Source organism: Acomys russatus, chromosome 1 (genome assembly GCF_903995435.1).
Source record: "Acomys russatus chromosome 1, mAcoRus1.1, whole genome shotgun sequence".
NCBI lineage: Eukaryota > Metazoa > Chordata > Mammalia > Rodentia > Muridae > Acomys > Acomys russatus.
Window position 1 is genome coordinate 50,200,731 of NC_067137.1, and position 576,716 is coordinate 50,777,446.

Below are 576,716 nucleotides of genomic sequence, written 5' to 3' on the forward strand. Positions count from 1 at the left end.
TCCACCTCTCTATTTCTGTGCTGTGGCATCTTGGAGGCTCTTGCTGAGAAGACTAACCCACAATCCACAATACCAATAGCTGACTAGAGTGTCAACCATCTTGCCTGAAATTGGAAGAATAAAAATGTAAGCATTCATTAAGGCAGTAAGATGTGGAAGATAACTGACTATGACAGCATTGTCTACAACATTCTGAAAATACACCTGGCTTGCCTTCCTCCACAAGGCCACTGCCAAACAAACTCTTTCAAGCATATCAGCAGTTAATTAACAGTGATGCTTCTGTTGCACAGAGGGATAACTGGATATCTTCAACTTGGATGCTTTGCTGTTCCAGGAATTTCCTGTGCCTGTTTGAGATCTTGCACGGCAGGTTTCCAGGTGTGGTGCCACACTGTGAAGCTCCAAATCATGGGGTCAAAGAAGATCAACTTACAGAGTAATTTCAGGTCTTACATCATTTTGACAGATCTATGTGTAATTTGGTACCTATGAGGTTAAAACTAAGTGGACATTCTCTCTAGCTTAACACTGAGTAAAGTATGATGCCAGCTACACAGACCATTTGAAACATAGCCATAGTTACCCAAAGAAATTAAAAAGATAGTAATTTAATTTTTGTGATATATTTTCATTAGAGTAAATTAAGGTTATCTACAAATGACTATTTTTTTTTAGTTTTTTAATTGATTTATTCTTGTTACATCTCAATGGTTATCCCATCCCTTGTATCCTCCTGTTCTTTCCTCTCTCCCATTTTCCCCTTATTCCCCTCCCCTATGACTGTCTGGTGCCTCATATTTGACCATGTCCCCTGGAGGGAGAAACATGGTGGCACTCAGAGGAAGGATAGCAGGTTATCAATGACTATTTTACTCTGCCACCAGTGTAAAATATTATTAATTGCACATGAAATCTTTGAAATTTTGGAAAATTTAATATTTTTATTAATTAATTAATTTACTTACTTTACCTACCAATCCCAGCTTCCCTTCCTTCTTTTCTCCCTTTCCTTCCTTGTCACTTCCCCTCTCCCTCATGCACCACTCCTCCCTTTCTCCTCAGGAAAGCAGAGGCCACTCATGGATACCAACTACCTTGGCTATCAAGTTTCAGTAAAAGTAGGTGTGTCTTTTCTTGTTGAGGCTAGACAAGGCATCCCAGTTAGGGGAAAGGGATCTAAAGGCAGGCAACAGAGTCAGAGGCATGCCATGCTCATGCTTTTATCAGTTCACAGGAAGACCAAGTTTCACAACTGTTACATATGTGCTGAAGGCCTACATCAGTACCATGCATGTTCTCTGGTTGGCATTTCAGTCTCTATGAGCACCAATGGGCCCAGGTTAGTTGATTCTGTAGGTTTTTTTGTGGTGCGCTTGACCCAGTTGGGCCCCTCAATCCTTCCTTCCAGTCTTCTGCAAGACTCCCCAATATTCACCTAATGTTTGGCTGTGATTTTCTCTGTCTATTTCCATTAATTGTTGGATAAAGCCTCTGATGACATTTATGCTAGGCCACTGTCTGCAAGCAGAATGCCATTAATAGTGTCAGAGGTAGGCTCTCTCACAGCATTGGACTCAAGCTGGGCCAGTCATTAGTTGGTCATTCCCTCAATATCTGCTCATCTTTATCCCTGCACATCTTATAGGCAGGAAAATTGTGAGTTGAAAGTTTTGTGGCTGGATTGGTGTTCATTGGAAGTCTTACCTGCTTATAGGAGCTAGCTTCAGGTGCCATATTCCCCATTGCTAGGAGTCTTAGCTAATGTTATCATCATAGATTCCTGGGATGGTCCATTGTCTTAGGTTTCTAGCTTTTCCTAGAGATGCCCCCATTTCAGTTGTCTCTTGAAGTATTCTCTCCATCTGTCCTCCTCACACTTGATACCTTCTGTTCCCATTGCCACACATCCCTGACTCAATCCCCTCCATAAATCCACCATGCATGTCTATTCTATGTTCCTTTTTGGGAAAGATTCAAGTTTCTTCCTTTAGGCCCTCATTGTTCCTTAGCCTCTTTGGATCTATGGATGGTAACATAGCTATCCAGTACATCATGGCTAATATCCACTTCTGTGTGCCTTTCTAGGTCTGGGTTACCTAACTCAGGGTCATCTTTTCCAATTTCATTCATTTGCCTATAAATTTAGTGATTTTTTTAAAATAACTGAGTAATATACCATTGTGTAGACATTCCGTATTTTCTTTATCCATTCTTTAGTTGAGGGATATCTAGGTCATCTGCAGTTTCTGATTAAGGTGAATAAAACCGCAATGAACACAGTTGAGGCTATGCCCTTATGGCATGGTGGAGCATCTTTTGGGTATATGCCCCAAAGTGGTATAGTTGGGTCTTAAGATAGAAATATTCCCAATTTTCTGAGAAATCACCAAATTGATTTCCAAAGTGGTTATATAAATTTGCACTGCCAACAGAAATGGAGGAGTATTCCCCTTGCCCCATATCCTTGCCAGCATGGGCTGACACCTGAGGTTCTGATTTTAGCCATTCTTACTGGTGTAAGATGGAATCTCAGTAATTTTACTTTGCATTTTCCTGGTGACTAAGAATGTTGAATATTTCTTAAAGTGCTTCTTGGCCATTAGAGATTCCTCTCTTGAGAAATTTCTATTTAGGTCTGTTTCCCATGCTCATGGATCAGGAGGATTAACATGGAAAATATTGTCATCTTGTCAAAAGCAATTTACAGATTCAATGCAATCCTCATCAAAATTCAAACACAATTCTTTACAGATCTAGAGATAATAATAATTCATATTGATAAATCTAGGACATCTAAAACAATCCTGTACCATAAGAAGAACGTCTGGGGTTATCACTGTTACTACAGAGTAATAGCATTAAAAACCATATGGTACTGACATAAAAAATGACATGTTGATCAATGGAATCAAATCTAAGACCCAGAAGTAAAGCCACACACCTATGGATATTTGATTTTTGACAAAGAACCAAAACTATACAATTGGGAGAAAGAAAGCATCTTCAAAATTGGTGCTGGTCTGAGTGGATGTCTGCACAGAAGAATGCAAAGAGAGCCATATCTATCACCCTGCACAAGACTCAAGCACAAGTGGATCAAAGACCTCAACACAAAAATAGATACATTAAACCGGAAAGAAGAGAAAGTGGGGAATAGCTTTATACATGTTAGCACAGGAGAAAATTCCTGAACAGAACACTAATAGATCAGTCACTAAGATCAACAATTAATAAATTAGATTTGATGAAACTGAAAAGCTTCTATAAGGCAAACAACATCATCAAAAGAACATTTAATCTTATGGCAAATCTTCACTTACAATGCTAAATTTCAAGTGTTCAGTCCCCACATAAGGCTGTATTTGACAGTGCAGCTAAAGATGTAAACTGAATTTTTTCAACATTTGCTGACCTTATGCTGAACATCATAATAAGCTCACTTAAAACATTGTGTTCCTCCTTTGTGTTGAAATGAATATAGCTACAAAATTAGAAAGTTTTAGCACTAAGATACAAACAAAGTCTAATCCTACTCCTTATGATGGAAGAAATTTCTAAACCAGAGAGCATCATGTGACTCTCATGTACTTCAAGAAAGGAGAATGGAGCCCTGAAACAATTACCAATATTGAAGATGGAATAAAATATGGAAATAATGAAAATGAAAGGGGATTAGTGGAGAATATTCTTTTCTTGATGTGTTTCCTTTGGGAACAGGAGAAGTAGAGACTTGTTGAAGTGGGTTCCTGTTTCCAACTTGAGCAACTGAACTACCAAAAATGTTGTGTAGAGAAAAAAACACTAATATAGGTCTCAGTCACCTGAAATTAGTATTTGGCAAGTTTTTGTCACAGAGATTGCTAGTATACTTTATTATGTTAGTCATTACATATCATATATGTCACATACGCTAGGTGATATTGATTTTCAAACTGCTATTGGAGTAAAAGACTGTGTCTATAACACACTTGTTTTTGCATTGGTAAATATTTAATGATATTGAAGAAAGCAGAAAAGGATAGATAACAGTAAACTCAGGACCTAATATATGTAACATTCTTATTCTAAGGTGTCTTCATATCTCCACACATAAAACAGTGAGGACTTAACAGAGCTCAACAGGTTATGATTATCTTTGGATCTGGATTCTAAAAGTTAGTAATCTAAAGTAGCAATGTCTGCTATGTGACTGAGTGTCAAATACTTGCGTGGATATGATTGTGTCTCCAAATGGACCCTGCTTTCTCCCTCCTTTTTAAAAAAAATTAAATAATTTATTGAAATTACACCTAATTTGTTATCCCCTCACTTGTATCTGCCCATTCCCCCTCCCTCCCTCTTTCAATGTATTCCCCACCCCTAAGCCTGTGACAAAAGGAGACCTCCTCCCCCACCATATGATCACAGCCTATGAGGTCTCATCTGAGTAGCCTGCTTACCCTTCCTCTGGGTGCCAATAGGCTTCCACACCAAGTAGAAATAGTCAAATGGGGGCACCAGAGTTCATGTCAAAGGCAGTCCCACTCTCCACACAACTGTGGACTCTGCTTTTGACTCAGATCAGGGTCTGAACTAGAGTACAGGAGCCAACTTGTGGAAAACTTGGAGAGTTGAAGTATCTCACAAGCTTTATGTCAGACATTGCTAGTCTGTAGCTGCTAACTCTGATGAGAATAGAGTTGTGGACATGAGGTGGGGATCCATGATTGCGGCACCGATCCCACACTGCACCTGATTATCAGGAAAACCAGGACTGCACAGTGACCAAAAGACCAAACTGAGAGCTATGAAACACCAGTGCTGCTAATTTCCAGGTGAGGGGGATCCACATTGTGTGGGGCACAGATGTGTCCAACCCCTGGCCACCCAGATAACACACAGAAATCTTTTGTGGGACAATCCACATTAGCCACAATCTTGGGCAGGACTATGAGATATCCATGCAGCTCTGGGTTCTCACCACCCATCTACTGCTTGCCAGATCCTGGACAAGGAGCAGACAGGCAGAGCTGAGTCTGGACACTGCACACAATCCACATTACCTGCCTCCAGAGAAAGAATGTGGGGTACCCACGCACCTTTGAGCTCTTATCTCTCTCAGCCCCCCTGCTGCTTGTCAGCCTAGTCCAGCTGGGTCACAGAATAAAGAAGCAGAGCCCTGCCATCTCAAGAGGGCCTGTGGAGCTTTTGAGCATCTTGGAGATCTGAATTCTCACAGTCCTGGAGCTTCTTACCAGCCTGGCCCATCTGTAATAAGGAGCATACCAGCAGAGCTGAATCCAGGATCTGGTCACAATCTTCATTAGCTGCCATCCTATGAGCAATTTTGGGCCTTGGTCTGTCTCTGCCCAGAAGCCTGAAGCATACTGCTCGGACACAGCTAAGACACAGAGCAAACAGAAAACACAAGGTGAGGCTTACTGTTAGGAAGCATAGGGAAGGGAATAGGAACACGACGGATACAAATCATGACAACCAAATACAAGAGATGAATGACAGAATCTCAAGTGTGGAAGATATGATCAAAGTTATTGATATATTAATCAAAGAAAAGGTTAAAACTAAAAAGTTCCTCATATAAAACACCCAAGAAATCTTGGAAACTACAAAGAGACTAAATCTAAGGATAATAGGAATAGAAGACTCCAAGCCCCAAGGCCCAGAAAACATTTTCAACAAAATTGTAGAGGAAAACTTCCCCAACAGAAAGAAAGAAAGAAATGCCCATAAACATACAAGAAGCCTACAGAACTCCAAATATATTTGGCCAGAAAAGAAAACCCTCCCTCCCCATAATAATCAAAACATTAAATGTACAGAACAACGAAAGAATATTAAAAGCTTCAAGAGAAATAGATCAAGTCACATATAAAGGCAAACCCATCACAATTACAGCTGACTTCTCAGCAGAGACTATGAAAGCTAGAAGGGCTTGCAATATTAAGAGACCACAGACACCAACCCAGACAACTATACACAGTAAAACTTTCTTTTACTTTTTTTCCCAATTAGGTGAATGAATGAGTTTTTATTGGGGTCACTAACAGGAATAGAGATGACTCTCAAAAGTGGCTGCATCAGCAAAAGACCCATGACAACATGTGTACAAATTCACAAAAGCTGCAACCCTGTGGCTCTCTGGAGGACTTGCTGCCAGAATCTCTTCTCTGCTGCCCAGCTGGCCAGAGCTTTTGCAAGTATTTGTCTATTTCTCTAAAAAGCATTTTTCTTGGTTTCACTTTCCCAAAAATGTGACCTGTAGTTTTCCTCCTGAGTCTTATTACCTTCCTAGTACATGAGCAAAACTTTCAAAGGTCATAGAGAAAACAAGACATTCCATGACAAAACCAAGTCTAATCAGTACCTGGCCACAAATCCAGGCTTACACAAGGTATTAGAAGGGAAATTTTTACTAAAGAAGGCTAACTACACCCAGGAAGACATAGGATATAAGTAAGTCCACATACACAAATCCAAAACACACTCTACCACCACCAACATCAAAACAAAAGTAACTAACAACCACTAGTCATTAATATCTCTTAACATCAATGGTCTCGACTCCCCAGTAAAGAAACACAGGATGACAAAATGGATGCAAAAACAGGATGCATCATTCTGGTGCATACAAGAAACACACCTCAGCAATAAAGATAAACATTACCTCAGAGTAAAGGCTTTTCCTAACAAATGGACCCAAAAGCAAGCCGAAGTAGCCATTCTAGTATCTGATAAAATAGACTTTCAACTAAAACTAATCAAAAATGACAAGAAAGATCACTATATCCCCATCAAAGGAAAAATATGCCAAGATGTTGTTTCAATTCTGAACATCTATGCCCCAATTCCTACAATCCCAAATGCAGCAGCACCCACATTCATAAAATAAATATTACTAAAACTTAAACCACACATCAAACCCCACACATTAATAATGGCATATTTCAACACTCCACTCTCCCCAATAGACAGATAATCAAGACAGAAAACAAATGGAAAAACAAGCACATGAATAGACATCAATGAACATAATTGATATCTACAGAACATTTCACTCAAGCATAAAAGAATACACCTTAGTTTCAGAATCTCATGGGACCTTCTCCAAAATTGACCACATATTTGGTCACAAAGCAAACCTCAACAGATACAAGAAAATAGAAATGATCCCTTGCATCTTATCAGACCACCATGGATTAAAGATGGAACTCAACAACAAAAGAAACAACTGAAAGCCTACAAACTCATGGAAACTGAACAACTCCCTAATCAATGACATCGGGGTAAGGAACAAAATAAAAAGAAATTTAAAACTTCCTAGAATTTAATGAAACTGAAGGAACAATATACCCCAACTTATGAGACACAAGGAAAGCAGTGATAAAATGAAAGTTCGTAGCACTAAGTGCCTTTATAAAGAAACTGGAGAGATCCCATACCACCAACTTAAAGCACACCTGAAAGTCCTAGAACAAAATGAAGCAGACACACCCAAGAGGAGTAGATGGCTGGAAATCATCAAACTCAGGCCTGAAATCAATAAATTGGAAACAAAGAAAACATTCAAAGAATCAATGAAACCAGGAGATTTTTTTGAGAAAATCAGTAAGACTGGCAAACCTTTAACCAAACTAACTAAAAGGCAGAAGGAGAATATTCAAATCAACAAAATCAGAAATGAAAAGGGAGACATAATGACAGACACTGAGGAAATACAAATAATCATCACGCAATACTTCAAAAGCCTATATGCCACAAAATTTGAAAACCTAAATGAAATGGACAATTTTCTTGATACCTACCAACTAGGAAAATTAAGTCAAGATCAGGTAAACAAAATGAGTGGTCCTATATCTCCTAAGGAAAATGTGGCAGTTATCAAAAGTCTCCCAACAACAACAGCAGCAACAACAAAAAAGCCCAGACCAGAAGGATTAAGTGCAGAATTCTATCAGACCTTCAGAGAAGAGCTAATACCAATTCTATTCAAACTATTCTGTAAAATAGAAACAGAAGGAACATAACCAAATTCATTCTATGAGGCCACAGTCACCTTGATACCTAAAGCACAGAAAGACTCAACAAAGAAAAGGAATTTCAGATCAACTTCTCTTATGAACATTGATGCCAAAATACTCAATAAAACACTTGCAAACTGAATTCAAGAGCACATCTAAACTATCATTCAACATGACCAAGTAGGCTTCATCCTGTGCACCTGGATCAGGAGAAGCATCATAGTAATAGTGGCCATCTTACCAAAATCAATCTATAGATTCAATGCAATTCCCCTCAAAATAACCACACAATCTTTTACTGACCTTGAAAGATCAAGTCTCAATGTCATATGTAGAAATAAAAACCAAGATTAGCTAAAATGATTCTGTATGATAAAAGATCTTCTAAAAGAATCTCCATCCAGGATCTCAAGCTGTACTATAGAACAAAAGTAATAAACACAGCATGGTACTGGTATAAAAATAGACTGGTTTATCAATGGAATCAAATTGAAGACCCAGAAATAAACCCACATACCTACAGACACTTGACTTGAAGTCCAAATGGATTAAAGACTTCAACATAAAACCAGACACACTAAATCTGTTAGAAGAAAAGGCGAGGAAGACCCTTGAGCACAGGAGACAACTTCCTGAACAGAACACCAACATCTCAGGCCCTAAGATCAACCATTAATAAATGGAACCTTATGAAATGGAAAAGCCTCAGTAAGGTGAAGGACACTGTCAAAAGAATAAAATGACAGCTTACAGCCTGGGAAAAGATCTTCTCCAAGCCTACATCCGACAAATGGCTAATATCCAGAATATATAAAGAACTCAAGGAATTAAACATCACCAAACCAAATAATCCAAATAAAAATGGGGTACAGAAGTAAACAGAGAATTCTCCACAGAGGGATATCAAATAGCTGAGAAACACTTAAATACGTGCTCAACATCCCGAATTATCAAGGAAATGCAACTCAAAATGACTCTAAGATTTCATCTTACACTTATCTGAATGACTAAGTTCCAAAACTCATGTGACAGCACATGCTGGCATGGATGTGGAGAAAGGGGAACACTCCTCTACTGATAGTGGGAGTGCAAACATGTACAACAAATTTGGAAATCAATCTGGTGCTTTCTCAGGAAATTGGGAATAACTCTACCTCAGGACCCAGTCATTGTACTCCTGGGAATATACCTGAAAGATGCTCCACCATACAACAAGGACATTTGCTCAACTATGTTCATAGCAGCTTTATTCGTAATAGCCAGAATCTGGAAACAACCTAAATGTCCCTCAACAGAAGAATGGATAAAGAAACTGTGGTGCAATTACACAATTGAATACTATTCAGCTATTAAAAACCAAAAATTCTGAATGTAAATCAATCTACATCACATATTGTTATTTTCAACTTAAAACATCTTTCTAAATCTAAAAATAGCTTAACTCCTAAATAGCTAAGCTACCTGGTCTTATTTTTCTTAAACAGCTTGTAGTAGCACCCTCAAAGCACTGGAAGTAAACTTTGTATTATAATTGAGTTATGTGTAGAAAAAAATATATAGTGTGTGAAGAACAATCTTATTCTTGAATTCTATACCACTGTATCTAGAATTAAACTTATTTTGCATCTATATACAAAATTCTATACCAGTGAATTAAAAATAACCTTGTGAGTTACACAATTAAGGTTATTGAGTTGAGGAATCGATTCACTAATCTCCTTTTTGTTCTGTCTTCTCTGTATATTTCTATATTCCCCCTTCTTTCTTTTCAACCCCTATCTCCAGACCTAAGAATGGAAAAGAGAGACATCTCTGAGTCTAATCTTGTTTTCTCTCTAAATAAGACCAATAATAACTTATAACCAACTCCCATTGATAATAACCCTCTATAGCCCAAGAAAGCAACCAAAACCCTACCCAACACCCCTTAAAGAAATGGGGCATCATTCTCTTAAGGTTTCTTCCGGCCAATTTGGGATGGATAGTACCTTTGTAGGAGCCTAAATAAAATTGGGGAAATGGTGTTCCAGCATTTGTGATCCAGTTTCTAAATGTTGAAAGATTCCAGGCTTAATGAGAGTCCCATGTGGGACAGTCTGAAATGCTGGACCAATTGAGATTGGAAGATTTCTTTGAAAGTGTCCTGGGAGCTGTCTTGTTCTGATGAGGAACAGCAATTGAAGCACTTGATGCTGGAACATAAAGGATACAGGATGTCAGTGTCTAGCAATAATTCTTTTTTTTTAACATCTTGTCCGCAGTTTCCCTCCCCTCCTGTTAGCATCTTTCCTCCTCCTCTTAGGAAAAAACAAACAACAACAACAACAAAAAAACAAAAACAAAAACAAAAACAGGCCTCCCAGGTTTCCTATGAATGCTGGGGCTATGGTATTGAATTATACTCATAGTTGTTTAATTTGACATTGGTTTGGTTTTTATATTATAGATTGGAAACAGTAACTTTACATTAATCACCACAGTTGGTAATATTTAAATAATTGATCTGGGAAAATGATTTATGCAGATCACTACATATGTTGTAAATCAGGAGGAATGTGTTAGATTCTCTCCACTAATTAGGCCACGTTTAGCATGAATGGTAAATGCTACTGTATTTCATCATTATGTACTACAAGGATATACTTATTTATTCAGTTACACTTAGTTATTTAGTCTTACTGATCTGTATTATTAAAAACTAAAAATTATACAGCTTGATTAACAAGAAATTCTATAGTTTGGATATTATCTTCTTACTTGAAGCTTACTGGGCGAGAACCTGTACAGTGGGCCTTTCGAAGTCTGAGTGTTGTGAAATATATATATACTTTTATAGTGCATACAAATCTTGATTTTGATTACATTTTCAAGCACTTGTTGTTAAAATGCTGTAAAACATTATTTCTAGAGCAAACCCTTTTCCTGTGTACTTTATTGAGCCCCTGTGCCTACTGAGGTAGGCTTTGTATTTGGAAGTGATGTAAGCTACAGATAGCTAACTCAGTGTCAAATTACTGAAATCCCACTTACCCCTTTTCATACACTCTCCTAAAAAGGCAAAAATCATCCTCTAAGATCATATTAAATTTTGATCAAAAACATTTGATGATAATGTGTTTGAGTCCAGCATTTTATAAGATGGAGAGTGACCATTCAGAACTATAAACATCCCAAGGCTTGTGCATGGCAAAGCCCTGGCCACTTCTTTACCTGACTTTCTCATTATCCTCATGTGATCATTTGAAACATTCTCACAAGGAGAGTATTTAATCATTATTATGTGTATCAAATGTGTGTGTGTGTGTGTGTCTGATAGAGAGAAGAAGAAGAAGATAATGATGATGATGATGATGATGAAATATAAATTTTTTAAATTAATTTTAAATACCAGTTTAATGAAGACATATACTCAGGGATTTTATAACTACCATATATAGGGCATGACATCATATTTATATTAAATATAAAACTGTTCTACATGTAGTTAATTTTATTTTACTTTTTTAGTTTGTGAGATGCTCAGCATATTCCCGCTTCTTTCTCGCTCTCTACTGAACTTCATTAGTGCAACTTAAAAAAAAGTGAACAATTGTCATTATCATTTTCATTCTTATTTGAGAAGATTTTGATTTGTAAATTGGCACAAATACTCCATATTCTTTATGAGAGTAATTTAATGTTTTAAAACCAAGCAAAGAACTAACATTAAAGTTTTAGAAAATTTTATGTAAGAAATCATGTATTTTGCTTTTACTTTTTATTTTGTTTGGAACATAAATATACAATCTTTTGCTTCGTGACTATAAATAAGAACTTGAATCTATGAAAAATAGTGAATTTAAGGTATTGCATCTCTTAATATGAGTTAGACTGTGCATTAAATATATTAGTGAAACCATATTAACATGGCTACAGCACAGAGTTCAGAGATTTGATTTGTAAACCATGCTCTAAGTGGAAGAGTAACTTAAAAATAAAATGTTCTGCAAATTGATGAAGTACAAAAACAAAAACACAAAAAAATTGCCTATACTGATGCCAAAATTGCATTAGTCATGCCAAACTATTAAATGTGAAAAACTCAGAATAGAAGAAGTTTTACCTGGAATTCCAGTCTTAGGTTTTAATAGATTTTTTGTTTTCTGAGATTTATGAACTCATTCTCAATTCAGTACATTTAAAAGTATTCACATTGCCTTATTACATAGGAGGGATAAAATGTTCAGTTCTTCTAAGTCATAGGAATAATATAGTTATTAGTTTAATGATAAATACACATGGTGTAATGTGTAGCACTTTATTCTAGAACTATCTTTCACTATTAGGTCTCTGAATCTAGATTATTAAAAGAAGGCATTCTTTAACCATAACGTTTTTAAATGCCCCTATTTGTTAAAAGAATAGTATAGATGATGATTAGAGATGAAAGCATAAACAAATATAATTAGTTTTCATTTTCACCATTATAAGTTATCTGTCAAGCAAGCCTGGTTTTAAAACATACAAACAAAAGACATTCTAGTTTAAAGCTTTTTTTGTAGTCTATTATTTCATAAGATCTTCTCAATTTTAATGTTCTGTAGAAATCAAGGCAGAACGCCCTGAAAATTTCATAAAGTATGTAAGTCAAAAAGTGATTGAAATCATGGCTGATAATGATCAAATATGATTTGAAGTTCTAATAAAATCATTTAAGTTTAACTTTATTAATCATTTTGTCTTTCAGAACACTGCCCTTTCAAATGTTCTAGTTTTCAAGCATATATATTTGTAAATGTATATTTCAAATATGTCTGTATAAAATACATGTTTATTTTAAATATATCATGATGATTATATACACATATATTTGTATGTATGTCTATATGTATGTATGTCTCATGACTTTAGACAGAGTTATACTTTTTACTTGCCACAGTTTGATTTACAATATGGTATGTGGATTGAGGAAAGCCACCAGTTTCTGAAAGAAATCATAAATCTAAATGTAAAAAGAGACAAAGACCAGAAAAACAGAATGTGTCCAATAGTTCAAATGTAAGGTTTAAGTGGTGATTTTTCTATTTATTGTGAAAATATAAGTAATTGTTATTTTTATAAAATGTCAATTAGAATAAAGTAAACATTAATATTTATAAAGGTTTGGAAAGGCATAGATAGAGTACATCTGTCCCTTAGATTTTATAATACATAGTATCTGGAGAAAGGAAATTCCTTAATTGATTTAAATGGAGTGTGTAATAAATCATTTAAGTCACCACTAAGTGCTTAGCATATTAGAATATATTTTTAAAATCCTTAATTTCAAAGCCACCAGCTGAAGGGCATAATTGTGGTTCTTGGGCAGATGCAATATCAATGGGGTTTCTATATGCAGTAAGTTTTCAAGGCAATTCTTATGTTCAGTTTAATCATCTGAGCCTAAGGCACTATATGTACCATGCGCAGTGAGCAGAAAAATGTCTGGGACTTAATGTGAATTTTCATCATTCCTCAAATGTATGACAAGTTTTGAGACACCATGAATCCTAAAATAAAAGTTAAACATTAAATTTATCTCACTTTAGAGAATATATTCTATTTTTAATAATATGCCTTTATTGTTGACTTCACTCCACTTAGTCAGGCTAAACGTATTCCTACAAGAGCTAACCATTTTCCTATACACTGTAATGCACTACATGTTATCAAATCTGTATATTTGACATTTATGCTGACATGACAGTTTTCCTGGAATCCTAGAATATATATATTTATGAAGGATAAACATTAAAGCTCAAACAACATAGGTACTTTAATTTAAAAAATTTTTTACAATTCACCTTGTTACTGAAAAGTCATATTAATCATTGAATTACGTTAAGTGCAAATAAAAACAACTACTATTGGAAGTACTGGATTTTTTTCTGTTGTTAATATATTAAAAAAAAGCATGGCCTAGAATATAAAAATAAAAATTCTATATTATATACAAATACTCTAATAGGGAATTTTTTGAGAGTTACGGAATGGTTAATAGTATTTAAACATTATGAATCTTTTTGATAGCCATATTTAATTTTGAAAGCAGCAAAACTGCTCCTTTTGCTTTCAATCACCACTTTCCTTTTTCATGACATTTTGTTTGTATTATACTTTATATTAGCAATCCAAACGTCATCATTCTTGGTATGTTTAATGTTCTGTGCCTTTCATTTAAAAGACCCTTTGTATTAGTGTCCTTTCAATGTGTGCCTTTGGAAGCTATTTCTTCCTTTTAACTTTTTTCAGTCTTCCTTCCCAGATTGCTAGCCTCATACTTCTTGAGGGTAACTGACTGAAGCAGGTTGTAGAGGAATTTCTGGACATGCTGTTAACTAACATCTGATGTATTGAATGAGAAAAAAAAAAAAAAAAAAAAAAAAAAAACCCAGCAAGGTCACTGGGTAGGCTCACACAATGCCAGTCTCTATGGAGATAAAATTTGTTCTTGCTAATTTCTCTTACCTGTTACATGCTGCAACCATTTGTTTTCTAATAGTTTAGTTTTAGATTTCTAGAACACAAACTGACAACATCTTGACAGATCTGTTAACCAATATCTACTGCAGATGAACTACGTTTTTGTCAGTCTTGCCTGACATTTCCTACACTGCTCCCAATTGAGGAAACTTACACTCTGCAAATATTTTATAACGTTTATTAGAGTGGTTGCTCAGATTCCAAATGGAATAAAACCTTAATGCTTTCAACAATGCTCAGGATGCACTGAGACACTGAGGGAGTATAGGGAGAAAATGCATCATTGCACTTGGCACTCATGTTTATTATCAGCACATATTGAAAGAGCAAAATATATTCTGATAAAATATGAGGGAGATACCTCCCACTCTCTCTTTAAGTTTTAAAAAGCAAGATGTGGGTAGTGGCAGAAGAAATAGACGTAAGCTCTAAATCCTAGACACCATCCTGCCTGTACCTAAAGCTTCTAGTGGCCAAGCACCCCAAGAAAGCTCAGCTCCCCTTTTCAGGATTAGATTCCAAAATCACAGGCAAAGAACCTTACCGTCAAAGACATGCTGCTGGTTCCAGCTCAGCCTCAGAATGAAAAGTTGAGCAGCTGGAGAACAAAAAGTTTTCGGTTCTTTTTTTTTTTTTTTTTTTTTTTTCCCCTAACGAAGTCTGCAAAACTAATTTCCCTCAAAATAGGGCTCAATTTCCGTTAAAGAAAGCAGCGCTTACAAATCTTAGAATTCCTGATTAACCCCCACTCCACCCCATCTCTAAGAAGTGAAAAACAATTCAACTTTTCACACGGATGTGAAGGTTTATTTGGAAATCACTCTTCTGGAGAGGCTCTTAAAATAAAGGGCAACAGAAGGACCAGCAGAGGGAAGGGTTCTGCTTTTGGGACACTCCTCCAAAATTAATCAATACCTTTTCTTAATTTAAGCCAGATGTCTAGTTCAGGTTGCTGTACTCATTAATCCTATTAGCAATTTCAAAGACTTGGCCATCATCTTCTGGTCACCCAGACAATAAACATATGGCAGCTAACCATAATGGCATGCTCCAAACCCTGAACACAGTAGGCGGAAGCAGACATCCTCCTGATAGACTGAAAGTGGCTTTCCTGCAGCTCATTCCCCTAAGATTGCTGTAGGTAAAAAGCAGGGTCCCCAGTAGACCCAGTGGCCAGGCAAGCTAATGGCGGTGTCAAACTCCCGCCCTGTCTTTCACAAATTCACGGGTGGTTAAGTTGTGTAGTTCATTTCCAGGAGCACAGACTGTAACCTGAGGGAAATGACCCCTTCCTAGCAGAATGTGCTCGGAGGGAATGTTAAGCTGGCTCTCTGCTAAAAACAGAAAGGTGGTGAGGAAGTGAAAGATGCGCAGCAGAGCTGTTAGCTGAAGAGAGGGTACATTTCTGAAAGGATTGGAGCGGGCTGTGAATTGGTGTCTGGAGTGATGAAGAGGGATGCTGGGAGCAAGTTCTACATCTCATTTGGCATTTCTTCAGGTTGTTCCTGACAAAAGAAAACTTCTTGGTGAGGGAATGCTTAGGAAATTGAGCGAGCTGGACCAGTAGAGAGAAGAATGGGGGGGGGGGTCGGAAAAAGGAGAAAAAGGGCACTACTTGGAGTGACATATGTGTACTGTCAGGGTTTCAGAACCTGCATCCATCCACTCACCCCACTGGGTACCCCGCGATTCTGCACCCAGAGGCACTCTGTGCTAGCCATGGTACACAACTCTCCAATCTACAACCTGGTGTATTTTTTCCTCTTTCTTTCTTTCTTTCTTTCTTTCTTTCTTTCTTTCTTTCTTTCTTTCTTTCTTTCTTTCTTTCTTTCTTTCTATCTTAACAACCCATCCCCAGACACCTAAAAGGGGAAAAACATAATGCGTCCCTGGGCGCGGGAACTGCGAGTCGCAGTTTCAAAAGCTAGATTGCTTCGCTCTTTGCCTTCTTTTGAACTCTAGTAAATTTCCCGTGATCTGCAAGGGCAGCGGGTAGTCCTGGAGCGCCTGAAGGTGACCCTACCACTACTCTGCACCAAGGCTGACAAAAAGTAAGTCCCAAGAATAGTGGGCTGGTCAGGAACACTGGGTGCAGGCTTAGAGAAGCCTAGAATGGCTGCATGCCGCCTGGCCATTGGGAACCTCTGCGACAGATCGGTGGCCTTGAGTGGCTGAGGATCTGGGCTTGCCACTGGCTGACTTGGAAGCTCCCAGGGCTGGACAGGCATGGAGCAGCCTCTCCGGTGCTGCCAGCAATTGGGAACTGGAAATGAGAGAGCGTGGTGGCGCTGACTGAGCGGGAGTTTTGGAGGGAGTTTGCATGTGGTCAGCGCTGGGCTCCTAAGCCAGCCCCCAGCTCACATTACACTCTATTTATAACCTCTGGGAGCCATTTCCCCCATGAAAGCAGTTCTCTGGGACCACCTTCTTTTGGCTTCCACCTCTCCCACACTTGACATCTGAGCAGCTGCGAGGGAAGCTCCTCCAGGTCCTAGTGTTTATATTTGCAAGAGACTGGCCACTAAGGCTCAGGACTGGGATTAGCCGCCTCTGCTCAAACGCGGGGCTCGCTCTTTGGGAGTGAGTGTGTGTGTTTGGGGAAAGAGTCCTAGGATTTCCAGTGAAAAGTGACAGAGCTTGCTGGCCTTTGGGACCTTCGTGAAGTCTTCTGCCTGGAAGCCGAGACTTGCATGCCATGGAACACCCCCTCTTTGGCTGCCTGCGCAGCCCGCACGCTACAGCGCAAGGCTTGCACCCTTTCTCACAGTCTTCTCTGGCCCTCCATGGAAGATCTGACCACATGTCCTACCCCGAACTCTCCACATCTTCCTCCTCTTGCATAATCGCAGGATACCCCAATGAGGAGGGCATGTTTGCCAGCCAGCATCACAGGGGGCACCACCACCACCACCACCACCACCATCACCACCACCAGCAGCAGCAGCACCAGGCTCTGCAAAGCAACTGGCACCTCCCGCAGATGTCCTCTCCGCCAAGTGCGGCCCGGCACAGCTTGTGCCTGCAGCCTGATTCGGGAGGGCCGCCGGAGCTGGGTAACAGCCCTCCTGTCCTCTGCTCTAACTCATCCAGTCTGGGCTCCAGCACCCCGACCGGGGCCGCCTGTGCACCAGGGGACTATGGCCGGCAAGCTCTGTCACCCGCGGAGGTGGAGAAGAGAAGCGGCAGCAAAAGAAAAAGCGACAGCTCAGGTGAGTGCGGGCAGAGAACTCCTGGGAAGAGTGCGCGCGTTGGGCTACGAAGGGGCGGGGGAGGTGCGGGAAGGTTCTCCAGAAAGGCAAACTTAGAAGGAGCTAGTCTTTCCTTGCTCTGGTGGCCGAATTCTTCCTTGCAGTTTCAGCCGGCCCAGTAATTCTGGAGCACGTGTTTCGCTGAGGTTAATATATCTACATCCAGCCGGTCAAAGCTCTCCAAGATCGCAAACTAGTTTTCCAGAAGTGATGAAAAAAAGAGCAAGTGACAGTGTGCGAAATTGGTTAAGGAGCGTGGCAGTGCATCCATGTGTTGGGAGGGGTGCGCTGCTTGAGATGCTGCGCCCACTGGGCGTTCTTGCTTGCGAGAGTGCGCTTCTCCGTGTATTTTCCCTTCCAACTCCCAGCTCTGAAGAATTTTCACATCCTAACTGGATTTCTAGATTATTGCGCAATATCTTGAACTTTAACTGGGAATTGACAAAATACAAAAAAACGTTACTTTCTTTTTTTCTTTATATTTTGCTTTCATAGTTTCTGAAATAGAACCCTAGTTAAAATGCTTTAACACATGTGTGTGTGCGCACACACAAGCGCGCGCGCGCGCGCACACACACACACACACACACACACACACACACACACACACACACCCTACACCCCCTCCCCCACTATTTATTTGGCGAAAAACTCATTATCTAGGAATCTAAAATTATTTAGGAACTGTATCCGAAAATTGTGAATAAATAGATGAAGACTTGAAGAAAGATCATTCTTATAGTAATTAAATTCAAGGGACGCTACGCTAGGACAAAACAAAATAAACAAAAAACCAAACCAAACCAAACCAACCAACCAAAACCCTTAACTTTGAAAGTGGAAAATAACCTGGAGAGCTTACTGACAGAGGCTCTGACAGTGTTCTGGAAGAAGACCCAGAGAGGTGCTGGTAACTTGAGCCCAACAAAAAGGGAGCCTCCAGAAGAATTCAAGGGTCTGAGAGTTCAGTAGCCAGTGCATCCTGGCTATCCAGAAAACCGAAAGTTTCCAGGGTACACAACAAAGCCTTTAGTTGTATTTCTCATTATAAAGATGTTTAGACTTCCACTTCTTTCTCTCTTTTCCTTCCTTCCTTCCTTCCTTCCTTTCCTTCTTTCTTTCTAATTGAGTGTTCTCTATAGTTACAAGACAACCTGGGTACAGACTTTTGGGAGATGTCACTTAACAAATATAATGTTTATATATATTTAATCGTCTGTTTTAGTGGTTTAAGAGTCTGAAAATGTAAATCTAAGCATTGATATGAAGAATTGAAAAAACCATTTAATGCAATTTAAGCAAGGTGTTTTACAGTGTACAGCAGCAATGGCTGTGCATTTTGTGTTACATTGAAAGATGACAGAAGCTTTGCTTGACCTCTGTATGGGGTGACTCTTTCCTTCCCAGTCTCATTGTTGAACCTTTTCTAGGTTCAAGGTAAACTTTTAATGCTCCATCATGTTTAGTTATGCCTAAGAAAGTTGCCAGCACTGTCATTTTTTTTTAGTGGTTATCATTAACTGTATATGAAATTCTAAAACACAGAAAAAGTTCCTAAGAAGGTATTACAATGCACTGGGATTTCCCCAGATTGAACATTTATGAGCATAAACTCTTGGATGGCCTCCACAAGTTTGTAGTTACCTCAGCAAGGGCCTGAAGCCCCAATTCAGACTTTCTGCAAGGGGACGAAGCTGTGTGCGGCTTCCTAGATGAACCAAAGCCGTGATGATTATTTGCACAGATGAAGAAATTTTTGTTCAGGCACAAGTTATTTTTGGTTGGGGAAACAGGGAAAGTGAGACTAAAAACTGACTTCCTTTAAGTTATTTTAATAATAAAAAACTGTCTTAATATTGACTAATTGTAGTTTCCATTGCCGTTATCTGGGGGAAATAAGCATGCGGTAAAGTGATATTTGTTATCATGCTGTGATCTCATTTAAGAATACTGAAAAGGACAAACAGAATAAAACTTAATGTCAAGCCGGTGATGTATTAATAGGTTACAAGAATGGGAAATACACTCATTAGCAAAGATAAAGTCACTGGGATTGACTTAGAGTGAATGCTCCCATTGACAGACTACCAAAGTCAAACACCAGTTGACTTGGTACACATACTGAAAATAAGATCCATGTCTTCAGATTCTAAGTTAATATCAATTAGATCATAGACATGCTTAACTCCAAGTCCCCCCCCCTCACACACACACATTTCCATTTATACAGTGAACATTCAATTCAATGTCAAGTCATTTTATACTATTGTGAAAACATTTTGACTTACCGGAGCATAGAGTAACATAGGAAATAGTCAAAATACTGTTCTTTTATCAACACATAAGCCTTATTTGGCACAATGTGGATATTTTGACATTCTGTCATAATTAAAAAATGCCCAGTAAATTATATTGGACAATCTGAGATTTAGGACTGTATTGGAGGATCATTGAATCATGCATGGCAGTAACAGTTGATATATTTAGGCATTTTATAATCACTGTGCAATTATAGTTGGGAGTGTATACAATCTTTGGTAATATTGGAATCAAGTCTCTATACACATGTTGTTAATATTAGTGCATGTGTGATAACTGAGTTAACGTCCAATAGAAATCTAAACACCAGAAAATAGTGTTAAACAGCCAAATCAGGTATAATCCTTAGATTTTTATCCATGGTAATATTTCAACAATTTCAATATATTACACTGTCCAGTATTGCCGTTCTGGAAATACACATGAAAGCATACATAATAAATCAAAAAAGCTTACCAGTATGAAAGCAAATATTTACAGGCTTTAATCTTCCATTATGGTTAATTAACAACTAAAAATAACCCATTTTAATATAAAATTATGATGTTGTCATTGTGTGTACTAAACATTTGTATAACTTTGGGCCAGTAACCCTTTCCAGCAATGTTAGTAAAGCCAACATCTGCCACTCCTTCAAAGGGACTCTTAAAGTTACAACTGTGTTTAAAACAATCAGTACAAGCCAGGTGATTCTGAAAAATGTCCATAAATACTGTGAACTTCTTGGCTTCAATTACACAAAGCAATATAGTAGTAGGCATAAATTGCTCAATTTTGTTGAAATAGCTGTGCTCACTTAATCTAAGCAGTTTTTATGCATTTTGTAGCGATCACTTTAGATTAATGAAAATAAGCACACACTTCATTTGAAGGGATAAATTTATACTGGTACTCCTTCAAAAGACAATTAAAAATTGGGGGATGCCAAACAATATTATATTTTTGTAAAATTACAAATATTCATAGCTATTATAACACACAATATTTAGTTTCACATGTTTCAGTCTTTGTGTATGGCTGTACAGAATGACAGGGGTTGTATGTAAACACACAGGCGCTAACCTCAGAATAATGCTACTACCATCTAACTCTGTTATTATACTGTGATATTCCTGAGGCACTTCAATCATCATGTTTTCTGAAAAGAAAACAAATAACATTGTTACTAATCTGTGTTACTAGATTGTAACTTTTTCTGTTTTCCTTAGAATGAAATACAGTCTTAGGGATTTCAGTTATCCAGGAGCATTGTGAACAATGTAAATATCTCAAAGCTACAGTGTATAAAATGGGATTGGGAAGCTTTCTAGAGTGTTAGTTTAATTTTAGATGAGACCACCCTAAATGATGAGCTGACTTCAAAACAAAACAAAACAAATACAGGTATCATTCAGCTGCATGAGTTGTTTCAGTTAATAAGTCTCAACACCAAGATCAGGGAGGGATTCTTTTTAAATCAAGCGCTTTAAGCTTGAAAGTGAGCAGAAATTGGAAGACCCAGATAAAAGTGGGAGATATATTTATTTCTTTTTAAAATTTATTTATAAAAAAGAAATGGTGGCAGATTCAGCTACATTAAATCATAATGCTACATATGTAAACATTGATATTTTTATGGTACTTGTCAGTGAAAACAATTATGCTGGTGTTCTGTAGGCAAATTCCAAACAGAAAACTAAAACCAATATGATGGTATAGACTTTTCTTCTGTGATTTGAGAAACTGACCATCCATTCTAGTACTAGAGAGTGGAACTTATATTGTGATAAGGCCTAATCACTCTAATAAATAAATTTCAAGTGAAAATTAAATAGAAGGGCCAATTTTTTCCTGTCATAGCTGGGGAAATTTAAGATACAATCCCATATATAATGGAAGTTAACATTATTCATCTGAAAGATGGACGTGTATTAATAAATAAGTATACCAGCATACTTTTAGACCTTTTTCAAATAAAAATAATTATATTACATATAAAATTATATATAAATCTAACAGTAATATAAATCTAATAATCATTAGATTTAGACTATATTCTTTCACTTAATTTAAATGTATAATTTTAGAAAGTAAAATTTGTGTATTGCTGTAAAAGTTTTACATTTTGATGACAGTTTAATGAAAAGGTAGAATATTGATTTATTGGAATATAAATTACATGTAAGACTGTCTTGATATTTTCTAGGTTAATATTCATAATTGATGTTTCTCTTTCAAATGGTTTATGGTTTAAAAATTCAATTTCTTTTACATTTCCCCAATTTCTCATGATACTTTTTATAATAATAAAACATTTTTTAGAAAAATTATCATGTGAAATGAGACTATCAGCAGCAGCCCCACACCTCATTGATTATAAAAGCATAACACCAAAAGAATCAATTCTTAATTGGTCAATTAAATTTCATTTCTTTGCATATATGGTATTATGGACTAATTCCAATGATCAAATCTTTTCAAGGAAAAAAATACCCAAAACAAATGAACAAACAACAAACAAACAAACCATGGACCACAATGTAAGTCCTCAATTTTGACAACAAAATAAGAAAGAGTTATTTCTTATTTAAACCTATTTATGTGATGTCACACTTGGTTTGCTATTTCAGTCTATATTGACATAGATTTGTGGTTAATAACGATCATATTTAAAGTACATACAACAGCAGAGCACAAAGATTTTACCCACTGCTGCATATTGTTCTTATGGTTGTGGCTTTGGGTAACTGTATTGAACTAAAGCCCTTCAGGAAGGACATCATAGCACACAGTTCTGATCACAGCTTTTAATCACAGTCATCAGTGAGGCTCTGAGGCCATAACTATGGAATATTGCACTCTGTTCGGCAGAATGGTCCCCGAGGCCTGAGGCTTCAGTATGCAACCTGGGCACTACCTGTTTGAAAATAGGATAACTTCAAATATGGTATCGTCTCTAAAAGTTCCTCCTGTTTTATTTTTATTCTAAAATCATGAGGCATTTGTTGCCCTTTAAGAGGTTGTATTGTATAGTATGTAAATCTTTACAGAAGCATTTCCTGCTTCATTATTGGTGTGGCTGATGTAACGGTATGTGGAGAGGGAGCCCTGAGTCACAGTGAGCATGTAGGGGTTAGAGGACAACTTCATCAAGCCTGTTCTTTCCAGCTGCCGCTATGCGAGATTACCCACAGGTCACCAGGCTTGCGTCACAAGCATCTTTACACACTGACCCATCTTCTGTGGCCAAAGTATATAAATCTTAAAAAACAGTCCATAACATATCTACTCAACCATGTATTCAAAATTCAGACTTTGTTTTATACCTAAAAATATTTTAATGTAAAATCTTTGGACAAATTTATTATTAAATTAACAGAAAATTATGTGGTAGGAGTACACATTTGTGTTTAATCATATGGGTCAATTATTAATTTTCTTCTAAATTCAAAAAATTAAATTTATAAGTAAGAATATCCCATTATTTATTAATTTCATGTATTACATACTTTCCATTTCCATATATATTTTCCATTTAATACATTTCTAAATTTGTACATTACTGTCTTTAAATTGTGTTTCTGCATTGGCATTTCTTTACAGGGTTTCTAAAAGTATTTTATAAATGTATTATTTTCTTACTCCTGTATGTAAACAAGAACAACCAGGCAAAATTCATATTGTTACTGTACATTTTGACAAAGGATTTGTGTGAAGGAAAAGAAATACTGTAAAAAAAAAATTCCCTTGTTTTCTCTATTCTAGACATATTATAAGAATAATAAATGATTTTAACATATTATTATTATTGTTAGGTCACTTTTAAAATTTAGCATGTGCTTAAAAGTTAAATATTCTAATATACTTGTAAATGATGGTGTTAATATTTAGATATTTGGAATTTTTACTCTATTGCTTAGACCTTTAAATTATAAAATTGTTTTCACATTTTTCATGAAGTCAATTTGTTTTAAGTATCTTTAAATGCCATAACATTTGTTTATATAGCTGTCTAAGATGCTATAAATTTGTTAATTAAGGCTTATATAGGCTGCCCTGATTAAAATTATGAGTATGAGGTGTTTAATTCTTGTGTGGTATTGAGATTGATAGTATTTAATTGAGATTGATAGTGTTTAATCTTCATAGATTGGGTGTATTCATAGAAACCTCATTTAAGAAAGTGAGGGGGAGGTTCCTGAACTATGTAAAATGTCATAGCCCCACATAAAGCAAATATTACAGTAATGCATTTACACTGAGTCTTGTAAATAAGTATGTATATTAAAATTCAAAATAACGTTTCTTGATGATAGTAAATATAGTAAATATGGATTAGAGTTTCTGCATTAAAGGCTGAAATATGTTAAATGTTTCTACTATAAAATAAAACATTAAGCTTGCTGCATGCACAGCTGTGTTGAGACTCCCGCAGACTGCAACTGGTAATCAATGATAGTCACCAAAGTCAAAACTGCCAAGACCCCTACAGTGCTTGGTGTCTTTTGTTTTTCTTTCTCCAGCTCATTATTCTCAATACACTTCAAGAGATTGCCACAGTAGCAGAAGGAGGAAGACAGTCAGGGCTATCTTACATGACCAAGGGCGAGCAACTATGTAAGATGAAGTCACCTCACTGGTTTGGAAGGGAGAGGCAAACAAGACTGTCCAGCTTAAGTTGGCAGGTGCCAGCTGAGTTTTACAAGCCTAGATTTTACCCTTAGAAAACCTAGCCAAAAATGACACCCAAACGCACTTACTGCTGCAGTGTTGTAGTTAACTTGCAAATGCTGAAGGGAAATATACGCAGCAGCTCCTGTAAAGTAGCTTTCTTGAGCTGTCGGGACTGCACAGGAAATGATGGAGTGATACTTCTTAGTTACCTGTAAAACAGCAAACTAAACAGAGATATATTCTTATGAGTGGAGTGGAAACAAGTGCAATAGGTGGTGTCCCTTATCAAATTAATGCAAAGAATATTCCACCTAAAGTGATTTTAGATGCTAAGAAACAAACTCCAGGAAAATGTGATTTGTTCCATCTAATACTCTAGGCACTAAATGAGTAAACTTCGCTGTGATTTTTGTAAAACATCAGTAAGTTGGCAAGTGGCCCTCATGTTGTCAGAACACTTGGAAACTGCTTTCTGACCGAGTGGATTGAAATCAAGTGGTATCTCTCCCTATTTAATATTTTTCAAAAGTAAAACAAGCGCCCAGTATGTTTACTGCCTTCAACAATTAAAATCTCCCAAACCATAAGCTGTGTTTACACGAGAGGATTTTTTTTCTCATTGAAAATATAAACGAGTCTGGATGTATTAAACGTGACGGAACGTAGATGTAAACCATTCAGACAGAGTGAAATGCCAGGAAAGCCAGAGTTCAGGCGTCCAAGTCTGGAGCCTCTGCTGCCCACATTTCCAAATTTACTACTTTGTGAACATCCACAACCAATGTTTAAAAAAAACTGCAGATACTTTTTTTCCTCTAGGCCAGTCAAGTTTTAGGAAGTGGGGCTTTATCAAAATGATTCTTGAAATATACATGGTTGGGGAACTATAAGGAAGTGATAATACCATTTCCTGTGTTTGTGAACTTAGCCAGCGGTTAATAAATCATAAGGGCTTGTCTGAGTTCTTACTCAGCATATCCGACAAGCAAAGAGATGGCACACTGTGAAGGCGACTCACAGGGAGTCTGTTTATAATCTGGTGGTGAGTGGTATGTAATAGGGAAAGAAGGGAAGCCACAGGAAGAGAAGAATCACCAGGCTCTGTCCACAATCAGGATCCAACTGTCTGCTTAAAGCTCAGGTGACAGATACTGAGAGCTTTCACTGTAGACTGAGCACAAGCTCAGGGCAGAGGCTTCCTGTAAAGGCTGGGGCCTCACATAGTAAGGCAGCAGCCATCATCAATCTTCACATCCTCTAGTCTCTTGGTCTTGCTGCCCCTCTGCCAGAAGGAATTCTATGCTCAAGCACACAGGAGAATGTCTGAGATGAACAGCCTCAAATGCAATGTAAGGAAATCTAGGCGGCAAAGCAGAATAAGGAGAGAAGACTCAGGGATCACACAGCAGAGCAGAACTCTTGTGCTGCTGCCTCACTAGCTGTCATTGTGAGCTTGAAATGTAACTCCACTGTGCCTTAGTTTCCCTAGAAATGAGCCTAATGAACATTCACAGGGCACTAATGTCTAGCTCTGAAACATTACTTACTTATTATTTTAGCATGAAAAGGGCAGTTATACTGTGGGTATACATCCTGTAAAAACAACCTGTTTTATGGCATCCGTTTGTATTTACTATTGATAGTGAAAGAAGGAAAGTTGTTGGTTTAACTGATTGTTACATATTGAAAACAATCTGCACTGTCTCTAGAATAACTTTAATGGCATCTCCCTGAAGTGCAAGGCAGATTTTGCCAGGCTATATCTGAAATTCTCAACCTGCTACCTCTTCTGCTTGCATATTTCTTTACTTCCTATCAGTGTGGTCCCTGTGAGGTAATGTTCAGAAAAGAGTGATTGCTGCTGTGCCTACCGCAGAGAATGGAAAGAGGAGGAAAAATTCCTACATGCTCAGTGACTATGCAAGAACAAGAAAGACCTAATTGCATCAAAAAGTTCATTAACCCTGATTCCAAGGTGGATTGATTTCTCAGTGTCCACAATTCATTATAAACTCTAAGCATTAAATACATCACCAGATTCTGGAGTGATAATCAAACAGACTCAAGTCACTACCCAGCTTCCCAAGGGCTTGTCTTCGGTGATGAGAGTTGCCTGGTAAAGTTAAATAGGGTTTGTCTTTTTGGCCTAGTAATGGGTAGCTGACTTCCAGAGCCCAACTCCAGCCTTGAGGCCTTCCAACGAAAATCTCAAATTGTAGATTGAAACCTTAATATCTTAGTCCTCCAATTAGAAAAACTTTTCATCATCAATTAACAAAACTTTAAGTTGTTAAAACACTTTCCTTAGGTGTAAATAGACTTTCTCTGACTTTTATGATTATATTGGTTATGTTTCATTCTCTTTTAATGAGTAGAGACACTGGTAAACTGTCTTAGCTTGATTTCATATTTATGCATCTCCTCACAGTAAGGACAGAATTGCACGGGATTTTGACACATCATGTAATATACCTCAGCATGGTATATTTTATACCCTATAGAGTATAGATAGGCCATTTCAAACAATAGATATATTCATCAACAACATCCCAATAGTGTGATCCCTGCACACATATTTTGTGTAACTATTTGGGATTTGAAAATTATTTATTGTTTTGAAATTTTAAGTAAATTATTTTATTTTCCTATACTGCAAATGCCTTTTTGTATACTCTCTGAGTATTTTCTGCTCTCTCTCTCTCTAGTTCTGTTGATTTTTGAGATTTAACCACACTCTCTAAAACCAATACCTGCTTTCCATTGTATTTGTTCCAACAAGAAATGTTTTCCTTGATTCCACCCTATTTTATTCACACCCATCTTCCAGACAATGTATAAACACTAGATTCATTTATTCCTCTGATAACAGTTAACCTTAGAACCGCTGTAGTGCACCACCTCTGACCTTTCTTGCTTATTCTAGTCCTCATTTCTCACTATTCTCTTTAAAACACAGATGTATTATGAAAAATAGAAGTAATTTTCCCATGGATGTTCTTTGGGTTTCTTGTCTAAACACAACTTGATTTGAAAAAGAAAACACCAACAACAGAAAATATCCATACACATGTATGTGTGTGTATGCCCCCAACTTTTTCTCTGTGTGTGTGTGTTGCTAAGAATCAAAAGCAAACCTCTCACATGTACTCAAGAGCTCTACCATCTAGCTACATTTTCAAGCAATTAAGCCTAATTTATATTTTTAAAATGACTTCAGAGTGATGAGCTCTGCCGACCCTCTCATCTTTCCCATCAGTCCTGTGCTTAGTGTGCTGCCCATGTTTCAAAACACATAGACAAACCAAATGCATCACTAGTCATTGTATCTGTTCCCTTCCTAATTGTATTATTTATGGGATTAATTTAGTTATTTACTGGGTATTATTCTGTAGTAAATATTCTATGAACATCTATTCAACTTCTGTAGCATACAGGAATATTTGAACTCTATTGTTCCTCTGCCTGGAGTTCTATTTTAACTTCAAATTATTCTACACTTACAATATAGCTATGTAGTTATAAGTCTTGACACATAGAATGGATAATGTCTTTCAAAGATATATTGCTAGGCTTTGTATATACTAAATCTTTTGTGCAGTCAAATTTATTTAAAATCCAATTTACACATTTATTAAGGAGAGAATTTGTATATAAATATTTAAATAAAATATATTGTTAATCTTTAGAACATAATTCTAAATACTAGTATTTATATTCATGGTTACATTTATAATATGTTACAATAATAGTTAAAGACGAAGAGACCATAAACTTGAGTGATAGTGGCAGGGCACAGAAAGAATGATTCATTTAATATTACTGAGCACATTGCACATGGAATTTCATTTATATCACCTCTTTTCTATCACATTGTATCAATTGTTTTTAGACAAATCTCAGCTTACTGTTTTATCTCGACATTGGTACTTTCCAAAAAATTCTAAGGGTTTCAATTACAAACAGCTGCCAAATTGGGCATTAGATCTGCCCAATAGGAAGGAACTTATGTTTTGTACCACAAATTTGCACAACACGCCATGGCTTCTGAGGCCATGAAACCTAGAGAAGAACACACTCCTGCCACTTTCCTAAACCAATATAACCTCTAACTACACTTTCAACATTAAACATATACCAGTGCATAAGTGCAGCTCTGCCCTCTCATCAAAGAAGCTTCTATTTTAAGCAGGATGAGACCAGTATACAAAGACTAGCCTAGTCAAAGCACAAAGAATAACTTATTGTGTGGTTACCTTTCTGAGTAATATGTTTACTACGTACTCCAACACCAGAAGCACAGAGAATATCATAAAGGAGGAAACAGAAGTATTTTAAAATCCAGATGATTAGGGGATCTGTTGTGCCATAGTGTCTTCTAAAAAAGAGAGGGACACAAGTGGACAGGATGGGGAGGAGACATTGGATCTGGGAGATCCTGTGGGTAGGGATGGCGGCAAACATGATCAAACTGAATTGTATGGCAATCATCACATAACTAATATTATTTTTAACAAACGTTCATAGGTGGTTCAAATGTTTGCACAGCATGAAGACTACCTATCCAGAGTCTTGTGTCTTGAACTAAAAGTTCTGCATATCATCCCAGCACAAGGAAGGCAATGGTAGACATGGTTTTTCAGAATAATATAACAGGTTCTCAAGAAATAACTGTATATCTGCAATTATCCCCAACAGTATGACATGTCATAGATAGCTACTGGATGCCTGTGAGCGATTAAAATAAAATAAAAAACCTCAGCTGATAGATTCAGACTCAAGTATTGAGTTGCCGGCTGTGGCTGTTTAGGAATGAACTGGCATCATAGGTACAGAATGTTTCCGTCAACCAGAGGGTGAAAGTACAACTTAACATTTAAGTAGCGAACAGGTATTGAGGATGGGAACCTATCTACAATGACAGAAATTAGGAGATTTCAAGAATACTAAGATGACAAACACATCTGAAAGTAAGACATAAAAAAAACCCCACTAACTTCCAGAAAAGCTTTTGAAGAAATGATTATTTTGTCAATCAAATACTGACTGAAATAAAATATATTGGTACCATCTTTAAGCTTTATTAGTTGAACACACACACACACACACACACACACACACACACACACACACACACACATATATATATCCTGGACTTGGGCAGTTATCAGAATAACCACAGTTGTAGATATTAAATCTTTAAATTATAACTAAACAACTAAAATGAAATAAAATATATTATAACAATGGGTATAACTATAAAAATAAGAATTCTGGATGCAGAGAAGCAAACAATAAAAGCATATTAAAAAATGTAAGGTCAACTAGGGAGATTCCTTTAGGCCTCTAGAGGGATGGGGAGGAGAACATTTTTCTGGGAAAGGGTGGGGAGCATGCCAGGAACTAAGCTAGATTTTCCAGGGAGAAAGTATGAAAACTTAATAAAATCAAACAGTGGCAATTAATGACATAGGATTATTAACTTATAAGGTCTTTAAAATGATCCCATCTTTTGTAATCTTTGGTCTGAATTCCAATATTATAAGTCAGGTAGCTAAAGAAAAGCAGAATTAATGAAAAGAGAGTTTTATTTTTTTTTTAATACAGAAATTAAGGGTAGCTTGTTCATCTTGGCATAAGAAAGCAGCAAAAGCAGTGGTGAGAGAAGTATGGGAGTTCCACGTCTATATTGTGAGGCATCTGGGCTGTTGGGCTGTGGCCACAGATTACTCAATAAACTGCCACAACCACAGAGCTCTGTGCCTGTGGGAAGCAGACTGTTCATCGGTGGATGTATTTATTAATACAGAATAATTAATTGATAATTGAACTGCTAGCAATTTGTGGTATAAAATATGATGTTAATATTACACATTTGCAACATTTACGACTTAAAAGCATTCATCAAAGTGCAGAAAGTAGAAAATTTTAGTGGCTGGACTACAGAAAGCATGATACACATATGAACGCACACACACACACACACACACACACACACACACACACACATATATATATATATATATATATATATATATATATATATATATATATATATAGAGAGAGAGAGAGAGAGAGAGAGAAGTGAGAGGAGAGGAAGAGAGAGACAAACACAAAATTGACAAGGCAGATATTATTTTTTCATATAGGTTCTTTTAGAAGAGAGAAAATTCAGACCAAATATAATTCATAATAAAGTTTTATTGGCAGTGTAGAAGGATAAAGAAAGCATTTACTGGTTTACAGTTATTGAAATTTATGAGTCCATTTTTTTCTTGTTGAGACTCATGGTTTTGGTAGCTCTCAGCAAGTAAGTGGGTGGATGTAATAATCTACTTTGGATTAATACATCGATTTTATTCCCAGTTTTAAATATTATATTGCTGTCTTTGTAGACACAGTTAAGTAGAGGTAAGATACTGTAACTAAAAACTACCTGTAGAAGCAAAGCTATGAAGCATCTTTATCAAAGACACTGAAGTGCATTAATGAGTGAAGTAACCTAATGCCTGCCCTCACAGAATAAAATAGCTAATTTCCACGCTGAATCACTTGCCTTGAAAATTCTGGAGGTGAGAACATCAAACCAAGCCAATTGAAAACTTAAATATGTTAGTCAAAGAGGATGGCATGAAGTGAATTCGTAATTTAATGTAACTGAAAAAAGTTCTGAGCTAGAGACGGTGCACTCTACAGCCACAAGAAGCATGTTATCGAGGAGTTTCTTCATAAGCTTGCTGCATTGTTCTCTGTACAAGCATAAGTAATTCTTCGCATTTTTACTCTATTTCTTCAGAGATTTTTTAACTTTCTTCTTTTTTTATTAATTTATTCTTGTTACATCTCAATGGTTATCCCATCCCTTGTATCCTCCCATTCTTCCCTCCCTCCCATTTTCCCCTTATTCCCCTCCCCTATGACTGTTCTTGAGGGGGATTTCCTCCCCCTGTATATGCTCATAGGGTATCAAGTCTCTTCTTAGCAACCTGCTGTCCTTCCTCTGAGTGCCACCAGGTCTCCCCCTCCAGGGGACATGGTCAAATGTGAGGCACCAGAGTACGTGAGAAAGTCATATCCCACTCTCCACTCAACTGTGGAGAATGTTCTGACCATTGACTAGATCTGGGTAGAGGTTTAAAGTTTACCACCTGTATTGTCCTTGGCTGGTGCCTTAGTTTGAGCGGGGAATACTATTCAGCTATTAAAAACAAGGAATTTCCAAAATTTGTGGATCAATGGACTGAGCTAGAAATGATCATAATGAGTGAGTTAACCCAGAAGCAGAAAGACTCAAATGGTATATACTCACTTATATCTGCATACTAGCCCAAGGGGCATGTCCCACGAAAGCCTTCACTTACCAGGAAACTGGGACAGAGGGGAGGACATCCTATTGGGACTCTAGATGAGGAAAGCATGGGAGAATGGCAAAGTAGAAGGATCCAGAGGGTCCTAGAAACCTACAAGTAGAACATTATGATAGGCAGATTTGGGCCCAGGGGTCCCACTCAAACTTTTTTCTTTTATGCATTATAGTGGAAACAGTTTGTTTTGAATCATCTTTTAACCTTAGGCAGGGACATTAGTACTTTTGTTCATAGCTGGATTATTTTGCCAGCCAGTTCAAGGAAGATTATTCTGAGGAATGGTAATTAGGAATAGGTAATTTTGAGGACTGTCCCAGCCCAGTCACCCTACAATACACCTGTGTAAGAGCTGTTTCCATGGATTTGTGATTCCCTAAACATATCTATCTATATCTATGACAAGGCTCCATGTTGAGGGTACACCTCAAGCTCTTGGAGAAGACTAACAGAAACAGAGGATGGAACTTATGTGACAACAAAGGCTTTAAAATCCCTGGAGAATGTGATGAGGCTTCAGAGAAAGGACGATACCTGTTGTCAACTGCTCTCATGATCTCTTACAATTTAGTAATATGTGTATGAAAATTCACAAGCCCTGACCTATGGAGAAACATATAAGGGGCCCTTTAAAATAATAATATCAAATGTAGGGTATGATTTAGGATCCTAGAATCATGCATAAAATTTGTTTCTAGGATATTTTTTATTAACTTTCTTAATTCTTTCCAGTTACATATCCCTTTGTACCCTTGATTCCCCCTGATATTTTTGTGAGCGTTATTGTGAGAACATAAATGCTCTTTAATTCAAAATATTATTCTAAGGGATAATACTCAATGGTAGAGAGCTTGCCTACTGTGTGCAGTCCCTGTAGTTTGATCTTCAGCACCTTAAAAGAGTTTGAAGGGATTTTTAAACCCAACAAAGCTACCAGTGTTGTCTTAAGTATCAGAAGACTGAGGTGTCAGGGTGTCAAACATAACATCAGTGTACAACAGTGCTTATACCATATAGTTAAGCCTGTACTTTTAAAGATGATTAACCCAGCTCATTTCAAAGTAAAGGTGCTTCTGGTGTATAGATCTTTTATCCTAGACCCTTATTACTGTATTTTGAAAGCTAGTCTACTGCTGTGAAAAGGTAGTAATACTATGTTTGGACAGTATTTCTTTATTTTAAATTAATTCTGGAAGGAATGGGTTTTCACTAATGATATTGTAATGTCCTTACTTTGTGAAATTGTTTTCTTTGTAAAAAGTGATCAGATATTCAGCAACAGTAATTCGGGCCTTTCTGGAATTCATGCCTATTCTTTACATTAAAGTGTTAGGAATACATTATCAATGACAAATGATACTGATGTTTATGAACATACTTCATAACCTAGAATATGGGGGGTGTTTCCTGTAGGCTTTTTGTAAATATTAGATATCATTCTTATGATTCGTCATGGTTTGTTTTTATTGCCATACCTGGTTATTATATCCAAAATATATTTCTTATCAGTTCATCTGGGATTTTCCCCCTAGTTTAGGGCAACCCATTTTCTTTTCTCCAGGTATTTGAAAAAAAAAAAAAAGACTGTGCACATTTAGACATGGGATTATATTGCATTGCATGGGTTTGACTTGCCAAAACACACATTATCTTGAGCATTTAGAGTGCGGTTAGGAGGAAGCTTGGGCTGCAAGGAAACTGCTTTTGTGTGATGTCCACTTAACCAATAACTCTGTCATCACCAAGTGGTCCCCATTTCCTCTGATATAAACAAATCACTTTTGAGTCCTTTGAAAGAGGAGACTTCCAGGAAAACAAATGTCACTTTTTCTTCATATTCAAAATAACATTTTTCATAAGTGGATATGAGATGCAAGAAGAGGAGGAGGAGTGGAGTCTCCACATCTGATACAAAATCCAGCAGACAGCATAGGGGCAGGTATTCAAAGATTCCACAAGCCTTGACTCACCAAAAATGAGTAAGCCAAGAAGGAAACACATCGGGAAGTGCTCTAATAAAAAAGCTGGACTTTGGGGAAAGAAGCATTCGGAATAGAACAGGATGGTGTTTGCAGGCCCTAATTGAATTAGCCATGGGATAATTTCATCTTTAAATTAATTCATATTGTAAGTTTTTAAAGTGAGCAAGATACAAAAGAGATAGACATTAAGAGCAAAATGGAAAGTGTATTCCCATATTGTGTTTACTATTTACCACTCATCAGTACTGCTGTGTGCTGGCATTTTTGTGTGAGTGCACACATAGCACAGCAGGTGTGTGAGGGCAGAGTATATCCCTGAGCAGGAGAGTCTCCCCTTTAACATCTTTGTAGGATTCAGGGATTGAATTCTATTCTTTAGGCTTTTTTTTACACTAAATGCTTTTGTCCAGTAAGCCATCTCATCAGCCCTTCAAATGAAATTATAAAGGATTATCCTTAAGGATCTGGCCCCCTGAGAGGCAGCCCGTGTTTTGATAGATCTCCCTACACCCATACACATACTGGCACCACTAAGTGGACTCAGTGGGCTAAAAAGAAAGAAAGAAAGAGCTCCTGAAATTGGTGAGACAGAGAGGGCAAAAGCAGGACAGGAAAGAAAGTGTAGGATGGACACAATATGAGCATGCTTGAGATTCTCAAATAAAAGGTAAAAGGAACATACCCTTTTTAATAACAGAACAAAACATTTTATATCTGTCTGATAATTATTAATATAATGATTAATAATTATGTTATTAATATTTACTAACATTTTATTTTAAAATATTAACTATTAACTATTAATTGAGTAACAAAATCAATTGTGGGTTATATATTTTATATCATAATAGCAAAAAACAACAAATAAAAATAAATCAGATATTTATTTGAACTAAAGCGTTTTTCATCTTAATATTTGATAAACTTCTCCAAAGTGGGTATATTGAATGAACCAAGATCTTATCCATTTTCTTTCTGCCAGGAGCTTAGGGTCTGACCAGAAGCTTCTTTCTAACCTTCCTGTTTCTGGATGCTTCCTTCCTACAGCAGCCTCGTCTGCTTATTTGGATAGCTAGTGCTGTGTAACTGTTTTAGACTTCACATTTCTGCATTTTAATTGTTTTCTTTCAAAGATATAGATTAGGAAAATAACTTTACATCAAGGAGATTGTCATGAGGACATGAGTTTGATGCACTAAATTCACATTAGAAAAAAATCTGACCATATTGTCCTGGGCCTCTTGTGTTCAGGCAGAGACAGGCAAATTTTAGGGCTCATTGGCAAGTCATCCCGGACATCTTGGTTAGTTCTAGGTCAGTGAGAAAGCCCATCTTAAATAAATAAAGGAGTGGTGAATAACATCCTAGGAATGACACCTGAGAGACTTGAGATTGCTTGGTTATGCTCACTAAAACATACATGCACCTTCACACACGCACACCCTACAGATGATAAATAAAAAATGAACAATCAATAGTAGGTAGATGATGTATATACATATATATATACACATATATATGATAGATGGATATGTAGATACATAGATATATACAGAAAATGATAGGTAAATGAGACAGATAGATGATAGATATATAGGTACATAGATACAGTGTTAAAGCACTTTCTTAGCATGAACAGAAGAACTCTTATTCCATCCTCGGCACCGTGAAAATAAGATAAATTAATAATTTAGTTTTATGTCATTAAACATTACTTGTCTTGGCTGAAATGAGCAGATTTTTAGATGAGTCTGTGTTTCAAGTATGGGATCTTGTTACTCATCAATACATTTTTGAGTATGTTGGTTTTCAGATTTTGTGAATATTTTCCCCAACTTGTAGTCTGTGCCTATCAAAGGACATTATTCTTCTGTGTTCTTAGTCAACAGGAAGGTTAACATTCTATCTATATGCTAGATTAGGAGATAGAATACATGTGTGAAAATGAAAGCTACATTAGTGTACATTGAAACTTGAGCAATTTATCTTTCTCAGTCACCTGATAAGGTGGTCCAGGGCCTTTGAATTCTGGGGTTTCTGCTATTATTATGTTGATAATGCCTTAGGCCTTGTAGACATATCGTGGAATATGCATTATTTGCTGAGTTATTGCTTTCTATTCCAGAAGTCTTCACTGCTTTAAAGGATTTGTGCTTTTAAATTTTTACATGCAAAGCATTCAGTTGTAAATCTCTTGCAGTGATTTCATTCTGTATAAATCTCTGGAAGAAATACAAGTAAATCACCCAGAGTACTCTCAGTCTCTGCACAGTGTATTAAAGAGGATGTGGAAAAACTGAAGGCAGGGAGGCCCGCTCCATTGTTCTAAGCCAAAAATATCAAAATCTGAGTTATAACACTATGGAAACTGAAAGTCCTCTTGTTCCTATAGGGGATTAATGCATTTCTCAACCTTGAAAAATTACATTGCTTGGATATATATATATATATATATATATAATTTTCCCAGTATTTCTGTCTTTCATTACTGCATTTAAAAATTTATATCACTTATGGTTCTGATTTGCTAGGAGATAAAATCTCAATTAAGAACAAAACAGGTGATATTCACATTCTTCTTATTACAGCATTTAGGTCCATGAACTAATGAGTATAAGCATTTTTAAAATTTGCTTTTATTATTTTCAGTTGTGTGTGTATGTATTTGTGTGTGTGTGTGTGTGTGCACGTCTGTGTGTACATGTGTGTTATGTGCATCTGTATGCCCGTGTGTGCCATGTGCCCGTGTGTGTGTGTGTGTTAATGCAGATGCAGCTACAGATGTTGATGCTTCTATAGCAGAAGTTGTAGTCACTTATGAATGACCATAAAAACAATTTTGGGGAAGTTGAGAATGATGCAGCATGGGTCAGCTGGAAGAGCAGTACTTGCTCTTAACTGCTGTACTATGTATTTCTCCAGTTTCTCCCCCAAAAAGTGCTTTTAGAATTTCTTTTCTTTATGTACTTAATGACTTTTAATTTAGAAATAGTATATTAGTAAAATACACTAATGCACATCCTTAAGAGTATTACATATCATGTTATTATAGCCTGCTTTTCAAAGACTTCAAGACTAAAAGTAAAATTCTCTACACAGTGATAGGTCATCCATTGAATTTTACCCTCTAAATGTTAACCAGAAGGCAAATAGAAGTAGCTGTTTCAATTTTGTAACCCAAGGTTCATAGTCAACATTGGCCATGATCCTCCACAGCCTTCTCCAGGGAGGGGTGGAGGAAGCAGAGCATATGGATCCCTTCCTTCTAATCCCAGGACATGTGGCTGCTAGGCTAAGCATAAAATAGTGAAATGACCACAGTTTCAACGATTAAGAAACATAGATTATTACTAGCTCTTTTCATCTAACTTCACTCTCTCTGCTGTAAAAGATATCTATTCTTTGCTAAATGGTTATAAAAGTATGCTCAACAAAGCACTGATTTTTCTTTATACAGCCAGTCTTTATATACCTGTCAATTAGATCTTGTGTGTAAAATGGCATGTTATGTCAAGTTTAGTATAGGCTTGTATTGCGATATTAACTTCTCTCAGAAAATGACTCTTTTGAGCCTAAGGAACATACCTTATCATTACTATACAGTAGAGGCATTCTTTGTAACCAAATGGAATTGTGTATGCTTGCCTGGGCATAAACAGACAATAGAATGGTTGGTTCCTCATCCATTGATTCAAACACTCAATGATTTATAACCTACTTACGGAGTGACAACCGTTGCCCACGTGAAGAACATATGTGAACAGTAGCAGGGAAAAGGACTTATGAGGCCCAACCCTCCTTATTGGCTATTGGAAGTCGATGATTGCCACAGGAAGGAATATCATTTTCTTGAGTGGTATAACCATGAACTAACTATACTGCATTAAATATAAATGTACACATACTTATCCAATCAAATTCAATTAAAAAATGGGTGGTAAACATAAGAGGGTATACTGGGATTATGAAAGCTCTTGAAGAGAGTATGAGAGGCATGGCCGATACTAATAAGGATGGGTATGTGTTGCTTTTAACAAAATCTCAAACTTTAGGTTTTATCAATAAAGGCTCAGGAACTAGGTGCTGGTGTGAAAACCCAGTTGCTCATAGAGGCAGAGAAAGCATCCAGCTGACCTTCCTACTCAGCAGATGTCCCACAAGGAAAAAACGAACAAACCTTCTCCTCTACACTGCCTTAAAACACTTCAAACTGAATGTCCCTCCTTTCTACTTCCTGTGCATCTCTCTCTGTTTTTCTTTTTCTCTTGTGCTTACTCCCTGTCAGCTGGTTCCTTGATCCACCTCTTGACCTAAGCTCTTAGATTAACGATGTCTGCTAGAGTTAGCCACACCACAGCTACCTGTTTATAGCAAACAGTAAGTTCTCGGATTAAAGGAATTTTCTAGGGTTGAGCTACATCACAACTAGGTACAGATTTTTTTATTTTTATTTTTTTAGTACACAATCTTCGGTTTCACAGAGTGATCAAATATCTTGAAACAAATATGACATAAGTTATATTATATTATATTGAATAGTCCAAGAATAAATACATGACTGAGGGCAAAGTTTCTGAAAGCTAAAAGCTATTTGACCAAATTACTATGTAAAGTGTGGATATATTGATCAACTAAGGGGAATGTGAGTGATTGGGATATGCTTCTCCCAAACAGTTGTTAGCATAATTAGGAGTGCTATGTCAAGTCATTCAGGTGCAGGTTTTGAAAAATTTAATAAGTAAAAAAATAAAAATACAGTAAAATGTAGATTTCTAGGACCCTCTGCATCCTTTTATTTTGCTATTCTCCCATGCGTCTCTCATTTAGAGTCCCAATAGGATGCCCTCCCCTCTGTCCCAGTTTCCTGGTAAGTGAAGGCTTTCGTGGGACATGTCCCTTGGGCTAGTATGCAGATATAAGTGAGTATATACCATTTGATTCTTTCTGCTTCTGGAAATCTACAAGTTGAACAATATGATAGGCAGATTTGGGCCCAGGGGTCCCGCTCAAACTAAGGCACCAGCCAAGGACAATACAGGAGGTAAACTTTAAACCCCTTCCCAGATCTAGCCATGGACAGAACATTCTCCACAGTTGAGTGGAGAGTGGGGTATGACTTTCTCACGTATTCTGGTGCCTCACATTTGACCATGTCCCCTGGAGGGGGAGACCTGGTGGCCCTCAGAGGAAGGACAGCTGGTAGCCAAGAAGAGACTTGATACCCAATGAGAATATACAGGGGGAGGTAATCCCCCTCAGGAACAGTCATAGGGGAGGGGAATAATGGGAAAATGGGGAGGGGGAGGAATGGGAGGATACAAGGGATGGGATAAACATTGAGATGTAACAAGAATAAATTAATAAAAAAAAAAAAGGAAAAAAATACAGTAAAATGTTCATATATTTACTTTTCAAAGCTGTCCATTTTATATTGCACTCACAAGTGCTTAGTACATCTGTTACTTCAGTTTAGAGACACATTAATTTACCTGAGTCATTGTGACCATGACACTAAATGTCACTCATTGAGTACTTACCACTTTTCAAACCAGGTGTGCACATTTGTGAGAGGTTAGTGCCACCAAGCTGGGCTATGGTTTTGCTTTCCTACCCCAATAAGACACTTGGTAACACTAGAGACAAATGACTTTCATTATTTGTAGGTGGGCTGAGTGCTAGGGGAAAGAGACAGCCTACCACACTGTTATGGGGCAATCTTACACATCAAATAATTATCTGGTTTTATCAAAGCTGAGGTGCAGAAGATTCAGAGACACGGATGAAACATGGCTGGGATAAAGATCCATCCCTTGTCTTTGGGCAGACGCCTGTAGTCCTGACCTGATTTAGATCGTTGAGGTGCGGTATACTCACTCCCCATTGGCCAAATACACAATGTTCTGCTGTTTTCTTTCCAGTCCCATTCTCAACATTCCTAATGTTTTGAGTTTCAACCATAGGAAAATATGACTTTTCAAAGACTATTCTGAACCCTACATATTTTAAATTTTTGACCTTTTCTTTTCTACAATACCTTTCTTTATATTCTTAAGGTTTACACGCCAGAGCCATTTCACACTCTTCATGTCACCTCAATCTCATGAGGAAGGTGTTCATGCATGACCACTGGAAGTGCTGAGCCTTTTTCAATGCCATTGTACATGAAAATGATTTGTCAAACATTATCTTCTGAACCTGATCATCATGATTGACCCTTTAGTTCCTTACACTTACAACAATTGTTGATAAAAAGTTTTAATGCAATTATATGTTAAAAGTATGAGATAAGTAACTAAACAGTTATGGAAAGATAATGCAGCATCTATAGTGACTAGAGCTTTAGAAACCTTGAAATTACTTACTTTAGAGTGCTTCAATTGTTAGTGTAGAAATAAAATGGCCTTTGGCATTTCACAGATATATATTTTCTGTATACTTGCACAAACTGTGAGTTTATTTCATTTTATCCTCCTATCAACCCCTATAATTACAATCAATAAATATGTGAAATATCTTGCAAAGACAATCCAAATATTATGGTTTCTACACCTTTGATTGGCTTTTAAAGGAACCTGTGAAGGCAAAGATAGTATAAACTAGAGGCATAATGATATGAAAACAATGATAAGCGTTTCTGGTCTCTACTTGTGCTGATTGACTATAAACGTCTGTGACTTAGTATTAACAGTAACATTCAGAACCACTTTAATATAGCTCATCAAGCAGATACAGTAGTGTCAACAAAAAAAGCAAAGTGAATTTTCAGTGATTTCACATACTCAAATAATAAGGATGACAGTGGAAACGAGAATAGGAAACAAAGAGAAAATTAAAAGACGTAATTATGTTCCTGCACACGAGTCCTAACACCATGATAATGGACTGATCCTATTCTCACTGAGAGCTAAGATAAGCAGACTTGATTAGGACATGGACCAGACACTTGTTGTATGCAAGAAAACTACTTTGAATACGGTGATGTGAAAGTTGACAGTAAAAAGATAGAAGTATCAATGAATGTTAAGTAGGCTTCAGGCTTTTCAATGCATTATGGCTGAGTAGTCTAAAGGCCTCGATTTAGACTGCAAGTGTAATTATTCTTATTGCCCAGCCCAGTGGTTTTTGCAATGTGTTCAAGAAACGTGTTTTCTTGCACGTTAATTGAAGGGGAAAATGCTGCTGTATTCAAATGATATGAATTTCAGGGCAAAATGTATTATGTGAGACAAAAAGAAGATTCTATAATGATGAAAGATAAAACTTCCAAGAAAATATAACTAATTTAAATTTACGTTAAATTAAGATAGAGGAATGCCAAAACAAACTGATAGAATTTAACAGAGAAACAGAAAGATTCATAACTAGAACAGTAATTTGAGAATACTTTTCTCAATAATTGACAAAACATCCTTGTTAAAAACCAGAAAGGGGCTTATAAAGAGAGGACTGTAAACCAATAAGATATGGTTAATCCCTCTAGAAGAGAAAAACAAAAAGTTGAAAATAGAAAAACAATAGATAAAATAACTGAAATTAAAGTTAGTATTCAATAATAAAATGGGTAGTTAACAAAAATAAACAATGACGTTTCAGGTCCTAGAGGAAACAGGACTGCATATCTTACAGACAGCACAATGTCAAAGAGAAGTACTGTGAACCAGTCGACAGAGAGAAATGTCAAAACGCAATACAATCCATCAACTTTATTAGAAATACATGTTCTAAAACTCGTGTGGTATAAAAACCCAAACTGAGCAACTGTTACTCTAATAAGAAAACTAAATTGTGATTTAGAAACTTTCAGATGAGAAATCAAGAAAACTCACTAGTTTTATTTGAGAATTCTATCAAACTTAAGAATATTTGTGTAGTTTTACACTATATATCAAGAACAATAGAAGAATAAATGTTTCCAAAACCAGTTTACGAAGATGGTATTGCCTCAGTGTGAAAAACAAGCATCAGTTTTACAGAAAAACAACAACAACAACAACAACATTAGAGAGTAGAATTGAGTACTGTATGAGAATAATGTTATATAATTAAGGATTGCTAGATGATTCAATATTTACACATCAACTCAATCTGTTGCATTAAAATAACTATCAGGACTGTACCAATGAATGGAGGACAGTTACCTGACAAGGTTCTAGGCACATTTATGCCACATGTCTGAGCAAGCTGAGAATGAAAGGACATTCATTCAACTGGTGAGGAGTATTTCCAAAGGTTCCACTTAGCGATGGAAAACTGAATGCTTTCCTTACAAGAAGCAGATAAGTATGTTTTCCTTGTGAAGAGTTATTTCAAAATGCAATGTATTTATCTATCTGAAGACAAAATAAGGTTGATTAAGTTCCTTGACTTTACAAAGATATGGCAATTTAGAGGCCATACTTCTATGTCCCACACTTTAAAAATGTGGCAAAAATATGCAACAAGAATATTCAGGGCATATAACCAATTAAAGAATAGGTTTATACTGAGTGACATAAAAGAAGTATCCTAAAAATGACCCATAATGTAGTCCTAGCAAGTGAATTTGGCCATTTCTTTTAAACAGTAAAATTCCTTTTTCTTGAAGTATTACATTATATATTAGAGACTGGAACTTCCTGAAGTTAATGATGGAATACAACAGCATGTTGGCTGAGTCTTGTAGAATTAAGAAGAATGGAGATCTCTAAAAGTTATTACACTCATATTTACTTTCAAATATGTTATCACATATAGCAGTAAATTTAAATAAGCTTCATTTTTTTTTTCTGGCTAGATGTCACAGTTCTGGAAGGTGCAATGTAGAATACCAGAAAAGAAAAGAAACCACCAATCTTCACACAGCTGTAAACCCAGCAATCGCAATGATCACCAGCCAGACAAAATAAACCCACTGCTATCAGAGTGGCATGAAAGTCATAGTGGTAACCAACAACTTTCTGATTGTTTCTAAGGCCTGACCCACCTGTTGGAACCCATGCCTGCAGCTGTTATGAGGGCCAGGTACCTATGGCTTGACATGTCCTAGGCTCCAGGAGAGAAAACGGACACAGTGTTTTATAGATTCCCAATGACTTATCTTTACACACATAGATTAGTGCATCTCTTATATAGCCTCAGAGAAGATGCTTTTTGAAGCAGATGCTGATCAATGAGGAGATCCACAAAATGATCAAGGTAAAGAGAACCAAAGCCTGCAGAATGCTCATCCCTAAATGGGATCTACAGAGCACGCTCCCTCCGCCCAGTGCTCCTGCATCATTATGGAAGAGTGGACAAGGATATTGTAGCAGGGTGGTGACTACAACCAAACAGTGGTTTCTGGATATAGCAGTGCAGCTGCACTTATGAACTCACTGGGGGTTGTGATGGTAGCAGTGACATGCTAAGACATGAAATTCCCATGGATGGGGAGGCTGTTAGGAAGTCCTTCCACCTAGCTGAGAATCTGCTAAATGACATTTGGAGATGGAGAGAGTTAGCTATTAGTAGGGTGTTGTCCTCAGAGGGTGGAAGACTCCATTAGATGGCCACACCCGAGGGTGCAAAGCCACACTAATTGCTGACTGGGTGCATTTTAAAACAAAGCATAAACAAATAATGAAGTCACAAAATTGTAGTATATAAAAATGGCAGTAGTTCGTGGAAGATTTGGGAAAGGAAAATTAATATGATCAAACTACAATGTATGGAATTCTCAAAGAATTAATAAAAATATATATTAAATGGACCAGGCTCATTTGGGAACTTAGCATAGATGTGGCCTTTTACATTTTTTAGAATTCTCTCTGTTTCTCTCTGTCTCTGTCTCTGTGTCTCTGTGTCTCTGTGTCTCTGTCTGTCTGTTTCTCTCTCTCTCTCTCTCTCTCTCTCTCTCTCTCTCTCTCTCTCTCTCTCTCTCTCTCTTTCTCTGTGTGTGTCTCTCTCTCCCTCAGGTCTCAATATTTTGCCCACATAATTTATGTCCTCCTACCTCCACATTGCAGTGCTGGGTTTAACTTAAATAACACACATCTGAAAAGTAATTTTTCATTTATAAATGTGACACTATAGACATTTTGTGTAATAGCAGATGAATAACTCTAAATTTCTTACCTATAGGCTAGTTTGCCGTATTATCCTAGCACTGATCGAATTTATTGCTTCTATGTCATAACACTTGCTACCCAGTCTTGAAATTGAATGTTCCTATAGTGTCCTTGGTGAATCTTTGCTGTGTATTTATTTATATTGTAACAAATAGTAGTTTATGCCTGTAGTGAAGACTGTAGTAGTGTTATCATTTTTATTTGAGTTCAATAAAAATACTCCATTTTTTTTTTTTTGCCCAGTAAAATTTTGCCTAATCACAGGATTTAAAAAATTTCTGTTGTCCAATCCTTGCATGAACTACTGTAGTTACCAATATAGATGATCTCCTCCTATAAATTGCTTTAGAATGGAGAAATTCTCAGAAAATTCTATAGCAGTAGCATGAAAAAGGCTATCACATTTCATTTATAAACAGCAAGATTATAAATTCAAATGGTGTTCAGTCAGATTTCCATTATTATGGAAAAGTGCATCAAATAACTTATGAAGCTTCAGCTCAGAGGTCCAGTGCTTTTACTTCAGGATAGCTTGGCCTGACTGCCTCTGAGCATGTATGAGGCCAGCGTATCAAGGTGGAAGTACATGACTAAGGAATTAGGCTTACCTCATGGTAGTGGTGAAGAAAGAGGAAGAGAAGGCAAATCTCAATATCTCTGTGAAGAATACAGCCTACTGCCTGATTTAACGACAGCAGTACTATAGACGTTAGATGAAGTCCTATTTAAGGAACTATAGCACACAGGAAACACTGAGTAAAGATTATGTTAATGGTAGGTCCTTTACAGGAGGTGGAATTTTATCAAAAAAGAACTCATAGAATGCAGTTATAAGGCCGCTATGTCATTTACATATATGATGTTTAACAAACTACAAGAAGAACATTTTTAAAAGGTGGGGTAAAGACCAAGAGGCCAGTGTCCAGAAAACAAGATAAGAAATGAATTTGGTTAAGAAAGTATGGCAACAATCTTTAACTGAAGAAATGTTGCATGGAGCTCCCATTTTCTTACCATTTCAAAGAAAAATTACATGTAACATTGACACTACTAGGTTCTGGTCAAAGGGAAAAGGTGAATAAACCTAGTGAGCTTGAAAACGGAAAACTTGGGGTAGTATTGGGAAGTGTGGAAAAGAAGTTTCCTGTGACTGAAGAGAGCATTGAATGCATCACCATCAAATGGTAAGGGGTTAAAAAGTCTCTAAGTGGACATTTCCAGCGGAGAAGACAAGAACAGAGACATCCTGTCTTACCTAGCTGTGAACTTCACCGACCTTTGAACTGAAGGTTTGGTCCTGTCTAGTAACCGACTTTGATCGATAGGAATAAATTGCCCGACGGTTAACATACATAGATCCAGCTTCATGTTTAGTGTCTGAAGTATGACACAGTGAGGAGAGCCCTGCCTTATTTGTCCAGGAATATTGTATTCTGCTGTGCTCTTGAGGGTTTGACAACAGTCTATAAACTTTTACCTGCACTCATCTCTATGCTGTGATGAAATATCATCTAATAATAATCTAAAACCTCCCCTCGGTCTGCAGCTCACTGAAGGTATTTCATGATTTTAACCTTTCTTCATGGCATGATGTATTTTATCATTCCTACTTGTACTTCATATGTCCTGTACTCATAAGTTAGTCCATAATGTTAATTTTTTTCATTTATCTTACTGTCACCTGGATAAATCTTCCATCTTTTAGGGAGCTCTCCCCACTCATTCTTTTTAAAGAACCATTACAAATAAAATTAATCGCTTCACGAAAAGTTTCTGTTTCCTTTCAATATAATGTATATTTCTAATTATGCAAATGCAACTTGCAATAAGCTGCTCCGTCTACAAACCGTTACTTGTATGTTTTCAAGGCTGACCATTTGGTGTTTGATAACCAATTGGCCTTCTCATACCTGGAGAAGATTAGTTTTCCTGCTCTCAGGATTCCTTAATTGTCTTGTAGTTCCTCATCTAAGCTAAAAGCTTCCTGAGCTCCCCTCTTCTTCCTTAGCATATCTCTGGGAGCCCAACCTTACTCAGGCCTTTGCTAAGCAACCACTTCTCTGATTCTCTGATATGTCTAGGAGACACGTTCTTACAGCTAACTTCCTGATCCTCTGGTTCTTATGATCATTTTGCCTACTGTTCCACAATGATTCCTTGGCCTTAGTTTGAGGAGCTGTGTGTGACTTAGTTCCAGACATTAATATTTTTATCAGTTGTGGATTTCTGTAATGGTCTGTATTGCAAAAAGAAGTTGAAGAGAAGAAAGAACAACATGTATCCAGCTAGACTCTAGAGAGGGATGTGAAACCTTTGTTTTTGTCTTTTCATTTTGTTTTATTTTGAGACAGGGTCTCAAGTAAATCACACACACCTTGAAGTTACTACCTAGCTAAGGCTAACTTTGAATTTCTGATCCTTTTGCCTCTAGCTTCTAACTGCTGGGATTACAAATATGATCTCCATGCTTAATTGATTTGGTGCTGGGGTTCAAACCAAGAGCCTCGCTCATGCTAAGAAAGCGCTTTACCAATTGTGCTACATCCTGAGACCTCATGAGATCATCAATGAATCTTTGATTTGGATAACTTTTCTCTGCTTAGATTATCCAGGTCTGTCTCATCAGCTACTACATTACATTATTTTATTTTAAAAGCTATTTTCTCTTTATTTTTATCTCTCTTTTTTAAATTAATTTATTCTTGTTACATCTCAATGTTTATCCCATCCCTTGTATCCTCCCATTCCTCCCCCCCCCCATTTTCCCATTATTCCCCTTCCCTATGACTGTTCCTGAGGGGGATTACGTCCCCCTATATATTCTCAAAGGGTATCAAGTCTCTTCTTGGCTACTTGCTGTCCTTCCTCTGAGTGCATTTGTCCAGGAGCATTACTTTTAGACAGTCCATTACTAAGTGAGCACTATATTGTTGTTTCCTGAGTATTAACATAATACCTTGCTTTATAAGTATTCAATGAATATTTGTTGAATGGAGTTCACATGACTATAAATCTTGAAAAGTATGACCGGTGCAAGATTTGGAAATTGTGGAAAAATTCAGAATAAGCACAGCCTATGGGGAACTCCTTATTTTAAAAAGAAAAGTAAGAAAAATGGAGGACGAGGATGAAGAGATATAGTTTTCAGAGTGTTGTAGGAGGGCCTTTGGAACCCAGATAGAGGATATCTTAGCTAGGGACAACTTAATTTCATGTAAATCAGCCATGATTACTCATTTATAGAGTGAAACATTTCTGTTCCTTTTTTATAGCTCTGCTGGCAAGTGGGTGCCAGAGGAAGAGGGAATTCCCTGGGAAGCTGGACTCTAACTTCAAGCCTCTTTACTTCCTCTGGGTGATTAATTATGTTGCAAGGTTCTTAACAAAGAAGCCTTGATTCAGACCCCAAGGCACAGAGTATTATGGCTGTAGTGCTTTCCTTACATCCTAATTCAATGAAATTTTTCTCAAAGCTGGTTCCTATTTCTGGCAGTAACTCTTCAGTTCTGGAACTTTAATTCCAGCCAAAATAAACTATTGTCTCAGGTCTGTATTTTTCCTGAAGCACCATGGCATTTTTATGGAATGTGGAGACAGTTTTATGTAAGACTTTAATGACAACAATAAAGGACCCGGATCTTATTCTCTGGCCTACTGTCCTTTCGTCTATATCCAGCAGTGATGACACAGCTTCAAAACGAAACATCTCAATGCTTCCAGGCACAGTCCTTCATTTATATATGGTGTGCGGTCGTTCTCAGTTTTTGTTTTACTTTACTTAATTTTGTTTTGTTTTCCTTCATCAGAAACATCTAATAGCCATTTTCTATGAGCAACTTGGTGTATTTCAAAACGAGAAAATGAGTCTTTTTTTTCTTATGGCTATATTGTATATTTCAAAAGTCATCTTTAAAATATTTTAATAAAAATTTGCTTTTAGAGAGTTGTGTTTTAGTTGTAAACACACCTGATGTTTTACTTCTTCAGAGGAATAAATATTAGTTTTTCTATATCTGGAAGACTTCTTTTCTTTTCTGATATTTCAACAAGTACTTATTTAATATAAAGATAAATACATGCCATCAAAGATGAGTGTGATTGACATGGAGCTATATCTAGACTGACAATATAAATAACTTAATATTCAGCATTTTAACTTAATATTCAACATCCATCTTCCATGTGTGAGCAACACAGATTTGTGAGAACTCTATCTAACTGCCTTAATCAGAAAATTCAACTTTTATAGAATGACACATAATCTATCCTATTCATCTTAAAAAAAAAACTGCCCAGTCCCCTGGAGGGGGAGACCTGGTGGCACTCAGAGGAAGGACAGCAAGTAGCCAAGAAGAGACTTGATACCCTATGAGAATATATAGGGGGACGTAATCTCCCTCAGGAACAGTCATAGGGGAGGGGAATAATGGGAAAATGAGGGGGGGGGGAGGAATGGGAGGATACAAGGGATGGGATAAACATTGAGATGTAACAAGAATAAATTAATAAAAAAAAACTGCACAGGCATTCCTTACTAAATGATTGAATCATCTAAATAAAAGTTTATTCTTGTAATCAAGTTTTATTTCTCATCATCATGAAAAATTTAAACTCAATTTGTGGTTTAACATAATATCTATATGCAGGATGCTGATTTTCAAAATGTACAGCCTTTGATGTGAGCATATTTAATGTGTATAATGTGTACATAAATCATATATTATTACATATACTGACATGATATTTCAGAACCATCAACATACTGCAGTTGTAGTAAGATGTGAGTAAGGAGAAAGTGCTTAAGGGCTAGGAAAGGTGGATGAAGTGCCACTAATTCATTCATAATTTTTTATATTTTGGATATTACTTTTTTGTTGTTCTGAATTTTAAATCCAAAATCTAGGAAATATCCTCAAATTTGTGATATGATGTTCATTATGAATTCTAGAGCCTTTCCTTTTCACTGTGAAAAACACCTTGCATATACTATTTTAACAGAACATTGTTTTGTAGTTAACATATGTTAAAGATAATATATACTGATAATAATAAATATTAAAATAAGTTGTTTTCATATTGTCAGAAAACTAGAACTTTAAAATCATAGACTTTTTAGTATTATTAGTATTAGCTAATTCTTATATAATTTTTCAAATGTAAGTTGAAAGCATTTTTTTTATGTTACAAAACAGACTGTCTATAGAAAAACTTCATACCAGAGGAAAGAAAATAGATGAACATTTGTGTGTGTGTGTGTGTGTGTATGTGTGTGTGTGTGTGTGTGTGTGTATGTACAAAAGAAATAATGTAGAACCTGCATAATGTAGAAATAATGTAGAACCCGTTTGCAGTGAAAATCAACTATATTCTGTAAAAATTCTCAAAGTGATGTCAAAATGTTTCAAATATAACGTTTTATATGCATTTACAAGAAAGATCATAAGTTAAAGTCAAACATATTGCATAACTTTTCATTTAAAAATACTGCAAGATAAGCACTAAGGTCAAAGAGTCAGAAATCCTAGGATATAAGCTTCAACATAAAGGAAACTCAAATTTCAAATATGCTACCATTTTAATTAGCATTGCAGTATGTCCACAAAAGTAGGGCATTAAGGTTTATGACTATTATCGTATTGATATGAGCCTTAGGTATAAAATAATTTAGGAATGAATATTTTATGGTTAGCACAAAGTTTTCAAAGATTCCATTTGATCTTAGAGTTATAGAGCTATAAAAAAAAAAAAAAAAAAAAAATAAGGGGAGGTGCCCCTCAGTACTACAAGAACTTACACCCAAGCACATATTTAAGGTGCATGCTATAAAATGTTACACATTCCTCAGAAGGTAAGATTTACCTGTCATCCAATGATAATTGTCTTGAGTTTTTAAAATCTGTAAGTTTTTTGTTAGAAGTCAGGAACTTGAATGTTTGATACAGTTAGTCCACTGCTTACATATCAAAATATGCCTTGAGAAACCCTTTTGTGACTGATAGCCCTTAACAAATTAGGAGAATATTATTACTTTAAGATTAGCTGTATGTTCATTAAATAAGTCTAACATACAAATATTGGGAGCAAAATAATTTTTAATACCTATCTTAAAAAGAAATAATCGTGACTATTGACAGTCCTTCTATGAGTTTATAATATTTGAAGATCAAAGGGTGGCTTTTTTCTTGAAGATAGCTACTTTATAATTTTTATATGACAAAGAAGAACAAAATGATCATGTCTGTGCAATTGCTAGACACTACAATAACATAAGTGCTTCACTGTGTGTTTTATACAGATTTTAAAATGCCTTTGCCACTTGTAGCAGTTACTAGCACTGTCCTTCAGACTGGCATCAGCACCACCACTGTGATTTCATCTGCCTTTTAAAAATTGATTGTCTGGTCAACAGAGCAAAAGATGACTAGCAAGTGAGAAAAGTATGATTAGTCTATAACTCACTATGAATAATTCTTTAGTCAATACATTCTTTCATAAGGAAGCTGCTTATACATTTTTAATCTGATTTACTTTTATTCCTAGCTGGTTATTCATAATTTTGAGACTACTTCTGGGTGCTAGGGTTTGACTTGTGAAATAGTTGTAAGGTTGGATTGTCTGGGATAGTTAGGGGAGAGTTAGGAACAACTGGTTTGACTCCTAGCACTTTTGAGGGCCAATTCTTCTGACTATAGCTTACTAGTTTGGAATTCTTTATGGTGAACAAATGCCAAGTTACATCTAAATTTATGTTTAAGTAATTCCAATATTGCATTGAAATCACTTGGTTTTGCAATTAGTAACCTGAAAATCTAATGAGTTTTATGTATGTAGATAATTAAATAGAATGAACTTGACTAAACAAATGTGAGACCAATTTTTTAAATAAAAAGAAACAGCATACTTTAATGTTTAAGTTATATGCATACACATACTCATATATACCCACTTAAATATTAATTTCATTTACTTTGAAAATAAGACTTTCCATACAGACTCAGAAATAAATAATTTGTGCTTTGATTTTATGTTCTGCTTTTTAGTAGTAAAGTGTGAAAAAAAAACCTATGTAATATCTGAGTATATGACTTGCATAAGCCACTAATTGTTTCAAAACAATTTTACTTATTTTTGGTTGGCAAAGAGTTTATTAAAGCAGTTCCTTTTTGAAAATACACTGTAGTAGAAAGAGCAAAAAATAAAAATCACCACCTTTCCAAAATCGACTCTATATTTAATGACAAAGGGTGTATTTCACAAAACGATTGATATGAAATAACACATGATTCAAACAAAATCCATAAATCCAATAAAAATGACAGTAAAAATTTGGCTAATTAAATTTCATAGGCAGTAATTTAAGTTTAATATTATTGGAAATTTGTGAATAATATTGAATGGATACTATGTATTATATATATGTATTTTATAAATTTCTTTTTTTTCCTCTTTACAACAGTCACTTGTGTGTTCTGTTGATAGAGAAACTTAATTTCAAGTGACTTAACAGGCCTAGAAGACCACACAGTTAGCAAGAATCAGCTGGGAATTTCCAACTGTAACTTACAGGTTTCTGCTTTCCATGTTCCATTCTAAATATGTAAACTCTGGAAACAAATATATACAACTCATACTGTGTTAATATTAATCTTAAGTTTGATTAAAGATTGTGATATTGTCCAAATATATACAATGACGTTTTTGTAGTAATTGGAAATTAATAGAAGATAAGCAGAGAATGCATTCATATATAAAATTAACATTAAAATATGTTTCAGTTAAACATTTGTGAATATGAAATATAATTATATTCTAGCAGAAAATTGCATATTCTATGTCTGTAACAGTCCAGATGTGCATTCAATGAAGGTTTTTATAGTTTAAGCCTTCTTTGATCCAAAGTGTGATGTCATATAATAACCTCTTCATTCATATACAACAGGAAACACCTTTATAATAGAATATGCATACTTTGTTCTAAAATGGATTATAGAATCAGTATTTTGTCTAACTATTATTTTATGCAACTTAAAATCATCATTATCCTTATACACATTTGCCTATAAAATTGGATAATAAAATTAGTGTGTAAGATTTTAACATCTTTATTACTCTTCTAGAATGACACATACACATACATATGTACATGTCCACACACACACACATATGAACATGCTAAACTATTTAAGGCTTTATTTCTTTCCATCAATTATTTGTAAGACCACTGAAACCTTTAATATTTTACTATTCTCACACAATTGCTTCTGAGTTTTCAATAATGTTCCAATTAGATTTTCACATTTAAGATTCTCTCTTAAGTAAATGTTATCTCCTCGGAGGAGATAGTGCTGTTTACAGAAAGGATAGCATATACATAGATAGGGTGTGGGTGTGCAAGCTTGTAACCCCAGCACTCAGGATGCTCAGCCAAAAGAATAGAGACTTCAAGGCTATAAAACAATGTCAAGTCCAACAAGCAATTCATAATGAGACTTTATGTCTAAAGAACTCCTCGAACTATGGTAATAATTACTGTACTTGGACATTCTAAGAAGGCTCAAATAATTTTTACTTCATCTATATATTTTTATATCATAGTTAGCAAAACTTACAAAATGCACATCAAATTGAAGTTATTTGTTTCATTTTTGCAATTTTTAATTTCAAATTTTAAATTCTGGATTGCTTTCAGCCTAACTTAAGCAAGCCCAAACTTTATATGCAGGACTGTGAGACAAACCTGAGAGATTATAAATGTATATTCTGTATTGAGCTACACCCTTAGCTCTATGTTGTATTTTGTTAAATCTTTTCTTCTAAAATATATTTTGATTATATTTTCTCCTTCTACAACTCTTGCCAGATTTATTCAGCTCCCTGCCCAGCCTGCTGCTTCTGTCTGTCTGTCTGTCTCTTTCTCTCTGTCTCTTCCTCTGTCTCTCTGTCTCTCTCTGTCTCTGTCCCTGTCTCTGTTCCTGTCTCTGTCTCTCTCTGTCCCTCTCTGTCTCTCTCTCTGTCTCTCTCTCTCTCTGTCTCTCTGTCCCTCTCTCTCTCTCTTTCTCTCTCTCTCTCTCTCTCTCTCTCTCTCTCTCTCTCTCTCTCTCTCTCTCACACACACACACACACACACACACACACACATACACACATACAGTTATATGCATGTGTGCACTCATGCATGCATGAATATAGGAACAAAAAAGCCAAAACAAAAAGTAACAAAAAAGAAAACAAAGTAAGAATCAAGATACAAAACACCATGAGCATCAGAAGAAACATGAAAAAGATTAAAAAAAATAAATGAAAACTAAATAAGCCATGCCAAAGCAAATCAAAATGAAACAAAGAAAATCATGAAAGTACCATTGAATCCATTTTGTGTTAGGTACTACTCCTGGGCATCAGGGGCATAGGGCTTTCCCCGTCGTGATATTTATATAAACAGTCACACTCCACTGAAGAAAGATGAATTTCCCTTTGATGATACCTTCTTTGTTAGGGATGAATTCTCTTGTTTACTTCCCCTCTCACTGATGGAACCCTGTCTGACTTGACCTTGTGTAAGTCTTTGCATTGGTGGTTCAGCTGTGAATGGCTAGGCTGACACCAAAACTAATTTTTTAGGAAGCAAATACACTTAATACACTTAATCAATGTTAACAAACTTCTATTTTGTCATGTGTGCACTAAACATTCCCTTAATGTAATGTAAAATTTAAATGTTTAGATTTCATAATTGAGAAAATCCTTTCATGAACAATATCAGAAGATGGATATGGTGCAGATGAATCTCCTGAAGATTAGTTCCATTTGTCCAGCAGTGCTGTGTAGGAGAAACTGGTCATATGAGGATGCCGTCCTACCAGCAACTGACAAAGTTACCATAGGCAGCAAGAACCAGACCCTCAGGCAATTCAAAGTAATGATTACCTTGTTACTCCTATGTACCATTTTTTTTTAATCAAATTTGACTTTGATACTAGGACTTTAAAGCAAAATCAGCATATTAATTCTTGGTTATTAACTTGTCAATATGATTATTTTAGTGCCTAAAATAGCTAAGTGATTTAATTATCAACTCATGCTTTTGAACAAATTTGTATATAAATAGTATTATAAAAAAGGCTACATACATAGAATGGGTTTATAAATGTTGTGTTAGTAACCGTTTCTTCATTTATTTATTGAAAATTTATTTTTAAATGTTACTCAAATATTTTGTATGTCTTAATATTTTCCTAAATCTATGTAGTTTTTGCTGGGATTTTTTAAAAAAGGACACACACATGCGCACACACACACACACACACACACACAATCTCCAGTTTCTTGTGTATAACAGATTTGGTAAGAGTCATCGAATTTCCTGTAAAATATTCAGAGGAAACAAAAAATCATGTGCTGATCCCACTGGGCCTTGTAAAGTGTCAACTCACCAGTTTTACTGGAGAATCCTAGCTCACTGCTCAGATTCACTTACAGACTAGCTGGAAAAAGCACACAAATCCTGTTGTAGCACATCTACATTGTAAAATAAAGCAACCCCCCCAAGGTCATTGAAAGATTCCTAGACTTTCTAGATGTTTAAGTTGACTTGTGGTTTAAAATTAATGTTCTTACCTTAAAAATGCTTTTTTAGCTCTAATTCTATCCAAATTATAGGTTTCGATCACTGTGGCTTTCTTTCAGTATTAGTCCCTTACTGTTCATAGCTATCTGCTACACATGGCTATTAAATGTTTCCAACACACAGATGTTGTTTTATATGATTCACAAATTCACTTAAGCTTGATGTTAGTGCTGAAGAAGAAATTAATAAGTATCTGACACAAATATGTATCAGAAACTAGACTGAAACTTTAATATCCCTGAATTTGGAATTTTGGCTTGATCGAGAATCTATTTGAACATTTTGCTTAATTTAGTATCATATCTTAAAGGTGACATTATTCAATCTATGCTAATGTGAAAAGGTAAATAGGTTTTTACATACAATATTTTATGATATATAGTAATTTTCCTATATCCTTTCCACTTCCTTCACCAATCTTATTTTACACCCCTTTCCCTTCTCTCATAAAAATACCAACAGGAATCTAAATTTATAATAATAATAAAGTTGATTAAGATAAATTAAGAAAACAACACAGAAGACAAGATAAACAGTAAAGATGGAGACAAAGAAAAGCACAAGAAACACGTAAGTGTAGAAACACAGTTTTTCGCAACACAGATATGTCTCAAAACCACAAAGCATATTATATATGCAAAGAACATTTTTCTTATTTGTAAACACAGAAAGCAGAAATAAAATTTATAAATTTTGTATCCTTAATGTTTACTACTTCAACGAGTATTTGTTGATTGAAGTATATATTTCATCAAATAGTTGAATGTGGTTGGTCAGCATGTGCCTTTACATCCAGTGGAAACATAAAGATGTCTAGTGAAATCCATTGATACTATCTCACCATGAAGAGACAGCACAGGAAATTGGTACAGAATTTGTATTCCGGTATCTGGTGTGAACACTTCTATTTAGTTATTTGATGCACTTACCTGGTTACACAAGTTAGCTTTGACAATGGCTTCTTCTTGAGTAATTTTATCTGCACTCAACTTTCACAAATTAGCAGACAAACTGATATAATCACATCATGAAACTGATGTTATTCATTTATGAGTTGCTCACATTTATAAACTGCATTGGTCACATCTAAAGGACACTGCTCAAAGTCAAACCACTGATACGCTGCCACAAATATTACTTGCAAACAGTGACTCTCCACTAGGGGTGATCTTCTTAGTGTCGACTAGCAACACTTATATGTCAATTAGAAGGTTTCCAGATTTAGCCAGTTAAAATAATTTCCAAGGAATAAACAGTATTTTTACATAAGTATGTTCTACACTAAAGTCATATTGTTGCTTACATGAATTTTGTACTGTACTGAAATGCTCATGATTTACCTGCTGAAGTAGGTCAGAATTTCCCTGAGTGTGCAGTGAATAACAGGCAGATTGCAATAGACACTCTGTAGTGCCCAAAACAGCCTGCCACTGAGGCCTTTATTTTGTTTGTTTGTTATGTTTGTTTCAGTGGAATTTAATCTGACGACAAGTATCTATCTCAAAATATCAATTGTAGTGAGGTTTTTAAAAATGATAGTTTTGTGCAATTTATTCCTTAATTTTGTATAAGATATAACTCTTTAGTTATACATTTTTTGTGTTTTAGTTTTGACATATCCATTTTACACAAAGGGTTTCATTGTGACATTTTCATAGGCATTTGATGTATTTTGATCATATTCACTCCTCATTCTTTTAAGTTTACACTTTAACTTACTGAAACTTTGGTATTTTATATCTGAGCATTCCTAAATCCATCATTGCAGATTCAAAACATACATAATTATCTATAACTATTCCAAAAGCTTATGTGAGCTATATAAAAGATTGTTGAAAACCAATACACAGAAGTAGTAAGTAATAGTTTCTTTGATTTGAAGCTGAAGTTCAGGTAAATGAACCAGAGTGAATCATTGTCCATAATTAAAGCATGAGGAAGAATATCCAGCAGTTTCGGAATCCAGTCTATAGGACCTGAAACAAAGACACACAAAGAAAATCCATATGACCCATTTCCTACAGCCTAGAAAGGAGGCAAAATATACCTAAAAAACAATGGAAGCCTCAAGTTTGCTAGTACTGTAAAAATCTAGTGAAGTCACCATGAAGACTCAACAAAACAAGGGCTAAAAATCATGAGGTAAACATAAGCTACGCAGAGATAACATTCACTGACTTTTATTTCTGGAAGCAACTCTGGCCCTGCCTTCTTCACCTACAAGAGATTTACCAAGTTACAAAAGGAGCAAGGACAAACTTATCTAGAACTGCAATGCAAATTCATATATTGTTCTATGTCAGAAAAAAAGCTAAGTGGTTTTTCTCTATTGAGCGCTGCAAATCAGAAGTGTCATAACATTGTAGCTACTGCCAAGTCACCTTAACTTGTGAAAATACTTTCCTCTGCTTATATCTCTCAGAAGATGCAAAATAATACCACATAACTCCATCTACTGGCTGACATAATGCTAAATAGGAGGTTGATGGGACTCATGGGTAGAGGAATGAATGTTCTTGCAGAATCTGTCAGTGTTCCTTCTTGCGTTAAAATGAACAAAGAAGAGCACCAGATGGATTTGCCTCCAGTGTCTCACTATGGTAGACAATGGTTGGCATCAAGTTTATGTTCTAAGGAATGAAAGAAAGCATCATTAGAGTGACAAGATACTGTAAATTTGACAAAGGGTTGGTGAAAGTCCACGAAAGAGGTGCCTGTTTAAATGAATATGGCAAAGAAGAATGGAATAGACTATCTATGCTCTAATATCTTCATTAGGGATTGCATGGCCCACTAGAGCTCTTTGCATTTGGTATAACCCAACCACATGTGGTGTACAAATAGATAAATGGATAATCTGTACTTTTATTTCCCTTGAAAAATGCAACAAGAAGCATGATTGTAATTCTGGTTATCTGTTATCAGTTTTTACTTCTTCCCCTCTTTTCTTTCTGTCCTTCCTTATTTTCCTACCACCGGTGGTTGTTGTTGTTATTTTTTATTATTATTATTATTGTTATTATTATTGTTATTGTTATTATTATTATTATTATTATTATTATTATTATTATTATTATTAAATCCTTTTGATTTAACTCCTAAGTCCTAGGATTACAGATGTATACCATCATGTCTGGCTTGTAACCAGAACTGATTTTTTTGTTTGTTTGTTGTTAAGTTTTATTTAGACAGAGTCTCATTCTTGAGCCCAGAGTGACCAGCAGCTTGTGGCAATCTTCCTGCCTCAACATCTTTATTGGTTCTGGAATTATAGGTGCAATTCTTAATATCTGCAGAATTCCTAACCCTATAATTGCAAAATATTTTACCTAGAAAATATATAGTAGTGTGAATTTTGAATTAAGGAATTTAAAATTTGTAGTGAGAAGTGTCAGGAATTAAATCTTTGCTAAATTTCAGTAAATAGAATATTTAAATATTATGTGGTTTTGGTCCCATGGTCTCTTAAGCCAGAAGGTAGGGCTGGAATGGGAGGGGACTCAGACCTGCCTTTTCCTCTCCCTGGGGGCTAAGCGGGATGATGAGTGTCTATAACCCAGCTTCCTCCTATGACGCCAGGAGGAAAAACACACTGAGTCAGGAGTCTGTTGAAGCAAGGTCTCAAGTTTATTGTGGCAGGTTTCTCATATATAGAGTATAGGGAGTGGGTGAGGTATAAGGAGGGGGGCCAACCAGTTCTTGTTATGTGGCTTTTGGTGGGCAGGGCTTGCACCATGCTGAGTCATTCCTATGTGGAAGTATTTACCAGAGATTATTCTTGGTCTTGTCCTCAAGGCCTCAGAGAGCTGACAGAATCAGCAATAGGGCCCAAAGTTTGGTGTTTTGATTTTTTTGTTGTTGTTGTTTTATTAAAGTATTTTGTATTGAATGCATTTGGAGTGAACAATATTACTCATAATGTTAAATTTTATCAATGTATTTAATTCTTCGTGGATTTCATTTTGTATTTATGCCATGGAAAAAGAACCATGGAGTTGTTTTCCTCCAGCCAGGAAGAACTACATAGTGATGGTCAATGATTAAAACTAAAATTCATTTTAATTCCTCATTATTTAAAGTCAAATAATTTTACTTAGAATAGGCAACAAAGAAAACCAAATTCTGATATTGGTAGTTACAAAAAAAGAAAAACAAACAACAACCAATTAGCCAGCTAAAGAAGTAAAAGGAATGATGGAACATTTATTCAATCTGGCCAGAATTCTGTTGACTGCCATCATCTTAAAATTACAAAGGAGATTGGAAGAAGCAGGAAGAAAAGTATTATAATGCTTCCCAGTTTGTTTCAGGAACACAATGAGTTGCCAAGGCAAGGTCATTGCCTGCTCTAGGAAAGAAGGCATATCTAAAGTGTGAGGACTTAGGTGGGTTAAAACACACACACACACACACACACACACACACACACACACACACACACACACAACAATTGTGAATTGCTTTTTTTCAAATGTTTTATACCTAATTCGTTTATTAATTTTTTTCTCAATTTAGGAACAAGCCTTAACTGTTACTTTTGTAACTTCTCTCTGCTTCTGTCTTTCTCAACCCTAGACAAACATATTTGAAGTTGCCTTAACTCACTATTTTCTTTGGGGTATGAGAATAGATGAATTGATTCAAAAATATTTCTAGGAATCTGAATTTATTGTCATTCTATAATGATGTCTTTCTATTTTACTATCTTATAGACATAGTTAAATTATAGGTTACATACTCATCATATTTTTATTACTTATATCACATTAAAAAGCATTCTGTACCATGTATGAACAGATTGATCCTTCACATCACTTGTCTTACAAACTATTTTCTTTTGGCTTCCTTTTGTACTAGAGGAAATAAAATGTGACATGCGGAACAGTTCTAAACACTAGACAGAAATGATCCTTGGAGTGCAGTGTCAGTCCCTCGCAGAAGCAAAGCAGACTTCTTCAATTAACATAGTCCTAGTAGCCAAAGGTCAGGAATCTGGGCCTGCCAAGGTACCTGAAGACATAAGTCAACATATCTACAGTACAGCAGGAATGCTAAGGTGCCCTCACTAGTGCATAAAGGTATCTGAAATCAAAAATTATCATAGAAATGCTGAAGTTGTGCTTATGGTGGCAGCAAAGAAAGAAGTCAGTTTCCAGCTCCCCCCTCAACACCTACCATTTGGCAGAGGACATGGGAGGCTGGAGAAAACAGAGGTTTGCCTTAGTTGAAACAGCTGTGAAACACATGGAAGCTAATGTGAAATCGGCCAAAAGCCTCTTCCGAACGGCCTACCAATATTCCAGCAAAGAATAGGCAGTCAGTTGATAATAGGGGCAACTTAGGGTCAGCAGGTGATAGCTTTGAAAAGCATAAAGGAATAATTTAAACTCAAGATTACAGGAGATGCAAGTCTAAAAGAAATAGGTCTAATACCATGTTTGTTTGTTTGTTGTTTTTGTTTTTAATGAAAGAGTAGGAACATTGTGGGTTAGTAAGACTGAAGACTCATATGACCCACCATGAAGATGTGCAGTGGATAGAGGAACAATGGCTTTACCTAACCCAATTGCTATTCCTCTCCAAGAAGCACGTAGCAGCTCTTCGTGTTACCTTCAATTCAATGATTACTTCTGTAATTGCTGCAAATATAACCACACATAACTTACTTCTTTTTGCTCAATGGACTTCTCTTTATTAGCAATTTTACTTTGGATTTCAGTCATTTCATAAATTGTTCTTGGATTGAAGTACTGAATTATAGCCAGATTTTTGCTTAAATCTAGTCGCTGGCTCTATAAACTGGCTGTTGTATATTTCTAGTCATAATAATTACATCTATAAACCCATCACATGTTTTGTGTGTATGTGTTGTGTTTATGAAATACTCTGGAATATTTCAAAAGCTAGTGGAGATCAATGTCAAAGAAAGAAAAATAAATACAGGTTAATAGCCTTTCCTCATGTGAACTTGTTCATTCATGCTTACATTTGGGAATGTGTTAACTTCAAGCCATTCAAACCGAATTCCTGGTGAGAAAAAACTTGCTGCTTGGCCATCAGGTTCCAGAACTGCCTCTCTGAAGGAAAAAGACCAGTGTCTCCATATAAAAAATCACCAGCCAAGATTTTGGTGAGAGTGTCTGAAAGCTGGCAAAACTCTTGATTCATGTGAACAGGAATGATTCTATGGGGGACTTTAAAGCTAAACATTCTATGCTGTGTCTATGCTGCCTGTCAGAACAGCCCATAGGGTGAAAAATCAGTCACTTGGAGATTATATTTACACTATGCCAGAATAGCTCATTGTCACAACAGTGTGGATGCTGACAAATATGTAGCTTTAGAACCAATGTGTGGTGAACTCCGGGTTCTATTTGGAGCCAGGACGTTAACATTATGTAAACAGGCCCTACCTGGGAACTGACAACTATGATAAGCTCACCTAGCTACAGTGGCATCCTAAGGTATAATCAAGCTGTATGTCATAAAGCATTCATTACCTGGATAGAAAACCTAGCCTTCACCAGCTAAGGTGGGGATCCTAGTCAATATGGAAAGTTGTTAGTGCTCCTGCTGTGAGAAAATCACATCTGGTCAGCTTAGATTTCTGTAAGATTCAACCCCAAATTGTTTGCCTCAAAATTTCCTCTCTAGTGGATTTCAATTTTGCAGCTCCTTCCTCATGCTGGCTAGATTTCCTTTAGGTTTGTAGGAAGACAAAGAACACTGAAAAATTCCTTTCTTATTTCTTGGAATAAATGAGCACCACTGGATACAAAGTACCATGGAGTAACGGATAATTTTTCAATCATACTGCATTATATTTATATAATTAAAAAGCAACTAAGAAACTATTTTTCTAACTTCAATTAGTAGTAATTATTATTGCATTACTTTTACCTGGGCTCATGGGAGTGCTCCTTTTACTGGGTAGTGTATTACAAATTATGTATACATGGTAAATATCAAATTGAAACCAGCAGATCTGCATGACCTTTGCTAGTGATGTTGGTATTTCACTGAGGATAAATGACACATGGTTTTCTGGAGTTGGATGTGACTGTTCCCCATGTTTACATGGTGAATTCAGATTGGCTTTTCTATTTTACATAATTCTGTCTTTTATTTTATAGAGAACAGCTTCAAGCCTACATTTTGGGAATATTTAAAAGCTAAATAAAATATCTTCATTGTGTTATATTAATGCCTGAATATAAACATGAATTGCTATGGTCCACATTATTGGCCTAATTTTATATGGTGTTAAAAGATTTGATGTGGATAGTTGAAATTTGGTATGTGTAGCTAGTGTTTATCATCATGTACAAAAAAAATTAAAACTTCTTATACATAAGTCATATGCATACTTTTGTTCATACATTTAATATTGACCTATGAAATACATGCCATAAGAAAAACTATAGCTATCTGCAAAAAGGGACGAAGATGGAAATAAAAAGAACAGTAAATTCATGGGTGCCTTTTCACATGCTTTGTCTAATATTAAACTGTTTTTTTTAAAGGTTTATTCTATTTTTATTTATGTCTGTGTATGTGCACATGTGGGCAGGCACCCACAGAGGCCAGAAGAAGGCATCAGATCCCCTAGAATTGGAGACAGAGGGTTATGAACCATCTGATGTAGATACTGGAAATGGAACTTAGGTAGTCTTTAAGAATAACAAACACTAGTAGTCACTAAACCATCTCTCCAGCCCTCTGGGCTTGAGCTGTCCATACAGAGACTAAGTCATTCACTAGGTAAAAATAATCATATATACAGTTATCACTACTTTGAGAATTTCATATTCATTCATATTTAGACATTCTGTACATATAGCAAGAAAACGCTTTATTCCTACAATTGTTTTCTGATAATTATTTGGTGTATTTTATTATCACAGTACCGTTTTAGAAGTTAAAGATTATGTTCATGTTTTTTGATGTTTAAAGAACTTTCCCAATTATATTGTGAGTTAGCAAAAACATATGTGTGTGTGTGTATATATATATATATATATATATATATATATATATATATATATATATATATATATTTATGACTTGCAAATACCAACTACAAGTTTCCATCATTTGGTGACTAAACTTTTGTTTAGGAAAATGACAAAATTAAAAAAACTTGAATTAAAGGTCCATATGAGAGTGAGAGGAGAAGAAAGCCCCCTCACTCTGTGGAGAGGTGGTCTGTCTTTCTGGCTTTACTCACTGTTTATCCTGTTTAGGAGAGCACTTGGAGAAGTAATTATTCAGTAACTATGAGTGGTGGGATTACATGCATTGGCATGACTGTGTTAACACCAATCTTTTTGCACTTTCCCCCCAGATTCCCAGGAAGGAAATTACAAGTCAGAAGTGAACAGCAAACCTAGGAAGGAAAGGACAGCTTTTACCAAAGAGCAAATCAGAGAACTCGAGGCAGAATTTGCCCATCATAATTATCTGACCAGACTGAGAAGATATGAGATAGCAGTGAATCTAGACCTCACTGAAAGACAGGTAAAGTGATAGTCATCACTGCATGGCTTGCTATGTTGCTGCACTTCTGCGATCTTCTTTTACATTTGAATTATTTGGATTTATGGCTTTCAAATGCTATAATTAGAAGTCTCCACTATTTGATGATTAAACTTTGTTAATCAAAAAGAAAAAAATTAAAAATGGTATTTGAATGAAAGGTGCATTTACTGAGTTTTAATAAGGACTGCTTTGTGATGGTGATATTGCTCTGTTTAAAAAACACAGTTTGTTTTAAATAATGCGAGCAAATGGTGAAATACTTCCTGTGTTTATATTTAAGCACTCCTCATTTGGTGTAATAAAAGGTTAGTTGTCTGTACAGGTCAGGATAGGCCATGCCATGTTTGCAATAGAACATTATTAACCTTTAAAGTTAAATAATACACACAAGAAAACACAATTTTTGATAGTTTATTTCCTCCACACGTATCATGAATATAGCCTTCTGAACAGTAACTCACTGTTCTTATATTCTTGACATGAGGCACTATTGGTAACCACAGGTGGTGATAAAGAATTGGTACTTCTCTGACCTAGAAATGTTTTGACCCGGAAATGACCCCTATTCCCTATGTTTATGCTCAAATGTTCTGCAACAATCAAGGTGTGTAGCATCGGTTCAAAAAGCTGGGTAATGATTGACAGCAATGACTTAAAGACCATTAGAATACTTACTCTCTATTAATCAAAATATTTTAAAATTGGACTTATTTGATAGTCTGCTCTCCACTCAAAGAATGCTTCGAGAGTATTAATGATCCATATGTCCAATGAATAAGAAATAGTGAAATACTTAAATCAATTGCTTTATAGATGCTTTTATTGGGGTTTATTTGGGTGAGAAATAACTTTTTTTCTGTTAGCACTCAGGGAGCATTCCCTCTGTAAATTCATATTTACCCTAGGGCAATCCAGTCTACAGATGGTTAACAGCCTTTAGAGTTAGAAAAACATTCCTGAGGGGCAAATGCAAACATCTTTATGGACAGTGCAATTATAGCAGGCACTACTACGGCAAGAGCTTCATTTCCTCTCACTGTACATTCCTCCTCCAGGGCTCCCAGTGGGACCAGGGAACTCCCAACAGGGTGTGGACAAACGACTACACACCTTACCATAGCAAGTGGTTTCTTCTAGTTCCTTAAATCATAGTCTTCCTTTCTGCTAATTTTTAGATTTCAGCTTCTGTGGGTAACTTCTGCTTAGAGAAAATATACAGAGGAAAACTCTTATGTGGTTTTCTTTATTGGCAGTTTATATTTTATTAAATATTATGACTGGTTCCTGAGCTCTGGAATACCACATTTTCCTCGCCCGAATAACATACAAGGTTTCCTCTATGAATGTGTAGCATTTGTCACCTCAGAAAGCAGGATCTAAAACCTATATCATCAGATAGCTGATCTATTTTTATGTTAAATAATGGGGGAAATTACACATTAGTGTATGTAGACACAATGATTTCCAGGTCAGACTCCATGGTTTAGACCATTTAAACTAAGGCTGACTTCCCATGTATACAGTGATGGATGGACCACTGAGCTCTCACCAGGAGCAAAAGAAGAAGTTCCCTGCTTACCCACAGAGTGCTGGACCATCATCTTTCATCACTTGCTCACAGAATACAGGCTTCATATTTGTCCAAGAGCAATTTAGTTTTAGAGGAGGTTCTGTAAACTGATGAAAATATGGAAAGTATTTTAGATAATTATTCTTTCTTCCTAACTGACTTGATATATTGAATTATATGCAATGGCTATATATACATAGCTGTGAATCCTGTGTTAAATATTATTGTCTCTCCGTATCACTTCAATTTTAAGGAAGCTTGTTTTTTTCTGTGTAATGAACCACACCAAATATTAATGAATTCGTAAAATAGCCAATATTAAGTTTATTAATTGTTTTGTGTGTCTGGCTTTTAGAACGGTTTCCCCAGCATTCCCCTAAATCCATCCCAGAACTGCAGTTTTTGATCCAGTGACTAAGTGCTGTCTGAAGTCACTCGGGGGGGGAGTTGATCTTCCAATCAGATAACGTGGATTCTTCAGAGTAGGGAAAGTGTTACCAGGAACACTGAGAACAAACTTCAAACCATAAGGGTTCCTAAAGCTTCTGCTTATCCCCTGTTTACCAATGTCCTCTGTTTACTGTACATCATCCAGCCAAGCTCAGTGTCAAGACAAGTGTCATTGTAAGTCATTCCTGGCATAAGGCAACAATTGTTTTATAAGATAGTCAGAAAATAAAAACAAATAAGTGAATAAAAATAAATGGATAAAAGCACAATAAATTATAAAACAAAGAAAGAAGAAATACTCAAGTTCTCAAATATTTAAAATCTTTGAACTGTACATTTTCTTTCCAATTCTGCACATTTCTTCCGGTAGTTGCAAGTTAACTGGAAGGATGATATGTTTATTATAATTTAAATTCTTAACCAAAGCTAAATATCTAGAGAAACACTGTCAGAAAATGCCAAATTATCAATGAAATAAAAGAAGGAATGTCTAGGATTGGCCACTTTGAAGTTTGTATTCGTAGAGTAGTAAAAATCGATTTGGGGCACAAATGAAAGCATGTTTCTCTTTCTTTATTCGTATTTATTTACCAAAGTGGACAAAAAAGCAGACACTGAATAAGAGAACTACACAGTTGGGGCCTGCTCTTCACAGCATATTGGATCAATGCATTGGCAAAACAAATATTTGTTGTCCTGGGTGCTAGAAAGGAAATCCTGTCAATCCTGTCAAAATAAGCTAGAGAGTAAGAGCTGTAACTTACAAGACAGGAACATTGAACTCAGTACAGTGGTAAAAGCTGATGGACTTGGAGAAGAATGTGTTGCACCAAATGTAAATTTTATTCCTATACATTTATGCTTATCTAGTGTCTCAAATTAGAAATTTTAGAATTTTATTTTCACTTCATATGGTAAATTTATTGTGATGAATTCACGGGATTAAAACACACCCAACAATTCAATAATCATGTTTTCTATTTTGGGGGATTGAAAGGCAAATTTCTCTAAAATGTTGGGGCATCACTTCCAGTGAAATGTTTTCAGTTTTTAATTTTGGAACCTGGAGTTTTTAACATCATAGCCTTTTTAACTCATAAGATAGCTTTAGAACTTATGTTCTTTAAAATGGGATGAAACATTTCTCAATTCATTTGATTATCTACCTCAAAACACAGCTTTCTTTCAGGCAGCCTTCTCCTCTCACTTTATGGCTGAAGGGCTTGCTAACTCTCTGAAGTTACTTCTGTAATATCAATGTGACCAATAAGTAATTTACATGAAAAGTAACCCATGAAGTAGTCACCTTCATGAGTTAATAAAAATGTCATAGACCCAATTCTCATGTCATCATATTGATCAGAGGATTTCTATGTAAGAATTAATGGAGAGCAACCGTTCAGTCTACAATAGAAATGCCCTATCACTTCAATAATGCTGTGCTACCAGCAAAATCAATTCATTATGCAATCCGCATCTTGCATCTATATATTCTTAGAACCCTTTGTGCACAGTTTCAATACTTAAGTTGTTTTAAATTGTACCTCTGAATTCTCTTTATTTCTTTTTGCATGAATTAGTTTTTCATATTTTAAAATAAAATAAAATTTAGAAATGTAACTAAAATCTGTTTTGTTAAAAACATTATATCTAATCATATATTGCTTAATAGTTATCCTAATTTTAATAGCATTCCTTAAATGTAATTTTTTCTTCATTTTGATAGAAGCTTTTAATATTCAAATACAGATAAACAATTCACTATAAAAGGAGTGTAATATATTATCATTTATACTGATAGCAGAATTAGTTAGATAAATAATTATTTTCTAAAACTTACTGTGTAATCAGTGAATCTTTCCTGTGCTTCAATGTTGATTGTTTTTCTGTGATTGCCTATAAAACGTATACTTTTAAATAATGTTTTAATTATAGTCCCTGCCACTTTTCTTGTTCCACCTTTAAGGTACTATCCAGCCAATTTTGTGTGCTTTTAAACACACACACACACACACACACACACACACACACACGCACTATACAAATATTCTTTGGTATGTGGCCTTCACTAGAATTTTGTTAGCATATCAGAAGCTTCACTCTTAGGGAAAACTGACTCCTGCACTCAGAATCTATTTTCCAATAGCTCCACCACTGTGGTCAGAATTTCATGCCCATTTCTATTGTCCATATTGGTGTTTTGTCTGACTTGGGATTGCATAGGTCTCATCATGCTGTCAAGACCACTGCAAATTAATGTGTGTAACTATCCTGCTGTGCTAGAGGACACTGTTTCTCTGTTGTCACCTACAAATTCTGACTCTTAAATGCCTTCTATCCACTTTTTGGCAGGGAGCTCTGAGCCTTGGGAGGAGGCAGTGCATGATATATATATCCCGCTCTATGGCCTATTATTTTCTTTACCTTGACCTATCGAGAATCTTGGTATTAATCACGATAAACTGTACACAGATTCTTCTCTGATGAGGATTGAGAAATGCATCAAAATATGGGTGTAATAAGTCATTAAGAGTTGCTTTCATCAGTATATAGTAACACATATATAAACATATAAACATTCTCATCTCTCTCTCTCTCTCTCTCTCTCTCTCTCTCTCTCTCTCTCTCTCTCTCTCTAACACACACACAAAGTGAGAAGAAAAAGTGAGTGTAGAACGCTATTCCTGTGGAACAGATCTGAGGCAACATACAATGTCAGGCTTGCTAAGGTAATTAAGTAGAGCAGTATAATTATATAAGTTATAATACAGGAAAATAGTTCCATATTTACAAACCTAAGTAAGTCAAGTGGCTGAACTACTCAAATGATAGCAATTATATTAATGGAGTTCACATATTTTGTACATATTACTTTTTATATCTTGAATAAGAGTTTGAAATACAACAGGTACCAAAGTAAAGGAAAAAAAACTCAGCACTGAAAACTAAGTTAGTCACAAGCTTTTTTCCCTTTTGCATAATGTGACTTTTATTCAATTCAAGTCACTTAACCTTTATTTTAACATCATCATTATAAAATTAAAATAATATTTTAAAAAGAAAATATAAAATTTTCACAAACAGGACCTATAGTCTTGCTTGCTTTCTATGCCCCTGTAGCTATCTAAAAAAAAAAAAAAATGAAGCTACTGATGTTTTGGCTAGTGAGTTGTAATAACATCTAAATGTGTAGCAATGACTTTTAAATCAAAAGGTCTTTTGCTATACTTTCTGATTCTGTATTGTTAAATGGACTAATATATACAGAGGTAACATATGATAAATGATTCTAGCTATTATATAAAGTGACACAATTGAAAGGCTGGAGCGGATAAATAACTAGTAATCCGTTGTGCAAATATTTGAAAATAGTCCACTCAGTTCATTGCAACACTGTGTTATCCTAATGTCTTTGAAAGTTAAACACACTTCTCATCATTACCCTCAGCATAGCATATTAGTAGAAATCGAGAATGTGATCAGTGTTTAAATGTTGTTGATACAGGAGTGTGAGATATTTTTCTATCAGATATAAAAATGTACTTTGCCAGAGGTATAGGAGTTTGGTGAAGGCATAGCACTTAGCAAGAATATAACCCAGGGGAAAGGTGGTCATGGGAAGGTGGTGGACTATTTTACAAAGAGGCCCAGAGCAGCTTACAAAACAACAACAACAACACAAAAAACAAAAAACAAACAACAACAAAAAAAACAGAAACAAAAACAACAAAAACAAACTATAAATTACAGAAATAAACTGTAAAGTTATGCAAACCAGGAAGGAAAAAACAAAAGGAACAAAGAGATCATGAGCATGAGGTTTTCCTTTAGCAGAAATTAAAAAGTAATGTAAAATAAGAACACACTAAGTCTTCATTTTATTAGAAAAAATACAGATAAATATAAGCCTTGGGAAATATGTTTGTCAATATAAATTCATGACTGAATCAATAAGAAAGCTAACTTAGGGGAAACTGTCTCTTTTTGTTGTACTGAAGAGGAGTGTATATTGTACTGGGTGTTTACCTGGGGGAGATGCATGGTAAATGCTGGTTTTTTTTTTTTTTATTGTGGCTACATAACAACTGTTAGTGATATTTGTAACAGAAATGTACATAAAGGCTAGAGCAGAAAGAACGCCAGAAAAGAAGATAGACTTCCTCTAGAATATGGGAAAGCAAGTGTAGTAGGGCCCACAGACAGTCCCTAACTTGGCAACAGTGTGTTTGAGGCTACTCTTCACTATAGTTTTATTGGGACATAATTTCATGTGAATCAAAAAGCATCTGGACCTTTACTGAGGTGAATTATACTTTTTCCATTGACATGAGAGTTAATGTGCATCATCACAAATTAGGGGATATTTTCAATAAACAGCGCCCCTTCGGAGGCAAATTTATCAGCAAATGAACAAGAACCTTTTCTATGGTCATCCCAAAGAGGAATTTCAGAGAATGGGTAGACTTTGACATGGACAAATATAATGTTTACTTTGGTTCACAGAGAAACTTCAGTCTAATGCTCCCAAAACAAGCTTCCTTTCTTATTTCTAACTTTGTGTTAAGTGTTGGAATTTACAAAAGTTATTTGTGTGCACTGTCGAAGCATTTTCAATTATGATGCACATGCAATGCAATTCAGTGCAATCCTGCATGGTTTTTGTAATCACTGATCATGATATCCATGAGCAGGCCCTTACCGAACTACGTTTCGTTGCCTTGGCTGACTTATTTATTCCCTTTCCTTCCAGGTGAAAGTGTGGTTCCAGAACAGGAGAATGAAGTGGAAGCGGGTGAAAGGAGGACAGCAAGGAGCTGCAGCCCGAGAAAAGGAACTGGTGAATGTGAAAAAGGGAACACTTCTCCCATCAGAGCTGTCAGGGATTGGTGCAGCCACCCTGCAACAGACCGGGGACTCACTAGCAAACGATGACAGCCGGGATAGCGACCACAGCTCAGAGCATGCGCACTTATGATGCATACAGAGACCAGCTCCATTCTCAGGGAAGCGCCATTGCGATGGCAAGGCTTACCCAAACATCGTTTACATGGCAGACGACTGTGGCAGGGCTGCTTAATATAATTAAACGCAGGCATCTCAAGTCTGTTTCTCATGATTGATAGAAGGTTTATACTAAGTGCCTTTTATTGAAGATGCTTCCACAGTGAATGGAAAAGGTGAACGTATTCCAAATGCATTTGTTCCTGTATATGAGAGAGAGGGAGATAAATGTTTGCCTTGGCTTGCACTGAAAATTAAATTGCTACCAAGAGCAAACTTGATAAGACATTTTTATTCAAGATGTCTCCAGAGTGAATATGTTAAAAATAAAAATGCTTTGAACATTCCAGTTGCACCAGGTCATGTGTGTGACATTGGGCAGGTATTTGCTTTTGCTTGCACTGAAAATTAAACTGCTATCAAGTTAACCCATGAAATAGTTTATCCTGAACAGCCACAGTGCCTGAAATCACCAAGTGGATAGAAAATGTATTGAAACTCTGTATATATTACCCCCTAAGTCATTTTCCTGTCTTCACTAATTTTAGCAAATGCATTCATACTAGCTGATGAACATAGGCTTTCTCATTGACAACCACAGCCAGCTTCTTGTGTTTTTATACATTTTTTTTTTTTTTTTGGTCAGTCAGAGACAATCAGTATGTGCTTACTTGTTTTCAAGTAGAGAAATGCAGTAGAGTCTGATAGGACATATTCTTGTACCACAGACAAAACAAATCTTCTGTTGCATTTACTATCAACTGCTGCTGATACATTATAGAACATACTTAGGCCCTCAAGTCTGCTTCTTAATAGCTTGAAGAACATTAAGATCATAGGCAAGTCAGTTACCTTGCAGAAAGCGTCTTGTGTGGCAGATGTCTGATTTTATGTCTTTAAATTCTTAATGTTTATGGATATGGCTTAATTAACAGGGGAAATTGTTTATAACATGAAACCAAGTGCCAAACAATGCTAATTCTTCAAGAGAATAGATGAGAAATTCTGAATGTCTTCTGAAATATTAGACTCTGCAAAAATGCATTATTTTTCATATGCTATATATTCATGCAGAACAAGTCTTTGTATTTTGTATTAAAAAAGTTAAATAAATGATCCTTCAAATAATTATTGTCTCCCTACTGTGACTTCATTGATTTTAGTAGATTTGTTTATTTGTAACCATGGCTGCTCTGGATCTCATTAAGTAATTCAGACCCGCCTTGTCCTCACAGCAACCTCCCTGGTGCTGGAATAATATGTTGAACCCACAATGCCAAGCTAATTTTTGTTGATTTTAAAAATAGATAATTAAGAAGTTCCCAAATAATTTGCTTTTGTGTAAATCTAAAAGGATGTTGGTAATGAATCAATGATGTTGTGTAATTTCTGGAGGTTTTATTGTGCATATGGGTAATCCAGGACTTTGTAAGACCAGGCACACACTAAGCACAGTTGGGTAAATGAAATAGTAATATATTTCAATAGTTATTGATAAAATATGTGTATTAGTCAAATAGTTTTACTTTATACTTATTTATTTTTTCACTGTTTAGTGTCAAATCCAGACACTCACTCATGCTAGATATATCCCCTACTATTGAGCTCCCTTACCAGCTTGCCAACGCGTTTCACATTCATAATATCTAGCATTTGGTGTGAAATATGAAGTAAGCAAGCCGAGCAGAACCCAGAGTTATAATGGACATTGCTGATGGAAAAAATACAAGATGCCTTATTGCACATTCAGTGTTACACAGGAGTGTGCCTACATGGGATGACAGAACCCTACTTATGTTTTTATCACAATGCTTTTGAGTTGCAGTTTGCTCTGCACAGAAAGAGTTAGGAACACTACCAGTGTACTCTCCATTCCCCAATTATTTTATAACAGTAAAAATTCACAAACAATCATTATGTAACTGATTTTACTTCCTTTAGAATGATTTGACTGATAAAAAATACATCCAGTTTAGTTTAACTTATCTTAGAGTGATACCAATAGTATTCAGGAAATGAGGTGAAAAATTATGTTACTTATATCACATATTTCCTTTGTGTGATAATTTTCATCTCATTATAGAGCGTATTTCTGAATTAAGATTAATGAAGAGATCATTCCCATTGGTATAAAACAGATTTTCTCACAAATCACTTGAGGGAATATGAAGTATGTTTGTATTGATAACATATGCTTAGGTAGATTGACATTTTTAATTTTTGAATTGAATTCAAATTAAAGCATCTTGACAAATTCGATAAAGTTATGAATCAAATCAAATTAAATTCCATAGAGAAGAGACATGAAATAATTCATTTGGGCAAGAAAATAATTTCCAGAAATAATGGGGAAAGGCTGCATAGAAATGACTAAAAAAAGTAACACTTTGTTGTGAAATGAAACAATTATATATCAGAATTATAGCTAGTCATAACCAATAAAATCAAGGTAAAGGATTCTAAATACACAGTATATTCAAAAATGAAGTAAGGCAAATGTAGAATGGAATATGCCTTTATGTGCAATCCTAAAATAAAGGTGATTCTAGAAAAGCAAATAGGTAAGAAAGGTAAGGTGGCTGATCCAAGGCACAACTTGTGGGCATGGATTCATGTGACCCACGGGAGAGAGAGGCTCCTGGCCAACACCACAAGTGACTGTGGAGTAACAGTAATGATTAAAGGCTTGGTTTTGTTTCTGCAGTGCTGAGGACTGAACTCAGGGCTGTCCATATGATGAGCAAGTTTGTTGATGCTGAGCTACATTACCTCAGAATGATGATAATCAGACCTTAGCATATTTGCAGTATCTTAGTATTTGCCTATATTGACCGTGATGCATAAGCTTTATAGACATCTTTTTTTTTCTGGAATTTGATTAATTTACAACAATTTAAATATTGTTAAATATCAGCTAGGATTTTCTAGATGTGCTAATAATCAAGATAAAAAAGATTGTGGGATGAAGAGAGAGAGAGAGAGAGAGAGAGAGAGAGAGAGAGAGAGAGAGAGAGAGAGAGAGAGAAACAAAGTAGGGTTCTTTTTCATGCTATTATATTTTATTACATATTGCCCTGTGTTTTCATGTAATCCTTCTCTGATCCCATGAATCACCATGAGAACATTTTTCTCTGGAAATGGTGTGTAAGCATCATGGCTAGTTAGTGTGATTTTCCAATAGAGCTCAGAGGGACAAAGGAATTAATACTACATATTTTCTGCAAACCATCAAACGACTCCAATTATTTTTCACTTCCCTTTGTTACTCAAAGCTTTCTTCAGAGTTGATCACAAATGCTGTTATAAACATGTGTTTTAAAGTTAATTTTACTTATATTATTTGTGTTCAAAGATAATTGAGGAAAGTGAATACTTTTTTTCTCATGACAAATTCAACATTATTTTTAGCTTTTACAAAATACAATTAAACATGGTGAACAAAAGAATAAAAATGACAAAAAATGATGGTCATACTAAATAATGAGGGACTACAAAATGTTATTTTGTATTTAAACTTTGCTTTTTCCTCATGTTTGTGATTTTTTATTATCATGCATTCTATAAATAATATGCCTTGAGTGTTAAAATGCTTTAAAACACTTTTAAAATATAACAACATAAACACGTTATTGTATGTCTTATTGTTCCATTAATAAGCTAACCTTGCTTTATTAAAATCTAATTTCAAACCATAGTAAAAATTTCCAGAAAACCTTTATTTTATTAAGGATTGCTTTTACAGTTTTGAAATTAGAATGGCCCCATACATAAATTTTTTGTCACAACGATTTCATAGTGTCATTGCCATACTGTCTCTTGCTAAAGGAGTGAGTTAATCTGCAGTAATCTTACATTTGGGGTATCTTTATTGTTTCTTCTCTTTTGATGTAAGTCACAGAGATGAACATACATATTTTCTTTAAAGAGTAATCACATTTTCTTCAAATTAAGCACACCTCTTTTTTTTAAAAGATATTAATAGTTAAAATATCATTTATTATGCTTTTTAAATTTGATAGATATCATTTTTAAATAAATCATGACTTATTTGGGTTGATTAAATATTAATACAAGCTGTTATTACAGATGAGTTATTAATACTAGTTGAATAATCTTTTTGACTTTCATTTTCTTTAGTGCAGAGTCCATTTTTCTTTGGCTTTTCCGACATTAGAGTATGGCAATATTTTGTGGCCACATATCTATATAGTCTAATAGAGTGGATTGGTGATTTAAAAAAATAGAAAAGTTGACAGAGTATGTGTTCTGTCCTCCGACCAATAACCCTGCAGCTGAGAAAATACTGAATGGCAGATTGGAAAAACTAAAAGACACTTGGAAAGTCTCTTGTGGTAAGCTTTCTTTGATTGCAATGGAAGCAGACATAAAGAAGAGTGTGAAGTCAAACTATATTTTTAGCAAAAGCATTATGTCTTAGAAAGTGAAGAAGCAGATATATAGATATCAGTCTTAAAAATAAAATCCATTATTTATTTTAAAAATTCCAGCCCATGAAAATTACTGTTGTGATGAAAGCCAAATAGGAAAAAAAAATTAGAAAGTTATCTATTCCTTATGAACATTTTGACTTCTGAATTTCAAAATATGTACTTTAAGACTAAACACAAATTTTATTTAATTTTTTTGTATTTTTATTTTTTAATTAACTTATTCTGTTATATATTACTTCTTGACCACAGCCTTACCTCGCTCCTTTCTTCCCAGTCACCATCCACTTCTCCTTCTCCCAACAGAAAGGAGCAGGAATCCCAGGCCTACCAACCAAACACAGCACATCATGTTGTAATAAGACAAGGCAAGTCCCCTCATATCGAGGGTGGACAAGGATTGATTCTCTGCTTTTTCTTATGGTTTCCTTGACACTCTGGCTCCTACCTCCTTCCTCCCCTTCTTCTATGGGATTCACTGAGTTCTGCCTTATGTCTGGCTGTGGTCTCTGCAACTGTTTCTATCGGTGGATGTAGCCCCTCTGATGGTGATTAGGCCAGGCTTCCTGCATAATCCGGTGTATACCAGAATATCATTTGGAATAATTTCTTGACTTTTTTCCCGGGCATTTTTGGTTCTACCCTAAGTCTCTTAGCCATCAGATCTCGGTGCTCTGGTCCACCAGGCAGGGTCAGCTCCCTCTCATGTCATGGGCCTCAAGTTAGTCCAGTCATTGCTTATCCACTCCCAGGACTTCTGTGTCAACTTTATCCCACCACTTCATGCTGGCGGAACAAATTATAGATTGAAGGTTTGTGGCTGGGTTAGTGCCCCGACCCTTTCACTTGAAGTTTTGCATGGTCATAGGAGATGACCTGGTTAGGCTCTGAATACCTAATTACTATGAGCCTTAGCTAGGGTCACATAATAGATTTTTGGGAATTTCTATTGCACTATATTTCTGACTTCCTGAGAATTATGCCCCCCCTAAACCCAGTGGTCCCTTTCCACGCTCTCCCCCTCCATCCTCCACACTCTAATCCCTCTTTTCCCCATCTGCAACCACCTCCAGTCTGCCTATAACACCTATTCTATTTCTGCTTCCCACTAAGATCCACACATCACCCCTTGAGTCCTCCTTGTTACTTAATCTCTCAGGGACTGTGGCTGGCAGCATGATTATACTTTACTTTACAGTTAATATCCATTTATAAGTGAGTTCATACCATGTTTGTCTTTCTGGGTCTGGATTACCTCACTTGGGATGATTTTTTTTTTCTAGCTCCATCCATTTGTGTGAAAATTTCATGATTCCGTTGTTTTTCATAGCTGAGTAATACTCCATTGTGTAAATTTACATTTTCTTTATCTATTCTTTGGTTGAGGGACACCTAGGTTGTTTACACTTTCTGGTTATTACAAATAGAGATGCTGTGCACAGAGTTGAGCCAAGTGTTTTTGAAGTAGGATGGAGCATCTTTTGAGTATATGCCCAGTATATAGCTGGGTCTTGAAATAGATCAACTCCCAGTTTTCGAGAAACTGTCATATTGCTTTCCAAAGTGGCTGTACTTGCTTGCGCTCTAAACAACAACGGAGGAGAGTTCCCCTTGCTACACATCCTTGTCTGCATGAGTTGACTCTACTGTTTTTTATTTTAGCCATTCTGATGCAGTCTCAGAAACATTTTGATTTGTATTTCCCTGATGGCTAAGAACATTGAACGTCTCTTCAAGTGCTTTTCAGCCATTATAGATTCCTCTGTTGAGAATTATCTGTTTAAATTTCTACCCCATTCTTTAACTGGATTATTTGATTTGTTGGTGTATAGTTTCTTGAATTCTTCATATATTTTAGATATCTGCCCAGTGTGAGACGTAGAGTTGGTGAAAATCTTTTCCCATTCTTCAGGTTGCCATTTGGCCCTATTTTTTGTGTTCTTTGCCTTGTGTTCTTTTCCGTGGCATGAGTTCTAATTTATTAATTGTTGATCTTAGTGTCTACACCACTGATATTCTTTTCAGGAAACATTTCCTGTGCCAATGCATTCAAAGCTATTCCCCATTTTTCTTTCATTAGGTTCATTGTATATGGTTTTATATTGAGGTCTTTGATTCTATTGGACTTATGTTTGTCCAGAATGATATATATGGATCTATTTGCATTTTTCTATATGTAGACATCAGTTAGCCCAGGGCCATTAGTTGAAGATGATTTCTTTTTCCATTGTATGATTCTGGCTTCTCTATCAAAAACCATAGACATATGGGTTCACTTCTGGACCTTGATTTGGCTCGATTGATCAACTTGTCTGCATTTATGCCAATACCATGTGGTTTGTATAATGGTTGCTCTGTAGTACAGATTGGAATCAGGGATTATGATACCTCTGAAAGTTCTTTAATATATAGGATTGTTTTAACTATCCTGACTTTTTGCTTTCCCATAAATAGTTGAGTATTGTTCTTTCGAAGTCTATAAAAATTTTGATGGGAATTGCATTGAATCTATAGTTTGCTCTTTGCAAAATGGCCATTTTACTATGCTAATTCTACTGATAAATCCATGAGAATAGAAGAATTTTTTATTTTCTAGTAGCTTATTTTTTTCTTCAGACTTGAAGTTCTTGTCGTACAGGGCTTTTAGTTGTTTGGTTAGAGATATGATATCATATTTTTTATTTGTGGCTACTGTGAAGTAGGTTGATTCCCTGATTACTTTCTCAGTCTGTTGTTGTTGATAGATAAGATATTATTGATTTTTAAAGTTAATTTTGTATCCAAACACTTGGATGAAGGTGTTTGTTAGCTGTAGGAGCTCCCTGGTAGAATTTTTAGTGTCCCTGGGGCATACTAAAATATCATCTGCAAATAGCAATGCTTTAACTTGTTTGTTTCCAATTTGTATCCCCTTGATCTCCTTTAGTTTTCTTATTGGTTCATCTAGCACTTCAAGTACTATATTAAATATATATGGAGAGAGTGTACAGCCATGTCTTGTTTCTGGTTTTAGTGGAATTGCCTTGAGTTTCTTTAAGTATAATTTGGTGTTGACTACTAGCTTGCTGTAAATTAATTTTATAATGTTTAAGCATGTCCCTATGTCCTTGATCTTTTCAAGACTTTTGTTATGAAGGGGAGAACACAAAATTTAAATATTTGGCATTTTTTATTTTGTGTTTTTATTTTTATTTTTAAATTTTTTATTAAATAATTTATTCAGCGTACAACTCAATTGTTATCCCATCACTTGTATCCTCCTGTTCCTCCCTCCTGAATTCACCCTATTCCCCTCCCCTAGGTCTATGACTGAGGCGGGCCTCCTCCCCCACTTTATGGTTATAGGCTATCAAGTCTCACCTTGGTAGTCTGCTTATTCTTTCTTTGAGTGCCACCAGGCCTCCCCACCAAGGGGAGGTCGTCGCATATCGGGCACCAGAGTTCATGTCACAAATAGTCCCTGCTCTCTACATAACTGTGGAGAATGTCCTGTCCATTGGTTAGATCAGAGTAGGGGTTTGGTGTTTACTACTTGTAATTTACTTGGTTAGTACAATAGTTTGTGCAAACCCCCTGGGCCCTGATCCACCCATTAGAATGTTCTGCTTGAATGGTTTCAATACCCTCTGGATTTTTCTATTTCCCCATCTCCTTTATTTCTCTTACCTAGAGTCCTAGTAGGAATCTCTCACATCTTGCCCACTCTCCTGGTAAGTGAAGACTTTCATGGAACATGCCATTTGAGCTAGTGCCCATTTATAAGTGAGTATATACCGGGTGAGTCTTTCTCCTTCTGGGATTACTCACTCCATATGATCGTTTCTAGTTCAATCCATTTGTCCACAAATTTCAGGATTTCCTTTATTTTTAATAGCTGAGTAGTATTCCATAGTGTAAATGTTCCACAGTTTCTTTATCCATTCTTCAACTGAGGGACATTTAGGCTGTTTCCAGGTTCTGGCTGTTATGAATAAGGCTGCTTTGAACATGGTTGAGCATATGTCCCTATATATGTCTGTACCTATGTTATTCTTGTCTTACCAATTGAATAAATCAAGGAAAAAAAAAAAAAAAAAAAAGAAATCAAGGAAAAATTCCAAATGATTTTATTTTGAAATTTCTATAACTTTTTACATACTTATGTCAGTATTTAACTAACAGTCACTTCTAGTCATCCCATACCAATGCACTTTTTCTATTTTGTGCTCTTCTCAGTTGTCAAGCTATTTGATTTTTGTATCATATTCAATAACCTGGAAATACTTGAGGAAGGATTCACTAGTTTGAAATTAATTCCTAGATCAATCTTCTGGTGGTTAATGTGTAAGTATCACACTGCAAATCAAAACTTGTGGCATGGATTTTTGAACTTTTATCCATTCAATGTCAGAGGAGGAAATTACTGGAAAGAAAAGTTTAAGAACAGGTTTTAACAGATGTTCATATATGGTTCAGATAAAAAGGAACTTTTTCATACTTCTCAGATGCCTGTTTTGAAGTTGTCAGAATGTTTTACAGACAGCTTGGCTGTTAGCCAACATCCATTGTGGTAGTCTGGGATGAAGGACGCCATCTGTGCTGAATGGAAGTCCCTTCTGAAAATGGACTGATAATTATGGTCTTCACAGGTGCTGTTAAAGTGAAATCAGGTGTCAAACTTACAATTGCCTAAAAGGCTATGGTATGTTGAGAAAGAATGGTTTGCCATATTGTGAAATGGGATTTAAGCATAACATTTAAGTATTCCGGTCTTTGGGTGCTGCAAAGGTCAGACTGCTTAGCAAGCTGTAAAACTATCACAGTCCTTCTACCATCAACAGTAAAATAAAAAAGAAAAGAAAAGAAAAAAAGCTTTACTTTGAATCAAAAATATAGACCAGATCAAAGTTATTACATTTCTTCACTGAAATACCTTTCCAGTTACATCATTTTTCCTGGAAAAGTTGGTAAAAGAACCATGGGTTGAAAACTGATAACTCAAACTCACATAAGAAATTAGTTTTTACAATACTCAAATTTATTCTTCCACAGTTATTAATAAAAAAGGCATTATATCATTGCATAAAACAGAGTTCAATACCATTATCTCTATATAATCCAACAGTGTCCAGTTTCATCTGACCAATTGAACTACAAGTCTCCTTGGTCTATGTATAGATGTTGCTGCTACAATAGAAACTTCAGTATTCACTTTAGTATTGCTTATCAGTGACAATTTTACAGCCTTTTAGGACACAGTCAACAGTATTCCACTCCCTCAGTGTCGCTTCATCAGTTAAGTTTCAGTGTTCACGGAGCTTCATACCAGGTCACTGAAACTAACACAGTTGAGTTATTGTTGACATAAGTAGCATAGCTGGGCCTTAAGATGTCTCATCTGTCAACTCCTAATACATTGTTTCGGTTATCACAAAGAAGTTTTTTTTTTTTCTTAAAAGATTTTCTCTTATTAGCTCATCTAATGGCAAAGAAAGTCGTTAACATAACAAAGAATTTTATATTTACATATTACTTGGTCATAACCAAAATAATAGCCATTGCTGCCAAAACTAGCAAGAAAGATGTATAAAGGTTCCTCTTTCATTGCACACCTGTTGATATTATCAAAATTTAAAACGTTAGTGTTTCTCAAGACACACAAGGTATATACTCAATTATAATTAGCCCACCACAGATGTCCTCTGAAAGACTCCACCCAATGGAGGAACAGGACAGATGCTGGAACTCCCAGCCAGATTCTGTGCAGAGTTCTAAGAGTGGTATAGAAGAGTTGGGGATGGAAGGACCCAGAAGGTTTAGGAGGCCCCACAAGGAGACCATCAATCAGACAGATCTGGGCCCAGGTGGCCTAAACAAACTGTTGCACCAATCAAGGACAATGCATGCAGTAAACCTAGACCCCCTGTTCAGATATAGCAAATGGATACCTCATTTTCATGTTTGTTGGGCGAGCACGGATTGCCTCTGATATGACCTCTGGTGACCACCCCATTTGATCACTTCTCCTGGTGGGGAGGTCCAGCTGGCACAGAGAGGAAGAAGAAGCAGGCTATCAGGTTGAGACCTGATAGGCTGCAGTCATAAGGTAGAGGAGGAGGTCCCCTTTTGTCAGAGGTCTAGGGATGGGGAAGAGGGAGGGAGGGTAGGAATGTGAAGATACAAGTGAGGGGATAACAATTCTGATGTAATCTGAATAAATTAGAATAAATTTTATAAAGGAAAAACCACACTAATTAAAAACTTAAACCAAGATGCTTCTTGATTCTTAAGAATTATTTTTAATTAACATGTATCAATTATACACAGGGAAGATATACTTATGCATTTTGTGCATAGACCATGCAATAGTCAGGAAATTACCAAACTTGGAATAATCAGGTCTGTGGAATTAGTATATCTGCTGCATCAAATATTTTTCATGTCTTTCTTTTCCTTCAGCTACTTTGAATACATAGCATTTACTATGTTAAATGTAATCTCCTACAGGGAAAGAAAACATTGAATTTTACTTCTTTTAGCTATGAGTTTGTGCACCCTTATTAAACTGTCAATACTCCTCACCAAAACACCTTGCAATACAGAAATCCCACTACTGGGTGTGTATGCCTGCTATAGATTGCATGGTCAACGTCCCCTACACACTCATGGGTTAAAAGATGGTGGTAGGATGGGACTGGTAGGAGATGAGGGAGGAGGCTGCAATAGGGTTGTAAAGTGGATAAATACCTAAATTTAAAAGAAATGAGTGAGACCTTTGAGAAGAAGGCCCACCATACAACTCCTTAAATAAAGCTATCCTCATGGCCTCAGGCTCGGTTGTTTGTTGTCTGAGGTAAGGGATTTTGCTCCGCTAAGTTGCTTCACCAGTGTGTGCTACCTAGACAATCCCAAAGTCACAGGGCTATTAGATCTCTAAAATGATGAGCAAAAACCAAAAATCTCTTAAGTTAGGGATTTTAGGTATTTTTGTAAGCTATTGAAAATTAGTACAATTACCCAAAGACAATAATGGCTGAGCCATCCACAGGTCCACATTTTTTTTTTGCAACAGAAGTCCAGAACGGAATCAGTTTATGTGTCCAATGATGGATGAGGAAATTTTCAAAAGTTAGTGGGTGTACTTAAGGAATATTATCAGTGTCAAAGGGAATGAACTCTTGTGATTTGGGTCAATGTTGGTGAAAATGGACAAAACTGTGAAATTAAGCCAGACAAAACAAACTCCGCATAATGTCACTCTTATAGAAGGTTTATTTTTATATCAAAATTCATAAAGCATTTTGCTTCTTACTCTGTATGATATTAGAAATATCAAATAAAATCCGGAATGTTGGCTTTTTCATGATGAACACAGTGATAATTGTCATAATCCCGAGAACAAAGAATTACGCCATGAAATCAACACAAATTTGTGCTACACATGGTTATATACATATTGATATATGATAATTATAAAGAAAAACAGGCCATTGATTTGCAATGGATGGGTGGTGGGAGGAGTTGGAAGAAGGAAAGGAAAATGAACAAGTAGTACAGTTATGTTTTTAATTCAAGTATATTTTAGAAAAAGAATTGTCAACTTAAATATTTAAAGGAAATAGAGAAAAGGGATGAGAAGTGATGTGAAATGTTGGGGTCTGGATGTCAGGCTTATGCAAATGTGTTCCATCATGCTTTCTAGAGTCAGGCTCAGGGACCCAGTAAAAAGAACAATAACTTTCCAAAAGAACTATTTTTAATTACCATGAGGTGATCAAATTTTGAAACACTATTTGGAAGATATTATTTTTTAAATCCCAAATTGTTTTTTATCTGTCACAAGATAGCTTTATTCTTATTTTGACTACTGATACAACCTATTCTAAAATACTAATAGATTGGAACTAATATACTTGAAATTTGGAAAATTTATGTTTGGCTGCTGAAACAATAACAATGATTTTTTAAACTTCCAGAAGACATATATCAGTGGCCTTAATTAATCTCCTCTAACTCATAAGGTAGCAACACTATTATTTATACCTTGCATTTAAAGCAATAGATGATACATAATATATTCATGTATAAAAATGAAATTTCATTTCAAATAAATAATACTTCTACCAGCTGACACATACACATGTGCACGGATGTGTGGAGCATATATACATTTTCTAATTCACATCTAATTACTTAAATGTATCTGTCATGATTACTTTATTCAAGCGCCAAAATTCTATTGAAGGAACAAATGAGATGAAAGGGGGTGATTATATTACTGTATCAGAGAGCAAAATGAAATGTATACTTAACCTAATGTCAATAAAAATCATCTCAGCAAACACAAAACATATTGCAGAAAATATTCTTCATTATGTAAACATACCTAAATGATATGAATAAAAGTACAGAGGTAAGTACAAAAAAGTCTTGTTTTTAGCACATATTATATCTATTTTCATGTCGCAAGCCCTTCCAACATCAGACCCTAAGCGACATCATACAAATGGGGATAGAAAGAACAATATAAAGAAAGAAAATATCAGACTCTTACTCACGTCTCACTTCATTTCATGAGAGCAAAACACAATTTGATATAAACACAGATATCACTAGACATCTATTACTTCAGGTTTCTTAAGCCAAGATAATCTGACATTTTCTAAAACCACATACTAAGAAGTAAATAGCCTCACCAATTTTAATAAAACAATCCCAGCTCACTCTGTTTCCCACTGACTATAATATTGCTTAATGTAGAATGACAGACTAGAAATATATCTAAGTACTGAAACCTTGTATTCTAAAAGTCTCTGTGTTTACTGTGCTGTTTTTAACAGTTTCCTATTTCATACCAAGGTATTCATACAATTTAGGCATAATGTTTTCCAATGCTTACGCATATTAGTTTCCATCTTGAAATTAATCTCATTTTCATCATTCAACTTTACTATTGATTTTGGGGAGAAGCTGTAACATGCTATTATAGAGAATAAAATAGATTAAATAGATAGCCTGTATGGGCTTTTGAATTCTTTTAGCCCATTTTAATATCTTCCTGATATAATATTTCTATTAATTATTTGGGAATTTCATACAGTCCGCCCTTATCACAGTTGCTTTCCAATTCTCCCATGCTCATTCTCTCACCCTTGCATTCTTCCCCCACCCAAAATATACACCAAGTGCATTTTGTGCTGCCCAAATAGTCAGTGAAGTATTGTCTGGACCGTTCTTTGATGGGGGAGGGGTGGTGCTGGCATAGGTTGTCATAGAAGCCTTCAACACCTCTCAGTCTCACTTATGAGTTTACTGGCATCAATATCACTGCAGAAGAAGCTACTTAACTTTTGAAAGCAAATTTAGCCTATCATGTATATTTATAGTGAGTGATTCAGTAGCAAAACCTTATAACAATTTTAATTGATATGGCTTTAAAAACTTTAAAAAAAAAATCTATTACACATCCTGGGATAAGCAATGCTGCACTATACACAATACCCTTATGTGGAAGACAGCTTTTATGATGTCACAGGAGCTATGTACCATCCTAGGCCAAGTTAAACAATTGTCATCTGATATATATATATATATATATATATATATATATATATATATATATATATATATATTGCATATGTATGACCTAACAGATGCAAACACTGAGTCTTCATATTTCAATCCATGTTTCATCTTTTCTATTAGACTTTTCCTTTTACTTAATATTTTCAATTCATTTTGAAGACCATTAGAAAAAAAATGATATACCGTATTGTTTGATGTAGACTTATGATGGTTTTACTTTGCTTCAATTTATTTGTCTCATTTTGACAATTTTATTTTCATGATTTTCAGCAATTAATAGGCAAAAAATTAAAACCTAAATATGTGGATATATACATATATATGTATACACAGGGGCTTTGTAAGTCACAAGTTAATCATTAGTATATGCAGTTTGTATGAGTAATGATATGATAAAATCAAAATAGACATGAACACGTTGAATCACAAATACCTAAATAAAATATAACGGATGATTGGATAAAATACAGCGGGTGGTTGGAACTGAGAAAATCAGAATCAAGATGATTTTTTTTTTATATAAGTTGGGATGAGAATGGGTCTAATGTAAGGTGGTAACAGTGCTTTGAATATGTTTACTGCTAGTTCTATGTTGATTAGGTGACACTTGGGAGACTCTGAAGTTGATATTCAATGAGGTGGAAAATTAATATTCTCTACTATGACCTTGTTTGTTTGTGTGCTCTTTTTCACTTTACATCCTGGTCATAGCTCCATCAGTCCTCACCTCCCAGCCTAGGACTGCCTCCCTCCCCCATCCCTACTCCTCTCTTCCTCAGAAAAGGGAAGCACCCAACTCCAATCCACCTCAGCTCGTCAAGTTGCATCAGGACTGTGTGTCCTCTTCCCCTGGGATCTGGCAAGGCAGTCCTGCCAAGGGGCAGTGATCAACTTGATATTGTGACACTTATATTTGACTTCATTCCATGCTGACCTATGAAGTCAAGCCTGGTGAAAATATGTATGTCGTGTACCTGTATACAGCAATATCTGTACAAGTCCTGCCTGATCTCGACAAGATTGTAAGGCTTGAAGAACAAAGACCTTCTGTAAATCACAGATGACTGATACCAAATCTTCAACCCTCAATGCAGGTTTAAATGAGAAAGGCACAGAGATTGGCTCTCAGTCTCTCTGTTGTTTTCCTGTCTCTAAGTCTTGCTTTTAGGAAATCTATTGCAGGTGATAATTTTCTACCTGAAATTGGGAAACAAGTAATGGAAGTATAAATTACTCTTACTCTTTTTATTTCTTTTTCTCTTTCTGCCCCCTCTCTCCTCATTTTTCTTTTTATTTATTGTCTTGTTTAAGCATAATAATATCAAAAGTGAGTGGGGGGGTCTATGAGAGAAATGTCCACTTCTTTCCTTAAGTAGAGAAAGCATGAAAAGATAACCTACTGATTTGAATAGAGAACAAAGGCACTAAAACACAACAATTCAAGGTTTTGTTTTACTAGATATACAAGACACATGAACATACAAAGCACAATTTTTATCCAATATATTTTCCATTTATGTTTTCCTTTCAAAGATAAGACTTTCCTTCTTTCTTTCTTTCTTCCTTTCTTTCCTTTTCTTTCCTTCTTTTTTTCTTCATTTTTTAAAAATTAGCAACCCATTTTTGAGCTACAAAATCTGAAAATCTCCAGGGTGGTTTTGAAGCTATTTATCCACATATTTAGAAACATTTCTCCCTTTCACTCCTGCTTCTAACTAGTTGTGTACTTTAGTTCTATTACCTGGTTATACTATAAATTTTAGTTTGTTTTTATATTAGCTATTTTTGAGATGCATAAAATCTTTCTTTTGTAACATCAGATGTTTCCATATTTATTTGTTACTTTGTAGTTCTTGCCTACTAATAACATTTCTCTTTTATAATAATAATATTTCATAAAATATTTGTATATAGTAACATTATGTTCCAAGGTGGAGGATTTGAAAAAAAAGTGTTGTATAGGTAAGATTGGTGTGTTTTTAAGTGTGTTGATGTTTCTTCTGGTAGATTAGAGGCCAGAGGTCAAATTTTGGTTATAACCTTCCATTTTTTTTCAAAAAGGTTTCTCTCTGTTGTTTACCACAGGGTACACACACTGGCTAGTCCATAGTTTCTGGGCATGCTCTATTTTTCCCTCTCATTCCTGCATCAGAACAAGTTTAAAGATGTGCTCAACTATACCCAGCTTCAGGTCATAATGGTTTCCTGGCAAACACTTCACCAACTGATCCTCCTTTCCTGCTCTCAGCATTTTTATATAATTTGAAATGCAGCCAAGTGCATATTTCACATTAGGGAATTCTCTACTAATCATGCAAATTACTTCTCTGGATCTCAATTATGCCAGCATGGTGCATTATAATTAAAGGTCTACTAAGTCAGTAAATTTTTGTAGGAAAATTGTTTCACCTTCTTACTACTTAAATTAGCATAAAGTATGGGGGGGGTTCAATCTCAGTTATCTCCTGTCAGTCTTAGAAGGCTCAGACACTGAAGCGTGATTCTACTAGTCCACATGGCACATGAACTATAAATTTACTCTGGTGTTAGAGACTGCTCCAAGCTATATTTGTTCTTGGTGCATCTCATGAAAGTTTCTCTTACACATTATTGTTTCATCCAACCTTATATTTCATTCAACCTTATTGTGTCTCCTTTGCTGTATAAGGGTGAAAGAAAGTCTTGATTCTGCTGTGAGAAAATTTACTAGAATGCACTGGAAAATAAAAAAAAAAATGCATAAATGTGTTAATGGATAAAAAAGAAAAAAATCATTGTATAGGAAAAGATTGTTGCCTGCCTCCAGCCTAATTCAGAAACCTCTGTAGACCTGTCCTATTGTGTAAAGGTGCATAGAGAAAAATCTTGGGATTGTTAACTCATTTCCAGGGATGGGTCTCATTGAACTTGGAGACCATGTGAGAAATCAGGACAAATCCTACTGGGCCACACAACAGACATTGAGATGTAAATTATTCTCCACAAGAACAGTGCTGTGTGACACAGTTGTCAAGCTATGATGAGAGATGACACCTCAGGGAAAGGAGCAAAGGAAATATTTCCTTACTGGGCCAGCTAATGCAGAGTTGTATGAGGGAGTCTTAGAAGGTTAAGACTCAAGTGCAGGAAGCAATATCAGTAAGCGAATCGAATTCTGAGCTGGCTCTTAATATCTTTCATCACTTTTCTAAATGTGCACATGACTCATTAAAGAGAATGATTATCCACATTGTCCATTTGACTCTCATACCAAAACACTGGTAGAATTCCACAGGGCCATGGTTTGCAAGTTACCCCTCCTCTTCTTACTCATTCTTCAAGGATATTCAATGCAGACACCTTTACAATTTGAACATGAAATGTGCCAAATAGACTCATGTGCTAAGTTCTTGATTTCTAGCAGAAAGCACTAATTTTTGGAGGCGGTGAAACCTGAGTGGATCAGCTTGTGAGGAAGAATGTGTTCCTGGGGTGTGTGTTTACACCTGGTCCCTGGCATTTCTCGCTAGCTCTCTGCTACCAGATGCAGTGGTATGATATATCAATACCGTGATGACTTTTTTTTTTTTTTTTTTTTACCAAGGGCCCAAAAGCAGTGACACCAAAGACCATGACCTGGGATGTATAACCTACAGCAAAACAGGACATTCTGCCTGTGAGTCATCTATGCCAGGTCTTTTGCTCTCCGCTAAGAAGATAATTAAAACAGATGCTATATTTGGATTTTTGGTATAATTTCTTTACACTAATAAGGAAAGGAACATATGCTGTATTAAGTAGATTAAAAATTGCATATTTCTCTTAAAACAATCATCTTCTAAGCCAATTAATCACTTTAATCCCCTGTCGCTTTTCATATGATCTAGAATTAATTTATAACTATTCTCTCCATTAATATGTTCTTATAGAAAATCACATAGAATTTAACCTTTCATATTGAAATAATTAAAAACTTAAACTAAGCCTTGTAAGCAAGTGAAATTTTTCTCCAGTTATTTAGTTTTCAACTGGTCCTTAAATGTTCTCTCAATCTTTGAATTGCGATAGCAATGTCATCTACAAAATTACATGCTTATAGGCATACATTTCTGGCAAACAGTGATATTTCAATTGCATCATATTTCTTGTGGAATTGGAAAATTACACTGAATTTTAAAAATTGAGGTTTGGAAGATCTTATTCACATATGTAAAGTAATACTTCCACTTCAGTTTTATAAATTCATCTTTTCTTTGTGAACCTGGAAGAGGTCACGGTCACCATGGCCAGCTGCATGTTTTAGATGTTCACGGCAGCACTGGGCCGGTTCAGAGGAACTGTAATAGGCCGCGGGGCACTCCCATCATGCCCATGGAGGCTGCCAGTGATGGCAAACATAAAGCCAAGTCCAGACATATTAAAGTAATGTTTCCTAGACACTGTTTCTGTTACAGGACACATCTCCACCTGAAAAAAAAAATCCATAAATCCTTCTAACTTTAATAAATCCTTACACAGATACCTCCCTTTTTCTGAGAAAATGGGAGAAGGAATGGTTGAACAAGTAGAGGAGATGAGAGGAAAGGACTGAGAGGAAAGGAGAGGAGAAGCTGCTATCAATAAATAAATAACTCAAGAACTTAATAAATAAATCCCTATACAAATGTATTAGCTCTTTCTGTGTTATAGCCTACTTAGCCTAAACCACTACCTCCCTGCTAGATGCGAACAGCAGCCTTCTAAAATTAGGCTGTCTCTTCTGTCTCTCTCTGGCTTTACCTGCCTGGCCTCATTCCGACTGAAATTAGATAGTTAATATGAATAAGTTCATACATTCTATCTCATTTTTGTTCTCACAACTATCTGGCTAAAGACACAGTTTACTATAGAATCACTGGGGAAAAAATATGTCTTTCTCCACAGATAATTTAAATTTCTCTTAAGGAAACTCGTATGTAATCTTAATTCATTAAGAAAGAAGTGATTCAAGGGCTTGGCAAGATGGCTCAGAGGTTCAGAGAAATTGCTGCTTTCACAAGGGATGAGGGTTCAGTTATCTGCGACAAAAGGTAGCTCACTACCTTCTTAATTCCAGGGATCCACCTCTGGCCTCTGTGGGCACCACAGGCACACACACACACACACACACACACACACACACACACACACACACACAGAGAAAATACTACAATAAAGTAAAAAATAAACATTTTCAAAACATATAAAATACATACAGCTTCAAAAACCTTTCAAGAGAATGAGGCAAATTGAAGTTCAAATTTAGTCTATTTGTATATAACCACTTTCAGTTGTTCTTTAATTGGATTTGTAACGTTTTAGGCCTCACTTTATTCAATAGAATTCTTGTTTGCTTTATTTTGTTTTTTGTTTTTTTGTTCTGTTTTGGGTTTCCCCATTATTACTAAGTTTTCATACTAAGACACAAAACCTTTGTCCTTTAGGTTTTGAATTAATACTTGCAGACACAAATATCTTGATATAGATGACTCTCAGGGTTATTTATATTCAGTTTTCTTCTCACTTGGGCCCCCCAGTATTTCCCACATTAATCACAATTTTGTATCCACAAATAGGTGATTGCATTTTTTACATAGCATAAAATTACTTCTTTCTAAGGTAAATAATTCAATTGTACTTCTTAGATTTATGTTGTACAACAATCATGCTCAGCTACTTCTAAATTTTTTATCATAATTATTTATCAAATGTATATGTAATATATATGTTTTCTAAGCATTTGTGAGTATATTTGTACTCTCTCCTTATTATTCTTTACCTTAGAGAAAATCATTTTAGTTTATCTATCTATGATTTTACTTGTTTTTCTATCTCATTTGGATGGGGTCATATGATAGATAATTTCTGTCTCTGGCTTCATTCAATTAATATAATATTTTCAAGCTCCAGTTATGTTGTGCTATGCATTAAAGTCCCTTTCAGCCTTATTGGTAACTAATATGTCACTGTACGTACCAGACACATTTTATTTATTCTGCTAGATGACATTATGACTGTTTCACGATGTGGTTATTGTAAATATTGCCACTGTAAAACAGATGTGTCTGGGATGGGTAAATTTGTATGTCATCTTGACTGGACTGAGAGATTTCTAGAGAGTTGGATCTATTCATGAGTCTGTGGGAGCATTTCCAGAGAAGATTGGTATGTGTTGGTTGTGAAGTAAGTAGGGAGGCTGGAAACTGAATGAAAAAGGAAACACTGCATAGCTCTTTGCAGATGTTAATTAAAAACTATTTAATTAACCCTTTGGTAGTGTAATCTAATTACATCATTCCCACTCTCTTTCCTCTCTCCATGCCCTTCCATTTATCCTCCTTGTTCTATTTCAATCTATGGTCCCATTTTATTAATTGTTGTTACACACACATACATACATACACTGCTACATACGTAAAAACAATTTGCTTTCCAGAAAGAAAAAAAAAAAGATATAAGAAAGCCAACTCCACTGTGAGCAGTATTAGTTCCAGACTGGTAGTTTAGACTTGTATCAGAAAACTGAGTATATGCTGGCCTGTGAACAAGTCACAAAGCGGTAAACTTCCATGGTGTCTGTTTCAATTTTTTGCTTTAGTTCCTACCCAGACTTCCCTCAATGATGGACTAATATTTATAGACTAAAACACATTCTTTCCTCCACTAATTTGTATTTTTGTCAAATATTTTTATCACAGTAATAAAAAGAAAACTTTAATAACATTTTTTGAAAATTTTATTCACTTTACACCCTAATTTTAGCCACCCTCCCTCCCTTATGCCCCCTCCGCCCCTCCCCTAGTCCTCAGAAAGAGGGAGCCTTCCTTCCCTACCATCTGACCTCAACCTATCTAGTCTCCTCTGGACTGCCTGTATCCTCTTCCCCTGTGGCCTAGCAAGGCTGCCTCACCATGGGGTAGTGAACAAAGCGTAGGGGCCAGACTCCATGTCAGAAGTGGTCCCTACTCCCCATCTATGGAACCCACAAGGAGCCTGTGCTGCCTGTCTACTGCATCTGAGCATGGGGTCTAGGTCTCAGCGTGCATGGTTCTGGGTTGGTGCATCAGTCTCTGCAGCACCTCTCTCCCTGGCTGGATTTGTTGGCTCCATTGGTCTCCTTGTGGATATCTTGTCTCCTCCAGGTTCTTGTATCCTCCAACTCTTCCATAAGACTCCCTGGGATCCACCCTCAAGTTTGGCTGTGTGTCTCAGTATCTGCTTCCACCCTCAGCTTAGTAGAGTCCTTCACAGTATCTCTATGGTAGGCTCCTGTCCTTTTCCTTCTCTTCAACTGCTTCTAGTGTCAATTTTATTTGCCCTTCTGAATGAGAATTAAGCATTCTTCCTAGGGTCCTCCTTGTTACTTAGCTTCTTTATGTTTCTGTATTGTAGTGTGGTTATCATGTATTATGTGCCTAATATCTGCTAATAAATAAGTATATACCATGCTGGTCTTTCTGAGTCTGGGTTACCTCACTCAAAATGATCATTTCTAGTTCCATCCTTTTGCCTGGAAATTTCAAGATTTCCTTGGTTTTATAAGTGCACCACAGTTTCTTTATCCATTCTTCAATTGAGGGACATTTGGTTGTTTCCAGAATCTGACTACTATGAAGAAAGCTGCTAAAAACATAGTTGAGCAAATGTCCTTGTTATATGGTGGAGAATCTTTCAGGAATATGCCCAGGTCTTGAAGTAGAACTGTTCCCTGTATTATAAGAAACACCCAGATTAATTTGCAATGTGGTTGCACAAGTTTGCACTCCCACTAATATTGGAGGAAATGTTCTCCTTTCTCTACATCCTTGCTACATGTGCTGTTGCTTGAGTTTTTGACCTGAGCCATTCTGATGGGTGCAAAGTGGAATCTCAGAGTTGTTTTGATTTGCATTTCCCTGATGACTAGGGACACTGAGCATTTCTTTAAGTATTTCTCAGCCACTTGATATTCATTTGTTGAGAATTCTCAGTTTATGTCTGTACCCCATTTTCAATTGGATCATTTGGTTTGGTGGTGTTTAACTTATTGTGTTCATTATATATTTTGGATATTAGTCCTTTGTCAGATGTAGGGTTGGTGAAGACCTTTTCCCAATTGTAGGCTGCAGTTTTGTTCTGTTGACAGTGTTCTTCACCTTACAGAAGCTTTTGAGTTTCATGAGGTCCCATTTATTACTTGTTGACCTTAGAGCCTGAGCTTGGTATCAGTTCAGGAAGATGTCTCCTGTGCTAATGAGCTCAAGGGTCTTCCCCAATTTTTCTTCAAACATAGTGTCTTTGGTTTTATTTTGAAGTCTTTAATCCACTTAGATATTAGTGTTCTGCAGGGTGATAAATTAGCGTCTACTTGCACCAGTTAGACCAGCGCCATTTGTTGAAGATGCTATCTTTTTTTCCATTGTTTAGTTTGATTTCTTTGTCAAAACTCAAATGTCCATAGGTGTGTGGTTCACTTGTGGGTCTTCTATTGCATTCCACTGATACACTTGTCTGTTTCTATGCTGGTACCGTAAGGGTTTTTTTTTTTTTTTTTTTTTTTTTTTTATTACTGTTGCTATGTAGTACAGCTTGAGATCAGGGAAAGAGATACATCCAGAAGATTTTTTATTGTAGAGGATTGTCTTAGCTATTCTAGGTTTTTGTTTTTTCATATGAAGTTGAGAATTGTTCTTTCAGTCTGTAAAGAATTTGTTGGCGTTTTGATGGGAATTGCATTGAATCTGTAGATTGTTTTTGGTAAAATGGCTATTTTTCCTATGTTAATCCTATGGATATGGGAACATGGGAGATCTTTCCATCTTATGAAATCTTCTTCAATTTCTTTCTTCAGAGACTTGAAGTTTTTTTTTTTTTCTTTCTTTATATTTCTTTTCTCATACAAGTCTTTCACTTGCTTGGTTAGAGTTACACCAAGATATTTTATGTTCATTGTGGCTATTGTGAAGGGTTTTGTTTCCCTGATTTCTTTCTCAGTCTGTTCGTCTTTTGTATATAGGAAGGGTATTGATTATTTTTAGTTGATTTTGTATTCAGCCACTTTTCTGAAGGAGTTTATCAGCTGTAAGATTTCCTTGGTAAAATTGCTTGGTATAGAAAATTCTTATATACACTATCATATAATCTGGGAATAGTGATACTGTGACTTCTTCCCTTTCCAATTGGTATCCCTTTGATCTCCATTAGTGTCTTATTTCTCTGGCTAGAACTTCAAGTATTATATAGAAGAGAGCTGGAGAGAGTGGACATCCTTGTCTTGTTTCTAATTTCAGTGGAATTGATTTAAGTTTCTCTCCATTAATTGGATGTTGGCTATAGGCTTGTTGTTTATTGCCTTTACTATTTTTAAGTAGGTGCCTTGTATCCCTGATCTCTCCAGGAATTTTAACATGAGTGGGCGTTAAATTTTGAAGAATGTTTTTTAGCATCTAAGGAGATAAACATATGTTTTTTGTTGTTGTTTCAGTTTATTTATATGATGGATTACATTGATGGATTTCTGTATATTGAACTACCCCTGCATGTCTAGAATAAAGCCTACTTGGTCATGGTAAATGATATTTTTGTTGTGTTTTTTATTCAGTTTGTGAGTTTTTTTATTGAGTAGTTTTGCATCAATGTTCGTAAGGGAAATTGATCTGAAATTCTTTCTTTGTTGGGTCTTTGTGTGTTAAGTATCAAAGTGAATGTGGCCTTATAGAATGAGTTTGGTAAAGTTCCTTCTGTTTCAATTGTGTGTAATAGTTTAAGAGATTTGGTATTAACTCTTCTTTTTAAGGTCTGTTAGAATTCTGTGCTGAATCCATCAAGCCTTGGGCTTTTTTGGTTGGAAGACTTTTGATGACTTCTATTTTCACAGGGGATATAGAAATATTTATTTACCTGATCTTGATTCAAGTTTGGTAATTGAATGCTATGAGGAAAATTGTCCATTTCATTTAGATTTTCAAAATTTCTGGCATACAAGCTTTTTAAGTAAGACCTAATGATTCTTTGAATTTCCACAGTTCTGTTGTTATGTCTCTCTTTTCATTTCTGATTTTGTTGATTTGGATAGTGTCTCTCTGCCTTGTAGTGTGGCAAAGGGTTTGTGTAGCTTGTTGATTTTTTCAAAAAACAGGATATTGGTTTCGTTGATTCTTTGAATTGTTTTCTTTGTTTCTAATTTATTGATTTCAGCCCTGACTTTGATGATTTCCAGCTGTCTACTTTTCTAGGACGTGTGTATATTTACTTTTGTTCTATAACTTTCAGGTGTGCTGTCAAGGGATTTCTCTAGTACCTTTATGAAGTTGTTTACTACTATGAAATTTCCTCTTACCACTTTTTTCATTGTGTCATGTAAGTTTAGGTATGTTGTGCCTTCCCTTTCAGTGAATTATATGAAGATTTTACTTTTTTAAAAATTTTGTCCCTGAGGCAGAGGTCATTGAAAAGTCAGTTGTTCAGTTTCCATGAGTTTGTAGGCTTTCTGTTGTTATTGAATTCCAGATTTAAGCCAAGGTAGTATGATAAGATACAATAAGTCATTTTGCATTTTTATATTTGTTGAGGTTGCTTTATGACCAGGTACATGGTCAATTTTAAAGAAGGTTCCATGCAGTGCTGAGAAATAAGTATATTCTTTTGTATTTGGGGAAAATGTTCTATAGATATCTGTTATGTCCATTTGATTCATAATATATATTAGTGTCATTCTTTCTCCATTTAGTTTCTGTCTCAATGATCTGTCTATTGGTGATGGTGGCATGCTGAAGTCTCCCACTATTAGTGTTTGATGTAAGCTTGAGTCATATTTCTTTTAAGAATGTAAGTGTTCCTGCTTTGAGGCATAGATATTCAGGATTGACACATTACCTTGCTGTATTTCTCCTTTGATGAGAGAGTCTACTATGAGGACAGGGAAGGGAGAGTAGTAGTAGGGGAATAATATGTAGTGTGTGTGTTGCAGTTTTACAAGGACAGTTTTATAGAGACAGATTTCAGAGACAAGGAAAAAAAGAACAAGAAGAATCCTACTTGCAACATATTGCCAGTGTTAGTTTGAAGACAAGCAGAGCAATTCAGTCAGAATCTGGAAGAATGCAGATTTAATCAGTCAGTTTGCAAAGAAATGTGGGTTAGAGCAGCTGAGTTGGACCATCCATTCAGAGCTCTGGGAGAACTATAAAGGGTGAGTTTATTCAGCAGTAAGTCTTGGAGGCAGAAACACTCTAGACCAGTGTTATCAGAAGGAGTCTGGAAGGTAAACCTTCAGCATTTGCAGAGTTGACTGTATATAGGAAAGAAGCTTCCAGGCATAGGCCTAGAATTAGTTAGAATGGAGAAAAGAAACCTTTCTGGGCTCATCCCACAGCTTGTGTACTACCTCTTATCTCCTTGACTGAGGAAATAAAAACAGCATTTACATAAATTGATTGTTACCTTCTCCTCTGATAGCATGTATAACTCCTTTTACCAGTACAAAAAGCTATTCAAGAGAAATGATACTTCTAGGACATTACTAATTTGATTTCTCCGTGTTCTATTATTCAAGTAAGTGATGTCTTTAGCAAAAGGCTATTATTGTCAAGCTCTGGAAGACAACCAATAGAATTATGAATAACCTTTAATATGTGGGATCTCTGGAGCCTTACTAGTCAACAATGTTAGAAGAGATAATTACTGCCATGTTTACTTGTTAGCTTGTGGTTTCTAGGAGAGACATTGTTGCCCCATTATGGAATAACTCCATTTAAACTGTGTGTGTGTGTGTGTGTGTGTGTGTGTGTGTGTGTGTGTGTGTGTGTTAAGAAGCTTCTGAAAGTTACCATTGTACTTGCAAAATCTTTAGTGTTATTTATCCCTCCATGTGTATATGTAGATTTTCAGTTTTCCTTGACAACATTTATTGATAGTGCTGTGTGTTCTACAGTATATTTTTTGGCATAATTTTCAACTTAAACATCTGAGTTTCTATTTATCTTAAGTATCTATTTGCTTCAGTGATCTACTTTGCTTCAGTGTCTGTTTTTGGCAGCATAATTGCATTTTTATTACTATGGCTTTTGAATACAACTTGAAATCAAACATGTGATGCATTTATTTATTTATATATTTATATATTTATTTATCCAGTTTGCATCCCAATCACAGCCTCCTCCCTCCTCTCCTCATAGTCCTGTGTTTTGACCCTCTTCCCCCATTCCCCTCCCCTTTTCTTCAGAAAATGGGAGACCCCCTCCACAACCTGGTCAACACATTTCACATAAGGATTAAGTGCATCCTTTTCCACTGAGGCCAGACAAGGCAGCACAAATAGAGGAAAGTGTTCCAAAAGCAGGAAACTGAGTCCATCACAGAAGCAGCCTCTGCTCTACTTGCTAGGCAACCAACTTGAAGACCAAGCTGCCCATCAGCTACGTATGTGCTGTGGGCCTAAGTCCAGCCCATTCATGCTCTTTGGTGGTTCAGTCTCCGTGAGGCCCCATGGGCTTAGCTTGGTTGACTCTATTGCTCTTTTTGTGGAGATTTTGTCCCCTCTGGGTTCTTCCCTCAATTCTTTTACAAGATTCCCTGAGCTTCCCTTAACGTTTAGCCTTAGGTCTCAGCATCTGTTTCAATCTACTGCTAAGTGGAGCCTCTCAGAGGACAGTTATGCTAGGCTCCCTTGTTATGTAGCATTCTTAAATAATTATTTTTGTTTCAGATTATTTTGAGTATCCTTGGTTTTTAGCTTTTATAATTCCATGTGAATTCTGGTTTCAAATATTTTTTTTTAATTCTCTAGGCTAGCTCTTCATTCTGTTGCTTATTCACTTTGCTCTGAAAAAATCAAGGAAAGACTCACAGACTCAGGTAATCATAGTGCATTTACATAGTTAAATATTCAATGAAGTATGATGTTTACTAGTGAATGAATAGATAAAAATATGGTTTATGTACACAATGGGAAATATTGATATATTGTCTTTAGGGGGAAAAAAGAGAATAGGGGGACTCTATTTTGGTTGAAAAATACCAAAACAGACAGGTAGTACATGCTCTCATTTACAGGTGGAATTTAAAATGCTGATTTCACAGAAGCAGAGTAGTGTAGAGTCTGGGGCTGGCATAAGGTTGGGATTGGAGAAAGTCTGAATAACAAGTCCTGACATGGTATCAAGAGTACGTAAATAAATTATAAAATTAAGCATGAGAATTTAAAAAGCAGTAAGAGATTCTGAGTAGAACCTTCAGACACTTGCCCAAAGAAGTTATAGAAATGTTAAATAAGTGAACAGAATTATGTTTGTCCTTATATGTCAATAGGTGATTGATCATAAGTGTAACAATGAAAACTTCCCTTAAATTCTTTTTTTTAAAGATTTATTTATTATGTATACAGTGCGCATTAGATCACACTATAGATGGTTGTGAGCCAACATGTGGTTGCTGGCAGTTGAACTCAGGACCACTTGAAGAGCAGTCAGTGCTCCTAACTGCTGAGCCATCTGTCCAACCCTAAATCCTTTTTAGAATAATTAAATTCCAAATTATTAATACCAAAGCTGGTAGAAATGAGAAACACCTTCTACTTACTATGGATAAGAACTAAAATTAATAGTAGTTTCTTTGAAGTGTGACCATTTCTTAGAAAACTAACCTGCCTTTCAATAGAATACGAAGATGACAATCTTAGATGTTTGACCACTTAATCTGAAAAACACCATATGAATTTTTAGTAACCTTTTTTCTTTTTCTTTTTTATTGATTCATTGTACATTTCACATCATTCATTCCACCAATCCCATTCTTCCCCCTTCCTTTCATATCTGTCCTCCATCCTTGTAATACCCCCCCCCCCAAAGAGAATACAATCAGATGGAATGAAAAATAAAACAAAACAAACCCATGTTGTCATAGATTCTCTAGTGTGTCACTCAGTATTACCATTTTCTTCCATACATCTTTACTTGCAAATGTTTATTGCAGTGAGTCATTGGTTTAATTTGAGTCCTCTGGCCTCTGCTATACTCTCAATACTGGATCCTCACCGGGATTCCTGTAGGAATTGTATCATTGGCTCTGTCTCATGAAGATGCTGCAGCTTTGGATCTGCAATACTAGCCTTTTCATTCTTTCATTCACTCCAGCAGATGATAGATGTGGCATATGTTGGGGTCAGCTGACTCAAAACTCTGGATCTGGGCCTGGAAGGTAGCTGAGTTTGTCACCCCACCAGTTCACCTGCTCCCACATTACCAGGATGAGTTCCCACAGCACTTCACTGGCTAGTTCACCCAGTGTCATATCTGACAAGGGGCAGGGGCAGCTCTCATGTCCTCAAGGACAGCTCACTGTCACCTTCACCAACAGGTTCAGTTCTACTGTGGTGGCCAGACTAGGTTCAGGGCCTATTCTGCAGAGTGCTGCAGCCAGTGAGGTGCAGGACCAGCTCTCCCACACTCATGCTCTGCTCTGCTGCCTAGGAGAGGGGTGGGGACACTTTTCCTGAGTGTGGTGGCTGGTGAAGGGCAGAGCCAGCTCAACATTGATCCTTAGGTGACAATCCAGACCAGGGACATCTGCAAGGCCTTCAGCCTGGAACATCAACATAGACCCCAGCTATAGACCAAGACACGGCTCCCTGCAACAGGGTGGACCTCAAAGTTTCCATGGCCTCATGTGACAGACCAGGCTACTTAGACCAGCATGGCCCTCAGACAAGGTTTCCAGTGGCAGCCCAGACACAGAGTCCAGCTACAATAGAACCATAGACCCAGACACGGCCGCTGGCAGCAGCCTAGGCCAAGCAGTCTGATCTGTAGTGCTGTCTAGTTTCCAGTTCCACCTTTCTCCACAGTGTCTGCAAATCCCTTGGTTTGCTTTCACTTCCATCTCTCCACTGCACACTCCATCTTTCCCATTGCACTTTAGCTCATCACAGTGGCACGTGAGGCAGGTGCTTGGGTGTTTTTGCAACTTTTTTCTTCATCAACAAACTGAAAGCAACATGACATTATTTCATACATGAGTCAGTATTAACTGGCATAGTAATGCAATGGAGATTTACTTAACACTGAAAAAGAATAAGCTATTAACCCAAGGAAAAAAATCCCATGGAGGAACATAAATAAAGCCAATCTTAAAGGGGACACATTGTAATTCCAAAAATATGACATCAGACAAACTGCAAGACAATGGCAACAGTAAAGTGCCCTTGCCAGCTGTAAAGGAAAAATAGGGAAGGACAAATAGGAGAAGAACCACAACGTTGTTTTAGAGTTATGAAACTATCTTTGTGGTATTGTCATGGTGCATATCTGATATGTTTACATAGTTTAAAACTCGGTATTCAATATAAATGAAGTGGCTTTTGATACAAACTAAAGAAAGGCCTAGGACCATATTCACAGTAACGACAACCCCCCTCAGTGCATTTCCCCCTGTTTTGAGGTGTTATTCCGAGCCAGCCTCTAAACTGTCAACTAGCTAAGTGTGGTTCCTAGTGTTCTCATTTATATTTACCAAGGTTTTTAACCATCCTTTGGCCTCTCCCAGGTCTCATGTGCCTTTGACATTTTTTGTAACTGTGGGTAATCAGCGTTTAATCAAACTGGGCTGCAGTAACCCAAGTTTTCAGTTTCTGAGCCATTCCTACTGGGATTCTCTGCTTCTGCCCACCTAAGCACAACCCTTTGCTTCCTCAGTTTTTCCTTCTCACTTATTCTTTTTTCTTGATTCCACCAGTTTGCTCAAAATTCTAATTTGCATCTTCCACAACTTGCTATAAAAATTTTCCATGTTACTTTTTCTTGGAAAACTCAGTATCCCTTTGTACGCTGATGACTAGAGACTGAACTCAGGGCCTTTTATACTAGGCCAGAACTGTACCACTGAACAATATCTCCAGTATTCAAAACTCACAAATTCTAATATGGAATTAATCCTTTCCAAAAAGATATCTCTTCAGGTTATTAAACCTCATTCTTGGGGAGTGCAAGGATGGATTTTTGAACAATTAAACATTTTAATGTGCTATTTCTGCACATCCAGTCTTCCATTTTAATATATCTTTTATCCTGTTTCCACATCATGGCAGATTCTGAGTACTTCACACCTCAAATGATTGCTGCAGCCTACACATTCCCACCCTGCTTGCACTCTGTTCTCACCAAGCCAACCTATCAGACTGCTAGGTTCATCCCTTACATACACTTCAAGTCTGCTGAATACACAGAGTTCACTTGCCATGGACTGTCATTCATCTTTCCTTCATAATTTTATTGTCACAAACATCTTATTTCCATCACATTGAAGGAAGAGATGAATCTGGTTCTAGCAAAACAAACATTCACTTTGTTTCTACAACTTGCTGCAGGATTTTAAGTAGCCCATTCGAAACAAATTTGCATAGCCTTTTTCATCTTTACAAATGCAGTCCTGGTATTGAAATGCCTCTGAATTTCAAAATCTTTACTTCTTTGTCCACTCATCTATTATGTCTGATACTACATTTTATTGTGGCTTATCTTTTTAGTTCTATTTACATATCATTTACATGTCCTTGTTGGAGCTGATAGCGTGAATTTTCTACCCTTGCTTAGAAAATTGATTCATTTCATATGCTGAAGTTCAATATTTCATACACTTAATAATAGGTTTTAAAACAGAAGGTCCATTACTAAAAATATGCATAGACTTTTCCATTCTGAAAAGGGTGGCATGATTTGACACTTATTTTTAAGACCTGCTTACTCTTGTTAAAACCTGCACACGGTAAAAGAAAGAAAAAAATAAAACCATTATGTACTCTGGGAAAAAAACCCACAGAAGGCTCCTTGAAATCAATATAGAAGAAAATTGTTTTAGAATATTATTTATTACTGTTCTAGGAATATTATAGTGTGCTATTCTAAATTCACAATATCTATACCATAAAACACAACAACAAAAAATCAAATTGCACATTTACGATGCAAACCACTGAAAAACTGAGGATAGGGGACCAACTCGAGGAAACACAAACTTTGATTGAGGAAATAAACTACTTAAACCAGAGCCATGTGTGTCATTTATGTGGTCACATCACTCTAAGGAAACAGGTCCTTGGTCTGCTTTATACATCAGTACAATGGAGTTTTTCCAGGCAGGTTGGATTCTATGCTAGATGTGCTCAGTGAAATCTCGACAACAGGCCTTCCTATTTTAAGAACTCATAAGCCCTGTGGACAGGAGTCGTCCAAACTTCTCCATTTTCAGAGTTTATAATGTTGAGCTTCCTCTGCCTTGCTTTGAAACATTTTTTAATTTAGTGATGAGGCTTGGAAATCAAGAAGATCTGTAAAAGTTATACTCCTTTGCATCTTAGTTCATCCAAAGTTCTTTTTGAGGGTTTTATATTTGACTCAACAAAAACCTCTAATGTAATATACACTTGTAGAAGAAGCTATAAAAACACATCCTTTACAGTTTGTTTGGAGTTCAAACTCAAGCTAATTTTATATTATTTTGTCAGTACCTATACTTCAATAATTTAGTCAGAGATGAAAAAATTAGAATGATCACTTTGTGGGTTACATATCACAATTAAATGCTTATATTGGCCCCTGCTCATAGTCTTTAGAAACGAAATTATGTTGAAATATTCATTTTTATTCTTTGTTTGTGAAATGCTTATAATGATATCATAACAATAGATTTCAGATAAATATAATAATCACTATAGTAGTTAAAATGAGACATGTTCCACATAGTCTCAGGTGTTTGAACACTTGCTCCCTGTTGACTGGCAATGCTTGTGGAGACAGAGATGACTCATCCTTGCTACAGAAAGTGTGTCACTGGGAGCAGGCACTCTGCTTCAAGTTTGTGGTTCAAAAATGAACTCTCAGTTGTGGAACTATTTGTCTGCCATTTGGCACCATGCTCCCCTGTCAGGATGGATTTCGTATTCCCCTGAAAACACAGCTGAAATAAGCTCTTCCTTCTGTTAGTAACTTTCAGTCACCATCCTTCATCGCAACAATCGAAAGGTAAGCAATATAACTACCAATAGAGGTAAGGAAATAATTATAAGGAGCATATACTAATGTGGAATAGCGATTACAAATATTTATCACCTCAGAATGCACCTCTAAGTTCATGAAAGACAGTCCATTACAGCATTACTGAAAATTTACTGAAAAAAATAAACAAATCTATTATTAGATTCAGATATTTTGGTACAAACATACAAAATATGTAAACTAATTTGAAAGCAGTAAGAGTATAAAAAGTTGAATATGATCAACCAACTTGGTTTACATGGTGCCAAATACCAGAAATATACTCTGTTTCTCCTTTATACAAAGAGCACAAAACGAAGTCACATCAGAAGCCATAGGAGAAGCATCAACCAATGTAAAATTTTCATACAAAATCTATACTCTAAATAAAATTAGACTTTACTTGACTGAGTAATGGATGCCTAGAAAAGAACCAATAAAAATTTAACAATATGAGGCTGGAGAGATGGCTCAGATGTTAAGAGCACTTGCTGGGCATGCAGTGCACCTGGTTTTGATTTTCTGCACCACAGGGCAGTTGACAACTATATGTAACACATGTCCTAGGAGGTCCAGTGCTCTCTTCTTGCCTTTGTAGATGCTGCATGCATGCAGTGAAGTTACATACTTGTAGAGAAAGCATTGATGCACATAAAATAAAAAATAAATAATAGTTTAGATGAAACAATAAATTGAATATTGTAGTGGTTTGAATAAATATGACCCCCCCATAAATCATGTGTTTGAATGCATGGCCCATAGGGAGGGGCACTATTAGGAGGTTAGGCCTTATTTAAGTAGGTGTTGCCTTGTTGGAGGGGAAGTGTGTCATTGTGGGCTTTGAACTCTATGCTCAAGCTATGCTCAGTGTGGTACACAATCTCCTTCTGCTCCCTGGGGATCATGAAGTACAACTCTCAGCTCCCTCCTCAGCATTGTTTCCACCTGGATACTGCCATGCTTCCTGTTATGATGATAATGGACGAAACCGCTGAAACTAAACTAAAACTCTATAAGCCAGCCTTAAATCAGTGTTTTACTTTAGAAGAAGTGCCTTGGTCATGGTGTCTCTTCACAACAATAAAACCATAGCTAAGTCCAATATCTTACAGAATAGAATCAAAAAGTTAGGCAATACTTAGAAATAAATCTTACTATATGCAAAAGTCTATGATTTTGTGAGGATGGGGTTCAAATCACATTAATAAAACATTTTAAGGTCTAGAAGCAAGTCCATAAGTGATTACATGTTTTTCAATAATGAAACAAGAGTTTAATGAATAAAATTCAGTTTTTAAACTGAAAGGTATAAAATAAATGGATATGAAAATGGAAAATAGTAATACAAATTTATATGTGCAATATTCAAAATTTAGCTTATAACTTTTCGTAGGCCTAATGTAAAATTTAAAATAATAAGATTTGTGTAACATAGGAAAATTATTTCCATAATTGTTTAGTTATCACCAAAATCACTGAATGGAAAATTAAAATGGGATAGGTTTCACAGTATCAAAGTTTAACCCATCTGTGTTTCTGCAGACAATGTTAGAAAAGTGTAAGAACAAGACTTACATTGGAATAAAATAATACCAAATCTGATATCTAATAGCCTTTTCTAAGATATAATTCTCATGATTCCTGATTGTTTCATGGTTCTTCCCACTGTATGTAGTTCTTTTTATGTGTTACAATATACATGTATATGTTAAAAAAGAAACATATAAATGGAAAAATGTACATAATTTTCAAAATAAACAAAAATTAAATATAAAAATATTAAAAATACAAGGAAAATCTTTAACAGTTAGTGTACCAAATAAATTATAGGGATGACAATAAGGACATTAAGAAACCGAAAACAAAAATCCTCAAAACTATTATACATTACCCTATGAATGAAGATCAAATGTGATAATAATACCTATTTAAAAGACTGATGTTAGGAAGACCAATAATGTTTGTGAGACTGACTTCCAAAATGTGAGCTGAACAAGACACCAATGAACAGATCAGAGTAGACAAGGAAAATCCCACAAGGCCTCAACTCAATACAAAGAACTACAGACAACTAAGGAAAGCTGAGAATGGGAGCGGTAACCTCTCCCAGGGAAGAATATACCAGTTAGTTTTCCAGTACCAGTGGTGAACCCTGAAAACATAAACACAAGTAACATTACATGAACTGAAAAGAGTATGTTTAGTAATATATGTGTATGCATTTGCATTTGTGCATGCAATAACAATTAGTGAAAAAAGAAGTCATGAATTTGAAGGAGGTTGAAAAGGGGTGTATAGAAGGGTTTGGATGGAGTAAAGGGAAAGGAGAAATATAATTATAACATAATATTTAAAATAAAATTTAAATATGGTAATGCAAAGCTATTCAGGAATAGATTGTTCCTGTCACATAATTGATGCTTAATAAATATTTTAAATATATGAAAAAGAAGGCCAACTACATCAAGTCCATAGCCATGGATATGGAAGAACATGGTCTTTTCAATGTAACAGGAAGGATCATAACATAATGTTTAGATAGTTGTTTGATGAAACCAAAAAAGCATACAAGAACGTTCTCCACACTCGCTTCTTCCACAGCTATGTATTTTCACTTAAGAAACAACCAGCAAACTGGTTGTTCTTGAGAATTCATCCTACTTGAGAAGGTAGCTTCAGAACTCTTGAGCACTCCCTCGCTGGAAGACTGAGATTAATGACATTAACACTCTAGCCGGATCCTCAGGACATTCTGAAGCAAGACTGAGTTTTCCTTTTGCCCCTCCCCACTGCTGGCCAGTGGGTAAGTTGTGGTAATTGCCAGTACAGGTTTCTGTCAGCTCTCTTACACACATTCCTTATGCACACAGTGAAGGAGGCAGCCAGGGTTCAGTAATTAGTAATATTATGAAAATAGCTTTTTAACTTCAATTAAAAGGTTTGGGAAGGGAATCACAGGAATTTTTAGTTTAACTTGAAAAATCTTAGAAATGTTGACATGGCTGTTAAAAATGAGATGTTAAAAGTGAGATTCTGATGAGACAATAAATATAGAGAGAGTAGAGATGGTTTTAAAACACCAGGGAAAATTTAAAGGCCACACAAGTCAACTATACCTCAAATATGAAGCCATCTAAAATGTGGCATGATTTTAAACTGTTGAAAAGGGTCTCAAAGAACAATAAAGGCACAACATTCCTTACAGAGCCCAGGCTCCTGGTACTATAAAATATACCATAATCCTTATGTCTTTTGGTCAGGAGGAAGAATATGTATCTAGTCATTTAACTCAGATTCTGTTTACTTATATTCAAACTTTAATGTGTACAAATCATATAGATTCGGTTGGAACTGTGAAAGAGTCACACATCAGCACTTTCCACGTGTATCCATGACCATTGTGGGGCATAGCACCAGAAACCAACAGCAAAGGTTGTGGCAAAAAGAAGGCTCATAGTATTAGGAGGGAAATGATGCCCTTTAAAGCAAGGAACACAGATTACTTAAGAAATTTTGCAGCTATATTAATGAAAAAAATTAGTATAAGCAGCCATACTTATAGAAGAGTATAAGAGTGTGCTACATCACTGGAAAGCCACCTATGCAAATTGAGAAGACAAGAGTATAGACAGACAGCCATGAGCAATTGATACTCATGGATAGAGACACTAACAGTAAAGTCATTTATAAAAGGAGGGCACCCTGAATCTTCACATGTCACCTTGACACAAGCTAGAGTCATCTAAAAGGAGGGGACCTCAACTGAGAAAAATGAATCCAGAAGATCCAGGTGTAGGTCATTTTCTTAATTAGTCATTGATATGGGAGGACCCAGCACATTGTGGGTTGATCCATCCCTCGGCTGGTGGTCCTGGGTTCTACAAAGAGTTTGAGGGAGCCCTGTGGATCAAGCCAGGAAGCAGCACCTTTTCACGGCTTCTGAATCACCTCCTGTTTCCAGATACCTGCCGAGCTTGAGTTCCTACCCTGACTTCCTTCAGTGATGGAATAAGAATAAAAACCCCATCCTCTCCAACTTGCTTTTGGTCATGGTGTTTCCTCATAGCAATAGTAGCTCTAATTAGCACAGAGGGTATTTTGTTGCCAGAAAATCAGACAGGGGCAAAGTTGGAGAATGGAGCTTTTAAATATTACATCATAAGTTATTTTTTTCAAATGAGGATGATATATAAATTAGATAAACAATATTAAATATAAAATATAGAGAATATATTTAATCTTATCAATTATTTGTTTTATTTATTCATGCTTTATTCTATAAGGTTGATATAATTAGTTATAGAATTTACATGATTAATACATTGTGCAAATACAATTTATAATTTAGATATCAATAAATATTTCACTAATATATAAGTTGTTAATGACTCATATTAACACCATAAAACTTTCTAATTTTATATATTTTATTGACCATATAAATATGATAGTCATTCCATATAGTAGCTATCATAGACAGGTGCTTAAAAATATTAAGTGAGTATATAGCTATCCTGATAATATAGATCCAAGTAGGAAAGTGCCATCCTTTAACTGATTTCTCATAGACTATTCCTTTTTCCTCTGTGAATCAGAAAATTCTAGTGGGTAAATGGATTCACTACAAGAAAAGAGAAAAAAAAATCATATTTTTTGAGGGCCAGTCTTCACTCCCTGGAGCATTTTACTTGACACTTATGGCCATGAGTATAAAATACAGGCAATGGCAATCGTGTTGCAGTCCTTGTCATGAAAAAAAGAAGCAGTTATCAAGTGTGAAAATTATCAAGAAAGAAAATGTAGAAGCAATTAAGTGGCAGAACAGTGGGAGTCTCAGCCACACCACTGGCAGTCCACAGGCTCAGGAGAGCTGGCCAGCACAACAGAGGCTGGGTGGTTTTGTTTTTGCTTTATTTTCCTTTTGTTTTTCACGAAAGAGAATAATATGAAATTAGTTAAGGTGTAGGGTGGGGATCTGAAGGAGTTTGGGGAGGGGAAAGAAGATGGTCAAAGTATGTTATATGAAAAAATGTAAAACTGTATCTGAACATTTTAACATTTCGGGTTGTACCAGAACCACTAAAATGTTTGAAATTGTGTTGGCTAGTTTTTGTCAAATTGACATGAACTAAAGTCACCCGAGGGGAAAGAGCCTCAACTGAGGACTTGTTCCATCAGATTGACCTGTAGGGCTAATCTGTAGGATGTTTTCTTTATCAACGTTTGACATGGAGAACACGGGCCGCTGTGGCTGGTGTCACTCTTGGTCAAGTGGACTTGAGCTTAAATAAAAGCAAGCAAAGCAAGCCATGGAGAACCAGTAAGCATGGTACCTTCAGGGTTTCTTCTTCATCTCCTGTTTTAGGTCTTTTCTTTTTTTTAAAGATTTATTTTTATTTATTTATTTATTTATTTATTATGAATACGGCGCTCTGCCTGCATATACACCTGCAGGCCAGAAGAGAGCTCTAGATCACATTACAGATAGCTGTGAGCCACCATGTGGTTGCTGGGAATTGAACTCAGGACCACTGGAGGAGCAGTCAGTGCTCTTAACCTCTAAACCATCTCTCCAGCCTCTTTAGTTCCTTTCTTGACTCCCCTTAGTGATCAGTTGTGACCTGAGGGTGAAAAAAAAAAAAAAAAAAAAACACAAAGTTTTTTCTCTTTGAGTTGCCTTAGGTTCTGATTGTCATTAAAAAGTAACTAATTAGCTACAGAAGATAATGCTAGAAAATGGGGTATTTCTATGATGGACCTAACATGGTTGGGTTTTGCAAAGGTTGTAGATGTCATTAATTGCTGTTGAGTGTTCAGAGTTTAAGAGCTGTGGTGGGAGCTGGGGAGACAGGAATGATAGAGCTCTTCATGTTCTACCATGCACGGATACTCTTTTGAACTGAAACTGTAATTTCTAAATAGTTACTAAACTATTATGTGACTTAACTGGTGCTGAAGAATCAGCTCTGATTAGTAAGACAGCAGAATCAATAAGGCAAGTTTCAGAGAAGCTTTTCCTTAGGGTCAGCTCAGAAAAACTATTGTACAGAGCAGACTCAGTGCAGGTGCCCACTCACTTGCAGTGGAGATGCCAGGATTAAAGGGCCGAGCTGTGAGGAGAAGCTGAGGCTTAGCACTTGGGAAGGAACTGGAGTACCTTTCGATGTATACTAAAGCTGTGCGAGATATGCATGCTGAGATAATTAGCATTCCTCTGTGGTCTCTGGGTCATCTCTCACCTCCAGGTCTCTTTATTGGATTCCCTCAAAGACCGATTATCACCTTGAAAATGAAATGAAACATTTCCTTGCCAAATTGTTTTGGACAGTATTTTATAAGAGCAACAGAGAAGTTATCTAGAGCAGAAATGTACATCTCACCATCCCTGGGTCCTGTTCATATGTTTGTGCCCATGTGAGGCTCTTGTAAGCAGTTTTTAGGCTCTGTGTGATAGCTCATCTTGTAGGTCTTATCTAAATTAGCAGAATGACAATTACTGTTCAAGTCTTGATGCTGATCCTTTGCTCCTACTTTCTGAGAGCATGCTTCCAGGCATGAGTGGAAACCTACTGATTTTGTATGCCATATTGTACAGTAAAATCTCCTGCAAGAAGTTGAAGTACAGTGATGGCAGTTATTTTACTTAACACTAATAACCCTGCATGAGTGTGACTTACACATTTTACCATGTAGCATAGTAAGGAATAACCTTAAGCTAGAAATTGAGTTAAAGTTAACTTTGGAGTTTTACCAAGCAACACGGCTTCAATTTGGTGACTCAACCAGAGCAATTTCTACTTTCATTTTGATGTCAATGTGACTCTGACACAGATACCTGCAAACACACAAATAACCAAGAAAAACTAGCTCCGGTCCACAGTTCTCTCAAATGCAGCTTTTGCTTTAACATGCTCTATATCAAACTCATGTGCTCGTTTTGTAACAAGACAATAAGCATGATATTAGTCCCCAAAACTGAGCACCGACATTTTTTAGAATAATCTGCCTGGAAAGACAACGTAAAAGTCAAAGTTTCAAGAATGTTCTCTTTTATGTTACTTTATTTTAGTATTTCAAGATAAGATGAAATGATAGAAATAAACAACACTGGCTCAGATGAGAATGTTACTTCAAATCCAACACGTAGATATATATTTGACACTGTCCTGTCTACACTCTCTCCATCTTGAGCGCTATGTGTTGCATTTAGTTCAGGTCCAGTTTTGAGAGAACCAGCCTGAAGTATCTAAGGAGTTATGTGAAAGAATGCATGGGTTGGTATCAGAAAAGGGAGGGGAAACGTGCCTGATTTCAAGAGACTGCTGTCAGCACCATCCAGTGTTCAGAGATGCCAAGCTGATTGATAGAGTGGGGATTAGAAAGCCAGCCAAGTATTAATACCCATGCCTCTTTGATTTTTTTTGTCTTCAGATATTTGAGCAAGCAAATTTATGCTCTTGCATCATAGCCATGAACAAATCCTATTGTCGTGTCATGAAGAACAATAGCTTCAACTTCCAAAACTTAATCCAAATAAACCCTTTCTCTTATAAATTGCTTGTACTTGATTAGATACAAGTTTTTCAAATACTTTCTCCAGATTGTGATATATCTTTCTTTTCTCCTAGAAATGACTCTGAACAGCAGGCACATTTACTATTATGTGGATAATAAGCAACACATGTTACCTGAATAAAATAATGAGATTCATCGTATTATTTTAAAATAGACGTATACCATACATCGGTGATTTCCATCTGCTCTTCTCTTCTCGTCTACAACCTCTATACGCTCTCAGGCCTCTAAGGGTTTTGTCATTATTTTGAAAGTTTTGAAATGCTGCAGCCATGTGATTTTGCTGTGTTTCTGTGACATATTCTTCTTCTAGTATTTTGAGGAACTCTCACGATGCAGGAATTTCCAAGGTTTGTTCATGTGTTTGCTGTATTATTTTCTTTTTCTTTTTTTTTCTTTCTTTCTTTCTTTCTTTCTTTTTTTTTTTTTTTAACTAAACGAAACAGCCACTAGATTATGAGTCATCTACTACACTCCTCCAAAGAGTATGTGATCATAATTTACAGTCTTGTTCCCATGGTACACAGATGAGCATTCAGAGGTTCCTAAGTTCAAGTTAGCTACAAGGATTCTGACTTTGTAATAGCAGCAACAGCATACTAAGCCATCACAGGGCAAAGCCACTAAGGATTGTAGCAACAGCAGAGTTCCTTGAACAAAACTCTGAAGAAATAGCAACTTTCCAAAGAAAACGTATGAAGTAACTCAACTGATTTTTGCTTGAATTGGGAGATTATACTTCAATAAAAATTAAAATAAACATAAATGCATCATTTTGGGGACAATGAATTGAAGTCCTACGTTTTTCAGCAGTTCCCCACTGGGACAACCATCAGGCTTTGCTGAGCAGTCACTTGTGACCTGACTCTTCCTAACTGCCAGTGCTCTGATGAGGACAGTCTATTGATAATTCCTCTCACAATGTGCTACTGCCTAGCTGAGGAGTACTTATTTTTTTTAATCATTATGTAATCTATTAACTTTTAAAAACTATGCACATCATTATAATAAAGAGTTAAAACATGTTATACCAGTGTACACAATGAAAGTCATAAAATGGAATGAAATAGTTGTAATTGTTGAAGGAAAATGATGGAGGAATCAGTGCAGGTCCAGGCATGAAGTTGACATATATTATAGTCTGAACTCTCACTCAAACTTAGGCTGAATCCCTAATCTCCAAGAGAATAATAAAAAGATAGATTCCTTGTGAGATGATCAGGTTATGAGGTCCAAACTAAAATATTTTGGTTAACAACCTTATTAAATAGTTCCCAGAGGTCTCCTTAACTCCTTCCATTGTATGAGGAGATGGGGAATCTAACAGGCATGTTATGTTAGGACATTATACCATTGGAACATTAACAGGCTTGCATTCACCAGATATGGCATCTGCTGGGATTTTATCTTGGAATTTTAGCCTCTAGAACTTTGATAAATAATCACTTTTGTGATAAGCTACACATTTTTCTGTTCTAGCAGCTAGGGTGGACTATAATATTTTTTATCCCTTGCGTCCTCTGCTGCTCATAGATTTTTTGCCATATATATGGTGGTAAGCTACCCGTTAAACTAAGTGAAAGAGAAATGTGATCAAATTGGTGAATCATGTAATTTACAAGATTAAATGACAAAAAATATTAGTCAGAAACAGTGCATTATTATTTTTACAGAGACAAGAGAGATAATACTAACAATATATTCTGAAACTTGTAAGAACTGAGATAGTCAGTATGCTTTGGGAGTTTCTCTGCATTCACAGACCAACGATTCTGAGGCTTTTACTATGATACAAGGCTTTTTGCTATATAGTCTATGTATGTATCACCCCACGTACATTAAATTTATTAGACCTGCTTGCATATATCTATAGTACAGAAAAATCTTAAAAACAGAAGATGAAGTAAACAAATAAAGCATTTTTTGGCATGTAAAATGCTTTTTTTATTAATTTATTCTTATTACATATCAATGGTTATCTCATCCCTTGTATCCTCCCATTCCTTCCCCTCCCTCCCATTTTCTCCTTACTCCCCTCCCCTATGACTGTGACTGAAGGGAACATCCTTCCCCTTTATATGCTCATAGGGTATCAGGTCTCTTCTTGGTAGCCTGCTATCCTTCCTCTGAGTGACACCAGGTCTCCCCATCCAGGGGACGTAGTCAAATATAAGGCACCAGAGTACGTGTAAAAGCAAATAAAGCAATTTAAATGTGGAGTATGTAACTAAACAAAGAGTTCTCAAATGGAAAATGCAAATGCCTATGAAACATTTTAAATATGTTCAACATCTTTATTCATCAGGAAAATGCAAAGTAGAACTACTTTCAGATATTGTCTTACTGTAACCAGAATGTCCAAGGTCAATAAAACAAATTAAAACTCATACTAATGAGGATGTAGGGTAAGAGGAACACTCATCCATTGCTGGTGGGAGTGAAAACTTGAAATAAATCATTCACAAGATCAAGCTATACCACTCTTAGGTAGATACCCAAAGACAACAACATCTTACTACAAAGATTACAGTAGGAGTAACTGATGAGCAGCACAGGTGACAGAACAAAAAGAGAATACTAGGAAGGCTAAATAAAACTAAAGGTCTTTTGAAAAGGCACACACTTTCTATTGTAGAAGCTTCTAATATATATATATATATATACATATATAAGTATATATATGTATGTATATATAGTATTCAAATGCAGTTGTCATAAAATAGGAAGACAATACTCTAACTAGACATGATAAGCCACCAAATTAAATCTCAGGACATATACAATAGTATTTGATTAAGCTCACTCTATTCAATTTCAAGCACAAACAAGTCTAACATTTTCTCAAATTATAAATATTAATTACTTCAGCAAAGGTATATGTTCAGGTCCATGTTCCTCAATAGATAAGTGGGGTCTACATTAAGTCTAGGTTATCATGTAGTGTACATCTTCAGAGGGGTTTCTGGGTGCTACATAAGCAGCAATCCTTCAGTAAGTCTCAACAGGAAATGTTACAGGTTAAGCACATTATCAAAATTTACTTGTTGCTGACCTTAGATTTGCAGTCTTAACAAGCATTTTGAAATCAATTCAAGATTAAGTATAAGATTAGTCTCAGACAAACATATACACTATTTAAAAATTTTCCACTTATTTTGCAAAGAAAATCCTCCCTTTTCCAGAGCATCTCATGGCCTATTTCAAGAAATACACTTGAGATCTGTTGACATTCTTGTATGCCGCACTGTGAATTTGGATTAATTCCAACAATGACTCAAAGTCAATCCTATAAAGGGAGAGTTACACGCATTCTGACATGCTGACACACACACACAACACTAAGCTGCTCCTCTGACACTTGACTACTGTTAAAACAATGAGGTGCATTAGTATTTCCAAAGGAATAACTTTGGAAATACTATTTGTTTTTCATGCTCTGACTCCAAGTGTATGCCATAAATTTCTTTAAAGCTCATCTTCTACCTGATTGTTTTCTGCTATGTCATAGAGTGGACTGGGCCAAAAGTAATAAAATCTGATCTGAGAAAATAGGGAGACTGATTAAGTGTCCATGTGTGGCTCTATTGTAAGAAAAAGTGTTAATTCTAGGAGGTGAGAGACTTTTAGAGACAATATTAACTAGAGTCTCTAAATTAGCCTCAAATATGCAGGAGCACAGTAGCAAGAGAAATAACTAACTTCATATGATGACAGCATATGTTAAGTAAGTGATGCAGTCAACTATACTAAGAAGAGAAAATGAACAACGATCATAAGCCAACACACATCTACTTTTCAGAAGCAGGAGAGCCAATGGAACTCTCACACTGGTAGGAATGTTGAAAATGCATTCGCCGTGAAAAGGAATCTGGGCATTTCTTACTACTGAAAACATTTACCATACTTTATTGAAACACAAATCAAAAAATTTCAATTATTTTTACAATGGGTTTATTGTTAATGATTGTGAAATTGTATTTTGTATGTAAGCAACTGCCAGGGAAAATAAATTTAATGTAACAATAACCTGAGCTTTCAGGTTAAAAATGAGAATTCTTGTTTATATGGACATAGTTAAAGTGACTACACATAAAATAACTTTTGGCCTGTAGCTATTCTGTCAGCATTTTCTATGCTATTAATTTACATATAATTCTTTTGTTTTGAATTTTGAACTTTAGATTTGTATTTGTAACTGTCTGAATCTAGGTGTATGGACACAGCTCACATTTTACCCAAAACTTTTGGTGTACCCATTTCAGTAAAAAACAGCTTTTCCTTCAGTAGACGACTAAGCCCAAATATTCTAGTCAATTGTTGTTTCCTGTCATTGTTTCATCCTACCTAATCAGCCCTAGGATGATTATGGACCCAGAAAAATATAATTTTACTTCTGTTGCCTTCCTGTTAGAGAAAATCAGCCAGGTGTGTGGGTAACTCTTTTCTCCAAAAATCTAACTCTAGTTTATTCACGGAGAAGAGAAAGCTGATTGTTTTAACACGAGTTGGACCATGTGGCGCTTATGTTTTAAGCTTCTACTCCTTTCTGTTTGTATTATTCTTGGTAATGGTAGCTGTTAAGTAAAGTCTTGAGCATTTTACATCACACATTACAGGTTTAGCATTTGCTCACATGCTTTCATGATGGATAGCCTGCTGTCTTCAAAAGGGCTCTCCAGAGGCCCGGACACCTTCCCATTTGAGACATTTTTCATTTCACCTTGTGGCTTCTAAATTTTAACAAGCTGGACCTCAAATCACACATAGGGTGTAATCTCAGCAGCTAGAAAAATTTTCTAAATTTAAGAATGTGTCCCACTGTAATCCAACCAGTGTGGTAATGATATTATTCTTACAAAATTACCTTCTGCATTTCCTCTAATAACTATGTATAAGCATAAGATTATTGTGTAGTTTAAATTCTGCTTTCTTCAGGCTGGAGAGATGGCTCAGTAGTTAAGAGCACTGACCACTCTTCCAGAGGTCCTGAGTTCAATTCCCAGCAACCACATGGTGGCTCACAACCATCTATAATGTGATCTGATCATACTGTATACATAATAAATAAATCTTTTTTAAAAAATTCTGATTTCTGTCTTAATGTTGTTTAAACACTGTTCCCCAATTGTTCCCTTGTATGCCAATATAAGAACTTATAGCCAATCATTGAGCAGGGGAGAGAATAGGGATGGACTTCCTGCCAGCCAGGGGAGGAGAAGTTACAAGAGGAGGTAAAGGAGTCATCAAGGGGATTCAGTGACCAATGGAGGTCCAAGAAAGATGAGGAGGAAGGAGTTGGAGCTTCTTGTACATTAAATAAATAAGATGATTTTTATCCAGCATATACACACATGTATGAACAAGCACATCTTTGCTATCTGTTTCAAAAGACAAAGCCTCACCACATAATTATACACTGAATTAAAGAACGTTCTTGATTAAGTTGCTGACTCAAGAAGTAGTAACTATGGTCTACTGCAAAAGACAAGCCATATGTATGTCTAGATTGATATATCACAACAACAATTGTCTTTGGTAGGAAAAGAAGTGATAATAGAAAATACTCTCCAAGAGGGGAGGTTGCCCCTTTGATGTCAATGCAGCATGTCTCCTTTAAGATATAGGGAGCTGTTGCCATTTTCACTTTACTTATACTTAACTTACATAGATTTTTATCCTGTCGTGTATCACAGTTGTAATTTATAAATACATAAAAGACAAGAAGAACATTTTGCTGTATGTAATCACTTTTGTTCAATGGAAATACCTGTATTTTTTTCTGTAATGGAAGTTGTCTGTACTTCAAACAATTCTGCTGTAAGTTTTACTTTGAAATCAAATTGGTTCAGTGTTACAAAAACATGAGGAAAGATTTGACCCTGTCATCACTTTCTCTGTGAATTTCTCAGTGAATATCATCAGGTGTTACTTAGCAACAATATCTACCTGACCATAGAAAACCTCCTCAAACTAGTAATATACAAAGTATGAGCATATACACACAGGCATATACACTTTGTACAAGCACAGGTACCTTATATACCTTCAGTTCTCCTTTGTGTTGTATGATGTCACTTCTAGTGTCTGTATTTGGTGTTTTAACTATCTGAGGTTCTGGTGGTTAATCCACTGTCAATTTGACTAAATTTGAAGTACCTCTGGGTATGTCTAGGAAGGTGTCTACAGGTAGGTTTATGCTGGGTTCATGAAGGTCCTTGCACCCACATATCTCTAGAAAATCCAAGAATGTTAAGCATCTAGGATTGTCCTTTCTCTTTTTACAGAAAGTTGGGAATTAGAGGTAATTAATATCCCAGTGGTCTGCAATATCTGTTGGGCCAGGCCATATCAAGTTCCTATAACCAGGACTAAAGATGGCTAGTAATCTAAATTGTACTGATATTACCTGTATAGCCACGGTCTCTTCCTAGCTTGCACAACCAGAACCAGAGGTGGCTAATAGCTCAAATAACCTTTAAGCTTTCTTTATGACAGAGCTGAGGCCAGATCCTTCCATAGGCCCACAAGCTAGTATAGGTAGCTTATCTTCACAACCCATTTTCTTGGAAGAAACGACATGTGTTTTGACTTATGTTTTCTTGTGATTTTTTTTTCCTTTTGCACTGGGGATTGTGTGACATCAGGAAACTTTCCCCCAGATTATATTGTGTTTAAATACTGACAATAAAATGCCAGACATCAGACTCGCCGGTTTATACCAAGTTGACAAAACTAACCTGAAGTGAGTTTTTATTCTCATCCTTTCATAGTTTGTTTCTCTGGCTGGCATCTGCAGTCCCCGCCCCACGTTTACCTTGTGAAGACTCATGCTGAGTGTGGATGTTGCTACATCATGATCTGGATCTCAGACTGAAATAAAAAGAAAAACAAAGAGAAACCAGCCTGGAGTCAAGATTCTTGATTTTCCCTGCTTCCTGACTGCGGACAAAATAGGACCATCCATTTTATTTTCCCTCTGCCATCGCTGTCCCACCAGGATGGGCTGTACTCTAAACAGTGGTCAAAATAAATGCTTCTTCTTTCCTTAAGTTGCTTTTGTCAGAACAACAGGAAAAGTAATGTCAGGGTCTACATAGCCTTCATCGCAATATGCCAGAGGGGCCATAGCTACTAAAGTTCACTTTGAGTTTCAGGCCATTGAGCCAAGCACTGTACACCTCTGCCAATTCAATAAAGTAAGAGCCACCCAGTCCTCCATTGAGGATAATGACTTTATCTCATTTTGTAAGACACAGGTGAGGTTGCATGGCAAGCCATGAGCATTTTCTCAGGGAGTCCCTTTAAGGATAAGAAATTGGAGAAATTGTGACTTTGTAAGTTGCCACTGAACAGTTACATTGTGCAATAAACCAAGTGGCTCTGAACTGGTTTGCAAAACGTTCAAAAGTTCACATGACTGAGTGTAGAAATACATAGATACCAAGAAGCCAGGCTCTCACTCTTAGGGGCATCAACTAATTATTACATAGACTCTCATCACACCAAAGATAAGATTCTGTGAAGAAACTACACATTCAGACATTGTGCATTTTAGAAAAACAGAGTTCCTCGTGTAATCTGACCTTTGGACTTCTCCTACTTTATCAGAATGAACTTTCACCTGTGTTATAAAACCGGTTTGTTTTTTACCCCTTTCATTTTCCAAGGCACAATTACACGTGCTTTATTTGTTTTTCTTTATTTTTCTTTTTTGTTGTTGACAAGTTACTTAAGCTATAAGCAAACTGCAGTGTTTGCTGGTTTCTGGTGGTTTCTCGTCTCCTCCCTACTTTCTGCTTCCTGAAAAATCTCCCACTGAACTCTGAACTTTCTCTTGCTGCTTGCGTTTTGTGCCTTTGCACACAAGCTGCTGTTGGCTGAGGTCTCTGTGGAGCTTTGTCCCTAGCTCTTCTCTGACAGGGCTCGCTCTGTGCTACACAGTTTCTTTTCTTTGTTCCTTTTTGGGCTGAACACAAGAGTCTACCACAGAATCACAAATCTCTCCAGCTGGGAATCAGACAGAGACAGAAATGAACAGCCCAGGAGGACAAGACAATGTTTCAGCTTCCCAGGGTGTGCGAATGATGTTTTACATGATGACACCTAGCGAAACTGCCTTTCAAACAGTTGAAGAGGTGCCTGATTACGTTAAAAAGGTGAGACTATCTTTAGAGAGGTTCTTTTGCTGTTTTTATCACAATGTGAACTCAACATATCCTTAGGAGTTGTTCACTTTTCTATTTCAAATTATTACAGCCTCATAAATTTTAATTTCTTACAGCCATGAAGCAAATGTGCAATTTTCAAGTGAATTTAGTTTGTATATAATGCCTACATCTTTGCCTGTAAATCTACCTATATGAATATGAGAAAAAAATCAAAGTATTTGCACCTGGTGGCATGGCTAATTTAGAAAGCAATGTTAATAGTTATGATACATCAGTAAACTTTGTAACAATTTGTCTTAAAATGTTTAACTTGTCTCCCACTTCCAGGAGGGTATTTTCTCTTTAATTTGCCAGAGTAGTTCTGCAGAATGAAAGCTACACACATTGGCTCAGCAAACTCCTAACTTCCAAATTTTGACTTTGAATTTTTAAAAAAAAAATTTCAAGCCTTTGAGGCATTTTAAACTTCCGTTGCTTAGCTATGATTGTCAGGGGAAATATCCAGAATTAGAACCTGTTCAGTGATGTTCCCCACACTGTCGAAGCTGTTCCTACAGCGCTTTCTAGTTCAGACCAGAAATATGAAAAACATGACATCACAGAGCAGGCTCTGAGAAGCTCCATTCAGAAAGCCTTAAACTCATTATCAGTTTTCAAATGGGTGAAGCCTGTATTGCTTTTGAGATTTGATATTGCCATTCTTGTTTATTGAAAATAATGTGCCACTCCTGTCTTCAAAAAATATTACTACTTAGATTATAACATCAAACCTAATCCAATATGCATTGATCAATAATTGAATACTCATTAATATAAAAACATAAATCAAAGCTGAATGAATGAAACTTTGATGGTGATACAATCATTGGAAACTACCTTATTTGCTAAAAGTCTCACATTTTGTTCCTACGACTTTGATGCTATCACCAGAAGTAGTTATATTAAGCCTAATTTTTAAAAACTCAAATTGAAGGTATTTCTAAGGGGTCTTTTAGAGTTCCTCTAACTTGCTCAGGTACAGAAGATAGGCTTTTACATGCTTAACTAAGTTTAAATGAATTTTCTTGAACTTGAAGCATCTTCTTTGTAAATTTAATAATCATCTTGCCATAATAGGAAAAGTTGTATTTATGCTTTTATTTTATTTACAAATTGCATGGTAAGTTTTGAGCATATGTTTAGTAATATCTACAATAAGTAAATTTTCTTGCTTATTGGTTTGGAAATAATCCTGTTGTATAAATATAGAGAATCTTCTGCTGGGGTAGCCCCCCCAGATGTCAGAGGACTCTTAAGAAAATGCTGAGGACTTCATTGTGAGCAGAATAACATCTCTTCTGTGCAATCTCATTTCTAGGCAACTCCATTTTTCATATTCTTGATTCTACTTGAACTAGTCCTCAGCTGGATTCTCAAAGGGAAGCCATCAGGTCGTTTGGATGATGTTCTCACGTCCATGTCAGCTGGTGTTGTGTCTCGGCTTCCAAGGTGAGTCACATGGCTTAGAAGAGTGAGAAAGAACTCCAAGACTCTCCCCATGTAAAGCAGAGCTAATTTTATATGGACACAACATATTGCTCTATAAATTTCCAAGGAGTTTGGGACTTGACATGATACAAAGTTATTTCTTTTTTCTCAGCAATGACTTTTCACTTTTAATTTCTAATGAGAATGCCAAACATTGCTAGTCTTTTTTTTTTTCTTTAAAATTTTTTTATTAATTTATTCATATTACATCTCAATTGTTAGCCCTTCCCTTGTATCCTCCTATTCCTCCCTCCCTCCCGCTTCCCCCCTTCTCCCCTCCCCTATGTCTATGATTGAGGAAGACCTCCTCCCCCTATATATGTTCTTAGAGTATCGAGTCTTTTCTTGGTAACTTGCTATCCTTTCTCTCAGTGCCACCAGGCCTCCCCATCCAAGGGACGTGGTCAGAAAAGGGGCACCAGAGTTCGTGTGAGAGTCAGATCTCACTCTCCACTCAGTGGTGGAGAATATCCTGTAAGGCACCAGCCAAGGAGAATATAGGCAGTAAACTTCGAACCCCTGCCTAGACCTAGCCATTGCTAGTCTTTATGACTGAGTTTCCCTGGTATTGTCTTACACTTATTTCACAAAGTGACTGTTTCACCTGCTTTAATATAGGTAGACATTCTGAGTTTTTGTCCAGGTCCTTGACACAAAATTAGTTTTTTTTCCCAGCCAAGTTCCCACAAATATCTCCCTAGGACTCAAGTATTTCTCAAATGTATATTATAAAATTATGTGAACAATTACTTGATAAGCAAGAAGAAGCCATTCCACATTTCCCTGGACTTGAAGTACTGTTCTATTCTTGAAGCACACAATGTTTAGTTTTTCTTTCCTTCTTTTTTTTTTGAGTCTCTATCTTTTTGTCATCTTTATTCTGTCATGGCAATTTCTGAGGCACTTTGTTGAATTTGGAAAGACAACCACATGGCACACGGCTGCCTTAGTTCCTATTGTAGGTCTGTGCATAGACATAACTTCAGGAAAGGTCATCTTTTTCCTAGCCACGAGCTAAGCACCTCTGCTTCGTGCTCTGATTCTTACACTCACTCCAGACACGGACTAACCTCAAGGCTGCGGGTTCTTCTCTTCACATCAGAACTCCTTAACTTTCATGGACCTTGAAATCAAGACTTTCCCTCACATCAGAGTTCAGTTCATACTGCTGGGATGATGTCTGGTAAAAAACACAAGTGCTCTAAAGTAATATTCTTCGTAGTGTCATGTAAATGATAAAACTGGACAAATAAGAGGACAGACAAACAGGAAATGAACTCCATCATGAAGGGACTTCAGGGGTATAGGAGGAAATCTCAACAGTAGGCAGAAGGTACCTTCAGTGAGTGAGGATTAATGAAAGAAGCAGAGGCCAAGAAAAAAGTCCCCAAGGGAGCTTCGCTTTGAGCCATAAGGCTTATGCTCATCCTAGCCTCCCACTGTTAGTAGCCTCCCACCCCAGCTTCCTCTCACTGTTTGTGAAGCTTCACCTCTGATCAGAGCTCATCATTTTGGAATGTTTCTTGGAATCACACAGTGGGAAATTAAGATGAACTAAGAAAATGACATGAAACATGAAATATATTTGAGAAAGGGTGCAATAACCTGATATTATTTCATGATGTGTTTGGGTAGAAAGTAAGTCTTAAAAACACATCATGTGGTACTTTGAGTAAGTGGAGTCATTGGGTTTACAGTCATAAAACAATGAGCTGAGTAACAGCAGATGTGGTTGTAGACTATAGTCAATATCATTCTAAGCTAAGTCCTCTGGGTACATCTCAGATTGCCTAACATAACCATTCCATGTATTGATGAATTTCTCTATTATGTGGCTCATGACAGAAATGAGTATGACCCCCCCCCTTGCATTTACAGGCTCTTAGGTATGTAGGTTTAGGTTTATTAATCGAAAATAATGCAGTTTCTGTAGTTCATTCTGAGAATGTTACATACTAAGAGTTCTTGGAAATCAGTTGATTTTCAACTGTGAAATTTAATAACCGGGAAATGCTGTGTGTGCAGGTGCAGTTATGGGTCATGTACTTTACTGAGTTGGAATGGGAGAAATTTTGAACTTATTTTATTTTTAAAAAATTTTAAGAAATATCACATTGAATTAATCTTTCTTTTTTTTTTTTTTTTTTTTTTTTTTTTGGCATTTTCCCCTATTTTTTCATGTGTGATTTTGGTTATAAGTAAAGTTTGAATGTTCCCTTCTAGTATTTAATTTTTAGAAACACACTTTTTCTCAGCGCATCATTTTTTCCCTCACAAATATGACTTACAATGCTACTAATTCAGAACAGCAAAGCAAGATCAAATATATCCTTACCAAAATCATATTTCAAAAACTAGAGACACCCGTGTATATGTGCACATAGATATGCATGTGCACATAGATACACATGTGCACATAGATACACATGTGCAAATTTGACATGGGAATTAAATGGAAGTGGAGGTAAGTGATGAGAAATGGTTCCTGAGAAGCAATAGCAGGAAGAGGGAGAAGGTGACTGAGAAGGAGAGGGGGAGGGGGAAGAGATAGGCAGAGAGACAGAGAGAAGGTACCTGAATGTGTGTGTGTGTGTGTGTGTGTGTGTGTGTGTGTGTGTGTGTGTGTGTGAGAGAGAGAGAGAGAGAGAGAGAGAGAGAGAGAGAGAGAGAGAGAGAGAGAGAGAGAAGCAGACAGTCAAAACACCAATACAACCCAGACCTTTACAAATACAAGGTGAAGTTCCTTTCTTTCACCCACTATTTTTTAGACTTCTTAAGCTAAAAAATTATATTCTAATTTTTTAAAATCTGGTGGTCTTTGAAGACAGATACACTGTTATTAACTTGAATTTATACAGTATTTTTGCAGCTATATATTAAACCAAAATAGCAAATTGTAATTATTGTTCTTTTTCTTTATGGGTAGTGACAATATCCTAAGTTATAAAATAATGATGATCTTAAAGAGTTTCTCCATTTTCAACGTAGTTTTTGTGAAATATTCCAGCAAAAATAGCAACTAGCAGGTTATCCTTAAGTGTATTGTCTTTATTTCACTGCTACTTTTAAATGAAAGTATAAACAGAAATGGAAGCTGATTTTCTAGATTCACTCAACTTAGTCTTCTTAGTGAAAGTAGAAAAAAAAGAAGAGAGAGAAAAGGAGGAAGGAAGGAATGAAGGAGAAAACATGGAAAAATAACTTGACATCAACTTCTATTAGTATTTCACCTGAAATTACATCAGTCAAATGATTTTTTGTGTGCAAATCATAAGCAGCTGAGGGGTAGATTAACTTAGCATGGTCCTTGCCCCTCCAAGGAATGTAGTTCATTCCCTCTACGAGCAACAGGGCTTGCCATATGTAATTCAAGAAAAATAAACTATACCATTAGCTAATCCACCAGCGAAGAACTGTGATTCAGATAATAAGTCCAGATAGCTCCGAACAAAATAGAGAAGACAGAGAGCACGTCTCCCCAATTCTGCGTTCTCACAATAGAAGTATTGTTGGGAGACTTTGAGGGAAAACAATTTTATTTGATGATCCTGATATTATGATGGCATAAAATTTGAAGTCGCTTTAAAAGCAATATCTTGACTGCTGTAGCCACAGGAAAGACATGTGCTACACCTTTAAAATCTTTATGTAAGGGACAAAATTAACCATAGACAGGACTATATCTTATTCATAAGCCTGTTGGACAGGACTTCGTCCATAACAAAAGCCCATCTGCTTCACACCAAATTCTGGGCCATCTTGATTTATTTCCTCGTTTGAAACACAGTAGGGATCCTTCTAACCAGAAAACAGAATTAGAGTCATGAAAGGATGTATCTACTGATCATGACTAACAGGATGTATCTTATAGATAAATTGTTTTTCTGCCCATGCATATATAACTATAAATATTAAACTTGAACCAATGGAATGTGTACCAAATCTATTTCTATTTTTAAAGCATAATTTGCAAAATAGTGCTTTATGGACTTACTTGTCAATTTCAATGAGTGAAAAATCATGACACCTCTCCCCTTGCTTGCTTAAGCAGAACTCAGTCTCCAATCCTTCATGAGAAGTCCAGGACCTTTATTGGTTACTTCCTCCTAGAGTTACTGTTTCCATAAACTGCATTCTCCCCAGAGAAGCTTTATTCCTGATATAAATATCTATAGTATGTTTGTTTTTAAGGGCTTCATATATTCTGTTGAAAAAAGCAGATTATAAATCAAATTGCAGTAGGTTCAAGGGACAATTTAAGGAGGTAAGTTTCCAAATAAGTTGAGGACACTCGTTTATTAATACTTATGGTCATGGCCAGCTTTTCCTATGGCACTAGTTTTGTAATGTTCAACCATAGTTACACAGAATTTTACTGGGCTATGCCTTCAATGGAATTTTCCACTCCTGACAAGAACAGTTCAGTTCAAAAAAAGTTAAAAGGAGGAAATTAAACTTTTTTTTTTTTTTTTTTTTGAAATTCTTTCAAGTCCTTAGGGTAGGACTATAGAATGAAGAAAAATCTGTCACTTCTATGACGTTACCTCGTTCAGTGAATATAGCTTCTAGGGGTTCCCAGCAGGACTTACATCCTCTTAAACAAAGTAGCATATTTTCTTGTAAGGGATGCCACAAATATATTTATAACATAATGGCTGTTTTAAAGAAATGAAATCATTGTTTCATAAGTGTGATGATATTTTACAGTAAGACACAGCAAAAAGTTGTCTGTTTATAGAGAGTAAAAGTTTTTTTTTTTTTTTTATCATTTATCTTCTTATTATTGAGATATTGAAAAGTCAATACTCCACTAGATGGAGCAAAAGTGGCAGGAGCTCTCCAGACAGACAGTCTTAGCTCTAAGGTCAATGAGGAGTGGTTTTGAAATAAATATATAGTCAAATTCTCAGAAAAAAATTGTAAGTCTATCACTTAAACATGTTTTAAGGTATGTATACATATGCGTGTGTGTGTGTGTGTGTGTGTGTGTGTGTGTGTGTGTTGGTATGCCATAATGTACCTATGGACATAGGAGTACAACCTGTGTGAATTTTTTTCATACTTCCTGTCCTGGCCCAAATTACATCAAGTACTCCTAACCTTAGAAAGCCACTGTTGGAGCAGAGTTCATAAAACCTTTGAGTTGCAAACAAAAGCCTTTGTTCAGACAGGTCACACTCTGCAGTAGGTCCTAATGTCTCTCGGTACTCAGATCACTTTCTTTATCTTTTTTTTTTTTTTTTTTTTTTTTTTTAAACCAGCTTTATTCCACATATATAAACTTAGTGGAAATTAAAACGCTCTTGCTGCAAAATTGGATGTCATGCTTTTCTCGTAGTGTGAGAAAAATGTGTGGACATTAACTCTTCTACGTGAACAAAAGTTGATACAGAAATAAAAGTACTCATAGATTTTGGCCATTTATCAGCCTACTTGAAGCTTCCTCGATCTGTCCCTGGGACTTACAGGGTTTGTGTTTCTTTCTTCAACTCCCATGTATCTAGAATGTTTAGAAGAATAACCATGACATGGGCTTCTAGCTAATTTCTAAAACCAGCGCCTGTCTCTTCCTGGCGCACAGCTCACTACACTGCTGTCCTGTGTGTGCAATGTAACGGGCATGATGCACACCATTTCCAGGCCTGCCTCAACAGGCTGTGCTCTTTTTTTCTTTTTTTTCTTTTTTTTTTTATTAATTTATTCTTGTTACATCTCAATGTTTATCCCATCCCTTGTATCCTCCCATTCCTCGCCCCCCCCCCCAATTTCCTATTATTCCCCTCCCCTATGACTGTTCCTGAGGGGGATTACGTCCCCCTATATATTCTCACAGGGTATCTAGTCTCTTCTTGGCTACTTGCTGTCCTTCCATTGAGTGCCACCAGGTCTCCCCCTCCAGGGGACATGGTCAAATGTGAGGCACCAGAGTACGTGAGAAAGTCGTATCACACTCTCCACTCAACTGTGGAGAATATTCTGACCATTGGCTAGATCTGGGAAGGGGTTTAAAGTTTACCTCCTGTATTGTCCTTGGCTGGTGCCTTAGTTTGAGTGGGACCCCTGGGCCCAAATCTGCCTATCATATTGTTCTACTTGTAGATTTCTAGGACCCTCTGGATCCTTTTATTTTGCTGTTCTCCCATGCGTCTCTCATTTAGAGTCCCAATAGGATGCCTTCCCCTCTGTCCCAGTTTCCTGGTAAGTGAAGGCTTTCGTGGGACATGCCCCTTGGGCTAGTATGCAGATATAAGTGAGTATATACCATTTGATTCTTTCTGCTTCTGGGTTAACTCACTCATTATGATCATTTCTAGCTCAATCCATTTATCCACAAATTTCAAGAATTCCTTGTTTTTAATAGCTGAGTAGTATTCCATAGTGTATATGTACCACAGTTTCTTTATCCACTCTTCTACTGAGGGACACTTAGGCTGTTTCCATGTTCTGGCTATTATGAATAAGGCTGCTATGAACATGGTTGAGCAAATTTTCTTGTTGTGTGCTGGAGCATCTTCTGGGTATATTCCAAGGAGTGGAATAGCTGGGTCTTGAGGAAGCCCTATTCCCAGTTTTCTGAGATAGCACCAGATAGATTTCCAAAGTGGCTGTACTAGTTTGCATTCCCACCAGCAATGAAGGAGTGTTCCTCTCTCCCCACATCCTCGCCAGCATGTGGTGTCGCTTGAATTTTTGATCTTAGCCATTCTGATGGGTGTAAGATGGAATCTCAGAGTTGTTTTGATTTGCATTTCCCTGATGACTAAGGAGGTTGAGCATTTCTTTAAGTGTTTCTCAGCCATTTGATACTCCTCTGTTGAGAATTCTCTGTTTAGTTCCAAGCCCCAATTCTCAATTGGGTTATTCGGTTTGGTGGTGTTTAATTTCTTGAGTTCTTTATATATTTTGGATATTAGACCTTTGTCAGATGTAGGGTTGGTGAAGATTTTTTCCCAGTCTATAGGCTGTCGCTTTGTTCTCTTGACAGTGTCTCCTGCCTTACAGAAGCTTCTCAGCCTCATGAGGTCCCATTTATTAATGGTTGACATTAAGGCCTGGGCCGTTGGTGTTCTGTTCAGGAAGTTGTCTCCTGTGCCAATATGTTCCAGGCTCTTTCCCACTTTTTCTTCTAAGCGGCTTAGTGTCTCTGGTTTTATGTTGAGGTCTTTAATCCACTTGGATTTGAGTTTTGTGCAAGGTGACAAATATGGGTCCAGTTTCATTTTTTTACACATAGACCTCCAGTTAGACCAGCACCATTTGTTGAAGATGCTATCCTTTTTCCATTGAATGGATTTGGCTTCTTTGTCAAAAATCAAGTGACCATATGTGTGTGGATTCATATCTGGGTCTTCGATTCGATTCCACTGATCAACCAGCCTGTTGCTGTGCCAGTACCATGCTGTTTTAATTACTATTGCTTTATAGTACAGTTTGAGATCAGGTATGGAGATTCCTCCGGAGCGTCTTTTATTGTACAAGATTGTTTTAGCTATTCTGGGTTTTTTGTTTTTCCATATGAAGTTCAGAATTGAACTTTCAATGTCTGTAAAAAATTGTGTAGTTATTTTGATAGGGATTGCATTGAATCTGTAGATTGCTTTTGGTAGGATGGCCATTTTTACTATGTTAATTCTCCCGATCCATGAGCAAGGAAGATCACGCCATCTTCTCAGGTCCTCTTCAATCTCTTTCTTCAGAGTTTTGAAATTTTTTTCATACAAGTCCTTCACTTGCTTAGTTAGGGTAACTCCTAGATATTTTATATTGCTTGTGGCTAATGTGAAGGGTGTGGTTTTCCTAATTTCTTCCTCTGCAAGCTTGTCATTTGTGTATAGGAAGGCTACAGACTTTTTTGAGTTAATTTTGTATCCAGCCAATTTGCTGAAGGTGTTTATCAGCTTTAGGAGTTCTCTGGTGGAGTTTTGAGGGTCACTTATGTACACTATCATATCATCTGCAAAGAGGGATAATTTGACTTCCTCCTTTCCCATTTGGATACCCTTGATCTCCTTTTGTTGTCTTATTGCTCTGGCTAGAACTTCGAGTACTATATTGAAGAGATATGGAGAGAGTGGGCAGCCTTGCCTTGTTCCCGATTTGAGAAGAATTTCCTTGAGTATCTCACCATTTACTTTGATTTTGGCTATTGGCTTGCTGTATATAGCCTTTATTATGTTGAGGAAAGTGCCTTGTATCCCCGATCTCTCTAAAACTTTAAACATGAATGGGTGTTGAATTTTATCAAATGCTTTCTCTGCATCCAAGGAGATGATCATGTGGTTTTTTATTTTCAGTTTGTTTATATGGTGGATTACATTGATGGATTTCCGTATATTAAACCATCCCTGCATGCCTGGAATGAAGCCTACTTGGTCATGATGAATGATATCTTTGATGTGCTCCTGTATTCGTTTTGCAAGTATTTTATTTAGTATTTTTGCATCTATGTTCATAAGAGAAATTGGTCTGAAATTCTCTTTCTTTGTTGAGTCTTTGTGAGGTTTAGGTATCAATGAGACTATGGCCTCATAGAATGAATTTGGTAATTTTCCATCCATTTCTATCTTTTGGAGTAGCTTGAAGAGTATCGGTATTAGCTTGCCCTTAAAGGTCTGGTAGAATTCTGCACTGAAACCATCTGGCCCTGAGCTTATTTAGGTTGGGAGACCATCGATGATTGCTTCTATTTCTGTAGGGGAAATGGGACTATTTAACTTGTTTATCTGTTCTTCATTCAACTTTGGCAAGTGAACTTGATCAAGAAAATCGTCCATTTCCCTTAGATTTTCAAATTTTGTGGCGTATATGCCTTCAAAGTAGGATCTTATGATTCTTTGAATTTCTTCAGTGTCTGTTGTTATGTCTCCCTTTTCATTTCTGATTTTGTTGATTTCAATACTGTCTCTCTGCCTTTTAGTTAGTTTGGCTAATGGTCTGACTATCTTGTTGATTTTCTCAAAGAACCAGCTTTTGGTTTTGTTGATTCTTTGGACTATTTTCTTAGTTTCTAATTTGTTAATTTCAGCCCTGAGTTTGATTATTTCCAGGCGTCTACTCCTCTTGGGTGTTTCTGCTTCTTTTTTTTCTAGGGCTTCCAGTTGTGTTGTTAAGATGCTTATGTGCGATGTTTCCAATTTCTTTTTAAAGGCACTTAGTGCTATGAATTTTCCTCTTAGCACTGCTTTCAATGTATCCCACAAATTTGGGTATGTTGTTTCTTCATTTTCATTGAATTTCAGAAACTCCTTGATTTCTTTCTTTATTTCTTCCCTGACCCAGGTGTCATTTAGCAGAGAGTTGTTTAGTTTCCACAAACGTGTAGGCTTTTTGTTATTTCTGTTGTTGTTGAATTGCAGCCTAAGAGCATGGTGATCTGATAGGATACAAGGTATTATTTCAATCCTCTTGTATCTGTTGAGGCTTGCTTTGTGACCTACGATGTGATCAATTTTGGAGAAGGTTCCATGGGGTGCAGAGAAGAAGGTGTATTCTTTCTTGTTTGGGTGAAAGGTTCTATAGATATCTGTTAGATCCATTTGACCCATGGCATTGGTTAATGATGTTATTTCTCGGCTTAGTTTCTGTTTCAATGACTTATCCTTCAGTGAGAGTGGGGTGTTGAAGTCTCCCACTATTATTGTGTGGGGATCGATGTGTGGTTTAAGCTTTTTTAGGAGATCTTTTACATATGTGGGTGCCCTTGTATTGGGAGCATAGATGTTCAGAATTGTGATGTCATCTTGGTTGACTTTACCTTTGATGAGTATGAAGTGTCCTTCCTCATCCCTTTTGATTAATTTTGGTTGAAAGTCTATTTTGTTCGATACTAAAATGGCTACGCCTGCTTGCTTCTTGTGACCATTTGCTTGGAATATTTTTTCCAACCCTTTACCCTGAGGTAATGCCTGTCGTTACGGGTAAGATGTGTTTCTTGGATGCAGAAGAATGTTGGGTCTTGTTTATGTACCCATTCAGTTAGTCTGTGTCTTTTTATTGGAGAATTGAGGCCATTGATGTTGAGAGATATTAATGACCAGTGACTGTTAAGAGTCTTAATTTTGATGTTGTTTCCAGTCGAGCGTTTGTGTAGTTGTGTTTTTGCCATGGGATAGTTATCTATTTCCTGGGTAGTTTTGGTTGTAGCTTGACCCTTTGGGATGGAGTTTTCCTTCTAGTACCTTCTGTAAAGCTGGGTTTGTGGATAGGTACTGTTTGAATTTGTTTTTGTCATGGAATATTTTGTTTTCTCCATCAATGGTTATTGATAATTTTGCTGGGTAAAGTAGTCTGGCCTGGCATCTGTGTTCTCTTAGGGTTTGCAGGATCTCTGTCCAGGCCCTTCTGGCTTTTATGGTCTCTGCTGAGAAGTCAGGTGTAATTCTGATAGGTTTACCATTAAATGTTATTTGGCCCTTTTCCCTTGCAGCTTTTAATATTTTTTCTTTGTTCTGCATGTTTTGTGTTTTGATTATTATGTGGCGGGCAGTTTTTCTTTTCTGGTCAATTCTATTTGGTGTTCTGTAGGCCTCTTGTATGTTTATAGGCATCTCTTTCTTTAGATTGGGGAAATTTTCTTCTATGATTTTGTTGAGAATAGTTTCTGGGCCCTGGAGTCTGATGTCTTCTCTTTCTTCAATGCCTATTATCCGCAAATTTCTTCTTTTCATGGTGTCCTTAATTTCTTGGATGTTTTGTGTCAGGAGTTTTCCAGATTTGGCATTTTCTTTAATGGTTGATTCAATATCTGTGATTGTATCTTCTAGTCCTGAGATTCGTTCTTCCATCTCTTGGATTCTTTTAGAAAAGCTCACCTCTGTGTTGCTCGCCTTCTTCTCTGAGTTCTCACGTTCTCGTTTTTCTTCTGTCTGTGTGTTTATCATTGAATCCATTTTCATTTTCAGATCTTGAACTGATATTTTGATTTCTTTCATCTGATTTTTTGTATATTCCTGAGTTTCTTCCATTGCCTCTTTATAGGTCTTCAGAGCTTGAACCGTTTTACTTATTTCTTTCATCTGGTTGTTTGCATTTTCCTGCAATTTTTCCAGTTCCACTCTATGTGCTTCTTTTATGTCTCTCACCTGTTTGTCTGCGTCTTCCTGCATTTGATTACGAATTTTATTTGTTTCCTCCATTATCATCCTCATTACTAAGGATTTGAGGTCATTTTCTTGTATTTCCGTTGTATTTGAGTTCTCTGGGTGGTTTTCTTTGGGATAGCTGGAAACTGGAGACGCCATGTTGTTTTGGGGTTTTTTGCGTATGCTTTTTCGTTGTCCTTTAGACATCTTGCCGTCTTTGTTTTTGTTGGGTAGCTTCCAGAGTTGAATGGAGGGTGTCTGACGATAGATTCACTTGTTTTCTTACGATTTCCCTAGGCTGCAAGCTCAAAGCTTCACTGGTGTGGATGTTAGGAGGTTAGCCCTGTTGTTCTGGTCTCTCACAGCCAGTGATCCTCAGTCCCCCTCTGCTGTGGATCCTGCAATTGTTCTGGGTCTCTGAATGAGCGTTGGGTCAGGCCAAGGTATCCACAGCCTTCTGTGTTCCCTGCCAAGTCCAGCCAGGAGCACTGGGACTGAACCACGGGCAGAACTCAGCTAGATTCTCAGGGCCTGAACCGTCTGTCAAGCTCAGCTAGGGATTTTGGGCCCAAAATGCACACAGGGTCCAGCCAGAATTTTTGGGCTGGGACTACGCACCAAGCTCCACTAGGGCCTTTTGGCCCAAAGTGCGTGCTGTGGTCAGTTATTGACTCAGGGCCCGAACTGACCACCAATCTCAGCCAGGAATTCTGGATTCAAACTGCACACTGTGTCCAACCAGAGTCTTAGAGCTGGTGGAACCGAGAGCTCTGTCCAGCCTGTGCCACAGCAGGAGAACTGCGGCTGCTCTGAGTTAGCGCCAGTGGTGGAACAAGTGCTCCGCCCGGACTGTGTCACAGCAGGGGAGCTGCCGCTGAGCTGAGGTGGTGCCTAGGATGGAACCGAGCACGTCACCAAGCCTGCGCCACAGCAGGAGAACTGCGGCTGCTCTGAGTTAGCGCCAGTGGTGGAACAAGTGCTCCGCCCGGACTGTGTCACCGCAGGGGAGCTGCCGCTGAGCTGAGGTGGTGCCTAGGATGGAACCGAGCACATCACCAAGCCTGCGCCACAGCAGGAGAACTGCAGCTGCTCTGAGTTAGCGCCAGTGGTGGAACAAGTGCTCCGCCCGGACTGTGTCCCCGCAGGGGAGCTGCCGCTGAGCTGAGGTGGTGCCTAGTGTGGAGCAGCGTGCTCAACTAAGCCTGCGCCACAGCAGGGGAGCTGTGGCCACGCTGAGTTAGTGCCTCAGGCAGAATTGTTTGCTGGGCCGGGCCAATACCCGGGACTCTGGGGCCGAACTGTCCGCCGAGTCCAGTCTGGGTCCAAAGGCTCCACGCGACCCAAATCCTGCCCCGAGTCCCCTCTCCCGCAGCAACTCCCACCAGCCACCACACCAATCGCCTCCACCGGAAGGCTATGAGCTGCAAACCTCAGCCACCGCTGCTGGTGCCGCTGGTGCTGCCGCCTCTGCCGCTGCCGCTCCGATCAGAGAAAAACCACGCTCCTCCCGTGTGCAGGGGCACGCAGGTCCTCCGCACCCTGGTCCCTCCGAACCGTGGAGCACTCCCGCTGCCGTGATGTTCGGACCTCAGTGTTCCTGGCTCAGAAATCTGTGCAATTCCCTGAATTGTTCACTGGAGCCTCCAAACGCGGTCCACACTGCTCGCCGCCATCTTGGATCCACTTTCTTTATCTTGCATCCATATTCTGTGTGGAAAAGGATGATGAGTGTTTGTAAGTAAGACCCCGTGTCTCTTACAGTTCCATCTCCATGTGGTCAGGTGAGGCCCTTACATCCACATATTCATGTTATGTATGTCTCTTCCCACTGAGAGAGGTTTGAAGAGCTCAAGGTAAAATTCCAGAATGGTGAGTCATATTCTTGAGCTTTAGAGATGAGGGTGGAAGAACTGGAAACAGAAAGAGGAAGGAGCATTGGGTTACGACTCTGGGTCTGTTCGGGGATAGTTTCGCCAACCGTAGGCGCTATTTCCTGCAATCAAGGGCTTTCCGGAATTAGATCATCATTTCCCAGCTGTATCGCCTAGGCCAATAGTTTCAGCTGGGCCTTGAGTAGCTGTTCTCTCACATGTACAATGGAACAGGATCACGTTCATCTTGTAGATAGAGGGCAAGGACTACCATTCCCTCAGTGTTACTGCTCTGTTCATTTGCCTTGAAGAAATTTTCGTCTCTTGCTAATATGAGAGAGAGGGGAAGGTCTGACACAGTGTATTAGGCATATGGTCATAGGTATATGGAGCAATCTGTGTCAACCCTAATAAGTCACTATCACAGCGTGATAGAGGATGTCTGCTCAGTACCTGGTACCTGTACAGGAGATAAGTGGCACTTGATTTCAGCCACTGAGCTCTTGTAGTTTCACAAATCAAAGTTTTACAGGCACCCTGCCCTCTCTGATTGAGGTGTTGGTACCTTAGTCTTGTTTCACTTGTTCCTGGCAAAAAAGATAAGAAAAGCTTTAAGAGGACTCTGAACTACTGAGCCGCTGTGAGTCAGGTGATTATTGTCTAGGTTGAATAATATGTTCCTGGGCCTTGTGCTTTCCTTGAGACTTGCTGAGCTACCATTATCAACATATCAAATGGCTGATATTAGGTAGATAAGTCACCTGGAACAAACATGGCACCAGTGTAATGGTTAAAATCAATCTGTTAGACATTAGTAACTTGAACCATTATAAAACAAACAAACAAACAAACAAACAAACAAACAAACCCAAACGGACTTTGTTCACAACTTTAACCCAAAATGGAATGCTTCCTAATATTTTCAAAACCCTACCTTATGTTTCTAATATGATCTATCCAAGATGCGTACCTCAAATGTAACAGTAGTGTGTGTGTGAGAGGGACGAGAGAGGAGGGAACAGAGAGCAGTGCAGAAGGAGTTGCTTTAGGCTAAGGCAGATTGTACAAATATTCGTATTTAATGCCAGCAAGTTGTTGTCAGGTTCCTTAGGAAACATTCAACGTAGAGTTTTCAATCTTTCAGCCTTGCCTTATAAGCCACCCTTGCTGTATTCTTCACTACAATTCAAAAACAACAACAGCAGGAAGTAAGGTGCAGCTTAGTAAGGCTTATCATGTATGATATGTCCCATACAGTGTGTACTAAGTGACACAAAAAGACAAGAGTCTCCTAAATTTCATCAAGTTGAGAGTTCAAATAACTGGGACCCATATGTCTATGAAACAAAAGAAAAAGCCAGGGCAATAGTGTTTGTTGTTACTGTGGGTAGGGAGACCAGACCCCAGTAAGAACAGTGGAATGGTGAGATGCCATTTTTATATATGAATATATATCCATATTAAATATCATCTAGACTATTTTAGCATAATGATGGATATGGAATACATTACAACCATCACTGTGGATTTTATTTTCCAGTCTGTTCTTCAGGAGCCTTGAAGTGACAGGATACATTTATATCTGGGAGAACTACAGGCTTTTTGATTTGCCTTGGGATTCTCCATGGACGTGGTATTTAACCTTCCTTGGAGTTGACTTTGGCTACTACTGGTTCCACCGCATGGCCCATGGTAAGTTACAAATGCTGCATTTTGTCAATGATGATGAAGTGCATTTAATGCATAAGAGGCACTTGTTAAATATTTATTGAAAGAAAAAACAAATTAACATAGTAATACATCTTGTAGCATCTAAATATTGATGATGAAAATTTATTTTGAAATTTCAGCACAAGCCATCTGAGGCCATTAAAAATAAAATCTTTGCAGATACCTTTTCCTGGTGATTATAATTGTATTGCCTTTCAAAAATGATAGCTTTAGCATTGCTTTTTAATGGGTTTCCACCCATTGTTAAACTGTAGGCAAATACACATAATATCAAACTTCACATCCCAATCATCACAGGTCATTCTGGAGAGTTCTGAAGCGGCATAAAATTCTTGGGAACATCTGCCATTATAGTCAGTGTGATTCAATTTCTTGGCAGTGCTTCCACATTACAAATGAAAATGCAATCAGCTAAGCACTGACCATACTGCACATCAGTGTTGCCATAGTTTCACAAAATTTCTCATCTCAGAAGAGTCTTCTTTCTGTGCTGGTTCACTGAATTTGTGTTGGGGGAGGGGGATGCATAACCGTACTTCCCACAGAAACGTTTTGTTATGAAAAAATGTAAACAGTTGCAAAGAGTTGGATCAGCATTTCTGTAGGGACCAGTGGGCACTAAGGATGGTGGAGGTAAGCAGAGTCAGTGGGCTGTGAGGAGTAATAAGACACACCACAACTCTGAAGGCGAGTACAGGAAGGGTGCTGGTATTGAAGCAAAGCCTGTGACGCAGCACACCACTGAAGATGTCCAAGGCTGATAGACAGAGGAGACTGAAAGAAAGGACGAGAGGAAGGAAAAGAAAGGACCTGGAATAATAACAAAAAATAGGTGGTGGGAAATGGAAAGACAAGACATGAGATCTGGGAGAAAAACTGTGTTGTGTGGAGCATTAAAGTGGACCAAGCGTTCTTTCTAAGCAAAAGGCTTGGAACCAGGAGGAACATGGCCCAGTGCAGTGCATATATATATATCCTGAAATCTTTTCCTCACTATAAATATAGGAGGATACTCCCAAATAAAACATGATTAAGCATAAAAACATAGCAAACTATTTGTATTTTAATGCAAAGCACTAGTTTTCCTAATAAAAAAGATATTGCTGATTTTTCTCATGTTCTGTGTAATACGCACTGCTGTAAGGATTCTTTGAATCATTCAATTGCAGAAACCTTTTGATATCACACTGTTCTATAGTTCTATATAGATGTTCTTGTTTGAGAAATCTGCAAAATTGCTTAATCTATGAGGTAGAAAAACCATCCCAAAATATTCACCAAATATAAATATTTGAAATATGTTTCTTGTGAATACCCTTAGTTAAGAGTGACAAAATTAAATAAAATCATTAGAATGTGAAACCAAGGCACTTGAAAGTATGCTTCATATTAGAAAACATTGAACTGAATCCAGTGGAAGAGGCAGGCATTAAATAAATTTAAAGCCTTCTGGAAAAACTTTCAAAACCCTCAGGCTATGGAACCTAATCACAAGTTCAAAGACTTGAGGTTTGTAATGGAAAGCTAGTAGGAAAAAATAAATTATGTAGTTAAAAGTGTCAGTCTTCAATGTGATAGTTGAAAATCTATATACAAAAGTAATAAAAAGTACTAAAATAGTTTTAGGGATCTAGAAACACACACCAATAAGAGAGCATTCCAATGTAAAACCTTTAAATTCAAAACCAAATACTTACTGAGATTAATTTAACTGAAAATTTTCAACAATTTCAAAATCCAAATGCCACTTTAAAATACAGAAAGCAAAGGATAAAAGCTTACAGTGTAGTTAGTTTCCTTTCACTATTTTCAGTAAATTGACTTGGTAATATATTCCACGTGTATTAACATTATATACGAGGAAAGAAAACTTATATAAGTGAAGCATTGTTGTTATTTCTTTAGCAAGCCAAACCCTTGCTGGTTGTCTGTTTTATATGGCTGCCATTTTTTGCTTCACACGTGGGTAGCATTTTCTTCTGAGGACCGTGATCTTTTAGGCACAAACCTCTATTCTCTGAACACTCTTACCAGAAAACACACTTGAAAACTCTACGGTTCTTTACATTGTCTTTCCCTATAGAACAACACAAAAATAACTAATTGTTGACATATACTGTAAAGTCAATCTTACCAGTCACCTCCATAGATATCGTGAGATTTTTAGAAAGAAATTCAGAATTTTGAAACAGAATAGTCCTTAAATTATAAGTAGCCCTCTGGATGTCTCTCCCCATTTGGTAAGGGCACGACATTTATGCTCTGTGTCCTCTCTTGACTGCACCTCTGGTATAAGTGAACGAGTAAAGACTTTCCCCTGGGTACTGGCTATTGGCCTGTGATCCCAGTGACATGGTCTAGGAGTTTGGATTGCATTTGGTTTTTTTTTTTTTTTTTTTTTCTGCCAGTTAAAGGATTGAAAGTCAGAAAAATTATTGATTGCATTAGGTAGCAGTGGAGAAATCTCAAACACCACAAGCCATAGCGGAAAGGACCATCAGGTGGAGGTGTTTTTTAGAGTAAGGAAACCCAGGCATGCAGAAGGCACACAGAGAAAAAGACACTGTGCAAAGCAGAGTGGGCACTTGGCAGTCCAAAACCCCAGGCTCCTCTGGAGTCTGGTGATTTTAAAGTCTCTGAAGGATGTTCCTGTCCTAATTTAGGGTGTGTCAGTTTTAAAAAATATATAATAAGGATGATTGCCCCTCAATTATTATGTAGCGTATCCTGGCCAGGCCTTGAATTTGTTGAGTTAATCCATTAGCCTTGGGCCTGGGGCTGGGAGACAAGAGTCTAGAGGGCCTTTGCTCTAAGCTGGCCAGGCTTTTGCCTGAAGTCAAAGGTGAGGAAGAATCTGGCCATTTGGAGTTTGGGCACCAGTTTTATCTAGCCATAGCCCTCTACCTGTCTGTCTACCCAGAAGTCTCTCTAACCCCTAAGCACTCTCTAGCACGTGGAAGCCGGAGACAGGAAGGAGCATGTCCAGGTGCTCATGGCTAGGCTGTGCTATGTAGAGAATTCTAGGCCAGCTCGGGTTACCTAGTCAGACTCTGTTTCAAGAAACGAGACACATATTACAGATTAGTATTTACTGCTTAAAAAGCAACAGAGATAAGACTTCTATGGTGTTTGTAATGTATTATATCTTATTGTGAGTAGTGGTTACATAAATGTGTATCTTAAGAAGCCTGGTCTCCTTAGACCGCACCTGCATTTGCCTTTTTGTGCTGACCCCAAGGAAATGCTTTGCAGAAAGTCATTTCTGAGCAAGGAATCCACTCGGCTGCATTCTCACTCTGGGTTATCTCTTTGTAGGTGAATGTAACTTTGGACAGGTGGGGTCTTACACGCAGGGCCTTTCCCCATCTCTGTAAGAAACTAAGTACTTTAACAACCATAGTGGTTTTCAAGCTTTCTCTGTCTAGACCTTTAAACTCACACAGAGATCCTTGCCTGGCCAAATGTACGTCTTCAAAATATCTTTCTGTTCCACATGTTTTTTCCCCTCTCTCTCTCATTGTTGACTTGGTTGACAGCAGTAATCAGTAGCCATGATACAAGCTGACTGCTAGTCTCTGTTGACATTTCCTCTGCCCCGGGAATCAGCCTATCACGAGTGATTCCAGGCTCAGGGGAGTCTCAGAACGTAAGGAAAACGAGACCTGAGAGTGTAGGCCAAAGATTAATTCAGACATTCGCTAGTCCACTTCCAGAGATCCTGGTTCTCTTCTGAAACCCCGCGATCTGAGCATCCCACATGCTGTCTGTTCTTCCACATTCATATTGGAATGGCTCACTTTGCCATGCTCACAGCATAAGAATAAGGATTCTGTAATGTCCACTCTCTTCCACCCTGACCCCTCAAATGAAACCAGCTTATCACATCAGCAGCCTCGTTCTTCAGTACCCAACTCTTGCATTCATAACTTTCCTTGGTATTATGACAAATTTATTTGATAGAAACATAAGGAAGGAAAGATTTACTGTTTTCCTCAAAGCTTAGTAGTATATTCTATTATGTTGGGGAAATTTGGTAAATAGAATTTGTTTATGTTTGCTATAAATGCCAGTGAAGCATTTATTTTCCATGTATTAGATTTTCCCATTGTTATTAAAATCATCTATATCATTCATATTTTAGTTCAACACAGGACACTTAATGTAGTTTCTTGATACCATATGTACTTGATTGTTCTGCCGTTGTTTTTGGGCGCCAGCAATCAACTATAATAATGACATTGACTGAGTCCATCTATGTAGTGCAATTAAGAACTAATTCTTGTCCCACTCCTGAAATCACACATCTCTTGTAAGTTTTATTCTCTTTTACTTGACTTCAGGTAAAATGATAAAAAATTCCAGCAAATTAAGCAAGTATGCTTCGGCTTGAGGGCCTATCCCCTAGCCTCTCTTGTGTGTGCTTCCATCTCTCCAGGATCCCAGAGCTCATCCTCTAAGGAAGGTTTAATTGCCTTATTATACATTATTATAGTTGTAGGTTTTATTTAGAGTGAATTGAGAAAATATGATGCGTGACAGTGGATTTAAAACCTATGACATCAATTTGCCATGAATATAAAATTGTTATAATTATCACACACAAACAATTTCATGAACCTATGTTTCTTGTGCCTACATAATACACTTGTTTCTTTTTCTATTTCAGTTGATTTTATTTTGCATAAATATATGTCTTTAATTCAGTATATCCATAGTGTTCTCACCAAAGTCACATGGACAAACACACAGGCAGACACATGGGCAGCAGAAAGTGTTAATAGAATGTGCTCTGGGTTTGTGCTTATCTGATTTGAGGATGCCAGTCTCCCTCTAGATGAATAGTTGTTAGCTGGAACTGACACAATTATGGCATGTTTTTCTTTATGAATTGTCTCATTTCAAGTGAATATTATGTAATTTAATATATTCTTTATTAGCTCAAACACATTCATGATCTTTTTAATTAAACTGTTTTATGATTAGAAATCAGGTATTTGAAACCATTGAAAGATTTGAAGGTTAAGTCTACTGGAATTTATATATTTTGCGTGCTTTCCAAGGTTATTTTGCATTCTTTTCAAATTAATTAAGTATTAACTTAACAAAAATTTATTTCTAACTTAGAGATTAATATTCCTCTCCAGATCCAAGAGAATTACTTGGAAATAAGTTTCAACAAGTTTCTTTCTTCCTTTTATCCTCGTACATACTACCATTCTTTCCAAAATTTATTGTCTAGAGGATTTATATATAGATTGCATATAGAGTTTTGCTTCTTCTTATTCTCAGACACTGTAACAGAAATTGCAGAAACTACTCTTCAGTGGCGGCTCTGAGCTCTGCGCTGCTTGATGCACTGCAAAGGCACAAGCTCGGTGACATGCTTACACTACTAGTGAAGCACACACACAGAGAACAGCCCCGACAGAAGCACATGTGACATGCAGGTGGTGGCTACACCAACAGGGATCCCACTGTATAAGTACACCACTTCACTAGAGGGGATTTTTCATTTTCCTTAGAAATACAGAGAAATCACTGGGGAACCAGCCAAACATGTACAAAGGAACCAACAAAGAAGACAAGAGAGGTATATGAGGCAAGATGTTTGTGTGAGGGCAGTGATGGCTCAATTATATTAGCAACAATGATTTTTAATATAAAAACTTTTAAAAATACGGAAATTTGGGAAGCCACACCACTCAACATAAATCATAAATGGCTATGTAAGCAAATTGGCTGAACATTTCTGCTTGCTTTTTTATTAAATAAGTGTCATATGGAAAACTAAAAAAATTTAAATGCGATTTGGTGAAAAAAGACATCCATGAATATCAAATGAGAATGGAGATAAATAAAGACTTAATGTTAATAAAGGTATGCCCATAGCTGAATAAGAAATGCCTTGGGCAATAGCACATATTATTTAAGATATTAAGCATCTGACATAGTTTTATTGCCTCTGTAATTGATCTTTGTATAATTTAACAAATTTCAAAGTTTGTTAAAAATGTAACTAAACTTGCAGGTCCTACTAAAGGAATTTCCAAAAGCCAAACTTTTGTCAAAAAACAAAATCTGGAGTCTAATATATAAATAATCTCGGCTTATTTTTTTACTACCTCGACTTATTCAATAATATTTTGATGAAAATTTAATTATATAAAATGAATGATGAACAATAGGACTCTAAAAATTAAGGCTTACTTTTATACTGTTTATTTGTGAGTGCTTGCATTAGGGAGGTGCACTACGTGTACCCCTGATACAGTCAGAAACCAGAGATGGGGGTTGGATCCCGTGGAACTTGAGTTATGGTTGTTGTGAGCCACCATGTGGACTGGAACCAAAACCAGACTCTATGCATGAGCAGTACGTGCTCTTAAGTGCTGAACGACCTTCCCTTAATAGGAGTTTTAAAGTCCTAAAGAGTTTTTTAAAATGTGTGTGTGTGTGTGTGTGTGTGTGTGTGTGTGTGCGTGCATGCGCACATGTGCATGTGTGTGCATGTGTTTGTGTATACATACATGAGATATGCATGCCCAGTGTCAAAGCATAGCTTGTAGGAATCAGTTCTTTCCTTTTATCATGTGGGCTCCACTACTGAACTGACTTGCTCCCTGCTTTTATCCATTAAACCTTCTCTCTATTCCCTTACCCATTTTTTAACATGTCATATCAAACAAGCACAGGACTACTGTCTGGGTAAATTATTTGTATAATAGATTTATCTTAATTTCCAATATTACCAATCCCCCTTGTCTCCTTATTTCCATGAAAAATGTGTGTAAGGCTAAATTGCTTAGACAAATGTAAATGTTTTATCAAAAAAACAAAAAACAAAAAAAACAAAAAAACAAAAACAAAACTCATACGTGATAGCAAATGCTTCAAATCAGAATGTCCATAAAGTGTTCTTGACCTATACATGTATCTGTGTGTGGTTCCATAACTTAAATATTTATTTTACTGATGTAATTGTACATATTTCAATGTGTATGGAATAAATGAAAGACTGAGCTTTAGAAAAGATGTTGCATATAGAAATGTGTTCAAGAGCCTACACCACAGAAAATAAAAAGTTCAATAGACTATTAGAATATCCGGTCTTTTGTCAGAAGCTATTAATATTTTATAAAAATGCCAATTATCATATATTTTGGTGTATGGCTAGATCTCGCTTCTATTGGGTATATCATTTTAATGTCCAGTTTTATAATTTGTTATTATACTTGAGATCTCAAAATGATGAGGCAAACATAAGACAGTTCTTTCTACAAATATTAAACTGCCTTTTCCTGTTAGTTAAATACACGGGGCTGTCACATGTATTCACATGACACACTGCATGGGAATGTCAAAGTACAGTTGTAGGACTCAGTTCTCTCCTTCTATCATGTGGGGAAAGTTAGGTATATTTAAAGTTACATTTTCTGAGTGACTTGGAAATGTTAACATAAGATGTGACTTCCTTATCTTTAAAACTGCAGGTCTTCCTCTTTCTGATTCAATCTGCGCACTTTCTGTATTAAAATTGCATTGTTTTCTGTTTTTAAAAATGATGCTTGTTTTATAGCTTTGCAGAGCGTCTGTGCCCGAGTCTTCCTGAGAAGACTTCCCCCTTGACCTTGCTTGAGCAGACATTCCTACAGCCCACACCCTTCATCCTCCCAGTTTGCTTTCTCTGGAGCTAAGGAATGCAGACTGCTTATTTTTCCATTTGATGATATCCTTGGGGGAAAGGTGAAAAAAAAAAAAAAAAAAAAGAATACGAAAAAAGAAAAGAAAAAAGAGTTTATAAAACCTGGACAGAAAAAGGAAGTAACTTTTTCCGTTCTCCTCTTTGAAATGGCTGACAGTTTCTGGATATACAGAAGGAAATGATGAATTTGGCCACATGTCCAGATGTGTGCTCGACAGATGTGTGGGGTTGTATTTTAAGAGACATATCATACAGGACCTTGAGCCAGGAAGTTGTAAATAGTAAATATAAAACTCAGCCATCAAATGTAATCTGACTTAACAAGATTTTTCAAAGAAACAATGAATTTTTCATTTCCTTCATTCCCTTTGAGTGAATTAAAAATCAGTGTATTTATAAAAAACACTAAAGTTGATTCTAAATTGGATTAACTTAAATGAAAACTTAGAAAATGGAAAGTCTTGCTGTATAATCTTCAATATATAAATGAATATTCCTGGACCATTATTTCTGATAAACTTCATTATCTATAACTAGAGATTTCTTTTATATTGTTGCTGTTAATGTGTAATCTTTATTAGTACAATTTCAAAACCCTGATTGTTTTATTTCTAAAATATTTGTTAGTTGACATAAAGTGTATTCAATTATGTAAATTTATTTTCTGTAATACAATCTTGTAAAGTATGTATCTAATGTCTGAGTTGGCTTTAACAAGCATACAATCTCCACATCTTTGCAGTGGAGACAGTAATATCTCACTGAATTTCAAAACACAATATTGTTATTCACTCTAGTTCCATACTGTATAATAATTTCTGAAATTATTCTCTTTGTGTAACTATAAACTTTATGTAATTTGACCAGTTTCTCCTGAAACTGGCCTCAGCCTTAGTAACTACAATTCTGCTCTCTGTCTGCAACTTAACTTTTCACCTAGTACTGATGAATATTTGTAGAGTTTTTTTAGTTTTTTCAGAAAATCTTTGTTATGTCATACTAAGGTAAATTTTAAAAACCTAGTAGAAAAATAAAAGAAATCTTCATTGTATAAAAGCAATTTAGAACAATGTCATTGTTTAGAAATTTTGTTCATTATCTTAAGTAGGAATAAGAAAAAATTTTTAAATTCAAGAATTCTTGTTACCATAACAGTCAAGAAGCTGAGGTAGGAAGATCATGAATTCCAGGCCAGTTGGGAATACATACTGAAATTCTTAGTAGAAAACAACACAAAAATGGCACACACTAGTATTTCTCCATGAGAAAGTTGCTAAACACGTAAATGAACATTCCAGCATGAGATAGAGCCATTGTTATGAAAGTCATGTCTGTGCAGCAGAATCTTCTCTTATTTTCTACTTATTTGCCATACCTTGAATGCTTCTTGAAAGCCAAAACATTAGTCCACGAAACTGACAACAAATCACACCCTCACTCCTGAGATTTTAAAGGCCTCTGGGATTTGAAGTTGACACCTCTTTGGCTGAACTCCAAATCACAACTGCATTAGGGATGAGACAAAAAAAATTGGTTTTGTCTCTTCTTAAAGTTCATGAAGTCCTGGAGAGAAAAATATAACTGGTTTAGTAATAGCAAGTTAATTCAAAGTGAATTTAGTAGGAAGTCTTTAATGGTGGGAGAGTTGTCAGTTCAGATTCGCTAGAGAGTTATGTGAGGGGGAGACTTTGTCCCTGTACCTGGAGTCCAGAAGAAAAAGCAGACAGAAAAATATTAAAACAAAAATTTTCAAATTACACTCTTTGACTTTGTCAATGTGCCCATAAGAAGAACTGCCTCTGCAAGGCTTAACTACGGTCCATAGAGATGGGAGAAGGAGTAAGGATATCAAGAAGCTACAGATGAATGAATCAACACTAAATAGAGAGTCATGTGCCTTGTCCTCTCCTAGTCATGCCATGGATGGTGCTTCCTACCTTCCTTGTTATGTTTTGTTATTTAGATTTGTATTTTTATTTTCAGGCCCAAGTCTCACTCTTTAGCTCAGACTATATAGCTTAGGTTGGTGGGAGATTTGTGCTAACCAAGCCCAGGATTGAAAGACTGTGCCACTGTTCACATCTCGCTCTCTTTTGCACTGAAAGAAGTGGGGCAGGAAAAGAGGTGGTTAATCTCTGTACTAGTCACCAGGATTCGATCAATGATCCTAAACCCAAAACGAAGTAACGCCAGATTGAAGGAACAATTTGGCTACTCGTACAAATACTGCATTAACACTACTTTCCATACACATAGTTTTCTCTCTGACATTAGCATAGATAGTGCTTGCGATGAGGATATAAGTGCATGTCACATGATCATATAACTTTTTTTGAATTCCTTAACTTCCTTTTTAAGCTTTATAGATAACCCGCCTTTTTATGGGAAGGGCCAGAAGAAAAGTTTGAAGGTAGATAGTCAAAATTCAGAATTATGATTCCATCATCTAAAATTATGTAATTTTACCAATTATTAAATTTCTCTGACTTTAAATTTTATTTGCAAATTATCATACCCATCTCCAGGCATTATAAGATTAAATATAATGATCACATGGCTGTTGATAGTTGTGATATTATTAGTACTTTGGATGAAGCAGGTTGATTATGACTATTCCAAAATCCACAAAGAAGACGTGCTTATCAGTTAATATGATCTATGAATCATACCATGGCCAACCTCAGAAACATTCCTAACAGTGCAAAGTAAGTAGATTAAAGAGACATAAGTTGGTGAACTTGATCTTAGACGTGTTTTGTTTAGAATCATAGATGTTTCAATAAGTTTTCAACAGAAATGATAGGCAAACATCAAAGTAAATTTAGTACACAGGGAAATAAGCAATTGTGTTTGACACCATCAAAAACAGTAGGAGAACATTTGGGAGAATTTAGCATCAGGCACTGGGTGCTATTATTTCATCTAAGGGGAAACTGATAGTCTTATATAGAGAGATTAAAAATATTTAAAGGAACATTAAAATTGTATAATGGAAATATAGGATTTATAGAAACAAAAACATAAAAAATTAAGGCATGGTACAATATAAGTTAGAAGAGGAAAGTCTTAATAGTATATAAAAATAACAATTCACAGTGCAATATAGGGGTTGGTGTGAAAGAATGAAAATTAATGGGAAGGATAGAAGTCAAGAATGAAATCACAGATGTGTTGGCATTTATTGAGCACTGTTGTTTTTCTAAGCATTCATCTCTCTGGAAGATATTATAATATTATTTAAAAATCCAAACACATGAAAACCCACTTACGTAGTACACTGAACCAGACAGTAAAAAGAGAACCCTTTACTGTGTTGATATTTGACAAACCCTCAGTGTTGATTCAGCTCTGTGTGTTCACTTGTATTCTACATTCCTCAATGCAGAGGAAACACCACACCCTTCTGTGACCTAACCAAGGCTCAACGCTTTTATTCTGAGGACACCTCAAGTAGCTGATAAACTGTGTGAACATAATCTGCTATGTCATCCTGAATCTGCAGCATTTGTATGAGTGATCAAACTGCTCCAAAGTCAATTATGTCACTACTAAGCCTAATTAGCACGTTCATTTCTGCACTCTTCCTCCTCCTTTGTTCCCCTTTCTTTCTCTGACACCCTCTTCTTCCCTAATCTTTCTCCTCTCTTCCCTTCTCCCGTGTGTCCTAATTAAATAGAAATTCATTTTGTCACAGTTTTAAAAACTACAAGTCAAAACAAGGCGCCTTCGGCTCTGTATGTGTGCATGTGCATTTCCTATTTTTGTATTAATTAAAAGGAAACTTAATCTTGTGAAGTCAGCCACCTTATCTTTTCAAAATATAAAGCACACATCTAGTGACATGGCTAGCACAGTCAAGCTACTAAATATATCCATCAGCTCGGAAGGTTATCTTCTGGGCATTGAGAACATTTGAAGTCTACTCTCTTTGCAAAGTTCAAATCAGTAAGTTACTCTGTGACCTGTGGTTACAAGACTCTACATTAGGTCTCCAGCACATACTCATCCACCCAGTCCATGTCTCTTTCCCACATTTCCCTAGTCCTGCAACCTCTGGGAATCACTAAATATACTACATTTTCTATTTCTGTTTTGGCTTATTTCACTTAGACCTAGTTCTGTCTTATCAATGATGTGACAAATGTCAGGAGATAGATTTCTCCCACCCCCACCTCTCTGTCTCTCTCTCTGTCTCTGTCTCTGTCTCTGTCTCTCTCTCTCTCTCTCTCTCTCTCTCTCTCTCTCTCTCTCTCTCCCAAGCACATGCACTGTTCTCCTTGCCTTTCAACTGAAGAGAGTATCCATACATGGACCCAACAAATCACGAATTGAAAACATTAGTGAAATTATGATGGTATTGAACTTGTACATTTTTTTTATTCTTATTATTTTCTTTAAATAGAATGCCATGACAGATAAAATCACATTCATGCTGTACTATAAATAGCCTAGAGATTATTAGAATATGTGAAAGACAAAAGTTTGCAAGTACTAGACCATTATACTTAGAGGTGGTTGACCATCAGATGGTTTTACAATTTACCTTAATCTTGGAAGATACCCCATGAATACTGAGAGACAACTGGGCATCACAATTCCTTTAGCCATACACTCATTGACAGATCTGTGTTTCTGTGTCTTAGCTACTGTGAATCAGGCTGTAGCTGACTTGGGAATGTAGATACTTCTTTAAGGCACTGACTTCATTTCCTTTTTGAATACACTACAAGGAAAGATTATGGGTCACACTGACCTTTTATCTTGTTTTTTTAATGTCACCTCCTTTTCTCCAGACACCCTTGATAACAGTTATCTACTGTCCTTCTGACAACAGCAACCCTAATATATGCAAGGTGATAGTTAAGTTTCTTTATGTTTTAATTTCCTTTATGGTTGGTGTACTGTGTCAGAAGCAATTTTATCATTTGTGTATTTTTGGAGCAATATTTGGTCATGTCTTTTGCCCATTTTGTGATTACTTTTTATTTCAATATTTTGGGTTTTTTTTTGCTTGGAATAACTTATATAAATATTTATGTACCTTATATATTGTATATTGGACATGAATAATCATATTACTGTTTAAGAACATCTTAACAGACATATGGTTTGCAAATGTTTTCTCTTAATCTTAAGGCTCCCTTTCCTTTTGTTAATAGTTTGCTGTGGAGAAAGTTCTAGCACAGTTCTCCTCTGGTAGCTCAGCTTTGCTATTGCTGACCTCTGAGCACCACAGCCAACATGAAGCACTGCTAGGAGAAAGGCTGAAAGAGCTTCAGCCTGTTTTCCTCCATGAGTTTTGCAGTATCTGGTTGTCTATTTTTTAAATAATTTTCCAATTCAAGGTAATTTTTGTTGCTGGAAAAAGATAGTGTCCAAATTTCTTGGTTTTAAAGAAAATGTAGATTTTTTTTCAGCATTATTTACATCAGAGTCTTCTTTTCCATATCTGACAGTGAACAACAATCGTACTAGGTTCAAAAGAAGTAACCTGCAGCCAGGTGTGGTGGCACAGGCCTGTATTTCCAGTACTTGGGGAGGCAGAGATAGGAGGATCTCTGTGAGTTTGAGACCAGCCTGGTATACAAAGTAAATCCGTAAGAGCCAAGACTTCACAGAGATACCCTATCTCGAAAATAAAAAAAAAAAAAGAAGAACCAATAGCAACAAAACAAACAAACAAAACCCCAAACATAAACAAATAAACTAACAACAACAACCACCAAAAAACAAAAAACAACAACAACAAAAAACTGTACTCTATCATTATAAATAAGAAGTAGACACAGAACTTCTGAAGTTCGCGCATAAGCCAGTATGATATAACAGTGTTTAGCTGACTAAACTTTTATTTTTAATATCGTTAAAAGAAGCTAAGTTATTTAGAATATATTTTTTATTTTATTAATTATGTTTTCTTATTTAACTTTATTAGCCTCAATGGAGTATATTAAGATTCATTTTAGTATTTTTATTACTCACATAGCAAAGAGAAAGGTGCCAAAATAATTAATCTTCTTTTTCTCTGTAATTAAGAAAAAAAGAATAATAATAATAAGATTCAGACTATCTATGGCATAGGAAGCAGGAGAACTCCCAGAATCTGCTGCCCTGTGGCTGCAGGGACTTGGTGGGTGTCCAGCAGCTGCACCATTGTTTGTAATGCCGGGGCATGTGCGTCTCTCCCTGTGGACTGAGCTGGTTCAGCTTTTACTAACTTCTTATCTTTTTGTCCGTTTACTTGGGTTCCTGTGTATGTTTATTACGCACTTCCTACTAGAATACGGTAGGGAGATGAAAGAGGACATTTATTGCAAGGAACAAATGCTCCCCCCAAAATACATCACAATAGACCCATTGTTTATACAAGCAAAGAACCAAGCAACCCCCTCTAGTCACTGAGGTTCCAAGGAAAGGAGGATGTGATGTTGCCCTACATTTGGGAACTTGGATCTTTGACTCCTTGCAGCTGAGTGTAAATTGAGCGTTCACTTCTGCCAGGCAGAAGAAGGATCACGGAGCAGCTCCCTTAAGACAAACTTCTGCACAAACTTGGCTAACTATTTAGATTCTACAGAGAGTTTCAATCTCACAGGATAATTACTTTAAATAGTTGATGCTCGTTCACAATTCCCCTCTTACACTTGCTTTCCTCGGGCACAGTTTCTTTTCTGCATTGTTTTAAGCTTAGTCGATACTTTTCTCTCTAGAAAATCCCCATTAAATGCCCATTCGGTGCTAATTTATCTTCATCAGTGGGTAATTCTACTTCTCTGCTTTTGGTTAAATGTTTTCTTTATTGTTCCGTTTTAAGTATTTAATGATGTCAGTAGTCAGTGCTTGCACATCAACATCTCCCCAGCAGCTATCCCTCAATAGCCTGTCTCTCTTTTTAACTCTACATCCGTATCTGTGTAGGTAACAGGAAGGAAAGTTTGGCCATTTGAAAATATGTTCCTTTGGTCTGCAAGTAGTTTACTGTGATGGCTGTAGCTGAATGGTTGCCGAGCCAGTGGATAACAAATTTTAATAGGTTCTTAATATCTGCTACCTGTTTGGTCTCCGAATTTCTCATTGTCTTATAAGTGTCATTTTCTGAATCATACTTTTTAATAAGGGTTTAATAAAGACATTTCATTGTAATTGTTCTTACACCTTTAAGTTACTTTTTATATAATTACATTCCCTTGTACTTATTTTTAATTGATGCAATTATTTCTCTTCCATCACACACATAACTTTTTGGTTCATGCTGCTGGACTCTAGAATAGCTTGGCTTCCTCCTCCGCTCTCTGCCATTCCTATGAACTCTTCTGGAATCTACATACATACTTAAATTCAAGTTTCCTGCCTGTAAAATTTCTGGTTCACATTTTCTTGTGTAAATTAAATTCTCTGTTTTTCTGTCTCTCTCTGTCTCTGTGTGTCTGTCTCTGTCTTTCTCTCTCTCATAATGTTTAATATACATAATATAAGTTTTATTAATTTTAATTTTACTTAGTTAATTACTCAGTGTATAAAGCCACAATCATTCCCAGTTGTTCATTTGGTAAGAAATTAGTTTCTGTTGACTTTAAGAGAACTGGTTTGTAGTGCGCAGGCTTATTGCTGGTTACAGGGCACTGGAGATTTCCTTTGTTGTTTTTATAAAGTGTGAGTTTTGCATATTTGTATTTCATCCTCTCTAAGGTCTGCTGACTATGTTTTTATTTTTCTCTCACCTTTATGTAAATTTACTGATTCCTATTCTCTGTAGTAGTTTGTGTGTGTATGAAAATAATATAGTTTTCAGGTACATGGAAATAATATCCAGGAGAAATATAAGTGCTAAATAATCATTTCATAAGTTTCTCTTCATTTTCATTTTTATTGCACAAATATGTGTAAGTAAATAACAAATTAATGATCAGAACAAAAACAGAAAAACAAGTTTATTAAATATGTGTATGGCTATCTATCAGAGTTTGCCTCTCTGAGGAAGAAAGTATCAAGACCAAACTGTCCTGGAAGGCGGCCCTGAGGCCCTGCTGACACATAGACTCTAGGTTTGTACAGTTCCTTCACTTAGAAACAGCAGCTCAGGCATGTATTTTAACCATCCTCCACATCTGTTACATCTTTGTGAAGAACAAATCAATATGAAAAACAAAATAGGAAATATCAGCAATTGTCTACTCCTGAAAAGGTGGATAATTTATATCATCTATATCTAGTTCCTGGAACAAAGACCATACTCAATTCCTATGACATCATTCATTATATCTTTGAATATTCTGAGGAAAATTCAATTTGTTTAATGTAAAGTGTGTTTTCCAATAAATATTGGTAACTCAGATTTGAATGCTAATATGAATCAAATAAATGATAACTTAAATATAAATCGATAGTCTTTTTAGGCAGCTTGATCTGCATAAGATCTAAATTGTATTTTCCTGCCTCCTTCTAAGGCAGTTATTGAGCTAGCCTAGGCTGGGGCAATTTGCCAAATGTGTAGGTGGATGTTTCAGTTTAAAAAGACAGAATTTTGGGGCATGCTGAAGCTATTACCTTTAAAAAGTCATCAAATGGCTCATCTGATTGTAATTTTTGTTTTTCTTTTTCACTTAAAAACAGAAATACAGTCTATTTAGATTTCTTAGATTGCCTATCCTAGTCATGATTTAGAAAAGAAAACATGTTTTTCAAACATCATGAAGAGATTGGAATTGTCCAAATTCCTCCAAAGTTAGAGCTAGATGAAAATATAATATAAGCTCATGATTAATGGAAGTAGTCACATTTATGATATACTTGTCCATTTTCTTTGTTCTCGGAAATAAACAAAATTTCTTAAAATTCTCCAGCAGAATCTGATGCCCAATGTCTATTTAAAAATCCGTTTTAAAAGAATATAAGACTAACTAAAGGAAGAGTAAGGAAAACCTATGTATGTTTAGTATCCTTCAAGGACTAATGTTACAAGGTGTAGTATTAGCTGCAAACCTGGGCGTACAGAGATGCTTGAGCACAGTCGTGCAGTGATGGGTCATTTCATCGAGGCAGACACATTTCAGCTTTGCATTATGCTAAATGAATATCAGACCTGTTTCTCACCTGATCTTCATTGTACTTACACTGGTCATCAATTCTGAGTGTTAGGATAAACAAGAAAACAATTAAGTACTTCTGTTTTTCCTATTCTAAGCAGGAACTCACCCATATGTAAGTGTCTTTAGAACCACAGGAAACAAATGTAGATATTTAAGGACAGGTGATTTGATTTGAACTGTGGATATACCCGGGTTGCTAGATGAAGCTTACAAAACTAGGCTAAATTTATGTAATAATTATAAAATTATAAATGATTATAAAATTGAGAATTTGGAGCATGAAAAAATTCTAGAAAACCCACTTTGAAGCCGAAGGCTGAATGATTATGGATGACACAAAATCTCCAATACTCCCTTCTGGAGTCAATGAATATGCATTTAGCATTCCACATTTATTTAGACAATATTGGAAAATGATCGCTTCTCCAGTTCCACATTCAAGATGTTCTTCTGGGATTTTGGACAGGATGTTTCTCTTAACTCTTTTTTCCTTTTTTCTTTTTCTTATTTTTTCCCCCATTTTACTAGAAAAGGTACAAACTTCCTTGCCAGATTTTTACAAACCCTGTGTAAGTAATAAACTTGTATCCAAAATGCAGTTGTTCAAAAGTGCTGTTATCTATTTAAAACTCAAGGAAACAGTTAATTTTTAAGACAACATTAACTGAAGTTGAATTATGGAGAGATTCCTCCGGAAGTTTGTGTCAGAGGAGTGTTACTGCCACATAAATCCATTGTGATCAGTTGAGTGACAGGGGATAGGAAAAACACTTAAAATAATTGGACACTCAGGGATCCCTTTCCTAAGTCTGTTGTGACATGTAGCTATGTCACCCCCATTAAAACCAGTGGGGGCTTTGAGGCTGAGATTCATCTTTACAGATTAAAGGCTGCTTTCATACCACATGGCACTGTGGAAACTATCAGAGCCAGCCAGGAGCTGCACATATCAAATGTTGTTTAGAGAGTAATGTCCCTTGCTTCCCTCCTCTCATCTATCTTTACAAACATTCTAGTTATAAATTTCAATGCATTCAATCGAAGACAGAAGGAGAAGGTATGGTGCTTACATTAGAATTTATTTTATTGAAATTGTGCTTTTCCTAGTGCTGGGTCAGAAAATCAGAATTGCCTTTAAAAATGTGTCCCTTTTTAAGCCTCAGGCATACCTGCTGGTATTAAACAAATGCCTAAATTTTGATTGAAAGGACTAGAGGACTTTAACACACATAAAAGAATGACTCCCATAGCCTCTTTGGGGCAAATGAGGAAATGTTTCAAGTACAGATTTAATCTATGCAGTTGAACAAGTGGAAATATATATAATTTAAATTTTATAAGGGAAAAAGTAGCATTTGTATCAATACTGATTTTAAAAATTGAAACATGAAATGTGGCTCACTTCCTCTAAACTATTGCAGAAAAAAGTGTAGAGGCTTAGTGCAGAAAAAAATAGTCAGTGCATAATCCCATAGTTACTTAAGTGAGTTTTATATGATATAATACATTCAGATATATTACTTGGGAAACATCATTATTAAATACATTTATTTATTATAGACCGCAGGACGTGAAGGAATGAAACAGTTGAGAGGAGTAAATAGGTTGTCAGTCTGAGTTAATGTAATTCTGAAGATGGCATGGCCAGTCATGGGCCTCATGCATTGGCACTGACAGACTAACCAAGGAAATGTAAACCATCACTGCCTTTTTATCTGCTTAAATGTGAACCTTGTATCACTAGCATAGTCAGTAATCTAACATAGGATAAAACTGCAGTAGCACACAGGTGTTCAGGGATTAAATCCAGTGCCCATAACTGATCAAATTTAAGCTAAGGACATTTCTGAATCTTACAACATGTATTTGCCTCATCTGCCTTCCATATTTTCTACATGGTAAGCATCTATCTACATAAGGTATTGTTTTCATTTTGGCTTTTTTTTCCCTGCAGCTCATCTTTTATGCCTTAAACAAATTTGTTCTGGAATATACAAAAGTGGCCTTTACAGATTGCAGGAGAGGAGAGTGAGCCGTAAGCAGAGGCAACACGAGGCAAATGTTAGCCAGACCCTAAAAACTTCTCAGTGACTCTCTAGGGATCTGACTTTTAATGTTGAGGACCAGTTCTTGGATAATTTTAGGAAGACCATTGTTTATTATACATTCTCTTTCTTTCTGAAGTGACAGAGGAGGTCCATATGATTAAAAATTACTTCCTAGCTTTTTATCTTTGTACTCTTCCAGGTTTCCAGAATTCATGCATGTACGAGTGCATGCGTGCATGTGTGGTGTGTGTGTGTGTGTGTGTGTGTGTGTGTGTGTGTGTGTGTGTGTGTGTGTGTGTGTGTGTTTGGAGGGGAGTGAGGTGAATTGGAAGAAAGTAAAATTACATTTAGAAATAAAGAAATAGTAGCAATTGATGTACTTCAGGCTGAAATAATGCAATGAGTTAGGCTATTTTAAAGAGAAGAGAAAATTAACTTGAATGTCAACCATAGACCATTAAAGAATCATTTAGCTTGAATCTGTCATCTTGGTGGGAAAATGAATGTCCAGAGATGATAACTGCATGAACGACTTAACCCAGAGAAAACAAAAGTATAGATTGCTGACACGAATTACATTCAATCTACCTCTAAATTATTTTCTTAGTTTACACTCACAAGAGCACTCATATTTTGATGAAATTCATCTGTACATGCAAAATCATATTTCAATATTTACCTTATATACAATTCTTTTAGCTATCTTGATAGAGAAATCCCGAGGAAATGTAAAGATTCTATTTTCTTTGAGTATTGTAATAATATTACATCATTACAGATGCAACTTTAGATTTCCTGCCTGTCCTCTGTTGTTTAGCTTTCTATTTTATAGGTCAATTAAACCTACTTTCCTTTTAGAGTCAGGACTTGTGTCAGGGGCTGTTCCATTTTCTTAAAAAGAAAGTTCTATGCTACTTATCTTCTTTTTACTACAGGTCTCGTTCTCTCGTACTTCAGCTCACTACATCCTCTGGCAGATGGTGGAATAAACTACTTCTACATTAATTTAATCTCACTTAAATCCAGTCATTGTAACAAAAATCTCGTTAGTCATCCATCTTACTCTTCTAATATTCTAAGGGGATTCAAATACAGGCAGAGTATATTATTAAAATTCCAGTCCTCTACCAGAATTCTACCATTATTAATTCATCTATCAAAAGCACTATCTTATTGTACTTGAACTATTTTGAGACAAATTTCAAACTTCATATTTCATATATTATTAAGTTATAACATCATTGTTTTAATACAGTGTCATATTGCATGTTGAAAATTTTTTATACCATTTCATAAATACTTTGTGCTTTTACTGATAGAAGCAAAGCAGAACCAAAACAATCTCATCATAATACTTTTATTTATTATGATCTATAAACTTCACTTAAATCTAAACAATTCTCTTTTTAAAAAATCTTTGAATTCCTTCAGCCATTTACCTGCTAATACATATATACATACATACATATATATATACACATTTTAATCATTGGAATTCACTTTAAGAAATAATTAATAAAGGTAAATACTCTTTAGGCTGTATCTCTAAGATGAGCTTTAGAATGGTAGCTTAAATGGGGAAATAAATATGAGTTTCTGATGGTTATTAGAAAATATTCTATACTCAGTGGGTCACGTTGTATATAATTCGACAATGGGTAAGATGATCAGTTTTTTCTAAATGTGTTTATTAGTTATTTGATATTTTCATATGCATATATTTATATAGTTCCCTTGTCCTTCTTCTGTCCTCCCTAACCAACCAAATTTGTGCCCTCATTTTTGAAACCTACCAAGTCCAGTTTCTACTGCCCAAATATTCTTTGGTTATGTGTAGCAACCAACCGGAGAGCATGCTCAACAACCAGTAGACACAGTTCTAAAAGACAACTTCCTTTCCCTCCCTCATAAGCTGTCTATTACCAATAACTTGTCATTTAGACATGGTAGTCTATAACCAACTCCTCCCTGTATTCTGGGCTTCTGTTTGGCTTGAATTTATACAGGTTTTGTGCATGGTGTAATAACTGTCATGTTGTAACTAAAAGAAACACTGTTTAGTGGGAGTCATCTACTGCCTCTGGCTCTTGTAAATTTTTCACTTCTTTTTCTCAATGATTCATGAGCCTTGAGAGCAAGTACTATGAGACAGATGTACTATATATGGCTGAGCAAGGACTGTGATTTCTTAACAACTATACAAGAACAAACACCGGTGGGTTAAGGAAGACTCTAGAGTATTTGGATAGTAGAAAAACCCAATTTTTTTTTTTTTTACATCTCTAGTTGATCAGACTAGTGATCATATAGCTTACATTTTTTATAGTGTAGGGGTAGTTTCAAAGCTATGTTTAATCATATATGATAAAGTAAAAAACAAAGTGTTGGGTGAAAAACTTAAAATCTCTGTTATCATTGTCATATGAACTCTTCCTTACACAAGTTGCATACTGGTAACAGCTTTATCCACATTACTTTTGAGCTTATCTCCTGTGAGAAAGATAAATGTATATTATAATAGAGTTTTATCTCTCATCGCCTAGGTGGCCATTTAAAAATGGTTATGATATAAGTGATTTTAAGTGTTATCTATGTTTACGCACAGGAATGGTAGATTTATGTGGCTCTATATACTCTCATAGCTTCTGCTCTAGATACCTCTGACTCACGGAACGTCACATCTTTAAAGAATGAAATAAATATTTTATCCTCAGACATTTTTCATAGTTAAATAATAAGAATTTTTTTATTCTAGCTAAAGCTAAAAATGTTTGAAATTCATAAACATTGCTGGGAATATATACAATAGCTGCCTTCGGATAGTACATTTCTCACTCTCATTTATATTCTGAAACACAATGAAACAAGAACCAGACACCCTCTCTATGTTTGTATCTTTGATTAAGTTAGACACTTGTGGTAAATGAAAATGTATTTTCTAAGCAAAGAAATAGGAAGCCAAATCGCTATTTGGGCTGCAGATTTTCTTGGGTAAAAGAAAGCACATTGTTTTGATTTGGTCAGTGCACCAGTGAGTTTAATTTTGCAATTGACTGGAGAGATGCTATAATACCTTATACAAACATGATTTGTATCCTTCTCACATCCTTTATTCTGTGCATACAAATGAAACTCTTTTTTCATCCATAACAAACTGCAGAAACATAAGCATGCAAAAGTCATTCTTTGCTTCATGTATACAAATGAAGTAAACAGTATAGACGGAAGAGAGTCTCAGAAAGTCATTTATCAGTTTTCAGACACAAACATTAGAATTTAAAAAAGAGAGACATTCCCATAAGCTGTCCTTTTATTTGGTACATAAAATATATTATCTCTGTCATACTTGTTTCTTTATGAATACCTTTTGCAAGAAATACTAAGATATATGAAATATATCTTCTGAAAATTTTTGTTTCTTTTCCAGCCATAGTAAATATATTACACATTTTGATGACCTTATGAATAGTTTTTAAGCCTTTGTGCACATTAATTACCTATGCTTAGTCAGTGTGATCACTAGATGATAACCCAATTTTTCACGTGCATTTAGAAGAGGACAACTCTAAACATGATGAGGCATCTTACCATTGGATCACTCTTTTTTCAAACGAAATATGGTACCTTAAAGTATTGCTTCAAATATATTTCTCCCAGTTAATGCTGTGGTCATCAAATATGCTCATCCTCATTGTACGACTTATGTAGCCCTGGTCTTCCACACCTTAGTTCCGTTACAGGCCTACTTTGCAAGAAATTTTTAGAGGTGGTGCTGAGAATCTTCACTTTAAAATTTATTTCTTTCAGTTTTGGTAGTGTATTAGTTTGTTTTCTTGTTTCTCCATCAAAATACTTGACAGAAGCAAATGTGAAAAGATAGTTTTGGCTCCATTTTGAGGGCACACCTTTTAAGAAAGATACGACAGAAATGGAAATTAGAAATGCTCTTCTGTTCTATTCACTTTTCCTTTACATTCAGTCTAGAATCCATCACAAGGGGTGGTGTCAGGAACATCAGGATGGGTCTTTCCCATTCACTTAAATGTTTCTAAAGACACCCTCACAGGCACACTCAGAGAAGTGTTTCTATGAATATTTAAAATCCCACGACATCGACAGATTGGGTAGCACAAGTTGCTATGAAGTTAAGGAACTCATAGAGTGTTTAAGCTCTTTTGTTAAGATTGCAAAGACTGCATTCGTTCTGCGGGAGATAGAGACACAAAAACTTGGAAACCCATGTCAAATGAGTTTCAGGATTATTATCTATGTAGCAAAGTTTTTTTTTTTTTTATCCTTTTATCTTTTCTTTCTTTTTTATTTTTATTTTTTTTTTTTATTTCTGTTTTCAGGTTTTGTCTGTGTTTCGCTTATGTGTTCTGCCTCTTCATTCTTCTTTTCTGTAATCAATCAGACGTTTTTAAACAATTGTGTTCCCATGGAACCTGGAGATTTACAGTGACTAAATGTGTGTACCTTCATGTAGAACTGTCAAAAGAATGGATAAGTAATCAAGAGAGGGGGCATTTTTTCAGAGGCTATCCTGTCATGAGATTTAAGGCCACATTTCATTTATAAAGGTAGTTGAGAGTTTATTTATTGATGGTCTTTAATTGAAATGTTTCTTTAACATTTAAAATGAATTTCTCAGCAATATATTCAATATTAGTAACAATCGCCAAATTAGGATATCTTTATTATAGAAAGCAAGAAGTGATGAGGCTAGGAGACTCCAAACAAATGATTACAGTTCCAGATCTTTGAAACTATCAAGCCAGACTTTATACTTGACTATATCAGAGAATATGTTTAAGAACTAAGGCACCAGCCAAGGACAATACAGGAGGTAAACTTTAAACCCCTACCCAGATCTTGCCAATGGTCAGAACATTCTCCACAGTTGAGTGGAGAGTGGGGTATGACTTTCTCACGTACTCTGGTGCCTCACATTTGACCATGTCCCCTGGAGGGGGAGACCTGGTGGCACTCAGAGGAAGGACAGCAGGTTACCAAGAAGAGACTTGATACCCTATGAGCATATACAGGTGGAGGTAATCCTCCTCAGGAACAGTCATAGGGGAGGGGAATAATGGGAAAATGGGGGGGGGGAGGGAGGAATGGGAGGATACAAGGGATGGGATAACCATTGAGATGTAACAAGAATAAATTAATAAAAAGAAAAAAAATTAAAAAAAAAAAAAAAAGAAACCTGACCTCTGTGTCTCACTTTTCTCTTTGATCAGCTAGCACTAATAAGGTTGGTATCAGAAAAAAATGTATAAAATTACTTCCAAAGCAAATTTCTGAGAAACAACTAGAAATAATCTGAACAAAGGAAACAGCTAATATGAGGACTCCAGGCTTCTGACTTTGAGCCCCTTCCTCCACCTCCTCTCTCCCAGGAATATCTTAGAAGCTTCTTACTGGACGCTTTCCAAAGCTGAAAGCTGCAGAGAGTTGGCAGAGAATAGGATATCACACAGACACTTTTGGAGATCAGAGGACTAAGTTCATAGCTATGGATGACATGTTTTAATGAAACGGCATGGATTTCAAGAGGGCTGAGCATCTCCTCAATAATTTGTGAAGTGAGCAAATGATCATACTAGGTCTGGGGTAATATAGGTCAATCTTTCTAACCTCATCCCATGCTTCAGCTGCTGTTGAGTAAATAGTGTTTCTGAGGAGAGATGAACAAATACCTCCCTACCAAAGATAGAAAATTGGCAACAGACCTAAGTAAAGATGCACTAAAGAAAAATTTGATGAACTAGTGTTGAGGTTAGGGCTCTTACAGTGTATGGGTGAAGGATATTTTATATATTTTCATTCAATCAAATGAAGTTATCAGAATTATACCATATATAGTAATATAAACACACAAGACCTATATCCATTAGCACCATTATCTGTGATTTATGACCTATATGCCTACGCTTCTTGTGGCCGTTTAAACAGTATTTTAAGTGATTCCCTTAGTTTCCACTGCCACATGCCAACATGCAAACAGAGTGAAGTAATCTAAACACACAGTTGTTTGGATACATGAAAATAACTGCATAATTGTTGAAACCTCATATTTCTATTTATTTATCTTGATTTTATGTCTATAAGTGTTCTTTCTGTATGCATATATGTGTGCCTCCTATGTGCCTAGTGCCAGACGTGGTTAGAAAAAGGTGTTGGATTCCTTTGAATTTAAATAAGGTTGTTAGCTGCCATGTAGGTCCTGGGACTTGAACTCTTATCTTCTGAAAGAGAAACCAGTACTCTTAACCATGAGTGCATCTCTCCAGGCCCTGAATTCATATACTTTGTAATAAACCCAAGGCATCCCTGCACTTTGCTCTAGAGAAATATTCTTCTTTGATGTAGTGATTTGTCTTTTTGTTGAAGTGTAAAACAAGCTTTTTTTGAGCATGCCTTTCTAAGCTGATGTATAAAGCCAATCATTTATTCAGTAGCAAAGTTAGCAGTAAGCTTATGAAGCACATCTCACTTCTACCTTGTCATTTGCTTCTTTTTCTCAATTTATACAACTCACAGTGATAGTGCTTCTCATTCAAGCACTAAATACAAAGGTATTTAAAATGTGCCCATTAACTCTGTCCAGAGGATGCTGTTTGTAGCTCCTTCCATGCTACGGGAAATCTATATTCAACTATATAGCATATTCAATGTACTTCCAATGTCTTTTAACTATTATAATATAAATGTTTATGCTTCTCCACACACACACAAAAATTGAAATGACAAATTCTTCCTGATAAGATGGTATCTGTGTGTGATGTTTAGGAGGAAATTGATAGTTTTAGTGTTGTTATGTCTTTAGTCATTAGTGCCTTTTTATGAAAAGGAAGAAAGGGGAAAAAAAAGATAGTGATATCTTTTCTACATCCCTGCCAGTCCATCAAAGAAAGGCCAAATAGTGAACAAGGAACTGTCTACAAGCCAAGGAGAATCCTTTCATCAGCAACCAGGTCTACAAGAACCCTGATCTTTGACCACTTAGTCACTGAGCAGAAGGAAAGAAATGCTTACTGTTTCAATACTTCAAACCTCTGATATTTTGTTATGGCAACTTGAACAGACTTACTTAAAAAGAGAGACAGGGGTACTGTGATCTGTAGGAATTTAAATTTCAAACCATTCAAACCATTCTTTATGAATTTGTATGGATTATAACCCCCATCCTCTGCTCTATTAAAGGGAAATCATGTATGGATGAGTTTGCTGAGACAATTTGGGCATCGAACAATTCTAAGCAAACACTCTTTTGATGACATGAGAATAAATGAATCAGAAACACATGGGTTGAGTTGTTTCTGAAATACACTGCAGCAGATACATCAAGGGGCAATATGGTTTGGAAGTATGCCAAATTCAATGTAAATGTAAGTAAAGGGGAGAGAGTGTTATAACTCTAGGGTATCAACCAGTATCTCTGGGTTTCTGAGAGATAAGGTGATGGACTTTTAAATTTGAACAATCAGGCAAAACACTGTAAACTGATGATGGATCAGCAAAAACACCAATGATGGAGATGTTAAATTTTGCCTGTAAGATAACACATTATTTCAAGTGTTACAAGCTAAAACAAGTGAGCATGATGTCACACTTCAGACAATACTCATATGGTAAGAATCCCTAGGTCCTAGACTTACCAAGTGTTAGGCAACAGGATTTTCACACATTATGTGCTTTCTGATAACTTACTAGAACTTTATATAATCACTCCATGAATGAAAGAAAGTCATCCTGCCTCTGCATAAATACTCAAGCATAATCTGCTTCTCCTATGAGTTCTTGGATCAGAAGCATTTTGCTATATGGTGGGTAGTGTTAGATAGAGGTTTTCAGCCTTCCCAGTGCTATGGCTCTTTCCTCATGTGGTGACTCCTAACCATAAAGTTACTTTTATTGCTATTTATAACTGTAATTTGACATAATGTAAATATATTATATCAGGATATCTGATATGTGACCCCTGTATAAGGGTAATTTGACTCTTTAAAAGGTCATGACCCAGAGGCAGGGAATCAGTGCTATATGGAGAAGCAGAACTTTGTCAGAAATCAAATTGTTTAATGCAGCTATTTGAGCTGACTAGTAATAATTAGTATAAATATACTACAACGTCATTTCATGTATTTATACAAAATTACTCTTTTTAATTTTAGTCATTAAACATAGTTAAAATACTACTCTTAAAGTGAAGTAATTGCTTTAATTGTTTCATGAATATAGTCAACTCTAATGTACTAGATCTGCGACTGCATTCTGCTTAACATATACCATAGCTTTTTAATGGCTGCCCTCAAATAGCCAGAGATCTTTATGCCTTTCGCCAAAGAGGCTCCATTGTGAAGTGAATTATGGTTGAGAACAGTTATTGAAAGCTCTTGCTCTGTGTCTTGGCAAGACTATTAGGAGATGAATAGTTCCCACCAGTCATGGCATACCTTGACAGATCTAAAAGGTACTTATCTAAAAGACACCACAGAGTGTCTTCACTATAAAGCTTCAGCTTAGTGTTGAAGAGGAAATAAAACATACATTACATATAAATGAGGCTAAAACATGCTCTAATTTTGAAAATTCTATCTGGATTATGTAAATAAATGTCTTATGCTTAGGAAACAAATGCTAAAAGTTTAGGGGTAAGAGGACATAATATATCTGTGTTATTATCAGATAATCAGTGAGCAGCAATTATTGATGTGTGTGTGTGTGTGTGTGTGTGTGTGTGTGTGTAAGAAACACAGAGAGAGGCAGAGATAGAGACAGAGAGACAGAGAAAGGTAGAGAGAATAGTGTAACAATTGAGACAAAGTAAAAATAAAGTGCCATATTAATAAAAAATTTATTAACTCCTATACTTTTGTGCAATATTTAATTACATTTGAAATTTTATAAAATAAGTAAATACACACATCAGACTAATATCAGCACTTATTAGAATAATCTGGCAATTTCTTGGTGTATTTTTAATATGTTATACAAGAAGTTTTAAAAACATTTCTTTTTGCTTATTGCAATTAGATAACAAACACTTATAGTGATGAGCTCTGAAGTGAGGCAAAGTAAAATGAAGGAGGCAAAGGCACTGGTGTGAAAGTAGCAAGCAAGAAGACAAGCGTGGGAACAGATCAGGGTAAAGATAGGATTGTGGAAGTGTTTCTTTCCCACTCCCTTTCCTTACTTCCTCAGCCCTCCAATTCTTCCCTGAATGTAATATTATATATTGCCTGTCAACTGCTGTTTTTGAGGCAGTAATAACTTCTGCTAAGGATGCCTGCCCTTGTTGAGATTACTGTTGAGTAAAGAGCAATAATAAGAATGAAATGATAAAAAGTATTAAATGATATAAAACTTAGAGCAAAATAGAACCAACAGTCAGTTAGAAACAAGTATGATCAAGCACATTCAAGGACCATCACAGACTGAAGGAAGGCTTCTCTTTTCTGTGTGAATGTTTTAGTTATTTCAACTTTTATTATACAGACATGTTCACTTTTGTTAAAAATCAGTTGTTGTGCAGCTTCTGTATTGAGTACTTATTGGAAAACATGAAATTATGTAGTAAAAGTAGTATTCCTGACATTTCTTTATGAATATGTTCTTTGTACAGGAAACTATACATATCCTAGGAACACTAGGTATTCATTGTAGAAGAGATCCCATCTGATTCTCCTTGTTGTCGATGCACCAATATCTCAGTTATTTTTCATAGCAAGCCCTAATAAAAGACATGTCCATTAGTTCTGTTTACTAGACAGGCACAAACAATTGAAAAATACTTTATCTTAGGGAATTTAGTATCTTAAAACAATGATAAATATGAGATAAAACCATTTCATTCTTCAGCAAAATTATTCTTGATGCTATGTGTGTGTATGTCAGGTATCAAGTGGTTTCTTGAGTCTTGTAGCTAGATTGCATAAATGCTCTCCTGTGACTATTTGTAATGTATTGCATGTATTCCAGATCATCTTCTGAGGAGAGGTTGTTACAGAAACATAATGTCCCATAGCATAGTGTTGAGATTGCTGACGTTTTCTGCTGAGAAGTAACTGTGAAATGTCCCCCATAGAAGTACGTGTTTTGAGTACTTGGTCTTCGGTTGGTCATGCATTGTTGATAAGGCATAGAACCTTTAAGACAAAGAACCTCACAGGAGGAAGTGAATCACTAGTAATGGACTTGAAGTATAATAGCCTGCCCCACTTCCTGTCTACTATGTTTTCTTACTGTGAATGCAGTATATCATGCTAGCTGTTCTGCCACATTTCCTTTCCTGCTGTCATGAGTGTGTCTGTAAACCCTAATAAACCCTTTCTCCATTAAATAATAAATACAAAAGTTTGTGTCAGTAGTGGGATTGTTACTGTTATAAACCTGGACATTTTGTTGTTAGGCCTTTGAAACTTGTTTACAGAAGGAATATGGAGAGGTTGGATTTAAAAGACCCAGAAGTCCTTGATTATTGTCAATAGAACTTAATAGGACATCTGGTATCCAGTTGGAAGACCATAATTAGACAATGGAGGCCTAGCTCATGTGTTTTCATAAGGGATGAGGGACTCTATTTGGAACTGAGTTTGAGTCCATTCATGTCATATTCTGGCAATAATCCAGCTGCTAATGTGTCATGAATAACTTGATGAGGCTGAATAATGCACAGATATCTATGCAGAAGAGGAAGCGAAAAGATTGTGTGCTCCAGAATTCATGGATGACTCCAAAAAAACAGACACAACGACACTGAACTCAGTACATATGAACTCAGACTGTGATAACATGGACAAGACCAGCACAAGTTCAAGCCAGAGTAAATCCCATCATAGGGAAGGAGAAATGAGCACCGTAGCTAAGAACTTGTATTCAATAGATACCTACTGTGAGTGGAATAATCCAGTTTTCTCAGTGGAGTGCACAGGGTATATCAGTCGCATCCCAGAACAGGTCTCTAGCTTAGAAGTAGTTGATTCATAAAAAATGGACTCCATGGTTTTGCATGTGTACTTTTTTGTTTGATAGTTTTGTTTTCTTTTGTTATTTTTAAGGTATAAAAGAAATGTTGTTGGTTGGGCACAGAGGAAGAGACTGAGGGGTATTGGAGGAAATGCAAAGAACATGAACAAAACATATTGCATGAAATCTTTTTTAAATATTTGAAAATTTGTTTAATTAATAAATATTTGATTCATAAGAACTCTAGTAGATTTATTTGCTTGGTATAACATTTCAAGATAGCATACTCATACTGAGTCTTCTTATTTCATGTTATAATGATTAAAAGGAACAGTCAAAGCATTAAGGTATACAACTACATTTGGCATGAAAAGAGCATTAATAATTTTACATTTGCTAACATGGTGGATTTGGAGGAAGCAACTGTAATTGTTAAAGAAATTGATTGTTACAATAAAATAGAAGCCCCCTTCTATAAAATGAGACAAGAGGAAAAAATGTGTGAGGGCCAAATATAACACATCAAAACCAGTGTGTGAAATATAAATTCACTTAAGTGGACAAAACTTGAACTGAAACTACTGATCAAAAGCAGATTGAACTACCAAGGTGCAGGTGTAATTGGTCAGCTGTGATAGGAAGGGGCCAGAGTGCATCTGTAGCGGGCAGGAAAACAGAACAGCGTCACTAACTGGGAACAAATTTTACAGGTATAAATTATCCAAGAGTGAGGGCATCTTGGAAGCTTGCTAAAGCCAGACAACTCACCACACAGTCTGATTCTCCACAAAAGGGCCCTGCATGACTAATGCACGAAGCTGAGAATCCGAAGCCTGAGTGTCTATAAAGACCCAAGAGTTTTCTGCCAAGACTGCAGGATTAATTCTGAGGAAAGCTACAGGCACAGAATGGAGTTGGGCCAAGTGAGAAACTACTTATATGTTGCAGCCGAACAGGACAATTGCTTTTGCACAAGGCCACTGGAGCCCAGATGATTCCGTCACTAGTTCTGGGTGCTAGATATGGAGTTACAGAATTTTGTGTGTTCCTTGTGGGGATTCAGTATTCCTTCAGTCAACTCTTTTCAAGCTATGTTTCTATTTGTGACTTTTGGAAAAAGAATATCTCCTGTCAGCCACTGTAAATTGGAAATGTGGAAGTCTTGAAAAAGGCTTACAATTGATATTTGTTTGAATCCCAGAAGAGACTATGGACAAACAAAGCCTGTTTAGGCACAGAAAAAGACTGTAGGGGGACTTTTAAATTTAGGGAAAAATGCTGTTTTTTTCATTATGACATAGCCAGGAATCTATGGAGGGGGCCAAACATAGAATGCTATAGTTTGTATATGAAATGCCTCTGTCCTCGTGTTCCATTGCTGGAAAACAACAACAACAACAACAAAACAAAACAAAAAACCCAAACAAACAAACAAAAAAAACCCAACAACAACAACAAACAAAAGAAAAACAAAACAAAACAAAAATAACATAACCTTTGTTATAAAGGAAACCTTTAACAGAAGGCTTCCTTAGAGTTGCAGAATTTTCCATCATGGTTAGAAAGATGGCACACAGACAGGCATGTTCTTGGAGAAGTAGCCAAGAACAACATCCTGATCCACTGTAGGTGGAGGTGAAGAGGAGGGAAGAAGGGGAAGGGGAGGGAATGGGAAGGGAAAAGAAAGAAAGGAAGGAAGAGTGGACAGGAAAGAAGAAAAGAGAATAAAGAGGAAAGAACAAGAGAAAAGAAGAGGAAAAGAAAAGAGAACAGACAAGGAAAAGAAAAGAATGCAGAGACTAGAAACTAGGCCTGGTGTGAGCTTTTGAAATCTCAAAACCCACTCCCAGTGACTCCTCTCCTCCAACAGTGCTACACCTACTCCAAAAAAGGTCACACCTACTCCAACAAAGCCATGCCTACTAATCCTTCTAAACAACCCTACTGGGGACTAAGCATGCAACTATATAACCCTATAGCAGCATTTCATTCAAAACACTACAGACTCTATTAGCGCATGCATTTAAACAGCTGCTCCTAGCTAATGTAGCTTTGTTTTGTTTTGGGTTTTGGTTTTTCATTGTTGTTGTTGTTTTAGATTTATTTATTTATGGATTTTGGTGTTTTGCCTGCATGTACATTTGCACAGAAGATGAGAGCATCTGATTCTCTGGACAACAGTTTCAGATGGTTGTGAGCCACCATGTGGGTACTGGGAATTGAACTCAGGACCTCTAGAAGAACATCCAGTGCTCTGTGAGCCATCTATCCAGTACAATGGAGCTTTTTTTTATTAATTAATTTATTCAGATTTTCACATACTTTATCCTCCATTTCCTCCCTGCCTCCCACATTCACCCTCTTCCCTTCCCCTATGTCTGTGACCAAAGGGAACCTCTTCCCCCACTATATGTTCATAGGTTATCAAGTCTCATTTTGGTAGCCTGCTTATCCTTCCTCTGAGTGCCACCAGGCCTCCACACCAAGGAGACGTTGTCAAATGTGGGGCACTAGAATTTGTGTCAGAGTCAGACTATGCACCAACCAAGGACAATCAATACATGCAGTAAACACTGAACCATCTAGCCAATCGACAGGACATTCTCCACAGTTGAGTGGAGAGTGGGGACTGACTCTGACAATGGAACTATTTTGTGTATGTTGATGCTATTAGAGATTTTATATTACTGAAAGAAGAGAGTCACTGGGAGTAGTCCTTGGGGTTTTATATCCCTGTGTCACTTCCGTTCTGCCTCCTGCATTCTGACTAAGGATGAAATGCCATCAGTTGTCTCATACTAAGGCATCCAAGACTGTTCCACCATGGTAAACAGTTTCCAGTTTCCATTCAAACTCAAAGCCAACATAAAACCCTCCTGCTACGTTGTTTTGTTAGGTAGTTTGTCACAGCAATCAGAGTAAGGAGCCCATTGAGTTTGTAATTTAAAACATATTTTTTACAATAATTTATTTAGATTGCATCCTGATTGTTATCACCTCAATTGTATCTTCCTGTCTCCCTCTCCCCTCTTTCACCCTACTACCCTCCCCTAGACCTCTGACAGAAGGTGACCTCCTCCATATGAACACAGCCTATCAGGTCTCATCTGTATACCCTGCATCCCCTTCTTCTGAGTGTCTCCAGGCCTCCCTACCAAGGGGAAGAGATAAAATTTGGGGCACCAGAGTCCATTACAGAGTCAGTCCCTGCTCATGCCACAACCATGAATGATGACCTGCCCATTGGCTACATCTGAACAGGGCATCTAGGTTTGCTGCATGCGTTGTCCTCACTTGCTACAGCAGTTTGTGCAGCCCCCTTGGGTCCAGATCCGCCAGCCTTGATGGTCTCCTTGTGGGACTCCATGATGCATTGCTATGTGATCCTGAAGCACCTTAAAGCAAAAATTGAACATTTCAATTCTCCTGTTTTCTTTTTCTTAACTTCAGAGTTCTGTTGAAAGTCAGAAAATGTCCATTGGTAGTGGCAGTTTATTATCATTACTTTTTCTATAGGGTATGAAAAGTCCTGGAAATGCCTCATCATAATTTTAATTATCCACCTTAAATTCAAGCAGAATAATGTGGTCTTATGTCAGAAGAGTAAGATTCTTTGCATCTAATGTATGATTTAAAATATAAAACTTGACATATTTGATAATCACTTTTAACTATATTATATCAAACAGGTAAATTGAGGTTACAAATAAAGATGCATTTATTGTATATTTACATAGTTCGGATGAGTATCAAAGAAATGTTTGTGTGAGAAATCACTTTGGGATATTGTAGAATATCTACATTTAAAACCTTTTGATACTAGTATAACTTCTGACTTTGCTCTTATAATAGTTTGTAGTGCAATAATTTTGGTTCTACTATTCTTTTTTGTTTTGCTTTGTTTATTTGAGACAGGGTATCTCTGTGCAGTTTTGGCTGGCTTGGACTCATTTTGTAGACCAGGCTGGCCTCGAATTAAGGAAGATTAGCCTGCCTCTGTCTCCATGAATTCTGGGATTACAGACATGCACCAGTCTGCTCAGCTGGTTCTACTATTCTTTATTCTAGAGTTGGACTGCAAATATTTCTAGTTTTCATCTAAAATGAATAACTCTAGCTGGTAGATGCAGCTCAGTGGTAGAATACTTTCCTGGGATATGTGGGACCCTGAAATCGATTGTCAACAGCAAACAAACAAACAAATAAATAACATACACATTATTTAGTACAAAATAATTGATATGAATTTAGTTCAATACCTCCTCCATACACATAGAGTAAAGTGGCAGTTTACTTCCTCTATGAAGATCTTCAGGGACTGGACATTTATTCGTGGTGGATTTTAAAATGCCCCAAGTAACTATTGTCTTCTCTCTGTCTCTCCGTTTTCCTTTGATGTGTTCTGTGATCCTCACATGCAAAAGTGTGAATTTTCCATCAGCTAGTGAAACCATGTCCTTAAAATGTCCCCTATGATAGCTCTTGTAGCCTTTGGGGTTTCATCTGTTGTTAAACTTGCTGTAGGATACGGTCATTTATCATCTGTCACTAGTATAATGAAGTGAATTGAATGAGTTAATATGCTAAAGTCCTCAGAACGTTATGTACTTTGCGCTGCCACATAATCAGGACTGTATCTTAATTTAAGTGCCTAATGAAAGGAACGTTAATGAAGTAAATTACTTCCAGTCATATACCTAATGGAGAACAAATAGGATAATTATCATTGTATGAGCAGTTCAGCAAGCATATTAAAATGACTGAGAGTCCCAGGTTCTGAGAGGCTCTGCTATGGCTTAAGATCAGGTATGATTTATATATTGTTGCACATATTAGCCCTCATACTTGCCTGTCTATTCACATTTCTCTTTTGCCATCTCTGAAGTCTCAGTAGGATGCTTCCTGTATTATTGCTGCTTCTTCGGTGACTGGAGAGACAGTAGGTCTATAATACATCTTTCATTTTCTTTTTTTTTTTTTCTGTTTTTCGTTTGTACACACACATTTATATTATTACACATATATACAATAAACTACTTACAACAAGAAGAGCCATGAAACAATCAGGAATTATATAAACATTATATTCATAATGTTTTGTCAGTTTGTATTTGGCAGCCTTGAAGGAAACGTTTTTTTCTATCTTGGTGCCTCTAAAATTCTAGTCTTTGATGGGATTGAAGACCAGATAGTTTAGTTTTACAGTTAAGCTTAGTTGTTTAGGGGTTAAGATGTTATTATGTCTACATAGATGTTTTAAGTTGATAATGATGAGATATGATAGATATTGATCTACATTCAGAATTTTAGACTCATCTTTCTTGATTCAAAGACTGAGGAAGAATTAAGCAGTACATGAATTTAGTCTCAATTACTTATAAGTAGAGTAGCGTGCTAATATTTATAAATTCTGAGTTACTCAGAATCATCTTAATGCCCTCATTTAATCTAGCATCCTAATGCTGGAAATCTTATTACTAAACTATTCATTTTTTAGTGAATCTAGTATTTATAAGTATTTTCATTAATATAGGCGACTGACTATGAACTGTCCTTGAAGTTTGTAACATTTGACTATTCAGCATAAGATTGCTTTAAGGCATGGGTTTCTGAGAAACACAAATTCTATGGCAGACAATGAGCATTTCATTTATTCTCCTTTTGTATATGAAATAGTGGGATTACTTTTTATTTTCTCGTATTCATTTTCCCCTGTACTTGATTCAAATTCCTTATGCTATGTGCATTTCGATTTGTCTATAACTAAAACGTTCCTTTCAGATTGCAGTTTATGGTGCACAATATTACTTTTTCATTAGTAATTGCACAGCAGATCATTATATGAAAAAAGATCCATTCTTTTCTTGAGGCACTTGAGGCATAAAACCAAGTTCCTGTCTGTGCTGCGGATGTTAAAAATCCCAAGACACTTAAGGAAGAAGAGTGGGAGTATTAACTCTAGAAAAAACCTGGCCCAAGACCCATGAAAAGCCTCTCTCATCACGTCACAGGGGACCAGGATTGTTATGGACAATCTTTGTGAAAGAACTACTTCATGCAATTACAATAAAATATTGAGCATTGCTTTGGATATTTATGCACATTCCATTCCAAAAGGAAATCCCAAAACATTTTTGTAAAAATCTTATAAACTTATACTACCAGAAAGTAAAATGAATGATTTAAACAAATAATCAAACTTTCAGGAACAATAATTTAATTGATTTATGAGATAGTTGAATGTTAAAATGAGTGTACTTTGCCTATTGGAAACTATGTAATGATTATAGCTCAGGAGTCTGTTTCAACATAACCCTAATGTGTAAAAGTAGCTTGCGGTGGACTTTTTAAAGAACAAAGACTATGCAATTGTAACATGCTGGTAAATTCCTTAAATCAAATCTTTCAAGTCAGGCTCACACATTCATAGAGAACAATACGTTCTAAAATTGATTCATTTAAAATATTTTCACTTTTAAAATGTACTTGTAACATCTTAACTTCTGACTTTTGTATTGAAATAATTTGACTTTTTGTTGCAATCTCTTCCCCTTGGAAAACTCATTATTATCTCAATATGCAAACCCTTTTTGACCTTTTCAAGTGTAAAAACACTAAGACCTATCCATTAGCTTAGATGACACAGGGTTGACAAGTCACAGAAGTCTGGGCTACTGTGCCTTCTGGAATTGATGGGGGCACTCACTTCAGCTGGGGTCCTCAAATGTGCACGGGTTGTTAAGATAAACACAAAATGTTGACGCCTAGAAAATCGGCTCAACAGAGCGGTAGATGGATGTTATTATTTTTATGAGGAAGCCCTCTGATAATAAAAGAGGGTTGACCCTGTTAGTGGGAGCTCCATAAATCTTTCTTGGCTGAAGGTTCCTGGCTGAGCAGGTTGGAGAGAGGACGAAAAAATCAAAAGATGCAGGATGTACTGTACATGTGAAGATTGCCTATGGGACTCTGCAATAATATGACAATAGCTAAGATGCCCAGGGACAGCCACAGCTCCTGACCGCCTTCAAACGCTACTAATAACAATTTAAGTCTTTTTCTTTCGTATTTAGGAAAATCTCCAAAGTTAGCAGTTTTCCTGACGCCATTTACATCTTTCCTGCCCCATCTTTTAAGAGCTTTCAGTGACTTTATGCTTTACAATAAACACTCGCTGTTTTCTTGTTAAATTAAGGACATTGTGAAAGTGGTGTTTCTTTGTCATTTATGCTGAATGTGCTCAAGGATGCTTTTAAAATTCGAAACTAATCAGTAAAAACTAAAGACTGCAATTTTCCTATAAGAGATCTTAGTTTGAAGACATAGGATGCAATTTGCAAATATCTGCATGTTTATTAACTGTTGCAAGGAAAACAATCTCTGTTGCCTTCCTTTTTCAAATGACTGTGTTACAATAGTACTCTTAACTTTTAATGAATACAGTTTTTAATGGTGCCATTTTTTCTGTTTATCTTTTCACACAAAGAAAGGAACTTAGTTCACTTTATCTTTCTATTATTTTTTTACATTATAATATAATGGGAGAATTAAATGTCTTTTTATACCCGTTACTAGATAGGGCATGTCACAGATATTTCTTTTCTGTCTAAAGTAATGAGTGACTGCAGTTTTGATAATCGAAATATAATAATCATGGAATAGTTACCAAATTCCTATTTTATACTTGGCACTATTATATTCTCTGTGCTCTCCTTTATGGTTCTTAATAATATACCAAAAAAAAAAAAAAAAAAAAAATCAAAGATCAGTAATTTACCAATCTCTGTCAAAGAAATGATCAAATAAGGTGTGTGATATAGGTATTGTAACTAGTTAACAATTTCCAAAATGATCCTTTTTAAAATTATTGAGACTATCAGCTTAAAATAATCTTTAAATATTAAGTAACATAAAGTATATATAAAGATCTATTGCCTTTTGGTAAAACAAAGTGTAAACAAAGCATTTGATTATCAAAGCTACCTGGCTCTAAGTAGTCACTGTAAAATGAGTATTTTAAAAACATATTATTATAACAAACTAGAATTCTAACTTTGTTAAAACACAAAGCTATGCAAATTTCCTAGGATAAGATAGGCTGCTTTCTGTTCAGCCAAAACTCTCTGTGAGCTGGTTCTGAGAGCACTGAGAAGATATGCTCTTTTCACTACACTGAGGGAATGGACGCCTGCTTGCTAGTTTTCATAACTATGTTTGTGTAGCTTGTAATTTTAAGCATACATATACACATCAAGTGTGCAAACACACTTTTATTAAAAGATATGTTTATGGAACAATGTACTTCCTGTCTTTTATGAATATACTCAGTATACTCAGTACATTGAAAGAGGTCTTATCTGGAAATCAGGTCCTGGAAGATGCAATTCTGTAAAGAAGGTGTTATTACTAGATTAGGTTGAACACTACTACAAGACTAGACTGCTTATTTTAAAAAGGAACTAAGGTGTATTATCTGTCTATCTACCTGTCTATCTATCTATCTATCTATCTAACATTTATTCATCCATCCATCTACTCTCTCTAGATAGAGTTATAGATGTAATTTGCACAATTAGAACATGAGATATAAAAAAGAACACTGGGCAATTAATTAGATGGTGAAATTATTAAGCAAGTGAAGTTGAAATAATCATCTTTCCTTACTATATGCATCATTCAGTATTATTTATGACATTCATTTATCCCCAAAATTAAACATGGCAGCATAGAATGACACAGACTGCAAGGCTTATGTGACTGTGTGTAACTTTCAATCTCCTTACTGTTCTAGCCTATTGCCAGTCTTATACCTTTACTATAGTTTATATTTTCAATGGTTGTTTATTTTTGCATTTATGTTTTTTCTGTTTTATTTCCATTATTTATTATGATTGATTACAGTTATGTTTTTTCCGTTTTTGATTATTGTGGGAGCATGGCATAAGTTTATTTAAAATCTTTATAATAAGTTAGAAGAAATTTTGGAAAGATAAATACAATAATTTTTATTTTTCCTTATCTTTTCTTCATCTACCCAAGTAATATGTGAGTTAACATCACATTTAAAGAGACTGAGATGGATACAATGGTCCAGGAGATACCTGACAGTTGTTGAAGAAACGTAACAACAACAGCAAAAAAAAAAAGAAAGAAAAAGAAAAAAAAAGATATTGTCTCAGAAATTCTTTGCCAAGCTCAGCATGCTCATGTATATATTTAATCCCATTTCAGGAGGTAGAGCCATGCAGTCTCTGAGTTCAAGTCTAGCCTAGTCTACAGAATGATGTTCAGGTCAGTGAGAGAGAGAGAGAGAGAGAGAGAGAGAGAGAGACAGGGAGAGATGCGAGGAAAAAATTTCTTGTCTCAGTTCTATGTGTTTTGTCCCTTAGACAGCAGAGAAAATAAGTTATGTAAAGCAGAATAAATTTATCCATTTTGTTTTCACAGTACAATTTTTTCCTTGTAATAAACTTATTTTAGTTGAAGCTATCAGGATTTTTTTTGAGGTAAAGAAAACATGAAGACTTACCATATTTTCAGAAATCTAAAGTAAAATTATGAATATTTTGTCATACAATAAGATTGCAATTATAATGTAGAATGTATTTTAATAAGTGTATTTTGCAATGTAGATTTTGATTCATTAAATTAATAATATTTCTTCTCTATTACTGTATTTTTCTATCTGCTTGTATTAGTATTTTTTCTTTTTATATTTAAGCTTTGGATGTGTGTGTGTGTGTGTGTGTTTTAGACTACTTGATAAAGCTGAGGAGTCTTTTAAATATTTTATGCTGTCAAACAAAACTTTTTTCTAGTTTCCTGCACCACAAATGTCTTTATTTAAGCAAGAAGGCATATGTATGTTTTACAGACCAAGCACAGAGCCTCTTCAGACTTTAGGAAAAATATTTTGTCTCTTAAATATAAATTGTAGCCCCAATGTCTACAAATATCTATTGATATTCTTTCCTGGGGACCATGGAGCATGGACAATAGGCTAATTATTGAGGAGAACTCTTCTGCTCAAATCTGTTATGAACAGGAAGTAGTAGGCTCCCTGTATGGGCAGAAGACAGTAGTTGAATCCTTACATCAAGAATCCAACCCATGATGACACCATAGAGGAAGGCGTGCTTTGCATGATACTATTTTAACTGCTGGTGGCAGGACTACCAAACCCCTCAAAATACAGCAATTGGAAAGCTAAGTAAGTTAGAGTTGAATTTCTTCAATACTAAGACCTTTAAAACTACAGCCTTGTAACTATTCAAAAGTGATTTCTAACCTTAAAGGGAGAGCTTTTAAGAGACAACACGTATGTTTCCATGAGATTGTGGGCTTGTTGGTAAATATGAGTCACTCTGTCTCAGTCCTAAGACTAGAAAGAAGGAGTAAGGTAACTCTGGCAATGATCAAGAGGGCAACAAGCAGAGTGTGAAGCCAGTCATTTGTCATCCACGTTTTCCTTCAAGGCTGCCATCAATCTCCATCAAGCTCCTAGTTTTCATATACCCCCCACCAAAGTGGGAGAACCTCAGCTAGGCTTTCAGGAGTGACTTAGAATGTGCATTTGTTAAAACTGAGCAGGGCTCCCTGCCACCAAAGCGCCAACCCCCCTCCCCCGCAAGACCTTATCTGCACATGACAAAAGTGATGAAGGATCAAAAAGCATAGCATTACAAATACAAATAATTTCACTTCATGAGCTTTATTTCCATTCTGTGAGTACTGGCTGTGACCCTTCTGCCTCTCTATTTTTATATTTCTAATTTCCCTTAACTAAAAAGAAATCAAAGCAGGGTGTTTAGAGAACCATCTCCACAGACTTATATCCTGTTACCTTCTATCCCTGTCTCATTTACCTTTCTATTCTCACCAAATTTTAGAAGTTCTTTGTGGATTTCAATGATGTCTGTTTCTATCTGGAAAGAAAACAATAAACAACGCGGTCTCTATTCCAGTTTTTAACATGTAATATCTTTGTATTTTTCCCATCTAAGCCTCTATATTGTCTTCTTTGCCATATGTAGGGATCTTTTTCACTTTTGTTTTTGTTTTTGTTTGTTTGTTTGTTGGTTTTTCTTTTTTAAAATATATTTTATTAATTTATTCATATTACATCTCAATTGTTATCCCATCCCTTGTATCCTCCCATTTCTCCCTCCCTCCCATTTTCCCCTTACTCCCCTCCCCTATGACTGTGACTGAGGGAGAATTCCTCCCCCTGTATATGCTCATAGGGTATCAAGTCTCTCTTGGTAGCCTGCTATCCTTCCTCTGAGTGCCACCAGGCCTCCCCATCCAGGGGACGTGGTCAAATATGAGGCACCAGAGTTCGTGTGACAGTCAGTCCCCACTCTCCAGTCAACTGTGGAGAATGTGCTGTCCATTGGCTAGATCTGGGTAGGGATTTGAAGTTTACTGCATGTATTGTCCTTGGCTGATGCCATAGTTTGAGCAGGACCCCTGGGCCCAGATCCACCCGTCATAATGCTCTACTTGTAGGTTTCTAGGGCCCTCTGAATCCTTCTATTTCACCATTCTACCTTGATTCTCTCACCTAGAGTCCCAATAGGAAGTCTTCCCCTCAGTCCCACTTTCCTGGTAAGTGAAGACTTTTATGGGACATGCCCCTTGGGCTAGTGTCCAGATATAAGTGAATATATACCATTTGAGTCTTTCTGCTTCTGGGTGAACTTACTCATTATGATCATTTCTAGTTCAATCCATTTGTCCAAAATTTCAGTAATTCCTTGTTTTTAATAGTTGAGTAGAAGAATGGATAAAAGTACTTTTTCACTTTTGTAACCTCTTCTTCAGTGTTAGCGAAACAGTTTCTGGAAGATTTAAAGTGCTAATCTTCAGTAGCACTCGCTTAACTAAATGTCCTTTGTGAGATGAGTTAACAAAATCGTATTCTGTGGGCTGTATTTAAAGATGAGAATGATTCTTATTGAGACTTTAATATTTTAGATATTTAAAATCCAGTATTCAATGGATGAATATTATTCTGTGAATACTCCTGGCAGCTACTATTACAAAACCCCACACAGCTTTCCTAGTATGAACGAAGTCTCGTTCTTGGCTTCCTTCTCTCATCATCCCTCAATGTGACCACCATTCTATATGAATGTTGCAGATTAAATATTAATTTCTGAACATAATGCAAATAAATTCCCATATTCCATACTATTTTGTCATTCCAAATATAAGAGAGAATACTTGGATTGAATATATATTATGATGATCTATGAAAACTACCTTTATTTACCACTTGAAATTTTTTATATTTATTTTATTATTTTGGGAGTTATTTTATAGCAGTTTGTAGTGTCATATTTATTGGCTATATAAGTTGATATATCTGTTTTGGAAAAGAGCTTGATAATAACTGTATATTTGATGTGATCATATTATCTATAATTAGAATTTGTGTATTATTTTCAGGACTGTTTTTGCAGGTATGTTCTGCAAAACTATAAGTGACTCTAAAAGCAGAGCTTTGGCTACATGCCTCAATTTATATTATTCTATGCTTACTGAGATTTATTCCTTTATCAATTTGTTATTTATAAGTGATATTGCTAAATTTCTAAAAGCTTGAGAACCTTTAAGTTAAATTTTTGTTGTTAATTCCTAGATAGCACAAACTATATTATTTTGCTATTTTGATTATTGAAGGCTTCTTACACTAGGTTTATCATTTCCTTTTGCCCCCAAATAAACAGGACCACTTAGACAGAATGTAATTTAATGATGCTGTATTCTAAACTACACAACAAAAGAACAACATAATTTTGCTGTTCTTGGTAGTTTTTTTCTTCCATTTTTCATTAGTTATGGATAGATGTGTGGTCTCCCCACCTGAACATACATTCATTTTTCTATAGTTCATTATTTTGTCTTTGTTTATATATTTTACAAGTATGATTTGTTTATGAATTGATTTTTTAGCATTATACATTTTTTGAGATAGAAATAATATGTGTCTCTTTTAACAGATAGAAATTTATGCCTATATAGCTCTTCTACACACCAACTCTCAATGGTATTGTCTGAGTTTCAGGGACTGAATTGCAACTCTCAGAATTTATGTCACTCTTAGAGCTTTCTCAAAGTTCTTTCCTGCAGACAAAGATTCTTCTGTATTTTTCTAGACCTGACATCAAGAACTACCATCTCCTTCCCTTATTCCTAAAAATGTCATATATTTACTTTTATTTTCCTTTTTCTTGTATATAACATCATTTTCTTTTGAGACAACTGCTAACTAACATCTGGCTGCAATTGTCTTCAGAGCTATATTTCTGTAATGTGGCAACATATACTATTGTCAGAGAGCTGTGCTATGATTATCATCAACTTGTTTCTGGGGAACTTCTTATTCATTAATGAATCACTCTGGACAATATGAGCTTGCCTTTTATTTGAACCTTGTAAGATGATTGATTTGAGGGTTGGCCTGTTGGTCAAGATTCTTGTAATGACACCAACACATTACCCAGCCATTTTGTTTTAGAAAAACAAAATATGTCAAAAACATTAAAAAAAAAAAAAACCCACAGACTTGAAGATCAAATTAATAAAATTAGTGTGAAATGGGAAGATAAGAAAATACCAATGATGATGTTTTCTGCCTTCATGGAAAGACGCTATCTAATTTGGGCAAGATTTTCATTTGTTACATAGCCAAAAAGGAGAATTCCAGGCAAAACTGGGACACTATTAAATGCTAAGCTTATTCTGAATATAAACCTTGATGTTTACTTGTTGTGTAGTCGTGAGAAATGCTAGAATATCTTTCCTTACATAGTTGTCTGATTCAACTCTGCTCTTTTGCACTGCTCTCTTGCATCTTTTCAGCATGAAGACAGGGCAAGCTCACTTTTATTTATAACCCTTATTCAGAACTATAGGAAATTATAACCAACTGTCTCTGAATGTCATTACTTAATTACAACAACCTCAAATACAAAGTGCTCTTAACAGAATAGCTCTGTTCATAAATCTTCAGCAACTATTTTGGCTCAGTCAATGCCTTCTCTTTTATATTCTGTTTACTGATTTCGTGACTGAAGAAATCTTATCTGCAAATGACCTTGTCAATCTTAGTACCCATGATTAACTCTTAATTATACCTGGTCATTTCTAATCACCTCATAAGTATCGATTGAGACTAGTATTTCTATCTTGTAAACAGGTGTGGGCTGAGTCAAGGTCATGCTTTTTATTTCAGGCTCTATATATTCTTCAGCTATTGAAGTGCTTCTGACTTAGGACTTTTGCTGTTATTATCACCATCTGCTGTCTATGACATTTAAAAAATAGGATTTTTTTCAAAACAAAACTGTTCATGATGTCACTTTGCTTTAAGCTTTACATTGGCTATTCATGTCAAAATCATTTAAAATCCTACCAGTGTGTTATCCTTCAGGATCTAACTTTTTATTAAAGTTCTCAGCCATTTTTACTAAGAATTCATCATCAGTGTCTCAGATTTATCCAACAACTTGTCCCCTGTGTCCTTTAGTCAAAAAAATATGCTCCATGGCCAGTGATATCCTCAGCTTCGTATCCCTTGCAATTAGCATATTTCTGGAAGGTGGAAGGTTTCCTGTTTTGATAGCACTGTATTTGGGGAATAAACGACCTGTATTTGTATCTAAATGACTGTTCTTGCAAGGGGTAACTTGAAACACAACTCTGTTTTCCTCCATTATTCTCCATGACAAGGAAATGAGGTCCATTCACAATTGAGCCAATTATACACTGTGAAGATGTTGAGAGGCCCCGATGCTGTGTCTTTAGGAGAGAATGAAAATTTGAATGTTGTAGTACCATCCTTGTCATATAAGGGCATTGCTTAATCTCATATAGACTCAAGAGTCTTTTCCTTTTCTAGCTCATGTCTTTCCAACTGTAGGATCTGATGATTTTTAAATGATCTCTTGCCATCTAGGGGTATCTCAGATATGTTCTTTTGCCTCATGTTCTTATTGGCTGCCTCTCTTTCCTAGTCTTGCCTTATAGTACTTCCATCATTGTCATCTCTGTTAACTCAAACATAAAAGCATAACTTATTTGGAGGTGACCCTTCATTTTCATACTGATTAAATTCTTTTTAATAGCTGTCCGTTATAAATAGCAACCAGATCCTCTACAAATATTTACATTAGTTGTAACGAAAACTATGCATAAAGTATTGTTTACTTAATTTGAGAATATCACCAATAATATGGCTATTGGCCTCATTGCCACACAACTTATGATTATGTTCCTAGTACTTATGAGATGAACAGCAAGACAGACTAAGAGTTATGGCACTAAATTTAAGGAAAATCAGGATTGTTTTTGGTGTGTCCCACTCATATTTTTAGTTAACTTTTTCATATGAAACATTTTGATCATGTTTTCTCCTGACTTTTTCTCCTCCCAGATCTTCTTCACCTCCCCACCTCACAATTTTGTTCTCTTTCTCTCTTGTGTTCGTGTCCTCTCTCTCTCTCTCTCTCTCTCTCTCTCTCTCTCTCTCTCTCTCTCTCTCTCTCTCTCTCTCTCTCTCTCTCAACACACACAAAAACAATAAGACAGAAAAAACTCAAAACAGAAGTAAGCAAGAACAAACAGACAGACAAACTTAGAGCTTTGGAGTTTGCTTCGTGTTGGACAAGTATTACTAGGGGTGAGGACTGTAATGAAATGTGTATTCTTTTTTTTTTTAAGTCACAACTTGAATATAAAAGAGAAGGTCTTGACTGAGTCAAAATCATTGTTGAATATCTAACCTGGAATAAATAGTTTTACCTTGAATATAATAAACAGACTTTGGCTGATTCTGGAGTGAGAACAAGAACTCCACCACTGATGACAACACTTGACATGGTTGGTATCTGGTGCTCCCATCATTGTATGTGGTATCCTGTTCGCTTGAGCAAATTCCACAGGATTTTGCACCCCATTGACTGCACTAGTGACAAGGTCTGATGTCTGTCAGCAGACAAGAAAGGCACAGGCACACTCTGTACATGTGCTGAACTGCTCTCTGTACAGTATATTGGCTGATTTGTTTCAGTGATCATTTTACGGTCTGATCCGCAGTGAGTGCATTTGGAAAGAAAAAAAAAAAGGCAGCTAAATATTTCAATGTGTTTTCAGTGGTACATGAACCATGTGGTCTTTCTTGTTTAAGATTACCAAATTTGCCTTATGTTAGAAACAAGGCAATTAAAGGCTAATAGGATTAAATTATTTGCTCTGGGCCCTGTAGCAAATTGTAGTAGGGATTAGGAGCCTGCATTTGATTTCTTTTATTATTATTTTTTATCATCATCATCATCATCATTGCCCATTTTTTTCCTTTAACTTTCCATCCTTACATTGTTGTAATGAAAGCAAGAATTGTCCATTTTCTCCAATGGAGTTTTACTCTGTATATCAAGTATACTCCAGAGGAGGCCATATGTCCAAGAGTCCATGGCCAACAGAAAACAGACTTGATAGGTTTTGTTGCTGTTGTTATTTGTTTGTTTATGAGAAGTATTGTTTTGTTTTTGTAATTTTTACTTGTTTTTAATTTGTTTTGTTTTTGTGGTTCTTTTATTTTTTGAATGAAAGAGAGAAAACATACGAGTATCGGTCAATAGAAAGATGGGGAGGATCTGGGAGGAATTGGTAGAGAATGATTATTGTAAAAATACATTGTATAAAGATTAACTTTAATTTTTAAGAATCTAGAACTACGTGTATAAGGAAAATATCAGTTAAAATGCCCATATGACACATGACCAAAGAAAGAGCATCTCTCCAAAGGATACATATTTTTAATCTGAACAAGAGAGGAATGCAAGAATTCAGCCTCTCATATTTTCAAATAAAATTGTTTGAAGGTTGATAACAAATTAAACCAATGTATAGAGTTAATTTCAATTTGGGCTATTAGAATCATCAGGAGCTATTCCATTTTGTATTGACAAATTGGTTTTAATGTCACGTTGCTTTTATATGTGAAAATAATTTTCAAAAATTGATTATAAAATACAAAATTGGAAAAAAGAAAGCATGACTTTTGAGTACAAACCTGAAGTCAGTACTATTGTATTAGTTACCTTTTGCTGCTGTTATAAACACCATGATGAGAAGTACTTTATGGAAGGAAGAGTTTATTTTCCCATATAGTTCCAGATGGAGAATCTGTAAAGGTATCGAAGACATGGCAGCAGGTATCCAATCTTTCCACACATCGTAGGCAGAGAGGTGAACTGGAAGATGTTGGGCCTATAGAATCTCAAAGGCTGTTCCAAGTGATGTACTTCCTCTAGTAAGGCTGCACCAAAAGAAGAGCTCATAACTTCCCCCAAGAGTGTAAAGTTAAATATACAAGTCCATGGGGGACATTTCAAACCACCACAACTATTTCCTGAAGAGAATTAATGGTAACAAGTTTGAGCTATGAAAAGCAACATAGCTAGTATCATCAATCAGTAGGGATGGTACCATGGATCTCTTTGTAGTTTGCCGGTATCTTGAATACTAGATTCCCAGAAGTACTAGGGAACCTTTAAGAACTATTTTGTTTTTATTTCAAACTTGGTGACTAGATTTGTAAACTTCCGTTGGCACATATATACCAGTTTCATGTTATTTTCTCCAATGATTCTTTCTCAACAGTAGATTGAAACAATAATCTATTAGTATCTTTGGGAAGATTACATAATCTTACTTAATTATCTATTTCAGTTATTTTATTCAGTCTTGGAGGCACCAGAGACAAAAGATTCTTTAATTTTATACCTTGCTGTATGTTTTTTCATCATTGCCCATCAGTGGTTTGTATTGAAATTCTGCATATATCTTTTATATAATTTTCTGAACTTGGCAAATGAAACAGATTTGAAAATCAAGCATTTTTAAAAGAGATTTATTTATTATTTATACAATGTTCTGCCTGCATGTACACCTGCACGCCAGAAGAGGGCCCCAGATTCAGTTATAGATGGTTGTGAGCCACCCTGTGGTTGCTGGGATTCAAACTCAGGATCTTTGGGAGAGCAGATGGTGCTCTTAACCTCTAAGCCATGTCTCCAGTCAGGGAAACAAGCATTTTTAAATGAGTAGTCCATGATAGAATAAGGATTTTCATGTACATACTTAACATGAGTAAAAGTCAAAGGCACCGTCAAGCCATGAAGGAACTTCGCTTAGATGTACTCTCTGGCAAGAAGCAGATCTGTGGAAAGGGGTGTGTCCCTAGACTCAGAAGGCTAGAGCTGCAATTGTACTTCAAAAGCAGATTCCTTTAGATGTGTTTCTAGTTCTTTACCCATAAAACTGGTAGAATAGTCATATTAAATAACTGAGGAGGACAGAACTAAACCACCGGACATTCAACATTCTGCTTGACTTCATACATGTTTCATAATATCTGGAAATGTATTTCAAATGTTTTAAAGCCAAACAGAGAGAATCTTACTGAACATCCTCAAAGCCTGAAAGAAGGAAACACTACAAGCCCAGTTTGCCACACAGCTAGAGAGAAAGCTCTTATAAAGGCAAAAAAAAAAAAAAAAAAAAAAAAAAAAAGGAATGAATACATGCAACCTGAATGCATATTTCTCTTCTCATTTTGAAAGAAATATAATTGTATATACAAATGTTATAAAGACAGTAACTGTTCACAAAACATGGTAAGGGAGCAATCACCACTGACACCACTTTCTGTCTAATTGGATTTCTTAGACAATATGCATGAACAATTCCATGGGAAGAACATGTGCTGAGACAGAATTTCTCATGAAAGTTACAGTTCAATATTCTTAGCAAAATGTCAAGAATGATATAATCTGTGTGTGGATTACTGTGACCTCTAGAAATCTTTGAAACTGTAAATTTTACTTTGGAACACAGTCACCTTGGCACCCGTAGCCTTTCCTACTTGTATTCTTCTGTGTCTGGAATCAACCATTCTTGATTAGAAACTAACCTACACAGTTCACGACAAAGGCACTTATGAAGCAGAAATGCACTTCTTCAGTGTGTCCCCATACTATGGAGATTTCTCCTCAAGATGATTCCTCTTAAAAGAGAGAGTATGTGTGTGTGTACGTGCGGGGGTGGGGGTGGGGAGGGAAGCGCGCACCCGTGTGTGTGTATATGCATGCACTCAAGAGTGTGTGTGTGTGTGTGTGTGTGTGTGTGTGTGCTTGCTTGTGTAGATCTTACCTAGAATACAATTATTTACCTGTGTCTAAGTACTTCTTTTTAATAATGAAAATATTGAACTCCACTCTTACATTTTCGTGCATATCAATTATGCATGTGGCTCATAATCACCAGTTTATGTATGTGGTTGCAAACATTTGTCTTTCTGAGTGTGTCACTTCAATTTTATTTAAAGCCAGAATGTCAAGTCACTATTTAACTTTTTAGGCTACATGTATGTTTAGCATTCAAAAACCTAAATAATGTAAAAAATGTGCCTTTGGGTTCAGGAACCCTAAAATTTTCTTTTTAAGGCAGAGATTCATTCTGTCCTGGGCGACCTGAAGCTCACACTTTTCCATCCTCTGCCCTCAAAGCTAGGCTTACAGATGTGATGCCACAACACCCCACTATTTAAGGACTCTTGGGATTGCCTGTGTGCCCATGTATGGGCACACATATGTGCAGGCATGCATGTGGTTTGTATGTGTGCATGTACACGTCTATGCTCTAATGATTTGAATGAAATATCTTCTATAAATCTCTGGCTTTGGAGGTGTGGCTTTCGTGGGGGAAGGGTATTAGTGTGGACAGAGTTGGAGGTTTCAACAGCCCCAGTCCATTCTCGTTGCTTTTCGTGCTTCACGTTAGAGATGTATAGTCTCAGCTTCTTGTTCCACATACCACCTGCTTATTCCTACCATACAGCCTCTTACTTTCTTTTGGCATTATATCCAAAATAAACTCTTTCTTTTTTGGTGTGTGAGCAATTTCTTCAGGCCCATAAAAATAATGATTAAATCAAGTGCTATGTGGAATTGTTTCTACAAATTTAGGGAACAACATGGCCTTTTTCAGTCCAGCTATGCATTTTATTTTGTTATACATAAACTCAACACTGAGGCTCCCTGACTTTTCAGGCTTCTTTTAATTCTAAAAGTTGTGACTCTAGAGTGTTCCAGGATGCTGGAAAAGATCTTCCATATTTAATGCTATATTTTTACTTCACAGATGCAGAAATGGCTTAAAATAATTTGGTAATTACATATATCTGACTTTAACTGCCAACCATTTTTTTTTTTTTTTTTTTTTTTTAGAAAATACAGTTCTGCTCATTATTTTAAAAATAGGCTTTAGATATGCTGTGTATTTCATTCCTTAATGAACTGAGGAGAAAATCTATCACAGCATGACACCATAGAAATGGTGGCTACTGATGAGCCTGAAACTTATCCAGATAGCTGACTTGGACCCCACAACACTGAGTACTAATGATCCTGTAGCTTCGAAAGTTGATGAGACATAGCCCTTGACCTCAAACAGTTTAAAGAATGTTGTCAGATGATAGACCTCAACCTACCTTTTTAAACGTGTTCATGGAAGGCTGCAGACTCCAGCATTTTAAATGTCTTTGCTACTCAGAATTCATCCCCTATTTCTTGTGAACATTCTTTTTACTGCTACTTTCTTTTTCATATTTCAACCTCTAGGCAACATCACCACCCTGTTAATCAGCCTGCATGTACTTCTAAGAGTTCCAAGAGTGAAAAATAAGCTTCTCTATTTCCTCCTCAGAGATTTACAATCCCATTTGTTTTTAAGCTTTTGGAAGGAAACACACACAAAAAAAATTGGCTTTAGGTAAGAGCTGTGCTTCTTGGAAATTTTGGAAAAGTTAAGTTGTAGTCAAGATCCTCATTCACAGGCGAAACTTTATCTGGTCATCTTGTCATTAGCACTGACAGTTCTGGCTGGGGCTGATGTTAAGAAAAATGCTGGAATGACCCTGGAATCAGTCATATGTTCTGCGTCCATCACCTCATTAATCACAAGCTGAAGATTGTTCCTGAAACAATGCTGCTTTACTGTTGGAGTAATCTTCAGCTACAGTTTGAGCTACTAAGCAATGCCCAAGAATCCAGACTCTTCCATGCTCTGCCAAGCATGGCTGAGCTGGGGCAATCATGATATTAGTCACTGATAATTAAAGTAGAAGGGAGCATCCTGGGCAATTATGTCATTCTTATAGTGAAGTCAATGGAATGTGCTCATAAGTGGTTCCTTGTAGAACAATATTAGTATGTTTCACTTTCTTTGTTGTAATGCTGGAGTAGCTGACGGATGGATGCACAATGCATCCAGTAAATATTATTTTATAGTTCTGTACATTGGAACCCTATCTTTGTCCATCAGTGGCTATAGTGCTTACTGAGTCATCTCCAGCTTGCAAAGTTTGAGGCGACATCAGTGCAAGAGGTCATTATGAAACAGTTGTGGAGAAAATGGGGACGAGATAATGACAATAGAATGCAACCATGATTTATGTGAAGAGGAATCTAGAGGCACAAAATGCTACTTAAGGAGACATGCTCATTTAATTGTGCTGTCACTACAATACATTGCCAAGTCCAGAGCAGGAAGGTGCCTCTATGACCCATTCAACGTTACTGAAAAACAACTGACTGTCCCAAAAGACTGTGGTTATTGTAAAAACTGTTCTAGTATAAGATGACAAATATGTTTGCTATTCAAGAACCATTTACATGCTTGCAAAAGACAAAATGAATGTGTTAACTATTCACACCTTCACCAAAAATGAGCACATTTGTGAATAACATTTATATTTATGGGTATTTTGAGAAATAATAGTTTTTCTCTTAGAATTACTCTCACTTTAAAACTGTATAAGTATAGACACATTAGTTTTTATGTTCCTGTAGATTGTTTCCCTTGAGAGTTAAAATTCAGAAATGCTAACATTAAAAAGTATGCAGCAAAGATCTTATGTGACCTAAAGTTGCCTAAAGTTTTATGAAGAGAAACTCCACTTGGGTTATAAGAGAAAATATTGTAGAATTTTTCCATCTTTGATTTAATGCATCTGTAAAATTGGCATTTATCTTTTAAATCAATCAACTAAGGCTCTAATTATGAATACTCAGAGTTGGAAATCTTAGGAAAATAGTTAACTTATAGTTTCTAAGTATATAAGAATGTAAAGGCCCATGCCATAAATAAAACACACACACACACACACACACACACACACACACACACACACACACACACACACAAATCCTACAAAATCACAGCACCACAGCAGGTCTGTATTTCTCTATATTTTATGCAGTTTCATATGACACTCAGATATGACAAACTTTCTACTCTCCATCTTTTCTAGACTACTCTCTCCTAAGACAGGAGCTGAGATATTCCATTCTTTCCATTGTATTGTTTTCTGTCACTATCTCCAAGCACTGTCCTGTGTTGATATGAGAGCCCCTGTTCTCGCTACCACTGTTATTGATTTTTCTATTTCATAATTATTTATGTAACTATTTTATAGGCACTTTGTATTAACACAAAAAGTTGACTATATTGTCTAATCAATCACAAAACCTTGTCAATATGCTCAGTCTGGAATGTCCCCCTAATGTTTTACTTTAGTCTATAACAGTCTTGAGCCACACAATGTTACAAAGCTGGTATCTCAGCAAATAGCTGACCCAAGTACATCTCTGATTCCTAGATAGTTAATCTGATAACTAATGAAAGCAACTTGTTTATTGTGTTATTGTTAATTTTGCTTATAAGCTTTTACTCAATTTTATGATATAAGAAATTGATATCTTTATGTCATAAAATTATTTCTGCCCCTAAATTTTGACAAAAACAAAACAAAACTAAACTAAACAACAAACAACAAAAAACAAACAAACAAAACTAACAAAGAAACCCTAGGTGTTCATATTTGAAGTTTCCAAACAAATTTATGGATAATTTGGTCAGCATTTGAAATAGTTACTAAAAGAGAGCTTGTAAAAGCTCTCATTTCAATAGCTCAGTGTTTAAGAGTGAGGACCCAAGATAAGTTTCTAGCACCTATATTGGGCAGGTCAAAAATGAAATGCATTGTTAAAATGAAATCTTATTTTGCATTTAAGTAAGCTATCTCCAGCAGCTGAGAGAAGGCTTAGATCATACGGGAGATTTCAGCCTAAGTTATAATTTTATTTGGTTGTCATTTATCAAACAAGTAAGCCATCATGCCCACAATACACAACATTTAAAGGAGCAGTTTCAATAATCTCAATTCAAAGGTTTACATTGAACATATGATTTGTTTATATTCAAATAGATAGAATTAAATAGAGCAGTAATCTTCTGGAAATGCATAAAATACTTAATTCATTGAAATGTATTTATTAGAGAAAATATATATTAATATGCTCTCTGGAATAGACTCTTAATGAATTTTATTCCTCAGTTCACAATACTGTAAAATCTTGAAGAATAAAATCATCCATCCTTATGTATTTTTTCTCAACTCACAAATATTTCCAAACCATTATTTGACAAAAAATCAAATTTATTTACTAGTTGACATAATTTCTAAAACTAAGTGGTTGTCAAAGTCATCTTCTCATCAAGTATAAAACAAAACCATATATACTTATATAGTATATAGCTTTTAAAATAGATATGTAATCATGTGTATTTATGTATATTAAATCCAATATATATATATTTCACATACAATTGGTTTTAGTGTATTTCCCTATGGTGAAATTGCTATCTAGTATATTGCAAGCATGGATAATTCTGAAACTATGTAGGAAATATTTTCTTGATGCACTCATTTGTTTCCATGTCTGGTACTATCATCACTAAGGCAAACATAAGAATAAGAATAAAAACAGTTTTTGTATAGCATTGCCACTTGTGTGACAAAAAGGATGTAAGAGCTGTCATTGTATTATTACTATATTTTTTTTACTATCATAGATTAACAACTGGATCCAACACTTACACTCAGAATCTGCTCTATGGCTTGTCCTAGAAGTATATGAGACTTTAATAAATTGTCCATTTTGTTCAGTCAGGAGATGGAAGGAGTAGATCTGTTAGAAAATCTTGTTAAGTTAGGTAAAGGAAGAGTTACAAATGAGAAACAGACTGCTGGGTCTCCTGAGGTCAAAGGGGATGTTGAGTTTGTGTGGGAGGGTGGTGTTGGCTTACTGAGGTCAGGCAGGGGTGGGGCAAATCACTTACCCAGCATCTCAAGAACACATGAGACTGAAAAGGACTATTTTGCCAAAAACAAGAATACATAAAAAGCTGCCCTATAAAGAATTAAATATTTTCATCTTTACTTATATTGTATTAAGGCTATAGAATTATGAATAAAGCTTAATAATTTCAAATGTATATTTATTTAACAAATCCCGCAACTGTCTCAGAGATAATATCTAAAAAATACTGATGGGTTGTTATTTAATATAGTGCAAATACCATGTGTAAAATTCTGGATTTTCTATTTGTCTGGAAGAGCCATTATAGACACAGTGTTGGGGTGTAAATATTTTCAGGAATCCTACCATTATTAAATTTCCATGCACCATTGTGAAGTTTTAGTCCCTTAGTATATATTTAAAGTGGTTTTGTTTCAGTGTTTTGTGAAAGGATACATATCAGGATTTCTTAAACTGAAAGAAGCTTAATTAACAAATGCTAATACCCAGACTGGAAAGTTGTCATTAACTGGTCACATTGTCAGGCCAAATATTTCAGTGGCCATACTAGCTGTGTTTTTCATGAATTACATTGTTTCCTGTGTCTGGTCAGGCTTTTCTTTAATGGCTGGAACCTCTTGTAGTTAGCCCTTTAACAATCTCTTAATACACCAAATCACTGTCCAATAAGTTCCACATGTCCCTCTGAAATGTGGGAAGCCTTAGTAAACTCAACATATTCCAGGCATGTAAGGATATAACATTTCATTGTCACAAGTGTGCTTTCCATGCAGAATTCCCAAGGGCATCCCATTGGTCAGGATTTACACTCTTTTACTCTTTGTTATGTATTTTAAAATGTAGCCTTACTGTCGAAGGGTAAAATCTGTACTTTAGGATGCCAATGAAGTGGTGCTAAGGAATCAAGTCCGTACTACTGAGTACTATTTTTCATCTCTTACTCGGTCCTTCATGATCACTGTGATCCTTTCCAGTCCCTTGTTACCATATTTACATATGCTATTTACATATTAAAGAACAGCCTAGAGAATATAACCTGAGAGCCTGGACTGATGATTTTGCTTGCCCTGATTTTATGCTCCGGCAAACCTTCACTACTTAAAATGAGTATACTTTAAATTGCTTGAAATGCTTTACAAGTGTTAACTTATTTAGTCCTATTTCAAGAATACACTATAGGTGCTGTTTTCAGTCAACCTAAAAGAAGAGAAAATTGCAGGACAGTGACAGAATATAGACCAAAACTTGGGTAGTTTCAACAATTCCATGATTTCTTTCTATGTATTATGCTCTGGGCAAGGTCTTCGTCCTTTCTTACGTTTTCATTATTTGTAGAATAGCACTGCTATTGGTAATAACTTCAGAGAATAAACATCAGCTGCTGTCTCACGGTTTCTGTGCTTGGAGTACAGTCCCGTGGTGTTCCAACCACTTCTCTCTCTGACTATTGTTGGTTTAGAAGTCCCTCACTTTTCCTGTAGAGAGATTTGCACACACAAACTGAATTCTCCTCTTTTTCCAGCTGAGACCCTTTGTAAAGTCTAAGCAACATGGTATTAGTGGAAATATGCCTTCTCAGAAGCTTTTCCAGCTCTTGATTGTCACTACAACTTACACTCCATCCTTTAATCCTAATGCTTGGGATATATATATCCTAAGGAAAAAAAAAAAAGACATTTTCTCTGTGACTACATTTTTTCCAACAAGTATTACTCCAAAGAGAGAATGTGAAGAAAACAAAAGTAGATGCTAATGGAGAGAAATGAAAGACCTATCTCTATTATATATATAATATGTAATTATATAATATTAATTTATGTATTTGTATTAATATCTGATATAATTTTATTATATACCATTCATAACATATTATTATATATTATGTATTGTATATAATATAAGTTATATTACATATTAATATAATATATCCTTGTAATTTATTGAGACATTCATCACTGCTAGGAACAGCTAATGATTTCTTCTGCTGCCTCTTGTTTCTGTTAGTTTCCCAGGAGTACTTAACTTCACACTTTTTTGTGTACATGCCTGCATATCAAGCATATCTATCCTGTTCCTTGCTTTAAAGTCAACAATAAATCCACAGGTGAACATGTGCAGCTCTGTTGCAAAGCCTGTAAGATTCTATCCACGTGGAGCCACATGAGGACTGAAGTTTTCTGTACAGTAAGTCCCTTGACAGCTGATAGGGGTTATTGGTGGCTGGAACAACAACAGCTTACCTCTGTGATTTTAAAAAGAATGTTTCAATATCGATACATGGCTAGTCCAGGACAAGTAGTTGAGGGGTATCCAAAACTGAGGACTTCTGAGTTTCTTTCCCCTTTCAGGGATTTTCATATATATATATATATATAAAGTTTATAGTATATACATATATGGGTGTATATATATATATATGTATTTCATTAAATATTACCTATCTTCACTGCCACTACTAGCATCATCAGTTCCTGCAAAATAGGTATTAGGATAATTGAACATGGTTCTAGTGTGACTGAGGGCTTTGTTATCTTTATCCATTGTTGTATTTCCAATTTGTAATGGAGTACTATAAATTCATTTGTTGCTTCAAAACAAAGCTTTGAAATGATTACATGAATTAAGAACATCAATATTTTATCCTATTTGCATTTCAGAAACTATATATCTACCTTATAATAAATTTTATTGTAATATAATAAATTATAATATAATAAGTTAATTAATATACTAAATTATCTGATGTATCTGAGAATTAGCTATTAGAGCTATTAATTTTCTATTAAATTTTTCTGGCTATTATAGAACCATCATCAACTAGAGGAGAATAAGTAACCTTGGTGCCATGGCCAGACACTTGAACATAAGAATACAGGGGGAGGAAATCCGCCTCAGGAACAGTCATAGGGGAGGGGAATAAGGGGAAAATGGGAGGGAGGGAAGAATGGGAGGATACAAGGGATGGGATAACCATTGAGATGTAACAAGAACATATGAATAAATAAATTAAGTACCTGTTTTACTAAGAATAGATTGACAAAAGGTTCATGTTACCAAGCTTGTTTACTTAAAGGGAACAATGTTTTGGTTTGTTTTGAAAGATTGATGCTAATAATAATATCTCAAATATCAGTATATATTCGTTAAACTACAATATTAGTTCTTTTTTTAATATATACTTTTATTTTATTACACATGTGTAAAACAAACCACATACAGACAATATTAGTTCTTTATCGTGTGACACCAAACAGTAAGTCAAGTTTGTGTGCTTAAACAGCTATATATTTTTCTTGTGTGTGTGTGTGTGTGTGTGTGTGTGTGTGTGTGTGTGTGTGCATGTGTGTGTGCCTGTGCATGTGTGTGTGTGATCTATGCATATCTATGATAATCATAGAGTAGTGTGCACTTCTCTATGTGTGTGTATGTGCAGGTCAGAGTTTGACTTGAGGTGTCTTTCTCAACCCCTTCTCACCACAGTTCATTGAAACAGAGTCTATTACTGGGGCCTGAGCTATCTAGCTTGATTATGTAGCCAGTCAGTGCATGTTAATGACTTGTCTCTGGGCTTACAGCTGGTGTCACAGGCAGTTGTGGCCACAGCTGGCTTTTACATGGATTTGGGAGGTCTGAACTCAGGTTACCAATGCTAGTACAGCAGGTAATTTCCCCACTAAGTCCTCTCTCCAGGATCTTGTGTTCTTTCTTGCCTGTGGACTTTGTACAGTGATGTAAATCTTATTCAAAGCCCTCTGTTTCCCAAGTAGATTGCGTTTTTTTTTTATTCTGTACATTTCTTCATTTTTTAATTAGTGTGTTCACAAATTTCCATCAGAAAAACCAAATGAAACATTAAAAAGATAGAGGACATTTGTGTGTCCATTTAACAAACACTTTGGAAATGGGTCAAAGAGATTCGTCTTTAGCTGAATAGCTGGCAATTCCTTATCAGAAGCTCAGTATATCTTCAGGAAAATAATAACATGTATGCAAATCTTTTGTTGCTACTTTGACCTTTACAATTAAATGAAACCGTCTACCTGTGTGTTATCTGCTCCAGGATGTATACATCTGACTAACAGGAGAAGGTTTTGGTATTTATCTTGGCAGAGTACCTTTGCTTCTGGGAGGCAGTGGAGAGAACGGAGATAGACTACATGTTCCAATTGTTCCACACATTTGTTCTGGAGAGTGTGGTTCAAACTGGATGACGTGCAGTTGACAAAATTGGAGCATGAAGCATCCTGTTACCAAACACCTAACAAGACTTTTGCATGTTGTATAACCTCAGTAAATTTCTTCCCAAAAGAAGAACATTCCCTTTATTACTTTTGTAAATATAGTACTACTTTTAAAAGTCTTAAAGCAATGTGAACTTGGTGATACATCAAGCTCTGAATGAACTGTAGTCTGTGCATAGTATCATAGAACACTCTCTCTTGCCAAAAGTTTTTTTGTACCTGTCAGTAGTATTGCATTGGTCTTTTAACGATTATGCATGTCTAAATTTCAAATTATAGGACATCAAGTCAATTTTTTAATCAAGTAATTTTATCTATTATCTATCAAGAAGTTGTATAATTGATTTGGTTCTTATCTTTAGTGTTCCTTCTTGTTAAACCATACTTGATATATTTGCTGAGTCATTTTATTACAAAGTATGGGCTGACTGTTGTAACATAGCACATACGCAATGATTATAAAGTGTTTGTGTGTGGGGCGGTGTGCATTTAATTTTTGAAGGAAACTAACCCAGATCCTTTCACATTGTAGACAAGTATTCAGCCACTGTGCTACACACCTAGCCATAAACTACTAAGCTCTCTGCAGCAGTGTTTGGATCTTAAATCCCCAAATAGCCATAAACTAGCATTGGATTTTTTTCTAGGTTATTTCACTGATGTTTCCATGTTGCAAGACATTCCTGTTAGATGAATTAACCAACTATTTTTGAGACTAAATTAGCCAGTATCTTTAATGGATTATGGCAGAAATATAAAGTGAAGAAACTACCACAGGATCTGAGAGCTTGGAACACGTAACTTGCTTGTTTAAACAATCTTTTATGAGGATTTAAAATTTTAGTTGTACCTTGTTTTATGAGACATACTAGAGATTAATTTACCGAAAATTATTAGCTAAAGTCTGTAGTTTAAATTTTAGATTATTTTTCATTTTTAAATGAGGATTGGCATCCAACCACCCAGTTGGTCTGTGGAAAGAGACTAGGCAGAGCTGTCTGACAGTCGAATGTTCCATGTGTGCTTGATATACATGTGTCTGGCACTGCACAAATATAACTTTGAAGAATTTTCATTCATCTGAGCATTGATTGAAATATTTGTGGGTGGGACCTTCTTTACGTGATGAGGATTGTGTGTATTTTGCTGAAGGAAACTAGTATTAAGGCAAAGAAACCTCCTTGGCAAGAAGTAGGGAGTTGTTAGAAGTAGCTGGTGAAAGATTTCTCATGGCTCCACAGACTACATTGTGCTCAAACACTTAAAAAGCCCTGCTAATCTACTCACCTTGTTTCTCTTGGCCTTTAGGTAAGACCTTGGATGAAACACAAATCCGAGTACTTCCTTCTGCTTTAACCAAGATGTTAAAAATGGTCACTACAGTCCCAGAACAAGCTCACAGACTCTTCCTCTTCCCTCTTCCTCAGCATTTGTGTTTACTTCTGATAAGAAGTGTTTCCCTTGCTTTTCTGACTCCTTCCCCAGAGTTTTAGGGGCTGTCTCTTACTCTGTTGCCTACCTCTGGATCTTTTCTCCCCAAGCTGGGCTATCTTGTCAGGCCACAGTAGGAGTGGATGCACTTAGTCCTGCTGTGACTTGAGGGACCACAGTAGATTGGTGCCTCTTGGGGGCCTCCCCTTCTCTGAAAGAAGGAGAAGAGGAATGGGTGGTAGGGTTGGGGGGCATGAGGGTAGGACTGGGAGGAGGGGACAGAGGGGGCTGGGATCAGGCTATAAAAAGACTAAATTAATAAATAAATGAAAAATGTTGTTAAAAAAAAAAAGCAATGGAGAGGGTGCTTACAACAGAGACTGGAGTAATTGCATAATTCACTTTTATTTCCTTCTCTACTTTGCATAGATTCGCTTATAAAACAGTACCCTTCTTGGCATATTGACCATATATGTGCAATGTTCATATAACATTGTTGCCAATCATGTGTCAGACTTTTGGACTGAGAAAGAGTTCTATGTGCTGTATGGTATTTTGCAGAATGCATTCAGCTTTAGAGTGAGTGTGTCATATGCTAGCCCTATGGGGATTAATTTTTAATTTCACAGTACAATAGGAGTGCTTCTTATGGGGTCTTAAATACTGTTCCTTCCCAGTTGACCCTTTGTACAGGTTGGATATTGTGGTGGTTTGAATAGGAAATAGTCCCACAGACTCATGAACAGGTGGCCTTGTTTGTAAAAGTGTGTCACTGCAGAGGTGAGTTTGTGGTCTCCTATGCTCACGTTATGTCTGTGTGGTGTACAGTCTCCTTCGGCTGCCTGCAGATAAGAATCTCTCAGCTCCTTCTATAGCACTGTGCCTGCCTGCATGCCATGAGGCTTCCCACCATGACAATAATTTACTAAACTTCAAAAACTGTCTTGATACCCTATGAGAATATATAGGGGGAGGTGATCCCCCTAAGGAACAGTCATAGGGGAGGGGAATAATGGGAAAATGGGGGGGGCAGGAATGGGAGGATACAAGGGATGGGATAAACATTGAGATGTAACAAGAATAAATTAATAAAAAAAATTAAAAAGAAAAAAAAAAAGAAAAAAAAAAAAACACTGTAAGATAACCCCAGTGAAATATTTTCCCTTCTTTCTTTCTTTCTTTCTTTCTTTCTTTCTTTCTTTCTTTCTTCCTTCTTTCTTTCTTTCTTCAATACTTCAAGACAAGATTTCTCTGTTTTATAGCCCTGGCTGTCTTAGACTCAATTTCATAGACCAGCCTGGCCTCCAACTCACAGAGACCCACCTGCCTTTGCCTTCTAAGAGACTGGACTAAAGGCATGCGCCACCACACCAGGGTGAAATGTTTTTGTTAGCAGGTGGACAGTTTATTCTCCACTTTTCATGGTGGTAGTGGAGCAGGCACTGCCTCTGACATGAACTCTGGTGCCCTACATTTGACCACTTCCTCTTGACCTTGACAGGGCAGACTTGTGGGCACACAGAGGAAGGGGATTCAGGCTATGCTGATGATACCTGACTGGCTATGGTCAGGTAGTGAGGAAGGAGCCAGCCCCCTCTCCATCAGAGGACTAGGCATGGGGAGTAGGACAGACAAGGGAGGAAGGATGGAAACTGGAAGACATGAGTGAGGAGGTAACAAATGGAATGTAATGTGAATAAATTATAAAAAATAAGAAATTAAAAAAAGAGTTTCTGTGGCCATAGTGTCTCTTAAGAGAAATAAAACCGTAACTAAGACAGATATTAATACATTTTTCAGGGCTCAAGTTTTTCCCATCATCTCTCAATATGTGATGATCAATGTTCATTACAATAAAATGGACTTCCCAGGAGAACAATGAATTTGATTTAGATCTATTCAAACAATTGTACAAAAACATTTCTCAGATTTTCTCAAATTTGGACTCCTCCGGTTTATTGAGCAAATAATAACTTAGGAAATAATAATCTTCCTTTATAATGGTTTTATATCCCTGGCTACTATTGCTTGGCCTCAAACGGTATTGGATGTGTAACTGAGTGAAGTAGGATGTGATTACAATTAAATTATATTTGTGTTATTCTCTATAATCTAGTTCCCCCGAATATTGTCTGGATGTGAGTCACAAACTACAGCTGTAATATCTTTGCTATTTTGTATCTATTTTTAATATGAGTTTACTTTTTCAATTTTATTCTTCTGTATTCATCCTGGTGTCCTCCAGTCTGAACTCTCCAAGCTGTTGATGGTTGTGCTAGAAGTACTGTAGATTACTCAAAGCATTTGTAGTGAACACGTGAAGGAAAAGTATTATTTCATCGGTCATAATATTTGTCTGTCATGACTTTGAACCTCTCACTCTTTGCCAAGTATGATCATAAAAGAGCAACCTTACTTCCACAGGTGTCCTGGAAATTTGGATCATGCTTTTTGAAGTAACTGCATATGCAAAAATGTGAGATTATCAGGTCACCAAAGGAGGCTAATTTTCTTCTCTCTTGGCAAAGAGAATGAATTCTAAATCCTCAAATCTTTTACTGAGCTTGCTTTCCTTCTAATCTCCCAAAGGGCTGATCAACAAACTGCCAAGAGACACACTTGGTCCATGGTGACCAGCAGCTTAAGTTTCTGCAGGAAGATGTGATGCATGCTGACATAAACTCCCACTGTTCATTAGTTGACAACTTAGAGTTTGAGTAAAATGGTCCTTCATGGCCACCATAGTGTTTAAGTAGGCCACCATTCCTATCATTGTTTTACTAAAGCCTTTTATGTTTGTCCTTTACATGTTTTAGTTGTTGTTGTTATTATTGAAGTTAAAGGCAAACTTGTAATATTAAGAGTATATGTTAATAACACTTGTTCTCTCCAGACCTCATACAGGTGTTTCTTGAAAATATGGGCACAATCATGATAATTTTGCATATAGTAGGTCAAATATGGGATATTTATTTATTTTATAATTATGATATTTTAATATTTAACATAATGTAAATACTACATAAACAGTATTGAGGAAATTGTGAGATGAAAATTTACACATCAATCCAGAAGCAATTTTCCCAGACATCACTACTTGCTCACTTTCATCCTTTGTGTACCTTTTCTTGCTTTAGTAATCACTGATATGCTATCATATCTCATGCTCTGCGTTCCTCCCCATACCTTTTGGTAAAGACTCTATTTCCTGTCTCATGAGCCTCTTTTTAATTTCCTGGTGTTTTCTAATACTTACTTCCATTTAAATACATACATTTAACCTTTAGGACCTATGAGAGGCAAGTTGTGGAATTTGTTTTTCTGTTCATGGGATCTCACACTTAATAAAATATTTTCCACATACATACACTTTTCTGCAATGTTCATAACTTCATTTTTCTTTATGGCTGAATAAAGTTCTATTGTATTTGTATGACACATTTTCATTATTCAATAATCTATCGAGGACATTTTTAGGCTGATTTTATTCCCTTACTGTTGTGAAGAGAGCTGTAATAAACATGATTGCCAGCCTAGGAATTAACCCCAAAATTGACAAATGTGGTTACATAATATTAAAATTGTCTGTATAGCAAAACTTATCAACTGAATAAATACCTTACAAGGTGGGAGAAGAACTATGCTAACTTTGCTTCAGACAGAGTCTAATATCTAGATTATAAGTAAACAAGAAAACTCAGCAGCAAATAAAACAAGACAAACAAAACCAGTAATGCCTTTCAATAAAAAAGGTAATGAATGGATGAGACTGTTCTCAAATGATAAAACATGAATGATTAGTTAATATTTTGTTAACTTTTTCATATAACATACTTCTATGATGTTTTTCCTTCCTTCAACTCCTCCTGGTCCTCTGATTTTCCTGCGTAACCAACTTAATGTTCTCTCTCTCTCTCTCTCTCTCTCTCTCTCTCTCTCACACACACACACACACACACACACACACACACACACACGCACACACGCACAGAGAGAGAGAGAGAGAGAGAGAGAGAGAGAGAGAGAGAGAGAGAGAGAGAGAGAGAGAGAGAGGGAGGGAGGGGGAGAGAGAGAGAGAGAGAGAGAGAGAGAGAGAGAGAGAGAGAGAGAGAGAGAGAGAGAAGATTCCATTCTATCCTAATAGGAATATCTATTAAAAGGACAAATGCTGACAAAGATTTATGAAAGTCAAGCCTTTTCAGTATTTGTGAAAGAGTACTTCAGGTACTGCTATAGAATCTGGAGTATTCTAGACATCATAGAAATCAAGGAAAAGAGATTTGTATAGGTTTATCTGTACCACTTCAGTGCACACACACACACACACACTTCTACACCCTGCTACAGGGATAGTTATAATTATCGTTAGATACAAAAATCCACAACATACCTAAATGCCAATATGAGAAGCATCCAGAACTGAAAGGCTGAGGCAATTTACCGGTGGCAGGGATTTCTAACCATATTTATGAAGGCTCATTGCTTGATGACACATCTTCCCATGGAGAGTCCACTTTTCTAAACAGTTCGTGCTTCAATAGTCGGCTACATTGCATTGTCTTCTTCAAACCCTAGTAAGTCACACAGTGGGCCTGTAATCACTATCATCTATGAAGCATTAGAAAAACCTTGATGGCCTGTGGGGAATGTGGCGGTCGGTCTCCCTAATGGGGTACCATTGCTGGACTCCCAATATGGCGACCTCTCTGGGTTCCAACACTTCCAACAGGCAGAACTAGTAGGATGCGGATTTCCCTAATCTGTGTCAGTCGCGTCTTGGAGAAAACATACGAAATGACCAAAGAAAAATATGTACCAGGACCGCCTGGAGCTCTGCCTCCTCTTCCTACAGCAGAAGAGGAGGCATCTACCAACTGATTCAACTTGCCCCTAAGTAGTCCTCCTGCAGTAGTGAACATTGCCCTAGCCCGACACCCAGGGATCGCCCCGCCCTGCCCCCCAGGTTTTGGACTACATATGTTCCACCCAATGGGTCAGACCCCTCCTTTCATGAAGAGTCCACTACCCTTCTCAGCACCCTCAGAGAATGGGAGCTCATGCTGGAAAACACAGCAGGCCCTAGCACTGCATCACTACTCAGGGGCTCTGAGGAAGAACAGGCACTCTAAAATCCCAGTAAACGAACCCTGGGATAAGTATAATTTTTCTTGCTTTGTAGATTCCATGGTAGCTGAATGTGTTCAGATGTGAGCAGAGAACACAGTTTTGCTTCCCCACATGTATTCAGAGGATCGGTGCGCCTAAACCAAGCTGCCATGAACACAGCTGCTTCCCGCTATAGCAGTACTAAGACAGTCTTATGTCTGTTCCCTTCCCACTCTGTGGGGAACCTGCACATGGCTGAACTGGCATAACAAACGGAGTTTGTTCATTTTGGATCTTTTTGGGCGGAAGGAAAAGTTACCTGCAATTTGAAAAAAGAAAAAAAAAAAAGGAAAAAAGAAAAAAACCCAAAATCCAAAACAAACAAACAAACAAAAAAAACCAACAACAACAAAGAAAACAAAACAAACAAACAAAAACAAAAACCCGTGTTGACCATCTTTATGTCCTTTTGGTATTTTCTCTTATATCGTCTAAAAAATTTAGAACTAATCATTGTAGTGGTGTAAATGTGATTTAATTAACTTGAAGTCACACTCTCAGAGAGACAAGAGATCAGAATCCAGCTCAGCCGATATTTTATTTGCTTTTAATACTTTGTATGTTATTAAAAGAGTCAACTGATAATTTTACTTCACTCTGTCAGAAAAAGACGAAAGTAAAAACTTGTTATTTATTCCTATCGGATGGGAATTCAAATTTTATGGCACTGCATATCATTGATGAAATCTGGTACCTGAGATGAAATGGTTTTAATGAACTTCCTGTGAAACCATGAACAAACTGAGAAGAAGAGCCTGTGAGTTCATTTGCCCAGAAGACTGGCCGCCTGCAGGTGGAACTAACTGGGCCTTCAGCATTCACCTGTGTGTCTTCAAGGCTTATCATTCTCTGCCTCTGGAATGGAGACTCAGTTCAGTCTTAGGATGTTGGTTTTTAACTGAATTGTAGGTGGTAAGGGAAATTTCATGTTGTGTTGTGGTTTTTAATAACTAAAATGGGTCATTTTTCAAAAAAACCAAAAGGAAAGAAAAAAGAAAACTCCTAATATAATTCTGAAAGGAATTCATTAACAATGATTTATTTTTATTTCATCAATAACTATATTATTTATTTCTATTTTCTCTGGAGATCAAATGAATTTGCATGATTATAATTTACCTAGCATTCTGCCTTTATATTTTATCTTCTTTTAATGTCTTTTTACTAATTTCATGTCAAAATTACTTACTGTATTTCTGATACTTCCACTTTATGTTGTTAAAATGAGTTGAAATTTTAATATTTCAAAATATTGGAGGTAAACTTGTATTCTACTTGAGTTATGTGGGTAAAATACCTCATATTAGAGTAGAAATATATATGTTTGTGAAGAATAATATTAAATTTGAATTCTATGCCAATGTATCAAAATGAAACTTCTTATGCATCAATATACAAAATTCTATACCAAAGAATTAAAAATAACCTTGTTAGTAACAATTAAGACCTTAAGTTGAGGAGTAGGTTCAATATTCTACTTTTAGTACTATCATCCCTATATATTTCTATATTCCCCCTTCTTTCTTTTCAACCCCTATCTCCATACCTAAGAAAGACAGATAAAGAAATAGAGAGACATCCCTGAGTCCAACCTTGTTTTCTCTCTAAATAAGACCAATAGTAACTTATAACTAACTCCTAATGGAAATAAACATCTATAGCCCAAGAAAGCAACCAAACCTACCAACCCTCCCCCTTAAGGGAAATGGGGCATCGTTCTCTTAAGTTTTCTTGCAGCTGATTTGGTTCTAATAATACCATTGTAGGGGGCCAAATAAAATTGGGGAAAATGGTTAAACAAGCTAGGACAATTGAAGGCTGTTTAGGATAAGTATGTTATAAAAGTTAATTGTTAGTTGATGAAATCATGTTCATATCAATTATTAATTTAACAGATAGATATGATTCTATAGATAGACTAGGTAAAATAATTAAATGAGGTCTTCAAAAACCTCAGAGACCTACAGAATATGGTTTTTAAAGATGTTTTTACTATTTTAAAGATTCATTGACAATGAGATAGGTTAACTCCTGGAAACACCCAGCCTACCTCAAAGAGGTTTATGAGCATTAAACACCTCCTTATGGAGATGGCTTCAAATGTGGCAAACGAGCCACTGGGAAAAATGTCTTCATTTCTACCACAGACAGAATTCTGCCTAAAAATGGGCAAGCTTGGATGCAGGCAGAGTTGACGGCCAAACTCTGCAGAGACAGGGTAAGCAAGTCCTCAATAGTTCCTGCCACACAAATATGTCTGTGTGATATACTGAGCCAGAAGGCTGAAAATGATGCTCCAATGTTATAGAGAGTTTTGGGTGACTGTTCAGACAACAAGCTGTTTCTGTCATTTTTTTTTTTTTTCACTTTGGAAGCTGCTATCCTGCACTTCCTACTCACTTAAGTAATTAATTTTATTCCTTCTCAAGTCTATGATGGGATTGAAGACAAAATAATTTAGTTTTATAATTAAGCTTTGTTGTTTAGTGATTAACATGTTTTTAGATTTAGCTAGATGTTTTAATTTGACAGAAATGACATATGATAGATATTGATTTACATTCATAATTTTAGAGTCACCAAGATAGGAAAGATGTTTTCTTCAAGTTTGCCAAATACAAAGCCAAAACACTATGAATGTAACATTAATATAATTCCTGATTTTTTGTTGTTCTTGTTACTGTATGTAGTTTATATATATATATATATAATATATATATATTATATATTATATAAATGTATAAATAAAAAGTAAAAATATTTTTAAAAGTTTAATTTTTAACTAGTATAAAGTTTATATTACAAAAATATTCATGTTAGTTCTGGGATGTATAGTACAGTGACAATAACAGCTTCCTAGCATGTATGAGGTCTTTGGTTCAATTTTCAGTATGGTAAGAAGTGCAAAAACAGAGAAGAACAAGTAAAATTGTGCTGGTAACTGCATTAAAATCCACCAATGGTATCCCCATATCTGCAAAGCGACTATGTGAAGTTACCATTGTTGTAATAATCATTCACTAGGTATTATTAATGAGGGAATAATTAGTCAGTAAACAAAACATAACAAATAAAATTCTTAACTAGTAATGATAGTATAAACTAAAGTAGGTTAAGAGTCTTGTCTTAGAGAGTGTATTATCCACTTTAGAGAATATAAAATAATTAGAGTACCTATATCTTAAACAAAGAGCAGTTGTTTAGGCAGCTTAGTGACTTATCTTGATGCATATTAATCTTTCCTCCCCCATTTTTCTCTCTTTATTTAAATTGAGTCACATACATGCTACTGTTAAACATGATTTTGTTTAGGATTATAAAATACATGAATAAAACTACTTAAGTTTTTTATGTAGATAACAAATGAATGTTTGTTTGGTTTTTTTTTTTTTTATAAGATAAAGATCAGCTGAGATGTTAATCAACAAATGAATTGGGGAGAAAAAGGTGCCATACATAAAAATAAAATTCTATTTAATAGTTAATAAAGGAAATTTGTAGGCCAATGAATGGGTCTGGAGGGTAATACACTAAATGAAGGCAGGTGGATTTTGAAAGGTAAAGAAATGTTTGTTCTCTAATATGCATATTAATGTTCATATTTATACAAATAAGTGTGTGTGAGAAAATGTATACAGACTGTGAAACTAGTTAAGAGACCTTTAGAGGAAACAAGAGACATTGAGAAACGGTGATGAGATCCCTGTGACACAAAATCAGGAAAGTACAAGGTAGGATGGGGAGTGGAGGAGAAGTGCGCATGAGGACAATGAAGATAGTGCCTGAAAAAAAAAATCTATAAGGAAATATTTGTATCTTAACTTTAAAACAGCTTTTAAGAAGGGACAAGAAATAAACATGTGAATAAATGAAAACTGTGCTGATAGTTTTCCTTGGGAAAGAAGTAAAAAAATAAGAAAGGATTATTTTGAGATTCAGCAAAGTTCATCCTGGGACCTTCTGTGATATCTGTGATTTCCATGGGGAGAGGGCAGGAAATGAGAGCACTCAGAACACTACACTATGCAGTGTCCTCAGCTTGCAAAACAGCATTTTGGTCATCTGAGAATTCTCTGGAACTCTTGCCTAAAAACACCTTTTCTACACTGCACCACAGAAACAGTTTTTTACAGGAATTAATCCTTTAAAACAACTTGATTGGGAGTCCATGACAAAATAAAAACAAAAAGGGTTCATTAAGAATAAACCACTGCATAATTTAATTAGAGATTGCTTAATTACATCAGTAAAAAAGAATATAAAGACAAGAATAACTGCAAGTGCTCAAACAAGTGAAAGAAAAAAGGAAATAATATATTTTTATAATTTAATGTTAACAGAATATTTATGTATGAAAATTACATATCTCCTAAGAAACTATGAAAAAATTACAGGTATTAATCTCTTTCAAGACAAAAGATAGTGATAATGTGTGCTTTATTAAGATATACTACGGGAAATAGCACCTAGTGTAAACTGAAAACTTGGAAAATGTGACGTTGTACTAAAGTAATTATTTTAGTGAAGACATGCCACAGGAATGGTAGAGTGTCCATTCTGGATTCAGACTTGGCCCTGGTATGAAACAGTCACTTGATCTTAATAAATTTGTTAATCTCTATGGAATTTCATTTTTCTTAAACAGTGGAAAGATATGAATAATACCCCAAGAGCTAAGAGTAGCGATGCATGTAAAGGCATTCCATAAACCAGGAAGAACCATAAAAACATACTAATATTCATAGCATTTAGCATTTAGCAGAAGTGAGACGAAGTAATGAGAAAAGCAAGACATCCTTTCTTGTGTAATAGTTGATTCCTATCATTAAAGGAGAAAAGAAAAAAAAATTATACTTCCTAGTCTAGAAGACAGACATCCCATGTGCATTTTTAAGCTTTGCTATCTGCCAATGAAATCCCCAGACAAGGCCATTCCTTTCCTATGAAACCAAGTCACACCACTCCCAGAACTGTCTAAAAATACTCTGTGTATTAGGGATTAATGTTTCCCAATTTGAAATTACAATATCATTTTTATATACTCCCTGAACCTTCCCTTGAGCATGGTTTTATTCTTTACAACCCTTTTTATTTCAAGACAAAAATCTTTGCAAATATTTGTCCCTCTTTTTCTTTGGCAATGTGTGAGGAGACTCTGACTGTCAAAGGAGGGACAGGATGTCTTTTTTGGACTACAGTTGTATTTGGCTAAATTCACTGAAGGGAAGACAGTGTTCTTGAGTGCCAGTATGTGGTTAAGGGCTAACAAGCAGGAAAAAATTCAGCTATTTTGGTAAATCAAGCAGTGCTTTATTGTAGGCAAGAAAGAAAAGCAACAACTTTATAAGTTAGAAAGTCAGTTTTGGCTTCTGAATAACTTTTATTTATATTGATTTGCACTTAACTTTAACATATAATTATAAAAACAACTTTTGTCATCACTAAAGGGTCAGATAGTCAGCGTTTCTGTTTATGATAACATGGAAACTATTACAAGGGTCTCACTCACCCATTAACAGTGGACAGGGTAAAGTACTTCATGCAGGTATAATTTATTATTCATAATTCTATCTTCTAAATAAAATATGATTCTTCTGCTTGAGCATTGAAATCCACTTGAAAGTACTAATTATAAGCATATAATCCAAATCTGCTACGTGTACAGAGGGCAAGTATAGCACACACTGTGGTTCACCTCTAGAGTCACATTCTAAGAGTATTATATACAAAATAAGTTGGACACTGTGGTTTAGTCATACTAAATATGTTAACCACTGATGAGGCAAAGTAAATATTATTACTAGAGCAAATAATCTACTGTACCTATTTTTCAGAATATGTAAGCATAATTGATCATGATTATAATAAATAGTAATTATATCCTTCTCCTGGGAAAGTATGACCAGAGTAAAATGGTAAACACAAAGCAGGGTTCTTCACATTCTACAAGGAACACAATAATAATAATATGTCTAATTAATTTCATTCACAATTTGTATAAGATAATGAAGGTTTTAAAAACATTATGAAGCCCAACTTTAAACAAAGTTACCTCTTTCCTACTACATACATACATATGTATATACATACATACATACCTATATAAGTCTTTGTTGTGTTAATGAGGAATATAGTTCTATAAAAGAAATATACTCCTGGATCACAGCTATCTGAACACTGGGAAGTTATTTCAGAAAATAGTGGCTTTGAGATATGTAATAAGGATAGGTCATTGAAACAGAAACTAAGCCAAGAAATCACATCATTAACCAACACTGTGAATCACATGGATCTAACATATATTTACAGAACTTTTCACCCAAACACAAAGGATTATACCTTTTTCTCAGCACCCCATGGAACTTTCTCCAAATTTGATCACAAAGTAGGTCACAAAGGAAGCCTCAACAGATACAATAAGATTGAAATAATACCTTTTATCCTATCAGATCACCATGGTCTAAGGATGGACTTCAACAACAAGAGAAATAACAAAAAGCCTACAGATACATGAAAACGAAACAACTTTTTACTTAATAACACCTGGGTGGGGGAAGAAATAAATTAAGGACTTCCTGAAATTCAATGAAAGTGAAGGAACAACATACCCAAATTTGTAGGAAACATTGAAAACAGTGCTAAGAGGAAAATTCATAGCACTAAGTGCCTTTAAAATGAATTTGGAAACATCCCACATAAGCCCTTGAAAAAAAGAAGCAGAAACACCCAAGAGGAGTAGATGTCTGGAAATAATCAAACTAAGGGCTGAAATCAATAAATTAGAAACAAAGATAACAATTCCAAGAATCAACAAAACCAGGAGCTGGTTCTTTGAGAAAATCAGCAAGATAGACAAACCATTAGGCAAACCAACTAAAAAGCAGAGTGACACTATCCAAATCAACAAAATCAGAGATGAAAAGAGGGACATAACAACAGACAGTGAAGAAATACAAAGAATCATAAGATCCCACTTTAATGGCATATATGTCACAAAATTTGAAAATCTAAGGGAAATAGACAATTTTCTTGACCGATTCCACTTGGCAAAATTGAATCAGGATCAGATAAACAAATTAAACAGTTCTACTTCTCCTATAGAAATAGATGCAATCATTAATCATTGATAGTCTCCCAACCCCCCCCCCCCAAAAAAAAGCCCAGGGCTAGAGGTTTCAGTGCAGAATTCTACCAGACCTTCTAGGAAAAGCTTATACCGATACTCTTCAAGATACTCCAAAAGATAGAAACAGATGGAACATTATCAAATTCATTCTATGATACCACAGTCACGTTGATAGCTAAACCCCACAAAGACCCAACAAAAAAGAGAATTTCAGACTACTTTCCCTTATGAACATTGACATAAAAATACTCAATAAAATACTTGCAAAATGAATACAAGAACATATCAAAAATATCTTTCACCATGACCAGGTAGGCTTCATTCCAGGCATGCAGGGATGGTTTACCATATAGAAATCCATCAATGTAATCCACCATATAACAAACTAAAAGAAAAAACCACATGATCACCTTCTTAGTTGCAGAAAAAGCATTTGACAAAATACAACACCCATTCATGTTTAAAGTTTTGGAGAGACCGGCAATACAAGGCACATACCTCAATATAATAAAGGCTACATACAGCAAGCCAATAGCCAACATCATATTAAATGGAGAGATACTCAAGGAAATTTCTTTAAAATTGGGGACCAGACAAGGCTATCCAATTTCTCCATATCTCTTCAATATAGTTCTTGAATTCTAGCCAGAACAAGAAGACATCAAAAGGACATCAAGGGGATCCAAATGAGAAAGGAAGAAATCAAATTATCCCTACTTGCAGATGATATGATAGTGTACATAAGTGACCTCCAAAATTCCACTGGAGAACTCCTACAGCTGATAAACACCTTCAGCAAATTGGCTGGATACAAAATTAACTCAAAACAGTCAGTAACCTTTCTATAAACAAATGACAAACATGCAGAGGAAGAAATTAGGAAAACTACACCCTTCACGATAGCCACAAGTAATGTAAAATATCTAGGAATAACTCTAATCAAGGAAGTGAAGGACTTGTTTGAAAATAACTTTAAATCTCTGAAGAAAGATTGAAGATGACATCAAAAGATGGAGAGGTCTCCTTTGTTTGTGGATCAGGAGAATTAACATAGTAAAAATGACCATCTTACCAAGAGCAATTTACAGATTCAATGCAATCCCTATCAAAATACCTATAAGATATTTTACAGATATTGAAAAATCAATTATCAACTACATATGGAAAAAAACCCAGAACAGCAAAAACAATAAAAGATTATCTGGAGGTATCTCCATACCCAATCTTAAGCTGTACTGTACTATAGAGCAACAGTAATTAAAACAGCATGGTGCTGGCACAGCAATAGGCTAGTTGATCAGTGGAATTGAATCAAAGACCCATAAATGAATCCACACACATATGGTCACTTGATTTTTGAAGCCAAATCTATTCAAGGAAAAAGGATAGCATATTCAACAAATGCTGCTGGTCTACCTGGATGTCTACGTGTAAAAAAAAAAAAAAAAAAATGCAATTGGACCCATATTTGTCACCATGCACAAAACTCAAGTCCGAGTGGATTAAAGACCTCAACATAAAACCACAGACACTAAATTGGTTAGAAGAAACAGTGGGGAAGGACCTGGTACATATTGGCACAGGAGGCAACTTCCTGAAGAGAACACGAACAGCTCAGGCCTTAAGGTCAACTATTAGTAAATGGGACTTCATGACTCTGAGAAACTTCTATAAGGTAGGAGACACTGTCAACAGAACAAAGCGACAGCCTACAGACTGGGGAAAATCTTCACCAACCTTACATCTGACAAAGGTTTAATATCCAAAATATTTAAAGAACTCAAGAAATTAAACACCACCAAATCAAATAACCCACTTGAGAAATGAGGCTTAGAACTAAACAGAGAATTCTCAACAGAGGAATATCGAATGGCTGAGAAACACTTACAGAAATGTATTTAGTCATCAGAGAAATGCAAATCAAAACAACTCTGAGATTCCATCTTACACCCATCAGAATGGCTAAGATCAAAAATTCAAGTGACACCACATGCTGGCGAGATTGTGGGGAAAGAGGAACACTCCTTCATTGCTGGTGGGAATGGAAACTTCTACAGTCACTTTGGAAACCTATCTGGCATTTTCTCAGAAAACTGGAAATAGGGCTTCCCCCAGACCCAGCATTCCACTCCTTGGAATATACCCATAAAATGTTCGGCCACACAACAAGGACATGTGCTCAACCATGTTCTTAGCAGCCTTATTCATAAAAGCCAGAACCTGGAAACAGGCTAAATGTCCCTCAGTTGAAGAATAGATAAAGAAACTGTGGTACATTTACACTATGTTATACTAATTAGCTATTAAAAACAAGGAAATCCCAGAATTTGTGGACAAATGGATGAGACTAGAAATGATCATAATGAGTAAGTTAACCCAGACCCAGAAAGACTAACATAGTATATACTCACTTATAACTGTACACTAGCTCAAAAGGCATGTCCCACAAAAGTCTTCACTTACCAGGACATTGGGATAGATATGAAGACATCCTACTGAGACTCTAGGTAAGAGAAATATAGGAGATGTGGAAATAGAAGGACCCATATGGTCATAGAAACCTACAAGAAGAACATCATGATGGGTGTATTGGGGCCCAATGGTGTCTGCTCAAACTATTGCACTAACCAAGGACAATACAAGTAGCAAACATCAAACCCCTACTATGATCTACCCAATGGACAGGACAGTCTTCACAGTTATGTGGAGAGCAGAGACTGACTCTGACATGAACTCTGGTGCCCCATTTTGACAAGCTCCCTTGGTGGGTAGGCCTGATGGCACTCAAAGAAAAAAATAAGCAGACTACCAAGATGAGACTTGATAGCGTATGACCATATAGTCGGGGAGGAGGTCCCCCTTAGTCTTAGACCTAGAGGGAGGAGAATAGGGTGAAAATGTGAGGGAGGGAGGAATGGGATGGGATGGGATGACAATTGAGTTGTAATCTGAATAAATTAATAAAATTAAAATTTTAAAAAGAGATATGTAATAAATAAATAACATTTCAAATTCTGTACTAGGAAATTGATGGACTAAGAGTAGAAACTTGAATTTTGCAATGGCACATTGGAACTTTTTATAGATTGGCTACATACTACATATTATATTGTTTAATTTTTATTGGGGCATTGAAGTCCACAATTGCTTTTCTCGCTCCTTCTTCAGATGTCCATGCTGATTAAAATGATATGAATACGTGTATACATGTTCTTTATTAATACATTATAAATATTTTTCTCTATTGTGTGAAATATATTTTTGCTTCCTTCACAATGCCCTTCGATTCACTAAAGATTTCAAATTTTGATCACTTTTCATATGTTTTCTTTGTCATTTATCCATTGGTTAATCCAAGATCCTTTAGATATAAATTTGAATTCCTTTCTAAAATTTTTTTGTTTCATCTCTTTTCATTGGGTCTTCTGTCCATATGGGTTAATTTTCATGTAGGATGAATCCAATGCATTCAACTAGAGAATATACAAAACTATTTCTTTGATCAAACTGTCTTGCCTGTGACTCCTCACTGGGTTTTATTCTACCAGGAAAGCATTTAGCTGAAATTGTCCGGCTAAGCAGGTGAAAGATTGCCGTAAACATATAATGCAAATCTGGTAGGCTGCAGGGGGTATGTATAACACACACTGTGGCTCACCTGGAAAATCTGTCACAACCACGTGAAAAGTGATTCCTTGTTGGAGCAGTCTAGAGTTTTTATCTGATTGCTATAAACTCAAAATGAGTTGGACATTTCCTATTACCCTCACGCTTGACAATTTTGAGAATATACAGTAATTTCAAACACTATAATGAGGAGAATATGGAGGTAAGCTCAGAGCCTGAGTGTCATTGGAATGTGTTATGCTGGTTGTATAAGGAAAGCAGCAAATGGTGTAACAGCCTCAGGCCCTGTCATCATGAAGATGTTAGGTGTTGTAGAATCACCTTGTTTATATGCCTTTGAGAAGAAAGAATGAAATAAGTTAGATTCAAAGTGTAGTATATATATAAAATGAAAGATTAATTCAATTTTCACTTTAGATAAAATACAAAAATAAGCTAGAAATTTTATGTATTAAATAAATCAAATTATTAATATGCATTTGAAATTAAGTTAGGAGTTAAGAAACTGAATACTAATGACATTATAACCATACAGATAATTGCTCTACAATGTTTAGTATTTTGTTAATATTGAATTGCATTTTTTCTTTCTTACTTCTCTATACATCTTTATTTCTTTTTTTCTTTCTTTCATTCCATTTTTCTTCTATTATCCTTTTCCCCAAAATTTTTTTCTTCTTTTTTTTGTGTTCAAATTTTAGTTTTTCAGCCTAATCTCTCTCTCTCTCTCTCTCTCTCTCTCTCTCTCTCTCTCTCACACACACACACACACACACACACACACACACACACTTAGATAATATGCAGCTAATGGCTTGATTGTCATGCCTAATAGGATCCAGCCTATATACCTAACCACTGACCTATTTGTTCAAAAAGATACTAAATTCTCTTGATGTAATACACTTGTATAAATTTTAGAAAATCTTACTTCATTTTATAAAGAAAATTATGATCATAGATTTTATGAATATAAATAGGGACTGGGAAAATTGCTCAATGTTTAAGAACAATTGCTGCTCAGGCATAAGACCCAGGCTTGTTTCCCAGCACCAATATAACTCCATTATCAAAGATTCAGAAACCTTCTTCTGGCTTCTACAGGCAGAAGGCATGATCATTGCTCACAGAAATACACACATACACACATAAGGCCACACACTCACATACATAAAAAATATAAATAAATGTGTAAAAACACATAGATAAAGGTAATGTGATAATTAAAAACAAATTAAAAGTCAACTTTTAAAAAGTTGAGCCCAACATGAGACCCACCCAGTGAAAAGAGTCAACCCCTGACACTATTAATGGTACTCTGCTTTGCTTGCAGGCAGGAGCCTAGCAAAACTGTCCTCTGAGAGGCTTTATCCAGCAGTTGATGGAAACAGATACAGAGACTTGTAACCAAACAATGAATGGGAGGAGCTCAAGGAGTAGAGGGAAAAATCCCAGGGGAGTAAGAAGGGTCAAACACACCACAAGAAGACCAACAAAGGAAACTAACCTAGGCCAATGGGGGATCACAGAGTGAATAACCTCTCAAAGAGCATGCATGAGCTGGACCTACACTCCTTATACATGCATAGCAGATGTGCAGCTTGGTCTACATGTGGTCCCCTAACCATTGGAGCCTAGGTTGTCTCTGCCCCTTGTGCCTGCCTTTGGAACCCTCGCCCATAGCTGGCCTGCCTTGTTTGGCCTCAGTGGGATGGGGAAGCACTTAGTCCTGCTGTGAACTTGATTTGCCATGCTGGGTAGGTACCCACCCACTCTCTGAGGAGTGTGGGAATGGTGTGGGGGAGGAGAATATGGAGGGATGTGAGTGTGGGATTGGAAGGAGAGAAGGGAAGGGTCTGAGGTCAGGCTGTAAAGTGATAAAATAAATTAATTAATGAAGGACAAACAGATGTAGAAACATTAAAAAAAAACTGCTATGTGTATACTGCCCCAAAATAAAAATAAATGAAAAATTTAGAACTTGAAGTATATGAAATGTGTTACATGACGCAATGTTGAAAGAATCTTCACTGTGGGTTTAGGAGCGATTATATTTAACATTCTTTCAAAGTGAAAATAGCTGCTTAACGTGACTTGAAGAGTAGCACACCATCAGCAATTTATACATTTATACAGAGAGCATAGCCTGAGAGACAAGAGAGAAGAGAAAAAGAGATGGAAGGAGAGTAAAAAGAAGGAGGAGAAGAAAATAGAAATAAAGAAAGCAAAGACAATGGGAAGAAAGGAACAAGTAAGGAGAAACTGAAGCAAATGGAGAATAGTATGTTTCCAATGTGTGCCTTGGTTATTATTCTGTGCACTGCGGTGAAGAAACTCTGAGCTGAAGAAACCTCACACTGAGCAGTTGCTCAGGTTTCTGTTTGTCTTCCAATGACCACATAGGTTGATTCTGTGAAAGGAAGGTTCAAGAGCTGGCAATATACTTTTTAGTAAAGCCAAGGAATCATGAATATTCGTGAGTATTTTATTGTTAGGGTAACATTTTGCTGCTAAACATGTCCATAAGCCAAATACTTTATCCACCCATGGTAATGCCAGACACACTTTGTGTGACATGTATGTATGAGTGTTTGCATGTCATTTAAGCTAGACAGACTCATAACCTTATTTAAATAGAGATTGTTATAAAATGCAATATTCTTATAAAAGTACAGAACACCAGCATAGTATGTATGGTAAAATAGAAATGAAAATTGGTAACTAGAAATTAGAGAGTATTTCTTGTATGCTTAAATTTCTGGAAGGTTTTAAAGACTAGATTTCTGTGATTATGCAAAGTAAGTTGGAAACTTAAACTGGTAAAATGAGTAAGCAGATATTCATTTACATGTGTCAGAACCATTTGTTGTAATTTATGAAAGTGGGCTTTTAAATATGAATTAAGAAGTTCTTATTTATTGGATGGCACAAGTGAGTGAACCTCATTTTCCTCTTTCAAAAGTGGGCTATTATTAAATTGGTTATAGTCTGTAGATCTCATTTAATTCATTAATAACAGTCCCTAAAATTACACATAAAATGTTACATTAAACAAAATTGGCTTGGAATTGCAAAAATAAGCTAACAATCTGTTAACAGAGTTAATCTCAATGTGTATAGGTGTATTTTTTTACAAGGCAGCAAATTGAGGTAAATATTTTTCATTACATACACAGATATAGAGGTCTGTGTGTTACAACGGTAAGCCTGTGCCTTATGGGCCAGTCCTTCTCACATGAGGAAGACATCCGTGCTCTTCAACTCCTCCACCTTGTGAGGACTCTTCATGATCAATTTGTGCTCTTGTTCCTTCGTGCAAGTCTCCAGCTGTTCTTGTTTCTTTGTGCAGGTCTCCAGCTGGAGCCCTTTGCATTTTCAAGTGATATTCTCCATGTTCTCTTTACATCTGAAGAAGAAATGCTCATGAGCACTGCCCAATCTGATGCTGAGCAGAATGGGGACCTAAAGGGGCTCTGCAGAGTTCCAGCTCTGAGGCCACACAGGTCTGCATCGACGTTTGAACTCTGCCCCTTGGTGGCTCTGAGCATGAGACACTTCTATGCCTCTTGTTTGGTTTGAGCTTTAAAATAGTGGAATGAAGTAGCAAAATACTACAACAATTATCCAACAATATCATAGGTAGTGCAGACTTCTATACATAATAGCTTTTTAACTTATGATATCTTTCATTCATTTTCCCTCCTTCAAACCATTTTCATGTGTTCTAATTTATAATTCCCTCAAAGCAATTATCGTTTTCTTTGTTTTCTCTCATGCTTATATTGTCTCAAGTTTGCAAGCACAATAAAAGGCAGGGTTTTTCTTATATCTGATAAAATCTTGCAAGAGACAAAAGAAAACTGATACTGTAAATGAATTCATTAGAAAAATCATTTCATGATCAAATCATTGATCATTAGGATCAATTTGAATATTTAAGTTTGAATGTTTTATTTGAAATCTGAAGAATAACCATGTTAACCTATTTATGCTGATAGGCATGGTGGCACACACCTCTAATCCCAGCACACAGGAAGGAGAAGCAGATGTATCACTGTGAGTCTAGGACAAGCCAAGCCTTGCCACACAAGGATGCCTTAAAATTACAGAATGTTTTCATAGTCAGAATGCTTTGCTGGGAAGTCTAAATCAAGGTGACAGCAATTCAATATCAGCTAAGTGAAGTGGGGACATTGTGCAATGTTGAAACATGTAGAGGAATGGCTGAGGAATTTCTCTGGGGCTTATTTTATAAAGGCACTAACCTCATTCCTGAATCATCCTTCACTGGGTGCTCTTCAAAAATGTTACACATCAAGTACATTTAAAGAGGAAAGTGGTGGGAATCTTAGAAATAAATTTGTGTTGTGTACACATTCACTTCATAGATGTTCATGCTTGTTCTGTCAAAAGATTAGGTCATAAGTATTGAACACAGGACTCAAGGTGATAGGATAAATTTTCACAAAATTCATTCATTCTACTTGGGTTAGATTTCCATTACATTTGTAGCCTGAAGCAACCAAAATATAATTTTGTATAACTCTGCATTAAGAAAAAGGGTTAAACCATGCTCCGTATTTTATCTCTGTTCAATACTGTGAACCCAGTTATATTATTCTTCATAAAAGGTGGTTCCTAATACATAGGAAGCATGGTAACCAGGCATTCAAGGAAGTAAAAATTTCATCACTTCTTAGATAGGGGGAGAATGATCATCCAAATGTCAGGGCCAACTTTGCCTACATGGAGGGCCAGCCTGAGCTACATGAGCTCTTCTCTAAAAACAAAAAGAAACAAACAAACAAACAAAAACCATAAAACAAAAACAAAAAGGAACAAAATCAAAACAGAGAGCCTCTGGTTTTTCTGACCACAAAGCCTCTAAATGGTTAAATTCTGCAATAGCACTTTCCCCTAATATGGAGCTCAATGGTTCCTAAACACCTGCTTCACGTCATTTTATATAAATTCCTCTCATTTTCCTTACAGTGCAAAGTGTTCGCTCTTACTGCTCTACTCTCCATAGGGGTGGAGGTATAGCTGGAACGTGTTACACTGTGGAAATCACTTGTAAAATGCACACTGACAATTGCTGTTATTAATGCAATTGATCACTAAGATTTTACGTCTGGAAGAAGAGGGTCAGACTGTAGTTAAATAGATCCAGATCCTCACAGGCTACCATTGGGATGATTTTCTGGTGAAAAGCTTAATGATATAGGAAATTTTGAATTCTGACTCTCTTAGCATTGGCTAGCACTGTTCAGTTCACATACAAATATATTCCCATTAGCCTTGCCATCTGGTGCCCTAACATCCAACCACTAAGAGTTCTGAGCATTTGGGGAAGGCTTCATTGGCAAGCATATTTCCATTAAAGAATTTCCCTTCTGAATATTGGCTGCAGAAGTGTGTGATATCCTGCTGAGTAGGAGGGCTAGGACTTGGAGGGCACCGAGCCTGTACAATCTGCACTTCCTAGCAGTGACATCAGACATCAATCTTTCCTTAAGACAGCCCAGAACACATGAAAAAAAAAAGGGTGCTCTTAAAAGAACAAATGGGACATTATCCAACCAAATGGAAGAAGGAAAAGAGAAGAAAGACTGCCACCAAAGCATTTTGCTAAGAAGCTTCTCAACAAGGACTTTACACTAAAATTACTTAGAGTCCATTTGGCTGCAAAGACACACACACACAAGCGCACACACACACACACACCACACACACGTTCACAAACACACACAGCAGTGATGTCTTTTTATAATGATTTATTTATTACCCACTAATTCATTGTGACACAGTATCACAGTATTTAGGAATAAGTAAACTCCTTGTAGAAATGTGTATGCATCTCATACTTTACACGTATATGTTATCTGGCCTAACAGAAAAATGTTAAGCTGGTCACAGTTTATCTATTTTGTCAAAACTGGATTCAGTAGGGGAAATCACAACATTTCACAAGCATTAATGCAAATTTATCACAGGGGACAAAAGGTTAGTCACAGAACAAACATGTTTAAGCTGGGTTTTTGTTTTTTGTTTTTGTTTTTTTGTTTTTGTTTTGTTTTTTTGCTTATCCTACCTGATCATGTTGTTCCTAACAGATGTCAGGATTCTTCTATCCACAGCATGCTGTGACGTTCTGATGACAAGGAAAGTGTGGCTTACCAGTAGCAGAATAATCTGCGCGAGACACAGACGTAACAATGTTATACATTTTAACTGTTTATGCCTGACATCTAATGGCTTTTGATGTACTGTTATGCTTTAAAAGTACTTTAAAGGAATGCACTATTAAATTAGAAGTATTTTCAATTTATAATTATGTTCATGTGGATATGAAGACGTGAGGGCCGTAGAGGGCCTCAGATTCTTTGGATCTGCAGTTACTAGAAGTTGTGAGCTGCTCATCATGGGTGCTGGGAACTGAACTCAAGACTCAGCTAGAGCAGTATGTGATCTTAAGATACTGTGTCTTCATAGTGCCTGTCCTATCACTTTTAAGGTAAAGGTTTCTGATGCTAATTATTTTAATATACTGTTTTCCATAACTGATTTTAAATTATTTTAAATACAAAATGGTACTATTGGGGGAGTGTATATGTTCATAATTGTTCTCTCATTCCTTCACATATGTGTGTGTGTGTGTGTGTGTGCAGGTGCATGTTCATTCGTGTGTGCATGTGCATGTAGTGCACATGAACATCTGTGTGCAAGTGCATTCGTGTGTGCACAGGGTATGACCAAGGCTGGTTTTTAGAAGTAGAAACATCTTACTGGGGGAAAAAGAGGAAAGGGATGAATGGCCATGTAGACTTCTTAAGATTTGAAGACAGGTACAGATTACAACATAAGATGCACACAGATATACCTGTGTGTTCTAATCATTTATTTATTCTTGTTTGGGCATTTTAGCAAAACTTTAGGTGTTTTCTGTGACCATAGCATATTTTTTATCATGTAACATAATGACATTTTTTGCAAGTATATTGAGAAGATTCCTTTCCATCTACTCACACTTGTTCCCACTCCCATTAGTCCCCTTTCTTTCTTTAATGTTGATTCAACTTTCAAATCACAAAGACAAGATGTTATGCATCTATTTAAAGTATTTATACTATATATGAAAAAATACACAATATTTGTCTTTTTGAGACTAGCTTAAGTCCATTATGGTTAGCCTCAGTTGCAACCATTTTCCTACAATTGACATAACTGTTCATATTTAGAGGCAACAAATATTCCATTGTGTGCACCTGTCATATTTCATTATCTATTCCTTTGTTTTAAGCACCTACTGTCTTCAGAACTTAGTGACTATAATTAGTGCTGGCCAAAATAATGCTGTACAAATATATATGAGATATATCAACATGGAGGCCTTTAGGGGAAATACAAAGGAGTGGTATAGCTGAGTCAGCTGGCAGATCTCTTTTAGCTGATAAGGTATCTCGAAGTGTTTTTTCAGTTTTCCTTTCACAATTTCAAGATTTTGGAACTTATACCAAGTTTTTTCATCCATTTGAGGTTTATTTTCTAATAAACTGTGGGGATCTATTTTCATTATTCTACAGGTCAATACCCAATTTTCTTGTTTGTTGAAGAGGGGCTGTCATCTTTCATATATAATTTTGACATTTTTTCAAACATAAAAAACAAACAAGGTGGCTGTAGCTGCATAAGTTTAGGCATGGAGCCACCATTCTAGTTCATTGCTTTACATGGCGTTCTTGTGCCAGAAGCATGCTGGCTTATTATTTTCCCTTCACAGTATAACTTTAAATCATCTCTGATGATAACTCTACTTTTATTGTTCTTTAGCTGTCCAGATTCTTTTGCATTTCCAAATCAATTTTTATATTTTTTTTCTACTTCCATGAAGAATGGCATTGGGACTTTGAAAGATTTGTTAAGTACTTTTAGGAGATGCTCGTTTTCTGATTTTACAACATAGTAATACCTAAAATGAGAGTTTCCATTTCAAAATATCTCCTTAATTTCTTTCTAAATGTTTTAAATATTTTCATTATAATGTCTCTCAGTCGCACAGGCTCATTTTAGGAAATATTTTTTTCTTATATTTTTAAAAAATACAAGTGTGCCTAAGATTTTTCCCTGGGTTCTTTCTCATCATCTAAAGCTGCTGCTTTTTATATACTGCTTTTCTGCATTGAAATTGTGTTCAAGCATTTTATCATATGTAAGAGTTGGATCCCTGAAGGCTGGTTGGGAAAAAGGGAGAGGTTGAGTGTGTACACAATTGAGGCAAAAGAGAATGACTGGGAACAAGTGGTACTGCTGAGGAAAACAAACAATCAAACAGAAACCATGCAAAGCAGGTTCAGACTACAGTGTTTTGAGAAGCTCAAAGAGAATCACAGCTAAGGTACAGGCTTCCATTTCGGCTAGAGGAAACTGATAAGACCTTTTAAGTGACTCAAATCACATCAGCAATGACCTTTAGAGAGAGTCAAGGTGTGGAGAATCATCTGCCCCTTCACAGACATTTAAGACAAAGGAAAGTAGTGAAGAGGAGGGTCAGAGGAGTCCTGTGTTATAAGAAAGAATGTTTGTGTAAATTTAAACTTCTGGAGAGGGATCAGCCTAAAGAACAAGCCAAACCAAGGAAAGATTGATTACTACCAGTGAAAGTACACATATTAAGAAATCAAGTAAATAAGTAAATACTGTGATTCAGGTAGATGGTTCAGATGAACGAATTTTACAAAGTAAACGTGTATAATCAAGAACATACAGCATTGTCTATTATAGAAAAACAACCTTAAGTGTATCGATTAAAGAAAGATGGAAAAATTAAGTTTCTTCAAATTCAAAAACTTATAAAATAGTTTAAGATTCAAACTACAGAGTATTTTAAAAATTAGAGGCTTACTTGCCTAAAAAAATAAGTATTACTCACACATTCTCACCAGGGAGAACTAAACAGAGTTTCCTTAGGAGAATGATAGAGATGAAAAATGTGTTGACAGGTGACAAAAAGATGTGGAGCCACGGTAAGGACTACGGTGTTCGAAAGGCAGAGTATGGAGCATATATGACTGAGAAGAAAACACATATGTTTATATAACATTTATATGCCACAAGATATAACTCTTCCTACTTTACTTCAAGTTTCATGTAAAAATGTTAAACACATTGCTGTCTTGCTGGACTAACACTTGGGTTTTGGCTTGGCAAGAAATGGACACCCTAGTTATACTGGGTCTTTAATATGAGGCCCACATGAAGATGTCTCTCAGTAAATGCTTCTGATTGCACTGACTGTGAAGATTCCATTTAGGAAAGTGAGTGTAGGGACAAAAGATGCTACGGTACAATGGATTGGCAGGACAGATGATGGCATTTTGATTGTCGTTAGAAAGATAGTATGATTAAAAGGGTAGTATAGTTACATTGAAAAATGAGAATCAACAAGAATATTTGAGAAGAGACAAGAAACTCACAATTTGTGGGCATGAATGCCAGGGAGTAATAGACCATGGCAAAGAGATAGGTGAGGTGAAATTTGAGTTACTCCTTTTAGAATAATCATAGCAGTACTGGTGTGAACAGTTATTTCAGTGACCAAAGACCCACAGCCACCACATAAACACTCTTTCTCCAATTATATCAAGATCTAACACTCACTGATAAACTTTTGCTGTAAGCCAACCACATAGATTTGTGTTTAAGGACTACCACAGAGGAAGACTGAAACTGAGGTTAATGCTTTCTGGTTTACTTACTGGACACGGCCTTATTCTTTGCAAGTTCAGTAACATTGAAAATTTCTAGGGTAAAAACTAAGCCATTTGCTATCAAGTGCCAAAGCCCAATTTTGTAACACAAAGACTAATTTTCATACCAGTGTGAAGTCTTTATTTAGTGGCAAAGAGAGCCTGGTACACTTTGTTGTTTCTCTCAAGGATAATCTCCATCCACTCAGAATGCTCATTGTGCAGAGAAAACATTTTTACCTAGATGTTCTGGTATGTTTCTAGTTGCCTATTTTTTTCCTAACTGGCTTGTATTCTTTTGCACTCCTGGCCACTTCCTCCTGCTACACCCCCTTAAACTTTGTAGTTATTTGATTTTCACTTCTGGTACATGAAGTTACAAATTATACAAATCATGGTGCGAGATTAATGTAGCAGAGTTCATTGTGCCTGACCACAGGAAAGCAGAGTGCACAGGAGTATGTGGGAGCACTTGCCAACCTCAGCTTACTCATGATGACAATTCTTTCCCCACAGTTTCTACCCCCTACTTCAGCTTGTTCAGGTTATTCTGCATGCCACTACAGTGGAAGAGATGGCTGCTTTCTTTGCAAGACACACTTATCCCTTTAAATCTACTAAATGTAAATAAGTTAAAAAAAACCCAAATAACAAAAAACAAACAAACAAACAAAACTGAACTGTGCTGAAGCCTTGCCTACGACACTCATGTGACTACTTTGATCTGGAGCTAATGCATAAGATTTACTTGTTTAGTGAATAAGTGACCTTGAAAGGATAAAATAGAAAACACCTACTTCACTGTTATTTGAAATACTTTCATTTCCAATTTTTCCAACATTTTCAGAAAACCGCTTTCTATATAGAGGGCTGGTTTATCAATTTTCTTAGAAGTAAAATAATCTTTTTAATCAAAATTGTCTCTTTCATAGCCTATTACATTTCTGGAAATCCCAGTGGACATATGATTTAGTGGCATTTCGGTTTCAGCTACACATCCTCTGTTGAGGGGGCAAGAACCAGCTTTTTCGGACTACATTTTCAGAAATTAATATCAGGAGTCCTTCTCTGGAGCCTTTGGCCAAGACCTACAGCTGTGCATTGAATGAACAGACATCTGCTCTCAGTCATAGCAAACCACAGAATAACTGTGATCAGAGATGCAATGGAGGAATGACACAGCTAAGAGAAAAAAAGAGTCGGTTGAGTGTCTCATTCATAACATTATTTATAGCTAATTATTATCATAACATGATCATGAAGTAGACAACAGACTGAAAATTTACAATGACATTTGGTTTCTAAGTGGCCAGCTTAATTTGTTAGAAAACCCCTACCAAGCATCTACAGGCGTATAACCAGCCTAAACAGCCTGGCTTGAAAAACAGTGGAAAGTGCAGACATCTCTTTTAGCAGCACATTATTCGTTCTACTAAGTCCAAAGGCACAGCCATTGGCACAGCACTAGATATCTCTAATGCTTCAGTATGGCAATGTGGAGCTGTTTGGTTTTACAACTCTCAGTGTGTCTATCATAAAAAAAAATAACAGGATGGGCAATACACACTCTAAGTGAATATTTATGTACAAAAATGTGTTCTGGCATTGACTCATTAGGCTTTTGAAGGAAAAAAAATCGATTTTCCTCATCTTTTCACGAATGTGTCTTTATTCTTTCCTTTTTACGCTTCTGAAACTTGAATGAAGTATATTGTGCAGTCCTGGTTACAGGATGTAGTGTAGCTCAACGGCAAAGCAATCTTCTCAGGAAAGCTGGTACAGCGTCTCGTAGAACTACTGCAGCCCTAAAAGGTCATCACCCTAACCAACAAAAGACCACTTTCAGGGTTCAGGCACTCCTATACCAACTCACTAGGCATGAAGTTTCACATGGACTTTTGGCAGCAAAATCACAGTTAAAGCTACAGTAGGGCCTTAGTTCTAAGCGTGGTCTCAAAGACCTATATTATTTTTTTCAGTAGCACCTTTTCTCAGGGATAGGGTGTTTTTCTTGCCGCTCCTGAGACCTGTGAATTGTCAGGCTGTTATTCCTCAGTACTGTGAGCAAAGGCAGCCTCCACGACACAGAATGTGAGAGCGCAATGCTCTCCTTCTTCACTGGCAAGTGGATCCCACAGTTCTGAAGCCATTTCGGCTTAGAAATCGTGACTATATACTCTTCCTTTCTCTAGCACTCTACTTTTATATTCTTAGATGATTAAGACAGAAACAAAATTACACATAAATACAAAAGTGGTGAGTTTGAGAAACAAAAACAAATCCATCTATGTATACTATGTCCATTGAATATATGCAAATAAAACATTTGAAAAATATTGAAAGAAACTTTATTTGTATCATGCACTGAAAATAACTGATGAGCACTTCAAATGAAAAATGAATGTAAACAAAATAAAACAATGAACAGTTTTACTTAGAATTACCACTCAGCAATAAAAGACAAAATAATTATAAACACAGAAAATGGACAGTCTATTATTTATGTTGAATTAAAAAGAAAACTAAAATTCATAATTTGAGTACGGTAGGGTACTATTTATTTGATGCCCCTAAAGAAAAAAACTAAAAGGACAGGAATACAAATTGTAAGGTAGCATAGATCAAGAGTGACAGTGAGTCTCTGGTTTTCATATATATATGTGTGTGTGTGTGTGTGTGTGTGTGTGTGTGTGTGTACCCACTCATATATATGTACAAATATATATATATATATATATATATATATATATATATATATATATATATACTGCTGTACAACAAGGTTGTGGCTTAAATAAAAAATATATATATACATATATATGTATGGTCTTCATATGTGATATATATATATTGCTGTACAACAAGATAGTGGCTTACATTAAGAGCAGTTTTCTATTCTGTTGAGGGCAGACTGTATTGCCTCAAGAGTCTCAACTCCACAAGTTTCTTTTCATATGCACTGGCATAAATGTTGCTTGGATTCCTGGAATTTGTACTAACAATATTAGCTCCTGATGGCTTCATACTCAAGCACTTTTCACAGTTCCTCTTCGGAATTAGCCCAGCAAAGAATATTTCCCATCATGGCATCTGGAAATGGGAGAATATGAGAGAGTACTGGAGACACAGCTACTCTTTTTAATTTACCAAAGTGACATTCTATCCATCACCCTTGCTAAAATCCTATGTCCTAGAAGGGAGGTACTTTACCTTGCTGATTTAAGAGGAAAGATCCCTGAAGGCACGGCCATGACTGCACAGGAATCTCCAGAGCCTTGCCTTCACTTGGCAGGAGAAAGTAAGTCATGCTGCGCAAGCCTAAGAGTTTGTCTCTCAGGGTCCCCAAAGCTCCATGTCATCACACTATCAAAGTTCTTAAATTCAAAATATGGTTCAGGAACCATTTTAAACTATGTCTGTCTCAACCACAGAAGTGAATGGAAAAAATATAGAATGATAAAATTTCTCTGTAAGAATAGTAATTACATAGCTGCATTGATTACTGAGCACTGAATATTAGAAATGAGGGGATTTACTCAAGTATATACATTTTATATAGATATGGGCATTCTCTCTCTCTCTCTCTCTCTCTCTCTCTCTCTCTCTCTCTGTGTGTGTGTGTGTGTGTGTGTGTATACGTGTTACACCACGTACAAACAGGTTCTAAGAGAGGCCAGAAAAGGACATTGGATCCCCAGGAATGGAATTACAAGCTGTTGTGAGCCTCCCAGTATGGGCGATAAGAAAGATGTATGGGTCCTCAGAAAAAGCAGCAAGTGCTCTTAATCACTGAGCCATCGAGGCCCAGAAACTTATACTTTGAATAAAAATATTTAATATTAGCAACTGAATAATATAACATACATATTACATCAGAATTCAGATAAATTAGTGGAATTTTTGGCTACATATTAAACAAATATATTCATATAAAAGTATATCTTGGCACTATAAATAAGAAATAATTATTTCTAATCATGCCATTGCAAAGCTCTAATAAAGTGTTATGTGAATATAAAATCTACAATTTGCTTATAAGAAAAAATATTACTGTTGAACAGAATATATAATTTTATTAAAACTTTCCATAAACAAACACTTTTCTCCACAATATCATTTTCCCTCCTCAATATTTACTTTCATTTACCAGAACAGAGAATTTACCAATTGAAACATTAAGGAAGGTAAGCAAAAATTAACAATCAACATTTTCTTGTTCCATTCATAAAAGAACTATTGGAATCATCTTTTAAAATATCTAATTTTAACCATGCTTGAAAATAATTAACTCCCAATAAGTTGAATATACACTGTGCAAAAAAAGCAAAAACAAAAACAAAAACAAAAAAAAACCAGTCTTCCCTAGTCTTGTCCATCCCTGGAAAGGAACCTAGGTGAGCCAAGGGGATCCTGTTCCTTCCTGCTGTTTACGCAGCTGTGCTCCATTGAACTCCGGCTCTTGTTACACAGTTTGTGATAGGAAGTAAATGCTTTCCAAACAACTACAGACACAGGTCTTTAACCTCTGCCTTCATGGTTTCTTTGCTCCACAGTTGCTTCTGTGAGGGTTATAAGTAAGTAGCTTTTGACTACCTTCCCCCTCTTTGAGTCTGTATTTTAGGCATGAGAGGATCAATATTTAAATTCAAATATTACTAAGTAAAAAGTACATGTTTATTTTTAATCAAAGCTTATAAGTGCTAGGTTCTAAAGTGGGTACTAAGCTCAACAGTGAGCATTCTAAGGAGAAAATGATGTTTGGATTATTTTAAGGGCTCAGTTGGTAAACAGTTTATAAAACTTAGAAATTCATCAAATTTATTACCTCTTAAACAAAGCCCTTACAACATCTGAAGATCCAGAAAAATAGCCCTTGCAAAATCTCTTTCAAGTCGTATGTATGTAATGAGCAAAATTTGGGCCCTAAACAGTTTCAAATACTGTGTCTGGGTAGTTTTAAAGAACCATATGATGAGCTGCTCCTCATTCGTGTGAGAATAACTCTTCAACTACTTCTCTACAGTGTGTCTATTAGGATTGATGAAATGATTAATTTAATAATCACTCATGATCTAAGTATATATCACACAATGGTTAACGAGAACACTTTCTGCCCTGAAGTAACACTAGGCCTTATGAGATGATCTTTGTATCCCTTGGTGTATAAACAGTCTTGATTTGAATTTTTTTATTTTCTGGGCACATGAAAGGCACGTGAAATGGTGGACAGCAAGGTAAGCTAAGAGAAGGACTAAGTACAATGACCAGTGTGTGAATTTTAAAGTCTAAATTTAAACATCAATATCAAATACAGTCATCGAACGCTTGTTTCGAGAGACAGCTTTTGAGAGATCTCAAAAAGCAACCAGGAAATAATATGGTGCAATATTTCATTATATACCGATTTCTTCCACTGCAGAATTCTTCTTTAATTAGAAACGTGTTATCACATTCTGAAAACTCATCACCGGCCATTGACTATGCTGTTAAAACTCCACTAGTTACCTTCCATGAAAACTAATTGTCATATTGTAAATGTTGGCAAAGCACAAATTTTGGAAGTGATTTTGTTTCATTTTTCTGTCACATACAGCATGAGTATTTGCAGGTTAAGTTTCCGTTTCTATTTGTTTATAGCTTGTATACTGTCTGGTTCCAAAAGTGCTTCAAGGAACTTTATTTTAATTATGATTCAGTTGGCAGCCTCTTCAGAGGTGTCCTGGGCTTTTCTTCTGTTCTCTGCAGAGCAAAGCACATGGCTGAATGGAAGCTGCTCTCTTCTCAGTCTCATTGTTTATTTTAAACCATGTGTTTTGCAGAGATTAATATTATCTGGGCAGCACACCAAGCACACCACAGTTCCGAAGACTATAACTTGTGCACAGCACTGAGGCAGTCTGTCTTGCAGCAATATAGTTCCTGGGTAAGTTGTGGGGAATTGAAAAAATATGAAAGTATCATTTGTTTTTTAATTTTCAAGTCCTTCTATTTTCTCCTGGTAAACCTTTAGAAGGTGTGTCCTAAGTGCTTCTAAAGGATTGACTATCCACCCCCTTTATAAGAAGTCAATTCTTGTTTGGTGTGAAAATACTCCAGATAGGCAGCCATATGAGAAAACAACTGTCTATTTTCATTTCATTTTTTTAACATGATCTCAACTAGTATACATGTTATAGCTTAGTCACTAAGGTCCTCAATAGTTTTTAGGAGACTGGTACTTTTTAGGAGTCTGGACTTGTAGAAAGTCTTTATGTCAGTTGGAGATGTAGGAATTATAGGGCCTCAGTTGATTCCTCAACCTCTTTCTTTGAAGAGGTGACATCTAAATACCACAGACATGTATGATCTTGACATCTACCATGAGGTGCCACAGACAAACGGGTACCCTCACCACTGTTGTACCATATTATCTGCCTTTGCACTATCTAAAATTGTGGAATACCTAAGGTTATTTTCATACATTAGTTTTACTCAAGAATTTCTTTGTAGTGACTTCATATAATTTAAGAACTCTCTCTGTAGATAAGTGACGTATGTATATTAAATGAAATCTATAGAACTATAGTAACTCTAATTTCAAGATGATAGAGCTGAATCTGCATTGGTGCAGCAGAGAGAGTAAAGGAAAATATTGATGAATTCATTCAGCCTGATTTTTAAAAAAATCTTTATTGTAAGTCTTCACGAGCATTAACTATCATTCTTCAGTTATTATCTCATTTGATCTTTGTTAAAAAGCTAATCATTTTGTTACCAGGAAACTGAGTTTCAGTGAGTTTGATTATACAGCTGGTAAGCGAAAAATTCAAATTCTTGACTGGGTGCCTTTTAGCTAGGAGAAAATATACTTGTTTGGGTACTATCCTAAATAACAGAATGGGCAAAGCAAACCTGGAAGCCTGTAATGATAATGTTAATTCAACAAATCTTAAAGGGACCTTTCCCTAACACTAACATGACAAAGACCCTTATGTTAAAGCATTTCTTTATTCTATTAAATGCTACAAACTCAGCAGCTTAAAACAACAGAAAAGTGTGTTGTTTCAGAGTTCTGGGGGTTACAGAGTGCTGTTACTACCAAGGTCTTAAGAAATATGTGCTCTACTACACTGAGGTAATTTCTTGTTGTTGTGGGTTTATTATTTTTTAAAACCCAACTTTTAAGTTTTATATCACATTAGTCCTGATTCTTTGCTCAAATTTACCCTTTTAAGCCAAGGGGACTGGTTGTCCTTGATGAGATCCCCAGGGGTGACACTTCAGAGTACAAGCAACAAGAAATAATACAGCTGCGTCTAAACTTGACCAAGGACATTAGTGCAGTTAATGAATGAAGTGTCTGAGATATTTTCAGAAAAGACTTTGCAGAGCATCATATATCTCAGAATTTGAAGAAATCTATTTATAGATAATCTACTTTTTAAAAATATAAAAATGAGTTTCAGAAAAGCCCCTCTTTCCCAAATTCCATTAAGCAATCCAAGATTAAAATGTCAGTGAGATGTTTGACCCCAATTCACTCTAATATTAATTTTGGTTCTTCTTGTGTCCCCCCTGCTACTAAATCAGTGTATACAGTGTTGGCTGGAGTGTGAGGTCCCTGCTGCAGTGGTGCGAGTCATGGATGATAAGCCTTAGAACATTCCTTCTGCCCTTTGGCAGAAGTGTTGATCAAAAGGAGTGGATTGAAACTGTAACAAAAGATGGCAACATGCTTCTAGAAAAGTCTCAAGGAAAAACATTGCAAGCAGCACTAATACCTGTCTGGTCAATCTTGAAAGGAAAGGGTGGAGATATTCAACCAGTTAGTCTTTTCCGAGACTATGGCGGCACCGAAGAGCTGTAAACAATGAGTGCTATTGCTCATAGAGATGGTAACCATCTTGCAAAGTACGTGGGTGGAGATCATGCTGCTCCCTGAAGCTGCCTACCTCACTGGCATTCTCAACTGTTTCATCATCTAAGTAGTTCCCATGCCTCCCTTTTTGTAATAAACTGATAGAACCTAAACTAATGATGACTAATGCCTCTGAAGCTTAGTTCCACTTTACTATTGTAAATATTTCCAAATAAAATAATCTAAGTAAAAAAGCCTAAAGTTAAAAATGGGTGCAAATTCAATAAATTGAATTTCATACTGACCTATTCTGTAAACTAAAAAGAAAAAAACAAAACTTATATTACTCTGTCACAGACAGGAGGAAAAGGATGATGAATTAGGAAGTGAGTCATAGGAATATATGACAAATTGCTATTTGTTTGGTGAGGGATGACAGGGCGACTGACAGAGGAAAAGAAAGGTAAGTGGTGTATGGCAGCCAGGATTTGTGACAAGTACATCCAAGTCCCTTCCTCAGTATATTCACTATCTTGAGATATATATTCAACATATTGAAATATGTTCAATATACTGAAATGAAAGGCAAATAAAAGATCTCTTTTACTTGAATCATCTGTGATATTCCTCATCAGAGGTTATATATAAAGCCTATAATTTTTAGTTACCAAGGCAACCATGTATTTTAGAACAAATAATAAATGGGTCATGTCTTTGAAAAGAAAATTGGTGTGTGAAATGAGAAGCAAAAGTAAGACTGGAGATTTTTCTCATATTATTGTGAAAATTAAAGTGGCAGACCTCTCAGGTGAAGCAATTAAAGATAATAATTCAATTTTCTAGAATTTCCAACTGTGCTACTTTTTTTTAAAGTTAATTTTAAACCTCACGTTACCCACAGAAAAGAGCTGCAATTTATAGAATACTATTAAACTGGGTGTCATTTTATTTACAATATACTTTTACTTTTTTAATCTCACATTATACATGTTAATGCACTCATAGTACATACTTAAATGTATTTAGAACAGTTGCATGGATATCTTGTAATATATAATTATATCAGAACTATCACTTCCATTTTTGTTGTTTTGAGATAGGGTCTCTCTTTGTAGCTCAAGCTGGCCAGGAACTTGTATAGATCAGGCTAGCCTTGCACTTATAGAGATCAGCCTACCTCTGTGTCCTGAATTCTAGAAATAAAGACCTGAGGCACCAGGTCTGTCCATCTTTTTCTAACTTTATAATAGATTATTCATGTAGGAGGTACAATTTGACATTTAATGTGTAAGTGCAGATGTGCTCAAAAAGGAAAAGGAAAGCTGGGTGTGACACATAAACATGGAAGCACAAAATCTGCAAGGATAAATCAGGATTATTGCCATGATTTCAAGGCCAATGTGAGCTTCATAGCAAATACCACACCAGCCAGGGATACACAGCAAGAATCTGTTCCAATACAAACAAATAAATGTCTTGAAAAAACATATTAAAAAGACTTAGTTTATAATTAGAGAGGAGCAAATCAGAACGAGTTCTGAAAGGTAAAATGTTAGGACAGTGTTACAACAAGATATATACTACAGAGTGTGCTAGTGGACACTGGGAATCGAACTCGGGTTCTCTGCTTCTTTGCTAAAACAAGCAATGCTCATAACCGCTGAGCCATCTCCCCAGCCCATTCTCGAGGAGGAGCCTTTATGCCATATTATTCACTACTGTATGCACGACATTCAAGAACTCAAAAAAACCAAAAAACAAAACAAAACAAAAAAAACCATGCAAAATACTGGGCCCTCTTGAAACAGAATTTATTCAGTTGCCCATCTCTTTTGAGTACTAGGTGACTATGGGAAAAGAATAGTTTTAGAATGAAGAAAATATAGGCAACCATGATATCATATCAAATTTATTATCATCAGTGATATTGTTTTGATTGCCACATATTTGGTAAAATATAATTAGAATAAACTTCTACGCCTGAAGTCTGCATCTCTCAAATCTTTAACTGCAATCTAGTCAATGAGGAAACACATAAGCTGTTCTAGTTTTATTCTGTTGCTGTAATAAACACTGTGAGGAAAAGCAAATGGGAGGAAGAAAGACTTCTTATAAATTGAGGCCACATTCCATCAGTGGGGGAAGTCAGGACAGAAATGTAAGCAGAAAATTAAAGCAGAAGGGCTACCTAAATGTTCACTCCGAGCCTCACGTTCAGCTAGTTTTCTTATGCAGTCTAAGATTGTTTGCCTACGGATGGTACCACCCGCAGTGGTATGTGTCTTTCTACATCAATTAACAACCAACACAATCTTCTATATATTTGCACACATATCATTCTGGTCTAGGCAATTCTCAACAGAAACTTTCCTCTGAGATAGCTCAGATGTCTCAAACTGACAGTAAAAGATAATGAGATCACATGACATACAGAAACTGAGCGAAAGTCTAACAAATATGTAACCAGTGCTCCTTAATAACATGAAGATCAGAACACTAGAGTACCTCAGAAATTACCACAAAGATTAAATTAATGCTGTATTCTTTACAGGATTTTCAGAAAATATATAGTTGAAAACAACAGTCTGTGTCTCTGTCTTGCTGTCTCTCTGTCTCTTTGTCTCTGACTCTCTCTCTCTCTCTCTCTCTCTCTCTCTCTCTCTCTCTCTGTGTGTGTGTGTGTGTGTGTGTCTCCTCTCTCTCTCTCTCTCTCTCTCTCTCTCTCTCTCTCTCTCTCTCTCTCTCTCTCTCTCTCTCTCACACACACACACACACACACACAGTAAAATATCAGTGTAGAGTTTAGTTGATAATCATATTACTTAGGCATAACAAATACAACAAAATAACATGTGAACAATAGACAAAATTAGGTGTTTCCTTTGAAATATTGTTATTCTAAACATCTATCTAATATAATAAAACAAATAGGTATTAAAATGAAGAAATCCATGCACATAGATTCATTTGTATACTTAGAACCACTGTAGATGATGTCTCCTTTCTGCAAAAGAAATCAGAATGAGCCATGTGGCCAGTGGGAATCAAACTAGGGTTCTCTGGTTCTTTGATAAAACAAGCAATGTTCATAACTGCTGAGCCATCCTAGACTCCCTCAATGTATCAAGTATTTTTCATTCACCATATTTCTAAAAAAAAAAGATATGACCATTCATAATCCAGTCATCTAACACTGACTATAACCTTGACAATGGAAACATTTTGCTAAGCTATATTTTTGGTTTTAATTTTTCTCCTTTATTTTCTATTTTTATCTAATTTTTTTATTTTTAAATTGTTCACTTTACATCCGAATTATAACCCCCTCCCTCATCTCCTCCAAGTTCCCCCTTCCTCTATCCTCACCCTTCTTCTCCCTCTTAGTTCTTAGAAAGGGAGAGCCCTTCTCCCCCATCTCCCCAGCCTATCAAGCATCATCTGGACTGTCTGCATCCTCTTCCTCTTTCATCTGGCAAGGCCAGCCTGGCACTCGAAGTGATCAATGAATGGGCACCAGAGCCCATGTCATATGTATCTTCTACTCCCTATATTATGGGTCCTACAAGGAGATTGTGCTAACTACCTATGACTACATCTGAACAGGGGGTCTAGGTCCTCACCATGTATGGCCATTGGTGCATCAATATCTGCAACCCCCTTCTTCCCACTCCCTGCACTCCTCCACTTAGATTTGTTGGCTTCACTGTTCTCCTCATGGATGTCCTGTCCATTCCAGATCCCTCTATGCCCAAACTCTTCCAAAGACTCCCTGGGTTCCACCTCAGATTTTTGCTGTGAGTCTCATCATCTGCTTTGATCTCCTGCTGGGTGGAGTCTTTCAGAGGACCTCTAGAGTTGGCTCCTTTCTTCTTTCTTCTCTTCAACCACGTTTGATATCCATTCTATTTGCCATTCTGAATGAGAATTACGTATTCTCCCTAGGGTCCTCCTTGTTATTTAGTTTCTTTAGGTCTGTGTACTATAGTGTAGTTATCCAGTATGATGTAGCTAATTTATGCTTATGAGTGATTATGTACCATGCATGTCTTTCTGGGTCTGGGTTACCTTACTCTGCAAATTTCAAAGTTTCCATTTTTTTTAATGTAATTTATTTATTTATTTATTTATTTATTTATTTATTTATTTATTTTTTAGTTTCCCTGTTTTTAATAGCTGAATAGTATTCCATTGTGTAAATGTACCACAGTTTCTTTATCCATTCTTCGATTGAGGGATATCTAGGTCATTTCCAGGTCTGGCTATTAGGAATAAAGCTGCTGTGAACTTTGTTGAGCAAATGTTCTTGTATGGTAGAACAAATTTTCAATATATGGCCAGGAGTGGAATAGCTGTGTCTTGAGGCAGAACTAGTCCCAATTTTCTAAGAAGGTTCCAGATAGATTTCCAAAGTGGTTGTACAAGTTTGCACTCCCACCAGCAATGCAAGAGTTTTCCCCTCACCAGCATGTGTTGGCACTTGAGTTTTTTTTTATCTTATACATTCTGAGAGGTCTAAGGTGGAAGCTCAGAGTTGTTTTGATTTGCATTACCCTAATAACTAGGGATGATGATCATTTCTTTAAGTGTTTCTCGGCTATTCAATATTCCTTTGTTGAGAACCCTCTGTTCTGTTATGTACCCCATTTTCAAATTGGATTATTTAGTTATGTTTAATTTCTTAATTTTAAAAAATATTTTGGATATTAACCCTCTGTAGGATGTAGGGTTGGTGAAGATCTTTTCCTCGTCTGTAGGTTGTCATTTTGGTACAGGCATAGAGACAGACAGGGCAATCGATGGAATTGCAATGGAAAAAAGATAGCATCCTCAACAAATAGTGCTGGTCTAAATTGATATCTACATGTAGAAAAATGCAATAGATCTGTATTTATCACCCTGCACAAAACTAAAGTTCAGGTGGATTAAAGACTTCAACATAAAACATTAAATTTGTTAGAAGAAAAAAATGGGGAAAAGCCTTGAGCTCACTGGCACAGGAGACAACCTCCTTAACAGAAAACCAATGACACAGGCTCTAAGATAAACAATTAATAAATGAGACCTCGTGAAACTGAAAAGCTTCTGTAAGGCAAGGAACACTGTTAACAGAAACCTTTTTTTTTTTAACTTTCAAAAGTAGTCTGTAATGAGACCAAGGCGAACTCTTGAATAAGAAGCCTATATTCTTTTATTGCTTACTAATTTGCTCCATTGCTTCTAAATCGATTGAAAAATCATAAAACTGATCCTACTTACACGTGTTAAAAGTTTATATTTTAGGTGACTTGAATTTTGAACATAAATAAGAGTTCATAGAAATGTCTAATTTCCAATGCACACCATTACTAAATATCCTTCCAATAACTGTTCACCTGATCAAGAACAAATGCTTAATAATAGTTCGGGAATTAAATTGTAGCATTCAGAATAAATGTTTTAAAATATGCAACATTTTAGAAATAGGAATTATAGAATATCAGAAATGTAAAGCAGAAATGAGGTTCTTCTGATATCTATTTGGCTCTTTGGATTTTCTTTCAAGGAAATGTTGTGATCAAACAAACCTCTCATAGGAATAAGCTGTTAGGAGACCACAGCAAATCACACTTGTTCATCAATTCCAAGAAGTTCTGAGGTTTAAGAAGAATTTGGTTTTCCAAGGCACAGAAATTTTCATCTCTTAGAAAATTTGGAACCCTAAGACTTATATCAGCTGTCCTCACTTTACACTTCCTACCTTAATAACTTTAATAAAAAATTTAAGATATATTTTACCTTTAATCAATCATATAAGCATTAAAATGGAAACACATTTTACTCTTTCAGTATGTCACATATTTTCTTTTATTATGGTTGCATTTTATTATTGAAAACACCAGGCGATGACCGAGCATTTGGGAGTGGTCAAGGCACAAACGCATGTGCTTTACAGTTTTACTTCAATAAAGTATCTGTGCATTATAAGCAACAACTTTGCCACCAGGAAACACATCTGATCTTTCAATAGTAAGGAACTAACACACAGCATATTATATTGTGATTATAAAACATTAAGTGCCAAAAAGAAGACTTGGGTTTTAAACTTATCACTATGTGAAAAATTAAATTTACCAAGTAAAATGATGATTAAAATATATGGAAAAATAGGTTTGATGAAGAAGGACAATTAATAAACCTTCTGATGATGAGGGCCCATGTTTATAGAGTGATGCATATTTTTCTCTTAAAGGTTTTCTACTGTCCCCTGGCCCTATTTGTACCACCTTCAGTGTTTGCTGTTCATATTCAATTCAATCTCCTCTACCAATTTTGGATCCACACAGAGGTAAGTGTGAATATGTGAGTGTGTGTGTGTGTGTGTGTGTGTGTGTGTGTGTGTGTGCTAAAAAATTTATACTAAAACACCCTCAAGTGATGTCTTAGAAATGTACTAGCAGCTGATTTATTGTGTAAGAAAAATCTTAGTTTGCCTTCTTTAAGGGGAAACATCTGTTCATTTTTATTCCTTTTATTCTGAATATATATTGCAAAGTTTATAAGATGCAATGAAGCCAGTTGGTCCCAATTAAATAAAACAATTTTTGAACTATTAAGTACGAAAACATTTTAATACTATATTTGCTACAATATCTCCCTGTGTTACAGTTCATTAAACATTACTAAACAAGAGATGTTGAAATTCATTTCAATTTAAAGATTGGAGTGTGTGTGTGTGTGTGTGTGTGTGTGTGTGTGTGTAAAGTTCACATGAATAATGTTTAACATTTACAGTAATTAAGAAATATTTTGGCGCACTTACTTTAATTACAGAAGTTGTGCTATGTTTAAATTTGTTCAATATATTAGGGTTATATTCTGTTTTTCTAGAAATCTGAATACAGAAGTCAAATCTTCTAGAGACTGTCAGATGTTTAGGCTTGAATGTTTGCAGATATATTATTAAACAACCATTTAGTTTATGAACTATTTGCCTTCGTTTTGCTGTTAAATAAAGAAGTATCACAGACTCTGAAAAATCGCTACACACATAGGAGAAACCTTAAAAGCACTTGTATTTACTGGCAGCCTTTGAAGTTTTCACAGTGAGCTCACTGAGAGATGGTGGGATGCTGTGCACAGTATCAGTAGTCACAGCTGCATCAGATGCCAGCACTTGGCACAGAGAAGCATCGTCTCATCTGCTCTATTTCACACTGCAGGCATGCTTGGGGAAGAGATACTCTTACCCTGATTTTGATCGTTTTTTTGTTTTGTTTTGTTTTTTGATGATCTGTCATGAAATGCTGTTTGCTTTATGATAGGTGACATACATCACACAGCCCATAGTATAACCATCTGAAAGAGTTGTTGAGGCCCGTTCTGGCTCTAGAGGTAAAAAGACCAAATTTGCTTATATCAGGAAAGGAAAATGTTCCGCTGATTTACTTGGAGGGAGTAAAGAAGAGTTACATTTTTACAGCAGCTCCGAGGTCAAGCCTTGTGTCATCTTGGGCATTAGTTAGGATATGGAACTATGATGCCTAAGGAGTTTCTGCCCTTTCCTTGTCTCTCCAAAAGATGCTTGAAGCAAGCTTCATGTGCTACTCCAAAAGAAAAATGCAGACCAAAAACAGTGGGGGATTATTTCAACATCAGCTCCATTGGCTGCTTGCCTTCCCAGTTGAATAGCAGTGTGTTAGAGCCTGCCTTACATGCTGCCCTTCCTGTTTTTGCAGGAACTTTAACAAATAGAGCCACTTTAAATGAATTGCATGAGAGAGAGAACCCCCATTCTCTAAACTTATTGTTTGCATTTTGAAATTTTGGGTTATGTTATAAGCTTTGAGTTCATCCTCAAAATTTTCACAGCTGTGAAACTACAGACAGTGTACTTTCATTTGTTTACAAGTAAGAGAATTAATTATTCAAGAGGAAACTCAAAAGGCTGCTGGCAGTGATGTATAGAGATAAACGGAATAGACATCTGGTTAGGGAAGACCTAATTTTCTTCTTAGTATTTAAATATGTATGCATTTAATTCTGTGTGCACTCATTTGGGTGTATGTGTGTACATCATGCATGAAGTGCCTGTGGAGATCTGAAGAAGTTCCAGGGAGTTATAGACAGTGATTTGTCATCATTTGGGTGCTGGAAACTGAATCCCAGTTCTCTGCAAAAGTAATGATTACTCTTAATCATAGAATCATCTCTCTATGTAATTTTAATATATAATTATTGTATCCTATATGTATATATACATACATATACATATGTATATGTAGTTATATATTTTTCCAGAGGTAGAGGGTGACTAGGTCTCTCTCTACAGTCATAGCTGTCCTGTAACTCACTGTGTAGAGCAGTCTAGACTGGAACTCACAGAGAGCCAAGTGCCACTACCTCCAGATACTGGGATTAAAGGTGTATACAGCACAACTATTGGCTGCTGAGTTTTTAATGTCTTAATATTCTTTACCTTTCATGGGCTTAGGTTGTTGGCAACACAGTGTCCTCTTCTTCTGTAAATGTATAAATACAGAACAAGAACATATTTATATTCAAGTTTTAAGTTTCATAGCTCTACATTTCCATTTCTTATGTATTATCTGGTATGGGGTTTTAGTTGTACCATCATAGGACAGTGGTGATAACTTGGATTAATCTAGATTATCTCATAATCTGTTACTATGCTGAGATGAGGGAGGCTACAGTGGATTAATATAATGCTTTGATATTGAAGATTGGAATTATGATTTGATGATTTTTATAATATTAAACTGAAGCCTTTGAAGAATGAATGTTAATCCTGCTCAGCTTTTAGGCTCAGGTTTCCTGTATTGTTTCATTTATGTCTCTTTTAGCTTTTTCACTATCACAAATCCTGACACATGTTCTTCTTAGATTTCCTATGAAACTTAGAGTTTTAACATTTACATGTATTGTCTGTATTGTCCTTCATTTTGTGTCACTTAGACATATAGCACGTGCTTTAGATCTAGATCCACTGTTCTTTGCAAGAGATCCAGTGCTCCGTGCAGACATATATTCACTCCAACCGTTTTCTCTGATGGATAGTCTTCACACCTTTGTAAAAAAGAAATTGACTATGGTAGTTCTTCTTCTTCTTCTTTTCTTCTTCTTCTTCTTCTTCTTTTTTTTTTTTTACAATCTCTATCATTGGTTATATTGTTTTATACAAATCTCTCACTTTACTCGTTACTGTAATTTGTAGCAAGAGTTTTTTGAAGTTTGTGAAATTTGCTTAAAATTCTCATAGTTTTTTTTTTTCATGAACAATGTGGAAGAAAGCTTTCTTTCTACTCCTTAGTTGTGTCTGATTATTGTTTTTTATTTTTCTTGATTCCTCATTTTGGAAAGGAACTACACTAGATGGTACAAAGCTAGAGATAGTTAAAGGCATATTCTTACAGCTTGTGCCTATACCTCTACCTTTCTGTGGATTTCCCACTCTCTTGCCCTCTTTCTGTTGGTGATGATTTTTTTAAATTATATAAAATGTGTGTATGCCTGCTTGTCTGCATGGGTACCACAGGAGATGAGAAGGTTTTTAACTCTGTAGAGCTGGAGTTACCCGCAGTTGTGAGCCACCCGTGTGTATGTCTTTAGTTTTTGTTTTTGTTTGTTTTTTTAATTTGCATAAATAGCATTTGTCATTTATTTAGGGATCTTAAAACAGCCATTATTCTTTAAGGCTCACCCTGAAACTGCTTTTGCCAAAAAGCATGAGTCTTCAAATGTGTCTACAAAGGTACTAAAATCAGCACAAAAGCATGACATTTTTATTTTGTGTGGATGTCCTTCACTTTTGATTAGATTCTTGATTGCTTCTGTACATAGTCATATTATCAACCCCAAGTCTCTATAAATTGGTACCACTTAATGTACCTCCTTCTTCAAGGCTGAAAGCACAAATATTAGCGTAAATAGAGCATTTTTACCATGTTCTGAATCCTTGGGAAAGCACTTGACCATCTTCATTCACTGTTCTCAATCTGATTTAACATTGGATTCTAGAAAAAAATGGTTTCTCAGACAGACACCTTATGTTGAACACTCTCTCCCACACTGGAGCAAGCAGTCACAATTATCTTTATGGGAAGCAGCTTGTTCCAGGATAATGTGAAGATTATCTGAGGCTACTCTGCAAAATCAGATCTGATATACTGATTAGGCTAGATGTTACTGTTATGTAAATATTAATGTTTAATCATGCATACACTTTGCCCCCAACAGCATTTTTCTCTGTGTACCTAAGGTTCTTGTCAGTAATGCAAGATCAGCTAGGTGCACAATTACTATATATTCTAAATAAAGATTTGGATTAAAATCCTTTCTAGCCTTTCAACACTGTTTTTATTTTCTGATTTTGGGATAAATGGGCAAGTGGTTGTTGATGAATTGTAATCCCCCAAATTTGCATTCTGACCTAGGACTCCGGTTATAATCCTATTTACAGCCTCTATATCTTTTAAGTATGTTCCTAAGTACATTAATTATGCACATAGTGTAAATCTATGCATATTATATTTATTGTAGACTTAACATTCCATTTTCTTTTAGTTAAATCAACAAAATCAAATAATCAATTTGTTATGTCTTCAAATATTTATTTTCGAATGCTTTTTTTTTTTTATTAATTTATTCTTTTTTTTTTTTTTTTTTTTTTTTTTTTTTTATTAATTTATTCTTGTTACATCTCAATGTTTATCCCATCCCTTTTATCCTCCCATTCCTCCCCCCCCCCCATTTTCCCATTATTCCCCTCCCCTATGACTGTTCCTGAGGGGGATTACGTCCCCCTATATATTCTCATAGGGTATCAAGTCTCTTCTTGGCTACTTGCTGTCCTTCCTCTGAGTGCCATCAGGTCTCCCCCTCCAGGGGACATGGTCAAATGTGAGGCACCAGAGTATGTGAGAAAGTCGTATCACACTCTCCACTCAACTGTGGAGAATATTCTGACCATTGGCTAGATCTGGGAAGGGGTTTAAAGTTTACCTCCTGTATTGTCCTTGGCTGGTGCCTTAGTTTGAGCGGGACCCCTGGGCCCAAATCTGCCTATCATATTGTTCTACTTGTAGATTTCTAGGACCCTCTGGATCCTTTTATTTTGCTGTTCTCCCATGCGTCTCTCATTTAGACTCCCAATAGGATGCCTTCCCCTCTGTCCCAGTTTCCTGGTAAGTGAAGGCTTTCGTGGGACATGCCCCTTGGGCTAGTATGCAGATATAAGTGAGTATATACCATTTGATTCTTTCTGCTTCTGGGTTAACTCACTCATTATGATCATTTCTAGCTCAATCCATTTATCCACAAATTTCGGGAATTCCTTGTTTTTAACAGCTGAGTAGTATTCCATAGTGTATATGTACCACAGTTTCTTTATCCACTCTTCTACTGAGGGACACTTAGGCTGTTTCCATGTTCTGGCTATTATGAATAAGGCTGCTATGAACATGGTTGAGCAAATTTTCTTGTTGTGTGCTGGAGCATCTTCTGGGTATATTCCAAGGAGTGGAATAGCTGGGTCTTGAGGAAGCCCTATTCCCATTTTTCTGAGATAGCACCAGATAGATTTCCAAAGTGGCTGTACTAGTTTGCATTCCCACCAGCAATGAAGGAGTGTTCCTCTCTCCCCACATCCTCGCCAGCATGTGATGTCGCTTGAATTTTTGATCTTAGCCATTCTGATGGGTGTAAGATGGAATCTCAGAGTTGTTTTGATTTGCATTTCCCTGATGACTAAGGAGGTTGAGCATTTCTTTAAGTGTTTCTCAGCCATTTGATACTCCTCTGTTGAGAATTCTCTGTTTAGTTCCAAGCCCCATTTCTCAATTGGGTTATTCGGTTTGGTGGTGTTTAATTTCTTGAGTTCTTTATATATTTTGGATATTAGACCTTTGTCAGATGTAGGGTTGGTGAAGATTTTTTCCCAGTCTGTAGGCTGTCGCTTTGTTCTCTTGACAGTGTCTCCTGCCTTACAGAAGCTTCTCAGCCTCATGAGGTCCCATTTATTAATGGTTGACATTAAGGCCTGGGCCGTTGGTGTTCTGTTCAGGAAGTTGTCTCCTGTGCCAATATGTTCCAGGCTCTTTCCCACTTTTTCTTCTAAGTGGCTTAGTGTCTCTGGTTTTATGTTGAGGTCTTTAATCCACTTGGATTTAAGTTTTGTGCAAGGTGACAAATAAGGGTCCAGTTGCATTTTTTTACACATAGACCTCCAGTTAGACCAGCACCATTTGTTGAAGATGCTATCCTTTTTCCATTGAATGGATTTGGCTTCTTTGTCAAAAATCAAGTGACCATATGTGTGTGGATTCATATCTGGGTCTTCGATTCGATTCCACTGATCAACCAGCCTGTTGCTGTGCCAGTACCATGCTGTTTTAAGTACTATTGCTTTATAGTACAGTTTGAGATCAGGTATGGAGATTCCTCCGGAGCACCTTTTATTGTACAAGATTGTTTTAGCTATTCTGGGTTTTTTGTTTTTCCATATGAAGTTCAGAATTGAACTTTCAATGTCTTTAAAAAATTGTGTAGTTATTTTGATAGGGATTGCATTGAATCTGTAGATTGCTTTTGGTAGGATGGCCATTTTTACTATGTTAATTCTCCCGATCCATGAGCAAGGAAGATCATGCCATCTTCTCAGGTCATCTTCAATCTCTTTCTTCAGAGTTTTGAAATTTTTTTCATACAAGTCCTTCACTTGCTTAGTTAGGGTAACTCCTAGATATTTTATATTGCTTGTGGCTAATGTGAAGGGTGTGGTTTTCCTAATTTCTTCCTCTGCAAGCTTGTCATTTGTGTATAGGAAGGCTACAGACTTTTTTGAGTTAATTTTGTATCCAGCCAATTTACTGAAGGTGTTTATCAGCTTTAGGAGTTCTCTGGTGGAGTTTTGAGGGTCACTTATGTACACTATCATATCATCTGCAAAGAGGGATAATTTGACTTCCTCCTTTCCCATTTGGATACCCTTGATCTTCTTTTGTTGTCTTATTGCTCTGGCTAGAACTTCGAGTACTATATTGAAGAGATATGGAGAGAGTGGGCAGCCTTGCCTTGTTCCCGATTTGAGAGGAATTTCCTTGAGTATCTCACCATTTACTTTGATTTTGGCTATTGGCTTGCTGTATATAGCCTTTATTATGTTGAGGAAAGTGCCTTGTATCCCCGATCTCTCTAAAACTTTAAACATGAATGGGTGTTGAATTTTATCAAATGCTTTCTCTGCATCCAAGGAGATGATCATGTGGTTTTTTACTTTCAGTTTGTTTATATGGTGGATTACATTGATGGATTTCCGTATATTAAACCATCCCCGCATGCCTGGAATGAATTCTACTTGGTCATGATGAATGATATCTTTGATGTGCTCCTGTATTCGTTTTGCAAGTATTTTATTTAGTATTTTTGCATCTATGTTCATAAGAGAAATTGGTCTGAAATTCTCTTTCTTTGTTGAGTCTTTGTGAGGTTTAGGTATCAATGAGACTATTGCCTCATAGAATGAATTTGGTAATTTTCCATCCATTTCTATCTTTTGGAGTAGCTTGAAGAGTATCGGTATTAGCTCGCCCTTAAAGGTCTGGTAGAATTCTGCACTGAAACCATCTGGCCCTGGGCTTTTTTTGGTTGGGAGACCATCGATGATTGCTTCTATTTCTGTAGGGGAAATGGGACTATTTAGCTTGTTTATCTGTTCTTCATTCAACTTTGGCAAGTGAAATTGTTCAAGAAAATCGTCCATTTCCCTTAGATTTTCAAATTTTGTGGCGTATATGCCTTCAAAGTAGGATCTTATGATTCTTTGAATTTCTTCAGTGTCTGTTGTTATGTCTCCCTTTTCATTTCTGATTTTGTTGATTTCAATACTGTCTCTCTGCCTTTTAGTTAGTTTGGCTAATGGTCTGTCTATCTTGTTGATTTTCTCAAAGAACCAGCTTTTGGTTTTGTTGATTCTTTGGACTGTTTTCTTAGTTTCTAATTTGTTAATTTCAGCCCTGAGTTTGATTATTTCCAGGCGTCTACTCCTCTTGGGTGTTTCTGCTTCTTTTTTTTCTAGGGCTTCCAGTTGTGTTGTTAAGATGCTTATGTGCAATGTTTCCAATTTCTTTTTAAAGGCACTTATGAATTTTCCTCTTAGCACTGCTTTCAATGTATCCCACAAATTTGGGTATGTTGTTTCTTCATTTTCATTGAATTTCAGAAACTCCTTGATTTCTTTCTTTATTTCTTCCCTGACCCAGGTGTCATTTAGCAGAGAGTTGTTTAGTTTCCACAAACGTGTAGGCTTTTTGTTATTTCTGTTGTTGTTGAATTGCAGCCTAAGAGCATGGTGATCTGATAGGATACAAGGTATTATTTCAATCCTCTTGTATCTGTTGAGGCTTGCTTTGTGACCTACGATGTGATCAATTTTGGAGAAGGTTCCATGGGGTGCAGAGAAGAAGGTGTATTCTTTCTTGTTTGGGTGAAAGGTTCTATAGATATCTGTTAGATCCATTTGACCCATGGCATTGGTTAATGATGTTATTTCTCGGCTTAGTTTCTGTTTCAATGACTTATCCTTCAGTGAGAGTGGGGTGTTGAAGTCTCCCACTATTATTGTGTGGGGATCGATGTGTGGTTTAAGCTTTTTTTAGGAGATCTTTTACATATGTGGGTGCCCTTGTATTGGGAGCATAGATGTTCAGAATTGTGATGTCATCTTGGTTGACTTTACCTTTGATGAGTATGAAGTGTCCTTCCTCATCCCTTTTGATTAATTTTGGTTGAAAGTCTATTTTGTTCGATACTAAAATGGCTACGCCTGCTTGCTTCTTGTGACCATTTGCTTGGAATATTTTTTTCCAACCTTTTACCCTGAGGTAATGCCTTTCATTATGGGTGAGATGTGTTTCTTGAATGCAGAAGAATGTTGGATCTTGTTTATGTACCCATTCAGTTAGTCTGTGTCTTTTTATTGGAGAATTGAGGCCATTGATGTTGAGAGATATTAATGACCAATGACTGTTAAGAGTCTTAATTTTGATGTTGTTTCCAGTCGAGTGTTTGTGTAGTTGTGTTTTTGCCATGGGATAGTTATCTATTTCCTGGGTAGTTTTGGTTGTAGCTTGACCCTTTGGGATGGAGTTTTCCTTCTAGTACCTTCTGTAAAGCTGGGTTTGTGGCTAGGTACTGTTTGAATTTGTTTTTGTCATGGAATATTTTGTTTTCTCCATCAATGGTTATTGATAATTTTCCTGGGTAAAGTAGTCTGGCCTGGCATCTGTGTTCTCTTAGGGTTTGCAGGATCTCTGTCCAGGCCTTTCTGGCTTTTATGGTCTCTGCTGAGAAGTCAGGTGTAATTCTGATAGGTTTACCATTAAATGTTATTTGGCCCTTTTCCCTTGCAGCTTTTAATATTTTTTCTTTGTTCTGCATGTTTTGTGTTTTGATTATTATGTGGCGGGCAGTTTTTCTTTTCTGGTCAATTCTATTTGGTGTTCTGTAGGCCTCTTGTATGTTTATAGGCATCTCTTTCTTTAGATTGGGGAAATTTTCTTCTATGATTTTGTTGAGAATAGTTTCTGGGCCCTGGAGTCTGATGTCTTCTCTTTCTTCAATGCCTATTATCCGCAAATTTCTTCTTTTCATGGTGTCCTTAATTTCTTGGATGTTTTGTGTCAGGAGTTTTCCAGATTTGGCATTTTCTTTAATGGTTGATTCAATATCTGTGATTGTATCTTCTAGCCCTGAGATTCGTTCTTCCATCTCTTGGATTCTGTTAGAAAAGCTCACCTCTGTGTTGCTCGCCTTCTTCTCTGAGTTCTCACGTTCTCGTTTTTCTTCTGTCTGTGTGTTTATCATTGAATCCATTTTCATTTTCAGATCTTGAACTGATTTTTTGATTTCTTTCATCTGATTTTTTGTATATTCCTGAGTTTCTTCCATTGCCTCTTTATAGGTCTTCAGAGCTTGAACCGTTTTACTTATTTCTTTCATCTGGTTGTTTGCATTTTTCCTGCAATTTTTCCAGTTCCACTCTATGTGCTTCTTTTATTTCTCTCACCTGTTTGTCTGCATCTTCCTGCATTTGATTACGAATTTTATTTGTTTCCTCCATTATCATCCTCATTACTAAGGGTTTGAGGTCATTTTCTTGTATTTCCGTTGTATTTGAGTTCTCTGGGTGGTTTTCTTTGGGATAGCTGGAAACTGGAGACGCCATGTTGTTTTGGGGTTTTTTGCGTATGCTTTTTCGTTGTCCTTTAGACATCTTGCCGTCTTTGTTTTTGTTGGGTAGCTTCCAGAGTTGAATGGAGGGTGTCTGAGGATAGATTCACTTGTTTTCTTACGATTTCCCTAGGCTGCGAGCTCAAAGCTTCACTGGTGTGGATGTTAGGAGGTTAGCCCTGTTGTTCTGGTCTCTCACAGCCAGTGATCCTCAGTCCCCCTCTGCTGTGGATCCTGCAATTGTTCTGGGTCTCTGAATGAGCGTTGGGTCAGGCCAAGGTATCCACAGCCTTCTGTGTTCCCTGCCAAGTCCAGCCAGGAGCACTGGGAGCGAACCACGGGCAGAACTCAGCTAGATTCTCAGGGCCTGAACCGTCTGCCAAGCTCAGCTAGGGATTTTGGGCCCAAAATGCACACAGGGTCCAGCCAGAATTTTTGGGCTGGGACTACGCACCAAGCTCCACTAGGGCCTTTTGGCCCAAAGTGCGTGCTGTGGTCAGTTATTGACTCAGGGCCCGAGCTGACCACCAATCTCAGCCAGGAATTCTGGATTCAAACTGCACACTGTGTCCAACCAGAGTCTTAGAGCTGGTGGAACCGAGAGCTCTGTCCAGCCTGTGCCACAGCAGGAGAACTGCGGCTGCTCTGAGTTAGCGCCAGTGGTGGAACAAGTGCTCCGCCCAGACTGTGTCACTGCAGGGGAGCTGCCGCTGAGCTGAAGTGGTGCCTAGTGTGGAGCAGCGAGCTCAACTAAGCCTGTGCCACAGCAGGGGAGCTATGGCCACGCTGAGTTAGTGCCTCAGGCAGAATTGCTTGCTGGGCCGGGCCAATACCCGGGACTCTGGGGCCGAACTGTCCGCCGAGTCCAGTCTGGGTCCAAAGGCTCCACACGACCCAAATCCTGCCCCGAGTCCCCTCTCCCGCAGCAACTCCCATCAGCCACCACACCAATCGCCTCCACCGGAAGGCTATGAGCTGCAAACCTCAGCTGCCGCTGCTGGTGCCGCTGGTGCTGCTGCCTCTGCCGCTGCCGCTCCGATCAGAGAAAAACCACGCTCCTCCCGTGTCTCGAATGCTTTTTATTATTTTCTTCCCAGCATGTCCTTTCTATCTGAAGAATTCACTATCTTTTCTAAACTGGTATGTCCTAGTAAGTTCCTTTTTTTTCTTTTTCTTTCTTTCTTTCTTTCTTTCTTTTTTTTTTTAACTAGTAAATTTCTTTGTCATATCAGCAGATGTTTAGGTTGAGTTCAGAAGGAAACTCTGGTAAGGTTCTGGGGTCTTATGTCCAAGAACAAAGTACTGAATGGATGGATAACAGCAAGCTACAGGAGAGCTTTTATTACAAAAAGAAGGAAGCAGGCAAGAAAGGGAGGTTACCAGATTAGACAGTCCTACTGCACAAAGAAAGGGGTCCTTGTTAGATGGCATGCTTTGTGAATTCATTTGCATTCGGATCTTTTGGGCATGCTTTGTCCCATGTAAGTCTTACAGGCATCTTCATGTGTTATACATCTCATCAGCATCTCATATTTTTTACCGAAGAGTATGTATTATATGGTAACTCTCTGCTCAAGCGTGTGAATTCGTATCACCATAGCCATGGGCCTCATTTAAACAGCCTAGAGTGCTCCCCACAGGTGCTAGTGGTGTAAGCTTCTTTTAGTTGATCTCAGCTCAGGGGCTTTCCAGACTTCCCTCATGTCAAGTTGGGTTTTGTTTGTTTGTTTGTTTTGTTTTTTTCCATATAGCAATTTTCAAGGTATTGGTTGGATTTTCACTCAATATTCTTCTTCTCAGGTCAGATTCCTAAGATATTTTCCCCTTCCGTTTCTGAAGGCTGTTGCTTTTGAGATCTTGCTCTGCCCTGCCTTCAGTTTCTCAGCCCTTGTAAGCCCCACTTTAAGAATTCAGAAAAGACACACGTGGTGTAGCAGAGAAGATGGGTAGAGTATATTGCACAGTGGAGGACCCTGAAAGATCAAGAGTGGAAGTGACTAAATGGGAACACAGTGAAGAGACTATATTTTAAAGTTTGGGGACCGTTTTCTGTGGAAATATTACTGTCCATGTGAGTTAGGGGCTCAGTTTGTATTAGCTCTTAAGGATGGAACAACAGTTAGTCTGACTTTGTTCTTTAATTGAGAATCTCATCATATATAGTTATTAATCTTGATAACTAAAAGTATTGTCTTTTCAAATTAAAATATAATTAATAATTTCCCCATTCTCTTTCCTCCTTCTAATGCCTCCCATATAACTCCACATCCTACCCTTGCCAATATCTTTAATTCAAGGCCATTTTGCATATATATTATGCAAATATATTTGCATATATATACATATGTTATCTATGGGGTGCTGTACTTGTCAGGTGTTATTAAGGCAGCCATATTGTTAGGATATGAATGAAGCTTCTTTGCATTTCTAGACAAATCTCACAGCAGATTTCCTGGCCCTCTCATTATTATAATTTTTATGCTCACCTTTTCCATGTTCTCCAGGCCTTATGTATAAAAGGTATGTTGTAAATGTATCAATAGAGACTGGGGAATAATAATTGTAGCTCTCACCTTCATCAAAGGAGCTTCTCTTTACAGCAAGGGGGATGATTATAGAAAGTACGGTGGGTCGAAAAACAGAAGGTAATACTGTAATTATTACTAGAATTTTTGGAAAGTCTCACCTGAGCTATGATATATTAACAGGAAAATTAGGGTACCACTTAGGATTCTTAGTCTTTTAAATTAAATAATTTAAGAATGGATTCAGAAAGAAGCTCATAACCAAATTTATTAGGATTAAAAAAAGAACAAAAACAAACAAGTAAGGCAAACTGCAACTTTTAGAAGCTGCCAACAGAATGAAGATGGAGAAGAGAAAAAAAAGAACATCAAGCAGACATATCAGGAAGGTACGAGTGGAAGGAAGGGATAATGTTCAATATTTGCAAAGTATCCTATAAAAGAAAAATATATAAAGAGAACTTTATTATAGTTGCACTCATTTGGCTGAAAATTTTATGATGTCATTTAAAAATGCTGAGTATTATCCCATTGTATATGCATACCACATTTTTAATCCATTCTTTGGTTGAGAGACATCTAAGTTGTTACTAGTTTCTGCCTATTATGAATGAGGCTGCAATGCACATAGGTGAATGACAAAGAGTAGAATAGATCTTTTCCAATTTTCTCTGAGGAACCACCATATTGATTACCATAGTGGATGTACATATTTGCATCCCCATGATCTTTGGATAGTGTTTCCTTGCTCCACATCCTTGCCATTATGAGCTGTCACTTGTAATTTTCATCTTAGACATTCTGACAGGTGTAAGATGGATTCCCAAAATAGTTTTGACTTGCATTTTTCTCTTAATAGAAATGTATCTTGGACATTTATTTAAGTATTTCTCAGGCATTGTTCATGGGATGGGGTGCATGGATCTTCCTGGGAAGGCAAAATAGAATAGATGTTATGGGTGGACTAGGGATGGTGGGGACATGAGCTGGATTGGGATGGTGGGGACATGAGCTGGAATAGGGATGTGGGGAAATTAACTGGACTAGGGATGTGGGGACAGGAGCTGGAAAAATTCAGTATGGAGAAGAATGATGGAAGGAGAGAATGGAGAGAAAAGCTTGAATAGGGAGGCATTTGGAGCATGATGTAGAAGCCTAGTGCAGTGGAAACTTCCTGGAATCTATGTGTGTGACCACAGTGTGGACTCCAAGTAAAGGAAGTCATTGAATCTGAAATGGCCACCTTTTAGGCTTCCAGTGGTGGGACCAGGTTACATTTGGTTGAATTGATAGCCAAGAGGTCTCAGGGAGATCCCTAGACATCCTAGACTGAAACTGGGACAGAGGATTGTTCTTTGCAAACTGACAGCAGGGCCACATTGCCAAGGATAACATCCACATAATTCCTTGAACATAAGGAGCTTGAGGTGGTACTAGCATGGAGCTTTCATCTCTACATTATAGTCTCTTTGATTCAGAAAGATACTCTGAAGGATACAGAGTGAGAGCCAGAACACTGACCCAGCCACAAAACCCTTAATCTATAATCTTCCCTGTCTATAAGGTATACTGGGGCAATGGTGGCTCAAAAATATTGGGAATGTCTAACTGATGTCTGGTTTGCTCATCTTGAACCACGATTCATGAGAGGAAATCTGTTAGCCAGAAACTGGAGACCTAAGATAGAACCAAACACTATTGGCCAAAAACGGAACACATTCAATGAAATGATTTCTAAAAATATTCTTCTACACTCATAGAACAGTCATCAGAGATGCTCCCTTCAGCAGCAGGTGGGTCCTAGTATAGAGATCCACAACCAGACATTATGTTGAAAGAGAGTCAGAGTTGGACTTCTCCATTGGGTCCCTCCCCTCAGAGCTCTAAGAATCTCTTCGAAGAGGGGAAGGAATGATTGTAGAAGTCAGAGAGGAAGGAGGACACCAGAAGACATGGCCTACTGAATCTACTAAGCAGGTTTCATATGGGCTCAGAGACTGAAGCAGCCTGCACGAGTCTGTACCAGGTTCTCTGTGTATATGTTATGGGTAATACTGTTAGGCCCTGCTGCACGGAGTGGCTGGCATGGCCTACCCTCTACCTAGGGGCAGGGCTTTCCCTCTCCCAGAGATTTACTATATAAGTGAAAATTTTTGTTTCAGGCTCTCTCTCTCTCTCTCTCTCTCTCTCTCTCTCTCGGTATGTGTGTGTGTGTGTGTTTGTGTCTGTGTGTGTGGTGTGCGTGTGTCTGTCTGTCTCTCTCTGTCTCTCTGTCTCTGTCTCTCTCCCTTTCCCTCCTTTCCCTCCTCCCCTTTTTCCCTCACTTTGCTACCCTCCTTCCTTCCCTTCCACCCACCCCCATCCCCAGGGCACCCTCCCTACTCACTTCCCCCTCCTGTGCCACTTCTAATGAACCTGCATTTATCTATTATAGGTTCTTCACCAATTAGCTCATTCTGTTTATTTAATCAGATAGCCTAATGTTTCTGGGAGACTCTTTTTTTTTTTTTTTTTTAAATCCAGACTGTTAAATAAAAGAAGTCTCACAGAAACACCAAACTATCAGCCATAGCATATGCATAGAGAACCTGATGGCAATAGGTCTGTCTCTCTGCTCTTGGGACTCTTTTTCTCCTATATGCTTGCTCTGTCCAGCCTTGATATGAAGGCTTTCCTTGTCTTAGTGCATTCTGTTTTGTCATATTTGTTGTCTCTTGGAGGCCTGCTCTTTTCTGAAAGGAAGCAGAAATGTAGAAGGGCACATGTTTTTCCTACTGGACCTAAGTTTCTGAAATAATGACTCATGAGACTCATTAAATATTTATTACAAATACCTAGACCACATAGAGAGGCTCTTCTCTGACTGGCTCACAACTTAATAACCCATTTATACTGCTCCACACTCTGCCACATGTCTGGCTCCCTGTGCTCAGGTACCATGCACGCATCCATTCTCTTCACATATTGCCCGCTGGATCTCCCACACCTGGTTCTATCCCAGAATCCTTTCTGATTGCCAGGAGTCACAATCTCCTATTTACCGCCTAAGGTATAGGGCATCAGATTTATTATTGACAGGTGAAGTTGCCGTACAGACACAAGATAATCTCTCAATTAAAAGGGTGAGTGGTAGTGACGTGGTGATGTCAGAGGAGTAGAAGATGACAGATTTTGGTCAAGGTGTATTGTATGAGGAAAAAATCTATTTTCAATAATAAAATATATTAATTCTATTACTTTTAGTTATGTATATGTGTTTTGGTGGGAGGATTATATATATATATACATATATATATATATATATGTATATATATATGAGAAGAGTGTCTGAGGAGTGCAGAGGCATTGAATCCTCTGAAGCTGGAGTGACAGGTGATTGTGAGCTACCTGGCATGGGTACAAATAGTTGATCTTGGCCCTCTGCAAGAGGAGTGTATGCTCTTAATCACTGGGCCATCTCTCCAGCCCCATGATTTTTTCTTTTAAGTATTAGTTATGAGGATCAGTTTAAAATTAATTTATGCTGATGCCAACATTTGGGTTCTGTTAAGATTCCACTAAAATGTGCTGGTTTTGTTTTGTATTACTTTGCCCACTCCACCCACCACCACCATGCAAATTACATTTCACATTTGTCTTTTTCACTGGATACCAACGATTTACTTTTATTATATGCCTATCTTTGTAGAACACATGATAAATATTAAAATTTGTGTTACAGTATTCTATATCTATTTCATTTTGCCGGTAGTGAAAGGATGTGTAACTTTCAGTAATTAATTTTCACTTTATCTGTTCTTGTGGCTGTGTCTATAGCACAGTAAAGTATACTTCTTACCCTTAGAGATTTGACTCTTAGATGAAGCTTGTCTTTTTTTGTTGATTTATTTACTTAATAGAACTCTACATACTTCCTCAGTAGCACAAGACAATGATTAGAAACACTAGCCAGAAAATTTTGTGCTTTGTAGCTTTCTAATTTTTCATTTGTTTATTTAGTGCCCATTTCTGCTAAACACCAGGGAGACAGAAGCTGATGTGAGGAAATCTGAGGTTAAAGGCATGGAACCAAGAGATGATTTGATTTTTATCTCTCCTAACTTCACCAGATTTCATTTTCAAAGAAGGGTTGAAGCTTTCTTTTTTCTTTTATCAAAATCTTATAATTTACTAAAGAGACCAGAAAGATTTATTTTTGCTCTAGACAAACACATGCACACACACACACACACACACACACACACACACACACACACACACACACACACAAAATCAATTAACATTCTGAAATAAATTATATATTTGTAATGTGATTTTTGAGCCATAATTGCAGAAAAGATTTTTTTATTTCAAGCTTCTGGAGGAATTATTTTGCTCTTTGTGTTGGAGGAAGGAAATTGAAATAAGAAAATATTTTTTTTTATTAACAAATTTTACCATTGCTTTGCCTTGTGATACTTGGAGGAAAGTTAAGGAATATTTTGTTACACTATAATTATAAAACTTACATATGAGTGTTTTAAACACATGATTAGATCTGTTAAGTGTTTTATTTGATTGGTGTGGGTTTTATTAATATTTTTTATATTTTCATTATTTAAAACAATTTTAAATTCAAATATATCTTAATCATATTATTCTGTTCCCCCAAGTCCTTCCAGATCGTTTCCTCCTCCCTAGCCATTAAACTTTAAGTTCTTTCTCCAAATTCCAGTACAATAAGAAGGCAACCAAAACATAGAACATGATAAAGATTTACCGCCCCTAATAAGACAAACACCAAACTGTAACACCAATAAAAACACACCAAAAGAAACACTGCAGAATTCATTATTTGTTAGTCATCTACTTCTGCACATGAGATCTCCCCTGGAGTGCCTGATATACCATTGCACTGGTAATAAACTGATTCTTCCTGTCCCAGCATGTATAAATACAGTTCTGTTGATAACAGTTCTGTTGTTTACCCTAGTAGCTAGCCTAACATTCATTCTTCAGTTTATTCGTTCCTTTTTTGAATATAACAAAAATTAATAATGTAAAACAAAAACAATTACTCTGAAGTTGGACAAGACAGACCACCAGAAGGAAAAGATCCCGAGAGATGGCTCAAGAGTCAGAGACCCACGTATTGGCAGCCTCAGGAATCCCATAAGACACTAAACCACTAAACTAGAAGCCATAATATAACCAGTGAGGACCTTGTGCAGATCTGGGCTGGTACTGGGCATGCTGATTCCATCTTTGAATCTCATATGAGCTTTGCTCATGGTAAGAGCCTTGTTTACTTGCTCATCCTCTGGCTCTTACATCCTGTTTGAGCCCCTCTTCCCTTGGCTCCTCTAAGCTCTGAAAGGAGGGCTTTGATGACTCCATCAATTTAGAGTTGTGTGTTCTACGTTTTGTCTGTCTGCATAATTTTGGGCCATGGCTCTCTATATTCATCTCATCTGCTGCTGAAGGAAGCTTCTCTGATGATGGTTGAACAGGCCCTGATCTATGAATACAGCAGAACACCATTAGGAGCCATTTTATCAGTTCAATTTTTATGACTAATATCATTTGTTTAGCCCTAGGTCCCACGAATAAAGAGAAATTCCAGATACATGATGTCATTCTCATGATGTGCACTATATCATTTTCTTTGGGTTCTCTGGGACTAAAGATTTCTTGTGTTCTTTGTGGAAGTGAATTTTTTCCTTACCTTTCTGTACATCATAACACTATTCACTGTGAAATAAGCATAATCAAAGTAATGACCTGTTTAGGTCAATTCCCTAATGTGATTGCAGGTAATTAGCAGTAAAGCTAGGATTCAATGACTGATATATATCATTTCTTTGGTTTCCTCCTGAAGTCCATGCAGCTAATTTTATATCTGCAAGCCTTAGTTTATCAGAAAGTATCTCAACCATATATCTATTCTCTAGTTTGATAGTTAATAATATATCATTTCCCCCAAAACATTCATTAAATACTTGACATTTACTCCTAAACAGACATTTAATGTTTTGAACTTGTCATCTCATATATGTTAGTTACATTGTGTTGTTAATGAGGTAATATTATTAATTTTCTATTGCAAACCCTTTTGTCCTTTATCACTTTTAAGACAATGGTGAGGGTCACACCAGCTGTGGACCTCATGATAAAAAACAAGAATGGCAATTTTTACGTTTAATTTATATACTTGTGGAGGTGTGCGAGTATTCATGTGCGGCAGTGTTTACACAGCCCAGAAGAAAAATCTGAGGCTCTGGTTCTCTCTACCAGAATATGGATCTCAGGACTGAATTCTGTTCATCATGTTTGACAGCAAGCACCTTTATACATTAAGTGTGTGTACCAAATCTCAAAAGAAAAAAAAATTAAGTTCACCAGTCTCTGTGAGCCAACAGCATATCTCTTAAGGCTAAGACTATTAGTATTTTGTGATTTATGTAAGCAAACTACCGCTGTCTTTTGAAATGAATTTTTGATCATTACTCATCTGCCAGGATTCTACATTAAGCAAAATAATGATCTAGATAGATCTCAGTATAAAGTGATAGACAGAAGAGGAAAAAACATATTTCAGTTAACAGAGAAAAGACATTAGTGATAATATAATTTTCTTGTAACCTTGTCTATTAGAATGTACGGCTTTGAAATACAACATGTGTTGGGTGACTGTTCAAACAGTAAACTGTCTCAGTCACCTTTTCATTTTGGGAGCTACTATCTTGCACTTCCAGTTCACTCAGGTATTTAATTTTTATTAATTCTCACATCTCTGATGGGGTTGAAGACCAGATAGTTTAGTCTTACAACTAAGCTTAGTTGGTAGGGTTTAAGGTGCCTTTAGCTCAAGATAGATGTTTTAAGTTGGTAGGGATGAGATATGATAGATATTGATCTTCACTCAGAAATGTAGACCCAAGAAGATAAGAAAGATGTTTACTTAAAGTTTGCCAAATACAAATAGCCAAATCACTATGAATGTCACATGTATATAATTCCTGATTGTCTCATGGTTCTTCCTGCTGTATGTAGTTTATTTTATTCATATGTAAGAATATAAATGTGTATGTTTAAAAAGAAACATAATTTAAAAATTACAAAAAAAATACAGCACATACCAAGAATCACAGGAGAAGGGATGGAGTTTAGTAAAAGGGCTTCTTTTAAGAAGGAAAATTATGTGAATGGCTGTGACAAGCAAAGGAATTTAATATACATTAGTCCTAGGAGGGTGTAATCTACTGATTGAAAGTGTTTGGCTTAGAATGCACACACACACACACACACACACACACACACACACACACTTAAAAGTAGATACACACAGTAAAATAATTTGATTTGCCAGATGAGCACCAGCATGCTTTGCTTCCTGATTGGTACCATAGGCCAAGTTGTTCCTACTGCCATGATGTGCTCACCATGATGTATTCAGATATGCCTATTTTGAGGGGAAGAACTGGGTAAACAGTACATGAGACCATGTATGCTGCTGAACTATGCACCAAAACAGATTCTGTTCTCCTTAAAGTACTTGGCTGCAGTGACAAAAAAAAAAGTATCTAATATTAGGCTATAAGGGTGGATGAAGTCATGTTACACCTACCGCACATGAAAGTATATGGCCTCCAAATTTATATTGTCTCTTAGCCTAAGCTTTGATAGTATTCAGGGCATTATAGGAATCTGCAAACCATATTACCACAATATCCCTGCCCTCAGTGGGAGAGGATGTACTTAGTCCTGCTGAGACTTGGTGTGCCAGGGTGAGCTAGTACCCATTCTCTGAGTAGAAGGTAAGGGAGGAATGGGGGAAGGGTATGATGGTAGGGCTGGGAGGAGAAGAGGGAGGGGGGCTATGTTCAAGCTTTAAATTGAATAAATAAATTAATGAAAACAAAACAAAACAAAAAAACAGATCTATTTTTAACAAATATATAAAAATGAATAAAAGTTAGGAGGTTTACCTTTTGAGAAGGGAAGCCAAGCTGGAGACTCATATGTGCTTTGTCATTTGAGAATATGATTATGACAGGTTCTGTCCGAACAGAATGAAAAGGCCAGAAGAGGCCATCAAAAACTGCTGTGTAGATGACAGAAAGAGAACCCTGGTCCTTCTAAAGACCAGGAGTTTCTCTTAACCACTGAGCCACCATCTTCCTAGCTCCTGGAGTAGATTTCCCACACAAAACTCAATTTATCAGTTTTGCAAACATTTGGTTTTAGGGTAACATCATATTATTTATAGCAATGTGTCTTATTTTGCCACTGGATACGCAAATGGGCAAGACAACAAAAGACACTGGTAGTTAAGAATAGAGTATTATAGGATTAATGTGGTTATGCCTATGCATGCTTCTAGTTTTCCTCTGATATTAAATAATTAATAATTAAATAATTAAGTTTAAAAAACAAATTGCTGGTAAAGACCCATGAATTTAAGATAGAGCTAGGGGGTGTAAGGCACATAGGTTGGGGCAAGAAGGGAGTAAAGGGAATGAAAACATATTATAATTATATTTTAATTTCAAAAATAATTATTAAAAACCAGTCATTGGGAATCCATCTCTCCTTGAAGTAATATTTTAAGCATTCTATTGTATGTATTTCTTCAGTCATTTAAAGGAAAAGTTAGATCAAATTAAATAAATGTTAACTCTGTGCTACCATTGTCTTCTTGTACAAGACTTCTATAATAGGAAGTGGCAAGAATCAGCCTCCCCGACAATTTATTATAAACCCAGACTTTTACCACTTGTTTACTATATAAACACAGCCCAATACCAGTGTTTGTTTGAACCCAGCCTTTACGTCTTTAACCCTGTGCTGTGGTTCCATCAGAGATCTGCTCCCTATGAAGCACTTTGTGATCCCACCAGTCTGATTCCTAAGGATTGTTTTATTTCCAAACTATAAATGTTGTCTTTTCGCTGGTTGGTGTGGAAAGTCAGCTGCTTCCATATTACATGCCTACTGAAGTAGGAAACTGACGAATCAGGTAGGAAAACATCTGGCCATGAATAAATCAGCATTTGTCTAGTATATCAAAGTGTGAAACTAGGCAGATAAGCTCATATCCTAAAGACCTCTGCTTTTGCCTGCTTTCCTGTAGAGAGGTTGAGGCTAATATGGCTGCCACCACCATCTGTCTAAATACGAGTGAGTGTTGTCTTGAATTATCACAGCAAAACAAGTGGAAGATACAATTAAGTTTCTGTTTTTACACTTCTTCACCAGATGCTTGGCAAAATGAAATAATCCACAAATACTCAAACTGATAAAACTCTTAACAAAGAAAACAATAGGAATTAAAATTCAACCAGTTCAAAGCAACAAATTGAAGTCTTTTTAATATGTAGATATGTGTGGTTCATGAACTTTTACATTTTCTAAAATTTTAAATAAGAATTGCTGTAGTGTTACTGATCATAAAATGCATATTCCTGTACTATTCTATTTCATCTTATACCATCACTCATTTGAAATAAATCATTGAATTTCCAGATACTACACTGTAATTTCCTTTGTTCTATTCTGTGTCCTCTCAAGAAATCTTAGAACAAGCTCTCTGCATATGCAATAAGTACAGAATGGGTGAAGCTAATGTTGCTGGCCTCCTGGTCAACCACGAAGATAGTAAACATGGACTTCTACAACTCAGTCAGTGAGGCTGTTTGTAGAATAAGCATCTTTACTTCAAGGCTTTTGACCTTGAGGTCTGGATAACAACTCAGTTTCCTGCTTATTAGATAATGCTTGTGATGGCAACGAGTTCAAAGTTATTATAAATTTAAATCAATCAGCTAGGTAGTAGTAATAGAAAAAAAAGATAAGCGCTTTCCTTAGTATGAAGAGAGATGGAAAAGGTAACTTCTTTGTTAATATTTTTTAATCAAGTTTTTAACTTTATATATTGAAGTTACTCAGTCTTCTAAACAAACTTCAGTTCCTGTTTAAGTCTATTTTATTTCACTTCTAAAATCCTGTGAATATCTTAGCAATATCTTAGACACAGACTGCATGCATGCGGAAATAGGTTTTGTTCCATTAAAGATGAAATCACTTTAAATACAAGATTCATATAACCTTTTAATGCTCTGAATATTTACAGTGTGTATAGAAAATGGGTATTGGTAGCTTAGTAATCATTTGGAATTTGAGAATATATTTAATATTTAGCACAAGAGAAATACATTTAATAAAGGGAATATATGCATGCATATTGACACATTTTATTCATGTTTACTATCTATAAATTGAAATATATATAACTATTCAAAGTGATAAAATATGTATAACCATTCATGTTTCAAAAGATACACAAAGTAATATATAAAATAAAATTTTTATAGTATTATCAACATTTTATATGAACAAATATTTAAATTCATAGTTCATGCCTGAAATACTGACTGTAATTAACAAGAAAAATAAAAAGAGAAGAAAATAGATGAAGAAGATGGTGACCAGCAGAAGCAAGAACGTAGTATTAAATTGGCTATGAGGAAAATTCTCATTACAATATTGTTGTTAGCTCATTGAATTTTAGTTTGGGCTCTGTGGAGCCTTGCCACTGATTTACCTGAGAAAATTTTCCACTTAAAATTTCAGTTAAAGTGTAGCTTTGTTTGTTAAATAAAACATAACAATAATGATAAATGACATATGATAAATGTGTAAAAGACTACAAGGGTATTTCTCTGAGATATTGGCTACATTGGAATGAGCACTACAGTGATCTGGGACTCTGGCTCATCAATCAGGCATGATGCCATGAGTCTTTAGCAGGTACAGTCCATGTCAGCAATCTAAGCCATACTCATCTGGTGTCACTATCACTCCCACAATGGTGATTTCTGTATCCTCCTTGGATATTCACTTTTATACAGAGGATTCTTAACAACCACATGCTTATAGACGTATTTTCCCTCTTAGATGTCTTTTTCCTCACACAGGAAAGGAGTTTTTTTGTAACCATAACCATCTCTTGTTTTGCAAATACCTTTAAAATTAGGTGCAAGTTCATGCATTTGTCCTGAAAAGTGCTTGTAAATATCCCCATGGATTTTCAAGACTATATTTTACTATTTTAATACCCATTTGCAGATATAAAAACTGAAAATTAGAAATATTATGTAATGGTTCCAACAATTTTCTAAAATTTGATAACAAAGTAGAAAACGCATTTTTATTTTAGATTTAGACCTACAGAATATGGGATTTAGAGATCTTTTAAGCAACTATTTTTTTTATTCAGTAGCAAAAAAGAAAAGACTCGGATGTACACAAACAGTGACAATTCCAGTTTTGCATATAGTGTGCAGAATTTACTCGTGAAAGAACTTCCAACACTGCTGAACAATGCAAAAATGATGCCATTAGTTTGGCTATGTGAATAGGGGAGTACAGCATCAGAAGGAAGCTGGTGAGTATAGTGCAAGAACCCAGCCCCGATCAGGAAATTTAATGAGAAAAACACATCTATAATTCCATATTTGTCTATAAATAGAAATGGAAGAATTAATAAAGGAGAAAGCATTTGCAAATTTTAAATGTTTGAAAAAGATAGAAAAGAGGAAAATACAGAAACATACTTTTGTTCCTCACTATTATTTAATTTTTAATGCTTATTTATTTTTATTTTATGCACATATATAGGTCTATGCACCATCTGTGTGCCTTGTGTCCATGTACATCAGAAGAGGACATCTGGTCACCTAAACCATGGTTACAGATGTTTGTGATGTTGTAATGATGTTGTAATGTGGGTGCTGGGAATCCAGGTTCTTACCAAGAATAAGTACTTTTAACTGCCAGACATCTCTGCAGCCCATTCATTGTACTTCTTTTTTGATTAATTAAATATTTTTTTATCTCTTACATATATATTTATATTATTACATGTATGTATAATAAACTACCTATAGCAAGAAGAACTATGACACAATCAGGGCTTATATAAATGTTCCATTCTTAGTTTTATAGATGTTTTAAGTTGATAATGACAAGATGTGATGAAGGTTGATTTACATTCAGAATTTTAGATGCACCAAGATAGGAAAGATGTTTTCTTCAAGGCTGTCAAATAAAATTTTAAAGATGTTTTTTTTATTAATTCAAAGATATAGGTTAACTCCTGGCAGCATCCAGCCTACCTCAAAGAAGATGATAAGCATCAAAGAACCTCCTTATGGAGATGGCTTCAAATGTGGCAAACAAGCCACTGGGAAAAATGTCTTCTTTTCTACTACAGACAGAATTATGCCTAAAAATGGGCAAGCTTGGATGTAGGCAGAGTCAATGGCCAAACTCTAACAAGACAGGTTATTCAAGTCCTCAATATTTCATGCCTCAGAAATATATCTGTCAGATATACTGGGGCAGAAAGCAGAAGATGATGATCAAACATTATAGAGATTTTCAGGCAACAAATTGTCTCTGTCATCTTCTTATTTGGAAGCTGCTAACCTGCACTTCCTCTCTACTCAGAAAATTAAGTTTATTCCTTCTCAAATTTCTGATGTGGTTGAAGACCACATAGTTTAGTTTTACAAGTAAGCTTAGTTGTTTTGGGGTTAAGATGTTTTTAAGTCTAGATAGATGTTTTAAGTTAATAGAGATGAGATATGATAGATATTGACTTATCTTCTGAATTTTAGAGTCACCAAGATAGGAAAAATGTTTTCTTCAAGGCTGCCAAATACAAATAGCCAAAACATTATGAATGTAACATATATAAAATTCCTGATTGTTTCATAGTTCCTCTTGCTGTAGGTAGTTTATTTGTATATGTTGTATATATGTGTAATAATATAAATGTATATGTGACAATATTTAATAAAAATTGTAAAAAATAATCATTATCTCATTATCACATAGATAATATAAGCCAAAGGTGCAAATAAACAAAATGATGTGTGTTGAAAAGCAAATGCCTTCTGTCCTGTTCCAGCTAATCAAGTCATTCTAATAGCTTATAACTGTTGTGTAGTTTTAAAGTGGACTCCAGAAGTATTCTTTGATATATATATATATACATATATATATCAAAGATATATATGATATATACATATATACATATATATATACATATATATACATATATATATACATATATATATTTAAAATAATATGTTAAAAAGAGAATATTATGATTTTCTAACTTCTTTGGACTGAAGCAAGAAAATGTAATTTTCTGAGCAATTCTAATATACTAATTTGCAATAAATTAACTGAATATTTTTGTTGAAAATGACTCTTTCCAATTTGAGGGTGTTTGTTCGGTTTTTTTCCTTCTTAGTGAACAATTATTATAGAATCCAATATTTGAAAATAATTAACAGTAAAATAGAACAGTATAAGTTAGATACCTAAGAAGTAATTTAAAATAGGACAATTACTAAGAATAGTATTTTTTTAAACATATTTTCAGTTCCAGGAGACTATTCCGTTTAAACTGAAAAATGCAATGTTATTTGCATTACAGAAGACAGCCAAAAAATGGGAAAGATATGACTGGTTAAAGTAGGCATGTTAATTAGTGGATTGGCTGCATGCATTTTGTTTCACCACTGTAAAAATCATTCCAGATTTATCTTGTAGACACAACAGGAGAGCTGCCAATGGTTTATCTGTTTAAGACACCGATTGTGAATATAGGGTCGTCAGTAGGATATAACGATTCCCCAGAGAGTATTTCCAAATTAACAGGTGACACAGGAATTCACTTTTCTGTGTTTCTCTTTTCTCCAATGAAAATGAAACTCATATAACCCTCTATTCTAAAAATCAAGAGTCATTAAAGGTATCCATCTGCCCGTGATCATCAGAACTTCATTCTCCCATTCTCCCATTTTATATTGCTCTGTAATTTCTGCTCATCTTTTCATCTCCATTTTGGATGTTGTTTTTAATTGTCCAGTCATTTGATGGATCTTTAGCCCTAGTATTACTTTCCTGGCATCTAATCCTGTTGAGCTAGACTCGTTTATTAACTCTGGCTTTAGAATGGCCATACTCAATCCCACAAGCACTGCTCCGCTAATTTCTATAGCAAACTGTCTTAAGCTTTTGTTGTTATTCCCTGGATCTTGAAGGGCCTGTAGAGAATGTATCTGTATATTCAATCTCAATTTTAAGCATACTCTACATTAGCTTATCTTTACAACAGGTATTTCCTTGTGCAATTAGACTGTTTATCATGATTAAACCCACTATCACTTCTTGCAGTTGTGATAAATAAAACAATTTCACCAGAGCAAGCAAATCATCCCTATGAAGGAATAAGAGTGTGAGTATGGGAAAGCATGATAATTTTATAAATGTGATGCTGCTGAGTAGTCATGGTGTTTGTGAAGTTTTGTATATGCTGTAAGAAAAAAGAAAGATAAGGCATCTTCTGACTGAACTTGGAATATAGTTTAGGGATGAACCCTAGTAACTTGGACAAAGAACAAAGGAACAGAGAATCAATGATTTTACAATATGCTTCCAAAGTTGCAGGGAGGGCAAAATTCTCATTTGAAAAATTAGTAGTTTGAATAGTAGTTGAATGTGGCATTCAGGTAGTGACTCAGGAAGGGCAGGAAGCCACCAGGCCTGGGAGACAGGTAGACTAAAGTGAGTAAGAAAATACAACACTGGAAATCCCTCCTAGGAAAGCTTACAGATATTGAACTAGGATTATGTCAGGCCTTACTAAGGTCTTTGAATGGGGTCTGTCATTGGCTTCATTTTCTTTTTGATGATGCAAGCTCTCAGTGTAGCTCTCTCAGTGCATACTTATTATGGTAAGGCTTTTGGTTTGATTCTCAGAACAAAAAATTTGAAATGTCATGCACAGATAATGACCACATCACATGGTTCTTGTTCACTTGTTTCTATATAAAGGACTCTCCACCAGTCCTAGTAAGGACTGTGGAGTAAAAAATAAGGAGCCTGTGACTAGATCAGCAAATAACCCCCACAGCACTTCTGATGGACAAAGTCTGACATGGAGTATTCATCATGGAACTCTCTCTCACAAACTTTAATTCTGATCATATACACACTTATAACTCCTTGAAAATTTATTTTATTTTATTTTTATTAATTTACTCAGATTACAAGTCAACTGTTATCCCATCACTTGTATCCTCCCATTCCTCCCTCCCGCTTTCACCCTACTCATCTCCCCTAGGTCTATGACCAAGGGGGACCTCCTCCCCCTGTATATGCTCATAGGCTATCAAGTCTCATCTTGGTAGCCTGCTTATTTTTTTCTTTGAGTGCCACCAAATCAAAACAGCCTAAGTAACTGTCTTAGTAGAAGAGTTAATGGTTTCAACAATGAGCAAGAAATGTTTAAGTGTTTTACTTTGAAGTCTGGGGAAGAAATTCATATACAAGTTTTAATGATGTGGAAACTAATACCACAATACAGATAGGAAGGATATAGGAAGGAACCTATGGTCATCTCTGCTTAGAAGTGAGACCTTAGTTATTAATCTTTGAAAGTTTATATTTTTCTTTCATACTATGATAAAAAAAAACAATATTTCCTCCTGAGAAAATAATCATAATTTTTGGTATAAAACTTCAAAGTACCTCTGAGCTTCTGAAGTTGTCCCTGGACTTCCTGGACAGTCATGATGCTCGGATTATAAAGACTAGGGACAAAATTACGTAACTGGGTACATAGCTTCAGTGACCTAAGAGGCACAAGTGGAGCAAAAACCTTGCTGCAATGTGGATGCAGAAACCTTCAAAAATAAGTAGAATTACTTTCACTCCTATGTAGTCATGCCCTTAGCTCTTTCTTCCTATCAGAATCATACAAGTTTAAATTAATTTTATTTGATGGAAATTTGTTGTACGTGTGCCTCTTTTAAGTTTCTAATATTTACAATAGTTATTGCGCCCCCAGAATTCCGCGTTTTAATGCTTTTTTATGACAGAATATTGACTTATACTATATTTAAGCTCCGTTATTGTAAAATTCTGTATTTTCAAGAAAGTCATTTAAATCTAATAAATTGCGACAACGTTTTCTAACAGTGCCAGTGGGTCCGATTATTCCCAGGGTAACTAACATGTTTTCAGGAAGTGAGTCCTAGCTAGATGTGGTTGAATTGCTAAATGGCTGAATTTGCAAAAGTGGGCGATAATTAAACCGTTACGCTCAGCTCTTATTAAATATTAATGAATTCTCCTTGACTCTGAATCAGAAGGTTTTCTACATAAGAGCTTCTGACCGGGTTGTCTGAATGATGAATCATCTGCCATGTGGTGGTCTCTCTCTTCCAGCTCCACAGTACTCACAGGCACAGTACCAGAGAATTTAACTGTGGTTAAGTATGTTGGACTTGGCTTTTACCTCAAAACTTTTAAAAGAACTTTCAATATTGGTATCACTGTGTTTTAACCTGAAGGAGCAAAATGTTTGCCTATGGTAAAAGAAAAATGACATTAAATAATAATAATAAAGTCAAAAGCCAAGACTCCAGTCTTCTGAAGGCGCCCCTCTCCCACCCCTGCCCCCGCCCCACTCCTGTGGCTTTGAATCCGGTCTGCACACACGCCAGAACTCGGGCTCAGCAAAGCATCTGGGTAGCAGAAGCTGCTTAGTGTGGCCCCTCCACCCCTTTGGTTGTTTGTTTTTGTAACAAATGTTAGGCACCAAAGAGACAAACAGGGGCAAATGGCTTTCTCCTTTGCCATCTGGTTTTTTGGACCCAAAGCATGAGTTTATAGGGTCCTGAATGCTGAGGAGCGCACTTACGCATGCTCCACTCATCACCTCCCTTCTGTTCACACAGGTTTCCACCAGTAGAGAATGATGTAGTGATAGGTTCTAAGTAATAAAGCATGCTGCTCCTTCTCAGTCCCCAGTGACTGGCATTGTTTGTGAGACGGGAGTTGTGTTCCTTACTTCATAGGACTATACTATAAGAAAAACAATACATAGAGTCAAAGTACTTGAAAATGCAGAAATTATTTTTTAAAAATTCTAGTGTAAAGATTAGTTCCACTCTGATAGGGAGAAGGAATTGTGTTTGGAGGCTAAAACACATTTATTCTTGAAATAACTGTAAAAAGGATGGATAGAACTCCCTGCACCCATACCCCAGGCCAGATATAAATGAAGAGACATAAAGATAGAGGGATAAGGAGGACAGATGGAAGAAAGGAAAAAGAAAGGGATGAAAGATGGAACGAATGAGGAAAGGAGCAAGGAGGAGCAGAAGATGAGAAGGGAGGAGGAAGAGCAAAGGAAGAGGAAGAGGAGGAAGATGAAAAGGGGCAGAACTCTAGCATTTGTCTCACACAGTTCTCTGTAATGTAACTGTAAACATCAAATGGGTTTTCACACCCAAAAGCAGCACCAATCAAACTCCATTCATAACCGGTGCCTGACAGGCCCGTGGCAACTCCATTCAGACTCAGTGACAACAATGTTGTATCTCCAGATCAATCAGCTTTGTTGTCTAATATCCTCATGGAAAGCAGGGACATAGAGAGGACAGAAGAAAGGAACAAGAAAAGGGATAGAGGGACTGAGAAAAATCTAAATTAACACACAACATATAACAATTTACATTCTTTTGCATTCAGACATTTGTCCATTACAGACAGAAGCTTAAAAGACCTAAAAAAATATGTCAGCAGTGTTGGAGGCAAGGACTGCCTTACAGGCCTGCAAATAGTGGACAATCTGGAGAAGATGTGGGCGCCTGTGCTGTTGTGGAGGTACAGGTTGCTATCTGACAGCAAGGGTATAGCTTCAATTTGAGAAAGATATGTGGAAAAAGTTGAGGACAGAGTGACTATTCCAGCTGCTTATATCTACAGAACAGCAGCAAACTGGTTATTTTAATATTGTAGGTTAATAAGATAGAGCAAAACACATTATTTTGGAGGGAGAATATCCACTAAGAAGTGTGTATCTGGGTCTGGAAAGATGGCTCAGTGGTTAAGAACAGGTACTGTATTACAGACACCCGAATTTGAGTCCAAGCACCCAGGTCTGGTGGCTCAAAACTGCCTGCTACTACAGCTCCACCGGCTCCAAATCCCTCTTCTGACTTCCTTGGGTATGATATTTAGATGTACAAATCATACTAAGACAAACACACAAATACACATAATTAAAAATAAGATAAATAAATAAATATAAATATATTTCTGAGCTTGAACACGTGTTAAATTTAATATTGGTTTAGTAAATATTGCCATATATTAATAAATCATATTTTTGTAAATTTTACCTCATTTTTGTCAATAACTCAGAAAAGCATGAGATCTGCATTTTTATTGTTAGCTTTTATTAAACATAGATATTTTGATTCATTTCTATCCATCATTCTATTTTTTCTCTGTATATTTATTGTCAAAATATTTTCAAGCAAAATCTGGATCTCATCAGTTATGCTGTCATAAAATTGCATTTTCATACCTACCCAATGCCAATGCCATTATCACTCTAAATAAAAGGCTTTTATCTTCTAATCCTGTCAGTACCTACAATACCCTTTATGATTGTTTGTTTCTTTCAAATAAGAACCCAAATAATAGACACTGCTACTTTTTTGTTGTTTTGTCCTAAGCAGTTTCAGGCTCTTCACCCCATCATCCTGTTCTTTCCCTGCCCCACTGATTTGTTGCCAGTTCATATCAATGTCATCATTGATTGTGGCTGCTTTCTCCTTAACCACAGTGCATGCAGGATACAGTCACATTCAGAAATATGTACTACGTTATTTTATAGCATTGTTACTACATCTGTTTTAGGGAGAAGGGGGCTGACTTACCATTAGCTTAAATTGTTTTCCTGGGATGACACAGCAAAGCATGAAATCTCAACACTGAATTGAGCCATATCTATGAACACAGTTGGATGGTCACCACCTTCCTGTGATATCCCATGGTAGAATGATTTTGAAGCTTTCTATATCACATATCCCATATGATTTTCATGCATTTGTGCAATACATATATGTATTCAGTGATAACTATGTGTGTGATTAACCAGTTGTTTTTTTTTTTTTTTTTTTTTTTTTTTTTTTTTTTTTTTTTTTTTTTGCTATGAGCAGATCATCAGAAGCCTCGGCCCTTTGGAACTGGTCCTTAACACTCCCAGCCATCACAGGGTTCATCATGGTAAGGCAGTTCTATTGCTTTTTCATCATTTCAAAAATAATTCACTGTCATACCTGCGCTACTGTAGTAATAAAAACACACCTCACACTACTAGTGGACACTGCAAATAAGAACTGATTTTCCTTTTCTATATAGAAAAGCCTTCTCCACGTCAAAGCATGGTCCAGTGGACATGACCTTTCTCAACTTCTTCCTATCTTATCTAATGGTGCTTGAGAAGTCAGCCAAACCACTAGAGAAGAGCTTGAACAAGTCCTCTATAGGTTACTCCAATGTAGTGGTAAACATCTGCCCTGTCCACAGTGAAATTGTTAGTCCTGAAAAATTGTGATTTGAAAGAAAATTCTTTTTAAGCATGTGCACTACTGGAAACAAACAATGAGAAACCAGTTACAATATTAGAAAATATGTAAGCTTTTTTCCAATTTTTATTAAATTTTTATATATACATTTATGTTATTACACATATATACAATAAAATAACTACAGCAAAAAAAAAAAACCAAAGAAACAATCAGGAATTATATATATATATATATGTATGTTTATATATGAGTATATATATATATATATATATATATATATATGTTACATTCATAGTGTTTTGGCTATTTGTATTTGGCAGCCTTGAAGAAAACACCTTTCCTATCTTGATGAGTCTAAAATTCTGAAAAAAATCAGTATATACGGGGATTTGAAAAGAACTAGTAATCAACACTTCCCTCTCCTGTCTCAGTTCAATAAGGAGCTCAGCACAAGCTGCACTGGCCCATGAGAAGCTGGTGCCTAAGGCCAGAGGCACCAAATTTAGTGAAAATCAAAATGTGTTTTATTTGGGAAGTGCATGAATTATTAAGGATGTGCGTTTTTTGTGACTGGGAGGGGGGGGAGTAAACTTTTCATGTAATGAGACTGGGGTAGCAGCAAGATTCTCCAACCCACTTCCATATACCTAGGGTATGAATAAATCTTAAGGGCATAATGCTGATGGCCCTGGACAAAGCCATTGAAATCTGCACTTCTGTTGCTCGAAGCTGCTGCCTTCATAGGCAGTGCTGGAACACTACAGCATTGGAACCCAACAGGGGACTTGCCCCTTTCTCCCTGGCCAGGGCTTGTACAGCAACAAAAAGGATGGGTCAAGCGCTTTCAAATTCAGTCCTCTTTCCTCTCCTGGGAACAGTTAGCAAGGAAGTGTAAGATTCTTGTGGATTCCTCCACATAAACAGAAAAATCTGGAAAGAGGAGACAACACTGAAAAACAAACATCTGGTGATTTCTTCTTCTGTTTTTTTCCTTTTTTTTTTTTTTTTTCCTTCAACCTCACCTTCCCACTTGGCAGATGCCAGTTAGACATGAGCAGCATCACCGTGTCCTGTACTTTAGGGTCAACACTTTGTGGTGAAACTGTCCTGGGCACCATAGGGTGCTCAGCAGAGTCCCTGAATGGGGAGTGTGCACATGAATACAGATACATGTTTTACTAGATTAAAATTATTTTACTTCAGATATAATAATATTTATAATATTAAGCCTGTTTAAGTTGTCTATGAATTGACATGTTTTAAAATTAATCTATGTATTCACTTTACATCCAAAATCTTAGACTTCCTCGCTCCTCTCCTCACAGTTCTACCCTCTCTCCCTCTTCCCTCCACCGCCTGTCCCCTAATCCCCAGAAAAGGAGGCTCCCAACCCCCACTCATCCCAGCTCATTGAGTTGTATCAGGGTTGAACATATCCTCTTCTCCTCTGGCCTGGGGAAGCAGCCCGCCAGCTGATTTAAGATTAAAACACATCAGGTCTCTTCTTGGCTACCTGCTGTCCTTCCTCTGAGTGCCACCAGGTCTCCCCCTCCAGGGGACATGGTCAAATGTGAGGCACCAGAGTACGTGAGAAAGTCATATCACACTCTCCACTCAACTGTGGAGAATATTCTGACCATTGGCTAGATCTGGGAAGGGGTTTAAAGTTTACCGCCTGTATTGTCCTTGGCTGGTGCCTTAGTTTGAACGGGACCCCTGGGCCCAAATCTTCCTATCATATTGTTCTACTTGTAGATTTCTAGGACCCTCTGTATCCTTTTATTTTGCTATTCTCCCATGCGTCTCTCATTTAGAGTCCCGAATTCCTTGTTTTTAAAAGCTGAGTAGTAGCAGCCAAGAAGAGACCTGATACCCTATGAGAATATACAGGGGGAGGTAATCCCCCCTCAGGAACAGTCATAGGGGAGGGGAATAATGGGAAAATGGGGGGAGGGCAGAGGAATGGGAGGATACAAGGGATGGGATAAACATTGAGATGTAACAAGAATAAATTAATAAAATAATAAAATAAATTAAATTAAATAAAATGTATGTAAATCATGCTACTTTACTTACCAAACTGCATAGCATCCACTTCTTTCTGTTCAGTGTTTTGTTTTAAATTGTCACTGTATAAGCCACTAAAAATACCCAGCAATAAACATGCTACAGTCTAAAAACAAAAAAACAAAACAAAAAAAAAAGATTAAAACACATATGATTTAGAGAAAAGCTGCCAGTTCCTTATATTAAATTTAAATTGTAATTTGTATATTTTGGAGCTGGAAAGTTAACATATTGCTAAAATTGTAATTCCAAGAGTAATTTGATTAACCATGCCCTTTATTATTAAAATAGTCAAATATTGCTCTAATTTTTCTGAAACATCAGCAAAGAAAATAGCTAAGAATACATATCATAAGAACAAAAAGCAAATGCATATATTTCCTTTCTTAAATTTTACTATTATAAAATTGTGTGTGTCAGTATTTTCCTGCATGTATACTCACATATCACATGCGTTCAGTGCCTGTAGGGGCCAGAAGAGCGTGTCAGACGCCCTGGAGCTGCTCTTGCAGATCGCTGTGAGCCACCATGGCTGCTGGGGACTGAACCTCAGTAAGCAGAGCAGCTAGTGCTCTTTGCAGCTGAACCATAGCTCTAGCCCTCAAAAAAAAAAAAAATATATATATATATATATATAATATATATATAATCTCATTTCCTTTTTATTTTCCTCTGAACAATATGATTTTTAATTCTTTCTCAGTAGTGTTTATTTAAAAAAAAAGTTATGTAAATGTAACTAGACATTTAGCTAAAGCATTGGGAAAATACACATAAATTAAAAACTTTATGTCTTTAACAACTAGAAATAATAATAAAAACTAGAAAATCAAATGAGACTACAACTCACAAATAAAATCTGTCATTGTCAGTGGTACAATTTTTAAAACATTTTGAGATCATAATATAATTACAATATTTCTCCCTTCCTCCCTTTAAACCTTCACATACGCTCATTCTCCTTCAAATTCATGGCCTGTTTTTTCATTATTTGCTTGTGTGTGTGATTGATACATGATACATGTATATGAATATGAAATATATGTATACATATCCTTTAATATGTCCTGCTTGGTCAGTATAATGTTCCTTGAACGTATGTTTTCAAGGTTGACTGATTGGCACTGGACAAGCAATTGTGTTCTTCCCTGGGTAAGACTACTTCTTTCAACTCAGCTTTCTTCAGTTGCTTATAGTTATTTTTGTTAGGTTCAAGAGAAGATATCTTAAAGCTGTTTTATTCCTGCATTTTTGCATATGTTCAAAAACAATAAAAATAAATATTTCAAATGCTCAATTTCATGTATTTAAAAATAATTTTAATATTTTGTCTCACAGGCAGAAATCGTTACTGCATAGATAAAAACTATGCTGGCACTCTCATTATTTGGGATAGAATATTTGGTAAGTAAAGAGTACAAATATCAAAGTAGTTAAACTATCTGCTTTGGAAATCATGGAAAACCGATAGTCATTGTAATGTTTACCTTCCAGGGACATTTGAAGCCGAGAATGAACAGGTTATCTATGGTCTAACACATCCCATTAATACATTTGAACCATTCAAAGTGCAGGTAATTCATTCAGCATTGTTTTCTCTGAATGCATTTAATTTCACAAAGTTTATGTTTAATAGAAAAAATGGGCATTGCAGGTGGAACCACATAGCATTGTTGTTAAAAAATATTTTACACACAAGTGAATTTGAAAATAGCTTTAGTGTTCAAGTGACAACTTGAGTCAGGCAGGCAAAATCCATTAAAACCTCTAAGAGTTTTCAAATGTGTCCAATACCTCAAAGAAAAAGAAAGTGGCTCTTTAGCAAGCATGTTCTTTCTCAGAATAAGCCTCAAACATATTCATGTATTCAGGAGTAGTGGTACGGCATATAATTAATTCTGATCCCACAGTGCAAAAAAACATACTTGCTTCAAGACTTCAAACTCTGGTTAGAAACTCAACGTGAAGCCTTTACCCTTCTCATCTTAGACCTGGGTGTCAAGGAGCATTACACATCAGTTAGGTCCACATATTACTGCTCCTGCTGAGACTTCGTGGAGCAGCCCAATTTTCTGTTGGACATGTGGTATTGCTTGTTCACTGCCCTTAGCAGTTGGCACTAGAGAAATATAGAATGTCTGCAAAGTTTTGACATGTCAGCATCAGACCACCACCAGGGCTCCTGGGGTTAAGGGATCACAGATGAGGAAAAGGTAAGAATGCTTTACAAGCTGTGATGGTCAGCCAGTGACAGCTCCGTGCACTGGGCTGGTTATGGTGCCCCGGAAGTCATAAAATTACATGGCCTGCTTTGCAAACCTACTTAAGTTTGCACAGAGCATTGAGACAAAAGAAAAGTTTGCCATCTATTGAACCTCTGTTATGTGGAGTACCTACAAACATGTAACAGTTCAGTCACCAAGAGTATTAACTTATGAATCAGTGGGTCTTTTATTTCTATTTTTTAGCACAGGAAACAGGCTCAGTGCATTTAAATAACTCAAGGTTCAGTTGTCAGCTGCTAATTTAATGCAGCAAACCAGGACCCAGGCTCACTTAATTCATTTAAGTCCTATTCACTTTCCTGTGGCTCCATCTACCAATTATGGCCAACAGCCATCCTTTCTATATTGAATGTTATTTCTGTGTGCCCACAATTGAAAATAAAAATGTGGATGCTTATCTTCTCATTCTTTTCGACTACATGAAAATTCTCCTTCCATCTTTGTCCCTGCTGCACGCAAAACAGGATGTTTCTCTCAGGAGACACATAAATGCATTCAGAGCTTGACAATCGGATCTAATAAATGAAAACCTACTTAGAAAATATGCATTTTATTCATACCAGGCATATTTTGCCCTTAATATGAGTACATGAAGAGAAATATAAAACTTGCCTCATTTCTCTGGAGAGAGCTTCTCAAGCCTGATGCCAATGTGACTCATGTGATGGTCTTTGAAAAGCGGAGATATGGTTCTGCTGCACTGTGGACTTGGAATAGATTATAGGTGATATTGATATTATTGATGGATACATAACACTTTTGAAAGCAAGCATTTGTGAATATATATACTTCAAAAGCCTATGTGCCACAAAATTTGAAAATCTAAGTGAAATGGACAATATTCTTGATAGCTACCAATTACCAAGATTGAATCAAGATCTGGTAAACAAATTAAATACTCCTACATTTCCTGAAAAACAGACACCATCACCAAAAGTCTCCCAAACAAAAATAAAAACGCCAAACAAAAAATAACCAAACAAAGCCAAGGAATACCTGGAGTCAGTGCAGAATTCTACCAGACCTTTAAAAAAGAGCTAAGCCAATTCTTTTAAAAATCTTCCACAAAGTAGAAACAGAAGGAACACTACTAAACTCATTCTATGAGGCCACAGTCACCTTGATACCTAAACCACAGAAAGACTCAACAATAAAATCCTGGCAAACCAAATCCAAGAACACATCAAAAATAACATTCACCATGACCAGATAGGAGTCATGCCGGTGATGTTTCAATATACAGCAACCATCAATGTAATACATCATATAAACAAACTGAAAGAAAAAACCTACAGAGTCCCCTCCCCAGATGCTGAGAAAGCATTTGGCAATATCCAACACCCATTCTTGTTAAACATCTTGGAGATCAGAGATACAAGGCACATACCTAAACATAGTAAAGGCAATATACAGCAAGCCTATAGACAACGGAAAATTAAGCAAAAAAGATACTTAAATCAGTTCCACTGAAATCAGCGGCAAAACAAGATGGTTCAATCTCTCCATGTCTCTTCAATATAGTACTTGAAGTCCTAGCTAGAGCAATAAGACAACTGAAGGAGATCAAGGGGATAAAAACTGGAAAGAAAGAATCACTATTAGCTGTTGATATGATAATATACATAACTGATGCAAAAATTTTACGAAGGAACTCCTACAGCTGATAAACACCTTCAACAAAGTGTCTTGATACAAAATGACCTCTCCCTGAAAAAAAATATCAGTAGCCCTCCTGTATAATATGGACAAATGTACTGGGAAAGAACTTTAAGAAACTACACATTTGACACTAGCCACACATAACATATAGTATCTTGGTGTAACTCTAACCAAGCAAGTGAGAGACTTGTATGAAAAACAGGCCTTCGAGTCTCTGAAGAAGTTGAAGAAGATAACAGAAGACAGAAAGATGTCCATGGACTGGGAGAATCAACATAGTACAAATGACCATCTTACGAAAAGCAATCTCCAGATTCAATGCAATCCCTATCAAAATACCAACACAAATCTTTAAGGACACTCATTGTCAATGTCGCCCTCGGTCATCATACTTTGCCCTTTTAGGGAAAGAATGAGTTACTTAATAGTTGAATCTCTACAATCTGAAATGTTTGTGAATATCTTTTGCTAACATCATTTTACTAATATAATAAAGTCTTGATTTGTAATACTAGAACAGATAAGTATTCTTAGGATGCCTGCATGATCAACTATAATATTCATCAAGTCAGATGTTAGAAAAGGTGTCAGTAGACATAGATATTGCTTTTACATACCACTCGTTAATTTTATTTGAAGCAGCCTCATAACTTACATACTCCACTGATTTTGTAACCAATTATATATTTTTATTTCAAAATTATAATTTTTAACTTCAAAGGTGTTGATAAGAACACGTTGAAGATATGAAAGATTTATTGAATGAAATTAAATACAGGATGTGATTACATATCAATATATTATTAATCTTATCATGTGTGGCATATGTTATAAAAATATGTAATTTATGTTAAACATAATAAAATATATAGCTGTATTTAATCTCTATGTTATGCTGTCTTACATTGAATAAACTATATATATTTTTATTTTCCCAAGTTTCACCATTTATTCTACATATGGAATACATTCTGGGCCACACCAGGATTCTACCATAAGTTTTCTGTCCTATTTAAAGGACCAGGATGGGGTCCAGGTAAACCGAGACTTGGGCTGCATGAAGACATTCCAGAGGTAAGTAGAGTTCATAACATGGGAGGTGGTGAGGCTAGATATGCAGCCAGCCTGTATGTTTGCTATTTTCATGTGAAACTACAAAATTATCTTAGCCTCCTGTAATGGATACCTTAAAGACAATATACCATACTGGAGGTGGTTACGAGCAGCATTGCTTACTTTTATTGTCTTATTGCTCTGGCTAGAACTTCGAGTACTATATTGAAGAGATATGGAGAGAGTGGGCAGGCTTGGTCCCAATTTTAGAGGAATTTCCTTGAGTATATGACCATTTACTTTGATTTTGGCTATTGGCTTGCTGTATATAGCCTTTATTATGTTGAGGAAAGTGCCTTGTATCCCCAATCTCTCTAAAACTTTAAACATGAATGGGTGTTGGATTTTATCAAATACTTTCTCTGCATCTAAAGGGATGATCATGTGGTTTTTTTCTCTTCAGTTTGTTTATATGGTGGATTACATTAATGGATTTCCATATACTAAACCATCCCTGCATGCCTGGAATGAAGCCTACTTGGTCATGATGAATGATATCTTTGATGTGTTCTTGTATTCGTTTTGCAAGTATTTTATTTAGTATTTTTGCATCGATGTTCATAAGAGAAATTGGTCTGAAATTCTCTTTCTTTGTTGAGTCTTTATGAGGCTTAGGTATCAAGGTGACTATGGCCTCATAGAATGAGTTTGGTAACGTTCCATCCATTTCTATCTTTTGGAGTAGCTTGAAGAGTATCGGTATTAGCTCGCCCTTGAAGGTCTGGTAGAATTCTGCACTGAAACCATCTGGCCCTGGGCTTTTTTTTGGTTGGGAGACTACCAATGATTGCTTCTATTTCTGTAGGGGAAATGGGACAATTTGGCTTGTTTATCTGTTCTTCAATCAAATTTGGCAAGTGAAATTGATCAAGAAAATCAGCCATTTCCCTTAGACTTTCAAATTTTGTGGCATATATGCCTTCAAAGTAGAATCTTATGATTCTTTGTATTTCTTCAGTGTTTGTTGTTATGTCTCCCTTTTCATTTCTGATTTTGTTGATTTCAATACTGTCTCTCTGCCTTTAAGTTAGTTTGGCTAACAGTTTGTCTATCTTGTTGATTTTCTCAAAGAACCAGCTTTTGGTTTTGTTGACTCTTTGGACTGTTTTCTTAGTTTCTAATTTGTTAATTTCAGCCCTGAGTTTGATTATTTCCAGACATCTACTCCTTTTGGGTGTTTCTGCTTCTTTTTTTTCTAGGGCTTCCAGTTGTGTCATCAAGATGCTTATGTGCGATATTTCCAATTTCTTTTTAAAGGTGCTTAGTGCTGAATTTTTCTCTTAGCACTGCTTTCAATGTATCCCATTAATTTAGGTATGTTGTTCCTTCATTTTCATTGAATTTCAGAAACTCCTTGATTTCTTTCTTTATTTCTTCCCTCACCCAGGTGTCATTTAGCAGAGAGTTGTTTAGTTTCCACGTACGTGTAGGCTTTTTGTTTTTTCTGTTGTTGTTGAATTGCAGCCTAAGAGCATGGTGATCTGATAGGATACAAGGTATTATTTCAATCCTTTTGTATCTGTTGAGGCCTGCTTGGTGACCTACGATGTGATCAATTTTGGAGAAGGTCCCATGGGATGCAGAGAAGAAGGTATATTCTTTCTTGTTTGGGTGAAAGGTTCTATAGATATCTGTTAGATCCATTTGTCTCATAGCATTGGTTAATGATGTTATTTCTCGGCTTAGTTTCTGTTTCAATGACTTATCCTTCAGTGAGAGTGTGGCGTTGAAGTCTCCCACTATTATTGTGTGGGGATTGATGTGTGGTTTAAGCTTCTTTAACAGATCTTTACAAATTTGGGTGCCCTTGTGTTGGGAGCATAGATGTTCAGAATTGTGATGTCATCTTGGTTGACTTTACCTTTGATGAGTATGAAGTGTCCATCCTCATCCCTTTTGATTAATTTTGGTTGAAAGTCTATTTTGTTTGATATTAAAATGGCTACACCTGCTTGCTTCTTGTGACCATTTGCTTGGAATATTTTTTCCAACCCTTTACCCTGAGGTAATGCCTGTCGTTACGGGTAAGATGTGTTTCTTGAATGCAGAGGAATGTTGGATCTTTTTTATGCACTCATTCAGTTAGCCTGTGTCTTTTTATTGGAGAATTGAGACCATTGATGTTGACGGATATTAATGACCAGTGACTGTTAAGAGTCTTAATTTTGATATTGTTTCCAGTCGAGTGTTTGTGTAGTTGTGTTTTTGCCATGGGATAGTTATCTATTTCCTAGGCAGTTTTGGTTGTAGCTTGACCCTTTGGGATGAAGTTTTCATTCTAGTACCTTCTGTAAAGCTGGATTTGGGGATAGATACTGTTTGAATTTGTTTTTGTCATGGAATATTTTGTTTTATTCATCAATGATTATTGATAGTTTTGCTGGGTAAAGTAGTCTGGCCTGGCATCTGTGGTCTCTTAGGGTTTGCAGGATCTCTGTTCAGGCCCATCTGGCTTTTATAGTGTCTTGAGAAGTTGGATGTAATTCTGATAAGTTTGCCATTAAATGTTATTTGACCTTTTCCCTTGCAGCTTTTAATATTTTTTCTTTATTCTCTATGTTTTGTGTTTTGATTATTGTGTGATGGGCAATTTTTCTTTTCTGGTCAATTCTATTTGGTGTTCTGTAGGCCTCTTGTATGCTTATAGGCATCTCTTTCTTTAGATTGGGGAAATTTTCTTCTATGATTTTGTTGAGAATAGTTTCTGGGCCTTGGAGTCTGATATCTTCTCATTCTTCAATGCCTATTATCCTCAGATTTCTTCTTTTCATGGTGTTCTTGAGTTCTTGGATGTTTTGTGTCAGGATTTTTTCAGATTTGGCATTCATGGTTGCTTCATGATCTGTGATTGTATCTTCTAGACCTGAGATTGGTTCCTCCATTTCTTGGATTCTGTTAAAAAAGCTCACCTCTGTGTTGCTCACCTTCTTCTCCGAGGTCTCACATTTTTCTTTTGTCTGTGTGTTTATCATTGAATCCATTTTCATCTTCAGATCTTGAACTGATTTTTTTTTATATCTTTCATCTGATTGTTTTATATTCCTGAGTTTCTTCCATTGCCTCTTAATAGGTCTTCAAAGCTTGAACCGTTTTCTTGATTTCTTTTCATCTGTTTATTTGCATTTTCCTGCAATTTTTCCAGTTCCACTCTATGCGCTTCTTTTATATCTCTCACCTGTTTGGCTGCACCTTCCTGCATTTGATTATGAATTTTATTTTTTTCCTCCATTATCATCCTGATTACTAAGGATTTGAGATCATTTTCTTGTATTTCCATTGTATTTGAGTTCTCTGGGTTGTTTTCTCTTGGATAGCTGGAAACTGGAGACGCCGTGTTGTTTTGAGTTTTTTTGTTTTGTTTTGTTTTGTTTTGTTTTGCGTATGCTTTTACGCTGTTTTTTTGACATCTTGTCATCTCTGTTTTTGTTGGGTAGCTTCCAGAGTTGAATGGAGGGAGTCTGATGATAGATTCACTTCTTTTCTCATGATTTCCCTAGGCTGGAAGCTCTGATGCTTCACTGGTGTGGATGGCAGGAGGCTATCCCTGTCTTTTTAGACTCTCACAGCCAGTGATCCTCAGCTCCCCTGTACTGTGGGTCTCTGAATGAGCGTTGGGTCAGGCCAAGGTATCCACAGCCTTCTGGGTCCCCTGCCAATTCCAGCCAGGGACACTGGGCCCAAACCACGCGCAGAACTCAGCTAGCTTCTCAGGGCCCGAACCGTCTGCCGAGCTCAGCTAGGGACTCTGGGCCCAATCCGTGCACTGAGCTCCCCTAGGGACTCTGGCCCCAAAGTGCATGCAGAGTCTGGCCAGAAATTTTGGGCTGGGACTGAGCACCAAGCTCACCTAGGGGCTTTTGGCCCAAAGTGCATGCTGTGATCAGTTATAGACTCAGGGCCCGAACTTTCTACCATGCTCAGTCAGGAATTCTGGATTCAAACTGCGCACTGTGCCTAACCAGAGTCTTAGAGGCAGGACTGTGCCAAAAGCTCATCTAGAGTCTCTGGGCCCAACTGTGTGCCAAGCACTGTTAGGGACTCTGGTCCCAAACTGCACACCGAGCTCTGCCAGAGTCTCTCTGTGGCGGAATTGCACACAGAGCTCAGCCAGGGACTCTGGACCCACACTGCGTGCTGAATTCAGCCCGGGACTCCATGCCTAAACTATACGGAGAGTCCAGCCAGAGTCTCAGGGCCATGATTGTGCACAAAGCTCAGCTAGAGTTTCTGGACCCAACCTGCCCAGCAAGTCCAGCTACGAACTCTGGGCTGAATCTACGTGCTGGCCTCAGCCCGTGTCAGCAACAGAACTGTGCACTGAGCTGAGCTAGTGTCTTGGGCAGAACTGCTCGGTGAGCTGAGCTAGCACCTCGTGCAGAATTGCATGCTGAGCTGACCTAGCGTCTCCACGGTGGAACTGCACTGAGCTGAACTTGGGACTCAGGGGCTGAACTGTCCGCCGAGTCCAGTTTGGGTCTCAGGGCACCACACGACCCAAATCCTGCCCAGAGTCCCCTCTCCCACAGCAACTCCCACCAGCCACCACACCAATCGCCTCTGCTGGAGGGCTCCGAGCTGCAAACCTCAGCCGCCGTTGCTGCTCCCGCCGCTGCTATCGCTGCTGCTGCTGCCGATGCTACTCTGATCTGAGAGAATCCATGCTCCTCCCTTGTGCAGAGGCATGCAGGTCCTCTGCACCCTGGTCCCTTTGAACCATGGATCACTCCTGCTGCAATGGTGTGGGGAACTTGGTGTTCCCGGTTCCAAAATCTGTGCAATTCCCTAAATTGTTTACTGGAGCTGCTAAGCACGATCTACACTGCTCACTGCCATCTTGGATCTCCGAAATATAGATATTTAATACAAAAAAACCAAAAACCTTTGTTTGTTTGTTTGGTTGGTCAGTTGGTTTTTTGAGGTAGGATTTCTCTGTGTGATCTGGATTTTCCTTGAACTTTCTCTGTAGAGCAGGCTAGTCTTGAGCTCACAGAGGTCTGCCTGCCTCTGCCTCTAAAATGCTGGGATTAAAGGTGTGTGCCACCACCACCTGGCTCATATAACCAGGAATTATTTTGTTTAAATTAGAAATTTTCTTAAATAGAAAATAAAATAAAATTTGTATTCAATTGTTCATGGTATGTAATATGTTTCTTTATCAAACAGGGTCATAAATAGAAAAGATTATAAATAGAAGTGTAGAACAATAGGAAAAAATCAATTGTTTAAAAGGTGACATTTTAGATAAAAAATATGTGATGTCTCAAAAAATATATTTTATATGAAAAATATATTATTAAGCCAGGTGTGGTGTCACACACCTTTAATCCCAGCACTTGGGAGGCAGAGGCAGGCAATCACTGTGAGTTTTAGGCCAGCCTGGTCTACAGAGCAAGTCCAGGACAGCCAAGGCTACACAGAGAGACCCTGTTTTGAAAAAAACCCAAAACTATTTTATTAATTTTAAAAATATCTTAAATTACTTATATCTTGTATATTTATAAATAGCTGTAGTTTGTCAGCTTGATATAGGCAAAAAGTATTTTTATTATTTCTGCTTCAAAATGCCTAGGAAAGGTGGCTTTATTTTTCTATATTTTTAAAAAGCAAAATAGTGTTTTTTGATAATGTGCCTTCATCTGCTTTATCCACAGTATAGCACAGAAACTCCAGAAATCTTAGTAATATAGGAAATTATTTTAATGAAAACCACTTGATGCTGAAGCATGGTTACTTATGCCGGCAGAATCACCTGCCTCCTTTTCCTTGGTATGCTGCTGGACACGGTTCTAATGTAATCTTCTTGGCTATTGTAATCATGAATACATATAGAGCTAAAGCAACTATGGCTTTTCTACTTAATGAAGACTAAATCATAACCAGAGTGCATAATATTCTACATAAAAAAGCAGATCTCCTAATCTTCACACAATTTTCTATCCAAGAAAATGAATGTCAGAGTTTTTCTGTAACAAAGATGAAAAAATTCTTTTCTCTGTGACTCATCTTTTCTCAGACATGAGCTATGACACAGAGTAAAGAAAACTATTCTTTTTAAAATTTTTTTATTATTTAATTAATTTATTCAGATTACATCTCAGTTGTGCTCTCCCATCCCTTGTACCCTCCCGCTTTCACCCTATTCTATGTTCTTATTGGATTGTTTCTTCCTGAGTTGTGAGAGCTCTTTATCTAAGTGGACATAAGTATTTTGACTACATGTAAAACCATCTTTCTTGTCTACCTAGCTTACAGGACAGGAAGTCCCCTTATCATCAGCAGCATCCCAGCCACTGAAGATGTATACTGTCCTGCAGTTTGCGGTGACGCTGGCATTTTATGAAGAGACCTTTGCAGACACAGCGGTAGGTATCATCAATTTAAATACAGCAGTGGAAAGTAATAATTAAGGGAATTTTTAAATTAAAATAAGCTCTTTATTATTACTATGCTCTATTTTTCATAATTACTTTTAGTTTGGGGAGCATTGTGTATTTTAATTGAACATGAAAAGTGAATTCCTCAAGACTATCAAGTGTAAACAAATAGTTATATCCACCTGGTGCTGTATGTAATATATGTTAAATGTTTTATCATCAAATCTAAATGATAAATAAGAAATTACATATCCTATTTTTGGAAATCGAAGTAAAAGACTTCAAAAGTCAGACTGAAATGTGCTTAGAAAAGCATAGATTCTATCACTTTCAAGATACCTAGTATATGTAGTCAATAAATTGAAGATTGAGTTTAAAAAGTTTCCATCGCAAACTGTGCAGTTTTTCTCTCTAAGATGTACATCATAACCAAACTTTGGAAAGTTTAAACGTAAGTGCAGTAAGAGGTATAGCTTAGGGATGTGTATATTTTAGCTAATAAACATTACCCACATTGGTTGTGTTCTGGAGAAGGCAAAAGTAAAATATAAAAACTATGTAAAATTGGACTGGAAATTGAGGGTAGCATAAAATAAAGATTTTGACTAACTTTTGTTTTATGGACTCATTTATAATATAATCTTCATAAAAGTATATGATTCCAAAAAAGAAGATAAAAGGGAGGAAGTAACTAAATTAAGAGTAGAAAAAACCAATAGGCCAGAAAAAAAAAATCACTGAATTGGTCTTTTTTGCAAAGAGAATGTGAATCTCAGAATCAGGAATGCTGAGGTTTTCAGTGTGTGTATATTTGTGTGTGTGTGTGTGTGTGTGTGTATGTGTGTGTGTTTTGGCTTGTGAATGTGTGTATATGTGTGTGTTTGCTTGTGCATGTGTGTGTGTTTCACTTGTGCATGTGTGTGTATGTATACTTTTAAGATATACAGAACATCTGTAATTTGTGGATAAGTGTACAAAAATATCTCCTGAAATACACTAAAGAGATAGCAAAAAATTACAGAATATCTAACATACTAAAATTGTTACGGAAAGAGAAATGAGGAAGCCATGTTTTGGGTATGGCTGACTTGGGGCTATGACAGTTACAGTTTGTTGTGTACTGATGAGACAACGTAAAGGGTCTTCTTCAGTCAGACAACAAACTTTGGATAAAGTAACTGACTTCAAAATAAAATTTAACACATATTCCGGAAAACAAGAATAAAACACTTATAAATAAAATATGTTCAAAGAAAGATTTGGAGTCTTGCACTTTGATTTGATGCAGTAGTGGGAAAATATATTTCTGAAAATTTTTGAACTTTTTATTTTGGTTTATTTTTGGGATTATAATTCAATTACATTTCTCCCTTTATTTTCCTTCCTCCAAAATCTCCCATAAAACCCTCTCCACTATATTTCAAATTCATGGCCTCTTTTTTCATTAACTGTTACTGCATATATGCAAGTATGTATAGCCAGTTGAGTTCATTTAACTTATTTTTTTATATATACTTTCATGGCTGACTGGTTTTGAGAATTTTACCTGTGTGGTCTTCACACAGGACTGGATGAAAACTTATACTTACAATGGTCTGGATAAACAGCCAATAAGCATTAATTTTAAGCTGATCTCAGATCAGAATTCAGGTACCTAATTAAAAATTTTCAAATTATTCCTCTAGCTAATACATAAACTTAAATATCTATATAAAAAGTATTAACTCATAGTTTGAAAACTAATCACTAACTTATATTAGAAGAAAAAAAAAAAAAAAACAGAACAAAGCATGTCCTGTTCAAACTATCAAACAGTTCAAAGTATCAGAGTATTAAAATTTAATATAATGCTTGAATACATAGATTAAACTAAATATTTATTTATTCTTCTCTCATATATCACATCCTGACCACAGTTTCCCTTACCTTAATTCTCTCAGGCCCCAACAACCACAACATCCTATCTCCTCAAGATCCACTTCTCCTCAGTTTCCCTTCAGAAAAGTACAGTCCGCCCAGAGACGTCAACAGAGCAAGGCATAACAAGTTATAATAGACTAGGAACAAACCCTCATATCAAGGCTGGATGAGTCAATCCAGTAGGAGGAAAAGGGTCCCAAGAGCATGTGAAAGAGTCAGAGACATCCCACTGTTAGGAGCCCTATAAGAATACCAAGCTAAACAACCACAGCATTTATGCAGAGGACCTAGTGAAGACCCATGTAGTCCATTGACTGGCCCTTCAGCCTCAGTGAGGTCCTGTGAGCCCCACTTGAAACCAAGATGTCTTAACCTCTTCTGAAAAATCACATAGGTAGCTAAAATAAATAAATAATGTTTGCTGAGAACTAGATCCATTGGTTATTGTTAGTAATATAATTATTGTTAAATACTTATGTATTGATAGAGTACTTCACTACACATTCTACACATTCTACCTAATTTTGATATTGAATTATGAGTGTACAATGTCATCTGAAATAGGTTTGTGAACGTGGTGTAGAGAATTCTTTGCTTGACGGTAGACATTCTATCGCGTGAACTTACTGACCTACACAATTAAACCTTTGGGATGCTTTCTGCCTCGGTGTTCCTTCCATTAGGTATCTCCCTTTGCTTTTGCTTTAAGTTTTTAATGTATATATTCATTCACTTTACATCCCAATCATACCCCCCTCCCTCCTCTTCTCCCAGTCCCATTCTCTCCCTCTCTCTTCCCCTTGTCCCTGAGGCCTTTAGAAATATTGAAGCCTTTGTGTGTGTTAAAAAGTTTTGCCTTTTCTGTTTTAGTTTGGAGAACAACACACTAAATTTAGCTCTTATTTCTCTTTCAAGAATCTATCCATAAGATCATCTAATGACGTGGAACCTGTCAGGCTAAGAATTGATTTCACAAGGATTACTAAAGAAATTAGTATAAGGTCTGTGAGTCCAGCCACTAAGCACTGTATTTAAGTAGCCGATGCGCAGGGTACATAGAAAAAGGAATGTACCTCTCACAACTTTGTGATCATTATTGCGTTAAACTTTTTACTCCAAACATTATTAATACAGAATTTTCACATATAAAATAAGTACTTATTTGCTTTAGCGTGTGTATAAATACAGCAAGCTCCCTAGTCTCAAGCCAGCCAGCCATCCAGCCTTCGGATTATTGGCTACAGCAGATCAGATTAAAAAAAAAAAAAAAAAAACAGCAGCAACAACTGCAGGGTTTTAAAGTCTTTTATGCTTTTTAGAAATCCCCATACTAGAAAGGCACAATAAACTTTTGTATATAAGCAAGCTTTTTTCTGAGTCACATAGCAAGTATTAAGGAAAGAAAAACATGTGTGGGAAATAAACAAGGTACCCTTCAGAATTAATTTGTGTCAGGAATGAAGCTGTCTCCAACTTCAATTACAGCGTGAAAAGGATTTCAACACTTGATAATTCGCTTTGCCTATAGATTACACCAGTTTCTTTTATACTTGTTTTATGAAAGAAAAGAAATTAGAGCTCCAATTACATCTTTTTTTAAAATTTATTTTTATTAAACATTTTTTATTTTTTACATATACAGTTTTATTATTACACATACATACAATAGATTACCTATTGCAAGAAGAACCATGACACAACCCGGACTTATGTAAATGCTACATTCTTAGTTTTTGGTTATTTGTATTTGACAACCTTGAAGAAAACATCTTTCCTATCATAGTGCCTCTAAATTTCTGAATGTAAATCAGTCTCCATCACATACTGTCATTATCAACTTAAAACACGTATCTAGAAATAAAAACATCTTCACCCCTCAACAACTAAGCTTCACTGTAAAACTAAGCTACCGGGTCTTCAACCCCATCAGAGACTTGAGAAGGAATGAACCTGATTACCTGAGTATCACAGGAGCGCAGGTTAGTAGCTTTCCAAATGAGAAGATGACAGAGACAGTTTGCTGCCTAAATAATCACCCAAAACTCTTTATGATGTTGGGGCATCTTCTTCAGCCTTCTGGCGCAATATATCTGACAGACATAGTTGTAAAGCAGCAACTATTGAGGACTTGCATACCCTGTCTTGGAAGAGTTTGGCCCTCAACTCTGCCTGCGTCCATGTTTGCCTATTTTAAGGTAGAATTCTGTCTGTGGTAGAAATGAGGACATTTTTTCCCAGTGACTTGTTTGCCACATTTTATGCCATCTCCATAAAGAGGTTCTTTAATGTTCATCATCCTCTTTGAGGTAGGCTGGGGTTTCCAGGAGTTAACCTGTGTCATAGTCAGCGAATCTTTAAAATAATAAAAACATTTTAAGTGCCATATTCTGTATGTCTCTGAAGTTTCTGAAGACCTTATCTAACTATTTTACCTTATTTTTCTATAGAATCATATCTATCTCTTGCACCTAAGACATATATTCTTGTAATAAAAATAGACTAGTAATTGATATGACCGTGATTTGATCATACAACAATTAACTTATTCATCCCAAATCAGCTGGAAGAAACCTTAAGAGAATTACTCCCCATTTCCTATAAGGGGGTTGGGTAGGTTGGTTGCTTTCTTGGGCTATAGAGGGTTATTATGAGTGGGAGTTGGTTACAAGTTATTGTTTGTCTTATTTATAGAGAAAACAAGGTTAGGTTCAGAGATGTTTCTCTTTTCTTTTATCTTAAATTCTTAGGTTTGGAGATAGGAGTTCAAAAATGAAGGGGGAATATAGAAATATATAGAGAAGATAAAGCAAAAATTAGATTAGTGAATCTACTCCTCAATTTAGTGCCTCAATTGTCACTCACAAGGTTATTTTCAATTCAATGGTATAGAATTTTGTGTATAGATGCAAAATAAGTTTAATTTTAGATACAGTGGTATAGAATTCAAATGCAAGATTGTTCTACACATATACACATATACACATATACACTTTATATATATAGAGTATATATATATATATATATATATATATATATATATATATATAGAGAGAGAGAGAGAGAGAGAGAGAGAGAGAGAGAAATATATATTTCTACTCTAATATAAGGTATTGTATCCATATAACTCAATTATAATACAAGGTTTATTTCCAGTACTTCGAAAGTGCTATTGCAGGCTGTTTAGGATAAATAAGTTTTACAAGTTAATTGTTAGCTTTTATAAAAATTTAAAAATAAATTATAGAACCATTAGCCAACACAGCTCTGAAGAACACATTCTTACTTATGTATCTTCTTTTATAAAGGACTTTAGATTTTATGCCAGAATGAATTGTTTAGGTTATACTATGCACTGTAATGTCAATTTGAATTATTTATCTATTTATCTCACATGCTTCAAATAATTACAAATTTCAAAATTGTATAGGAGAGAAGGAAAATAAGCAGTTTAAGAAAAATCTTACAATGAAATTATCTTTTTTTCTGAGGTGTCTGACTTACTAAGTACCACTAGAAAAAGCAAAAAGCCCTCTGTAACCATAACCTTTGTGAACAGAATGACAAGTGGCATGCTGAAAAGCACTGTTTCCATGGCAGTGTTAGCCGCCAATGCTCCTCCAACACGCACTGCGGAGTCCATTGACCTCTGTGTTTATTTGACAGGCACTGTCTCAAGTCACTCTCCTTCTGAGGGTCCTCTTCATTATCCTGACTTTGACATCCATTGGTTTCCTTCTGGATCAAAGGCAAGATATGAATTTCTTTTGTTCCTTTTTTTTTTATTCACATTTTTTCTCAGTGCTATATAATATCAGTATAACATGGACCTTTTTTAGTTTTAAAACCTTAGTGTTTTACCCCATGGTTTTAAATGAGTTAACTATATCAGTCTATCCTTCTATGCCATTTTTAGTGATTGAAGCAAAATCTCTGGACTACTGAAGAGAGCCTCACATGCCTTATCCCCACAGTCTTGACTATTTGCAAATCTTCCACATCTATTTGTTGATACTTTATTGCTTCTCCATAGCTCATCACTGCTTTAACCAAACACTAAGTTGATTAAAAACAGATTTTTCTTAAAAGATACATTTTGTTTGTTATGTTAAGACTGTGTTCAAAGCACTTCAGAGACATACCACTCAACTATGTTAAATACTTTTCCTTTCTTGAAAATCAAAAGTAAATGTTATTGCTATTTGATTATGACATGAGCACATGGAGACTTTATTTAAAGCTAATGGATATTAATGTCATGCTATTTCAGACCCAGAGCAGCTATTGTAGAAACTCTGCGGTGCCTGATCTTCTTAACCCTGTACAGATTTGGTCACTTAAAGCCTCTCATTCCATCTTTGTCATTTGTATTTGAGGTAAGACATTTGCTGTAGGTGAGTGAATTGTTTAATTCACTCATGAAGCCATGTTTTCTCCACCAAATTTGTGACTAGTATTCATAGCTAAGTTTTTCTGTGCACTATATCTTGAATTAGTATTTATATAATTTTCAGATAGTTAATATTGGTAAGTCACCCTAAAATTTAAGGATAAGTCTAAGGATGAGAAAGGATGAGTTAGCCTCTCAAAAGTCTAGGTTGATATATCTTTAAATCATTAAAGATTTGGCAAAATATTGCCTAGCATTTTGAAGAAAACCAGTATGTATGATAGGTCCTCACAGAAGCTTTAAAACCAGCATGTATGGTAGGTCCTCATGGAAGCTTTAAAACCAGTATGTGTGGTAGGTCCTCATGGAAGCTTTAAAAGCAGAATCCCTGGGTCTTCCGGTAGGAGCTGTGCTCAACTGTGCTGACAATATAGGAGCCAGGAATTTGTAAATCATCTCTGTGAAGGGAATCAAAGGACGGCTGAACAGGCTTCCTGCAGCTGGTGTGGGTAATATGGTGATGGCCAGTTAAAAAGGGCAAACCAGAATTAAGGAAAAGGTCCATCCAGCAGTGATAATTTGACAACGAAAGCCATACTGAAGAAAAGATGGGGTGTTTCTTCTTTTTGAAGATAATACAGGGGTCATAGTAAACAATAAAGGCGAGATGAAAGGTTTTGCTATCACAGGTCCAGTCGCAAAGGAGTGTGCAGACTTGTGGCCCAGAATTGCATCCAATGCAGGCAGCATTGCATGATTCTCTGGTGTACTTGTAAAATATATTCATTAAAAAGCCTTTGCTCTTAAAAAAACAGTATATACTGTAGGTCCTCACGGAAGCTTTAAAACCAGCATGTATAGTAGGTCCTCTGAGAAGCTTTAAAACCAGCATGTATGGTAGGTCCTCATGGAAGCTTTGAAACCAACATGTGCGGTAGATCGACACGCAAGCTTTGAAGATGAAAAGCTGTGCTTGAGATGCTTGTAAATCACCTATAATGCAAATAATTATATGTAAAAGAAAAATGAGGTTTTAAAAATAAAAGATATGTTTTGATATGATATGAGAGGTAAGATTGATATTTCAAATAGTTTTTAGAACTTTTTGGGTATCTATTGCTTTATAACTCAAAAAATGCCTTAATAGTCTTACTCATCATTTCTGTTTATTAGAATTTTATAGTAATGTTAAGCTCTGTCTCTGAACAATATGCCAATATTGTAAGAATATTCAACATACCATTATTTAAGTGGGAACATAAATGCTAACGTAAAAGACAAAGTGTCTTAATTTGTTTCTTCTTGCTGTGATAAAACAGTAACCGAGGACTGAGTAAAGGAAAGAATTTATTTCATTTTATGACTCTAGGTAACTGTTCAACACTGTGGGAAGTCAGGTCAGGAGCTCAAGGCAGTACTGAAGAAGAAACTAGCACCTTGGAGGGGTATTTCTTCCTGGCTTACATCCTAGGGTTTACCCAGCTACCATTCTTATCTAGCTGAGGCAGACCTGCCTAGGGATCCCACCACTCAGAGCGGGCTAAGCCGTGCTACATCAGCTAGTAGAGTGCCTCACAGACTTGTGGGTATTTCTTCACCATTTTTCCAGTGGTGTCAGGTTGACAACCAAAAGTAGTTAACACATAAGCCAATATAAAGTTATACTTTGCAATGATTACAAATATGATAAAACTTTTGAAAACAGTTAACATTGAAAAGAAAGATATACTTTTGATCATATATTTCCATTATATAAATTTATTCTGAAGGAATGATACATCCACATGCATGGACTGATGTACATGTAGTGGAACTCAGGCATCTGTAATGGTGCAAAACTGAGAACCAGCTAATGCTACTCACAGGTGACTGTCTAACAGTTGCGTCTTATTCATGAATTAAATCTATATCTAGAATATAAAATATTGAATCTGTTGGGATAAATATAGATTAGTCTCTAAATTATAAATTATACATGTGAAGTTTACATTGCTATAATGCATGAAGATCTATAAACATGGGCAGTAGAAAATCTCAAATAAGTGAGTTTATGTGCTTTATGGGTGTTTTTAATATACTTCATAAGACAAAGGAGAGCATAGCATATAGTTTACTGTGGAAAAGAAAGGTGGATTAGATGTTTAGAAGAGAGAAAAGGATAATTTTTATTAGATTGATTTTCTTTAGTACCTCTGAAGTTTTTGAGTCACCATAATATATTTTGAATTTTTAAATGATACGGGTATCAATAGTGAAACCAAATCTTTTGCCATTACATGCACAATCTGAACTTGTCCTGAATGGGGCAGTGAGGGGATGATGAAAGGACAGACACACAGAAAACTGGGCCAAGGTATGTCATGCTGGAGGTACATCCGTAGCCCTGTAACTTGGCATATTTATTATCCATGCTGACAGAGAAAATGGTTTATTACATTCAGATGATTAAGGAGGAAATGGGCTGGGTAATGTTGAGAGAGGCCTTTAGAGAAGACCAGTTCTAGACTGCAGTCATCCTGGATGAAGAATCAGTGGTGGATAGATTCTGCAAACACTGGTTCTAGCAAAAGGTTAGCTGATTGTAAAACTGTGCTTTGAGATTCCTCTGAGCCTCAGTCAGGGAAGGCCTTGTCATCCCAAGAGGATGAGGTATTGAGAGTCCCTAACATGGCAGTATTCCTGTTATTAACCCACATTCCCTCAGGAATTAATCCACTTTCTACAATCTTAGTTATCACCTAATCTACATTACCTTTAAGTAGGCACGACGATTTACATATTTACTTAAGATGCATAAGTATACACCTGTTATAATCTAGAAGCATAAATCAACCTTTTCATTGAAGTTCAGATATATATGACAGAAGAACCTTAAAATCAAATCAGATAAAAATTTCCCACTCAAAATAAGGGGTAAACTCCAATATCCAGCAAGAACAATTAAAAGTTTTCTTAATGAACCAACCTACTGTCGTACATATTGTGAAAGCAAATCTTAAGTGATCTGGAAGCAAATAATACCTTCTGCCAACGTCACTTTGTACAAATGATCATACCCTTGTTACAAAAACACTTTGTTTTTGGAGGGTAGGATGTGATAGTAGAGGGGAGGATGCTGTGTTCACCTTTTAAGTCGGATGAACGACAGTAGCAATATGCTTAGTGTACATATTCATTAAGACATTGACGAGACTAGTTGAGATTTAAACTGTGATGCCCCAATGCTTGAATTTGATTTCTACCCTGAAAGCTTCTTTAGTGTGATTTATGGAGAAATTATTTGGTCACTACATTTCTTACCTGTAAAAGAAAGAAGTATTGTTATTATCTATTAAAATTTGGATGATTGCGTGAGAAAATCCATACGTATGAGGTTTAGCATAATAATTAACAGATAGTATATGCTCAGTAAGTGTTCAGTGTTATTATCATATTGGTAGCTTGGTTATTTATATGAAGACCCAGAACGCAGAATTAATTCCTTAGTGATTTACCTCAAGATCCACAAGTAGTGGTAGTAGCAGTAGTAGTAATCATAATCATAAATACAATCCTAGTTCTGTGTCCTTTGGTTCATACTTACACTGACATTAGACTTCATGCCTAGGGCACTCACCCTTGAAGCAGGTTTTTAAAATATATTTTATTAGTTTAATCATATTACATCTCAATTGTTATCCCATCCCTTGTATCCTCCCATTCCTCCCTCCCTCCCATTTTCCCCTTACTTCCCTCCCCTATGACTGTGACTGAGAGGGACCTCCTCCTCCTGTATATGCTCATAGGGTATCAAGTCTCTTCTTGGTAGCCTGCTATCCTTCCTCTGAGTGCCACCAGGCCTCAAAAATGGGGCACCAGAGTTCGTGGTCAAAAATGGGGCACCAGAGTTCGTGTGAAAGTCAGATCCCACTCTCGACTCATCTGTGGAGAATGTTCTGTCCATTGACTAGATCTGGGTAGGGGTTCAAAGTTTACTGCACATATAAAAGAGGTACACATTTATAGTTCTTACTATGTTCTAACTCTACTCCTCAAGATTTTCCATTTGATTTTCACACCAAACCAGGATGTGCTTTCATTGTTTTTGTGATGGCTGATCTGTCTACTCTGTGGGATTTAGACTCACCTTGGAAACAAATATGTGGGTACGTTTATGAGGGGGGTTCTAAATTGAGGTAAACAGTATCCCTTGAGTGTGGGCAACATCGTTTCATGGGTTTGTTACAAAGAGTCAATAAAATTTAGAATGTAAGCTAAGTACCAGCCCTTTTCTCTCTTCGCGTGCTAATGATGAATGCAGTGTTACCATCGGTCCTAAGCCCTTGCCACCAACTGTTTCCTGAAAGGGCACATATGCTCAAACTTTGAACCCTAATAAACCCTTCTTTTCTTTTACTTAAAATATATTGTATTTGTAAGTGTGTGTATCTACTTGTTTGTATGCAGAACATGGGTGTACAGACACCCATGTATTGCAGAGGTGCCAATGGATTCTTGGAACTAGCTTTACCTGTGATTGTGAACCATCCTGAGGGGGTGGTGGGAATCAAACCCAAGGGCTCTTACCATCTGCACCAATGTTCTAGCTCTAAACCTTTCCTGTTTTAATTTTTCTTTGGTCAGGTATTTCATCCTAACACTGCATAAACAGTGCATTTTTATGCTGATATTCATAAGGTTTAGGGCATGTTGACAGACACCTGGAATCCCAGCACTAGAGGAGATTTTGAAAAGGAGGTTTGCAAGTTTGAAACAACCTGGGCTTTAAAGAAAACAATTTCGAAACATCAATGCAGAAAAATAAAGGGGAAATAGACTTACTCAAATGCACCAAAGATGCAAACCAGGGTAATTTTCTTGATTCAGAGCAAGGCTCAAACAGCTCATGGGCTTCTGTTGAGATATAATATAGCAGGTACTAACAAAGGCTTAATTGATGCTGGGGAACATTTATTTTAACTTCCAAAGCTGTATGTTAAACAAACAACTTTATACAAAGTTGCCCAGCCTCAGGTATTGTGTTAGAGTAATTAAAAAATAATTAAATTGTTAAAAAAAAAAAACATTGCAAAAACCAACCTAGAAGAAGTTCAGTATTCTTTTTTATCATTAATATTACTACTATTGCTATGGAAGAAGTAGCTGAGAACTACATTCTGATCTATCTACAAGCAGAGAGAGGGGTGGGCTGGAGAGGGAGAAGGAGAGAGAGAAGAATGGGAGGAAAGAGAGAGATGAGTCTGGAATAGGCTTCTGAAACTGCATAGCCCAACTCTAGTGACTCACTTCCTCCAACAAGGCCACAACTTTAATCTTTCTCAAATAGTAGTACTCCCTGGAGCCTATAACGATCACTCTTATTTTAAAAATTGCACATGTACTCCTTTTTAATATTATTTTAAAGATCACATTTAAAATCAATAGTCCACTAAGATCATATATTAATTAAACATTTCAAACTTGGGTATTCTTCACATTTTTATCTCCTAAAACTTAAATGAGATTTTGGCACCTGTAAAAATTTTAATGAAACTATTTCTGAAGGAAGTTTCTTTGATGATAGCTGAACAAAGCACTGATCTATGAATATAGCCGAATGACCCTAGGAGTAATTTTATCACATTTTTTCTTGTTTTTAGACAGTATTATTTGATTTTACCCTAGGTCTCTGAGTTATCTACTCTCAGGTTTGGTACTCCAAGCAGTGTCAGGCATTGGTTCCACCTTCTGCAATGGGCCTTAAGTGAAGTAAGTTATTGGTTGGTTATTCTCACAAGCTTTGTGCCACCATGTCCCTAGTATACCTTGCAGGCAGTTATACCATTGTAGATAAAAGACTTTTGGCTGGCTTGGTGTTTATGTTCCATTTTTGACAGTATGGAGCATACATTACTGTACTAAAGACACTGAAGCTTAGGGGTGAAGGTTCTATGGAGTCACCAGCTCAGAATCTCTGTGTTCAATGAGTTGTGTGGGTGTTTAGCAATGAGACTTTGCTGTCAGTTTATGGAAGAGAACACATAGTCTTGGTAACAGCCTGAGTAGTTTGGAAATTGCTGTGGTGCTCCTTTGGCCATCAGCTCAAGTAGATCTTATCCAATCCCTGCACTGGATGGCTCATTTGGTGAGAAGAGACAGTCAAATGGGGCTCTATCTCTCATATTACTTGGTGATTTTATTTAGAATGCCTTCATACATGTATATATTTTAGGAAGTTTCTACCCAGTTAGGTTTCCATACTACCCTTCATATGCTACTTACTTCAGTTTTTTACTTTGTATTCTCTCTTCAAATCCCCTCTCTTCTCCTCTCCGCACTTTATTCTCCCATTCCAGACCTCAACCCCTACCATCTGTCCTATTCTATTTCTATTCCGGTACTATTTCCCTTTCCTAATGTGCAAAAGGTAAGTGGTTTGTTCTCCTAGCCCCAAGCCCCCCAGCCCCAAGTTAAGCACAAAACTTAAAACAACCACTTTATTAATTCTTAGTTCTGCAACATCTGTCCTCCTCATATCTTCCCGGGCAACTCTCTTGAGTATGATTCTCTCCCAGAATCCTTTCTTCTTGCCAGATGTTTTACCTTCTGTTCTACCATTTTCTATAGGCCATAGGTTTCTTTAATTGACAGGCAGTTGCATCCATAAAATACACAAGATGTTCTCTCTACACTAATGAGATCTATCTGTTCCCCCTACTCCTTTTTCTATAGGTACTCTCTGTGGTTCTATGGAATGTAGCTTACTTATCATTGAAATCACAGATAACATCTACATATCAGTGAATGTGTACCGTATTTGTCTTCCTGAGTCTGTGTTACCTCACTCAGGATTTTTTTTCTAGTTCCATCTATTTTTCTGAAAATTTCATGAGGGCATTTCTAATGAGAGATAAAAGGGTTGTGGACTTTGGTGGGTGGTAAAGTCGGAGGATCAGGGATGAGCTAGGGGAAAGCATAATCAGAATACATTAGGCATTGGTTGTTCAGTGGTAGAATTCTCGCCTGCCAGAATATATGAAATATATAAATGTATTTTCAATAGTATACAATTATTTATTTTAAACAAAGGATTTCTTCACTACCACAGTGAATATAGAGTATTAAGGCATAGAAAAGCCCAAAACATAAATATATTTAACAATTTTAATCTCAGACATTTTGACATTGCAACAAAATAATATTCCAAGCTTTAATTTCTTATGCCAATTGTCCTTTGAATTTTAAAATCTTATTTAAGGGATTGAAAATGCCAATTGAAAAGAACAAACAAAATAAAGACAAGAGAGTAAATTCAAAATCTGCAGAGATGTGTTTATATAATCTCTCATACTAGTGTTCAGTGTCCAGTGTCACCCTGAGGTAGGTCCTGATCTCCTGTTTGAAACAGAGGGTGCATAGATTTGAGTTACCTAGTTATTGTATAGCAGATGCATACTTCTTAGGCTTTTTGAAAGTTCCTCTGAGCTTGAGAGAGTAGCCTGTGAGGTCTTAGGGATCTTGAGAAAGGGCTTGGTGCTAAGCATGAGAAATTGGTTCTATATATGCCGAAAGAATCTTTAGAGAAAACCAACACAGCCTCCTAATTAATTGTTCTGTCTGAATCTCTTCACACACTGCGATTAGTGGGAATTTCATTCATCTTTTTGGAAACAAGCTACTTTTTTTCTTATTCAGATCTCAGTATCATAATTTCTTATCAATTATTCATTTGCCATTACATTCTTGGTTAGAAAGTTTAATTCTTTTGATGATATATTAACCAAAATTTGCACATTTTCTCTCTGCTATGACATGTGAAAAAATGGAAGACAACACTCACAGCACAAGGAACAGGACAGTTCAATATTCATTTATTCAATAAATATTAAATTTGTGCTGACAGCACCTGCTGCTAGATGCCACTCAATAGAATTAAGGAGAGCATATTGATGTGATTTTTAAACTAACTGGAAGACTGAATTAAATATGTATTGATTTCACATTGTAAGGAATGCATCCTCAGATGGCTTTTGTTACCCAAGTATTTGAGAAAAATACACATTATCAGAACACTCAGCAGTAAGCACTGTCATGTTTGCATGGACTTTTTCCCTCAACATTTCTTAATATAGTGAAACTGGACATTTCTTTCTGTTACAAGTTTCCATGTAACACACTGACCCAAAACTTAATGGCGCCAAATAAATAAAGACTCTTTTTTTGTTGTTTGTTGTTTGTTTTTTGTTTTTTTGGGGGGGGGTTGTTTTGTTTTGTTTTGTTTTTTCCTTTTTAATTATTAATTTATTCAAATTACATCTTAGTTGTTGACCCATCCCTTGTATCCACCCATTCCTCCCTCCCTCCCGCTTCCCCCCCATTTCCCTCCCCTATGTCTGTGACTGAGGGGGACCTTCTCCCCCTGTATATGCTCATAGGGTATCAAGTCTCTTCTTGGTGACCTATTATCCTTCCTCTGAATGACACCAGACGCCCCCATCCAAGGGACATGGTCAATTATGGGGCACCAGAGTTTGTGTGAAAGTCAGATCTCCTTCTCCACTTAACGGTGGAGAATGTCCTGTCCATCGGCTAGTCTGGGTAGGGGTTCGAAGTTTACTGCCTATATTTTCCTTGGCTGGTACCATAGTTTGAGGAGGACCCCAGGGCCCAGACCCGCCGGTAGTTTTCCAGGACCCTCTGGATCATTCTATTTCCTCATTCTCCCAGGCTTCTCACACCTAAAGTCTCAATAAGATGTCCTCCCCTCTGACCCACTTTCCTGGTAGGTAAAGTTTTCCATGGGGACGTACCCCTTGGACAGCGATGAATCCACACACATTTGGGCACTTGATTTTTGACAAAGAAGCCAAATCCATTCAATGGAAAAACGACAGCATCTTCAACAAATGGTGCTGGTCTAACTGGATATCTACATGTAGAAAAATGCAATTAGACCCCTATTTGTCACCATGCACAAAACTCAAGTCCAAGTGGATTAAAGACCTCAACCTAAAACCAGAGACATTAATCCAGTTAGAGGAAAAAGTGGGGAAGAGCCTGGAACACATAGGCACAGGAGACAACTTCCTGAACAGAACACCAACAGCCCAGGCCTTAACGTCAACAATTAATAAATGGGACCTCATGAGGCTGAGAAGCTTCTGTAAGGCAGGGGACACTGTCAAGAGAACAAAGTGACAGCCTACAGACTGGGATAAGATCTTCACCAACCCTACATCTGACAGAGGTCTAATATCCAAAATAAAGACTCTTGTATAGGTTGCTTTGTTGCTTTCACCAAGCTTCCTCCCAGACTACATCAGTCTTCAAGGGCCAGCTGAGCTGAAGGGGCACAGGAGGAGCCCAAAGGGAGGACATTCTTACTTCTGCATGGCTCCTCACTGTCCAGTTTACAAGGACAGGTCACATGAGTGCTGAATCTGCAACAGTCCAAGAAGCTGGGTTGCTGCAGAATCCACTATTTTACCACATGCGATCATTAAAGAAGCCTCCAAAGAGACATGAATTCAACAGGTGGAGAAACATAGATTTCTGTTGTTTGGAAAAGCCAATTGCAAAATGGCACATTTGAAGTATGGGCATGAAAAATATTCTAGTCGTCACATGGCTGGATGTGTATGACAGTGATGATTAGGGTGCAGCTGCCTTGCTGAAGTTAGATAAATGTGCTTACAGGCAGGTAAATGTGCTTACAGCCAGGCATTATCACTTCAACTTTATATCTGTTCATTCTGCATGTTAGGACAAGGGCCTGTCTGACTTTCATCAGGGAACACATTATAGTTTTTAATACAAAAATTTTATTTCAAGGTGAAACTAAAGCATACATTCAACTGAATTTATGAATCTTATGAATATTAGCAGCAAATGCAGTTATATCGTGTTTATTTCGGTTTTGTACAGACTTTAAATACTTTATTAACTACAAGTTCTTCATATATAAGAAGAAATTACACTAAACTTAGCTGATGCTTTCCTTTACATGTGTTTACTACATTAGCCCGTTGTAGTTGTTTATAAATATTAGATTTTTTAAAAAGATAAAATAGTGTACCATGCCTAGAAAAATATTATACTGTTATAAAATCAGTCATATGGTCAAATGGGATTGAGAGAACAACCTGAGGAAATCTCACCCAGTGAGATTAAAGCCCTTATTATTTAAAAATTTTCATAACAATAAAATGTTATATATCATTTATATAATTTCCTGTGAAAATATTTTATCAAAATATATCATTCTGTTTCATTTTTATGTAGTTTATACATTTTTATTTTTAAAAATACCCACACATGTGTCTATATCAAGACACATCTACGTGCTAGTGCTTGTTTCAGAATTGCAATGAAAATCAATATACAAATCTCATTATGCTTACATAAAATTTTTCTAGGTTACATGGCTAGGGATGAAATTTCTAAACTTTAGAAAATGTGTGCTTCAATTTTTGAGATAAAGTCATTTTCCAAAGTGCTTGTAAAATTCAAGACAACTACAGTACAAAATTTCCCACCTAAATTGTAATATTCAGATTTATTATCCATTGTCTACCTATAGTACTAAATAATATATTATTTTATTCATAATTATAATTTTTGCTTGGTACTGAGGAAATCACTATTGCATGTTTACTGTTTATTGTATTTACTTTCTTGTGTCATTTTTTTTCATGTCTTTTCAATCCTCTTATGTTTGGTTGTCTTTTTTGTTTTCAGAAGTTCTGTGTGTGATAAGAATATGAAAATATCCCCAGCTTTACTTGAGGTATCTTCCTTAAGCAGAAAAGATGGCTCAGTGTTTGACAGTCTGGCTCTGAGAACAGGAGGACCTGAGTTCAGATCCCGCCACCCACTCCGAGCGTTAGGCAAACTAACACACATTACTAACCCATTGCTTTAGAAACAGCTCACTGGCAACAAATCGAGCCAAATCAGTGAGTTCCAGGTTCCATGAAGAGACTTATCTTAAAAAGTAAAGTAGAGAGGCATGGAGGAAAACCTTGATGCCTCCCTTTGACTGCCATATGCACCTTCACATGTATACACGGCAAATCAAGATGTAGGTGAGAGTAATCCATCAGAGATGATTTATGTGAGCTATATATATATTAACACTGCCTATTTCCTGTGTTAGTTATCAACCATTCTTTCTATTAACAAGGAACCACCAGGTAAATATGATGAAAATGCACAGAAGTACTGTGTTGTTCTGCTTGCAAAAGGAGGAATATACTAGCTTTGAGAGAGTAAACTAAATGACCCAATGGATGTACTGGGCTTCGTGTGCTTTTCTCCAGCACTGATCTAACAGCCATTGAAATATTCATGTATGATAGCTTTCTGTGCATAAGCTTATTTAAAAGACACAGCCAGATGCCTGTGAGCCTAGCATTTGGAAAGTTGAGGCAGAAAGATGACACCTCGTTTGAAGCTGCCTCCTGCTACATTGTGTTCTCTGGTACATTGGCTTCTATATTGAGAATGAACCTAATTCAGAAAAGCAAAACCAAAGGTAATAATGCATATTTAACCCATTCCTCCCTTTCTCCTGTCACCCTTATTTTAAAGTTATTAGCACTGGACTTCATCAAGTGAAGTTGCGTTTGCACTCTTTTTGAAGAAATTTACCACTTAGGTTTTTTTCCACATTGTCCTATGTATTTGAAGTAACAGTGATCTACTATTTCTGATAAAAATATATTATCATCATTAGGTTGCAAATGTTAGAGGAAAAGGTTTGTATCCAAGAATGCAGTGTTTTATATTTTAAAATCAATTTTAATGAATTTATTTTTAGTTTAGTTTAGTATTTGATTATTTCAATTCACTTTGTTTTTTTCTCCTGTTTTATTTTTGTTTGAAAACAGGAAATGGGCAAGGGCAAACATGTTCAATTTAGTTTAACATCACAAACTTTGGAATTTTGAGTAACTTCTCAAATGGATACAATCTCTATTAATTATATTGTTTGGATAAAAATAGAGAGGCATGCCTGAAGTCTAGATTTGTGCTTTCCAGCCTTCTGACTTAACATCTCGGCATTTTTCCAGGCTGTGCTACTACCTGATTCCTTTGTGGGTGTAGTCTGTTAGTGACAGAAAAGTGAATTCCTAACTATGACTTTAAGTAAACATCATTTTCTCCAAAGAAATTATTTCCATATCACTCCTGGTTTTCTTCTTGGCTTTGAAAGAGCAATGCCTTTGCACACACCTTTTCCCACATAATCACCTGCCCCTGATTGAAATAACAAAGAGCTGCACATTGTACCTCCTCTGCGGAGTGAGCCTGGCTCTGTGATTTATGACCTGAGCATCCGACACTCTCCATCCATTATCAAGGAGGTCTTAAATGAAAGCAAACACAAGCATGTGATAGAAAACGTTGTCAACACACATGAAATTAAACACATGCATGTTCTAATGTGCGGCTGTCCTTTTTATGTCGGCTTTTAAAATGATTAAGATAGGTGAGGATCCATGCTGGACAGGATTTCACGTTCCAGATCCTAGATCGGAAGGGAATCGTCTCACAAGAAGGCACAGGATATTGAGCAGAGCATACCCCTTGGTTTCTACGAGGACATGACAGGGGCTAGGTTGGACTCTCCATGGTCTGTAAGCTAGTTGCACCATCATTAACCACAAAGCTAGAATGCCTCATTCCAGATGCTCTGGCCAATGGACCGTAAAATTGCGTAGCATTTCAGGCCAAGCCCAAGATTTTAAAAGCCCCTGCCCCTCTCCGTTCAACAGCCTAACCCCCCAATTCCCTCTGAAAAGCTGCTCATTATTCTTCCTCTGCCCCCTGATCTAACCAAAAGAAATCCTTCTGGAATCAATTAGAAATGTCTGCTCTTGATGAGGTTTGCACGTGAGCTTAGAGCTGTGAGGCCATGGTAGTGGCGGCCAACAGCTGCATTTTCGGGTGGTAAAGTCTGAGAAGGAATTTTCCAGGGTTTATTTACCATCATAAAGTTTTTTTTAATAGGCAAGACATGTTGAGAGACAATCTTGTGTGCCTTTGAAAGTGAAGTTAAATTAGAATTGTATGTTTATTTCATTCATAATGAGGAGAGTGAAGATCTGCATTGGATCTGCCTTTTTCCTCAAGAGGTTGCACCCAAAGATTAGACAGTTGAGTAGGGGTATTTTTTGCAGGAGGTGAAAGTGAGAGAAACATTTATTATCTCTTCAGTCATGGTAATGGCCCAACAAGTGAAAATAAGCAAGATTAATGGTAATCAGAATCTGCTTTCTAACATAGTGTGTATTAACAGAACAATTTATTTATTTGTGGATGTTAATTTATATGTGATTTAGGCCTTTTACATTACTCAGTTAATATGCTGCTACGTAATAGTGAAAAGCTATTGATCCGCAATCCACCTTACTGCCAACATTTTAGAGTTATACATACATGCATACAAGCATACAAACCTACATATGCAACAACATTTAATTTTAATGATCATTAAGGCCTTTCCTTTCCTATGGTATGTGACAGACATACTTACTGGAATTCTAATTTTATTTCTCACACTATCTAAGAAATCAGTTGTTTCAAGTCTTCACTTGAAACACTACTCTGATCATCAAGAAAAGCTATCAACCCCTTTTGCTATCTAATCACAACATTCAATGCAGCATTTTAAATCCTATATATGCCTCTTAGAGTCAAATTGGAAAGGGATTAGGTGTTTTTATTTGTGTTTTATGTGTATGTGTATGGGCCTACATCTACATATGTATGTATACTTTTGCAATGTGTATGTGACTACAAGTACCTATGTATGTATACTTCATACCTGCAGACACTAGAAGAGGGCATCAGGTTCCCTGGAATGGAGTTACAAGGAAGTACGAACGATCCAGTGTAGGTGCTGGGAATTGAATAACCAAGTTTTTCCAGAGCAGCAACCACTCTTAAATGTTGAGCTGTCTATTCAACTTCCTAAGGTAGAATAGGTAAATCTGCTATTATCCCTTAAACTATGGCAGTTAATGTCCACACAATGATTGAGATGTGGAGTACTTTGACAGCTCTCATACTATCAATTTCAAAACAATAGAGGTAAGCTTACATTTAAGTCCTTGTGTAGACTCTCTCCATCTCTCTGCAGACATATGTCCATGATCAGCTAAATGTCTTAATAGAAGTGAAGTAGTTAATAAAATTGTAAAAATTTCTCATACATGACACAGTGACATAAAGTTGGCTAAAGGGCATATAACGCCTAACAAATTCCACAGTGACACATACAAATAACAAAAAGAACAAAGTTGATGTCTTTAGAAATAATGATTCCTTTATGATTTTCAGTATCCAGATGTGTTCCGCATACCATCAATAATCTACGCTGACTATAGTCAAGAGAGAAAAAGCTACATATACTCTTCAAAGGTACTGCAGAATTTACTTGTTCAGGTAGTTACAACAAGGAAGTAAGTCTTGACAAATATGTCCACTCCTTAAGGAGTTTTCCATACATCACCCTCTTAAAGGTGTTCAGATCTACAATAAAATCTTTTTTGGTGTGAAACCACAATACACAGAAATAGCAGACCTATGGATGATGACAAGGAAAGCCATGAAGTCTATGATGTGCCCTCTCTGACTCTCAGCTATGAGGGACTTCCAGCAACAGTGTCCGATAGCATTCCCATGTGCATTTCAGAGAAAAGCAGCAGCTGATGCAGATCCACTGATAAAAACTCTTCAGTTCGCTCTGTGCTTAGTATGTTCTTCTTTACACACTTTACAGAATCCAAAACCATCTGTAAACACAGACTATTAGCATGTCTAGTTCTGTACAATTTTCACTGTTTTTTAATATTGGCTGCATTTTTATGCAGGCTGAATTTTCCATCAAATGCAATACTGGTGAATCTGTACAGGGGCGGGGGAATGGGGGACGTGGAATATACATACGGCACAGTAAGCATCTTTGTCTGGGTTTGTCTCTGATAGTCTTGGCCCACCCTTGAACAAATATTTAATTTACTCTGAAGACTAAAAAAAAAAAAAAAAAAAAAAAAAAAAATAGGCTCAGGGTTTGTATACACTGATGTTAGAAATTATTTCAAAGAGGAATGCCCTTTAGCTCTCAGTTTCATCACCAGTGAAATCAAGAGAATGAGTGAGCTTTCATGAGGGAGATTTCATGCTAGGCCAGGCATAGTGGTGCACCCAGCACTTGAGAGGCAGAGGCACGCAAATCTCTGTGGGCTCGAGGCCAGCCTGGTCTACAAAGAAAGTCCAGGGTAGCCAGGGCTACACAGAGACATTCTGTCTCTAAAAAACAAAAAACAAACCAATCAAACAAAAAATATTTCATGCTGGATGTGTGATTTTTTAAAAAGGGGGCAAAAGCCTCCTGCTGCTGTGAAGAGAAGCTTCTTAGATGGTTTGTGATAAATACACATATTTGTGCTAATAAGGACAAGGTTTATTGACTGTCATTAGGGACTGTGCTGACTTAGGTTAGTGCTTATAGACTTTCCTCCAATAACCATGTCTTCAATGAGAAGTTAACCAGATTTCCAGTACCAAGAATGGTTTCCTTATCTTTGCAAGATATGGAGACCACTACAGAAAATCACAACCAATAAAAATGCAGAGTCATGAAGCCTGATCCCAATGAATACATATAGAAAACCATCCTGCACCCAAGAATCAGGGGAAAGTGCAGAAAATGGAAGGAGGAAGATAGAAGAAAGATTGTAAAAGTCAGAAGATCAGATAATTTGCTGTAAGATTGTATCTCCTAATAATATCAGTACTACTGCACCAAAAAGTCTCACCAGCATAACTACCCCAATTGTGAGCTGCACAGAAAACAACATCAATAGACATTCCAAAGTGGATGGAGAAGAGCCAATGAGGCTTCAAACTTACACAAAGAACTATAGGCAATTGAGTAAAGCTGAGATTGGGAGAAGTCTTCCCTATGGAGAAGCAGACAAATTGGTTGTCCAGTACCAAACCCCAAGCTTTGGAAACATATATAGAAGTAACATTATATGAATATAATAGGGTATTTTAGAACATATATACATATATATGCAATAACAATTAATGAATATAGGTCATGAATCTGAAAGAGATTGAGGAAGTTTATATGGGTCAGTTTGGAGGGAGGAAAGGGAAGGGAAAAATGTGATGATATCATAATCTCATATACATATATATATATATATATATATATATATATATATATATACACACACATATTTATACACACACACACACACACACACACACACACACACACACACACACACACATATATATATATATATATATATATATATATATATATATATATATATATATATATATGGTCTTGTGGAGAAGAATATAATTCCAGAGGCAGTGGAAGCATTGAGGGTAAGAGACATTTTACTGTTTCTGTCATCTTTTCATTTTGGAAGCTACTAACCTGTACTCCCTTTATACTCAGGTATTTAGTTTTATTCCTTCTCAAGTCTTTGATAGGGTTGAAGGCAAGATGGTTTAGTTTTACAATTAAGCTTAGTTGTTTAGAAGTTAAGATGTTTTTAGGTCTAGATAGATGTTTTAAGTTGATAGAAATGAGATATGATAAATACTGATTTACATTCAAAATTTTAGACTCATCAAGATAGGAAAGATGTTTTCTTCAAGGCTTAGAGTACAAATAGCCAAAACACTATGAATGTAACACTTATATAATTCCTGACTGTTTCCAGATTCTTCTTGCTGTAGGTAGTTTATTGAATGTATGTTTAATAATATAAATATATATGTAAAACAATAAAAATGTTTAATGAAAAAAGAAAAAGGGTGGAGCATTGGATATCTGTAGGATTAATAAATAATATTTTCCTGAAAGATTCTTATTTCTAAACAAGAATTAAGAAACATCTATTTGTGTTAGTAAGAAAAATAATAGAACATAGAAAACACTGTTAAGGTGATATTGATCCTGATGGAGTCCTGTGAAAATTGAACTGGGCCTTGGTGTACTCACCACCATGTCCTTTGCCACCCTGAAAGTTAATCCCAATAACTGAAAAGTCAAAGCAGATAAAAGAAAACTAGTTTTCTTGCTTTAAAGTCACATTTGGGATCTTCCTAAGAGGCAAGGAGGGAGTTCACAAGGCTCTCAAGCCAGAGGAAATGCTTGAGATTATAGGAAAGGAGCCTGGAACAAATTTACAACAGGGAGAATATTAGAATATTAGAAATTAGAACACTGAGGCCAGTTTCTTTGATTTAAATGACAAAACATCTGTAAGAATGCTTTTAGAGAATCTTGCTGCCAAGAACGGATGATAAGTGTTCAGAAAGAACATTCAGTAAGATGAAGTTATTATCCATGTACCTCCAGGAACAGCAGCCAGAGGCGTATATCTGTTCCTTTCCTCTATAAAGTGGCATATAAGTCATTGAAGTGTCACTTACAGGAGGAGATCTCAATGTGAGGCACATCAGTGGCTTCTAATAAACATGTTGAAGTGTTTAATCAGAATGCATTAGGCAGAGTTGCTTCTCATTTTTATTAGTGATACTGTGTGGAAATCACAGTGCAACACTCATTTTTTAAACTTTGCTAAATATTCTTCAGATGTCTTCCTGAACGCCCTTGGTACTTTTGTATATAATTTCCACTTACTGCTAACTTTACCATATCATTTTTAAAACTTCATCATACCTGAAATGGCAGTTGTAACTCAGACTTCCTCTACTATTTCCAAGAGAACCTTTAGCTGTGATGTTTACCTTTTTAAATTTCTAATCCAACCCCATTAAAAAGTTGTCCTGGAAAAAAAAATAAACAGTTGACTATATGTTACATTGGACTAATATAAAGAAATGTACTCATGGTTATGACAAAGTAGTACAAATCAGTGAAGTGCTGTGTTCATACAGCTCTAGGGTAAAAAACACAGTGTTTTATTTTACCCAGAATATCACATTATCTGTATATTTTTCATATAAAATTCTTTCATTGGGTGGTCTATGTTTTCAGGGGGTGGAGAATATTCTGGGCCTCAAATGCAGGTTCTTATTCATTCATTCTCTTTGTCAATGAGCTTGACATTCAGTACAGATCCTAGATATTATTTCTTCAATATATCTCCTCTTTTTTTCCTTGAACATTATTTTTATTTTTGTCATTTAATAGGATCTCACTTGCTTGGCTCTGCCCAGGTATATTCTAAGCCATTCGTCACAGATCTTAGTGCCCTACCGAATAAATATCAAAAACCCTTATGTACATGACTTCCAGAATGAGATGAAATTATTAAGCACAAGAAAGATAAAAAAATTATTGGAAAATCCTATTATTTTATGATTTCTTTGAGTATTTATTGTTTATAATTTGTTTGAATGTAGATGATTTATAACTATATTTTAAGACTCAAAAGTATTTTCTATTTATAAAATTGTGTTATACAGTAAGAATGTATTAGGTAAAATCGGATAACATTGAGTATTAAATGCTTTCAAAAAACTTCAAAGGTCTGGCTACTCCGAGACTCAGGTCAGGAGTGAGCTTTGGGTGAAGAGTTCTAAGTAAGAAATCATCTGCCAGACAAGGTTTTCATTCTTTCAGGTCATTTGACTTTAAGGAGAGCTGCAAATAGAGACAAAGGAGATGGGGTATCCCTGGGATATTTTTTTAAATTAATTGTGTTATTTATTTATGTTACATACCAATGGCAGCTTTCCTCCCCCTCTCTTCTGCACCTGGCAACATGCACCCCTCCTCCCCTTCTCCTCATAAAAGGGGAAGCCGCCCATGAACATCATCAAGCCTTGGTATATCAAGTTGTAGTAGTTCTAGCCACATTTCCTATTGGGGGCTAGACAGGGCAGCCTAGGTAGGGGAAAGAGATCCAAAGGCAGGCAGTGGAGTCCAAGACAGAGCGGCAGCCCCATCTCTTCCTGTTAGGACTCCCCACATGAAGCCCCAGCTGCACAACTGTTACAAACGTGCAGAGGGCCTAGGTCTGTACTGTGCACACTCTCTGTTTGGCATTCAGTCTCTGCCACTATGGGGCCTGGTTAGCTGTTTCTGTAGTTTTTTCTGTGGTGTCCTTGACCCTGTTGGCTCCTTCAATGCTTCCTTCCTGTGACATTTTGGAAACAAATGAGGTTTCTTATCATAGTTTAAAGACGCTAGTTAAAACCTGAGGTGTAAATACACGGAAAACTAACTGCTTTTCTGAGTTCTCATCAGTTGAGCCATTTAAAACTGACAGCTTCACTTTGCATAAATGTATGCATCTAGAAGTAATTTTTATGAAGTCACAGGATAGATATAATACAAAAGTATGTATATTTAGATATAAAACACAATTACTAAAGCATTCACTATAAACCAATGGATCAAATTTTTAAAAAATAAGAATGTGTGGTTCAAATTAGACAATTGGTTTTATACTAAAAATCAGAATTAAAATAAAATCTTAAAAAGTATATTTTGCATATACGTAACTCTGTTTTTAGATCTTATTGTAGTGTTAGATTGTTCTGACAGTAGTCTCTCTCTCTCTCTCTCTCTCTCTCTTTCTCTCTCTCTCTCTGTGTGTGTGTGTATGTGTGTATGATGTGTTTTCCACAACAGCCTAAGGACAGAAGACTAACACATGTCCTGTTTACATTTGAACCTTAAGTTCCACATACTTGAAACAATGTAATGTTTAAATGTTGGAAATAGGTGTTAGGAAAAAATGAGTACACAAAGAAAGTTATTTACTAAATAAAATACTTGGGACTTAGACCAAATAATATGGTTACCTCTTTCCCAGTGGAGCTTGAGTGATTACATCTGGCTTGGCAAAAGCGTTTTGGTTTATCCTAATGTAGAATCCATGTAATGCTTCTATTACATTGTTTACATTGCTGATTGAAAACTAATACACAGTATATCCAGTTTGAGAGATCTGTTTCCAGTATAGCTTTTGTATGGCAAAGAATCCTCCCATTATATTCTAAAGTGTACCTGAATTTTAGGCCTTTTGAAATTATACCTACCAGGGCTGGAGAGATGGCTCTGCTGTTAAAGGCTAGGCTCACAACCAAAAATCTACCTACCATAAAAGAACATTTTTATTTCTCTTAGCAACAAAATGTGCTCAGAAGACCATTTCTTTGTGTAAAATAAACCACTATATTAGAACATTTGGGAAGAATTAGATTACGATTATTGAAGCACCCACGTGTGATGTACATTTCATATCTTTGGTTTATGTAGACCCAGTCATCACTCATGTTCCCAAGGAACACTCACTCAGTATCAGCTTGGTGAGGAAATCATTACCGTAGTAGCTATGGACAGAAAGCAAGAACTCTTACAAGCCTAACTTGGGTTCAGACTTGATATTTACCACATGTGAGAATATTGTGTGAATTTTAAGCCTTCTGGAGAAAATGATAAGAACTCCTTAGATTTGTTGAAAGTATTATATCAAACATTTTTAGTAAGGAGCTTAGCTTACATAGTAAATATTTAGCATTTCTTCATGTTTTTTGGCAATGTGAAATAGTGAATATTAAATAGCAGAAGTTTAAACAGTTGCTAGTTGTTATTGTTAATTATGATTAGATTAATAACATCAGCACTAGGAATCAATACAAAGAGTAAGGGGAAAAAACAATCAGAAATCATAGCAGTCTTTATGTATCAGGTGCTCATTGAAATAAGGTTTGATAAGTACCATGTTAAAATGACGCACAACATTTTATTAATGAGAACATAAAGGGAGCATAAGATCCCATCCATGATCATGCTGGGTGGTGAAGTTTTCAGGGGGGATTTCCGTGTGGTAAGTATGAGTTCACCATGGTTTCTTCCCATCCTAAACGCATGAGAGGAGGTATCCAAACCACATAGGTTCAAGTAAAGATTGGACGTGAGCAAGCAACTAACTCAGTAAGAAATTGAGGATGCTGCCATATACAGCTGCAGCGTTATGTGAGAACGAAAGAAAGACAGGGGATGGAATCAGGAAAGCTAAACAAAATCAACTCCAGGAGAAATGTGTACGGGCGAGAAACATCTCAGGATGGCCTCGCTGGGTTTTCAGAATGAGTCACATTTTTTTTTTTTGCATGTGCTTTTTAGTATAATCATCAAACTGGCGTTATAAGGGGGGAACAGGCAGAGAGAGCCACAAGGAGAAAGACACAGCGCAAATGAGTTAGTGTGATTCCAGCAAGGTAAAAAAGCAGCTTGAAGGAATAGTTAGTCTGGGAGGATGGAAACATAGAATCAGGAAACTGAGAAACTTCAGATAATTTGTCTCATTTTTCACATTTATTTTTTTGCATCTCAAGAAAAAAGAATCTCACCATGGACCTAAAGCATAAAACCATGGATATAAAACGTAAAACTAATTAAAAGTTGAGAAAAATTGTGAAGCCATTTTCAAAGTGTAGAGATATATTCAAATCATACTGACTCATCAAATGTCCCAGTCCGACCTAACATGTTTATTAAGCAGAAATTTCTTTTGATAACCAAGAAAATTTGTGTCCATATATAGTATTAAATTACATTTTTACCCTCAAAAGACAAACTAGACCTGAAACTGCTTATCTTATTTTAAGATCAGCATTATCAGTGTTGTACTAGCATTGTATACAACATTAAAACTCCAAGAAATACATGTATTTATGCACTTTATTCCTTTAGTAAATGAGAGTGGTTACTCTACACTCTGTTCTTTGACATGTCTTTCATGCATAGATATCAATAGTATGTGTTATCTTTTAAACAGAAAGCCAAGATACTTTTAATTTACTCCAAGATTGAAATTCTATCTTTTTAAATTGTATCAACTCTAAGAACTGGAAAGTGTCCTTTCCTCCCTCCTTTTCTCCCTCCCTCCCACCCTTCTTCCCTCCCTTCCTCCTCCCTCCCTCCCTCCCTTCTTGTTTCCTTCCTTTCTTTCTTTCTGTCTTCCTTTCTTCTTTCTCTCTCTTTCTTTCTTTCTTTCTTCACACCCATAACAGAGTCTTGCGGTTGCTATTTAGGCAAGTTTTCTATTTTCTGATTCCTTAAGATTTCTATTTTTATTAATTAATTAATCACTTTATATATCGATCCCAGCCCTCTCCCTCCTCTCCCCCCAGTTCCACCTTCATGTATCTTTCCACCATTCTCATTTTCTTCTTCTCAGAGAAAGGGAGGCTTCCAAAGTATACCAACCTGCCCTGGCACATCAAGTCTCGGCAGGACTAAGCACATCTTCTCCCACTGGGTCCTGACTAGAAAGGGATACAAAGGCAGGCAACAAGGTCAGAGGCATCCCCTACTCCCTTTGTTAGGGGATTCGCATGGTGACCAAGATGCACACCTGCAACATATGTATAGGTGGTCTAGGTCCAGCCCATGCATGCTTTTGGTTGGTGGTTCAGTCTCTGTGAGCCCCCATGGGCCCAGGTTAGTTTACTCAGTAGGTCTTCTTGTGTAAGATTCCTCTGAATTTGTTTCTGTTTTTAAGTTCCCATGTCTATAAAAAGGAAATCCCTTGTCTTCAGTGACTTCGATACATAAAGAGACCCTTATTAATGAAAACTCATATTCTCTGTGTACATGAATAAAGAAATGCTAATTTTAACACATAAGCTAAGCTTCTTTACAACCTACCTGCAGTGCAGCTTTTGCCAACTATTTCAGGAATAATAAATGGATTTCTCCTTTCACTTCCCGTGGTTCAGAATCACATTGCAAGGCAAGCTGTTAGCCTGAACAAATCGTTTGCAAAGGTGGTGTGGTTGCTATTACTGCAAACTAAAAGCTGAAAGTGTGATGACTATCTCATTCCCAACCACATACAGATAAAATAAAACATCAGTGAATTAAAGCAAGGAAGCAGAACATAGAGTCTGCACACAGCCCCAGTTAATGTTTCCTTTGGAATCTGAGCTTTTGAATTATAGCTTCTGTATAACTAAGATATCATAACTGTCAATAAGTAACCTGTATCTAATATAACTTCTTTTAACACTATTCAAAACCTTTTATTTTAATCTCAAGATTTGCGCTTTTATAATTTATATTTTGTATTACTTAGAAGTACAGGGTATTCATATAAGAAGGTAGTAAATATTTGACATAGACCATGATTACTACAATGTGATACTGAAGCTCAATTAACATGCAGGTGATTTAAAAAGTTAACTCTTACTAACACAAAGGCAATTATCTGGAAAAAAACGTTATTACAGAAAAGGAATATATGCATTTGTCGTTAAATGTTACAATTTTTCATCCTAATTGTCTTCTTGCCTGAACTGAAAAGTGTGCAAAATATTTTCAACACATGCCTCTTGTCAGCCTGGAAGGTGACTGTGGGGTTAATTGAATAAAGAAGACTTTAAATGTGGTTGGCAAAATTCATAGTCCTAGGACCAATAGAATAAAGGCAAGAGTCAGCCAAGTGCTGGACCTCCCCACACTCTGCTTCTTCCCTGGCTTGATGGGAACTGCTCTGTCTTGCTTGCCTCCCTTCCCATTGATGAGTGGAGACCTCTGAAACAATAGATCCTTCTTCTGTTTTTGTTTTTATCAATGACCACAGAAAAGACAAAAAGTAACTATTTCAAACATACATTGCTGTGTGGTATTAAGAAATAGGATTCAGCATTTTCCAACAATGAGTAGAAAGATTCACATTATCACATAGATGTACGTAGTATCTTCTCAGGATGACTGGATATCATTCTGAGTTTGGTTCCAATTTGGATATATGCAAACATAAAATTACGAATTTTTTTCTAAAGTGTAACATGGAGACCATGAGATATAGAAATCAAATTGCTCATAGAAGAAGAGGACATAGACTCTATGCTGATTTCAAGGACTCCCAGAGACTTGTGCTTGTTTCCAAGCACACTACTTAAAGGAAGAAACTGAGGCCTGAGAGGTAATCATGTCATCTAAGGTCAAACAGATATAAAGTTAGTTCTGGTCTATTTTCTGTCCATGTGCATTCTGCCCATGTGCCGTATTCCTATACAGAGAATAAAAATCGTGAGTATCTTGATTAAAATACATGACACCTTCTTTTCTAAATATTGAAAAAGTTGAAAAATGTTTTATGTAAAATGTAATCAGGACAGAAAACTCAATCTCTTGTTCTTCAAACAAATACACTTCTAAGCAATTTCCTTGAGGAACATAAACGAACTCTTGAAAATAATAATACAATGAAGCTGCCTGCTCTGGAAAATCCACTTCTGCTTGATGGAAGGGAAGAGGGATGTTGGCGGGCCTGGGAATGTTACCAGGGAGCCATCAGCACTGTTGCTGGAGATGGATAGCCAGCTCTAAGGCAGATAGGATGAGGAAGGCATCAGGGAACAACTTTGCTCTTTCTTTGTCTTCTTTTGGCTGTTCTCCAAGGCAATGAGTTCTATTGGGTTCTATTATTTTCTGACTATTCTTTCTCAGCCACTGGGGCCACTTTACTTACTAACCTTAAACCCTCCTAGTACTTCATGGCTCGAGTTTAGTCCTATGGTCTTCTCTCTTAGCTCATTAGAAAAAAATTTTAGCCCTGTGAATTTAAATGCCTTCTAAATGCTGTTGACAGAAAGTTATATAAACCTTGTCTGTTATCTCCATTGAAATCCAGACATGTGCACCCAATTGCCTTTTTACTGTATATGGCATGTAGGTCTGGAAATGATAGGAATGTAATCAGAGTAATACATTTTTGAGACATTCATGAAAATTGATAACCCTGGATAGACAGGATGTACTTCCGGGTGTTTTGTCTGCCCTGACTACAAGTATTTAAATATATAATATTTTTAGCACTAACCCATAGTATTTTTAAGTTCATTTACTAGCCTATTTGTAACTCTTAATAATTTTATAATTAAAAATACCCTCTGTCTTCAGGACTAACACTTGAAGGATGGGTGGTCCATGGTTAGCGTTAATCAGTAAGTCAAATTGCTACAAAAATAGACCCTAGTGATAGAGGAGAAGATGGCCATGTCTATTTTTATTTAAAGCACAAAAGGATGAAAAGTGTACATCAAAGTCTAGGTCACATTCAAAAAACAGTAGTGAATAAGTAAATGACTATTGATTAAATAACTAGAATTTGTTTTTAGGTTATTAAGATGTTACATAAGTACTGGCCTGCATTGGTGACATAATACACAATGAATAGTAATTATAAACAATATTGTAAATGTTTTATAAATAGTTCATCTATTTGTGGCTCTCATTAACTCCTATATCCTACAATCTTGAATACATAAAAAGGAGAGACCTAAAGTCTTAACAATTATTGGACTATCATCCAATTTTTGTCCATTCATGTGCATGTTGGACACAGTCTCTTTCTGGAGTCCTGTAATTTAAAGGCTACAAACTTAGATATTTACCATTAGCTAAATATCAATAATGTTTGGGTGTGGCAATTACTATGGTATTTTCATTGATAATGGCATATGAGGTTGCTTTGAAGTAAAAGAGTACATATATTCTTATTAAATCACTTGCTGGAATTAAGGACTATTGAGGTATGGAACTGAGAACATTGTGCCTAAGAAAGTTTTTATTAAAAATAAAGGGCAATAAGCTTTACTAGAATTTTAAAAGCATTACCATTGAAGACCAAAAATTAATACTTTCCAGTTGATAGATCTTTTCTTCCATGAATTTCTCCATGGGTAGCCTTCTTCAGGCACTCAACACTCCAGGCAACATGCCCCATTACTACAAAGTAGTCTATTAGAGAGAATGTTTTCTTCAGCTTTTCCTGGTGGTCACTACAGTTGCATTGATTTTTATTTGAAATCTGTCAAAGGTTCATATATCAAAGGTTTATTCCACAAGTGTGACAGAATGAGAAAATGGTATCAAATTTAGGAATGAGGCCTTCTAAAAGAAAGCCCATCTAGGGGGCATGTCCTTAAAGGGCATTTTGGAACCCCATTTCCTCCTCTCTTTTGCTTAATGGCTTTGATGTAGTAAACATCTTTGATCCTCTATGAGCTATCTAGCTGGATATTCTACTTTACCATAATTCAAAAGTAACAGAACCTATCAACCCTGGAAAGTATATGTGAAAAAAAGGGCTAGAATCAATCAATAATTCCTACCTTCAAGTTGATTAATTCTTCTATCTTGTCACACACAGAGATACAAAACTAACACATCTTTCATGATGCGATCATTCACTCACTAGGAACCTACAACACAATCTCTCCAGGTGATTGTAACATTTCCGCACCTGCGAAGCACTCTGCAGATCTGAAACCACAACTCAGCCACCACCAAGTCCTCTGCTCCTCCATATTCTTTAAGGTAGAAGCATCTATTTGGTGGCTGAGTGTAGGAGAGGTGCTATGTAGTTTACATTAGGATGAGTAGAGCATATAAATCGAAGGGAAAGTGGGCATGCTCAGGATTTCTTCCCTTTGCCAGAGAGGGTAAAGCAGGATGGTAGCTGCCAGAGTTCTGAAGAGACAGAGATCTGGAATGTCAATTCTGGAAGCAACTATGAGCAACTTTATAGACCCCCAACAAACCTCCCAATCCTCCCCAACCTCTCATCCCAGCCCACCTCCTTCAGACACATCTTTAGGAATTGTAGCTGTTTTTTTTTTTTTTTTACCAACTTACGTTAAACTTTGTTCAAGAATTAGTAAACATAAAAGTCTCCTAGTTCCTTCTCTAAAACGCTACCAACAACGGAAGCTGTAGAGGTAAATGCTCGTCTGTGGTTCACATCATGTCAATTGTCAATTACAAGGATGTGGACAAAGTTACCTTTCATTTTAAAGTGATGACAGTGCTTGGGAACTTGGTACAGTAGGTGCTCATAAGCACTGCACACATATAAAATTCACACTGAGTTGTATGTTGAAAATGGTTAAATTTTTTACTTGTGTCTTTTACCTCAGTAATAAAGATCACTGTGGAAATACACACTTGCCATCATAAACTGTCCTTAAATGGTAACAAAAATAAACTTTTCTCTCCATATATGAAAGTATTTCCACATCACTTCATAAACAATATCTTTCATTTAAATTTTCGCCTCAACATAGTCACAGTCCCTTCAACCAAACCAATTCATGGCTGAATTATAAGCTCAGATCCTCTATTATGTCTGCCTCAGAGTCTTGAATTGCCTCTCCAGCTAATTACCAGGACTGAGAATCCACTAGAGAGAAGCTTCCCCTTGCAAATCAAAGGTGGGAAGGTGTTGTACAGGTGGCTTGATTTATCTGCCTGTGGTCAAAGGGGTTACTGATTTGGTAGATGTGAGAAACAGCTGGCCTACCTCTGCTCCCTCTGACTTGCTGCACTCAAAGGCAGGTGGGGAAGACTGGTAAAGAGATTTTGCCCCTTCAGGGCTTTGGCTGCTGTGGCTCCTGCTGCTGCAGCTGGTCCCTTTTTGCAAACTTACTGGCTATCAAGCTCTAAGCCTCTGAGCAGGCAGGTTGTAATTGCCTCTCCCATCCCCCATGCAGAAGCATAAAAGCCCTTCTCTGGGGAAACACGGCACACGTGTTGCCGGTAGTAGTGGCTTTAATCAGTCTTTCTACTACTCTTTCTTTCCCCAAATTCTCTGGCTCAGCTGCGAAGATCCTCAGGAGGCTGAGAAGAGTGGCTGAGAAAGTGGATTCTATTTAGTGTCTCAGTGAGCTGTTTGAGGCTACCAGACACTTCCCTGTGCTCTGAGCAGTCACCTCCTAATGTCTGTGCCACACCCTGATGTCTGCCTCCCTCCCTACCCTGGTTGAGATTATAAATCATACAACTCGTGAGATCTGCTCTATTGAAATAGAACTTTGGCTTGGGCTCTCCTCTCTTACATACTTCTAGCATTATTATTTGGCTCCATATTGTTTTGAAAGGGAAGGATTTGGAAAGATTGAACATGTTTGATGCAAACTTCAGAAAGTCCATGATTAAACTTCGTCCTTGCAAAGCTCTAGTAACATATCTCACAGATTCAGAGATGGGATATTTTGCTGCCCCAATAAAAGAACACAGTGATTTTCTTTCAAGGAAACGTGTTGGCATATGACACCATGATATACACAGCTACATATGTTTGGGTCCCCTGGGGAGGGCACTGGAATGTTTGACAATCCCACACATGTTTTTAGACATTGAAGTTCATGAACTTTAAAGAGCCAGGTGTCAAATGGTTTTGTTTATATGGTTTCGAAAACTTAGCCTATAGTCTAAGATGTAAATAAAATCTAGCCCATCTTAATTTGTTGAAATATGTGTAGGGTCTGATATGATAAGTCATATAAAGTTACAATCTCATACTTAAAAGTGGTACACAAATTGAAAGTAATGCAGTTTACTCAATGCCTTAATGTGTGTACCAAAGTACACAAAGAATTCAAAATACAAATACTTGATATGCATAACAGTTCATATCCTGATATCCAGAGAATGTCATTGATCCAGTCAAGTCATGTGTGTACATGACACTGAATATTCCCAAGCAATTAGGTTGGGATATGAATTCATGTATTTGCCCTTCATCTTTCTGCATGATGAAGGTTTGAGTACTGGTTTGAGGATTCCAAGTTAAGGAATAACATGCGGGTATGTTGAAAGCTAATGGTGTATGTTTTTTTTCCGCATTGAGTCAACCAATTTTATAGGAAAGAACAGTGTCCGCCAAATTTAAAGAAAACAAATAAACCTTAAAATAGCATGGCTGTCTTGATTCAGTTGGCACTGAGAATTTCTAAATAAAGAAAAGAACTGGGTGGACATATATCTGTGGTGAGAACATAGCCTGCCAGCCCCGGGTGAGTATGATAAATTCCTTTTGCTGTCATAATTTGTACCATGGAATTGGAAGTGTGAATATCTTCAGGAATGCTCTGTGGGATTTTTTTCCTATTTGTTGATTCACTACTTTCTGCATGAATGGAAGGAACATTTAAAATAAGTAGAAAGAAAAGTCATTGACTTCTTTTCCCAAAGTGGTCAACAACTTTAAGGTTATTGTCTATTTTTAAAAGGTCCCTAGTCTCCCATTCATTACATTTATTGTTAAACATTTTCTCATGTGGGTACATATTTAAACATCACATTGATTTCTCTATGGATTTGTAAAATTATTTGAATTAATTTATGTTTTCAAAAATGTGATCTGCTTAAAATAACTTAAAGATGACTATTAGGTTTTAGTAAGAAATCATAATAGTATCACTGTCTAGTAGAACCACAAATGTAGACAGGTAATGCATCTAATATGCATTGCCACTAGATTATATAAATTCTAGATACACATGCAGAAAATATATTTACACATGCTATAATAAATCTTAACATTAACTGGTATGCAGAGAATATTTCAAAGGTAGTGCTGGCCAGACACAAGTCATTTGGCAAAGACTTTTCCTAGTATATATTTTCAGGGCTGTCTGCACAAAGATGCTGGCATACATGCCATGATCTCTATTCCAGGTGATGGAGTTCTGTCCAACTAAGTGAGTGACTAAATATTTTCCGGTGGAATCTAGGCACCGTAAAATCACAGAAGCCAAATAAAAAAGTTGTCGACCTTTCTAAAAAAGTAATTATACTAGCTCTGCATACCACTATGACAGAAGGAATATTTCCACTTAGATCACCAAATAACAAAATGAGTAGAACCCAATTAGCAGAAATGGGGAGAAGAATGAGTGTGCAGTGGATATGTCATGTGAGCAGCATGATTATTTTGTTGTATTTTCATGCATATCCAAAACAATCTTCTTCGACCTGAAAAGTTTCTGAGTTCATGGATTCCATACAGAACTTTATCAAAGACAAGAAATCCAATCTGAACCACTAAAAATATGGATGCTCACCCCACACAAAACCAGTCTTAAAATTAAGACACAGTGTGTTTGTTGATTTCTGTTAATCTGGACAACTAAAGAAGAGGAGAAGAGAATGCCTTCCAGTGTGATAGGAAACTACAGTTCCCTTTGAATCTGGCTGTTCAAAATCACAGCAGAAGGCTAGCATCGCTTCCTCCACTTAAATCTAAACAGACATTTAATTCTTGTGCATGAAATTTCTTACTGTGCACAAATTTGAATAAATAGAAGAATCTGTGAATTTATAGGCAGGTTTTGCACTCTTATTGTTTCAAATGTAGCACATGGAAAACACAGCAATGTGTTGTAATTCAGCTTTAATGATGGAACACTTGGTTTCAGTCATTCATTGAAGGCTGCAAGTGACATTGTTTTTCAGCTTCAGACATTGCACGTAACTTAGCAATTACATTACGGCTTTCAATAATGGCTGTTGGCGGGATATCTGCGAGTGAAGTCATAGCAATTTTGAAAGAGAAAGCTAATAAAAATACACCTGCCTCGTAGTGGAAAGTGAGCCTTTAATATCTCTGCTTTGAAGTCAGGCAAAGCCTTTGGTATTAACTAACATATTATGATGGAGGAATAATCCTTTGCCCTAGGGGAAAGCAAGACATTGAAGTTGCAACAGATTGTTAAGTTTCTAATGACCCATGGTTCAATCACTTTGATAATCATAAAAAAATAGAATGAGGTGATGATTTTTTTAACACTACAAAGATAGGACTATTTGAAAACACCTCATGGTGATTATAAATAAACAAGATTAACATGTGAATACTTCTTTTCAATGACTCAGGAAGTACGTAAATGGTTTTGACCATTTTTAGAAAAATTGTTAACAAATTCAGAATCATTTAAGGTTGTGGATTTTAGCGTCATTTCCAAATGACATGGGCATTTTCAAATCTGCTGTGCTCATCCTCCTTTAATTCCTTTACCTACTTTCTTTTTTTTTTTTTTTTTTAGATTCTTTTTTTTTTTTATTAATTTATTCTTGTTACATCTCAATGTTTATCCCATCCCTTGTATCCTCCCATTCCTCCCCCCCCATTTTCCCATTATTCCCCTCCCCTATGACTGTTCTTGAGGGGGATTACATCCCCCTATATATTCTCATAGGGTATCAAGTCTCTTCTTGGCTACTTGCTGTCCTTCCTCTGAGTGCCACCAGGTCTCCCCCTCCAGGGGACATGGTCAAATGTGAGGCACCAGAGTACGTGAGAAAGTCGTATCACACTCTCCACTCAACTGTGGAGAATATTCTGACCATTGGCTAGATCTGGGAAGGGGTTTAAAGTTTACCTCCTGTATTGTCCTTGGCTGGTGCCTTAGTTTGAGCGGGACCCCTGGGCCCAAATCTGCCTATCATATTGTTCTACTTGTAGATTTCTAGGACCCTCTGGATCCTTTTATTTTGCTGTTCTCCCATGCGTCTCTCATTTAGAGTCCCAATAGGATGCCTTCCCCTGTGTCCCAGTTTCCTGCTTTCTTTCATTGTTTTTGATGTAATTTTCTGATCATTCTTTACATATGAAACATGCTAGGAGACCATATGCACTTGTGACCCTTCTTATAAAATAATGTTAGTGATTTTAATACTATATAATTCATACTATACCAATCACATTATGTATTGATGACTTTCTTTTATCATTTTTGTTTTAAGTGTATGAAGCCATAACAGTGATGCCTTTTTATATGTTTGTTTCAGTAGTTCATCTCTGTACAGAGTATCAAGTAACCCAGAGTGTATACATTAGTGCTTGTCAGGGCTGTATTTAACAGTAACAGGCCAAATACATTTAAACTTACTTCCAAGTTCAAAGAGACCGTGAAGACCCTAAATCCCTTGATAACATGATAAAGAGTCATCATAAGAAGTTTGTTATGATTACAGGATGACATGTTTTATTTTATTTCTCACTTAGAAAGTGGACTCTGATGGTTTTTAGGTCAGAAGGGAGTTTTCCTAATTCAGTACATCCTTTAGTGCATCAGTCAAGTGCACTTTTATTAGTGAGCAGCGTGTAAACAGCCCCTTTAGTGGAAGCAGCAGAGCTCTTTTCTTGGTAGAATTCCAGTGCGTAATTTGCATTTTACTTTGAAAGTAGACTGTTGCTGAGTTTTGACACCTGCTGGAGTGAGTATCATTTCCCGGCTACAAAGTGGTGCTCTGAAATAAATACCACTGAGCTTGTTAAGTTTTGTCAGCTGTATCATCACATTAGTGCAGGATATTAGAGTGAAGTAGATTGGAGCTCAATTTTCCGGTTATACGTTTAGACAGACTATAAGCTTTTTCTATTAATGCTCATGAAGAGTTTCTATTGCCAGAAAGATCTCAAATGAAGAAGGAAAAATTTCAAAACACACCACAAAGAACACTTCCACCTCATAATGCATCACAAGCATCCCAATGTAGGACATGGCTGTTTACTTGGTAACATCTGCCAGAAAATGGGAACCTAGAATTGTAAGGTTTTAAATACCTTTATATGTTAGTATAGGGTTAAATGTATTTTCACTTTGGTGACATGTTCTGGTAAACCTTGCCATGTGCATTTAACTGTAAGTTAGAATAATTATTATTTAAGGACAATCATTCTCAAGGACCCCTTGCTTGTTTACTCTCTTTCCACATTAATTATTGCATTAGGAACTAAAACTAATATCAATTATATTTAACAATAATGTACTGTGGAGATGTGTGTTTTCTCAGGGGAAACACTGTGACGCTTTTAAGCAAACAGAATAGAAGGCTTCTATAGAAGTCCAAATAGTTCAAATATTAGAATTTGAAAGAAAATAGTTGATATAAAAAAAACTCAAAAGTTCCTACACTCTCACATCTAAAAATGACAGCGTGCTTTGTTTGTAAAATAATTTTTCCGTACACTTATGTCGAATTATAAGTCATCAGTTCTATTTTACGATAATTAATAATGTAGGAGCAGCTGGTGTTAGAGGGATGGAATCTAACTTATACAATGTTTAGTTTTGAAATCAGAAAAATTGTCCCAGCTTTTCCTCATCCTACAAAGATAAGGTTATCTAATATTTACAATGGCTCCATGCGAAAGGTACAAAATTCATCTTGTGTTCAAAATTCTATTTTCGTCGTGTTAAAATAGGTTGGTGTGGGTTACTTCTAAATAATTTTGAGATAATTCAGCCTTCATTGCTGACTCCAATGTACAAAAAGAAATGAGTAAGCTTAAAACACTTAAAAATCACTCTATGTTACCTCATAATATAATCTGTAGTGTCAAAAACGGTATGTTTGTATGAAATGCACCTCCCACAGGGGCTCCTGTTAAAGGCTCCCTTCCCAGCTGCGGGACCAGTCAGATTGGCCACTAGACCATGGAGGCAGTAACTTTATCAACGTACTAACACACTTGCAACTTCATACTGAATGAAGTGCTGGTAGGCAGAGCTGACTGGAGAAACGGTAGCTGGGGATGAGTCTTTGCCTCGTATTGTTGCGCTTGCGCAGTTTTGTCTTTATGCTGCCTATCGGCCAAGTGGTTGCTTTTGTTATTACCATTTCCCTGATGCCCTGCCTCATCTCAGTCCCGGTGCTATTTAACCTTAACTAAACACAGGAATCAAATAAATCCTTCCTCCCCAGTGCTGTCATCCCTCCCGTTTGGTGTTATTTCTGATATTTGTGACAGCCACCGGTACCTAACACAACTCCCTAAAGCACAAGTTAATGTTTGGGTTTTTTTCCTTCTGTTTGACCGTAAGTTGTATGAGTAGAATGTATTCATATTGTTCAGTCTTCAGCGCTCTTACCTGAAGCACAGTGCTGAGCTCTGTTAGAGACAACTACAGAGCTGCCCTCTCCCTAACCAGACAAAGGAAGATGAGCACAGCTATGGAAGTCACCTGGCCTGCCACAATACTTAGAGAAATGTTTGAATTCTCAACCTCTGACTCCGTAAACTATGAACTTGATTATGCCTCTATTCTTTTCCAGAAAACGAGGAAAACATAACTGAGGTGTATAGTTTTAAATATGATAATGAAGGAGCATGTGCAATTTGGAGATCATATTTAACATGTCAGCAAGTGACACCTATAGATTCAATAAAATTAAATGTCAAAGCTGTACCAGATATCCTCCAAGCCATTCCTCAATGATCATATAGAAATGATTGCATTTTCTTTCTCTTCTTTTAGTTCTAGGAACAAATGTTTTATCATCAAGCAGATGCATATCATTTCACTTACGCAAGGCTCCGGAGACTTGTCCTGTACTTGGGGAACATTACTTGTGAAAGAAAAAAAATCAGCCTTATTTACAGATCTTTTAAGGTTTACATAATTTGTTTTCACCCACCCTTCAAATCTGAGCATCTACGTAACCAGCTAGCCATGATTGTACATGACTGTACTTCATTGTTGGGGTTCACAAATAGAAAAATCCCAAGAGCTCTGTGAATAGCCAGCCTCACTACAATCACAAATTTCCTGCTCAGTGACAGGCTCTTACTCAAGAAAATCAGGAGGAAGAAGAGCTATAGAAGAAGACACCTGCTATTCTGAGCTGCCTTCCTCATGTGTGTGCACACTTCACTCTCATAAACATGTATCGCAAATACACAAAACACGTGCACACATGTATGCAGGGCAAGAAAAATATACTTTTTAATAGAAAAATTAACTGGCTAAAGTGAAATTTAAAATGTAAGTTTGCTCATGTATGTTTTTCAAAGGATATCTCTGCATACTCCATTTACATAATACATATTTCTGGAAAACTCTCCAGAGCTAGATTCCCACCTAATTTAGCCCTGTACACTCGTTTTTGAGAGAGAGCTATCCTCCTGCATAATTCTGTGTATGTGTGGGAGATCTCTTTCTGTGACTTCCGCACAAACAAATCAGCTTCTCCTTGTCTAATGGAAACCTTGTGCAAATCTTCCCATCTTCCTTTGTCATTGATGTTTCCTGTAGCATGAGGATTAAATATAGCAGTCCTTTCTCTAATCTGTTTCCTTATTATACTCCAGCCTATTGTTTCTAAATCTACATGTATAGTCTTAATTAATGCGGGGATAAATGAGAGGTGTTTCACTAATGGGTTTGGACCTCATCCCAATCCCACCTATTCATGTTCTACCTCCCTCACTCACTCCTCCGCCTTCCTCTTTCTCCTTTCTGTCCCCCCCCTCTGTCTCCCTCTCCCTCCCTTCTTCCCTCCCCCCTCTATCCTCTTTTTCTCCTCTGTCTTTCTCTCCTTTGTCTGTCTTCTTTTTCTCTATTGAGCTTGCATACCCCTGGTGGCAGATGTAATTCCTCTATTCTAAGATTCTCCATTTTGTCTTGAGCATTTAAAAATAATCTATCCTTATACTAAATGTGGAAGAGGAAACATAAAAATTTCAAAATATGTATAACAAGCTTTTCCTCTGCAAATAACAGGAGGAGTATACAGAACAAAATTCTGATGCATATCCTAGGAGGCTAATTGCCCTCTTTTTAAAGTTGGAGGCTAGCCTGTGTTCTCAGGGAATAATGCACAGTTTTCTCCCTGTCTACAAAATTATAAGCCTTCAGCATTAATCAAAAAGAAGTGAACCACTTATACTGAGACTGCATTGCCCAAATTATTTTATTTGGGGTGCTGCAAACTCTCCTTCAGCTTGTGGAATATGTCATACCTTGATCTACTCCTTAGTTTTTAATCATTCCCAAGATAAATTACACAGGGGTGACAGTTTAGTTACTGATGGCAGAGGGCAGTACATCACTTTCTTCCTAGTCCTTATTTTGTTTATTGTGTGCATGGGACACCTCTTGCCATGACTGCTTTATTTTCCAGAAGGCTAAACATACAACAAATTGCGTAGGTCAGCCTTTTGTGTATTAGAAGGAATATGCACTCTGCAGGATGGTCAAAGGGTTTTGTCACAGTAAAGAAGGCTACACTTTCTAGTGAAATCCCTAGACCCAGATGTAATTGCTACATGTCATGACCAAAAGAATGTTTCATATGGTAAGTGAGTTCACCAAATAGTAAGAGCAAATAGTCCGTAATGACTTTAAAGCAAAGAGGTCTATGGCTTTTGTGTGAAGGAAAGTCTGCGTTCAGGAAAGAGGACCTTCATGACAATAAGTCATGCTTTGTTTTAAGATATGTCAGTCTAGCGAATATCTACACAACCCTCTCTTTCAGTTTGCACTGATCTCACAAGTTTCCTTCAGTGGTCAAATAGTCTATGGACATATGGTGAATTTGCAATAGATGCCTGGGCGCCATCTAGTGGATGAAGACTAACTGTAGGTCTTTATGTTTTCCCCTATCTTTCCTATATTTTGCAAATAGAATTTGTGTGGTGGAATACCATCAATGAAGCTCTATATTATCCTTATGAGAGAAGAACTTCCAATACAAGAATTTTGTTTACAATTTGATCTTTTACCATGAATGTGAACATTTTATTTTATCTGATTTATATGCTTTGGCTTAATCTCTGCAATGACCATTTGCCTATAAGTGTTTTTATTACTATGTTCTCTCTCTCTCTCTCTCTCTCTCTCTCTCTCTCTCTCTCTCTCTCTCTCTCTCTCTCTCTCTCTCTCTCTCTCTCTCTCTCTCTCTCTGATTATTCACTGGGACATAACATTTGCAAGGCCATAAAGCTAAGGTGTCAAAAATTATACTTTAATTATTCCAAAACAGTAATAAAACTTCTGGAAAATATACTATTAGATGAAGAAAATGAAGGCTGAATTTTAAAAATTAATGCTAATGGTGTAAGAGATGGTGAGGTGGTGAAGTGGCTTGGTATGCTTCTGTTGACCTGAGGGTTGTTACAGGGGCCCAGTGGTGTAGGAAGACAACCAGCTTATGCAAACTGTCCTCTGATCTCCACATGTATGTCTTGGTACACACTGCTCACAAACAGACAGACAGACAGACAGACAGACAGACAGATAAATAATTTAAAATGAGCTCTACAACGAGAAGATTAGCTCTATAAAAAGTAGATAAAGGTGAGCTGGCCCACTCCTTCAGTTCCCGCTTTCTAGTCTACATGTGTTCCTCTACAGTTTGACTGGTTGCTTCTTTATTTCAACAGATTATTATTTGTTTGCTTTTTTGTTGTTTAGATGTATTTTCTAAAGAACTTATGAAAGCACTCTGAGAAATGTTTTACTTTTAAAAAATTATTTATTATTATTTATTCACATTATATCCCTAATACATACTTTAATTCAAAATTTACTTGCTGATAAAATAACTATGGCACTTTTAAAAATTAGGAATATGATTTTTAAAATAAAGTCTTCTACTATATGAAATAGATGGTTTTCAAAGTTTCATTAGTGGACAGTCCCCAGCAGCAGGGAACAAGGAGAGGGTGAAGGTCAGATGTCGGTTGTCTGGTTATATTTGGCTAAAGAAAGCGAATAAGGAGAAATCAGAGAATACGGGACATTCAAACATCAAAAAGCCGAAGACCAATGTGAAGGTGCCAGAAAATTTCTGGCTGGGCTGTAGGATTAACCCAGGAGTGCAGGCCAGCAGCAGAAGAAGAGCACTGAGACCTGAGAACTTCAGAGTGCCTGGAAGGGAGAGAGAAGATCCGAGGAGACACTGCCTGACTCAGTACCCAGAGGCCCAGATTCTCGGCCACTTTTCTCTGAATCAGCTCCACAGTGTAACCATGTAACCATTGATTATCTGTGTGTGTGTGTGTGTGTGTGTGTGTGTGTGTGTGTGTGTGTGTGTGTGTATGAGAGAGAAAGAGAGAAAGAGAGAGAGAGAGAGAGAGAGAGAGAGAGAGAGAGAGAGAGAGAGAGAGAGAGAGAGAGCATAAAGCGGTGGTGACTGCTGTGCGCTGAAATCCACATTGCAGTTGATAGACTCATCACTTTTACCAGTCTTAATTTGCCACATCCATATTTATTACTGCTTTCTCCTCGCTAGCAAAGCCAACATGTTTTATTTTGAACAGACAGTTTTAAACACACTACATCAAAGAGTTAAACAGTAAGGACAAAGTTGTGAAATGTGTCCCATATTCTGGGGACAGGGACAGGACTCTTTGAGCCCAGAGGTTTTAGGAAAGAATAGACAACGTTAAAAGATGAAAAAGTAATCAACTCCAGCCTCAGCCTGATAGAACACACCTGTAATCCTAGGACTCGGGAGATAGGGACAGTAATATCAAACGTGCAGAGAAGCCTATGAGACTCTGTCTGCAAAATAAATTAATTAATCAAAAATCAATAAAAAGTATGTAGTAAAATGTAATTCCAGACTCTCAATAATGAAGCTTAATATTCTATAATTGTATATTAATATCTGAAATGTCATCACTATAGTTAGGGCATACTAGAAATGAATCATAATAATAATGCAGAGAAGTGGATTTTAGATATACAAATAATTATATAAGCACTGCTTTAACATAAGATGCTGAGTTAGAGGAAGTAATCTTTTGGAAATAGATAAATCGTTAAAAGTTTGAGTTTTAGTGTTCCTGAACTCTGAACAGACATTACTTCTCCAGACACCTGTTTGTAGTTAAATTAACTTAAAACCATGAAACATACACTTAGCAGCTTCCCATGTTGGGTCTGATAATCTCTCCATTTCAAACAGTGAACAGATGTGATACACCCAAGACTGTGGGTCACGTCATCTCTGTCCTTGTTTCCAACTGTATAGTGGTATAAGTCTATAGGTTCCTCTATTACTCAGTGTTTGCTCTGGCGAACTCCAAGGCACCACCATTGTAGGACACAGGATCACTGGAGGTGCTATCCTCAGGTTCTGTACACGAATACTAAAGAGAAATCGGAATTATTTACATAGATACCTGCATATCCTGCACAGTGACGATTTAGATTATATTAGTGCTTGAAGACGAAGCATGGTAAAAATTTTTTGTAAAGATACACATTTTGAAGATGCCCTTCATTTCTAATTATAATGACTTGCATTGTACACATTCTTCTTGTCTGTCTTGCCCTCTCTGCCCCTAGAAAGAACGACAATGATCCTGCCCCATATGCGTTTTATTTTCACAACCACATCTGCTTTCTGCCAATTCTCACATATTAGAAAATTAGAAATTAAAACAAAGCAGTAAGTACACTACATAAACAAAATCAAATGGTCAGAATTCAGTTGTTTCTGACTAATGGACTATTTCCTAGAGTTAATTGTCTGTATCTATTTGTGGAAACTTTTCAATAAACAAAACTATCTTTTAAAAAATCTATATATCTATATTGCGAAACACTATAACATTTTCTGGTTATATATTTTCTAATTGTCTTTATTGAATATCAGGAAAATTTTGGTGTGTGTGTGTGTGTGTGTGTGTGTGTGTGTGTGTGTGTGTGTGTGTGTGTGTGTAGCATGTGTTTGTACCAAAGCATCAAAATCAAGTTTTCATTTTGTCTCACAGTAGTGAAGATACAGCTCTCAATGCCAGGAAAGTCTTGCATGTGGGACCACGGCGCAGCTAGTAAGGAGGCTGAAAGAGATGAGCTGGCGCTCAGCTATCTTTCTTCTTTCTATTCATTCCAAGACATGGATAGTGCTGCCCACATTCAAAGTGGGCATTTTCTCTTCAGATCCTTCCTAGAAATACCCCCCCCAGACCATCTCACAGGCACCTTTCCTTAGTAGTTCTTAATCACAGTAGGTTTCAATGAAGATTAGATGTTACATATATTCAAATTAGAAGCCCTGGGCCTTAGTAGCATCCTCTTCACTCCCTCTTCAGCACTTCTTCCTGGTGGTGTCACATATATCTGCCAGTATTCTACTAACTCAAGCTTACGGAATGGGAAAATTGGAGAAAAGCTGGTGGGCATTATGGAATATTCTTTTCTTTAATTTACTTCTATTTTAAATAAATATTTTAAATATGGAAAAGTCAGTAGGTCTTTTATTAAACAGACCACAAAAATTTTCCTCAATAGCACATCAAAAAATAGGCCACTCAAGGGTGTATCCTCTGCAAAGTCAAGGTAGAAAAAAACAGGTAATTTGCTATCCTATGAGAAATAGTAACTATTTTCTGCCTGTATGTTTGGGATCTTCTGGAATTCAAGTTATAATGGGAAGAAAAAGTATTGAAACATCTCAGTGTGCTTGTCATTTTCTCTATTAAACATGATCTCTGTTGGATCTATATATTATCAGTATAACAGTGATGGGTTCTTTCAGAAATGTTTCCATCTTGTGCTGTAAATGCAAATCTATGACCCAGCAGCCTTTGCACAAATATTAACTGTTAGCACATCTTCCCCATTGCTTTCTGTTCTTTCTCTCCTCCAAATCGTATCACTGGGGGCTCTAGGTTTTGTAGTTTTGGATGTACCAGATTGTGTTAGCAGATGAAGACATCTTCCTGAACACTGGCCACCAGATCCTCACTCTTGTTCATAGAAATATCCCACTTTGAGACATTTGGCACCATGCACATTTGGAACTCAGTTTTTAAAGCACAGGATATAATGATCCTTTGGAGAGTCTGTGTCAGTTCTTCTTGGAACAGCTATCTTATTTTTTCAGAAATATAAACAAGCCATCTACATGCAGAAGAGAAATGGTTCCACACCTAACATTTGTAGTTAGGACCAACTCAACAAGGAAAAGCAAAACTGTAGTTCAGAACTTTCTTTTGGAGTTTATAATTATAAAGCAATAACAAGAAAGAGTAAACTATTGTCATATAATTTTTACTAGGTGTTTGTTCTCATCTGTGTATTATGAGGCCGGAGAAGGATGATAGATTTAGCTTGCAGAGGAGTCTTCTAATATAGCTACCCTTTGATTCATACAACTTCTTTAAAAATAAAAAAATCAATTCTATAACCCAAATACAGCAATTAATGATATTTGAGTCAAATTGATGCCAGTGGCTAAAATGGCAAAACTTAGATTTTGGGTTTTTTTTTTGGGGGGGGGGGTTGTTTGTTTGTTTGTTTAGCGCTTTACAGTCCAGATCTACTTACTTCTTTTTTTAAATTAAGTCATGAATTCACATGGACTGGGATCCAGCAGCTCAGGTTCCTTCCTGTTAGTCGTCATAAAGTGTTGTTGCCCTATAAGGGCAAGAAAAGTAGATAGCTTGCTGCTGTAAACAATCTAGCCATTCAATCTAGCACACTTTCTGAGTGTACATGTGACGTTCTCTTTTAAGACTTTATTTTATTTTATTGGCATATACAGTTATATTCTTACACATAAGTAGAAAAATTAAATATAGCAAGAAGAGCCATGAAACAATAAGGGATCATATGATTTTTACATTCAAGGTGTTTTGTCTAATTGTATTTGTCAACCCCATAGAAAATGTCTTTTCTATCTTGGTGAGTCAAAAATTCTGAATGAGAATCAATATCTATCATATCTCATCTCTGTCAACTCAAAACCTCTATCTAGACCTAAAACCATCTTAACCCCTAAACAGGTAAGGTTAATTGTAAGACATTGTCTTTGTTCTGATCCATTTTTAAATATTATCATTTTTTTAATAATAGGACTACACCTGAAATTTTCCTCTATGGTTAGAGGAGTGCTCAGCTTCCTTTTAAAATGGAATTTATGTAAATATATTTCAGGATATGGCAGTTTTTATTGTCACAAACAAAGAAAGGAAAATGAAGCTTTCTTTCATTTCCATTGAAGTGACCGATGCTGGTATCCACTGAGTACTCCTGTGGTCTTAATTTGAAGGCAGTTTTCCTTATGTTGCCTGCTATCCTGGAAATTTTTATTCGAATAATTTCTGTGTTTGGAAAGTAGTTGATGAATTAAAGTCTACTGGGATAATTTATTTTACCCTTAGTAGCTAAATAGTTATGTGTTTATTTTCACTCCAATCAAGCTTATAAAGGACTGAACAGGTGTTTAAAATGGAACAAAAGCTTAGGGCAACCAATAGGTTAGGAACCGTCTCTTATTACAATGTAATATTCTACCCAAAAATGTGAGAGAAATTTGAACCTCTTTGCCTATCCCCACTCCTGATTTAATAAAAAAGAAGGATTACTCTATTACGATTTATTTCAGTGTGCATTTATTTTTATGTTTCAACACTAAATATAAGCATCTGGTTTCATAGAGACATAAATCATTTGTAAGACTATGTTTAAATAAGCCTTTACACTATATGGGGATTATGGAATTGACATTTCTGGGTGATATATTGATACCTTATATGTTGGCATTAGTATATCTCTGTAGTTCGTACCAGAATAATCTTAAACTACAGGATGAATATTCAAGTTACTATACTCTCCCATATGCTGGAATAGTTCATCTATTTGTATAAAATAGCGAACAGATTCATCAGGTTGAAAGTCTAGTCTTGACTTTAAGACAGGGAATCACAACAAAGACTTACTTGGAAACTAAAGCTAACAGGCATATGAAAACATTCATTTAAGATACTTGTACTTTAGTCATAATGGCACATGTGGTACACTTGATTCAAATTCTATTACCAATGTGAAGCATTGCTCTGTATGCCTGTGTCCCATGACTACATAACAAAATACTACAAACTTCCTGGGTTCATCTCAGTGATTTCCTTACTCCAGGAATTACAATGGCAAACTCAAAGTTGGGTGTAAGTTCATTGAGGTTGTTCTCAGAATCTTCCCTGTCATAGTAGCATTGGGGCTTCATTGCGCCTGTCAGTTAGTGCTTTTTTTTTTTTTTTTTTTTTTTTTTGAGACAGGAGCCTTAGCTGTCCTGGACTCACTTTGTAAACCAAGCTGGCCTTGAGTTCACAGAGAGCCACCTGCATCTGCCACCCTGAGTGCAGGGATTACAGGTGTGGGTTACCACCATGCCTAGCATAATTCTCTTTTATTTATTTATTTATTTTTATTAATTTATTCTTGTTACATCTCAATGCTTATCCCATCCCTTGTATCCTCCCATTCCCCCCCCCACTTTCCCATTATTCCCTTCTCCTATGACTGTTCCTGAGGGGGATTACCTCCCCCTGTATATTCTCATAGGGTATCAAGTCTCTTCTTGGCTACCTGCTGTCCTTCCTCTGAGTGCCACCAGGTCTCCCCCTCCAGGGGACATGGTCAAAGGTGAGGCACCAGAATACGTGAGAAAGTCGTATCACACTCTCCACTCAACTGTGGAGAATATTCTGACCATTGGCTAGATCTGGCAAGGGGTTTAAAGTTTACCTCCTGTATTGTCCTTGGCTGGTGCCTTAGTTTGAGCGGGACCCCTGGGCCCAAATCTGCCTATCATATTGTTCTACTTGTAGATTTCTAGGACCCTCTGTATCCTTTTATTTTGCTATTCTCCCATGCATCTCTCATTTAGAGTCCCAATAGGATACCTTTCCCTCTGTCCCAGTTTCCTGGTAAGTGAAGGCTTTCGTGGGACATGCCCCTTGGGCTAGTATGCAGATATAAGTGAGTATATACCATTTGATTCTTTCTGCTTCTGGGTTAACTCACTCATTATGATCATTTCTAACATATATTATTCTTTTAGTATGTTATTTCTTGAAATAGTTTCAAATGTATGCTACATTTCTGGAGGGGAAAAAATTAACAACCAAACTTATCTTTGAAAAAAATTAGATTAAGTTCTACAGTCCAAATTCTGATCTCTGTTGTTTGCTGTCCCTTGGCTATTTCTTATTTCTGGTGAACTTCATGATTTTAAAATACATGCTTGTAATTTTTTTAATATTAGGAAATAATTTTATTATGAAACAGGGAGGGGAGATAGAGGAGGGGTGCAGCACAAAGGAGAGAAACCAAGAGTCAGAGAAAATGTGTGTGTGTGTGTGTGTGTGTGTGTGTGTGTGTGTGTGTGTGTGTGTGTGTGTGAGAGAGAGAGAGAGAGAGAGAGAGAGAGAGAGAGAGAGGGAGAAGAGTGTCACTTATTTATTATTTTTTATTATTTTTATTATTTTTTAAGATATCTCAATTGTTATCCCCTCAATTTTATCCTCCTGTTCCGGCCTCCCTCCCTTTTTCACCCTATTCCCCTCTCCTAGGTGTGTGACAGAAGGGGACTTTTTCTCCCATGATATGGTCATAGCCTATCAAGTCTCATCCTGGTAGCCTGTTTATCCTTTCTCTGAGTGCCACCAGGCCTCCCCACCAAGGGGAAATGGTCAAATATGGGCCTCCAGAGTTCATGTCAGAGTCAGCCCCTGCTCTCCACATAACTGTGGAGAATATCCTGTCCATTGGCTAGATCTGAATAGGGGTTCAATGTTTACTGTATGTATTATACTTGGTTGGTGCAGTAGGTTGAGCAGACCCCCCTGGATCCAGATCTGCCCATCATGATGTTCTTTTTGTGGGTTTCTAGAACTCTCTGAATCCTTCTATTTTGCCATTCTCCCATATTTCTCTTGCCTAGAGTCCTGATAGGAAGTCCTTCCCCATCTGTTCCGATCTCCTGGTAAGTAAAGACTTCCATGGGACATCCTTTTTGGCCTAGGGTCCAATTATAAGTGAGTATATACCATATGAGTCTTTCTGGGTCTGGGTGAACTCACTCATTTCTAGTTTCATCCATTTGCCTGTAAATTTCAGGATTTCCTTGTTTTAAATAGCTGAGTAGTATTCCATAGTGTAAATGTACCACAGTTTCTTTATCCATTCTTTGACTGAGGGACATTTAGGTTGTTTCCTGGTTCTGGTTATTACAAACAAGGCCGTTATGAACATGGTTAAGCATATGGTCTTGTTGTGTGCTGGAGCATCTTCTGGGTATATTCCAAGGAATGGAATAGCTGCTTGCTTTTAAAACATTGTAGCAATCCATTAAAATATAAGATGAGAGTGACTTGATCCAGACAATATTTGTTTGACAGTTTCTGGAAGACCCATCCCATTTGGGATTCAGACCACCTGAGAAATGCCAACTGTGCCACACATTTTATCAAGGTCTGGCTTATAAGTATACCTCCTTGGTGACATTTTCCTCCACATCTGTTCAGGGCTAAACAACTATCTCTGAGGTAAATAAAAAATAGGATATGATCATTAAATGGCTCAGATTCATAAGGGAGAACTTTTGTAAGTTGGCTCCGCTGTTTCCTAGATTTTCCTCTCCATCTCAGTTATTAAATTATGAAGAGAGCAAAGGAAGATCTTCAGTATACTTAATAATTCAGCAAGCCATGTTGCATTTTGAGTTTTGGGCTTAGCAGTTTTGTTGCCTATTGTGGGAGACAAAATCCCCCAAGAATGCACATGATCTAATATCTAGAATTTGTGAACCTTTCAATGTACTATGGCAAGAAGAATTTCAGGTTGTAGATGAACTAATGTGTGATCAGCTAACAGAAAGCTATGGGCATTTATATAGGCTGTTAAAAGAGGAGGCGGAGGGCTGGAGAGATGGCTCAGTGGTTAAGAGCACTGTCTGCTCTACCAGAAGTCATGAGTTCAATTCCCAGCAACCACAACCATATATAGTGTGATCTTATGCCCTCTTCTGGCCTGCAAGTGAACCTGCAGGCAGAATCTATAGACATAATAATAAAATAAATCTTAAAAAAAAAAAAAAAAGAGGAGGCAGGAGATTCAGCTGTGGTATTGGATAGATTATTACTTATATGAAGATAAAAGACAGCCATGAGCCACAGAAAGTAGGCATTCTCCAGAGGCTGACAAGAGTGGGGATACTGATTTTCCCTTAGAGGCACCAAAAGTGGAGCCCTGCCAATATTTTGAATTTAGAACATTGAAACCCACTGTGGGTAGCTGACCACAACTACAAAACAATCTGTTTGTGCCTGTTAAGCCACTAGGTGTGTGATAATTCATAACAGTATTGATGAGAGATTAATATTCCTTGACCTCTTAAAAAGCAAAACCCTATATTCTTTTATAAAGCATATAAATACTAAAAGTATGACAATAAGAAGAGTTCTATCTCCACATTTCCAGGTACACTGGACATGTAATAAAATCATTTAAAACCTTATAACATAAGATGATATAACTTAGTGTGATTGCAAGGAAATGAAGGTCAATTTTATGATTCAATTTTCACAGTTTTTGAATACTGATTTATGCTATTTATATGTTAATTTGAAGGCAAGAGACACATTTTTCCACATGGTATGCAAATATGCTTATTTCTGGCAAAGTGATAGAAACTGACATTTTTTTCCTTTTTGCTGGCTCACTTCCTCCACAATTGTAGCTAAGAATGGATGGAAAATTTTGCTAAAAATATTATCTTGGCATTTTTTTTTTAGCAAATAGAAGCTAAATATCTATAGCTTTGATCATTTATTGCATATGAGTGCTTATGAGAGCTTTTACATTTGTTTAAGTCACATTGCTAAATGAAATTATTCTTTAAATTAAAACCAAACTTGATCTATTTAAAGTGTGCCAAGTTCCTCGGCATTAGCGCTATGTGTTTGCTCATGACAGCTGCTAACCCTGAGACTGGCATTGAGACTATGAGGAGTCTGGGCCTGGGAACCCCAGCCTCAGCAAGATGAGGGAAGCATTTCTTCCAGACAGCAAAGGATGCATTTTCATTTATCTGAAGCTTAGGAGTAGAGCTGTATACAATGTTAACTTTGCAACCTGCAAAAATGGCATTAAGAGAATTATGCCTTATACAGGGGGAGGTAATCCCCCTCAGGAACAGTCATAGGGCAGGGGAATAAGGGGAAAATGGGAGGGAGGGAAGAATGGGAGGATACAAGGGATGGGATAACCATTGAGATGTAATAAGAATAAATTAATAAAATAAATAAATAAATAAAAGAGAATTATGCTTTTATTTCCACCAAATATAAAGCTAGTTTTCTTTCCAGTGTGTGAAACTTTTTAATTTTCAATTTTTTTCTTTTTACTGAAAATAGATTCCTTTCTCATATGATATATCCTGATTATATACCCTCCCTCTACTGATTCCAGTTCTTCACCATCTACTCTCCCCTTGGGCCCACTCCTTTTCTCTCTCTAATTAGCAAAGAACAGCTTTCTAAGAGGTAAAAAAAAAAAAAAAAAACACCAAACATGACAAAATAAAATGTAATGAGATGAAGCAAAACATATGTTGAAGGTGGACACGGCAACACAAGAGAAAGAGAAGAGCCCCCAAGAGAAGGCACACAAATCAGAGACCTACTCATTCACAGACTCAGCACTGCCATTGAAATACAAAGCTGAAAATTATAACATGTATGGGCTGGACTTAGTGTAGACCCATGCAGACCCCATACTTCATATCTGCCCTGTTAGTTGATTCAGAGGACTTTGTTCTTGTGTTCGATCCACCAATGGCTCTTACAGTCTTTCTGCCTCCTTTTCTGGAGAATTCCACAAGCTCCTAGGAGAGGGATTAGACGGGGACCTCCATTTTAGAATCTCTCTCTCTCTCTCTCTCTCTCTCTCTCTCTCTCTCTCTCTCTCTCTTTTTCTCTCTCTCTCTCTCTCTCTCTCTCTCTCAGATTAATGTCAGGCTGTGGTTTTCTGCATCTGTTCCCACCTGCTGCCAAAGGAAGCCTTTCTGATAACAAATGGATAAGGCAATGACCATGAATATAGCAGAACATATTGATTTTTTTTTAACCATTAGTGTTTGGTTTTATCCTAGGTCTCTGGGCTATCTAGTCTCTGGACCTTGTTTTCCAGTATGGGGTCCTTCTTATGGAATGGCCCTTAGTTCAAAAAGATACTGGTTGGTTACTCCCACAAGTTCTGTGCCCCCATAGCCCTCACGTATTTTGCACTAGATTTCTACTCCACTAGATTTCAACATACCACAAAATGCCCCCCAACAAATTAAGCTTTCTTTCCCCTTCACCCTCATCACCAAATTGCCCTGCTCCTGTCCCTAATCTGACCATAAAATATATTATATTTTTCCCACCAAGGGAAATCCTTGCGACTCCTGGACTCCCCTATTCTAACTATCTTCTCTCTGTCTATGAACTGTAGTTTGGTTATCATCTACGTAATTGTTAATATCACTTTATAAGTGAATACATACTATTTTTGTCTTTCCAGATATGGATTAACTCACTCAGGGTGATTTTTTTTTTTCCTACTTCCATCCATTTCTGCATGCCTGCAAATTTCATAAAGTGATGTCATTTTCTTTGACTGCTGAGTAATAAATAAACTATTGTTAAAATGTATCAAATTTTCTTTATCTATTCTTCAGTTGATGGACATCTAAGTTATTTCCAGTTTCTGGATATTATACATAAAGATGCTATGAACATAGTTGAGCAAGTGTCCTTGTTCTATGATGGGATGTCCTTTGAGTACATGCCAACAAGTGATATAGCTGGATCTTCAGTTAGATTGATTCCTATCTCTCTGATGAAATGGCACACTGATTGCTATAGTGGCTGTACAAGTCAGCACTCTTATCAGCAAAGAAGGGGGCATTCCCCTTGTTCCACATTTGTGTCAAAATGAGCTGTCATTTGTGTTATTGGTTGTAGCCATTCTTAGAAGTTTAAGGTGAAATCCCATAGTTGTTTTGATTTTTATTTCCCTCATGGCTAAAGACGTTTCTCAGCTGTTTGAGATTCCTCTAATGAAAATTCTGTTTAACTCTATTCTCAGTATTTTAACATAGGATTGTTTCATTTATCAGTGTCTAGGTTCTTGAGTTTTATATATATGTTGGATATAGTCCCATATCATATATGGAGTTGGTGAAAATCTTTTCCCATTTTGTAGGCTGGTACTTTGTCCTATCGATGATGTCCTTTGCCTTACAAAAGTCTTTCAGTTTCACAAGGTCTCACTTATTAATAGTTAATATTGGTGCCTGAGTAATTGGTGTTCTGTTCAGAATGTTGTCTCCTGGGCCAATACATTCAAGAATGTTCCCTACTTTCTCTTCTATCAAGTTCAATGTGTCTGCTTTTATGTTGAAGCCTTCTTGGACTTGGATTTTGTGGATATATTTGTATTCTTCTACATGCAGACATCCAGTTAGACCAGCACCACTTATTGAAGATACCTTATTGCTTTCTTTATGTATTTCTGGTTTCATTTTCAAAATCCAGCATCCCTAAGTATGTGGACTTTGATTTAATTCTATTGACAAATATAATTTTTTTTAAATTACAATAGCTCTTTAATATAGCTTGAAATTAAGGATGGTGAAACCTCCAGAAGTTGTTTTTGCTGTTGTTGTTGAGGATTGTTTTAGCTATCCTGAGATTTTTGTTTTTCCTTTTGAAGTTGAGTAGTGTCCTTTTAAGATATATAAAGAATATTGTTGGAATTTTTATGAGGATTTCTTGAATCTGTAGATTGCTTTTGGTAGAATGGCCATTATACTATGCTAATTTTACCTACCCATGGCCATGGGAGACTGTCCCATCTTTTGATATCTACTTCAATTGTTTCTTTTTAAAAATCTTGGATTTTTCATGAAAGTTTATCACTTGCCTGGTTGGAGTTACCCCAAGATATTTTATATTGTAGGTGACTATTGTGAATTTTGCTATTTCCATGATTTCTTACTCAGTCCATTTGTCATTTGTATACAGGAGGGTAATGGATCTTTTTAAAGTAAGATTATATCAAGCCACATCATGGAAGGGAGTTCTCATCTGTAGGAGTTCTCTGGTAGAATTTTTGGCATCACTTGTATACAGTATCATATCATTTGTACATAATGATATTTTGACTTCTTCCTTTCCAAATTGTATCCCCTTGATTTCCTTCAGTTGTTTTAATGCTTTAGGTATAATTTTAAGTACTTCAAATATACTAGTGAGAGTAAATGGTCTTGTTTTGTTCCTAATTTCAGAACAAGTTCTTTGAGTTTCTCTGCATTTAATATTATGTTGCCTATAGGATTGCTAAATTATTTTTGTTACAGTTAAATATGTCCCTTGCATTCATAATATGTCTAAGACATTTATCATGAAAGTTTGTTGGGTTTTGTCAAAGTCTCTCTCTCTCTCTCTCTCTCTCTCTCTCTCGACATCTAATGAGATGATTATATGGTTTTTATTTTAGTTTATTTATATGGTAGATTACATTGACTTACTTTCATATGTTGAGCCATCCCCACATTTCCAGGATGCAGACTACTTGATCATGGTACATGATCATTTTTTTATGTTTTCTTGGTTTCAGTTGGTGAATATTTGGTTGAGAATTTTGGCATCTATGTTCCTAAAGGAAATTGGGCTGTAATTCTCTTTTGTTGACTATGGACTCAAGTGAATTTGGCAATGTGCCTTTTGTCTCTATGTTTTCAAATAGTTTAAGAAGTATTGGTGTAATTCTTCTTTGAACTTCTGGTAGAATTCTGTGCTATAACGATAAGGTCCTGGTCTTTTTTGGGGGACAGGGAACTTTTAATGACTGCTTCTATTTTGTTAATGATCTTAAGTCTACTTAGATTGTTCATGTAATCTTGATTTAACTTTGATAAGTGGTATCTATTAAGAAGACTACTCCTTTTATATATTTTCTAACTTTGTGGCGTGTTCATTTTTAAATTATGAGCTAATGATTTTTTGTATTCCCTTGGTGTTTGAAGTAATATCTATCTTTGGTGCTAATGTGTGTTTCTTTTATGCAGCAGAAGGATAAATTTTGTTTTCTTATCCATTCTGTTAGTCTCTGGTTTTTTTTATTGGGAAATTGAATCCATTGACATTGAAAGATATCAATGGCCAATGATTTGTTAATTTCTGTTATTTGTTGTTGGTGGTGTTAGTGTTGGTGTTGGTATGTGTGTGTCCTTAAAAATATGGGATGCTTCACTAAATTGTGTGTCATCCTTGCTCAGTGGTCATGGTAATATCTGTATTTTTTCAATTTTAGAATATATGTTGCTGAAATGAGTAGAATGTAATTGTCTTTGAACAACAAAAAAACAATGCCAAAAAAATAAAAATTAAGGAAATAAACTCTCAATCATTAAACGAGTTAATGAATTGCGCCAGCAGTTTTCAGAATAAGAAACACAAGTGGCTTTAAAATAACTGTTTAAAGAAGGGATCAATATTTCTATCCATCAGGGAAATTCAAGAACTTTGAGATATCCCTTCAATCCAATCAGAGTAACTATGATCAAGAAAATTCACAGCTAATGCTGGAGATTCATTGCCACTGCCAGTGTAAAGTAATACAGCCATTTTGAAAATCAGTTTGGAAGTTATTTTAAAAATAAAAATAAAGGTGTCATATGACTGATTTGTTTTGCTCTTTAGCATAATAACCCCTATAATTTCATACTGTGCCCTAGAGATTTTTGTACCCCATGTTTATTGCTGAATTGTGCAATATAGCAAGAATATTGAACCAAAATGTTGTGCATAAAATGAATAGCTAATTAAAATCAAGTACATACTTATAATGGAATATGTACAGCTCTAAGGAAAAACACAGTTTTATAGTATAGGAAAGATTCTATGGAATCTTGGAGGAAAATGTAACAAGCCCTGTGTTCTCTGTCATATGTATATACTAGCTAGTAAGGTATACATGTATATATGTAAACAAACTTGCTTGTGGGTATAGAGTAACACATAGACAACTGAACATTAATTAATTAAAAGGGCAATAAAAGATTAAAAGGGTAAAATGCATAGAAATAAGCACATTATGCTAAACTTCATGCTAAACTTCTTTGACAAAGTGTCAGTGAAAAACAGGTCCTAATATAGTCAGTGTCCACACGAAATTCCATGACATTTTGGAAAGATTTGAATTGTAAGTTATATCTTTCAGTGTTTGTATGCAGCTCTTTGTAAGTATTACTAACCTAAAGTATTTTATTATATTCAGTTTTAGGAAGCCTACATGCACATATAATTGACACATATACATATGTGCATAGTATTGCTTTGTGGATAATGTAATATTGGGTAGGAGAGCCTTTCATTTCTAGCATACTAAATATGTCTTTCAAGGTAAAAAATCAATAAGAAGAATACCTAAACTGCATTATTTGAAAATATCATGTATGGAAAGAGAGAAACAAGGAGCTACTTCCTTTTGGTGTCTAGACAAAAGTCCTTTAACATAGTGCAGCTTTATCACAGGCTCTTGCTGATGATCAGCACTTCAGATGCTGCTAATAAACTAAATTCTTTCTTCTTTGCTGACTGTCCTTTACTTCTATTTATTAAAAAATTGGAGCCATTTTTTTATGGAAAATATATTTATGCTGCTCATCTTGCTTGTCTGTAAAACTCTTCAATAAGGATATTAATAATTCTTAATGTGTACCTGTAGTTGAATTTAAGAGGTTCCCTGAAGCTCATTTTTGTAGACTTTGACATTCTACGATATATCCTGTCTTTTAGAAACATTTGCTCTAATTTACTTTTGATGATGAAGTAAATTTGTTTGCTTTCAAGGAGTGACTTTTAACCCAGTACCCAAATACCTGGACCAAGAAAGAAATTACAAAGCTATTTGATAGTAAGAAGCAATAAGCCATTTTCTTTTTCTTTCTTTCTTTTTTTTTTTTTTTTTTTTTTTTGTGACTGTAAGGAAACTTTCTTCCTTTGTCTTGACAAAATTTGGAGAATTTTAAAAAGAAAAGCTTAATTAAGGTGGGTTCTCAGTTTTACTATATGTCCATTGAATCTGTTTAAATAAATACCAACAGCTGTAAAATTTTATCTACAAAACATAGATAATCACTTATGTGAAATGCTCTGTATGCTATGATATGCATTATTTTAGCTATTTCATTTTATTGTGCAGTCATAAATAACAACAATGATGACTGCTGAAAAAAAATCAAAGCACTCTATTTATAAAAGTGTTGGTGGGACCTCACTTGCTTATGACTCTGAGCTGTTATTAAGAATGTCTTGGTAAGACGTATGTTGAAGACATAGACTATGTTCTCATGGCATTTCTATTAACTGGCCTTAAAGAAGGAAGAAAGTTAAATGGGAAAAACAGAGATAGGCATATTCATGGTGAGTTCTCAGTAGAGAGTTATCCATGGTTTAAAGTTGTGGTGCATGTGTGATCATCCTGGGTCTGATTTCTCATCAACAATCATACAGGACAATAAAATATATTTCTCCTGAAATTAGGAAGACAATAGAAATGTTTTAATGTAGAAATCACATGACCATATTATCCCTTTGGAGAAATATTATATCAGTTGAAGGTTGGTAGCTGGAGATCAGAAGAGGAACAATGGATTAAAAGGACTGGGAAATGGAGATTGTGAGAAAATCCTTCACACCAGGACAACAGCCATAAAGCTGAGTTGCACTGAAATACTAAACAATACAAAGAACTGAAATTGATATGAGACGGCTAGTAGAGAAACCATGCTATACTGGTTTACTGATCGGTCAGAGGTAGGATAGAGAAGCAGGGGAGTTTTATTTAGTCTCTTAATTTTCTGGACTTGTCAGATTATAATCTCTCTGATATCATTGAAGGCAAAGGTACTGATATAATTGACTGGCTTCTGTGTATTGATGGCCCGTGAGACATCTAAATCACAGGTACAAGTCTGAAGATTAGGAAAGTAGACACACCTACAAGTGTTAGGTTTCTATCATAATTACACAGTCAGATACAGTCATGAAAATCTCATAAAAACAAACATTTGGGCAAAATTTACTGTTTTCAACTTTGATATACTTATGATTGCCAATTATATTGTCTTTTGCTCCATAGGTGTCATTTTAAGTGCCAAGTGTACTTTGTGATATACTTCAGAGTGTTTCTATCAGCTTTAGAACAGACAGCTAGGGTCATACCATTTTGAATTTTAAATTGATCTATCAAGTTAAATAATGCAATTTTTATCTACCACTATCACCACCATGACTCTTAAATTAAACATTTTGAGTTGTACTTTGAAATGAAGGTGTAGATCAGTTTTAAGTTCTTATCACTTAATAAAATTTGTGATTCAAGGTTTCTTTCAAATAATGGACTTGGATTAAAGACAAGTCATGTCAAACAAGAATTTCCACATTTTAAGGCCCTACAGGAATCTGTCTTGTGGAATATAAATTATGTCTTTATTTTTCAGAAGGCTATTAAGAGCTAGATGACCAGACTAGGCAATGGTATAATATGAAATATAAAACTTATCATTTATATTCCATTTATATCATTAACAACAGGATAAATTAATAATTATAAATTCTAAAAACATGTATTTTCTTTTAGGATGACATCAGCATTTTTAAAAATTTGGGACAAATTTCAGCATACACAACTTTTAATCTTAAAATTCACAATATTCAGGTTTTTTAATGCTTATATTATTCATGAATATGACTTAGGCATTTAAAATGCTCAATTATTTTATACAAAGAGTTCATTTACTTTGTTATAATGATTATGACACATTTAATAATATTTTATATATTTGATATGTAAATTAAATTTTTCTATTGACTTTTCTAATGTGGGTTACTTAACATAGTAAAATAGAAATCTTAGTTTAGGGACATGCTGTTAAAGCTATAAAAGGTAGTGCAATATAAAAATAGTAAATGAAAACTTAAATTGTTATGATCTAATCATTAAAATTGAACCACCTGCCAAATTTACAAACATAAATAGTATCATAAATCATATTACATTTTTAGCTAGGTAATATATTTCTATGTTTTGCAGTTTAAAGAAATGTAGTCATATTCTAAGGTAAATTGGGCCATAAGCCAAAGAGAACTTGAGAAAAAAATTTAAGATTGTGAGACTTAAGTTTATCTCCCAACTGGAAGGAACCCACGTGAACTGATCACAGAATATGTTTCCTGTTACCCTGCTCTCTACCTAACTGTTTCTTGTAGTTTGAAAATAATAAAGATTTTGCAAGCCCCAGGAGGTCTTTTTTGATCCATGAATGAAGTTACCCTGGATTCATGTAACTGAAGTCTGAATTCCTCTCAGCCATTGAAATTTAAAACCCTTCTATTTATTTGGTATGAAATAAGGAATGTCTCCTAAAATTGTCCAAACTTTATACTTAATGAAGAGAGTGTCCATGTATATAAATTTTTTGATTTCTTCCCAGTACCACACAATGACAAAAGAAAAACATCAAGAAATAGAAATTATTAATTAAAAGAAAATATCAGAAGATTCTATTAGATAGTCCTTCAATCACCCTTTAAAAATATTTTTGCAGAAAAGTTATATTATTCTTGTTTATTATAAATTTTATTTAATCATAGTTAAATATTTAGAATATATGAATTTCTGAAAAAATAAGGTACTTAATGTTTTATTCCTTTATCATAATGCATAATTGCAGCACCCACGCTACTAGTCTAGGCTGTGGCAAGGGTCTGTGGATTGCAAAGACGACACATCAATGGGTCATTCATGCTAAGAGAGTGCCTTTTATTGGGAGAAACAGAACTGCTTATATAGGGAGGAACCAGCAATGGAACAGCACTGTGGAAAGTCCCCAAGTGGGAGCAAACCAAGGGCCAAATAATGAGACTCAAAACAAGGAAAATGAAGGCAACCAGTGGAGCACAATGTTTCAACTGCAGACAAAAACAAGCAATGGTCAGTACCAGCACAGCTTCAGTCTCCCACACATAATTATAAAATAAAAAACAATCTTTAAAATTTGACTCAATCTTTTAGCCCATCTGTTTACTCATAACGTTGTTTACCCACAATATCCGGAACACTTACCCTACAGAAAGGTATTTAAAAGCCAGCCTGGTCTACAATGGGAGTCCAGGACAGCCAAGGCTACACAGAGAGACCCTGTCTCAAAAAAACAAAAACAAAGCAAACAAAAAAGAATAATCCACAGAATCATTTGTGTGTTTTAATTTGTACTGATACAAGTTTAGAAAATTAAATTATTGATGCACACACATATATATATATATATACATACATATATATATATATATATATATATATATGTATATATATATATATATATATATATATATACAGTCCTAAAGCAAAATACAGGTTTTCATTCATAAGCCCAGGTCATGTGTACCAGATCAAGTGTGTGGCATGAAGCAGGGATATTGTACATCAGGGGGCCATATCTGTGTATAATTTTGAAATGATACCCTTAGTAGAAAACTGGAAATATAATGCAGATTTACTTTATGTAGCCCTCTGAGTCAAAGGAATTAACTGCAAAATCACACAGTTTGCAGTGACCATTACTCATTTGTCAGGTGGAAAGGAAGTGATGTAATGTTTTTGCCATGTGTTTGTCATCAGTGTGCGCGCAGAACAAGTGTTTCCATCAAATGCTCACAGTGTCAGTGCTCATTTTTATACATCAGGGAAAGACAGGATATAAAAGAATGGGCAGCACCTACAAACCTTGTTTTAAATAACCCATTTCACTTCCTGTCTTAGCACATTTTTACACCAAAATCCTTAAAAGAGCTATTTTTTTCTTTTCCCTTATCTTCGCTCTTACAGGGAGGAGCAGGATGACAAAAAAGAAAGGAAAAGACATAACAGACAAAGCATGGAGATATGTTGGGTGGGTTCTGGTGAAGTGTGACCAGAAGTCACTGAGTCCTCAGTAAGACTATTTTTTATCATATCTCAAGAACGTGCCACATATTTAATATTAATGGGATTTAATTATTGAATGTTAGCTGTCTCACTGAGCTTTAGGATTGCTGCAGGGTTGGCAGTGGTGGTGCATGCCTTTAATCCCAGCACCTAGGAGGCAGAAGCAGGTGGCTCTCTAGAGTCTGAGACAACCGTGGTCTGCCTAGCCAGCCCCACACCAGCAGGGGCAGCATAGTGAGACTTCATCTCAAAATCAAACAATCAAAGAACCAAAAATAACAACCACCACAGCAACAAGCAAAAACTGCAGACAGGAATATCAGAGAAAGGGGAAACACAAAGAAATTATGATCTTCAGTTCTTTCCAGGGCTAGCTTAAGTAAGTCACTGGGTGAGGTTGAATTTCTTACTGAATGTTTTGTGCAATTTAAGATAAAACAGTGCTTGATGAGTGTATGAGAATATTTGAGCAGTAGAATTGGAGGAGGCCTGTGGATTTCTAGTTGTATTGAAGTTGAAGTAACTTCATCACCTGCTCATCTCCACCTATGAAGGCAGCTCCTTAAATACAATTTTGATTTCATGGCACTATGAAAAGTCGGGGTCCTCTGAAGGTTCAATGATAGACATCTGAAATATATAATCAGACCTTTTGTCACATAATCAAGAAGTGAAAAAAAGCTTTTAATATGCAATACCCTCTAAAACTCAGATGCCTGGAAAACCTTCAGCTGTAAGTCTCCCCTCTATTTCCATAAGAAAATGGATGGTAAACTTTAAACCCCTTCCCAGATCTAGCCAATGGTCAGAATATTCTCCACAGTTGAGTGGAGAGTGTGATACGACTTTCTCACGTACTCTGGTGCCTCACATTTGACCATGTCCCCTGGAGGGGGAGACCTGGTGGCACTCAGAGGAAGGACAGCAAGTAGCCAAGAAGAGACTTGATACCCTATGAGCATATACAGGGGGAGGTAATCCCCCTCAGGAACAGTCATAGGGGAGGGGAATAATGGGAAAATGGGGGGGGGGGGGGAGGAATGGGAGGATACAAGGGATGGGATAAACATTGAGATGTAACAAGAATAAATTAATTAAAAAAAGAAAAAGAAAAGAAAATGGATGGTACAAACCCTTTAACATAAACACAACATTACCCAGTAACCAAATCAAGTACTTGACTGATTTTAGGTTTTTTTTCCCTTTGTTATCCAGTAGATTTGAGGTTGCACTCACCATTTCTGTCAGTGGCTGTCAGCTGCGTGTAGCCTCACTATCCTGTCCACAGCTGTCTCTGAGTGTACTATTGCTCAAAGAATGGGTCTCTGTGATGACCTCAAGGGAGCTGAGAGGACAAAAAGAGCTAAGAAAGAAAAATGGATGAAAGAGAGTTTAAAAGATGAAACAAATACTAAGAGTTCCTGTAGGTCAAGAATGTACAGTTTCCTTCCATTTATTCTATAAAACGGGGATTTTTCAGTTAGTTGGAGCAGAGACCTCATTTATTACATAGAGTAAAGTGTTTAGGGAGCCAGCAAAACTTTGAGCAAGGGCATTCACTTGATATTGTTATCTGTTTATTAAAAAAAAACACTGAAAGTTCAGCTAACATAAGTTATAATCTTGATCTAGAAGGCTAATACTTGGAGCTGTTAGAAATATATGACAATGCCCTGTTCTCAATCAAATGAATGCTATTTAGCTATACATAGATTAGCAGAGCAGTAATGATCCTAACAGGTTACAGACCTCTGTGTGCGTTCATGTCCATGGAAAGATCTTCTCAGACACTTGTATTTCTTTTCTATCTAATATGTTCAGAGCATTGCCAACTCAGGATTCCATTTTCCACAGCTTCCATGAACTCTCTACTGCTGTACTCTCTTCATGCAGCTTTTCAGCACCATCCTGTCTCTCACATTCTTTCATGGCAGAGAACAGCTCTCTCCCTTCTTCTAACTAGAAACACACACTGCAGGTCAGCAGCAGAGGTCACCTTCATGCTCGCGTCACAGGTCAAGCAAGATCACTTACATTTTTCAGTAGGGTCACATCTTCTCACTGGGTGGGACATGACCTTTTCCTGTTCAGAGAAAAGAAACCACCGCAGATGTTCACCACTACTTCTTGTGCTGTTTTCCTGGGCTAATGCCAAAAACGCAAATAGAGATTATTCTTTCTAGCTATCTTAAGCTAAGCTTTTAGAAGATGATGTTCTTTTCTATCTAATACTTTTAAAACACAAAAAGCAGACACACAATACTGTAAAAAAGGTATTTAGATAAACTTTAGGACATGTATCCTTATATTAAGCTCAAATGTGTATTTCTATAATTTTTTGTTCTTAAAAAAAGCATTTTGAAATACTATGTATGTGCATTTCTCTCTGCATCTATGTTGCCATCTCTAGCAACATTTATTAGAAATGATTGTTTTGGTAACTGCATTTGAGCTGCACTTCCTGAGTGGCTAGTATCTAATGCTTCTTGACTGCCCATCCTAGAGGGCTTTCATCTTTTGAGATCATTCAGAATTTTCTCTTTAACTCCAATGCAACCAACTTTATGGGGAAGAAGGGTTAATTTATATGGATAATTTATATATTTTAAGATGAGAATGGCAACTACAAACGTTATCTATCCAACCTTCTTTCTGAAGATCAGCCCTAGCTGATTGGTCATATGTCATATAGTCTAAGAGCATGCTCTTTTTAAAACATTTATTTTATTTTTTACATGTATGTTTAGATTATCTCACACACACACACACACACACACACACACACACACACACACACACTAAACTACCTATAGAAATAAGAACTGCAGAACAATCAGGAATTATATTACTGTTACATTCATAGTGTCTTAGCTATTTGTGTTTGGCAGCCTTGAAGCAAACATCTTTCCTATCTTGGTGACTCTAAAATTCTGAATGTAAATCAATATCTATCATATCTCGTCATTACCAATTTAAGACATCTATGTAAACCTAAAAACATATTAACACCTAACAACTAAGCTTAATTGTAAAACTAAAATATCTGGTCTTCAACCCCATCAGAGACTTGAGAAGGAATAAAATTAATTATCTGAGTATACAGGGAGTGCAGGTTAGCAGCTTCCCAAATGAGAAGATGACAGAGACAGTTTGCTGCCTGAACAGTCACCCAAAACTCTCTATAACATTGAAACATAATCTTCAGCCTTCTGGCCCAATATATCTGACAGACATATTTGTGAGGAAGGAACTATTGGCGACTTGCTGACTCTTAACTCCAGGCTCTTCACGGCTGGTGGACGATGAGTGGAGAAAACAGTACAACAAAGGTTTCCTTCATGGTGCATACTTAACAGTGGGAAAGTAGAGACGGACCTCCTGTTGGAAGCAGCCAAAGTATAAGGGAAAAGTGCTTGATTTGCAGCACACACTAAGTAGAACACTCACTTTCATTTACATATTTTAATGACAAATCTAGAGTTTTTAATTTTTAAATAACTTTTACATTTCTCATCTCTTTTTCATTCCAAAGTTTCTGTTTATTGAGTCCTCGAGTTGGAACAAAATAATACATCATGAAACAAGGAAACCTGGCAAAAAATATGCTGCCCCCTTTCTCTCCACCCCTACTTTATTACTGAACATTCATATCCCTTAGAATTCTACACCTATCATGGCTTACAAAGAGGGTTGCTATGTAGCTTTTTTATTTTAGATGAATAAGCTTGTAAATTAAAATCACATTTACCTCAAGATGAACCATTGCTTTTCACAGTTTATTATACAGACAATATTATTTAAATTATCAAAAGACTCATAAGTACAATAGTATTATTTGACTTGATCAATTAACTTGGGTTCATATTTTAATAATTACTACAAGATGAAGTTATAGATAAAACCAAAAACTTGTAGCTCCAATGAGTTTTACCAAATCTCATTCCATGTTTATTTAAGCTATCTTTAAGTGAACATACTGCTCAGAAATAAGCCAAGAATTCTGTCTATATTCTGTTCTCTACTATTCCTTCCCTCCTTTTGACATCAGAAGTAACTGGAAAGGATTACTCACATTCTGACTGTCATGGTCCTATATAGTTTTATGTCCCTGTGATCATTTCTCAATAGATATGTTAAAATTATTTGTTAACCATGTTATTAAAAAGCTCTGTGCAATCCAGGCCTTATATGTTGAGTACTGTGATATTTATTTGTTTTTACAAAGGTACTGAGTTACAACACTTTTGGAGTCCCTAAAGGCTTCATGGGCCCTCTGCTTTGTGGCTAACTCTTAGCATTTCTATACATTTTCTCATGAAGTCCTCTGTACAGAGTAGTTCATAAATGGTAATTCATATTATTAATTGTAAAGAACATTTTGAGAACTACTTGTCTGATCTTTCTCATGGTGTTCAGGAATTAAAAGCACTTGACATTATTTACAGTCAACATATGCTTTCAGATTACTATCAATGACAGTTTCAGCTGAACAGATAGATTCACTGAAGCAATATAAATATGGGAAAAATTTTAACATTGTTTCTGAAACATAAGAAATCATTCTTCTATGTTTTCTTGTGGGAAATCCTGTGTGTGTGTGTGTGTGTGTATGTGTGTGTGTGTGTGTTTCTGTGTGTGAGTACATGTGTGCACGTGCATGTGTGTATGTGTGTGTGTATTTCTGTGTGAGTACACGTGTGCATGTGCATGTGCGTGTGCGTGTGCGTGTGTGTGTGTGTGTGTGTGTGTGTGTGTGTATAGTTCCACCAGCTCCTACATTTGACTGGTAACAATGGAATGATATTACCTAAAATGTGGCCTATCTAGAGATAGACCCATGGAAAATGTGTCCTCACCAAAGAAGAGTGCCTGCTGCTGCCTGGCTTCAGACTTCAGTCTCATAATTTCTGCTTTTCTTTTTCGTTTTGTTTTTCTTTCTTTCTTTCTTTCTTTCTTTCTTTTTTTTTTCTTTTTTTTTTTCTTTTTTTTTTTTGCTAAGTCATGTAACAGAATGTCATCCACACCTTTATGATTTTCTAATTTCCTCCAGTTTTGCTATTTCTCATGCCATTTCATGATAGAAAAACAGCTGCTCCACTCAACTGATGAGGTAACTCTCTGGACTATTCATATTTAAATATAGTATGAGTGTTACACACCAATGATATTAATCAGAAAAAATTCATCTCTTTTCTTTCTTTTGTAAACAATTTCTTTGATTTTTCTCTTAGACACTGTACTATAACAATTTTTCAACATAATATTTTTATTGATTCTGTGGGGATTTCACATCATACACTCTGATCACAATCACTTCCCAGTCCTTCCATGTCCCCCTAGTGACCTCCTTGCCCCCAACAACAACAAAAACAACAACAACAACAACAACAACATCAAAAAGAAATAAGAAAAATCAAGTCCAATATGTATTGTCTCTATATTCACTGTAGTGTGGTCAAATTCTCAGTGACCTGCTCCTTAAATACAACTGAGTCCTTCCTTTTTCCCATGCCTGCTGGAAGCCATCAATTGGGGACAGCTAACTTCAGCAATCTTACCACACTTTTTAACAGCTCTCTTAACTGGCTTCCTGTTTATGCTGTTAGTTTTCTCTGGGGAGCTTTGGGGTGTGTCAGAGAAGCCTTCTATCTCCCTCCCTCTCAGCTATGCATCTACAGTCCATATCTCTAGCAATGTAGCTTTTTTGCTGTTCACATTCATTAGGGACATGGATCATGCATCTCTACATGATATCTTGGGACAGCACAGATGACAAACACAACTTCTGGCTCCAGTATGATCACGGACACAGATAAGGCCTTTGTACACAGTCCAGACCCCAGAAATTATCATGGTCTAAGGTGGCAGTGCAAGCCACTCACATTAACATGGTTCCCTGCAGCTGTACTGCCCACTGACATCAACATTGCCTCAGGTTGTTCCATAGACCATGGACATCTGCCTGGAACTCAGTGACAACACTGGCCACGGACATCAACCCAGTCCTCAGCTGCATCATGATCACTAACCTACACATGTTTCTCAGAGACATCTTATGGTTCCATCTCATGGTCCTATGGTGGTCTTTTGAGGAACTCCAGCCCTAGAAGTGAATTGTTCCTCAACTCTATGGGCCTCTGTCATTGTCCAAAGGCAAGGCTGTCCTCAGACCTTGAGGCAGGTTGCAGATGGTGATGGTGGTGAACTTTGCATCTGTGCAAGTTCCAGGCTGCTGCACACTACCCTGCTGCTAACCCCAATGTGCCATGACATGTTCCACCTTCAACCTCACCCTACTTCAGCCCTCTCCCACACCTATCCCTGCCCTTACAACTCGATTCCAGTCCTACCTTTCTCTACAGCACATGCAGCACTCTTCTTTTCTTTCCATGTTTCCCACTTCTCTCTTACAGAGGCATCATCATGGCTCTAATTTTGCTCACTAAGACCCTTAACCGTGTTGGCTCTTATGAAGTTAGGCTACTACAATCTTACTTGTAACAATATGCTCAGACTTTCCCTTGTCGCATTTAACGTTCTCTTTTGAGCATTTCTGTATTTGTATATTAGGTGTCTCTGCATCCAATGCCATATAATTTCCCATGGCTCAACCAAATACTACAGAGGCCTGTACCAGTAATTCGTCCTCATTACCCTTTGCTACTTTATCTCTGTCTCCACCATTTTTCACTGTCAAGGTAAAACTGGTTTTTTTTTCCTTCTAAATTTCATTTTTTCACATTCAGTAACTCAAAAATGTATCCACTTTCTTTTTATGATATAGTTTACCTTCTTTCTCTTGTATGTTATCAGCTATTGAATAAGTGGAAAATAGTTGAAAACATGCCTTTTACTGGAGAGCTGGAATGATCCAAGGCTTTCTCAGAGGCCCTGAGGAAAGGAACCTAGCTTTGTCTGTTTGCTCAGAGGTGGACTTGCCTAGACCAGTCTGTGCCTCAGGCCTGGGCCCTGAAGGACTAAACACTTTGATTCTTCAGAGCTTGTTAACTCCCCCCGCCCCGCCCCCTGAAGAGAATGAAGTAATCAGTCCCAAGGCTACTGTGTGCTTTGAGATAACCTGTGTTCCCTTAATAACACTGTTTGATTAGCTTCTTGCTGACTCCATCCTACTGTGTGATACATTCTGATCACTCTATTTCTTCCCTGAAAATAGGATATAAGGCAATGTAATTCTTAATATGCTTGCTTTAAAGAAAAAGAGCTTATCCAAGACTTCGCAACATTAGCTTTTTTCTTCTGTGCCTGCTGACAGCTCCCTATCAGAAACCTGTCTTAAAACACAGACAACCTGCTGGCCCATGTCACCTTTAATCTGTTGAACTCTGAGGACAGCACTTAATAATTTGGCTCAAATATTTATTTAAACTATGTTTTCATATTTTGTTGGCTTACCTTACATAAAGCATTGTGTTTCCAAGGGTGTCTTCTCACCAATGGACTAAAATGCTTTTGTCCAACAATGCATTTAACATTCTCTATACTACTCTCTGTTAGTTTAATATCTATAATTTGTTCTTTACACAACTTTTCTCCACTGTTGTCAACTTACTACCCTGTCACACTTTTAAAGTGCCTATGATTATATTTTATATGTAACAATAGCTATATAGACATATACTTAAGGTAAATGCTTTCACAACCATTTGAAAATGTTTGATATTCATACACAATAAAGGCTCCTGAGGAAGAGAAAGCTAGTTATAGTCTCTTCTCCTGAGTTGTCTTATTCTTTATTTTATGACCAAATATATCATTAACTTGTCTATGACTTACTCTGTTCTAAGTCAAGAAGGAGGTGAAACTTTTCTTGCAAATGCAGAGTTGGGCTGCATTCATGAATCATTAGATTCTAGAAACTTACCAGACTGTACAGCTACAGCACCATTCCTGTTAAGAGATTTGACTTGAGGAAAAAAAGGCTATTTGAAACTATGTTCTGTAATGCCAATAACTACAGTGGTAAAGCGTAGACTACCAATGATTTATGTACACTTGCTCTTTACAAGTATTGCAAATATTTGTATTTTCACTGCTGTATATTCTTTATAGTCCTTTGTCAGTATGGTTGGTCTTTGCTAGTATATTTCTTAGGGTTTCTTACCCCATCTATTTTTAATAGAATGTAGAAATACAAGCAACAATAGATTAACCTCAATCCTCTATTGATTAGTTTGACAAATATCTATTGAGTATCTACTGATTGTGTGTGTGTGTGTGTAGACACTAATTATCTGGGCAATGAGCCAAAAGAAGATTACTATGACTCCAATGATATATAAATCACATGACAGAATGTAGTCTGTAAGAATTGTGAGATATTCAAGTTCCATTTAAAGAAACAATCGAGAAGAAAGACCAGCTGTGGTGTGGATTTTAGGAAGTCTATGTCAATATAAAAACAAGAGATAGAACAATGAACGACTATATTAGACTTCTTTCAAGCCCGGTGACAACTCTTAGCTTAACTGAATCTGTGAATGTGTTATCTATTTCAGTGGTAAGTTAGTTCTTTTTCCTGTTTACTAGTTTGTTAATTCTCAAAATAATTGGTGAGAATTCCTACCTACTGATGTGTGGTTAAGTGGGAGTTCTACAGAACTTATAAAGTATCTGCCATAGTTATAATTCAACCACGGAATATGATCATGTGTTCTATTCCTTCTGTCATTATGCTCATTAGTACAAATTTTATATTTAATTTGGAAGAAGATCTTTAGATATTATCTAAAAAATTACAAGAGTTAATAAAAAGATTTCTGATTTCATTCGATGATAACATAGACAGAGAATAAGAATATATCGATGGGGCAGCAAGAGGCCCAGGCTCTCCACCATGGGTGATGCGAAGGAGAAGTTACTATTATATACCAACATGCTGGAAAGTGCATTTGTTACACAAGAGAGATAAGTCATATTCTCTGTCATCCTCTCAATGTTCCCTATCTCTTCAAATTGTTTCAAATAAGCCCTAGAGCCTATGAAATGATGTTGGTATGATAAAAAAGTGTGTTTTGGGTAGCAATTCCATCTTTGATATTAGTTTAACTGGAGTCTTTTTAGGTGTAGTGCAAAATGGTCTCTGTGACAAGTGAGAAGGTAAAGTTGATTGTACAATCCTATCTGCTAAAAATATCTTAAATTCTGGGAAAAAACAGTTTGTTCACTAGACTTTATTTATTAAATGTCTTTATATAATTTTGAAGAAAATTTCATGTATAATAATGAACATTTTGTTTATATATGAGTCTTGAAGGCAAATTTATTTAATTATCACTAAAATATGTATATATGTTAACACTAATCTTTTTATATATTGATTGATATTTAGGCTTTTAAATACATACTATCAGAAGTACAATTGTGTTAGTATCTCCTACTCCTGCTCTTAGACTGCAGCTCAAGCTACAAGCCACTAGTTGGGAAAAGAGAATTAGTATCAACTAACTAGATTTGCTCAAAATCTAGCATTTTAGGAAGACAGGAATAGTGACCTAAGGCTGCCATCTCAGTTAATTAAGGACTGTTAATTAAGTTAATACAAGGGGAAAGGATGTATAATAAGACCATGAAAAGGAAGAGCACATCCTGACTGGGGTCTTCTTCACTCATGTATGTCTCTGTTTTCCTCCCATTGACCTGCTCATCACCATCTACTTCAACTACTTGATTCAGTTCCTGTATGCTGTTATGTTTTCACAAGTTAAAACTCATAGCAATTTATATGGACTAGCTGAGCTGACAGAGTAAGATAAAGACCACGAGGGAAGACTATATGGTAGCAATACACTAACCAGTTAGGTGGGACTTCATTTTAGAGTTCATAATGTTTGGTAAAAGAGAGGGGATAATTAAAGAGACTTGGAAATGCTTCACAGAGAAAACAAACTTAATAGTACCAAAATAAACTCCCCAAAGCAGTAGCCTTGTATTCTTAAGCTACATCTTTATATTTTTATTAACTCCAGTTTCCACAATTGAAATCTCCAGAAACAATGTTAGAATACTCTTAAGAATTCTGACAAATATTTCACTCTCTTCCCTAAAATGATACACTTTACCTGAATAATTATTCTCACTCTCTACATTTCTAAAAGATCTATGCTTCATTTTAATTCACAATAAATGTGTTAATAGTGAAGATTAAAGTTTATGTCACATTGTTATCTCTTTATAATCACCTGTTCACAGCACAAACAGTGCATATAATCAGTGTCTGCGTTAGTTTATAGTACTTTGGTCTCTAAGTGTTTTGTCAAAAGAGAATCTTATCATTTGTTGTTTTTACTTAACCTAACAAATCCTTAACTATATATAGTATATAGTATCTTTAAAAACCTACAAGTCTCCATTTGTTGGCATCAAAGAAAATAAAAAACAAAATATTCATTGTTTGTATTATGAAAATGCACATTAAAATACAATATTAAAGGAGTCATAAAATATGAAGATACAGAATTAAAATATTTTATAAATAAGAAGAAAGAGCAGGTTTGTCATTATTCCGAGGTGTCAACAACAACAAGAGAAACTGCAGAGGAAATAAGATTAAGAGTTCAAGGAGGCATGTCATAAAGAGAGAAAAATGTTCAGTTTCATAGCTTCACATACTTCTTGATTTACATTTTGAGACTGAAAAAATATTTTTAAATAATTTAGCTATACTGTGTTATTATCAAAGTCTAGAAACAAATTTTATTCAGAACCTCCAATGATCTGCAATCTGTTAGGATCCCAGAAAAAATTTCTTACCAGGCAAAAGACATCCAACTAAAACCAGAGAAGGCAACAAAATACAAAATATACCCCCACAAAGAAAAAACAGATATTAGCATCTGAGTACATATATACATATATATGCTTATATATATATATATCTGTGTTATATATATATATATATATTTTCTCAAATCCAGATGCCTAGATGGCAGCATAAAAACAGAATCAATAACAGCCTATGACTTAGCTCCACTAGAGCTAGGAAATCCTAGCACAGTAGGCTTTAAAAATTGAAACATAGCTGAAATACAAGACAATGATCTTAAAATACCTTTTTGGATATAAAATTTTTAAACAGAAAATGAAGAAATCTGTAAAAACACAAACAACTCCTAGAAGGAAATGCATGAAACAGTTCAAGACCTGAAAGCAGAAGTAGAATCAAGAAAGAAAACCCAAACTAAGGGAAATTTGGAAGTGAAAAATTGAGGAACTCAAAGAGGAACTCCAGAAGCAAGTTTCACGAACATAATACAAAAGATAGAAGAAAGAGTCTTGGGGGTTGAAGACATAGTAGGAGAAATGAAAACGTCAATCAAAGAAAATGTTAAATCCAAAAATAATACAGGGAGAAAACAGCCAGGAAATCTGACACACATTGAAAAGACCCAACCTACAAGCAACAGGAATAAGGAAGGATAAGAATATTAGCTCAAAGACCCAGAAAATGTTTTCAACAAAATTGTAGAAGAAAATTATCCTAAATGAAAAAGGGAGGGGCCTATCAATCTACATGAAGCATACAGAACACCAATTAGACAGTACCAGCAAAAATTCCTAGGTACAGAAAAATCAAAGCATTAAATACATCATCACCCACGGGAGAGAGTCAACTCCTGACACTATTAATCATATTTTGCTATGCTTAATGATATGAGCCTAGCATAGCTGTCCTCTGACTGGGCCTTGGCTCCCTACACGGATGTAGCAGATGGGCAGCTCTGGCTTCATGTGAATACCCTAGTAGGGGGAGTAGGGGCTGTCTCTGACAGTGGTACTGTTTGCTGCTATTTAATCACTTCCTCCTGGTGGGGCTACCACTCCAGGCCACAGGGGAAGAGTATGTGGTCAGTCATGATGTGACTTCATGTGCTGGGGTAGGTTGGTAGGGGGAGTTTCCTTTTTCTTAGGAATAGAAAAGGGGGTTTAGCAAAAATGGGGAGAGTGAGACCAGGAGAAGAAGAGGGAGGGGGCAGCATTTTGGGTGTAAAGTGAATAAATAATTTAAAAATAATAGAAATTGACAAGGTATCTGAATAAGACAAGCTCTCCAACTCTATTAGATCAGTAGGATAAATATAATCAAAGAAACCTTTCTACCAAAAGTAGTCTACAGATTCAATGGATCCTCATCAAAATTCCAGAAAAGTACTTCACAAATCTTGAAAAAACAATTTTCATATCCATATGAAACACACACACACACACACACACACACACACACACACACACTCATACACACGCACTCATACACACACCCTAAAACAAAAACAAACAAACAAATAACAGGACAGCTAAAAGAATCCGGAATAATGAAGAAACTGATGGAAGTATCACCATCTTAGGCTTCATGTTGTACTACAGAGCAACAGTAGTAAAAAAAACCAGCATAGCATTGGAACAAAACAGTTACCCTATTGATAGAATTAAACTGAAACACAGACTTAAATCCACACACCTATGGCCAGCTGAATTTTGGTATAGAAACCAAAAACATAGCATGTTTAACAAATGGTGTTGGGGAAACTAGATGTAAAAGAATTGGGGAAATCCAGACTTAGTATCCCACCCAAAACTCATCCCCAAGTGGAACAAATACCTCAGCATAGAATGAAATACACTGAGCCTGACAACAGAATATAGGGATATCACTGAACTCACTGGGACAAGAAAAGACTTAAAAAAAAAAAAAACAGAACATCATAGAAAACATACCAAGATTAACAACTAATAAATGGGACCTCATTAACTAAAAATCTTCTTCAAGGCAAAGGACATGATTATTTGGGCAAAGTGGCATCTATAGAATGAGAAAATATTTTAACCATGTATCACATATCTGATAGTGCTGTATACACAAAATATAAAAATAACTTAAAAAACTATATATTAGGAAAACAAATAAACCAATTTAAAATAGGTTACAGACTTAACAGAGAATTCTCAAAAGAAAAAATAAAAATGGCTGAGAGACATTTAAACATACTGCCAACACCTATACAACTCATTGAACACAGAAAAGTCTAGTTGCTGGGTACAGAGAGCCTTCAACTCTAAGAGCTAGCAGGTTTGGATCAGGAAAGTTGGATGCTTCCTGGATGCTACCAAGAGAGGAACATAATTAGGAACCCGCCATAAACTCTTTGATTTACCTGCCTGCATAATATGCTACGGCAATAGTGAAGTAAAGTTTGAGGCAAGAACCAACCAATAGCTGATATGACCTAAGGATCACTCCATGAGATGGAACCCATACACAACACCCCTTTGAGAACAAGAACCTGAGACTTAGACATCCAAATATCACTGTTCTGAAACAATCAATCAATCACAAAGTGTAACAATAAAATGACTCCTAATGTCATTCTGCTGTTCTCATAGATCAGTGTCTTTTTTTAAATTTTTTATTAATTTATTCTTGTTACATCTCAGTGGTTATCCCATCCCTTGTATCCTCTCATTCTTCCCTCCCTCCCATTTTCCCCTTTTCCCATCCCCTATGACTGTTCCTGAGGGGGATTTCAGTCTAGCCAATGGACAGAACATTCTCCACAGTTGAGTGGAGAGTGGGGTATGACTTTCACACGAACTCTGGTGCCTCATATTTGACCATGTCCCCTGGATGGGGAGACCTGGTGGCACTCAGAGGAAGGATAGCAGGTTACCAAGAAGAGACTTGATACCCTATGAGCATAGATCAGTGTCTTATTCAGCCATCATCAGAGAATCTTCATCCTACAACAGATGGAAGTGAGCGAGGTAATATGCAGAGAATGCAAGACCTTGGAACAATTGTCTCTAAAATGGATATATCTATCAAATCCCTCCCTTTGGAGTTCAGAGAATCCTGTGGAGGATCAGGTAGAAAGAGCATGAAAGCCAGAGGGGACAAAGGAGATTAAGGAATCCTAAACTCAATAAGATTGATGTACATATGAACTCACAGAGACTGAAGCAACATGCATAGACCCTGCATGGTTCTTCACCAGATAGGGTCTGATAGGTGAAAAGAGAAGTAGATACACTACCGTATCCCCAACCCCAAAACAATTAGTAGTCACTTGCAAGTGATATCTTACTGGGGAATCAAACTATACTTAAGTGCAGACCTCATCCACAGCAGGAAGTGGCCCACAGGAAATGAACTCATAAGCGTCTTTGGATATTCCTTTATCTCCTAATGGTGTGTCAGAGCTTTTGTTCTTTTAAGAAAATTTCCTTAGTATTTTTTATTTTTGCTTTAATTTACTTCTGTATTTTCTTCTCTATTTTTACACTATAGCTCTTTTCCATATACATTATGGCTTCCAGTTTACTGCTTATATGCGGTTTCAGAATGTGTGAGAATGAGTGAATCGCTGTTTCTTATGCCTTCTCTTGGGATCTTTTCCTTATGTTTTTTGTTTGTTTTGTTTTTATTTTCTCCTATGACAATGTTGATGTGCCAGTCTTTGTTTTTTATCTTATTATATAGTATTTTATTTTATTACTATCCCTTACAAACCTGTTTGTTTCTAATGAGAGACAGAAACCGGATGGTTCTGGGTTAGAGGGGAGATGGGGAGAAACTAGGAGGAACAGAGATAAGGGAAACTATACTGGGTATAAATTATGTGAGGAAAAAATCCTACTTTCAATAGAAGGAAAACATTGCTATAAAGAATGAATAGAAAATGCTGCAAACATAGCCAAAGCTCTCAGGTGCCAGATGAACAACACGCTCAGATGCGCTCTGACTACCAGAGACTTGGACCAGCTCCAGCCTTACAAGTTGGAGGAGACTTGTGTGATGCTTGCCAAACTGTTGGCGGCCCTAAAAACGTTCTTTTAAACTCTTCTGTTTATAAAGATGGAGTTATTTTTTCTTCTCTATGTGTCCATGTTGCTTTTCTTTTTCCAGGACTATACTATTCCTATAATGTTTTACTCCAACATAGCTTGTGATTTGCGTTAAAGATATATAAACTTTATCATGGAAATAATAAAAATTGAATTAAAGATCAGAACTTATGTCAGAATATCTAGGAAGGTAGGAGAAATGTAAAAATCTACAATCTTAATGATAAATATTACCTTTATTTAATATGCAAATCTTTCATAAGCATGTACAAAGATTGACATAGGTGCCAGATCTCTTTTTTTTTAGCTTTGATATTTTTATTAAATATAATTTTTATTTTTACATAAACATTTATATTATTACACATATGTACAATAAGCTACCTACAGCAAGAAGAATCACAAAAAAATCAAGAATTATATAATTGTTACATTCTTAGTGTTTTGACAATTTGTATTTGGCAGCCTTGAAGAAAATACCTCTCCTATATTGGTGTGTCTAAAATTCTGGATGTAAATCAGTATCTATCATATCTCATCATTATCAACTTAAAACATCTATCTAGATCTAGAAACATCTTAACCCCTAAACAACAAGCTTAATTGTAAAACTAAACTAGCTGGTCTTCAATCTGACATGAGACTTGAGAAGGAATAAAATTAGTTACCTGAGTATTCTGAGAGTATAGGTTAGCAGCTTCCAAAATGAGAAGCCAAGAGAGATGGTTTGCTGTGTGAAAAGTCACCCAAAATTCTTTATAATGTTGGAGCATTATCTTCAGCCTACTGGCCCATATATACAACAGACATATTTATGAGGCAGGAACTACTTAGGACTTGCTTACCTTGTCTTGGCAGAGTTTGGCTGTCAACTCTGCCTGCATCCGAGTTTGTCCATTTTTCAGCAGATTTCTGTCTGTGGCAGATATGAGGATATTTTGCCCAGTGGTTTGTTTGCCACATTTGTGGCCATCTCCATAAAGAGGCTCTTTGATACACATCAACTTCTTTGCGGTAGGCTTAGTTTTGCCAGGAGTTAACCTGTCTCATTGTCAATGAGTCTTTAAAATAATAAAAATATCTTTAAGTACCATATTCTGTATGTCTCTAATATTTTCAAGACCTATGTAACTATTTTACCTTATCTTTCTATAGAATTATATCTATTATACCTAGGATGCACATTCTTGTGGTTAAAAATAGACATGACCATTATTTGATCAAGTAACAATTAACTTGTATAACTTAATTATCCTAGACAACCTAAAATAGCACTTTCAAATTATTGGAAGTACACCTTGTATTACATATAAGCAGTATGGGTAGAATATCACATATTAGAGTAGAAATATATATAATGTGTGTGAAGAATAATCTTAAATTTGAATTCTATGCCAATGTATCTAAAATTAAACTTATTTTGTGTCTATATAAAAAAAATTCTATACCAGTGGATTAAAAATACCCTATGAGTAACAATAAGGCATTAAGTTGAGGAGTAGATTCATTAATCTACTTTTTGTCTTATCATCCCGATATATTTACATATTTTCCCTTGCTTCTTTTCAGCCCCTATCTCCAAACCTAAGAATGACAGACAAAGAAAAAGAGAGAAATCCCTGAGATCAATCTTTCTTTCTCTTTAAATAAGATCAATAATAACCTATAACCAACTCCCAGTGAAAATAAACATCTATCGCCCAAGAAAGAAACAAAAAACCTACCCAATCCTCCTAAGGGAAATGGGGCAATGTTCTCTTAAGATTTCTTCGGGCTGATTTGGGATTAATATGTAGGTGGCCCACATAAAATTTGGGAAGTGGTTAACAAGCTAGGAATAAGATTTGTGGTCTAGTTTCTAAATGTTGAGAAATTGCAGGCTTACTTAGAGTCCTGTATTGGACAGTCTGAAATGCTGGACCAATTGGAATAGGAAGTTTCTTCGAAGCTGTCCTGGGAGGTGTCCTTTTCTGATGAGGAACAGCAACTGAAGTGCTTGGGACTGGAACATGAAGGATGCAGGATGTCAATGTCCAGCATTCTGAGAGGAATGAATCCTGTCAGGTCTGACATATAATTTGTCACAAGCATTATAAAGTCCTAAAATTATAAATGTATAAGGTGTGCATGATACACAGAACAATTAAGGCTAGATCTCTGCTCTTTGTATGAGCAGACAAAAAGGCACCTGTAAATCTTTTATCATGTCATATGAAGAATGTCATCTAATAATAAATCACAGGGATTCTGTAGCCAACAAGAAGCATTGTCTATGCATAGACATTCATGTCTCAGCCAGTATCTGAGGTATTCCCATGTAGTGGGATTAGCACATATCTTTCTTAATTCATATGTAGGGTTTTTTCAGTTTATACGCATTTGGAATTTTATTTTAAGAGATCACAAACACGAATATTGTTACAGTTAGAGGTCCTCTTTCTTCACAATGATGCTGATCATGCTCACAAGGTGTTCTAACTGTTACACCTGAAAGCAACCATCTTTAAAAGGAAAAAAAATAAAAACACAACTCAGCACATTACCATTTCACTTGTTTTAATATTTCTTCACAAATGGTGAAAACAACAACGTACAGACAAGAAATATTCATAATGTTGTTATGAAAATTATAAAGATGGAATTGTAAATTTAAAACAGTTTCTGTTTTAGTAAGCTTAGTCATCAATGCAGTTCTGCAGGTCTCTAATAAGGTAAGTCTCTGCTTTCATGATGGAATTTGCCTTTATCCATTTTTCCCAGGTCCTCCACATTTGCCCCTTCTTTCTCTCATCTTTTCCATCGAAGGTCCAGGAGGCTACTTAGGAGCACCTCGTCCTCCTTCACCAAAACCACCTCAGTCCATGCCATGGCCACCTCAGAAGCCTCCTCTGTCTCCATCTCTGCCACCTCTGAACATTGCTTGTGTTTTTAGTTCCTTTTCTCCTTCCTAGGTTTTCTATCTCCAGATTGCCTCATGTTCTCTTGTCTTTATTGCTTCCATTTTCATTTTTAGATCTTGAACAAATTTATTCATTTCTTTCTCCCATTTGATTGTATTTTCTATATTTCTTTAATGGATTTTGAACTTCCTTTATCTGTTGATTGGATTTTCTTGTATTTCTTCTTTATAATTTACATTTTTAGTTTGTTCACTTTACATCCCTATTATAACCCCCTCCCTTGCCTCCTCTTGATCCTACCCTCCTGCTCTCACATCGTCTCCCTCCCTCCCCTAGTCCTTAGACAGCGTAGCCCTCCTCTCCTAACAACTGACCTCAGCCTATTAATTATCATCTGTACTGCCGGTATCCCTTTCCTCTGTGGCCTGACAAGGCTACCTCTCTTGGGGAAAGTGATCACCTTGAGGGAGAGGAGGAGAGCTTCGTTGAGGGAGTTAGTTTCCTGTTTCAGTGCCTCTGTGGTTTTCATAACATCAGATTTGAGATCATTTTCTTGTGTTTCAGTTGCATTAGTGTATCCAGGGTTTGCTTAAGTAGGATAGCTGGGTTCTGGAGGTGCCATGTGGCCCTGGGTTTTGTTGCTTGCGTTCTTACACTGACCTCTAGCCATCTGTTTGACCCTAGTGTTAGTAAGTCTGTAGGTGCCTGATGATAGTAGGCCCTGAAGGATTGTAGGCAGAGCTGATGTTCCTGGGTAGTAGCAGTCCTCGGGTTTTTCCTGAGTTTTAGCAGGCCTCTGGAGCTAAACGTAGAACTGGTAGTCTCTGGTGGTATCTGGTCTCTGCTATTGCAGGTGGAGATAAGGGCCAGGAATTGGAGCAGGTGGGGAGCTGTTGGAGCCTGATGATTGTCTGTCTCTGCTGTGCCCTGATCGTTGGTGCTCTTCTCTGACGTATGCTGGTCTCTGGGATTGTTGTTTCCTGATGATTGCCTGTCTCCAGGACTGCACATAGATGTGTGGCCTGGGAAGTGGAGTGTATACAGGAGATGGAGAGCAGCACACACTGAGTAGGGTCTGGTGCCTACGGCCCAGGGCAGACCGTGCCTCTCCTGGCCTATACTAGTTCTTTACGAAAATCTAGCCCAAGTTTGGCATCCATATTAGTTGTTCAATCAACAAATGAAATGACATTGACATGTATAATATGTAGAATTAAAAGTAAATTTTAGGGCGTTATCTCTGGTACTAATTATTGTCATTAAAATTTACTTTTTATGTTTCTTAGATATGGAAATATTTATAATATATTGGTATATCCTTCTTTACTATTCTGTGGAAGAAATCATGATTTTGAATTGCAATTCCAGTATGCTTTACCTTTAGTTAATGAATCAGGGCTTTTAAATGTCAATAATGTTTCATTAATAGGTGAGCTTATTTTTATTTTCCAATTTGTGCTACTATTTCAAGTAGATACAAACACTATATCCTCTATCATAGGGAACCATTAATGAAACCATCATTGAAGGGGACAATAAAGCTCTATAGTATTATTAAAAATTATAAAATTCAGTTTATCTCTAAATAATTTTCCTACACATAACTAAATTATTGAATTAAAATAAATGTGAAGTACCTTTAACAAAATGCCTATCAGAATTCAATATGGTCATTTCGATGTCTTGAAGTTAGTGATATTCAACAGTTAGAGACTCACATTTCCCCTAATCTTTGAAAGTACTTAGTACTTAGTTTCAAAGCCTTATTTTTTTATTAAACAAGTCAACTTATTTTTATACCAACGTTTGGGATACATTTCACATGATAAATATATCTAATTATTACCTATTGTGTCTTTTTTCCAAGAAACAGATGAGAAATAACTATAAACCATAATATTTCCAAATAATAAAGTAATGAATAGAACAAGCAAATAATTTTTCATTGTTTCAACTAATGATCATAGAATTATTTTCTTGATTTAATTTCCTACTCATGAAATTCTCTGAAACAAAGCAAGTACTCACAGTGAAACAATTTCACAGAGAGGTCAACAAAATTACCTTTACATTTGTTCTCAATCCACTGACATGTGGCAGTTTTACAAATAGCCGTGCTGGTTGTTGGGTTACACCAACGCATTAAACAGAAAATTGATTTTGCATTTGATTTTTTGAAACTTATTAAACTAGCTTGGAACTAGTGACATTAGTACGTATTTTAGTTCTCCACATATTGCATGTTGCCATCTAAATTTCTCTTTTTTTTACCGGCATACTTGGAATTATATGAGTTTTACAAAATATCTGTTCCTTACCTTGTAAGCAGGTAAGTTAATATAGTGTATGCAGAGAATACTTAATTTGTAAAATTTGTATCAATGAGGAGAATGTATTCATGAAAATGAATGCAAAACTGGCTATATTGAAAGTGTGTGTGTGTTTCATAGTCTTCTCCAGGATGCCTTTTTTGGAAAATGAGATCCTGGAAGACAGTATGAAAATGACAAAAATTGAGATGCGTAGAAATAGAAATAGAAACTGTACCAATAAGTCAGATCGATAGACAAATAAATCACCATCAAAGAACAGGCTTCTATACTGCAAAGCAATAATTTCCAGATTTTATAAGAAAGTACTCTTTCATGATAATGGCTCTTTAAGGTTAACTAAGTTAAATATGAGAAGAAATGACAATGCTAAGCTGTTTTTAATAATCAGCCCTTAATTGCACATGATAAGAAAAATGGCATAATGCTTTACTACAGGGAGCATGATTCTTTTTTCAAAGATTACTTAAGTTACTGTTTGACTGAGGTCATCAGCTACACTGGTTGCTACAGTAAGTACATCTTCTATTCAGGTGTCTAATGAACAATAATCCTCTATTGTCTCAGAACATTCCTTGTATGCTTTTTTCCTACCAAATTCTAATGTGTGAATAAATGAATTTAAAGAATATTATGAGCATTCCAGGAATTGTTATATTATTATTTGAAAAAAATGCATATCAGTTATAAAGATTGTTTTTAGAAATGGATGTTTTATATACACTTATGAGATAATGGGTATAATCCTATAGTACCTTTCCTGTCTTTCTTTCTTTCTTTCTTTCTTTCTTTCTTTCTTTCTTTCTTTCTTTCTTTCTTTCTGCCTTTCTTTATTGCTTTTGTTTAGTGGTTTTGTTTTTTATTGCTTCTGTGTGTGACCCTGGTAGGCCTGAAGCTCACAATATAGATCAGACTAGCCTAAAACTGATGAAGCTTTACCTCTTTATACATTCTGGGTGTGGGATTAAAGATTGGTCACCACACATAGCTACCTAGAATAATTTTTTAACCTTCTTCTAATTTTTTTGATATTTTCAATCATTGCATCTAGGTGTCCCATTTCATTCTTTCTAATAGGGCAATTAGCTGCATAATAGGTAATTCACAACTTCATCTACAGTCTCTTAGCTTTGCTGCAGTTATTTTCACCAAGGAAACCTATGACTATTTCCAAAAGGAACGAACATTAAATGTTTTATGATCTCATTTTCTTATAGATGAACAAAGAAATGGATAGTTAATACAGAAGAAATGGCCAGTGAACTAGAGGATTTTCTGCTTATACTGAAGATGCAGCCTCTGTTAGGTCAATGTTTTAAACACATTGAATACAATGTTACATACAATGAACCAGTATACAAAGTCACATAGTTATCTTGAGCATCTAAATACTGAAAGGAAAAATGTGAGGAGGAAAATGGATATGAGAAGGAGTTGGGGAAAGAGAGACAAAGAGAAGGGATAGGAAAATCCAAATCTCTTAAGTGGAGACAACACCTTTAGTTTCATATGGTTGAAAAGTTCATTTCTTGCATCGTGTTTATGATTAAAAGAAATGCTAAAGTAGAAATATGCCAGTTTATATCTGTAGATGATATACCATCCTTTACCGAATTATAAAGTAAATCTTCATTTTAGTATTAGTTATTTTCAGGGCTAGTACAGCCAGACTGTGGGAAAATGGTCATCTGGTAGGGAATATTACAAATAGAGTGATGAGTAGAGCATTGTGTGTTTTTACTTTATTATTCTGAGCTTTCACATTATGCTAAGCAGATTATTTAAATACAATTTTGCTTAACTACAAAGGACCTCTCATAAAACAAATCTGTTTGGGGTATGTTATTGGGTGTGGTGCTGAACAGCAGCTTTATGTTTCAGCTTGAATTTTTAAGTGGGTGGTAATCTCCACTGCCCACAACAGTTGTGCACAGGAGTAGTCCAATGTAATGGGGAAGCATACGATTTCAATTAGATGGAAAAGCCTTTCTTCTGTCTTTCCCGCCCTCCAGCTCCACTTCTAATTGCCTTCAATATTACAATAACATCCTGAACAGATAGCATTGTAGGTACATCACATTTATGAGTAAAATATAGTACTCTAACTCTATTCTTGTTGCAGTGAATTGTTTAATAATTTATATTCCTGAATGAAATTCTATTTATCATCAAATGGCAAAAAATTTAAAAGCCTCCCGTGACTTAGACAACTGTATGATTATGTTCTTTATATTTTCATATTAGGAAATTAAGATTCAGCTACATTAACTCTTTTCTCACAAGAAAATCATAAATAGTGTGACATGTCAACTGTCAATTAAGTTATCACTAATTTTTATTTGGTATATTATCAGTAATTTATAATAGCATATTCATAATAGCCAACAACTCATATGTTAATATGGGAGTCATATAATATCCCACCCAAAAAGGCATCCTATGCTAGATTGAGTCATATTTCTTAAACATCCAGCACACAGGTGTCATATTTTATATCAGACTTATGATATAAAATCATATTTAATATTAAATATCAAATGTTAAATATAAATCATATTTTATTATTCAAAAAGTGCCAACATTGTGATTTAAACAATTTTTAAAAGCAATATTCAAATTAAAAACAAGCCAAACAAAAATATGGTAAAAATAAAACATAATTTGTTTAATCAATTTTTTCTTTTTCTTTATTTGAGATCATAATGCTACATAATTTCTCCCTTCTTTTCCTTTCCTAACCTTCACATGTACTTTCTATTGTTCTCTTTCAAATTGATGGCCTCTTTTTTATTAATTGTGATTATATAAAAATACATACATATTCGTGAATATAATATGCTCAATTTTTATAATGTTTCTCATATATATGAAGTGGGGGGCTCTAAAACTATGAAATCTTACAAGTAGAAGTAAGATTTTCTCACAGAAGAGTATCTCTATGTTTACACACTTGAGTAAAGAACACTAACAAAGTGTCTATTTATTTATCCAAATCTCTAGTAATTCTGTTGCCAACTCTTAGATAGCAAATAATTAAACTGTTCACTTTTCCAATTCTGTCTTACAATTGATCTATTTGTTTGATTCACTTATCCTGGGCATACAATGATTCTTTAGCAATACATCAAGAAATGCATTCTATTTTCTTTTAAATTTGAACGGAATGTGGATAACTTTTGAGTCTTAGTTGTGGTTGTTTTCAGATGCTCACCTTTTAGGTTCAGTGGAAAGTTTTGTGAGAGTTCGTATGACTCTCAGGATGGGCTCAAACTAGGTGTGTGGGGCAGATGACCTTGGACTCCTGGTCTCCTGCCTCCTCAAGCAATAGCTAAGATTTCATACACCAGCAACCACATCTTATCTATATCATGCTGGAATCGAACCTAGTGCTTCATGAATGATAGATAAGCACTATGCCAAATGAAATATATTTTCAACCCTGATATTTCTTTAAATTGAAATAGGTGGTCCTTCAGTCACATTTTTGCTTAAAATATTATGTACTTAGTACCCATTCTTGGGTTGGTGTCTCATATTATGTTTTCAATAAACATGTCTGATATAATATTTATTCATGAAATTTAAAAATAGCTATGTGAAGGGTTATGGATGGAGACATACATGTTCTGCTAGTGGGATTGCAGTCATGTTGATAAGTCAGTAGGTTGAACTGGGTACTAGGAAAACTTGAGTTAATTTAACATATTAGCACTTTTTAAAGCAAAAACCTATCATGCCAGTAGGTAGATGAAAGAGATTAAGGAATGAGAGAGGGTTTAGGCAAAGGAAATATCTTGTGTAACAAAGATTGAAAGGCGAGACATGGCTTGAGGTGCATTACTGTGCTCATCAGGTGCTGGTGAAGGAGTGACATGGTAGGGTGAGAGTGGGAAAGTTGAGCAAGTGCCAAATGATACTTCAAAGTTGGACTACATCCTGGCAGGAATCAAAAGTCAATAAAGTAATCTAAGGAAGCATGTCCACAGTCTTAGTTATTTTATACAAAATTGGCTCTGTTGTCCTAGGAAAATTGAGTTAGGTACAAGGAAGAATCTAAATAGTAATTTCTAAATATACTCCTCTAATTTTTTTCTTTCTTTCTCTAAGTAAAACTAGTTTCTTTTTAGAGACATGACTTCATTCATAACCCTGTACATGATCTTCTTTTTTTTTTTTTTTTTTAAGATTTTATCTATTTATCATTATCTATACAGAGCTCTGCCTGCATGTACCCCTGCAGGCCAGAGGAGGATATCAGATCACATTATAGATGGTTGTGAGCCACCATGTGGTTGCTGGGAATTGAACTCATGACCTTTGGAAGAGCAGTCAGTGCTCTTAACAGCTGAGCCATCTCTCCAGCCACCTGTACATGATCTTACTGAATACATATAAGCACTGAGTGTTTTAGTCTCTTTTCATGAACTTGTATCAGTCATGGCCCCTCACAGTTGTCTATCATTAGGCTACCAGAACAGGATTCTTTATTTCTTAATGCTTTTTATTTCCTAGACATTTTCACTTCACCCAGTGCCACCCTTAACTCTGTTCTGTAAAGTCTAAATATGCCAGTACACATTCTTAATAAAACCAGACCTATGATCTTCTAACTATTCAGCTCTAGTTCCTTCTTCAATAAAATCCCCTTGGATATACCACAGAATCTCTTATTGCCAATAGCTGCTGACTCCACCAAATTCTGTCTCATTGTGCTGCTCATTGGCCACCACTTCCCATCTTGTCAACCACGGCATCTGCATAGTAACCATTGTCTACTACCACATGTAGTTAACAAAAAGCATTTTGTCTGCGCCTTCTTTCAACGTCTTCCATAGCCCCTCTTCTCCAAGAATTCATTTGTTATCCAGTGTTTACACTTATAAGTAATCTTTTCTATATATTTACAACCATCTCCCTATATTTACTTTATTTGGAGCTTTCTACGAAAACCAGCCTTAGTTAATTTAATCGCCATTGCCTAAAGCCAACCAGCTGACTATAGGTAAATTACAAGGAAAGAGAAAGAATGGTTGGGGAAGATGGAGGAAGAAGGCAACAACCCCATGGTCAGGAAATGCAAGTTCATCCCTCACTAACCAAGAAACAATTATTTTTCTTTTTTCCCTTTTTTAATATATTTTATTAATTTATTCATATTACATCTCAATTGTTATCCCATCCCTTGTATCCTCCCATTCCTCCATCCCTCCCATTTCCCCCTTACTCCCCTCCCCTATGACTGTGCCTGAGGAACACTCCTTCATTGCTGGTGGGAATGCAAACTAGTACAGCCACTTTGGAAATCTATCTGGCGCTATATCAGAAAACTGGGAATAGGGCTTCCTCAAGATCCAGCTATTCCACTCCTTGGAATACACCCAGAAGATGCTCCAGCACACAACAAGGACATATGCTCAACCATGTTCATATCAGCCTTATTCATAATAGCCAGAACCTGAAAACAGCTTATGTGTTTCTCAGTAGAAGAATGGATAAAGAAACTGTGGTACATTTACACTATGGAATACTACTCAGCTATTAAAAACAAGGAATTCCAGAAACTTGTGGACAAATGGATTGAACTAGAAACAATTATTTTTCAGTCACTCTCTTATCAATGCTCCAGGTTTTGTTTTAATCTATGAAAATTCTGACTTACAGTACTCAGAGCCTCCTGTCATCCTTATTTTTACCCAATAGGTATTTAACAAAAAAAAAAAAAAAAAAAAGCAAGCAATTAAGAAATAACTTTGATAAGCTATGACCCACCAACACGAATTGCCTCCTCTTCAGTCCTGAGAAATGAACTTACTTTCTTCCCACCATTCTCTCTTTTCCACAGTGTTGTTTATTCTACACTGCTATTTATTCAGGGAACAACTTTAGTAACACATTAATCTTAGTAGTTTATCCCATGACTTATGGCCTGTTTCTCTTTATTGTTTTGTGTCTGCTCCTATGAATGACTCAACTGAATCAAGCGCCTTCCATTTATTCTATCTTTTTTTTTTTTTTGAAGTTCCTCATTAGCTTTTATTTTTTTTATTTATTTTTTTTATTTATTTTTTATTAATTTATTCTTGTTACATCTCAATGTTTATCCCATCCCTGTATCCTCCCATTCCTCTCCCCCCCCCCCCCATTTTCCCATTATTCCCCTCCCCTATGATTGTTCCTGAGGGGGATTACATCCCCCGATATGGTATCAAGTCTCTTCTTGGCTACTTACTATCCTTCCTCTGAGTGCCACCAGGTCTCCCCCTCCAGGGGACATGGTCAAATGTGAGGCACCAGAGTACGTGAGAAAGTCGTATCACACTCTCCACTCAACTGTGGAGAATATTCTGACCATTGGCTAGATCTGGGAAGGGGTTTAAAGTTTACCTCCTGTATTGTCCTTGGCTGGTGCCTTAGTTTGAGCGGAACCCCTGGGCCCAAATCTGCCTATCATATTGTTCTACTTGTAGATTTCTAGGACCCTCTGTATCCTTTTATTTTGCTGTTCTCCCATGCGTCCCTCATTTAGAGTCCCAATAGGATGCCTTCCCCTCTGACCCAGTTTCCTGGTAAGTGAAGGCTTTCGTGGGACATGCCCCTTGGGCTAGTATGCAGATATAAGTGAGTATATACCATTTGATTCTTTCTGCTTCTGGGTTAACTCACTCATTATGATCATTTCTAGTACAGCCACTTTGGAAATCTATCTGGTGCTATCTCAGAAAAATGGGAATAGGGCTTCCTCAAGATCCAGCTATTCCACTCCTTGGAATATACCCAGAAGATGCTCCAGCACACAACAAGAAAATTTGCTCAACCATGTTCATAGCAGCCTTATTCATAATAGCCAGAACATGGAAACAGCCTAAGTGTCCCTCAGTAGAAGAGTGGATAAAGAAACTGTGGTACATATACACTATGGAATACTACTCAGCTATTAAAAACAAGGAATTCCCGAAATTTGTGGATAAATGGATTGAGCTAGAAATGATCATTTTTTCTATCTTGACCTTCATCTTACTGTGGATTCTGGCATCTTCCTAATGATGTTCTTTTTTTTCACTCTCTCGGGCTATTGCTTCCCTCTGACTCTTTTATACAGTTACTAGTTTTTCTTAAATGTTGAAGCAGTTGTAAGCTTGGTTTATGGCTCCCTATGTCTTTATATTAAACATCTTATAAAGTTATCTAGGTTCAGAGCTGTAGACTGCCTGTGATCCACTGGCATACAGTACTGATGTGACATGTCCACCAAGTCTGAAGTGTGTTCCATGTATCTCATGCTTTTAATGTAGTCAGTCTTCATTATACTCTCTGAAATTTCAACACATAAAGCATTTTCACTCAAGATTTCCCAACCCTCATTATATCTACCCAAAATATTGAAGACACATGGAGGGTTCTCTTTCTTGTAGTCATATGAAATTTCTGGAAGTCCTATACATGGCACCTTCAGAATACAACCAAAATCCAACACCTTCTTACATCACATAACTACTCACTCTGTTCCAACCCATCATCCCTTCCACTGAGGTTACTACGATCTTTGCCTGTCTGGGCTTTATTATTACTTTACCCCGTTTAGCTTATTTTCATCATAACATGCAATATAAGGCTCTTTTAAGCTTGTTCTATCTTTCTGGATCAAAGCACTCTATTTTTGTGTCTGTCAAGTCTGCAAGTCTTGAATGTAGCTAATAAATCTGATTAAGCTCTTGCTTTCTCTTCTAGTGCTCTCTTGCTGCTCATTCTCTTGCAGATGCTCTGTCGCCTTCCTTGCCCTAGAACATTCCATTATACCCCTCTAGGAGTTGTTTTTAACTAGACCTGCTTTTCCTCAAGTACTCTTCCTTCAGAGAACCAGATGTCACTTAAGCACATTATTAACAGTCACCATTTAGATATATTAGCTGCTTGTTGCCTACGAGTATCACCACAAGTCTGACAGCTTAAAGTAACGCACTATTTCTGACAGTTTCAATGAGTGAAGCCCAAAAGTGGCTTTTGTCGCTCCTCTGAAATGTTGCCAATATCGGCCTTCTGGGCCTTAAATGGGGAGAAATCTATTTCCTCTCACACGGTTGTCAGCAGTTTCAGTTCCTCAGTAGATACTGGCGTAAGAGCTATTTCTTGGCTGGAGTGTTCCTGAAAGTCCTTTCCATTGAATCTTTCTAACATGATGGCTTTCTTCCAAGCGTCCAGAGTTGAAAGGACAGAATATGTGGTGTCATGATGGAATGATAGCCTGGAGAGTTTACACTGGCCTAGTTGTTTATAATACACCACAGATGCCAGCCCTTGGCCCCTTACCCTACTTCATGGAAAGTATACCTTCTATTAAAGTACTAGCAATGGGTCTCTGGAAAAAGCCAAAAGGTCACTCTAAGGGGAAGAAGAACTACTGGCTGTACTAATGTTGTCTCTGACTAGTAAATTCCACCAGTGTGTGAGGGGTAATGAATGAAGCACAGCTGATAAGTTAATCACATTTTAGCTTACTCTGAATGTCATAAGTTTTACCAATAACATCCACCCATGTACCTTGCAGAGGATGCTGAAATGATGCTAAGTGATTTGCATCAGTGATGCATAAAGTTTTAGGCAGAGCTGTACTTACCAACAGCTCTTTCCCTTGGCCCAATGAGCCTCATTCCCTGGCACATATCTTCTTAACTTCTATTAGAAGTTCACTGGGAAGAATATCTGACATTGCCATACTTGCATGCTGTGACTGCTACTTTGAATCCTTTGGTAACTGTATAGATTGTAAGAGACATTAACTCCAAAGATTGGTGGGGACAAACAGCTATAGTAGACTTTTTACTTACTGTCTGCCTTATTTTGCTAAGTCCTACAAAAAAGGGCTTGCTTTTTTTCCTCCCAAGCAGTGCTAAAACAGTCACCCCTAAGGGATAGTGACTTTCTTATCCAGCAACATTATTTCGTAGCTGACTCTCAGCCTTTTCATCATACGTGTAACATTCGTGTCATGAAATTCTGTTAGTTTTAATAATCAAAGTTACTTTTTATTTTCCTGGTTGATACTTTATGGGCAGAAGCTCACAGTCTCTAATTACATTAAAATTCCAAATCTCTGTGAGAGAAAATTCAGTTGGCCTATGTTTTGCCAATCATCTACTTATGAATGTCAACTTTGGGCAAAAAAAGTAGGAACTTTAGTAAGGACAAGGCTGATGGGAACAGCAAAGGGCTTTTTTCAATAGAGGGACAATAATGACATAGCTGGAGAACTTAATATTCTAATTGAGTTGACGAATATCTTATTAATATATGAAAGCAATACAAACCTGGCTATACATGCGTATATGTGCTGACAAGTACACTGAAGCAATTTTCTGAAAAAATATCAAGGCTTAACTTTTCACTTCCCTAACCCCTCATGCTATATCTGTTTGACTGTTTGACTTTAACATTACCACTTAACTCAAAGTGCAGTCAACTCAAAAATTATATATTTTTTCTGGTAGTTCTCAAACTTTAGATGTTTTTTGTCTAAACATCAACAGCATAAACAAATGTGTGGGTAGAAGAGAGAGGGAAAGAGAGGAAGGGAAAGAGGAATGGAGGGAGGGAAGGAAAGAGGGAGGAAAGGAAGGACAGGGGGAATGGGAGGGGAGAGGGGGAAAAGTGAGAGAGAGAGAAAAGGAGAGAAAGAGGAAGGGAGGGAAGGAGAGAGAGAGGGGGGGGGAGAGAGAGAGAGAATATTCTGACCCTTACTGGAATATATTACCAAAACATCAGGCAGTCTGAACAATGTTTGAATACTAGTGGACTGTAGTTTCCCCTAGTATAAAATAGACCATAAAATTTCATAACTAATGTATACTTCATTTATTGATTAATCATTCACGTATATTAGCCTGCCTTTTCTAAAAAGAAAACTTAGCTGCTTTTTGAATGGGTCAAAGTATTTTCAGCACTGGGATAATCAACACATGACTTTTTACAACTAACTTTATGCTTTAAACAAATTATTAAATTGTGATGGTTTAAAACAAGACTTCACAGATATTATTCCTCAGGGATTACCCAGGTTAGCTTAGGTCAGCTAGCAAATATGAACATTGGGCTTTGTTAATAATTTTACAAATTGTAGTAACAGCACAATTATATTAAATTGTTGAAGACTTCAACGACAATTACACATAGATTGAGGACAAACCTATGAGTGGGTTATAATCTCTTGTCTACTAGACTTGAATAAATACTGACAGATGCAACCTTGTAAAAGCTGATTTATCAAAAGATGTTTTCTAAGTCAAGATTTAAAGTCTGCCTTTGGATCTTTTTCTAAGAGAAAATTTTGCAAGCCTAAAGTTCTCAAACTACATTTTAAGACCATTAAGCCTATGATATTAGGTCATAATTCCTTCCTGATTTCACATCTGGGAAAATGTTTGGAGAGAAGGGAGAATCCTACATTCTCCTAGAGATGAGTATGGACTTGGAAAATGTTGGAAAACAGATATATTTTCTCTCTCACATCCTACTACCTCACAACACCTTCTCATCTGTGTAACTCCTTACAACAACCTCGGCCTTTCTAGTTCATATCTTTCTTAGCTAAAGATGACTTTTTAGATCAAAATTCAAAGTTACCTTTGTATTTGTCTTTTTTAAAATTCACATTACATCCCTAGTGTTATACCCTTACTTCTATCTTCCCATTCCCACTCTCCATCCCTCTTTTCTCCTTTCCTTCTCTAGACCTCTGTCAGAAGTGGACTCCTCTCCCATCGTAAGACCAAAGCCTATCAGATCTCATCCAGATGGCCTGCTTCCCATTCCTCCATGTCCCACTGGGCCTCCCCACCAAGGGAAAGTGATCAAATCGGGGAGCAAGTGCTCTCAAGTTCAGTATCCACAAGAAGTGTTGTTGACTGACAATAACAATTCTAGCTGACTTTACCTCAATAATCACTAGGAGCCACCAAGTCTACCATTGTGCTGAAACGTAGTTTTAGTTTTCTTAACCCATTTATATTCAACAAAGAGAAATTGCCATTCAAGTTGAAATTCTTTGTCAATTCTCATCTCCTTCATCTATTGTAAATAATCATTTTTTGGTACTTTGAACCAAACCTTAGTAATCATCTGCCTAACAATGCACAATACACCATTCCAGTTAATATGGTCAAAATCTTATTGAACAATAAATTAAACAAAATTTTATTCAAGTAGAGTGATTTCAAGATATTCTTCTGGCTATTTTTTTCTGTCAAAATGTATTTGTTTCTTCAATTTTTTTTGCTTTTACTGCATGTTTAAAAAAATACTTGTAGTTTCTTTAGACGGTTACAATAATAATCCAAATTGAGATCTTCGGTCTCTTAATATTTTATGTTTGTATACAGGATTTTTATAAATGACAAGATTATGCTTAACAAATAGCTTTATAATTTATCATTTCAACTTGAAAATGGGTTCTGACTATAGATAAACATTGTTATGATTAGTTGATTAGTATTTATAATTATTGAAAAACTATAATGTACCCTTTTCACCATTAATACACATCTATATTACTTATGAATTTCCTCAATAAAATCAGTTGAGTGAAAAATCAGTGTTCTGATTACCCACATAATAACGTCAAAAATTTTAATAGGGTATATTTAAACAACAAAATAGTATTGAGTCAATAGATACACATATTTTTTATTGTGTAGATTTTTTAAAAACAATTTGCTAATAAATCTTCTAGAATGGTTATTTCAATTTTTATTCCCCCTTATGATATATGTCATTTTTCTATTACAATTTTTACAAGGGCTGGGAAGAAGTACTTCAATGGTAAAGTTTGTGACACAAGCATGAGGACCTGAGTATAGATACCTGGTATCTGTACAAAAGATCCATGTGTGTTGTATGTGAGAAACCCAGTGCTAGGGAGTTGGGGAGAATGGAGACAATTCCTTGGGGTTAAGGAGCTTCTCTCTCTCTCTCTCTCTCTCTCTCTCTCTCTCTCTCTCTCTCTCTCTCTCTCTCTCTTTCTCTCTCTCTCACTGTCCATATATGTATATATGTTCATGCATCTTTCTATATTTATATATAATAGCCATATGACATATACTTTATATTATATATAAGCTTGAGATTATTTTCAATAGCTCTTCTGCTAAAGAATATGACAAATTATGGAACACAAATAAACATTGACCTATTGAATTGAAAAGTAGATATGGTACAAATTTGAACAGATTTGTATTCATAAAATGTCAGTACCTGAAACATTGTTCAGGGAACCATTTTAATTAGCAGACAATCCACACAGCAAATGTACTCACCAGCTAAACAAATGTCTATTTAGTAACTAATGCAGCTTATTCAGTTTGAAAATGCTTACCCATTTTACCACTAGAAGCTATTTTGTAAAACCACAATTCTTAGAGAGCTATTGCTGAAATATGTAATCATTTTGGCATAAAGCTTAACCCATAAAAATGCAGTTTGAATTATTGTATGATTTCTTTATCTTTAGTAAGTGAAGGTTTGTGATGAAACAGATGAGGCATTTAATAAGCTTTTTAAAAAATGCAGCAGTGATGTATTCTAGGAAAATGCTTTCCTTTTCTGTGGCAAGACATCACTTAATCATCTTGAACAGTTTCATTGTATGTGCAATGAAGGAAATGAACAATGGAAACATTTATGTAGTGTCTGATTGTCTAGGGATGGTGATCTATATGATGCAGACCTGCTATTTAGGGCTCTAGGGATTCCCCTCTCTTCCGTCATCATTCCTTTAAGCTCTGGCTTTTGTACTAATCCTAAACACAGGGGAAAACCCCCAAGCGTTCATGTTGTTTCTGTACTAGAAAATTATCCCTGATCTTCAGAGTTAAATAATATTATTAATTATCTAAAAAAACGAAGGTGGTTAAATTGTCATGGTAATTGTTGTGGTATTTTCTCCCTTTATGAATATAGAAAATGATCTGTAATTTAGGGTGCTCAGGATATGCACACAAAATCTTCTGATTTAGAGGTTCATGATTCTAGTTTTTGAATATTTATGGGGCACCATTAATCTATGGTAGTGATTTTTTTTGCTGAGCCTCATGGGCTACACTCTATATTGCCTAGTTGTGTGGGAGTGTCATAAGAAAAAGGATGGTGGAAACTTATTTCATTCTCTGTCGAGTTAATTAGGAATCTAGGTCTAACTTAATAGGCTGCAAATGAAAGGCTTCCTATCCGTTAAATAGACTAGCTCAGACTCTATTTTAAAAATTATTCCTCATCAAAAAGAAGCATGGCAGGGAGTAGTCTTGAATGCCACACCTTAAGGTAGAGATATCTAAAAACAAACAACAAAAGACTGTTAAATAATGTTAATCTGGTAAAAGAAGAAACTACATGGATGGGATGGGTCCTTACCATGGTAGTCAAAGAAAAAATTCAAAATGTTCTAAGCAGGATGTGTCCTAGAATAACTCACAATATATACAGACATTTCAGTTCCTGGAGTTCACAGTGAATTTTCTTTTTTAAGTTTTCATTCCTTAAAATGTTCACAGTCTGGAATTGGAATACAGTATTAGTTTCAAGGTTATAAACAAATTAAAATTAGTTATGTTTTAGTATAGTAATTCTCAACTGTGCTAATGTTATGGTTCTTTAATACAGTTCTTCATGTTGTAGTGACCCCCAACAATCAAATTATATTCATCGCTACTTAATAACTATGATTTTGCTATTTTCTGAATAATAATAAAAATATTTTTGAAGATAGAGGTTTGTCATGGAATTTGGATACCACAGGTTGATAATTCCTTTTTAATAAATACAAATTGCATTGTGTCTTTAATGGTTTATTAAGAGACAAGGTCTGACAATAATCATTGGTGCATTTATACTGTGCATATTTCTTCAAAAAATAAAAATGCTTTTGAGATGCTTATGACATTATAAGGCTATACTGTAATAATCCCTAGGGAAGATAAATATGTATTTATTAATATTTAAATAAATGTATATATTATTGTCCTTATTACAAACCTCTTTATCTCCTCTAATATAAGGTTGATTGGCATTTCTAAGCAAAATGCTTTAGGAAGAAAAAGAAAGGGTAATTACTTTTAGCTCAGAAGAGATACAAAAGTTTTAAGAGAGTTGATTTGATTCTTAAACTAAGTGGAGAGATTCAGAAGCAAAATATTCCATATGAAGAGAAGATCTGAGCCAAGAAAGTAAAGGTTCAGGTGGGGATAAGACATCATCAAACCAAGGCCTGTCCATTAGTGAGTAAATTAGTTGAAGATAAACATTAACCAGGAATGAAGGAGAAAACATGATTAATTTTATTTGAAAATGTTCATGATTTAAAAAACATAAAGCATTGTTTCTTAGAGTTTTGAAGATCACCAACAAATAGTTATTTGTCTAGATAACTAAATTATCTCATATTATTACTTAAAGTGCTTATAAGGAAGTTTGAAACTTAATTAGCTTAATTAGTTTTGGACACAGTCTACTTTCTCTTCCTTAAAAGCCTCCAGCCATGATCTCTGCATACCTAACCCTTGAGATATGCCATTCATTCATCATTAACATTAAATTGTTTTCTGTCTTAATGTCTTTTCAACTATTTGTAACAAATAATAGACTAGGTTTTTAAAGTTGCATAAGAAATTTATTTCACCTGTTTCCAGCCACATACCCCAACTCCTGCCCAGCAGTTTTCTATTTAATTCTGTTCTATATTTTAAGTTGACCTAGGTCATAAATGCAGTAACAGCATTTGTCTTCATTTTTGTTAAGGATATTTATATTTTAGACCAATCTATTCATTTATTTCATTGTACTAATAGATAAAATAAATATCAGTGAATAATTTTTATAAACATTACTCATATTAACTTTATATTTGTCATATTTTCCCTGAAGGCTTTAGCCTACAATCAGCTTTGCAGTAATTGTATAAATCTTTATATCCTTAGAAAAATCTCACTTATTGATTAACCATAAATACTTTTAACTTTTTATACTATGTTGTTTGGGATTCAGTTGCTCATTGATGAATTTACCTCTTTTCTTTGGTCCGTAGACTCAAAGATGACTCAGTTAGATGTTGTATTATTTACTTTTCTCATTGCTGTTATTAAAATATCTGACTGAAACAGCTGAAGGGAGAAATAGTTGATTTGTGGTTTTGGTTTAGGAAGGTACATTTCATCATAGTGGAGGTGGACTGGAATGGCACCTTACCAGTGGGAGCATAGAACAGGACCACAAAGCAGAGAATTAGAAGAGAAAAGATCCCAGTTCAGAACTTTCAAAGGCACACCTCTTCTAGCCCACTTATGTTAGCAAGTTTCTACTTTCTAAAGGTTTCACACCCCCTGAAAACATCTATAGGTCAAGTATTCAACCACATAGCCCAATGAGAAGCATTCCACATTCACATTCTGAAAGATCTTCAGAACCATCAGTGACAAATTCAACTTCATGCTGCTTAAGAGGATGCAATCCATCATGGTAGGAAGGCATGGAGTTGGGACTTGGAAGCCAGCTTGTCACACTGCATCCATAGCCAAGGAGTACACTATACCATAGTGTCAAAGACAGGGTAGCAGGAGAAAACTGACCACTATAAGTTGTCCAATCTACACACATATACAACACACACATACATACACAATATATAACAATCAAATGTAGTTAAAATAGCTTATTCAATAAGAATAATAAAATTAAATTTTAAGCCTCATGTTTTATCCTAAATAGAGATCATTAACTGAAAACTATTACATCACATGAAAACTTTCAGTGCCAAGTAGTTCTCTGACAATACAAATGCATTTCAAAATGTTGTAACTCAGGCCATAAAATCATATGAACATTCTTTTCTCATTTTCTCTGAGGCATTAAGAAAAGTTGGTTAAAAGGGAGAACATACCAGTAGGATTTTAGCTGTGACTCGTATTTTGTGGTGGAGATTAAATCTTCTTGATGAACCTTGTACTCCACACAGTTATAAAAAATAGTTGTAATCTAGACCCAACTGCCATCATGGATGAAAACATGTTTACTACATAGAAATAGGAAAAATACATATTTTAACTTTCTGCTTTCCCTACTTTCTGATATGATAGCCTAAAGAAATTATCCTGTTTTTTTTTTCTTAGAAAAATTACATGAATGTTATGACAACTAAATAACAGTTAAAAGATGTAAATATTTTGGCGTATACCTGCATGTATTGCAATTATCATCAGATTATTTTTGTTTATTTCTTTTTAAGTAATAGATTAACTTTAGAAACCCCTTAGAAATGGTCATAAGAAATATTATTTAAAAGTATGTAATGCCTGTGTATATATTAGAAATTTAGAAGATGTAATTATTAGAAGTGATATTTGATTGTGCAGTGTTGTGTTCATCTGATTTTACTTTGAACCTTTAAAAAAAGACTAAATTAGATCAATCTTCACTATAAAAAGATATGTTTCTGTGCTTTCTGCTAAGCACATAAGCATAAAAAACAACCTAAGTGGAAAAATGTATCACACGTGGCAAGCCATGGACTCAGTATATAGCTCAGTGGTTACCTATGCACAATGCCTGAGCTAGATTCTGGGCACAATATAAACTAGACTTACACTCTGGTAATCCAGCCTGTAGGAGAAAGGAAGAGGGCCAGAAGCTCAGGTCATACTTGGGTATATAGCACAATTCAGCCACATGAGCCAAATTTTACAAAGTAGCTGAGGTGGAAAATGTTTTGTAACTAGCCTAATTAGCCTTTGCGCCTCTTAATTCTAGCCAGGGGAACTCTGCCTAGTAAACACAGTATGCAGATAAAACTGATGGTAATTTTATTTATATTTTCCTTAGTATAAATATATTTTACTATATAGAAGATATTTGAATTAAAAACATATTTAAGTGAATGCATCGTTTTTAACACACATATATAATCAATACTAAAGGAGTCAGTAGATTTTGTATGTGTGTATGCATAAGAACAATAATTAAAATATAAGATGATGAAAATGAGAGGGAGTGATGGTACGTCAGAGGCGTTACAGAGGGAAAGGGATATAGTGATTGTATGTGAAATTCTCAAAAAGAAACTTAAAGTATATTAATAGTGTGTGAAGGAAATGGAAAAATTGCAATTAGGCAGATATTAATAAAAAGAAGCCTGTTAAAGTAAAACATCTCTTTACTGTTGCTTTGATGTCTTAAGAGAAAAATTTGTTTTTCTTTTTCAAAGTTTCTGTCAATGACAACATTTATTATTTTTTACCACAAATTAAGACACCAATAAATGATAAAACAAGAACATGTTTTTTGGAAATATTATCTTTAAATGTATGAATCAGTAAGTATACCCCCACAATACACAATTCTTACATAATCTAACCAAGTCTATACATTTTACAATTAATGCTAAAAGTCGGTGAAGTGTCTTAAACAGTGTTTTAAAATATCTGAACAAGTTAGATTTTTTATCTGTAATGACACATATGAATAAGTGTATAATAAATGCTTGATAGAGTTAAGAAATTATAAGTTAAATTGTTTATGAAAGACCACGTTTAATTTTCCAAATAACTCAATTCCTTTCTCTCTTATTTTGTTTTGTTTTGTTTTCATTTTTGTTGTTGTTGTTATTGGTGTTGTTTTTTTGAGACAAGGTTTGTCTGTTTAACAGGGCCCTGGCTGTCCTGGACTCTCTTTATAGACCAGGCTGGCCTGAAACTCAGCGATCCCTCTGCCTCTGCCTCCCAAGGGCTGGGATTAAATGTATGTGCCACCACCTGCCCACCTGCCCACATATATAAAACAAACTACATACAACAGGGAGAACCATGTGACAATCATGAGGATAGTGAGCTCTATACATGTTACATTCACAGTGAATTGGCCCTCTGCATTTGACCTGTGTGAGGTAAGTGTCTTTCCTGTCTTGTTGAGTCTAAATTCCTTTCTTAATACTAAGTACTGCTTCAAATTGATATGAAAGTATCAGTCTTTTGTTATGTGAGCAGGGAACCACTTTGAAACCAATATGGAAAATTTCATGAGTTCTCTCAAGAGATTTCTAGAACCTAACACACACAAACCCCCTCACCCATCCCCTCACTCAGACCTGAAAGCAGGTATATGTTTAAACTCAGCTCCATGCAGATGACTGTGTAAACTGATGTGCCCTTCCTTACTCTCTTCTCAGTTTAGCAGTACTCTTATCTCTGCAGACATTACACGAGGCAAATTACTTCACATTCCAGTTTCGAAGCGCCTAGATTAATGCATCGTTGACGATTTCATAAGCAGATAGTTAATACTTTAAGATTCATCTGTGGATTTCAAGCTGTCTATCTTGATCATTATTTAAAATTTTCTACTAAGAATGTCACTTTGGGAAATTGACTTAAGCAAAACTTGCAATTTTTAACTAATTCTGAATTTTCATTCCTTCCCCTGAGACATGGCCACACTTTCTGCGGTTGGGATTTCCATCTGAGCAGTTGCCACCTTTCAGCCACTCTTTACATGGAGACATATGTTCAATGCATAGATAGTCACACTTTTTGAACTTAAGACTCCTCAGATATGCACTTATCAGTGCAGATATGAAGCTCGGCTGCTCCTGAGTCCTCACTGGAAAACAGAGCATAATGACAGTCCTGTCAAAAAGAGATTGGTATCCAGGCATGATGACACACATCTACAATCCTAGTCCTCTGGATTCAAAAACAAGGAGGACTGCCACAAATGCTAGATTAGGCTGGTCTAACATAGCAGGTTCAGAGTCAGGCAGTGCTATGTAGCAAGGTTTGCTTTAAAAAGAAAAGTAGTTGTGTAGATTTAAAAGTTTTTATATTTATATCACTTTACTTATTTTTTAAAATTTGTTCATTTTACATCACAGTTGTAGCCCCCTATCTAGTCACTTCCAGGTCCCACCCTCAATCCCATATCCCCCTCCTCCCCTAATATCTGACCTCAGCCTATCAAGTCTCATCTGGACTGTCTGTATCCTCTTCCGCCATGGCCTGGCAAGGCCGCCCCACCAGGGGGAAGTGATCCATGAGTGGGCACCACAGTCCATGTCAGAAGCAGTCTCTACTCCCCATATTATGGAAGGCACAAGAAGACTGTGCTGCCTATTTATATCACTTTAAATAGACCTTTCAAGGGATAAAGACATGTTATTAAAAGCTAAGCTTCTGTCATATGATTGTATTATAATTTTTTCTAATCTAATTATCTTATGCATGTCCAAATCGAAAATACATTTACATATTCTGGATAATAGAATGCAAAATTGCTATTTTAAAAGTACATGTTTCTTACTTTTTTAAAAAAAACAGACCTTTGAATTTCCTCCCATTTCTGGAGATACCTATTTTAATTTATATAATATTTTTTCATTGTATTTTAAACTGTACCTGTAACTTTAAATTATTTTACCAATAACTGAACGATTAAAAAAAGACTATTGTGAAAATGTTTTTTAATATATGAGTGAATGAAGAAGTAAAATATCCAGGATATTTGTTGTAAAGTTAAGAAAAATTTATTGAAATTGTTAGTATGTGTCAAGAATACCATTAAAGAAGAGCAAAAGAAACTCACCCTCACTGGGTCAAAGACAAAAAGATTGTCAACACAGAGTGAGGTCATGAAGAAGTTGCTAAGCAAGCAATGCTCAATGGGATTAAGCTGCCTGGCTTCTACTTGTCCCTAGTGGGAACCAGGCTCCTTCTATCCCAAGTCAACTGTGACATGGAACACCCTGCTTTTTTAAGGTTCATGCTTCTAAAGATGTTTCCCAAGTCCCAAGAAAAGAAGTAGAAGACATTACTTTGCTATTCTCCCATGCTTCTCTCATCTAGAGTTCCAATAGGATGTCCTCCCCTCTGTCCTAGTTTCCTGGTTAGTGAAGGCTTTCATGGGACATGCCCCTTGGGCTAGTATGCAGATATAAGTGAGTATATACCGTTTGAGTCTTTCTGCTTCTGGGTTAACTCACTCATTATGATCATTTCTAGCTCAATCCATTTGTCCACAAATTTTGGGAATTCCTTGTTTTTAATAGCTGAGTAGTATTCCATAGTGTATATGTACCACAGTTTCTTTATCCGTTCTTCTACTGAGAGACACTTAGGCTGTTTCCATGTTCTGGTTATTATGAATAAGGCTGCTATGAACATGGTTGAGCAAAGTTTCTTGTTGTGTGCTGGAGCATTCTGGGTATATTCCAAGGAGTAGAATAGCTGGGTCCTAGAAACCTACAAGTAGAACATTCTGATAGGCAGATTTGGGCCCAGGGGTCCCACTCAAACTAAGGCACCAGCCAAAAACAATATAGGCGGTAAACTTTAAACCCCTACCCAGATCTAGGCAATGGACAGAACATTCTCCACAGTTGAGTGAAGAGTGGAGTATGACTTTCACATGAACTCTGGTGACTCATATTTGACCATGTCCCCTGGAGGGGGAGACCTGGTGGCACTCAGAGGAAGGACAGCAGGCTACCAAGAAGAGACTTGATACCCTATGAGCACATACAGGGGGAGGAAATCCCCCTCAGGAACAGTCATAGGGGAGGGGGATAAGGGGAAAATGGGAGGGAGGGAAGAATGGGAGGATACAAGGGATGGGATAATCATTGAGATGTAACAAGAATAAATTAATAAAAAAAAATTTTAAAAGGTAGGCATTTAAAAAATAGTGAAGTAAAACAATACAATTATATATTTAAAAATTAACAAATGAAAGAGAAATTGTCAAGAAAGCTAGTGTTTATAGTCAGGAAGAAAGCAGGTTCATGACTTGATGAACTGAGGAAACTGATAATAGTACTGCGTGTCTCCATATATGGCTCTAAAACACAAGTAGGCATGTATAACTCTCACTGAAAGTGCAACAGTAGATATTTCATACTTGTGATGGAAACGTTCATCCTAACTTCTGTCTTGATGTCGCTACAGAAGCATATGTATCTCCTCTCATGATCTACTTTCTCAAACTTTAAGTTCTGTGGTTTCTTATGAGAAGAATCTATATGTTTTCTGATTTGGAAGGGAAGGACAATCTTTGTCTACTTAACATATTATCTATGTTTTCATGAATATAACATACCAAAGCCTGTGAACTTTATAAAGACAAGACGTTACCTTAACACAGATTTCTATCAATTGATAGACTGGCATCTGGTGTCAGCTGGTCTTTTATGAAAACATGCCCAATTACCTTACAGTGATGGAATACAATCAGTAGAGAGAAACCAATTTGGAAAACAGAAAGCTAGAGTGATACGGTGATTGGACTTGTGATTGTGCCATTTTTTCTCTCTCTCAAAACCTGACTCCGGGATCCACAGAAATGATCTTACTGTCTTCCAAATGCAGGGAGGCTGTTTACTGACCTGAAAACATCATACTTTAAGGTTGTGAAACTTCATGTCATCACACTGAGGCCAGGACTCCTTCATTAGAACCTTTGAGAGACTTAATGAACACCATAATATAATTCAGATAGATCTTATTAGATTGATACGACCATTGAACTAGTGAAGTCTAATACTATCTAGACTTTATTTTTTAACAATGAAAAGAAGGGGCCTGGAGAGATGTCCCAGTGGTTAAGTATACTGGCTGCTCTTCCAGAAGACCCAGGCATAATTAACAGCACTCACACAGCAGCCCAGAACTGTCTGTACCTGCTGTTTTAGGGGATTTGACACCCTCACAACCATACATACAGGCAAAACACCAAGGCACATAAAATAAAAATAAATCATTTGTTTAAGAAAAGAACACAGGAAAATGTAAATAGAATAAAATTTTCTAAACTCCTCTCTTTCCTTCATGTTGCTTTCATCTGTTCTTGTGGAAAGGTCTTTGAAGACTCTGAGACATGCCTGATCCTCCACAGAAGAAAGAACACCCAGGATGGTAGACATAATTTTTCCACCCACAGGTTCTGGATTTCAGCTGTTGCTGCTTCTGGAAGCTACTTCATGTTGTCTGGCCACTGTCTGGTGTGAATATGTCCAGACAGAATTGGCAGCAAGTTAGACTTTGAATAATTCTCAGTTGCAAGGGAAGTTTAAGTTTGACGATGCAGTACTGATAAAAAGAAATTGTCAAAGGGTCTTCTTTTGCTTTGCTCATATGCCAGCTGTTTTTAATTATTTTTATTTTTTCAGATTATAATATAATTATATCATTTTCCTCTTTTCTTTATTTTTTACAAACCCTCCCATGTAGTTCTTCTTGCTCTCTCTCTCATATTTATAACTTTTTCTACATTAATTATTATCTTCTGGATATGTGCCTATATACATACATTCCTAAGTATAACCTGCTCAGACAATATAAAGTTATTTTTATGTACCTCTCCAAGGCTGACCATTTAGTGTTGGACAATTTTAATTGGTTGTGCTCTTCTCTGAGGAAGATTATTTGTCCAGCTCTCAGCATTCATTTGGTGCCTCTAATTTTTTAGATTGGGTAATGGTCTACCAATTCCTCCATCGACTTTGGCAATGCTATTGCCATTTGTCCTTCTGAAAGTCATGTTTAGGTTGCCCTCTTGGTGAAAGCTTATGGATTTATCTCTGACAAATGAAGTAGCATCCAGAAGCAATGGCTGAAATTCATAACATGTGGGTGGGAAAATTGTGTCTACTATGCTGGTTTCTAGGAGACAGAGTCTTAACTGCAAACTCTGCAAAACTGGTGCTTTTTTTCTTACAACCTTTCTGCCCCTCTACCACAATATTTCCTGAGACTTTTGTGTGGGTGCTGTTTTGTAGATGTATCCATTGGGACTGGCTTTCTTATCTCTGAGTTTTGATTGGTTGTGATTTTCTGTAGTTATCTTTGCCTGTTGCAAAGAGGTCTGTTGATGGTGTGTGAGGACCTTGGTTATCTGTGGGTATAATAACAAGTATTTAAAATAAGGACAAAGATTATGCTGTGGTAGTAAAATGGTGTTTGTGAGTTCTCTGCCAAGATCCACAACTGCAATAGCCTTGAGCAGTTGGCTAGGTTTCCAATAAGAGAAATGACTCCCTTGTTCAGCAAGTCTTCAACTGGAAAGCTGTTGGTTACAGCAATGTACACTTGCTACTTCTGCACCCTTAGGATTGTCGTGCTATGTTGGTCATTGCAAAGGTTTATAAATATCATAATTGGGTAAAACTATTGTTTGCTTCCTTCCTTTGGAAAAGTGTATGATGCCTTCTGGTACTATGAAAGCTAACTCTCAGGGAGGAAGATTTAAGCTAGAGTCAGCTCAGAGGCCACTGGGTCCTTAGTTTTAAGTGTACGGTATCTTAAATAATGGGGATTTATCTTTCCTCTTTTGGGACAACTAAAGGTAATACCAATAGCCTATATAATGTCCAGTTTGGGTGTATTTTGCAGTCTTAGGATTAAATATTTTTGAGTTCTGTAAAATGTTCATCATATGAACTCAGCAATTTGAATGTCCTGAGCAGTTGGTAGTCCAAAGCTGATCTTTGGGTGGTGTTTGTCAGTTTAGGGGCAATCCTGACTAGCAGAATATAACAGTCAATGCACGGGTGTCCACTGTTTGTGGAGAACCAAGCAGCAGCAGAAACACGGAGTTTTCCCCCTCAGTGGGTATTGTTACACAATCCAGGTGGATTCATTGTTAGGATCCCTGCCATCTTTTGGAAAACTAAAAGTTTGCTGTTAAGAAAGAGAGAAAAACCTAAACATTTTAAATCCAGCAGATCTCAGAAAGTTTGAGCATCGTAATCTATTAAGTACACCCAAGGTATACAAGCTTTGTTTCTAGCTACTTGCTTTATTCTCAACCCTGGAAACATGTACAGAAAGCTAGATGAAGCTTATTTCTAAAATTAGTTAATATTCTGTACAACAATTTGTATCACAATAAAAAATTTGTGTATGTATGTATGTATGTATATATATATATATATATATATATATATATATATATATATATAGAGAGAGAGAGAGAGAGAGAGAGAGAGAGAGTAAAATGAGATCCAAAAGATTATGAGATCACTGAAAATAGAACCATCCCTTAATTTTTGTTTTCCTCCCTCCCATACCAGGTGGCTCTCCTGATATGAGACAGAGATTTTTGGATTTTCCTTTAACAAGCATGCATGGGTTTAGAGAAGTAGAGAGCCATGTTCCAACCTCAAAGCCTGCTTTAAATTATTATTGCTCAGTATTAGGCACTAGGCTAATTAAATATCAAAAATAATTGTACTAGGACCACATAAACACCATTTGCTACTTATGTCTGTAGAGGACAGAAGACACAAGATAAAGGTGAACAATAGCACTTGGACAATTTCCCCCTTTTTTCTAACATTTTCTCTTGATAATCTTTCCTTTCTCCTCAGTTCATAATCTTAGAGATCACAATGGGATCAAATATTCTGCAACAGACATTTCTATTACCTTTATGACTATTTCTTACTTAACTGAATTTTAGTTGAAGAGTATACTTACTCTCTTCAGTTTGGTTTTCTTATAATGAACATAGTGTTTGGAGATCTTTTCAGATAATTTTATTGATGAGACATAATGTGGCATGTAAATTCGAAGTGCATAACGCATTTCAGGCCAACAATTCACCCTGAACTCTTAAATAGAGTCTCTCTCTCTCTCTCTCTCTCTCTCTCTCTCTCTCTCTCTCTCTCTCTCTCTCTCTCTCTCGGTTTGAAACAACTAGTAGATAATGGCATGGCAGCAATTCTGAAGATCCTTAGTTTCAAATTACATATAACTAGCCCATATCTTCCTTGTCTTTCACTTCATTGAATCTTCCAGTTACATCATCTATGGCTGTCTTCTTTATGATGTTGAATTACACAATTCTGTCCTGGAATCAATTAGCCTCTTGTTACATATATCTTATATCCATGTCAAATCTAGGTTCTTAAAACAGAATTTTCACTTCTGATGTCTGGGCAGATACATCAAGACAGAGATCTCCATCTTCCTGGGCCGTGACATTTCAACAGCTCTTTCTTTCAGTCTGACTTAATAATTTGTCAATAGACGTATAAACCTTATAGGCTCTTCTTCAAATTTCAAAATAAAGTCTTACTACATGAAATTCTGTCAAAATTTTCTAGATTGGGTGTTACTTATACCCAACTCTTGCAGAAGAGTTTTCCCTGAAAATCCTTTAGAATTATTTATTTTACTAAGGAATCATTGCAATGATTTCGAGGTTATATGTGCTGATAATATTATCCAGGGTATGCTCTGATTCCCTGAATGCCCATATTGTTGAGGACAAAGACTACTGCATTGTTTCCTTAACATTTCTATGCAGTTGAAGGCTATCACCAAGTACCTCTTGCTATCCTTCCCAGGAATAACCACATCACCAGAATTTTTCCATCTACTTCACCAAGACAAAGAGGGGAACACAATTTTGGCAAAGACTTTCTTTATGGTTCTCTGGCTTGTCTTTAATAAGAAAATCATGCAGGTTTTGATTTCCGACTTTTTGTCTTGTTGTTCTGTTGTCTCGTTGACTAACTTGTTCCTTGAAAGTAGTGGTTTAAATTAAGTTCCAAAGAGACTTTCTTCCTTCTATTAAAAGAGAGGTAAATTGACAAAAATCTACTCATTGTGGTTTCTAGATATTCCAACTGCAAACCCCCAGGTGCCTATGGTATTACTGGTTATTGTAATCCTAATCGCTATTTCTCTTTTAGGACTTATGTCCTATCCAGTATCCAGGAAAACAAAACAAAACAAAGCAGTAATTAAGTTCAATATTGCACTAAGGACTTTGACCCACCCATCTCCAATACTTGTTCGAATTGCCTGTGCACTGAGAAGTGGAACTCTAACACTCTAAAAAAGGACACTTAGTAGTAGGATGTATGGAGACAACGGAAGACCGCTAAATTCAATATTTTATGGTAATTACTTACTGGCCAAGAAAGTCAATTTTATTTAATTAATTATCCTTCTGTTCATTTGAGGAGCAAGCATTCTTTTCACATTTGCAATATCCTGAGGAAGAGAATATAATTTTGGTCTTCATCTTCTAGCAAAGGCTCAGTGGAGAAGACACATTTGACAAGAGATTTCAATAGCTCGACAGTGCAAAGCCTGTAGGACAAGGAAAATAAGAGACATTTTAAATTAATAATTCTCAAAGTAGGGTGAGAGTGACAGAGATTGACATGTCTGTAAAAGACATAGACGAGCCAGTCAATGAAGAGGACATCATTGGCAAACGGCCAGACAAGCCAGAGAACTCTAGTGATTCTGTATAACCCCACTACAGGATAAGAGTGTGAAGGATAGAACAGATGAAGATGGAAAAAAAAAAACAGGGTCCAGAACATAATGTTTATGTCATAAACTGGATTTCAGCAACTTGTTAACTAAGAATTTTTTTATGTGTGAATCTTACAAAAATGACCAGTGTGATATTTTGGGACACCAGTGACATGAAGTTCAAGGTTTCCTAAACAGGAGTGGTTCCTGGGCCACAACTGCTCTCATTAATTCATGGATTGCCTTAGCCTGCATCTATATACTACTATGGAATAGTCGAGAAGCTGCAATAGAAGTCAGCATATTTATTATCTGGTCCTTTGCATAGAATATTTACTAACGCTTGTCATAGACCATTTCTTCAGGAGTTTATGGTACAAGAAGGAAAAAGAAAACAACAAAAACCCATATGCTCTTTATAAGTGAGAGTACATTGTTAAGTGCTATTATTTATGTAAGATATGATTCTGTGTCAAACTTTGGAAATAGTTTGTGTGTAGGCATGATTGATGAGAAACCCAGTAGTGATGGTTTTGGACCCTTACTGTGTAAGAAAGTTGAGGAAGATTTGAGAAAAATTTACCATTGGGAGAAATAGATGTTCGGACAAAATAAAGTTTTAGGAATGGCAATGAATCAACTCTGTCTCCTTTGAGGATTGCAAAAGCTCTCAAACGGGATGATTCCAGTTATGCTTTACTTGAGTAAAATGTGTCTTTCAGTGATAGAAAAAGACCCGTGGATAGATGGATTTAATTTAATCCTCTTTCCAGAACTTTGCAGTTATGATAAAATTAAAGATTTATTTTGACCTCTCCTTTTTGTCACGTGGTTTATGATCCTCATAGTATGTTTTGTCAGTAATCCTTTGAAATGTCTCTAACTGTATATGGTGGCAGTATACTCTGTGGTTTGTTAACTGTTTATCAACTTCTATACCCATTTTTTTGTCCTTCATTTACTTCTACCCTGCATGTACTAAACTCTGCAAATTGTACTTCCTGACCTCTGTAAATCTTTTTTCTACCTCTCTGGCCACTGATAACCAATAGTGGATACTGTAGATCCTCCAGTCTAGGCAACCAGGACTTCCTGGGCAGTATATTTCTGTTTTTAATTTGTAAATCTTCCTCTCTGTTTTCTGATGGGCACTATTCTTTGCTATAACACTTTATTATACAAGCCCTTTCTCTTTGTTATTTTTACCTTTATTAGTGGAATAGAGTCTCATATGAAGACATATTGGCCTTGATCTCAGAATCCTCCTTACTTAGCCTTTCCAGTGCTGGGACTACAGTTTGTGAGACACTGTGTCTGGTTTCTGTTTCATTAGTAATTGTGGCAAAGTCTAGATAAAATGAATTTATTTTAGACAGTTGAAATGCAATTCTCTGCCTCACAAACATGTCTGTCATATATTGGGCTAGAGATGGCACTCCAATGTTATATAGAGTTTTGCGTGACAGCTTAGGTAGCAAACTGTCTCTGTCATCTTCTTATTTGGGAAGCTGCTCACCTGCACTCCAGATATACTTAAGTAATCAATTTTATTCCTTCTCAAGTCCCTTGTGGGGTTGAAGATCAGATAGTTAAGTTTTACAATTGAGCTTAGTTGTTTAGCTTGATAATGATGAGATATGATAGATAAAGCTTACATTCAGAATTTCCAAGATAGGAAAGATGTTTTCTTCAAAGCTGTCAAATAAAATTGCCAAAACACTAAGATTGTAACATTTATATAATTCCTGATTTTTTCATGGTTCTTCTTGCTATAGGTAGTTTATTGTATACATACATACACACATACACACATATGTATATGTATGTGTGTATGTGTGTATGTATATATGTAATAATATAAATGGATATGTAAAAATAAAAATGTTTAATTAAAAAGAGAAATGCAATTTTAGAATATATACCAAACATCTTAAGTATACAGAATAGTGCCACTGAACACATTATAACTGCTTTATTACCATCACAACTGTATAATGTCTGTAACTATTGAGAAAACTCCCCTGTTCCCCCTCTTTCTTCATTCTGTGCCAGCCAAGTATGGCAAAGTATGACATCAGTCATCAGATGTTTTTCTTAATTACTTTACACTTTCCTCTTTTAAATCAGGGTCACTCAGTAACCCTGATGCTCATAGACCAGTTTCTGTACCATGTTTGGGACTAAAATCAATCAGCCATGCCTGGCTTTTCATGTGCTTTCCAGGAATCCTAACTCTGCTCTTCATTCTTGTACATCTGTTATTTAACCAACTGAACAATTGCTCCAAACCCTAATGGTATAGTTTTTTAATGTACAGCCAAGCAAGCAATCATACACCAGGCTTTGATTGGCACTGTAAATGTATTCATTTACCCCGTGCATTTATTTGATTTGTTTAATTAATTAATTAATTGACTTTATACCCCAACTGCAGATCCCTCTCTTTTTTCTTCCCTTTCCTATTCTCCTTTTCTCTTTTCCCTTTCCTAGCTCTCATGCTTCTCAGATGAGGGGAATGGCCCCTCACCCCCGACCAACTAAAACCAACTCATCATGACCCATCAGTACTTAGCACACCTTTTTCTTTTGTACTTGGTGAGGGGAAGTGATAAAAAGCATGCAACAGAGTCCATGTCAGAGACAGCCCCCTCACTGCCTTCTAGGTGAGGATTGAGACCAAGCTACCCATTGACTATGTAAGGGACCGAGGTCAAGTCTAGGCATGGTCTTTGTTTTGTGCATCAGTCTCTATAACCTCTTCTGCCCCTCCCCCACAGGTTAGTTGGCTCTGCTGGTCTTCTTGTAGAGCTCCTGTCCTCTCTGAGTCCTTCTATTCTTACTTCTGCTCTTACACAAGACTCCTAGCACTCTGCCCAATGTTTTGCTATGATTCTTAGGATAAGTTTTGATCCACTACTGGGTGGAGTCTCTCAGAGGAAAGCTATGCTAGGCCCCTATCTGCTAGCATAGCAGAGCATCGTTAATAGTGTCAGGGGTTGGCTCTCTCCTCTGAGGTGAATCTCAGGTTGGCCAGGCATTGCTTGGACATTCCTTCAGTATCTGCTCTATCTTTTTCCCTGCAAATCATGTAGACAGGGTAAATTTGGAGTCAAAGTATTTGTGAGTGGGTTGGTGCTCCCCTCCTTCTATGAGGGGAATGGTCTAGTTAGAAGGTGGCCTCTTCATTTTTCTTGACACCTACTACTAGCTAGAGTCACTGCCATATCATTTCAGGAGCCTACCCTGTCATAGGTCTCCAGATTGTCTCAGAGATGCCGCATCGCTGGTTTCTCTTCTCTCTGCAAGCCTTCTGTCCTCCCAAGGCCTCTCCCTGCATCTGATCCCCACTCTCATTTCTTTTCACACTCACTCTCCTACCCTGTTCTTTCACTTCAACAGCTTGTCCTGTCTACTCTACTTCCCCTTCCGAGTGAGATTTCTATATCCTCCCTTGGGTCCTCCTTGTTAGTTATCTTCTTTGAGTCTGTGAATTGTAGTATTGCTATCCTGTACTATATGGCTAATATCTGATTAAAAGTGAGTACACACCATGTGTGTGTTTCTGGGACTGCATTTTCTTACTCAGGATATTTTTTAGTTCCAGCCATTTGCCGGAAATGTTGATGATTTTCTTGTTTTCAGTGGCTAGTAGTCTATTGTGAAAATGTGCCATATTTTCTTTATCTATTCTTCAGTTGAGGGACATCTATGTTATTTCCAGTTTCTGGATATTACACACAAAGCTGATATGAACATAGTTGGGCAAATCACCTTGTTTTATGGTAGAGCATCTTTTGGGTATATGGCCAGAAATGGCATAGCTGAGTTCTGAGATAGAGCTATTCTCAATTTTCTGAGAAAATGCCTTCTGTGCACCAGTTCCCCTGTCCACAGCTTTGCTGAAATCTCAGAGGTGACATCTGTAAGTGACTACCAGAGGCTTCAGCCATCAGGACTACCAGGGACCTCCAGGGGAGGGAACAGGGTAGGAGAGTGAGTGTGAAGAGAAATGAGAGTGGGGATCAGATGCAGGGAGAGGCCTTGGGAGGACAGAGAGCTTGCAGAGAGAAGAGAAACCAGCGGTGTGGCATCTCCGAGACAATCTGGAGACCTACGACAGGGTAGGCTCCTGAGATGATACAACAGTGACTCTAGATAGTGTAGGTGTCAAGGATAATGAAGAGGCCACCTTCTAACTAGACCGTTCCCCTAGTAGAAGGAGAGGAGCACCAACCCACTCACCAGGGACAACCAGATGGTCAGAGGAGTTATGAGAACACACTCAACAAACCCAGAGCAATATGGCACCGCCAAAACCCAGATACCGTACTTGTCCTGTATATCCTAACACACCTGAAGCACAGGAAAAAACCTTAAGTTTTATTTTTATTTTATATCATGTTTTATTTTCTTTATCACCTGGCTTCTTGAGATAAGTTCTCACGATGTAACCAGATTATCAGCCTGGACTCACTAGTTCTGAAATTGCAAGTGCACACACATGTACGCAATTCATTCTCTGCATTTTAATAAGATAGACATATTTAATAATGCTTGAACAAATAAGGAATGCTCTCAGAAACATTTGATAGTTTTTTCCTTCCTTAAATATTTGAATTTTCTCTTAGAATTCTTATTCGTTCTCCATCCAAGCTTGCCTTTTTTACGAGATTTCTGTCAGTGGTAGAAAGGAAGACATTTTGTCCAAGGGCTTGTTTGCCACATTTAAAGCCATCTCCATAAGGAGGTTCTCTGATGCACATCATCCTCTTTGAGGTAGACTGGGTGTTGCCAGGAGTTAAACTGTCTAATTGTCACTGAATCTTTAAAATAATAAAAACATTTTAATGCCATATTCTGTATGTCTATGAGGTTTTTGAAGGCCTTATCTAATGATTTGACCCTATCTTTCTATAGAATCTATCTAACTGTTGCACCTAAGATGTATATTCTTATGATATAAATAGACTAGTAAATGATATGACCATGATTTGATCAACTAACAACTTGTATAACTTATTTATCCTAAGCAGTCTGCAATAACATTTTCAAAGTATTAGAAGTAAACCTTATATTATAATTGAGTTATTTGGGTACAATACTGCATGTTAGAGTAGGAATATACATAATGTATGTGAAGAATAATCTCAAATTTGCATTCTATACTACTGTATCTAAAATTAAATGTATTCTGCATCTATATACAATGGGTGACTGCTCAGGTAGCAAACTGTCTCTGTAGTCTTTTCATTTGAGAAGCTGGTAACCTGCAACCCCTGTATACACAGGTAATTAATTTTATTCCTTCTCAAGTCTCTGATGGGGTGAAGACCACATAGTTTAGTTTTATTCTTTAGCTTAGTTGTTTAGGGATTTAAAATGTTTTTTTTAATTTTATCTTATTAATTTATTCATATTACATCTCAATGGTTATCCCATCCCTTGTATCCTCCCATTCCTCGCTCCCTCCCATTTTCCCCTTGCTCCCCTCCCCTATGACTGTGACTGAGGGGGACTTCCTCCCCCTGTATATGCTCATAGGGTATCAAGTCTCTTCTTGGTAGCCTGCTGTCCTTCCTCTGAGTGCCACCAGGCCTCCCCTTCCAGGGGACATGGTCAAATATGAGGCACCAGAGTTCATGTGAAAGTCAGACCCCACTCTCCACTCAACTGTGGAGAATGTTCTGTCCATTGGCTAGATCTGGGTAGGGGTTTGAAGTTTACGGCCTGTATTGCCCTTGGTTGGTGCCATAGTTTGAGAGTTAAGATGTTCTTATGTCTAGATGGATGTTTTAAGTTGATAATGATGAGCTATGATAGATACTGAATACATTCAGAATTTTAGACACACCAAGATAGGAAAGATGTTTTCTTCAAAGCTGTCATGTACAAATAGCCAAAACACTAAGAATGTAATATTTATATAATTCCTCATTGTTTTGCAGTTCTTCTTGCTGTAGGTAGTTTATTGTATATATGTGTCATAAAATAAATGTATTTGTAAAAATTAAAAATTAATTAAAAACTACGAAAGCAGTAAAAAAAAAAAATCACAAAAACAGAAAATACCACACACCCATAATAAGCAAAGCCAAACTCTCAAGCACCAATAGCAATCCATTGGGTTGCTATAGTTATGAGGAAATGTGGGAGATATGAGGGGCCAAGGCCATCTTACAAAATTTCCATAAAGAAGGTAGAAGCAGTCACTATCCAACTTTGCATCCATTTTGAGACTTCACCACTGTGCTAGGAGTCCCTAGTAGATAAACATTGTGTACGGTGGCTCAGGTCCGTTCGAGGAGTCTTAGGTGCCACTGACACTTTACTTGCCACTCCCTGTGGGCCTCCAAAACACTTATCTCCACACTCTCCACAAACATTATGTGAAAGACTGGACCAGATGAAATTCTTAGTAATTTGCATTTGTGGCTTACATGTTTAACCTTAAATATTAGTGTCACTGCAATGATTCCATGAGTTACTGAAGTGCTAGTTTGTTATGGAAGCAATTTCATCAGGTAAACATTTCTCCTCTTGGCCTCTACGTGTTAGCAGATAGATTCCCTTCAGAGCTGAGCCCCGTGCTTCCAAGTTTAGCACTGACACTCCACGTGACAAGCAAAAGCTTTTTCTTCATCAAAGGCACTGCCATTAATTAGCTGCTCACTCTAGAATCCTCTGCAAACATCTTATTAATCAATTCAGTTGGAAGGAGAGACTCACGTGTGTATTCCTCCAATATTCCGATATGTTGACGTATGTTTCAGATACAGTGGCTACCAGAGCAAGTTCAATGAGGAAAGTGGGAGAAGTGAGCAAAGTGATGACACTTGAGTAGCAGTTACATCCAGGATCTGTGAACCAGAGAAAGGCAGTGTGCCTCCATGCTACTAGTTCTCCAAGGACATATGGCATTCCTGACACCCTCATTGCCATTGCAAGAAACAGGTGGAATTGGCCAGGCAGCTTCCAGGGCCACTTCTGCACAGAGTGAACAAATGGCTGTGGTGAAGATGGGAAAGGAGGGCTTGCTCTCAGTTAGATCTGTTGGATGAGTGAAGGAAAAACAAGTAAGCATTCAACAGATAGTTTTTAAAAATTACTTAGAAATAAGTTCAACACACACAAAAAAGCAAACATGCTCTCTCAGCTGAATTTGACCTGATGGTGTAAGTCTTTAATCTTAGCACACAGGAGACAGAGGCAGGCAGAGCTCTGGTCTACACAGCAAGTTCTAGGCCAGCCATGGATGCATGAGACTCTAGCTCAAATGAACCAATCAACAAAGAAAAAACAAAAAGATTGACTGGTTGATGATGTCATTATATCACAAATATTACACTTGGAGAAGAAGCGTATAAAAAAAAAGGAATATTTTAAAATATTATATTTTTCTGTAATACCATTTGGAATTTTCCTGAGTCAGCAATAAAAACATACATTTCTCATGCACTGGTTTTGATTGTCATATTGGTACTGCTTTGGGTACTTTATCATGTTGTACTTGAGCCACAAAGTTGCATAGATTTTAACCACTTCCACATGACAAGAAGCATGGTGCAAAGAGGAGAAATATGTGTGGAAAGATCACCTTTCATTTAACCCTCACTGGAACTTGGAAGGCAGGGAACATTATCCTCATAGATAATTTAGGCACGTCTAGGAGATCCAGATTGCAACCTGAGTCTGACCACCTCCAATCGAAACTGCTTGCCTTAGTGGAATATGCGTACCGAGTGACTAGGCTGTTTATTGTGATAAACTGTTAACAAAAGACTCATAGAAATGTGTGCATATGTTGAGGCATTTAAGAAGATATTTTTGTCTGAACAAACTGCCTCATAAAAATCTAATGCAGGATACAAATATTATTCAAAGAAAGATCATGATCTCATAGATCTCAGTATGAATTATGCCTCAGAATAATGGGACAGGTTGAAGACAAACAGCATATACACTGATTTGTCACTAGCATCAACCAGGCAGAGACAGAGAAGCAGAGTTAACCAAACTATCCTACTTAGAGGTTTGAATTGTCAAACAAGTGATATATGGAGAGTAGAAGTTTCATATCTCAGAGCCTTTAATCCCAGCTTCTGGAGGCAGAGGCAAGAGGATCTCTGTGAGTTCGAGGCCAGCCTGGTCTACAATGTGAGTCCAGGACAGAGAAACCCTATCTAAAAAAAAAAAAAAAAAAAAAAAAAAAGAAGACATTTCATATCTCTTGTTATTGTTTGCTGTTTTGGAGACAGGGTCTCATTATGCAACTCAGACATCCTGGAACTTACTATGTAGATCACAAAGGCCTCATACCAACAAACAGCCAGGTGCCTCTGCCTCCTGAGAGCTTACAGTTAAGGCTTGCTATCATTCCTCCCCTGCTTCCAACACCCTTTGGTCAAGGCCATAGTAGAGCCTCACAGATCTACAGTTTGATCAGGGGTACAGAGGCAAAGAGCTAGAAGTAAGCAGTATTGGTGTGGATTCACACCCAGATCTGTTTCCCAAGATTCCCCCCTGCTGACAACAGGAACAGGTTTCTGCCCAAGCCATCCTAATGCGAGCTTCAGGGACTAAGCTTCTCAGATGTGGAATGTAAATGTGTAATCCCTGCCCAGATCAACCCTGACCAGCCAATGGTCAGAACATTCTCCACAGTTGAGTGGAGAGTGGGATATGACTTTCTCACGTACTCTGGTGCCTCACATTTGACCATGTCCCCTGGAGGGGGAGACCTGGTGGCACTCAGAGGAAGGACAGCAGGTTGCCAAGAAGAGACTTGATACCCATGAGCAGATACAGGGGGAGGTAATCCCCCTCAGGAACAGTCATAGGGGAGGGGAATAATGGGAAAATGGGAGGGAGGGAAGAATGGGAGGACACAAGGGATGGGATAAACATTGAGATCTAACAAGAATAAATTAATAAAAAATAAGTAGGAAAAAAAAAGAGCCCTGTAAAAGACAGGGCCTGCCACTTCGTGGATATCTCTTCACAATCAGCCAGGCATTAGCAGTGTCCCAGATCAGGCATAAGGAAGGGCACTTGCATTTGAGACTTGCAGCTAAAGTCTTTGTAATTGCCTCAGTTCAGGCCTGAAAAACTGCATATAGATTTTCCACCAGAGCAGACTTTTTCAATGAACTTTATAAATTTCAGTATGAATTTAATACAGAAATAAGCAGAAATTGCAAAGGCTTGGTTCTGTTCTACAGAGGGAGATGTGAGCGCTTCCTGCCCTCCGCCCCCCCCCCCCCCCCCACACCATTCCCAAAGGAAAAATTTCGAACTGCTGAGGCCAGGTCCGGATTGGCTTTGTTTTATAAATGTCTTCCTTCCTTCTTCATCATTGACATCTTCAGATGGGGAGAATAAAATTTGTTTTAGAGTTCATTTATACATATAAGTACTTCTTAAAATGTCCTTATGCAAAATTTCAAAGTCGCAACATTAATTTGGGATTATTGAAATACAGTGGAAATACAGTTTGCACTTTAATTACTGTTGGGTATTGCAAAAGTGACAATGACAGGCCCAGCACGAAGTATGAGAAGAGATTTCCTCATAACATTTACCAAATAGTATCTAGCAGAGCTCAGATACTCCTGAAGGAAGTGCCTAATTATAAGATGAGAGCTTGCCTCATAGGGTTTCAAGATACCTTCAAGTCCAAAACAAATATCTTATAGTACATATTCAGTTTCCCATGCATTACTACATATGAAACTTTAAATACTAAAAGAGTATCAGTTGGTGTGTGTGTGTGTGTGTGTGTGTGTGTGTGTGTGTGTGTGTGTGTGTGTAAAACAAAGCTCTCTTTGTCTCCTCTACAAAAGATCCTACTTTTCAGAAGATTATCACTTTAGGAAGGATAAAGGTATTGTGTAGATGAAGAGATCTGTCTATCACAGGGTATTGGGAAAGAAGCAAGACAGAAAATGCACTCAGGAATTTACAGATACATATCATACATACATAATCATGCATAATATATACATATATATTACTTCTAACTGTTAATTAATCTAGAATATACTATCTATATGAGTATCATCAGTATGTAAAGAAAATTTATGGAATGAATTTATTACATGTTTGCATATAATATCTTTGGTATAAACATGATGAAATTATCAATGAGATTCCCTAATTTGATCCTGGAGTGAAGAATGCTGCCCTATGAATCACTTGTGTTCATTGGAGGCATTGTTGTAGCTAATAGGGCAGGGATGGGATCCAGATGTTTTCTGGAAAGTAGGTTGTACTGGAGGCAGGGAGCATTACCTAATGTGTAGGCGGCCATATGGAAGTGAAGGTTGGAAACATCCCATAACAAGTCATATATCACTGAGCTGACAGCAAGGGTTCAGCTTGCTTTTATTTAAATCATAAAAGCAGCTGCTTAGCTGTCTAGCTGTATTAAATTTAACCCCTTTTCCCTGGCAATCGAATTCAGTAATTTATGCAATTTTGATTGGACCACTACGTAAATATCGCTGGGAGGGCTTTCACTTATTCCTGTTTCTTAAATTCACATCCAGATCCATGATTGTCTTATTTTACTCCTAAAAGAGAATGCTTGCACATAATGCACCTGGCTAAACCTATTATGGTGAATCACAGAGGAATACAGTAATTTCAGCTTTGCTAGATAATTGCCATGCCAAAATATGAATAAATGTCCAATATTTTAAGTGATCATTTATATTTCTTGGTGCCCTCATTTGCCTTTGTCATCCTGACTCCTTCATCCTCTTTTGCTGACTCGACCTTTCGTTTCTGTGTCCTCAAGACTTTCCTTGGTAGTTTCAGCTTTCTGCTTGCACTCCCTGAATGCTTTATTTAAACCTTTCAGGGATGTTTTTCCAGATTTCTTTCTTCAATCTTTCCCTTCCCCTTCCTCATAGTGTCTGTTTCTACTTCTCTTCTTTTTCCACAGCTCATCCTTCAGCTCTAATGAATTATTTTTAATCAACTCTCCTCTATGGGCACATAGGATGCTCAACCTCATCATTAAGTCAGGAAATCCATCCTTAACATTCAACTCAGGTTTTGACCGCCGTACTCCAGGAAGCTACCCCATGATTTAACATGCATTTCTTGGTTACAATAGAAGGTACATTGTTGTCTGTTGGAAAAGTATGAATTTTAATTTTTTTAAGAAATATGAGTCCTGCCCCATGTTAAAAGAAACTGGTATAACAGAGGTAAGGTGGTTCTAGGAATTAAAGAAAGGGATTTGTATTTGCTCAAGTTCTTAAGGTATTGGCTCCAGTGCTAACTTTCCCCTGTCCATATGCGGCCACACCTCTGCTCTACTACATGACATTTTTTCAGAGATATGTAGGATGATTGCTGTGTTTTTGCATTTCTGTTGAACTTATGGCAAGCTCTTCTTTATGACTATGCTATTCTTCACAGGATGACTTTCAATGTGTGTGATATCTGTGGTGATCAATAACCAGAACTGTCTCTCCTAAAAGTGTGAAGATTAAGATTCTAACATTTTTAGTGTGCTACCAGGTGCCAACATGATTTGTTGTGGGTCAGTGAGCAATCTGATTTTTCTAACACTAACATAATAAAATGAAGGTCATGTACAGATATTTTTTCTCAAATGTCAGCTTTGCCTAGACAAAAGTTCTGACTTCAGAGTTTAATTCTTTTAAGATATACCATGCCTCATAAGCTAAGTCATGGGGTTGGAACATCAAGTACATGCAGAAAGCTGTGTTGTAATTCATTTAAGGCTACCATTTTCTCAGGAGCCATAAGCACCTTGTCCTGAACTATGTCAGAAGGAAAATGCTATTTCACAGCTTAACTTTTCCTAAGGTTGTTGTGGCTTCATCTCAGAGATCAGGGAGTCAAAAGCCAAGTAAATGTGGAGATGGATCCACTCTGGTAATATTTTTTTATAGTAAAGAGCATGTTGGGGAGCAACGTGAGGGCAGTAAGATAGACATGAAAGTTCTGCTTTTTGGATATTTCACAGAACAGGTTTGAAAGGATATTAGTCAATCTTGTCTTGCATAAAAGACAATTGTTGCTTTAGGTCTGAGGATATTCAAGACTGAGTCAAATAAAACAAGGGCTAACATTGGCAGTCTCCACACATGTGGACCCAGTGAGAAATCACACATCACACTCAAAAGAGCTGTGTCTTATTCCTTTGTTTACAAGTTATTTGCTGAGCGTATGCTTTGAGTTAGACAGTGGGTTAGGTAGTTTTATGTTGAAGTCTTTGATCCACTTGGACTTGAATTTTGTACAATGTGACAAATATGGGTCCAATTGCATTTTTTTCACACGTAGACATCCAGTTCGACCAGCACTATTTGTTGAAGATGCTATCCTTTTTCCATTGAATAGATTTGGCTTCTTTGTCAAAAGTCAAGTGATCATATGTGTGTGGATTCATTTCTGGGTCTTCAATTCTATTCTATTGATCCACTGGCCTATTGCTGTGCCAGTACCATGCAGTTTTAATTACTGTTGCTCTATAGTATACCTTGAGATCAGCAATGGAGATTCCTCTAGAGGATCTTTTATTGTACAAGATTGTTTTTGCTATTCTGGGTCTTTTGTTTTTCCGTATGAAGTTGAGAATTGATCTTTCAATGTCATTAAAAAATTGTGTAGGTATTTTGATAGGGATTACATTGAATCTGTAAGTTGCTTTTGGTAAGATGGCCATTTTTACTATGTTAATTCTCTTGATCCTTGAATGAGGGACGTCCTTCCATCTTCTGATGTCATTTTCAATCTCTTTCTTCAGAGTTTTAAAGTTTTTTTTTTCTTCAAACAAATCCTTCACCTGCTTGGGTAGAGTTAATCCTAGATATTTTATATTGCTTGTGGCTATCGTGAAGGGTGTAGCTTTCTTAATTTCCTCCTCCGCATATTTGTCATTTATACATAGGAAGGCTACTGACTTTTTTGAGTTAATTTTGTATCCAGCCAATTTGCTGAAGGTGTTTATCAGCTGTAGTTCTCTGGTGGAATTTTGGAGGTCACTTAAGTAACATTGTTTTTAACCATAGGTGTGGAATATTTTATCTAGCCTCACACACCCCTATGACCAAGGCCAACTTCTTCTTCTCTTTGGACGTCTGTTTAATATTCTATTAGTGAGCCTGTTGTTCGCCTTCTCTTCTGAACAAGCTCTAACTTTTGTCTGCTTACATCGCTGAAAAAAACTTTAAGAAATAAAATGTTATTCTTGTACATATATGAGAATCTTCCTTTACAAATATTATATATTTTCAATAAATAAAGTAGTTCTGAATAATGTCATGGTGTTATTGACCTCACAATTGGAGTAAATTTCATATTATAACTATCTGCTAGGTACTGTTTATTAATATCACACCAAAACACAAGAAAGATCAAATTAGAAATGGCAGTACTGTGATGCTGACTTCCCTTACGTGTTTTACATCCTTTTGAAAACTGAACTTCAGTATTTGTCCTAAATTGCTTTTTGGTCTCTTATTTAAAATTTATCAAGTTACAGATCATTGTAGTTAATAGATACCAATTATACTTTATGGTCAAACAATTTTGAAGTGGCGTTTGAATTTAATGTAAAAATTGATAAAATGCAATTCTTGACTTCTGAGTATTCTCTAATTTCATACAATGCCCACTAATACACCAACAGGTGCATGTAGATTATACTTGAGAGGTCATATGCAATGTGTGCATGCTATATAATGGACTTTTGATCTGCATTAAAGCGCTCATATTATCATGTTTTTGTTAGCATGTAAAAGAAAGTTCTTTTTCTTTATAAATACAATAAAAAGGGTAATTTCCAACTACTCATAAATTTCCATGTTCAGAAATATTTTAGATGGTCACATACATGCTTAAATATAGGTGAAGTGGGCTATCTGTACTTGTGAGTTCTGAGAATTCATCCTACCTTGGACCAAAATATTCAGAGAAGCATTGCAGCTCTACACCATACACTTGCATAGATTTTCTCATCATTGCTCCCTAAACAGTAAAGTGTTACAGCTTCTATAAAACCTTTATACTGTATTGCTTACACAAGTGATCTAGAGTGCAATTAAAGTGTAAGAAGGTATGAGTGGGCTACAGAAAAGCATCAGCCATTGTACCGAATAGACAAGAGCATCATAAGCTCTGGTATCCTAGGGTGTTCCCAATATTTGAGGACTCTCTTACTTTTGAAAAGTGTTATTTTGTTTCTTTATAGGTTTGTTCATTGTGAAGATACTTGGAGATACACAATTTATCTGTCATATGAAAGAGGAAGATAAATGCTTAAGCTTTTTCACAATGCTCCTCAAGCCCCTCTTTTTTCAATTATAATATCAATAATTAAGGCTATAGTTTAGGCATCTGTAATCTAATTAATATGAAACCAATTCATGAATAATTGTATAACTGTTTCCTTAGATATCCATAACCCTATAATACAGTTTCCAAAAGGTATTACCTCAGAATAAGGTCTACCACTCTTTTTTTCTAACGAGCTTCAGTAGAATGTATAAAAAGTAGAGTTCTCAGTTCAAACTTTGAATGTCCATTTCTCCTCACTGACAGTATTTCAGATAAAAATATTGCAAAGGACAATTATGAAATTAATTGGAAGTTTTGCACGCCTAACCACATAACTAATAATAAGAGATAATTCTGTAAGTCCTTGATTTCCTTTGATATAAAATTTAAGGTAATTTGAAAGTGAAAATGTGATTTAGTATGACATTGGGAATCTGACAATAATGCTATGTAATTGGGGTAACCATACACCGGCATGATCTTGCATCCCTTGCTGGACAGTAGACCCTACAAAAGAAATAAACTGCTTCTTCTGCAGGGGTTCCCTCCGGAGGAGGTACAAATGGCTCTTCATTAAAGGAAGCAAATGCTTAAGTTTAATTTCATGGGTGACATATGATACAATTAGCTGAACAGCAGTTTTTCAGCAAGAACTTCCATATGCACACTCTATTTCTATAACTGATATTCTAACTTACCTTCATTGTGGTGACAAGCTGAGACAAGGCAGTTGGTTGAACACTAAAGCAGGGATCAGAACATCCAACCTGAGCGCGATGAAATCAAAACCATTCTAGATTTTTGAGGGTGGGAGTTGGCATTATGTTGCCACTATTGTATTTTCGCTCATTGAGGAAAATAAAGAATCTGAATAGGAAACACTGAGGGGTTGTGATTTAAATCATGTCAATTTCCTTCCAGCACTGCGATTATGATGTGGGTAAAGTTGTTATTTCATGAAAGGCGTCTTAGCAGAAGTCAATGTTATCAGCCAGATTCTGGTTTTGATAGATGACTTACAAGAACTCAGTTCTGGCTCAAGCAATTGAGAATTGGACATTACTGCCAGAGGGAATGGAATGGATTCATGGAAATCACCCTCTAACTCTGATCTCACACACATGTCCTCAATATCCAGAAGCCAAATAGGGCCAAATGATTCTTCTGCATCTTTCATTGGCATGATACCAAGGAAGCATGGAGATTCAGAGGAAAGATGTTTGTACAGTTTGGCGCTCTCTCTCTCTCTCTCTCTCTCTCTCTCTCTCTCTCTCTCTCTCTCTGTCTGTCTCTCTCTCTGTCTCTCTCTCTGTCTCTCTCTCCCTCTCTCCTAATTTAGGAGTACCAAACAGCATCCTATTTATCATTCCAGTACTGTCTCTATTTGTTTTACTTGAGATGAGGTCTTGGTATGTAGTGAAGTCTGACCTCTGTATTATGACCTTGCTAGTCAAGCTTTCTTTTTTTTTTTTTTTAACTTTTTTAAGTTTTATTAATTTATTCAGATTACAACTCAATTGGTTTTTTCTTTTTTAATATATTTTATTAATTTATTCATTTTACATCTCAATTGTTATCCCATCCCTTGTATCCTTCCATTCCTCCTTCCCGCCCATTTTCCCCTTACTCCCCTCCCCTATGACTGTGACTGAGGGGGACTTCCTCCCCCTGTATATGCTCACAGGGTATCAAGTCTCTTCTTGGTAGCCTGCTATCCTTCCTCTGAGTGCCAGCAGACCCCCAGGAGATGTGGTCCAATATGGGGCACCAGAGTTCATATGAAAGTCAGACCCCACTCTCCACTCAATTGTGGAGAATGTCCTGTCCAGGCTAGATCTGGGTAGGGGTTCGAAGTTTACTGCATGTATTGTCCTTGACTGGTGCCATAGTTTGAGCAAGACTCCTGTGCCCAGATCTGCCCATCATAATGTTCTTCTTGTACGTTTCTAAGAGCCTCTGGATCTCCTATTTCCCCATTCTCCCTTGCTTCTCTCACCTAGAGTCCCAATAGGATGTCCTCCCCTCTGCCCCACTTTCCTGGTAAGTGAAGACTTTCATGGGACATGCCCCTTGGGCTAGTGTCCAGATATAAGTGAGTATATACCATTTGAGTATTTCTGCTTCTGGGTTAACTCACTCATTATGTTCGAAGCAGCCTTATTCATAATAGCCAGAATCTGGAAACAGCCTAAGTGTCCCTCAGTAAAAGAATGGATAAAGAAACTGTGGTACATTTACACTATGGAATACTACTCAGCTATTAAAAACAAGGAATTTCCGAAATTTGTGGACAAATGGATTGAAGCAGTCAAGCTTTCTTATTGTTGCTTTTAACAGTGTCTCAATTTTATTTTTCTAGTTTTTCATTCCTATTTAATATTTTTTAAATTTTCACTCCCTGTTCTGATTTATGGGTGCCATTGCAAACAAGAGCAATATTATTGTACATATATCTCTTGAAACCCAAATTAAATTTATTCAGATACTGAATATAGATATATAGAAACTGAAACTATATATGGTAACATTATTAGTATATACCAACACAAAACTATAGACTATGACTTGTAGTTTTTTCACTGTCTTAATTTAATTTTTTAAATTTATTCTAATTTTCTATAGAAATAATTTGAAAATGCAAACAAAATTAGCTATCTCTATATTGGTATGCATTAGTATCATTGTCTTCCATGTGCATAAGGAAGTATGCCAAATACTTTAACGAGAGATAATATGAATTTAACATATCACATCACTTTTAAGTAAAAACAATAATAGAAATAACATTCTGAAATTCTGGAAATATAGAGCAAGCAGAGATTAAATATCCTGTGAAGGAATTAGGAAGGTAAGAGATTCTCTGAATCGGGCCATATTGAGTGATTCCTAAAAAAAAAAGGAGGTGTATGGGAACACAACTGTGTATTAAGAGCAGTGTGTTGTGGTCAAGAAATAGCCCAAACTCTATATAATGTATTTTAAAGGACATTAGTGTATTATCAAGACACCATAAAACAGTGGTTTTTTGGATAAACTCCTTAGAGAATGCATTCTCTCTAAATCTTAAGTCAGTAAACACAATATTCCCTGTGGCCACAGTCCATGCTACTCCTGATTCTGACTGCTGGCAGGATCACCTTATCAGACTGTATTATAACAGGATTTTCTTGCTGTTTCCTGCCTCTGTCCTACACTGTATCCAATTTAATGCCACCAGCCATGATGAAAACAGCCCACCCTGACCCTTCTGCTTCTTGAGACAGAACTCTCTAAATCTCTTAGTTCTTCTTCTAAAGCTGCAACCCCTCATTTCTGCCTCTAGTCCACATCTGAGTTATTGTCACTCTATTCAAAACTTACTGTTTCTTTTATTTTTTTTCTTTTCTTTTTTTTCTTTTTTTTTTTTTTTTTTTTTATTAATTTATTCTTGTTACATCTCAATGTTTATCCCATCCCTTGTATCCTCCCATTCCTCCCCCCCCCCATTTTCCCATTATTCCCCTCCCCTATGACTGTTCTTGAGGGGGATTACGTCCCCCTATATATTCTCATAGGGTATCAAGTCTCTTCTTGGCTACTTGCTGTCCTTCCTCTGAGTGCTACCAGGTCTCCCCCTCCAGGGGACATGGTCAAATGTGAGGCACCAGAGTACCTGAGAAAGTCGTATCACACTCTCCACTCAACTGTGGAGAATATTCTGACCATTGGCTAGATCTGGGAAGGGGTTTAAAGTTTACCGCCTGTATTGTCCTTGGCTGGTGCCTTAGTTTGAGCGGGACCCCTGGTCCCAAATCTGCCTATCATATTGTTCTACTTGTAGATTTCTAGGACCCTCTGGATCCTTTTATTTTGCTGTTCTCCCATGCGTCTCTCATTTAGTTGCTGGTGGGAATGCAAACTAGTACAGCCACTTTGGAAATCTATCTGGTGCTATCTCAGAAAAATGGGAATAGGGCTTCCTCAAGACCCAGCTATTCCACTCCTTGGAATATACCCAGAAGATGCTCCAGCACACAACAAGAAAATTTGCTCAACCATGTTCATAGCAGCCTTATTCATAATAGCCAGAACATGGAAACAGCCTAAGTGTCCCTCAGTAGAAGAGTGGATAAAGAAACTGTGGTACATATACACTATGGAATACTACTCAGCTACTAAAAACAAGGAATTCCCGAAATTTGTGGATAAATGGATTGAGCTAGAAATGATCATAATGAGTGAGTTAACCCAGAAGCAGAAAGAATCAAATGGTATATACTCACTTATATCTGCATACTAGCCCAAGGGGCATGTCCCACAAAAGCCTTCACTTACCAGGAAACTGGGACAGAGGGGAAGGCATCCTATTGGGACTCTACTGTTTCTTTTAAACCTTGAAAACTCTTACTCATCCCTTTTGTATCACTTGCTCCACATACCACATGAGCTGATATGTGGAGCAACTGAGTTCAATGTGAGTTGCTCCACATATCAATTAGTGCAATCATGTAGTCACTCATTCATAAATTAACCCAAGCACAAAACCCTTCCCAGACACTGTCTTCAATCATGTAGATTGCAGGCTGTGCTCTGCTCCACACGGTATACTGCACTGCAAATGTGCCATGGTCTGTGTCCCTGATTCTTATTTAATGCCACATCAGTGGAAATGTCCTGCTTGATAGCTACTTTTCAAAAAGTACTTACCAAGCATATATTTGTTAGCCCTTCTCTGCTGATAACCTTTGTGTGAAAGTACTCAACATGAATTGGATTCGTAAACTAAATTAAGTTATGATATCTTGTCTTTGTGTGTGATATCCTTTGAACTACTTAGTTTACTCAGCTATTTTCAACCTTTCAATGACATTCGCCCTCATAATCACCATAGGAGTTCCATGTGACTCAGACTTGACTAAAATAGCCCTTGAAATGGCTTCATGGGCTTTCCTTTAATTCTCAGATACCCTGGGAGACGTGCCTACCTCCTTTGTGATATGCCTGGCTGTGGTACACAATTTGCTTGAATTCAATCCTTTGTTCACTGCCAGTTCAGTTTTACTTGTGGGATCCCAAAAGCATCACACACCTGAAGATCTTTCGTCTGCCCCCAAACTTTCCACCTTTCATTCCTTCCTTTTTTCTAAATTAAAGTTACTACTAATTTGTAAGAGTTTTACTACAGAAAGAAAACAAAATACTTATGTTTAAGCATAATAGAATTTAGGCAGTGTCAATTATTTTAAGATTCATGTTTTTGCTATTTCTCTCTCTCTCTCTCTCTCTCTCTCTCTCTCTCTCTCTCTCTGTGTGTGTGTGTGTGTGTGTGTGTGTGTGTGTGTGTGTGTGTGTCCCTGTAGGTATGAGTACCATGTCTGTGCATATATACTCTATTAGAGGTGTCATATTTCCTTGAGCTGGAGTTTTTCAGGTGGTTGCTAGGGACAAAATTGCAGTCTCCTCAGTCCCAATAGTCAATATTTTAATATTTTTGTTACAAAGAAAATGCATTCATTGAAAAGGAAGACCCACAGTCTTCCTTCCTTGGCCAGGAATCACTATGGATATCATGACCTGAAGAGCAACTGAAACACATGGCTTCTAAACTAGCAGAAAACAGTATAAAGCACACAAAGTTACACACCATGGCTAATATACTATATTGTATGCATATATATATGTCCTATGCATTGGTAATGTTCTTCCAGGTGTTATATTAAGTACACAGTAGTTTATTTTGCTTTTAAAAATTAGGTAACATTGTATTTTACTCAACTTTGTTCTTAAAATTTACCCACATTAGAATATGTCATCTCATTTTACTCTAGAATAATTATTGGTTGTATGGTTATGTATTATCATGATATAAGGCTTGCTATGTATTATATAGAACATGCAATATGGTATGAATATTTGTATGAGTATATTGGTATGTGTGTACTTTACTTTTGTTTCACTATTTTGGAAATTATGATTTTAGTTTTTGACTTTTTCCTCATACTTCTTATGTAAAGTGCACTTATTAACACCTTTAGTCTAACACCTTCATCTCCAATTTTATACCCACATTTAATTATGCCTAGGTTTTAAAGTATGTATGTGTGCATATATCTTTGTTTATGAATCTAATGCACATGTCTGTGTGCAGGCACATGCATCTATGTGCAAGTATGGAAACAAGAAGAGTCATTAGATGTCCTTTTCCATCACACTCTCTGTTCCTTTGAAGCAAGGTCTCAGAATGAGCCAAGCCTCACATTTATTCCTCATCCAGATGGTAAGAATGCCAGGCCTAGGGGTCCTCCTCTCTCTATTCCTAGAAAAATCGTGGTCACAGGCATATTGGGGTGTTAGGCTTGTCATTAGGGTGATTCTATCTGAACTCTGATTTTCATGATTGTACAGCAAGTACTATTAACCTCTGAGCTATCTCTTCAGTCAGTTATTATTAATTCCTGTTCAATTGATTGTAATTAATTTGAGTTACTTGACCAAATTCTACACATTGTATTTCTCACATAATCTTTCACATCTCCATCTATGCTCTGTACTTCTTTCCTCTTTAACACCCTTCGATGCTTTTAAATATTCATCTCAAGCATCTTGTTTTATCAGTTTATCATATTTTAATTTCAATAAGTACATTTTGTTTTGTTTGAGGTAGTTTTATTTGGTTTTTCACTTACACTCACCTGCTATTTTCACAGTTCATGTATATTTTTCCTTGTTTATATTATTGTTTAGTTTTAATTAAAATTTTTACATATTTCAGGAACAGAGAAATGCCTTTTCAATTAAGAGCTTGTACTGCTCTTAAAGAGGACTACAGTTTTGTTCCTAGCACCCATGCCAGGTGGCTCACTGTGATTCTGGCCTGCACAATTACGCACAGAGACACTCACACATACACACAATTAAAAATAAATATACATCTTAGAAAGAGCTTTAAAAAATACTACCTTCAGTTTTCAGACTCCTCATCGCTTAATATTTGTCATAAGAATTTGCATTACATGTACTGGTATCTCCTTTGTGATGTCCTGCGTGTGTCTGCGCCCCTCCCTCTCTTTCTGTATATGTGTGCCTGTGTGTGAATGTGCATAAATGTATGTGTGTGTTTGTGTGTGTGTGTGTGTGTGTGTGTGTGTGTGTGTGTGTGTGTGCACATATGACTAGGTGTTCGACTTGAGCGCAGGCTTGGTTGAGATTGTTGTATTTCTGGGCTTCTTGTGTACTCTATGAGGCTTTTCGTTAAAACTTAACATTTCCACCTCTTGTGTCACCATCAGCTTCATGGGATAAACTCAGGTTTATGTTCATTTCACAGCTGTGAATAAACTCTCAGAAAATCAGTTTTCATAGAGTTTCATTATCTGTGACATGGAAACAACTAAACTCATTTTTAGTACATCTCTGAGCCAGTGTTGCTTTTTCCTAGGACTCTTTCTTTTTGTTTATTGGACAATTTATAGGCTGCTTTCCAGCTTGCCTGCTTTTACAGATGCAAAGCCACATATGATAACTCATTTGCAACATAAAAACTTCTGCTCCTCTAAGTGTTTTTTCTTTTTATTTCCCCAGATGATGGGGATGAGATGAGAGCCATACATAAGCTTTACTAATTACCTGGCTTGGGCTGAGCCCAGAGCATTTGTATCTAAATATCCCTAGGCATAGAACTGGAAGCCCTAAAATCTAATCATCTGCAAGCCCAGACATTGAAGACTTCAGCTTCCAGACTTTTGCTAACCCCGACCTAGTTTTCAACCTCCAAGACTTAATGTTGAATAAACTCATCCTTTCTAGTTCCTTCTGAACTCTAGCTGGCTTGTTCAACTTAGCCGTTCTGGCTCAAAACTCTTCTTCAAGCTGACTGATACAAGCTGGCTTCTCACTAAATTGCTCTGCTTGGAAAAATTGCCTCTCTATTCCTGGAACTGAACTGCATTGAACTGCCTGCACTGAACTCAGACAAACTGTACCAAGTTGTAGTCTCCTTCACTCTCTTAATGTCTGTCTCCTACTCATGCTCTCTTAACTGCTCTTAAGTAGCTTCTACTTCCTGTCTGCTCTCTTGAGAGCTGGGCATATCTTATCACTGACTCATCCTGTCAAATCTTTTTCTGATTTGTCACTTTGTCTACCCCTCAACTAGAAGTCCTTGTTTGGGATCAAGTGTGTGTACTAAAGGCATGTTTGTAATCCAGTCAAAGGGATTAAAGTTATGTTGTGTCTATATTCCAGAGTGAGGGATTAAAGTTACAGAACAATTAAAGGTGTATACTAAGGGTATCCCTGCATTCCAGCTGGCTCACAAAGACATAGGACGTCGGATGTGATCCCTTGCCAGAGCAGTCATGTTGCTGGATTCAATTCCTCTACATGATCCAGCCTTACACTCCTCCTCCTTGTTGGTTTTCACTGAGAATCTGGCAATTACTCCATCTCTTTGGAGGTTAGCTGTATATTAGCCTTCTTTAACACGTTCTTGTTCCACATGTTAGAAGGATTCTTTACATCCATCATATAAGTCACTTTACAGGAAGTCCTAGACTGTTTGATAAGAGGAACCGCATATTTCATATTGACAATACAGTGCTAAAGACATTAAAACTATACAAAAATACACACAGAATGGTTTCTCTGTCCTGTTTAACAGCAGGGTTTCAGTGTTTTCTTTCTTCTTTGGCTGGCTTCAATTTCACAATGACACTCTGTCTTCTAAGCGTTACCCCAACCAGGCTTGTTGTGTACTTATCTAGGAATAGAATGTAAAATCAAATGAAGTGTTTTCATCTGCTGATCTTTATCCCTTCAATTCTGACAGGACATATGCATCATTTAATTAATGTCTTACATTATATATTAGAAAAATATTAAACTGATTTATCTGAAGAATTATTTAATCAAGTATGCAATTTGACAAAATAGAATTTTTTACTTTTATGTATAATTTTGAGGCATCTACTTTTTTACTGATACCTAAATAGTAAATTTTCCTAATCCCAAATTATTTTTTTTAGAACTCAAATGACCCTAACTTCTCTAGTTCCTGCTATTTGTAGAACTCACTTTTTATTTTTACTTTGCAGTCAAATTACCAAAGAAAAAAATAAAAGTTGCAAAAAACTACCCTCATAATTTATGCTTATGCTGAGTTTAGTTAACAGTGACATTTGGCTGTGTGTGACCTGTGGTCTGGACATACCTAATGAGGCTATTTTTTTTACATGTGTTTAGTTGACTGTAAGGTGTTTCTCCCTCTACATCCAGCTAACCACCAACCATTCCTCAGCCTCTTAAGTCTAATTAATACTAAAAATTATGAGTTGGAGACATATGAGATTCCAGTTAAAAGATTTTTCAACCTGTAAGTTAATTGTGACATGAACATCAAGACTTTTAGACATGTATTATTAATCACTGCTATGTTACTATGTGTATATTTTACCAAAAGAGGAAGAAAATGAAATACTGTGGACTCTTGGCAATGAAAAAGTGTTATTTCCTAACACCCATTTGGAACTTCCTCAGGAGGCCAGGCAACCCCTTTCTGGGCCTAAGCAAGATGGATTTAAACAAAAGCCATGAATTCTTTCTGATTGCTGCTTGGACTGAAGGTTTGCTGGAAGCAGCAATGTCCTAGCTAGACTGTTTTCCAGCTTTTAAATGCACTAGAGTATGATTGTATTATGTGTTGACCCTGATTTATGTTAAAAACCCTGGAATATTTTTCCAGAAGAAGTGCTTTGCTTATGTGTGAGCCTTTGAGTCCTGGCTTCATCGGGGAGCTGACTGACTCACCTCAGTCTGCTGCTCATTTATTCAGATACCTTGACTCTAAAGGAGGAATCGGTGAACATCGGTGGTATTTGATGAAATAAATACCATAAAAAAGATAGGGCTTGTTTAGAATACATCACTGTGATGTAATATGTCAGTGCTCAGTTACATATTTGTATGCACCTTTAAAAAGCATCTCAAGGGAAAAACTGATTGTCATAATACCATGTTTCAATTAAACCCACATCCTAGCCATTTCAAGTTCCAAATTCCTGAAACCCTCAAGTTAATGCTTTCCATGTTGTGCGGCTAATTTACATAAAGATCTGGAGCTCCTGCTGTACTGCTTCAACTTTTGGTAGCTTTGATATTCTCCACAGTGCTATATACAAATAGTATAAACTGCTTTTCACAGAGACCATCTGTAATTATCAGCAGGCGTTAGTCTCCCAGAGTGACCGCTGACTATGTTGGATTCCAACATTGCCCAGGCCTCCTCAGTCTTCTGCTTCATTTTGCAGTCCCTATAAGAACCATCTGTTACAACTGTATGTGTTTTGAAAATTAAATGTACTACTATCATGGTGACCTGGCCGCCAAACTCATGTGGGAAAAATCCGGTCGACAAACCAAGCTGGGCTGTCTTCAGGTTTTTTGCGAACTTGTAATTCACTTTGCCAGAGCAAAGGGGAAGAGATGAAACAAGGAGAGAAAAAAATGAGAGAGACAAAGAACATTTCTAAATGTGGGTTCATTTTTCAGTTTTCAGCCTAGAAAATTCCTTGATTTCATCCAGTTAAATTTTCATCAGTGAAATTGTCAAGGGCCAAAAACAATCTCCTCATTCCAGAGTTCTGTGAAGTTTCTCTAGAGCTTTTGCTCCTTAACAAGGAGCACCGGTGAAGTAAGTATTCTGTGGTGGACTGATTTATGGCTGAGAATCATAGCTGGGCGACGAAACAGTGTTGAAATATTATTAGACCACGATATCTGACACCACTGTGCAGCTAGAAGCTAGAGTGCATCACTAAGATGTCTTTCTGCTGATGTTCTGAAGCTTACCCCCTACAAGTAGGATTTTTTTTTGAATGGCCACATATTACATGGAAATTTTCATCCACCACTAGCTCTAGTCTAACACAGTGTTTCCTAACTGTATACTAATACACTAGGATTGTATACACAAAACCATCTGTGTTATATAAGGGCTCTTTAAAGAATGTTCTAGATAATTTTACCTCTAACACCTTTCATCCTAGCATCATAAGCTGAACAAGGGGTCCTCTATAACCCTTGTTTATTCCAGAATCATTAGCATGGGCCCTTTATCTGTAAAATATACCATGGCCACCTTTCACTACTCTTCTAGAGGTACCCATAGCTACAAGAATACTTTCTGAAAAATCATACTGGCCTAAAATATAATTTGATCTACAGGAAATGTTTTATAAGCTTTCTACCAATTTTTAGAACATCATAATTATTTTAAGAATTCTTAGAATTCCCTCTCCTCAATTTCACTGTCCTCTCCAGCTCTGTCTATCTCCCCCAAATTTTATCTCTCTACATAAAAAAAAAAAAAAAAAAGCAAAAACAAACTTTGCACTATATTAAAAGCTAAGCAATGATGTGTAGGTTATCATTTTGTAGCATGACCAAGGAAAATTATTTTCTATTTTTTAATTATGTGCATAAACACCTTATTTACCTTTGGAGTTTTAGTCCTTAAAGTCTCATTCTTTACCAAGTAATCACTGTATTTCCTTTGTATTCCCATGACTGTGCCTCTGCAGAGTTGTCACAAAATCAGTCATTACTGTACATTACCTGCCACCATTTTGGTCTTATCCACTGCCTTGTTCTTTGGAGATTTTCTTAGTGTACTCATGCACCTTTAGGTTTCAGACACTGGAGTGCCAGAGACCATTACGTCCATGGAGGTTACAAAATTTTATATCTGGGACTTGGCAACATAAAAATACCTCTCTTTTCCTCATTTCATGTCTTTCCTCATTCTCCAAAATGCATGGAGAATACTTTTTACAAGGCACTTTTCATCACTTTTTATCTGTTCATTCATTGACCTTGTCATGCCCATGATTTGGGCAATACTATTACTCTGTGTTCTTTTTCCTGCAATGTAAGTATTTTTGGGGATGATCCTCGGAACTTTCTAATATCATCTTACTGTGTTGGTAGGCTCCACTTTCTCTCTTCTTGAGAAAATAGAAATACTTTCGTCCTTTTGTGACAACAGGTACAGCTGAGATTCCAGAGCTCTGAGGCATTGGTTTTCTAGAACCCAAAGTTTTAGAGCATTTAAAACTTTTACACTTATGATTTGTGGTTTTCAAAGACAATGGATGAGAGTAGCCTTTGAGATGAAAGAAGTGGATGTTAAAATTTTTATTTGTACATTCTTTATTCAAAAAATAAATCCTTTATATGTGTTTTATATAATGATGATGATGAAGATGATAATGATAATAATAAATTTAAAACAATGGAAAATTAACTTACGTGAATAATTTCAGAACAAAATTTAGGAAACATCATTGTTAAGACTGAGTAACTAACATAATGGCAATGAAAGCATGACAGTTCACACCCATGTAATAGAGGCACAACTGAAGCTGTAATAAACTTTCATGCGCATTACTTCAATTAATATTGCCAGTGAATTTATAAGACTGTTTTTCTTTTCAAATGTATACTTTAAAGTATGGTACCATTAAATATATTTTCTTGGCATTAAATATTTTATTCAAGATGAAATTGTAATGTAATTACACTTCTTTGTGTGCAAAAATGGAACAATGGTTCTGAACTATGACTGACATAAAAAATTCCCTGCCTGCTAAAATTAGGATGACTTTTTCTTTATTTATATACACTGCTACAAAATAATTAAATAGAACTTGTGTTTTAAATAAAGCATGAAAATAAATATGATAGCTCCATAATTTAACAAATTTTAATAAAATTTTTCTTTTATATTTACTGACAATATTATGAATACAATTTTAACTAAAGACTTAGAAGCATACATATAAAAATCTTTCAGTCTATAGGAGATAAATTCACAAAAAAACTATGTAACTCCAAGTTATATGAATTCAAGAACTATATTGTTCTTATTTCAGATCATTAGCAACATGCATGAAATAATATGGAGTTTTGAGAGAGGATAAAAAATAAAACAAATATTATCTAATGAGGATTGAGTACATAATATTTTGTGCATCTGTTCACATCTGAGGTAAACAACATGCTGTTTTCTCCTTTGGATTACATACCTAACACTAAATAAATAGTTAATGAGTTCGTAGAATTATATCGGTATTTATTTCAAATGAGTCAGTTGTGACTTTGAAATACTGAGTTATTTTACATTAGTTCTATGTGGGAGCTTTTAATAGTTTTGACTGTTCCTTGTTGACAATATAGCAGAGGTAAGGTAAAGCCATCCCTATGTTACTGCTCCTACAATTCTTCATTCAAACTCTCCTTTATGTTGGGCCTCTTTCCTTCATAGTTTGATTATCAGTTGTCTATTCTAATAATTGATCATTCTAGTATGTTTGTTTTTCTCAGAATTTACTCAATTTTTCTTACTGTTTTTTCTTTGTCAGCATTTTCAAGAAACACTTCTACTGTTGAATTGTAACGTATTTCTTACAGATACTCCATTATGTTATTCAAGATCCTCTGGGAAAGTTCTGAAATGTGTGGTTTTACCCTGAAACTAATATACACATATATAAATTGTCTCTCAATTTTGGCAAATTCTACATCTTTCCTTTGGTTCCTGATATGTTCTTTAGTGATATATTTGTTTTCATAACTAAGTGTGTTATTAATAATATTATCACTTGGAACAGGGAGATGTGAGTCTTGGTACATACAGGCTAACACAATTTTTAGGGATTTAAAGCTAGAATATAAACTTTGGTTGTATGTAATCAGGACCTATATTGACAAACTTATAGAAACAGCTGAGTGCCTGCTGTCTGCCTCTCCTGTTGAAGTGTTGCCAGAACAGGTAGTCCAAACGCAAAGTAAAAGAACGTTCAGGCATCTGGGGTGTCTCTCAGGAAGGCAGCTGTAGCTTCCTTGGGAAGTCGTCATTATTAGGCGTCAGCCGCCGCTGTGGATACCCTTGGGTCCAGTTCTGGCATGACTGGCCTAGTAGGAAACAGTTTATGAGTAAGGACATTCGCAGCAAACCATTTGGTCAGTCCAATCTCTGGAAGAACTCTAAGAAGTCTCCCAAGCTGCAAAACATATGTGAGCTGTTGGCCTTCTATTAGTCTACTCTGGAGGCTCCCATTTAGGGGGACGCTAATCATCCCCGTGACGCAAGCAAAAACATTATGAATGATTCTTTTCAAAATCCCTTGCTCTAAGATACACTGTCCTATTTTTAACACTAGACACCACTATTATGTCTGTAAAGAGCATTTTCTCCTGAAAAATAGGACACATGAAACATTTTGTTTTTATTTCCTAAGTAATATACAAATATAAAGACATTTTTGGTGTACCACTAAATACCCTGATAAGCACTGTTGAATGTAATTCTGTATTAGTAAACATGTGCCTTTGCAGATGTGAGCATTGTACAAATATTGAATTTCTAGTCATATCAGAATCTCTGGGATCTGGCTTTGGGATGCACTGAAAATCCATATGCTGCATGGTAAGTTTCCGGGGAGAGGGTTTGCTTGCCACTCATGAAGCACAGAAATGCCATTTTGTTAGAATACAGTGGCCAATTGATTTTAGTTTATTAACTTTATTGAAACACAGTTCTGTTTTAGAATGCAAATACTGCAATTTCACTACTTGGAAGTAAGTTAGAAACATAGATACTTTGAATCTTAGATTATTTCTCAAGCAATTTTCATTACAGATTCTTTTCTTTTTGATTTGTTCATTTTACATCCCAATTGTAGCCTTCTCCCTTGTCGCATCCCAGCCCCACCCTTTCCTTATATCTTCTGCCTCCCCTTGTCCTCAAAGTGGGGGAGCCTTCCTCCCCGGACATCTGACTTCAGCCTATCAAGTCTCATCTGGACTGCCTGTGACCTATTCCTCTGTTGCCTGGCAAGGTCACCATGCAGGGGGAAGTAATCAATGTGTGGTGGCCAAAGTCTGTGTGAGAAGTAGGCCCTACTCCTACTCATTAGAGATTCTTTAGGGAAATGGAAAGACTAGGATACAGCAACATTTTACTCACACGTTTTCTGTTTCAAATATACTGGATAGGAGGCAAAGAACTTTGTGCTGATGGTAGGCATGCACAATGAAATGATAAAGAATTTATTTCTAGTTATAACCATACCATTTTTCTAGAACTATAGAGGCACAAAAGAAATGTGAGTATCTATTGGGTATAGTTGGTGTGGTGGGTAACTTCATTCCCATTTATCAGTGCTTGTATTTAATAGCATCCCATAAAACTTTAATAAAATAAAAAATAAAAACTTTAATAGTGAACTTTTAAATTCACTAACTGTCAAAAAATAGTTCAGTCATAGTTCATTTAGTTTTAGATTATAATGTCAGGGTATTTGGTATGGTTTACCTATCAGTAACTCAAACGCATATAAAAATTTCAACACAAAGTAACACTTGGCAATGTTCAAGCCCTTGCTATTCTTTGTACTTTTGTTTTAGTTCCATCATTCTAAAAGCTAAAACAGGTTGATCATGCTTATGAGTTGTCACCATTTCTCTTTGTTCTGTTTCCTTCTCACATGCACACAAAAGAAGAACGTGGTGGTCCATAAGTGCAAGGAGACTCTTGGAATAAAGAATCTGAGAAAATGAACACTTTTTCCTAAAATATTCCCCAACTCACTGACTTCACTCTTTTTAAATTCTCCTGCAACTTCAAAATGAAAGAACGAACCATTAACTGGAAAGGTGGGGGTGGGGGCGGCAGGTCAGGGTATGCAGAAGGAAACCCGAATAATGAGAAGCTATTGCTCAAAATTTAGCAACTAATCAAAAGCAATTTTACAAATTGTATGAGCAAATAATATACTCTGAAGACAAAGTTTGGTATTGTTAGTATTCTTAAAAGTTGTGTATCAATAAGGACAATTAATTCAAACTTTAAATTCAATGCAGAAGTGTCCACAGATGTTTTTGAGAAATATAGCATGTATTTTCACTTTATGTTAATTATGGTTTATACAATTCCAACCAGATGGGTTTTCATGCACAGTAGCTAATTCAGGCCAACTGTCTTCAGACATGTTCTCTGAATGGTAGGTAGGCTTTGTAGACCTCCAAGTGAGCCCTAATGTTATCAAGAATATTTGTCATTGTCAAGTGTTTACGTTATAATTCAAATATGGTTTGGATAGAGAGTACACTAGCTCCTAAAGAGTGCAGAAAGTAATACACACATTCTCTGATGGTCTAGACTATCAAAAATGAGTACATTATTGTACATGATACAAGATTATCAGACAGGGGCTGAATAATTGATTGACATGGAAAATATGATATTTGTGTGGTACTTTTTTGACTCTCTGTTTTCTTTTGCCCAACTTAGTATGAAGTAGTATAATACATTAATTTTCACTATACAGAGTCAAATAAAGTTAAAAAAAAACTGTAGGTCTTCTTGTGGTGTCGTTGAACCCTCTTGATCCCTATATCCTTCTTCCCACTCTTCCACAAGGCCTGGGCTTGTGGGCTAGGCCTATGGTTTGGCTGTGGGTTTCTGCCTCTCTTTCCATTAGATGTTGGAGGAAGCCCCTCAGAAGACAATTATGCTAGTGTCCTGTCTGTAAGCATAGCAGAGTATCTTAACAGTCAACATTGGGTCCCCTAACAATGAGAATAGCGCCTGTTTCTGACAATGTTGTAAGCCTTTGGGTCCCTTTCCTCTAGTTGGGCTGCCTTGTCATACCTCAGTGGGAGAGGATACCTTTAGTCCTGCTGTGATTGAGGCGCCAGGGTGGGTTGGCACCCTTTGGGGGCCTCCCTCCTCTAAAAAGAAGGAGAGGGGAATGGAAGGAGGTGTATATGAGGGTGGGACTGGGGCTGGGATCATTCTGTCAAGTGATTAAATAGATAATTGAAAAACTATGACTTCTGATGCTTTGAAACATCATCCTAAAGCATTTTTAAAACTTGAACATGGGTGTTTAGCTTAGTTCTTACTTAAAATTAACGTCAATAGTGTTTAAGGACTAAAATATATTCTTTCCAAAAATGCTCATGTATACATGGGCATAAACTTACTGCTTTTTCAAAGCTAAAAACTTTAATTCATTTTAATACATAACATAGCACAAAAATAGTTTATTTTAAAAAAATAAATGGCACTAAATTGTCCTAAGACCTCATATTATTAGAGAAATCTACATTTTATAAACCTACAGAATTATGTGATTTTCTAATTAATGATTTTTAGTATACACAAAAATATTGTTTTATATTCTGGTAATTGAGGTTCTTTCCAGTCAAGTTTAATAAGTGATCCTTCCCTATAGAAAATGACTTAACACATTTGACATGCTCATTAACTCATTAGTGCTTCGGGGCTACATAAAACATTGTATTGCTTTATCAGTAGGCAGAAAATTAAATGAGATGCAGCACACTGACTGTTTTTATTTCAATGTCATGGAAAATAAACGTTTGAGACTCATAAACCAATCAATGCAAAAGTCTAGTTCTCCCATAGATATTCATTCTCTTGTGACTAATTCAAGAAATTTTAAAGCCCATGCTTCTCCTGAAAATTTATATCAGTGTTAAATGCCATGAAGAATCTTTTTAAAACCTCCATAAAAGCTGTAGTACTGTTCACTAGCTGTCATTATGACAGTCCACTGTTTAACAGCAGGCTTGTTTCTTTTGCTTATTGGAATGTCTATAGTCAGAATACCCAAACCAGAAGGGTTGAGTATCCATAGAGGGATATAAGAAGTCAAGCACCCTGGCTTGTGAATTAGGGATTTGCAGCTTTAGGGCTTGCCATTTGCACAAGATTACTCCTGCTTGTATGATTTTTCCTCCAGTAAGTTATAAGCCTGATTGGTCATATTTGAGCCAATTTTAACAAGGCCTTTGAAACAGACTTAACTGGGAAGGACAATAGCTCCCATTGGTGTTTAATAGGGATTAGGTGCTCAGATTAGCCACCTGCCAACTGATGATTTTTCTAGAATGAGGTGGAAGAAACAGAGAGAGCATCTGTACAGTTCAAAGTTCAGGCATGAAAGTTGAAGTCCCTGGAAATTCAGGAATATATCCTAAAGACAAGGACCGCTAATGATGTGTTAGCACAGGGAGGGCTTGACACTAGGAATGAACTTCCTCTGTTTCATAGTTTGCATCCAGATGTTATAATCATGGGACTTGGACAGACCTAGGATAAAATGAGAGTGCATTGAGTTTGTATATATCCAGAAACATATCTATAACATATGCAAATAAATGCTAAAATTGTTGCAATACCCATTTACTCTATCACTCTGCCTAAGCAAGAACATAGCTTCCTTTATTTCATTTGATTGAGAGATATATTAGTATCTATTATCAAATGGGACACAAATATCTATTATGAAATGAAAACACAAATAGCTTAATGGAAAAATGAATTTGAAAAAGAGAAACATTTTAACAGAATTGATATGAATAATCAAGTATTTATACGGATTTCATGACAAAATTATCTATATTAAATTATCATGGAACATGATTAAATTTATTATATGGTATATATGATAATATATCTTACCCACATGCTCAAAAATAAAAAATAATTTGTTTTTCTCTACTTTGATATTTCTATCAGATAAGAGTCAACCATAATTTTAGAAAGACATAGTTACTTTGTGTCATTTCTGTGATTCTTTGTGAATGTATATGTCATTATATTTAAAAAATCCAATTTTCATTCTCATAATATTGATTATGAAAACATCTCAAAAGCCTAGCAGTTACTGGCTTTAAAGACTGCAAATCAAGATTGTTGCTCTTAAAAATAGAATAAATTCACTCTCATCCAGATGCTCATGTCACTGAGCTGCATTCCAGCGTTGTCTGCACAATTGGGCTTTCTGAGCGCCCCTGAAAATGTGAGGCACATTTCCTGCTATTGATTGCCTTGAGATTGCTTGATAATCGAACGTTAACACATATGAGTTCCCACTGCTTCATTCACAAACTGCATACCAACCCTCCAAACTGTGTCATAGAAATCAAACTACACACTCTGGTAAAGACAGCAAGAGCTGTGCCTGGCTCAGGCATCCCCCTACAGCACATTAGTAGCTCTGTCTGAGCCACCTGACAATCACCAGCTGTACCTCTCTTTGGAGAGTTTCTCCATAGATGACCCAAAGAGAGAAACTGAAAAAAACATGAGGTGGGAAAGAAATAGTCGCTGCTCAGGCTTTGGCAGGAAGGCGGCCTACAGGATCCAACTGGATCAGAGTTTCAAAGGCAGAAAGTTTTGCCATGATGGTGGATTAATAGCAAAGTCATAACTTTTTCACTCTAGTTTTAGTTAAGAATTTTTAGAATCACTGAGACGCTAGACAGAATTATGGATAATCTAAAGGAGACCATCTATAATTGGGGCCTAGGAAAAAGGTGAATTATGACACATGAAATTTCACATGAGTTTTTGAGGCTTCATGGAAATTACTCTCCAGTCTTCCTTCATAGGGAAAATCCTTGGGACCTTAAACATCAGATTCAAATTTAATAAAAATCTTTTATTGCCACATATACTTCAGGGTCCACTACAATGTACTAGTTGTTTGATGAAAATACTGAATTATAATAAAATATTTACCAATATTGTAGACATCGTCTCTGACCTTCTTGGAAGCTGTATTCTCAGCTACTCTGTCCACATTAACTCATGTTCAAAGACAAAAGGAACTTGCTACTGCAGTACAGAAGCAGTCACAATTCTCTTCTGCTCCTCGTCGTATTTTACCTGGCACCATATCGAGAAATCTCATGAGGTCATTTCTCTTGAGTTACAGTCAAAAGAAACAAATTGAAAACCAGCCATTAAATACATTGTGCTTGCCTTCTGAGGCAACCCCAAAATGCTAATATTATTCTTGTCCTCTACTTCAATATAAGGACTTATTTTTTTTTTCATTTTGTGGAGATGATAGACTGAAAGGAATGTAGAGAGCAAGAAGAACAAGCCTGTATGGTTAGCCAACATTCAGGCTAACACTCTCCTAAAATGGAGATCAGGAAAGCAGTCCTATGGCTTAACAAATAGAACCAGAGTTCACACGGGAGAAACCTGAAGGCTCACAACTGCAACCAGTGTATAGAAAGATGCAGTATGGGTATTAGTATTTAGATTAGGAAGAGCGGAATAAAACTACAACTATTATTCTTGCATGGAATGGCTGTATGCAATGTATTGCTAAATTCACTACAAAATAGAGTACCACGTGTTTGATTTTTGGTAATTTGTTGTATCTTGTGTTACCCAAAAGCGTGAAATTAGACTCAGTGCACTCACAATGCTGCTTTTTAAAAACTGAATTAGATATATCTCTAATTTTAAATAGAATTTTAAGCTACATTTTCATACACAGTGAGATCAAAAGGTGGGGAAAGCAAGTTAGCCACGGTCTTGTGGATTTCATTCCTGTTAGATGAAATGCCTGTTTGGCTAGATTATATCGCCTCAGAGGAAAATGATTCTTCATCAGTGTTTTTACTTCTCGTATTCCTAAGCCTCCTTAAACTATAGAAGCAATGACATCATTTAACACAGAACATACTGTATTTGGTACCCAGAAGTATAAAAGAAATATGCCTTTTTTTTTTGTTCAGTGTCTAGTTTACATAGCCCCATATCTTTACAAAATACATAAATATAAATGTAAGAACAACAACAAAACAGAGAAAAATACTTCTTACTCTTGTTTTTATCTTCACATAGCATGCCTTGTGTTAAGCTGACTACATTCTATCATTAAACAAATTCATAAATTTTGTGTGAGTAATTTGACTATATAAAATTATTTGTTTTCTTCTAAGAAAATAATTTAACTCACTGGAACAAAAGTTTTGACTCATTTTGTTGTTTCTTTCTTCAGATTTTCTTTTCTGTTTGCATTGCTTTCTGGGGAGTAAGAAGCATGAAACAGCTCGCCTCTGGCTCTTGGAAAAAGCCCTAGTGCACAAGCTCTTTCAGCCCTGTCAGCTACCCATGGTGTACCATAACTACCCGAAGGAAGATCATTATCTTACATACTATCTACGGGAGCTACTCAATTAATGAAATGAAAGTACTTCTTTACCTCTGTTTTTCACATGTCTTCTTTTGTTGAAATTAAAGTGGATTATATTTCTTTGCTCTCACTAAAAATTAAATAATTCATTTATATCGAGACTGTATTCACTTTCTGTCTGCGGCAATGACTATGGAAAGGAAAGAGGGCTAAACATGTTTGAGAGAATGAAAATTAGACTTGTCTTGACTGATCCTAGAACATTTTCTCTAATTTTGTTAAAAGTATAGCTACATTTCTGTAGTCTTTACGTTGTATTGGTGTCTATGTGAGCCTGTGTTTGCCTCTCCAAAGAGTCCGTAGTGCCACACTACATAAAAATGCATCAACGGCATAAAAATGATTAGAATTGGGCAGAATTAGTTTGTTCAACAGATTAATTTATAATACATTCTTCTAAAATGTTGGATCAATTTGTTTCAATAGCTTGAGGAGTATATAATAGTTCATGATATTTCAAATTGTCATAATAATGCTAACAAAGTTTTCTGAACAGAACTGACAAAGGTGGTATGAATATGTTGCTTATTAAGATTTTAAAATTCTCTTATATGTTTCATTTGGGGAGAATTGACAGAAATAAGAACTGAGTTTATAAGAGGAATGTTAAAAGTCTTTAAAAAGTAAGAATTGTTCCTTTCCTGAAATATTTATTAGAAAATCTCAAGTGACAGTTTTAACAATCCAAGTCAAAAGTGCTAGTTTAACTTAATGACTTTTATTGCTCTCAACTTAGATACATAACTGAATTACAATGACTAACTATAATTAGTTGCTTAAGCTCATTTTTTTAAATGTTGCTTGAGACTGGAAGAGAGAAACATAGGAAGCTGTCAGAAAACCAGGCTGCAGGTGTCTGTGCAGGAGTGAGACACGGCGGGAGCACATTCATTCCTTAACTGGGGCAGCAGAAGATTTTTTGGCATGATAGAAATATATACTATATCTCAAGCACCAGGAGTGCATTTGGCTTTGTTCCTTTTCTGTTTTTATACTCTGCAACTAAACATAAAATTCAAGCAAATTCTGAAGTCCACAGCAAATATTAAATCCTACTTCAGTGTCCCACTAACAGGCATTGCTGGCCTTCCCAGGTATGAAATTACCTTACAGCAGGGAGCCCTCTGCTGGTATGAAATTTTTAATGTATAATTAAAATTGTTGAGGTTCATATATTCCCCCCAAAAATCTATCATTGGTACTATCATTTAATAACGGAAAGAAAAGAATATTTTATTGATTCTCAGATACTTATTTAGCAAGTCAGGATAGTTCCATGATGGAAAGAGAGAGAGAGATAGAAAAGACAGACAGACAGACAGACAGACACAAACACACACACACACACACACACACACACACACACACACACAATCGATGGATAGATAGAATGCATGTGAACATGTGAACATACAGGGGTAGCTTAAAGTAAGTTTAATAATGAAAATATTGCATTTGAAACCCAGTTTTCTTTGAATGAATTCAAATATATTTCTTTTCTTTTTTCTACCTTAAGATTTTTTTCACTGTGATTTGGAACATTTTCTTTTAGAAATATAAGTATTTTCAAGTTACAAATTCCTAAGCCTTTGAATATGGATGTTGTTCCCAGATGTGTGATGTTCCTGGGGCGTCTGTGCATGAGATAGGACTTTTATTCACCTTCAACCCTGCTAATTTTCCAGTTCTATTTCCTCTGGTGAGCACTAATGCATGATGACAGATCATGCAACCCTTAGTAATACTGTAAATTGATTTTGAATGATTCCATGTAATTTATGCTGGCTCTTGACTGGAAGGACTTTAATTGTCCTTATTTCTCTCCCTCAAGAGAAAAGCACTAAAATAGGACTCTTCAATTGCCCATTTTTCATGGAGAAGTGCAATCACAGGGACACGCAGGCCTGCTTATCTACCAAAATAACCAAAATGGCTATTTGTTTATAAGGCAGAACTCTATGAGTAACATTTAATATAACCTTGAAATTATTGCAAAAACAGGTATTGACAAGCCATTATGCAGAAATCTGAGAGAAGTTAAATCACTTATGCCAAGCCACCATGGAACACAGTGGGTGGTCATTTTCTAATTCTCTAAATTTTAACATCAAAGACTATGACACATCCTCATTTCCTGCTATAAGGTATTCAGAGCAAAACTCAAGAATTATAGGCTCAGAAGTCCATGTGCAGTGTATGTCATTACCTTCAATTTGATGTTCTCACCGTGAAAAAAGATGGAAAGACAATTTTGTGAGTGATAGTAGAGAAATTTATGAGTCCTGGACTTTTAAATTTTGTTTTATAAGATTGGTGTCCTATTTAAGTTTTGATTTCTGTGATAAACACAACAACCAAAAGCAGCTTGGGGAGAAAAGGGCTTATTTCAACTCGTACTTCCAGGTAATAGTCCATCACCAAGGAAAGCCAAGGTTGGAACTGAAGCAGAGATCTTGATCAGTGCTGCTTACTGGCTGGTCTCCATGCCTCATTTAGCCTTTTTTCTTTTACAACAGAGCATAGGCTGCCAATTGGTAGTACTGCCCAAAGTGACTTCACCCTACTATATAAATTATCAATCAAGACAATGCCACAGACTTGCCTACAGGTAATCTGTTAGAGATGTTTCCTAATTAAGGCTCTTCTATCTAGATAAATAACCATGACATGCATCCTGTTGACACAAAAATACAACCAGGACATTTGATAATATACTCAGTTCTTGGTTTGTGTTGTGTGGTTTTGGTTTTGGTTTTGGTTTTGGTTTTGGTTTTGGTTTTGGTTTTGGTTTTGAGACAAGGCTTCTCTGCATAGCCTCCCTGTCCTGGAGTCACTTTGTAGATTGGCTGGCCTCCAATTCACAATGATCTGCCTGCCTTGCCTCCTAAAGTGTTGGGATAACAGGTGTGCACCACCACACCCTCTGTAATGTATTAGTTTTATTGATATGTTTTACATAGACAAAAAAGAGTCCATCTGTGTGCTTGGCCTGTCTTTCTCACTAGAATTTTCCAATCGTTTTCCTTATATTGCTGTGTTTGAGCATTACTTTTGTTTTACTAGATCTTTTGCTTAAGAATAACACAAAAACACATCATTGTATATCTTTATAAATATTTAGATGTCACATACATTTTTTCTTTTTAAGATATCATTTTTAATTAATTTTTTATTCTATATTTATTCACTTTACATCCTGATGGTAGCCCTCTCTGTTCTTTCCTCCCAATCCCACCCTCCCACCATCATTCTCCCTCCCGCCTCTCCTAATCCTCAAAAAGGGGAGTCATCCTCTATCACCTGACCCCAGCCTATCAAGTCTCATCTGGACTGCCTGAATTCTCTTCCTCTGTGACCTGACAAGGTTGCCCCAACAGAAGAGAGTGATCAACTAGTGGGCACCAGAGTCCATGTCAAAGGTAGTCCCTACTCCCCTATTATGGGACCCATGAGGAGACTATGCTGTCTATCGACTTCTTCTGAGCAAGGTGTATAGGTCTTCATCATGCATGGTCCTTGGTTGGTCCAGCATCCACAGGGCCTGGATTTGTTGGCTCTATTGGTCTCCTTGTAGAGATCCTGTTGCCTCCAGGTTCTTATGAACCCCAATTCTTTCCTGAGACTCCCTGTACTCCAACCCAAAGTTTAGCTGTAAGTCACAGCAGCATCTGCTTTGATCCCTTGCTGCGTGGACTCTTTTGGAGGATATGTATGGTAGGCTCCTTTTCTGTTTTTCCTCTTCAGCTGCTTCTGGTGTCTATTCTATTCGCCCTTCTGAATGAGAATTAGGCTTCCTCCCTAGGTTCCTCCTCTTATCTAGCTTCTTAGGTTTATAGATTGTACTGTGGTTATTCTGTATTATGTCATTAATATCCACTTATAAGTATATACCCCGTGTATCTTTCTTGGTCTGGGTTACCTCACTCAGGAAGATAGTGTCTAGTTCTATCCATTTGCCTGTAAAAATCAAGCTGTGGTTGTTTTTAATGGCTGAGTAGTATTCCATTGTGTAAATGTACCACAGTTTCTTTATCCATTCTTCAGTTGTGGAACATCTAGGTTGTTTCCAGATTCTGGCTATTATGAATAAAGCTGGTATGAACATAGCTGAGTAAATGCCCTTGTTGTATGGTGGAGCATCTTTTGGGTATATGACCAGGAGTGGTATGGCTGGGTCATAAAGTAGAGTTATTCCCATTTTTCTGAGAAAACGCCTTATTGATTTCCAAAGTTGTTGTACGAGTTTGCACTTTGACCAGCAATGGAAGACTGTTCCGTTTTCTCCACATCCTCTCCAGTGCACACATTTTAACATGGAACTATTTTGCATGTGTTTTAAAAAATTAATCCTGAAAGTTTAAAAGCAGGGGAAATTTCAGAAAGATGAGGAGTGATAAACTATGGAGTAGAGAAGGGTACAATTTTGAGAAATGTGACCTCGCTCCTGCTTCTGTCTGCATTCTTTATTTTAATTAAGTATCATTATTGGAAATAAACTACTTTAGGTTTTATAAATACTATTTATTAATTATACTTCCAGGTAGAGTCTCTTTTACTAATATGAGAGATTCATGAGGAGGAATAATGTTATCCTTTTAACACAATCTTAAATATAAAATATTTTTGTATGATAATGGTTTCTACTGATTTTCCATCCAGTCTAGGCAAAATGCATCTAGCATTTTCCATTCAGACTTAGTGCTCATAATTAATTTTAACTCAGAGGGGAAATGCTTGCTCTCACTGTTAGTAAGGAAGCCTTGACAATTCTTCCTAGGTAGATGTTATCTTAACTTAAACAATAATGTGTGGCAGCCAAGTACATTTTCAGAGACATTGCTGTCATTTGCAATAGTTTACAAGACGAAAAAAAAATCACTTGAGTACCAATTCTCATTAATCTCTCTCTCAAAATTAAAAATGCATATGTGGTGAACAATGTATTGGAATGTTCTAAAAATTTTTACCTAAACATGTAGCTTACATATCCATGTGTTTCACCATGTGATAAGAGGCTAATGATATCTGGTATTATAGGTAATAGAAAGAAATAGATAAGCCAAGAAGCATCACATGTGTTTTAAAAGCCTGTGCTTTCTTTAAGGCAGTTGTGTCTGCAGGAGATGATTTAGCACCGGTAACTGCAGGAGGCACATAGAATGCAGAGACATTTTTATTCAGATTGAAAGAGTCTTATAAGTTCACTTCACTTTTAACCACTATAGCTTCCTTCTTCCACACACACAAGAAGTGAAGCAATCATGATTAAAGCCCTGGATCCTGAAGCTGAAGGCTGTAGGATTAATTAAAGGACTCTAAACTAGTCTCACACACACACACACACACACACACACACACACACACACACACACTGCAGTAAATGAACAATCAATTAAGCACTACCATTTGCAAGATGTTCATCACATCAAATGTGACACATCTAGCACTAATGTGTCAATTGAAGTTTAATACAGAAGATCAAAACATTTTGTTAATGGTGAGAAGAATACAAATTCTGACAGATAACAGTATGGTAAAAAACAGTATCTTTTCTTGATTAAAAAACCAGTGACATATGCATTAATATGTATGACTGTTAGTATTGAGAGAGACAAGTTAATAGGCTAAAATATCTTATATACACAAGATAGTTAATTATCTAGAGCGGTGTTTGTTAATATGATAGTAAACAAAGAGAGGCAGTATACTTTCTGTCAGATATCAGATTGAGTAGTGAGTGATGTTTTATAGAAACTTTGGTGCTGGAGATTGTAGCATAGATTTGCACATGCTAAACAGGTGCTCAGTCATTTGAGTGTTACACAGCATAAACAATGGTTCTATAGATGAATGTATATTCTCCATCAGTAGTGGGATGTTTATTTAGAGACTGCAAAACTATTTGTGAGGTGTCAATGCTGCAGCTGATTTTTACAAATTGAAAGAAAAAATCATAAAAATGTGGAAATTTATACCTATGGAAATAAGAAAACACTGAGCATAAGTGAGATAAAGTGTAGTGCAAGATTTAGGTTTTAAAGTCACTTGAACAATATCTTTCTTTGTGATATATATATATATATATATATATATATATATATATATATATATATATATATTCTATGTAGATAATTCTCTATATATTATATGTGATCTATGTGCAATATACATATATATGCTATTTTAAATGCATAACACTGGAAAGGAATGAACAACTCAAAGGCCCTAACAAGATGATTGAGGCAAATTACTTAATAAAAATTTTGAATATGTTTGAATTTACCACAAATGGAAGAGAGCATAAAATATCTATTTGGATGGCTTTTTATTTACTTCTTACAATAAATTAAAAAAGGACAAAAGATTTATCCATTAGCTATATTTTTCAAGATAATGTCAATATTACCATAATTAGTTTAATCAGCATGAAGGGTTTCTTAACATTGTTTTGATGATGTTATTATATACTCTTATATTTGGAAAAAATATTGGGAAAACAATTTTGAGCAAATTGTATAAATCTAGCAACCCATAGATTTTTAGTTAAATAAATGTATTTTCTGGTATAAATGGATATAAAAGCATCTCTGTTTGGTCTGCAATTTAGATGATTACTAGCTATAGCACTTTTCCACACTCCTCACCACCAACATGTCCATCTATTGTAGATTTATTGTGGACCATGCCTCTGCTTTCTTATATTCTGAAGGTACCAATTTGATAAATACAAGAAATATTTTACAAATTTCACTAACTGATAAAGAACTGATATAGACCTGGTGAGATACCTCAGTGTGTAAATGCATTTGCTTTGCAAGCCTGATCTAGAATTCTGTATTGGAAAATCAGAACTTAGTCCTCAAAGTTGTCCTCTGACCTTTGTACACAGGTAGTGTGTGTGTGTCCATGGCCTCTCTTTCCTCTGTCTCTGTTCCCCTTCCCCTCCCTCTCCTCCACCTCCCACCAAATAAAATGTTTTGGAAGATAGACCAACTTTTTATGTAAGCCACTCCATTAGCTTAAGCCTTGGTTTTGTGTTTGAATAAGACAACTGAATTATGCAGTATAATTTGATGCTAAGGCTATAAAATGGTGTCTAACTGGATTGGTGGTCCTCACTTTGGAGGCTAAGGTTTCTCTGTACCATAACATAGCTTGCTTCTGAGATATCCACTCACACTTTAAAAAACTGAATTATCCGGTATCTGTATAAATCAATAGCTTTCCATAGAATTATTTACACCTTAAAATTAATGAATCCCTGCCTTTGAGGGGAAAAGGTTCATTTAGGCCTATATATTTAATAAGAAATCATGTTACACTGGGTCTGGAATAAAATTTTCCCTCGCTCTGTAAGAACAATATCCCTTACACATATTTATAACTGTGTGAATTTTGTTTAATAAATTCAACAAAGTATCCAATGCCAATTTCAAATGATTTTATATAACGTTGTCCCCAAATAAATTTTTAAACTGTAACACACACAGCAAATGACTCACTTTCTCTGAAATGGGTTTCACTTGCTTAAGGAAAATGAGGGAAAGGTTGTACTTAAACCTTTCTTAGTACGTTAGCTACCTACTTTTGACTCTAAACACAGAAAGTAGCTAAGAAACAGTGACCACATGTCCACATATTCAAGTCTAATAATCCATCTTCTTTTTGAAAACATTTTATTTTTTATATACACATTATGTTATTTCACATATATACAATAAACTACCTATAGTAAGAAGAACTATGACATAATCAGAAATTATATAAATGTTACATCTTAGTGTTTTGGCCTGGAAGAAAACATCTTTCCTATCTTGGTGCATCTACAATTCTGAATCTCCATAGTATCTTGTCATTATCAACTTAAAACATTTACCTAGACCAAAAACTATCTTAACCCCTAAACAACTAAGCTTTACTGTAAATCTAAGCTATCTGGTCTTCAACCCCATCAGAGATCTGTGAAGGAATAAACTTGATTACCTGAGTATGCCGGGAGTAAAAGTTAGTAGCTTTCCAAATGAGAAAATGACAGAGACAGTTTGCTACCTGAATAGTGATCCAAAAGTCATTTCAACCACTGACAAGATTCTGCCTAAAAGAGGGCAAGCTTGGATGCAGGCAGAGTCGACTACCTAACTCTGCCAAGACAGGGTAAGCAAGTACTCAATACTTCCTGCCTCACAAAGATGTCTGTAAGATATATTGGGCCAGAAGGCTGAAGAAGATGCTCCAATATTATAGTTTTGGGTTACTATTCAGGTAGCAAACTATCTCGGTAATCCATCTTCTTAAGACCTTCATTGGAGAAAAAAATGGGATCCCCGGATCAAGCCTGTCCATGAGCTTTTGTAATCCTGACTCTGTAATGAGTAGTTCATACAAATTGCTTTCATGTTGTAAAGGAAAGAAATTGAATTTAGTGGCCTAGGGAGATTTCTCAAGTGGTGAAGTGTTTGCCATGCAATCCTGCATATCTGAGTTTGAGTATTTTCACCCAAGTTACAGAGAAGTAGAGACAGTATCTGTCTTAATCCCTACCCTGGGAAGTCAGTGACCACAGAGAATTCCTGGAGCTTGCTAGTCAGCCTGTCTGGTTAAGTAGCCAAGCTCTAAGGTTTACGAAAACTGTCTCAAAAATTAACATGGAGGATGAATGATCTCATAGACTTCTGGCTCTCTTGCGCTTGTACACCTATATCTATGAGCTAAGCATGTGAATACACACACACACACACACACACACACACACACACACACACACACACTTGAACTTTCTATGACTTGTTATATCCGTAACGAATTAATAAAGTTTATAGTTGCTTATTATTATGAGTGTATGGGTCAAGATTAGAAAAAGGGTAAGAGAACTAGAAAATTATAATGCAAACAGTTTTTATTTTCTTCCCATAATTCAAAATCTTAGCATCATCTCTAACTCAGTTGTTTTTAGACAAAGCATTACTTTCCAATATCAGTCGTCATCTACACCCATGCCTCTTGAACACTCTCAGTCTTGTCTGGTGTCTGTGGTGCTTCCTGAACTCTGTGTATCTTAATCTGTTGTTTCCATTTCCATCACTCTGTTCTATCTACTAGGTTAAGTTAAGAGAGTTTTAGAAACAGCTTGTTCTGCATTTCTTTCCATGTGCTCATTTTGGCCACCACCTTTTTACTCACTGGAAGTGCATACTGAACTTTTACTCTATTGTGGAGTAAAAAAGCTCAGAGACTTCCTCAATGAAAATTTCCTCTGCTTTTAAAAATGAATAAACAGCAACCCAGCTCACATGCAGCCCTTGCAAAGCTTGAGAACACAGACTTCACAAAAAACTCAGGAAATTCAGGTCATCTGCTCCATATGGTTGTAAGTAGCATCGTGTAGCAGCAAGAAAGGTCTTGGGACACAAAAGGAAATTGCTTACTATGTCAGGAAACAATCACATTTTTATTTTACTGTTAAATATGAGAGGTAAACAACATTTTACTGACAATAAGAGTATTTTTTTTTCAGAAAAAAATAATCTATTGGCATAAAATAGACCAAGAAATAATTTTTGCTATGGCTGATCTCTGTGTCAGGATGTATGAGAGGTAAAGGTCATCTATAAAAAGTGGCTTAGTTTGGATATCTTGATAATTGAAATTTATGATGCTAATTTTGCATGCTCCAGAGGCTCTGGGTAGAATGGGAGGAGGAAAGTGGAGAGCTGCTGCTGACAGGGAGAATGTTGTCCTTGCGCGATTGTTGACTGGCTTCCATTCATCCTGCAGTGATGTCCATACCCCTGCTTTGTCCAGATCTCTAATGGAAGGGATGCTTTGAAATTTTTATAAATGAAAGTGATTTTCCTAAGTCATTTTCAAATGGATGTTGTTGCCAATATCTATTAAGAAGTATTTTCAGGTTTGAAAATGGTTTGCTTATTTTGTTCCCTGACAAAGAAGTTTTAGCCAAATGAAATCTCAAAGAAGATTTTTTTCCCCTCACAACAATTTTACACACACACATACAAACATCCAAACCCAAGCCCCGCCCACCTGTTGACCCCTCACACTTTCCAAAGAGCTTTCTTTTTGTTTTTTGTTTTTGTTATTTTCTTCTGTTGCAAAGACACTTTCATTGGATTTACTTGTGTTTTGTGTATGTGTGTGTGTGTGTGTGTGTGTGTGTGTGTGTGTGTTTTCTGTTTTCTTTACAAGGAGTTTGCAAGACCAAAAACTGACAATTGTCTTGAAATGGTTCTCCCAGCATCAAATATAATGCTGTCACATGACAGAAGAATAATGATTATTAATGCTTTCTTTTTTCAAAACAGTTTCAATAACTGAAATCGTCTCAGTATTGGCTGACACACAAGATAATAATTACAAGATAATCCTAAATTGAAAGAGGGATTATAGAAACCACTAGGGACAGACATTATCTATGATGAGCATTATGTTCCTTGATTGTTCCCGCAGAAGTCCACATAGAATGAGAATCTAGAAGACAACAAACAAAGGAAAGTGTTTATGTAGAGAGTCTAGTGATGTGATGCTGCCCAAGGGCACAGCGGATGGTCCTTTCCTCTTTATATTGCATACAGACCTGATCTTTCATTCTCTGAAGTTTGTCTGCCTTGATAGACTTTTGGTTGTCCTATCTGTTCCCCCTGTGGCCACCAGCTTCGTTCAGGATGTTACCTCACTCAAGGGGCATGGGAACAAGATCTCCAGCAGGAATCAGAAGTATGAGAGGCCTCACTAAGTATCAATGGAGGATGGTGGCAGTGAAGGTGCTGCATATAGGAAGTGGAAAGAGAGTGGGAGGGCCTAATAGGAACTTTGCATTAACCATTGCCAGGCCAAGGCAAAGTCAACATAATAGGACCTTGGAGGTGTCCAACAAACCTGTTCATGGCTCCGCTCTCCTGTGTCAGAAGAGTAGAACTCATAGAGCAAAGAGAAACTAAAGCCAAGTCCCCAGCACACAACAATCTCAGTCTCTCTCTTGTTCTTCCCCAAACTTTCTTCCCCAGGCTTCCTTTCCTAAACCGCCTTCCCTCCATCTTCCTTTCCCTAAAAGTTCTCCTCAGAGAAATTGGGAAAACAGAAGTTTCTAGAAACAGAAATTTTTAGGTTTTATAAACTTTTTTTTAAACCATAAATATTGCCACATAAATTTCTGAACTGAGAATAATTTTATAATTATTGTGACAAAAGAAGTTTTACTATTTAAAGAATTAACCTGTCTAAAAACCAAAGGTCACAAAAGGAAAGGCAGAGGGGCTTTCCTGAGAGGTGATGAACAAAGGGAAAAGCTGTTTTCTCTTGTTATTGCAGGTTATAGTTTTCAGAATACAACCCCCATACAATGTACAAAGAATTCCTACAGAAATGGTTGACAATTTTAAGTTTAAATGCTTAAGTTTATGTAGAATAAATGACATATATGTTGACTTCCCAAATAAGTGAATAAATTATAATAATTCATTAAAAATTAGAAAATTTATATACTATTATGTAAATTTATCTAACATAGGATAGTTACTTTACACTTCAGGAGGATGACATTAAAGAGTTCATTTATTTGCTTGTTTACTCTCTGCTCACTTAAAAAGAAAATTGTTTTGCAATGGCTTATATGGCTAGCCGTGTGGGAAAGGTGAATAGGTCTAAATTAATTTTCTACTCTGTTTCAGCACTTTTTAAAGGCTCAAAAGGAAATTAGACCAATCCAGAAATTCATTCTTTCTCTCCAACTTTTCCTTTTCCCATATGAGCACAGCCGGGAAGTGCCCAGATCCATTAGGGAATGTTTCCACTGTGTGGGAGAAACATCTGCAGTGAGCTTGCTGGACCACCAGAAGAGGACTGGAGGAAGCGTGAGGGGGCGGAGGCGGCAGACAATGAAAAGGAAAACTGGGCGCTGCTTGGGACCAAACATCCAGCTGAACCGCTTAACCTTCCGTTTACCTTCTGCATTATATAAGAAGCATAAGTATCTTAGCATGCATGCTAAAAACAATCTTATAATGTTGATGAAGTAGAGTTGAGGCCGTTTTGGAGGAACTGTTCTTTCTGTAATCCTGGGAAAAGCGGTGCTTCGCATGACACACTTTAAAGAGCCTAAGCTGGTGGCTTACATGAGCCGTTCCCTGTTTACCCCATGCAGCCATTTGTTAATATGGCCATGTGAAGACCAGGAGCTGCAAGCCTCCTCTCAACCCAGAGGAAAGCACAATGAAGACTGAAGACGGGGATGAACTCATTATAAAACATCAGGGACCAACGGGGTCCTGGAAATGCAAATGATTATCATTAGAAAGTAATATGCTACTACTGAAGAAACATTTGAGGGAATAATGTGGTTTGCAAAACAATCCTGCAATCTGCATTCAATCAAAACTGACCAAAAATGCTTGCAAGGATCCTTTGTGTTGTCTGGAGCCAAGTACTTTCTGGAACTCATGAAGAAAGCTTTGCGAAGTGGCATCTTACCAACAGAATATTAGCGAAACAATAACCAGCCTTAGAGCCGACATTTGGAATAAAGGAGAGACTGTTCCAAGAGGTAGAGAGTACGGAGGTGGATTCATATACCTGTCAAGTGCACACGGGCTTTGCTCTGGTCTATAGCACTATGGACCTGGACATCCTGCACAGAGCGCAATATGTGTATGAAGCTATTTAAAATTCGTGCACAGAGGTCCCAAAGTCACATGGGCCTGAGCTACACTTACAATATAGGACAAAAAGAAAAAAGCTGCCATGAACTTTTGAAACCTGCATAATTAATTTTAATTCTGGACCAATTTAATAAGTCTCCTATACACAGTGGTAATGAAATTCTATTAACCTTACTCTCTTAGAAAACAAGATGCAAGTGCTCTGTAGATTACAGTTTGTACTCTTCACCTTTGGTTCAGATCCTTAGTGAACCAGGCTTTGGCTCTGATCTTAAAAAGAAAAAGAATGTCAAAAGACTCTTACAGTCAGCTAGCATTGATTAAACTCCAGGCAAGCCGTCCTCCTTTCTTCCGGACAGCGCATTTCTGGCATGCATGAGCAGTAAGTTTTCCTTGGGATGCTGGTGAGCAGGCCTAAACTGCTCTCCACTACACTTCACCTCACTGCCTTCACCCACTAAGGAACTGCTCAGAAATTGCTACAGACACTAAGTAATCAATGTGCATGGTGTAGAAGGTGTTTCGTACACCCAGGAGTCTGTGGTCTCATTCATTTCCCAACTGGAAAAATACTTGTAGGTACCTTTTAAAGAAAACACAATAGAATTAAAATGAAAGCAAAGTCTAATGTGTTTACTGCCTATATCAGTCATGCAAATAGAAATATACAGAAAACACTTATCTTATGCTTTCTAATTTAAGTGTGTCATACGATTAGTTCATATTTTCTAAAAGAGACACTAAGATGATTAGTTAAAATATGAATGTGTAGAGAAAATGAAACATTAAATAACAGGACTAAAGATGACAACCTGCCTGACCACAACATATAAAAAGTGTTATAATATGAATACAAAAGAAATATCTGTTATATATTTTAACCTTATAAAAACATTATTTCCTATATATTCTAGAATAAGTTTTTAACAATAGATTCCTTGTTTACTTTCATTTCTAGCCTTGAATCTTTGCAGACAACATATTTACCAAATAAACCAATTCTTTATTGCTTTATTGTAACTCAAATACTTTATTATGATAATCTGCCTTCCCGCTGTCCCTCCTTCCTTCTACCTTTTCTTCTTGCCCCTACTTTCACTCCTTAGTTTCTTCCTTTTCCCCTCCTCTTCTTCACTCCCACTTTTTTCTTTTTTCTCCTATCCTGTTATCTTTCTTATTTTCAATTTTATCTTTTCTCCAGGTTTTTATATTATTATTCTTTCCTCTGTTTTTCTTTAGAGATACACCCTTTAAATTTCTTATAAATTTTAGAAGTTCTATTCCAAGTGAGCACAGAGTATTTGAAAAGAAATTACACTTTTCGATACAAAGTGTAGGATACTTTTAAATGTATTCGGGTTTGTGGATAGTGAGGATTAAATTAAATACTGCTTCCGGAGGAAATAGTTCTAACAATACTTTCAAACAATTCATTAAAACATGCTGCAATTTTCTGGTTCATTAAAATGTGCTTAACAATATCAACCACATTATGGGAAACTGCTTCCCTGGGAGTAGTTGTCTCACTTCATGGGTTTAGTAGCAGGGACTATACAATTCTAGTTGTTTGTTGAGTCCTTCAACAAAGTAGTTAAAAAGAATTTATTTCCTATAATTTTTCATTTGGCTATAATTTCTGGGTACTAGAAGAACAGATTTCATTTACTTTAACTGAAGTGTGGCCAAAGAAATGGTTAACAGAGATTGTAGTGTGAATCCTGCCAAGAGCTAGAATAGTTTATGAACTCCCTGAATCACTCCTCCATTTCTATAGTGGCCATTATCTCTGTTTCACAATTGAGGAAACCGAGCCTCAGAAAAAAACAAAACACCTACTGGAAAGCCTTAAATTTGCTAAGTGTGGGAATCTGCAGGAACCCTACAGTGTGTGAGTCTAGAGTCTGCATCCCACGGCATAGCACCACCCACAACCCCACAGCATCCAGCAGCAAACAAGGGTGTGTAAGTGAGGATGCTGAGGGTGGAACTCTTCTATAGAGAAGAACATGAAATCAATCAGTGCTATTTGTGTTGGAAGGAGCAGCTCCAGGATATTCTGACAGGGAATCCAAAGTAAATAGAATCTTATAAGATTCACACACTCCTTATGTTTGCTTTTTTTGTTACTGAATCACTCGACATAGTGACTTTTAGGGAAGGGCCAATTACTTGAACATCTTCCAATTGTGTGGGTACTGAAATGAGAAATAATTATTTTCTCTGAACTTGAAAACAAACAAAAACAAAAATAGAGACATGGTAAAATATACATATAAGGAAATACATGCTATTATGTTAAAACAACTTAATGAATATTTGAACAAAAATTGTGTTCTCCAATTATTTGTCAATTTTTACCATGATAAAATGTTTGTAATATATAATTTGCCATTTTAAACATTGGCTAAAGCTTACCATTATGGTATTAAAGATAAATTCACTGCTATTGGAACATCTGCTCTCAAGACTTTTTAATCAAAACGGAAACTTTTTATCCATCTAGAAGTAAGTTTCCATTTTCAGCTCTCAAACACCGAAATGCTGTTTTGCTTTGTGTATTATGATTGTGCTGTATTATTTCTCTATTATGACTATTCTATGTACCTTTTGTAGGTAGAACCCCACAATGTTCTCACTTTCCACTTTTTAAATTAGGTTGTATTTACATTATATTTTCTTTTTTGATGAGGAAAATTAAATACTTTATTGGAATAAAACCTGCAAAAACTGAGAAAAAACCCAAAATTTTAAAACAGTGTATATCGCTAATGTCCCATGGGCACCTGAGATATTAGGAAGGATCAGAATTTTTTAATTTACATTGTATTTTCAAGAGCTCTCTCCATTCTGAACATCACAGCCTCCTTCCTTCTGAGGCTGAATACGTTTGCTACATGTTCATACTTACTTTTTTTATCCTTTCATTTGGTGTTAAACATTTACATTGTCTCCACATTTGGGCCAGTGTAACTAATGTTGCCATAAATGTGCACAACTTATATAGAATATGGTGATTATAAAAGTTACCTATAACATGTTTAGAAGCTAGAGAAATCCCTTGGCTGTGCTTTATATGCTCATTAATGCAGGCTTAATGGTCTTTATTTGCTAACTGAGAAAGTGTAACAAATAAGACTAAGTATGACAGATTGGAACGAAAACAGTAAAAGCAAGTGCAAAATCAGAAGTAAGAAGGTCTTTGCTTATGGAAGGCTAGAGCTTTTGGTGGGTGGAAATTTTTTTGTTTGTTCCTTTAAAGTATTTATGTTTTACACACACACACACACACACACACACACATATATATATATATATAAATTTATGAAGAACTGACTTAAGGAAAACAAGGGCCAAGGCAAAGGGGTTCATGAAAATAAATGAGTAAGCCTAGCTTTTCTTTGGTTAACTCTGGTCTGAAGATTTTTTGTTTATTTTTTGGCATCGTGTCAGTGGCATAAACTGCACCTCATTAAAAATGATGTCTGTAAGATTTTTGGAGAGAACAGATGGTTTCTTTCATCTGCAAAAGTAATCTGGATCCAACAAAACTGATTTAAAATCCTGACTTTTCTCCTGCGATTTTCAGAATATTTTATAGGCATCGTCTTCCAGTGCTAGTGAGGCACATTATAAGTTCTGTCAGAAGTCCACCTGCTGCAGCCCGAGTCCAAAAGATCAGAAGGTGATCTACTCTTGTGATCAGACAATGCCAAGGAGGTAGACCAGCATCTCTCTGAAATTTGACCCAGAAGACTATACTAGCATTCTGGAAGACGGTGTCTTGTGGCTTTGGCTCAGGGACCTACACAGTAGGGAAAGAATCAGCTCTGCTGTCCATTGACCTCTGCAGGCACAGTGGCATGTGCATATGTGAACATATACATGGACACAAAATAATTATCTGCTTGTGATTTTAAAAAGTGCCTTGCCAAGGTTATGAGCCTCACAGATATAAAAACGTAGATTTTGGAGATTCAGTGTACAGTAGTTTGATCGTAGTTAACATTAAATTATTTGGTAGAATTTTGCTAAGGCAAGTTTTCTTGTGTTTACTTGGCATACATGTGCCATACATGCTGACTTGTAATTGTGTTTGGTAAAAGATGTGTGGGTTGGTGTGAAGTTGACGATCACCACACTGCATTCTCAGATCATCACACAGCACATTGTAAAATCATCCACTTTGCTTTTTACCAATTTGTAAAAGTAAAAAAAAAAAGAAAAAAAAAAGAAAAAAAAAAGTAAAGAGAAGAACCATATATAGAAAAGAAAATAAGGATTAACCAGAAAACATCCACACTCTTTCTCACTTGTTTATTCATCTTAGTCATCATAAGTAAATTTAATTACACTAAGTATGTGAACATCTTTCACCCCTAATAATAAATGGTTTGTATTTTAAAATTATTATCCTTAGATGAGAAAGGAAATAAAGAAAAGAATGTTCCCTGTTTTACTGCAAGATAGATTAAAATGTTATTTTTCTGTTTTCCTTTTTGATACTGACATCTATTGGAAAGCAGAAGAATATGTTGGTGAGTTTGCTATTATTTTAAAGGAAAATAAAAACTAAAGTTAAAACAAACATTTTGAAAAATTCTGAATGTATGAATTAAAAATTAACTATTTTAATACCAGTTTGTACTTGCTTAAAAATCCATTTTCAAGCTTACAAAATATCTTGTAAAGCCAGTTTCTCCCCCATTACACAGATAATTAGATGCATTTAAATTTTAACTCACCCACTTTGGTTTATGTGTTAGGCAATATCATCATTATGCAAATTGAGAAGACATTAAAGACTGCTCATCTGTTTCCTCTGAAATTTTGTTGATATATGAAAATCAAACATATGATAAAAATAGAAATTTCCTTTGATTTTATTTTATTTTTGGTTAGCAAACAGATTTAAAATTCTGTAAGGGAAGAGGACATGATGACTTACCTCTTAATTCCAGGACTCAGGACATAGAGGCAAGAAGACTGTTGTGAGTTCTAAGCCCGCTTGAATGGCATAGCAATGTTCAAGCCAGTCAGACCTTGTCTAGACAAAAATTGTTAAAACAACATATGAGTATGTTATAAAGGTAAACAATATAAAGTAAAAAGTGACAATTCTTTCATACCTTTCCTAATATATTCCTAGTTTCTTAAAAATGATGCACTAGCCTTTATTTATTTCATGCCAAAATGTTGACATATGATGTGTGTGTGTGCATGCGTGCATGCACAAATACATGATATATATTCTAGTGTGAGGGAAAATATATGTTTTAGAAATTCAATGATTTTTTTCATTTATCTCATTTTTTAAGATTTATTTCTAGTACTTGTTTGTCTGCGTCTTCCTGGTGGAACTCAGAGGAAGGACAGCAGGTTTCCAAGAAGAGACTTGATACCCTATGAGCATATACAGGGGGAGGTAATCCCCCTCAGGAACAGTCATAGGGGAGGGGAATAAGGGGAAAATGGGGGGGAGAGGGAAGAATGGGAGGATACAAGGGATGGGATAAACATTGAGATGTAACAAGAATAAATTAATAAAAAAATAAATAAAAAGGAATAAAATAGAGAAAAAGAAAGATTTATTTATTGTTGTGTTTACAGTTCTCTGTCTGCCTGTACACCTGCAGGTCAGAAGAGGGCATCAGATACCATTACAGATGGTTGTGAGCTACCATGTCATTGCTGAGAATTCAAGTCAGGACCTGTAGAGAACAGCCAGTGCTCTTAACTTCTGAGCAATCCCTCCAGCCTTTCATTTTAAATTTTTTAATGGAACCATTTTTAACAAAGTGTTCTGATTATGAGTTTCCTCCTACAATTCTTCCCAGATCCTTCCTATTTCCCAACCACCTAAATCCCTATCATTTCTTGCTTTTTCTCATCAGAAAACTGGAATCTATGGAAAGAAAATAAAATAAGATAAAATATTAACAAGCGCATTTGAATAGGAAAAAAAAAACCAGAAAAACAAAGATTCCTAGAAAAAGCACAAGAAACACATCCAGACCCAGATACCTACACACTGACAAGCACAGAATCTCACAAAACCATAAAACTTGAAAGCATGATATATAAGCAAAAGAATTGTAAGTAAGAAATAAAACAGCAAATCAAAGTATGACTAAAAAAATTAATCTTCCAAATACCATGGAGTTGTTCTGTGTCCATGTGGTAAGCATGGGGCCTGGCCTTAAGAGCATTTTGTATACCAAGTGAAACCCTGTTGGAGAAAGCTAATTTTGCACTTGCATGTGGGTATCACTTGGAGATAGTTTCTGTGTCAGGAATGTGGGCTTGTGTCCACTTGCACGCTCAGATGTGGGACCCACGTATGTGCAGGCTCTGTACATGTTGCTTCAGTCTCTGTGAGTTTATACCTGCATCACTACTGTTGTGGCTGGAAGACACTGCCTCTGTGGTGTCCTCCATCCCCTCTGGCTCTTACATTCTTTCTCTCTCCTCTCCTGCAGCATTTCCTGAGGCTTGGGAGGAGAAAATTGAAGCAAACATCCCATGTAGAATTGAGTGTTCCAAGATCTCTGTCTCCCTATTATTTGGCAATTTCCTTTAGATCACCTTCATATATCTGTATGCTTTAGAAAGCTCCTGTTGTATTAGGTTTCCATATAACCCACCAAACGGCCCTGAGTGTTAGCTGTCTCTCTCAGTGCTCTCCCCTCAACTCCCCTTTTTCCTCCCCATCCCCATTTAATCTTCCTGCTCTAGTTAAATACATTCATCCATAACTGTCTGTTCCCTTTCTGCTTCCTATGGCTCTCCATTTATACCACCAATTCTTTATTCTATATCTAATCTCTGTAGCTATATGGATTGTAGCCTACTTATCAAAGAATTAACAGGCAACATTCACATGTAAGTCAACACAAGCCATATTAACTGTTGGAGTCTCTGTTACCTACCTCAGGATTATATTTTCTAATTCCACCCATTTACTTGTAAATTTCTGTGATTTAATATTTTTAATGGCTGAGTAATATTCTGTGGTGTAAATATCCCATTTGGCTTACATGTTACTTAGCACCAGTATTTCTTTGTTTATTCTCCATTAAAGAATTGGGTTTTGTTATAATAGGCCTGTTTTTATATGTTACTTGACTTTTTCTTGTAGCTTTTCATACTCTTTCTTTTGCTGTAAGTTTAGTATTTTGATTATTATACCTCATGGGGAATTTTTTCCCGTTCAGCTTAATTGGTACTGGGTATGCTTCTTGTAGCTTGATAAGCGCCTTCATCAAGACAACAAATTGCCATTGAGGAAGTAGACGCATGAAATAAACAGACAGTTCTCAAATGAGGAAAGACAATAGATTTAAAGAATGTTCAACATCCACAGCTGTTACAGAAATGCAAATTAAGGCTCCAAGAGTCTATCTCACTGCAGTTACAAAAGCAAAGATCAAGAAACAAAGTGCAACACGTGTGGTGGGGCTGTGAGGAGACATATTCACTATTAGTGATAGTGGAAACTACCACAGCCATATGGGGATGGGTGTAGAGATTTCACCTCAAATTAAAAATAACCCCATCAAACAACCCCACTATAACTACTCTATTTTTGTTTATTTTTGCCACATTTAAAATAATGAGAAAACAAAGCCAACCTACACATTCATCAATGGATGCATAATGAAAATTTGGCATATATGCACAATGGATTTTAATTAGCTTCAGAAAATGTGAAAATTTTGGGAAAAACAGATAAATCTGGAACAAAGTGACCGAGACCCAGAGAGACAAAAGCAAGCAAGCGAGCAAACAAACAAACAAAACACCAAAGATCACAAGAAAACAAACAAATTAGCAACCTCCTCAAACAACAACAAATTGACAGTTCATGTTACATTTTGGAAGCTAACGTGTATGTGCATGTGCAGATAAGGAGATTTAAAGTGGGTAAAGACTATGGAACTGTATAGGAGACTGTGAGTGAAAGGGGGACATGAGGAGTTGAGAAGGGTGGTGAAAGGGATGGAGGTGGGTAGTGCGCATAGGAGACGGAATTGGAAAAAAAAAAACCTACTGGGGTAGAGAATGCGTAGAGGGAGAGAGAGGACTGGGGATAAGTGGGAAAGGGACACAACAAAAATATTTTCTTGCTGGGAGATGGTGGCACACGCCTTTAGTCCCAGTACTTGGGAGGCAGAGGCAGGTGGATCGCTGTGAGTTCGAGGCCAGCCTGGTCTGCAAAGCAAGTCCAGGACAGCCAAGGCTACATAGCGACACCCTGTCTCAAAAGAACAAAAGCAACCAAACAAAAAAACACACTTTCTTTAAACATGCTGTAATAAAATCTAAGGGTCTGTATGCCAATAAATAAAAATGCATAGTAGGTAGAAGAGAATTGTTCATTTCTGAGAAGTGTTTTATTGACTGGTAGTAGTCTGAAGAGACAGAAAAACAAAAATAGAATCAAAGATGTTAAGAAAATTCTACATGATAATTTTGGTGAATAATTTGAAGTGAATGTTTACTGCTTTATTAAGTTTCTTAAGTTTTGTATGTGATATACATAAGTATATATATAGATAGATGCATATAATATATTTGTAAGTGAAATTTAAAATGTATACATATATAAATGATGCATATATAAGTGATAACATTTTTTAAACTGAGCTAAAAATACCAACTTATAGGCTAAGAAGGCAGTTAAGGAGGTAAATGCTCCTGCAGCCAGATTAACATGACAACTTATGTTTAATCCCTAGAAAGTACGAGATCACACAGTTGCCAGTTGTCCACTCACTTCTGGTCACTCATATGCATGCATACACATACCCACACAGACACACGCACGCATGCACACACACACATATCCAACAAATAAGCAAAGTCAATTTTTAATTAGTAAAATTTTTACTTACTGATCCAGGACTTATTTATTTTATTACTTATAAGTTCTGTTGTTCCCAATACATATTTTGTTTTATGTCACTCAGCTTCATAAAATAAATTGTTATTTTGCCCTTCAACCTATAAATTATCTGTGCAAAGGTAAATATTGACGCATTGATATTCAGGTAATGGTTCCTTCTGCTCCTCCTTCCTTAATGAAACATGATTATATGCATTATAATTCGTGGCCAAGGAAATCAAGTTACTGTGAATGCTTTCTGCTTGATTCATGACTCTTCGGTTTAGCATAGACTATCTTTCTCACAAGGATAATTGGAATTTACTTTATAACATTAAGCTGGATACATATTGATTCAACAGCTCAGACTGCACACTATATTTGGAATTCAGCAATTAAGCCTTAGTTTTCCCAAATAATGCAGTAAAATCCACTTACATGCTGTGTTTTTTTACTGTTTCTAAATTGTGACATCAAAAAGGCATTGGCTTACACAACATCTACTTTGCCATCACTGCCTAACCTTCATTTAACAAATACCTATCTGGGAGATTCTATAGAAATTTGGTTCAGAATAAATAGTAATAAATCCAGATGTAGGTATCAATAATAGATATCCTGAAAGTGGAAAACATCATTCAATAGGGAAAGATAATGCTATTTTGGTCAGGGACTGAAAGTAAAGAAATGAAGGAACTTGGTAGTTGGGGAAGAGTTGAAATGGGTGTACAATATAATTTTTAGGGTAAAAGAGATAATGACATTAGAGGCCAAATAATAGCAAAAGCAGAATGTCAGGACTGTGTTGAGAACACAGAATTAGTGAAAAGACTGGAGGTATTCAGGAAACATGGAATCAAAGCACAAAGCCTCCTGTCTATTCTGTTCCCACTTGCGTCATCATTTTGCTCTCTCAGCTCTGACATTCCTAAGCAAACATACACTCTCCTTCAAGCACTTTCATTTCATATAAAGATATATGCCTTCCTTCAAATACTTTCAATCATGGCACTCTCCTGCTTCAAAATACTAGCCCCTCTTTCACATGCTATTTTCTTTTTTCTTTTTTTTTTTTTCTGTTTTTTTTTTTTATTAATTTATTCTTGTTACATCTCAATGTTTATCTCATCCCTTGTATCCTCCCATTCCTCCCCCGCCCCATTTTCCCATTATTCCCCTCCCCTATGACTGTTCCTGAGGGGGATTACGTCCCCCTATATATTCTCATAGGGTATCAAGTCTCTTCTTGGCTACCTGCTGTCCTTCCTCTGAGTGCCACCAGGTCTCCCCCTCCAGGGGACATGGTCAAATGTGAGGCACCAGAGTGCGTGAGAAAGTCGTATCACACTCTCCACTCAACTGTGGAGAATATTCTGACCATTGGCTAGATCTGGGAAGGGGTTTAAAGTTTACCTCCTGTATTGTCCTTGGCTGGTGCCTTAGTTTGAGCGGGACCCCTGGGCCCAAATCTGCCTATCATATTGTTCTACTTGTAGATTTCTAGGACCCTCTGGATCCTTTTATTTTGCTGTTCTCCCATGCGTCTCTCATTTAGAGTCCCAATAGGATGCCTTCCCCTCTGTCCCAGTTTCCTGGTAAGTGAAGGCTTTCGTGGGACATGCCCCTTGGGCTAGTATGCAGATATAAGTGAGTATATACCATTTGATTCTTTCTGCTTCTGGGTTAACTCACTCATTATGATCATTTCTAGCTCAATCCATTTATCCACAAATTTCGGGAATTCCTTGTTTTTAATATACACTATGGAATACTACACATGCTATTTTCTTATAATAAAAACATAATGTGGGCTGAACTCCACTTAAGTATAACATAATAAATAGGTCTTTGGACTGAAGCACAGGCCCTGGAGAAATGTACTTGCTGCCTTACATCAGCCTGCACTCTCATGCACCTTAGGACCACCAGGCCAAGGATGGCACCACAAGCAGTGGTATGGCCCTCCATCAACCATTAATCAAGAACATACCCCAGAGATTTGCCTACAGAACAATTGAAAGTCATTCTTTCCAGGTGACTCTAATTTGTGTGAAATAGACAAAAAATAATAATAATAACAAGCATACTACTATTATGAATACACATTGATAAAAATAGAGAATTGTGACTTGTTACTGTGACACATACCTATATTCCCAGTACTTTGGAAAGCAGCAGCAGAAAGAACACGTTAATGGAGAGATCATACTTAAAAAGCAATGAAAAGAAAAAAGAAAAAGAAAGGAAAAAAATCACAAAATATTTTAATGTCCATTTTGCACATGACTTAAATATGTTACTTTTAAGGAAAGTCTGCATTCATTACCTAAGTGAGTCTGTTTTTAAATGCTTAAGAAAGCACCACAAAGCCAAGATGTGTGGATATATCATTTACTACTGCAATTGTTCTACTTGGGAAGAAAAATGTCCCTTGATATTGACACTAGACATCTCCTACAGAACTTCTGGGGACTAGAGTCCTAGAACACCTGGGCATGTCAGCGATTCTGCTCTGTTTTGGTTACTCTTGGGGTTCTGTTTGCATAGTGAGTCTTCAAAGTCTTGGCAAAATTCTCTGAACTGCTAGATTGATTTTTTTTTAAGGCACACATATGGTCACTCACACTAAGATAAACAAGTGTTGATTATTGATATAAAAGTCAGCTTTCTGTTACTATAAAAATTGCTGAAATAAATCAATGTATAAAAAATAGTTTATTTAGGGATCATGACTTCTCAGAGGTTGTTCTCCTGGCTCAACTACCCTGGATGGGAAGGCAGTATGTCACAGCGGAAGTATGTGGCACAGAAGCGCTCTCTCTCTCTCTCTCTCTCTCTCTCTCTCTCTCTCTCTCTCTCTCTCTCTCTCTCTTCCTCCCTCCTTGCTGTGAATCAGATAAAAGCTCATAGCTACTGCTCCAGCACTATGCCTGCCTGCCTGAGTAATAATGTTCTTCACCATGGTGATAATAGACTGATGATCTCAAACTGTAAGTAAGCATTCCAATGAAATGTTTTTTTATACCTTGCCTTGGTCATGATGCCTTTTCCACGCTATAAAAAATTAACTAAGATACTTCCTACCTTTCATTTTCAGAAATATCTTCCCTTTATACTAAAAAAATCTTTGGAATTTATTTTTCTCACTAACGTCACTGACTGTTCCCCTAATCTTTCTCCTATACAAATTCACATCACTATCCCATAGACAAGTGACATTTGTTATCTAATTCCCTTGTCATAGTTGATGACTGACAGAATATCTAAGATTATTGTTCTGATGCTCATACCATGCATTATCTCTCCAAGCAATAATGAACTGTAATTTGATGATAAATACTGTAATAAGAATGACGGTAATCACTCCCATGATGTTACATATGACTACATGTATATTTTTGGAGAAATTGCATGTCGCTGTGGCTTTGTCAATGTAATTTTATGAGATGATCTAGTAATCTTATGAGAAGATCTTTCCGTAGAGAACCTTTAATTTGAGACCAAATCCTGTAACATCTTAGTTACAATGACATGGAGCCTCAAATAGAAAGCATGATTTTGACCCACAGTACCTGAAAGTCAGTGGATATGCATTGTTTTAACCCACTAACTGTATGGATCTATTTTTAACCTTAGTACAACATAGTAAAGTAAATATAATGTTCTTGGAGATCTATCTATCTACTTATCTGCCTTATTTATCTACATTTGGAAAACTGCTGAATATATGCATCCATCTGCAAAAATATTCAAAATTACATGTACACATGTGATAGTTTGAGGAAGTGCAGACCCCCAGTCTCTTATATGTGAATGCTTGGTCATTAGGGTATGGTACTGATTGAGAAGGATTAGGAAGTGTGCCTTTATTGGAGTACTTGTGGCCTCCTTAGAGGAAGTGTGGCACTGGAGGTTGGCTTTGAGGCTTCAAAAGCCAAAGCCAAGACCAGTGGCTTTCCCTAACTCCTTTAGATCAGGGTGTAGAACGGTCAGCTACCTCTCCAGCATCATATCTGCCTGCATGCCACCGTGCTTACTACGATGATAGTAACAGACTAAATCTCTGAAACCATAAGCAAGCCTCAAGTAAATATTTTCTTTTATGGGAGTTGATGTGGAAGTCATGTCTCTTCACAGCAATAGAACACTAGGTCAGAAGTTACTACCAGAGAGTATAATATTGCTGAGTATAATATACCATATTTTGTTTCAAAGAAGACTGTGGAAGGGTTTTCTAACTTTGAGACAGAAAAGCCATTGAGTCTTAAGAGCTCAGTTGGGTGTTCTGTAGGAACTTTGGAAGACAGGAATGTCAAGAGCAATGGAGACTATAGAGGTTCACCTTGTAAAGAATCTGTGCTGTCTGGTCATATTTAACTGAAGAATCAGTTGCGATGAAGAAGAGATCAGAACCACTAATGTAAAATCCTTGCTTTGCTGGGCCAATGGACGCTTGTGAACTGGCGCTAAAGAGTCAGCTGTGATTAAGAATAAATTAACAGAGTGGAAATGAAACCTTCTAGGAAGTTTCGTTTTTGTTTGCTTTTTCCTGTGTCAGCCCACAGAAGCTGTGTTCCAGAAATGGTCAAGCTTGTACTTCCTGTTGGCAGTGAAGCTTGGTAGTTGACACTGAGAGGTTAGGAAGGGCCACTGGCTAAGGTGCAGCCTCAGTCCCTATTGAAATCCAGCATTGAAGGGGTCATCGAGAGAATTCAGGGCTTGGCATTTTGAAGAGAACACCAGAGAGACTACTGGTTAAAGTGTAGGCAGGTGCTGCAGGAAACTCAAGCACCATAAAGATGCCGGTTAACATGGACTGACCACCAAAAACTGCAGAAGGTATGGTGTGCAGCCTGAGCAAGCTCAGAAGGCAAGCTGTGTGTACTGCAGACGGCACAGCTGGGGTAGAAAACAAAGTCCCAGGGAGGGGCCTAAAAGATCTTGATTGAATCTCAGATATTGGACTTTGAATTACTTTCACTGTTGGAATATGGTTTTTGTTTTGTTCATATTGTGCCCTGGTTCTTCCATCTTCAAGTAAGAACTTATTTAGTTTATTTTTTTATTTTATAGAAACTTACAGTTGAAGGTCTTTCCAATTTCAATAGAGATTTTGGATTTTAAATGAGACTTTGGAACTTTACAGAGGTTGAACTTTGAAGAGATTGAATTGGAAAAGACTGAGAAACTTAAGTTTGTAAAATGTTTTATAATGGTGGTATTTATTAGTCTGATATCTTAGGTGTGAACAAAACAGGGGAAATTTATGACTTAGGAAGTATTGTACATCAAGTTGAGTAGAGTTCAACTGTGGTGACAGGCAAGGGCTGATGCAGAGGCTTACTAGCTTGCTCAATCTGCTTTTTTATAGAACACAGAACCACCAGCCCAGGGCTAGCAGCACCCAAAATATCAATAACTAATTAAGAAACTGCCTTGCAGGACTGCTTACTGCCTGATACTATGGAGGCATTTGTGTAGGGAGCTTTCCCTGTACTGTTGATCCTGGGTTGTCAGGGCCCACCTCTTCTATTTTGTCTACTCCCTACTTCCTAAGAGTCATAGTCATTAAGATAACCACGCCAGGAAGAAAAGATGCAGCACTCCTGCCCTCTCTTCCTTCATTGTATCCCTGGTCTCCTTCTCTTGCCAATTATTTGTGTGCACTGTGCTTTTACTTGTGTTGCCGCAGCAGCTCCATAATAGGAAGAGCTCCTGCTCTTCTAAAATTGTAACTACCCTTCCTACTTGTCAGTCTCTTCCTTGCATTCTTGCTCTCCTACCCAGCTACTGGATTATTTCACATTAGCGCTTCCTCTTCAAGCATGCTCAAGATGCTAAAAGGCTAATTTGTCACAAGTAGTAGGGTCAAAAGATACACTACAGAAAAATACCCAACTTCCCACAAGATTTAATCACTGTATTGATGCTTTCAATGATTAAACAAAGGGTTCTGTCAATGTTAAACTACCTGGATTTAGACTTAGGCCTCCAATTGTGAATTTTTTTTCTCCCAAGTTATCAGTAAATATTTGCATACTAACACTCTTGCTAACATCTAAATAAACTCAAATAACACTTTGCTGCAAAGGAAAATTTAGTGAGGAAGAAAGAAAACAAAACGTCTGTGACTGCAATCTCCTGTTTCTACTTTATTTCGTTACTTTTTCTCTTTAAAAGTTGCTCTCTCTACTGCCTGGCTTCCCGTTCTATTTTTAACTCACTTCAATTGATCTCTGGTCACAATCACTTCCCCAAGATTGCGTTTATTAATGTCAGCAGTTCCCACCATGTTGTCAAGTTCATTTCCTGGGTCTTGGATTACATGACTTAGAGGCAATTTTGTGAGTATGATAAATGGCAATTGCCCTTTGATGCTTTCTTCCTTCAGATTCTATTACATCACACTCCAGTTTGTCCTTTTATCTCTCAGACTGTCTCACTTACTGATGGGTCCTTCCTCGATCCACTTACGTTCTGTTGCTGTCCCCCTTACTAGGATGGAGGGCTTATTGAGAGAAAGCACACTGAGTATTTTATTCAGGCATGTATTTTCCAAGCCTGAAATACAGTGCCATGTAGCAATCAATAATATTTGCTAAATTAATAGATATATGTTTGGCTAATTGTCAGGATGTAGCAAGGGCTGTGGTTTCAATCCTGCATCTTCTGATAATGTGATAAACACTAAGATCAGTGAGAATGGTAAATGAAATGTACACAGGTGCCAGAGATAACTATGGTGTTTCATGTTTCAGACCTCAGATCACTGTCACCTTCTCAGAGACAATTTCATTGATGACTGTATCTAAAGACAATCTTTAACCCAAAACACATCTGATTATCGTCTTCCATTGAACCACTAGTGAATACTCCATGATTGGTGCTTCTTTTCCAGATCTATCTGTCTCCTGTGAACTCAGTCGAGACTTTCTGGAGAAGTTTGAATTAGCCCTTGGGTGGACCATTGCATCTTGATACTGACTCTATGTGTCTCTCTCCTCCCCCCTCTCACTGTGGGTCTCGCTCTGCCTCTTTTTCTCCCCCTGTATCACCTCCCTCCATCACTCATTCTCTTTTCCACCTGTACTTTAAACTACATTAATTTTTTTGTCTTCATAAATTACCACTTTTCTTTCAAAAGCAAACAAAATAAAGAACTGAGTCCCAACTCTTAGAACAATGATTAAAAGAGAGAAATATGGCATTTAAATATTAACAGTTTTAAACAGTTGTTCAATGAGTTCACTGATACTTCACATTATTATTCTTTTACATTCTTGAAAACAAAAATACCGGAATTCCCTCCCTTTAATTTTGATTTGATGTCCTTCAGGGGTATACATTTCTTGCTACATTGTGTTTTCTATCTGCCCCTTGAGATCCTTTCATCTTTTCCTCTGTCTGTCCCAGAAGGGGGGCCTGGATTGTGAAGCAGCAGCTATACTTATTTTCTGGTTTCTGGTAATACATACCTAAACAGATGCTCAGTGGAGATTGTGAGAAGAAGTATGGGCTCAGGAGATTTACACCTACAAATCCTTCACTGTGCACTATGTCTGTGCTCACTGCATTTCCTAAATCCAGAGGTGGTCTCTTGGAAATCCCATATAACCTTTCTTGGTTAGTACTGTTTTTATGTTCTGTGCCTCAGTGTGATTTTTATCAAATCATTATCCAAATATCACATTTTTGAATATATCTTCTACTTTTCCCTAAAAATTCCTTCATATTATCCCTTGCCATTTGCTCATCTACAGTGTGTGTTATAGTCTATCTATTGTGATGCCAGGCTGTCTTCACACAGCCTCACTACTGTTTCCATAGAACTAAAGGGAAACAATTTGCTGATTTATACCTTGCTAGAGTGGGAAGGAGAGTAGGATGAAAGTACATGTAAGCTTGACTCTGCAGGTGTGGTGTTCCTGAGTCCCCAGAACTTGCCCCTGTCTGGAACTCAGGATGTCTCTTGTCCTTTAAGATGCTGGGATCTGACCCCTTTTGTACACTTAGCCCTTCATAAACACTGCTTTATTCACTAATGGTAAAATGCTATCTTATAAATAAGGAAGCATCCAATTTTTTTATGAAAGCATTTTCAAATCCCAGACCCAAATTAGCTGAGAAAAGAACCTCCTGACTCTTTTATCCCTTTAGCCCATCAAAAATAGGGGGAGGGGCAGGGAAAAACAATTTTGATATCTTTATACAGAATTAAAGAAATATTAGCACAGGAAGTTTAAAAAGTTTTGTAACATGAAGGATCATTTTTTATCTTTTGAAATTGATTTGTTTAAATCATGGTTATGTTTTCAAATATGTTAATAGTTCCAAATAGTAATATATCTTATACAACATGATAATAGACAACATGGTTCTCTTATACTTCTATTCTGATATGCACACATGGACACACATATCCATGCATAAACACACATACATACATAGGCGACACACATGCATGCAGACATATGCACATCCAGACATATATACATATATGTGAATATTCAGTGACAGGAGCACACAGTTGAATAGGCATGCTAGATGTATACCACTGGATTTAAATTTATTTCCTTGATAAGATTGTATTTTCCCACCTATTTACTCTTCAACATAATATTTTAAATAAAAAGTTTTCTTTACTATAAAGCCAATAGCCAAAAGCAATAATTTGATTAATTATATGGATTTTACAGCTGGAGTATTAGTACTGCAAGCATTTACATTTTCTGTTCTTTTTAAATGGCTTTTAGAGCTCATCTTTCCTGGGAAGGGCCAAATACGTGAACGGAAATGAAGGAAGAGAGAAAAGTGTTGAAATGTGGTAACAACAGCTGTGAAAATGTTTGATTTTTTTTTCAGGAAACAATACACTAAGTTTACTTTTTAAAAAGGATATCACTGCAACCAGGGCAAATTATGAAGGGTATTTGTAAGTCTTAGAGTAATCTTATGCTTAACAATGAAGGGGGGGCGTGAACTAACTATTAAGATTTTCTAAAATGTAGTTATCATAATATATTTGAAGGCCATTGCTCTCAACAAGTCCATGTGGTCAGAAACTAATTTTAAATATATTTTGTACTATTTAGTTTGACTTTTTATTTTCAATAAGCTTACATTAAAATTGCAAACAAGGAAATCATCGCGTGTAGCATTTTACAATTTCCTATTTCTAGAGCACACATCCTAGGCACCTATTCTTATCCAAGGCAGGTTTTGTGATTCTTACTTTAAGTAGAGCCTTTGGGACTACTCATGCATGACTGATACACTTAGATAATACCAGGCATTCAATATGAGCTATGTGCCCTTGATTTACCTGACAGGTGACAACAAGGCTATATTGAGTTAAGTGCAGACACTATCGCTAAATGAACACTTGCAAGACTTGACTGTGGTTTATGTCATACATGAACAGATCTCTGACTCAATATCCTGTCTAGCGAACAACCTGTACCAGATGCTTCCCAAGAAGGGAAAACCACCCAAAGGCAGTTGGATGAATATGCAATTTTATACCTCTGAGGGGAAACACTTCATCCTGGCCCCAGATAATGGGACACTCATATTCTCTTTGTATTCCTCTGAGGATTGACGTCTTTAAAAATGTGTTTTGTGGAACTTTCAGCAGAATAAAATTTACTTTAAATAAAATATTAAATTGGTCAAAATGAATGATTTTCTCTATTCAATAAACTGATTGTTTCACTTATGACGTGAAATGTGTAAGCCATCTTTCTATAATTATTCATGTCTTCATATCATTCATATACACAAATCAATAATCTGATAAAATATGCAGAATAAGTAAAATTGTCAGTGTGTAAGACAAAATACAATAGGCAAAACTATGGGCAGGCAGTGTCTGACAAAACAGAACCCTGATCCATACACCTACAACAACAGTTGTAGTTGTCAACAGTAACTAGGAATTAAAACCACACCCACATAGCAGTGACTTGGTGGAAGACTTTCAGCTTCTATTCCCTTCCTGTGAACCTCAAACATAGTATCAACTATGTAAGATCAAATATACTTTCCACATCGGACAAATAAGTGGCCCAGCTTCTGGGTTGTCTGCCTTCAGCACCCATTACAACTGACCTCCAATTACTCAGGCCTTGGACCTTTTCTTTTCTCACTTTGAAGCTTTATATAGTTAAAACTTCCTGGAAAAATCTGCCAAGTATAGCAGTGGTTGCATACATGTGTGTGTGTTACTGTAAACACCTATAGATACATTTGATCTATCTGGTGACAGAAGTAGTTTGTATAATACTTACAATAATTTGGAAGAGGGAATTTACCCTGACTACATTTTTAGATAAGAAAAATATGATCCATAGAGAATAATTATTTTTTATGAGGTAGCTGTGATGGCTGGCTCTATGTCAAACTGACATGGCTATAAAAGGTATCTCTTGTTTCTGTATGAAAGCAATAGACATACTGTGAAAAGGAAAGGCATGTGAGACTGAGGAAAGGTGACCAACATGTGGCAAACATGGAATATAATAAATGGGCAATTTAAGTTATGAGCTAGTAGTAGAACAAGCCAAAGCTTATGGACTAGTCATTTATTCATAAATAACAAGGTCTCAGAGTCATTATTTTGGGAACTGGAGCATGGGAAAAATACCCATTGTTATACACAGCTATTGACGTATTGGAAGAGGAACCACTCTGTTGAAGCAATGCCCTCAAAAGATAGTCCTGGGTTCAAGCCTTGTTGGATTTTCTGGATTGATAATGGATGTGGAAGGACCCAACTCACTATGAGTGATGCTAGCTTACGCCCTGGACTAGTCATCCTTCATGCTATAGGGAAGTAGGCTGAACTAACCATAGAGAGAAAGCCAGTAAACAGCACTTCTCCATGGCCTTCTTACATCAACTCTTGCCTCCAGGTTCATGTCCCCTTTGAGTTCTTGCCCTAATTCCCTCCAAGTGAAGGGTTGTGATGTAGAACTGTACGCTGAAATAAACTCTCTTTCTCAAGGTGCTTTTGATCACGTCAGGAGCCATAGGACCTTGCTTGACCTGCCCCAGTGGCTGAGAGGCCCTGCTGGCTGAAAGCCACAGCTGTCTGCATACTTGAGATAATTATTCTGCCTGGCTACCACAAAGATCCAGCCTGACCTTGAGAAAGAGAACATTCGGTGTATCGAGACTTCTGTATAGTCGCCCCACTCCACACCTGCTGTCCTTGGGCCTGGCCCAGAAGATTTTGTAACTTTCTACTGCATTCCTTCTCACCCCCGCCCTTTCAGAAGCTTATTATAAATTTGGATACCCCCTTATAATAAACGGCCCTCGATAAGCAAGTTTTTCCTGGGCTCGTGCCTTTCTCTCGCCTTATTCTTTATTCACAGGTCGCGACCCTCCTCGCCACTCCACGAATAACTGAACCCGCGGGTCGGGAACATGATCATGGTACTTTAACCACAGCAATAGAAACCCAGCTAAGACAGTTACCCAGCTTACCTGTGTATATCCATGCCAGTTGGGTTTTATATTTATTTCAAGATCTACTAATTTTGTGTACCTACCATCAAGTCTTGGCCTCTGAAGGAGTGATTGGTGATTTGTTCACTATATCTTTTTTTTTCTTAAGCTAATAAAATATATTCGTATTATGTGGAAATAACACACAAAACAAAGGAAAAACACAGCCATTACCTCCACAGTATTTTAATAAAAATATTGGCAAACGAAAAAGTAGATCACAGCTAAGCAGTCTATAGATGAGGCTGAGACCAAAAGTAAATAGGTAGGAGAGATCTAAAGTAGGTGACCTAGGCCTACCCCTGTTAGTATTTGTTCTTTATGATGAAGTCCATCTTGGCTTACTGACAAGCTAAGAGTGTATAGTAATCTAAGTAGGTACTTAAGTAGGTATCAGGTTGGTCAGCAACCAACCTTCCAAATCTGCTCAGAGCCTCTTCTCAGCCATTCTATGAGCAGAACACGGAGGGAAAGAGAAAACGTGGTTCAAGCCCTGTGCTCTGGAGACAAAATCCAGCATTTGTTTACATACCCATATTCCCAACTCCAAAAGAAATAACTAAGTGTGTTTTCAGAGATATGCATAATCTAGAATGCTACGATTATCAGTTTTAATAAGTAAAAATCCTATAAATGGAAGGATCTCATTTTGGTTTTGATGAAAAATAATCCCAGTAGATAATTCCAGATTAACTGGTTTTTCTTAAGCCATTCATTTCCAAGAAAACAGGCCTAACCTCACTTCCTTATGTACTCCAGCGGTGTTTTTTAAATTTAGCAAACAACTGTGAGGCTGTGTTCTCATGACTGAGTTGGGTGTCTTGTTTGTCTTTCAGTGGCCATTCCTTTATTTATGTTCTCTGGGCATTGGTTCCACTGTTGCTGGCTCATCTATGGATTTAACTGCTACCAGAGCCACAGGCTTTATAGAAGACTTGGTTCTCAAGAAAGGTCATTGAATTTCCAGATCTAGCAAACAATCTTACCATTTCACTAGCATTCTGAAAAGTAGTTAATAGTTCCCAAGTCTGATGTAGGATCCAATGTTGGTGAATAACACTTATTTTAAGTATGTAAAGAACATAACTTAAAATGCAATAAAGATTGATAGGAAGTCAGCCTCATTTTAGGTTTCCTTCCAAAAATTAGATCAGGAGACTGTATCAGTGAAGTGAGTATTTTGAAATATAAAGCTTTACTGATTCAGCTAAGTCTCAGCATGGAGACAGTGTGAATTGCTTCAGTTTCTACTCAGGATTTTCCCATATCACAAATCATGCTTGGTTTAAAACAACATAATATTGCTGGTGGAACATTCTACAGTCATGATTGACAATCTAAATGCCAAAAAAAAGTATCTGGCTGTGCATAGCATACAATATGCTGTAACCATGGAAACAATATGGATACCACAGAGATAAATGGCGTAGGTGAAAGACAACAGAAGGAAAATTTGGCTGGCCACCAAAGAGCAAAGAGCAAAGCAGTCAGCTGTTTTTGTTGGTGGGAGATTAGGTTGTTTGGTTTTTATTTTGTTCTTCCTGGCTTTTTTTCCCTTAACACCATGTGAGAGATAATACTTGTTCAGTCAGTCACAATCTTTTTCTTTATTCATGTTGCCTTTACTGAGCATCTATCAAAAATACAGACTGAAGCACCAACCAAAGTCCATGCGTGGACTGCCCCTAGGCTCCCTGCACAGATAGCCAAGGGCAGCTTGGGCTTCATATGGGTCCTCTAATAAAGGGAGAACAGGGGTGGTGGTGAGGCTCCTGTCTCTGACATGGATTCTCTTGCCTGATTTCCCTTCCCTTCCCCCTGGCCTGTCTGCCTTGCCAGGCCACAGGGGAAGAAGACGTGCTCAGTCCTTGTGTTACTTGATATGCCAGGGTGGGTTGTTAGGGAAGCCTCACCTTCTCTGAAGAATATAGAAGCGAGGATGGGGGAAGAAAGATGGAGGGTGGGACTGGGAGCAGAGGATACAGAGGACTATGGTGGGGAAGTAAAGTGAATAAATAAATAAATTACTGTAAAAAGTTATAGTGAAGACCATGAACTTCTAAAACCATTATGGTTGTGTTGTGAGTAACTGCCTTGAAATATCTGAATTCTTCATTAAATCACACACCAGCCTGTGCTAGTGCTTGCTTGGCGTGTGTGTGTGTGTGTGTGTGTGTGTGTGTGTGTGTGTGTGTGTGTGTGTGTGTGCATGTGTGTGTGCATGCGTGCGTGCACACACATGCCACCAAACATGTGTAAAGTTCAGAGGAAAGCATTTGGGACTCAGTTCTCTGTTTTCACCATGTGGGTCCCAGCAAAAGCTTTGCTTCAAGAGCCTTAATCTGTGAAACCATCTTATAGGCCAGCAAAATACTATTTTAGGACAAATTATAGAATATAGTTTATAGAAATCTACTATGATTGTCTGGGAAAATGAAAGTTATGCTTTCTCTTTGGCTATATTATGTGGCAATTAAAATCAGAGAAATGTCAAAGATTGAGGAGGTATACAGAAGTTGTTTATAATAACCGATATTTTAAGTTAAGCAGCATAATGAAAAGAGTGAGGTATCAAAAAACCAACATAGTCAAAAGTCAATACAATAAAAATTAACATCACTTAGAAATTGGAAGTATGACATTTTTGTTGTGATCCTTTTATTATTCTATTTACCTGAATTATACTATATATTGGGACTTGTAACTTTCTCCACTGACTAGTCCTTTTTGCCTATGAACGCTTTAGACAATCTTAGCCATATAGGTGTGCAAATGAAACATTTACTGATAGAAATTCATAAGATTTTGGAGACTTTTAAATCACTTTTATTCTTTGATAAGTTTCAACATTTATATAATGATCTTAGCAGGTTTCAACTCCACCCATTTTTGCTTTACTCCACTGAAGAAAACTAAACTTCTCTGTAAAAACAAACAAACAAACAAACAAACAAACACAAAACTATCAGTGCCAAGGCCATGGGGGAGAGAGGGGCTTTCAGGGCACATCCTTTGGAGTATATTCTATGAGTCCCTCTCCGCCTATATGTTCCTTGAGATTTGGAGACAATGATGTAGCTGTCTCAGGTAGGGCTCAGCACCACATCATCACAGCATCATTATCCGCACTTGACTGCCACAGTAAGGCACTTCTCTAATGAAGACTGAATACAAAATTAATCCATAGGTTTAAGCATAATTATTTAGGTGTTCTGATATCATGATCATTTAGCAGAACAATGGTAGTCATGTTGGTGAGACAAATTTGAGCTACTAAACAAGGACAATACCAGTGGGCATGCAAAGTTGATGAGGTAAAGCCCATGAGTCCTCAACCTTACACAAAAGGCTACAGGCAATTGAGGAAAGCTGGTCCCAGGAGAGGTGATTTTCCATATAGAAGCCACACCAATTATTTATCTAATGCCAAGGGGTTAGCCCTGAAACATACATGCAAGTAACATTATATGGTGTAAACATTACTTAGAGACACATACATACACATATATGTATATTAGGAACATGTATATCATATATACATGTGTATATATGCATGCAATAACGATTAATAAAGAAAAGTAGCTATACATTTGAAGGGGATGGAGAGGAGTATATAGGAAGGTTTGAAGGTGGAAAGGGGAAGGGATAAATGCTGAAATTCTATAATAACCTCAAAAATAAAAAGAAAAACAAATTTTAATATGACAGTCAGTTTCCTGCCCTGGGACTCAGACAAGGGCTTTTCAACAGGGTTACAGAATTAAGTATAAGCTCCCTTAAGTGTAACAGGACTCGAATCCAAACAGAAAGTAATTTGTCAACTCACAATAGACACAGTATTATTGTATTGGAAGGCACAATTTACCTAGAAGGAAGTTATTGTGGCTTGTTGGATTCAGAGCTGGGTAAGACAACTAGTGACTTTTCGAACCCAGTACATGCATAGGACCATCCGGCACTACAAAGGCAACCAGGGGGTGGCGCTTCTAGTTTAGCTCCAGCTTAATTTCTCCTTGTCCTATGACCAAAGTGTTCATTACCTTCATCATCGTCTCTTCCTATCCAATTCTGGTGTGAAATTCAGAGGATGGCAGTAGCTGGTATTGTTTGAAGGGAAGAAATTAATTCAATCTTTTGGTGGGCATATAATTTTCTATGTACTAAATATAAAAGCAAACTAATAAAATTGATCTGGTTCTTTATATTTTACATGAAATATTATCTGTGTTGAATCTTTGATTCTGCAGAATATAGAACATGTGTTCATTTTTTCCTGAGTGGGTCAAATTTTTATTTTATAATTTTCAATGCTGAGAATATTTCTTGGTATAACTGTGTAGTACCAAATCTCAGAAACATGTTTAGTGTCATTTCACAAATTTCTAGAAATGTGTATTTCTAAGCCAAAATGTATGTGAATTTTTCTTACTAGACATAAATCAGAAACTCAAAGGTTAATTTGAAAAATGAAATTTAAACAAAATCAATCAAAAGATATATTAACTTGATATATGCAAAAACAGCAACAGAAAAAAAATTTAAGAAGATAGACTAATAGCCAAAACACTAGGAATGTAACATATAATTTCTGATTGTGTCGTGGTTCTTCTTGCTATAAATAGTTTATTGTATGTATGTGTAATAATATAAATGTATGTGTAAAAAATAAAAAAATATTAAAAAAGAAGATAGGCTGTTCATGCAGATCTGTCTTGATGACCAGATCACAATGCCACGTTTCAGTTAGGATTGTTATTGCTGTGATGAAATACTATGACCAAACAACTGTCAGAGGAAATAGTTAACTTGGCTTACATTGCCAGTAGTCTATCACTAAAGGAGGCCACCACAAAAAATAAAGCAGGACAGGAACCTGGAGGCAAGAGCTGTTCTGTGTTAGAACTCAGGACCACCAGCCCAATGGTGGCACCCCTTACAATTGTCTGGGCCTTCCGCCATTAATCACTAATTAAGAAAATACCTTACAACTGGATCTATGGAGGCATTTTCTCAATTGAGGCTCCCTCATTTCAGATAAACTCCAGCCAATGTCAAATTGAAATAAAAACAGCCAGCACCGCCACATATTTTAAAGTAATGCTTAATATATTTATAAACTTAATATTCAAATATGTAAATGAGTAATTCCTAATTTACATTATATTCAAGACCTAGTTAAAATATAATGAGCTAAGTACATGTTCTGATCAGTGTCGATTATGTTTTTACTTTTAAATTTTACTTGTTAATGTTTCTAAGGTTTAAATCATGTCAATCTGTATAATTATATACAGAGGACGTATATAAACAAGTATTATTCCTGAGCAAGTAAACAGTTTTATAATTAGAGATAAGAGTTGAGCAATTCACTAGTTAATGGGTATAACAATGGGTCATTAGTAGCCGGTTTAGTACTATGTCCAGTTAGCAGAATAATAGTATGAGATTATTCTGTAGAGACCATAGCCTGTAGCCATAGATTCCTTGATAATGGTGCCAGGCATGGGTTCCTTCCTGTGAGGTGGGCCTTTATTTTAATCAAATAGTGGTTGGTTACTTCCATAATATTTTGCCACTACTGTGCCCATGAGCATGTCTTGCCAGACCTGTTGTTGTAGCTCAGAGTTCACAATGGTTAAGGTTAATGATTACTTTCCTTCTCCAGCAGTATACACACCACCTTCCATCATTATGAACCCTAGACAATAGGGATAAAGCTCCCAGATAAGAACTAGCTTGAGATAGCAATGCTCTATGACTCAAAAGTGCAGTGTCTTCAGCAATAGGTCTTACAGGTGTTGGAGGTTAAGCAAGAACAATGGCTTGTTTGGAAATGTTTGGGAGCATATTAATAAACAATTTTTTTAAAAGGCCAACCATTCTTGGCATTGGGCGTTTTATGTGATAATCCATAGTAGATAGAAGGGTTGCTGTCACATATGTGTACATTATATTCTGGGAGACTTCCTCAGTAGTGTATGTTAGTATGATTTTTCCAGATGTCTTTAGTGTAAGTTATCCATCTCTATACTCTCTCCTGCACCCTGCCCTCTCATTCTTTACCCCATTTTATCCTTCTTGTTCTATTACTCTCCATTCCCCATTTATATATCCTACATTTTAGCCCCTTTCTTTGAAAGCCTCATTTACTACAGTCCCTTATTACTTTCCTGACCTCTATCAATATTCTAATTTAAACACTTATATCTAAAGATTCTTAAAGTAGTTAGCTTCCATATATGACACAGAATATACATTATTTATTTTCCAGGGACATGATTACTCTGCTCAGAATGACTGCTGATATTTACATTTATTTCACTGAGACTTTTGCAAGTTTGTTTGCTTAACAGCTTAGCAATATTCCACTGTATAATTGTAGCACATTTTAACTATCTACGCATTAGTCAGTAGACACCTAGGCCTTTTCCACTACCTGCCCATTGCAGATGTAACCATGATAAGCATGGATGAACAAGCATCTTTGTAAAAGGATATAATGTCCAAGAATCTACAACATTGTAATTGCACCAGTTTTCACTTCCACCAAAAGAAAATGTTCCCCTTTCTCCACATCCATAACAGCATTTGTTGTCTCCTGGTTTTTGTTTTTGATTTTTTTTTAATCTAGTCATTTCAACTGGCCTAAGAGGGAATCTTAAAGTAGTTTTAATTTGTATTTCTTCAATAGCTAAAGATGCTGAAAAGTTTTCAAAGTATTTCAACATGGTCTTTACTGGGGCAACATATAGATTAGCACAAGGACCTCACACTGGGGAAGCGGATGAGTCAGAAGTGCAGGTCCATATCTGCAGCCTTTTAGGTATCTTAGCAGGGCCTTTTAAAAAATGAAAAATGTTTAATATGTGTTGAAATCAATGTTTTCATATTCTCAACTAGAGTTACTACAAAAGATTTTCTTCTATGATTTCTGCAATAAGTTTTACAATTTACATCCATGATTACATTCTATAAAACATCTGAATAATGAATTTGAAGTATAAATGATGTTCATTTCTATTATAAAATAATTTGTTGAAAATATTATCTTATTTCCATATGCTAACTGGATTTTTTTTCAAAAATTTGTTGACCATATAGTGGGGTCTAAATGTAGATTCAAGAAATATTCCAGAAATAAGAATGTCTACCAAGCAATCAGGAATCAATTATCTTCAATTTATATAAACAGGTGCACAGATTTAAATCAAATAGCCTGAATCCTATTTTACCTATCATCAAATTATTTTGACAATTTGTGTTCTTTGGTTTATAATTTGACTTTTGATTTTTTTTTTTTAATCAGAAATGCTGGTAAGCCCCACTCCACACTTTGTAGTTATTCTCAGAATATACTATAGCTTCTATAGCTTTCAGTGTATAACGTCATCACATTGATATCAAATTTAAAATGCAAGTTGAAATTTTGATAAAGATATTGTAGGACCTCCTATTTTACTTAAAGTAATATTTATCTTAGCAATGATTTCATCATATTTTATATACATAGTTTTTTCTTAAATCCAATTAGATGTTTTGTTACTTCTGTCGTAGAAGATTTTAAAGTTCATGTATTATACTAAATTTATACATTGTTTTTACATGTCATTATAAATACCCTTATTTTATTTATATTTTAAATTGTCAGTATGTAGAGATAAAATGAGATGCTTGCATTGGTCTTATTATCCTATAATGTTTACTAATTTTTCTTTTTCAAACTGATTCCAGTAGCATTTTTCTTATATCTTTCGTAAAACTTTGCATAAATAATTATGTCATCTGTGACCAAAGTCATTGTTATATCTTAATTTACAAATTGTGCAATCTTTATTCCTAATAGTTACATGGTTGTGATATTCATCACGACTCTTAGTAGGAGAATAAGGAGAAGACACCCTTGTCCGTTTTCTACCATCTGGAAGAGAAAAGTCAGCCTCTCACCATTATATACAATTGTATACAGTATATTATTTGTAGGAGTTACACAGGAGCCATTAGGTTGAGAGAATTTCTAATATTTATTAAATTGAGATTTATTTATTTCATATAAATACATATGTCTATGAGGAAGGAATGGAAAGAAAGAGAGAGACTATGAATATTTAATGCTTACACTAGCCTTGAACTCATAGTCTTTCCTCCCTAACCCTAGTGCCAGGTAGGCTTGTGTCATTATGTTCAGCTTTCTCTTATGTGTCTTTTGATTTGGGTTTGTTTATTTGTTTATATAGTTTTTTCATTATTAAGTTTCTAATTATTAAATATCATTTTTATCAAAATGATGCATGCTCTTTTCCTTTAGAAAATAAATGTGTCAATAAGATGAATCTTTAACTGACATTTATGTTTTAAACTCAAGTGTAGTGCTTTTAGCATGAGCATTGAAACTGGGGAAAGGAAATTTATGTCGTCAAGACAAAGAATGAATTTCTTTCAGAAAATCAAGGCTCTTCTAGACATCTTGCCACAAGGCAGCTGGTTGACTCTTCCACTTCTTTATCCACTAAATAAATTCATACTAGAGCATTCAAATGTAATGCTGGATACTTACGTAGCAATAATTAAAACTCAATAGAAAGAAACATACATTGCAGCCTCCATGCAGAGCTTCTGTGACTACCACCACTCTCCTGTCTACTTACTTCACAAGCCAACTATACGACAAGTCACTGATATTTTTTCCTACTAGGGTATTCACATAGGCTATAAATATCTTCAGCTGGTTGTCTGTTCAGAAATGTTTATCTAAATTTCATTTCCTATATTTGGAAAGAATTTTCCAGTTATGTCTTTTTTAATTCTGTGAATTTTCAGTGAAACCTGCAGCAAAAGTCCATATATTTATTATGTCATATTATGTGCATTCATTTTCCACCTGAACCAGCACATTATTTATTCAACCTATGCTGGTCAGAGAATTTGGTGTTTAACTTCCTTGTTAATTTGAATGGATTTATAATCATCTAAAAAACACACCTCAAGGAGTGTATGAGTGTATTTCTAGAGGGATCTAATTGAGGAAGGAAGACATAGTTTGAATGTATGTAGCACTGGGTCATGGACTAGTATCATGAAATGAAAAATGAAGAGAAAGAAAAAGAAAGGAAGAAAGAAAGAAGAAAGAAAGAAAGGAAGAATGAACCAGTGCACAAGTATTCTTATCACAATGTAACCAACCCATTATATCTTTACTGACTTGACTTTCCTATCAACCATGGGCTGTATCTCCTCAAATTGTGAGTCAAAATAAACCCTCATTTTCTGATGATTGGGCTTGAGACTGCATTTATTTATGTAAACTTGGCTCTCCGGGACTCGCCTTGTAAACCAGGCTGACCTCATACTCACAGAGATCCACCTACTTCTGCCTCGCCAAGTGCTGGGATTGCAGGTGGTGCTACCGCAGGCTGCTAAACCCTCCCTTCTTTAAGTTGTCATTGTCAGGATGTTTTGATAGCTCCTAGAATGGTACCAAATACATGTATCTTCATCACTGCCTGTCAAAGCAACTCCAGCTGTTCTCAACTTGTCGCATTTGGATGGTAATGTGTTATTTCAAAGCCTATGTACTTTAATTCCATGTTTTTCATTAAAATTATACTAGACATTTACAAGCAAAGGAATAAGTCCATGGTGAGCAGTAGAATGTAGCTTTACAGAAGTAAGAACCATTAGCATGGAAGCCATTTGTTCATCTGAATAGTTTGTACCGTTGTCTTGGAGCTTCTACTACTGTGATAAAACGCCATGACCAAAAGGCATTTGGGGAGAAAGGGGCTTGTTTAAACTTTCACCTCTCAGGTTGTTGTTTATTCAGAGCAGGAACTGAAACATAAGCTATGGAGGAGGGATGCTTAGTGGCTTGCCCCTCCTGACTTGCTCAACCTACCTTCTTATAGCATCCGGGAACACCCGTCCAGGAGTAGCACCAGCCACAGTGAGCTAGGCCCTCCCACATCAATCATCCATCAAGAAAATGTACTACAGTTTTATCTACTGGCCAGTTTTCTCTACTGAAGCCCCACTTTCAAAATGAGTCTTCTAGCTTGTGACAAGTTGACGTAAAAGTAGTCAGTGCAACCACTAATACCTGTTGAAGAATAACTTACATATGTGTCTGTTCCATTTGATGATGGTATGCTGATAGCCACATATGCTGATATCCACGTATGCTGATATCCACGTATGCTGATAGCCATGTACGTGAAGTCTTACTCTTACATTGCTGTGAAGTGAAACCATGACCAAGGTAGTTTAAAGAAGAGTTTATTGGGGGCTGACTTGCATTTTCAGGGTAGTCCTTCGCTATCATGTTTAGGAACAGAGCAGCAGGGAGCATGGCTCTGAAACAGTAGTGAGAGCGTATATGCTGAGACAATCACAAGTCTAACTGGGAATGATGTGGGTCCTCCAAACCTCATAGTTAAGTGACACAATTCCTCAAACAAGTCCATGCACACTAATTATTCCCACAATTTCCAACATCTTCAGAGTAAACATTTAAACATATGAGTCTATGAGGATTATTCGCATTTGAATCACTACATATGCTTATAATTTACTAAGTCAGGCAATACTCAGTTTAGGATAGGTGATCATATGCAGGATAAAGTTGGGCCCATGGTCAAACACTAAATCCCTTCTAAAGCCTATTGTTTATGTAAAATGTGTATCTCAGAAGGAGAATGATTATTATTTAAAAATTATAACACTAAAATTGTTTGGATATGTATGTTTGTGTGTATATATACATCCATTTAAGCACATATACATATATATTTATATGAAATTATTTTATATAGGTGTATAATATCATAGGTAATAAGTAATAACAAAAAATAAAATTAAACATGTAGGATACTATTTTTGTGTTGTTGGGAAATTTAGTTCCATAATACTCTAAATCAAGGCAAGCTAGGGCTTGATATTTAAAAGAACTAGATGGTAAGATTCTACTGCCAATGACACTGCACACATGGGTCACGAGACATGAAGAAATTGAGCTGCTACTGACATGGATGCTAGCTTTTGTAGAATCAAAATATACTATACAGGCTGCTGAGCGAGAATAACAATGAATGGTTTTACCAAGTATGAAACCTGGAAGCTACAATAAATGGCTTGGAAATACATATATGCCAATTAATACAGTAATATCATGAGTATTGTGGGTATAAGCAAGCACAGATTTGAATTAAGAGTCATTAAAAAATGCAGGACTTAGATCTGGTACTACAGTCCTGAAGGCAACCATAGTTGAAAAGTTATAGACACTAAGGAGGAATCTATTGGGATAATTCTGATAAATATACATTGTATGAAACTGCTTTCTAAAAACTTATCTCTGTACTCACACATTAATGCATCAGCTCTTATAGGGAAGCTTCTGTTCAATTTATTTTATTGATGTGAATATCTGATGCATTTATGTACGGACACTGTGTGTGTGCCTGGTGACTATGGAACCATAAGTTGGTTTTATATTCCTTAGAGCTGGGGTTACAAGTGGTTGTAAAATACCAGGTGGGAGTAGGTAACCTAACCCAAGGCCACAGACAGAGCAGTAAATGCATTTAACCACTCAGAAAATCCTCCAAGCCCAAGAAATTTCTTTTTTCAATCTATGGCAAGTAAGACTGAGATCAACAACTACTCAGAGACCATGGAGTGTGTAATTTTCACTGGTTGGGATGAAGTTGTCCATCAGTATCAAGAATCATGCACATCCCCACATGGATCATGGAACATTGCAGAATAAAAAGGCAGAAAGATTACAAGAGTCGTAAACCTGGAAGGACTGCTGCAAACCACCAATTATAACTGAGGAGCTTTGGCACGTGCAGGCTGCTGGAGTAGAAAAGTTAATTTTTCTCAAAGGAAATGGACCCTGGTAGATTGTCTATGTCTATGCGCCAGTGGATAACCCTACACCAGTGCAAATATGAACAACACTGATGAGACTCAATTACATATGAAAAGAGGACATGAATTTTATATGGGGATTTAGTAAGGGTGTCTAAGAGAAGTTAGAGAGAATGTGAGGATTGATATGATTAAAATACATTATATATACACTTACATATTCTACAAAATCAATCAAACAGTCATTTGACACTTAATTAGATTGATCCAATGTGCAGAAATAAGAACTCCTCTCGATACACTGACAATACAACGTTTGTGCCAGGTTTTTGGAAGTGAAGTCTACCAAAAATAGAAGAATTTATATATAACCTGCAAGAAATTTCATAGTCTAGAATATTTTAATATATTTAGTCCACCATTGAGAAAGAGTTGCTACGGTTCTTTCCTATCACTCATAAATCGTAAAACTATTAAATGAATCATTGGCCTTTCAAAGTGGTTTCTACCTTAGGCTTATTGCTTTAATCTTCTTGTTACGTAATATAAAATCTACGTGACTTCTCCAACATATTTTTACTGCTCTGCAAGCAGATCTACAACTGAGGTCACTGAAGAACAGACATGAGCTCAACATCTACTGAACTTTCCACCTCCATAAACTCCTATCCTGATGGCCAGAGAAAAGTTATTCTTCAGCATTTCATGTTGGTTGAGGTCAGTAATCAGTAATCTCTCAAGAGTCTATTATGAATGGCTAATCATATGTTTATGAAATATATGAGGAAAATTAAAACATATATTTTAAACAAAGTACAGCTGTCCTTTCTTGAGAAAGAAGGCCCATAAAATAGTTTATGTTTTCAAATTTACTAATGGGCTGTGATTTTGGTTTTGTGACTCAACTCAATTTTCCACTAACTATACCTAGAGATATTTACTTATACCAATTAAATGAGCTGTCCATCAATTTCAATTTTAGAGGTACAATAGCCAAGTAGTAAATTACAGGTATTTTGGAAATGGATTCCTAAAAATGGTTGGTTGTATGTGCATAGGCAGTATCAAGAAGGAATTAGGACATAGACAAGGAGCAAGATTGCTAAGCACTGCAGCCTGGGTTCTTCAGTGCCAGAAGCTAATGTTTGTGTGCCAAGAACGTTATGCTCTCAACTCTGAGCACTAGAGGAATATTGGTGAGACTTCTAAAGCCAGAGACTTGTGTTTATGCACCTTTTTATCATGCCAGCTTTGAGATCCTTTACTATCTCAGTTAATGTTATTTGTATTTGATTTGATGTCTGCAATTGAGGATAAATACAAATTTACATTTCAAAGTAAGATTTAAGGAATTATCTTCTTTTATGAACTGATTGGTTTACTTTAGAATACAGTCATGAAAAAAGAAAAAAGAAAAATCTTCTGAGGTGTCTGTAGAAATTGGCTATTAACATAAGGAATGCCTCCACCACAATATATAAAATATGTCCTCATCTTCTTTTCCCTCTCATAGCAAGTACCATGGTTAAGCAGTGAGCATTCATTTACCCAAACAGCTACCATCAAGATACTCCTTGCAAAATGTATAAATCATATTTTTCCTTTATGAATATCAAATAAAACCTGGCTAATGTTACAAAGTGTAACAAGGTCCAGGAAAATTTGGGATTTCAAAAAATATTCAGGGAATTTTTTCCTAGGCAGGGTCTCTTTTATGTGTAGCCCTGGATGTTCTAGATGCCCCTTTTCAGACCAGGCTGAACTCACAGAGTTCTATCTACCTCTGCCTCTCAAGTGCTGGAATTAGAGAGGTGCACTTCCACACCTAGCTCTGGAAAATTATTTCATAATAATGTTTAAACATTTTTTGTCAGAGTCTCAGAATGTGGCTCTGGTTGGCATGGAACTCCCAGTATAACCAGGATGACCTTAAACTCAGAGATGTCCCATCTCTGCCTCTAGAATAAAGGCTTGGACCACCATATCAGTCACTAATACTTAAACATTAAAAATATTAAAGATTCATTATGGGGAGGTCAAGCATCACTAGAAAGGCTAAGTAATCTTTTCTTTGACATGACAGGCATGTGATATCCACTATCCCATGAAAAATGCATTTGTTCCAAAGGAAAGATTCCAAGAATCATACTCAAACACTAGATATGGCTTCAGAGCAACAAGATCATTTTAAAATTGTTTTTGTAGAGAAATAGGTTATAGTTTTAAAATTTAGAATAGCTATAGTGTAGCAAGATTATGTCTAGGAATGTTAATTTTTATGCCTCAGGAACACTGATTTCAAGTATTTGTTTTAAAATACAATTTTAATTTTCTAAAAATATCAAATGGAATTATTTAAATTATTAGAGTTCATGTCAATAGTAAAGAGATATTCATGGCTTATGGGACTTTAAAAAGTTGGGATAATATTTTAAAATAAATATGCAATTATCAGAAAGGAGTAGATAGTGTGAGGTCGAGTCAATAAGAAAAAGCAACATTTTAGTTTTGGAATCTATATCAGTGCATGTCAGTTGTCACAGGTTATGTGTAAGACTCTCAGTAGCAACTGAGAATCACAAAAGATTAGTTTTGCTAGGTTCATGATAATAATCACTGGTCTCAGGTTCTCCCACTAAAACACTTAAGCAAACCCTGTTCTAATCCCAGTACAGCTGTGCAATATAACAACTCAAATGGATGTGCCCGCTAAAGTCTATCTTAGAAAAGCAACAAAGAAACACTTGTAACTGAGTCTGAATATGGGAAAGTAAATGATACCCTAACCCTTTCCTTTGGAAGATCGATTTCAGCCACAAAGTAATGTAAAGGCACTTTACATGAAAGAGAAAGCAGACCCATGAGTGGTGGTACATGTCTTTGATCTCACACTTAGGAGTTAAAGACAGACAATTAAGGAGTTCAAGGTCATCTTCCTCTTTATAGCAAGTTCAAGTTCACTCTTGGGCTACTTGAGTATATGTCTTAAAACACAAAAGAAATGAGAAAGAGAATAATTAATGAATTACAAATGAATGTGTAGGAGTTGGCAACATACGATTTGAATTACAATGAGATATTTATTTGAGTCACCGGGAACATATCATTTTAGAAGTTGTGTATCCCCTTAGGGATTTGCTGCATGTGTGTTTTAAGTGGAAAGAAGATGTTATCATTTTTACTTCAAAAGATTACTTTCAAAAAGTAATAACTTTGGAGACAGCATAATTGGAAATGTACCATTTCCATCAAGGGTCATGGGCTTTTCTTCCTAGAGAGATTTAAGTTAAAACAGCAAGTATGACTAGGTATAAATCAAAATGATGACTGTGAAAATGGTGCTAATGATAGTAACACTTGTATTGATGAGAACAGTGATGCCATCACTGCTTCCACAGATGCAGATCCAAAGTAGCATCTATGAACACTTAATACTTGGTTTGTACTATGGAAATTTTATTACATATCTGTATCAAATAATTCCCCAAATATCACTTTAAGGTCTACCCTATTTTTATTTTTCGTTGAAAGAAAAAAAATCCTTTAAAAGGTAGGTAGTTTTCTTCAATGTAATAGAAAGTGAAATTTGGAGATGGATTTTTAGCACGGTTGTGTGGATGCTGATTTGAGGTTACTCTAATATTTTACATCTCAGTAAACATACAGGAGATCAAACAGTTCACTGGGTTCTGGGAGACAAGGAGAATTAGGGAAGAATTTGGGATTTGATCCTGACATTGTAACATAGAAGCCAAGATAACAGTGCCAATACTACTGTGACTGAGAATGCTACAAGGGTGGTATATTTTTGGGTAATTATTAGTTGTGAGGAAGAAAATAGTCAAGGGAAATATGAGCTAAAATATATCGTTGGCTTTTTTTCCTAGAGAGATAACTCCTAAAATTTTCCTGAATATGCAAAGAAAACTTCTTTGCAAATGCACATGGCCCCAGGGCCCTGTACTGACCAGGGTTCCTCCTAAGTTTTCTGTCAGCAATGTCTCATGCCTTTTCCAACATTTTCTAATTTTCTACATAAAAGCATTATCTAAAAATTTTAAGCACTAACTTATGGCAAACTACACAATTAAGAACAAAATGTACATTATGATAGGCAGATTTGGGCCCAGGGGTCCCGCTCAGACTAAGGCACCAGCCAAGGACAATACAGGTGGTAAACTTTAAACCCCTACCCAGATCTAGCCAATGGTCAGAACATTCTCCACAGTTGAGTGGAGAGTGGGGTATGACTTCCACACGAACTCTGGTGCCTCATATTTGACCATGTCCCCTGGAGGGGGAAACCTGGTGGCACTCAGAGGAAGGATAGCAGGTTACCAAGAAGAGACTTAATACACTATGAGCATATACAGGGGGAGGTAATCCCTCTCAGGCACAGTCATAGGGGAGGGGAATAAGGAAAAAATGGGAAGGAGAAAAGAATGGGAGGATATAAGGGATGAGATAACCATTGAGATATAACAAGAATAAATTAATAAAATTTTTTAAAAAAAGAACAAAATGTTATCAGAGTCTAATAAACATACTATTTCAAAGAGCACATACCTTGTAAATCTTTCAGAATACAATGATAGTAATTTCTATTATATCTAAAATTCCACCTGGAACAAAAAGCCCAGGTTGCTTCTAATCTCATCTCAACACAAGCACCAACTCTTCAACTGACACACTATACTTGAGCCATCTCAAGTAGATCTGCTTGAGAGCCCAGGTGGTCTGAGTTCACAATTCTTTATATAACTGTTTATATGACATCATTTTCCAGTAGAACCATCCCCAAATCACTGAGTACTTCATGAAAAATATCTAGGATAAATACAAGTTTTCTTTTTATTGCAAATAGAGTAATTTTCTCATGTAATATAATATATATACCTTCTACTTCCTCTCCAACTAAACTCCCATCCAAATCACCTTTTTCTGTCTCTCATAAGAAAAGAAATTGGCTTGCAAGCCTTAGAATCTAGGGGATAGTCACATGATATAATTAAAGATATGATATAATAAGGTGTAATGTGCTAAATAACCAAAACCAACACATCAGCATATGAGAAAACAAAGAAAAGGAGTGTTGCTCTTTTGAACACGAGTGTTCTTGTGTTTGGTTAAGAGGTGCAAATTTCTCTTTATATACTTTTCCATTCAAGAACATGTAGTTTCTTTCCCTATCTCTTTGGATTAGTTTTGTTTGAAGCCTAGATTTTCAGGTATTAAAATTGTCAAACCAGCTTGCCTTTTATGTCCTTCTGCTTGGAATATCTTTTCCCATCCTTTTACTTTGAGATGGTTTCTGTCCTTGATGTTAAGATGTATTTCTCGTTTATAGTTGAGAGATGGATTCTGTTTCTGAATCCATTCTTTGGTGTGTGTGTTTTTACTAAGCAATTGAGACTATATATGAGTAGTGTTTGTTGGTTACTGGTTTTAGTGGTGGCAGTGCACATGTGCGTGTGTGCGTGTGTGCATGCATGCATTTCCTTTCTTCTAATTTGCTGATCTATGATTATTTATTCTTTGTGTATTTGTGGGTATGATTAACCTGCTTAGATTGGAGTTTTTATTCTAGTGCCCTCTGTAGGGATAAATTAGTACATAAATATTGCTTACTTTTGGCTTTATCTTTTTTGTCTCATTTATTCCAGCTTTTGTGATCTAAAGTTTTGCTGAGTATCGCAGTCTGGCCTGGTATCTGTGATCTACTGGAGTCTGTAGAACATCTTTTCAGACTCTTTTGGATTTTAGATTCTCCATTGAGAAAGCAGGTGTTAGTCTACTGGCTCTGCATTTATATGTTACTTGCTCTTCTTTGCAGCATTAAATTGTCTTTCTTTGTTTTGTACATTTAGTGTTTTGATTATGATACGCCATGGGGAGTTTACTTTCTGGTCTACTCTATTTGGTGTTCTCTATGCTTTTTGTAATTTGATATGCATATTTTTCTTTAGGATAGAAATATTTCCTTTATGATTTTATTGCAAATATGCCTCTGTTCTTTCTTCTTTCTCTGATTCTATTATTATTAAATTTCATCTTTTCCTAGTTTTCCAAATTTCTTGAATATTTTGTGAAAGGACATTTTTAGATTTAACATATTTTTGGACTGAGATAACTATTTATTCTATTTATTCTTAATGCCTGAGATTCTCACTTCCATCTCTTGTAATTACTTTGATGAGGCTTGCCTCTGAGGTTCCTGATTGAGTTTGTAATTTTTCCACTTCCAGATTCTCTTAAGTTTGGGTTTTCTTTACTGATTTTGTTCATACCTTCAGGTTTTAAACTGTTTCATTCACTTCCTTCCAGTGTTTTTGCTTGCCATAAATTTCTTTAAGGAATTTATTCCTATCTTCTTTAGGGACTTCTACCATCGTTATAAACATCATTGTAACGTCTTTGTCTTATGCTTCAAAATGGTGTTGTAATTCTCTGAGCCTAATGTAGTGTGCTTATTAATCTCTCCTGGAGACATATGTCCAGTTTTTTACTGTGTTTTTATGCTGGAGTCTAGGCTCCTCAGTTTGAGATTATTGTAATTCTAGGTGCTATTATCTGGTTTCATCTTTTTTGGGTGGTGTTTTGTTTCTTCATTTCTGTTGCCCTTAGAAATTCTTAAGAAGGGATGGCAGATGTGTGTTGCCTGATGAGAAATTCTTCTGAAATTTTGCTAGATTTGGCTACTGAGAATTTTTTGTTGAATGTGTTTTTCGGTATTGATTGGTATTCGATACTTACAAATGGGGCTGTGCTGGCATTTGGGGCACTAATGGAGTCCACAGGAATGAGGAAATCAAGGTGTTCTATCAGGGTCTGCTTAGTTGCCTGAGAATGGAGTAGAGAGTGAGGAGAGGTCCTGCCATGTAGATCGTTACAGATCTAGGGATGAGGTGGGCAGATTGAATTTAGGGGAGAGAAGGGAAGATGAATGTGAGTAATTTGCCTTTCTGTTTTGCTGGTCTACTTGTTTCTCTGACACCTTGCCTGAAGTTTTCACAGGAAATGCCTATTACAAGAGTTGGGAAGTGAGATAACAGGATGAGTGTTAAGGAAGATTGGAAGAGAAGATCTGCATGTTCTGTTGAAGATGAGGCCAGAGAGGAAAAGGAGGCCACAGCGGGTTGTTTGCAGTGGAGTTGAGAGGTGGGGCAAGGATTTGATTTAGAGGAAAGGAGAGAGAGGTGAATAACCACAGTTAGCCTACATGATTCTCTTGCCTAGGAGATCTTCAGGTTCCAAGAGAATGCTTGCCAGAGTTAGGGGATGGATGGAGCCATGAATGGAGGAAAGATTTCTGTGATCCCCTGGAGATGAGGGCAGGGAGGTAAAGGATGCTGCAACAGATGATCTGGTAGAAAGCAGAGAATGAGACTTGGGAGTTGGATTTTAGGAAAGGATGGAGGCGTGAGATCTTCAGCTAGCCTAAATGCTTTTCTCACAAGTTTTACTATAACTAATTATGTTTAATTATTTATAATTATCAAATTGTATAATGATTATGCTATAAAATACTAAGGTTAGTATATCTCACATTTTCTTTTCAGGATGTTAAAAGCTTAAAGGAATCCATAGTTGACATAAAAAACTTCCATAAGAACAAGAATTTTGCCAATGTGAGTTAAAAACAAAAATAAGAACAGTGTATTCTTAGAAATTTGCTAATTTGAAATTCAGTTACCATAGAATATACAGGAAAAACTGGCTAGAGAGGAAAAACAAATCTTAGCCTAAACAGACATCTAATGAAATACTAAAAGCAAGCCCATTTTGAAACAAGAACTATACAAATTTGTTTAAGGCTTGCATTTCATTGATCTGTTTGTGGAGATGCCTAAGACTCTAATGTCTTTCATTGCATTATTATAGATTGAAAACATATTGAACTCATAGTTAGTAATATCCCCTCAAGGAGCATCAGAATCAACAGCACCATCAATACTATCTCAGTGTCTTCTGATTGATTAAATGTAATTAAATGTCTAATTAAATAGTCATTTCCTTGCTAATGTTTATACTGCATCTAGTGCTGATCATCAGTAATTTTCTCTGAACAAATAAAACCACATGTTTTTACTGTTGACATCACTGAACATGTCATTCATAAGTAATCTATCTGTGTCTAAACAAAGAAAGCAAATGAAGAATTAGGAAGTTAAGGAAGGAATTTATTTTCAATTGGTCAGATTCAGTTAAGGTATTTTTTTTTCAATAATACCATTGACTCTCTGCTTTCAGGTTCTGTAAACAAAACATAAAATTAATGCTTGTTTGTATTTATGCAGTATATAATACCATACATTAAAAGAAATCATTTTATGATTTTTTTTTATTTTTGAGAATTTTATAGATTTATGTAATACATTTGGGGCATAAACACCCTTAATTTCTTCTCAAGTATCCCTAGGATACTCCTTCAACATATCCCCTTCCCAACTCTGTGTCCTTTTCTTTTTTTCTTTTTCATATCCTACTGACTCCAGTTGGTACTACCCATATACACACAGGCATGTGCTCTCCAACAGAGCATGGTTGGCCCTTCTCCTGAAGCCACTAACTGCCAATAGCTGCTTACCTAAGGACCGAACCTTGTGACTCTGCCACCGCCCATATTGGAACCCTACTGGCTGGATGTTATACAGCTCTCTGTGAGTCTGGAAGTGACACCTCCTGGCTTTCAAGGAATTTCTCATCCGTAGAACTGATATTTTATCTAATATTTTATTGTAAAACTTATGCTATTTGTGTAGATATCTAGACTAATGGGAGGATACAAACACATAGATGAGAGATGATTAGCCCAGTTTAGTTAAAAGTATACTTTAGAGAAACTAGAATACACATACAATCGGTAGTGGACACAAGTTTGATGTGGAACTGGGAGCAGGATTCAATTGGTATAGCACTTGCTGGATAAGCATGAAAAACTGAGTCGGTCTCCAACGCTCATAAAATATTGGACATGGTGATTTATACCTGTAAACCCAGAGCTAGAGAGACAGAGACAGGAGGAAACTTAAAGGCTTTCAGGCCAGCATGTCCTAGCTGAAACAGTGAGTTGTAGGTTCGTTGAGAGACCTGTGTCAAAGAAATAAAGCAGTGACTTATTGCAAAAACCACTCAACATCATCCTCTGGTCTTCACATGCAAACAGTAACATATGCATAGGCAACCTGTTAAACACATACAGACACAACCATACACATACAAAAGGCTTCTGGCATGTGTGTAAATATGTGGTCAAATATGGGGCATCAGAGTTTGTGTGAAAGTCAGACCCTACTCTCCACTCACCTGTGGAGAATGTCCTGTCCATTAGCTAGCTCTGGGTAGGGGTTGATTGTAATGAGTGAGTTAACCCGGAAGCAGAAAGAGTCAAATGGTATATACTCACTTATATCTGGACACTAGCCCAAGGGACATATCCTATGAAAGTCTTCACTCACCAGGAAAGTGAGACAGAGGGGAAGACATACTATTTGAATTCTAGGTGAGAGAAGCATGGGAAATGGGGAAATAGAAGGATCCAGAGGGTCCTAGAAGCCTTCAAGAAGAACATTATGGTGGGCGGACATGGGCCCAGGGGTCCTGATCAAACTATGCACCAGCCAAGAACAACAAGTGCAGTAAATATATTTCTCTTTATCTTAGTTCTTGTCACCTGACAGACATTTCAAAACAAACAATCAAACCAAAAAAAAACAAGCAACCAACCAATAACAAACAAAACTAGTCTTTCAGGAGTGTAGGGGTTTGAATGAGAAAGACCCAGGCCATCCTAATGTTCTGAGTAGTTACTCGCGGGTTAGCGGCTCTGTTTGCTTATGAATAACTGGAGAGGTAAAGCCTATGGAGGAAGCATATTACATGAAGGGGCTTGAGATTTTATAGACTTCTCTCACTTTTAGTTCTCTGCTTCCTGTTTGTGGTTTAAGATGTGATCTCTCAGCTTCCTGCTCCTTCCATCAGTGGCTCATTCTTCCTTCACCATTATGGATTCTCCATCTGGGACCATAAACCAAAAAATCAATCAATCAATAAATAAAATAAAATAAATTCTTTGTTCTTTAAACTGTCTATATCATTTTATTTTATCGCAAGGACAGAAAGTAATCTATAAAATTATATTGATAAATAATTATTATATTATTTATATTGTTTGTCCATGAAAAGCCATAATTTTATTTTAATAATTTCTCTGTTGTGAGTATTTTAATCATTATTTTTGTGGTATACACATGAAATTTAGTTAAGAGAATTAGAATCACTTGGTGAAATATATCAGCAAATTTAAAGAAAATTTGTATTTTCAAAGTTTGTGATGATACATTTATTTTTACAATAAATTAAGCTATACTACCTTCAATATATGTTCAAAAATCTCAGATTAAAATGAAATGCATTTCTTACATGTGACACTTTGGAAGTTTTTGAGAAACTCATGTTTCACCCCAGCAGTCTTTACTATGTATCCAGAAAGTACTTGAAGTCTGGTTTATTGTTTAGCAAACAATAGCCAAGCAATTTCTTTTATAAATAAAATTTGTTGAGTCATCATCTTGGTGGAATTTTCATTTGATGAGTATGAAGTGTCCTTCCTCATCTCTTTATTTATTTAAGTTAAAGTTCTATTTTATTAGATATTAGAATGACTACTCCAGCTTGATTCTTATGTCCCTTTGCTGGGGAAACCTTTTTCCAGCCCTTTCTTCTCAGGAAATATCTATCTTTGTGGCTGATGTGTGTTTCTTGTATGCATAAGGATAATGGGTCCTACTTATGCATGAATTCTGTTAGTATATGTCTTTTTATTGGAGAGTTGATTTGATTGATGTTAAGAGATACTAATGCCTGGTGACTCTTAGAACCTTTATATTGGTGTTGATTGTGTACCTGTGTTTGTGTACTTGTCTGCTTTTGGTTTTACTGTAGTAAAGTTATTTATATCCTGTTTTGGAGGGTTGTAGTTAACCTCCTCAGATGGAAATATACCTCCTAGTATTTCCTATAGTTCTGGGCTTGAGCATATATATTGTTAAATTTTGCTCTATCATGGAATATCTTGTTTTATTCATCTATGGTGATTGAGAGATTTGCTGGGCATAGTATTCTGGACTGGCATATGGTCTCTTAGAATTGGCAAGACATCTATCCAGGCCCTTCTGGATTTTATGGTCTCTGCTGAGAAGTCAAGTGTGATTCTGATAGGTTTGCCATTATATGTCACTTTGCCTTTTTCCCTTGCATTTTTTAATATTTTTCTTTGTTCTGTATATTTAGTGTTTTTATTATTATGTGGTAGAAGGATTTTGTTTTCTGGTCTAATCTATTTGGTGTTTTGTAGGCCTTTTGTATGTTTAAAGGCATCTCTTTCTTAAGATTGGGGAAATTTTATTTTATGATTGTGTTGAAATTATTGTCTAGGCCTTGGAGGCATGAATCTGCTCTTTCTTCTATTCCTATGATTTTTAGGTTTTATATTTTTATGGTGTCCTTGATTTCTTGCATGTTTTGCATCAGGAATTTTTTTAGATTCATCATTTCCTTGACCAATGCATTGATTTCTTCCATTGTGTTTTCTACACCTGAGATTCTTTCCTCCATCTCTTGTATTTCGTTGGTGTTGCTTACCTCTGTAGTTTCTGTTTTCTTCCCTAAGTTCTTCAGAATTTCCTCAGTTTGTGCTTTTTTATTGTTTTCATTTCCATCATTAAATATTGAACACCTTTATCTGTTTGTTTGTATTTTCCTCCTTTTCTTCATATGTATTAAATTCCTTCACTTGTTTGTATTTTCTTATATATCTAGCATTGATTTATACATTTTCTCTCTAAAGACCTACCTCAAACTATTTGCTTGCAGCTTCTTGTATTTCTTTAATGATTTTCTTTGTTTCCTCCATTATTATTTTCATAAGTATAGATTTAATGTCATTTTTTGAGTTTCAGTTGTGTAGGGGATCCATGGCTGTTTGCTGTAAGATAACTTGGTTCTGAAGATGCCATATTACTCTTGTTTTTGTTGATTGTGTTTTTAAATATATTTTATTAATTTATTCATATTACATCTCAATTATTATCCCATCCCTTGTATCCTCCCATTCCTCCCTCCCTCCCATTTTGCACTTACTACCCTCCCCTATGACTGTGAGTGAGGAGGCCTCTTCGCCATATATATGCTCATAGGGTATCAAGTCTCTTCTTGGTAGCCTGCTATCCTTCCTCTGGGTGTTGATTGTGTTTTTATGCCAGCCTTTAGCCATCTAGTTGTCTATGGTGTTGGCTGGTAAACTCTGTTGCCCAGGGGCATTCTCAGGGGCTGCAGGAGGTACTGTGGATAGGAAGCTGGTCTTCCTGTGTGGCCTCCATTGATTGCTGGAAATGGTCTCAGACTGGTTCTCAGGGACTTGCTGTAGAATCCCTTCAGCTGTACAATCCTGGACCAGGTGGGCTCCTCAGGAGTCTGAGAACCTCCTCTCTTGAAAGGAAATCCTAGTGTTGGCTGCCCTTCCACTGGATTTCTTGCTCCAATGTAAAGAGGTCCCACTGCCAACCGCTGTGCTAAGTCACTGTGCTCACTGAGTCTGGATCCTGAGTTAGGAGCTACGTGCCTGGGTATCATAAGGTATCGATTCCACCGGAAGGGCAGAGGTTGGGGATGCAAGCCACGGTACCCTGAAAGTCTCCTCAATGTGTCAGTGAGTGTGAGGATCTGGGGTTAGAGCTGTTTTCCCCTTCAGAAGGTAACCACTTCAGGGGAGGGTCCAAGATTGGGGATGCAAGCTGAGGTATCTGGATAATCTCAGCTCAGTGAAATAGGCACCTGTGGTTGGAGCTGCACCACCCCAATACTGGAAGATCTGAAGCTGAGTCTACACCAGCAGGAGCCCAGGATTTTTTTCCCAAATACGTTATACCAAATGTCTCAATAATAACTTTTATAGATAATTCAAAGTAGATATATTTCAGAGGCACAATATTCCATTTTAACTTAAAAGTTAATTTTTCTTTTACTGACAAAATATGTTCATTAGTGCCTCCTTTAATGTTTTCCTATTTGTAAATTAAATGGTCCATGTAACAAATACAATTTATTTAATTTTGATTATCTTTGTTCTTTTTTAATGTATAATTTTATTTATTTTTATACAACATATGCATGTGTGCATGTTCATGTGTATGCACAGGCATGAGGATGGATGTCTATGTGGAGGTAAGAAGCTGCTGTCCTGTGTGTTTCTCTATTGCTTTTTACCTTATATTTTGAGACAAGGTTTCTCACTCAAGCTGAAGTTCACTGAATCTGAAGTTCAAGATTAACTGGCTGGAAGTTTGAGCCACAACTCCTGTTTCTACCTCCTCAGGTCTAGGTTATAGGCACTCACGTCTCCATTTCTATATTGTTACTAGAGATTCAAACTCACATCCTCATGTGTATGTGGTAATCACTTCATTGACTGACTTCTTAAGCATTTGGTTCTTAGAATAATCTCTTTTGTAGTATTTTCTCTTCATACTAGTTTCAGTAATTTTTTTATGCCAATAATTCTTCCCTTAGAGGTATTCATTTCATCTTTTATAATAATTTCATTATCAATAATTTCAGAGTTCTATACTATTTTATTCAATAATTTAGAAGAAAAAGGAGAAAAATGTACCTTAGTAATAACATTATTTGTCATGTTTTTCCACTGTGTCTTTCTTTAAAAAACAACAACAACAACAACAACAACAACAACAACAAACATCTCTGATGTTGTTTTTTGTCTTCCAGTTAGCAAAATTTCATTATCATCTTTAGGATTAATAACCTCATGTAGGTAGAATTATTCTGCTTTTCCATATACTTTTTTTCTTCATCAGAAGAGCAAAATGACAACCTTTCTCAGTTACACTACTCATGATGTGGCAAGAGAGTTTTTTCTACATCATTTGCTAAGGTAGCTATTTCTTCACTTTATGTTAGAAGGATTTGAAACAGTAATTCAGCAGACTGAAAGACAACTATGACTGATTTTTTAATATAGTAAGTTTTTACACATTTCTTTTTCTCGCTGTCAGTACAGTATACATATTTTTATTAATTTTTTAATTAATTTACTCTTGTTACATCTCAATGTTTATCCCATCCCTTGCATCCTCTCATTCTTCCCTCCCTCCCATTTTCCCCTTATTTTCCCCATGACTGTTCCTGAGGGGGATTACCTCCCCCTGTATATGCTCATAGGGTATCAAGTCTCTTCTTGGCAACCTGCTGTCCTTCCTCTGAGTGCTACCTGGTCTCCCCTTCCAGAGGACATGGTCAAATGTGAGGCACCAGAGTATGTGAGAAAGTCATATCACACTCTCCACTCAACTGTGGAGACTGTTCTGACCATTGGCTAGATCTGGGTAGGGGTTTAAAGTTTACAGCCTGTATTGTCCTTGGCTGGTGCCTTAGTTTGAGCGGGACCCCTGGGCCCAAATCTGCCTATCATATTGTTCTACTTGTAGGTTTCTAGGACCCTCTGTATCCTTTTATTTTGCTATTCTCCCATGCGTCTCTCATTTAGAGTCCCAATAGGATGCCCTCCCCTCTGTCCCAGTTTCCTGGTAAGTGAAGGTTTTCGTGGAACATGCCCCTTGGGCAAGTATGCAGATATAAGTGAGTATATACCATTTGAGTCTTTCTGCTTCTGGGTTAATTCACTCATTATGATCATTTCTAGCTCAATCCATTTATCCACAAATTTCGGGAATTCCTTGTTTTTAATAGCTTAGTAGTATTCCATAGTGTATATGTACCACAGTTTCTTTATCCATTCTTCTACTGAGGGACACTTAGGCTGTTTCCATGTTCTGGCTATTATGAATAAGGCTGCTATGAACATGGTTGAGCAAATTTTCTTGTTGTGTGCTGGAGCATCTTCTAGGTATATTCCAAGGAGTGGAATAGCTGGGTCTTGAGGAAGCCCTATTCCCATTTTTCTGAGATAGCACCAGATAGATTTCCAAAGTGGCTGTACTAGTTTGCATTCCCACCAGCAATGAAGGAGTGTTCCTCTCTCCCCACATCCTTGACAGCATGTGGTGTCACTTGAATTTTTGATCTTAGCCATTCTGATGGGTGTAAGATGGAATCTCAGAGTTATTTTGATTTGCATTTCCCTGATGACTAAGGAGGTTGAGCATTTCTTTAAGTGTTTCTCAGCCATTTGATACTCCTCTGTTGAGAATTCTCTGTTTAGTTCCAAGCCCCATTTCTCAATTGGGTTATACGGTTTGGTGGTGTTTAATTTCTTGAGTTCTTTATATATTTTGGATATTAGACCTTTGTCAGATGTAGGGTTGGTGAAGATCTTTTCCCAGTCTGTAGGCTGTTGCTTTGTTCTCTTGACTGTGTCTCCTGCCTTACAGAAGCTTCTCAGCCTCAATGAGGTCCCATTTATTAATGGTTGACATTAAGGCCTGGGCCGTTGGTGTTCTGTTCAGGAAGTTGTCTCCTGTGCCAATATGTTCCAGGCTCTTCCCCACTTTTTCCTCTAAGTGACTTAGTGTCTCTGGTTTTATGTTGAGGTCTTTAATCCACTTGGATTTGAGTTTTGTGCAAGGTGACAAATATGGGTCCAGTTTCATTTTTTTTACACATAGACCTCCAGTTAGACCAGCACCATTTGTTGAAGATGCTATCCTTTTTCCATTGAATGGATTTGGCTTCTTTGTCAACAATCAAGTGACCACATGTGTGTGGATTCATATCTGGGTCTTTGATTCGATTCCACTGATCAACCAGCCTGTTGCTGTGCCAGTACCATGCTGTTTTAATTACTATTGCTTTATAGTACAGTTTGAGATCAGGTATGGAGATTCCTCCGGAGCACCTTTTATTGTACAAGATTGTTTTAGCTATTTTGGGTTTTTTGTTTTTCCATATAAAGTTCAGAATTGAACTTTCAATGTCTTTAAAAAATTGTGTAGGTATTTTGATAAGGATTGCATTGAATCTGTAGATTACTTTTGGTAGGATGGCCATTTTTACTATGTTGCTTCTCCTGATCCATGAGCAACGAAGATCATTCCATCTTCTTAGGTCATCTTCAATCTCTTTCTTCAGAGTTTTGAAATTTTCAAATTTTGTGGCATATATGCCTTCAAAGTAGGATGATTCTTTGTATTTCTTCAGTGTCTGTTGTTATGTCTCCCTTTTCATTTCTGATTTTGTTGATTTCAATACTGTCTCTCTGCCTTTTAGTTAGTTTGGCTAATTGTCTGTCTATCTTGTTGATTTTCTCAAAGAACCAGCTCTTGGTTTTGTTGAGTCTTTGGAATGTTTTCTTAGTTTCTAATTTGTTAATTTCAGCCCTGAGTTTGATTATTTCCAGGCGTCTACTCCTCTTGGGTGTTTCTGCTTCTTTTTTTTTTTTAGGGCTTCCAGTTGTGTCATTAAGATGCCTATGTGCGATGTTTCCAATTTCTTTTTAAAGGCACTTAGTGTTATGAATTTTCCTCTTAGCACTGCTTTCAATGTATCCCACAAATTTGGGTATGTTTTTCCTTCATTTTCATTGAATTTCAGAAACTCCTTGATTTCTTTCTTTATTTTTTCCCTGAACCTGGTGTCGCTTAGTTGTTTAGTTTCCATGTACATGTAGGATTTTTGTTATTTCTGTTGTTGTTGAATTGCAGCCTAAGAGCATGGTGATCTGATAGGATACAAGGTATTATGTCAATCCTTTTGTATCTATTGAGGCTTGCTTTGTGACCTACAATGTGATCAATTTTGGAGAAGGTTCCATGGGGTGCAGAGAAGAAGGTATATTCTTTCTTGTTTGGGTGAAAGGTTCTATAGATATCTGTTAGATCCATTTGACTCATGGCATTGGTTAATGATGTTATTTCTCGGCTTAGTTTCTGTTTCAATGACTTATCCTTCAGTGAGAGTGGGGTGTTAAAGTCTCCCACTATTATTGTGTGGGGATCGATGTGCGGTTTAAGCTTTTTCAGATCTTTTACAAATGTGGGTGCCCTTGTATTGGGAGCATAGATGTTCAGAATTGTGATGTCATCTTGGTTGACTTTACCTTTGATGAGTATGAAGTATCCTTCCTCATCCCTTTTGATTAATTTTGGTTGAAAGTCTATTTTGTTCAATACTAAAATGGCTACACCTGCTTGCTTTTTGTGATCATTTGCTTGGAATATTTTTTCCAACCTTTTACCCTGAGGTAATGCCTATCATTATGGGTGAGATATGTTTCTTGAATGCAGAAGAATGTTGGGTCTTGTTCATGCACCCCTTCCATGAGTCTGTGTTTCATTATTGGAGAATTGAGACCATTGATTTTGAGAGATATTAATGACCAATGACTCTTAAGAGTCTTAATTTTGTAGTTGGTTCCAATCGAGCGTTTGTGTAGTTGTGTTTTTGCCATGGGATAGTTATCTATTTCCTGAGTAGTTTTGGTTGTAGCTTGACCCTTTGGGATGGAGTTTTCCTTCTAGTACCTTCTGTAAAGCTGGATTTTTGGATAGGTACTGTTTGAATTTGTTCTTTTTTTTTTTTTTTTTTTCATAGAATATATTGTTTTCTCCATCAATGTTTATTGATATTTTTCTGGGTAAAGTAGTCTGGCCTAGCATCTGTGGTCTCTTAGGGTTTGCAGGATCTCTGTCCAGGTCCTTCTGGCTTTTATGGTCTCTGCTAAGAAGTCGGGTGTAATTCTGATAGGCTTACCATTAAATGTTATTTGGCCCTTTTCCCTTGCAGCTTTTAATATTTTTTCTTTGTTCTGTATGTTTTGTGTTTTGATTATTGTGTGATGGGCTGTTTTTCTTTTCTGGTCAATTCTATTTGGTGTTCTGTAGGCCTCTTGTATGTTTATAGGCATCCCTTTCTTTAGATTGGGAAAATTTTCTTCTATGATTTTGTTGGGAATAGTTTCTGGGCCTTGGAGTCTGATATCTTCTTTCTTCAATGCCTATTATCCTCAGATTTCTTCTTTTCATGGTGTCCTTAATTTCTTGGATGTTTTGTGTCAGGAGTTTTCCAGATTTGGCATTTTCTTTAATGGTTGCTTCAAGATCTGTGATTGTATCTTCTAGACCTGAGATTCATTCTTCTGTCTCTTGGATTCTGTTAGAAAAGCTCACCTCTGTGTTGCTTGCCTTCTTCTCTGAGGTCTCACATTCTCGTTTTTCTTCTGTCTGTCCGTTTATCATTGAATCGATTTTTATTTTCAGATCTTGAACTGATTTTTTGATTTATTTTATCTGATTGTTTGTATATTCCTGAGTTTCTTCCATTGTCTCTTTATAGGTCTTCAGAGCTTGAACCATTTTATTTATTTCTTTCATCTGGTTGTTTGCATTTTCCTGCAATTTTTTCCAGTTCCACTCTATGTGCTTCTTTTATGTCTCTCACCTGTTTCGCTGAGTCTTCCTGCATTTGATTATGAATTTTATTTGTTTCCTCCATTACCATCCTCATTACTAAGGATTTGAGGTCATTGTCTTGTATTTTCATTGTATTTGAGTTCTCTGGGTTGTTTTCTCTGGGATAGCTGGAAACTGGAGACTCCATGTTGTTTTTGGGTTTTTTTGCGTATGCTTTTTCGCTGTCCTTTAGACATCTTGCCTTCTTTGTTCTTGTTGGGTAGCTTCCAGAGTTGGATGGAAGGAGTCTGATGATATATTCACTTGTTTTCTCACAATTTCCCTAGGCTGGGAGCTCTAATGCTTCACTGGTGTGGATGCTAGGAGGTTAGCCCTGTTGTTTTGGACTCTCACAGCCAGTGATCTTCAACTTGCCTGTGCTGTGGGTCCTGCAATCATTCTGGGTCTCTGAATGAGCGTTGGGTCAGGCCAAGGTATCCACAGCCTTCTGTGTCCCCTACCAAGTCCAGCCAGGATCACTGGGCCCGATCCACGGGCAGAACTCAGCTAGATTCTCAGTGCCTGAACCGTCTGCTGAGCTTAGCTAGGGATTCTGGGCCCAAAATGCACACAGGGTCCAGCCAGAATTTTTGGGCTGGGACTACGCACCAAGCTCAGCTAGGGGCTTTTGGCCAAAAGTGCGTGCTGTGGTCAGTTATTGACTCAGGGCCTGAACTGTCCACCAATCTCAGTCAGAAATTCTGGATTCAAACTGCACACTGTGTCCAACCAGAGTCTTAGAGCCGGTGGAACTGCATCACAGGAGGAGAACTGCGGCTGCGCTGAATTAGTGCCGGGGGTGGAACTGAGCCCTCAGCCCAGCCTTCATCACAGCAGGAGAACTGCGACTGCGCTGAGCCAGTGTCAGTGGTGGAACTGAGCGCTCCACCCAGACTGCGTCACCGCAGGGGAGCTGCCGCTGAGCTGAGGTGGTGCTTAGGGTGGAACTGAGCACTCAGCCCAGCCTGCATCACAGCAAGGGAGCTGTGGCTGTGCTGAGTTAGTGCCTCAGGCAGAATTGCTTGCTGGGCTGAGCCAGAACCCGGGACTCTGGGGCCGAACTCTCCGCCGAGTCCAGTCTGTGTCCCAAGGCACCAAGCGACCCAAAATCTGCCCAGAGTCCCCTCTCTCACAGCAACTCCCACCAGCCACCACACCAATTGCCTCCACTGGAAGGCTATGAGCTGCAAACCTCAGCCACCGCCGCTGCTGACGCTGGTGCTGCTGGTGCTGCTGCGGCTGCTGCCTCTGCCGCTGCTGCCCCGATCTGAGAAAATCCATGCTCCTCCCGTGTGTAGGGGCACGCAGGACCTCCGCACCCTGGTCCCTCTGAACCATGGAGCACTCCCGCTATGGTGGTGTGGGGACCTTGGTGTTCCTGGCTCAGAAATCTGTGCAATTCCCTGAATTGTTCACTGGAGCCTCCAAACAGGGTCCACACTGCTCGCCGCCATCCCAGTATACATATTTTTAATAGATGTTTTATATATACATAAACATTTAGCTAATGTTTTATCATTAACATTTTATTTATAGAACAATATTTTGTTCTTTTGGTGAGAACAACATTTATTTAGTCATTTATTTTCAAGTATAGCTATATTCTCTCGTAAATATAATGTATATGTATTGAGCACATTAATTAATCTTTAATTTGTGTCTGCAATCTAAATGATCTTCAGAAATTTTTAATCTTCATCACTATTTTCTATATTACATAATTTTAATCCCTGAAATTTTCTATGTGGTGGGAAGATTGTTAGTTATTGTCTTAAATCCATTGCTCATTGACTTTAGATTTTTAAAACGGGGATGAAACACAGTCTAAAGCATGCAGTGATAGAAAAAATCTTTCTAATATTTATTTTAACCTAAATAAATCCATAATATCACATCAAAATATTCAAATCACTATTTGATAATCTATTTTCCACACCCAATATTTACTGCCATTTGAAGGCTCACTGAATAATTACTTATTCTATTATTTGTTTTCCTTATAGGACAATTATGATAGTGCATGTGCAAAAATCAGAGGCTCCACTAAATGGCACATGGTATTTAGCAATATAAATCTACACTTTCAGTGACTGAATAAGTCTGCCTATTTCCTCTTCTTGAACAGAGATGATAATGTATTCCTGGTGTTCTCTGTAGAAACTGGATCAACATCACACATGGAATATATTTGTGGGGAGACAGACAGAATTATGTCATACCCAGAGGGGGAAAGACTTACATTTGTTATATCAATCATATTTTTGTGACTAAGTAAAATATATAGTTTGCAGTCAGACTCAGGGTGACTTCCCTCTCAGCCTCTAGTTTGAGGTTGCAAATCTGGTGACCTGTCTGTTCATGAATTAATGCATATGTAAGGTTAATAATATATAGTACCAGTTTACTGCCCCAGGGCAACAGAAAGTAATTGTGTGTGTGTGTGTGTGTGTGTGTGTGTGTGTGTGTGTGTGTGTATGTGTGTGTGTGTGTGTATCAAAACTTTGTGGGATTCAGGGTATTCAGGTGCTGCTGAATTTTAGTTTGAAATTAAATTAGAGTATATATTTTTGACAAATAATTATTCCATTATTTTTGGGATTGATATAATGACTTTATCACAGACTTAGGATTATTGGCATTAAGGAAAATGAAAATGTTGGTATTAAGGCTATTGAGATTATATGGGTGTGATAATATACAGTTTTTAAATAAATTTACAGCCTGATCTCAGCTGCCATCCACTTCTCGTTTCAGTCCCACCCTCACCTATCTCTTCCCCTATTCTTCCCTGTGCCCCTCCCCATGGGTACCAACCCACCTGCCATACCAAGTTACCACAGGACTAAACAAATCCTCTGCCTAAGGCCAGACAAGTAAGCCCAGATAAGGGAAAGGAATGCAAAGGCAGGCAACAAAGTCAGAGATAGCCCCTATTCCAATTGTTAGGAGATCCACATGGTAACCAAGCTGCACATCTGCTACATATGTGTAGGGGACCTAAGTCCATCCTATGCAAGCTCTTTGGTTGCTGGTTCAGTATCTATTAGCCTCCACAGTCCCAGTTTCATTTATTCTGTAGGTCATCTTGTGGTATCTTTGACCCTTCTGGCTCCCTCAATCCTTTCTCCCACTCTTTCACCAGACTCTCGAGCTCCAAATATTGTTTGGCCCTGGGTCTTTGCATCTGTTTCTATCAGCTGCTGGATGAAGAATCTGAGAAGGCAGTTCTAGTAAGCTCCTGTTTGCAATGATAGCAGAGTATCATTAATAGTGTCAGGGTTGTTTCTCTTCCATGGGGTGGGTCTCAAGTTAGGTCAGACATTACCTGGCCATTCCCTCAATTTCTGCTCTATACTTATCCATACACTTTTTGTAGGCTGGACAAACTTTGGCTCGAAGGTTTTATGGGTGGATTGATATCCACCTCCATCCACTGGAAATCCCACATGGCTATCTGACATGGTTACTTCTGGCTCCATTGTCCCTATTTCTAAGAGTCTCAGATAAGGTCACTCTAATCGATTCACTGCAGGCTCCCCTGTCCTAGAAATATCCCTTCCAGCCAATTTTTGTTTTCTCTTCTGGTAATATCCATTTCTCATACCTGCTTCTCATGCCCATTATCCTCCCAACCCCCACTCTCACCCAGTTTCCTCCCACCATCTATTTCAGATGTCAATTTTATTTCCCCTTCTGAGTGAGATTCAAGCATCCTCCTTAGGCCTTCTTGTTACTTAGCTGCTTCCTTCTTAGTAACATGGTTATCCTGTACTATATGGCTACTGTCCACTTGTAAGTCAGTATATACCATGTATGGCTTTATGGGTCTGGGTTACCTCTCTCAGAATTATCTTTTCTAGTTCCATACATTTGCTTGCATATTATATGATGCCCTTATTTTCAATAGCTGAGTACTCTTCTGTTGTGTAAATATATCACATTTTCTTTATCAATTCTACACTTGAGGGACATCTAGGATAATCAGTTTCTGGCTATTATGAATAAAGCTGCTATGAACATAGTTGAACTAGTATCGTCGTGGTATGGTGAAACATCTTTTTGTGTGTGTGTGGAGTGTGCTAAACGTAGCTCTATATTTTATTTGCAAGTGGTTTCTGTTTTTAATATATTTTATTAATTTATTCATATTATATCTAAATTGTTACCCCATTCCTTGTATCCTCCCATTCCTCCCTCCCTCCCATTTTCCCCTTACTCCCTTCCCCTATAACTGTGACTGAGGGGGACCTCTTCTCCCTGTATATGCTCATAGGGTATCAAGTCTCTTCTTGGTAGCCTGCTATCTTTTGAGTATATGCCTGAGACTGGTACAAGTGGATCTTGTAGAACTATTCTCAAATTTCTGAGAAACCACCAGACTGATTTCCAAAACAGTTGTACAAGTTTGCGCTCCCACCAGAAATGAACAAGTATTTTTCTTCCTGTATATCCTCACCAACATGTGCTTTCACTTGAGTTTTTGGTCATAGCCATTGTGACTCATTTTAGATTGAATCTCATAGTTGTTTTGACTTGAATTTCCTTGATGACTAATGAAGTTCACCATTTCCTTTTTAAAAATTTATTTATTCACTTTACATACTGGTCATAACCTCTTTACTTCTTTACTCCTAGTCCCCCATCACCCCTTCCCTAGTCCTCAGGAAAGGGGATCCCCTCTACCAACCCACTCCAGCTCATTAAGTCTCATTAGGACTGAGAACATTCTCTTCACCTGTGGCCTGGCAAGCTAGTCCCATCAGGGAGAAATGACCAAAAAGAAGGCAACAGAGTGCTTATCAGGGACAACTCCTTTTCGCCTTACTAGAGGATTCAGGCGAAGCCTGAGCTGCTCACTGACTACATCTGTGTAGGGGGCCTAGGCCCAATCTGTGCATGGTCCTTTGTTGGTGTTTATGTCTCAGCAGGCCCACCCTGGCCCTAGTTAGTGGCTCTGTTGGTCTTTCTGTGGATGTAGAACATTCCTTTAAGTTCTTCTTAGACATTAGAGATTCCTCTATTGAGAATTCTGTTTAGTTTTGTAGCCTATTTTAATTGGGTTATTTGGTTTGTGGGTGTATAATTTCTTGAGATCTTTATATATGTTAGATATTTGCCCTCTGTCAGATGTAGGGTTGGTGAGGATCTTTTCCCATTCTTTAGGCTGCTGTTTTGTCCTATTGATGGTATCCCTTGACTTGCAGAAGCTCTTCAGTTTCATGACGTCACATTTATGAATTGTTAATCTTAGTGGCTGAGCTGTTGATTTTCTGTTCAGGAAGTTGTCCCCTGTATCAATTTATTCAAGGCTTTCTCCACTTTTTCTTATATTAGATATACTGTATCAGGTATAAGTTGAGGTTTTGATCTACTTTCTCTTGAGTTTTGTACAGGGTGATAAGTATGGATCTGTTTGGGTTCTCTTATATACAGATATCCAGAGAGACCAGGACTATTTTTGAAGATGCTTTCCTTTTTCCATTCTATGGTTTTGGCTTCTTTGTAAAGAATCAAATATCTGTAGGTGTGTGGGTTTATTTCTGGGTCCTTGATTCGATTCCATTGATCAACCTGTGTGGTTTTTATGCCAATATAGTCTTTTTTTTCCTACCATTACTCTGTGTTACAGCTTGAAATCAGGAATGGTGATACCTCCAGAAGGTCTTTCTTTTCTTTTCTTTTTGCTGGATTGTGTTACCTATTGAGGATTTTTTATTTTTCCTTATGATACTGAAAGTTGCTCTTTCTACTTGTATAAATAATTGTGTTGGAATTCTGATGGTGTTTGCATTGAATCTGTAGATTGCTTTTGGTAAAATGGCCTTTTTACTATACTAATCATACTGATCCATAAGCATGGGAGATACTTACTTTTGTTTGTTTGTTTTTGTTTTGCTTTGTTTTTTTTTTTTTTTTTTTTTTTTGAGACAAGGTTTCTCTGTGTAGCCTTGGCTTTCCTGGACTCACTTTGTAGAGAAGGCTGGCTTCAAACTCACAGCAATCCACATGTCTTTGCTTCCCTGAGTGCTGGGATTAAAGTCAGATTCCACCATGCCCATCTTCTTTCCATTTATAAATTTTTGAAGAAACTTTTATTTGAGATTGCATTGTTCCAGACACTTGATGATTTAGCCAATAGTTTTTTTTATAGAACTTAGCATTTAAATGGAAATTCATATGATATAAAAATTGAAACTTACTGGAGGTAAACTTTGGCACTATAAGCTATGGAATTGACTTCTAGGTTCTATGTATCATCCATTAATATTGTGCAGACAACTCAGTCTTTACATATTATGGAAGGTACAGATATTGGTAACAATTGATGAGTGGAATCAATGTCTTAAGAACTGCACTAAGATTACTATTTCTTACTAATTGTTTTGAATTATCTTTGTCTGCTCTTTGCCTATCTGCTAATCCTCCAAATGTTAGACAAACCACAGAGAAAGGAAAACAGGAGAGTTTTTATTTAAGACAACACTAATGTCCTAAATGATATTTCATTGAAAAGTAATCACACATGTCTGTCAATGTCAATGTGGCAAGAAAGAAGTATGCAAAGTATGGTGGAGTCTGTATTTTCGTTTAAGAGAAGATAGAATTAAGAGACTTTTTAAAAAATTTTTCTGCCTAGGGATTAGATATACTGAAGAAATAATAATGATCTGCAAAGTGTAACAGCCACAATTTCACTCAGCAAAAGATATAATGGTAATTCAATTTTTGCAATGAATATATTTCATGCACAAAAAGCATTATAAACTTCAAGTCTAGTATAGAAAAATATCTACAGGGGAGGTTTAGAAGAGACCATTATTTTCACTAGTAACAAGTATAAGCAAAATGCACTTTGTTGAATGACTGTGCACACATGACACATTGGCTGTCATTTGAGAATCTGAGGAGAGGAGTCATGAGCATATAAATTAATGTATACATACTTAGAGTAAGATGAGTGATGTAACATAAGTACTTATAGTGCAAATTATTACATCCGCCAGTCATTCTGCCTGCCTTTTTGATAAGAGATAGTGAATTTCTGAATTGCCAAGTTATTTGGCTTTGATTCTCCCTTCACTTGCATGATAGTTATAATGCTATCTACTACATGAAGGCAAGCATTTACACAAGACATTGAATTGTATTTGAAATGAAAATGGGGATGTTGAAATTCGGCAAATGCAATGGTATGGAAATTAACATCATGTTCATGTCAATGCATAGCCAACATATTTAAAATTAGGGCATGAGGATACCTTTGATAAATTTATTCCACTTTCTTCCCAATCATCATTTTTCAATGAATGCACTAAGCTCCAGAAATATTAATTGTCTGACTGAAGTGTCCAGTCTTACTAAGGATGTCTTATTAAAACATATGTTTTATTCCTATTCTATTCTTCTTCCCATTATGCTACAAATTATCTAGAATCCGGGTATCTGATTTTAATTACCACCTTTAAAGCTTTGCTATGCAGCTGACCATCCTTCTAAAATCAGTGATATTTATGAAACTTCCAGAGTAAGCCACAGAGTGGGGGCAACAGTTGGTGCCAGTGAGTCACTGTCCATGGTACTACAATAGTGGAAGTAGAAAAATAACTACGCAACTCTCATTAAACCTTTACATCTGATGGTAGAAAATTATATCTACATGACATCACTTAAATGTAAAATTCATATGCTGAATCTCACCTATTTTCAATGAAAATATTAAGCATAATTCCTCATTTTTCTGGTTTGGCATCTTTTTAATACACCAGATTCCCCATTACATTTTCCTCACTAGCAAAGAGACATAGTTTTTTTTTTTTTTTCTTTCTTAAACAAATGTTTCTCTTGATGATATCTCTTCCTCCATTTTTTTCCATTCAGAAAAAGTTCAAGTGTGTCACTTGTACTTATTGCTATTAACTTATATCCTACTACTCTTTTTTTTTTTTTAATGTACTGTGGTTGAGCCTCACATCTAATCCATGCATCAAAAACACTCATTGTGAAATCTAAAGACCAGTTTTCAAAATCTACTTAATGTTTTCCTGTTTACATTTCAGTAAATGTAAAGATTGTTAAGTGTTTGCTAGCGCTTAATCTGTGATTTAAAAACAAAACCTTTTCTGTATTTATACGAAAAACATCTAAATAATTCATCATACATGATCGTCGTCCCTTTCTTCCACTTGTTTCCAATCTTGTTGTTGCTGTCATAACTCTCCCTCCACGCATCACAATGTGTTTGTGAGTGCTTTGTCTTGTCTGAAGGATGACTTACTATAACTATAAGGTACTGCAGAGTTAAGTGTTAAAGTTCTTTGTCCTTTTCTGGTTCTAGTTACTAACCTGGTGATTTCATTCATTCTTGTTATAGTAAGTGAAGCTATTTTAATTAAATTTTAAATGTGTATATCCAGGCTGTAGCTCTTTTTTGAACTTGAGGTTTCTATATCTAATTTTCATTTGTTTTGTACAATGAATGTTTTCAATATTGCATGTCTTTATGTTTAAAAGTGTCTTTTTAAACATGATTTTCTTCACCCACCATTTTTTACTTCAACTGGCAGAAAAACTCTCTCCAATGAGTAAACCTCTTCTGATTTACAGTCAATTCTTATCTATCTTAATGCTATGGACTTTTAATAGTCCTGTTGTGTTTTTGTTTTGTAAAACCTGTTTTTAACAGAGTAGGCAGTGTGGTTCATGTAAAAAGTAAATATGAGCATTTTCCTCCATTCCTCAAAGCCCATTAAAAGCTTATCATGACATCTCAGAATGTACAGCCAGGACTTTGCTGAGACCTGAGAGGCTCTGCATGGTCTTGCTTTCTTTGGCTTTCTTCATTCCTGCCACAGAATACCTCTTTAATTTGTTACTGCAGCAGTGATGCCTGGTTTTCTTAGGATAGCAACAGCATTCTCTTCCTTGCATTAGATTTAACTCTTTCCTCCTCAATTGCTCTTCCTCCAAGCTATCAATGGACTTCTTTTCCCTCCCCATGGTACAGATTAAGATTTTTTTCTCTAAGTGACAAAGGAATTAGATATAAAATTAGTTTAAAGATTGGCAATATGATTAAAAAAAAGGGGGGGGGCAACCATACAACAAAAGACCCAATGAATCACAATCAAAACTTCCAGAAATCATTTTAGGATATTGATAACATGTGTACCATGCTATAAGCTTGTTTTTCCATACTAATACCTGAGTATATCACTGACTCAAGCAGTGTGTTTAAATTTTTGACGATCTTAGGAGCTTCAAGTGTCTTTAGCCAATGCACTTTATGAAAACATGACAAGACCGGCTGTGATTATTGAACAAGTCTCTGACAATAACCATATTATTCTATGACCACCATTCCTTTTGTCTACTTACATGGTTATTTGAGACTTGATCATTAATTCCTAAACTTAACTTTTTTATTTTTAGAAATATTTTGTTTATTTTTATTTATTATATGGAAGTTTTGGATGGATGCATACATTTTCTTTTCAACATGTGTGCTTGGTCCTGGTGGAAGTTAGAAGATGATAAAAGATTTCCTGGAACTTGAGTTTAGTTGTCTGCCAGTTAGGTATTGGGAATCAAACTTGGTCCCCTATGACTGCAGCTAGTGCTCTTACAACTGAACCACCTCTCCAGCCACCTTAAATGTACATTTCAAAATGAAAGAAATATAAACAAAAATAAAGAACTTAAAAGAAAGAAATCTAAATAGTAGAATAGACTTTTATGGTCCTGGGACAAAAGTAAAATAGTGTGTTCATATGGATATTATAGGGAAAAAATTACCAAAGTACATTTACAGATAAAAACAAATGTTTTCAAAAACTCCATCACAATTTTCTCTAGGTACAGTTAAGGGTAGTTTTCAACATAGCTGCTTTCTTTGATACATCATCTTTGGAAAAAGCAATTATGTGCCAAACAAATGGTCCTTTGACCATGAACCCAATGGCACTGCTTTAATTATCCTGACACAATTTATTTTTACACTTCATTCTACACTAGCCTGTTCTGTTGCCTCTTAACCTTCCAACTTCAATTTGTCAAAGTGGCTGAAGGCTAAATGTCTTGACCTGAATAGACAGTCCTGAGATGAAATGAGGCACTAGACACAGGATGGCATCAAATAAATCCAAGTCCTGACAGTTAAGCTGCCTTGATATAAATGTGACGAAGACAGCAGCTTGTCTACAAAGAACAAAACTACAAGGGGGGCTTTAAAAATAAGCAGCATTAACCTTGTCACAAAAAGAAAATGGCTTCATTATTTGAACAGGCTCTTGTATTTACTATACTGGAAATATTTATTCAAGCTTTGTTTCCTTATGTATTCTCATCAGTGACAAAAATCATCTTGTTTTTGATTCAAAGGAATATAGGTATTCACTTCATGATAGCTTATTTATTGAGGTTTACTGACATAGTGGTATTTTCAGAATCCTTCAGCATGACTCTAACTCTTTCTATGGAAAAGGAATTAGTCACTGCATAGAAACCCAGCACATGTGAATGTTAAATGGCTTTTAGGTTTTTATTTTCTTTTTGTCCTCATGCTTTACTTCTTTTGATTGAGTGATCACATTGTTACAGGAAATAGCTCTTGTCATTTAAGCTTTTATCTGCCTGCAGGAATGTTCAGAACACTGTTGTCAAAGTTTGAGCAGGACCCCTGGGTGCAGAGCCACCCATCATAATATTCTTCTTGTAGGTTTCTAGGGCCCTCTGGATCCTTCTATTTCCCCGTTCTCCAATGTTTCTCTTACCTAGAGTCCTAATAGGATGACTTCCCCTCTGTCCCACTTTCCTGGTAAGTAAAGACTTTCATGGGACATGCCCTTGGGCTAGTGTTCAGATATAAGTGAGTATATGCCATTTGACTCTTTCTGCTTCTGGGTTAACTCACTCATTATGATCATTTCTAGTTCAATCCATTTGTCAGGAATTCCTTGTTTTTAATAGCTAGCTGAGTAGTATTCCATAGTATAAATGTACAACAAAAGGTATATTGTAAAATAACACATAAGAAAGTTGCAATTCAAACTGAGTCTTTTTATGGACCTTTTATGGGTTTCCTGATTTGTAGAAATATATACAACCTAAGTAGTTGTACTTGAATTTTCTCTCACCAAAAGAAAATAAGAAGAAAATATACTGCTAATTACCTTAGTTCAAAATTTACAACATATTATGCTATCTGGAGAAAGACATCATTAAACATGGACTCTTCCATTTATCTTTTTTAAATAAAAATTTTGTAGGTCTCTGAGGTGTTTAAACACCATATCTATTTTACCTATATATCTATAGGATATATCTAGGATATATATTCTTATAATAAAAATGGATTAGTAATTGATATGATCATTATCAACTAATAGTTAGCTAGTATTACTTAATTATCCTAAACAGCCTGCAATACCACTTTCCAGGTATTGGAAGTAAACCTTATAGTATAATTGAGTTATATGGGTACAATACCTCATATTAGAATGGAAATATATATAATGTGTGAAGAATAATTTTAAATTTGAATTCTATACCAATGTATCAAAATTAAGCTTATTTTTCATTTATATACAAAATTCTATACCAATGAATTAAAAATAACCTTCTTTGTGAGTAACATATAAGGCCTTAAGTTGAGGACTAAATTCAATAATCTATTTTTCTTCTATCATCCCTATATATTTTTATGTGTCCCCTTCTTTCTTTTCAACCCCTATCTCCATAGCCACAAAAGAAAGATAAGGGAAAAGAGTGACATTCCTGAGTCCCACCTTGTTTTCTTTTGTATAATTTCTCACAGGCATTATAGAGTCCTAAAACTGTAAATGTATGAGGTGTGTGGGATGCACAGAACAATTAAGGCTTGTTTTCTGCTCTTTGTATGAGCAGAAGTGCGACATCTGTAAATCTTCATTCATGTCATATGACGAATGGCATCTAATAATAAGTCACAGGGATTCCATGACCAACAAGAAGCCTTGTCTATGCATATACATTCATGTTTTAGCCAGTCTCAGAGTTATTCTGATGTAGTCGGATTAGCAATATAAGTTGGTTTAACAGATAAATAGGATCCCATAGATATATAAGGTAAAATAGAAATGGTCTTCTTCAAAAGCCGCAGAGACCTACATAATATGGCATTTAAAGATGTTTTTATTAATTTAAAGATTATTTGACAACAAGACAGGTTAACTCCCGTCAACAACCAACCTACCTCAAGGAAGATAATGAGCATCAAGGAACCTCCTTATAGAGATGGCTTCAAATGTGGCAAACAAGCTACTGGGTAAAATGTCCTTATTTCTGCCACAGACAGAATTCTGCCTAAGGAAGGGCAAGCTTGGATGCAGGCAGAGTCGACAGCCAACTGCGCCAAGACAAGGTAAGGGAATCCTCAATAGCTCCTGCCTCACAAATATGTCTGTCAGATATACTGGGCCAGAAGTCTGAAGATGATGATCAAATGTTATAGAGAGTCTTAGGTGGCTGTTCAAGCAGCAAACTGTCTCTGTAATTCTTTCATTTTGGAAGGTGCTAGCCTGCGCTCTTGATTCATTCAGTTAATTAAGTTTTATTCCTTCTCAAGTCTCTGTGGGGTTGAAGAACATACAGATTAGTCTTAGAGTTAAGCTTAATTGCTTAGGGATTATGATGTTTTTAGGTCTATATAGATGTTTTAAGCTGATAGAGATGAGATGTGATGGATATTGATTGTCATTCAGAATTTTAGACTCATCAAGAGAGAAAAACTGTTTTCTTCAAGTTTGCCAAATACAAATAGCCAGATCACTATGAATATAACATTTGTATAATTCCTGATGATTTCACGGTTCTTCTTGTTGTATGTGGTTTATTTTATTTATGTGTATAATATAAATGTATATGTAAAAGGGAAATATAATAAAAAATTTTGTACATGTTTTCAAATTTCACTCAATTGTCTTCTATTTTCTCCTCTAATTTTCTACAACATGTTGTCTTGTGTATAATAAAATACTAAAATATTTACATTGGAAGAGTGAGGTGCTATAAAATATTATTTTTAAAATTTTTTCCTTGACAACCTATCCTTCTTTTTTCAGTCTTGCTAGGTTTTCACAAAATTTAAATGCACAGGTAACTGCTAATCAAGCAAAGCTTTCAAAATTCTACTGTATGTAGGCCAGATCACTCGAAGTGTTAGAGATTGCTAAATTAAAACTGAGGGACAATAGCAGTCATCTATATCATAATGATTTCTGCTCTGTGTTCATTATCTTTCTCCCCTGAATAATAAAATAGAATGCATCTCAATACACATAGCATATCTTTTCTATATATGTAGTAATGTGTCAGTTATTAAAATGATGTTGAAATCAAACAATTATATTCTGCTTTATGGTAGAATTTGTACATAAATGTATGTGAATTAGTTTTAATCGTTTAGTATTCCATTAAATTGAACATCTATTGGTTGTGTTAGAGAGAGGCAATATTCTTACTTATACTTTCATATGTAAATATATATTCTTTCTAGGTGTGCATTTCTTATAATAATTTACCTTACTGTATATTGTAATTGTGATAATTAACATGTAGCTATACATAATAAAATTATAATAGTATTTTTACATGTAAACAATTGATTAAAAAGAAATCTTTTATCATTGTACACATGTTATTCCACTGTCTTTGCTTAACTTAATTTCAGATACAGATTTATCTTTGGTCAGTATAACTGTAACTGTGGCACTTATAAAAGAAGCATAATGGATTAACTATTTATACTCTATATATCATGCACAAACATTCTTATCTAAATAACCAAAGCTACTAAGTTGAAAAAATGACTTATTTCCCACTATGTGGAAAATATATTCGTTTATTTGATTATATTTTACAAAACTTTCCTCTTTTTTTAATTTTGGCTAAAGAATGATAATTAGAATAAAACTAAATAATTTATTGCTTGAAATTTTGTGTTAGATTTCTTTTGACACTCCTATCTTGATACCCAAACATTTGCAGTCTCATTAGCTTACTATTATTAGTAGGTAAGTAATTAATTTAGTGAATTAAACCAAACTTGGTTGTATTGATTGGAACTAGACACCTAGTTACAGGGTTAATGAAGACTTTTCTTGTTTCTGTTTGGTTCTCTGGATGTCAAGTCTGACTCTGTACTCATCATATAAAATGAAAATATATAAATTCTTTCTTAAGCCTCTGCCTCTGAAATGGTTGCTATCACAGTAACTAAATCAGTCAGAGGTCTCTATCCAATTGGCAGAGTATGGCCAGACAGATAGGGGAAAAATAAATGTTCAGTAATGAAACTATCTCACATAGACCATGAATATGCTGGACCCATCAACAATGAAACTCCTTCATGGCAGTTTCCACTGTGTCCTCCCATAAAACAGTCTCATGCAAGGAAACAATATATTCAGATCTGCATACAGATGATTGACGTTTACAATTTGATTGAGAAAAACTAAGATGACAAAAACAATGACAGAAAATATGACAGGACTATGTGATTGTCCTCTAAAATTATGCTTATATTTTAGATATTGTCAAACAGTTTACAAAACCTAAGCTATACACTTAGAGGTGGGTGGCTGGGAGAAAGAAAGACACGATACTGGGGTAATTACCTTCCTGGGAGCTTATGATTCAACCCTTTATGGTTGTCTTATAGAAGATAAAAGGCAAGCACAATAATTTGATGTTATCGTTCAATAAGGTCTTCTTATATTCCATATTTGGCAATTTCACTCTCTCTACTACGCACTTCATGCTTTAGTCCACTTTCCCCTTTTGTCCAGATGTCCCTTCGGATCACCTTTCGTTCTATGACTCATTCTTACTCGATGGACTACTCTAATAACTTAGCAGTGACCTCTGATGCGAGTCTGCATGACAGAATTGCTTTGGTCTTCAGTCTTTAAGTGTTGTCCCAAACAATTATAAGAAAACACTGTTCTCATCTTTCCTCATACAACATATTGTTTTACTATAAATGCCTTTATATTCCAGAAAGTGCACAAAAGAGTGGAAACAAAATCCACACAAAAATTAACTCATCACTACATGCACCTATGCATCTTCTATTTTGTTTTAACCTCGAAGGTAAATGATATAAATAAATTTAAGTCTTTTTCTCTGTTTTTTTTTTTTTAATGTTCTTCAATGATCCACTTTCAATCTACTTTCTCATTAAGAAAGTTAAGCACTCATGAAAAATTAAAGTATTTGGAGGGACTGTGAACATTATTTGGTATCAAGTTACAATGAAATACTTTATTTGAGGAAGCAATTTAGATGCTTGGTCCACCTACTCACGGTCTAAGGCTGGTTTCAGACATTTGGGCCAGAAAAATTCCACAGAGGCGTTTCAGGCATGCTTCCTGGCTGTGCCTTACATCACCTTTTCTGACTCTATAGCCAAGAGCTTTAAGAGTTGGATGTTGATTGCCAATATGATACTAATAAAAAGTTAAGCCCTCAGATTTCTAAACCAGACATATTTGCAAAATGACATTGAACTCACATTTCTTCCTGTATCAGCTATTCATCCTACACTCCTGAGAAGCAATGCATGACTTCATTCAGTATGATCTGTGCTTCAGCCTGACCAATTCAGGAATATTCATCAAGATTTGCCATTAATCAGTTAAAGATGTTCATAAACAAAGCCCATGAATAATTCATGTAAATTTGAGTAAGTGTGCCTCTAATGATGAATAAGCATGAACTGATCTGGTATTTGTTAATGACTTATGAATATGTATCTCTAGATATTACCCCTGTACAATTCACAATTCCATGCAAACTGTTTTCTTTTCCCTTGTATCCTGTACTTTCACTGAAGATGCCTTTGGGACCTTTAAGCATCTTTCCTAGAGGTTTAAATGCAGTAAAATTTGTGGAAATGATGTCATCTGCAGACCTTACAAAACCACTAAAGATGCCTATTTATTTCCATAATCTCATTCTAATGGGTTTTTCTCAGATAATATTGTCTTTCAGCATTTGATCTTCTTACCTATGACAGGAAAATTGCTATGGAAAATCCACTTAACTAGTCAGATGCGCGAATGTGAAAAAAAAAAAAAAAGAAGAAGAAGAAGAAGAAGAAGAAACCAAATTGAGAACTGGAAGCAGGAAATAACCTTTTCCTTATGTGGCCACTAATCCTATGCCAGGTGCAGGATGGGCTGTTTCTCCAGGAATGTCTCAGTGTGCCCCCTTGGCCACTTGCAAATTGGAAATTCCACAGTGAGTAGGGGCTGAGTGTTTGTCTGAGATGAGACACTTCAGCCTAAGGCTATCATCACTGGCCCTTCTCAGAATAAGTAGAATTAGCAGCAACCTTTTTGGAATGCTTCATGTCTTCCAAGAGCTTGGCAATCATTTAAAACCTAATCCTTCTGTGAGGGAGGTCAGACCTCTGCCTGGATTTTCACATGAAGAGTTCCACACAGATGCGAAATAATTTCTAAGAAGGTCACAGTGTAACAAGTCTGGGGTAATAAAAATAACAAAAGGCAGACCTCGGTAAAATCAGGGGACAAGAATTGTGTAGTATTTGTTGCCCATCTGGATGATGTTTCCGAACAGGTCTCAGAAGAAAACAGTTACTGTTCACAGTGTGTCAGGCCCTACTCCAAACTCTTCTCCACTGTAGCACATTTCGTGTTCAGTATTGTCCTAATAAATCAGTGCTATTATTTTTCCTATGCACAAGTAAGAAACTGGGAAATAAAACAGTTAAGTCGATTTTCCATGGACAACCAATATGTGACAGAGTCAGTTCACAAAATGTTCACGTGGATCCACACTAGATCCCTGAGCCCTGGATGTCTGTGCTACTTCATTTGTTTTCCTGACCCTGATCATCTGGCCTTAGCATCCCCACCTGGCAATTACCTTCAGCAGACATTTCTGATGACCCTGTGCAACAGACTTTGTATTATATCCAGTGACTCACTATCTTTTCTTTGATGGTTAACTACTAAATTATGCTTTTAATGAGCTTGAATTTGATCAACGGAATTTTTTTTTAAGAAAAAGTTTGTCAAAATTATTTTTTCAATGTCATCTAAATTCCTCTTCAAAGATCACATCTACAGGGGAATATAAAGTTTTATGTCACTGTTCTCTGGAGACCTGAAAGTTACCAGGTCCCTCCCAGAAGGGACCTGCCACTATTGCAAGAATGTGCTCACAGTCGCGCTGCACATGCTAAGGATTAGGATGGGTTTCAATCAAAGCAGATCACAGTTTTGTCTAGACATTCACCCACTGTACCAGGATACATTCCCAAGCGCAAAATGACCTTCGCTGTGTGTTAATCCAAATTCCTGTGAGCCAGTAAATTCCACTGATGTCACACTTTGGGTGGTTAAAACCCCAAATTTATTAGGAAAATGAAGGGTTGCTATAAAGTCAGCTTGGACTCAAAATAACCATTGCGTTTGTGGAACTAGAGAGGAAATCTATACACTATTGTACTCTCACTTGAGTCTGGCTTTATGATGAAACTATTTGTAGTGTTCCTTTCTAAATTAAAATTTTAAGGACAGTTTATATAATTAAAATAAAAACATTTCATCACAGAGCTGTCCTCACTCATTGCATTAAAAAGATAGTACTTGGTGTATGGATACAAAATATGTTTAATTGCAGATACAGTGGTATAGAATTCAATGTAGGATTATTCTTCACACACATTATATATACTTCTACTCTAATATGCGGTATTGTACCCGTATAACTCAGTTATAATACAAAGTTTATTTCCAATACTTTGAAAGTGCTACTGTGGGCTGTTTAGGATAAATAAGTAATAAAGTTAACTCTTAGTTGATCAAATCATGGTCACATCAATTAGTAGTCTATTTGTATCACAAGAATATACATCTTAGGTGGAACAGATAGATCATATAGATATGATTCTTTAGAAAGATAAGGCAAAATAGTTAAATAAGCTCCTCAAAAACCTCAGAGACATAGAGAATATGGCATTTTAAAATATTTTTATTATTTTAAAGATTCACTGACAATAAGACAGGTTAACTCTTGGCAACATCCAGCATACCTCAAAGAGGATGATGAGCATAGAAGAACCTCCTTAATGAGATGGCTTCAAATGTGGCAAACAAGCCGTTGGACAAAATGTCCTTGTTTCTATCAGAAACAGAATTCTGCCTTAAAAAGATCAAGCTTGGATTCAGGCAAAGTCAACAGCCAATCTCTGCCAAGACAGAAAAAGCAAGCCCTCAATAGTTCCTGCCTCACAAATATGTCTGACATGTATATTGGGCCAGAAGGCCAAAGATGGTGCCCTAATGTTACAGAGAGCTTTGGGTGACTAATTCAGGTAGCCACTGTCTCTGTCAGCGTCTTATTTGGAAAGCTACCAACCTGCACTTCCGGTTTACTCAGGTAATTGATTTTATTCCTTCTCAAATCTCTGGTGGGGTTGAAGACCAGTGTTTATTTTTACAATTAAGCCTAGTTGTTTAGGGGTTAAGATGTTTTTAGGTCTACGTAAATGTTTTAAGTTGATAATGATGAGATATGATAAATACTGATTTACATTCAGAATTTTAGACACACAAAGATAGAGAAGATGTTTTCTTCAAGGCTGACAAATACAAATAGCCAAAATACTAAGAATGTAACATTTATATAATTTCTAATTAGGCCATGGTTCTTCTTGCTATAGGCAGTTTGTTGTATATATCTGTAATAATATAAATGTATATGTAAAAATAAATATTTAATTAAAAAGATAGTGCTTGAATAATCAAGAATAGTACATAGATATTATTATGCAGTGGGAATTAAATCTGGACTTTCTCTACAAAGGGCTACAATTAGACAAAGATAAATAAATAATAATAATAAAGCCAAATTGAAGTGTATTTAAGGGTATAAACTGGGAGGAAAAGTAAGCCTTGCAGATAATTTTGAAATTACCCAAAATGGACATGGTCCCAGGAACTCCTCTTTCTCTAGGTAGGTTTAAGATGTCCTCACTAATTGGTATGCTAAATGTCTATACAATTTTATGAAATATTTTCCTATTTTTTCTTATATTGAAAATAGGTTAATTTCTCATATATCTCCTAATTACAGTTTCCCCTCCTCTAATCTTCCCAGTTTCTCCCCACCTCCCCTCTCATCTAGATCCATTCTCTTTAGAAAACAAGCTTCCAAGAGATAACAATAAAATATGACAGCCTGGTGGTGGTAGCAGTCAGCACTCAGAAAGCAGAAACAGATGGATCTCTGTGAGTTCCAAGGCCAACGTGGCCTACAGAGTCCCGGGACATCCAAGGCTACACAGAGAAAATATGTCTCAAAAATCAAACAAACAAAAAAAGAACCAGAGGCTAGTGGCTGCATCTTCCAGGACTGAGAAATAAGTCCACACAGTTATAACAATAAAACATGACAAAATAAAATATAAAAGATCATACAAAAAACCTATCATATGACAGTGGGACAAAACAGAAGACGGAAAGAGACAAGAGATGGCACAAAAATCAGAGACCCACTCGTTGGCACACTTAGGAATTCCATTAAAAATTAAACTGCAAGCCATAGTACATACTTAGGAAATCAGGAGCAGATTCATGCAGACCCTGTTAATATTTTCTCAGTCTCAGTGAGTGCATATGAGCTTTGATTATGTTTATTTAGTTGGCTTTGTTTTCTTAGTGTCCCCCATCCATCCCTGTGGCTTTTATACTCCACCTCCACTCCTGCAGAGTTCCCTGAACTCTGAGGGAAGGGATTTGAATGAGACATCCTATTTAAGGCTAAATGTTCCAAGGTTTCTCTTTCTCTGCATAATGTCTGGCTGTGGGTCTTTGTATTTGTTCCTATCTGCTGCAGGAGGAAACTTGTGTGATGATGGCTAAACAAGGCTATGTGTATAGCAGAATATCATTAGGAGTCATTTTATCCCTATTTTTAAAAATTATTTGACCACTTTACATGCCAATCCCAGGCCCCTCCCTTTTCTTCTCCCATTCTGCCACTACTCCTCTCCTTCCATCCCCCCCCCCATCTCTCCTTCCTCCCAGAGAAGGGGAAGCCCCCAGTTGGTACCAATCCACCCTAGTATCTCATGTTGCTTCAGGGCTAAGCACATCCTCTCCCAACTGGGAGTGACAAGTCAGCCGAGCTAGGGGAAAGTGACCCAATGGTAGGTAGCAGATTCAGAGACAGTCCCTACTCCTATTGTTAGGGCATACACATGATGATCAAGCTGCATATTTGCACATACCTATAAAGGGTCTAGGTTCTGTCCATGCCAACTCTTTGGTTGGTGGTTCATTCTCTGTGAGACCCTGTGGGCCCAGGTTTGATTAATATGTAGGTCTTCTTGTGGTATTCTTGACTTCTCTGGCTCCCTCTATCCTTCCTCCAACTCTTCTACACTTTTTAGACCTGTAATATTTTGGCTATACACTAGGTTGCTGAGCTATCAAATTACTTGCTCTTAACCACCCACACAGTGTCTTCTATGGGTTTTATCTCTTGAAATGAGCTTTAAATCACATCAGACATGGATTATTTATGCCCACAAACTTTGTGTTACCGCAGCCATAGCATATCTTGCAGGTAGGACATTATTGTAGATCAAAGAGTTTGTGGATGTCTTGGTTGACATTTCTTTCTGAAGAGTACCTTCCTGTACTAAAGGCACTAGAGCATAGTGGTGAAGGCTGTATGCAGGCACCAGCTCTACTCCTTGTATAGGTTTTGTCTTCACCAATGGGGACTTACTGTTAATTTGTGAAGAACAATCTATTGTCATGGCAACAGCCTAGATTGTTTGGGAATTCTCATGTGTTCTTCTTATTTTTATGTCAACCTGAGTTAAAAACAAAACTCATCATAAAAGGAGGAACCTCGCATGCCTCCATAAAATCCAGCTGCAGGGCATTTTCTTAATCAGGGATTGATGGCGGAGGGCCTAGCCCATTGTTGATGATGCTGTGCCTGGGGTAGTGTTTCTAGGTTCTATAAGAAAGCAAACTAAGCAAACTATGAAGTGCAAGTCGATAGGGCCCTATGGCCTCTGTGGCAGTGGAGAAGGAGAAGTAGCTCTAAAGGTTGGAGCTGTGGTTCAGTGGGTAAAATTCTTGCTTCAGAGGACACAAGTTTGAATCCTCAGTAGCTAGGTAAACGTTGGACATTATAATACAACCCTGCAGCCTTAGGTCAGTGGGGAGAGGCAAAAAAAAAAAAAAAAAAAAAAAGGGATAGGAACACTGACGAGTCAGTCTAGTTAATCGAGACATTCGAGACTCTGGTTTTAAAAATAACATAAGTTGGAAAGAAATAGACAAAAACTTTCAACACTAATTACTGGCCTCTACAGGTACATACAACCCTCATATGTATTTGCAGACATTCATATGCTACACACACATGCGAACAACCTCTAGATTTTGGATCATTGGCTATATGTTCGTGATGAGACATGATAATTGACCCAAAAAGTGCCATTTTATGTTGAATAATATTCCAATTGCTACTCTTTAGCAAGGTTTGATAGTTCAGCTATTTGAATGTTTCAGCTTTTAAATACATTCATATGATAGCTTTTCAGAACTAAGACTTGACTATTCTGATTTTTTAAAGCAAAAACATTAGAAAATCATAAAACAGCAAGTTATTAATATGCTTTTTGCAAGTGTAAAAGGACTTACATATCCATTGAATTACCCAATCTTTATTTTGCATTATGATTTGAATCTGAAATATTGCCCACAGGCTCATGGTGTTTATTGTTTATTTGTTTAGTTTATTTTTTGTTTGTTTTTATTCTTGGCACTTAGGTTGTATGTGTGTGACATATAGGAAGACCATTAATTTTCTCTAGTTCTTCTTCTGTTGCTGTGATAAAAATATATAATAGTGGAGAAAGAATTTAATTCGGTTCACAATGCCAGACTGTAGTCCATCATTGGAAGGAAAGAAAAATGTCAGGGCCATGGAACAGGTAGTCCTAACACAGACAAACAAGAGAGTGAATGTTTGTCTGCCAAGGCTTAGCTGGCTTTCTTGTTTTCTTTGTTTCTCTTTAATTATTATGTTTCTTTTTTAACACATACATTTATATTATTACACAAGGGGAAAATAAACTACATACAGCAGGAAGAACCATGAGACATTCAGGAATTATATAAATGTTACATTCATAGTGATTTAGCTATTCATATTTGGAAAACTTTAAGTCAACATCTTACTATATTGTTGGGTCTAAATTTCTGAATGTAGATTATTATCTATCATATCTAATCTCTATTAACTTAAAACATCTATCTTGATCCAAAAACATCTTAACCCCTAACCTACTAAGCTTAATTGAAAGATTAAACCATCTGGTCTTCAAACCTGTCAGTGACTTGACAAGAGATAATATTTCAATACACAGCCCAACCCACCAAATGGCACCACATGCATTTCAGGCAGGTCTTACAGTCTTAAGTAACCCTATTAAGAAAAATTTCTCACAGGTATGTCCACAGACCAACACAATACAGAGTCCACTGCATTGGTCATCTCTTCTGAGTTGATTCTGGACAGTGTCAAGTTAACAATCAAAATTATCACAAGCCAATTATGAATTCAAAGCAACATATGACCATGGTGTCTGCTTATAACTTCCCAAGTCTTCTTTATACATGTTGGAAATATTCAACCATGTAAATTAGTCAAAGTTAAATACTGTAGGAATTGAACTTGGAGAAATGCACTAGTTTTAGTTTGGTTTTCTTTGAAAGAAAACATTCACTGACCTGAAAATTTAGCAAATTTAGTTTGAGAATTCTCTCTGTCTTCCTTCCTCCCTCCCTTCCTTTCTTTCTTTCTCTCTTTGCTTTCCTTTTTTTCTATGCTTAAAAAGTCTTTAACAAAAATTGTGTATGAGAAACCATTACTCCTGCATCTTCATGATTGTTTCTTCCTTGTATTTGCCCTTCTCCTTTCCTACTTGCCAAGACTTGTCTTTCCTTTACAGAATCTTTATGCAGTCTTTGTCCAGCTTTAGACTGGTGGTGACCACCTTGCTGGGGTGGATGCCTACAGTTGTGCCATTAGCCTTTTCTCACTGCACTCATTCTATACTCTTGACCTACTTTTTCCTGTGCACCTGGACCACTTTCACGTTGCCAACCTGCTGGCCTTTGTAATGTCCTCTGACAATCTGAATTTCATCATTACTTCAAAAGGCCATGGACCAGGCATTATACTTCTGTCACAGCTATTCAGAAAGACAGGAAGACATGATTTTCTTTCAAATGTGAGAAGGTGCATTGAAATACCGTTTGTGTTTCTTGCTTTACTCAGAAGTCATGTGGGATTGAATTTCATTTTAGCAGCTGTGGTCCAGCCATGGTTGGAAAAGAAGAGAGCTTCTTTTGCTTTCTTTAAAGTGTGAAGCAGTTCATTACATTTTCTTGCTTTTGACACAATATAAGGTTCCTATTTAGCACAACATAATTATATCAAAAATTCACCATTAGAATCGTTGCAGAATTTAAATTTTCATTATGTTACCAAAAAAATAAGAGTTAAATTTCCAAGTACATGTACAAGTACATGTGCAAAGTTAGTTTTCAAACTGAGTTATCGCTAGAAATTTAAATTTACTTATTGGAATTGTATTTTAGCATCAATCGTTTTGCTTTCAGGATCCCCTCTTTGGAGTCTTAGTCTCATCAATAAAATTATTTAAGAACAAACTCCAAAGGAAGCTTGTGGGAAAGCAGAGGTTTGAAGAAAACCCTGATGGTAGGCAAGTCATAATTCTTAGCATCTGCCAACAGAAAGGCGATGGAGAAGAGGAAGAAAGAATGCTATGTATGACATTTGAGTTACTCATGGAGATCAGCCATGTGGTGAATAAGCTGACACAAAGTAAAAGGGAGCTAAGAAAAAATAAGAGATACCAAATTTTAAAAGGAGAAGGAGAGGACAGAGAGAGAGAGAGAGAGAGAGAGAGAGAGAGAGAGAGAGAGAGAGAGAGAGAGAGAGAGAGAGCCACCCACACTGCCCCAATTCGCATCACAGGTAGCAGACACCACTGGGATGAAGAAATGCATGATGGGAAAGATAGAACACAGAGTGGTAAGTGAGCTGTAGAGAGATACAGAACTTGAGATGTGGTGAGAACTGGGAAAGACCAGTGGCATATTTGTTCAAGAGACTTGACCTAGTTTCAGCCTGATATATAAGGGCCATAGCTGCTACCACTTAGCTGATAAAAGAAACTGACAAATCAACTTTAGGATAAACAGTATTTCTAACAGCCCGACCCTCCATTGAGGCCTTCTTGAGGGGAGCACCTGAGAGACGGATGTCTGACTCCTAGGTAGCCTAACACCAATCCCTACTTCCGAATCAACCCCACTTTTTGTTTCCTAATGTATCATCCTTGCATATTGCTAGTCTCCTAGTAATGATGGCCCCCACAGGTCCCCTTCATGACTGCCTTAAAGTGACTGCCCTGACTTGGTTTATCAGGCTTGATTTGACTGACATTTCATTGCTGACATCAGATAGAAGCAGTTTCCAAGACAGGATCAGAATTACAGGGGTAGTGATGGTAACACAAGATAAGACTCTCCAAGCTGGGTGGTGGTGGCACACACCGTTAATCCCAGCACTCAGGAGGCAGAGGTGAGTGGATCACCGTGAGTTCAAGGCCAGCCTAGTCAACAAAGTGAGTCCAGGACAGCCAAGGATGCACAGAGAAACTCTGTCTCTGGGGGAAAAAAAAGACTCGCCAGGCACAATCTTTAAAAGGGAACATCAGTTCAATGAGCTAAGTGGCTGACTTGGAAGCTAAGGAAGTAGCAATGGAACCTTTGGGGCCCCTCCAAGTCTTGGTAGCTATGCCAGAGGACAGCCTATTAGAATGCCCAGAATATACCCTGGGAAAGATATACTAGCCAAAACAAGAACGGACCACACAGGATAAGTAAGGATGACGGATGCTGCTGGGTGACAGACGCATCCTTCCTATGAGACTGGGAAGATGGATGGTTACTTGTTTCCACGATGCCACCCACCTAAGGATGCAAAAAATATTGAACTCCTTAGATGCTGGTATAGTGTTCTATATTTGGAAAGCCCAATTACAGACACAACTTTTCAACTTGTGACTTGTACTCAGGTAAATCCCAAAGAAGGAAGGGATATCCCAGAAGGAATCTGGGCTCAAGTAAATGGGCTTAGGGAACATTAGGAATTGCCCTTTACTGAAAACAGGCCTGCTGTTTTTATTTCATTTTTAATTAATTTATTTTTGTTAAAAATAGATTCTTCTCTCATACAATACATCCTGACCACAGTTTCTCTTCCCTCCATTACTTCTAGTTCCTCCCCCCTTTCCCTCTCCTCCAGATCCACCACCTTTCTATTTCCCTTCAAAAAATAGCAGACCTACAAGACACAGAAGCTTTATATTTTTTTTGTCTTTGCAGATACCCTCTCAGGATGGATGAAGGCCAACCCGCATTCAAACAGAGATATGGCTCCCATACTTACTAAGAAACAGGTTTAGAAAATAGTCCATAAATTTGGACTGGCTCTATGTTTGCGGTCCAACAATGGCTCATCATTCATGGCCAAAGTGTCTAAAAACCTGACAGAGGCATTAAATATCATTTAGAAATTTCATAGTTTGAATAGTGCACAGAGCTCAGGTCAGGTAGAAAGAATGAGTAGAACTCTTAAGGAGACTCTGACAAAACTAGTTCTGGAAACTGGTGAAAAAATTGCCAAACTTCTTCCCCTTTGCTCTGCTCAGGGCCCAACGTACTCCTTAAAAAAGGGAAATTACCCCTTTTAAAATTATGTTTGGGAGCTTACCTCTCATTCTCTGCAACCTCTGAAATATTCCCCAAGAACCAATCTCTAATCCTTTATTGAGCATTTGCTGGTTTTGCAGGAAGCTAGCCAGGCCAGTGACCAGATTTGTGAAGGGATTTGTGCTATCTCGACCTCCTCACCTGCCAACAAGTGCCAACTGAAACACTTCATTTTGATATATAGGAGATATGCCTGAACCTTGGAACATGTCTGGAAGGGAACCTCTACCTAGTCATATTCTCTACCTCAACTGCTCTAAAAGTAGCTGGTATCATACTTTGGGAAAAAGGGGCCCCTAGGGACAATGACAGATGGATCATCTCTTGGACTTTAAGCACCTTAAGGGTAATACTAAACAGACATTACTAAACAAGTGTACGTACAATCCCATCAGCTTAAACCTACAGATGAGAATACGGGGGAGCAGGGAGGTGGGGAAGAGCTAGAGCCTGGACACTTTTTACATTACATTTGCTATGTTTTCCACTTGTTGGTAGTTCCCATTGGTGCTTAGCTTTGCTTTTATTTCTTTTGAAAATTTAGAAGATTAGCTGGGTGGGTTCAAGACCATTTAACAACTTGTAATGAACCCACTGAAAAAGAACAAACATCTGTTACAAACAACCAACAGGCACCCATCCTGCCTTTGGAGAATAGGACATTTGATATCATACAATTGCTTTCTGATGATTTTAGACATAGTTTCTTTTTTGGGGGGGGGTGTCAAAAATTGAAAAAATGGTCAACTCTTTAAAAAGCTAGGTGAAACATTTTCTCTGAGTACAGATCTTACATCTAACATTACATTTCCTGGTATTCCTTTTTCCCTTCAAACTGTACATTTTAAAATATTTCTCTTTGGCCTTCTATTCCTTTACATTGTAGATCTGCATAAGAGTGATCACTAACAACCTTATGACACACTCAATACTAGGCTGCCTTGAAATCACTTCTACTAATGACATTAGTCCAAAAGTCTTCAATTAAGTCTCCAATAAACCATTAGGGCACTGACAGAAAGCAGCTACATTCTTTGCCAAAATATTGCTAGGATGGTCTCTAGGCCACATTTAAGATTCTTCCTCTATGCCGGGCGTGGTGGTGCATGCTTTTAATCCCAGCACTTGGGAGGCAGAGGCAGGTGAATCAATGTGAGTTCAAGGCCAGCCTGGTCTACAAAGTGAGTCCAGGACAGCCAAGGCAACACAGAGGGACCCTGTCTTGGAAAAAAAAATTCTTCCTCTATGAAATCTCTTAACATTGTCCAAAGCACTGAGCACTCTACTGTCTTCTATGTTCTTATTACGTTAGCCCATTAAGCCCCACTTAAAATGTCCAATCACTTTTTAAATCCAAAGTCTAGATGTATTGCTTATTTCTCAGATGAGAGCACAGTCAGGTCATTCACAGAAACACCCCATCCCCTGGTATTAACTTCTATTTTTGTTGCTACTCTATTTCTGTTAAAAGGCAAGCTATAAAAGAAATCATTTCATTGGGAGCTTACACTTTCAGTGAATTAGTCCATAGTCACAGTGGTGGAATTAGAAAGACATTGTGCTAGATCAGTAGCCAAGGGCTTTACATCCTGAACAAAAGGCAGGAGAGAGAGAGAGAGAGAGAGAGAGAGAGACAGAGACAGAGACAGAGAAACAGAGAAAGAGAGAGAGACAGAGACAGAGAGAAACAGAGACAGAGAGAGAGAGACAAAGAGAGAGAGGAGAGCTCCAAGTCCACCCCCAATGACATACTTCCTATAACAAGACCACCCTTCTTCCAACAAGGCCAAAACTCCTAATCTTTTCCAAAAAAAGTTTTACTAACTTTGGACCACACATTAAATCATATGAGCCTATTGGGCCATTCTCATTCAAACCAGTACACATCGTTAAGGATTATGCTGGTTTTGTAAAATAGCAGTTATAGGTTCTCCTCCAATGTCCAGGATTTCACTAGCACTTAATAGTTAGCCAGGTTTTCTGGCACAAGGTATTGATTCCATCTTGAACATGTTGAAAAGGATGACACTAATAGGTATGTGAGTGAGGAAATTCCCTTGAGGCCTCATCCCAACAAATAACTTCAGGAAACTAAATAATGCTAAGAATGGGAGAAATAGTCTTTCCCATGGAAGAACATGTCTATTGGCTGTCTAGTCCCAAATGGTGGGCTCTGAAAACATACATACAGGTAACATTATACAGACTGAGTAGGTTACATTTAGGAATATATGCATTCACATAATAAAGAAGCCATGAATTTGAAAGAGAGCAAGGAAGAATATATGGAAATGTTTGGGGAGATGAAAGAAAAGAGGGAAAAGTTGTAGTCTCTAAAAATCTATTATATTTTTTTTAAAAAAAGGAAAGCTGTGGTATCTAAGTCAATACTTTCTTCCAGGTTCCTGGTTTGAGTTCCTGCCTTGGCTTTCTTTGATGATAAGACATAACCTGAAGTCCAAACAAACCCTTTCCTACTCAAGTTCCTTGATATAGATAATTTATATTTTGAGTAACTTTACTAATCACCCATTCTAGCTCCTAGACAAATGGCATAGAGACTTATTAGATTTATTAATAAGTTTTAAGCTTTATGCTTTTGTGCTAGATATTTCCTAGTCATGTGCTCCTACTTACTGACCATATTGGTCTGGCCTGGGCTGCTTCAGCTCCATCAGGTCAATTTCTCATGGTGATATCCACCATCCTGATTTCATCTCTATATTTCCTTCTTCTCCTCTTGTGGTCTCTACCTGAGATTCCAAGACCAGGCACAGAAAGTACACCTACCTATACCTTCTGACCAGAATTGGCTGTCCATCTTCTTTATTAACCAAGCAGAGACAACATTGGAGCAACATTTACACATTGATCCATGTACACAAGAATGCCTTCACCTGTGTTACAGCCACATCTGGGAGCCGAGATTCAGCGCAGAGCACCAGACCAACTTCTGACAGTTTTTGGTCATGGTGGTCATCACAGCAACAGAACACAAACTGGAAGAGTATTTCACTTTGAAAATATTCCATTCTCCTCATTCTAGTGATATAGCAGGTGACAATAAGGAGATGAGTACTTTTTATATGTACATAAGCTTGTTAAATAGTATCTTGTGTCCTGTCTATGTTTATTGCTCACTTTCTGATATATTTTTTGTTATTCTCTTATCAAGGAATTTATTTTGGATTTCATATGTATATATATGGATAAATACAAATACATGCATATATACATATATTTATGTTACTATTATGTGTTTAGGATAGCTGCGCACTGACTACTCAACCATGAGACCCAAATTGGTGAAAGTTTATTGAGTATTGAACGAATACTGACTGGTCAGGGCTACAGCCTGATTTCAGGACCAGACTATGATGCCAGTATGTTTCTAAGGTTGGCTTTTTATGAGAAAAAACAATAACCAGGTAATGACCATGTAACCAGGTGGGAAGAAAGAGGAGGCCAGGATTACATCATTTGGATTACCTAAACACAAGAAGAATCAATTTTGTTCCCAGCACAATGTATCCAGGAAGCTAGACAAAGCATTTTAAGCTGATTGGCTAGAATATAGCCTTGGGGACTTTCCAGTTCCTCACTGTTCTGGAGAAAGGAACATAGCAGACTATTGTAGTTTCGTTTAAGTAGAACATAAATCACTAATTGGAGCAGAATGTTCAACAAGTATTAAATTGTAAGTAGAGGGCTATTCAAGCTCCCAGGCAGGTAAAGCCTGAGAACTTGAACTTAATTTTACCTTGTGATCACAATGGAGCAGTAAAATGGCTTCTGGTATGCTAAAAGCCACAGAGGAGCCACAGTTTTGCTAGAAACTAAAGTAGGTGTCAGTGGAAGGGCTATAAAGTTTAATCAAGATAAGCAGGTTACAACACCATTTCCCAGCATCCTTTGTCAAATAAAATTTTACTAGAAGAGAAGTCCTCGCCATTATATGCATATGTATATGTATATATGTGAATATATGTATATGTGTGCTATTTTCTTCTATTTTATAATTTATTCATATTTCCTCCCATTTGTGATTCCCTGTTCCCACTCTTCCTCTCTCTTCTGCCCTATTCCCCTCCCCTAGACCTTTGACATGTGGGGTCCTCCTCCCCTACTGTCTGACCACAGCCTATCAGGTCTCATCTGGGTAGCCTTTGAGAGACTCCACCCACAAGGGTGTCTGGACAAATACTAGAGTTGTATGAAAAAGCTGGGGGATGGAAGGACAGGGGGCAGGGTGGGGGGTTGTCAGGAGCTCTGCAAGGAGACAATCAAGGCTGGCAGATCTGATGCACCAGCCAAGAACACTGAAAGCAGAGAATGTAGACCTGCTGTTTAGTGACAGGAACTCTAGCGCCCAAGATTTGAGTGCTGCCCCTTGGTGGAGAGGCCCTATTTATTTTTATATTATTTTATGCTCTGACATATTTAAGAATCAACATAGGATTTCTAGCTGTATCTGAGGGACATGTTTTCATCATGTAAACTTTCCATTAACTGAGTGAGACAGCTTTGTCAAAGAAAGTTACTATGGGGCTGAAGAGATTGTTACCAAATGGATAAACAATTCTGAGGCATAAATTTTAATAAGCTGCTGTCTTGATGATACAGTAATTACTAGATGTAGAAAGTTATTTCTAAATGTCTCCATGTTAAACTAGTTTTTCAATATATTAAATCAATTTTCCAGGTTATAAGAAAGTTACTATAATTATATTCTCACACTAATAAATCAATGTCTTTTAAGTTCACATTTAACATTTTACTGATTCATGCAAAGGTATGTACCAAATGATAGATATCCCAGTGATTCACTACAGGAAAATATGTAAGTAATATTAAGTAACAAAAAATTTGTATTACATTTTTTTATTTTTTACATACACAATTATATTATTACATGTATAAACAATAAACTATCTACAACAAGAAGAAGCACAAAAACAGTTAGGAATTATATAAATGTTACATTCATAATGTTTCAGCTATTTGTATTTGGCAACCTTGAAGAAAACAACTTTCCTATCTTGGTGTGTCTAAACTGAATGTAAATCAATATATATCATATCTCATCTCTATCAACTTAAAACATCTACCTAGATCTAAAAACATCTTAACCCCTAAACAACAAAGCTTAATCGTAAATCTAAACTATTGGGTGGGTCTTCAACCCCATCAGAGACTTAAGAAGGGATACAATTAATTACTTGAGTATACAGGGAGTACAGGTTAGCAACTTCCCAAAGGATAAGATGACAGACAGTTTGCTACCTGAACAGTCACCCAAAATTCTCTATAACATTGGAGCATCATCTGCTGGCTCTGTTTCTTAACAATTAGACTTTATTATACAATCCAACAATCCTATACAAGTAGGAAAAAGGGTTAAAGGGAAACAAGAGTAAACCTTCAGGTATCCGTTTCACAGAATGGATTCCCAGGTGTCTCTGGCCTGCACACTGGTCTGGTTTGAAGCTGGTCTCTCCCCAAATCCACATGCAATCCTGCTCCAAAAAATGAAGCCTTCTCTCTCCTCTGTCTCTCTCAGGATGTGCATTGGCCTGGCCAGTCTGGGTCAGGATACCTGTCCCCATCCATGTTCCAGTAGAAACACAATAGCCCAGCTGGAGTCCCCAGGTCCACTCCCTGAATTTCAGAACCAGGAAGGCTCCATTCAGTCTATCCATGGTTTTTCCAAGGAGCAAAGCCCAGCGAGACTGCTTTCACCTGTGACAAAGCTTACAATCCTTCCCACAATCATCTTCAGCCTTCTGGCCCAATATATCTGATAGACATATTTGTGAGGAGGTTCTTGGTGTAACTGTACCCAAGAAAGTGAAAGATGTGTATGAAAAAAAACTTCAAATCTCTGAAGAAAGAATTTGAAGAAGATATCAGAAGATGGAAAGATCTCACATGCTCACGGATTGGGAAAACCAACCTAGTAAAAATGGCCAACCTACCAAAATCAAAGTACAGTTTCAATGCAATTCCCATCAAAATACCCACACAATTCTTTACTGACTTAAAAGATCAATTCTCAACTTCATATAGAAAATCAAAAAACCCAAAATAGCTAAGACAACCCTGTGTACAATGAAAGATCCTCTGGAGGAATCTCCATCCCAGATCTCAAGCTGTACTACAGAGCAGCAGTAATAAAAACAGCATGTTACTGACATAGAAATAGGTTGGTTGATCAATGGAATTTAATAAAAGTAACAAAACTTGTTGGCATTTATGGCCATGGTTTATAGCAACTACAAAGGATTGACTCTCAAAGAAGAGATGTTAAGTTTTCACTAAGAAAAGTCATCTAACTTGAGTCTTAGCTCTTAATATACATGTACATACATATTTCATCCAAAAATACTAGTTTAGACAAAGTGAAAAGGAGAAATTTGGGTTATTTGTTATGCAATAAATCAATAAGCTTTGGAATACAATTTAAGAAAAAACACATTGTATAAAATTCTGAAAGAATTAATTTAAATATTATAAAAAATTTTTTAAAAATTCATTGCTAAGCACATTTGCTCATGACTAGGAGTGAGAATAAAACATAGTAGAGGAATATTAGTGCTACTATCATTATGACACTGTGGCTTTGTGAATTTTTTAAATTAAAAAACATAAAACTTTTATCTTGATTGCATTGAAGTTAATATACAACTTCTTTTTTCATTGACTATTTTGTGATTAATAATTTAACAAAGTCAAATGTTTCTTTGAATTAATATTCAAATTAAAATAATTTTTATTAGGTATCTTTTATAGTTTTTTTTGCATAATGTGAAATTTAATTTCAGTTAAAATGTATTCTTTGCTGTACTAGAAACCTTTCCTCTTGTGTTTTTGTATTTGCTTTCAGAAAAACAATGCCATAAAATTCTTGGCAATAGAGTTTAGAGTGCACTGTCTAATACTCTTAACATTTATTATAAATACAAAATTATATTGCATTTAGTTATGACAATTTACTTATCTTGAAAAAGATATTCCTCTAGATGAAACTATGTATAGTAACACACACACACACACACACAGAGCGTTATGTTAAAGTAACTTTTATGTTTCCTGATATAATTGTAATCTTGGAAGGCTCACTGCCCCTGAGCATGCTAATAAGTCAAAATATCTTTTATTTTTTTTGATGCAATTGTTGTCCTGGAGACTTACTGCATCAGTCTACTAACTTAAGCCTACTCCAGGAAACTATTAGCCTCTGTACAATCTAATCTAAGCCTAGAATGTTTTTAGCCTCTGAGACTTACTGCTGAAAAAGCTCACCATTTCTTATTCTTTCTGAAGTCTGGCTGGCTGGTTTCTCTCATGGGCTCTGGCCCACACCTTCAAGCTGACTGATTCCATCTGCTTCTCTCTTGGTCTCTGACTGAATTGCTTTGCTTTGCCTCAAGCTAACTCTAGCAATCTAGTCTACTCTCCCGGTTCTTTCTTATGGTCTTGCTTGTTCTTTCTTCACTTGTGTTCATTTGTTCTCTCTGCAACCTGTCTCTGTACAACTGTCCCAGTAAAGTGTTCTCTCTCTCTCTCTCTCTCTCTCTCTCTCTCTCTCTCTCTCTCTCTCTCTCTCTCTCTCTCTCTCTCTCTCCCCTGCTGCTCTCTTTTAAATCACCTCCTCTCCCTATTCTCTAGAGAATTAGGCATATCCTATTCTGTCAAATCTTTCTCTGATTCATCATTTTGTCTGCCTCTCAATTACACATTACTTTCAAACATGGCTGCTTCCTTCTACCAACCAACTTTACCATCATTGTTTGAAATTAAAGATATGTACTTAGGTTGTATCTGTATTCTAGCCAGAAGGATTAAAGGTGAATCTAAGGTATGTCTATATTCTAGCCAGAATAGCCATGTTGCTGGATTAAATTTCCCCTATAGAATTAGAAATCAGTTAATTAAGCTATGTGAGGCTAATTTAGATTTCTTGAAATTTTACCTGCAAAATATATGACAGCCTTCTGAATAGATTACAATAAGTCACAGTATATGTACCTTTCTAGGTTAATTGAAGTCAATTGGTTAAATGGAGCCAAACTTAAACAAGCAAGCAATGGAAACAATATATCTACAGTTCATTATTCAAACAAGAATGAAATGTAACAGAGGTAAAATGAGAGATTAATGACTTCTCTGGAGATGATCAGAACACCTGACATTGAGTATCTTTTGTAGAAGTCATGTGGGCTCCTTATTGGCTTATTATATGTGTTTAACCTTCTTGGAAGGAGAAAAATTTCCAATCTTTGTTTTATAAAATGTCTGCAATAGCATCCTGCTAAGAGGAAAGTTATAAATGTTTAGGTGATTATACCATTTTTGACATATGTCATAAATAAAACATTTTGGATAGTTCCTTCTGATATTTCTGACAGAATGAAAGCTTCTATCCTTGTTGCTATGATAAAATATTCTGATACAATCAACTTAGAATAAGAGATTTGTTCTATATCACTGTTCTAGGTACAATACAATATGATAGAACAGTTAAGGCATCAGGAGTTTGAAGTAGTTGGTCATATCACATCCATAAACAGAGAAATAGAGAACAAGGAATGCAAGAATGATGATATTTATTTCCCTTTCTCCATTATGCCTTCCATGATATCTTGCCATGGAGGAATGGTTCTACTCACAGCTAATTTAGGTCTCCATATCTCCACAGAGATAATCAAGGTAATCTCCATAGAGAAGTTCAAGAAAAGTTATAATCTAGCTGATTCTAGTATCTCTAAGATTGACAATGGACACTACCCCTACCACCATAGGTGTATTTACCTACTTAGAAACCAGGTTAGCATATTTGAAATAATTTTAGACAACACAGCTTTATTCTTTAATCATAAAGTTTGCTTCAGAAAGTTATAAGTTTTAATAAATGGGTTAATTCTTTAGATCATACCAATGTCTTTGACACACTGTAGCAAAATTGCAATATTTTTCTTCAGATCCAGTCAACAAAATTTAGCAAGCAGGTGTGATCAATAGTTTTGCTTCTGGCCATTGCAAGAGAATTTACCAGTATCCGCAAAGATATCTGAGAGACTATGTGCTACCAGCATTTTAATGCTCCAATAGAGTCAGACATTGGCGGAGAGATTCTGCAATTACAGAGATGAAGTCTTCGGTGGTATTGGTAGGGGACTTGTAGTCCCAGTGCTACAGCTCATACCATCTTCCAGGAAGTAGATGGTGTGTTCATATATGTGTTTATTGCATGTGAAACAGGCTGGAACTAGGATGCTGACAATGCTTTATTTAGCTGGAAGAAAGATAACAGGTGACAAGATCACATGACTAACCCTGTAACCACCTTGGGGTGTGTCATGTGCTCCTGAGTAATGCACAGAAGCAATGAGCATGTTTGTCGTGCACTTTCCTTCTCACGATGAGATGTCCTGGGTTTGAACAAGCTCCACCTCATCATTTCCATGCCAGTTTCTCTGTAGGTGTGGTCCAGGAGACCCACACTGTAGTAGATGAATGGCAGGTTTAACTAAGAGGCCTTGATAGACACTGGTGCTGTGGCTAAGTTTCCTTTAGTGTGGGCTTGCCATATGATGAAATGAGAAGCCTTCTCAATTAGATACGCTGTCCCAGCACACGGCACAACATCAAACCAGGCTTCACCTGAAAGAAGGAGTGCAGATGGGGGACAAACAGAGAACATGGAGACAGAAAGGCCAGCTCGAAGATCACCAATCGAGGCATCCATTTATTAAAGCACAATGTAAGGTTTATATAGACATCAGACACCTGCTGCATACTCCATCCCATTTTGCCCTCAGAGCAGACTGTAAAGGAAGCATTCTCTGGTTAGTTTTTCCTGTTACAGAAACTTGAGTCCTGGTGGGGGAGGCGGTGGCTGGGAATAGAGTAGAGCCTGGAGAGACTCTCTGTCCAAGTTCCTTTGTCTTATCTCAGCAGTAAGTAGTTCACACATTCACGTGTAGTATTTTCTGCAACAACACAAAGGATCCTCCCAGCATGTTCTGGCTAACAGAAGGCTGCATTTGCACTCACTGAGTCACAGTCCTCAACTATGCCTCCCGACAATACTCAGGGTATCATCTCAGAATTTATGATCAACTTTTTTCATCATTGACTACTAAAGGAAAATGGTGTTTGCAGATAATTATATTTTATTTATTATAAACAATTACTTAATTGAGTTTTTTGGATTTGAATAATGAAATATAAATGAGACTGGTAAATTGAGAGTTAGACATAGATAAGGAAAAGAACAAACATCAGAGAACAGAACAATAAAATTAAATCACCATTATTGCAAATAACCACAATTAATTTTTCTAATTAGTTCAATGAGACTTTTTAAAAAACTGATTCACACAGATCAGCTATCTTTTTTTTTTTCAGCTATCTGTTTTAAGGAAGCTCTCTCTGCTTCTGATTTTATAAAGGATTGATCCAGTCCCAGTCTGCTACTACATCATAATAGTTGTTTAAATGACATTAACTTTGGGCTTTAAAGTATATGACTGACTATAAGTGTGATCTTTCAAGTTTCTACAGTTCAAATCCTTGATATGTTATTGTCCTTAAGACTGTGAGACTAGCTTTGATTGGGTCAGACAAAATTTCTTCACTAAGAGAACTTTTTAGTCAACCACAAGATATAAGTAGAGAACGCATGGAGATGATATTAAATAATTGTGGATTATGTTTCAGAGCCAAAGATACCAGTGTAAAGAGAATGAACATTGTTTATTTGTATAGAAGGAATGACTAGTTATTTGTCTGTTTGTTTGTTCTTTTTTGAGACAGGGTCTTTCTATGTAACCTTGGCCTCCTTGAACTTACTATGTAGATCAGGCTGTCCTCAAACTCATAGAGATCCTCCTGCCTCCACCTATAGAATGATGGAATTAAAGATACGAACCACCATACATATCACAGTTGATTCCTGACTATTTTCTAAGACTTTTACCAGTGTCACCTCTAAGAAGACAGTAAGAACAAAAGATGGGAAAACCTTTTCAATCTACTTTGGAAACTGTAATTTCTACAATATTCACATTATTCAAAAGTTAATTGTGTAAATTCAACCTTGGTATGATATCTTTGCACTAATATGATTCTAGTTAAGTAATGAAAATATTTTCATATGAATCTAAACTTTGTCAACGTTCTCTTTTGATAAAGGCAAAAAAAAGGCTGTATGATTACTCACAAATATTTTTAGGAATTTAAACTTTAGTTATCAAGATATTTAACATTTCTCCACCAAATTCAGTAGATTGACAACATACAAAAGATTGGAAGAGAACATTTAGTGATTTAGTAAAAATAGTCATGTCTAAGTAAAATTAGTCAGTGTGGGAAAATTGTCTAAAATATACACAAATCATGGAATGTCATTCTTTGGAACCTCTGCTTCCTCTATTATGAAGCAAAAGTGTCTCTACTGTTTTAAACTCCACAACATGATAAATTGAAAATAAGCAACACATTCAAATGAGGATTGAAAACTCAATTACCTGGGCAAAGCCTTTTAATATTCCTTGCTAATAAAGACCAGACATTTCAGGGTTGAAACAACGGCTTAATGACCCAGAATTTTATCTGCTCTTCTAGAAGATCCAGGTTCAATTCCTAGCACCTACATGGTAGTTCCATAACTTCTTATTCCAGTTCTAGAGGATCCAATGCCCTCAAAAGAGCATTAAGTGGTATACAGACACTTGTATATGTCTGTGTGTGTATACATATATATATATATATATATATATATTGCAAAACAGCTCTATACACACAGAGAATCAACCACAAAATAACAAAAATCAATAAATGCTTCTCGTTAATAACTCAATTTTAATGCTCCTATTTCTTCAAACAAAACACATACACTAACCAGTGACTCAATTAGAAAACAGGATCTATTCCTCTGCTGCATCCATCAAAATAACCTCACACTCATCATCTAGGATACATAATGGAGAAGGGTTTTCCAAGAAAATAGACCAAAAAACAACTACATATAACTATTTTAATAGCTGCCCAAATAAACTACAAACCAAAACTAATCAGAAGAAATAGGAAAGAACACTATTTGCTCATTAATTGGAAACACTTATCAAGATGATACTACAATTCTTAACATTTATGCACAAATACCAGGGTACTCAACCTAATATAAGAAAATATTATAGCCAAAATTATATATTTACACTAAGACAATGATAATGAGTGACTACAATATTCAACTCTTTCCAATTAATCAAGTCATTAAGACAAAAACTAAATACCGAAACATTAGAGTTAAATAATGCCATTAATTAATGGGACCTAGCAGACATCTACAAAGCATTCTACCAAAACACTAAAAAAATATACTTTCTTCTCAGTAGTTTATGGAACTTTATTTTTAAAAAACCAACATATTATGACAGACAGCAAGTATTAACACCGCCCCACACACACCCATATATACATGTGTAGGCATCTGTGTGGTCTGCTGGCACCTGAGACATCCAGATGTCTAAAGGCCAGATTAAGAACACATCAGTAAAAGCCAGGGCAATATGGTACCACCAGAGCCCAGCTATCTTCCTATAATAAGTTCTGATAACCTAACACACCCACAACACAAGAAAATAACACTAAATCCAATCTTAACAGATGATAGATGTACTTAAGAAGGAAATGAATGCATTTCTTAAAGAAATACTGAAAAAATACAAACAGGTGAAATAAATGAATAAAAACTGTTCAAGACCTGATAATGGAAATAGAAGCAATAAAGAAAACATACACTGAGGGAATGATAGAGATAGAAAATATATATATAAAGCCAGAAACTGTAGATAAGAGGTTCATGGAAAGAATACAAGAGATGGAAGAGAAAATCTTAGGCATAGGAGACAAGAATTAGATACATTGGTCAAAGTAAATGTTAAGTATAATAAGTTTCTGACACATAATATCTAGGAAATTTGGGACACTATGTAAGGCCAAACCTAAGAATAATATGAATAGCAGAAAGAGAAGTTTCCCTCCTTAAGGCCCAGAAAATATTTCCAACAAAATCATTGAAGAAAGTTTCCCTAACCTAAAAAAATATGCTTATAAATGTATAAGAAGCTTACAGAACAACAAACAAGATCAGAAAATAAAATCTATATAATGATAAAAATGATAAATGTACAAAACAAAGAAAGAATATTAAAATCTGCAAGGAAAAAGAGCCAAGCAACATAAAGGCAGACCATATTACAGGTACACCCAACTTCTCAACAGAGACTCTAAAAGCCAGAGGAGCTGGGAAGACATCTTGCAGACTATAAGAGGCCACAGAAGTCAGCACAGACTACTACACCCAACAAAACTTTCATATATAAAGAAAAGATGAACAAAACCAACTTTAAACAATATCTATCTACAAATCCAGTCATACAGAAGATACTAGAAGTAAAACTCCAACTCAAGAAGGACAACTACACCCAAGAAAGCAGAGGAAAGAAATAATTTATACCAGCAAAACTAAAAGAGAGAAAGCACACACAAACACACACACACACCACCTCCACCACAACCAACAGCAAAAAAAAAAAAAAAAAGACTTAACACATTTGGACATCAATATCTCTGAATATCAATGGACTCAATTCCCCAGTAAAAAGACCCAGGGTAACAGGATGGATGTGAACATAGCATCCACTGTTCTACTGCACACAGGAAACAAACCTCCACATTCAAAATAGTTATTACCTCAGAGTAAAAGGCTAGAAAAATACTTTCCAAACAAACCGGCCCAAGAAACAAGCAGATGTAGCTATTCTAATATCTAACTAAATACATTTCAAGCCAAAATTAATCAAAAGAGGCTGTCGCTTTGTTCTCTTGACAGTGTCTCCTGCCTTACAGAAGCTTCTCAGCCTCATGAGGTCCCATTTATTAATGGTTGACATTAAGGCCTGGGCCGTTGGTGTTCTGTTCAGGAAGTTGTCTCCTGTGCCAATATGTTCCAGGCTCTTTCCCATTTTTTCTTCTAAGTGGCTTAGTGTCTCTGGTTTTATGTTGAGGTCTTTAATCCACTTGGATTTGAGTTTTGTGCAAGGTGACAAATATGGGTCCAGTTTCATTTTTTTACACATAGACCTCCAGTTAGACCAGCACCGTTTGTTGAAGATGCTATCCTTTTTCCATTGAATGGATTTGGCTTCTTTGTCAAAAATCAAGTGACCATATATGTGTGGATTCATATCTGGGTCTTCGATTCGATTCCAGTGATCAACCAGCCTGTTGCTGTGCCAGTACCATGCTGTTTTAAGTACTATTGCTTTATAGTACAGTTTGAGATCAGGTATGGAGATTCCTCCGGAGCACCTCTTATTGTACAAGATTGTTTTAGCTATTCTGGGTTTTTTGTTTTTCCATATGAAGTTCAGAATTGAACTTTCAATGTCTTTAAAAATTGTTTAGTTATTTTGATAGGAATTGCATTGAATCTGTAGATTGCTTTTGGTAGGATGGCCATTTTTACTATGTTAATTCTCCCGATCCATGAGCAAGGAAGATCATGCCATTTTCTCAGGTCATCTTCAATCTCTTTCTTCAGAGTTTTGAAATTTTTTTCATACAAGTCCTTCACTTGCTTAGTTAGGGTAACTCCTAGATATTTTATATTGCTTGTGGCTAATGTGAAGGGTGTGGTTTTCCTAATTTCTTCCTCTGCAAGCTTGTCATTTGTGTATAGGAAGGCTACAGACTTTTTTGAGTTAATTTTGTATCCAGCCAATTTGCTGAAGGTGTTTATCAGCTTTAGGAGTTCTCTGGTGGAGTTTTGAGGGTCACTTATGTACACTATCATATCATCTGCAAAGAGGGATAATTTGACTTTCTCCTTTCCCATTTGGATACCCTTGATCTCCTTTTGTTGTCTTATTGCTCTGGCTAGAACTTCGAGTACTATATTGAAGAGATATGGAGAGAGTGGGCAGCCTTGCCTTGTTCCCCATTTTAGAGGAATTTCCTTGAGTATCTCACCATTTACTTTGATTTTGGCTATTGGCTTGCTGTATATAGCCTTTATTATGTTGAGGAAAGTGCCTTGTATTCCCGATCTCTCTAAACTTTAAACATGAATGGGTGTTGAATTTTATCAAATGCTTTCTCTGCATCCAAGGAGATGATCATGTGGTTTTTTATTTTCAGTTTGTTTATATGGCGGATTACATTGATGGATTTCCGTATATTAAACCATCCCTGCATGCCTGGAATGAAGCCTACTTGGTCATGATTAATGATATCTTTGATGTGTTCCTGTATTCGTTTTGCCTACAGACTGGGAAAAGATCTTCACCAACCCTACATCTGACAAAGGTCTAATATCCAAAATATATAAAGAACTCAAGAAATTAAACACCACCAAACCAAATAACCCAATTGAGAAATGGGGCTTGGAACTAAATAGAGAATTCTCAACAGAGGAATATCAAATGGCTGAGAAACACTTAAAGAAATGCTCAACCTCCTTAGTCATCAGGGAAATGCAAATCAAAACAACTCTGAGATTCCATCTTACACCCATCAGAATGGCTAAGATCAAAAACTCAAGCGACACCACATGCTGGCGAGGATGTGGGGAGAGAGGAACACTCCTTCATTGCTGGTGGGAATGCAAACTAGTACAGCCACTTTGGAGATCTATCTGGTGCTATCTCAGAAAACTGGGAATAGGGCTTCCTCAAGACCCAGCTATTCCACTCCTTGGAATATACCCAGAAGATGCTCCAGCACACAACAAGAAAATTTGCTCAACCATGTTCATAGCAGCCTTATTCATAATAGCCAGAACATGGAAACAGCCTAAGTGTCCCTCAGTAGAAGAGTGGATAAAGAAACTGTGGTACATATACACTATGGAATACTACTCAGCTATTAAAAACAAGGAATTCCCGAAATTTGTGGATAAATGGATTGAGCTAGAAATGATCATAATGAGTGAGTTAACCCAGAAGCAGAAAGAATCAAATGGTATATACTCACTTATATCTGCATACTAGCCCAAGGGGCATGTCCCACAAAAGCCTTCACTTACCAGGAAACTGGGACAGGGGAAGGCATCCTATTGGGACTCTAAATGAGAGACGCATGGAAGAACAGCAAAATAAAAGGATACAGAGGGTCCTAGAAATCTACAAGTAGAACAATATGATAGGCAGATTTGGGCCCTGGGGTCCCGCTCAAACTAAGGCACCAGCCAAGGACAATACAGGAGGTAAACTTTAAACCCCTTCGCAGATCTAGCCAATGGTCAGAATATTCTCCACAGTTGAGTGGAGAGTGTGATACGACTTTCTCACGTACTCTGGTGCCTCACATTTGACCATGTCCCCTGGAGGGGGAGACCTGGTGGCACTCAGAGGAAGGACAGCAAGTAGCCAAGAAGAGACTTGATACCCTATGAGAATATATAGGGGGACGTAATCCCCCTCAGGAACAGTCATAGAGAAAAACAGAGAAAAAAAAAGTACTAAATAATTACATATTGAAATGTTAGGTAATGTACTTTACTGCCTTCTGCTATACAAAAATTCTTTGTTAAATTTCATACAGGTATTTAAATATTGCCTGCCTTTGTATCCCTTCCCCCTAAGTGGGCTGCCTTGTCTAGCCTCAATAGATGTTCCTAGACTTACTGCAACTTGATATGCCAAGGCTGGGTTATATCCATGAGAGCCCTACCCGTCCTTTCTGAGAATAAAAAGGGGACAGGAGGATAATGGGGGGGGGTGAGCTGAGAGAGAGGGACTGGTCTGAGAGATGGAAGGGAAAGCTGTGATCAGGATGTAAAGTCAATAAATAATCAACTAAAAAAAAACTGTACTCCATCAACCCTAAAAGAAATAGATTAATATAGTGTCTTTATATATGCAACATACCAAAGTTAAATTAATATAAAATAAACAACTTAAATAGACCCATAATACTTAGTGAAATAGAACCAGTAAAATTAAACCTTTAACAAAAAATTAGCCAGGGGGATATGTTACATTAAATTTATCTATTTGGCGTAGGAAGCCGATAACTGACACAGAGATTGAAACATATTTAAAACTACAAGCACTACACTGGGCAGAATATAAACTGATACTAATCTAGTCATAAACTAAAATAAACTACTCTAACCCTTATAACATACGTATATCCCAAGCCTTGCTAATCTGATCCTCAGAGGTTTCTCTCTTCCTTTTCCCATCATTTGTTAACAGTCCTCTCTTCCCCTCAACTGTCAATTGTTTGCTCCTCCCCCTCTCCAGGAAGTCCCACCTTCCACTTTCTGTTCTTCTGCCCAGCTGATTGGCTAAACAGCACTTTATTGACAGTTGTTACATCCACTCAAGACATTCCTCCACAGGAATGCCCTTCAAAGAAAAATTAACACAATACATCTAATTGTTTTACAAAATAGAAAGTGAAAAGATTGTTTCTAATTCTTTTTACAAAGCCACTATTACTGTGATATCAAAATCACACAAAGACCAACCAAAACAAACAAACAAAACAACACCGAAAACCCTTACCTACCCATTTTTGTTGTAAACACAAACAGAAAAATATTATCAATAAATTATTTCCGAACTGAATTCAAGAGCACATTAAAAAGATTGTCCATCATTTTCAAGTTGGTTTCTTCCAAGAGATAAAGGAATGGTTCAACATATGTAAATTAGCAAATGTAAACTACCGCATAAAGAAACTTAAAGACAGAAATGACACAATCATCTCATTAGATTCAGAAAAGGTCTTTGACACAACCCAACATTCCTTCATGTTAAAAGTTTTGGAGAGATTAGAAATACAAGGGACATACCTCAACGGAATCGAGGCATTTACAACAAGTCAGTAGACTTGGATGGAAACTTAAAGCATTTCCACTAAAATCAGGAACAAGACAAGTCTGTGCATTCTCTACGTTCCCATTTAATATAGTACGTGAAGTCTTCACCAGAGAGCATGACAACTGAAGAAGAGCAAGGGATTCAAATGGGAAAAGAAGAAGCCAAGCATCTCTATTTGTGATGACTTCTCTCGCGCGAGTGAACTAGTTCATTCTTGAATTGATGGAACAGATTACTGGGGTATTGCAGCGGTTGATTTATTATAAACTCTAACTCCTTCCAGTCCACTTATATCTATGTAATGTCTACCACAAAGATCAGAGGCACCTTGTGTGAGTTTTCTATTTCCTTCTATCATGTGGCTTCTAAGGTTCTGTGGGTTGTCAGATTTATTGTTGAGTGCCTTTACCTATAGTGTGCCTTCTCAACCCACATTAATTATTAAAATGCTGGTGTATTTGGGGTTTCAAAATTAAAGATGTGTTTGATCATCTGAGCATTGTTCAAGTCTCTAAAATTTTATTTATTATTCATCATAAATAAAACAACACTTCTTTTTATTTCCTTTTTTTTATTAATTTATTCTTGTTACATCTCAATGTTTATCCCATCCCTTGTATCCTCCCATTCCTCTCCCCCCCATTTTCCCATTATTCCCCTCCCCTATGACTGTTCTTGAGGGGAATTACCTCCCCCTGTAAAACAACACTTCTAGATAAAGATTATAATGTAATTTACTGACATGTTTCAAATAATATATGGCAAGCTAACTATAAGGTTTATAGTTATTTTTCTGTCACAAGTATGCAGTCATAACAGTACTTGTAGATTTATGTCTGCCTGAGCCACACATAAAGGAAAAATATGGAATTTGCTATAAGTGTAGCTCACTTGTTGATTACATGGTTACCCTGTACAAGACTCTGCATTCAATTTCCAACACACACACACACACACACACACACACACACACACATGAATAATGTCACTCACAGCAAAATCTTACTGACACTGATCTCAAGCCAGCTCTCTCCTTTCTAGAGAACACAGAATATCCTCTACATTGCATTAAATTCCTAAGTAGCAAAGAACACATACATGATAGACACCAAAATAACCATCAAATGAATGTCCTTCAATAAACAAAAGCACAGAGCTTCATCATCTCCATGGAGACTGTCACATGTTCAGGCCATAATATTAAAGCTGCAAAGAGCCTAAGTAAAACTAAAATAAGAGGTATGGGCAGCAATTAGGACTATATCTAGAAATCTGAATGATTTGTAGCCAACTAATGAGGAAATCACTGACATAGTAAAGTTCATTCCCAAAGCCCTCATAAGCCTTGCACATATAGCTAGAGAATAAGGAGGACAGGATTAGGAGGAGGAAGAAGAGGTGAGGATATAATGAATTAAGCTATAATTCTAGTTGATATCTTACATGACAATAAAACCATAACCTTGGAACTATCCATTTCTACATGATAGAAATCGACAAGTTAATATGTAAGATCATGGTATCTGAGCTATAATTAAATGCTAAACATGAACTAGAAGTCATACACAAATTTCAGGTGGTTGAAAATTAAGTGATACTGAAACGGCAAATCTTGATGTCAGAAGTGGAGTATGTTACACTTCTTTCTTGAACACTCTGTGCTATTCCTTAAGGGCCTGTCATTTTGGTTGTTGGAGACAGATACCTGTTGAATTATTTTCTCTGTCTGCATGCATACACTTCAGAATATCGTGTGTGTTTTCCCAGTCTTTTGCCCAGTGACGTCACACTGTTTTAGACATGTATAGTCTTCTAAGATTTACTAGTTCACTAAAATGCCCAGATAGTTTTTTATGTTTTCCATCATATCCTAATATATATCTCCATCCTCCAAACTAAGATAATATACCTAAAATCCATGGGAAAATTTAATTTTAATTATTTTCAATCATAAAAGGAAATTGAGGAACATGAATAAATTCAAATTTTTGTTGGTAGTGGTGTAAATAATGGCATGTTTCAAATTAATTGTGTTCTAATGCTATTTTCCACTTAGAAATCTGTCTCAGTGGTGCCTAGGAGGGCAGTTCTTAACAAGGGAAAATTTGAACCATGCTCAGTCTTTCAAAGGAATGAAAAAATATATATATATTTGTATACGTGAATTCTGGGTAGTTGTATATACTCCCTCAAATTTAAATTGCTTCTTCATTCTAATAAGAGAAGCTATGCTAAGTCATGAAGCACTAGATTCTTTATATTCAATCTATTTGCTCTCAGGACACCCAGAAGGTTTTCAGAAATTGGGGTTTTTGAGATTAAAAATGAACTTTTGAATGTTATAAAAACATATGAGATATAGAGTGAAAGAATTTGGAAAGGAACAATGAAAGGAGAATTTTACAAAACTGCTATTGTAAAATATTTTTGTGTGTCTTTTTAAATTTTTTCACTTTATATCTCAATTGTAGCCACCTCACTTTTACCTCCCGATACCATCCTTTCTTCCTCATATACTCTCCCTCCCTCCTCTAGTCCTCAGAAAAGGGAGCACGGCTCCCCTAACATCTGACCTCACCCTAATAAGGCTTTTCTATACTACCTGTATTCTCTTCCTCTGTGGCCTAGAGAGGAAGCCCCACCAAGAGGAAGTGATAAATGTGGGTGGGGATCAGAGACTAAGTTAGAAGTAGTCCCTATTCCCTATATTGTGGGATCCAGAAGGACACTGTGCTGCCTATCTACTACATCTGAGGAGAGGGTCTAGGTCCACATCATACATGGTTCTTGGTTGGTCCATCAGTCTTTGTATTATAGTGTGGTTATCCTGTATTATGTGGCTAACATCCACTTATGAATGAATATATACCATGCTTGTCTTTCTGGGTCTGGGTTACCTCACTGAGGGTGATCTCTTGTAGTTCCACCCATTTGCTGCAAATTTAAAGATTTCCTTATTTTTAAAAGCTGAATGGTATTCTGTTGTGTAAATGTATAACAGTTTCTTTATCCATTCTTAAGTTAATATCTAGGTTGTTTCCAGATTCTGGATATTATGAATAAAGCTACTGTGAATATAATTGAGCAACTGTCCTCATGGTATGGTGGGTCATCTTTTGTGTATATGCTCAGGAGTGGTATGGCTGGGTCTTCAGGTAGAATTATTCTAAATTTTCTGAGACAGCACCAGATTAATTTCCAAAGTGGTTGTACTGGTTTGCACTTCCAACAACAATGGAGGAGTCTTCCCCTTTTCCTATATCCTCACCAGCCAACATGTGCTTTTACTTGAGTTTTTGATCTTAGCCATATTGACTTGTGTAAGATAGAATAACAGAGTTGCTTTGAATTGCATTTCCCCCAATGACTAGGGACACTGAGAATTTCGGAATGGCCATTCAATATTCTTCTGTTGAGAATTCTCTGTTTAATTCTGTACCTCGTTTTTAAATCTGATTATTTGGTTTGGTGGTGTTTAATTTCTTGAGTTCTTTATATATTTTTGATATTAGTCCTTGTTCAGATGTCAAATTGGTGAAGATTTTTTCCCAGTCTGTAGCCTGTCCTTTTGTTCTGGTGACAATGTTCTTTGCTTTACAGAAGCTTTCCAGTTTCATTGGGTCTCATTTATTAAGTGTTGATCTTAGAGCCTGAGTTATTGGCTTTCAGTTCAGAAAGTTGTCTCCTGTGCCAATGAGCTCAAGGCTCTTACTCACTTTTTCTTCTAATAGATTTAGTGTGTTTGGTTTTAAGTTGAGGTCTTTAATCCACTTGGACTTTAGTTTTGTTTAGGTGATAAATAAGGGTATATTTGTATTTTTCTACAAGTAGTCATCCAGTTAGACCAAAACCTTCGTTGAAGATGCTGTCATTTTTCCATTGTTTGCTTTTAGCTTATTGAAATAACCAAACCTTATGGGTCTACCATCCATAACTCAATATGTATATACTGGACATATTCAGTTCTTTAGAGCTATGATTTATATCATTATGTTTATATTTTCAAAATCCAATAAGAATAATAATTGTCTTGTTCTGCTCTATTAGCCCACAAAACAAAAAACCTTTTAATGTAAAATCATGTATTTTCAAGTAGTTTTCATAGGATTAAGTTAATTCAATTATTTTAAGTTTTTATTATAAAAGTTTGTCTTATGGTGTTTTTAAAAACATAGGGCTCCTAGATCACTGTGACTTTCAAAGTTGTTTTTTTTTTCTTCTCTAAATTAGGGACACACTTCTTTCTTGGTAGAGTATAATGCAATTCCTCTTCAGTTAAAATATATAACACTCTTGTTAAGTCATCAAGCTTCCTCAGAGCTGTTAGATGAGGATGATGCCTATTCTCAAAACCACTGACCTTCTATTTAATTTCACTGCTGCTATAGATTGGACTCTGAATGCCAGAGCAGTCTATCATACCCCTAATTGTATTCCTACAAGCCAGCTTCCATTTGCTCTTCCAACTGCATCAAATATAAGTTCTCAATTTGAATAATAAAAATTTCCTTAAAGGACTCTGCAGGGATCTTTACATACTACAAGCCATTACCCATGCCTCTAAGTTCATCTGACAGCATAATTCTTGTCAACTCTCATCTACAATAAGCACAATAAATTGAATGTAATAATAAAATGATTTAAGCTTCTCTGATGTTTACTCTCATTAATTTTACATGATATCACCAGAGATATTATTTATTTGTTGTTTGTAAGTAAAAATAGAAATGTGTGAAAGTTTCTCTATTATTCTTGGATCTAAAAAAAACTTCTTTATAGTGTACTACATAATGTAAAAAATTTTGACTTGACACAAAATAGAGCCACATCACACATGCCTCGGACCCTACAGCTGACTACCACATAGATGACAAATATCAGCATATTCCTTCAGTACAGAAGCAAATTGACTAAGCACATGACCCCCAATAAATGTGTCAATTTTATGTAATATGCTTTTAACTTACTCTTCTTTCATATATTAAACCCTAACCCTGGTTCCCCACTTCACTTCCCAGTTGCACACCCTCCACAGATCCACTACTTCTCCATTTCCCTTTAAAAAAAAAAAGGCAGACCTTCCAGTGATATCAACAAAATATGGCATACCAAGTTGCAAATAATACTAGGTACAACCTCTCAAATTAAGGCTGTACAAGGCAATCAAATCAAAGAAAAAGATTGCCAAAAGCAGGTAAAAGAGTCAGACAGTTTCTGTTCCCACTGTTAGGAGTCCCATTGGAACATCTATCTACAGAAACATAACACATATGCAGAAGATGTAGCTCTGATCCATACAGGGTCCTGATTGTTGGTCCAGTCTCTGTCAGCCACTATGAGCCCAGGTTACTTGATGCTGTGAGATTTCTTGTGATATCCTTGTCTCCTATGGCTTCTATAATCCTTTCTTCACCTCTTCAGCAGGATTCCTTGACATCTTCCTGATGTTTCGCTAGTGGTGTCCACATCTGCTCCCATCAATTGCTGGATGAAGCCTCTCTAATGAGAGTTATGCTAGGGTACAGTCTTGAGTATAGCAGAATATCATTAGGAATCCACTGACTTCTTTTTCTTTCTTTTCTTTTCTCTTCTCTTCTTTTCTCTTTGTTCCTTCCTTTCTTCCTTCCTTCCTTCCTTCCTTTTCTTTTATCATGTTTGGTTCTATCTAGGTCTTTGGGCTTTCTGGCATCTGGTTCCTGACCTTGCATATAATGTCAAGTATCAAGCGTGGACTATTTCACAAGGTATGGGTCTCAACCTGGAACAGTCATTGATTGGCCATTCCCACAACTTCTGCATCACCTTTACCCCTTTACAACTTGGAAGCAGGACATGTTGTAGGTCAAAAGTTTTGTGGCTGTGTTGGTGTCCCAGTCCTACCACTGGAAGCCTTGCCTGGTTACAGATGATGGCCAGTTTCAGGTCCTTATTTTCCAACTAGGAATCGTATAGGGTCACCCTCATAGATTCCTGGGAGTTTCTATTGCACTATGTTTATAGCTTGCCCCCAAATGACCCGCAATTCCAGAAGTCTCTCCAGTAATCTCTAGCTCTACACCTCCACATGATTCTTCCTGTTCCCATGCCCACCTGCCCTCAGTCCAACCATGAAATATGTTCTATTTCACCTGCCCAGTAAGACTCATGTGTCTCTATTGAGCCTCCTTGTTACTTAGCCTCTTTGGATGTGTAAATTGAAACATGATTATCGTTTACTCTACAGCTAATATCTGCTTATAAGTGAAGACATTCCATGTTTGGTTTTTTTGGTCTGGGTTACTTGAATCAGGATGATTTTTTTTCTAGTTGATCTATTTGCCTGCAAATTTCATGATGTTATTTTTTTTCATCAGCTGAGTAATACTCCAATGTGTAAATGCATCACATTTTTTAAAATCCATTATCCCCCTTGAGTTGTATCTAGGCTGTTTCAGGTTTCTAGCTATTATGAATAAAACTGCCATGGACATAGTGGAGGAAGTATCTTTGTGGTAGGATGCAGCGTCCTTTAGATATATGCCTAGGACTGGTATAGCTAGGTCTTGAGGTCGATTGATTCTCCATTTTCTGAAGAACCACCATATCGATTTGCAAAGTGGCTTTACAAGTTTGTGCTCCCACCAGCAGTGGAGGACTGTCTCCTTACTTTATATCCTTGCCAGTTGAGCTATCACTTGTGGTTTTGAGCATAGTTATTCTGACAGGTGTAAGATAGAATCTTAGAGTGATTTCAATTTGTATTTCCTTGTTGGCTAAGGAACATTTATTACTTTAAATACCTCTCCACCATTTAAGATTGCTCTGTTAGGAATTTTTAGTTTAGACCTGTAACTTCTCTTTTTCATTGGAATATTTGGTTTGTTGATACCTAGTTTTTTGAATTCTTTATTTATTTTGGATATTAGCCCTCTTTCAGATGTGAAGTTTGTGAAAATATTTAGCCATTTTGTAGGTTGCCATTTTGTCCAGTTGATGATGTCCTTTTCTTTACAGAAGCTTTACAGCTTCATGAGGTCACATTTATTATTTGTTAATTTTAGTGCATTCACTATTGGTGTTCTATTCAAGAAGTTGTCTCCTGTGCCAAGGAATTGAAATCTAATCCCCAATTTATCTTCTTTCATGTTAAATATATCTGGGTTTATGTTGAGATTTTTTTATTCATTTGGACTTGAGTTTTGGCAGGATGATGGTTAGATCTATTGGCCTTCTATTACATGCACATGTACAGTTAGACCAGCACCATTTTTTGAAGATGCTTTTCCCCCATTGTAATTTTCTGGCTTCTTTATCAAAAATTGGGTGTTCTTGGGTGTGTGGATTTATACCTAAGTTCTTGATTTTATTGCATTGATCATCAGGTCTGTTTTTATGCCAATACCATGCAGTTTTTATTCTTTAAATGAATTTTTAATGAAATATGAGCCAATGAACATTACAGAATTCAGCCTTAATATTTCTTCTTTCCTATGAAAGTAGGAGAGGAGACCATAGTGCATATCAGTAATAGTAATTAATGTTTGTACCACCCCTGCATGCATCTTCCAAGAGTAACACAAGAGTTCCCATGACAACAACAAATTCAATTACATTTGTTTTCTTGATCACGTCTGCAGTTGAGATACAATAGATACTTGCATTTCTGCAGCATTTTGCCCCACAACACCAACACTCTCAGTGTTATCTCTTTGTACCCATGGTATCCTTGTGAGGTAATTACGGGAGCAAGATTTCCTACTTTGTAGATGAGAAAACTATAGGCAAAACTCAGTTCAAGTACTCTCAATCTGTGGCAGTATTCTGAAACCAGGACATTTTTAAATCCCTATAGTCAGAACACAGCACAGTTCCAAAATTAGAATCAGGACATGGAGCCTGAGATTAGTATTTTTAAGCCATTCCAAAATCCATCCAAGCTTGAGTAGCACTGATTTATGTGATTCATACTCAGTCTTCAGGTACAATTATTTTCTTTTATGTGCTCTTTAAGTACCAGTGAGAACATGACCTCATTCACCATTGAGCACTTTGCCTTAATGATCTGGACAGCCTTTGCAATACATGGCAACACAGAAGTGACTTTAGTTTGTAGTTTTTATTATTACATCTCTATAGTTCAGCTTGAAAACAGGGGTGTTGATACTTGTAGAAGTTCCTTTATTGTGCTGAGTTGCTTTACTATCCTAAAGTTTTTGTTTTCAATATGAAGTTGAGCATTATCCTTTCTTTTTTTTTAATTTTTTTTTATTAATTTATTCTTGTTACATCTCAATGTTTATCCCATCTCTTGTATCCTCCCATTCCTCCCCCCCCCCATTTTCCCATTATTCCCCTCCCCTATGACTCTTCCTGAGGGGGATTACCTTCCCCTGTATATTCTCATAGAGTATCAAGTCTCTTCTTGGCTACCTGCTGTCCTTCCTCTGAGTGCCACCAGGTCTCCCCCTCCAGGGACATGGTCAAATGTGAGGCACCAGAGTACATGAGAAAGTCATATCACACTCTCCACTCAACTGTGGAGAATATTCTGACCATTGGCTAGATCTGGGAAGGGGTTTAAAGTTTGCCTCCTGTATTGTCCTTGGCTGGTGCCTTAGTTTGAGCGGGACCCCTGGGCCCAAATCTGCCTATCATATTGTTCTACTTGTAGATTTCTAGGACCCTCTGTATCCTTTTAATTTTGCTATTCTCCCATGTGTCTCTCATTTAGAGTCCCAAAGGATGCCCTCCCCTCTGTCCCAGTTTCCTGGTAAGTGAAGGCTTTCGTGGGACATGTCCCTTGGGCTAGTATGCAGATATAAGTGAGTATATACCATTTGATTCTTTCTGCTTCTGGGTTAACTCACTTACTATGATCATTTCTAGCTCAATCCATTTATCCACAAATTTCGGGAATTCCTTGTTTTTAATAGCTGAGTAGTATTCCATAGTGCTATAGACTGGGAAAAAATCTTCACCAACCCTACATCTGACAAAGGTCTAATATCCAAAATATATAAAGAACTCAAGAAATTAAACACCACCAAACCGAATAACCCAATAGAGAAATGGGGCTTGGAACTAAACAGAGAATTCTCAACAGAGGAGTATCAAATGGCTGAGAAACACTTAAAGAAATGCTCAACCTCCTTAGTCATCAGGGAAATGCAAATCAAAACAACTCTGAGATTCCATCTTACACCCATCAGAATGGCTAAGATCAAAAACTCAAGCGACACCACATGCTGGCGAGGATGTGGGGAGAGAGGAACACTCCTTCATTGCTGGTGGGAATGCAAACTAGTACAGCCACTTTGGAAATCTATCTGGTGCTATCTCAGAAAACTGGGAATAGGGCTTCCTCAAGACCCAGCTATTCCACTCCTTGGAATATACCCAGAAGATGCTCCAGCACACAACAAGAAAATTTGCTCAACCATGTTCATAGCGGCCTTATTCATAATAGCCAGAACATGGAAACAGCCTAAGTGTCCCTCAGTAGAAGAGTGGATAAAGAAACTGTGGTGCATTATCCTTTCAAAGTCTGTAAAAAGTTGTGTTGAAATTTTGATAGGTTTTCTTTTGAATTTTTAGATTGCTTTTGTAAGATGTAATTGTACAGATTAATAAGCATGTATGATATTTTAATCTTCTGATATCTTTTTCAATTTCTCTCTTCAAAATGTTGAAGTTATTTTCATACAGGTCTTTTATTTGCTTCTTCAAGTTACACCAAGATACTTTATATTATTTGTGGCTTTTGTGAATAATGTTATTTCCCTGATTTCTTTCTTAGTCCATTTACAGTTTGAAAAAAGGAGGGGTGTTGTTTTTTAGCTTAATTTTTTATCCAGTCACTTTACTAAAGGTGTCTATCAGCTGTAGGAGTTCCCTGTTGGAATTTTTGGGGTCATATATGTATACTATCAAATCATCTGTGAATAGAGATACTTTAACTTATTTTCCAATTTTTATCCCCCTGGATCTCCTTTAGTTGTCTCATTGCTCTGACTGAAACTTCAGGTGATATATTTAATAGATATGGAAAGGGTGGACAGCTGTGTCTTGTGTATGGCTTTAGCAAAATCCCTTTAAGTATCTCTCCATTTAATTTAATATATCAGCTTGCTATATTTTCCTTTATTGTGTTTAGGTATGTGCTCTGTATCCCTGATCTCTCCACAACATTTATAATGAATGGGTGTTGGATTTTGTCAAAGATTTTTTGGTACCCAATGAGATGATCATGTAGTGTTCTTCTTTCAGTTTCTTTCTATAGTGGATTACATTGATAGTTTGTTGTTGTTGTTTTATCTTTTACTGTCCCTGAATCTCTGGGATAAAGCCTAATTCATTAACTGTGTAAGATATTTTGGATACATTTTTGGGTTTGGTCTGTGAGTATTTTATTGATTATTTTTACATCAATGTTCATGACGGAAATTGCTTTCATATTATCTTTCTTTATTGAATCTATGAGTGGTTTGTGTATCAGAGTGACTATAGCCTCATAAAATGAATTTGGCAATGTCCCTTCCATTTCTATTTTGATTGAGGGATACTTTGAGGAATATTGCTATTACTTCTTAGAAAGTATTGTAGAATTGTATGCTAGAACCATCTGGCCCTGGGCTTTTTTTCTTTCACCTAGTTGGGGGACTTTTAATGACTGCTTCTATTTCCTTGGAGGTTATAGATCTCTATACATTGCCTATCTAATCTTGATTTAAATTGCATATGTGGTATCTGTCCAATATTGTAGAGTACATGTTTTTGTTGTTATATTGTTTTTATTTTTTTAAGTAAGAGCCAATGATTGTATGCATTTCCTTAGTGTCTTTATGTCACTCTTTTCATTTCTGATGTTATCATTTGGATATTCTCTCTGCATTTTTGTTAGTTTTGATAAGAGTTTGTCTTTTGTTGATTTTCTCAAAGAAAAAGATGTTGTTTCTTGATTCTTTTTTATTGTTCTCTTTGTTTCTATTTTATTATTTTAATAATTTTAGCCCTGAATCTACTCCTCTTTAGTGTGTTTCCTTCTTTTTGTTCTGGAGCTTTCAGGTGTGGTGTTTAGTAAATAGTATGAGCTCTCACAAATTTATTTTTAAAGGCACTTGGTGCTATGAACTTTCCTCGTACCACTGCTTTAAATTTGTCCCATAAGTTTGGGCATATGTTACATTCACTTTCATTGAATTCTAGAAAGACTTTAATCTCTTTCTTATTTCTTCCTGGACCCACTGGTCATCGAGTAGAGAGTTTTTCAGTTTTCATAAGTTGGTCAACTGTTGGGGTTTTTTTCTTTGAAGTCCAGCTTTAACCCCTAGTGATCTGTTAAGATACAAGGGGTTATTTCAATTTTTTTGTATCCGTTGAGACTTGATTTGTGACTGAGTATATGGTCAGTTTTGGAGAATATTCTATGATGTGCTGAGAATACACTATATTCTTTTATGCTTGAGTGAAATGTTCTATAGATATTAGTTAGGTTTGCCAATAACACTTTATCTAATGATGTTTGATGGGCATCTGCTTGTGTCCATACACATAAGATTCTAAATACTAATTATGGGCAAGTTTTTGGAGGGATATGGCTGTTTATCTAAAGACTATCCCTGGGAGCAGAGAGGAGAACAGTATTGACATTCAAGTCAAACCTGTTCATAAGCTATCTTATATTTAATACCTCTTCTAAAATTATAGCTGTCTCAATGCTTAAATTTATAGAACCTCTAGTAATAATTAAGGCCTTGAAGTTCACCAATTAGTACATTTTGGAAGAAGCTAAATCCAATCAATAATCTTTATTACAGAAGCACAGAGGTTAGTCAGCTCCTGATCCTTTCACGCTTTTCCTTGTGTTGTGAATTCTTGTAGTAAATTTTGGATTCCTATGTGGGTCAATTTTTGAACTTTTTGTTCAGTTTTTCTTTTTGTTTATTTTCTCTCTCCCCTCTCTCCTCACCTCAGGTCCTTTATTCCACTATTTGTCTATCTTTTCTTTCCTTTCAATTTTGAATGTTTTTGTTATATCAGCTTGTACACACACACACACACGCATACACACACATACAGAGAGAGAGAGAGAGAGAGAGAGAGAGAGAGAGAGAGAGAGAGAGAGAGAGAGAGAGAGAGAGAGAGAGAGAGAAGAGATCTATAGGTATGCTTGTGTGTTTTGGTTGTAAAGGGGACCTATAACATTGCTATGATTCATACATTAATTGTTTCTGAGACTCCCAAATCACTATCACTTAAGTTCGTGGTTCCCCTGAAGATGGTGGTTGACATATTGAGATTAAGCATCAAGGACTGAAATCATGCTTGAACTATTGCCTTTACTGTGTCATAGTTGTACATTGAATGATCCTACTACAAATGGAGGCATTGAATTGTCACTACTTCCCCCCATTTATTTGTTTATTTAATCACTTTACAGCCTGATCCCAGCTCTCTCCATCCATTCCTTCTAGTCCCCCCACTTTTAAAGTGAGAGCTCAGATAACACAAAGAGCACAGCATAGACCTGACAGTTTTGCTAGAGGCAGTCAGTTTATGACTCTGGTCTCTAAGTGAAACCTGAAAGTGCAATGCAATATGCTGGACCAGAAGTGTAAATAAACCAGTGGTGGTTTGTTTGCTTGTTTATTTACCATTGTTGCTGTCTTAGTTGGGGTTACGATTGATATGGTAAAACATAATGACCAATTCAAAATGGGAAGGAAAGATTCATCATTGGAGGAACTCATGGTAGGAACTCAATCATGGAAGTAACCTGGAATCAAGAGCTGACGCAGGAGCCACAGCGAGGTGCTGCTTACTGACTTGTTTATGATTTGCTTTCTTATAAAACCCATGTCTAGCAGCCCAGGGGATACCGCCAACCACAATGGACTGGGCCCTCCTCCATCAATTCTTAATTAAGAAAATGCCCTAAAGTCTTGCCTACATCCTGATTTTGTGGAAGCATATTTTTCAACTGAGGCACCCTCTTCTCTGATTACTGTACCTTGTGTCGTTAACATAAAACAAGCCATCATATTTGGGCTAGGTATTTTTAGGTTCTTAGACTTTTCTTTCAAAATATTGAAACAAATCATATAGATTGCAAACTATCAATAAAAGAAACTGACAGCACAAAAAGAATAAAGAAATGTATTATCAAATATAACAGTAGAGCACTAGAGTAAAGGTCATTGCCTGGGATTTCTTTTTACCAGCTCTAATAGAAGGAAGAGTTGGGTTGCCTGTAGCGCAGTTTAGGTGCTCTTCTATTTTGAGTAATAGGCGAAGATTATGTAGGAGATTTTTCACTGCTTATATCCATAATGTCTCTTATTTTAACCATATCTGCACTTCCATATGCATAGGTATAAGATGATAAATAAGATTCTTCCTAAAAGTTCATTCAGAGGACAGCTTGCCTTAACTTTGCATGTACCCAAAACTAGTCCAGCCGAGAGTATCCCATTGCTTTTGGTTCCTGGATATGTTTCAGGATGTTTTGAGTATAAAGAGGCTTATAAAATGGTTGCTAAAGGAAGTAACTTTGCTTAATACAGTTATACCTGAAGTTCAGTTAGATTGGTAATAGATTTCTTAGTGCAGCATTACATGCAGGTAAGAGTTTCATTTGCTAAATTCCATGTTAGAAGAGGATAGGTATATAGATTAAACCAGTTGAAGTTCCAGATTGTTAAATTATTCTCTTTGTTTGCATGCTGTAGTTTTGTCCAGCTGTTCTTGCAGTATATGTTAATATACTGTTGCAGTATATGTTAAATAGCAAGAGCAGTGGATTGAAACATGCAGGGCAAGCTAACCTAGATTAGGATTAGGTTACTTTGTTTATCATACCAATTGTCTAAGTGTCCTTATATTCACTCAAATAGTGAAGCAGAGATGACACCTAGTACTGTACAGATGATATCAGTGGCAGTGTCCTAACAGTGGATATCCAGAACCTTTGAGAGACGAATACTGTATACCACAGGTGGCAATGAAGGCTTTTCCTCTAAGCAGGGTGCATTCACAGGAGTGTGGGAGTAAGAGAACTGAAACTGCTATTCAGAAAGAAATTGGAATTGTGCCTGTGTCCTTTGCTCAGGAACTATACAAAAGAGACTGTGGGAGGAGAGCTTGTCATTACACCACTCAGGGTGTGCTTTCAATAGATGCCATAGGAGAATGGAAGAGTGGGCTGAATTTTAGACCTTGCACCATAGGTAGATTTTAATCATTTTACTGAATAGATTTTAAAGTTCTATTGTAAATCATGGTACCATTCAAGTCCATTGCCCCTTCTCAAAAACCAAACTGCTTTATATATTGATATTTAAAATCATATATTTGATAGTGGATGTGTATGTAAACTATGTAAAGACAAAACTCATTATATCAAGATAAATTTACAAATTAATAAAAAAGCATTATTTCAAAATAAGCACAAGAAAATAATTGTATGATGAGGACAAAAAGATGTCATGAATGATACATTTTATCATCAGGCAAGCAGAATTCAAAACCACATTGACTTATAGAGACTGACATCAAAAGACAAAAATAGCTAGGCATGGTAGCACACGCCTTTAATTCCAGCACTCGGGAGGCAGAAGCAGGCAGATTGTTGTGAGTTCGAGGCCAGCCTGCTCTAAAAAGTGAGTCTAGGACAGCCATGGCTACACGAAGACTCTTTGCCAAAAAAAAAGATAAATAAGAGCATTCAAATTTTGATGCTTGGGATAGTAAATGCTGATGCCAGTATCCAAAATAAGAGACAGTATATAACTGCTAAAGGAATCATCATTCATAGCAAAAAAATTGATGTAGATATCCACATACCTAATGGTTTATGAGTGGTTAAATACAACAATGTATTTCCATGTAATGGGTAGTATTTTATAAGAAAAAGAAATAAAGTATCAACATGTTACAATACAAATGAACCTTGAAAACACTAAACATACTTAGTGTTACAAAGCTATGTGTCTCATTTATGTGAAATGTTAGGAAAAAGAAGTCTAGATAGTAGGATTAGTGATTGATGATATCTGGAGGATTTGGAAATAAATAGAAAGTAGCTGTTACGGGGCCTAGAATTTCCTTGAGGCAATGATGTTCTCAAATATATTGTAATTATACTTTTCCAATTTACAAATACTAAAAATTAGTTAATTGCATGTTTGAAAAAAGTATATTATGTGGCCTATTATGTATCAGTAAAGCTGTTACATTAAAAATAAACATCTTTCTAGGGGCTAGAGAAATGGTCATCACTTAAGAATTCTTATTCTTCTTGCAGAGGATCAGAGTCTAATTTCCAGAACCCATGTCAGGCAGCTTACAACCACCAATATTCTGCTGCAGAGGACTTGATACCCTCTTCTGGACTCCATTGGCACTTGCATGCTACACATACACGCACACACACACAGACACAGAGAGAGAGAGAGACAGAGAGAGAGAGAGAGAGAGAGAGAGAGAGAGAGAGAGAGAGAGAGAGAGAGAGAGAGAGAGAGAGAGAGAGAGAGAGAGAAAGAGACAGAGACAGAATTTAAAAGAAAATAAATCTGATAATTATAAAAGTCAATGTCTTAATAGAAAGAATCTGTAAAAGACTTTATTGTTTAGCCAAGGAACATATCCTACAAATGTTATGCAAAATATTTTAAAATGTAGGAAAGAAAATGCATTCTTCTATTATTTTATAAAGTCAGTGTAACATTGGTGTTGAAATCAATAGAGTGAAATTAAAGTTCCAGCCTATTTTCTAATTATATAAACCCTAAAAATTCCTTTTAAAATCCTATATATTTTCTACATTTTGGAATTTGTGAATAAAGGTTCTCACTATGGAGAAATGTAGGAAAGGTATGGCAAATCAAAACAAATTTTCAGGAGTAAACACATACATTCATCAGTCTAAAATTTTCTTTCTATATCATTGGAATGAAAATAAGATAAACTCACTTAATTTTATTAATGCCTAGAGTACAAAACTCATTTCATTTATTCTGTAGCAAAATATGACTTAAGCAAAAAATGCAATGCTTAACTTTTTCACAATTCTCCTCCTTTCGTCAGCCATTTTTCTAAGGATATGATAAGTTCAACAGTACCAAAATATAACATTTGTTGTATATGGACACTATAGGTGAAAATGTCTGACTATGTGTGCAAAACCTTTATGAACAGAAATTATTAAAAAAAAAATTCAGCCCATAGCATCATTAACCTGTTAACTCATTAATATTAATAGGTCTACATAAAAATTCTGTTGCATTTCCAGAAAATACAAATAATAAAAATCATATCAAGTGAAAGTATTGAAATTACTGTGAAAACAGTTACTGTTTGAACATAACTATAAAAATGTTTGTGCAATAAAAGTTTTTATAGCTTAAGGTTACACATTATTGAGGGAATTACGAACCTAACTACAATGCAAGATACGTCATATTATTATTAGGTTAGAAGGCTTAGAACATAAGGGTGTCATTTCTACTCAAATTTCTCTGTAATTTGTAAAAATCCATACTAAAGTCCTGGTTGTCTACTCCCATGGGAATTATAAAGGTAAGTCCAAAAATTATCTAGAGCTATAAATGACATCAGATCTGTTTGGACACATTCTATTGCCTTACTTTTGAGTCCCCATCGTCTTGACAATGACACTCTTCCACAAGCACAATGTTTGATTCTGTAGCTTTTTCCACTGGGTTTTTTTTTTCTGTATAGCCCTGGCTGTCCTGAAACTCAAACTGTAGACCAGCTTGGCCTCGAACTCACGGAGACCCACCTGCCTCTGCCTCCCGAGCATCTGAGTCTGGAATTCTCAGCATCAGAGCTCATATTTCGCTTGGAGATCTTGCTCTACTAGTGACACCAAAACAAAAACTAAAGACATCAGCCTTCTGAGAAACAAAGTAAGAGATAGTTGGACTACTCATTGCAGACCAAAGAAAAGTTGTGAGCACTTCTCCCTGATGTTTCTTCCTAGAACGTGTCATGAAACCTAGGAAGCTACGTATTCCTCTCCTTGCGTTCTATGGAGTTACAGATTCTTTGCTTACCTACAGTTTCCCAATAACACAGATATGTTTAGTTCATATGTGCCACTAGCTCCCTAGTACTTTTAGGTAGGATGTCCCTAAAATAATTATATTAACGCTTATTTTGGCATTTCATCAGGTTTTCCAATAGGAATAAAAATATACATGAATTTTCAATTTCCCATCTTGACCTATATCTGCCATAGCTCTGCTGGTGTTGCTTTTCAATATAATGACAGCTCTCGTGATTTTTTAGAATCTTAAGAAGACGTATGGTGACCAACAGATGACTAAGTCAATAGAACAGAAGAGAAAGCAAAGTATCTAAATTTAAAAAAAGAAAATGTTACTTTTCCAGGCTATTTGAAAGTACTTATATGCACCAAACCTTTTTTTCCATCTCTAGTAAAATTTAGCACTTTATATTTTCTAGTCTTTGTGAAAGAATCAGTATTTTGTGTACCTATTGATTTAAACTCTGGAATGTATTATTAATATAGGTAGATTAGACATGAGCAACTTTTGAATACTGAAAAGTAAATGTGTGCATTTTTATGAATCGGTTCCTTATTCAGCCAGTAGCAGAGCTTCCATAAAATTAAATGTCTGAAAAAATTAAATGCCTGAAGAATTTTAATAGCAAATAATGTACTTTCCATGCATTTATTAATACTATTCCTCACTTCTATTTTCTTGGCACTAAAGAGCCTAGCCTGAGAAGTGCATTGAGTTGAGTAGCTTTGATGCAAATGGAAAATTGACATACTGTTTGTGAGAGGGAACAGAGCAGTTATGGTAAAACTATTGGATTGCCTTACTTGTTAGATATAGACTCCTAAATATCTTTTTTAAAAGCCTCTTTCATATTCGTGGCAGCATATTTGTGGCAGTTCATATTCACTGCCATTTCCCTAGTACAACTCCACTCTCCTTCCTGGGCCCTTAGAAGACCTCTGCTCTGTTTATATACACCCTACTCTCACCCAGTTACTTTTCAGGTGGGAGTCAGGCATCCTAATACTTTTCAAAATGAATGTGTTTTTTTCCCTCGCCTCAAGATAATATCTTCTAATGTTCTGTGTCCTTTCACTCTTACTGTTCCCTCCGTTCTGGCTCTCCTTTTGTATTTTAATTATTTTCTCCAGTTCCAAGGGATTTATTGGTAAACATGAGCTAGAAAAGATTAAATATCCTTTCACTTCTGGTCAGTGCAATGAATAGCTATGTATCCCCTTAAATGGTACCTGACTTAGGATCAACTGAATTGGCCTGCTCCCAACATCACCTGATATGTTTTCACCACTTGAGTCTCTATCAAGCTATGACTTTGCCACCCCAGACAGTCGTCCAGGTGAGTAGTGATGGGTTAGGTGTTACTCTACAGGCTCAAAAGATGCTCATGACCACTGAACAGAACCCTTTTTCTTCAAAACAGCTGATAGTCTAAACCACCAGGCCACAGTGAATGCCATCTGGCTTGATAGTATTGAGTCACTGGAGGTTGGCCTTGCAACAAAACAATGTTGGATCAGTAGTACTTGTCTATTTAACAAGTCCTCCTCTATGTGGATAAGCGTCTAATGCACTTTTAATTATTTGTTATGGTGTTTTATCTGCTTAGAAATCAACTATTTTTATAAACGTTGTAAGAATATTAGTCTGTGCTTATTGGCCACAAATAAAGTGAGATCATGTTCAGTTCCCAAGTTCCTGTGATAACACTGGTGAGTAACATTAGATACAGCCCTTGCCCTGCTGAAACCACAACCCAAGAACAAAACTAAACATGGAGCAGGTACTTGTGCAAGTGCACACATGGAAGTGTGTTACAAGAGGACATGGTGAACACATTATACAGGTACATTATATAAGAAACAAGCCATAGAATTTGCCCAGAAAGAAATACAGATAGCTGAGCTGTGAATGAATTATCAGGTCATGAGACAAAGTGAAGAGAAAAATAGCAAAAAGACTAGAAGTGAATACATGAACAATAGTTCCTGAAAATATGCTTCCCTTGCATCCCAAATCACACTGAGGTGTCTGTGCAAGTGATTGTCATCACTCACTGCCCTCCTTCTGATCTTCCGTCTCTCAGCTCAGTTTCTCTGTCAGGCTTGACTCCTCTGTTTCCTGCTTGGGAGGATGGATGGCTTTGTGCATACTGTATCTAGAATATAAAGATCAAAGGAAAACATGAATAGCCCTGACAGGTGATGTTCTTGGGCCTCATTGTTGGCTAGATCTGTGTTCTGTGCTCGTTACCATAACCCAGGGTCAAAGGTGTGCTACCAGACTAAAGCACAGAGGGAACAACTATGCTGGACACTCACCCACAGTCATCATGACAGGCGTTGGCCATGGTCAAGCCTTCACACACTTCTCTGACTTTAGACAAGGCTTCTTCAAATATTTAGGGAAAGGATACATAAAAAGTAAAACATTAAAATCCATTTAGAACTTGACTAGTGTAAACATTTTAAACTTAATTTCAAGTATGGTTTTCCACAGAAACATGTTGTAAAGGAACACTTAAACTCACATTACACATTAGTATTTAGAAGCATTTTATAACCACTAGAGAAATGGGCAATTTTAAGGCAAACTTTCCAGTTGAAGTCTTTTTCTGCATTCATAAAACAAGAACCGTTCCTACTAATGTTTCCATTTATATTATAAATTGGAATTTAACCCATGAAATATTTTAACACATGGTAAATTCTTCAAGAGAAAATAGTGCATTGATTATAGAAATAGTCCACCATCCTCAATACAAAATAACATGGATAATAATCTGAATAAAGATAAATGGTCTATGATTAAATATATATATAATGCTTAGATACATTATGGTTTAACTGTGTCAGGTGTCAATATCAGATACTTATTGCAATAAATTTCAGAGTAGAGTGGCATTTGCTTTATTCTTTTAATATCCCTAGACTTCATCCAGGGGGATATACATATATACATATAAATACACATATACATATACTTACATGTAACACAGCAATCCCAAGTTATGTGTAGAAATATATTTTCTGAATTAGACTAAAACTAAATAGCCATAATTAATTTCATTTCTCCCAAACCTTTCCTCCCTACTAACCATACCTTACATTTCATCTTGCTTTCTTTCAAATCCATGGTCTCTTGTTTAATTATTTGTTATTGAATACATATGTATTCATAAATTTAACCTTCTCAGTCTGTATAATGTTTACATATGTCATATACATAATGTTTCACATCGTGTGTGTGTGTGTGTGTGTGTGTGTGTGTTTTCAAGACTGAACATTTGACAGTAGAAAACCGATTCATTTGCTTTTCCTGCTTTTAGGCTTCCTTAGTTGCCTGTGGTTCTTTCTGTAGGCCTCTGGGCTTTTCTAATACATTTTGGCTTGTCCATTGGTGTCATCCTTATTCACCATATATGTAGGCAGACAAGCTAGTGAGACTTCCTGAGTGTAACTTCTGATGTTACTAGGAGACACAATCTCAGACAGCAAACTTTCTGATATTTTGGGGATTATAATCTTTTTATCTCCTCTTCTATAATATTTCTTGAGCCTTAGATGCTACAGTCCCTCTTAGATGTATCCACTTTGATAGGTTGTGGTTTTCTGTAGTTGTCATCTCGTGCAGAAAGAATTTTCTTTGGCGAGGTATGAGGAAGGTACTTACCTGTGGATATAGATACAAATATTTAGATTGTTGTTGGAGATTGTGCTGGCTTAGTACAGTAGTGGTTGTAGGTTGTCCTTTAATGTCCATGACTTCATTAGCACTGAGCAGTTGCCTGTTCTTAGTGCCAGGCAGTGTTTCCCCTTGTTGAGTGGATCTTAAGTCCAGTTAGAGAGTTGGTGATTACCATCAACCTATGAGTACCACTACTGCTCCCTCATGGTTATTGTGCATAGGTCTTTTTTTTTTTTTTTTTTTTTTTTTGATGTTTTTTGTGATTCTTTTTTTTTTTTTTTTTTTTTAATTTATTTTTTTTTTAATAATTTGTTCTTGTTACATCTCAATGTTTATCCCATCCCTTGTATCCTCCCATTCCTCCCCCCCCCCCATTTTCCCATTATTCCCCTCCCCTATGACTGTTCCTGAGGGGGATTACGTCCCCCTATATATTCTCATAGGGTATCAAGTCTCTTCTTGGCTACTTGCTGTCCTTCCTCTGAGTGCCACCAGGTCTCCCCCTCCAGGGGACATGGTCAAATGTGAGGCACCAGAGTACGTGAGAAAGTCGTATCACACTCTCCACTCAACTGTGGAGAATATTCTGACCATTGGCTAGATCTGGGAAGGGGTTTAAAGTTTACCTCCTGTATTGTCCTTGGCTGGTGCCTTAGTTTGAGCGGGACCCCTGGGCCCAAATCTGCCTATCATATTGTTCTACTTGTAGATTTCTAGGACCCTCTGGATCCTTTTATTTTGCTGTTCTCCCATGCGTCTCTCATTTAGAGTCCCAATAGGATGCCTTCCCCTCTGTCCCAGTTTCCTGGTAAGTGAAGGTACATATGTTTCAACATATGTTTCATAGGACTATTGTTGCCTCCTTCCTTTGGCATAGTGCCTTCTGGTCCCATGAAAGCCAGTCCTCAGGGAGAGAACATTCATGTTGTTTCCAGCTCAGGAGTCTCTGTGCCCTGCTTTTCAAGTGCATGAGGTCTTCAGCAATAGGAATTTACTTTCTACTCTGGGAGGCAACCAAAGGCAGCAGTCGTAGGGTGTCTATTTTGCAAGTTCTTGGACAACCCTAGACAACAACTCAAAAAGAAGGCTTCTCATGCCTGGCATTGGTTTTTGTGTTTTTGTTGTTGGTAGGTGGTCTTTGGCTCTTGGGGGAGCATTTGAATCTTAACATTTCAGTATAAGTATACAAAATATATATGCACATTTCATATATTTATACTCCGAATTACGTGTATTGTATTTTTTATGTAGTCAATAATATGATTCCTTTGGAGTTTTCAGACATCATTATTGTTGTTTTACAAGCCCTTCTTCTGTGCACATTTCCTTCCCCTCCCCTCTCGATATCTCCTATCAGATCACTTGTGCCTTTATTCCCCTTTGCCCTCTTCCTCTTCATCCTGGATTTACCTCCCTCCCCACTCCAAAAGAGACCACTGTTTTCCATATTTCTTGGATTATTTGTTCCCATACCCTTATTCTGGCAATGATCCCATTTTACTTTCCTGGTTTTTATAGTTATTCCAGTCTAAGTGGGTTCATATCTAAAAATTCAGAGCTAGTAGCCTACAATGAGAAAGAACATGCCACGTGTGCCATTCTGGGTTTGGTTAGCTCACTCACTATCTCTTTTCTAGTTCCATCCATTTACCTGAAAAGTTTATGATGTGATTTTCTTCCAGATGCATAATATTTAATTATGTATCAATATTAATGAAATTAATTTTAGACATTTTAGATATGTCCATGAATTATGAAAACTTTACTGAATCCATACAGTTTAAATTCTAGATAATTCCAGTAAGTGATTATAAAGGGATTTCAAAAGTATTTTCTAGTAATTAGGGCACCTGGCATAGCATATCTAATAATCCCCAACAAATTTGCCATTACCCTGTAAAAAGCAGCTCACTGCACTGTCTGGAATACAATACAGATAAAGAACCTCAATACTGAATATGTAATACGGTGAACCGTCTTTCATAAAATTCAATAGCTAAATTCATAGACACCAGGAAATGTAACAACAATACTGACTTTCTGGCTTAATGTAAAATGACTGAGACAGCTGTACAGAAACTGAACAATTAACTTTCTTTCTCTGTGGATAAAGTTAGAGCAAAGCAAACCTGTAGTTGTCAGATTGCTTGTAGAACATGGCATTATAAAGTCTGAATTAAAGGTAAGCAGGCTTTAAAAAAATTCCTAGCTCCAAATTTTGTGTGTGAATCATTTTGTCTCCTCTGATGTTATTCTACAACACACACTGAGAGTACAGAACTCACACATCATTCTTGATGGCTGCTGCCGAAGGAGTACTAATTATCTAATTAGGAATACCAGCCTTCCCTCAGTCTTCCCTCATACCTAACAACCTGGAGAATAAAAGTGGAGAAAGTGCAGATAACTGTGGATTGGATCATCTTCCTGACTTACTAGATGACCTGTTTTAGAAAATATAATAGCATTAAACCAAACCAGAACTTCATATTCCTCTGAAAATACAGTTAAAATTTTCTAAACGATACGTGAAGAGTTTCTTTACAGTATAGCATTTTAGGAACGTATAGTCCTACCACACACACACACACACACACACACACACACACACACACACACACACACACACACAAACATTCTAAATTTGTTTGAAAGCAATCAATACTTTGAAAAACAATAAGAACAATTTTACTATTTTTTCTTACATTAAAAACAATAAAGTTTTCAATTCCTCTATTTTTCAAATGTTTACTAATGTTTAGTAAAGTTCTACTGTGGACATTCTACATGTTTCTTAGCATGGTTTATGAGACCCATATGTCTGTAAGATCTGCTGTCTTTCACTATTGTACAGTGACTTGGCACTGTGTTTCCTTCTTTGTATCATATGACAAAATTTCCAAGGTCTTCCTTAGCCTTAGCCTTCCTCTGTAATGGAAAAAATAACCCTATAGTATGTTTGATTTTGAACATACTTTTGGGGGGAAGGAGTGGCATCAATATGGTGTAGCATAACTTTTTTAATGTTCCTTTTATTCCAACATATTTAGATGCATACAATAACTGAATGAGTATGGGCAGAATGGATGTCATTTCTAGGCACTGTTGAATAATTCATTTAAAAGTTCATTACTTTAGAAACACGTCAACGATTAAAATAACCCTGGGATAGAAGCTGAGACAGAATACATTTCTTTTAAAAGCAAAGTACCTGGAATCCAATCTCTTTTTCTAGAACTGTTTGACAGTAGGAAATTTCATTTAGACTTCAACTTGTTTATTAAATTCTGAGACTATTCCTCAAGAAAGAAACATAGAAATAAAAATAACTATTTCTTAGTATAAACTGAACAGGAATGTGAATGTAATTTAATGGTTGATTAGTAGAAAATTACTTTTACTCAGATATGATTTATGATGGTTTTCTTATTTTCAATAGATGATTATAGGATTATTTTATTTTAAAATGTAAAAAAAGAAAACAGAAAAGACCGCAAAATGGAAAGCTGCTCAAAGAAACCTAATCATTTTGCTTATGTAATTTTTGAATGGTTAAGAGAACTTTAAAGAATCTTTTATGTATTTCACTGTAGTGTGTACATTGCTATATATGGTTATTACAGAATTACCTGGTTCTTCCAAACATGTTAGGAGTAAATCAAAGCCAATAATATATAGATTATGCCCTCACAATCATCCCTGCTATCTGTTTTGTTTCACTTCTGTGATTAATTTGTCTTTCTCAACTGTGTTCTTCCAGCTTTAACCCCCTACATTCTTCCTTATTTTAAAACAATTTTCCATAATACAAGCTGTCAGCTTCTGTTGCACTTAGATGTTTGTTCTTTTTTAAATGGTTCTGTGCTGTATGGTGATGCTTTTATTCTCCTGGATGGGGCCTCTTAGGCTCTTCTCAGTTTCTTCCTTCTATGAAAGTTCTCTGAGGAGCTTAGCCAGAGAACATGGGATCACAAGCATTAACAAGCACACGAGAAACTTGTTCAGGGTCTTTAATATATAATTAGGGAAACACTTTTCCCTAAGTAATTATTTTTTAATATATTTTGTTAATTTATTGATATTACATCTCAATTGTTATCCCATCCCTTATATCCTCCAATTTCTCCCTCCCTCCCATTTTCCCATTACTCCCCTCCCCTATGACTGTGACTGAGGGGGACCACCTCCCCCTATATATGCTCATAGGCTATCAAGTCTCTTCTTGGTAGCCTGCAATCCTTCCTATGAGTGCCACCAGGCCTCCCCATCCAGGGGACGTGGTCAAATACAGGCACCAGAGTTTGTGTGAAAGTCAGTCCCCACTCTGCACTGAATTGTGGAGAATGTCCTGTCCATTGGCTAGATCTGGGTAGGGGTTTGAAGTTTACTGCCCATAATGTCCTTGGCTGGTGCCATAATTTGAGCAGGACCCCTGGGCCCAGAGATGCCTGTCATAATGTTCTTCTTGTATGTGGCTAGGACCCTCTGGCTCCTTCTATTTTTCCATTCTCCCATGCTTCTCTCACCTAGCATCCCAATAGGATGTTCTCCCATCTGTCCCACTTTTCTGGTAAGTGAAGACTTTCATGGGACATATCCCTTAGTTTAGTGTCCAGATATAAGTAAGTATATACCACTTGACCCTTTCTGCCTCTGGGTTAACTCACTAATTATGATCATTTCTAGTTCAATCCATTTGTCCACAAATTTTGGAAATTCCTTGTTTTTAATAGCTGAGTAGTGTTCCATAGTGTAAATGTACCAAAGTTTCTTTATCCACTCTTCTACTGAGGGACACTTAGGCTGTTTCCATGATCTGGCTATTATGAATAAGGCTGCTATGAACATGGTTGAGCAAATGTTCTTGTTGTGTGCTGGAGCATCTTCTGGGTATATTCCAAGGAGTGGAATAGCTGGATCTTGAGGAAGCCCTATTCCCAGTTTTCTGAGACAGCGCCAGATAGATTTCCAAAGTAGTTGTACTAGTTTGCATTCCCACCAGCAATGAAGGAGTGTTCCTCTTTCTCCACATCCTTGCCAGCATGTGGTGTCACTTGAATTTTTGATCTTAGCCATTCTGATGGGTGTAAGATGGAATCTCAGAGTTGTTTTGATTTGCATTTCCCTGATGACTAAGGAGGTTGAGCATTTCTTTAAGTGTTTCTCAGCCATTTGATATTCCTCTGTTGAAAATTCTCTGTTTAGTTCTGAGCCCCATTTCTCAATTGGGTTATTTGGTTTGGTGGTGTTTGATTTCTTGAGTTCTTTATATATTTTGGATATTAGACCTTTGTCAGATGAAGGGTTGGTGAAGATCTTTTCCCAGTCTGTAGGCTGTTGCTTTGTTCTCTTGACAGTGTCTCCTGCCTTGCAGCAGCTTCTCAGCCTCATGAGGTCCCATTTATTAATTGTTTACCTTAAGGCCTTGGCTGTTGGTGTTCTGTTCAAGATGTTGTCTCCTGTGCCAATGTGTCCCAGGCTCATCCTCACTCTTTCTTCTAACTGGCCCCTAAGTAATTCTTAATATTTTCTATTATCCAATTGAAATAGTTGATGTTGTCCTCCAGTTGTAGCTCAGCATTCTCCAAGTGGTGCCTCAGATATGACCTTAATACAGTAGTTCATCAATGAGAAGCACATTATGACTTTAAAAAAGAAATTCTGTTAGTTTCTGGTCTGTTTCAGAAACAATCTTAAGATCGAATGCCTCAGCACTATGCAATGATCATTTCCTTTTCTTGCTCATTCTCATTGAAGGTGGAGAAGAATAAAATAGAGGCAAAGGATTTTCCGTGTTGCTTACCAGATCTGATAGCTAAACAAGGTGTAGGTTTTATATCAACCTTTGCTTCTCAAAGAGCAAGCTAGGAAATGCATTCTCTCACATGTACAGCTTTCAAAACGTAGATAGACAGTGACAAAATAAATGCACATATATTTGTTTTTCTTCACAACAAGAAGGAATCCATTTGTGATGATGTAACCTGCTCAGAAAGTCATAGACCATAATGGAAGAACTCACTAATTTGTTTTCCTAAGTGAACATGTTATCAAACAATTTTTTAAATAATTTCACTTATAACCAGAGATTAGTGCTATTCTCAACCGTGCCCAAAGAAGCTTCTTCTGTAGAAAGGGCAGTAGACAAAGAGACTCATGACTGGTCAAAATGCTGAGAAAAAGTGGTTATTGAGTGCTCATTCCCAAATGGGGTATAGGCACATACACACACAAGAAGAGGTGAGAAGAATGCAAGAGCCAAAGGATAGGAAGAGTACTGTAAAATGCTATCTTCTGGGCATGGCATGTAGAAGCTCAGGCAATAACACTACCTGCAAAAAAACCTGTGCAAGTTCACTCCAAAAGCCATTTCAAAGAAGAAGAAAAAAATCCTAAATATAAAGAAAGCAACCCAATTTAATATTGGGGCACACACTAAAAAGAGAGTTCTCAAAACACAAATTGCAAATGGTTGAGAAATACTTTCTAAATATTCATTGTTTATGGTCATCATGGAAATGTAAATTCAAACCACTTTGGCTGTGTTAAAAAATAATGTCACACATCGGAATAAATTGGAAATCTATCTGGCGCTGTCTCAGAAAACTGGGAATAGGGCTTCCTCAAGATCCAGCTATTCCACTCCTTGGAATATACCCAGAAGATGCTCCAGCACACAACAAGAAAATTTGCTCAACCATGTTCATAGCAGCCTTATTCATAATAGCCCCGCCTCCCGTGCCTCTCTCATCTAAAGTCCCAATAGGATGTCCTCCCCTCTGACCCCCTTTCCTGGTAAGTGAAGACTTTCATGGGACCTGCCCCTTGGACTAGTGCCCAGTTATAAGTGAGTATAAACCATTTGAGTCTCTCTGCTTCTGTGTTAGCTCACTTATTATGATCATTTCTAGTTCAATCCATTTGTTCACACATTTTGGGAATTCCTTGATTTTAATAACTGAGTAGTATTCCATAGTGTAAATGTACCACAGTTTCTTTGTCCATTCTTCTACACTTAGGCTGTTTCCAGGTTCTGGCTATTATGAATAAGGCCACTATGAACATAGTAGAGCATATGTCCTTGTTGTGTGTTGGAGCATCTGTCAGGTATATGCCAAGGAGTGGGACAGCTCAGTCTTGAGGAAGCACTATTCCCAGTTATCTGAGAAAGCACCAGATCGATTTCCAAAGGGGTTTTACTAGTTTGCATTCACATCAGCAATGAAGGAGTGTTCTTCTTTCTTCATATCCTTGCCTGCATGTGATGTCACTTGAATTTTTGATCTTAGTCATTCTGATGGGTATAAGATGGAATCTCAGAGTTGTTTTGATTTGCATTTCTCTGATGACTAAAGACGTTGAGCATTTTTTTAAGTGTCTCGGCCATTTGATATTCCTCTGTTCAGAATTCTCTGTTTAGTTCTGAGCCCCATTTCTCAATTGGGTTATTTGATTTGGTGGGGTTTAATTTCTTGAATTCTTTATATATTTTGGATATTAGACCTTTGTCAGATGTAGGGTTGGTGAAGACCTTCTTCCAGTCTACATTCAGAATTTTAGACTCACCAAGATAGAAAAGGCGCTTTTTTCAAGGCTGTCAAATACAAATAGCCAAAACACTGTGATTTTAACATTTGTATAATTCCTAATTGTTTTATGGTTCTTCTTGCTGTAGGTAGTTAATTGTATATATGTGTAATAATATAAATGTATATGTAAAATAGAAAAAGAAAAAAGAAGGGGTTACTGATTGAAAACAAAATCATCATATATGTGTGCATTGTTTGGAATACACATAGACATCAGGACTATTTCTATGGAATTGTACTTTCAAGGAAAGGCAGATGAAACACAAGGTATAGATGGTTGAGGGGGAAAATGAAAGGGGAAGGATAAATTGAGGTAGGGATTGTGTGGGCAGGATAGATAAGGAAATATGCATCATAATAATTAGCAGCAAGTTTATGCAAATCATACGGGAAACTACATAGTTATCATTCACACAAGAAATTTAAATCTAGTCACCCAATAAAGGGATAACAAAATTCCCCTAACAGGCTACCAAATAAAATGACCAGTGCTGGGAATGAGTTACTTCTTTGGGGGTTCTTAGTTAGTGAGATCTCATATGTCCCCCATATTCCAGAATATTGACATGCTCTTGGTTTCCCTACAAAACTTAAAATTGAGACTACTGATGAAGGCACCAGTATTTGGAGTCATGGCATTTGAAAAAATAACTGGTACACAGATGAAAGCCTCATCCCTACTGGCCAGCTTTCATAATAGTAGAAGGTTCTTGCACAGTACCAGAGGAGAAAAGTAATCTTATCCAGCTATGATCTTGAGATCTACAATGATGAAAAGCCTAACAAGACAAACCCACAGGTGCAATGGTGGCACATACACTGTGTGAGTGCCTAACCCCCTTCTGATTTAATTTAATGCTGCTCCACAAGTTTAAACCCATACTTGACACCATTTTCAGAACCAAGAATCTGTGGCTGGATAGGTCATGGGCTTCAGGAAAAAACCAACTTTTAGCATTCTGCTAAATGGATACTCCTAGTGACTTAATATATCCATAAATCAGTGCTTCTCTCAACCGTCATCAGAAAAGTTTCTTTTTGCAGTAGATGATGATTAACACAGAGACCCACAACTGACAGTGGTACCAAGAATCAGGGACTATAGAATAATCACGTCTAAATTGGACATCACAAGGATTCCTTGTACAAGTTTGGGAAGAAAGACTATAAGAGCCAGAAGAAATGAATTACTATACAGAAACAGTGTCTCCTAGACATAGCAGGGCAGATGCATATAAGAACTCAAAATGGCTGCGACCACATGCCCAAAATCTGTGAAAACTCAAGCCAGACAAAAAAATCCCATGAAAGGGAACTAGGTAGAAAATCCTATTCCTGACTAAGGATGTATAGGCAACTAATAGTTTCAGAGAAAGGGAGAGTCAGTTATCTTTAAGAGTGATTTCCCCAGAGCATGCTCTGGTGGAAGGCCATACACATATGGGCAGCTCAAATTGTACCTGATGAGTTGTTATTGTTGTTGTTGTTGATGATGATGATGATGTTGTTGTTGTTGCTGCTGCTGCTGCTGCTGTTGTTGTTGTTGGTTTTAAGGGGAAGCCACAAAATTGGATGAGTGGGAAAGCAGGGATGGATCTGAAAGAAGGTAGGGATTGAACATGATTAAAATGTTGTTTAAAAACTAACATAGAACTAAGTAAAATAATTTTGGCAACTCTAAATGGACTCAATGGACTATTAAACTTTTGAAAATAAGTATGCCAGCTTCGTTATCACTCTCCAGCTCACAGAAGAAAAGGGCATATACAGTCCTGATGTGATCTGATTGAGTAGGGGTGGATGGGAAAGGGGCACTTCCCTTTTATGAGGAATAGGAACAGGGAGAGGTGGGAGAGGGAAATTGGAGGGACTGGGATGAGAGGAGGGATGAGGCTATGACCAGGATGTAAAATGAGAAAAAAAATAAATTATTTAAAAGGGATTTAAAACGAATGAATATCATATGGTTATATTGATAGAGTGAGGGGAAATAGCTATGAATGGGGGGGAAAGGGATGGATGGTGGGAAGCACATGCTACAAAGAGTCTAGGGGAGTAAAAGGGGGACTAACTAGGAGTAGATATGATCAATGTATAGATGTATAAAATAATTAAAATATTTAGATATACATATACAAAATTAAAATAAGTTCTCCAGTTTATTATTAAAAGTGCTCACGCACATGTTCATGCACAGACACACATTGAGTGTCTTTCTGGTTGTTCATTTTTTGAGACACGTTTTCATGTAACTTAGAGTGAACTTGAACTTCTGTGTGGCTAAGAATGACCTTCAGTATGTAATCCTCCTGCCTCCACATTCCAACTGCTGAAGGTTCAGTTACACACCAACACACTTAGCTCTGAATAGTTCTTTTGTTTTTTTTTTTTTTTGTTGTTGTTGTTTTTTTTTGAGGAATTCTTACACTTGTATATAAGATATGGCAATCCTTTGAATTCTTGCATAGAGTAATGAAGTTGAAGGGCACAATAGATCTAAAATATATGTGTATGAAGAAAAATGAAAACTACAGACAGCTTTTCTGAAAGAAACCCTTGTTTTTCTTCTCCTAGTAGTTGGCTGCAAGCAAGAGTGCAAGTCAGGGTGTTTTCAACTAATCTCGTCTCTGCAGATAGCCTAGGCATTCTACAGAAAGAGTTCAACTTGGACAACTGAACAGTTTATCAAAGAAAATAAATTTAATCGTTTATAGATAGTCTTGAAAAACTATCTATAACAGACACTAGAGTCCTTGAAAATCGGTCATTATAGACGAAGTATTTATGCTTCCTTCATTAGAATTTCCCAAACTTGTATTATGGATAAAGCACCTTGGGGGTCAACGTGCACCATGACAAACAAAATTTTTTTTACTTATTTACTGTCTGCTTGAGTGTATATTATTATGAATCAGACGCATTTAACATTTCTAACAGAATATCACCATGGTTTGTATAGGATTTAAAGTTTCATGCTACTGGTTTCTATACCAAGTCTCTATAGTCAACCACTTCACCAGAAGCTAGGAGCTCAAAGCTTACTCTTTGCCACCCCAACCTTGCCTTAACTGTCTGAAAAGATAATTTTAAACAAATATCTAATTTCTGAATAGATTTGCAAATGAACTCTTTGGCAAGAAGATTGAGCCATAAGAAAAGCAGCAGATGAAGTGAAAGATCTTGTTTAGAAGGAGTCTCTGCTCCTCTGAAGACTTCATGGCTTGAGCTCTGTACTTCAGCAGAATTCTTCACTGTGAGGACTGAGAACAGAATCCAGGTTGAAAGGAATAAAGTAAGCACAGTCTATTAAGAGGACATATTCCAGTGTTCCAGGGAGCACTTTAAACTGTTTTGGACTAGAGTAGGATGGTAGAATAAAGAGAAGAGTTAGAGTGCTGGATAAAAGTTTTATAGAAGGAAATGACGTAGTTCAGATGAAAAGCCTGAGTCTAATCTTGTCTCTGCAGATAGCCTAGGCATTCTACAGAAAGGGTTTGACAGGAGTGGGGTCACCTATTGTAGAAACTTCTTTAAAAATAGGGTCAATTGCATTAAACTGTAATATTTCAACTACCCAACTCTATAGAGCTGAGGGAGACCTTCAACTCCTGCATTTCACTAGAAAGATAGTATACTGATATGTTAAGAGGATGTTTCAGTTTACTCAAATAAATGTGAATGAATTCACATAGTGATATGTTCTTTTATTTGGTCAAAACATGGAGATTTATAGTACACATAGTGACAAGGTGTAATAAGGCAGACATTTAATTCAGCATTTAACCTTGGGAGAATATGTTTTTAGAACTATAAATATTAGAAATAGTATTCTTAGCTCTTATTAATAAATTATAGCACTCAAAATATGTCTAAAATATTTACAGGAATCTTTCAAATGTAGGGTATATATTTTTTCCTCTTTGCTTGGCAAGAAAATCCCCAAGTACAATGTAAATACCTATAGATGTATTGATTGAAAAAATCTTTTATCATATATATATACATATATATTAGATATATTCATGGATAGGTATTTTCATCACTAAATGACTATACAACGTGTTTTAAACGAAATCAGTTTTATGTTTATGATCTATTAAGTATGAAGTAAAATGTAAAAGTACAAACATAATTTCATATAAAATAATTTTGTATATAAAATTCTTTTGTATATGCATGTATTGCATTTGTATGGAGTGCAGAGGACAACCTTTTATGTCATTTTTCAGGAGCCATTCATGTTTGAGACAGTATCTATTACTAGCTACTGGCCTGTGTATCAACAAGTTAGGCTGCATGACCAGGTAGGCCGATGGGTTCTCCTGTCTCTGCCTTTCTATTTCTACAGGCACTCAGCACTGGGCACGGCATTTACTGTGTTTTCTGAGAATCAAGGTCAGGTCCTCCTGCTTAAGCATCAAATTCATTACCGAGCTCCAATCCCACATACAAAAATCCCTGGTGCATATGTCATTGATTAATATATCTAGTCTTTGTGTGGAATTATTGTCTATGTTGAGGATATATTTGAGGCCTTTATGAAGAGCTAGATTAATTTCTTCATGTGAATGGATTGCATACTTAATTATGTGGCAATATAAATGTAAGTATCTCAGAGACATGATATAACCCAATTAGATCGTAACAATCTATAAATGCCTGTCTGTTCTCCTTTTAGTTGGTTTAACTTGAAATTGTATTAAAGTAGCTATGACATCTAATGTATGTGGTAAAAATTACCTAACTAATTGGCTCATTAAACACCTTTAAGGTTCAGATTTGGACTTAAAATGATCACTACTGTATTTAATTGAGATAGAACACTAATTAATCACTAGCTGCTAAACTTGTTTGCTTTTCAGTCCTCATCTTACTGGGTTTTGTTCTTTCAAGCATCAACTTCTGTGTTACTCAATACCTGCTGGTTTGACTCCTGAAGTTTTTCCTGATGACATTTTTCTTAAGTTTTTCCCTGGCAAATCCTTTCCCCATGTGTCCAAACAGGAATCAGTTTCCCTACCTCAGGCTTCTCTCATTCTAAATCAGACACAACTAGCTTGAGGCACATAGACATCAAATTGGTTCTTAGAACACCAAGGGTGTGTGTGAATTTAGATAAGAAAAATAATTAGTTATAGTATAATTATATTTTTTCCTCAAGCTTTGATGGTTGGCAAGAAGCCAGTGCAAGATCATGGTACTTTGTCTGAAAGAAAAAATTACATGTTTTCACATCATGTGACAGTTACTGGAAATACTCAATATATCATTTTCACTTATTATCACTTTAGAGTTAAAGGGGATATGGTATTATATACTAAAATTTTGTTTATTTGTTAATAATAAAGCAGATAATGGGGCACACGTGAAGGCAAACACCAAGGGTTCTGATGTCAAAAGCAGTGCATTTTCCACTACCTGAAGACACAAATTGATCAACATTAATTGTGAGAGTGGAAGCAGTAAGAAATTCTTAGGAAAGTACATGGAAATATTGCCCATTGTATATTAATACAGATGAGCTCTTTTTAAAACTACTATGAATGTATTACAAGTCTAATAGATTATGATTAATTTGATTCAGAAAAAATATCTTACTTGATTTCTTTTAATTCACTGCAGTTATTTCCTTTGAGAAAGCTCACTAACTGAACCAAAAATAGAAAAATAAGTTGTTCCATGAGATTTGGAACATCTGCACCTCGGTGCAATTTATGCACACATGTCTGTTTGACTCTTAAAGGAAACAAATGTAATCAAGCCTACCAGAAAAATAAATGGCTAGGGAGATTAATTATATTACATTTGACTTACATTTTTGTATAAGATTATGTTTTGTCTTCATGAGCTAAGATATTAATTAATTTAAGACTTTAATTGGATCAAAACCTGAGCACTTTCAGTATCTATTGTTTAACAAATGGCAAATCTTTAGTACTGATTCACAATGGTTATACATTTTTTTTCACTTCTGAGTATTTAAATAACGGTCCAAGAAAAAAATGTTAATATAGACAAATCATTCTAATTGGCACACAATCTCCTTTCCCTGATTTCTTTGTTCAGTTTTTTATCTATTTTTGTGTCTTTATGGTCTAATTACCATTCAAAATCTATTAAATCCAAATTGCTATCTCCAATATGGTGAAGATTTAGCTGAAAATAAGATCTATTAACTGAAAGAGTTCCCTTTTCTTTTGAATTTAACTTGTGATTTCTATGCTGAACACACACACACACACACACACACACACACACACACATATATATATATATATATATATATATATATATATATATATATATATATATAGAGAGAGAGAGAGAGAGAGAGAGAGAGAGAGAGAGAGACTAGAATTGTGAATTGCCCTTTGGCTGCTCAACATTTGGCAGCTCTATACCTGTCTTGGAATGCCTTCTAACAGCCAACTCCATCCCTTAAATTTCATGAGTTCAAAAACAATGATCCTCGCACCATACTTTGGTTTCAGATTTATAATCTTGACATAACTACAGAGAATTTGCTACCTTTACCTGGTCGTTATCTTTGGATCTTTATATTTTCTGTTTCCTTTCCCATTTTGTCCTAGACTGGTTTGCTTGTTTTCATTTTAATCTTCTTTTGTTTTGTTTTATTGTTTTTAGATGCCCATTTGTTTTCTAAGAAAAAAATAAAGGATGTGGATTTGTGTGGATGGGAAAGTAAAGAAGAGCTAGAAGGAGTTGAGGGAGACTGTAATCAGAGTATGTATGAAAAAAATCTGTTTTCAATTAAAAGAAGAGAAAAAGAGACACTTTGTATTAACTAAAGTAAATGTGAGCACTTTGGGCATAGACTGCATCATATCTGCAGCAGTACTCCTATATATCACAGGGAAACTTAGTCTAAAATTTAGTAGTTCTGGTAGATGGAAGTATTCATCAAATAACTGTGACTCCTATGTCCTTAAAACAAAGGAGGGCAATCTTTTCAAAAGGCGTTTTTAAAGGACACATCAATGCTAAATCCTTGCTCCTCACTCTCTCTTTTCTAGCTATAACATGCTTCATGTCAAGAGGAGATAGGATTTCTTTTCGGTGATCTACAGAATTGATACTTACATTTCCCATCATGCATGGATGCCTTAAAAGCAAAGCAAACAACAAAATAAATCATCCATGCTAATTTGTGATATCTGTCTCTCTTTGAAAGAGTTTTATGGAAGTGAAACCAGATGGCACATTGTTTTCAAGAAGAAAAGGGAAAGCTTCATGGCCATTCTTCATAAACATGTACAGACACATGTGCGTGATTTTTCTCTTGGTGTTCTTTTCCTTGGAAAGGAGAAAACTCCATGGTTGAAAGGTTTGGGTTATAGCAGGCCTTACTGGTGTTGTTCTGGGAATCTGCGGGCATGTTGAGAAAGCTGTGCAAAGGTTATAGCTATTCAATAGTGAAGGCCCCTCCATGTCATGGCTCCATTAAGTATCAGCAGCTGTTACTCACCCTTGGAAAGGAGGCCTAGAGAACTTCCTTTGCATGTCTTTATATTCTCCCCTCAGAAGAACCTTGGTAAATCTTCAAGGAGAAAATTTTAAATCAGACATGCTTCAGTTAAGTAAATACACATAAGAAAATATTTTACATGTTCTTGAAAAACAGTGGGAACAATGATACATGTGACAACGTACATTTTTATAGTCATCATCACTCCCACTTGCATACTTAAATGGGATTAACCATATTTCTAGTGCCTCTGAAGTCCTTTAATACAAAAACTAAACTATCTTTTGCTTACCTCCTGGTTAGTGTAGAAATGATTCCTAGGTAGGGCTTTTGCATTCGATCGTGGGATTGTTTCTAAGAAAACCTGGCCTGCAACATGGAGCCAGACACAGTGCAATTGGAAAGAGCTGAGGTTGGGTGTCTTGCCACACATGTGCAGTGCCCTGGTATAGAGAATGTTGAGATGAGAAAATGTTTTGTTTTTGTTTTCCTGGAAGGCAGCTGGCATGGAATTAGATCAAGTATTCCTGGCACAGCTATATGTTAACCTTGGCACTTCCCTTGTCTGACCTTCAGTCCTCTCCTTTATAATGTGGAGGTAATAACTGCATGCTGTAGGGAAAACTTAAGGGCTAACTTTGTAATTCCTTGTAAACTGTAATGGATTATACAATTAGTTGTTAGATAAACGTATAACTATTATAATGATTGAGGATATGCAAGATCACAAGTATGCAATGTTTCATATAACTTATTCTTTTTCTGAAAGCCATGTTGGATAATGTTCTTCAGTTTATGCACATGAAATTAGAGCTGGTCCTATGTGCACAAAATTTACAATATCAATTTCATGTGATTTTACTGGACAATGAAGGCAAAGACCATACAGGCTTTTTTCCCATTAATTTTTATTTTATTTTACGTATAAATATATCTGTTCTTAAAGATCTGGTTTAATTATAGAAAAGAAAAATGAAGTTTTTATCATCATTCTTGAGTGTGAGAATCTAATTAGTGTATTTTATTTTTAATTTAATTTTATTAATTTATTCAGATTACATCTCAATTGTTATCCCATCACTTGTATCCTCCCTTTCCTCCCTCCCTCCCACTTTCACTCTATTCCCCTCCTCTAGGTCTATGACCCAGAGGGACATCCTCCTCCACTATATGGTCATAGGCTATCAAGTGTCACCTTGGTAGCCTGCTTATTTCTTTCACCAGGCCTCCCCACTAGCCCAAAAGGCCGGTCCCATGAAAGTCTTTACTTACCAGGTGATTGGGATAGAAGCGAGGACATCATACTGGGACTCTAGATAAGAGAAATATAGGAGATGGAGAAATGGAAGGACACAGAGAGTTCTAGAAACTTACAAGAAAAAGATCGTGATAGGAGGATCTGGGCCCAGGGGGTCTGCTCAAACTATTGCACTAACCAAGGACAATACAAGCAGTAAACATCAAACCCATCCTCTGATCTACCCAATGGACAGGACATTCTTCACAGTTATGTGAGAGCAGGGACTGACTCTGAAATGAAGTCTGGTGCTCCATATTTTACCATACAGGTTTAAAGGATAATAGAAAATCCTGCTTCCTGACAAGGAGAAAGATCCAGTCACAGGTGTTTGGAGTCAGAACTGACATATTATCTTTAAATGTTTAAAATTCTCCTTTATGTATACATTTAAAAAATGAACTCTTTCAGTTCCTTACACAATAAACAAACATGTGTGAACTCCAAACATACTTTGCCAAAGGCAGCTAGTGTCTGCTATTTGATTACCTGGAAATATCACTTGCCACTTGTGCTCTCTTTTGTAAGGTTGACAACTGAAAATGGAATAATGACCCCCAGGCACTGAAAGTGTATGAGATGTCAAGGAGAAATACTTAAGTTTGTTTTAGCGAGGCTATTCTAGGTCTGAAGAATAATTCAAGTTTGATGCCTCAGGCAGCCTGCTGATGAAAATATTTTAAGACGAGTGTTGTGGAAGCATGAGAGCAGGCATGATTTTCAGAAAGTGGATGTGTGAAGACACACTTGTGGTGTATCTACTATGCCACATTTGGTGCTATGCCCACTCTTGTCCTCAGAACCGTTCATCATATAGACTGCAAGTCTCCTTGTCATGTAAGAAGCAGGAGAATTCATTTTACTCTAATTCATCAGTTTTCTTACTAGTAATTTCTGTGAAGTAGCATGACGTTAGTATTGTGTTTGATAATTATAATAAAAGTCTTCCTGTAGCTAAGAGTCCATATTCTGCTGAAGATATTGGGACAGCATTTGTTGCCTATTTGCCTTTGACCTCATTGATCTTCCGTCCATCTGAGGACATTCCAGTATCAATTCTCTTCTCCCCTTCCTGTAATGTTCTTGGCATCAATTTCTCTGATGTTAGTTTCTTGTGTACTGTTCCTTTTCTAAATGGTTTGGTCATTTACTACAGTAAAGTACACCTCAAGAAGATTCATGCGACCCATATGTCAAAAGCTTGAAGCCTACTGTGGTCTCTCTTCTCACTTCTGTCTGATCTCTCATTCACTACTTTGATTTAAAGTGTTATTTATAGAAAGAGTCACTACCACAAATATTAATAAATGCTTTGTATGGCACGTTGAGGAATAATAATAAGTTGTTGTAAATTAAATGTTTACCTGCTTTTTTCCTTCTCTGCTTTTGCTTATGCATCAGACATGAGTTTAAAAAGTAACTTTTTACTAGATGAAAAAATATTGACTCTCCAACACCTCAGTGATGTGGAGAGTTTGACACATTGTAAGTCCAGACTCAAATTATTCAAATTATATGGATCATCTTTGGGTTCTTAATATTTATTTATTATCTATCCTCTTCTGCATCTTTGTGACCATTAGGTAAATCTTTTGGGGTGTCTTAGTTGGGGTTTCAATTGCAAAAAGGTTTATATTTCCATATTGCTGTTTGTCACTGAAGGAAGTGAGGACAAGAACTCATGTATCGCAGAAACCCAGAAGCAGGAGCTGATGCAGAGGCCACGGAAGAGTGTCGTGGTTTTTGTTTGTTTGTTTGTTTTTGGTTTTTGTTTTGTTTTTGTTTTTGATTTTCTTACTTTTTATGGCTTGCTCAGCCTGCTTTATTGTATGACTCAGGACCACCATGCCAAGGACCAAACCATCCATAATAGGTTGGGCTCTTCCCTTCCCCATTAATCATTAATTAAGAAAATGCCTTACAGCCAGGTCTTAGGAAAGCATTTTCTCAACTAACAGTGTGTCCTTTAAGATAACTCTAGTTTGTGTGTCAAGTTGGCATAACATTAGTCTTTTACCAATAAAAGTGGGGAATGGTGGTGCAAACCTTTAAACCCAGCACCACTCGGGAGGCAGAGGCAGCCATATCTTTTGTGAGTTTGAGGCCAGCCTACTCCAAAAAGCAAGTCCAGGACAGCCAATCCTGTTACATAGAGAAGCCCTGTCTTGAAACACCAAAAAATAAAAAAAGTGAAAAGGGGTCGGGGCTAGGAATGAAGGTAGAGTCTGAGACCTACAACAGAGCTCTTCCCACCTTGCTGCAGCCCACCCACTTGAGCAGCCCACCCACCTGAGCAGCCCACCCACCTGAACAGCCCACCCACCTGAGCAGCCCACCCACCTGAACAGCCCACCCACCTGAGCAGCCTACCCACCTAAGCAGCCCACCCTCCTGAACAGCCCACCCTCCTGATGTTCCCACCAATCAATTTGAAATGCTGGTTTATGGCCTTCCTCGTTCTGTTTCTATAGACACAGCTTTAAACTGTCACCCTTTGTTGCAATCTAGAGTTTTTGATAACCTGAATTGTTTTTGTAGATCACTGTGTGTGTGTGTATATATATATATATATATATATATATATATATATATATATATATATATATATATATATATATATATACATTGTATACAGTAAAGTATTCCTTATCCCCTTTGAGGTGGGAATTGTATTTTTATGTTGATAAATGTTACTATCTCTACTAATTAGAGATATGAAAAAATTGAGAACTTTTATTAATGAACTCTAATATAATTTCTCCCAACTTGTGAAAGCTAAAGACTGAAAAAATTTTAAATGGAAATCTTATTATATAATAATTGAACAAATCTATGAGCTTACTGTTGCCAGTGGACTCTCACTTTCTCCATCTCTTCTAACTTATGACATGTACCTTCCTCTTGAGTTCTGGATTTGTAACCAACCGGTCCTATGAAACATTCACCAAATATCTATCATGTCTAATATACCCAAGGCAGATCTATTAGTTCTTTCATATTTTCCTGTTGCAGGAAATGACACTATTCTGAGATTAGTAATCAGGCTAGATCATGACTTTTTTTCTTATTACCACAACCCAACTCATTAACAACTTTTACATTTTGCAAATATAGAAAAAAATCTATCGTTTTATCCTTCAGAATTATTTATAATCTTTGACCCAATTTAACTTATTTCTATGTATCAATGCAGAGCTGCTTCTATATTTTCTCCCTCTTAGTCTATACTCTATCAGCATGCAAGAAATATTTTATGACAGTAAGAAAATCAAGAAAACAAAATTATTTCTCCATAAAAATTTTCAGGAAATTTCATTGCAATTACAATAAATGTCATGTTTTTTCTAGGCCCTACCTAACTCCTGATGGCATCATTCCCTTGTTCACTGTTCTTGAATTACACTAGGCTTCACTTGATCATTGGAGAAGTAAGTCTCTTGTCCATGTCAGGATGATAACACTTGCTACTTCCTAGAGGTCTTGGATAGGTTGGTTTTTTTCCTTGCTCCATTATTTGGTCCAAATGTTGCCACAGAAAATCATTCCTTGACTGTTCCTTGCTTCTTTTCATGGTCTTATTATGAGAGCAAGGTGTTACATTTACCTTTCCTGTAGAGTTGTGAGCGGATCAAAGAGAAACAAATGAGTGTGCTGGCATTATTTAAGCAGCACAATGAAGGGATAGTTTCAGGAGCACAATTAACCCCAAAACCGCTTTCTCACTGCAGAAGCCCGTTCCATCCTGGATGATTGCCTCATAGAGCTGCATCACGCAGTCCCTTTTAAAACTACTCTTCTACATTCTGTATACTCAGGTATCTACCAAGATCCTTTGATCTGGGAGAGGGAATAATAGCTGGAATTCTAGGAAAGGCTTTCATGGAAGGGTGGGTTTAATTGTTTCATACGATAAACCCAGCTATTACTCTAACAGTCTCCTCTAGTTTCCATGGTTATAGGGGTAAGGATTTGGGAAGGAGAAGCCATCATGATATCATGTTATGTCTGGATGTAAACAAGCAAACAAACAAACAAAGAAAAGAACTGCCATATAACTCCATGCTATCCTGAAATTGGCTAAATAGCTGTGTCTGGCTTTGAGTTTCATATCCACCTGCCTTCATTAATGTACTATAGTTATAAATACCCCCCCTTTTTTTTTAAACTAACTACAATCTACATTTCAAATAAAACTCTAGGAAGACAGTCTGGCAGAAAGAACTTTAATAAATATACATATTAGAGGCAAGTGGTTTGAGTACTTATACAAAACCATATCAATCACAAGGATTATCAGTATTTGTGAAAATTCTGAAACTCTAGATGTCTGAGTCATCTTGACTTGGCTACATTGATCAGCAGCAGCATTCCTCTGCCTTATGAATCAACCAAACAACTTTCTCTTTTAGCCTCTCCACAGTTAGAGTCGTGCCCTTCTCTTCTCATCACCAGGGACATCAAGGTTCTCTTTAATAGCATCGTAGGCTCATTGATAAGACAATTTGTAAGCTCAAGGAGAATTTTGTTAGCATCTGACAAGGCAAGCAGCAAAAAAGACAAGCTATGAATCTCAGCAGCTATCCAGAGCGGGGGCCACAGAAGAGGAGGGGGGAAGTCATGTGTTTGCAATGGAGGCTAGCAAACAGCATCATAGCAGAAGGTGTAGGTGTGCTGTAGAGCTTCAGGGAATGAGTAAGGAGCATCAGAGTGTCAGTGAGTCATCCCAGGCTTTGGCCAGCACCCAAAAGAAAATGGGATACAAAAGAAGGAAAATTTACACCTTCCACAGACAGTGGGCAAGCCCATGAGCTAAGGTTCCAAGTGTTGCATAATGGAAGCTCAGCAAGAAGCTGAGCAAAGAGAGGCTTCTGGGAGGAAAAAGATGTTGTCTCATTGAGGGGATTGCAACATGCTAATGTGTCTTTGAGAGACCCAGATTTCTGAAGGATTGGGGTTGTGCGGCTCCTGGCTACTTGAAACTATTCTAAAATGACTATTCTAAACAGTATGGCTCTCGTACTGTTTTATTTTTTTTTAAACACATTTGTATTGAAAAATAAAATAATTCATATTACATCTCATTTTCTATCCCATCCCATGCATCCTCCCATTCCTCCCTCCATCCCACTTTCATCCCAATCCCCCTTCCCTATGACTGTGACTGAGGGGGACCTCCTCCCCCTGAATATGGTGCTAGGGTATCAAGTCCCTTCTTGGTAGTCCTCCGAGTACCATTGGGCCTCCCCAACAAAGGGACATGGCCAAGTATGGGGCACCAGAGATCCTGTGAAAATCAGTCCCCAGTCTCCACTTAACTGTGGAGAATGTTCTGTCCCTTGGCTAGATCTGGGTAGGGGTTTGATGATGACTGCACGTTTTGTCCTTGGTTGGTGCCTTTGATGAAGCGGAACTCCTGGGCTCAGATCCACCCATCATAATGTTCCTCTTGTAGGTTTCTAGGACCCTCTGGATCCACCTACTTCCCTATCCCCTATATTGTTCTCACCTAGAGTCTCAATAGGATGTTCTCACCTCTATCCCACTTTCCTGGTAGGTGCAGACTTTCATGGGACCTGCCCTTTGGGCTAGTGTCCAGTTATAAGTGAGTATATACCATTTGAGTCTCTCTGCTTCTGGGTTAGCTCACTCATTATGATCATTTCTAGCTCAATCCATTTGTCCACAAATTTCGGGAATTCCTTGTTTTTAATAGCTGAGTAGTATTCCATAGTGTAAATGTACCACAGTTTCTTTATCGATTCTTCTATTGAGGGACACTTAGGCTGTTTCCATGTTCTGGCTATTATGAATAAGGCTGTTATGAACATGGTTGAGCAAATGTTCTTGTTGTGTGCTGGAGCATCTTCTGGGTATATTCCAAGGAGTGGAATAGCTGGGTCTTGAGGAAGAAGTATTCCCAGTTTTCTGAGATAGCACCAGATAGATTTCAAAAGTGACTCTACTAGTTTGCATTCCCACCAGCAATGAAGGAGTGTTCCTCTCTCTCCGCATCGTCGCCAGCATGTGGTGTCACTTGAATGTTTGATTTTAGCCATTCTGATGGGTGTAAGATGGAATCTCAGAGTTGTTTTGATTTGCATTTCTCTGATGACTAGAGATGTTGAGCATTTCTTTAAGTGTGTCTTAGCCATTTGATATTCCTCTGTTGAGAATTCTCTGTTTAATCCTGAGCCCCATTTCTCAATTGGGTTATTTGGTTTGGTGGTGTTTAATTTCTTGAGTTCTTTATAAAATTTGGATATTAGACCTTTGTCAGATGCAGTGTTGGTGAAGATTATTTCCCAGTCTGTAGGCTGTCACTTTGTTCTTTTGACAGTGTCTCCTGCCTTACAGAAGCTTCTCAGCCTCATGAGGTCCCATTTATTAATTGTTGACCTTAAGGCCTGGGCTGTGGGTGTTCTGTTCAGGAAGTTGTCTCCTGTCACCATGCACAAAACTCAAGTCCAAATGGATTAAAGACCTCAATATAAAATCTCATACTGTTTTAAATGAACCACAGAAAGATGGGTATTGCACGGGAATCTCAGTTAAGAAGAGGCAATGCCCTATTCTAAGTTACTCTACTTTGTATAAAACTGTGTTTTTCAACCTGTGTTTCACCCTAAGAAACACCATTTTCAAGTAGCTGTTGCTTTTATTCTAATAAAGGTTGATTTTAGCTCCTTGGTGGACCTAGAAACTGCTTCTCTGCTAGTCATCATCCTCGGAATAGCAAAGAAGCAGTCTCTATGTTTAACTGAGGGAGACTTGAAAGTATGGGGGTACATGGTATATTAAAATCATATCAGAGAAAATAATCACAAGAACTTATTGGACACACAAGACAAAGGAACAGTGTAACTCCCCTGCTTTCCCCCTATAACATATAGACACCTAAGACTGAGATGGCACAGTCCCATACCAATATATCATCTGATGCCTGCTTACGGGGCAAGGATCAGATTTGGATCTGTTGCCAGTGTTCTTTCTGCCTATTCAATTACCTACCTGTTCTATCTCGACCTGGAGCTGATGCACTTCCTGCTGCTGACCTGGTTCACTCCTACTTGTCACCTTAAACTCTGCATTCTTGCTATCAAACCTGGCACTAGCAGTTCCCAGCAGCATTTTCCTCCTGGCACCAGTGTGGCTCAAGACCTTTCGTCTACAGACTTTGTCTCAGGTCACTTCTGAAACCTTCGTGAACCCTGCTGAAGCCTCTTGAACTGTGTGTGTGTGTGTGTGTGTGTGTGTGTGTGTTATAAGGTCTGATATTAGTAAATAAGACAGGAATAAAAGAATCTGCATTCACCTCAACCGAGCTATTATGTTAGGTGTACTTTATGACAAATTGCTGTATTAACCCTGCTGAACTTTGTTGTTTTATTGCTAAATCCTGACACCGTGGAAGTATAGTGTGTGTTTCTCTGTAGTATAAGGTCACTTATGCTGAGTGAGGGGAAACTTGTCTCAAAGAAGAAATATTACATGATTCTGCCAACTTGTAAGACCACCTTACAGGGAGAGAAAGGAGTCAGTAGTGGGCGGGGCCACACACATGGCCCACCTTACAAGGTAAGAAAGAAGTCAGTGGTGGGCGGAGCCACACACATGGACCACCTTACAGGGTGAGAAGGGAGTAAGTGGTGGGCGGGGCCACACACATGGCCCACCTTACTGGGAGAGAAAGGAGTCAGTGGTGGGCAGGGCCACACACATGGACCACCTTACAGGGTGAGAAGGGAGTGAGTGGTGGGTGGGGCCACACACATAGACCACCTTACAGGGTGAGAAAAGAGTCAGTGGTGGGCGGGGCCACACATGCATTTATGAGCTTCACGTGTTGCATAAACTCCAGGGTCACTTCTGAAATGTAAAAGCAAAAAGAAAACCACAAACAGACTGGAGGGGTCACCGGGATTTCTTTGTTCCCTTTCCCACTGTGGTCATATTGAATACATCAATCGCCCTCCCTTTCTGCTTTCCATTATTAAATTGGCTTTTTGATTGGCTTATTAAAAATAGGTGGCCAAAGCTGGTAAAAAACAATCAGCATTTCTTGACAAAGGGATTAGAACCCCACCAAAGTGCAGAGCTCCCTTCTCCTCAGCACCTTTGCCCCTAGAAGGCACGGTAAGATTAACAGAAAAAATGGGCATTGCAGACATTCTTTTTAAAAATTTTTAATTAAATAATTTTACATGTACATTTATAGTATTACACACATATATAATAAATACCTACAGCAGGAAGAACCACGAAACAATCAGAAATTATATTAATGTTACATTCATTTGTATTTGGCAGCCTTGAAGAAAACATCTTTCCTATCTTGATGAGTCTAAAATTTTGAATGTAAATCAGTATCTAGCATATCTTATCATTATCAATTTAAAACATATATCTAGACCTAAAAACATCTTAACCCCTAATTAACTAAGCTTCATTGTAAAACTAAACTATCTGGTCTTCAACCCCAAAAGAAACTTGAGAGGGAATAAAATTGATTACCTAAGTTTACAGGAAGTACAGGTTAGCAGCTTCCCAAAATAGAGGATGACAAAGACAGTTTGCTACCTGAACAGTCATCCAAAATTTTCTATAACTTTGGAGCATCGTCTTCAGCCTTCTGGCCCAATTTATCCGGCAGACACATGTGTGAGGCAGGAACTGTTGAGGACTTGCTTGCCCTGTCTAGGCAGCGTTTGCCCATTGATTCCACCTGCATCCAAGCTACGGCACACATTCTTGCTTTCAGCTACTAATACAGAACAGCAACTCTATGAAGTAACCGCCAGTGTTCTGGAGAAAGCCTGGGGTAAGTTATAAGGATACTTGTGAG

The 576,716-nt window shown here is 36.5% G+C and overlaps 2 protein-coding genes and 1 pseudogene across 2 annotated transcripts; 2 read left to right on the top strand and 1 right to left on the bottom strand.

Annotated features, from left to right (window-relative positions):
- The first annotated feature begins 16,511 nt into the window (after window positions 1–16,511).
- On the top strand, window positions 16,512–71,586 carry Meox2 (mesenchyme homeobox 2). The gene is made up of 3 exons (XM_051145051.1): window positions 16,512–17,731; window positions 63,142–63,314; window positions 70,106–71,586. The coding sequence occupies exons 1-3, from the start codon at window positions 17,218–17,220 to the stop codon at window positions 70,328–70,330; spliced, it is 912 nt and encodes a 303-aa protein (XP_051001008.1). The 5' UTR covers window positions 16,512–17,217; the 3' UTR covers window positions 70,331–71,586.
- Window positions 71,587–117,635: 46,049 nt separating this feature from the next.
- On the top strand, window positions 117,636–423,578 carry Agmo (alkylglycerol monooxygenase). Its single transcript, XM_051145060.1, has 13 exons — window positions 117,636–118,101; window positions 119,471–119,601; window positions 134,133–134,284; window positions 225,526–225,629; window positions 233,773–233,868; window positions 265,363–265,429; window positions 269,140–269,205; window positions 269,296–269,375; window positions 272,685–272,819; window positions 279,104–279,220; window positions 284,816–284,898; window positions 285,420–285,525; window positions 423,440–423,578. The coding sequence occupies exons 1-13, from the start codon at window positions 117,976–117,978 to the stop codon at window positions 423,518–423,520; spliced, it is 1,344 nt and encodes a 447-aa protein (XP_051001017.1). The 5' UTR covers window positions 117,636–117,975; the 3' UTR covers window positions 423,521–423,578.
- LOC127196942 (uncharacterized) lies at window positions 336,127–336,226 on the bottom strand (annotated as a pseudogene).
- Window positions 423,579–576,716: the final 153,138 nt, after the last annotated feature.

What these genes read in the sequence shown, in the direction of transcription:
- Agmo (XM_051145060.1), top strand. Translation starts at nt 117,976, where the DNA reads ATGAACAGCCCAGGAGGACAAGACAATGTTTCAGCTTCCCAGGGTGTG. An exon ending in TATTTGGGATAGAATATTTG is followed by an intron (nt 269,206 to 269,295) that starts GTAAGTAAAGAG and finishes TTTACCTTCCAG; the next exon opens with GGACATTTGAAGCCGAGAAT. An exon ending in AGACCTTTGCAGACACAGCG is followed by an intron (nt 279,221 to 284,815) that starts GTAGGTATCATC and finishes TTTATTTGACAG; the next exon opens with GCACTGTCTCAAGTCACTCT.
- Meox2 (XM_051145051.1), top strand. Translation starts at nt 17,218, where the DNA reads ATGGAACACCCCCTCTTTGGCTGCCTGCGCAGCCCGCACGCTACAGCG. An exon ending in AAGAAAAAGCGACAGCTCAG is followed by an intron (nt 17,732 to 63,141) that starts GTGAGTGCGGGC and finishes CTTTCCCCCCAG; the next exon opens with ATTCCCAGGAAGGAAATTAC. An exon ending in TAGACCTCACTGAAAGACAG is followed by an intron (nt 63,315 to 70,105) that starts GTAAAGTGATAG and finishes CTTTCCTTCCAG; the next exon opens with GTGAAAGTGTGGTTCCAGAA.